General features: G+C 40.9%; 1 protein-coding gene and 2 pseudogenes across 18 annotated transcripts, besides 15 other annotated features; all 3 read left to right on the top strand.

Moving 5' to 3' along the window:
• Nucleotides 113,293-113,848: an enhancer, noted in NCBI's record as "NANOG hESC enhancer chr3:69655392-69655947 (GRCh37/hg19 assembly coordinates)". NCBI's record gives its function as "activates a minimal SCP1, AML or CMV promoter by ChIP-STARR-seq in naive H9 embryonic stem cells {active_cell/tissue: H9 hESC(naive)}" and the evidence as "EXISTENCE:reporter gene assay evidence [ECO:0000049][PMID:30033119]".
• FRMD4B (FERM domain containing 4B) lies at nucleotides 177,503-551,307 on the top strand. Of its 18 annotated transcripts, none has more exons than XM_047447767.1 (25): nucleotides 177,503-177,883; nucleotides 287,328-287,455; nucleotides 406,572-406,637; nucleotides 408,732-408,826; nucleotides 417,654-417,746; nucleotides 432,253-432,337; nucleotides 469,990-470,046; nucleotides 470,841-470,863; nucleotides 495,399-495,482; nucleotides 498,166-498,231; nucleotides 501,710-501,767; nucleotides 503,740-503,826; nucleotides 521,315-521,391; nucleotides 523,051-523,189; nucleotides 523,693-523,834; nucleotides 524,725-524,858; nucleotides 524,948-525,067; nucleotides 526,216-526,441; nucleotides 530,137-530,193; nucleotides 532,172-532,319; nucleotides 537,372-537,491; nucleotides 538,379-539,190; nucleotides 543,433-543,565; nucleotides 546,956-547,047; nucleotides 548,108-551,307. In XM_047447767.1, the coding sequence occupies exons 3-25, from the start codon at nucleotides 406,572-406,574 to the stop codon at nucleotides 548,221-548,223; spliced, it is 3,030 nt and encodes a 1,009-aa protein (XP_047303723.1). In that variant the 5' UTR covers nucleotides 177,503-177,883; nucleotides 287,328-287,455; the 3' UTR covers nucleotides 548,224-551,307. The 18 variants fall into 18 exon arrangements, with proteins under 18 accessions (XP_047303723.1, XP_047303727.1, XP_016861482.1 ...); XM_047447771.1 differs by lacking the exon at nucleotides 546,956-547,047 and adding an exon at nucleotides 284,842-284,884; XM_017005991.2 differs by lacking the exon at nucleotides 177,503-177,883 and adding an exon at nucleotides 178,812-178,934.
• Nucleotides 183,754-184,549, top strand: H1-8P1 (H1-8 pseudogene 1; annotated as a pseudogene).
• Nucleotides 207,721-208,317: an enhancer, noted in NCBI's record as "OCT4-NANOG hESC enhancer chr3:69560923-69561519 (GRCh37/hg19 assembly coordinates)". NCBI's record gives its function as "activates a minimal SCP1, AML or CMV promoter by ChIP-STARR-seq in naive H9 embryonic stem cells {active_cell/tissue: H9 hESC(naive)}" and the evidence as "EXISTENCE:reporter gene assay evidence [ECO:0000049][PMID:30033119]".
• Nucleotides 234,103-234,775: an enhancer, noted in NCBI's record as "H3K27ac-H3K4me1 hESC enhancer chr3:69534465-69535137 (GRCh37/hg19 assembly coordinates)". NCBI's record gives its function as "activates a minimal SCP1, AML or CMV promoter by ChIP-STARR-seq in naive H9 embryonic stem cells {active_cell/tissue: H9 hESC(naive)}" and the evidence as "EXISTENCE:reporter gene assay evidence [ECO:0000049][PMID:30033119]".
• Nucleotides 247,560-249,664, top strand: RBM43P1 (RNA binding motif protein 43 pseudogene 1; annotated as a pseudogene).
• Nucleotides 257,155-257,655: an enhancer, noted in NCBI's record as "H3K27ac hESC enhancer chr3:69511585-69512085 (GRCh37/hg19 assembly coordinates)". NCBI's record gives its function as "activates a minimal SCP1, AML or CMV promoter by ChIP-STARR-seq in primed H9 embryonic stem cells {active_cell/tissue: H9 hESC(primed)}" and the evidence as "EXISTENCE:reporter gene assay evidence [ECO:0000049][PMID:30033119]".
• Nucleotides 298,412-298,911: an enhancer, noted in NCBI's record as "H3K27ac hESC enhancer chr3:69470329-69470828 (GRCh37/hg19 assembly coordinates)". NCBI's record gives its function as "activates a minimal SCP1, AML or CMV promoter by ChIP-STARR-seq in naive H9 embryonic stem cells {active_cell/tissue: H9 hESC(naive)}" and the evidence as "EXISTENCE:reporter gene assay evidence [ECO:0000049][PMID:30033119]".
• Nucleotides 298,912-299,413: an enhancer, noted in NCBI's record as "H3K27ac hESC enhancer chr3:69469827-69470328 (GRCh37/hg19 assembly coordinates)". NCBI's record gives its function as "activates a minimal SCP1, AML or CMV promoter by ChIP-STARR-seq in primed H9 embryonic stem cells {active_cell/tissue: H9 hESC(primed)}" and the evidence as "EXISTENCE:reporter gene assay evidence [ECO:0000049][PMID:30033119]".
• Nucleotides 326,666-327,294: an enhancer, noted in NCBI's record as "OCT4-NANOG-H3K27ac hESC enhancer chr3:69441946-69442574 (GRCh37/hg19 assembly coordinates)". NCBI's record gives its function as "activates a minimal SCP1, AML or CMV promoter by ChIP-STARR-seq in primed H9 embryonic stem cells {active_cell/tissue: H9 hESC(primed)}" and the evidence as "EXISTENCE:reporter gene assay evidence [ECO:0000049][PMID:30033119]".
• Nucleotides 333,924-334,534: an enhancer, noted in NCBI's record as "H3K27ac-H3K4me1 hESC enhancer chr3:69434706-69435316 (GRCh37/hg19 assembly coordinates)". NCBI's record gives its function as "activates a minimal SCP1, AML or CMV promoter by ChIP-STARR-seq in naive H9 embryonic stem cells {active_cell/tissue: H9 hESC(naive)}" and the evidence as "EXISTENCE:reporter gene assay evidence [ECO:0000049][PMID:30033119]".
• Nucleotides 399,132-399,181: an enhancer, noted in NCBI's record as "active region_20054". NCBI's record gives its function as "activates an Ori minimal core promoter by ATAC-STARR-seq in GM12878 lymphoblastoid cells {active_cell/tissue: GM12878}" and the evidence as "EXISTENCE:reporter gene assay evidence [ECO:0000049][PMID:35858748]".
• Nucleotides 430,935-431,925: an enhancer, noted in NCBI's record as "OCT4-NANOG-H3K27ac-H3K4me1 hESC enhancer chr3:69337315-69338305 (GRCh37/hg19 assembly coordinates)". NCBI's record gives its function as "activates a minimal SCP1, AML or CMV promoter by ChIP-STARR-seq in naive H9 embryonic stem cells {active_cell/tissue: H9 hESC(naive)}" and the evidence as "EXISTENCE:reporter gene assay evidence [ECO:0000049][PMID:30033119]".
• Nucleotides 470,610-471,134: an enhancer, noted in NCBI's record as "NANOG hESC enhancer chr3:69298106-69298630 (GRCh37/hg19 assembly coordinates)". NCBI's record gives its function as "activates a minimal SCP1, AML or CMV promoter by ChIP-STARR-seq in naive H9 embryonic stem cells {active_cell/tissue: H9 hESC(naive)}" and the evidence as "EXISTENCE:reporter gene assay evidence [ECO:0000049][PMID:30033119]".
• Nucleotides 484,062-484,561: an enhancer, noted in NCBI's record as "H3K4me1 hESC enhancer chr3:69284679-69285178 (GRCh37/hg19 assembly coordinates)". NCBI's record gives its function as "activates a minimal SCP1, AML or CMV promoter by ChIP-STARR-seq in primed H9 embryonic stem cells {active_cell/tissue: H9 hESC(primed)}" and the evidence as "EXISTENCE:reporter gene assay evidence [ECO:0000049][PMID:30033119]".
• Nucleotides 484,562-485,063: an enhancer, noted in NCBI's record as "H3K4me1 hESC enhancer chr3:69284177-69284678 (GRCh37/hg19 assembly coordinates)". NCBI's record gives its function as "activates a minimal SCP1, AML or CMV promoter by ChIP-STARR-seq in primed H9 embryonic stem cells {active_cell/tissue: H9 hESC(primed)}" and the evidence as "EXISTENCE:reporter gene assay evidence [ECO:0000049][PMID:30033119]".
• Nucleotides 488,382-489,146: an enhancer, noted in NCBI's record as "H3K4me1 hESC enhancer chr3:69280094-69280858 (GRCh37/hg19 assembly coordinates)". NCBI's record gives its function as "activates a minimal SCP1, AML or CMV promoter by ChIP-STARR-seq in naive H9 embryonic stem cells {active_cell/tissue: H9 hESC(naive)}" and the evidence as "EXISTENCE:reporter gene assay evidence [ECO:0000049][PMID:30033119]".
• Nucleotides 574,729-575,386: an enhancer, noted in NCBI's record as "OCT4-NANOG hESC enhancer chr3:69193854-69194511 (GRCh37/hg19 assembly coordinates)". NCBI's record gives its function as "activates a minimal SCP1, AML or CMV promoter by ChIP-STARR-seq in naive H9 embryonic stem cells {active_cell/tissue: H9 hESC(naive)}" and the evidence as "EXISTENCE:reporter gene assay evidence [ECO:0000049][PMID:30033119]".

Raw genomic sequence — 576,716 nt, 5'->3', positions numbered from 1 at the left:
AATAAATACATCGTGGGTGAACTCCTTGAGCAAAGCATGAACAAATGGAGTGTCAGGACGAGTTAAAACCAGGCTTGGAAGGAGTTCCTGTAGAGTTTCCAGTTGGTGAAGAAGTATAGCTCACTTTACTAGTTGGTGTCCAGCTATAGCAGGATGTTAATAGCCAGTCTTACTGAAATCCACCTCTCTGCTATGAAGCAATGGAAATGGCAAGACCTGTGTCACCCAGTGATCCTCTACAAGTAGATAAAATTTCTGACACTGCAAAGATGAGCTAAAATTAGCTTTTACAATGTAAGAGCTGCCTCTGATTTTCAATTGCTTTGATATTTTAATTGAGATGCAGTTACACACATGCACCTCAGAGTGACTGGGAAGGTAGTAAAACAATTACATAAAATATTATCCAAAATTCAGAATCCATCACCACCACGGGTTGTGTGTAAACATTTATTTAAATGCTAACTTAAAATATCCTTGAGATTAAGGATGTAACATGAATCCCTTTCAAGTGCAAAATTATCTACATCAGTTCACAGCTAGCCTCCTGCTAATCATTCCCCGCAGATCCCGGAGAGAAGGCTGATCACATTGATAATCAAGATTTGCTGAAACAAAAGCACACACACACAAAATCTTCTGAGTCATCAGGTTGTAGCTGGAAAACATTAGACACAAGCTACAGAGTTCTATGAGTTTAAAAATACCCTTTATACTTCTAAGTCTGTTCTCTTGAATTTGACTATGGAGTTCCAGTGCTCCTCTTCTCACAGCTCTTCAGAGAGAGAATCATACTCCAGAAGCAATAATACATGTCTATGATGAAAACAACCATCTACAGAAAGGAAACACCCAGTAAATGACATAGTATTTACCCCTGAGCAGTTACATGGGTGGGCCTTGCTAGTCATGTGCCTTTTTGCTCTCTGCCTCAGTCCTTAGGGAACCACATTCCTCAGGCTCTGTTGCCCTCGGGCTTCCAGGTGATTTAACCAATAGGAGGCACTGGTACAAGACTGAAAGAAAAGTGGAGGCCAGAAGCCAGAGGACATCTCCCCCACCCTGCTTCATGCGGTAGAAGCCATTTCTACTCTGTAGCACCATTTCTACAGGACAGCCCCCCTCTTCCTGATCCCAGTTCCTGCCTGACAACCCATTAGGATTCCAGCTTCCAGCAGATGGCCCCAAATCCTGGGCTTTCGTAACTTATACCTCTCTCTCTCTGCAGTACTAGGGTCGGTACTAGGAGTCATGGCAGTTGTCTTATCTGAACCCTAACTAATACAGGGACAAGAAATTAACATGCACACATTCAAAAGTCCACAGTAGCAAATCTATGTAATAAATGAGTAAATTGGATAATCCAATATATGTTCGCAGACAGCAGAGGTCACAGAGACCTAAAAATTGAGCTCACCTGTGATTCATTACAGTTTCCCAGTGTGCCTCTCTTCAATGTCGTGATGTTTCGGCTTCAGCTTCTATAAGTAATAGAAAGTAAATAATAAGTAATAATAAGCCTTTTTCTCTTAGTATTTTCCAGTCAAATTTCTGAAAGAGCTTATTAAGTTATGTCATTCTTGGCATAAAATGCTAGTTAGTCTGTTGATTGGTTTCCCTCTCTCATGGATCCAATCCCTCATGGTCCCTTACTTAAGAAAGGACTGAACACACCAATGGTAGCTGAGATTGAGCATTAACTCTCCTGTGAGGGACCTTTAATCTATTATCTCACTTAATTCACAAAATAACCTGATAAGTGGTGTGTTATTATCATCTCCATTTTAAAGTTGGTGAACTTGAGGCTCAGAAATTAAATATTCTGTCTTTACACAGGGTTGCCTATTGCCTCATCTTCTGTGAGGATTGCACCTTCAGTGGCTCTGTCCCTATTATAAGAGCTGGGGGCAGGCGGCCCAGGGATTGACAGCTCTAGTAGACAATGAGGACAGTGGTGGATAGGCTACGGAAGGAGGGAGTCAGGAAGGTCTTGTGGAAGATAGGCTACGGAAGGAGGGAGTCAGGCTATGGAAGGTCTGTGAATCTCGGCCAGGAGGTATATTTAAACGTTCATGAGATTCTCCATTAAGAGAATAATATTATTACAAAGCATAACCATTTTAGTTCATGGCAGTTGATTCAGTTCGAGTTACTTTTTTAATAGAAAAGGCCTCACCATACTTCTATAAGGATTCAAAGACCTTCTCTTGTTTAAAATAAACACAATATCAATACAGAGTTCCCAGTCTCCACATGAGCACTATTATTTGAGGCTCATGTATAATTCCTATCATTAAAAAAACTGAATAATCACAGCCACCAAAAGTAAACACTATTACCATCTACCTCCACCTCCACATAAAATGTACAGAAAAACAATATTGTTTATTTTTACTGGATGCCCTAACTACAATCCAATGTACTGCTGTGATCTTGCTATTATGTTGAAACAAGTACATATCCAATTCTCACATAGAGTGATGAGTAAGACTGTATTCCTGTACAAATACCTGCTAAGGTATTTTGTTTATGTTTTAATTGCACATGTTCAAAGTGAGGAGTTCTGGGGTTTTGAATAAGTTAGCAAAAAGAAAAGTTGATTCCACAATCCACAGTCCCCCCACCCGACATACAAATCTACCCACCCGCCCCCTCTCCATACACATTTACACAGGTGCATGCCTCAACTTGACACTCTTATTGGAAGGCAGAAAATGCAAACCTGCACCTCTCCCCAGGAATGAGGGTCTGTTCTAGAGAGTGAAGGAAGAAATGAAGGATTTAAAATGTACAATCCAATGAGAATCCATCCAGTAGCGCAGGCCAACAGGAGGCCAAATGAAGCAGATTAAGGAGACGAAAGGCCAAGCGGGATGGCTCATGCCTGTAATTCCAGCACGTTGGGAGGCCAAGGCAGGTGGATTACTTGAGGTCTGGAGTTTAAGACCAGCCTGGCCAACATGGTGAAACCCCATCTCTACTAAATACACAAAAGTTAGCCAGGCATGGTGGCAGGTGCTTGTAATCCCAGCTACTCAGGAGGCTGAGGAAGGAGAGTCACTTGATCCCGGGAGGTGGAGGTTGCAGTGAGCCGAGATCACACCACTCCACTCCAGCTGGGGAAACAGAGTGAGACTCTGTCTCAAAAAAAAAAAAAAAAAAAAAAAAAGAAGGAAGCCACTGGGCCCCCACGGGCATTAACTTGGAGCAGAGCATTGCTGCAAAAGGATGGAGTCTTAGATTGGAAAACAGGAAAATGCACTTTCATACTTGATAAAAAACACAAGGGAAAACAAGTGTCTTTTCTTCCCACTATAAACAGAAAGTCTCGTCAAAGTGTCAGGGGTCAATTTGAGCATTGTTGGTTTAGAATTCAAATGCAATAATGTGTCATGTAATACCATGAGATGGAATTCTGAGAATAAGTAGAAGGTACTTCTAAGTCTGGGGTAATTTCAAAATTCAAATTCATTTCCTTAATTTCCAAAACTCAAGCTGTTGTGAAGAGAACACTGCTAGAAAATCTAGTTTAGCTCCAACTCTGCTCTCTTGGGCACATTGTTTGATCTCAACTTATAAAATGGATACAATAATCCTTGTTTTACAAACAGTGAACATTTCCAGTCCGTATGCACTGCTATGTCCCAGCACGCCCTCTACTAACTTCCCCAGCCACCCTTCCTCACTTCTCAGAAACCCCAGATCTGGTCCTCTCCAGCAGCTAAGTAGAAACCTGGCCCTGCCAGGAGCTGCTAAGATCTTGCTCCACTGCCAAGGCCAACGTAGGTTCTGATTGGTCGTGATGCTCACACTAATACTGGTTGCCAAATATTTTGAACATCACCTGTACAGGGTGGTGGTAGAGATGAAATGGCATCATATAACAGGACATGGTTTAGAACCCATTACACACTCTATATGTGAAACGTACTGTCCTAGAGAGAGGTGCTTGTGGTGCAACCTTACACCCAAGAGTATTTGCTATGTTAGGTCAAGCATGGTGGCTCACACCTATAATCCTAGCACTTTGGGAGGCCAAGGCAGGTGGATCACCTGAGGTGAGGAGTTCGAGACAAGCCTGGCCAACATGCCAAAACCCTGTCTCTACTAAAAATACAAAAATTAGACAGGTGTGGTGGCAGGAGCCTCTAAATCCCAGCTACCCAGGAGGCTAAGGCAGGAGAATTGCTTGAACCCAGGGGGTGGATGTTGCAGTGAGCTGAGATCACACCACTTCACTCAAGCCTGGGAGACAGAGGGAAACTCCGTCCAAAAAAAAAAAAAGAAAGAAAGAAAAAGAAAAAGAAAGAAAAATTTTTAAAAAGAGTATTTGTTATGTTAGAAGAATAATTTGGATTTTTAATTTCTAGCCCACTGACATCTATGAATAAGGCATTTTTTTCCATTCTGCAAAGTCAAATAAGACACTATCCCCGTCCCAAGGAGCTGAATCTAGTCCTCAGGCCAGTTTGCAGAGAGGAGACAGGAGCCAACCTCAAAGAGCTCCCCATGACCAAAGTGGAACAATTTTTAAAGGCTTTTTGAAACAGCCAATTATTTTTTGGACATAATTTAGAGCAAATAAAAAATACACACAAACATCTCTATGGGATCTATATTTGTTCTGCAAGTTGCCTCTTCACAGAACACTGTGTTGAAGATCTGCTCATGTGAACCATAAATGGTTTCACATCACTTTTTTTTGTCTTTCATAATATTTGTTAGTATGGCTGGATCACAGTTTAGTCAGTGCCTTAATTAATGTCACCTAACCTATTCTCAGTTTTTGGCTGCTTTAAGATTTGCTGCGCTGAAGACATTTGCACATTGCCTCCTTAGGTGCTTCCCCCAGGTGAGTCCTGAGCAGTGAAGTTACAGTTCATAGAAATGCCCAATTCGAGTTTTTCAGATGCTGCCAAAATGCCCTGCAGAATAAAATTACAATTCATACTTTTATTGCCCATCTGCCCATATTTTTGCCTACACTTAATATTAACAGATATTTCTTTTTACCAGCCCATTAGGAGAAAAATTATATCTACTTCATTTTGGGGAGGTAATTTTGTTATTGTAAATATATACAAAATAATGACTATGATGTATGCATATACATACAATTTGAATATTAACAATCAAACACCCAAGTACCTACCACTCAGCTGAATATTAATATTAACTTAGGAGCATCTTGTGTGACCCTTCCCTGTTGTGCAGCAATAATTCTTTGTCCTGTATATGAATATAAGTTGGAACAATTTGAGCAACAAAATAAATAACTATAGTATTGGGTTATAACCTGAAGAATAAATGTTTATACACCCATGCTGATGTAAGTAAATGATAGAATAAATAAATAAGTGGGAGAGAAGGGCACATCTTCCCTTTTGAAGAATTTCTAGCAATACGTATAGAAACTCCCCCCTCATAGCTAACACCTCTCTATTGGATTTTCCTCTTTTGAGACCCTTTTATAATAGGATGTGTGGTATTTGAGGGTGTGTGTGGGCACGTATGGGTTTGTGAATGTGTAAGGGTAAATAAGAGTTCTTATGTGTGAGGGAATGTACATGTGAGAGGAGCTGTGGGTACCTGAGAAGGTGTGTTAGGGTGTGTGTGTGTGTGTGTGTGTGTGTGTGTGTGTGTGCGTGCTGGAAATTGTCAACAGAATTTTTTTAAAGCAAAATTGAAGCGTACTGTTTTTCCCCTTATTATAGTCCCTATGGTAAATTGTTATTTGGTTTGTTGATTTCCTTATGAAAATTACACCCTTCAGGTGAATACTTTAAATTTTTAATATATGTTTTCTTAACTCTACATATGAACTGTAGAACAACCACCTGAGTGAAGTAGAAATTGTAGCATGATTTTCTTTCTGCTTTTGTAGCTGTGATAAAATTAATACAGTTAAGGCTAATGAAAGAAATTTCAGGAGTCACATATTTGACAAAAATAATAAGAAGAAACATATATTAGACTTTTTATATTTAATGGTTAGAATGATACAATAACTTCAAGAGCTGGGCCTCTGCCAAATCTTTTTTCTTATTTTCAGTATTTAAACAACAACAACAACAACTACAACAACAACAAAAAAGCACCACCACTTTTCAGACAAATACTGAATCATCCTCCCAAATGCAACACGCTATTAACTCAATTGTTTTTTATTACAATAGAGTTAGGAATATACTCCAAATGAAACTTGATTAAACAACTCCCAAGGGAGGTAAATACTTTGAATTTCCAATGCGGTGTTTGTCTTTAATTTGGTATAGATGATGGGAATGTGGTCAAGCAGGTCCCTGAGAGGTTCATTAGTGATGATGGAAGGGATGCGGCCAAGGCACATAATAAACGTGCAGTCCTTGAAGTGTTAGGTTATTTGGGGAAGCCAGTTAGCATCTCGGTGATCAACGTCTTTAGCATTTGTCATTTGGGGAGCTCTTATTTTTCAGTGTCTTCCCACCATGTTTAGCTGGTCTTGATGCCACCTTTTGAAAGAGAATTTTTCTCTACAAATGAATAAAGTGATAGATTAACTATTTGAATATGATTACCCAGGTGAAAGAAAGAGCTAAAAGATTCCCATTTTGTGTCATTTTTGTTTTCTTCTTTTTAATTTTAAGTTTTAAAAATATAGAGTGCTTCATGGTCCAGTTTTAGTATATGTTCTGCCAAAGTGAGCACTGAAAGATTTCTTAAGTCCTTTCTTTATTTAGCTTGCATTCAAAAGGTAAGTTTGGAAAAAGCATGTGGTGTCATTTAATAACCAATGGCAGAGTCGTTTGGACTTTGCTTTGGAAATTCTATGACAAAGATGACTCTTCTGCCAAGTACTCTGATTGATCACTAGAATGTACTTGCTGAAGACCTCTGCTGGCAATGTGATGTTGAACTAGTTGAAACATATGATCTGACACAAAAGCACAGATTAAGCCAAGTATTCATGTTCTGATATGGCCTCGTGACTCATGATGCGACCTCAAATGACTTATCTAACACAGCTTCTTTATCTGTTCAATGGGTAACAAATTCATACTTCAGGGTGTTGAAGCTTAATTAGTGTACATAAACCAAACTTGGAATCATCCTCGTGCTATTTTTTACTCAGATATGGAAGCAAAGAAAGACACAACTCACCACATATTGAGTTAGAGGACAGAGAATCTTAAGAATATTATAAGTACCTCAAACCAAGTTTACTGTTTACAATCATTCATGTTTTGACAATTGCATCAACGGCACTAGCTTCAATGGGAATCAACGACAAAGATGTATCTAAATGAGCAATGTTTGCCCCGATGGGCACAAATAATGCTTTTCATTAATATAAGTGATTAGGCCTGTGGGGCTCTGTAGAGATGATATCAGGAATGAGTTCAAAATAGGCAGTTCTTTATGTAATGAATCTGGGGAAAATGGGAACTAGAGTCTAAAAATATTTTATCTAGCATTGGAAGAAAATCTCTGTTTCAGGAATACCAGATAAAGTAACTGACTTCTATTGGCCGTTTCCTACAAATGTCTCTCTTTGAAGTGAAAGGGATTGCTCATTTCTTGGGTGTGCGTGCATGTGTGTGTGTGTGTGTGTGTGTTTGCATCATACGCTGTTGAATCTGCTAATGCTACAATTTCACCGTGAGCACCCAGAGGTCAAGAACTCTGTTTTTAATACTCACTGTCTAAGAATAAATACTTAGTCGGTACCTATGAATGGCTTTTGTTGTTAGTGCAGTAACTAATTGTAGCTTCTAATGTAATTACTGATTAAAACAGCTTTGACTGAGCCATTAAAGGGAACAAAAATATATTGGATCAGCGCCTCGGAGTCCTTGACAAATACATAGGAGGACTCCTAAGGGTCTTCCTAGCTCTCGATTCCAATTCCTTCCCTTTATCTCATTGCCCAAATTCAGGCAAATAAAGTTCCTATCTTACTCTTTCTATCTAGATCTGGCCATTCGCCATGATAAATCTGTAGGGAGGCAGATGACCGACAATGCCAGTCTGTCTGCTACCGCCTAAGGTCTGGCCCTGGCCCACTCTCCAATGTCTCAATCTTTCCTTGTGACTCTATGGTCACACCTTTGATTTTGATGCAGGGCAAGTGAGCCCCAAAATTGGGACTTAGCCTGGGAGGGTTCTTGGCTTTGCCCAGGAAAGAATTCAGGTGCAAGCCGGGTGGTGTCAGACAGCAACGTTTATTGAAGCAGCAGGGCACAGCAGCAGCAGAAGTACTGCTTCTTGCAGAGCAGGGCTAGCCCATAGGCAGCGTGCCCACAGTAGCAGCTTAGATGCAGTTCTTCAGTCATATTTACATCCACTTTTAATTATATGCAAATTAAGATATGGATTATACAGAATTTTCTAGAAATAGGGTGGTAACTTCCAAGTCATCAGGCCATTGCCATGGAAAGGGGCACCAACTTCTGGGTGTTGCCATGACAATGGTAAATTGACATGGCACAGTGATGGGTGTGTCTTATGAAAAGCTGCTTTCACCCCATCCATGTTTTAGCTAGTCCTCAGCTTGGTCCAGTGTCCAAGCCCTGCCTTTGGAGTCAAGTCCCACCTCCTACCTCAATTTCAGGTACCTGGCTCCATTGGCCTGCCTGAAGCCTTCTCAACTCTCTTGATTTCCCAAGGTGGGATTCAGCAGCCATGAGAATGTGAGCCACAGACCTCCAACTGCAGGAAGTATAATTGACTAAGACTCCTAGCTTCTATGCTGTGAAGCGCATCACTGTTTTTGGGCCAAGGCCATGTTTCTCATCACCAGTGATTGAACATGGAATACTGAGGCAGGCCCATTCCTTGGGGGGCACAGGACTCCTCTAATGGGTGGCATTGGCTTCAGGACTCCCTGATGGACTTGCTAAACATTCCTGAGAGCTGCACTTAGAACTTCCCTTTCTTCTTCATTAGGGGAATTAGGGGCAGATTTGCAATGAGGTCTGATGGTTTTCCCAACCTCTCCATTTTCTCTCATAGACATTTCCCCTAATCGACGTACACACATTTAATCCTGTCTTTGCATCCAGTTCTTGTTTCTCAAAGGACCCAAACTAACATAAGGAAGGTGGGCTTTCATACTAGGGATGGCAAATTGTATATAGGGATGCTAATCCTATGAGGAGCCCTCCAGAGTTGTCCCACTGTCCCAATGGTATGGCTCTTAGAGCCTTGTGTTGAGAAGGATTCTGAGGCCACAAGCATTTTGGCAAACGTGGTACCATGCCTCTTTTCTATGCCTATGATGGACATTTGTTAATTGATCATATCTGTGTGTGAAACAGAGCCATGCTGAGTTAGCAATATCTGCCATGGGTACAAGGGTTTATGGTAGAACAGATGGCAGGCAGCTGACATTATGGTTCAAACCTGTCAGCAGAACCTAAGTGTGAAAGTGGCATACCATGATGGTTTGAGTCCTTTACCAGGATTCCTTTGTCCAAGTTTCTTTAGCAGTCCCCAGGGAATGCTTGCATGTTCCAGGAATCTGTGTGGTTGATGCATACCGTCTTCATCACTCATCCAGCTCTGAGTCTTATCAATCCCCACTCACCACTACCACTACATAGCAGGCCATTTCCTACCACTTCTAACTTTTTTAAAAAATTAAATAAGCTTTAAAAATGTTATTTTTAAAATGCATACACATGACTTTAAATGTCTAACATACTCAAGTTAGTACTTGATGGTTTACGATGAATGAGTCATTTCTTGAATGGTTTTTCACTTCTACTCCCCAGAAGCAAGCCCCCTTAACTCTCCTATTTACTTCTCCTAATATTGACTTTCATGTTTCTAAAATTGTGCATACACTGTCATTTCCTGGTTCATTGATTTAAGAAGGTATCCCAGACTTCACTACACACTATATAAAGATCTAGCTCACCACCATGTTCCACCATTTCCTTTTTCTTAACGTGCCAGCGTAGCCATTTCTTTTACTAAATCAGTAGTCAACATTTACGTTAGTGAATGATTATGCAAATATTACTCAGCTCACTAGAATTATGCCTCCTTTTGTGTACAAACTTCTGCAGGAGTTAATAGTTATTATAATTAGTTATTTATTATTATTTACTATTATTGTTATTTTTCCTGGTTCCTAGAGCCCTCCTTGCTGGAGCCCTCTGTCCTCCTGATCCTATCTGGGCTGATCTTTCTCTTAGTTTGCTGTATGGCTGCATTCCCGGGGTTGTCTCTTTGCCAGTCTTCAGGAAAACATCTATTTTCCTGCATCTCATGTCTCCCTCTTTCTTGGTTTACCCTTTCATTTTGGTACTTTTCTTATACTCAATTTGCTGTTATTCTTCCTTGTATCACTTTACTCCAGTAGCTTGAGAAAGATAAAGATTTACTGAGTACTTGCCTATATGAATATGTCTTTTTCTTTTCTTTTTTTTGAAACAGAGTCTCGCTCTATTGCTCAGGCTGGAGTGCAGTGGTATGATTTCAGCTCACTGCAACCTCTGCCTCCTGGGTTCAAGTGATTCTCCTGCCTTAGCCTCCCAAGTAGCTGGGATTACAGGGGCCAGCCACCACTCCTGGATAATTTTTGTATTTTTAGTAGAGATAGGATTTCACTATGTTAGCCAGGCTGGTCTCCAACTCCTGACCTCAAGTGATCCATGCATCTCGGCCTCCCAGAGTGCTGGGATTATAGGCATGAGCCACTGCACCCAGCCTGAGTAAGTCTTTATGCCATCCTTCCACTTATTTAGACTGTTATATACTTCTAGAATGAAATCTATAACCTAGGATTAAATATTAACCTAAGATAAAAGTATTTTCCTCCCATTATTTAAAAAAGGCACTTTTCTAGATTCCAGTGTTGCTGAAATATCATTCTGTTTCCAGCTCCTTTGCAGTTGATCTATTGTTTTTCCCCTCTGGTAGCCTTTCGGATCTTCTTTTTAATTTCTTAAATGCTGAAATTTCACCACAATATGCCTTGATATGTTCTTAGTTTGGGTACAGAGACAGAGACTGTTGTGCAGGAAGTTTATGAGGGACTGCTCTTGAGAGCAACATTTGTTAAGGGATAAAGAAAACAGGATTGGGCAGAAGGAGAAGAAGTTAAACTGCAATGCAATTGCAACAAAGACTTTAGCCAATCCCATGGTGAGTTCTGAACTGGAGCAACACTTTGGAATTGTCACACCTTAGGCAGGTGGGCTGGGCCTTTATATTGTCTTCCCCTTTTGACCAGTCATGGATTCAGTCTATCCCCCAAAACAGCATGTCCGTGGGCAAGGCAGCTCCTTTAGGTCAAGGGCAATTGCCCAAGAGAAAATCATTTGAGAAGCCACAGCTACCAATATGCCCCTGATATGAGGGAATCCTTAGTCTTGTAGGGAAATCTGGATGGCATACAAGAGTATCCCCTCTATTATGGGTCTTGTTTTAATCAATGTGCTGAGCTCTTTCTGTACTCTTTCAATCTGAACAGTTATGTCTTTCAATTTTGTTTTTTTTGTGTGTTTATTCTTTAATAATCTCCTTTCTTCTTTTTTTCTATGAGTCATATTTTGTTCTTCCAGGATTGATCTTCTAATCTTTCTTCTTCTATTGGCCATCTCTTGATCACTTTGATTTACATCTTGAGCTGTTTCTTCAACTTTATTTTCCAATGTGCTTGTTGTGGTCATCCAATGACATTGTGAGTCCCAAGATATATTATTGAGGTACCAACTACATCTACTATGAGGATTAATAACTTACTTATTGTTTGTTGTCATTTTGCGGGATTTTGGGAGGAAGAATATATAAACACATGTGGCCTATCTGGCATTTTGAGCCAGGAATCATTAGTTACAGGCTGTCTTTACTTAGTCTTCTGCTGTTCCTTTTTGAATCCCTTCATTCCAAGTATAATCAGAGAGAACCTACTCAAAACACAAAATAAAAGCAGAGATCAGGCAGTAATGTTTAGCAAGACCTTATCAAAGACTTGGGTAATGAAAATGAATTCCGACACAGAGAAATTTAACATGAGATGTTAAATTTGGCTTCTCTCAGAGTTCATAGGTTCAATTCATTTCAACAGGCATCTGTTGGGTGTTTAAGCCTCACTTTGGCTCATGTTTCATGGAATGCTCACATATTCTCATTAGGGAGCCTTTGGGTACATCTCTTTTGCCTGTGTCTGTAAGAAACAAACAGAAGAAAAGATCTCCTTTTACTACTAAAGTCTTAGGCTTTCCAATGAAGTCCTTATTTTTAATCTAGGACGGGCCTCTTTCAAGGTTGATTGGTGGTAGGAATTTCCATTCTCTCCGTAGCTCTAAGGGCTTCAATGGGGCCATGCATTTCTCAAGGCTGATTTCAGGAATTCTTCCATAGAACCACTGTCAGACATTAACAGTTTCACAAGGGAAAGTGCAAACAACTCAAGAGATTCCTCTTCTGGTTCATTTTGACAATTAGGACTCCCCATCCCTCCTGCCATTTTATATTCTTGGTTCTCTTTCTTCAGCATGTAATGGTTTAAATAATAACAACACACACTCACACACAACACACACACCACACACACCTCCAAAACTAAGCAATAACACATAGACATCATAGGAATCAACCTTCAGAGATGAAGGCTGTCACTGAGTGAAATAGTCTATGTTCTCCCGCAGAGCAATTCAACTCTTCAAATCACGGTTCCTCTAGAAAAGGGTTTTCTATCACATTTGTATAACCAACTTTTTTCCCCAAACTAAGAGATACATAGCCCCAAAGTAACACTAAGTATTTATCAATCTTCTTCAAACAGAAAATTGCGCCGTTTGGGAGAATTGTAATTACCAGATTTGTTTTCCTGGGTACTAAAGCTTAATGTTTATAGTCAGTGACTCTGAAGTCAGTCAGTAATGGGTTCAAATCCCAGCCCTGTCTCTTCCTAACAGTATCCTTGAATAGCTACTTAATTTTTTGGTGTTTCAGCCTTCTCATCCATAAAATGGGAATAGTTAAAAGAACACACCTCAGAGAGTTGTTGCTAAAATTACGTAAGGAAATTCATGTAAAAAAACTTCATACATTTTTTGCCTACTGAAAAAATAAATGTCCAGTAAATATTAACTACCATTATTAACTAAAAGTGTGGATGCCTTTTATGTTTCACTGTTATAACTTGTTGAATAATTTATGTATTAAGATGGGACACAAGTGATATAAACTGGGAAGTTCAGGCTGTTATATGGAGACTATCAATTTAAAAACCTCAAAAGTCTTCTTTGTCAAAGTTCTCTGACAAAAATAAATAAAATAAAAATTTAAAATAAGCCTTGGAAGAGTAGGCTTTTAGCTGTAGCTGGTAAGATGGCCCCCTTATTTGGCCTGAGTTCCCTGTTTCAGTGAATTCAAGAGAGGCCCCTCCAATTCTGCAGCTTTGTTCTCTTCTCCTCCTGACAGGAAGGAGAGGCTTCAGGAACCCTTGGCCAATTTAAAGCTTGACCAATTTGAAGTTGACAATTGTCTGCCACTCTGCACTGTTCAAAAGATGAGTGATAATGAGATGCTTCCTAATTACCAGGGTTTCAGCCTTGTCAGATTACAAATCTCTTCATGAGATGTAGCTAATTGGCACTGTCAAGGAGAGAAATTTAGAAAGACCTGGATAATAAGCAGATATTGGATTCAGTTAGGATGACTATTTTCTATTGTTTCTGTTCTTAGCCCTCTTACATAATAAATCTTCCATCTCTTGAAAGGATGGAGATTGTGTCCTTTCTCCTTCAACTTCAATGGTGTGTTGGTAAGAAAAGAACTTAGTGTAATATTATCTTTACTACTCACTGGAGGGTTTCTAGAACCTAAACCTGAAATTACATAGATGACATCTCAGTAGATTTGTTTTTAAGGCTCAATAACATGTCTTGTGAAATGAACTTGGGTTTTTAAAATGAAAGACAAAGTTTCAAATCAGTCCTGCTACTTATCATACATGGGAATGTGAGTAGCTTATGTCACTACTCAGAGACTCCATTTCTTCATTTGTAAAACAAAGAAATGATCAATTACTTCACAGAGACTTAGATAAGGTGAGTTAGACAAAACCATATGCATGATGACCAACCATAATAGGTAGTCAGTAATTTTTTTCCACAAATGAAAAAAGGAAGACTCTTCTTAGATAGATTTATGAAAAATAAAATTTTCAGGCGCTTCTTTTCCTATGCTTTGTTGCCACTACAAAGCCAAACAAGTACATTTGAAGAAAAACAAAATGAAAAAGGTGCTTACTTCATGTTCCTACCACTACCATAAGACATTAATCTAAAGCTCTCTGAAATGTATTGCTCAGATGCATTTGCATATGTGAATAAGCAGGTCCAGGAGTATATGGGACACACACACACGTACATATCACACTCTGGATTAATAATCTAACCGTGCTTCAATAGAAATAACACTATGCAGGAATAATACTGTTCAGACAATAAAAAATAGATAATTCTCTTTATTCAGATATTATATGATATGATATCAAAAACATTATTAAGTGAAAAGCAGCAAGTGCATATGTTTTCCTGGCTTTAGTATAAAAAAGAAAAGAGACACAAATACTTGTATGCACACTATCTCTGGAAGAATAAACTACAAACTGGAAACTCTGAATGCTTCTCGGGGAGCAATGGATAATTTGGGGGTTAGAGGGAAACTTCCTTTTGTAGAGTTTGAGTTTTTATTTTTATGGATGCATGCATATTTTGTTTAAAAGAGAATAAAAGAAAGAAAGAGTGCTGAGATGATTGGTAGAATATCTACATCTTTCTTCAGGAAGCTCTTCTGGAAGTGCTAAAGATCCTAGAGTTGTGGAATTTCAGAGTTGGGAAGAAATTTAAGATTACCTCTAGCAGTAACTTTAATCATAGCCACTTATCAGAATCACCTGGAGAGCTTGTTAAAGGTACAGTTTTGAGAGTCCTAGCCCAGAGCTCCCAAAATAGAATTTGGTTGTGTGTCAGAAGGCGGGCAAATAAGGAATTCACATTTAAAAGTAATATCCTTGCTGTCTGATGTGCAAACAGGTTTGGAAACCACTGGTTTAGAACCAAAATCTCAGTGCTTACCAAATTTTTCTAAATCCTTAAAATATCTTAAGATGTCACACCAGTGCCTGGAGCACATGGTTGGAATTGGTAGGGGCAGAAGTGGCTGGGGGAAATGAAGTTTCAGTTAGTAGGCATGGCTAGAGATACACACATGAAAGGCCTGTTTTCAAATATTATACATTATGGGAGACTCCTAGAAATTTCTTTTCATAAAGGGATTCTGCTGCTGAAAAGATTTTCAAATTATTGCTCCATTTGAAGGAAAATACTTCTATGACATCTCTTGCAAGTGATGGTCCAAACCCAGTGGACAAAAAACAAATTTTTCTTTCTACCTTTATCTTCCTAAATATATGTGTGTATAAAAATATGTATATATAAGGCCACATGATACATATACACAGACATCCTGCTATAGGAAGACAGATTTCTTCATGTATATATCCTCCACCACAAAGGACAGCAAACTTTCTCCATAAAAAGCAAGAGAGTGTTTTAGTTATTTTTTTTTTATTTTTAAATACAGATGAGATCTCCCTATGTTGCCCAGCCTGGCCTCTAACTCCTGGCCTCAAACGATCCTCCTGCTTCTGCCTCTGGAAGTGCTGGGATTACAAGCATGAGCCACTACACCTGTCCTAGAGAGGATTTTGAAGCTTTGCAGACTGTACAGTCCATCTCACCCTCCCAACTCTGACCTTATAGCATAAAAGCAGTCATAGACCATATATAAGTGAATGGACATAGCTGTATTCCAATAGAACTTTATTTATGGATACCAAAATGTGAATTTCATATAATTTGTATGTGTCATGAAAAACTATCTTTTCCATTTCTTTCTTTCTTTTTTGTTTGTTTGTTTGTTTGTTTGTTTTGGGACAGAATCTCACTCTATTGCCCAGGCTAGAGTGCAATGGTGCGGTCTCTGCTCACTGCAACCTCCACCTCCCAGGTTGAAGCGATTATCCTGACTCAGCCTCCTGAGTAGCTGAGATTACAGGTGGGTGCCACCACGCCCGACTAATTTTTGTATTTTTAGTAGAGACGGGGTTTCACCATGTTGGTCAGGTGGTCTCCAACTCCTGACCTCATTATCCACCTGCCTTGGCCCCCCAAAGTGCTGGGATTACAGGCGTGAGCCACTGTGCCTGGCCTTCCATTTCCTTTCTACCATTCTTAACTTGGGCATATAAAAACAAGTGATGGACTAGAATTGGCTGCCTTGCAATAATTTGTTGATTGCTGCTCTACCATCTAGTTTAGATAACATATTTCCCACTTCTTTGACATTCTACAAAGTTATTCCTCTCTCTTAGCTACAGAGTTCTCATCTTTAAAATGAAGTTGTTATTGGGCCCATTATAACAGAAATAATTACATTGAATGATATATGTCTGATACTCTCCCTCTTCATATACTAATATATTTATATTCTGCTGTCATTATTAGTCTGGATCCTAATTGCAAGTAATAGAAAAAAATTCAAACTGGCTTCAACAATAACATATATTTGTTGGTTTATGCAGCTGAAAAGCTCAGATATAACTGCATCCAGAGGCTTAGGCAATGCCATTGTATAGCCTATCTTCTTCTTTTTTTTTTTTTTTAACAGAGTCTCATTCTGTCACACCAGGTTGGAGTGCAATGGGCCAAATGCAGCTCACTGCAGCCTCAACTTCCTGAGTTCAAGTGATCCTCCTGTCTCAGCTTCCAAAATGGCTGGGACCATAGGTGCACACCACCATGGCAAGCTACTTTTTTATTCCTTTTTTTTTTTAAAGACATGGTCTCACTGTGTCACCCAGGCTCCCAGGCTGGAGTGCAGTGGTGCAATCATGGCTCACTGCAACGTCCACCTTCTGGACTCAAGTGATCTTCCCGCCTCAGCCTCCCGAGTAGCTGGGACCACAGTCATGCACTGCTGCACCTGGCTAATTTTTGTATTTTTTGTAGAGGCAGGGTTTCGCCAAGTTACCCATGCTGGTCTTGAATTCCTCTCCTCAAGTGATCCACCCACTTCAGCCTCCCAAGGTGCTGGGATTACAGGCATGAACCACCACACTGGGCCTACTGATTATATCCTTAGACAAGTTGGCATCTGGCAGCTTCAAGATTACCTTATCTTTAATACAAGTTGAAGAAGAAAGGAAGCATATATCTGCCAGATGCCCAAGCTAAGACTCAGAATTATCTTTGATTGAACCTGATTGGCTTCATTCAGGGTACGTATGTATCTCTGAACCAATCATCATTGTCACATGGATGTGATACTCTGTTGACTAGGCCTTAGGCACACATTTACTCCTGGAGCAGAGGGTGGAGGGAAGGTGAAATCAACTCCACTCAAACATATAAATTGAAAAAGTGGGGGGAAAAAATGGTTTCCCAAAGCAAAATCAGGATGCTGTTAACTGATAAAGGAAAGTGAACAGCAAAACTTACAAATGTAAACTTCAAAGTTCTCACCCACAAAATCTGATATCATTAAGAGTCTGGCCTAATTTCTTTCCAACACCAGGACAATGGCATGAGAGATATTTGTATAACTGATGATTCTGTTTTTAGAGCTGATGGTTTTATTGGATGTTTTTGCAATGTTTCAAACAACTGTCTTTTCAGTTGTTTATGTTTATCTCTCCAGAGAGAAATGACTTCAGATAATTAGATCCCTAAGGTTTGATTTCTCCCAGGAGACCTAAGGCAGATAGTGCTCTCCTTTCTCATACCACTTCTTTATTTTACATAAATTCCTTCCTTTCAATGATTCTCCTAGAAGCTGTAGGTCCAACCACAGAAAGTTTAAATTTGCTCTTTCTTATCAACTATCAGGCACCCAGCTGACATTTTATAACGACCTCAAATGCTGCCTTATCCACTGTCCTTAATTAGGATATATTCGATCATCCATGATGGCCTAATCTTTTTCTTCAAAAATTTTCCTGCTGACAGTCCTGGACCAATGGCTGAGATGCCATAAACACACAAAACAATGACCCAAAAACTATAATCTCTAAGCATAGCAATGTTGACTTGGGTCTTTCTTTAAAATTGCTGCCCTTTTTGGTCTAGTAAAATGTACCCTATCTTGGTTCTTTTCCTGTCATTCCATTTGGTCTGGGTCTTCCTCTCTCATGCTTTCTCTCTTCCTTTTTATCTCTCTTGGAATCATTTTCTTTCTTGTATTCCCTATGCATCCTCCCCAGACTCATCACTCTTCTCTTACTATACTTACCTTTTTTTTGATTTCATTCATTCCCACATTTCAATGATCACTTGATTCATCCCCAGTTATGAAAAGCTTTAATTTATTGCGTGTTTTCTGTTTATTGGCTCCTCTCAGTGGCTCTTGAGAGGCTGCTCACATTACTTAAAGTTTACAAGGAGGATTGGTGATTTACTGATGATCATACATTTAGTGATTAAGAGAGCTGAAGTTCAAGCCTAGCCTGTCTGATTTCAAAGTCTATTCCTTTTCCATTATACTTCACTATCTTTATTCATTCACTTGTTCTATTACTCAGCATGGATCTCTTGAGAATCTTCTTTGAACCGAGAATAGTGTATAAGAAATCACCAAAAACCCAGTCCCTGTCATTAAAGAGCTCACAGTCTAGTGAAGGATACATCATCCAATTTCATTACAATGTCATTGCTATGACAGAAGCACACATATCTTATGGAATTACATCTAAGGCCCAGATCTCTTGCCTGGCATCCAGATCCATGTCATCAAGGTCCTATTGAACATTTTTATTTGGATATTGTTTCTATTACCTATTACTGACTAGTGTAACACCTGAAGCTTAGTGGCTTAAAACAACAATGATTTGTTATTTTTCATCAATTTGAGGATTGACTGGGCTCAGCTGAGTGGTTCTTCTGCTGAGGTCACTCCTGTGTCTATCTTCAGATAGGTGTTTGGCTGTGGCTGAAACATGCAAGATGGACTCTCAGAGGCCAGGTGCGGTGGCTCACATCTGTAATCCCAGTGCTTTGAAAAACTGAGATGGAAGGATTGCTTGAGGCCAGGAGTTTGAAACTAGCCTGGGCAACATAGTAAGACCCTGTCTCTACAAAAAAAGACAAAAAACGTAGACTCTCATAGACCTGCTCTCTCTGCCTGTGACCTCTCATCAGTCAGTGATCTATCCTGAGCTTCCTTACAGCATGTTGGCTGGTTCCAAGGGGAAAAGCCTCAATGCACAAATGCTCATCAAGCCTCTGCTTGCACCATGTTGATGTCTCATTGGCCAAATAACTTACATGTCCAAGCCCAGAGTCAATATGGGAGGGGAATATCCCATAGCATGACTACCAGAGCCATGGATCACTGGGTGACACTAATGTAACAGTCCTTCATAGGAGGTCCATTTATCACCTCCATATTTTAGATTGAAATCACCATGTCCTGTCAAAACAATTTCATAATACTATTTTTATTTCTGGTATCACCATTCTTGAAACTTAGGAGTTACTGTCATCTCTGACATCTACCGTAACTACCTCTAATTAGTTCCTGATTTCTTTCAATTCCCTCAATAAAATATTTCACTCTTTTTCCTTCCTTTTTCATATATACCACAACCTATTTTGTTCCAGACAGTCTGCTAAGTTAGAGCATCCCAACTATGTGCTGGTGTTCACTACTGTGCTATAAAAGGGTTATAGGTGTGAGAAGATAGTAATCCTCATTTCAGGATTTTGGGGTGAAAGGTTACAGCAGCTGGAGTCTCTGGGATGGTCACCTTTGGCCAGGAGCTGTCTTGTCCGTTTGACCTAGTGAGCAAAAATATATCGATTTTTGTATGTGCCATAACATGAAAAATTTGGAAAATACTATCATAACTAATTTTCTTGCCTTCTATTCATCTCTTTTACAATCACCAGGTTAATCTTCCCTAAGTATCACTTCGTATCTTACCCTTCTTTCAATAGCATCAGTTGCCTATTGTACATAGTCCAAGCTGGCATTTAAATATTTCTTCCATTTGAATTGAAGTTACTTTTCAGCTTTTTGCCCACTCCTCCACAAAAAACCTACCTCTACCAAACTAATCTGATTAACACCTCCTAAGAATGCCATACTATATTCTGCCTCTCTGCCTTAGAGCAAGCTTACTGTATTGGAAAACTTTCAAACCCCAACCATCCTTCACATCCATCTCCTGTGAAGGCTACCAAATTATTCTGACCCAGGGTGATGCCTCTGATTTTCCTCTGACCTCCAAGAAGTTATTCCCAAGAAGACATTATCTATAGTTTCACACTGACCAATATGGTAGTCACTAGCCTCATATGCTTATTTAAATTTAAATCATTAATTAAATAAAATTTAGTTTCTCAACCACACTAGCCACATTTCTAGTTCCCAGTAGCCACAAGCAGCTAGCAGCTGCCATACTGGATAGCAAAGAGATGGAGCATTCTCCTCATCTCAGAAAATTCTGCTAAACATTTAGATCTATGCCATTTATTTGGCAGTTCATCATTGTTTCTGACTTTGAACTGGCTTTTCAACAACCAATTCTCAATTCCCTTATTTCTTAGTTGCCTCTTATGATAGAGCCTGAAAAACCCAGACTTCTTTTTCTAGACTTCTTTGAAGCTAGTCCTGTTCTTGTGACTCAGCACTGACCAATGCAACCTAAAGGTATGCTTTTTGGGAGGGTTTCTGGACAAAACCTCTTGCATATGATAAAAGAGAGAAGTGTGTGTGCAAGGAGAGCTCTCTCACCAGATATTCCCTAATCTAATGTGAGGATGTCTTGTCTAAATCTACGCAACTGTATTGTGGCCATGAGGGAAATGCCAAGACCTTCTCAGAGACCTACTCAGAGCCCTGAAATCAACCCTAGGACTGCCTACTTCTAAACATCTTAGTATGTGGTTAATTATATTATTTTATTATTTAATCGTCTGTTAGTTAGTTTTTTGCTATTTGCAACCCTTGAACATTCCTGCTAATAAAATCACATTGTTAACACAGGGACCAGGTATTGGACTCACTGCATAGCCCCTTTCTGAGTACAGCCCCATTTCCCTGACCTTTGTGGTTACAGGGACAGGGTTTCTTTAATGATGATTGTATAATTTCACCTTGGCCTCCTGGCCACAGTTGGTTAGATCACGACTGGGCATCTGACTCAAGCTAGACTAATAAGCCCTAAGATTTGGAATTGAGACTCAGAAATCCCAGCACTTATTTGTCTTTTTTTCTGAACTGGGGAAATACAAACTTTGGAGCTGTGGATGGTCTTGTTAGGCCATGTGGACTGGGAAGCAGAGAAAACTGGAATATGAGGAAATAAGAATGAAGAAGAAAAGTGAGTTCAGATGGAGATGAACTCTTGGTTCTAGTTAAGGCCTTGCACCATCGCATTTTTGGGGTTTTGGGATCTACCTCTATAAAAAGATTTATTAAATTTAATATTATATTTTATTACATACTCTTATATAATATTTTATATTTAATTTATAATTATTATAATAAATCCCTTTATTATAGTTCAAGAGGTGTTCCAATACTTTCAGTCCAGAAGAGTACAGTGTCAGTATGATTACCTATATTTATGCCTTACCTCTTTGACAACATTGCAAATACATTAAGCAAGAATATTTTCCATGATGTCCCTTGGACTTACCCTTAGCTCATAGAAGATGCTCAGTAAACTCGAGTGAGCTGATTTTTTTTTCCTCTGGAAAATAGATAATGAGTGGCTCCCAGGCTGGACCACAGGCTTGTGAGAATTTCTCTCCTGAAACTCTCTAATCTTAGCCTATGTGAAAAAGTGTGTCATTTTAACAACAGCAACACTTCATTCTATATTTGTACCTGAAAATTACACTAGAAAGGTGAGAAAGGGAGAAATATAGTTCTTCATTTTTATCTCCAAGATACACCCAAGACAGATCAATTTTTAAAAATTAATCTGGTAGTGTGATGTCAGTGACAATTTAAAAGGAATCTTTTGGGTCTCATTGAAAACTTTGCCTAATCTAGTCACACTTAGACTTGAGAATCATTTGCAGTATATGGTATATGCAGTGTGATGTCTGTGTGTGTGTGCATGCGTGTGTGTGTGTGTTCCCTTTGATGGCTCATAATTAAAGATGTTTGAACTAAAATAGGATATTACTGAGTTTACTTTAGCTGTTTTCATTTGCCTTTTGTTTTCCAAATCATGCCAAAATTCTCGGTCTTGAACCGATAGGAATTCTCATTTCATTCATTTATTTAACATCCATCATTGAGTACCCAGTAGACACCAAAGATCCAAACATAAAGAAGCCATAAACTCTGTTTCATTAACATTTTTATAGTGCTACAATTTAGAAAAGATCTCCTTTAACCCATTGCCCAATCCTAAGCTGTGAGCCTTGTTGACGCCCCCATGTGACAGGGGGTAACTCTAAGGCTGGAAGTGACTTGCCCACAAGTGCACAATGAAGACTGGCAGAGGAAGTCCCAGAACTGAGAACTCAGCTCTCTAAATCTTGGGTTTTTCCTTTTTTGTCTTGCTGGGAGGCATAACGGCATAAATTTACGAAACACTGGCTCTGTCATCAGAGTCAGATTCCCAGGTCCGCAATGTACAAGATGTATGACAAAGGCGAATTTCATGATTTCTCTAAGCCTCTGTCCCTTTAGCTATAAAATGGGGATAAAAACAGTACCTATCACCAGGCATGGTGGCTCATACCTGTAGTCCCAGCACTTTGGGAGGCTGATGCAGTAGGGTTGCTTGAGGCCGGTGTTCAAGACCAAAACTGTTTCTAAATAAGCTACTTATGGCAAATGGGATCAGCTAATCAATAAAGACTCCAGGGCCTGTTATAGTCCCAGTATTAAGCAAAGCCCTCTGGGAGAGGCTAATCAAAGCAACACTGTGCTTAACTTTTAGAGACTTGATTCCTTCTTTGAAAGCTCCTTTTTGCTTTCCATGGGGGTTTGGAAAAATCATAATTTCTCTGCTTGATTTTTAATCTTGAAAAATAGGGAAAATAACATGTTTTTCCCATGTCACAGGTGTTGTAAAAATCAACTAGGATGATGTATTTTAGAGCCATAAGTGGGCTAATGCCAATGTTAGCTATTGAAGGCAAGTAAAGGAGGGCATCTTCACTTTGCACAGAAATGTTTAGCTTCAGTGTATTTATACATATTTAAAATTAGGAAAGGACTAGAGGTCCATGTGGTCTCTACAGTGGGACAGCTCCATGACTGCTCCTGCAGAGCAGGGCTACCCCATAGGCAGAGAGTAGCGGCTCAGGGTAGTTCTGCAGTAGTACTTATACTTACTCTTAATTGTTTGCAGATTAAGGAGCAGTTTATGCAGAAATTTCTAGGGAAAACATAGTAACTTCTGGGTTGTTGGATTATTGCCATGGAAAGGGGTGGGAACTCCCGGGTGTTGCTATGGCAATGATAAACTGACATGGCACCCTAGTGGGTGTGTCTTATAGAAAGCTGCTTCAGCCCCTTCCCTGTTTTAGCTAGTCCTCAATTTGGTCCAGTGTCCAAGCCCTGCCTCCTGAGTCAAGTCTCACCTCCACTTCAAGACCTCTAGTCCTTTCCTAATTTTGAAGACACAGTTCTTTTTCTCTTTCCACTTTCTGGCAACTTTTAGCACCTAGCATAATCAATTAGCCATAACCTAACCATTCTCTCCTGCTCTAGCTACCTGCTTTTGCCTCCCACGGGATTTTATTACACATTATCTGTGCCAATCTGACCGCCTTCTTGTTTCCTAGAGTATGAGCTCTGCAGAAACTCTCAGACAGTCTGGGTTAAAATTCCAAGTCTGTCCTGTAGTGGCTGTGTGACTAAGGCAGGTTACTTAACTCCTCTGTGCTTCAATCTCCCCATGGATGATCACAGTTATCACCTCATACGGTTGTTACAAAGGTAATGAGTTAATATATGTAAAGTGCTTGGAACAGGCTGGTTTGTAGCCAGTGGCTGCTTATCGTGACTCAGCCTTCACCAACCCCAAGAGGTAAGCATTATAAAACTAATTTTATAGACTGGGATAAGGATACACTGCTACTCTGGGGATTGTGAAGACATTGATTTCATTTATATTAGTAACATATTCCCATAGGGGTTTTAAAAAAGATACTACAGCAATATTCAGGTTTATTTATAAAGCTCAAGCAAATTATTCTCTAAGTATAATTAAGCACTTTTGAGAGTCCAATAGGAAACAATTATTCACCACTAAATGGTAATCTTAATAATTCAAGATAATTAAAAAAACCTTCCTCTGACTTATCCTCAGGGAGAGACAGCTTTTTCAAACAGCTGAGAGATGTTCTGTAAATCTCAGGTAATGTGACTCCTGTAATTCATTATTTATTTACACACAGGCAGGCGCTGACTCAACAGGCAGGAGTTAGGCCATTACTTCATTACTGTCTCATTATTAATCTCGTTACATCCAATATCTCTATCTTGGTGACAGGTCTCCAGATTTTGTGGAACAGCTCCAATTTTAAAGATCCTATTATTGTCTCCCTCAAAGTATCAAAATATCTTTTAAGGAAGTGTCAATATGAGAAGCCCAAGTCATCTCCCAGATTGACTGGAAATGGAATTATCTCTATTTTTTAATTATATATGCATGGATTTTTTTCTTGGAAAATATCCCCACCAAGTCCCATAGATAGTAGAGGTGATAAATTTGAGAGCACAGCCATGAAAGATGTCTTGGTGTAGGGAGAAACACCCGGATTCTGGAAACTGAGGATCCTGGGAAAGATCCTCGTCCGGCAGTTTTAGCTGTGGGAATGGAGGCAAGTTGCTAAACTCCCTGGAGGCTCAATTTTCTATCTGGAAAGTGGAAGCCCTTAGGCACCTTCTATTTGCTTTTTTACTTCAAAGCAAAATGTTCAGGTTCATCTACAGTCCAGCAGCAAAAAAACAAAACCAAACAAAAAACCAAAAACTTGTGTTTTCATCTCAGACCAAGTCAGGAGTTCTTAGTTGAGATTGGGCTGATATTTATCTAGCATGCAATAGTTAATAACAGCTGCCTTTCTGATCAGATTAGTCTGAGCTATTCTGTATGCTCATGCTCACACTCTTCCCAATTTTAAATATAGTGACTGTGTCCCTCTCTTCTCCTTCACCCCACGTCCAAGTAAGAGGGTTAAGATGCATGTGAGCTCCAGAGTCAGAGAGACCTGAGTCTGAATCCTGACTCTGTGGCCTTGGGTAAGTCTTGTAAGCTCTACTGCCTTAATTTCCTGCTCTGTAAAGTGGGGACAGTAGTAAGCACGATTGAGCATTCAGTAAGCATCAAACTTGTTGTGGAATGCACATACCCAGTATATGTTCACTACTATCATTAGAGTGGGAACAACAACAAAAAGCTTCAAAGTCTTCACCTATAAAATGGAAATAAAAATACCCATCTAATAGGAGGATTAAAGGAAAATTTCACAATTGCTTAGAAAATTCACACGTCTGAAAAGAAAAATGATAACAAAGAAGAAGAAATGTAAGCAAAATTAACTATTTGTCTCATTAGTGAATAATATTTACTTAATCATATCAATGTAAATAAAGAATATTAATTTAACTAAATAAACTGTGATGGAACTATACTAATTAGGTGGGTGAAGGGGAAGGACAGATTTAAGAGAGTAAAGTCCTCATCAACCATTAAAAAATCAATATTGCCAATCTTAAGAAAGAGCAGCAAAAGCATATCATTTAGAAATGTGAATGCAAATGTGGGAAGAAACAGCAAAATCTGTTGTGTATGGCTGAGGAACAGGATATGGGCCTGACAACTGCTGTTTTTTTTTTTTTTTAACAAGCCTTTTAAAACCACATTAGTTGACATTATATTAGGCTGCAAGTAACAACAATAGTAACAAAGTGTACACAAATAACAAGAGCTTGAACAAGAGAAAGTTTATTCCTTGTTCAAGCAAAAGTCCGTAGGAGTGGTTCAGTTCTGGGAGGGAAGATCCATTCCAGCAGTGCCCAGGGAAATAAGACTCCCCTCAGCTCCCCATTCCACCACCCTTAGGGAGGGGCCCCCATCTTCATAGTCCAAAGCCACCCTCCTCTCAACAAGAGAGGAAAGGGAGAACAAAGAAGGCACGTCAGGTGCAGTTTAGTTATCTCTTAGGGAAGGACCCTTGAAGCAACCATACAACAGTTTACATCCCATTGGTCAGGACTTATCACATGCCCCTATTTATTTGCAAGGGAAGCTTTGATGCAGAATCTTTATTTAGGACAGCCGTATGCCTAGCTAAAAGATATCTTACTGTGGGAGAATAGAAAAATGGATATGGGGGACAGCTAAAACTTATTCCCACAAGCACTACTGACTTTTGCACTACTATTGTAACACTTCAAAGTAAAACCTAAACACAAGTGAGATACAACACCATGTGTTTTGTGGTAGGTAAGGGCTCAGGCTTTACGGTCAGAGGGCTGGGGTATGAATCCTGGATTATACACTTAGCAACTCTATGATAACCTCTGGGCCTCCATTTCCTTCCCTGTAAAATGAAAATAAAAGTATGACCAAGATCCTGGGTTGATGAAAATAGTTGATGTTAAAAATTGCTTATAACGGTTTCTGATATGTGGAAAGCATTCCTAAAGTGTTTGTTGTTGTCATCGTAAATATTCTACAATTATTAAAATAAACCAGTAACATTTCTGAGGAAATCCAATCCGAGAAGGACTAAAATAATAAACAGAAAAATTGAATCTCTAGGAAACATTTAGAGAATCATTCAAGGAATGGAATAGAAGATTAACACATTTTAATAAAGAGCTTGGTAACACCGCATGTATGAAACAAGAAATTAATGCACCAAAAGGACCAACCAGACCGTATTGGATACAACTAACACAACTAACGTATAGCCTCAGATTCTTTGGGCCTCACCAATCTCAGAAACACACAGTAGATGTGTGGCCACAGCCCCCGCCTAACATTGCAGCAACTTCTTATGCTGTAAGACACTTTTACCACCTGAGGCCAACCAGTCACACACCCATTGTTTCTGGCTCCTTCCACTGCTCTGGAAATGGTGTGGGTTCTGGCTTCCTAAGAGGTTGCCAAAGGGATGAGATTATGACATAATTAACATTGGGGATGATTTAACTCCCAGTTGGGGAAACTGACTGGTGAGTGGTCAGGAGAAAGCTGAACAACAGGAGGTGGCATAAATGTAAGTGCATTAATTTCATCTATTTGTTTTTTTAAAAAGCTAACTGGCATGTTCTAAGTTTTATATATCAAAAATAGGGATTTATATAGACTCTTCAATGCCCCAAAATTAATCAGTAGAAAAAACATTAAAAATAGAGTTAACAAAAATCGGAGGTTGTTGGGTAATAACAAGCCAGCAAGGAGTGAGTAGTTGTGTTTCAAAATTGAGAAATCAAGAACAAAAAGCATAAATATATTGTTTAAAGTTATAGTAGCTATTGCCAGAAAAAATATGCTATAAGAAATTATTTCTAGGTAGTGAGATTGAAAGAGATGTAATTTTCATATTATACTACACTATTTTTAAAAAATTCACAATGTTCAACTGTTACATTGATATAGCTTCAGATACAGATAATTACTTTTTTAATTTGGGAAGAATACATATAGACTCTCACGTTGGCGGGGGTTAACATTAGGGAAAGAGATTTTTGACTTTGTTTTATTTCCCTTAACATAATTTTGTATTGTTTGAATATTTATAATGATGACATCTTACATTGACAAATGAAGTGATTTTGGGAGAGACATTGATATAGCAATGTATACAATGCCTGCCATGCAGTGAGCACACAGTCAGTGACTTCTTTTCCTCATCTGAAGCAGTTCAGCACTGTGATTGAGGATTGAATGACATGGCGTATGTGAAGCATTTAGCACAGCACTTGGTATTGCTCAATGAAACTGGTTATTACTATCACCCTGTTGTTGCTGATCTTCAAGCTTCTAGCTTTCAAATTCACTGAACCGAATCCAATCTGAAACAACTAGGTTTCACAAACCCATCTAAAAAGATTCCTTTCTTCTATCAACTTAGCATCCAAAGATTTTCCAAAGACTTTATGGCTAATCCTGGTTCCCACATTCTCTCGCGATGTGCTTCTGAGCCTCTGAATTCTCATCTGAGAAATGGTGACATTATAACAAGATCAAGCCCAGAAATTATAAGAAGTTTACAGAAGGCCGGGCGCGGTGGCTCACGCCTGTAATCCCAGCACTTTGGGAGGCCGAGGCGGGCGGATCACGAGGTCAGGAGATCGAGACCATCCCGGCTAAAACGGTGAAACCCCGTCTCTAATAAAAATACAAAAAAAAAAAAAATTAGCCGGGCGTAGTGGCGGGCGCCTGTAGTCCCAGCTACTTGGGAGGCTGAGGCAGGAGAATGGCGTGAACCCGGGAGGCGGAGCTTGCAGTGAGCCGAGATCCCGCCACTGCACTCCAGCCTGGGCGACAGAGCGAGACTCCGTCTCAAAAAAAAAAAAAAAAAAAAAAGAAGGTTACAGAAGATATTGCGTTTAACATATGGCATATAGTATTAAATCCTCAATATGTGAAAGCAAGTGTTGCTGTCATGGTTACAAAGAGCCATGCAGCCACGTCTAGCTAACATCTTGAAATCAGGAAAGGGAAAGTGCCTTTACAAACAGTCCAAAGACAGATTCCTTAGACCCTCCTCTGTAATTGGAAGCAAAAGCCGTCACCTTGGAAATCCCTCAAGGCTGCAGTCATCACTAGGACATGCTGCCTCCCTGTGGAATTTCACAGACACAGTCATGAGACAGGCAAAGCTTCCAGCTCAGAATGTGGATGCCAAAAGCCAGAATCAGAAACATTCCCCAGGCTTTCTAATTGTTTTGTTCATGTATTATCCATATTCGAGCCACAACTGTCACGTTTTCAATGAGTCGTAGTCAGCCTACCCTATTTATAACAGCAATTCACAACCTACCCATTCCCATTCCCCTTTATGTCACGCTAGTTTTTCCCCTTTTCATTGCATTTATCGCCTTTTAACACACTGTATCACTTATTTATTCTTATTGTTTATTTTCTGTCTTTCTTTGTTACTTCACAGGAGCAGAAATGATTTTTTTAGTCTGCTTTGATCTCAAGTGACTATAACAGTGCCTGACGCATAGAAGGAACTCAGTATTTCTTGAATGAATGAATGAATGCTTTCTCCTATACCATGATATGAAATCGTTGGAAACCTTAAAGAGATTTTTTTATTGTGCTGAATGTATGCATGGAAGACCACAGGCCATGTTGTTCTTTTCTGACACAATTCAAATACTAGAATGGGTATCATTTCAACAACCTGATCCCTGGTTCCTGTACAGAAGTCTCAAGCACCCAACCAAACATTTCCTTCTGTACTTGATCAGCAAAGAAATGCAGTGGCGTATACACAACGTCAGTTTTCACTTTCCCAGGTAGATTCTCTGTGTATGTCTGTGTGTGTGTGTGTGTGTGCATGTATGTGACCCACTCAAGATTTTGAAGATGAATAAAATGTGGAAGGAAGAACTAATTTCTTCTCTGATGATTAGAGGGTAAAAGAGGGAAGAACAAATTTGATGAATCTTCAAGTCCTTTATCTTATATTTTTAGCCCATGTGAAAACCATTTTAAACCAGGGATTTAAAAAGCCTGGTCTGAAATGGAATGGGTATATCTGAGTGAGAACTGAATCATTTTCTGGTCTAACATAGCCAATTGGAGCATGCCTGTAATGTGAGGCTCTGAAGTCAGAGCTGAGTTCAAATTCCACCTTTGAAACCTCAGACCAGTCATTTTAATTCCCCTGAGCCTCTTCATCCTCACTGAGAATTAAATGGGATAACAAATTTGTAATACAATCATTTGGTGTTCCCCAGACCCTAAAATTCAGTTTTTTGAGTCTCTTTACCTTATAGAAAATTCTGGCTCAAGTTCACCCTCCCCTCTATACATGAAACCCAGGGATCCCTCGGTATTTTTAGTGGGGGAGTTGCTTTTCTTCCAGTAGCTTCTCTGATTTCCTGTTTCTTCTGTATCTTTTTCTGCCCCATGTTGAAGGAAATGTGGAGAATTTCATTATCCATCCCTATCAAGAGTTGGTTAACACAAGACAATTGTGTGGCCCATGCCCAAAACTGGTTAGGGGCAGCAGAGGGTAATTATCTCCCAGCACAATACATCAATCAAGCCAACCTCCCTGCTATGGTTTGAACATCTGCCCCTCCAAACCTCATGTGAGAATTTGATCCCCAGTGGTGGAGTTGGAGCCTGGTGGAAGGTGTTTGGGTCATGGGGGCAGATATCTCATGCATAGGCTAATGTCCTCCTTCAGGAGGGGGAAGGTGTGAGTGAGTTCTCACTCTGTTAGTTCCCGTGATTGCTGGTTATTAAAAAGAGCCTGTCACCTTCTCCCATCTCTGCTTTGCTTCCTCTCTGGCCATGTGATGTGATCTCCGCACACCCAGCTCTCCTTTGCCTTCTGCCATAAGTGGAAGCAGACTGAGGTCCTCACCAGATGCAGACACTGGCACCATGCTTCTTGTGCAGCCTGCAGGACTGTGAGCCAAATAAAGTTCTTTTCTTTATAAATTACCCAGTCTCAGGTATTCCTTTATGGCAACACAAAGAGAGTAAGACACTACCTGTACTTAAAGGCTCATTCGGTATTTCCCTGTGGAAATTTGTCACTGGACATGTCACCCCTGGGGTCTTTCCCTTGCTGCATTCCCAGACCTTGCTAACTTTTTCTTTCCTATAGTCACCTATAACCTCTTCCTAAACATTTGTGTTTTTAGCTCTTCAGCTCCCACCTTAACACTGCACCTACCTCTTTATCTCCAAAGGCTCATTAAGGGGCTCTGTTCTAGAAGAAACCATCTAACCCAGGACCTTTGTCCTCTGGCACGGCAAAGCAGCCACAGAGCCTATGACATCCCGTCTGTTATTTAATATGATTAGAATCTCAGACCTGGTTGGCTATTCCCTTTACTCTCTGTATGAAGAAGGAAGAGGTAGATTTATTTGTCCTTCCACAGATATAACTCACACCAGCACGATTAGAAGAAAAGTTGGCTAGGCATGGTGGCTCACACCTGTAATCCCAGCACTTTGGGAGTCTGAGGGTGGTGGATTACTTGAGGCCAGGAGTTCAAGACCAGCCTGGACAACATGGTGAAATCCTGTCTGTATTAAAACGTACAAAAATTAGACAGGTGTGGTGGAGCAGCCTGTAATTTTAGCTACTCAGAGTCTGAGGTACAAGAATCACTTGGACCTGGGAGGCAGAGGTTGCAGTGAGCTGAGATCACACCACTGTTCTGTAGCCTGGGAGACAGAGCAAAGCTCTGTCAAGAAGAAGAAGAAGAGGAAGAAGAAGGATGAGAAGGAGGAGGAGGAAGAGGGGGAGGGGGAGGGGGAGGAGAAGCTTTTTTTGTTACATTAGACTTGTATTAACTTTTTTTCCTTTGCACATTGTCTGGCACATAGTTCCTTCTCAATAAACTTATTACACGTTCTTCTTTGGGTAAGGTATTCACAGTCCTAAGAATAGAGGCAAAAAGCAAAACCATGTAGGGTCCTTACATAAGACAGAGTAAACAAATGGTGTCTTAGTTGGGTTTCCCCAAAGCAGAGCTTAAGATAAGGACTTGGGTGCAGATGGTTTATCTGAGACCCAGGAAGCAGAAGGAGGTAGTGGAGAGGAATAAGACAAGGAAAGGGATAAAAGCCAGTAACACGTATAGAATAAGCCAGTTACTGCTCTAGGCAACTGGGGCTTAATCATATAAGGGAACCTCAGAAGGGCCTTTTGTATTGACTTCTGACTTGCATAGGTTGTGTTTGCCTCTGGAGTATATGAACCCCCTCCCACCCCACACTTCCATGTTTGTCCTGCTGGAAATGGAGTGACTTCTGCAGTTTTAGAGAAAGCCCTAAAACAGAGAGCAGAGCCATTCAGGCACTTGAACATCAGAGACTGTCCACCACAGCTGCCACTGAGCACAGGGTGGGCTGCAGGGAGACAGAATAGCCTAGGTTAGCATCCACACTGAGGGCAAAGGCAAAAGCGTTGAATCTTAGTCGCGACTTGGCTACCAAATATTGTTTGAGTTTGAGTAAGGACTTAAGTCCTCTGTGCCTATAACCGTTTATTCCCTATTCTGGTAATGAGGAACAAGCAACGTTTATTATGAGCACACACTATGTGCTAAACCATCTTCTGGGAATTCCCAGGGGTTATCTCTGTCTTCATGAATACCTAGAGAAATGTTATTTTTCTCCACCTACAGACAGGAAAACTAGGATAAAAAGATATATGCCCAAGGTCATTCAGCCACCAAGGAAAAAAATAAGCCTTGAATCCATGCCTTTAAAACCTTTACTCCTCCATCACACAAGATGGGATGGGGAAAGAAATCATAATCCAATAATAAAGGCCAATACTCCTTGCAGAACACTGCCATGCAGAGAAAGCAAGAGTCCTTTCAAAATGGTTAAAGAGTTTTGCTGTACTCAGTAAAGTCCCTTCCTTCCTTCCTCCCTTCCTCATTAAGATGAACTGCTCAGGGCTGCAGTTCATCTTAGCTACTGCAACACCTGCAGCCAAGGAGCAGGTGGTATTTACTCTAGGCCCACACGGACCGGAAGCCTCTACACTGCAGGACGCCCAGGCAGGGCCTGGCAGGCAGATGGACTGAGAATTGGGAGTCAGGGAGACTGGGAATCAGGTAACTCACTTGCGGCCTGAGGCAGCTCCACATTTATCTTGCTCAGCTACACACACACACACACACACACACACACACACACACACACACACAGCAGCCATCTGCCTAACCTCCCCAACTCAATGGAGGGAGCTATGGCAGAGAGGATCTCAAATCCCCCCGTGTCTGTGACTTGACAGGCCACGAGGAACCTTCTGTTGGACCAGACTCTGAACTAGTAGAATTCATTTCATTTGAATGTTTCTCTGTTTTTCTAACTTTCCTTTTCAAGGGGTATTTTTATGAGTCATGTGCTGGCTTTTCTTCTCCTAAGTCATCTGATTTCCATTTAGATTTTGCTCCAGCTTCAAGATGCATTTTCTTTTACAGCCCTTTGAGTTTGACTTAATTGGTCTGGTACATGCTCTCACTGAAGTTTTATGTTTCTGCTTGTTTTGTAAGTGCCGGGTTTTTGAGATTCATTGAGTTTGGCCAGGTCCATATTTTCTTGCATCCTTTCTTCCTCTTCACTCCTCACTCCCCTACTGAGTTTTGCAATCAAATAACTTTAAATCTTCATAGCTATTTCACTTGGCTTGGGTTTTGCTAGTTGACTTTAATTGTTTAAGTATTTATTTCTCAGTATGCTTTGTTTGTTCCTCTCTTGCTTTTGTATGTTGCTGAGGAGTGATGGCCTTTCAGCCTCCTAGTAAGAGGCTCCAAAAGTAAAGTGACCATATGTCCTCATTTGTCTTGGACAGCCCTAGGTTAGCCTGTGGTTCTGATGGCCAGTCTAAGTATCCTTTCGAGAATGTCCCAGTTGGGTGATACGACATGGCTGCCCTATCTAAAAGTGTGTTTGCTTCACTGTTGTTGGCAGACCAGGATTTAATATACTTGGGTCTTACGGGTCCCAAGACAGAAGACATCCTATCATATGTTGTTCTCTATGGGTTTACCTATAGTCTGGGAAAATTCTTCATGTTCTCTTTACTTTGCTGAGGTTGTACATCAGGGATAAGTTGTTGATTTACCTTGTGGTTAAATTTAAACTTGTGATTGGGCACCCATGTAGAACATGCCTTACGAAAGGGAGGGAATGAGAAAAGGTGGGGAGAGGTACAGCATTAGACCTACTGAATTTATTTAGAGTAACATTATGAAATTAAAGTGACAATGTCCTAGATTGTTTCAATATTTTCATTGAAAATATGGAATCCTGGGGGTTCCTCCTGCCACTCGTGTATTTGAAAGTGTTTTGGATGGTTAGCATGGATTTGAATCCCAACTTCAACCGTTACTAATTGTCCAATCATGGACAAATTGCTAAAGCTCTTCTAGCTTTCCTTTTGTATATTGAAAATGCATTAACAAATATTTAATCTCTCAAAATTTTGTGAGGCTTAAATAAAGGTAACATGTGTGGAACTAGAGAGAGGTGATGGTTGCAGAACATTGTGAGAGCACTAAATGCCACCAAATTGTAGACTTTAAAATGGTTAATTTTATTTTATGTGAATTTTACCACCAAAACATAAATTTGAAAAAGATAATGTGAAATGCTCTAATATACAGCAGGTGGTCAGCAGAAGTTCATGGCCCTATCTCTGTTATTAGCAAAGGGTCAAGGGGTCTTTCTGACAGTTTTCAATGGGGCTTGATGGTCACAGGGCCAGGCTTCCTTTTAGGCTGGGTGCTGCACAACCCTTCTGCTGCTATCTGCATTGCTGAGCAAGTGAATGGTGCCCCCCGTTAGGTGGTGCCCTGACCCTTAGTTCACAAATCTGGATGGTTGCACCAGAATCCCCTGGGTGAACTCATTACAGTGACAAAAGCACAGGTTCCACTCTTGGAGAATCAAATGCAAGAAGTCTGCAGTAGACCTCCAGGTTTTTATTTTTAACAATCTCCCTGGGTATATCTTCCACATGCTCCAGTGTGAGGATCACAAACTTAGACACTTTTATCCCTCTGTGATGTTTTCCTTTGAATCAGACTTCAGTGATCACAATGAAAGCTTCTGGCAAATTCTTTAGGATACTAATAATCATGCCTTATATTTGTACAATGCATCAAAGTGCTTTATACTTGCCAGATCCTCACATGTGTTCTCTCCAGTTTGCTAGGCAGGATTTACCATTCCCATTTTACAGATATGGAAACTGAGGTGCAGCTTTCATCCATGGTTCCATAGCTCACCAAGGGGAAACCAGAACTTGATTCCTCATCCCCTGACTTTCATCCACGGAGACCTTCCTTTCTCTGAAAATAAAATTATGCTCACTATCTGTCTAAAGCACCTTTACTTTTTTGTTACTGCTTCTTGGAGATGTAAAAATTATTATTCCATCTCTCCCTCATTTTATCCTTAAAGTATTATTTTCTTGCTCACATAGCACCATTATTCCTCTTTATTTATAGTACATTTTTTTTCACCCTTACAGAGCAGCCACAGAGGGTGGCTCTATGAGTGAATGTACATCCATAAAATGAAAGCAATATGCAGTTCTTTTTGATTGACACCTTAAAAGAAAGGAAAGGGAAAGTGTTGCCTAATACATTGAGACATGAGAAAAATAGCTCACAGAGGAGCATTTGTGTGTGTATGTGTGTGTGTGTATACGTGTCACAACAAAGTTTTGAAAGTATACTTATATATTCATGGAAGAGATACAAAATAAACTGCTGTCTGTGATGTGCCCTCTGGTAAGTTGAAAAACCATCCTTTTTTGCTCAGGACTGGGGGAGTCCTGAGAAACAAGACTTTCAGTTTTGTTTTATTTATTTATTTATTTATTTATTTATTTATTTATTTATTTTATTTAGAGACGGAGTCTTGCTCTGTTGCCCAGGTTGGAGTGCAGTGGTGCAATCTCAGCTTACTGCAACCTCTGCCTCCTGGGTCCAAGTGACTCTCCTGCCTCAGCCTCCTGAGTAGTTGGCACTACAGGCACCCACCACCACACCCAGCTAATTTTTGTATTTTTAGTGGAGACGGGGTTTCGCCATGTTGACCAGGCTGGTCTTGAACTCCTGACCTCAAGTGATCCACTTGCCTCAGCCTCCCAAAGCATTGGAATTACAGACATGAGCCACCACACCTGGCCCAAGACCTTCAGTTTTAAAATTGGGAAGGTCTTAGGAAAATAGAGACGTGTTGGTCTGCTTACCTCTGTCAGTGATGAGATTGGAGGTGTGGTGGCGGAATGGGGCATGGAGCAGAACTGCAGCCTTCTCCTTTCTTCTTTAAACAACTTCTCTAGACTTCAGGGATTTATAGCAGTTGTTTTGACCATAAGCTTTGGAATCTAACTGCCCAGGTCCAGTTTAGAAGCTGGGTGATCTTTGCAAGATACTTCCCAGCTCTGGGCATCAATTGCCCATCTGCTAAAACAGGCTTGGTCAGAATAACTTCCTCCATAGAATTCAGATAAACTAATCAATTCATATACTGAGAATATTACTTGGCACATAATAGGTACTCAGAAGTGAAAGGTGTTATCTTACCTCTGTGCTATTTGAATCTTTATAAATGGCATTTATAAACTCTATCATTTAAATCACAAAGTTTTTTGTTTTTAATTTCAGGGAAATAAAACTTAAGAAAAACCCTCTGCTACCCTGGCACCATTCTTCGGTCTAGGCTGTAACTATGTCTTGTCTGTGTGTGCGATTCTCTGTGTATCATCTGCTAAATATTTTCCACAGCTGTTCCTTTTTATTCTATTATTAAATAAATATGCTTGACTTCAATCTATCTCAGTGCTCAAAAAATAAAGCAGAGCCTCTCTTTTGTCACATGCAGGGAATAAGTCTAGTCCTCTGCATTCTTCTTATTTGCTTATTTAAACAGTTTTTTGTTTTGTCTCTGTCTTTATTCAATAGGATGGGATGTTTGGCCAAACCCCGCAAATTTCACTTGATTTCACTGCCAGCTGTGGCACTTGCCTTGTCCTGCAACCCAGAGAGGTGCTTTGAGCAAGAATCAGCAATGGAAGACAATTAACTCATTCTTGCCACCGGGTCATGTTTACCCTTCCATTGTCAAGGAAAATGACCTGTTTGCTTAACCTGAGGTCCCTGGGTTAAGCCTGTTAGTAAAAGATGCCTACTTGAAGATCAGAAATATGTGAGAATTGTTAGTCTTGGGTGTCTTAAAAGATTCCTGCCTTCAAGTCTCTATAAGTTTTCAATGGCATTGAGAAATTTAAACTTAGGAAAGTGTAACTATTTATTCAAGCTGACAAACATGTATTCTTTATAATAGGGCTGCAAACAAACCTTTATTTCATGGTTTTATTTCATTGGCTTTAAGACAGAATTGGTTACATACTTGTACTCTTAAAACCACAGTCCTATTGTTGTTTTCAGCCAACACAGATGTCACCTGTGCAAATTGCCCAACTTTTTCCTTACCTTTTCATTAACTTGTTTTTTTACCTGCTATTAAGGAGAAGGCAACAGAGCCGAGTGGTTGAGAATTCAAGTTCTGGAGACAGACTGACTGAAATCACAGCCCGACAGGGCGGTGTTAGGCAAGCTCTTTAATCTCTCTGTACTGCGGTTGCTTCATTTGTAATGATAGTAATATTTTATCTTACAGGGTCTTCAGAAGAACAAATGACATTATAAACATAAATGACTTAAAACAGTGCTTGGGCTGGGCACGGTGGCTCATGCCCATAATCCCAGCATTTTGGGAGGTGGTATTGGGAGGATCATTTGAGGCCTGGAGTTCAAGACCGGCCTGAGCAATAGTGAGATCTCACCTTTACAAAAAATTTTTAAAAATTTTAAAAATTAGGCCAGGTGCAGTGGCTTACACCTGTAACCTTAGCATTTTGGGAGGCTGAGGTGGGAGAATAACTTGAAGCAAGAGTTCCAAACCAGGCTGGGCAACCAAGTGAGAGCCCATCTCTACAGCTTTTTGGTTTTTTTTTTTTGTTTTCTTGAGACAGAGTCTTACTCTGTCACCCAGGCTGTAGTGCAGTGGCACAATCTAGGCTCACTGCAACCTCCACCTCCTGGGTTCAAGCAATTCTTCTGTCTCAGCCTCTCCGGTAGCTGGGACTGCAGGTGCATGCCACCATGCCCAGCCAATTTTTGTATTTTTTTAAAGTAGAGATGGCATTTTACTATATTGGTCAGAGTGGTCTCGAACTCCTGACCTCAGGTGATCCACCTTACTCAGCCTCCCAAAGTGCTGGGATTACAGGCGTAAGCCACCGTGCCCGCCCTACAATTTTTTTTTTTTTAATTAGCTAGACATGTGGTGTGTGGCTGTAATCCCAGCTACTCAGGAGGCTGAGGAGGGAGGATTCCTTGAGTCCAGGAGTTCAAGGCTGCAGTGAGCGATGATCATGCTACTGCACTCTAGCCTGGGAGACAGAGTGAGACCCTGTCTCAAAAACAAACAAACAAACAAACAAACAAACAGCAAACGGTGCTTGGCACATACTGAAGAAACAAGCACTAACTTCAACTATATGTGTATATGTCTTTATACCAGAGAGAGTGGGGATTTTGAAAGTCTCTGTAACAGTGGTAGGCTAATGTGTAGCCATCTCATGTTAATTTCTGCCCTTCTCCCTTACTCTCTTTTTCTGATAACCAACTTCATTTTTTGTAAGAACTGTCTCTGGTAAGCCTGCCAACCCCAGCATCCTGGGAACAGGGGAGTTCACCAGCCAATGAAGTCATTCCCCTGGATTTTACTGACATATGATAATGATAATGACAATGAGGGTAATAACTAAAATAGTAAACCTGGCCCAGTTCTAAGCAGTTTTCATATATTAACTCATTTAACCATCATGACAACACCAGGGGGTAGATGCTATGATTATCTCCATTTTATAGATGAGGTTCAAAGAGATTCAGCAGCTTGCTCAAAATCACGCATCTGGTCAAGTAGAAATGTTAGGAGGTCTTTTTTCTTCCCACTACCCAATACCGCCTTGCCAGTTTTGTACCCCCTTCATCTGGGGTCCCTCAGCTGGTGATGGAAGCCTGGAGCTGTAAGAGGCTGTCTGCTGCCTTCTTCTCCTGCCACACAGTGAAAGGGCACCTATAAGAGGCAAGAATCAGGCCAACATACGGAGGAGAGCAAAGAGAGTGAGGGGGAGAGACGCAAAGAGAGGAGGGAAAGGTGGTGGGGATAGAGAGAGAGAATATCTTGACAACATCGTCTGAGTTCCTGAAATCAATCCCTAAGGTCAACTCTACCCCCGGGCTTCCCAAATTTGTGAGATAATGAATCTTCTCCTCACCCTCCTTTTAAAAACCAAAGTGGTCTGATTCTATCCCTTGCAAACAAAAGAATCCTGATTAAATTAGTTAACGAAACATGGGTTTTATTTGGTTCTGTTTTCTGTTGTGATAAACGCACGTAAAATTTACCATTCAAAATATTGTGCAACCACCACACTACCTAGTTCCAGAATATTTTCGTCATCCCAAAAGGAAACTCTGTACCTATTAAACAATAACTTTCCATACCTACCTGCCCCTCAGCCTCTGGCAAACACTAAGCTCCTCTATTTCTCTATGGATTTGCCTATTTTTGATATTTTATATAAATAGAATCATACAATGTGTGTCCTTTCATGTCTAGCTCCTTTTATTTAGCATAGTGTTTTCAAGGTTCCTCCATGTATCAACACTTCATTCCTTTTTATGTCTGAATAATATTCTTGTATGGATATACCACATTTTGTTTATCCATTCATCACTTGATAGACATTTGGGTTATTTCCACCTGTTGACTATTGTGAATATTGCTGTGAACATTTGGATACAGTATTTGTTTGAACACCTGTTTTTAATTCTTTTGGGCATACATGCAGGAGTGGAATTGTTGGCTCATATGGTAATTCTATGTGTAATTTATTGAAGAACTGCCCAACTGTTTTCCACAATGGCTACATTATTTGACCAGCAATGTAGAAATATAGCTATTTTTAGATGTAAGGAAAGAAAATAAAATTCCACAAAAGATCTTGTGGAAGTATTGGTTTCTTGTAAAGGTTTTGGGGGTGCTTCGCAGCACACACACACATGGATTCATGATGCAATGTTTAAGCATTTCCTTCTACAGAGTTATCACCCAAGCTTTACAGTTGGTATAAAAGAGAAACAAATTCACCTGCAGTGCTCAAAAAGCTTGTGATAGAATAGAGGCTGCAATCAAATTGCCCCCTTGCTAAAAAAAATTGTTATACATAGGCAATTTCATATGATACAACCTAACATATAAGCAGTTATTAAAGGTAACATGATTTTAAGACTGCGATAGTGTGCTATTTTCATTTAATTTTATAGCCTAATATATATATTGAATTAAGGACCCATTTAATCAGCCAACAAATATTTTTGCAGGAAAGGTATTCCCAAACTGTGCTAGATAGGGTGCAAAGCTCTATAATACAGACCTGATGAGTTTACTCAGTCTGATATAAATCTGAAGCAGTAGCCCCAGCCCCCAGGAATATTCATTAGTGACCACAAGAAGAGAAATTTGCTGAAATTTTAAGTGTCTGTCTCTACATTACTGGATCAGAATGTCATTTTTATTATTCTCTTTTTACTCTTTTGTATCTTCCAAGTTTTTCTAGAATGAATTTGCATTACTTTGTTAGAAAAAAAAATCTTTTACAAATATGTTCACTTGGGCAAGCTATAGAAGGAGCAAAAAACCCAATTAATTTGTGGTACACCTAAATGAACATTTTTGTATTGTTAAGATAATCTTTTATAACTAAAGGTGAGTGTTTTGAGCGATTTTTTGTTCAGCCTGAATCTAATTGCTAAGTTATTTCTTAACATTTCTCACTCACGCCTGTAATCCCAGCACTTTGGGAGGCCGAAGCAGGTAGATCACCTGAGGTCGGGAGTCCGAGACCAGCCTGACCAACATGGAGAAACCGCATCTCTACTAAAAATACAAAATTAACTGGGAGTGGTGGCGCATGCCTATAATCCCAGCTATTGGGGACGCTGAGGCAGGAGAATTGCTTAAACCTGGGAGGCAGATGTTGTGGTGAGCTGAGATCACGCCATTGCACTCCAGCCTGGGCAACAAGAGTGAAACTCCATCTCAAAAAAACAAAAACAACAAAAAACAAAAAAAAAGTGTCTCAAAACTATGGCATTGATATATCCCAGTTTCAAACATTTGTTTTTATTATCTCCGTTTTTGTATATTTTAATATCTTCTTACTCTGATGCACATAAAATTATTGCTTTCAAGAACGTCTTGATTCCACTTAAAGTCCTTAAAATAAATCAGACTGTGTAGACTAAGGTCTTGTTAGACACCGTTAATAAAAAGTTTGCTCTTGGAAATGTGCGTTTTATTTGGTTTTCCAGATTCCTATTGTGTCCGGAATTGGTGGGTTCTTGGTCTCACTGACTTCAAGAATGAAGCCGCAGACCCTCGCGGTGAGTGTTACAGCTCTTAAGGTGGCGCGTCTGGGGTTTGTTCCTTCTGATGTTCGGATATGTCCGGAGTTTCTTCCTTCTGGTGGGTTCGTGGTCTCGTTGGCTCAGGAGTGAAGCTGCAGACCTTCGCGGTGAGTGTTACAGCTCTTAAGGTGGCATGTCTGGAGCTGTTCGTTCCTCCCGGTGGGCTCGTGGTCTCGCTGGCTTCAGGAGTGAAGCTGCAGACTTTCGTGGTGAGTGTTACAGCTCATAAAAGCAGTGCGGACCCAAAGAGTGAGTAGCAGCAAGATTTATTGCAAACAGCAAAAGAACAAACCTTCCACAGTGTGGAAGGGGACCCAAGTAGGTTGCCACTGTTGGCTTGGGCAGCCTGCTTTATTCTCTTATCTGGCCCCACCGACATCCTGCTGATTGGTAGAGCCGAGTGGTCTGTTTTGACAGGGTGCTGATTGGTGCGTTTACAATCCCTGAGCTAGATACAAAGGTTCTCCTCCTCCCCATCATATTAGCTAGATACAGAGTATCCACACAAAGGTTCTCCAAGGCCCCACCAGAGCAGCTAGATACAGAGTGTCCATTGGTGCATTCACACACCCTGAGCTAGACACAGGGTGCTGATTGGTGTGTTTACAAACCTTGAGCTAGATACAGAGTGCCAAGTGGTGTATTTACAATCCCTGAGCTAGACATAAAGGTTCTCCAAGGCCCCACCAGAGCAGCTCGATACAGAGTGTCGATTGGTGCACTCACAAACCCTGAGCTAGACACAGGGTGCTGATTGGTGTGTTTACAATCCCTGAGCTAGACATAAAGGTTTTCCAAGGCCCCACCAGAGCAGCTAGATACGGAGTGTCGATTGGTGCACTCACAAACCCTGAGCTAGCCACAGGGTGCTGATTGGTGTATTTACAATCCCTGAGCTAGACATAAAGACTCTCCACGTCCCCACCAGACTCAGGAGCCCAGCTGGCTTCACCTAGTGGATCCCGCACCGGGGCTGCAGGTGGAGCTGCCTGCCAGTCCCACGCGGTACGCTCACACTCCTCAGCCCTCAATGGGACTGGGCGCTGTGGAGCAGGGGGTGGTGCTCGTCGGGGAGGCTCCGACCGCACAGGAGCCCATGGAGTGGGTGGGAGGCTCAGGCATGGCGGGCTGCAGGTCCCGAGCCCTGCCCCAAGGGAAGGCAGCTAAGGCTCTGTGAGAAATCGATTGCAGCGCCGGTGGGCTGGCACTGCTGGGGGACCCAGCACATCCTCCGTAGCCGCTGGCCAGGGTGCTAAGTCCCTCATTGCCCGGGGCCAGCAGGGCTGGCCGGCTGCTCCGAGTGCGGGGCCCGCCAAGCCCACGCCCACCCGGAACTCCAGCTGGCCCGCAAGCGCCGCACGCAGCCCCGGTTCCCGCTCGCGCCTCTCTCTCCACACCTCCCTGCAAGCTGAGGGAGTGGGCTCCGGCCTTGGCCAGCCCAGAAAGGGGCTCCCATAGTGCAGCGGTAGGCTGAAGGGCTTCTCAAGTGCCACCAAAGTGGGAGCCCAGGCAGAGGAGGCACCGAGAGCGAGCTAGGGCTGTGAGGACTGCCAGCACGCTGTCACCTCACTATTCCTTGAGAGTAAAAAGTAATTAAAAAGCTAAAGAAGTGCTTCTGGGGTAGAATCTTGTAGTATAAATACATTTAAACATATATGCTTTCTTTATATATTTATTAAGGGGCAGCCACGTGTCAGGAACCATACACTGGTTAACTCTTGCAATCCTCATAATAATACAGTAAAGCAGGATTTAATTCTCTGTTATACATGAGAAATTGAAGTCTTCAGCAACTTCTAATGCAATTTCTTCCCTAAGATTATACAGCTGGTGCAGGGAAAGAGCAAGATTTAAAGTCAAATTAATCTTGTGTATTCCCAAACTGATGCTTTCTCCACTATATTTCTTTAATAGAAGAATGAATAAAAATATATTTTAAATTATATCGTGATGTTTCAACCTCAGCATAATTGACATTTTGGGCCAGATAGTTTGTTGTTGTGGGGGCTGCCCTGTGCATTGGAGGATGCTCAGCAGCATTTCTGGCCTCCATCTGCTAGATGCCAGCAGTGTCCTCCACTTATAACCACCCAAAATGTCTCCAGATAGCGCCAAAGGCCTGTGGGGAGCAAAATAATCACCGGTTAAGAGCCATATACTAAATCATATTCACATTTTTCAGAAGTAAAAATGATCAGTTTTGAATTTTCATAAATATGATGTAAGGAATTTCCCAAATAAAGCCTGCTGGAAAAAGTCTATGGGTATGTCAACATGAAACAAATAGAACCAGATATTAGAGATTTGACAATAATTGGTCTGCTGCAGACAGAACAATGAGGTAATTTAGACTCCAGAGCGGCCACCTGCCAACTTTCTCCTTCACTCACCACCCTGCCTCTGGAATAATAGCACTAAAAGAGCTATGTCATATTTATACAAGGAAAGAAGACTTTCCTTTATAACATAAAGGATAGCACAGTCCTCCAGAAACATTAAATCAAATGAGACAAAAACCCAGAAAAGCAGCCAGCCAGTGAACAGCTTTTTAGAAGTGCCAGCTCCATGGTGGTCATTGTTCTAGACCCTGGGGATACCTCAAGGAAAAATAAACAATGGACTCCTTTATGAAGTTTGAAGTCTAATGAGGAAGACATTAAGCAAAAAAAATTACAAGCATGTGTAATTAAACAATTACATGTATGCACGGGCCTGCAAAGTATTCATCTTTGTTCTATTTTTTGATGCCAGGCCAAAAAGCACACTTGATCACTGTGCTTATTATTAAGCCATTATCTCTAAGTTCCAAATCCATCTCTCTCTATTCTGTCCTCGGGTTACACACAAACTGCATTTCCCAGGTGCCGTTGTCAGGGGCCTTCCTATTGGATCCAGTTAACAGGAAGCATAGAGGGAGCTTGGAAGTCAAGCAAAAGTGAGAAGGAAGCAGGAGGCCCTCAAGACGGGATTGCCTTCTGCCCGCTTGGTTAAGAATCTGCACCAGCCCAGCAGCAGCATCTGGCTCCAGGCTCCAGCCCCTCCCAGGAGCAGCCTCAGGCCCCCTCAAAGGAGCCCTCACAGAGTTGTTCCCTCATTTCTGAGCTCCTACAACCCTAATAACCTCAAACTTCCCTTTTGTTTCACCAGCTCTAGGGGTGAAAATTGGATCGTCTTAAGTGTCTACACTTTTTGCTTTTTTTTTTTTTTTTCAGACAGAGTCTTGCTCTGTCGCCCAGGCTGGAATGCAGTGGTACAATCCTAGCTCACTGCAAACTCCGCCTCCTGGGTTCAAGAGATTCTCATGCCTCAGCCTCCCGAGTAGCTGGGATTACAGGCGCTTGCCATCATGCCAGGCTAATTTTTGTATTTTTAGTAGAGATGGGGTTTCGCCATGTTAGCCAGATTGGTCTTGAACTCCTGACCTGAGGTGATATGCCTGCCTCGGCCTCCCAAAGTGCTGGGATTACAGGCATGAGCCACCACCCCGGCCCACTTTTTGCCTTTTAAGTTCTGCAGTGTCTGTGTACTAATACCCTATACTAAATCTCCTCTATTAAAATACCTAGTGTGTTTTCTGTTTTCCTTCCTGATATATGATTTCACTCTGAGCCTAGCTCTATCCAAAAAGTAGAAGCACAGCTATTCTTTCTGTTAATGAAGGCAGGAGAAGGTATTGGGTTTGGCTTTGCTATTTAAGAGGGCAACTTCAAAAGACAGAATTGGTAGAAAATGGCAACACTTGTCTGGGGACAAAGCAGCAACCAAGACAAAGTCCCTGCCCCAGTAAAGCTCATTATATAGTGGGAGGACCCAGAAAATAATCAAAGACACAAATACGTCACATGGTTGGGCAGGGCGTATTAGTGTCCTGTGGCTGCTGTAATGAATGACCACAAACTGGGTGGATTACAGCAACAGAAATGTATTCTCTCACAGTTCTGCAGGCAAGAAGTCTGAATTAAGGAGTCATCAGGGCCATGCACCCTCCTTCCTTGCCTTTTCCAGCTTCTGGTGGCTCCAGCTGTTTCTTGGTTTCTGGCCACATAACGCCAATCTCTGCTTCACCTTCACATTGCTTTCTCCTCTTCTCTCTGTGTCTCTGGTAAGGATACTTGTCATGGGACTAAGGGTCCATCTCATTAATCCAAGATGATTTAATTTTGAGATCCTTAGCTTAATCTGCAAAAACTTTTTTTTTCCCAAAAGAAGATTACATCTACAAGTTCCAGGGATTAAGATGCAGACATATCTTTTGGGGGACCACATTCAACCTGCTATCCACAGTAGGGAAGTAGAGTGGTGGGGGCCGGCGTAAGGTGAGCAGTTTTATATAAGGCGGTCAGGTGAAGACTCCGTGAGCACAAGGAACAGCCATGGGGATATGGGAGGAGATTTTCAGACAGAGGGAGGAGCAAGCGCTGAGGGCCTGGTCTTCTTCCACTCTCCTGCTCTCCCACTGCATCTTAAATTCAACATCTGTTTCTGCCTCATGGCTTTTTGCACTTTCCTTTTGCTGTTTCCTCTGCGTGGAACTCTTTTGCATGCGTCTTACAAAAGTGGTCCCTTCTTAGCACCCAGATCACTGTTTAAAGGTGGTGCAGGCCTATAATCCCAGCTCCTTGGGAGGCTAAGGCAGGAGCATCACTTGAGGTCAGGAGTTCAAGGCTAGCCTGAGCAACATAATGAGATCCTGTCTCAAAAAACAAACAAACAAACAAAAAAACAGGAAAAGAAAAGATCTCCTCCTTCAGGAATCCATCTGTGGCCACTCTTTACGAAATATGCCCACCCCAATGTAGCAGAAACCTATCATGCCCTGCTTCCCACCCCCTAAGCCCACGTCTGACTTCAGCCGAAGCTGAAGTGGACCTTTTGTGCCCTCAACCTTGCTTTGTGCTTGCAGCATCCTGCCCCAAGCTTGCACCTCCTCCTCCTTCTTTCTGTGTCAGTGCTGTCTCCCTGACTGTGTGTGGACCTCTCATCCTGCTAGGAGTTAATGGCCCTGGGGTCTGGATGGGTTGATAAATGCCCCATGTTTCTCGAGGGGACAATCTGGCAAGTATTTGACATATTCCTTTCTCCTCTCTCAAGATTGTGAGTGCTGTGAGGGCAGGAACTCTCTTACTTCACATATCTAGTTGCCATCTGTTGAGTATTCCCACGTGCTTGGTTATTTCAGTGACTCTTTTAATAATGTGGAATTTAAAATCCACATTTCATAGATGAAGAATTGGAGTCTTCTCCAAAACCATATCTCAAGATCATCCCTAGTAAATGAAACTTAAAATCAGGTGTTTTGGATTTCCAAGTCAATGCCTTTTTCACTCCTTAATACTTGCTTTCCCTGAGTAATGAAACAGAATTTTCAACATTAGCCATCAAATAAAACTTGATAAATTTAGTAGGGGCTGGATTTCTCTTATGAAACCATTTTTCCTAAATAGAGAATGAGGGCCAGGCATGGTGGCTCATGACTGTAATCCCAGCACTTTGGGAGGCCAAGGCGGGCAGATCGCTTTTGAGCTCATGAGTTCAAGGCTATCCTGGGCAACATGGTGAAACCCTGTCTCTACAAAAAACACAAAAATTAGCTGGGTGTAGTGGTTCACACCTGTAGTCCCAGCTACTTGGGGGGCTGAGGCAGGAGGATTGCTTGAGCCCAGGAGGTGGAGGGTGCAGTGAGCTGAGATTGTGCCACTGCACTCTAGCCCGGGCAACAGAATGAGACCTTGTGTTAAAAAATAAAATAAATAAATAATAAAAAATAAAAAAATAGTGAATGGGAATGAATGTTTATCAAGCATCTACCTTAACATTATCTAATTTCCTCACTAAGTACATAATAGAAGATGTACTCTCTAAACCCTTATATTTACCTGAAAGCCTTTGATTTCACACAGAAGCATTTTCTTCTGCTTTTGATAATCGAAGATTGTTGGTAAAAATCTGAACTCATCGAAGGTCACACAGCTCAGTTCCCTTCAGGAAAATCAGGCCCAGTGAGGATAATACCAATAACATCATCAGACCAATTGAAGGAATTACACTGCAGTGGGTCACAAGGGTGCTGCTAGTCATTAAGTGATTCCCAATAAGTTCATTCACAGCAAGTCCAAATTACACTTACTGTGGCTCTTAAGTTTAGTAATAGTTTTGACCTCTGCTCTGATACCCTCATCTAAACTAATATTTACAGGTATCAGGCACACTGCCTGTGATTTTTTACCCACTTTAAATTATCCTCACAACAACCCCTGTGAATTCTATGCCATTAGTATCATCATTTAATAGCAGAATCACAGAAAGTCTGAACTTTTTGGGAGCATGGAGAGAAGTTATAGGCCACTTTAGAAATCTGATGAAAGCTTAGGGATGCCTTAGGAACAAAAATGTGTATAACCACATGATACAAACTCATACACAACCCATATACTTTCAAGGGGGTGTTCATGAACTTCCTAAGTCCACACATGAGGTTATATATGAACTTGAAGTTAAATCTTGAGTACAAAACTCAGGGTCACCACCATCAGTAGCTTGCATGGGGTCACCTAACTGATAAGGAGCTAGGTATGTTGGAACTCACATCTGTTTAAGTAGACTCCATCGAACACCCTATGGCATCCCAAGCGGTGACAGTCAATTGAAACCCACACACACTTAAATTAAAATAGAAAGCAAGCTCTTGTAAAGACTGCAGGATGCTAACTTTAAGGAAGATCATCACAGCTGTTAGTAAAACCCCATTAACCCTGGGGAAAGTGCATTTGCTTTCCAACTCAGGGAAGATCTGAAATCGGGAAAAGTCCAGTCCAGAATATTCACGCCAACCCGTTTGGCTGGGGCTTATCCCATAGAAGGGCAGCCAGCATGGCCATCAGGTACAATTCCCGGCTTTGCCTCCCCATCTGTGGACCCATCATCACAGGAACAGTCAACTCCCTTTGCTGTTGTGCTGTGACCCATCATCACAGGAACAGTCAGCTCCCTTCACAGTTCTCTGTGGCCTGAACACCAGCCAAGTCCTGTGCTGCTGCCGACCATGTCTGCAGTAGATGCAGACTAGGACACACTAAAGGCTATGGTCAGCATCAGGCTCTGGGTTAGTGCTGAGCAAAGGCAAGTCTCATATTTTAGACTTGTCAGTTCTTATTAGCTCCACATGGAGTGAAGGGAGAGTGCTGTGATGGGCACTTGACCAAGCAAATTAAGCTAATTTAGCCCTAATCTAGTAAACTGCAGAGAGGGTAGAGCTCCAGGCTCTTTAATTTGCTGCTTTATTCCCATGCAGACGATTAAACGATAACGATGATCTTTTTTAATGAGGATTTTTTAAAAATCTGGAATTGGAATTTTTTCAGCACAATAGAGAAACCGTTCATTCAGTTGTTCTAATACCTTGAAATTTTACTTATAATACATTAATTTTCAAACATAATTTGAATCTGAATCCCAGATTTTACATGAATTTGAATAACAGAGGAATTTGGAACACCTAAATTATATTTTTGACAAGAAATGAGTCCAGGGTTGCATTTTGGGAATATACCAGCAGATGGCAATGTCTGACAAAGAGTTTTGCTAGTTTCTACCTTCCTTCCCCTCATCCATCTTCCCAAAAGTTGTTTTCAAAAGCCATAGCAAATATATGCAAAAATATAGGCACTCTTCACTTCTTATAAGTGCACACTGCAGCTGACACTAATTGTTTCAGTCCTTTGGAAAAGCAAAATTAAATGATTATTTTGAATTGCTTTTCTAAAAATCCCAGTGGGTTTATTTCAATAAATCAATCATAATTATAGATTAAGGTAATAGAAATGAATTTGCATCACTAAAAATCATTAAAAAAAATGACCGGGTGTGGTGGCTCACACTTGTAATCTAAGCACTTCGGTAGGCCAAAGCAGGCAGATTGCTTAAGGCCAATAGTTCGAGACCAGTGGGCACCATAGGGAGACCCTATCTCTTAAAAAAAAAAAATTATGGATGGAACGGTGGTGATTCATCACTTCTTTTTGCCTCATGAATTTCCAATATCATTAGATTTTGCTTTTATTCATGTGTGCCAGGCACTAAATTACAATCTATTTGCCTGGTATCTTCCTTTCCTGATAACCGAGTACTGATCAACGAAAAAAATATTCAAGTGGTTAGAAGAAGAAATTTAGAGTTTACCAGTTCTGGCTAGAACCCCAGTTTTACTTATCCTGAATATAAAACTATTCCTACTTATTTTTCATACCACCTTCTGTTTATATGTCTGTCTATTTTAAATTATGTCTCATGAACTGTGCTTTTATACATAATATATACATATATTTACATATATATTACAAAATAACACTATTTTATTTAACAAATATCTCAGGTCCTGTGCTAGGAATTGAGGATCCAGTGGAAAGGAAGCCAAGTCCTTGCCTCTATGAAGCTTGCATTCTGGCAAGGACAGGCACACAAGAAACATATATACAAATAGTACAAGTTTCAGAAGTGATCATTGTTATAAAGAAAATAAAGAAGGGTAATGAATTGCACAGGCAAATGGAGGTGGTCTGGCTGAGCCTTTTAGAGTTGTTGACTTCTGAGGTGAATCCTGAATGATAATGCGAAAGAGAAATGGCCAGATGTGGTGTAATCCCAGCACTTTGGGAGGTGAAGGCAGGCAGATTGCTTGAGCCTAGGAGTTCGAGACCAGCCTGGGCAACAGGGCAAAACCCAGACTCTACCAAAAATTAGCTGGACATGGTGGCGCATGCCTGTGGTCCCAGCTACTTGGGAGGATCACTTGACCCAGGGAGGTCAAGGGTACAGTGAGCCATGATCTAGCAATTGCACTCCAGCCTGGACGACAGAGCAAGAACTTGTTTCAAAAAAAAAAAAAAAGAATGAGAAATTGGTGATATGATCTGGGAGAAGAACATTCTAGGCTGAGGAACAGCAAATGCAAAGGCACCAAGGCAGGAAGGAACTGGGGATAATTAGGCAAGTTAAGGGGTTCTCTGTGGCCCACCCTATTGAGTGGGTGACAGTGACAGGAGATGGGGTTAGAGAGAGGGGCAGAGGCCAGATCATGTAGGGCCTAGAGGCCAAAATTGAGGAATCTGAACCAACTACAAGTGCATGGGGAGACATTGAAGATTTAAAGCAGAGGACAGAGGAGTGACAGTGTTCAAATTACTCTTTTACAAGATTTCTTCATGGAGTATGATTATTCCCATTTTATAGTTAAAGAAACTGAGATTTACAATAATTAAACAATTTGCCAGAGATCACTCAGCTTGGAAGGGGTGAACTAACATAGGCCAAAAGCTTCATTCATGTGTGCAACAACCATTTAGTAAAAGCCTACTTTGAGATCCACACTAGTAGCTATGAAGAATACACAGAGATGTTATCCTTACCTTTTAGTTTTAAAATCTAGTCAAAGAGATACGATAGATTCAGAAAGAGGGCACGTTTAAAAAAAAACAAAACTAGAATGTATCTGTTGATACAAATGACTAAAGAAATAACTGGATTAACTGGAATGCAACCATTAGCTCTGCCAAAGAAAACAATGTCCCATTCAGGATTTTAGAAAATGTACAGTGACAGACACGCCTCACAGTGACTCCCAATGCTCCATACCTTATATAATTTCCTCTCCTTTAGCAAATCCAGGATGTGTGACTTGTTTCTAACCAATAAATATGGCAACAGTAATGAGATGTCAACTTTGTGATAATGTTTTATTACATAAGAATCTGTCCTAGTAAAATGGGGAGAGCTTGTCCTTTGAAGAAGGACACTGCCATAATTTTTACAGCTGAGTAATAATGAGTACTGCCAACAACCTTCACAGCTTGGAAGCCATTTCTTTCCCACTTGAGCCTCTGATGACACCTCAGCCCCAGCCAACCCCTCCATTGCTTAACTCCAAACCAGTTAAGCCATGCTCAGATTATGACACACAGAAACTGAGATAATAAAGCATGGTGGGTTTTTTTGTTTGTGGGCACTGGAGTGCCGTGGTGCAATCTCCACTCACTGCAACCTCCGCCCCCTGGGTTCAAGCAATTCTCCTACCTCAGCCTCCCAGGTAGCTGGGATTACAGGCATCTGCTACCACACCCAGCTAATTTTTGTATTTTTATTAGAGATGGGGGTTTCCATGTTGGCCAGGATGGTCTCAAACTCCTGACCTCATGATCAGCCCATCTCGGCCTCCCAAAGTGCTGGGATTACAGGCATGAACCACTGCCCCCAGACAAAGCATGTTGTTTTAAGTGGCTAAATTGGTAATTTGTTATACAGCATAGAAAACTAACGCATGTAACAATTTTCAGAAAACGCCTTGGGGCTCTTGCAGTTTCACCTCACCCTCATCTGTACCTCTTGCTACTTGACTATGAACCCATGTTGCACAATCCTCAGGTAGGAAGGCCCAGAGGCCACAAGACAAATAGAAAATTCATTATATTCTGAAGAAGAAACCATTGGGAAAGATATTCCAGAAACAATTATAGAAACAAGTGAACCAAAAACTTTTTTGCCTGAGTCTGAGATTACCAGGAATTTGAATAACATGAGCCCTCCATTAACAAAGCATTGTACTACTGAAATTGTTGTTCAAAGTATCAAGTAGTGTTCCCCAAAGTATATTGGGTAGAACACAAGTCCCTAGTGTGCTGAGAAAAGAAAAGATGGGACAACTTCATAATATGCCCTTTGCTGGAAGTTGTCAATGCAGACTTGCATGTTAAAGGCCTGCACAAAATATACCCCATTATAACCCGTTTAATCAAGAATTTCCGAAATGTAACCTGGAAGCCCCTCTTCGTTTTTCAGTTATTGCCTGTATTGACAGGCAGAACCAGTGTTCCTTAGAACATATCTTGGGAAATGCTAGTGAAAGGCACAGATGAGAAGTTAAGGTCACTGGAGTGAGAGGAGTTTCATAATCTTTAGTTAGAAAGTAAACATCTCCATGAACTGGTTAAAATAAATAATTTAAAATGTACTGAAATTATTCTTTATTACTTCATCAAACGGTTAAAGAATTGAACATTAGGTTACTCAGTGTTATGATAATAAGTTGGTTCCAAGTAAGGTAGATTCAACTCTACAGAGAATGACTTCTAGGATTATTTTTGAAACACTTACATAGGATTAACTTTGTGCCAAGCATTATTCTAGGTACTTTACAAACATTAAAACCTCTAAGGTGCATACTATTATTTGCCCCATCTTACAGATTTAAAAAAACAAAATAAAAATACAACAAACAACTGAGGTACATATGTAATTTTTCCATCGTTATGTAGCTGGAAAGTGGCAGAACTAGGATTTAAACCTGTGCAGTGCAGGCATAAAATCCAGTCCTACAACTCCTTTATGAGGCATCCCCTGCTGGGCTGCTGTCTACTACAGAATCATTAAGATGATGCTGTATCAGTAGAAGTGCCAACTTCCAGTAAATGAGAAAAACTAAAGTAAAAAAAAATCAGAATGAAACCTTGTACTATTCTATATTTATTTTAAAAATAAAAATACGGCCTGGGTGTGGTGGCTCACGCCTGTAATCCCAGCACTTTGAGAGGCTGAGACGGATGAATCACTTGAGGTCAGGAGTTGGAGTCCAGCCTGACCAATATGGTGAAACCCCATCTCTACTAAAAATACAAAAATGAACTGGGAGTGGTGTGCCTATAATCCCAGCTACACGGAAGGCTGAGACAGGAGAACTGCTTGGACCCAGGAGGTGGAGGATGCAGTGAGCCAAGATCACACCACTGCACTCCAGCCTGGGCGACAGAGCAAGACTCCGTCTAAAATAAAATAAAATAATAAAATAAAATAAAATAAATAAAATAACAAAAATATACGTACTATATATGCTCTCACAAAATCATGCATTAACTTTTTCTATTTTTATTTGTATTTTCTAAATTTGTCTTCAATGAACATATGCAAATTTTAAAAAGGTTTTAATTTTGTATGAGAGAAAAATTTTAAAATAGTGTATGCATAATGAATACTACACTAAATATCTAATCTAGTCATCATTCAGAACTAACAATGTCAACACTTTGTCATATTTGCTTTGGATTATTTGATGAAAATAAATAATGTATGTATTACTTCTCCATTATTCAAATATTACATGTTCATTGCAGAAAAAATGAATATATAGAAAATTAAGAAAAAAATTAAAAGAAAAAATCTACTTTAACCAAACCTCTCATGGGCAACTACTGTTTTCATCTTGACAAGTAACTCAACTTTTATCTATATATAATCCACATATTAAAAAATAAAAGCAAAAATTTAGTACTGTTTCATAACTTAGTTTTAAATTTTATTTTATTTTGAACATTTTTCTGCTTTGATACTAAGTAAAAAATAAAATCCTTAAAATAAAAAAAATGTGATTTTTAGCATCTAGATCCATACAGTCCAATATGATAGTCACTTGCCACATGTAGCTACTAAGCACTTGAAATGTGGCTTGTCTGAATTGAGATGTGCTGTGTCATATGCTCTGGATTTCAAAGACTTGATACCAAAAAAAATGCACAAATCTCATTAATAATTTTTGTATTGATTACATGATGAAAGATCATTTTAATATATTTTGTATTATAATATATTGGTATTATATTAATGCATATTAATATTATGATACATTAATATATAGTATTATTAAAATTATTGAAATTAATTTCATTCTGTCTGTTTCTCTGTTTCTCGTTACTTTGTTTAATGTAGCTGCTATAACACTGAAAATTATATATGGCCCCCCTTCTATTTCTCTTGGACAGTGTCCCGCTCATATACATTCATGGCACCTTCAGTTCTGCTTCTTCTCTTCAGTTCCTCTTCAGCAGTAAAAAATAATGTGGAAAGAATAACCCCATTTCCTGATTCCAGGTCTGCCTAGGTCACCTCCACCCTGAGGTGCAGTATGTGCATGTGTGGCTGACCTAGAAAACTCTGGGTCTGAAACCTTCCAAAGGGTCTAGCAAACGTACAGAAAGCTTTCCGGTGTCCTGAGCTCCTCACTTGTTTTCTCCTTAGAGGCTTTAAGCTCCCTGAGGATAAGACCTTGTCCAGCTTCCTTCCAGGACCCATAAAAACATGTCATACTTTTAAGGCCCCCAATAGAGATTGGGTCAGTTCATCTTCAGAGTAAGTAAAGAGTTAAAAACACAGACTGAAAACTCCTCAAGGGGTTTTGTTATTTCATTAGGCCTCACTTGAGGCCATAGCACACCAGAATCAATCCTTCCTGCTCCATGTCTCCACCAGGGCAGACAATATTAGTGTGAGACATGGAATATCAGCTTACAATTGTGTAACATATGGGGTCTTACTGCCTATTTCTGGCTACTCCCTCTGCCCAGGAATGAAATTGAAGTGAAGGCTGTGTCAAAACCTGGGGAAGCCCAGAGCTCATGATCCCACCCTAGAGCACTATCGGATTTATGCTTCCTGCAATTCACACTATTTCCTTTCCACACCCAGCAAACTTCCTAGGGTGCCCATGGGCAGGTGACAGCCAGCTAAACCTCCTTCCTGCAATGTGTCCTCGTTTCCCAGGAACCAGAGGCAAATAAATACCCCGATGTTTGCTATGAAACGGGCTCTGGGGAGCAGACAGAAAGCTCCTGAGCCTGCTAGATCTTGATTAACATCCCTGCAGCTGCCAAGCCACTTACTCACTGTCTCCCTTAGACATAATACAAATAAGCACTTCACACTTGGACAGCCCTCACAATTACTGCACAGTGACTCCCAGGGTGAGATTGGTAGCAGAATTTCTGTCACTTCCCAGTGAATTAGGGGGAAAAAACTACATACAGCATGATTTTTTTTATAAATCAGAATTTAATCCATTGAAAGCATTGTACTTTATCTTTTTTCAAAAAATACTAAGATGTCCTTACTTTTATGAAATAATTATCATAATAAGCAGCAGGTATGTGTGTTTCTAGTGTCTTTATTGACAGCCTCATGTCAGACCTCAAATATGGGTAGCATCATAAATTGTCCAAACACACAAATGTCTAGGAATCACTAATCCAAGCTTACCCTCAGGGGCAGCTTCCATAACTTAATGCAAAAAGGTCCTATAGGTTTTCTATGAAAAAGACATGACCTTGGATTTCCTTAACATTCCAAACTCTTGAAAATAGAAATTGCCCTTCCGTCCTCCCATCTTATTCCCACAGGCTGTCCAACAGTGCCAGGGACATGAAGGTTCTCAGCGCATACATGTGGACTTGTATAATGTAGTAACAACAATTGCTCGTGCTTTAGAACCGTATTTGATATATTAATTTGCCTCTAATTCTAATTGAACATTGTGCTACAGATTCCAGAAAAGAGAGATTCAGAGTGCAGAAGGAATAACAATGCCTTTTATGTGTAACTTGTATCATAAGATATTCTGTACTAAAAATCCTGTATGTGTAAATAGCAAAATAAAGATACAAAGTCTAGAAATAACAAAACCCCTTGAGGAGTTTTCAGTCTGTGTTTTTAACTCTTTACTTACTATAAAGAGGAACTGACCCAGTCTTTATTGGGGGCCTTAAAAGTATGACATATTTTTGTGGGTCCTGGAAGGAAGCTGGACAAGGTCTCATCCTCGGGGAGCTTAAAGCCTCTAAGGAGAAAACAAATATGAGCCCGGAAATATCACTCAAATGGGATATGTTTGATGTGGAGAGATGGGCTGGATTTGAATTCAGAAAACTCCCGGACAAAGTTATCTAATTTTTTTTTAAAGGGAGATTTCAAGTGAATATCTAATTAGTTACCAGAAGAAAATAGGAGGGGAAAAAAAGACATTTTGAAGTGGGGTATGGATCTGTAAAAAAGAGGGACTAAGGATTAGCAGAGGTTTCCATTCGTATCTCGCTCTCCTGATCGGGAACTTTCTAAGAGAACCCAGAGTTATATTCAGATTTTAGTTTCAAAATCCTGAGTGAATGAAGAATCCTGCCCAGATGTGGGTGGATACCTTTGTACAAACCTTCAGAACAAAAGGCAACTAGGGCAAGCCAGTTGGAAAGGACTGTCCCTTGTAGTAACCATTATAACCATCACTTCTTTGCACTTGAGGAAAAGAAGCATGTGACCTAAAGCCAGGGAGAGCCACCAGCTTAATTCCCAAAAAAGCAGCATTGAGAAGAATTTCATTAGGCAGGATATGTTAAACGAACAAACAAATAAACATTGCCCATATACTTAGATACATAACAGTTAGGGAGTTTTTGTGGAAGTTAATCCCATTTTCCTGCATTCATGCTCAGTAATGATGATGTTTGGGAAATAATGGAATGATATTGACATAAGGTGACTTCTTAGACCTACCTAGTACCATCCATGAAAGACTTTGATGTCTCCTGGTTTCTATCAGAAAGCTCATGGAGTTTATTTAATTAGTTTGCTTTTTCTTATCAGAGTGATGGGCTAATGAGAAAAGAAGAAAAAATAATGGATTCAGCTCTTTTCATATACGGGTTCCATGAAAGCTCACGTTGTTGGTCTGAACGCTATGGGGGAGAATTTTTTTTCAAACCAGAAGAATTGACACTACATTACAAAACTTCATGTTGTTTTGTTTTCATAGAACAACTGACCTAGTAAATAAACCAGAAACAGTGAAAATGTAAACTGCTGGAGGTCGGGCAGTGGGAGGGAGGGAAGTTTGAAGAGTAGGATTTTTGCCAGCCAGTGTCTGCCAGTAGTACAGTGGTCTGGGTCTGAGTCCATGACTCTCCCACATTCTTGGCTTTGTGATGTTGGGCACAGAATTCTCTGGGCCTAACATGTAAGGGAATGAGCCAGGTGCTCTAATTCTAGAGGCTGTGTTCCTAATACTAAGCCAGACCATCTCTTTTTTCTTTTTTTAGATACAGGGTCTCATTCTGTTGCCCAGGCTGGAGTGCAGTGGTGATCACAGCTCACTGCAGCCTTGAACTCCTGGACTCAAGCCTCCTGAGTAGCTGGGACAACAGGCGTTCACCACCACAACTGGCTAATTATTTTGTTTTATTTTTTGTAGAGGCAGAGTCTTTCTAGGTTGCCGAGGCTAGTCTCAAACTCCTGGTTAAGTAATCCTCCCACCTTGGCCTCCCAGAATGCTGGGATTACAGGGTTGAGCCATCAAGCCCAGCCCAGCCCAGGATACCTCTTTTATGGAGAAGGAGTTTTTCTCTATCATCCAGGCTGGAGTGCAATCTCAGCTCACTACAACCTCCGCATCCCAGGTTCAAGCAATTCTCATGCCTCAGCCTCCCGAGTAGCTGGGATTTCAGGAATGTGCCACCACGCCTGGCTAATTTTTGTATTTTCAGTAGAAAGGGATTTTGCTATGTTGGCCAGCCTAGTCTTGAACTCCTGGCCTCAAGGGATCCGCTAGCCTCAGCCTCCCAAACGCTGGAACTGTAGGCATGACACACTGTGCCCAGCCCAGACCACCTCTTATATATCTCAGGATTTCTCAGTAGAGACTGAAGTCATAGTTCTGGGAGCACATAGAGACTTTGGGGGTTTTTTTGTTTGTTTTCTTGATAGCTTTTACACACCCTTACTTTTCATTGAGGGATTCAACTCTCACTATATCTTAGCCTGGGGCAGAATTTATAGCCCGGGCCTCTGCCAATGAGCACTGGCCACAGTGATTAAGGGTGGGCATGTTTTCCAAGCTGGTTGGTCCAATGAATCCTAAGAGTTTTATGGGAATGTTAGAAAAACATCTTTCTTTTCCTTGAGATTTGAAACTATCGTCACCGTCTTGCCATCACATGTAGGCAGAGAAGGAAAGTGATACACAAAAGACAATGTCACAGTGACATACGGAAAGGAACTAGGTCCTGGTCACTTTGTTTGAACCCTGAATAAGCCTTGCCTAAAGACAGACTGGTCTTGGTCTTTTGAGTTGCATTATTCAATAACTTCCTTTTCGGCTTAAAATAGTTTGAGTTTCCCTTGATTCAAAGTAAAATGTACTCTAGCTGATAGAAAACACCATAGAATTAAAAAGAAAAAAAAAATCCTCATCTTTTTTCATGTGACCAGGTTTTCAATTGCTGACTAGTAGAATCTTATAAAATTGTGACATTAACATGATATTGTGTCTGGAATTGGTGGGTTCTTGATCTCACTGACTTCAAGAGTGAAGCCACGGACCCTCGCGGTGAGTGTTAACAGTTCTCAAAGATGGTGTGTCTGGAATTTGCTCCTTCTGATGTTCAGTCGTGTTCCGAGTTTCTTCCTTCTGGTGGGTTCACGGTCTCGCTGGCTTCAGAAGTGAAGCTGCAGACCTTCGCGGTGAGCATTACAGCTATTAAGGCGGCACGTCTGGAGTTGTTCATTCCTCCTTTCCGGAGTGTGTTCACTCCTGCCGGTGGGTTCGTGGTCTCGCTGACCTCAGGACTGAAACTGCAGACCTTCACAGTGAGTGTTACAGCTCACAAAGGCAGTGCAAACCCGAATAGTAAGCAACAGCAAGGTTTATTGCAAAAAGCAAAAGAACAACGCTTCCACAGTGTGAAAGAGGACCCAAGCAGGTTGCTACTGCTGGCTCGGGGAGCCTGCTTTTATTCCCTTATCGGACCCCACCCACATCCTGATGATTGGCCCATTTTACAGAGAGCTGATTGGTCCATTTTGACAGGGTGCTGATTGGTGCGTTTACAATCCCTGAGCTAGACACAGAGTGCTGGTTAGTGTATTTACAATCTCCCGCTGGACATAAAAGTTCTCCAAGTCCCCACCCTACTCCGGAGCCCAGCTGGCTTCGCCTGGTGGATCGCGTGCCAGAGCCGCGGGCGGAGCTGCCCACCAGTCCCCCCGCGCTGCGCGGCTGCACTCCTCAGCCCTTGGGCGATTCATGGCACTGGGCACAGCGGAGCAGCAGGCGCCGCCTGTCGGGAAGGCTCGCCCCGCGGGGAGGCGGCTGAGGCCCGATGAGAATTCGAGAGCCTCGCGGGCGGGCTGGCAGTGCTGGAGGACCCGGCGCCCCCTCCGCAGCTGCCGGGCCGGGTGCTAAGCCCCTCACTGCTGGGGATTGCAGCGCTGGCCAGCTGCTTCGAGTGCTGGGCCCGCTGAGCCCATGCCCACCCGGAACTTGCGCTGGCCTGCTAGCGCCCTGAGCAGCCCCGGTTCCCGCCTGCGCCTCTGTCTCCACACCTCCCCGTAAGCAGAGTGAGCCAGCTCCAGCCTCAGCCAGCCCAGGGAGGGGCTCCCACAGTGCAGCGGCGGGCTGAAGGGCTCCTCAAGCCTGGCCAGAGTGGACACCGAGGCCTGGGAGGTGCTGAGAGCTAGTGATGGCCGCCAGCACGTTGTCACCTCTCAATATTGTCAAGCGCAAACACAAAAAGATCTCTAGGAGAATAGCTCATGACAGCAAAAACACAATAAAAGGACATCCGCCAAATCACAAGCCCATTACTGCCTTTATCTCGTTGCTGCTTTGAGATATGACTTTAATATTTTCTCTCTGTGGACTGAATATTTTTTTCACCATGGCTAATCCTTGTTAACTTCATGAAGTCAATACAGTTACAATTTCCCCCTTGCAGTAGATCTTAAATAGTGCAATCTGTCCTGAGTGAGGCTATCCGTAATCCGGAGTTGTTCATTTGCTGAGTGTGGCTTGTGAGTATCCTGACCAAGACACATTTTCACAATCTCAGATCTGTATAAAAATACACTTGCAGGGCTACATTGTAACTTTCATCGGCCCTAGACACTTTTGCCTTCATGAGCTCCTTCCTCCATAAAAAAAATTAAAGATTATGTTTCATCACTACTCTGGTGTTAAGACAAATATAATCCAAGCTGGATTATATTGATTTTGTAATCTGATTTTAAAAGGAATTATAACGTTTTCAGGGGCTCCTAAATGTGTCCTGGGTCATAGGCACTGTGTGCACTGTGCATAAGGGCATGTCTGTCGTGTATATTTACCAAGGCAACTTAATCAAGGCAATTTAGATTTAGCAGAGTCCCAAAGCCTGGGGTTTAAAACTTGTAAATGGCCCCTCTGTGCCTTTCGCACTCTCACCGTTCAACAGGAAGTTTCTCTCTTCTTGGTGTAATGACAGAACTGGATTCCACACGCCAGCTCCCACACTTTCCAGCTGTGTGAACCACACTTTTCTTAGCCCCAGTCTCTCAAGTGTAAAATGGAGGTAACACAGCTGCTGTCTTCACAGAGTTGCGAGCTTGGAAGACAGAATGCACCAAAGAGTGAATAACATGGTGTCTGGTCCATAAGAAGTGTTTAATCATAATACTAATAATGCCATGGCCTTTTGGATCATTCCGCACAGAGGCAACATGGCATGGTGGCTGGGAGTGTGGGCTTTGGAATCAGATTGCCCAGGTTTGAATCTGGTCTCTGCCCCTAACGTACAGAGTGACTTTAGGGAAATAACTTCATCGCTATCAGCCTGTTATCTCCTCTTTCAAGAGGGGACAATAATATCTCTCCAGATGGCTCCTCTAAGGGTAAGAGATAAGGTACCTACAGCGCCTGGCACTTAATAAGTGGGAGATAATACTGGTATTTGTTTTATGTTTTTTATATTATGTAAAAACCACTTGCAGTTTCCCCACTTATTTAAGTGTGTTAAAAAAAACCTTTTAAAAACAATAATTGCAAACTTAAGGAAAAGTTGCCAGAACAGTACGAAAATGCCCTGAATCTCTTTCTCTTGGATTCCCTAATTGTTAAGGTGTTGCCTTGACTCCATCTCCCATGCTCTCTATAAGTATTCATTATCATTTTTCTGGATCTTTTTGAGAGCAAGCTAGACGTTATGTTCCATCATTCCTAAGCATTCCAGTGTCTGTTTCCAGGAAACAAGGACGTGGTCTTACAAAACCAGCATCCAATCCTTCCAATTGGCACAACACAGATCCAATGCACAGATCCCTTTCAAATTTTGCCAGCTTTTCCTTTCTTGTCCAGGGATATGTTTTGCATTTAGTAGTTATCATGCCGTTTTGAACTTCTCTAATCTGGAACAGTCCCTCTGTCTTTCCCGTGTGTACTTTACACTTTTAAAGAGGAGAGGCTTTTCATTCTGGAGAGTGACCTTCCCTCTGGGTTCACCAATGTTTCCTCATGATCATATGCTGGTCATATATTCTCAGCAGGAACACCCAGAAATGAAGCTGTGCTCTTCTCTGCACATCACAAAGGGAGGTGTGTGATGTTGCTTTGTCTCCTCACTGATGATGCTAACCTTGAAAGCCTGGTCAAATTACTGTCTACTGTTTTGCCACCTTACCTTCACCAATTTTCCCTTTGTAATTGATTAGTATTTTATAGGGGAGATTTTTGATAATTACACCCAAATTCCATTTCTTATCAGATCTCCACTTACCAGCATGAACATCCATTGATGAATCCCACCTGAACCTACCATCTCTATTTCTCCATTTGTTATTTATCTATATATGTATAAATCATGTTAGTATAGAATCATGAATTCTTATTTTATTTAATGGGTAATACTTTACTATCTTATTTATTTTGATGTTCAAAATCTTCTCTAATTGGCAACTGGGGGCTGCTTCAAGCTAGCTATTACATATTGTAATGCATTATTCATGAGCATTTCCTTACATTCTGACACAAAATGATGTTTCACATTCATATTGCGCTTTGCCTGCCCCAACCCTGGAACTAGCCATTTCTCTGAGAAGTACTTGGTGAATAGACGGTATTTAGAAACCAAGATCTGAGTGTTGAATGTGCTTGTAGCTACTGGGCTGTCATTGTTTCTTGGCTCTCGCAATAGACAGAGTTTGAAAATATTTGTATGTATTGACATACATACATAAACAGATATTTGTAAGTACTGTGTTCCCCTGCATATAGATTTTATAAAACCATGAGTTGATACTGCCATCTACGATTCCAATCCAACACTACTGGGATTTTTCTAGCCTTCTTCTTTCCACATTTGTAATTGTCTTCTCTGGCACTGAGAAACTTGGCTCTCAGTACCCCTAATACAGTACTTATAAAATTGTTCACCTGCCATGCTGAATTTAAACCAGGAAGGAAAAAAAGAAATGGAAAACAAAAAGAAAGAGAAAGAAAAGTGGAAAGGGCAGGGATTTCCATTTTTTTAAAAAATAAATGTTGAGTCAGACTTCTTAATTTAAACTGAATAAATCCTAATGTTCTGTGTGAAACTTGGGGGTAATTCTATCATACCCATTTTGAAGTTCTGCCTTGGAAATGTCTAAGTAAGAGAGGCATTCTTCACAAATACAAGTAATTATCTTAAGCAATGAAGTGAAAGAAAAAGCTGATTCATGTCAGCCAATGTAGGAAAGACATTTTCATCACTGTATATGCAATCAGTTTCATATTATTCAGGAATTACTTTGAGAAAATCTGATTAATTTAAACACAGATAAACCTAATATGCACAAGAGTACACTGAAGGCTCATTGAAGATGTTTTTTCAGTTAAGAGAATTTCTTTGATTTCTGAGAAGAGTCTCAACATCTTTAATTGCTATAGTTTTTGGTCTTACATACATTCACTGTAGGTGTTATAAAAATTTATTGGGGCTGGGCATGGTGACTCATGCCTGTAATCCCAGCACTTTGAGAGGCTGAGGCAGGAAGATAACTTGAGGTCAGGAGCTCAATACCACCTGACCAACATGGTGAAACCCCGTCTCTACTAAAAGTACAAAAATTAGCTGGGTATGGTGGCACGTGCCTGTAGTTCTAGCTACTTGGGAGGCTGAGGCAGGAGAATCAGTTGAACACAGGAGGCTGAGGTCGCAGTGAGCAGAAATCATGCCACTGCACTCCAGCAGGGGCAACAGAGTGAGACTCCATCTCAAACAAACAAACAAAAACCATTAAATATTAGCACAATGATGTAATGTTACTAAATCACTCAGAATTGAGTTGTATTGAAATGTCGACCTCAAGGTGACTTCCTTTCCATGAAGTTTCCTCTTGCCCTAGTGGAATTCAGGACTTGGTGGCACAGTTGTACAGATTGGGCATTATACATTTTCAGGGAAACATTGTGCACAGAAACTTTCATAGTTTCTAATGTAAATGGTCCCCTCAACCTCAGGAGATGTGCAGAGCTCAACCTGTGCAGCTTCACACAATGACCTTGACACTGACCATTATTCTGTCCTCTCAATGCCTTTGATAACTGTTGCACATGTCTTGCCTGTGTGTATGTCTTGCCTGTGGTGGTCCCAGCTTGGGCCAATGCTGTGATTCAGGTGTGTCTGGTCCAAGCTTAGACACTTTGTAGGACAGGCATAACCAAAACCTATTTACACAGCAACTGAGAAACATTTTGCCAGGAAACAGCCTTAAGTGGAGGAGAAACAAATAACATGATTCTCAAGGGAGAGCTTGGGTCTTGCTTTGAAATGAACTATCTGTAACCTTAAGCCAGTAACTTTTTCTAACCTAACATTAAGAACATAAAAGTTTTATGATATAAAATAATATATACTTATTAAAATATTCAGAAAACACAGACATTTTAAGAAATATGTATTCAAGCAAACCTATTACCCAGAAAGAATCACTGCTAACATTTTGGCATGTAGTCATCCGGGCTATTCTATTCATGTATATGTACATTTGAGTGTCAGGGAATACGTGGAGTAATTACAAATGGGATCACTTTATGTCTGTGTGTGTGTATGTGTGTGTGCATATATATATGTGTGTGTATATATATATATAGTTTTTAGGTCTTTTGCACCTTTTAAAATTAATACAACTTGGAGATCTTGCATAACAATGCTACATACTGTTTCATAGCCTAATATTTTCACCTAAAATAGTTTATCTTTCCATATTGATACAAATATTTCCATGATAATTTTTAATCGCTTTGTAGTATTTCATTATGGAGGTTAGCCTTAATTTATTTAACCAATTCCATTCAATGGACTTTAAAAATTTCAATGTTATAAATAAACAATGGTATAGACATCATTCTGCATAAGATATAAATATGTCATTAGATTTAATTTATAAATTATATGTTTAATGTACAATATAGCACGATAATAATATACATATTATATATAATGATGTTTCTCTTACAGTTATCTATAACAGTGAAACTTTTTAAACAACTTATATGATTATATAATATAAAATATAACATTTATTTCTGCTCTCATATTTTCTTCTGTATTCAGTCCTAGAAGTAGGACTGCTGGATCAATAGCCCTACATTCTGTTATTCTAGTGGGCTTTCAGTGAATGTTTTCTGAGGATGTTAGGCCTTCAGAATAATAGGCTTTCCAAGGAGCAGAATTATCACATTGCAAACATGATCTGTGCTTCATTAACAAAGAAAGCCACGTGATAAAAAAGAGGAAAATCATTTTGGAGAAAACAGAAGAGTGATGTCTAATATCAAGCTTATAAAAATATCTAGAAGATGGCCAGGCACAGTGGCTCATGCCTGTAATTCCAACACTTTGGGAGGCCTAGGCAGGCGGATCACGAGGTCAGGAGATAGAGACCATCCAGGCTAATACGGTGAAACCCTGTCTCTACTAAAAATACAAAAATTAGCCGGGCGTGCTGGCAGGTGCCTGTAGTCCCAGCTACTCGGGAGGCTGAGGCAGGAGAATGGCGTGAACCTGGGAGGCGGAGCTTACAGTGAGCCAAGATCAGGCCACTGTACTACAGCCTGGGCAACAGAGCGAGACTCCGCCTCAAAAAATAAATAAATAAATAAAAATAAATAAAAAATAAAAAATCCTCTAGAAGATAAGCTTCTGAAAGTAGAGGAAAAAAAATAGCTACTGGTTTTGTTTAAATCTATACATTTTATAGAATCGGTAGTCTTCCAGGTAGGTTTAACTACATATATGGAATAAAATATCAAGATTTAGCTGTGTTTTTGTTCAAAGAGCATGTTTCATTGTAATGTAAAACTCCAAACAAACCAACTGTAAAAAGATATTTTTAATACAAAAAGAAAAATTTGAAGAAAAAAACTGACTGGAAATTAGATGATATTAAAAAATCACTGTTAAATGTTTTCAAGTGTGAATAACAATATTGTGGTTACATGAAGAAAAAAGAGTCATTATCTGTTAGAAACACATGCCGAAATGATATGACACCTGGGATTTATCTTAAAATAATTCAGCAGGGTGGTAGGGAGACTTAGGGGAAAAGGCATAAAAATGAAACAGAAAGAGCTGTGCATTCTTAATTGTTGAATTGGATAATGGAACATAAGTGTTCATCACACTATTCTCTCTACTATTCTGTATGTTCAAAATTTTTCAAAATAAAAATTTGAAAAGGCTGATGTAAACCCCAGAAAGACAGGATTTCCACCTGTCTTGCTCACTCTCATGCCAAGCACAATAAAGAAATATTTGTCGTTTGGAAGTGTTAGAAATATGTTATTCTGTGTTATGTTGTTTTTATCTTAGTTGCTTGTTAGGCAAAAGTTTTAGGTATTGAAACCTCCTGGCAATTATAGCACAAGAGGGAGATCCTCATTGGTGAAGTATTCAAACACAGACAAGAAGACTTGTTGGGTGTTTATGTGAGATTAATGGATTAGGTAAAGATTTGGAGTAGGTTAATGTTCTCTGTCAACTCCAGGGATCTGTTTAACTTAACGTTAGGAAATGTTTCTCTATCTAGATTTATATTTATGTTTTAGCATTCTGAATAGAGCTGAATGGAAAAAATAAAAATTTTTCTCAAGTTGGGAGTCACCTTCCTTTTGCCCTGGATTTTTTTTTTCTTTAGGTTCCACTGTCTGTTTAGATCTGTGAATGCAATCATGGATAATCCCACAAACTCAACATATTACTCCAAGTAATCAGATTTAAGTGAAAGTAAAGGTAAGCACCAAAAGAGTAGGAATCCCAGTGTTGGGATAGGATTTCTCAGGTGTCATGGACAGCTTATTTAGGATTTAAGGCAGTCAGCTGTACCATCAGCAACGGAAACAGATGGATCTCTTGCTGTTATACTGAACTTCCTTCTATGCCCATCATTCCATAGCCTCTGCTAACTCATACCTTTGCTTTCCTCATGACCCCAAATTCTTTATGGCCTTTCTCTGGACATCTTTGTGTTTCTGTTCCTAAAAGTGACTAGCAACACCATCTCTGTATCTTACTATTTCATATCATTTGAATCCCTAGGGATGGGGTGGGGTAGAAAGTAAAAGAAAGAGAATGAAACTTATTAGTAACCATCATATCTGCCTACATCAAACTTTCTTTTTTTTTTTTTTTTAAGATAGGGTCTCACTCTGTTGCCCAGGCTGGAATGCAGTGGCACAATTTCGGCTCAGTGCAACCTCCACCTCCGGGGTTCAAGCGATTCTCCTGCCTCAGCATCCGGAGAAGCTGGGACTACAGTTGCGTCCCACCATGCCCAGCTAATTTTTGTATTTTTGGTAGAGACAGGGTTTCACCATGTTGGTCAGGCTGGTCTCAAACTCCTGACCTCAGGTGATCCACCTACCTCGGCCTCGCAAAGTGCTGGGATTACAGGCATGAGTCACTGCACCTGGCCTTTTTTTTTTTTTTTAAAGAGTTGGGTCTTGCTCTGTTGCCCAGGCTGGAGAGCAGTGGGATGATCATAGGTCACTGCAGCCTTGAACTCCTGGGCTCAAGCATTTCTACCTCAGCCTCCTGAGTAACTGGAATTATAGGCCTGAGCCACAGCACATGGCAATGCATGAGGCTTCACAGTAGCTCACCCCACAGGTTGCCAGCCTGCTATTGGTTGGCTACTCTTAGATGAACTGTCTATTCCCAATCCATGATTGGGATTATCTGGTCAACATGTAGTTTTGAATTCCTGCATAAAGAATATTTAAGGGTAGGGATTCCCTAGAAGGGACAGGTAGTAGGGGAGGCATTCCATCTTGCAAGCCCATTACATGTTGGCAGTGAGAAAGGGGATAGAGAAGGGAGATGACTCAGGGGTCAGTGGCTGAGATAAGGATGTCAGACAGCAAATTATGTTTAACCAGAAGAAGCAAGTGCAGATATTTGGCCACTGAAGAGACACATAAATTGCACTTAAAATCTAATCTTAGATTTGAATCCCAGGTCTATGTCATACTGGCTGTACAATCTTAGAGAACATTATGTGTCTCTTGGGAAAAGTTTTGTCTCTCTGAACCCACAATTTCCTAGCCTTATCAAAAGGGCATACAACTGCCTCATTTGCAGGGTAGGTGAAAGAGTCATATGAGGTTGTCTTAGTCCATTCGCATTATTATAACAAAATGCCAAGGACTGAGGAATTTATTAAGAATCAAAATTTGTTTCTCACAGTTCTAGAGGATGGAAGTACCAGATTGAGGCACTGGCATTGCTGTCTGGTGAGGGTTGCTCTCTGCTTTCAAGATGGCACCTTGATGCTGTGTCCTCAGTGGCCGAAGGCAGAAGAACAAGAGAGGCAAACTCTCTCTAAAGCTTCTTTTATAAGGGCGTTCATGAGGGCTCCACCCTTATGACTCAATCACCTCCTAAAAGGGTCCAACTCTTAATACCACCACAATGGGGATTAAGTTTCAGCATGAATTTTGAAGGGGACACTACATTCAAACCGTAGCAGATGTAATGAATGCAAAGTCCTCAGCATCACACCAGTATGTAATAGGTGCTTAATAGATGATCTTGTTCTTATCACACCAGTCCTTCTAATGCTCTGTGGGATCCCAGCCTTCTGAAGCTGAATCAGAATCCAAAACCCAGCAACATTCCAGGGAAAATTGTGAGTGGTGGGATTCTTTCCCTTTTACTATATATGTTAAAAGGATTTAACTAATACAGAGGCTCTCCTTCTCCTTAAAAATGACTCCCCACCCCCAACCCCCTGCTGACTTATCCAGAAGTGAGCTGTTATCAACAGGTAAAGAGAGATTGCAAGAAGCCAGACCCCAGGGCCTTTAGATCAACTTGGATCTCCTGAGTTCTCTGCAATCCGTTTATCTCTATGCATGTCTCTCTCCTTTTTATTGTTCCATTCCGCAAATGCACACACACACACACACACACACACCCCGTCCTCCTACCAAGCAAGAAGGGGGAAAAAAGAGTTTTTTTAAAATAGGAGAAAAATAATGTTGCATGGGTCTGGGGAAGGGAAACCCTTGTTAAGATGAAGCCTACCCAGCAGCCTGTATCCTTTAGGCAACTAACTTAGGGGTTGCTATTTGGTAAGCATTTTCTGGATTTTTTTCTGAAAATGAGCATTTTCCCTAGGAACGCTCTGGGTGATGTTGTTAGTAAAATATAGGGCTTTAAAATCAAGCAGATCTGGACTTAAATATTGCCTCCACTGTGTGTGACCTTGGGCAAGTTACTTCCTCTTTCTGAGCCTCAGATTCCTCACCTGCAAAATAGAACTAACAAGATCTATGGAGGCTATGGAGATACTTGAATGAGAGCATACATGGACAGTTTCTAGCACAGTACTGGCAGGGACTGAGAACTCAGTTCATATAGCTTTGGTTCTTCATTAAGCATTTTATTCACATTGCTTTTAAAGTAGTCTCTAAAAAATCCTTAAGTGACATTGGTTTGTTGAGTGGTCTCAGAATCCTCGGGTGATATTGTTATTAAAATATGTGGCTTTAGAATCAGACAGCCCTGGACTTCAATGCTGGCTCTTCCACTTACTAGCTGGGTGGCATGGGCAAAGTCATTTAAGCTCTGTGAGCTGTGGTTTCTTTAGCCATATTGTGGGGATGATCACACTTACCTCAAAAGGTTGTTAGAAGTAAATAGTGCCCAATACAGCACCTGGCAGATGTTAAGGGCTTGTCAACCAACATAAACAGAAAGAGCCTCTCTAAAATAAAAGATATGTATTTAGGAATAGGCATTGCAATGGGAATATGCATGCCATAGTAAATGGTGTGTGTATTCAGGGAGGTAAAGGAAGACAAAGGGTTTTAAAGGAAAAATGAGGAGGATTACATAATTGTTTTCAAATGATTCTTCTTGGCTACGGAGATCAATAACAAGAGTGACATCAGTCTGATGTTGGACAGGCAGTTGCTGGGCAGATGTCTCCACAGAAGTACTTTTTTGTGCAAGGTTGTGATGGCCTTTGGCAAGGTTGCAGTTTTTGCAGAGTCTTTTATGATAGTTTTTCTTATCAGGCACAGAAGTTTGAGGACCCTCTCTTTACAGCCTTCCCTGCCTCTATTTGTCATGGCTTTTTGTTTTTTGTTTTTTTAAACACAAGCGACTCCATTTTGGTTCTGACAACTTTCTCAGGCTCAGTAAAAAGTAATTCTGATGATGATGATGTTGATGAGGAGGAAGGTGGCAAAAATGATGCTCTGTTGATGCTTGTATAAAGAAACAACAGAATTTCATTTTTGGTTATTTCAAGCATGGACTTGAAGGCAGGGGCAATGTTTTGCTTCCATTTTTTTACTGCACATAATAGCTAGCCTATAGTAGTTGCTCAATAAATATCTGATGTATGAATGGATGAAAAAATGGTTGATAAATGAGAGCTTTGATGATAGAAAAAAAGTTATTTCACATACCAACAACTTTGGCTTGGGAATCAGACAAATAAGCATTTATATCTTGACTTAGTCATTTCCTATGTAAACTTGGCTAAGTTACTAGATTTCTCTCTGTGTCGGATTTCCTATTTGTAAAATGAAAATAGTAATAGAATCTACCTCAGATATTGGAGTCAAATGAGAGAAGTGTGTAAAGAGCTTGGTTCTGTACCTGAAATGCAACTTTGTGCTCAGTAAATGTTACTGCCAGGAAAAGGAAGGCACTTTATGGAAAGTTACCATTTAACCAGAACTAACCAGAAAAGACGGGCTAATGTAACTCAGCTCACTTGAATTCATGCCATGTTTTCCTAATGTGCCAAAATATCCTCCCTAGTTGGAAGCGTGCAAGTGTTTAGAAAGCCTAGCCATCTTCTAACACTCATCAAGATGACAAAAATAAGTGTGGAGGACAATTACCGTTTGTGAAGTGCCCATAACCCCCACACAGTAATTCTGTCTCTCAATGCGCCATTGCAATTAAACATGCAAATAGCAGGTCTTTGGATTCTTATCATTTCTGGTAAGGATGAGCATTTTCAATCTGCTGCATTTGCATCCATTTAGATAATGATAATGAAAGCAACAGATCCCTTCCATTCCACTCTGCCTTTCATTCAAAGATTGAGACCCAGAGGTGCTTTTAGAGACCACATTTATAGATTAATTTCATCATTACAGAGCTGCAAGAATCCCTGGGGCAGCAAGAAGCACATATTAACTTTTGCCAGTGATGCTGCACAAACACCAGGTTAGGAAAGCAAATGGCAAATAACTCACCCAGTTGAAAATGTAAGGGAAATTTATGAAACCAGAAAGAAAGGAAAAGCCACAATGAGTAGTGCTGTTATTTAGTTACAGATTTCAAATAACAAAAAATCCTCAAGCTAATGTTACTTCCCCTCATACTCTGAACATTATTTGGAGAATGACTCAACAGGAAGGGAGAAGAAGGCACCTCACTTGTTACCACCCACATCCCTCTTGTCATTAGATAATTCCACAATGGACAAAGGAGTGAATGAACTAAGCTCCGGGCTTGCATTGCATGCCAGTTAGGTCCAAATCTTTCTGAGCACTGATATTTTGGGCTCCGCCGTCCCCTTCAGGACTAAAACAAGACTATCATGCAGACCTCATCTTTCAGGGACATTCCTGCCTACTCATTCCTTTCAAAAGCCCCCATTCCCCTTGGTTTAGTTTGTTTGTTTGTTTGTTTGTTTGGTTGGTTGGTTGGTTGTTTTTGTCATGCAGCGGGAGAAAGGGAGATCTTAATTTTTTGAGGAGATTGAATTATGTCAGTGATTTGTATCCCCTTTAATACATCCTACATTCCTTTGGGAATATGATGAAGGCTATGGATTAGCTTCCCAGATAAATGTATGCACAAGTATACACACAGAGATTCAATCACAATTTAGCATTCATTTTAGAGGAAATTCATTGAACTTCTGCAGTTTATATCTGGATCTGGGGTCAAAAACACCTCAATGAATTAATTTCGAAGATTGTATCTCTGTCTGCCATTCATTTCTTCACTCATTCAGCATATACGGAACCACTGGGTTCCAATCCCCATGCTAGGTACTGGGATTGCAAAGGTAAATAAAGCATTACCTCTGCTTTTGTTGTGTTCACTGCCTAATAGAGGAGATGGACGTTTAAATTTATCATTTCATTAAAGGTTGATAACTGCCTCAATAGAAGCATAAAAATATACCAAATATATATAAGAAAAGGCATGGCCAGGTCTGGCTCAGGAAGTCACAGAAGGCAGTACAAAGGAAGTGATATTTGAGCATGGTGTTCAAGGTGTATAAACCCACTAAGGGAGTGGAGACCATGACAACATTTCTGACAACGGAGACAGCAGGGACAAAAGCTTGGAGTTGTGAAAAACCCTGGTATGAGCAATACAAGGGTTTGTTGTGGTGAACACACTGAGTATATAAGGGAGAGGCATGCTGGGAGAAAAAGCAAAGTTTTGTAAGTCATGTGGACGTGAAGTTTGGACTTTATCATGTGCTTAAGGGGGAGCTGCTGAAGGATTTTAAGCATGGAAGAGAAACAAAGTCAGATGTATGTTTTACAGAGATAATTCTATTCTGTGCAGGAAAAACAAACCCAAGCTTTCTTGATGTCAGTGAAACTATTATCATACCCCATTTTCCATTGCCACCAACACCAAAAATAAAAGCATGCAGTTAAACCAGTTTTCAGACTACTCAAAAAGCCTGGTGGAAAAGGAAGTATATTTTTAGAGTAATGCAGTGTCTGGTACCCAGTGGGGATGGGCATGCAATATTAACAGATGATGACGCAAGCTTCACAAATTTGAACCAAGAAAAAGCAGCAGCTACCTTGAACTCGTCATGAATAATATTTAGAGTTAACCACGAGCTGATAGCACTTTGTGGATCTTACAGCCACTGATGAGAAGTATCAAAAGTAAGATATCATAAACACAATGGAATTTCAATTTGAAGTGGTGGTGGTGACAATGGGAGGGGCAGGAGTGGGGAGAGCAGATGTTGCTTAAAGCAAAAAGTAGTTATAGCCAAAATTACCCTTGGAAATTCCTCAAATTACCCATTAAGTACAGTACACACACAGCATAAATATGCAGTATTATTTATACATGCAATCTGTACACAATTGCAAGTATAAATATATACATATAAATATATAGGTAAATATCTCTAAAAGGATATATATTACCATGAAATTTTTCAGTATTTTCACTATAGCAATGTATTTTGAGTTTGCATAACTTAAACGCACGGATGATAGGGACACCACTGTAACGTTTCCAACAGTAGAACTGGCAAATAAATGTACTTTAAAAATTTAAATTAGAAGGGTTTCAAGGTTGTCCCCACTGTAATATAACTGTGCTGCATCCTGATATTCATCTTGAGTAGCTAGCACAACCAGAATTGGGAAATGCTTTAAAAACTTAAATTACTCATAACCCACCACCTGTCTCTTGTGGCTCAGAATGTACTGAGAACTTGGTACTACTGTATGGTTAATAGTTATTATGGAGATTCACAAATTATTGTAGACCTCTACTTCCCCTCAAAATATTTTGGGTCAAAATTTGGGTAAATCTCTTGGAAAGTGCATTGTATCTGAGCAACATTTGTCACATGTCTTGGAGATAGTAGCTGAAATCCATTGATAACTGCTGTTACAGACTTTCACAGAGGGTGAGACGCTGATACGATGACTGGGAAACTGTGCACAGTTAATACTGGGGTCTCAGATGGCACTAGATCAACATGGACGTTTCCATTTCACCACGCTTGTGTGTCACACAGAGGTCACCTTCAGGAGCCATCGCTTCCGGAGGTCCTCCAGCTGCTGTGGCCGACAGGTGGCTGAGGTTCATCCGCTGCCTGGCGGGGGCTGGCTGACCTCCACTGGTCAGCTGCAGGGGACAACTCTGCTGCCAGGATAGTTCACTGGAGATGTCACTCCAATTTCAGGGAGGAATATCTTTTTCTAAAACTTAAGAGGTTGACTTCAAGGGCCTGTTTTTATGTAAATTTGGGTTCAGCAATGACCAGAAACGGATTTTGAAAGACTGTAATTCCTACCGTTGCAAATGGCAGAGCTGGTCATGACACTAAGAGACCTGTCACCACCAGGAAGACTGATGCACAATTAAAAATACATCAACATCTTCCTCCTCAGCTCTTTCCTCCTCCTTCTTCCTTGAGCAGGCCTTTATCTACACACACACTCTCACACCCCAGGGCGGTTAAAAGTCTGTACCTTGGGTTCAAACACACCTGGATTCCAATCTCAGCTGGATCCTGGACAAGTATTTATGATTCGCTGTAAAATGACATGCTCAGCTATAAAATGGGGATTAAAAAAGTCCCTACGCCCTAAGATTGCTTTGGGGAGTGAATAAGAAAATACATACCCCATGCTCAGCACAGTTCCTGTCATAGGGGATACCTAATAGATACTCTTATGTATCGTTCCTATTATAATTTTTATTATAGTTATACATTGCCTCGTAGCCTGCCAATTTCAATTACAATACATGCTGTGAATATTTTATCATATCAAGAATAGTCTTCTAACTTATGAGATTGGGGCTGGTTGTGATGGCTTGTACCTATAATCCCAAGCCTTCTGGGAGGCTGAGCCAGGAGTTCAAGACCGGCCTGGGCAGCATAGTGAAACCATGCCTCTATAAAAAAAAAAAAAATTTAGCCAAGCATGATGGTAAGCACCTGTAGTCCTAGCTACTTGGGAGGCTGAGGCAGAAGGATTGCTTGAGCTCAGGTATTTGAGGCTGCAGTGAGCTGTGATCATGCCCCAGTACTCCAGCCTGGGTGAAAAAGCAAGACTTGGCTTTAAAAAAATTAAAATAAAATAAATTTAAAAATGGTTTAAAGGAGAGCAGATGCTACTGTCCACCAGTGAGCCTTGTAGGACATAGTGAAAATACAATGCACTGACAATTTAAATGCTATAAAATGCCGAGTATTAGTAACTTCTCAGGGCCTGAGTAAGGTGATGATTATGACTTTCCTTTTGTAGATGCGAAAATGGACATGACTTTGACATGGTAATAATAAAGTTGCAGCTTATGCTTGAGTCTTCACTCCCAAGTCTTGTCATTTTCTTTGAATAATTTTTTTATTTCAGTAGCTTTGGAGGTACAAGTGGTTTTTGGTTACACAGATGAATTGTATAGTGGTGTCATCAGAGATTTAAATGCACCCAACACAGCATTGTACACTGTATCCAACAGCTTTTTATCCCTCACCCCCCTTCCACTCTTCCCCATTCTGAGTCTCCAATGTCCATTATACCCCTCTGTATGCCTTTGCATACCCATAGCATAGCTCCCACTTATAAGTGAGAACATGCGGTATTTGGTTTTCCATTCCTGAGTTACTTCACTTAGGATAATGGCCTCCAGCTCCATCCAAGTTGCTGCAAAAGACATTATTTCGTTGTTTTTGATGGCTGAGTAGTATCCATGGTGCATATACACCACATTTTCTTTATCCACTCATCAGTTCATGGGCACTTAGGTTGGCTCCATATCTTTGCGATTGTGAATTGTGCTGTGATAAACATACGTAAGCAGGTATCTTTTTCATATAATGCCAAATCATGTAATTTCTAATGCCATACACACTGTCGAGTTTCATAGACTCCTCTTCTTCACAAAGCAGTAAATCCTTTACTAAGTGAAAGAATTCTTGCTTCATTTTAGCAAATAATTAAGAGATTAGGTGGGTTTTGAAGAGAGAATCATTTTTTTCTGAATAAAATGAGCTTTTGATTATCAAAATGCCACATGCTCTTTATGGAATGTCTAGTAAAACAGTTACACATAAAGAAGAAAATAAAAATCACATATCTGTAACCCAGAGAGGAACCTTAACAAACATTTTGGTGATTAACCTTTCTGTAGTACAGTTATACACACCCAAGCACACACTTCTCTTGTATGGGATTCCATGGTTCTGTAATGTGTTTTTCAGTCAACAATATGTATTTACTAATATTGATATTAATAAATGATAATGAATTAAAATATAAATTATTCTATGTCATTGCATTTAATCTGTGCATAACCACAATTTATTTAATCAATTCCCTCTTGATGGATATTATGCTCTTTTTCTTTTTTTCTTTAGGATTATACAAAATTTCATCACCCACTTTGACATAATCCTTTGTGTATTCCTGATTTAATCCTTAGGGTAAACTCTTAGAAGTGCAAACAGTAAATCAAAAGATATACACTTTATACTTTATTATTATTTTATTATTATTATTATTATTATTATTATTATTATTTTGAAAGAGGGTCTCATTCTGTCACCCAGGCTGGAGTGCAGTCTTGGCTCACAGCAGCCTCGACCTCCATACTCAGGAGATCCTCCCACCTCAGCCTCCGCAGGTTCACACCACCATGCCCAGCTAACTTTTGCATTCTTTGTAGAGACAGAATTTCATCCTCCCAGGCCTTCCAAAGTACAATGATTAAAGGCATAAGCTACTGTGCCCAAGCCCACTTTTTACATTTTTAATTCATAACTAGTTTCTTAATATCTACATAATTGATTTTGCCAAAGACAATGTAGGGGAGCTTCCCGTTCTTCCTGGTTTGTGGTGAACAGTGGGAGTTAACGAAGTGGTGAGATGGTGAGACGTTTGATACAACTTTCCTAGGTCAACAGGGTCAGAGAGCACAGCTCCCAGAACCTTGAGGATGGGACTCACTCTTTTAGTCCCTTTCTTATCCCAGTTCATATCTCCTCAGGGAATAACAGTTTAAAGTTTGGATTAACTCAGTTGCCTGACTTTGAAATACTGTTTCTAGCACCTTCAGAGACTCAAACTGGGATCCCAGGATAGTAGAGTTCACAGATCCCATTGCAATCTAGAAAGAAACTACCCACTGACCGATGACATTTAAAACTTTAAAAACATCATTCCAGGCTGACACTGTGAGATTACTTATATATTACAACATAATCTTTGTTTCTAGAAAAAAAAATAGATAGTTATGCTATTTCCTATGACATCTGGGAGAGAAAGAAATTTTCCATGGAGCTCCCCCAAAATCCAGGTCTTCCCAGTATACAGACAAGTGTTATTCCCCTATAATAAACAGGGAAGGAGCACCACATCCTATGATCTTTAAATGCCTTAAATTTTAGAGTGAATCCACTATTACTTGAAAGTCTTTCTTGCTTTATTAACTCAGTCTCACTGTATAAAGTGCAATATTTTCAATGATTCCCCTCTCTAGGGTGACACATAGCGCGTAAGTACCAGGGACACATGGGTGAAGAACATTTTTTATTTGACACGCACAATCTCATTGCATTTTAATTACATTCACCCTTTGGTGTCTAGGCATGAGTAGAATATCAATAGTATTTGAAATGATCCAAAAGCTGAAGAGCAGAAAAATTTTTATCTCCCAATTTTGTGTCTTCCTAGGAGCTGCATTCCGTGGTTTGGTATCATATCACAAACCAGTATATTTTAAAGTTGAAAAAAATAAATAATGCTTTATTTGAGATACAAATATAACTTGTTTATTGTTTATACATTTTCACTTCTGGCCCAGCCCCCTGTGGTAGGTATTATTCCTTCCTTATCACTCCCTCAGGATAAGCACAATAGCTTCTATAAAATTACAACTGATGACCACAGAAAGGGAAGAAAATTCAAATTCTGGAAGGGTTGGAAGCAATAAGAAACCTGTCCCTTCCCATTTCACCAGAGAAATGCATTTTGTCTTCCAAATACAGGTTTCCAGCACTTCTGAGATCACAGGGTGCTGCAGTAGGCTTACAGAGAGGAATGAAAACCTCCTCCTTCCCTCGCTTCCTCCCAGGTTGATATTTCAACGGAAAATGATGACACTCTGCATTTGTAGAGCACTTTACAATTTTTAAAGCACGCTCACCTATCTTATCTCATTTGGTCCTTGCCTGGGGAGGAGGCACTTAGGTAGTTATTAATAGCTCGGTTTTATCAGAGAAGAAAAATTAGGCTCAAAAATACTTGCCCAAAGTAACGTAAGAAACATAACTTGGATAATGCCTGGCATAAGCTTCAATCAATGGGAACTGCTAAGATGATGATGATGATTATTATTAATTATTACTGTCACCAATGACCTTAGCAAAACCAAGACTTAACCCTTCACTGCCACATACTCCTAATTCTTTTCTTTAACTTTTATTTTAGATTCAGGAATATATGTGCAGGTTTGTTATATGGGTAGACTTCGTTTCACAGGGGTTTGGTGTACAGATGATTTTGTCACCATCTACTAAGACTGGTACCTGATAGTTATTTTTCCTGATCTGTTCCCTCCTCCCATCCTCCCACCTCAAGTAGGCCCCACTGTCTGTTGTTCCCCTCCCTATGTCCATTGGTTTTCATTATTTAGCTCCCACTTATAAGTGAGAACATGCAATATTTGGTTTTTCTGTTCCTCCGTTAGTTTGCTAAGAATAATGGCCTCTAGTTCCATCCATGTTCCTGCAAAAGAAATGATCTCATTCTTTTTATGGCTGCATAGTATTCCATGGTGTATATGTACTATATTTCTTTATCCAGTCTACTGTTGATGGGCCTTTATGTTGATTCCATGTCTTTGCTATTGTGAATAGTGCTGCAATGAACACATGCGTGCACGTGTCTTTATGGTAAAACGATTTATATTTCTTTGGGTAATGGGATTGCTGGGTCAAACGGTAGTTCTATTTTTAAGTCTTTGAGGAATTGCCACACTGCTTTCCAGCATGGTTGAGCTAGTTTACACTCCCACCAGCAGAGTATAAATGTTCCCTTTTCTCCGCAGCCTTGCAGCATTTGTTATTTTTTGACTTTTTGATAATAGCCATTCTAACTGGTGTGAGATGGTATCTCTGTGTGGTTTTGATTTACACTTCTCTAATGATTAGTGATATTGAGCTTTTTCATATGTTTGTTGGCTGCATGTATGTCTTCTTTTGAAAAGTATTTATTCATGTCCTTTGCCCACTTTTTCATGTGGTTGTTTTCTATTGTAAATTTGTTTAAGTTCCTTATAGATGCTGATAGATCCTGGAATTAAACCTTTGTCAGATGCATAGTTTGGAAATATTTTCTCCTATTCTGTAGGTTGTATGTTTATTTATTCATTTATTTATTTATTTTTTATTTTTTGAGGCAGACTCTCTCTCTGTCACCCAGGCTGGAGTGCAGTGGCGCCATCTTGGCTAATTGCAACCTCTGCCTCCTGGGTTCAAGTGATTCTCGTTCCTCAGCCTCCTGAGTAGCTGAGACCACAGGCGTGTGCCACCATGCCGAGCTAAATTTTTGGTATTTTTAGTAGAGACGGGGTTTTAACATATTAGCCAGGCTGGTCTCAAACTTCTGGCCTCAAGTGATCTGCCTGCCTCAGCCTCCCAAACTGCTGGGATTACAGGCATGAGCCACTGCGCCTGGCTGTTTATCTGTTTATTATGTTGATAGTTTCTTGTGCTGTGTCAAAGTTCTTTAGTTTAATTAGATCCCATTTGTCAATTTTTGCTTTTGTTGCAATTGCTTTTGGTCTCTTTGTCATGAAATCTTTGCCAGTTTCTATGTCCAGAATAGTATTTCCTAGGTTATCTTCCGAGGTTTTTATAGTTTTAGGTTCTCCATTTAATTCTTTAATCCATTTTGAGTTGAGTTTTGTATATAGTATAAGGAAGGGGTCCCGTTTCAATCTTCTGCATATTGCTAGACGTTTATGCCCGCACTATTTATTGAATAGAGAGTCCTTTTCACCCTGGCTTGTTATTGTCAGCTTTGTTGTAGATGTGTGGCATTATTTTGGGGCTCTCTATTCTGCTCCATTGGTCTATGTGTCTGTGTTTGTACCAGTATCATTCTGTTTTGGTTATTGTAGCCCTGTAATATAATTTGAAGTTGGGTAACATGATGCTTCCTGCTTTATTCTTGCTTAGGAATATCTTGACTATTTGGGATCTTTTTTGGTTCTATATGAATTTTTTTTTTTTTTTTAGACGGAGTCTCACTCTGTTGCCAGGCTGGAGTGCAGTGGCACGATGTCGGCTCACTGCAACCTCCACCTCCCCGGTTCAAGCGATTCTCCCACCTCAGCCTCCTGAGTAGCTGGGATAACAGGCACGTGAAACCACACCCAGCTAATTTTTGTATTTTCAGTAGAGATGGGGTTTCACCATGTTGGCCAGGATGGTCTTGATCTCCTGACCTCATGATCCACTCACCTCAGCCTCCCAAAGTGCTGGGATTACAGGCATGAGCCACCGCACCGGGCCAGTTCCATATGAACTTTTTAACAGCTTTTCCTATTTTTTTTGAAAAATGTAATTGGTAGTTTGATAGGAATAGCATTGACTCTATAAATTGCTTTGTGCAGTATGGCCATTTTAACAATATTGATTCTCTTTATCCATGAGCATAGAATGTTTTTCCATTTGCTTCTGTAGTATCTTAATTCTTTCAACAGTGCTCTGTAATTTTCATTGTAGAGATCTCTCACTTTCTGGTTAGCAGTATCCCTAGGTATTTTATTCTTTTTGTGGCAATTGTGACTGGAATCTCATTCCTGATTTGGCTCTTGGCTTGAATGTCATTGGGGGTTAAGAATGCTACTGATTTTTGTCTGTTTATTTTGTATCCTGAAACTTTGCTGACGTTGCTTATTAGTTCAATGAGCTTTTTTGGCAGAGACTATGGGGTTTTCTAGGTATAGAATCATGTCATCTGCAAACAGGGATAGTTTGACTTATTCTTTTCCTATCTGGATGCCTTCTATTTCTTTCTCTTGCCTGATTGTTCTGGCCAGGACTTCCAAAACTGTGTTGAATAGAATACTCTTACTTCTTTCCCCATCCAGGCTTTTAATGCTAGTGATGTTTTGTAACTCCCAGAAAGATGCTAAAAATCAATAAAACTTTCTGTTGTATTAGTTGCCCTGATTTGCAAGTATATACTATGTCTGATGTTCAAGTCTTGTTGTAAACAGGATACAATGGAATTATTTATCCCACGATAAGCGATAGTCACCATGGTGGTTAATTTTATGTGTCAACTTGATTGTGCCATTGGGTGCCCAGATATTTAGTTAAACATTATTCTGTGTGTGTTTATAAAGGTGTTTGTGAATGAGATTAACATTTGACTTGGTGGACGGAGAAAAGTAAATTGCCCAACCCAATGTGGGTGAGCCTCATCCAATCTGTTGAAGGCCTGATTAGAACAAAAGGCAGAGTAGGGAGAATCTCCTCTTTCTGCCTAACTGTCTTCAGGCTGAGACATTGATCTCCTGCCTTCAAACTTGGACTCAGATTGTAATTTACACATTTGGCTCTTCTGCTTCTCAGGCCCTTGGACTTGGACTACAACTATACCATCAGCTCTCTTAGGTCTCCAGATTGCCAACTACAGCATCCATAACTGTGTGAGCCAATTTCTTATAATCTCTTTCTACACACACACACACACACACACACACTCACACACACCACATACACATCCTATTGGTTGTTTTTCTGGAGAACTTTGGCTAATACAGTTACCATCTAACTCATGCTATTTTAAAGAAAAGACAGTGAAATGTTGTTTCTTTCAAATTAAGTAATGGTTGCAAAGATTAACACTAAAATATTTAATTGCTTCAAATGTCTTTGTTTAAAATACATACTAGGAAGCCCTAGCCAAAGTAATTTGTCAAGAGGAAGAAATTAAAGGCATCAAGATAGGAAGAGGGGAAGTCAAACTATCTCTCTTTGCAGATGATGTGATTCTATACCTAGAAAACCCCTTAGTCTCTGTCCCAAAATTTCTAGAACTGATAAACAACTTCAGTAAAGTTTCAGGATGCAAAATCAATATACAAAACTCAGGAACATTTCCATACACCAATAACTCCAAGCTGAGAGCCAAATTCACAATAGCCACAGACACACAAAAATTAGTTAGGAATACAGTTGACCAGGGAGGTGAAAGATCTCTACAATGAAAATTATAAAACACCACTGAAAGAAATCAGAGATGACACAAACAAATGGAAAAACAGTCTATGCTCATGGACAGGAGAAATTAATATTGTTAAAATGGGCATATTGCCCAAAGCAATTTATAGATTCCATACAATTTCCATTAAACTACCAATGTAATTTTCACAGATTTAGAAAAAGCTATTCTAAATTTATATGAAAGAAACAAAGAGAACAAAATAGTCAAGGCAATCCTAAGCAAAAAGAACAAAGCCAGAGGCATCACACTACCTGACTTCAAACTATAGGGTTACAGTAATCAAAACAGCATGTTACTGGTACAGAAACAGACACATAGACCAAGGAAACAGAATAGAGAATGCAGAAATAATGCCACACATCTACAACCATCTGATCTTTGACAAAGCTGACAATAACAAGCAATGGGAAAAGGATTCCCTATTCAATAAATGCTGCTGGCATAACTGTCTAGCCATATGCAGAAGATTGAAACTGTACCCTTCCTTTCACCATATACAAAAATCAACTCAAAATGGATTAAATACTTAAATGTAAGACCTAAAACTATTTAAACCCTAGGAGAAAAACCTAGGAAATACTATTCTGGACATATTAGGCCTTGGCAAAGATTTCATGATGAAGTCTCTAAAAGCAACTGCAAGAAAAACAAAAATAGACAAGTGAGACCTAATTAAATTAAAGAGCTCCTGCACAGCAAAACAAACTATCAATAGAGTAAACAGATAGACTACAGAATGGGAGAAAATACTCAAAAACTATGCATCCAACAAAGGTCTAATATTCAGAATCTATAAGCAACTCAAACAAATCAGCAAGTAAAAGCAAACAGCCTCATTATAAAATCGGCATAGGACATGAACGGACACTTCTCAAAAGAAGACATACACAAAACCAACAAGCATATGGAAAAATGCTCAATATCACTGAACATTAGAGAAAAGCAAATCAAAACCACACAGAGATACCACCTCACACCAGTCAGAATGACTAATCACTAAAAAGTTAAAAAATAACAGGTGTTGGTGAGGTTGAGGATAAAAGGGAATATTTATACACTGCTAGTGTGAATGTAAATCAGTTCAGCCACTGTGGAAAGCAGTTTGGAGATTTGTCAAAAAACTTAGAACTGTTGTTTGACCCAGCAATCTCATTACTGGGTCAAGGATTATAATATAAAGGAATATAAATCATTCTATGAAAAAGGCACATATGCACACTTCCAAGATGGCTGAATAGGAACAGCTCTAGTCTGCAGCTCCCAGCAAGATCTACACAGAAGATGGGTGATTTCCTCATTTCCAACTGAGGTACCTGGTTCATCTCACTGGAACTGGTTGGACACTGGGTGCAGCCAACGGAGGATGAGCCGAAGCAAGGCAGGGTGGGTGTCGCCTCACCTGGGAAGTGCAAGGGGTCGGGGGATTTCCCTTTCCTAGCCAAGGGAAGCCATGACAGACTGTACCAGGAAAAATGGTACACTCCCACCCGAATACTGTGCTTTGCCCACAGTCTTAGCAACTGGCAGACCAGGAGATTCTCTCTTGTGCTTGGCTCAGCAGGTCCCATGCCTACGGAGCCTTGCTCGCTGCTAGCAGAGCAGTTTGAGATTGACCTGTGAGGCTGCAGCCTGGTGGGGGGAGAGGCATCTGCCATTGCTGAGGCTTGAGTAGGTAAAGAAAGTGGCCAAGAAGCTCGAACTGGGTGGAGCCCACTGCAGCTCAGGAAGGCCTACTGCCTCTGTAGACTCCACCTCTGTGGGCAGGGCAGAGCTGAACAAAAGGCAGCAGAAACTTCTGCATACTTAAATATCCCTGTCTGACAGCTCTGAAGAGAGCAGTGGTTCTCCCAGCATCGTGTTCAAGCTCTGAGAATGGACAGACTGACTCCTCAAATGGGTCCCTGACCCCCATATAGCCTGACTGTGAGACACCTCCCAGTAGGGGCCGACAGACACCTCATACAGGTGGGTGTCCCTCTTGGATGAAGCTTCCAGAGGAAGGATCAGGCAGCAATATTTTCTGTTCTGCAGCCTCCGCTGGTGATACCCAGGCAAACAGGGTATGGAGCTGACCCCCAGCAAACTCCAACAGACCTGCAGCTGAGGGTCCTAACTGTTAGAAGGAGAACTAACAAACAGAAAGCAATAGCATCAACATCAACAAAAAGGACATCCACACCAAACCCCATCTGTAGGTCACCAACATCAAAGACCAAAGGTAGATAAAACTACAAAGATGGGGAGAAACCAGAGCAGAAAAGCTGAAAATTCCAAAAACCAGAGTGCCTCTTCTCCTCCAAAGGATTGCAGCTCCTTGACAGGAAGGGAAGAAGACTGGATGGAGAATGAGTTTGACAAGTTGACAGAAGTAGGCTTCAGAAGGTCGGTAATAACAAACTTCTCTGAGCTAAAGAAGCATGTTGTAACCCATCTCAAGGAAGCTAAAAACCTTGAAAAAAGGTTAGACGAATAGCTCACTAGAATAAACAGTGTAGAGAAGAACTTAAATGAGCTGACATAGCTGAAAACCACGGCATGAGAGCTTCGTGACGCATGCACAAGCTTCAATAGCCAATTCAATCAAGTGGAAGAAAAGATATCAGTGACTGAAAATCAAATTCATGAAATAAAGAGAGAAGACAAGATTAGAGAAAAAAGAGTAAAAAGAAACGAACAAAGCCTCCAAGAAATATGGGACTATGTGAAAAGACCAAATCTATGTTTGATTGGTGTACCTGAAAGTGACGGGGAGAATGGAACCTAGTTGGAAAACACTCTTCAGGATATTATCCAGGAGAGCTTCCCCAATCTAGCAAGGCAGGCCAACATCCAATTCAAGAAACACAGAGAACACCACAAAGATACACCTCAAGAAGTGCAACCCCAAGACACACAATTGTCAGATTCACCAAGGTTGAAATGAAGGAAAAAATGTTAAGGGCAGCCAGAGAGAAAGGTCAGGTTATCCACAAAGGGAAGCCCATCAGACTAACAGCGGATCTCTTGGCAGAAACCCTACAAGCCAGAAGAGAGTGGGGGCCTATATTCAACATTCTTAAAGAAGAGAATTTTCAACCCAGAATTTCATATTCAGCCAAACTAAGCTTCATAAGTGAAGGAGAAATAAAATCCTTTATAGACAAGGAAATGCTGAGAGATTTTGTCACTACCAGGCCTGCCTTACAAGAGCTCCTGAAGGAAGCACTAAACATGGAAAGGAACAACCAGTACCAGCCACTACAAAAACACGCCAAATTGTAAAGACCATCGATGCTATGAAGAAACTGCATCAATCAACGGGCAAAATAACCAGCTAACATCATAATGACAGGATCAAATTCACACATAACAATATTAACCTTAAATGTAAATTGGTTAAATGCCCCAGTTAAAAGACAAAGACTGGCAAATTGAATAAACAGTCAAGATCCATCAGTGTGCTGTATTCAGGAGACCCAGCTCATGTGCAGAGACACACACAGGCTCAAAATAAAGGGATGGAGGAAGATCTACCAAGCAAATGGAAAGTAAAAAAAAGCAGGGGTTGCACTCATAGTCTCTGATAAAACAGACTTTAAACCAACAAAGATCTAAAGACACAAAGAAGGCCATTACGTAATGGTAAAGGGACCAATGCAGCAAGAAGAGCTAACGATCCTAAATATATAAGCATCCAATTCATAAAGCAAGTACTCAGAGACCTATAAAGAGACTTAGACTCCCACACAATAATAATGGGAGACTTTAACACCCCACTGTCAATATTAGACAGATCAATGAGACAGAAGGTTAACAAGGATATCCAGGACTTGAACTCAGCTCTGCACCAAGTGGGTCTAATAGACATCTACAGAACTCTCCACCCCAAATCAACAGAATATGCATTCTTCTCAGCAACACATCACACTTATTCTAAAATTGACCACATAATTAGAAGTAAAGCACTCCTCAGCAAATGTAAAAGAACAAAAATCACAACAAACTGTCTCTCAGACCACAGTGCAATCAAATTAGAACTTAGGATTAAGAAACTCATTAAAAACCGCACAACTACACGGAAACTAAACAACCTGCTCCTGAACGACTACTGGGTACAAACGAAATGAAGGCAGAAATAAAGATGTTCTTTGAAACCAATGAGAACAAAGACGCAATGTACCAGAATCACTGGGATACATTTAAAGCAGTGTGTAGAGGGAAATTTATAGCACTAAATGCCCACAAGAGAAAGGAGGAAAGACCTAAAATTGACTCCCTAACACCACAATTAAAAGAACTAGAGAAGCAAGAGCAAACAAATTCAAAACCTAGCAGAAGGCAAGAAATAACTAAGATCAGAGCAGAACTGAAGGAGATAGAGACACAAAAAAACCCTTCAAAAAATCAATGAATCCAGGAGCTGGTTTTTTGAAAAGATCAACAAAATAGATAGATTGCTAGCAAGACTAATAAAGAAAAAAAGATGAATCAAAGAGACACAAAAAAAATGATAAAGGGGATATCACCACTGATCCCACAGAAATACAAACTACCATCAGAGAATACTATAAACACTCCTACACAAATAAACTAGAACATCTAGAAGAAATGGATAAATTCCTGGACATGTACACACTCCCAAAACTAAACCAGGAAGAAGCTGAATCTCTGAATAGACCAATAACAGGTTCTGAAATTGAGGCAGTAATTAATAGCCTGCCAGCCAAAAAAGTCCAGGACCAGACAGATTCACAGCCAAATTCTACCAGAGGTACAAAGAGGAGCTGGTACCATTCCTTCTGAAACTATTCCAGTCAATAGAAAAAGAGGGAATCCTCCTCAACTCATTTTATGAGGCCAGCATTATCCTGATACCAAAGCCTGGCAGAGACACAACAAAAAAAGAGAATTTTAGACTAATATCCCTGATGAACATCGATGCAAAATCCTCAATAAAATACTGGCCAACCGAATCCAGCAGCACATCAAAAAGCTTATCTAACACAATCAAGCCAGCTTCATGCCTGCGATGCAAGGCTGGTTCAACATATGCAAATCAATTATCTATCACATAAACAGAACCAACGACAAAAACTACATGATTATCTCAATAGATGCAGAAAAGGCCTTTGACAAAATTCAACAGCCCTTCGTTCTAAAACTCTCAAGAAACTAGGTATTGATGGACTGTAACTCAAAACAATAAGAGCTATTTATGACAAACCCACAGTCAATATCATACTGAAACGGCAAAAACTGGAAGCATTCCCTTTGAAAACTGGAACAAGACAAGGATGCCCTCTCTCACCACTCCTATTCAACATAGTGTTGGAAGTTCTGGCCAGGGCAGTCAGGCAAGAGAACGAAATAAAGGGTACTCAATTAGGAAAAGAGGAAGTCAAATTGTCCCTGTTTGCAGATGACATGATTGTGTATTTAGAAAGCCCCATTGTCTCAGCCCAAAATCTCCTTAAGCTGATAAGCAACTTCAGCAAAGTCTCAGGATACAAAATCAATGTGCAAAAATCACAAGCATTCCTATACACCAATAAAAGACAAACAGAGAGCCAAATCATGAGTAAACTCCCATTCACAATTGCTACAAAGAGAATAAAATACCTAGGAATCCAACTTACCAGGGATGTGAAGGACCTCTTCAAGGAGAACTACAAACCACTGCAATGAAATAAAAGAGGACACAAACAAATGGAAGAACATTCCATGCTCATGGATAGGAAGAATCAATATCGTGAAAATGGCCATACTGCCCAAGGTAATTTATAGATTCAATGCTATCCCCATCAAGCTACCAATGACTTTCTTCACAGAAGTTGAAAAAACTACTTTAAAGTTCATATGGAACCAAAAAAGAGCCCACATTGTCAAGACAATCCTAAGCAAAAAGAACAAAGCTGGAGGCATCACGCTACCTGACTTCAAACTATACTACAAGGTTACAGTAACCAAAACAGCATGGTACTGGTACCAAAACAGAGATATAGACCAATGGTACAGAACAGAGGCCTCGGAAATAACAGCAGACATCTATAACCATCTGATCTTTGACAAACCTAACAAAAACAAGAAATGGGGAAAGGATTCCCTATTTAATAAATGGTGCTGGGAAAACTGGCTGGCCATCTGTAGAAAGCTGAAATGGGATCCCTTCCTTACACCTTATACAAAAATTAACTCAGGATGGATTAAAGACTTAAATGTAAGACCTAAAACCATAAAAACCCTAGAATAAACCCTAAGCAATACCATTCAGGACATAGGCATGGGCAAAGACTTCATGACTAAAACACCAAAGCAATGGTAACAAAAGCCAAAATAGACAAATGGGATCTAATTAAACTAAAGAGCTTCTGCACAGCAAAAGAAACTACTATGAGAGTGAACAGGCAACCTATAAAATGGGAGAAAATTTTTGCAATCTATCCATCTGACAAGGGCTAATATCCAGAATCTACAAAGAACTTAAACAAATTTACAAGAAAAAAACAAACAACCCCATCAAGAAGTGGACAAAGGATATCAACAGACACTTCTCAAAAGAAGACATTTATACAGCCAACAGACACATGAAAAAGTGCTCATCATCACTGGTCATCACAGAAATGCAAATCCAAACCACAATGAGATACCATCTCACACCAGTTAGAAGGGCAATCATTAAAAAGTCAGGAAACAGCAGATACTGGAGAGGGTGTGGAGAAATAGGAACACTTTTACACTGTTGGTGAGAGTATAAATTAGTTCAACCATTGTGGAAGACAGTGTGGTGATTCCTCAAGGATCTAGAACTAGAAATACCATTTGACCCAGTGATCCCATTACTGGGTATATACCCAAAGGATTATAAGTCATGCTACTATAAAGACACATGCACATGTATGTTTATTGTGGCACTATTCACAATAGCAAAGACTTCGAACCAACCCAAATGTCCATCAGTCATAGGCTGGATTAAGGAAATGTAGCACATATACACCATGGAATACTATGCAGCTATAAAAAAGGATGAGTTCATGTCCTTTGTAGGGACATAGATGAAGCTGGAAACCATCGTTCTCAGCAAACTATCACAAGGAGAGAAAACCAAACACCACATGTTCTCACTCATAGGTGGGAAATGAACAATGAGAACACATGGACACAGGGCAGGGAACGTCACACACTGGGGCCCGTCAGGGGGTAGGGCACTGGGGGAGGGATAGCACTGGGAGAAATACCAAATGTAAATGACGAGTTCATGGGTGCAGCACACCAACGTGGCACATGTATACCTATGTAACAAACCTGCATGTTGTGCACATGAACCCTACAACTTAAAAGTATAATAATAATAATAAAGAGAAAGACACATGCATGTGTATGTTTATTGCAGCACTATTCACAATACTAAAGACATGGAATCAACCTAGCTGCCCATCAGTGCTGGATTGGATAAAGGAAATACGGTACATATACATCATGGAATACTATGCAACCATTCAAAAAAAAAAACAAAATCATGTCGTTTGTAGCAACATGGATAAAGCTGGAGGTCATTATCCTAAGCGAACTAACACAGGAACAGAAAACCAAATACCACATTCTCACTGGTAAGTGGGAACTAAACACTGAGTACACATGAACACAAATTGGGAAACAATAGACACCAGGGCCTACTTAATGGGGGCTGGAGGGTGGGAGGAGAGTGAGGGTCAAAAAACTACCTATTGGGTATTATGCTCATTACTTGGGTGACAAAATCATTTATACATCAAACCCAGGTGACATACAATTTACCCATGTAACAAACCTGTACATGTATTCCCTGAACCTAAAATAAAAGTTGAGACAATTAAAAAAATTTTCAAAAATGAAACCAGGTTCAATGAACAAAAAAAAATAAAATACATACTATATTTTCAAAGCATTTCTCACAGGTATATTTTAAAGAGTAGGTGGTTATTTTTGAAAAGTAATGCTGTAAATAGTTTTTGTTTCATTCTAGTGCACAAATATTCACAATAATTTTAGTATAATAAGTTTAATACATAGAAAGTTTTAGGTAATAGTAAGTAGAAAATATGAACATTTTTCCTCCTAATGCAGGATTGGTGTGAATTTTATTTTATTTCTTCTTATTATTTTTTGACACAGAGTTTCTCTCTTGTCACTCAGGCTGGAATGCAATGACACGATCTCGGCTCACTGCAACCTCTGCCTCCCAAGTTCGAGTCATTCTCCTGCCTCAGCCTCCTGAGTGGCTGGGATTACAGGCACCCGCCACCATGCCCAGCTAATTTAGGGTGAATTTTAAAGAGAATATTTATGAAAGTGCTTTGAAAAACCAAAATTGTACCTTTAAAACAGATGATAGGTAATAATACCTATAATAAAAGGTATTAATTACTTAGTCATAGGTAATGGTAATAATCTTTGTAATTATTACAATGACAATGATAGGTAACAGTGAAGTAGATGTGTAAAACACAGCTATGCTTTACAGTGTCATTTTATATACTTTTTGTAACAATCTTATGGAATATAAATTATTATCCTCTCTTTACAAATGAGAAAACCAAAGTTCAAAGAACTGTAATAACTTAAGCTAGTAAGTGGCAGAGCTAGGAGGCAGACTCAGCTCCAAAGTCTCTGCTCTCTTTTTTTCACAAATTATTATTGATTTTCAAACATTCAGTATCGCTTCTCAGCCTTTTGGCTAAGATCAAGTGATTTCAAACATTCACAAAAGTTGAAAAAAAATAACACAATGAACACCTATTTACTCATCACAGAGATTAACAACTTTTAACATTTTTTTTTTTGTCATTTCCCTTCCTTTCTTCATTGCCCTCTTTTCCTCACTGTTTTCCTCTCCGTAGCTGGATTGTTTCGAAGTAAATTGCAGGCAGCGCATGCTTCACCAAGAAAACCTTCAGCTTGCATCTCCTAAGAATAAGGATATCTTCAATTTCCTTGTGTCATCTAACACCCAGTTTCTATTAAAACTGAATTTCCTGAATTCTTCCCAAAATGCTTTTTATGGCTGTTTTTCAAACACGAATCAAGGTTCATGCTTTGTGTTTGAGTGTTATATCTTCATTCTAGGCCAGTTTCTTCCACCCGTTTTTAAAATGACATTGACCTTCTGAAGAAACCAAATGAGTTGTTTTGTTGAAGGTCTCACATTCTGTATATGAGAGATTATTTCCTTATAGCTTCATTAATCTTTACTTCGATCCCCTAAATTTTCAGTAAAGCAACCTTTGTTGTTAAATGGCAGATTCTTAACTGAAAAGCACAGGTTGTAAATAAATAAATAAATAAATAAATAACAAAGCAATCCTCGTATTAATTTCTACTGCTAAATAACATTATTTGCTCTGCTAGTAGAAAAATTACTAGGGTGTCTGTCTACAGGAAAGATAGAAGGATGAAGACAATTCACACTTGAATCCCTTTGGTGTAAAAAGCTTATGTCTAATGTTTTCAGGTTTGGCTATGATTTTATTCACATGCACGATTTCTGGGAAAGTTTAAGCACTTGCCTTTTTGGGAACTTTGCCAAAGACACTTAAAAATCTTACAGCTTCTGCCAGTTATGGCAAGTCTGTCTAGAAAATAGAGTGTTTTCTCTGCTATTTAAATGAAATTCAGCCAGATCTTGGAGTTCATCCATACTCAAAAGAGTCCCAGAAGCATCTATGAGCAGTTCTTCACTACTACTCTGCTATTTTTTTTTTTTTTTTTACAAAGCTTCTATTCAAACTTTATTCCATAGGCAACATTTAATTAACTTCCATATTCTGGCCACATTATGTCTAGAAATTTCATGAAATAATAAAAAAAAGTTAATACCAACTCACTTTGTAAAATGTTGCAAAGGTAAATAATAACTGTGTATTCTAAATCTGACACTTGGATCGCATTACAAAGTAAGAAAGGAACGCGAAATGATAAGAAAATTAGGAACGCTGAGGTTTTCTAAGATTCAAGCCATTGTCTAGTTGCTGAATATGCTGTTCATAATGCATGTGCACAAAAGAGTAAGATACATATTGATCTGTACCATTTTTTAAGCTACTATTTATTTTAATTTTTGTGGGAACATAGTAGGTGTATATATTTATGGGGTACATTAGATGTTTTGATATAAGCATGCAATGCACAATAATCACATCACGAAAAATGGGGTATCCATTTCCTCAAGTGCACTTATTCTTTTTTTTTTTTTTTTTTTTTTTTTTTTTTTTTTTTTTTGAGACGGAGTCTCGCTCTGTCGCCCAGGCCGGACTGCGGACTGCAGTGGCGCAATCTCGGCTCACTGCAAGCTCCGCTTCCCGGGTTCACGCCATTCTCCTGCCTCAGCCTCCCGAGTAGCTGGGACTACAGGCGCCTGCCACCGCGCCCGGCTAATTTTTTGTATTTTTAGTAGAGACGGGGTTTCACCTTGTTAGCCAGGATGGTCTCGATCTCCTGACCTCATGATCCACCCGCCTCGGCCTCCCAAAGTGCTGGGATTACAGGCGTGAGCCACCGCGCCCGGCCGCACTTATTCTTTTGGTTAAAAACTATCCGATTATACTCTTAGTTATCTAAAAATGTACAATTAATTATTATTGACTGTGATTACCCTGTTGTGCTATCAAATACCATGTATTATTCATTATTTTCTATTTTTTATACCTATTAACGATCCCCACTCCCGCCACTCCGCACTACCCTTCCCAGCTGCTGGGAAAAGCCTCTACTCTCTGTCTCCTTGAGTTCAATTGTTTTGATTTTTAGATTCCACAAATAAGTGAGAGCACGCGATATTTGTCTTTCCGTGCTTGGCTTATTTCAGTTAGCATAATGACCTCCAGTTCCATCCATGCCGTTGCAAATGGCAGGATCTCATTCTTTTTTATGGCTGAATAGCACCATTGTGACAACTACCACATTTTCTTTTTCCATTTATTTGTTGATGACACTTAAGTTACTTCCAAATTTTGGCTACTGTGAAGAGTGCTGCAACAAACATGAGAGTGCAGATATCTCTTTGATCTACTAATTTGTTTTCTTTTGGGTATATACCTAGCAGTAGCATTGCTGAATCATATAGTAGCTCTATTTTACTTCTTTGAGGAACCTCTAAACCATTCTCCATAGTGATTGTACTAATTTATATTCCCACCCAGCGTGTATAAAGGTTTCCTTTTCTGCACATCCTCACCAGTATTTGTTATTGCCTGTCTTTTGGATATAAGCCATTTTAACTGGGGTGAGATGATGTCTCACTGTAGTTTTGATTTGCATTTCTCTGATGATCAGTGATGTTGAGCACCTTTTCATATGCCTGTCTGCCATTTATGTCTTCTTTTGTGAAATGTCTATTCAGATCTTCTGTCCATTTTTAAATTGGATTATTAGATTTTTTTTCCTATAGAGTTGTTTGAGTTCTTTATATATTCTGGTTATTAATTCCTTGCCGAATGGGTAGTTTGCAAGTACTTCCTTTCATTTTGTGGGTTGTCTCTTCACTTTGTTGATTGTATCCTTTGCCATACGAAAGCTTTTTAACTTGATGTCATCCCAATTGTCCATTTTTGCTTTGGTTACCTGTGCTTGTGGACTGTTATTCAAGAAATTTTGAGTAACCAATGTTTTAGAGAGGTTCCTCAATGTTTTCTTTTAGTAGTTTCGTAGTTTGAGGTGTTAGAGTTAAGTCTTTAATTCATTTTGATTTGATTTTTGGATATAGCAAGACATAGGAGTCCAGTTTTATTTTTCTCTGTGTAGATATGCAGTTTTCCCAGGATCATTTATCAAAGAGACTGTCTTTTTCCCAGTGTATGTTCTTGGTACCTTTGTCACAAATGAGTTCACGAGGTGTGTGGATTAGTTTCTGGGTTCTCTATTCTGTTCCATTAGTCAACATGTCTGTTTTTATGCCAGTACCATGCTGTTTTAGTTACTATAGCTCTGTAGTATAATTTGAAGTCAGGTAATGTGATTCCTCTAGTTTTGTTCTTTTTACTTAGAATAGCTTTGGCTATTCTGGGTATTTTGTTCCATTTAAATTTTAGGATATTTTTTTCTATTTCTGTGAAGAATGTCATTGGTATTTTGATAGGGATTGCATTGATTCTGTAGATTGCTTTGGGTAGTATGGACATTTTAACAATTGGATTCATTTAATTCATTGACATGAAATATCCTTCCATTTTTCAGTGTCCTCTTAAATTTCTTTCATCAGTGCTTTATACTTTATATTATAGAGATCTTTCACTTCTTTGCTTAAGTTAATTCCTATGTATTTAATTTTATTTTTGGCTGTTGTGAATGGGATTACTTTTTAAATTTCTTTTTCAGATTGTTCACTGTTGGCATATATAAATGCTGCTGATTTTTGTATGTTGATTTTGTATCCTGCAACTTTACTGAATTTGTTTATCAGGTCTAATATTTTTCTTGTGGAGTCTTTAGGTTTTGTCAAATGATAATATCACCTGCAAACAAGAATAATTTGACTTCTTCCTTTCCAATTTAGATGCCCTTTACATCTTTCTCTTGTCTGATTGCTCTAGCTAGGACTTCCAGTACTATGCTGAGTAATAGTAATGACCATGGACATCCTTGTCACATTCCAGATCTTAGAGCAAAGGGTTTCAGGTTTTTCCCTTTTCAGTATGATACTAGCTATGGGTCTGTCACATATGGCCTTTATTATTTTGAGATATGTTCCTTCTATACCCAGTTTTTTGAGGGTTTTTATCATGAAGTGATGTTGAATTTTATCAAATGCTTTTTCTGCATCAATTGAAATAATCATATAGTTTTTGTTCTTCATTCTGTTGACATGATGTATCACATTGATTGATTTGCATAGGTTGAACCATCCTTGCATCCCAGGGTTAAATCCCACTTGGTCATAATGAATGATCTTTTTAATATTAGGCTTCCTAGAATGAGTTTGGAAGTTTTTCCTTCTTCCCTATTTTTTGGAATAGTTTGAGTAGGATTGGTATTTGTTCCTGTTCAAATGTTTGGTAGAATTCAGCAGTGAAGCCGTTGGCTCTTGGGCTTTTCTTTAGTGGGAAACTTTTGTTACGTCTTAAATCTCATTACTTATTATTGGTCTGTTCAGGTTTTGGATCTCCTCATGATTCAATTTTGGTAGGTTGTATGTGTCTAGAAGTTTATCCATTTCTTCTAGATTTTCCAGCTTATTGGTATATAGTTGTTCATTGTAGCCACTAATGATCCTTGGAAATTCTGTAGTATCACTTGTAATGTCTCCTTTTTCATCTCTGATTTTATTTTCTTGGATCTCCTCTCTTTATTTCTTAGTCTGACTAAAGGTTTGTCAATTTTGTTTAACTTTTTGAAAAACCAACTTTTTGTTTTATTGATTTGATGTATTGTTTTCTTTGTTGCAATTTCATTTATTTCTGCTCTGATTTTTATTATTTTTCTTCTACTAATTTTGGGTTTGGTTTGCTCTTGCTTTTCTAGTTTTTAAGATACATCTTTAGGTTGTTTATTTGAGGTTTTTCTTCTTTTTTGATGTAGGCACTTAATAGCTATAAACTTTCCTCTTAGTACTGCTTTTGCTATATCCCATAGGTTTTGGTATGTTGTATTTCCATTATCAGTTGTTTCCAGAAATTGCACAATTTCCTTCTTAATTTCTTCATTGATGCACTGGTTGTTCAGGAGCGTATTGTTTAATCTTCGTGTATTTGTGTAGTTTCCAAAATTCCTCTTGTTATTGCTTTCTAGTTTTCTTCCATTGTGGTCAGAGAAGATGCTTAATATTATTTCAATTTTTTTGAATGTTTTAAGGCTTATTTTGTAACCTCATATATGTTCTATCCTTGAGAATGATTCATGTGCTGAGGAAAGGAATGTGTATTCTATAGCCATTGAATAAAATGTTCTGCAAATATCTATTAGATGTATTTAATCTATAGTGCAGATTAGGTTCAATTTTTCTTTGTTGATTTTCTGTCTGGGAGATCTGTCCAATGCTGAAAGTGAGATGTTGAAATCTCTACCTATTATTGTTTGGGACGCATCTCTCTCTTTAGCTCTAATCATATTTGCTTTATATAGCTGGGTGCTCCAGTGTTGGGTGCATATATACTTAAAATAGTTATATCGTCTTCCTGAATTGACCCCTTTATTATTATGTAGTGACCTCCTTTGTCTTTTCTTATAGTTTTTGTCTATTTATTTTGCCTGATAAAAGTATAGCTATTCCTGCTCATTTTTTGTTTCAACTGGCATGGAATATCTTTTTTCCTCCCTTTATTTTCAGTCTATCTGTCTTTATGGGTGAAGTATGTTTCTTATGGGCAACAGATCCCTAGGTCTTGATTTTTTTATTTATTCAGCCACTCTCTGTCTTTTGATTGGAGAGTTTAGGCCGTTTGCATTAAATGTTATTATTGATGAGTAAGGACTTACTGCTGCCATTTCATTTGTTTTCTGGTTGTTTTGTGATCTCCTCCTCCTTCTTTCCTTCTTGTCTTCCTTTTAGTAAATATGATTTTCTCTGGTGATATAATTTAGTTTCTTGCTTTCTATTTTTTATGTATCCATTGTATATTTTTTAGTTTGAGGTTACCATGAGGCTTACAAATACTATTTTATAGACCATAATTTTAAGCTTATAACAACTAAATACTGTTTGCATGAACAAACAAACAAGCAAAAAGAAAACTAAAGAAGACTCTACACCTTAACCTTGTTTCTCTGTTTCTAACTTTGTGTTGTTACTATTTATATCTTATTATAGTGTCCATATCTTGAAAAATTGTAATTATTTTTGATTGGTTCATCATTTAGTCTTCATCTTAAGAGTAGTTTACATGTCACAGTTACAGAGTTATAACATTCTGTGTTTGTCTCTGTACTTACTATAACAGAGTTTTGTACCTTCAGCTGATTTATTGCTCATTAAAATACTTTTCTTTCTCATTGAAGTTTTCTTTTTAGTATTTCTTGTAGGACAGGTCTGATATTGATGAAATTCCTCAGTCTTTGTTTGTCTTGGAAAGTCTCTATTTTTCCTTCATGTTTGAAGGATGTTTTTGCCAGATATTCTATTTTAGGGCAAAAGTTTTTTTCCTTCAGTACTTTAAATATATAATGTCACTCTCTCCTGGCCTCTAATGTTTCCACTGAAAAATCTGCCGCCAGACATATTGGAGCTCCATTGTATGTTACTTATTTCTTTTCTCTTGCTGCTTTTTTAAATAACCCTTTCTTTATCTTTGACCTTTGGGAGTTTGATTATTAAATACCTTTAGGTAATCTTCTTTGAGTTTAATCCGCTTGGTGTTCTATAACCTTCTTGTACTTGGATATTTATATCTTTCTCCAGATTTGGGAAGTTCTGTGTTATTAGCCCTTTGAATAAACTTTCTACTCCTATCTCTTTCTCTACCCCTCTTTAAGGCCAATTGTTCTTAGATTTCCCTTTTTGAGGCTATTTTTTAGATCCTGTAGACATGTTCATTGCTTTTTATTCTTTTTTTCCTTTGTACTTCTGACTATGTGTTTTCAAATAGTCTGTCTTAAAGCTCACCTATTTATTCTGCTTGATAAATACTCCTATTAAAATACTCTGATGCATTTCTTCAGTATTCCACTTGCATTTTCAGCTCCAGAATTTCTGCTTGAGTCTCTTTATTATTTCAATTTTCTTGTTAAATTTATCTGATAGAATTCTTAATTATTTCTCTGTGTTTTCTTGAATTTCTTTAAGTGTACTCAACACAGCTATTTTGAATTCTCTGTCTGAAAGATCACATATCTCTGTTTCTCCAGGATTAGTCCCTGGTGCCTTATTTAGTTTATTTGGTGAGGTTATGTTTCTCTGGATGGTGTTGATGCTAGTAGATGTTCTTCGGTGTCTGGGTGTCTGGGCATTGAAGAGTTAGGTATCCATTGCAGTCTTCTCAGTCTGGTCTTTGTACTTGTTCTTCTTGGGAAGACTTCCCAGATATTTGAAAGAACTCGAGTGCTGTGATCTAAGCTGTATCTGCTTTAGGAAGTACCCCAAGCCTAGTAACACTGTGGTTCCTGCAGATTCATAGAAGTGCTGCCTTGATGGTCTTGGACAAGATCTGGAAGAATTCTCTGTATTAACAGGAAAAGACTCTTGTTCTCTTCCCTTAATTTCTCCCAATCCAATGAAGTCTCTGTTCTAAGCCACCTGGAGCTGGGGGATGGAGTGACACAAGCACCCCTGTGGCCACCACGACCACCACTAGGATTGCGTTGGGTCAACCTGAAGCCAACACAACACTGGGTCTTGCCAAAGCCTACTGTAACTACTCCCTGGCTACAGCCTATGTTTGCTGAAAAACCTGGGTCTCTACAATTAGCAGGTAGCAAAGCCAACCAGGCCTTTGTCTTTCCTTTTCCTACCTGAGGTCCCCCAGGCCCTGGGCAGGTCCAGGAGCCAGGGACTAGAGTCAAAAACCTTAGAAGCCTACCTTGTGTTCTATTGTACTGTGGCTGAGCTGGCACACAAATCACAAGACACAGTCCTTTCCACTCTTCTCTCCCCTTTCCAAAGGCAGAGGAGCTTCACTCCATGGCTACCACCATCATAGGCCCATGGGAAATACTGCCAGACTACTGCCAATGTTTCCATAGGGCCCAAGCACTCTTCAGTCAGCTTGTGGTGAACGCTGCCTTCCCTGAGACTCACCCTTCAGGGAAATGGGCTCCCCTCTACCCCAGGGCAGGTCCAGAAATGCCATCCAAGAGCCAAGTCCTGGAATTGGGGACCCAAGAGCCCACTTCATGCTCTCTCCCACTGTGGCTGAGCTGGTACCTAATGTGCACAACAAAGTCCCTTTTACTTTTCCCTCTGCTTTTCTTAAGTGGAAGGAGTCTCACCCCATAGACAGCACAGCTGGGAATGTGCTGAGTCTCATCTGAAGCCAGCAAGTTTCAGAGTCTCATCCAAGGCCCTTGGTGTAGTACCTGGATATCACTGCTGGCTATTCAAGGCCCAAGGGCTCTTAAATTAGCAGGTGATGATACCTGCCAAAATTGGGTTCTTTCCTCCAAAGGAGCAGGTTTCCTTCTGGCCCAGGGTGTGTCCAGAAATGTCATCCAGGAGCTAGGACCTGGAAAGGGGGCCTCACAACTCTGACTGCTGCCCTATCCTGCTGTAGCTGAGCTGGTATCCAAGATGCAAGACAAAGTCCTCTCCATTCTTCCCTCTCCTCTCCTCAAGCAGTGGGAAGAGGTCTCTTTTGGAGCCACAAGCTGTGTAGCCTAGGGTTAGGGGAAAGGAGATGCCAGCATTCCCTTAGCCATCCTGGCCTGTGTCTCAGTAGTTCATCTGTCACCATCCCCTGTCAGTCCACTGTCTCTGGGCTCAGTTCAGCACTAGGACTCACCTAGGAGTTGCAGTCTTTGTGGTTTATATTGTCTTTCAAGTTTATTTAGGGCCCCAGAGCCCTTTACCTTGTAGTGGCAGTTCTCCTGATGAATTCCTGATGAAAATATAGGGAAATCACTAAGGAATTTTAATTAGGGGAGTAAATGGTCATATATGTATTTTATATAGTTTACTCTGAAACTTGCATGGGAAGTCAGTTTGTGGCATTTAAGGCCAGAGCAGACAGACCAATTAGAAATCATCTAGGCAAGAGGTACTAAAGGCTTTTTTGAAACTAGGATAGTAGAAGGAAAACAAAGAGAGGAGGAAAGGTTTATTAAACGTAGTAATTAGATCAAAACAAGCAATCAATGAATCCAATCGATGGTTCTCAAACTTCAACTTACCTCAGAATCACCTGGAGGTGTTTGAAACACCTTGTTGAAACGCAGATTTCTGGACACAACCCTAGACTTCCTGATTCTATAGGTATGAGATGGGGACCAAGAATAGACATTTCTTGCAAGTTCCCAGGTGGTACTGGTGCTGACGGTTGTTGGAACCACACTTAAGAACGAAGTATAGCAGATATCTGCTGGTTTTTTTCCTTGTCTGTTCTTCCAGATACAACATCTGATTCTGGCTCCAGTGAAATCCTTTTCGTCATTGGATACAGTCACACAGGAATTGTGGATCAAGGTGTCTCACCCTCCCTTTATCACAGATAGACCATGCCGATATGCTGTCTTATTTTGGATTTTGATTCCTGAGCAAAATGAACCAGAGACTGAGAGCAGCTGAGTTGATACACTGTGTTGGCCACTTCCCACACAGATTGCCCATTTGTTTCTTCCCTGATTCCTTTTCCAAGACTAAATCTTCAGTATTTCCTTCAAAATCATCCCATATATTTCCATTTTGCTTGTTTGTTTGTTTAACAAGTTGTTTGTTTGCTTAGGTTAGCCAGAGTTTTTCTGTTCCTTGCAACCAAAGTCTCCAACTGAAATCTAGGGAGCAAGGGAAACTTGGTAGGGTAACTGTATTCATTTCCTATGGCTGCTATGAGAAACTAGCAGAAACTTTATGGTTTAAAATGACAGAAGTGTATTCTCTCACAGTTCTGTAGATCACAAATCCAAAATCAATATCACTGGGCTAAAATCAAGTTTTCAGCAGGATCATGCTTCTTTTGGAGACTCTCAGGGAGAATCTTTTCCTTGTCTCTTGCTGCTTTTGGTGGCCACTCACATTCCTTGATTTGTGGACACATAAATCTAATCTTTGCCTTCACAGTAATGTTGTCTCCTCCTCTTTTGTGTGCATAATTTTTTTCTGCCTGCCTCTCTGTTGTAAGGAAATTTTTGAGGGTCTACCTGTATAAACCAGGATAACCTCCTCACTTTTTGACCCTAATTTGGTCACATCTGGGAAGTCCCTTTTTCCAAATAAGGTTAACACAAGTTCCAGGATTAGGGTGTAGATATTTTGGGGACCATTATTTTTCAGCCTAACAGAGTTACCAAGGATTATGCTGGTGAAAGTCACCACGGAAGCAAGCATTAAAAGTCATAAACGCTGAAGAAACACTATTGAAGCAAGCACTGAAAGTCATAAACAAACTCGAGCTTGTTTGCTTTCACCTTAAATTCTTCTTTTTGCTACAAACAACGGAAGTGTGACCCATTGTCTCAGTATACCTGGGCTTTCTGAGTTTTAGCACTAGAAAGTCCTATATCCCTAAGAATCCCTCAGTTCTTGGCAAGGAAGGTTGGTTGGCTACTCTAATTTATCTCTCCATTAGCTTTAGAACACTAGCCTAGAAAGAATTGTCAAATTTAAACATTTTTCCTAGAGCAGAAAATACTAGCAGATATATGGGATGCAGGTCTCAGGCAAAATGAGCCTGGAGAGATATCAACAGAGCAAGTAACTGAGTAGATTGGCATTAATTGCCAACGGTCAAACTTGAAAGCAAGGTTTATTTCCCAAGAAAGACAAAGGCAAAGATTTAGTGGGATGATTTTTAATAAATAGTAATCAGCTTCTTTGAAACTCCCTGCTGTAAGAAGGCAAAATAAATGGGTAAATTGCTTTCGGTGCAATGGGACAAGTTTATGGCCTTGTTTTTCTACATGTGGCTCCTCCTGTCTACTAGGAGCATAATTATCCATGAGTACTTATTAGAAATGCTGGCTCTTGGGCCCACCATACAATTCATGACTCAGAATTTCTGGGATTGAGGGCCAGAAATCTGGATCTTAAACAATTATTATAAGAATGATCTTTTAATGCACATTAGTATGAGTAGGCCCTACAGTAACTCCCAGTAATTTCCTACCTTGTGGTGTCCACTTTTGTGTAATTCCATCCCCTTAGTGTGGGCAGGACCTGTGAGTTGCTTCCAACCAACAGAATAGTACAAAGGGATGGGATAGTACTCTCATGAATACATTACATTATATAGGACTGTTTCAGCAGACTAGAGGAAGAGACTCTCCCTTTTGAGGGGCTTGGAGAAGTCTACAAGGCAAGGAAAGGTGGGCATTCCCTAGACTGATAATCAGCAAGAAAATCAGCATCTCAGACCTACAGGAGATGAATACTGACAACAATGTGAGGGAGGTTGGAAGAGGATCTTTCCCCAGTTGAGCCTCCAGATGAGAACGCTTTCCAAGGTGACACCTGGATTGCAAGCTGCTGAGACCCTAAATCAGAGAGTGCAATGAAACTGCCTGAATTACTGACCTACAGAAACTGTAAAATAATAAATATGTATTGTTTTAATCTGCTAAATGTGTTGTCATTTGTTACTCTGCATTAGATAACTAATACAACACCTAAAACTAGAGAACTATCACACTGTGTTGGAAGGCATGGGCTCAGGAAAACAGACCTGCTTCAACTCCTAGGTCTGCCTTTTTTCAGCTTTGTAACCTTAGAAAATAACAAAATCTCTTTAAGCTTCAGTTTCCTCATGGTCATTGTGAGAGTTGAATGTGATAGCACCTGTCAAACTTGAGCACAGAGCCAGTCACCTAGTAAGAGCTCAACACATTTAATTTCCCACTTGATAAGAAGTAGTTTAAAGTCTAACATAGTCTAACAATGCAGACTATCAAATAATTGTTTATCAAAGTGGTGTTGGGAGCTCCTTCACTGTGTATTTTTTAGGATTAAACAAAGAGACACAGCAGAAAGATCACTGAAGAACCATAATTTTTGATAGATCCAAACAGCTACCATCTGTATACACAAGTGAGTGATTAGTAGTTACCCACCACTATCACTTCTTAGATCAGTCTCTAGGGTAAAAATATGGTGGATGATTCCACTGATTGGAAGCTGGGAAGATTGAAATCAATTCGAAAGGCAAGTTTGTAAGCAGGCTACAAACAAGCAGTTTTGGAATGCTTGGCTGTGGTTCTTCCCAAAGGGAAGAGAACCAACTCCTGAATATTTTCAGAACCCAAAATAACTCATGCATAGGCTATTGGGCACTGCATGGCCTCAAAGAATGCCTCTCAAACATGCTTCTGATGGCTTGCCTAAAAATTACCTGGGGGACTCTTGCAAACACACAGCTCTAGAGCACACTCCCAGATATTCTGCTACAGTAGGTCTTGGGTGGGCCCAAGAATTTGCATTTCTAGCAAGATTGCTGGTGATGCTAATACCACTGGTCCAGGGACCACACTTTGAGTAGCACTGTCCTAGACTGGAGGCAAGCATAAATGAACCATGATTTTCTTGAAATATTTGGGGAATTTTATTGCATCATGCAAAAATGCAGGAGCTACAACAATGGGCAGGAGTTAAAGAAAGACAGAATTTGTCTTATTCTGACAAAAACAAAAATGTCCTAATCGTTAGATCTGACTAACAATGAAATCTACTTTTATTAAATAGTGAGTTTCGGCCGGGCGCGGTGGCTCACGCCTGTAATCCCAGCACTTTGGGAGGCCGAGGCGGGCGGATCACGAGGTCAGGAGATCGAGACCATCCCAGCTAAAATGGTGAAACCCCGTCTCTACTAAAAATACAAAAAACTAGCCGGGCACCTGTAGTCCCAGCTACTTGGGAGGCTGAGGCAGGAGAATGGCGTGAACCCGGGAGGCGGAGCTTGCAGTGAGCCGAGATCCCGCCACTGCACTCCAGCCTGGGCGACAGAGCGAGACTCCGTCTCAAAAAAAAAAAAAAAAAAAAAAAAAAAAAAAAAAAAAAAATAGTGAGTTTCTTGTTCCTAGAAATAGTCAAACAAAAGCAAAAGCATAACATTATTGCCAAAGGCTAAAGATAGTATCAAATCGCAACCGCAGTGGGCATCATTAGATACCCTTCCAGTACAGTAACCATGTTGCCTGTGTGCAATTGAACCCACACCCAGCTCCATAATATCTCAGTTTCTTCATTTGTGAAACAGGGTAATAATTTGAGAGTTACATGAGAATTATCCATCTTAGGTTGTGTTCCTGGAGAGATAGGTTCTGAAAAGGTTAGAGGCAGGAAGTTTATTAGGGTGTGTTCACAGGATCAGCTCTTCTAGGGAGGGAGGGCAGCAAGATTAGGCAAAAAAGAAATGGAGCTGTGATATAATTACAAGAGTACTTCAGTTCTGGAACTCTAATGGCCCTTTCAATTTGTCCCAAGTTATGATGGGTACCACAACGTTATACTGTTTTATGCACCAGTCTTTGGACACAGGCTGTCCCTGTAAGGCACTCAACCTTCAGCAAGGCAGCTTCCTCTCACCAAGGGAAATTCCTGGTGAGAGCTGACCACTAAGAGCTATCAGAATGTACCAATCCTGGAGAGGGAGTCAGAAAATACAGCACACCAACTACTAACACCTGTGACATGTTTAAAACAAGGTCTAGTACGTGGCTCTTGGTAGGAATGTAAATTAGTACAACTACTATGGAAAACAGTATGGAGGTTCTTCAAAAATCTAAAAACAGAACTACCATATGATCCAGCAATTCCACTACTATGTATATATCTAAAGGAAATGAAATAAGTATGTTAAAGAGATAGCTGCAGTCCCATGTTTATTGTAGCACTATTCACAATAGCCAAGATATAGAATTAACTTAAGTTGATTCATTCATTAACAAATGAATGAATAATGAAAATGTGGTATATACACAATTGAATACTATTTAGCCATAAAAATGAATGAAATTCTGTAATTCACAGCAACATGAGCTTGAAAGACATTATGTTAAGTGAAATAAACCAGACACAGAAAGATCAATACTACATGTTTTCATCCATATGTGAAAGCTAAAAAGTTGATCTCAGAAGTAGAGAGTGGACTAGTGATTACTAAAGATGGAAGGGGTAGCCAAATTTTGGTTAACAGATACAAAAATATAGCTAAATAGGAGGAATCAGTTCTAGTGTTTATAGCACTGGAGAATGATAATTATATCATTAACAACAATTTGTTGTATATTTTCAAATATCTAGAAGAGCAGATTTTGAATATTCTCAACATAAAGAAATAATAAAGTTTGAGGTGATGAGTATGCTCATTACCCTATTTTAATCATCACACATTGTATACATGTATCAAAATATCACACTGATGTACCATTAGTATGTGTCGATTAAAAATAACAATAAAATCAAAAAGCAAAAATAAGTACATGGTAAGTGTGGTGACTACTAGTTATTATTACTTATTTTTATTGTAATCTATAATGTATGTCAAATTTCCAAGATACCGTTTTGTCCTTAAATGAAAACTACTGCTATAGCCTTAATGGAAAAACGTATCTTTGGTTATGTGGTCATTAATTCATTTTTTCAGGGAAAAAACCCTTAAAACTATTCATTTACAAGTGTACATAAAACACACATGATGGGACAGTATAAAATGCAGATGAAAGAAGAGAAATAAGGACAGTGGCATAAAGTGACAACCCTATTTAAGTTAACATGCTGAGTTTTTTCTTTAGAGTACTTAGCATCATTCAGAATTATACGTTTATTTGCATGATCACTTATTCAATGCTTCATTTTACTAGTCCAAAATTATCAGGGGATAGGAAGCATTTTATTTTTTTATTTTTTATTTTTTTTCAGCTTCTAACTGATTTCTTTTTTTTTTTATTATACTTTAAGTTTTAGGGTACATGTGCACATTGTGCAGGTTAGTTACTTATGTATACCTGTGCCATGCTGGTGCGCTGCACCCACTAACTCGTCGTCTAGCATTTTAAAGAGCATCTCAAGTCTGTAGGGTGGAATCTGACACATACATACTCAAATCTTTATTGAATGAATGAATGCCTGAAATAAGAAGTAACAGTGAAGTTAAGAAAGGATGCCATAATGACCTGACACATTTATTAAGAGTAGACTAAAAATTTGAGGCCTTATTTCCTGGCTGCCATTGAAAAAAAACAGAACCTGATCAATTAAAAAAATCAGGATTAATAGCATTTAAAAAAGAAATTCTCAGTAGCATAACCATTCCGGATATTGAGAACAGATGAAAATCTCCTTGCCTGATCTTCATGAGGAGAGTAGATACTTCCTCATTCCAGGAACAACCACCTCAACAGCATTCATACAATTCATGCAGTCATGTTTCATCAGACTGTTTTGGAGAGCTTTCCCACCGTATAAACTGTTGGCCTCATGGAGTAAGACTATTAGCAACAGCAGGTAACCTGGTGTCTGCCATTAAGGCTTGATCCAAAGAAGATTTTAGAATATTTGGAAGAGCAATTGGTTATATTCCCTGGCAACTGCCTAGGGCCATGACTCTCAGCCAGTGTATCACACCACACGCATGTGCCGAAAAAAACTTTCATAGATGTGCGGTGAAATTGTCTCCAGTACTAGAACAGGAATGTCCAATCTTTTGGCTTCCCTGGGCCACATTGGAAGGAGCAGAATTGTCTTGGGCCACACATAAAATACACTAACGCTAACAATAGCTGATGAGCTAAAAAAAAAAACGAACCACAAAAAAATCTCATAATGTTTTAAGAAAGTTTACAAATTTGTGTTGGGACACATTCAAAGCTGTCCTGGGCTGCATGTAGCCCATGCGCCGCAGGTTGGACAAGCTTGATCTAGAATGTATATTATATGCAGTTATAGCAATTGAATACTGAGCCTAATGGATCATAGGGCACTCTGTAGAGGCAAGTCCTATCTACTGCAAGACCAGATGAAAGGAGCCAGCTCGAGAGTGGATTCTGCTGTTTCTAAGTTCATGTTCTGTAGCTTCATATTGGCAGCATAAAATCAGCCTTGAAAGAATTTACACTGTGCGAATCAGCAAACTCTACAAATAAGTGTTTTATGTTTTCCTCAAAGGGCCTATTTACCAGTACCACTGGTAAATGAAGGCTGGGCTGGATAAAAACTAAGTGAGAAATTTGTTTCTTGAGCATATAAGAGAGCACGGTTAGGGCTGATGATAGTCCCATCCGAACTGCAATATGACAGAGGGATGATAAAGTAAGAAGGGTGCTAACTGGAGACTTGTTTAGACACTGTAAGATGAGGTTGTGCTGTAGAGGTGACAGTGTTGTAACTGTCTGTGACTTGTTTCGTGCTGTTTTGAGTTTTCTAATTCCCTTTAAGTAGGCTGCCAAAATTTCTATGCCAGTGGAGTCTTGTGGCTCCACTGGACCAGAGAAAGATGAGAAAGTAAACAATGTTAAAGCAGTGAGCAATTCACTAAATGGATATGCAAGTCACAATAATAAGCCTGAGGTAGGTGGACATAAAGCTGTGTCCTTCGGTTGCTTTCATTTCCCTCGTTCCCCTCAGAGAGTGAGAATCTTGTTGTCCCGAGGTGTGATTCGGTTGTATAAAATGATGTATTTCTCAAACAACATGGCCCTTCAATGCAAGCCAACTACTTCATCTGGTGTCAACCACAGAACCAGCCATCTGTTTCAGGGCTGGAAGAAAAACTGTTGGCCTTAATAATGGATATAAAGACAATGTATTTTATGATCAACTTCAGGGATTTTTCAAGGGGATTTTGACTTTACATAACTTTTCTTAACCCCTGCACGAAACACAATTCCACTTTTTAGAAAGCAGAAAGACAATACTAAATGAGATTCTAACTGCTGGATTAGAAAGCAACTGTTCCACTTCTGGGTGGATTCAGAGTCAAAGGACTCAGGGGAAACCCAACTGGGGGTAGAGTCCTTTCAGCATCCTCTTGTGAAAGTTGAGAAACCAATAGAAGATGTGCACTGGAATGGAAGACAATCTCATCACCACACAGAGGAGAGCAGGAGGAATAATCCTCTTAGGTAATCACAACTGAAGTGCCTGCAGAGCTGGGTACCGCCTGGATCATCACCAAAACACCAGGGTTTCATTATGTAACTGTCAGTGTAAATGTCAAAACACTTTCTCATAGGAGGAAGGGCAATTTCCTTTAATTTAGCTTCCTGATTGCTTTCCACATGAAGATGCCATACGCAGACATCATCCTGACAATATTCTACATTTTCTATCATATATGCATTATACTGGTCTAAATGGAACTTAAAAATATAGTTATCAAATAGGCCCAGCTACACAAGAAGATTCAGTATCAACAAAACAAAAAGTGCTGGCTATAGGGTCCAGGGAATAGCAGACACCAAGATTGTAGACAATTATTTATGTTATAATTCTTCTACCTTTCACATCTTTTCCTATCCTTTCTGCTTGGTTGGCACTATTTAACAGAGAGTAAACGGACAAAATCAAGTGCAGAAATGGCTCTTCATTTCTATCAATCACAACACTGATTTTAATGACCCCCTCAGTGTGTGGACAACTTTATATAAATTTTAGTTACAGAGATTCCTGACTGATTATCATGTTTAAGCCACCAGAGTCCTCTCGAGGGTAAATACAACCAAAAAACTTCAATTCAATTTAAAAGTCCAAATCCCCAGCTCATATCTGGTCTTTGTGGGGTGGAGTTACCCTGCCTGGCTTATGTTTGTGGATCTGACTGGGTGTATTGGAGAATATTCATTCAGTGCAAAGGAATCTCCTGGGATCAAAAAAAGACAAGATTTCCTGTCTCTTCAAAGGAGAAAAGGCAGGTTCCATTGACCGTATATATCTGAAATATGATAACTCCAACAAGACAGTGAGAACATCACCATCTCTGTTGTAGTGAGATCAGGAAATCATTCTTTAATTACTGGAGGAAGAACTAGTGGTGAGTAGGTGAGGAATGGGAGAGAAATTAATTTGCCATAGACAAAATTTAGCTAATTAAAAGCATTTAGATATAACAGCAGGAATAGCTAATTTTTTGTAGTGGCTTTACAGCTTGTTCACCATGATTCACAGTGAGGAATACATTTTACGTTGTAACTAAGGAATCCCCCTCTGCTTTAACCCTTAACAAAAAATAACCTCGAGTAACCTGATGTCACTCAATCAGGTTTCTTTCTATTGTTTTGTTTCCTTGTCCCCACCTTACAAAAACCATTGTTCTGCCACAGCCCATTGAGAGCTCTCCTTCTGCCATCTGGATTCATGAATCTCAAATAAAAGCCAACTAGATCTATAACTAAATTTGTTGTCATTTTGTCTTTTGACAGTGGCATTCTGCTTACTGTTGGCTGATCGGCCCTGCTCTGTGGGTTTCAGTAGCCAACAGACTAGCCTAGGCACATCCTTCTCACGGTGATGGAAGATGGAGTGAGTCGGAGCAGGTTCAGTCTCCCAAGCATCATGTTTGCTAATATCCCATTACACAAAAGAAACAAGTCAGAGTAGAAAATCACTACAATGTATCCATGCAGTACAGGGCATGGATACAGGGAGGCATGAGGCATGACAATTTGAGACCACCTTTGCCATTAACCAGAGCTATGATGATGATCTTGGAGCTTCTGCTAGATGCTTTGCATAAAGCAGGTTAAATCTTGACAATAACCCAATACTGTGATAATAAGGATTCTTGACTGCAAGTGACAGAGTGCCCATACAAACAATGTCAAGCAAAAGTCTATTTAACTGGAAAGTAAACCAGTAAAGGTTACTTAACATGTCTGAGCTACAGCATGGCTGGATATACGAACCCAGATGGGATCTTTGATGTTCTATGTCTCTCCATGTCTCAATTTTGCTTCCCCTGTGTGACAGATCCATTCTGGAGACAACATTTTCCACAAAGCCCCTAAAAGCAACTCCAGGTTTAAATTATCCCCACAGCTTGAAATGAAGGTGACTGTATTAGTCTGTTTTCACACTGCTGATAAAGACATACCCAAGACTGGGGAAAAAAAAAAGAGGCTTAATGGATTGTGGGGAGGCCTCACAATCTTGGCAGAAGGCAAGGAGGAGAAAATCATGTCTTACATGGATGGTGGTGGGCAAAGAACTTGTGCAGGGAAACTTCTCTTTTTAGAACCATCAGATCTCATGAGACTTATTCACTATTGCAAGAACAGCGTGAGAAAGACCCGTCCGCATGATTCAATTACCTCCCACTGGTTCCCTCCCAGGACACATAGGAATTGTGGGAGTTACAATTCAAGATGAGATTTGGGTGGGGACACAGCCAAACTGTATCATTCCATTCCTGGCCCCTCCCAAATCTCATGTGCTCACATTTCAAAACCAGTCATGACTGCCCAACAGTTCCCCAAAGTCTTAACTCATTTCAGCATTAACTCAAAAGTCCACAGTCCAAAGTCTCAGCTGAGACAAGGCAAGTCCCTTCCACCTATGAATCTCTAAAATAAAAAACAAGTTAGTTACTTCCTAGATACAATGGGAGTACAGGCATTGGGTAAATACAGCCATTCCAAATGGGAACAATTGGCCAAAACAAAGGGGCTACAGGGCCCATGCAAATCCAAAATCCAGTGGGGCAGTCAAATTTTAAAGCTTCAAAATGATCTACTTTGACTCCATGTCTCAAATCCAGGTCATGCTGATGCAAGAGGTGGCTTCCTATGGTCTTGGGCAACTCCACCCTTGTGGCTTTGCAGGGTACAGCCTCCCTTTCAGCTGCCTTCAAAGGCTGGCATTGAATGTCTGAGGCTTTTCCAAGCACACAGTGCGAGGTGTCAGTGGATCTACCGTTCTGCGGTCTGGAGTACAGTGATCCTCTTCTAACAGCTCCACTAGGCAGTGCCCCAGTGGGGACTCTGTGTGGGGGCTCCAACTCCACATTTCCCTTCCACACTGCCCTAGCAGATATTATCCATGAGGGCCCTGCCCCTGCAGCAAACATCTGCCTGGGCATCCTGGCATTTCCATGCATCTTCTGAAATCTAGGTGGAGGTTCCCAAACCCTAGTTCTTGACTTCTGTGCACTCACATGCTCAATACCATGTGGAAGCTGTCAAAGCTTAGGGCTTCCACCCTCTGAAGCCATGGCCCAAGCTCTACATTGGTCCCTTTCAGCTGGAGTGGCTGGGATGCAGAGCACCAAGTCCCTTGGCTGCACACAGCACAGGGACCAAGTCCCTTGGCTGCACACAGCACAGCCAACACAATAACTTTTTGTTCCTAGACCTCCAGGCCTGTGATGGGAGGGGCTGCTGTGAAGACCTCTGACATGCCCTGGAGACATTTTCCCCATTGTCTTGGGGATTAACATTGGCTCCTTGTTACTTATGCCAATTTCTGCAGACAGCTTGAATTTCTCCTCAGAAAAAGGAATTTTCTTTTCTATCATGTTGTCAGGCTGCAAATATTCTGAACTTTTATCCTCTGTTTCCCTTTTAAAACTGAATGCCTTTAACAGCACCAAAGTCACCTCTTGAATGCTTTGCTGCTTACGAATTTCTTCTGCCAGATACCCTAAATCAACTCTCTCAAGTTCAAATTCCACAACTCTCTAGGGCAGGGGCAAAATGCTGCCAGTCTCTTTGCTAAAACATGAGTCTCCTTTGCTCCAGTTCCCAACAAGTTCCTCGTGTCCATTTGAGACCACCTCAGCCTGGATTTCATTGTCCATATCATTATCAGCATTTTGGTCAAAGTCATTCAACAAGTCTCTAGGGCGTTCCAAACTTTCCCGCATTTTCCTGTCTTTTGAGCTCTCCAAACTGTTCCAACCTCTGCCTGTTACCCATTTCCAAAGTCGCTTCCACATTTTTGGATATCTTTTCAGCAGCGCCCCACTCTACTAGTCCCAATTTACTGTATTAGTCTGTTTTCACACTGCTGATAAAGACATACCCAAGACTGGGAAGAAAAAGAGGTTTAATGGACTTACACTTCCACATGGCTGGGAGCCCCACAATCATGGCAGATGGCAAGGAGGAGCAAGTCATGTTTTACATGGGTGGTGGCAGGAAAAGAGAGAGAGAGCTTGTGCAGGGGAATTCCTCTTTTTAAAACCATCAGATCTTGTGAGACTTACTCATTATTTCAAGAACAGCACAAGAACGATCTGCCCCCATGATTCAATGACCTCTTATTGGATCCCTCCCAGGACACATGGGAATTGTGGGAGTTAAAATTGAAGAGGAGATTTGGGTGGGGACACAGCCAAACCATATCAGTGACCAACCATCCTAAGATTGAGAAGTTTCCTGAGATGGGGGGACAGTCAATGCTAAAACCAAGAAAACCCCAGGCAGATGTGAATGAGTTCATCATCCTACTTGCCATATCAGAACAGCAGGCATTTTACCCATGCATTTTGCAGAAAAGTCACTTGACAGACTCTCATTGGCCTGGCCTAGATCATATGTCTATTCCTGAACTAATGTCCGTGGCCAGGAAGATGAGGACTCTGGTCAAGATCAGGTAATCTTCTGACCAATCATGGGGTTAACTCTTCCCAAGTTTTATGAAAAGTGTGTGGAGTTGATACTCAAAGGAAAGGACCCTGGATAAGATATGCAAATGATGTAAATCACTTGAGTACTGTTGTCCCCATTTTGTAGATGAAGAAATAGAATCTTAAGAAATAGGATCTGAGAGGTGGAAGGATTTGCCAAGGCAACAAGCAACAAAGTAAATGGCCAAGAACCACAATTTGAATCATAATCTTTCTGGCTTTAAAGTCTTCACTCTTTCTACTACACAGGGCTGCTTGCCTATAGCAGTAATAATACACATTTTCTGAAGCCCAATGAGCACTTGAAAAACAAAATTATGCTTATTAAAATGTAAAGAAACTTTAAATACCCTACTTTCCAATTCAGTAAGGGGAGAGAAATAAAATTCCCTGGGAACAGCTTTTTTTCCCATGGATTCCTTTTGCCAAAATATAAACAACTAATTGCACAACTTAAGAATTTTTTTTGCTGAAACATGACCAACTGATTAGACAATTTAAGGAGTTTTAGGTTATGTTCCTATGTGCCAGGAGTACCAGGAAAATCCCCCTCCCCACCTCATACTCACTGAAGGAGACCAAGAAGAATTGCTATTGAATGCATCTGAGCTACCCTCATGTTCCCAATGGCTGCTGAGACATTTTACAAGCCATCCTCTTTCCCCTCCCTCTCCTCCCCAGAGTGGCCATTGGTCACATCCAGCCACAGTAATCTCTCTTGAGTCTGAGATACTTTGGAGCTTAGCTTATTTGGGGAAAACAGAGGACGAAATTTCTGTTGCTTAGGCTAAGGAGAAACTTGGACACGCAATGTCCATGAAGAATAGACATCCCCAGTGCCTTTGCCCGAAATGACTCTTTTGGCCTTTCTGAGAGATGAGCACCAGCCAGAGCTGACAGTTGGTGGACCCCTGTCAGAGAAACACCACATGGCCCATCCCAGCAACACCACGTTCTGCCAGAGTAAAATTGGACATGGCTATGTGAAAGAACTAGAAGAAAAAAATGAATGGTCTTCATGTCCTCTGTGGGTTCTAAAACCTCTGCCACTCTGTCCAGCAATGGCTCATAGCAGCAGCTGGAGTCAATGACCAGAAGACAGATGAGTCTTATAAACTGGGTAGAAGGAAGGAACAAATATTCGTTCTTTTCTGTCTCAATTGAGCACAGAATAAGTCACCCCACTGGCAGAAAAGGTGAGAAATAAATAGCTACTTCTTGAGTGCTTGTCTATTTAAAAGAGCAGAGGGGCAAAAGAGAGGAAAAACAATCATCATGGATATAATGTTAAACATAACAGAGTTAAAAATGATAGCTGGGCGCAGTGGCTCACACCTGTAATCCTAGCACTTTGGGAGGCTGAGGCGGGCAGATCACGAGGTCAGGAGATCGAGACCATCCTGGCTAACAGGGTGAAACCCTGTCTTTACTAAAAATACAAAAAATTAGGTGGGCGTGGTGGCTGGCGCCTGTAGTCCCAGCTACTCGGGAAGCTGAAGCAGGAGAATGGTGTGAAGCCGGGAGGCGGAGCTTGCAGTGAGCCGAGATCGTGCCACTGCACTCCAGCCTGGGTGACAGAGTGAGACTCCGTCTCAAAAAAAAAAAAAAAAGAAAGAAAAGAAATGTTCCGTTTCAGTGTTACATCCTGCACTTGTGTTAATAAAAATAACTAGCCTTTGGTTATTTAAGATATTGAAAGAACAATAAAAGGTTAGTGAACTGATAAAAATGTCCCTTAATATGGAAGTTCTACAAGATGGTTTAGATCCAAGAGGAAGGAAAAAACATCAAATGAGCACCAGCTTGATGCTAAGCACAGAATATTTAGTATTTTATTAAACCTTTATGACTAAGAGGTAAGCATCAGTATCACAATTTTATAGATGAGGGACTAGCCTTATGCAGGTTAATAATCCTGCCTGAGAGCACATAGTAAATGAGGAACCAGGATTTGAATCCACATCTGCTTAATTGCAAAGCCCATGATCTTTCCTCTAAGCACATAGCATCCCAGACACAAAGACCACTGGGGAAGTTTTAGCAGAAAATACAATTCAAGAGTCAAGTTCTTTGTTATTCCAATGGATTGTTATCTTTCCTGCTGCTTACTTATATACCTGTCCCTGTGATAGCTGAGCAGTGCTACAAAGTTAAACACAGCTGGCTCAATGGAGAACATTCTGGAAATCTTTTATTGTGCATTTTTAGGATTTTGCAATGAGGTTCTGCAAGACCACTCCAAGGTGAGATAATGCATGCCATATAACAACCATGACTTGGGAAGTAAAGACTTCATCATGAACAATGTCACCAGTTATTCCCTTCCAGCACAATTAGGTTGGCTAGTCAGATCGCAACTGTCAAATATGGGTTACTATTTTTTCTTTGCCACATTAATGAGTGAGGATCCAACATATTAATTACAGTGTAGAAACCATCCATCACATACTGCATGAGTGGTGTGAAGACTACCACGGGTATTCCTTCTGTTTGTAACGTGCAGGCGTGAGACATGTCAAAACAGAAGAATAAAAGCTGTCAGAGCTTAAGAGCTAATGTTAACCCATCCAGCCACATGTTTACTATAGACTACAATGGGTCTCATTTTAGGCAAGGAAACATAAGTCATATTCTCATTAGAGAAAGCAGCAAATGATAATTTGTACCTATAAAGGTAATTGAAAGTATACACACAATTTCCTTCAGAGCCTATGCCAAAAATATGCACAGAGTCTTGGAACAGAAAGCTACTGTGGGTGTTAAAATGTTGCTTTTGGGTTAGACAATTCTATAATATTGATTCTGTTGGGTCAGGTTCATTGCTTAGTAGCAATAACCTACAACATGCCCTTAAAACCTTACGTAACACCAGGGTTGTCTCTTTTACAAAAAAACAAAAAAACAAAAAAACCCAGAACGTTTTAGGCTGTTTGAGCTTAGGCTGTATGGTGTCAGGGGACAATGGAGCAAATTTTAGAAATCTTGGTTTCCCAAGAACCTGGCTATAGTACCTGACTAAAGGAGGCTTCTAATAAATGTCTATTGAATGGATGAACAAGGTATTTGTGGCTTTTTGGTTTACTTTAAAAAGTTAGTTCAATAAGTGCTGCTTATTTCTGCTTAAACTGTCAAATTATCTTTTGTGTAGTTCCTTCTACGTGACTCATAAAATCCTTAGACCCCCTTCCAATGATGTTTCTTATAGGCATATAAAAGACGTCTGTTTTTTTAGTTAGATCTTGAAGGCGAAGGCAAGCTAAATTAAGCATGGCACACGTCTCTGATCAACACACATTTCTCTCTGTCCTCAAGATCCTTCACAGTCTGGCAATTCTGGCAGCTGCTCCAGTTGGCTGAATTTGGCCCAAAAATTGAACCTGTGTATTTATCCTCCTTAAGCTAGATTTCCTTTTGGGACAGATAAATTAGAGAGATACATAAAAAATCAATTGGCGAATTAAGGATTTCTACGCAAAATGTAATCCTATTGGCAATACAGTTCTATCGGAAGATAAATTTTTTGGTTTTGCTATTTCTTCTTTATGAACATGTTAAGGTTAGAAGAAATCTCTGCTGTGTTATCTCCTCCTGCAGCCTGCTTCCAAGAGTACGTAGCACCTTGTGTGGGAGCATTTTATGCAACATAATAAATAAAATATGCTGTAATGATTCAGATTCTACTATTTCCAAATATAAAATCTACTACAATTCAACCAGGAGATAACAAATGATACTAGAATAATTTTAGAATTTTTAGAACTGGAAGGAATGTTAGTGATGATCTAGTTCTGCAGTTCTCCAACCTCTTGGCTTTAGGACTCCTTTACAAACATCAACTTATAACCATTTCCAGGTCATGGAGAGCCACCAATGGACTTTGTGAACAAATCCATTGGGAAAGATGCCCCATCTTTCTCTGGGATTGCAAACTGAGAGGACTATGTAAACCTTGAATTGCTGAGAGCAACTCTCAGGGCTTCAGAGAACATGTCATCTGCAGAAAAGATCCAACATACAGGCAAAATCAAAGCTGAATGCTATGGAGAGAGAGCATCAAAAACTTCATGTCAGCCCCTAGATTCAGCCATCCCATAACTTAGACATGCTAAGCAACCTTAACTGGTTCACCTCCCAATTAAGTAACCCATAAATTCACTTCTGCTTCAACTAGTTTGTGTGAGGATTCTGGTCACTTGCAATCAAGAACTTTTAGTTACACAAATAACCACATTTTAGGGCTATTTTCAGGATTTGGCCTAATTGATGTAAACCACCTAGCACAGAATGAGAGATTCCATAGTCATCTTTATAGCTCTGGTTGATTGCAAAAATGGCCTAGGTTCATCACCCTACCCTGTTTCTATGCCCTTTGCTGTGTAACTCTGTAGCACTCACTCCCACCCTCTGACTTGAGGCTCTGCTGTGTGATTTATTGTGTCAATAGAGTTTTAGGAGGCATGATGCAAACATGGTGGTTGTGGGCTACTGGGCTTGCTCTCACTCTGCCATCATCATAGGAAGACAAGTGATAGTTTATTAAAGGCTAGGTTCAATGTGGAATCTTATCAATGAACTTTTTGTATTCTGTGTCACTAAAATCCATTGGTCTAACTTTTACTTTAAATGGATCTTTCAGCCACATATGATATTGTAACACCATCTAGCCAATCATTTGGAAAATATTGGTTTATTGAATTGTGCTGATCTCCTAAATACTGCACATTTCATTAAAATACCAAAAACACATATGTTAATATTACCACCAATCTCATTGGAAAAACTCACGGAGTCAAACTCATGGTGTCAAGCTAACAGTAGTACTTATAAAAATTTCCAACATTCACATTTTCACTGGAAAGCTTGATTTTTATCATTGGCAATAAATCCTGTCCGTTGTTTTCTTTGTAGTAACCGTTTCACTTTACTCATTTTCAAGAAAATGGTCCAACAAATGTCCTAGATTGAATAACAATCCCATGAAAAGTAGTTTTATGAAACAGAGATCATGTCCCATGAAAAAAAGCAGTTAGTTTAGCTCACAACTCAAACAATTGCACAAGTGCTTTTCCTCAAGACAACTATAGTACTTCAAAAGTTAGCAAAAACGCTTCGTACGTACTTCTCGTTTTGTCACACAGAAAATTGAGGGTTGGTACTTAATAAGGCTAATAACTTGCTGCATCAAACACACTTCAGTGGAATCATCATTTATTATTTTTATTTTGTATTACTATTATTTGTACCTGTAAATGTGTGGCAGTGAAGAATATCATGGGTACTAGGACAGTTGGGTATCTCTGTCTTGTTTCCCACCAAGACCCAGCAGTTTGGCCCATCGTTGCTTTTGCGCCGGTGTGCAAACATGAAATAATAAGAAATGAAATGATAGGAAATGTTGTAAAAGATGCTACTTTTAAATTTAATATACATTAAACCATTTTTCTTGCATCCTAGTATAGTTTTCTACAACCTAATTGCAATGACTTGTTCAAAGAGCAGTCTTTGTGAGCATCTGCTCACAAACCTCCCTTTCCCATAAAAGTAATATCAATCTTCTAGTAGGTGAAGCTACAATTTTCTATGCAGTATTTGTAGGTGCTTAGTTAAGGCTACAGGGTAGAACCTGGGCATCCCATGAAAAGAGTTTACTTTCCTATGTACAAAATTATGTCCATATTAAAATATTGAATCTGGAGAAAGATTACAGTCACATCCGCAAGCACCTGGGGTGGCAGAGGTTTGAAAGACAGCTTGGTCGGCGGCGTCTCTGCATCTTGCATTTGCTGAACAGGCTGAGGGGTCAGAACTCATGTGTACATGAATGCTGGAAGGGATGAGCATGTTGCCAATCTAACTTGCCCTTTCTGATTCTTCTTTCTTTTTGCTAAACAATGCAATAGAAGAAGTCTATACCAGATGTCCTTGAAGGTACGTGCCTAAGAGAAAAACTCCTTGAAAATTTCTTCCTCTCTTTGCACAAATATAGACAGAGGCTAAGACCTTCCATGAAAGTCATAATCATGGAGCTATGGAAATGGATACATTGTGTTATCTTGCATTGTTAAATAGGATTCACTTAGTGGTATACCGATAAATGTTTCACAACTGAGTTCTTCAAATAGAGAAGCTCCTATTTGTAATGTTCGCTGATTTCTGTGGTATAAATACTCTCATAACGGCTAATTTTAAACTACCAACCTGATATCACTGAACATAGAGTTAGAAAGAGAATTGCATAACTGGCTTTCATGAGCTGGTACAAGCTGGTTCTGGCACACCACTTATTTAGTCATTCCTTCAACCAGATATTTAGTGAGCTTGTACTCTTGGATTTGTAATCTAGTGAGGATGATAGACATTAATCAAATTGTCACAGAAATAAGAGTTAAACTAAAGCAATTGGGTGCTATGAAAGCAGACAGTAGGAGGTTCTCGGGGTTTTTTGTTTTGTTTGTTTTTACCTTGTCTGGGGGTCAGAAAATACTTCCCTGAGTGTTATTTGTCTATTTGTTCTCCAATGTAGGCTACTGGTTTCCAGCCAGAGGGAAAAATAGCTTCTGAAATCTAGGTATCATTCCTTCTCTCTTGGTAACCAGTTCCTTGTATTAAATCTCCTGTATTTGAAATACCTAAGTGGATTCTCTTTTCCTAACTAGGTTCTGACTGATGTACTGAGGAAGTGACTTTGGACTGAAATCTGTGAGTATCTTAATTTGAGTTTCTCCCAGAGCAAACCCTTTGTCTCACAAAGATTTGAAGGCAAGTAGGGGCAGGGAAGTAAGACAATGGAGTAAATGAAGCAAATAAAGGGGAAATTATCGAGCAAGTTACTACTGTAAGCATCTGGAGCTTCATTCTGTCTGGGATTCTGGAAGACTGTGTTGAACATGCACCTCAGAGTTATTCCATCCAGGGAGAGAGGGAGCTGATGTATGTGTCCATCAATTCCTAACCATCATTTGTTGATGGCTACTTCTGAGAGTTATAATTCCCTAGCATTTCTGACCTGCTCTGCACGCGGAAAGTGTGCATTCTTGTGATAAAGGGAAAAAACAGACAAGGAAACTCAGCCATTGGCATTTAGAAGTTGAGGGGCCAACAGGCCCAGAAATGTTCAACACCAAGGGGATATGGTCAATGAGTGCCACAGGTAAGTAAAAATTAAGTTGCTATGTATTTAGCGGCATGAAAAGTAAATGAATACCTGTGTAAAAAATATGTTCAAGGTTATCTAGAGTCGGTTCAAAGACTACAATGAGAGATTCATAAGCAAACATCTTTATATATTGGAGTTCAGCAGTTAAATATATTTGGACACCACTGTAATAATAAGTATCCTAAGCCAACATGAATTTTTGTTGCTATCCAAAAAGAGCTCTAGAAATTTCCAATCTTTGGCCTATGGAAATGTGCAATTGATAAATATGTGTTAAATTAATATCAGTCTTTAACCTCATCCCTAACACTACCCTCTTTTCCACTAAAGCCCTATATTCCATTGTCACCAAACTGCCTTCACTTCCTCTGTTTTGAGCCCATGAATTTTCACAAGCTGTTTTACCTATCTAGAATCCCCACCTCTCTCTCTCTCTCTCTCTCTCACACACACACACACACACACACACACACAAAATCTGTCTGGTCGACCCCTACGCATTCTTCCATACCCAGCTCATGTATCAGCTCCTCTGTAAAGCTATTCCTCACCCTCAGGATTGGATAAGATTTGGTTTACTTCTCTGTATTGTATATAGCAGTACAGTGGGTGGTTAAAAGCAAAAACTCAGTAAGAAAACCAAACCCCCTTTTTTATTGAGGAAAAAAATCATATAACATAAAACTAACTATTTTAAGGTGTACAATTCAGTGACACTTAGCACATTCACAATGTTAGGCAATCATCAGCTCGATCAAGTTCCAAAACATTTTCAATACTCCCAAAGGAAATTCTATACCCATTAACAAGTCAGTTCCCATTCCCTCCTCCCCTTATTCCCTGACAATCATTAAACTGTCTTTTGTTTTCATGAATTTACCTCTTCTAGATATTTGATAGAAATGGAACTATATGTGACTGGTTTTTGTGTCTGGCTCTTCCACTTGGCATGTTTTCAAGTTTCACATATGCTGTAGCATGTATGAGTACTACATTACTTTTGCTGAAGGTTGCTGTAAAACCTTCCATTGTGTGGGTGTTCTATATTATGTTTATGTATTTATCGATCGATGGACATTTGAGTTGTTTCCACCTTTTGACTATTGTGAATAATTCTGCTATGAATATTTGTGTACAAGTATCTGAATGCATATTTTCAGTACTTTTGGGTACATACCTAGGAGTGAAATTTCTGGGTCATATGGTAATTCTATCTTTAACTTTTTGAGGACCTGTCAAAATGTCTCCCATAGCCGTTGCACTATTTTTCATTCCCACTAGCAAAGTAAGAGGGTTTCAATTTTTTAAAATACCCAGTTTCGAATCTGGGCTCTCCTGCTAACTAGCTGTTCAGCCTTGGGCAAGTTACCCTTTGTGTCCAATTTTCGACATAAATAAAGAAGAATAGAATAGAACCTAGCTCAGATAATTTTTTTGAGGATTAAATGTGTTAATATATGTAAAACACTTAAATAGTGCCTGGCCCATGGGAAGCACTAAGTGTTAGCTATTTTAGTTATTTTCTGCTGCTATGGCATTCATACATTTCTAAACAAAACATTAAAGGCTGTCTGCCCTTCCAGATTTTTATCTCCACTTCTTAGCACAGTACCTGGCAAACAGAACAAAGTCAATAAGCGTTTGGAGAATTAAGTGGATGATAAAAGCCAAAAAACTCTCAAAAATAAGTGGATAGAAATAGAAGTCACATTAAATATTAAAATATGACCTGTAATGCCGTGCTTTGGGAGACCAAGGCAAGAACAATGCTTGAGGCCAAGAGTTTGAGACTAGCCTGGCAACATAGCAAGACTTGTCTCCTTTTTTTTTTTTTTTTTTTTTGATACAGAGTCTCACTCTGTCTCCCAGGCTGGAGTGCAATGCCGTAATCTTGGCTCACTGCAACCTCTTCCTACCTGGTTCTAGCAATTCTCCTGCCTCAGCCTCCCAAGTAGCTGGGATTATAGGCACCCACCACCATGCCTGGCTAATTTTTGTGTTTTTAGTAGAGACGGGATTTCACCATGTTGGCCAGGGTGGTCTCAAACTCCTGACCTCAAGTGATCCGCCCACCTCGGCCTCCCCAAGTGCTGGGATTACAGGCATGACCCACTGCGCCCAGCCTACTTTGTCTCTTAAAAAAAAAAAAATTAGCTGGGCATGGTGGTGCACTCCTGTGGTCCCAGTTACTTGAGTGACTGAGGCTGGAGGATCACTTGAGGCCAGCAATTAGAGGCTACAGTGAGTTAGGATTTTGCCACTGCACTCCAGCCTGGGTGACAGAGCAAGATAGTATTAGACAAGAAAAAGAAAAAGAAAAAACAAAGTGTTGTGAAATTGTTGACATACAAAAAAGAATGAGGAAAATTCAGACCTGACACCAAATACCAGAGTAAATCCAGATTAATGTAAACTTTTATATAAAATAAAATTATAAAAAATGGCAAGAAAATTTGAGCAAATATTGTTGTATTTCTGCCTATGGAGATAAAAGCATGAACTAAATGTTGAAGAAAGAGAACAATAAATTTGACCATTATAACAAAACAGAAAAAGACTCTGCTCTTCAAAACGTAAATAAAAAGGCAAACAAACTGAGAAAAAATACCATAAATATGACGAAGTATTTATATACTTAATCTATACAGAACTCTTATAAGTCAATAAGGAAAAAAAATGGCAGCAATAGAAAATTAGAAAAAGGTAGCTGAACAGTAATTTCCAAGAAAAAAGTTAATAAAAAGCAAAAATAAACAAAACTTATGAAAATGAAAAAGACTCAATTTTACTGTGAAACAAAGGCATGCATGTTTTAAAACAAGGAGAAGCCATTTTTACCCTAGAAACTGATAATTCTCAATGATGATGTGGGTACCAAGATGGGGACTTCCAAACATTGCTGATAGCTGTGCAAATTGTTGCATATTTTATATTTTCTGAAAATTCTAGAATTTCTTTCTTTCTTTCTTTTTTTTTTTTTTTTTTTTTTTTTTTTGAGATAGAGTCTCACTTTGTTGCCCAGGCTAGAGTGCAATGCAGCAGTCTCAGCTCACTGCAACCTCCACCTCCTGGGTTCAAGCAATTCCCTTGCCTCATCCTCCCGAGTAGCTGAGACTGCAGATGCGCACCACCATGCCTGGCTAAGTTTCGTATTTTCAGTAGAGACAGGGTTTCACCATTTTGGCCAGGCTGGTCTCAAACTTCTGACCTCAAGTGATCCACCTGCCTTGGCCTCCCAAAGTTCTGGGATTACAGGTGTGAGCCACTGCGCTTGGCCTAGAATTTCTTTTAATGAAACCATATTGTATATTCTCTTCTGTATTTGGCTTCTTTCACTAAGATAATGCCTTTGAGATTCATCTAAGTTACGGTATTTATCAGTAATCTTCTCTTTTAATTGCCAAGTAATGGCAATTGTTGGCATTGTATGAATATGCCACGAATGATTTATTTTGGGCATTTAGTTTGTTTTCAGTTTTGTGCTATTACAGATAAAGCTGTTATGAACATTTGTGAATAGATCTTTGAACATGTTTCTTTTCTTTTCTAATGAAATTACTAGATTGTATGGTAAGTATGCATTACATTTTATAACAAACTGCCAAACTGTTCTCCAACATGTTTGATTCACTTACATTCCCACCAACAAGGTATGAGACTTGTAGTTCCTCCACATCCCCATCCTCACCAACATTTTGTAATGTCAGTCATTTTAATTTTGGCCAGTCTAGTGGTTGTGGATTTCCTTATTTATTTATTTATTTATTTGAGACAGAGTCTCGCTCTGTCGCCCAGGCTGGAGTGCAGTGGTGCGATCCCAGCTCTCTGCAACCTCTGCCTCCTGAGTAGCTGGGATTACAGACATGCATCCCCATGCCCAGCTAATTTTTGTATTTTTAGTAGAGACAGGGTTTTGTCATCTTGCCCAAACTGGTCTTGAACCCCTGGCCTCAAATGATCCACCTGGCTTGGCCTCCCAAAGTGCTGGTATTACAGGTGTGAGCTATCACACCCGGCAAGGATTTCCCTTTGTAAAACAAGAACATTTCAAGGGTGGTGTTGTGTTTTTCATATTGCATCACATCTTGGCACATGTCTGGTTGTTCCATTCTTAGTAGGCTAACAGTGATCAGTAGGTTCAGGTGGGCAAAAGCCTGATCCATCCAAACTTCTATCTAAGTGTTTTATCTCCTGATGGTATTGTTTCATTAGGGAGCACAAAATGGTAATTTAAAAAATCATATTATTCTTTCGACATTTTTGCTAGAATTCTTCTATAAACAATTTTCACAAATTGATCAAGGCTATTTGATTATACTGAAATATAGTTTATACAGGAAACAGGATAAATCCTTTATTCTCTCCCTTATATTGTCAAGTTTTAGTACAAGGACTTGGTGACCTAATTACTTGCATTAATTTTTTAAGTGTTTTCTATTGAATTCATAAAATCTTAACAATATAATGTTACATGAACAAAGCGCACTAAACAATGTCTAGTAAGATCAATGGTCATTTCTACTGTGTAGAATTATGGGTAGGTCTTATTTAAACTGTACAATATTTTCCAAATTTCTATCATGAAAAGAAATACTTATAACATTGGTCCCAAAACAGTTATAGGACAGGCACTGTGGCTCAAGCCTGTGATTCCAGCACTTTGGGAGGCTGAGGTGGGCGGATAACTTGAGGCCAGAAGTTTGAGACCAGCCTGGCCAACATGGTGAAACCCCGTCTCTACTAAAAATACAAAAAAATAAATAAATTAGCCAGGCATGGTGGCACATGCCTGTGATCCCAGCTACTCAGGAGGCTGAGGCAGGAGAATCACCTGAACCTGGGAGACAGAGGTTGCAGTGAGTCAAGATCGCACCACTGCACTCCAGCAGCCTGGGCAACAGAGCAAGCCTCTGTCTCAAAAAAAAAAAAAAGAAAGGAAAACTTGCAATAAGTTAACGCTGACCCAATCAATGGATGGCTGGATTAATTCTTTTTAGATTTTCTAATTTAATAGTTGTGTGCAGCTGTCTATGGAATCGTGTATATTGTAAAGGATAGTGGGAGTGGGAGCCATTAAACAAGAAGGCAGAGTTTTCACCCAGCCAACTTTTGAGTCTCTTGTTAAAGGCATTTTCTTTCTTCTCTTAAAAAGAAGTGAAACAGAATGTGCCAGACTTTGAATAAAACTGCTGGCAAGAAGAAAATGTCAAGGGTTACCAATAAAAATTCCTAAAATAAACTTGAAAAGAGAAACACAGCAGGTAAAAGGCCTCACACTCCTCTTTATGTTTGTGGATAAATAATAATATTTAGAAACATCATATTAACTCTGATATTTCTAATGTTTTGTAATTCATGGTGATATTCATGTGACGTGTCAAAATAATGCCATTTACTAGTGTGCACCTTTTAAGGGTTGAAATCTTCAGACCAAAATGAATGCTGCTTTAAAGAAAAGCAACTCAGTTAGTAATTTTTCTAAAGAGTGATACTGATTGGAAAATATGGCCTCCTTTGACTCAGGAGCCCAGGTCTTCCCTGGAGCCATGGCTTATTTATGGAAGTTGAACTCTAGCATTTTCATCTTCAGCATTTAATTGTCAGAATCTCAGCCTGGCATACAGAAACATCTGAACTCACATTTCCCCCCTCCACCGACAGGCTATTTGTTCTTTAGTGCAGCTTTCATTTCCCTTTAGAGTCATTCTCTTTGGCCGTTTCAGCACTATTAGACTACAAAATGCCTCACAGCATAAAATTATGTTTATTGAGATGGACAGTCTATGCAGCCAGGCTTGATTTGATTGAGTCAAGTATCTCCCCCACGCCAGTCAACCCTCATAATTATATGGTCAGAGAGGTTTCATGCTGTTCACTAGGGAAGTGATCCCAGAAGTGAGGGCCATGAAAGGATTTCTCAGATTGAGGGAGAAAGGTATCTTCATTTCTGCACAGCTATTATATGCTAGATTCTTTACATACTATTGTGGCCGTTTGTCTTCTCCTAGACTCTATCTCTCTTTTCTAGCACCCAATCCATCCAGTTTTCCTTTGGGGGAATCAGCACTCCATATTGGCAGTCACAAGGTTTGGGTAAGATTGACTTCACCCTTAGTTCTGGGGATGAGTTTCAAATGCCCTCAAATAAATGCGTTTCTTCCTCCCTCCTGCCAACACACATGGTGATTGATATGGAAATAAATATGTGAATTAAACATGTTCATTTGGAAATGAGCATGGATCCAGATACTGGGAAAAGAAGCTGCCTCTCTCTTTCATGGAAACCACTAAAAGAGATAAGTTCCTTTCAGCTGGAGGGTGTGGTATGAGGATGGGTGGCCTGGAAATTCTGCAGCCATTGTTGTGTGATGAGGGAAGTCATTGTGGGGACAAAGCCAAGACTCAGAGGAGGACGAGACACAGAGCTAGATCCCTCATGACCCCACAAAGTCTAGATCAAACAGTAGCTCCTCTTGCCTTTTTAAGAAGAGGGAGCCATGAAATGTGCTCCTTTTTATTAAGCTAAGTTTGGTTGGGTTTTCTGTAGTGTGTAATCCAAAGACTCATAGTTGATGTACTGTCCATAATTTACCGTATTTCCCTCATCATAAACAAGTGAGGTAACTATTATTGTGACCATTTAACAGCTAAAGATATCACTTTCAAAGAATTCCAGTAATGATGCAGCTGGGCGATAAACTTCATTTGCTAAAGCTCATATTATCCACCTCTATGTCAGCAATTCTCAGTGTGTGATATGGGAACCCTTCAGGGTCCCCCAAGACTCTTTCTAAGGATTTGAAAAATCAAAGCCCTTTTCATTATTTGCCTCTTCTATTCTCATGCTCTTATGGAGTACAGTGGAGTTTTCCAGAGGCTTCATGAAGCGTGATGATGTCATTTCTCTGATGTCTAATGGACTGTGAGCTTCTGTATGACTAATGGAATATGAGATCGTAATTTCTGAATTTTATTTTATTTTTTTTTGAGAAAGTCTTGCTCTGTCACCCAGGCTGGAGTGCAGTGGTGCAATCTCAACTCACTGCAGCCTCCACCTCCCAGGTTCATGGAATTCTCATGCCTCTCCAGTAGCTGAGACTACAGATGTGTGCCACCATGCCCAGCTAATTTTTTATTTTTAGTAAAGATGGGAGTTGCTATGTTGCTCAGGCTGGTCTTGCACTTCTGGCCTCTAGCGATCCACCCAGCTTGGCCTTCCAAAGTGCTGGGATTACAAGCGTAAGCCACTGCACCTGGCCAATTTCCAGAATTTTCTATGGCAAGCCCTTTGGAGGGGGTTCTCAATATTAGAGTGTAAAGGAGTCCTGAGACCAAAAAGTTTGAGAACCGCTGCTCTAAGCAATACCATATGGTTCAAAACACCATAGTACTAGCAGTGAAACTTTTTATCTAGCACAATTAATTTTTATAAATATTTTACACCAACATTATACCACCTCATTACCATCTCATGAGAAGTGGAATGAGTATTCAATTTGATTTTAGTGAGAATTTATAATTTTCCTTTATATTTAATTATATATTTTACCATGAAATTCCAGAATTTGTGAATTTGGGATAATAAAGCGTTCTTTCTCCTCAGCCTCTAAATTTTAAACTACTTTCATGGCTAAAATAACAATTTCCCAAAATCAATGTTTCAGAAGATAGATGTATCAAAGTAAGTACATGAAGCCTGGATATACGCAATAAAGGGTGCATTTTCTGCAGAGAATTTTGAAACAATAGTAAAATCAACCCAAGTCTTTCTACCTTTTTTTTTTTTTTTTTTTTTTTTTTTAGGACCATGCTCTGACAATTCCAAACAAGGTCAGTAATAAAATACTTGTCTGGCCACTACTTCAAAATAAAAAGTACTTGGACCTAAATTGATATCCTAGAGTTTGAATTGGTATCAGAATTCCTAAATTCCATCCCAGTGTGATGGCCCTGACTTGGGTCTGAAATCATTTTTCTTCAATTCTTCTCTTAGATACCTCAAAATAAGAGTCATAATACTCAATTTTGGAACTAGGCATAGTGGCTCTTGCCTGCAATCTCAACACTTTGGGAGTGGAAGGATCACTTGAACCCAGGAGTTTGAGACCAGCCTGGGCATCATAGTGAGACCCCCATCTCTACAAAAAATAAAAAAAAAAACGAGCCAAGAATGGTGGCACATGCCTGTAGTCCCAGCTACTTGAGAGGTTAAGGCAGGAGAGCTGCATGAGCCCAGGAGATGGAGGCTGCAGTGAGCTATGATTGCACCACTGTACTCAAGCCTGGACAACAGAATGAGATCCCGTCTCTATACATACATACTCACTATGTGTATAGCATCTCTGTGTGCTCATTTAAGGCCCACCCCAGTAACGGCCTCAAGGTACTCTTGATGCACTGACTCATTATAACCAAAAATCCAATGGGAACTCCAGATCACAAGACGTTCAGGATTGAAATCAATGTGAAGTTTTCAAGTACAAACTGTGGGCAGTCCTTTAGGTTACTGCCTTTCCCCATTCTCCAATTTCATCTCACACCTTCTTCTCCCTCCTTCACTATCCAGTGGGCACATCAGCCTTTTGGGTTTCTCCATGCGGGTGCTCTTCAGCCTCAGGCGTGCCCACGCTGTTCCTTTGGCTTTGATTGTTCTTCTCCCAACTCTCCACCTACCCATCATCTTCTCACCCTCCAGGCTTCCACTGAAATATCACTTCCTCAGAGGCCCTCCCTGAACAACCTGTCTGAAATATAACTTCTGTTACTGTCTTTCATCACATCCATCTCCTTTACTTTTACTTGAAGTCACTGACCACCACTTCTACATTTGCTTGGTGTTTTGTCGGTCTCCCTCATTGGACTGTAAACCCCTGGGGTTGGTTACCATGTGCATTTTTTTCTTCATCTTCCTGGTTACACCAGCACTTCCCATGGCACGTGGTAGATGCTTAATACATATTCTGTAAATGAACGAATAAATAAATAAGTGAATGAATGTTCCTTCTCCAAAGAGGACAAAACTCCACCCAAAACCTTATGAGGAAAAGGCAATTGTTATTTCTAAAATGACACTGCTATTGGACCTCTAAAAAACCAGAGAAACTAGCAATTTAGCCTAATCCAAAGAATAATTGAGTGAAATCATTCTTATGACTGGCTTCTATGGGAAGGTAGACATAAGAGTTCATATTGTAAATTCCATTTATAAGTTCAGATATAAGAAAGATGATTATTTAGTGAAAGTAATTAAAGTATTGGTCACATCTTGGGCAGAGGTGTGAAGGAGCCTTCTGAGTGGCTGGAAATGCTTGTATCTTGATCTGGTTAGTTGTTACAATGGCCATAGATATATGTAAACATTCACCAAGCTATCTGCTTAGAATTTGTGCATGTTGCTGTATGCATATTATACCTCAATTTAAAAAACCTTCCTTGGCTTAGTTGACAAAAGATTCAACCAAAAAAGTTAACTAGACAACACTGATGCTGTAGCTTCTAAAAGTACCCAGAAGCAAATTGCTTTATAAAACATTAAATAAAAACCATGTCATCAGTGTCATCAGTTGTGCCACTGGCATCACATAATTTTAGACATATACACTTTGGACAAATGTATATATACCTTTTTAGAAACATTATAAAGCCAAACCAACATACTGTGGCCAAAAACAACTGTGCTTTGCCATAAATAACTTAGTGTTCACTCTTGAAACCATTTGCTCTTTTTTGTCAAAGAGCAGGAGTGGATGTCAACAGTTTGAGCTTGTATTGTTTCCAAAAGAAAGAAACAATGCAATTCACTGGCATACTCATTGCTTCCAAATGATGCTCACCTCTGATAGACAAGTGGCTCATAAATTGATCTTTTTACATGGAAATTATGTGGCACTTAATTTTTCCCAGGACAAGAGCTGTAAATAGAAAACAGATCATTGTATCATGACAATACATCATTATTATTTACGCATATTGAACATGAGATAGTGACTTGCCTTTATAAATTATCTTTTCTTCATGATTCATTGAATTCCTCCCGACCCACGAATAATGTGTCCTCTAATCTCCTACAAAGAATTGGAGAAATAAAGACAAAGCAAGGGTGGGAGGAGCTTGGAGGAAAATTATTGAATTAAGAATTTACATTTTAACATAGCAGGTTTATGAAGAATGTTCGGTGGCAGTCTACACTAAATCAATCCTGCATAATTTGAAAAATAGCAGCCTGATGCCTCTTTATTTCCCTTGACAAGTGTAAAGGCTGTTATTTTCACAATGGTACTGTGTACTTTTTTGAGACTCCTTCTTACATAAAAAAGAGCCTCCTTTAAAAACCTCATATGTTAATAGCATGTGCAACCCAGTCACTTTCACATAATCCCAGAAAAAAAGTGTCTTTTTGCCTGTCACAGGACCTGTTTATGTCTGCTGACTTTAAAATAAGCATTTAAAAATGGTGTTTCTGTTAAAATCATGAAAGGTTCAAAGAAAATTGGACACTAATCTGTGAAATGCAACATTTGACTATAAAAAAGACACTATGTGATTAAGAACAGTTTATGACTTTATTATATGCTTTCATAGGGAAAAGAAAGAAATGTTGACCATCTTAAAAATATATGTACCATAAATTCATTAAAGTGTGAGGTGCTAGAGTCAGGCTTTTTCTCCTCTAGAGAATCAGAATTATTGAAGATAAGCATTTATAGAGGAGAACTGAGTAACACTATTATAAAATAATCTCACCATATTTATGGTGTTAATAAATTCTCACAGTGTCATGATCATTTCTAATTTATAGGAGAGCTGCAGCATAGTAAAATACAAATCAAAAATGAGGTTTCTTTCATTTTAAAAGCACCATCATAGATCGAATTTTAGTTTTTCTCTAACAATAAACACTGTGAAGCTGAGACCCTTGTTTAATTAGAAAAGATCATTTTTCTGCTTTTATACAATAAATAAGATCTCCTGCTTTCAGACTCCACTAACTTGACATTCATCATCATTTGGGTGAGTGCTCATTTACAGTTTTCCCCTGTGGCTTCTGGTTTAGAATAGCATCTGATTAGCAGCTTTTGATGCACACTCTCACACTTTCCATTAGAATACATAGGAAGCCATGATACATGGTGAAACCCCAGAGCTATAAGCCAAACTAGGGCTGATGGTCAACCTAGAGCTAATATGTTGCATACCTTTCTGCTGACTGTAATGCCTAATTAATAGGAAGTGGAAGAGCCTTTATCTGTCAGACCCCTCCAAAATACCAGATTAGACTTACTTGTAAATCACACATATGTCCCCTATACTACAGGTGTTTATTTTTGAAGTCGTCATGGTGCTGTCTTCCTTCCATTCATTTTCACTCCCTCCCACCCCAGGCCGTTCTCTCTTTTGTTACATCTAATAAGAGACCAAAGCTCCCAGAAATCAAATGGACAGGAAGCTGAGAGGAATAACAAGAGAAGACAAAGGACATGCCTCTGGTACTTGCTGGAAATTGTAGATTTTTCATGTATTTCATAAAATACTACCTAGTGGTAATAGAGTAAGATCACAACAGATCAACAGAGCTGCACTCAATGAATTTATGCAAGATCTTGAGAATAAAGATGGGAACTATACACCCGACATTATTTTCCAAGGTTATCTCTTAGGTTAGTTGTTTTTTTTTTTGACTGCTTCACACATAAAAATAGCCTCCTTTAAAACACTCATTAATGAATAGCACATGCAACCAAGAGGACAAAGTATGAATTAATTGTCAATTCTTGCACCATGTTGGTGCAAACATGGTTAACAAACAAGAGATTAGATGGACTCTCATTCTTCTATATGAATGAATGGGGTGGGGGGAATCCAACAGGAATCTGTGAAGAAATATGGCATAAAAAGGAAAAAAAGTATTACCCTAAAGATTCAGAGCTATCTTCCAAAAATGATTATGCACAAAAACAGGGGAAAATCAGAAAAACGCTTGATGTCCATAATTGAATACAAAAAGATATGACCTCTATATGACAAAAAAGGCTGCCATAAGGGAATCAAAGTGAAATGAAAATAAAATGGAATGAAAATGAGATTGATGGGCTAAGGAGTGATAATAGGAAAATCAAAATTGCAATGGCAGGATTAAAATTTTTATATAGGATAAAAAAGAGACAAATAGTCACTATTGAGAATTAAATCACTGATGTAGAAGATGAAGTTGAGATGTTCTTTCAGTCTCAGCAGTAAAGGACAAAGACAATAAGACAATTCAATAGATTTGGAATGGAAATTGTACCTAATCATTAATAGGTACTCCAAAGGAAAGAGCCAGAATATTTTAAATGGAAGTAATCCTGGAAAAGATAATTGAGTAAACTTTCTATAGCTGAAACAAAACAAACTGTACAAAACACTCTGTGTATAGCTGTGAAAGGGGTCACCACCATTCAGGGTTATCAGTGAAAAATTTAATCATCCTAGAAGACTTTCTGTTTCAATAATGTATAAATCCTAAAAGGATCTGGGTGTGGGGAGAGTGGGAAAGTGGAAAAAGACTAAGTATAAAATAGCAAAAATTGAATTCAGCACCATACTTCTCTTCAGCAGTAAAGCAGTAAACATTAATGTCTCAAGAACTTATGTGGTGAGTATTGTCATACAAAACTAGCCCCAAAGGAGTAGAGTACATCTTTGTAAACCATTTTGTTTAAATTGTCTTTGTGACCCTAGAAATATATAGGTGAAATGCTATTTCACAGAATTGCTCAATCTTCCCTGGAAGGAAGAAGGTGAGGGAAGGGCACAGAGTGTAATGCTTTCAACTTTTTAAATAAAATGGCCGTTATTTTCCTAATAATTCCAATAGCCTGTTTGGTGTATAAGTGGGGGAAGATGCTTCTTTCTTTTGCATTTTTCAAACTTGAAAGCATGGCTTCTGTTGCCTCAATGTTTTTAGCTCAAAGTCTTGAGAATTTCTGTCTTCACACTCTTCAATGGCTTCACACTGCTGCAATGGCTGGAGCAAAGTCCATTGACCTAATCGCAACCAGTCAACAGCTCCCTCTCTGGCATTTGACTCAGGAGCCAGTAATGTGACAGTTAATACTGACTCTTACGAAAGCAGCAGCAGAATTTAGGCACTTGGGGATCTAAGTCAGTTTTAACATCAGTAGAGGCACAAGCAGCAGGCTACTCAAATTGATCCTGTAGCCTAATTTTGACTGCAGTTCTGGCCACACATCCCCTTGAGGGTTTTTTTGTTTTTTTTTTTTTTTTTTTTTTTGAGATGGAGTCTTGCTCAGTCACCAGGCTGCAATGCAGTGGTGCGGTCTCAGCTCACTGTAACGTCCATCTCCTGGGTTCAAGCCATTCTCCTACCTCGACCTCCCAAGTAGCTGGGACAACAGATGTGCACCACCATGCCCAGCTAATTTTTGTATTTTTAGTAGAGACAGGGTTTCACCAAGTTGGCCAGGATGGTCTCCATCTCTTGACCTCATGATCCACCTGCCTCAGCCTCCCAAAGTGCTGGGATTTCAGGCATGAGCCACCACGCCTGGCCTCCCTGGGGTTTTGAGCCTGTTTCCTGTATCTGATTCTGCCCTATTAATTCAGTGAGTTACCTATCTCTCCAGTGATTTTCTTCTTTGCCTAAGTACATCAGAACTGGTTACTCTTGCTTGCCATCAAGAACACTGATAGCTAATGTTTTCATCAAGCTGAATCAAGCTGGTGGCAGACCCCATACTGCACTCTAATGTTAAACCAACCTTGCATTCCTATAGTAAATTCCACTTGATCATGGAGTGTAATTATTTTTATTTGTGGCTAGATTCTATTCTCTTATCTACACTCTTGGCAATTTTCAAGTATATGATACATTATTATTAATTATAGTCACCACATTGTACAATAGATCTCCTGAACTTATTGTTTTGTCTAACTGAAACTATGTAACCTTTAATCAACATCTTCAGAATAGCACATCCTCTCACTGCTCCCTGCCTCTGGTAACCACTATTCTACTCTCTGCTTCTAAGAGTTTGACTTTATTTTCCACCTATAAGTGAGATCATACTCATACATATATACATACTTCCAGAATTCCACTGTGTATATATAACACATTTTCTTCATTCATCTGTTGATGGACTCTTAGGTTGATTCTATGTCTTGGCTATTGTGAATAAAGCTATAATGGGCATGGGGGTGCAGATATCTCTTTGACATATTGATTTCATTACCTTTGGACATATACTCAGAAGTGGAATTGCTAGTTCATATGGTAGTACTGTTTTTAATTTTTTCTCTAATGTTTTTTTCTTTGTATCCTTCATATTGAATCAGTTTCATTGATCTATCTTCAAGTTCACTGATTCTTTTGTCATCTCAGTTCTACTAATAACTAGCCCATCTAGTGAAATATTCATTTTGATTCTTGTATTTTTCAACTTTAGTATTTTCATTTGGCTCTTTTTAATAAATTCTATTTCTTTATTAATATTCCCTATTTGTTCAGTCATGGCCATCATGTTTTGTTGTTATTGTTCTTTAAACATGTTTTTTTTCCCAATTACTTGAATATATTTATAATAGCTTCTTTGAAGTCTTTTCTGTTAAATCCAACATGTGGGTCCACACAGAAGCAGTTTCTACTGACTAGTTTTTTTCCTTGAATATAGATCCCACTCTCCTGGTTTTCCAGCTCTTATAATTTTTTATTGAAAACTGGATATTTTAGATAACATTTTATAGCATTTTTTCCTCAAGTGATATTTATTTGTTTTTTTATTTATTGTTGTTTTAAGTAACTTAACTGTACTTAATCTACAGAACCAGACTGTCACCCCAATTTGCAGCCTGTGATGTCTTTTCTCAGTTTTTCTTTAACTTTTATGTTTTAGTGTGTATCTATATAGACTAGTGGTCAACCAATGATTGGTTGGTGCTTGTGCTCAAACACCTTGAGCCCATAAGGCTCCCACTCTCAGCTGGTGGTAATGTGATAGTTTCAGGAAAGCATTCAAAATTTGGGCATTTTTCAAGTCTGCTCAAGTATTTCCTTTCTACTGAGCTCTCTTGGTTATCAATTTTACAAATACATAGGCTACCACAAAATCAGGGACTTGTGGAATGCTTATTAAGCTTTTCAATAGCTAACTCATCTCCCTATAAAGTTCTTATTAATCTTTTGATCTACCACTCATCCCAATCAGGACCACAATCAGCCTCAGAGAGCTGTAAGCTTATCTCCTTTGCCATTGGGAACAGGTTTTCCATTCTCTGTTCTAAATCAAGTTAGCATCCTCCACCAACAAAGCTACTAGTTTTCATGGTTAATTCTGTCTGATAAAACTACTGTACTGAGCAACTTAGGGTGTGGTGTGGGGGTGGCTATAGGCAAGAAAACCATAGACTCCTACAGTTCTTACCTGAAATTGTGCAGTCTTTCACGAATATATGATTCTCCATTTGTTTTTTCTATTTGGTTGATTTCTAGAGCCCCAAAATGATTGTTTTTGACAATTTTGTCCAACTTTATAGTTGTTTTTTGGAAAAAGGATTTAATTGACCTCCTTATTCTTTTATACCATCTCCATTTTTGTATGCATCTTGTCTGTTGATTGCAGGTTCCTCAAAACAGAATTGTCAGAGCAAGTCCTTGGACACTAACAACTTTTTCTATTGCAGATTCTTACTTGAAAACATTTTATTGTCTCTTGTTGGTTCCCAAGAAATTGGTTGCGTAACCCTATGAGAGTTGCATCTTGTCCACCTCTTTTACTCTATCCTTCCTTGCTTTCCCTGCACAAATAAATGGCTACTGACTCCAAGCAGAAAAGCATGGTGGGACACTTATAGAAGCTTTTCTAGGAAAGACTGTGGAGGGAAATTTAATCACATACCACTCAGCAAAAACACAGAATAAATCTCCATTCATTAATTATTCCTTTTCCTCAGTTTTATTAAGGTATATGAAATATAACAATTGTATATGTTTAAGGTGTATGTATGTATGACATGATGCTTTGATATCAGTAAACATTGTGCAGTTATTACCACAATCAAGCCAATTAACACATTCATGACCTCACATAGTTACTTTTTTGTGTGGCAAGAATACTCAAGATCTACCCTTGTAGCAAATTTGAAGTACACAACAAATTATTAACCAGTCACCATGCTGTACATTAGAATCCAGAACCTATTCATCTTTAACTGCATATTTGTACTCTCAGACCAGTATTTCCCCATTTCCCTCACTCCTGCAACACTTGGTATTCCCTAGCTGTTTCAAAACTTATCAAATTCTCTCTTTGGTTGGGCTACTGCAGGGGGGCCTTCTGCCCTCACCTTTTCTCCAGATAATGCTTAGCTCTGTTACCACACTGTTTAAGATTGTCTCTACCCATTCCCTGACACACATAAGATCCAACTTCTTCCTTCTTCTAACCCTAAATTCCAGTGACTAGCAATTAGTTTAGTCAAACACCTTCTTAACAGTGTCAGATCACGCACTACATAGATTCTGTACCATAAGCTAAGAAGATTAAAATGTCTTCAAATGTTAAACACTTTTTATAATCACATTCCACCACCTTATGCTTGGCAGACAATCCAACTTCTTACTTTGTTGAGAAGCTTGAGGTCATTTAATCTGAACCCCTTCATCTGCCTGTCTATCTGTGACTAACACTTATCCTTTATGCTTCCCTTAGTGCCCCCAACCCAAAAAGTGTGGGTCTTTATATCAACATGTACAGCCCCCTTCTTATGTATCAGTTAATGCTCTTTTGGTTGCATTTAATGTGATTCTGGCTAAGCTAGGCAAAGACTGATTTACCCAAAAGAGTTGAAAAATCAAGACCTGGTAAAGACCTTGGCAGTAGAAGCTGTGGTTCTTTCCTCTGGGATGGCACCATAAGATGACAATGTCAGATTCCTTTTAATACTGGTTCACTGCTCCAGTTTCAAAATCTCAGGAGAAACAACCTGATTGGCTAAACTAAGCTCATAGACCCCTCTGTAGACCAATCACAGTGAAGAAGGTGGAGTAGGGTAGAAGGAGTTTGTCAAGGGAGGAAAGAGAAGGAGAAGGGGCAGGATAGATGAGAAGATCAGCACTACAGTGATACTGACACACTCTCCCCTCCTGGCTTTTCCTCAGTTGTTTCCTTCTTTGTATCTTTAAACAAGCACAGATATCCCCTAGTTTGTAAGAAATTTTCTTAACTTTGCAACTTTCACTTATCTTAATTTTTTCCTTCCTTTCATCAAAATTATCTAACAAACCACCTACTCAGGTTGCCAGGCAGCCAACTTACTTCCTAAGGAGAACTTGCACATATTATTCCTCTTCACCTTTGCTATCTTAAATTCCACCTTTACCAGAAAGCCCTGTCTGACACCTGCTACCTCCCCACCTCCCAAACCAAAAATCTCTAAAACACCATTTGGTTTCAGGAAACAACATTATTAAAAATGTTAAATAAATGCTGTATATTTGAATTTTAATGATTTTGTAGCTTGTATTTAATTTCTTTATTTTCTTTTGTTTCATAGGTACCTTAGAGCAAGAAGGAGTTTATAACATGCATTTGTCTTTGTGCATACTATATGTAAATAGCATTACAGTAAAAATAATTTAAGTTAACCCTGAGTGCCTGATATAACACTTTTCTTTAAACAAAGTCTAAAATCAAGAAACACAGGTCTATGACATCAGTTTATCATTAATCCCCTATTTCCTCATAGGGTATTTAACCTCACTTAGTCTTATTCCCTACAAAAGCACTATAAATTTTCAAAGGTAGGGACAATAACATTTGTATTTCTTTGTGTATCTACCTCCAAATATCTAGTGGTATTTCAAAACTATATTTTATTGAGTGAACACTTGGAAGCTGTGTTTCCGAAGGTTTGTAGTAAAATTCTACTATAGATAATAACTACTTTTTATTGAGTACTGACTTATATTAAGTGCTAGGAATTATGCTAAGTGCTTTAGATAAAGTATCTCAATTAATCTTCAAAACAAGTTTATAGAATCTGTCCTAATTAAGATATACACTTTACAGATGACAAAACTGAGGCTCAGAAAGATTAAATAAATTACCTAAGGTCATATACCTAGTAAACACTACAGTTAGGATTTCACATAAAAAATTATTGTCAGAGAGCAAAGAGCAAGACTATTACAACATAATTTTCATGATAATTTAAAGCTCTTTTATTTTGTAAGATATTTATAGTTAATTCAGTTCCCGTCTGTAAAATATTGATAATTATGTCTATTTTTCTTATTGCATACTTGCCCAAATAGTCTAAAAGTTAGTTAGGGTTTATTTAGTCCTGGATAGCATTTCACTTTAGTTTTGTACTAAGTCTGTACTATTTCTATCAGTATGAAGAAATTGACACTCATGTAGTAGAACAATTTTTTTAAATTTAACTTTGCACTTGATAAGAGGATATTTTAATATTTCAGGCTATGTTTCATAATTTCAGAAATGCCATGCCAACGCATCATTAACAACACATTTCTGCCCACTGACTTTCCATCCACAATAAATAAATATGAGTTGTAGTGATTGTTGCACAGAGATTCAATGCCACTAATGTTTCAACCAATGAGGAGCTAGCTATATAAAACACACTATAAACTAAATCTTAGCATCCTTTTAATAGGCATGTTTCAGCTCAATCTTTGCCTGATAATTGCTGCATTTATCAATTTTCCGGCAATTATACATGATAAAAAAATTTCCAGACTTTTAACTCTAAGTGACTTCATTTAACATTCCTGATGGCATGGATAAGCTAATCTGAAGAAGAGGGGGCTATGTGGTTATCATACATTATCACATAGCCTGGTCATGACCAGGTTTTCCAATTCCTATGACTATAGCCAAACAGGTATAGTCCAATCCCTATGACTACAGTAGCCAAAACCACTCTGCCCCATCAATTATGCTACCCTAGCAATTTTTTTAAGAAAAAGCCTAAGAGCTAGAGTGGTCCCTATTCTAAAAAATAAATATTTAAAGAAAAGAGATTAATTTTCCTTGTCATGAGGGAAAGAACAGAAAATTCTCATGATGGTCAACAAGTTTCTGTTTGCCGTAGACCCCATCACATACTGCCTGGGTGACACCATTTACCTCTCCTTGGCAACCAGTGTAAAGAATTCTGTTTCCTCTGCCTGGGGTTCTCCATCATTCGCCTGTCTCGCCCCACCCTGACCCCTCCCCTTTCTCCCACCTCATTCATCAGATTTCAGCTTAAGTGTTACTCCTCAAAGAAGCGTTCCCCCACCAAGTCCAAATCCCTAACAGGCTCTCATTGCAAACTGAACCCTTAGGTGGTGTCAGAAGTACTAAAATTAGATAATTATTTTGAGAGTAGACACTGTCTGGCAGACAAACCGCAGACATTCTCTTAAGTGTACCTGGAGAGGTAGAGGAAGAGAAAGAGGGGAGGGGAGAGAAGAATGATGTATTTAGTTGTTCAGGGAGAAGCAAAGACACATGATGCAGTACCAGAGAGAGAGGATGAGAGAAGGCCCAGTTGCTGGGGTTGTTAAGCATTGGCCGTGTGTTTGTTTAGGCCAGCCCACACTTCCTGCTTATGATGGGCTTCTGGAACTTGCCAGTACCCAAGCTCTCCTCTTCTCCCTGGGCACATTGCTATACCACATTGCCAGCCTCCCCTGCAGTTGAGTAATGCCATGTGACTGAGTCCCAGCTGATGGACTATGGACAGAAGTGATGTGCTGCTTCCAGACGGGGTACCTTAATTCTTCCACAAGCCCTACCCAGCTCATTCTCTCTCTGTGTTCATTGACTGGCCAGGGAACAGGATCCAGCAGAAGATTCAAGGCTCAGTGGAGCCATTAGCTAGAATAAGTCTAAGTTCCTGAATCACTTTGTGGAAGGTCACCTGGCAAAGACTCAACTAACCTGTGAAATGAGTGACAAACAAACATTTCCTTTGTCAGGTCATTGTGAATTTGGTGTTTATTTTAGCAGCTAACTTTAACTTCCATGAGACATCTCAGTATTCTCAAATAAAATACCTTTCTTTGGCTTGTATTAGTTTGAAACAATGTAAACTATTTACTATTTATATATATATATATACACACACACACACACTCACATACATATACATAAACACACATATATATGTAAAGAGAGATAAATATATTATATATATATGAAAATATATTTATCCTGTTATGCATTACTATGGAAAGGGCAAATTTAGAATCAGCGATAAGACTCAGCAAGAATCAAACCTAAAATTGATTACTGTGTAACCAAAAGAAGTAAAAAAAAAAAAAAAGACCAGCAAACAACATACAACTATATATTGATCATACATAATGTATATACTTATACGCAAACACACATTACACATTCTCACACACAAATTTCAGTACACAGCCAGGTTGAGAACCATTGATTTAGAAGGATATACACCAAACTATTGCTAAGGAGGGGGCTGGAAGAGGAGGAATCCTAGATTATTACTGCCAAAAGCATGTTTTTAAAATGAACTTTCTTTTTTGCTTAGGTAATGTATGCATATGATACAAAATTGAACATATACAAAAGAGTTTGTAATACAAAAATGAGCCTCTTTTAAGTTTTATCTGTAGGGGACCCATTTTCTGACTTTGACATCAGAGGAAACCACAGACACCAACTCCTTGTTATCTTTTCACACTTAAGCAGAAATATATATTGTAGCATTATTTTCATATATTATATATATTTTATATTTACATATTTGTTTTATATTTTATGTATGTTTCTGTGTAAGCAAAAAAGTATGGCTAATTTTGAAACAAAGGGGAGATAAAACAGGATGACATAAAAATTAAGTCTGTGTTGAACTGTACATCATTCTAATTAATCTAATCTGATAAGTAGAAGATTTATATTACAGTGGATCTTTAGCCTGAATTCATTCATTCTGTTTTGCTCTATCCCAACTTTAATTTCAACTCTGTTGATATCAATTATGGAGATCTTTTCCCTCCTCTATGCCACCTCCTCTCCCCTACCTCCTTCCAAGCAGAATCTGTCAAGCATCATCTGCTTCCAAACCGTGCCATTCAGTGTGTGTGTGTGTGTGTGTGTGTGTGTGTGTGTGTGTGTGTGTGTAAGTGATTTATGTGGGAAGTGATCCTAGGGAGTGAGAGACGGGAGAGAGACATAGTAGGAGACAGGGACACTGTAAAGCCCAGTGGGGGTCACCTGCTGCTGCTCTGGGTGACCATTGCAGGTCCCCTGGGACCTTTTGAAGAACCTCATGAAATGCTTCTCAGAATTGTGTCTTGAGGTGGGGGGTGCATATCTCCTGCAGAAACCATTGCTGACTGTGTACCATTCACTTTTGGATTTGCTTCTTAATGGTCCCGAGGCAAAGCTGTCTGGTTGCACAGATGTTAATTATTCAAGACTACTCTTAATTAGTTGTGTGCGTTATTCATTCTGGAACCGTGACAGAAAGCCTCAGCCAGTTTGGTCCCTGAAGACAAAACCTGGAGGGCTTTCCAAAAGCTTGGATTCTGATCCCTCCCCATTGTCTCTCTTCCTTGTTGAACCAAAACATTTCAGTTTAGTCAAGCTCACAGAGGCCACCCTCCCATGGGGACCTTTAAAATTAAATGCTTAGGATGTACATGACTTTTTAAAGCCCTTTGCACATACAAGCTAAAAGCTTCAGTGCTGCTGCCTAGTGAAATGATCCAGCTGGAAATCGAGTCTTGTTGTGGAGGACTTGGTCAGCTCTGACTGGGAGCTGACCATTTTCCTCTGACTTGCAATTTCCCTTACTCGGGTGATTTGCACGTTTCCCTGTGCAGTGTATTAAGTACATTGGCTGCCTTCAAGACCTTCTAAATAATTAAAGCTCTATCAAGGAGAGCATTGTACAGATTAGGGCATTAAATACTAATCGGCTTCTTCATTACAGTCTCCTACACACACAAAACTGGAAGGAGGGGAGGTCCCAACGCATATTAAATTCTCCATTCCCCTTATAATTCTCTTATTGACAAATGTGGTTGCAGACAGGATCATTTTGAAGGAGTTTGTTAGAAGACATTGCTGGTCTATCCTTTTGGGAAACCCAATTGTTTTTTTTGTTGTTGTTGTTTGTTTGTTTTTAAATGGAATAATGGGTGGCAAAAAAGCTTCCTTTACACTGAAGATTAGCTCCAGGCAGGAACAAATGAAACACTCCAGAGAATGAAATATAAGCAAGAGAAAAATCACTTTCCAACAGTTATATCAGAAGGGGAAATAGACTAGTGCTCATTTTAAAGAACTTCAGACCCAGCATTCTTTTTATGAGCCTGGTGTGAGTGCTTAGCCAGCAGGGGAAAAGGAGAATATGATATATTATAATGACCATTTAAATTCTGCTTTGCAAAATAACCTGGGTTGTTAAAAAGAATGAGATGGCTGTATATATACCACCGTGGAAAGATATCCATGATGAGATAAAAGAACAAGTGAAGGAACAGAGCAGTAGGCATACTATAATTCCATCTGTATAAATCAAATGATTAAAAACTCTATATAGAATGTACATCTGTTTATAAATGTATCAATGTCTAGAGATAAACATACCTAGCTATTTTGGTGTTTCCTGTGGGAGAAGCAATTGATGTTAGGAGAGGAAATGAAGGCTTTTATTTGTTGTATTACACCAACATTTAAAACATAAATTAAGAAAATTTCATTAAAAACAGCTGGCAGGGTGCGGTGGGTCATGCCTGTAATCCCAACAATTTGGGAGGCCAAGGCTGGTGGATCACCTGAAATCAGGAGTTTGAGACCAGGCTGGTCAACATGATGAAACTCTATCTCTACCGAAAATGCAAAAATAGCCAGCCGTGGTGGCGGGCATCTGTAGTCCCAACTACTCGGGAGGCTGAGTCAGGAGAATCACTTGAACCCAGGAGGTGGAGGCAGCAGTGAGCCGAGATAGTGCCACTGCACTCCAGCCTGGGTGACAGAGCGAGACTCTGTCTCAAAAAATAAAATAAAAAATTAGCTGAAGCAATTTTATTACTACAAAGCTTTGTTGTGACAGTTAAGTGAGAATCCTAAAACAATTTGCAACAAAGGAATTGTAGGGAAAAGTGAGTTGGGTCTCAGAATTTTGAAAAAAAATTCATAGGAAGATGGAACTATTCAATTGTAAGTGTTAAACTACCGACTTGAAGAAAAGTATGTTTGGGGTTTTTTTGTTTGTTTTTTGTCCTTGGGTCTATTTTGGGGCAGAAATCTAGTTTATTTCTCCCACCTCTCTCAGGAAGATTCTGCATATTAAAAGCAGTGAAATAGTTTGAACAGAACCACGCATGGGGTTTGGAGCCAAAGAGAATTACACTCAAATCCTGCCACCACTCTTTATTAACTACGTGACCCAGTGCAACACACTAGATTTTATTAAGCTGCAGTTTTCTTACCTATAAAATAAAGAGAAAAACAAAACTGAATCATTATAAAACTTAATTAAGATAATATACACAGAGGGCTTAGCCTATTGGCTAGTGTAAAATAAGCATACTAGAAATTTTAGCTACTTGTAGCTATTGTAGAACATACTCCTGGGGGCGGTTCCAAGATGGCCAAATAGGAACAGATCCAGTCTACAGCTCCCAGCGTGAGGGACGCAGAAGATGGGTGATTTCTGCATTTCCAACTGGGGTACCGGGTTAATCTCACTGGGGCTTGTTGGACAGTGGGTGCAGTACAGTGGGTGCAGCCCACTGAGCGTGAGCCGAAGCAGGGCGAAATGAAGGCAGAAATAAAGATGTTCTTTGAAACCAACGAGAACAAAGACACAACATACCAGAACCTCTGGGACACATTTAAAGCAGTGGGTAGACGGAAATTTATAGCACTAAATGCCCACAAGAGAAAGCAGGAAAGATCTAAAATTGACACCCTAACATCACAATTAAAAGAACTAGAGAAGCAAGAGCAAACACATTCAAAAGCTAGCAGAAGGCAAGAAATAACTAAGATCAGAGCAGAACTGAAGGAGATAGAGACACAAAAAAACCCTTCAAAAAATCAATGAATCCTGGAGCTGGTTTTTTGAAAAGATCAACAAAATTGATAGACCACTAGCAAGACTAATAAAGAAGAAAAGAGAGAAAATCAAATAGATGCAATAAAAAATGATAAAGGGGATATCACCACCGATCCCTCTGAAATACAAACTACCATCAGAGAATACTATAAACACTACTACACACATAAACTAGAACATCTAGAAGAAATGGATAAATTCCTGGACGCATACACCCTCCCAAGACTAAACCAGGTAGAAGTTGAATCTCTGAATAGACCAATAACAGGCTCTGAAATTGTGGCAATAATCAATAGCTTACTAACCAAAAAGAGTCCAGGACCAGAGGGATTCACAGCCGAATTCTAACAGAGGTACAAGGAGGAACTGGTACCATTCCTTCTGAAACTATTCCAATCAATAGAAAAAGAGGGAATCCTCCCTCACTCATTTTATGAGGCCAGCATCATCCTGATACCAAAGCCGGGCAGAGACACAACCAAAAAAGAGAATTTTAGACCAATATCCTTGATGAACATTGATGCAAAAATCCTCAGTAAAATACTGGCAAACCAAATCCAGCAGAACATCAAGAAGCTTATCCACCGTGATCAAGTGGGCTTCATCCCTGGGATGCAAGGCTGGTTCAATATATGCAAATCAATAAACATAATCCAGCATATAAACAGAACCAAAGACAAAAACCACATGATTATCTCAATAGATGCAGAAAAGGCCTTTGACAAAATTCAACAACCCTTCATGCTAAAAACTCTCTATAAATTAGGTATTGATGGGACATATCTCAAAATAATAAGAGCTATCTATGACAAACCCACAGCCAATATCATACTGAATGGGCAAAAACTGGAAGCATTCCCTTTGACAACTGGCACAAGACAGGGATGCCCTCTCTCACCACTCCTATTCAACATAGTGTTGGAAGTTCTGGCCAGAGAAATCAGGCAGGAGAAGGAAATAAAGGGTATTCAATTAGGAAAAGAGGAAGTCAAATTGTCCCTGTTTGCAGACGACATGATTGTATATCTAGAAAACCCCATCGTCTCAGCCCAAAATCTCCTTAAGCTGATAAGCAACTTCAGCAAAGTCTCAGGATACAAAATCAATGTACAAAAATCACAAGCATTCTTACACAACAATAACAGACAGACAGCCAAATCATGAGTGAACTCCCATTCACAATTGCCTCAAAGAGAATAAAATATCTAGGAATCCAACTTACAAGGGACGTGAAGGACCTCTTCAAGGAGAACTACAAACCACTGCTCAGTGAAATAAAAGAGGATACAAAGAAATGGAAGAACATTCCATGCTCATGGGTAGGAAGAATCAATATCGTGAAAATGGCCATACTGCCCAAGGTAATTTATAGATTCAAAGCCATCCCCATCAAGCTACCAATGACTTTCTTCACAGAATTGGAAAAAACTACTTTAAAGTTCATATGGAACCAAAAAAGATCCCGCATTGCCAAGTCAATCCTAAGCCAAAAGAACACAGCTGGAGGCATCATGCTACCTGACTTCAAACTATACTACAAGGCTACAGTAACCAAAACAGCATGGTACTGGTACCAAAACAGAGATATAGACCAATGGAACAGAACAGAGCCCTCAGAAATAATATCACACATCTAAAACCATCTGATCTTTGACAAACCTGACAAAAACAAGAAATGAGGAAAGGATTCCCTATTTAATAAATGGTGCTGGGAAAACTGGCTAGCCATATGTAGAAAGCTGAAACTGGATCTCTTCCTTACACTTTATACAAAAATTAATTCAAGATGGATTAAAGACTTATATGTTAGACCTAAAACCATAAAAACCCTAGAAGAAAACCTAGGCAATACCATTCAGGACATAGGCATGAGCAAGGACTTCATGTCTAAAACACCAAAAGCAATGGCAACAGAAGCCAAAATTGACAAATGGGATCTAATTAAACTAAAGAGCTTCTGCACAGCAAAAGAAACTACCATCAGAGTGAACAGGCAACCTACAGAATGGGAGAAAATTTTTGCGATCTACTCATCTGACAAAGGGCTAATAACCAGAATCTATAAAGAACTCAAACAAATTTACAAGAAACAAACAAACAACCCCATCAAAAAGTGGGCAAAGGATATGAACAGACACTTCTGAAAAGAGGACATTTATGCAGCCAACAGACACATGAAAAAATGCTCATCATCACTGGCCATCAGAGAAATGCAAATCAAAACCACTATGAGATATCATCTCACACCAGTTAGAATGGCGATCGTTAAAGTCAGGAAACAACAGGTGCTGGAGAGGATGTGGAGAAATAGGAACACTTTTACACTGTTGGTGGGAATGTAAACTAGTTCAACCATTGTGGAAGACAGTGTGGCGATTCCTCAAGGATCTAGAACTAGAAATACCATTTGACCCAGCCATCCTATTATTGGGTATATACCCAAAGGATTATAAATCATGCTCCTATAAAGACACATGCACACGTATGTTTATTGCGGCACTATTCACAATAGCAAAGACTTGGAACCAACTCAAATGTCCATCAATGATAGACTGGATTAAGAAAATGTGGCACATATACACCATGGAATACTATGCAGCCATAAAGAAGGATGGGTTCATGTCCTTTGTAGGGACATGGATGAAGCTGGAAACCATCACTCTCAGCAAACTATCACAAGGACAAAAAACCAAACACCGCATGTTCTCACTCATAGGTGGGAATTGAACAATGAGAACACTTGGACACAGGAAGGGGAACATCACACACTGTGGCCTGTTGTGGGGTGGGGGGAGGGGGGAGGGATAGCATTAGGAGATATACCTAATGTAAATGATGAGTTAATGGGTGCAGCACACCAACATGGCACATGTATACATATGTAACAAACCTGAACGTTGTGCACATGTACCCTAGAACTTAAAGTATAATAATAATAATAATAATAATAATAATAATAAAAGAACATACTCTTGTTGCCAGGTATGGTGGCTCAGGCCTGTAATCCCAGCTACTTGGCAGGCTGAGGTGGGAGGACTGTTCAAGGCCAGGAGCTGAAACCTAGGAAAGGTGTTCAAGCAAAAATGAATTGACAAATGTCCACAATGAAGCCCTATTAAGAAATGTACAGTTTGCTGTGGTAGAAAACTTCATGGTCCTAGAGAGTAGCTATTAGCCAGCCACATGTGTCTATTTACATTTAAATTAAATTAAAAATTCAGTTCCTCAGTCTCAGTAATATATTTCAAGTACTCAATTGCTACATGTGGCTATCAGCTAATGTATCAGACAGCATAATTATACATTTCTATCATTGCAGCAAGTGCTTTTGGATAGTGCTGATACAGAAAGTTGAGTCTGATCTTGTTCTGAACGAATTGGCATGGTAGAACTAGGGCTGTACAGTGCAGTGAGACGAGTACTGTTGAGTGAGACTCTGGTTTCCAGTGACAACGCCACTTCTTTGTGGCATTCGGCAGCTCTTTTAGCCTTTTTAGGACTTGATTTTCACATCTATCAAACAAGGTCACAGTAATCGTAATGGAAGAAGTCCCTTCAGGCAGCCCCCAAACAAGACTCCCATAATTGGCCTTCTCCTGCCACTTATATTGGGTAAATTATTGGATCACGGGGTGATGTAGTGATGAGCAAGGAGTGAGGGGCTGTATTTCCACCTACCGGTGAACCCTTGAGGATTGTAACCTCTGCTATAACCCCTTTCTCTTACAGGCAGGTACCTTCTTGTCCCATTTCCCCTGCAGATCCAAATTCACTATTCACACTAAGTGTGAGGGCATTTCCAGACTAGCAGTTCAGTATAGGCAAGGATTATTACCAGCCACAATGGCACATTGTACAGTTAACTTGGTGCAGATTTCAGGCCTCAGTGTCGTTTGCCTTCTGTTTCACTCCCTTTCTCAAAACTAGGTGCCTGCAGCCTCTAGCTCTGCTTTTTCTTGCTAATTCACCTGACCCTCTTTACAAGGCTAAGGTCTTCTCTTCCTTACCCACTTTTTCCAGTTCTGGAGGTTCAAGGTTTGTTTCTTTCTGCGTATCAGTTAGCAACAAGACTCTAGGTAAAACAAGAACCAGTTCTTTCAGCTCTAACTCTACAAGTGATCCTGAATCCCTCTTCTCTCTATCTTCACTGCTACCTGCAAGCCATCCTTGCCTCTCACTGGGTCAACTGCCAGTTTCCTCAGTGATTAATGAATTCAATAAAATCTTTAACAAGTGCTTTCTTTAAATATTTGTATGAGCATCAGGATTTTACCCTTTTTTGAAAATTATATGTTAATAATACAATTTAGTCATTGATTAAATCCATCCCCCACAGCAGTTTGATCTTCACCCAGCAGCCAAAGTGGACCTTGTCCAATGGGTGAAGAAGAGGGTGCCTCTCTTTGGCTTTAAAGTCCTCCTATGGTTTCCTGGAAACTTCAAACAAAATTGAAAGTTCTTAAGGGGGTCTGGAGCCCATGTAGGATCTGGGCCCTAACTACATCTATCTCATCTCCTATTATTATCCTTCTCAATCAGATTGGAGGGAATAATTTGTGCTTCCATGAGCACTATACAATATCTAGACTCTAGAAGACATTCATAGAATCTGAATCAGGTAGATTCAGATTATATGAAAGCTATTTTACAGCTCTGTAATTTGGCAATGCCAAATAACTCTTGCCTCTAGATATGCAAATGTATACTGTTCTTTAGAAATTCAATGGGCTTTCCACCACACCTGAAGAAACTAGTTTTGTCTCTGTTTACACATTCACTTGAATATTCCTTAACTCCATATAAATTTGTGCTGTTGTGACTTCTCTTTTGAAACATTTATAACATCTGCTATGATCTCTCACTGATGAATAAATTAAATTAAATTAATTCCTTAACAAGTGTTTATGTTAAATCTGCATGAGTCATGATTTTATCCTTTTTTGAAAATTATCATTTAGCACATTTCAGCCACTTGGTTCTTCTTTTTTTCTCAGATATTCTAGCTGATTCCCACCTTGGAATCTCTGCACTTGTTCCCTTTGTCTGAAATTTCCTGCTTTAAAATCTTCTCATGGCTCACTTGTCTTTATTGAGAGCTCAGCTCAAATGCCCCCTCTTCTGAGAGACCTTCCCTTACCACTTGTCTTAGTCCTGTTTGTTCTGCTATAGCAGAGTACCTAAGACTGGGTAATTTATAAAGAAGAGTAATTTATTTGGCTCACATTTGTGGAGGCCGGGAAGTCCAAAATCAAGTGACCACATCCTGTGAGGGTCTTCTTGCTGTGTCATCCCATGGTGAAGGCCAGAGAGAGAGAAAAGAAGATACAACCTCAAGCTCTTTTATAATCCGCATGAATCCATTTATGAGGCTGGAACCCTCACAACCTAAACACTACCCATTAGGCCCCACCTCCCAACACTATTTGCATTGGGCATTAAGTTTCCAAAATATGCTTTTGGAGGGGATACATGCAAGCCATAGCACCACCCAAACCTCAATCTCTATGCATTCTCTCTTTTGTTGTCCTCTCAGCACTTACTCATTATCTAAAATTTTCTCCTTCATTATATTTGTTCAACTATTTCTCATCTGATCCAGTCATCTTTCTACCCCAAGAAGACATGAAAGCAGAGATTCTGTACATCTGGTTCACTACTTTTCACTTGCCAGTGCCTGACACATAGATACACACATGTTTGTTTGAGTGAATGAATCAATGGAAATTACTGAGGACCTTAACTTTTCCAAAATTACTTGACCTTTCCAAACCTCAATGTCATCAATTATAAAGAAATAAATGACACATTAAACATAATTTGCACCAAAATGATAGAAGGGGATAAGTCAATGAAGATATAGATAAAACAAGATTGGCTGAGTTGGTAATTGTTGAAGCTGGGATATTGGTACACAGCAATTCAGGATACTAATCTACTTACTTTGAAATATGTTTGAAATTCCTGTAATAAAGTTTTAAATAAGAACGATGTATATCAGTTTCCTTTGCCTAGTTTTAGGACTCTTCTTCTCCTTCAGGTCATGTAAGCCAAGAACATGAGTGTTTAGGGGGATCTTTGGGTCATAGTGGTCCAAATGGGTTACCTTTGGGTCACAATGGCCCATGATGGGTTACCTAGAAGACACTGCTTGCAAAATTAACACTCAAGAAAAATGATCCCAAAGCAGCATTTCCCAAACAAAAGTGATGAATGGTAGATCTCTTCTTGGGAACTTGATACCTGATGGAGCAAATTGACCCTGCAATTGGCACTGAAGATCAGGAATTAAAAATCAAATGTAAGAACTTGGGGGGCAGGCAAAGCTACAGTTATTTATCGAGAGCAACCAGTGCTAAGTACTTCACTGGAGGTATAATAAAGAGCAGTAGAAAACAGGATCCATGTGGTTCCTGTCCTCAAGGAGCTTAAAGTCCATCAGAAGAGATGGATGAGGATGCAGACCTTTGTAAGGCAGGGATGTAGGTGCCATGTCAGAATGCCCCATAGAGTGCCACGTAGCTTCAGCTCAGCAGGATCAGGAAAGATTCCCAGATGAGGGTCAGCTAAGGTTTGGGGGATGAGGAACAATGATAGCTAATGCCCCATGAGCTCTGAACTCTGCTGGGCACTGTGCTGGGCACTTCACATGTTTGAACTCATTCCTCCTCACGACAGCCTTTTAGTTGAGGAAACAGAGAAGTTAAATCCTTTAGCCAAGGTCACACACACACAGCAAAAGTAGATTCGGAAACTGAATCCAGGCAACCTGGTTCTAGCATCTACACTTGTCCTGAGGATGCAACGTGGCATCCCAGGTGAAGTTAATCAGGCTAAGGGAGGAAGGACAAAGAAGATTCCAGTCAGAGAGAACAGTCCTGGTAAAAAGGGGAGAACACAGAGCATATTCAAGGAACCCAAAGCACAGGATGGTGGGAGTTAGTGTGGGAGAGCGAATGTGACATGAGACTGGAGAGAATCTAGACAGAGACGACAATGGAGGGATCGTTTAAGAATAGCAGGCACTCAGCATGAGTGAAGCCAATGTAAAGCCGGAGGGGCAGGGCCATTTGGAGATTATGTTCCTCAACCCACTCCACCCACACCAGCTCAGGCGACCACTTTCCACTTTCCCAGGTAATCTCTGCAGTTTCCTTTTGTCTCTTATTCCCACAAACTCTACTCTTTGTTTCAAGTTCCCACCTGGTTGCCATTTCTTGCCCCAGCATCATCCATGGACACTTTCCTAGGAAGACAGATTACGTTGTAGCTAAAGGCACAGGCTCTGAGATCCAATGACATCTGGATTTGAATTCTAGGTGTGTCACTTTCTACCTATGTGAATTTGGACAAGTGTTTTAATCACTCTGACCTTCAGTCTTCTAGTGTACAAGAAGACAATACTAATAGCTTTAACTCTAAGATTTTTATGAAGATCCGAGTGAGATAAAGAGTGTGAAAAATTTAGCAGTGAGTGGCATACAGGAAATGCTCAATAAATTAGGACTGCTGGCTTGGCTTTATCATAGCTTGATTCTTGAATGCTTCCTCCTCTCTCTGGCTCCCTTATGGGAAAATTACACAAGAGGTCATGGGAATTAAGGCTTCTGCACTTGCAAAGCTAAAGAATCCCTGTTATTTGGAATGAATAAATCGTGTCCTCCCTTCCTCAAAAGATGCTGATGGAAAGTGAGTGGAACACTTCTCTCTCTCTTTCGATGAAGCCTCCCTAGGACAACAGGACTGATGCTATCTTCCTTGGGAATTCTTCTGAGGCCTTCTGCTTGTAGGTCTAACCTCTGAGTAGACAGGTTTCTAAGAACTAAGAAAGTATTACTGTGGGGAACTCAGCAGGTAAGACAGAAAGAAGTTTATTTTAATCTAATTTGAGTAGAAAATATTTGTGAAGATAAAAGGACATTGACAGATGAGGTAGGAAGAGGTCTGATGAAAGACAGAAGAGTTTAACATTTGGAAAACAGCTTGATGGGGTAGGGGAAACTGACATCCATTTTCATTTCAAAGTCAAGGATAGAATTAAATATGCTGTAAAGCCATCTTTTGCTCCCTAGCTAGTGTATTAAATAGAAATGCTTATGCTCCTAGAAAGCGAAGCATATGGTCATGTTCCCCAGAAAAACCTGATGGCCAAGACAAATAAACATGAGCATTATGTTGGCAAGTAGTATATGGGAGTTGCTATTTTTTATTCTTCCTTCTATGCTTGTGATTCTCAAATAGGACTTGAATGCTACAATCCTGCATTCCGCTCACAAGTGCTCCAGCCTTCTCACTCATGCTATTCTCTGTCTAAAGATTCTTTTCAGAAAAGATCATTTAATGCATTTGTGAGTTTCACTCACTGTTAAAATATGACAAAATCTATGTACTAATGAGCTGGGTTTAATGGGAGTATTTCTGTTCCCATATATAAGTTGAATAAATAAGATATTTGCATACATGTTTATTTTCATCCATTTGTACAAAGAATATAATTTTTTTCCACTTGCTGGTTTGCTTCCAGAAGGGAATACAGGAGATACCATTGAACCCGCAGGGATGACCTTCTGCAATTAGAAATATAAAAAGCACATACTTGTCAGTGATATGCTGAAAAGGAAAGACAGTCACAATCTCCGTTGCTTCATTTCTCTCCCTGAGTCAGCATGGCCCTGAACCACAATTCTTGGAGAGAATTCTGAATTGTTTGTAGTAAAATTCTTGTCCTGGTAGTGGCCTCCAGGATAAGTCATAAATTCTCTGCATCTCAGTTTTCTCATCTACAAAACAAAAGGAGAAATGAAATTATCTCATTTGTTTCAGTCCAAATTCCAATTCTCCATGCTATCTTCCTTCTTTAGGTATGAAAAGAAATAAATTTGACTAACATTTGAACCTGAATTGGAGGGTTAGGACAAAGGGAGACTTTTACATTACGTTATTTTGTTCTAGATGCCACAAATCTTTCCAGCAAATGAGCAATGATGGTGTAAGTCACAGTTTAGCCATCTGATCAGCTATTAATAAGCAATAATTTAAAATAACACAAAGAATGATAGGAGCCTGGAGGAATGCTCTAGATATAATATTGAATAGGGAGAGAAATCTGGAAGCTAAGGTGCATAAATAGAATCATAGCAAGGATGAAAATTATAGAAAAAAGAGTAGTGTTCACATTTTAACAGTGGTTTCCTTCTGTTGGTGAAATGATGGCTGAATTATTTTCTCTACTTCTCTATTTATTGTTTTTTATACTATTCTGTATATTAAACATTCTCTTTATATGCTGTTCATTTTCCACAGGAGTGTGTTCTATTTTCTAATCAAAGGTGTGTGATTTGAACAATTTTTTTCCGGCCATGGGTGATGGATGTCTGTGTCTAGAGTCTACCGCTCTTTGTGACAAATGGCAGGAATCTGAAAAACAGCCAGCTGGGCTGGAGATATAGCCTGTGGTCACTCAGGAGAGCAAAGCACTCTCTACTAAATAGCTATTGAATCTGTGCCCTTGGTATTATTAGAGCCATCCACCACCCAAAGGATCTAGCTATCCACAAATGACTTTCAAACTATTAAAATTGAATAGATCTCCCTGAGTTAGAAATAGGCCATTGACACTGTAGGCGGTTAAGCTGCTGTACAGGTATTTCAAAGAACTTATTTATGACACAATACTCTTCCTCTACTAAAGAATAGATTGAGCCATAATCAAGTGCCAATAGGCATTTACTGGGTGTGTGCTTTGGGCCAATCCCTGTGCTAACCCCTGAGGATATAGGATGACTAAGATCCAGTTCTGCTCATCAAGGAATCACAGTTTGGTACTTGATGCAGACATTGAAACAGGTAGTTGCACTACCATGTGAGGATGATAGGAATAGGTGCAAGGAATTGTGGGAGCTCAGGAGGGAGCCTCCAGGTTACCCAGGAGAGAGTGGGAATTCTTCCAAAAGGAAAAGGTTCCTGAGCTGAGTAACAACAAACGGGTGCGAGTTAGTCTAGCAGGGGAGTTGGGGAAAGAGGAAGCACACCAGGCAGAGGAAGCAGCATAAGGAAGGCTGGGAGGCAGGAAACAGCATGGAGTATGACCCCATAAGCCATGCAGCTTTGCTGCCGTGTAAAGTGAGTGGTGAGAATGAGAATAGAGAAGAACAGAGCCTGGATCATGCAGGACTATATGCATCCTGTGAGGAGATGGCAAATTAGGGCCTACAGACCAAATCTGGCCCACAACTGGTTTCTGTACATGAGTTAAAAATGGCTTTTTCCTTTTTAAGTAGCTACTTTTTTTTTTTTTTTTGAGATGACGTTTTGCTCTTTCTCCCAGGCTGGAGTGCAGTGGCATGATCTCGGCTCACTGCAACCTCCACCTCCCAGGTTCAAGCAATTCTCCTGCCTCAGCTTCCCAAGTAACTGGGATTACAGGTGCATACCAACACGCCCAGCTAATTTTTTGTATTTTTAGTAGAGACACAGTTTTACCATGCTGGCCAGGCTGGTTTTGAGCTCCTGATTTTAAGTGATCCAGCCATCTTGGCCTCCCAAAATGTTGGGATTACAGGCGTGAGCCACCGCGCCCAACCTTAAGTAGCTGTCTTTTACATGTTTGCGTAAGTACCTCCATTATATCCTCTATTTTGCCTCTTGGCCTACAAAACCTGAACTATTTACTATCTGGTCCTTTAAGAAAATGTTTTCCCACCCCTGGACTAGAATATTTCCTGAAGGTGCTAGGGATCCATGGAGGGACATGAGCTTGGGAGTGAGCTTAGGAAATAGGACTGTAGCCAGGGAGACAGCTGGAGGAAGCTGTGGTGAAAGATAAAAAGTATCTGCGTTAAGGCAATGGTAGAGAGAAAGTGGAAGTGGATATCTGGGGAAGATCTCAAGGTCAATTATGGATGTGTTACCTTGGAAATGTGTGGGGACACGTGCATGACGTCTGTCAGCTATTGCGTCTATAAATCTGAAATGCTCTGAAGAAAGGTCAGGCTGAGTTCTAGTCTTAAGAGGCATCAGTAAGCAGATGTGGACTGGAAATATGCAAGTGGATGAGAACATCGGATTGAGTGAGTGTGTGGGCAAGGTGAGGAGGGCAGAAGGCCAAGGGCAGTGTCTGGAGGACCACAGTAATTAAAGTGTAAGAGGGCCAGGCGCGGTGGCTCACAACTGTAACCCCAGCACTTTGGGAGGCTGAGGTGGGTGGATCACCTGAGGTCAGGAGTTCGAGACAGCCTGACCAACGTGGTGAAACCCTGGCTCTACCAAAAATATGAAAATTAGCTGGGTGTGGTGGTGTGCACCTGTAATCTCAGCTACTCGGGAAGCTGAGGCAGGAGAATCACTTGAACCTGCGAGGCGGAGGTTTCAGTGAGCCAAGATCACACCATTGCACTCCAGCTTGGGTGACAAGAGCAAAATTCCATCTCAAAAAAAAAAAATAAATAAATAAAAGAAAGAAAAAGAAAGTGTAAGAGAAGGACAAAGAGATCACAAAAGAGACAGCAAATGAGTGAGCAGAGAGGTAGGAGAACCAGGCATACTTTTTTTAGGGAAGCGAAAGAATTAATGAATTTCTGTTTTTTAACTTTTAAAATTTGTATTATTTTATAGAGACAGGGTCTTGTTGTTGCCTAGGCTGAAGTGCAGTTGTGCAATCATAGCTCACTGCAGCCTCAAACTCCTGGGCGAGCAATCCTGCCACCTCAGCCTTACCTGGAACTACAGGCATGCACCACCAGGCCCAGCTAATTTTTTCTGTTTTTTAGAGACAGAGCCTTACTATGTTGTCCAGACTGGTCTCAAATTCCTGGCCTCAAGCAGTTCTCCTTCCTTGGCCTTCCAAAACGCTGGGATAACAGGTGTGAGCCACGGTGCCCAGCCAAGTGAAGAATTTCAAGAAGGAAAAGTGGATCAACAAATATTTCCAGAGCAGCAAAATCTTCCAAACGTCTTAAGGACTGAAAAAATGTCCTTTGGATTTGACAATTAGGATGATTTTACAAAGTTATAGAGTTTTCCATAGAGTTAAAAGAAAGAATGGATGAAATGTTCTCCCCCCACCCCAAATTTCTCTCTGGGTTCCTGAAATTACTTGTGAATCCGATGTTTATAGACTCATGGGATTCATGCATTGGTATTTGTAAGAAAAGTTTAAAGAGTACCACAAAGGATATTAGAACAATCTGGATTGGTGACTGAGTCAAGGGCTGGAATTATTATATTTGGATTCATGTTAGAATTATTTTCCCAGTGAATGTAATAACTACCTCATACAAAGATAGTATGACTTACTTAAAGCATAATTTTTAAAAAATATACCACTTTAAAATAAATAAGCAGGTGGAATAAACAAGAAGGCTAACAAAGAACCTGTATGATACCATCAGTTAATTCCTTAAGAAGAACAAAAAATAACAACAAAAATTAAGAATGTAGGCCAGTGTGGTGGCATGTGCCCGTCATCCCAGCACTTTGGGGGGCCAAGGCAGGAGAACCACTTGAGCCCAAGAGATCAAGGCTACAGTGAGCTCTGATTGATTGTGCCACTGCATCCTAGCCTGGGAGACAGTGTGAGACCCTCTCTGTCTATCTGTATAATAATAATATAGAATGTAATAATGAATTAGGTTTTAAAAATTATTTAGATAAGAAAGCAAACTGCTGAAAAAGGGAGGAGGTTGGAAAATTAACAAGTTAATGAACAGGCTCTCTTTTGCTTGCCCAGAATCCCCTCCAGGAATAAACCCCAAGCCTTCCTATTGGAAAACCACAATTCGCTCAGTCCTTGCCATTCAGAAGAAAGAGATGCCATTTCTAGCTCTAGGTGGAGACATGCCAAACTCCCAGCCAATGAGGAGCCTCATCTCTTGGACCATAATGATTGGTTCAGTGATGGGCCGAGATCTCAGTGTGAGTCAATGAAAATCATGCTTGGATCTTTCCCTGGCACTAATTGGAAAGAGGCCCCCTCTTTCTACTGGGATTGGTAAATCAATAGGATGCGTACAAGGAAACACTGGTGACCATATTTTCCCCTAGGTGGCTGCCTGCGAATGAAGCTCCCAGAGAGGAAAATGTTCTCGAGAGAGGGAGAGAAGCAGTTTCCTCATTTAGGTCACCAGATCTGGCTGTGCCTAAAGCAAGGCCTGGATATTTCAATTACAACAGCCAAATAAATTTCCCTTTTTCGCTTAAGCTGGTTTGATTTCAGTTTCTGTGACTGGCAGTCTAAATAGTCCAGTTTGATAGAGTAACTAGATTATTTGGGAGTAAAATGTAACTCACTCTAAGGGTGCCCAAAATGATAAACTTTATATGCGTTCTAAAACATGGTCATTAGTTTAGTCAAGGGTTGTTTGTTTTAAAGCATGGGAAACTTACTCAATTTGCTCAAATAAATAGGAGTTTGTTGTATCAAGTCAAAGGTTGCTCACAAAACCCAAGGGCATGAATTAAGATCAGGCATCACAATGAAGAATAAATGGTATGTATAGAGTCAGCAGAAGTCAAAGGAGCTACTCTTTGTGCTTGTCTCTCTTTTGGGGTTCACCAGATATCTCTATTGCTTCATGAACATCAGTTCCATTATCTGTTTTCCTGGCCCCTAAGAAACCATCCTCAGGTGAGTTCATCCGTTGCTGATATACATCGCCATACAGGCTCAACACCTTCAGGTAGAACTGACCAATCTTTTCAAGTGCTGATTCTAAATACCTGGGAGAGAGACCGGTGGGAAGTCAGAAAGAGAGAGAATGAATGTGATTGGGTCAACCTGGGACAGATGTCCATCTTTGAGCCAATCAGCTGTGGCCAAAGCATAGTGTTACCGGCTCTATTGCTCACTGAGAGGGCCAAGGCAGTCATTACCTCCCTAAACTTCTGAATCAGAACATGAAAAAGAAACAAAGAAGCATGGCACAGTAGAAAAAGCCCAGGATTTGTAACTCAAATTCTAGGCAGAACTAGCTGAGTGTTTTTCATTGCTTCACTCTCTTCTGTGGAACCCCAGTGCCTCCACTCTGCCATGATTAACTTCTCTGTGTGAACAGCACTGTGGAATGAGGTCATGTGCCTAAGATGCTCTATGAAAAAAGTATTAGTTACGCTTATGAATATCGGATGTCAAAACCAAAGTTCTGAATGAGTGTGCAGAGTAGAAAGACCATAACTTGGAGTTAGAAATATGGACTTCAAACCCCAATAGTTAAACTACTTCTATCTGTGTCATGTTAAGTACATTTTCTGAATATTTTTTCCTCAACACAAAACAAAGATAAAAATATCTGGTTTACATGGCTGATGTAGAAATTACATAAAGTATTAAGTATGAAGTACCTAGCTCAGTACTTATGGCACTCAGTAAATGTTAATTGTTATCATTATTAGTTATCAAAGCATATTATTATCATTTATGCCAAGGCAGGTCAACTCTTAATACAAAAATCTGCCACTATAATGTTTCAAATAATCACTTCTGTTGGAAAAAATACTCTATGCCATGTTTCTTGTTAAACACTGGTTTATAACAGTAGAAATACCTAGAAATCTTTTTAAAAATACTGATTACTGGCTCCCATTGTAGACCAAACAAATCAGAATGTCTGAGCCTGGGGCCCTAGCATGTATATTTGTAAAAGCTTTACAGTGGAAGATTAAAAAACTCATTAAATGTTTGCAGAATGCATGAATATGTAAATGAATGAACTATGGATCCAATGAATAAGTGAGAGAACACTACAATGAATACATTTATAATAAATTGGGGCAAAAAATGTTAAATTCTATATTCTATGATGTTTTTATTTAAAAGCAGATTTACACACAAATAAAATGTTTAAAGCAATGACACAAAAGAAAGGGTTAGGTTGGATGTATCAAAATACAGCTGTTAGTTTTGTGATAGTGTTTGTGTGTTCTTCAGTGACTTACATCGTTGTTAGAGAGCCAGATGTTGTCGGTGAAAAGTGCATTCCACAGTAACGAATGGAACAATATAAAACCACCATGTGAGGACACAGACATTTGCTTCCAGGATGGAAATGCCTCCTCTTATCTACTGTGGTCTTTGCTTTGTGTTTATTTCTTGGATTCTCATGTCTTCATAGCGATGGAGCTGTTGACAGACTGGAATGCCCCAACAAATTATACTCCTTGAGTGTTTCCTCCTCCTCCCTGATCAAGTTTTTGAATGTTTCCTTCTTCTTCCTGAATTGGCAGGCAGACCACTTCTTTTCCAAGCACTTAATCTACCAAGTACCACAAGTCAAAATAAAGATACTTGCAAGGAAAGAATTCAAGAAGGAAAGAGCTTTATATAGACCCATAGGCTCTGTTTAACCCATAAAAGGTCAAGGGGAAAAAAAAGTCCTTACATAATCACTAATCAAAACTCTGATGTGAAGTAAAATTGATATGCCCTTGCAGTGTAGCTCAAAACTACAGGCTTGGAAAGACTGAATATTTTAAGGCTTAGCAGCATATGAATTTCAGAAATGGAGACCCTAAGGAAATAAGCAATGAATTAGAAGGATTTTCAGGTGAAATATAACATGGCTACTGAAAGAAGAAAAAGAAAATTGGTTTCATTTTATTAAATATCACTGATAAAGTTGCTCTGCTTGAGAGATCTAGAAAATCAGAAAGAATAAAGTAGTAAATTAAAGTGGACTCATAATTCACTTTAAAATTATTGCATGGATGAGTGAGAAGGAAAGATACTGAAGAGACACACAGGATTTAGAAAACATTGGAAGTCGAAGGAAACAGAAACACTACATTCTGGGAGTCATATATATAGGACGTTTGAATGAAGGGGTTTTGGGTGTAAGGCAGTAGGAAGGGGCAGGGACTTAGGCAAATTGGAGTGTGCAAACCCTGTTTTGAAAAGTATCCACTCCTTAGTTTCAGTCAATTGTTCCCATGTAGGATGGAAGCCCACAGCCCCTAAGCTTTCAAAGAAAAGTTGTAAATCTAGACTTGTTCCTGTAAAGATCTCTTAATTTTTAAGTATTGGCAGCAAATTTAAATATTTTAAGTACACTAAGTTAACAAAAACAAAACAACACATACACACACAAAAGTCATGTCTGTGGACTGTATCTGGCCCATGGAGCACCATTTTGAGAACTCTGGAATAGTGGATCAAATATGCATGGACTTTAGGCTGTTCCAGAACTGGATTTTAATCCCAAGTCCACACAAACCAGCTGCAAGATCATGAGGAAATGAATGTCTCAACCTTTCACAATGTTTGTTTCCTTATCTGTAAAAAGGAGAACCATAACATCTTCCTCCCCTAGTGGTTGTAGGAATTATCCATGAGCACAGCATCAGGGAGCATGAATTACATGGTAGGGAAGCAGAACTCCATACATGGTGGAATGTGCCCCAAATCTGTTGAAAATTCCTGTGGACCCAAGGAAGGAAATACTCTTTAAGAATTTCAAAACATGAAAGAACCTACACAAGAGTACATGAAATCAGCTATACAAATTGAAATTTTCGAGTCATGATTTACCTGGTAATCATCAAAATAGCTAAAAAATTTCTCACATTAGAAAGTAAATATTATGGCGGGGCGTGGTGGCTCAAGCGGTGGCAGCACTTTGGGAAGCCGAGGTGGGCGGATCATGAAGTCAGGAGATCGAGACCATTCTGGCTAACACAGTGAAACCCCGTCTCTACTAAAAATACACACACAAAAAAAATTAGCCGGGCGTGGTGGTGGGTGCCTGTAGTCCCAGCTACACGGGAGGCTGAGGCAGGAGAATGGTGTGAGCCCGGGAGGCGGAGTTTGCAGTGAGCCGAGATCACACCACTGCACTCAAGCCTGGGTGACAGAGCGAGACTCCATATCAAAAAAAAAAAAAAAAAAAAAAAAAAAAAGGAAGTAAATATTATAAAATTCAACAAAAAAATTAAGAGTTGACTATCTCTTAAAGCAGTGTTTCTCAACTTTTTTTTCGTTATCACCACACACTGAGCCTTCTTAGGCACTTTTTGCCTAATTACTTCCCCTCACCACATAAAACTTTAATACCACAAATATACCATGTGTCTGTTTGAGTTCTCTATGTATATCTGTGTTTTATACATAAAAAGAGTAAGTCCTCCCCCTCACTATCACCCTACACCAATTTTCACATCTTTGGAGATGATATTCCCATTGAAGATGCATGTCTTAAAGAGACTCACAACATGAATTGAGTTCCGTCAGTTGTGTCTCACCTTTTGATTAGTGATAATGGATATAAATCTCATTGTTCAGTGCCTGGCATAGAGTAGATGCCAATAAATTATAGCTATTATAATAAATGTTAATAAGATACACGGAGATTTAACAGGGTAATTCTATGGAGCACTGAGTGTCATCAGAAGCCCAGAGGCATGCCTACCTTCTATGTTTTACAGTCTTGCTTCCAGGTCTTTATGAAGACTGTTTTACAACAGACCAAAAACTTCAGCAATTCCTCTGGAGATATTACTTACCAGGGAACCATATTCTCCAAGGAATATAGCAGCATTGCTGTTCTTCCTTGCAATACTACCTTGCAAAGTATTTGTAAAAATCAAGAGAAGAAAATATTCTCAGCAAATATGCCAGATAGAAGGATAACTTTTGCTTACATTTATGTTTGGTCAGTGTAAATTTGGGGTACAGTAACAGAATATCATCGACTAGGCAGTTTATAAACAGCAGAAATTTATTTCTTATGGTTCTCAAGGCTGGGAAGTCTAAGATCAAGGTGCTGGCAAATTCAGTGCCTGGTGAGGGCTTGCTTCCTGGTTCATAGATGGTACCTCCTAGTTGTGTCCTCACATGGTGAGAAGGAGTGGCTAGTTCTCTGGGGTCTCTTTTATATGGGCATTAATCCCAATCATAAGGGCTCTACCCTCATGATCTAATTACCTCCCAAAGGCCCTGTCTCCAATACCATCACCTTGGTGGTTAGGATTTTGACATATTTGAGGAGACAAAAACATTCAGACCATAGCAGTTAGTAATAAATTCTTGTTTTGCAGCCAAACATCAATCTTCATCTTCTTAGCCTGGTATAATCTAAGCCTAATGCCCTGAAATGCATGGGAAGATGTCAGTGCTTAGCTTTATGCTTCTGTAGTGGCTTCGATGGTACATTCCTTCCAGGCTTGCTTCATTTTGTTGGGCCATTGGCTGGACTCCAAAGAGAAAGAAGAACCATTGTCCCTACAGCCTGTTGGTGTTTGACAATTGCCTAATGCTTGGCAGCCTTCTCTGTAACAAAAATATAAATCGCACTGTGAGGACATTAGGAAATCCTGCCCCAGGAGGAAATCTCTGTGGATGATGTCAGAACAATTAGATATTAAATGTTGCAGACTTCAAGATTATTAACAAGCTCAGGAAAACTAATTAAGAAGGGTGAGTAGATGCTATCTGACTTGGACAGAGGTATAGCTTGACAATGAAAAAATATATATATATGTGAATATATATATATAAGTGAATATATATATATATATATATATATATATATATATAATTTTTTTGAGACGAAATCGCCCAGGCTGGAGTGCAATGGCGTGATCTCAGCTCACTGCAACCTCTGCCTCCCAGGTTCAAGCAATTTTCCTGCCTCAGCCTCCTGAGTAGCTGGGACCACAGGAGCCTGCCACCACGCCTGGTTAATTTTTGTATTTTTAGTAGAGATGGGATTTCACCATGTTGGCCGCGCTTGTTTTGAACTCCTGACCTCAGGTGGTCCACCTGCCTCGGCCTCCCAAAGTGTTGGGATTATATGCGTGAGCCACTATGTCCAGCCACCAGTGAATGTTCTTTACTCAGAAATTTGCGGAGTTAACTGGGAGATTCCAACTGTTCTAATGGCTGAGGGCTGGAATTGACAACAATACACACAGAAAAGAAACTCAGAGCTCTTCTTCTGGGGATACCTCTATCATAGCTCTCATTTTGTACTTTAATCATTTATTTAGATCTCTGTTTTTTCAATCTGTCTGAAGACTCCGGTAGCAGGACTGTACCTCATCATGTGTTCATTGCCTGGCACACTGTTTTTAGTAAGGACTTCTTATAATTATTAAACTAGTAATGAATCCTCACCACCACTGGTAAGGGGATAAATCTCAATATTCCCACTAAAGAACATAAGCTTTTAAGTCAGATGAATTGAGTTTGAATCTTGACTCTGTCACTTAATAGCCATGGGACCTTAGACTGGTTATTATATGTGGGCCTGTGTCTCCTGATCTGTAAAATGGGAATAATTGTAGTGCCTGGAACTGTAGAATTGCTGGAAAGATTAAAGAAGCTAATATTTATGAGTGTTAAATACTAATCTGTTTAGCTCAGTGCTTGACACATAGAAGGCACTCAATAAATAATAGCTATTATGACTATACTTATTTCAATAATTATCAATAAATTTCATCTTCTAAGAAATCTGCTTTTACAGTCAGAAAAGAGGAAAAAACCCCACATGTATTCAAAATTTCCCTTTAAGATTCATTACCTTCCCTTAAATCAACAGAGCTCAGACTCCTGGAAGACCAAAAACCAAGGATTAATTTCTTTGTTTCTTTTTACAATTTGGCTGTGGGTTTTCTTGTCCTGAAGCAGTGGAGGCCAGAGTCTAGTTTGAAAGGTGGAAAGGAGAAGGAATAAATTAAAGGGTATTTCTCTTTTGGCCAAGGTCACGTAGTTGAGTTTGAGTACATTCAGCACACATGTGATGTGATTCCATTTTATTTCAATTCTTGTTTCTCTGAATGCCAACTTTGAAGCAAGTTGTGGTCCCCATACCTAGAGCAGAGATGACCTATCATTATTTCAGAGAGAAATATCTGATAGAGAAGGTTGATAAACCAAGGTAGGTAGCAAGCTAGATTGCTACTTATCAGTCACTTGGGGGTTTTTGTTTCTTTGTTTTTCTTTACCATTCCTGAGAACTTCAAACGTAAGTTTTCCAGTTTTGTGAAATAAACATGATTGACTGTCCTTGTCTTGAGCTTAGCTGTGAAACCTCCACCAACCTGACCATCCTTCTCAAGAATGTCAACATAAACAGATTTAATCATCTCCACCATTCAAATACACAGCTAAAATGTCTCCTGGCACCTGTGTCAGCTCTAACTATGACTGTAAGAAACAAAGGATGGTCTCAACTACAGGGAACTGGCTACTCCAGTCCACCAGCCCATGGGAATTCTAGGAATTGAAAGAACAGGTGGTGGGAGAGAGGGGGAATAGCAGTAAGACCGACACAAATTTAGCCTTTAGAGACCAAGAGCCTTGCAAACTGGTGGTCCATAAATCAAATCTGGCCCATAGATATATTTTGTTTGGTTCACATAGTGTTAAAAAAATTTTTTTGAATTGGCTGTCAACATTTCAAAATCCAGAGAAATCTTTTAAAAATTGGAGTTTCTGGCTCCCCTGGAAAAATCAGAACTGTTGGCAATAGTGGGCCTGCATTCCCACATGGTTCCCAGCTGGCTTCAGCTGAGTAGCAGTTGCACCCATTAGGTCAGGCACACTTCTCCAGTTTGCCACAGTTCCCACCAGTCCCTATTGTTCCTCTTTGTTACATTTATGTTATGTATGCAACTCTACTGCTACATGTACATGTTGTTGTTATGTATGTAACATGATTGTTACACTTATGACTTTTCTTATAATTCAGATAAAAATAAAATATTCACTGAAACCATGTCTATCCAAAGCAGGGAATGGAAAAGTCATACATAATTGTATGGATTAAATGACTACATAAATTAAAACTTAAAAACATATCCATCTCCCTTCATTCACATAATATTCAGCTGATACATGGAGCCTGCTCATTTTAAATATAGTGAAACACAGTTGGCCCTCCATATCTGTGGGTTCCACATGAACGAATTCAATCAACCAAGGATCAAAAATATTTGGGGAAGAAAATGGATGTTGTGTCCCTAATGAACATGCACAGACTTTTCTCCTTGTTATTATTCTCCCTAAACAACACAGTATTCAACTATTTGCATAGCATTTACATTGTATTAATTATTACAAGTAATCTAAAGATAATTTTAAATACTGTATATGGAAGGATGTGCATACATTATATGCAAATACTATACCATTTTATATCGGAGACTTGAGCATCTGTGGATTTTGGTATCCTCAGGGAGTCATGGAATCCTCCACGGATACTGAAGGATGACTGTACTTCTATACTAGTTGGTAAAAAGCCATTGTTCCTAACTCCTCTGTGTCTCCTGCTGCTCACAGCCACTCCATCCCCTTCCTTGGGACTCAGTGACTGAGAGTTACTGGCCAGCCATAGCAGAGAGTCCTTAGGACCTGGCTCCTGTGCTAGGTGCCCATAAACACCATTCATTTGGTAAGTTGAGAGTGGCAGGTTAGGTGGAATCTATTTGTCTTCTTATTTCTGCCTAAGACCTCTCACCTCTGGCAATATTCCACACTAATAATACTGAAACCCATGGTGCCAGCTAGTCCCAGCCCTTCAAGCTAACAGCTCTCAAAGAGCTTACTGGTCTTCATTGGTACACATGCTGGGACAAGTTCCAAAAAATGGTGCCCCCAGAAAATACTGCAATGATGTCTCTGGCTCCAGAGAGGAAAGAGCCTATGAGCATTTGCTTAAGGGCTCACAATTTGAACAACACTACAATTTTGCTTCTTATTCTTCCACTATCTTTAGTTCCCAAAGTGTCATCCAGGATGTTGTCCACCTTGGTCCATAGGAAGGAGTAGGAGAATCTTCATTGCCCTGCTACCTCTAGATATTTGTACTGGGCTAACTCTGGCTTATCTTTTGATTCTCAAACTTACTGTTGCCTCCTCCAGAATCATATCTCCCAGGCTGAGTAGGTGTCCCTCCTGTAGCAGGCTTCACTCCTGGCTCCAGCACTAGATTGCCATAGCTCGTTTGCTGTTCACACTTTGTGTGCACCATATATCTCCAGCTCATTGCACAGTTCATGGCGCACGGTGGAAATTCAACAAGTATTTGTTGAAGGAATGATCGACTGAATGAATGAATGTTTTACAGTCCACAAACTGCGTGCCCTGCCACATTTCAAGACTATGAAGCAGTAGAAACTGCAGATCCCCCTCAGATCCCTTTGACCACCAGTGTCCCTTGCTCTGCTGCTGATTCCTCCCCTGTGGGACCCTCTTCAGAGGATGGATTGAGCTCCTTCTCTGGATGGAAAGCCAAAAGTGCCTGAGAGTATCCTCCCATCACCCAGGGAAGCCGCTGACAGACTGGTGTGAAAGTATAAAAACCCAGCTCCTTTGCCTCCAGGTGAGTAAACTGAGGTGTAGTCTATGCTCCAGAGCTCCCCTGAAGGTCAGGCTGCTGCTGGGGGTTGACTCGAGGTGACATCCTTGCCTGACCTTGTTCCCCTTCCTGTCCTACTTACCCCATTCCCTCAGCAGTTTTTCATGGGAGAACCCAATTCTCCACTCAGAGTGTGCTTCTGGGAAAATCCAATCTAAAAAAAACTGACCTGTGTGCATTTATTGAACACATCCAGTAGGCAGAACATTATTAGGTAACCCCACAAGGTAGGCGCCTTGGGCTTCCTTCCCTTTGGCCCACACATTTAGGGACAGCACAGCTCTAAGAAGGTTGGGCCCTCAATGATACCTCTGAGACAGCACTTACTTATTTTGGCATTTTTATATAGAATAAAAACTTCCCACACCAATGTGTCACTCTTTTTTAAAAATAAAATGCTACAGAAAATCAATAGCCTTTTCTCTGAAGTCCCACAGAGGGTGCAAGCCCCGGATTTCCTTGGATAACTCTTCCGGTGGAACCTTCGCTAGCTAGAATTATATGGTTTTCCCAGGTCCCAAAATAGAAGAGTTAATTTGAAAGGTCAATAATGGAGTCTTGATGCTGGGAGGCTTAATTGAGGGAATCATTGATTTTCCCATTAATATTTTAACTTGCCTGAAAGATAAGAAAGTAAAGGCTAATTTTGTTCTAAAAATACTCTACTGAAAACTGTCTGTCAAGCACAAACACATCTGATTCCGTTAATGCTAGTGATAAAAATCATAGATCAGGGATTCTCAACCTTGGCATTTTTGAGATATTTGGCCAGATATTTTTTTTGTTTCGGATGTCTGCCCTATGCAGTGTACGATGTTTAGTAGCATCTCTGGCCTCCACTCACTAAATGTCAGTAGCACATGCACCACCCAGTCACTTGTGACAAGAAAAAAATATCTCTAGGCTTTGTCAAATGTCTTGTGGGGACAAACTTGTCCCTGGGTGAGAACCACTGATAAGAAATGGAATATCCCCGGGAAATTACAGCCAGAGGTTTGAGGTCCAGGGGTGGGAGAGTGAGTGTCAAAAGAAAACTCTTATTTCTGTTCCTTTAAGTGTAGTTATAAAGGATAAAAGATGTCATCTGGATTCTAGAGGTTATAAATAGAACCTTCTCTAGCAATTGGCACTAAAGTGAATAGTTGAAATCTACTTCAAGACTAGTACTGTGCATTTTTACAGGATGTCCTTCCTTTCAGAAGAGGGTCACATAGTAAAGATGACTGTTTAAAAGTGTATGTCATGATTTATTCTGAATGATTAAAAAATTATCTGGGAACTCAGTAGATCAAATCTTAACTACTGATTAAACAGATTTCTCCCTAGAATGTTGAGGTCAGCTTTTCTTTACTAGCTTGAAAAAAAATAAAAGCAGGTCACAAACATCTGTTTTAAGTCCTTGGAAACTTGAAAAGATTAAAATCAAAAATAAAAAGAAAATAAACAAAGTTTCTTTTACCATCTGTTTCCTTACGGTCTCTCACTTCACGTTATTGCATTTGTGAAGAAGGACAGAAATTTTAAGCCTTTTGAATCCCTAAAGGAAGCCAGTAAGGAGGTCTTTGTGGATAACTCTAAAGGCAGTGAGAATTCAACTAAATCTTTTTTTTCTTTAAATCCAATTCAAAACATGTATTACAATCTCTTGGTGATGTACATGTTTCAGTGAAGTACAAGAGCTGCCAGTCTATGCTACATCAGGCCTCCAGCAACTTAAGACAGAATCCTTTCATTAAAAGCATAGAATCAAGCAATGAATCCTTGGATATTTTGAATTCATATTGAAAATTTAGGAAGCAATCTTAAGGACACATGAATATTACTTACTTTGTTTTGATCCATTTAGTGGTATAACACATAAACAAGACCATCCTCTTTAGACCCATCAAATATTAGTTTAAGGGGAAGAAGATTTTGCCTCTCATTACCGGTATCAAAGAGCTGCCATTTTCTAATAAAGCTTTCTTATGACCAGTGCACAAATGTTTCTTCATCCTAGGTGGATATGAACATTCGATCTCCTTCCTTATTGAACTTTATTCTTCTCTCAGATGGAGGGGATGCCTCGTTGCTGTTTTTATATATATTTTGTCTCAGGTGTTTATAGAGTCAATTTACTTTCTCCTCCGCCATTACCCAAAGCCATAGGTCCTACTTATAAGGCCACAGCAAAATTCTTTCATGTGTTCCTATGGTTGAGCATTTTGTATATTAATACTTGAATATTCTCCAGTACTTCACTCTTTGCATTTTGGGGTTTGCTTCTTGGATTTCGTTATGCATGGTTAAATTGTTAAATATCCACTGTGCTTTGTTCCTACCAAACAGAACTAATATTTGGACTATTTCTAATGTAAGTCATTATTAACTCCATCTAGAAACTGGCAAAGCCAACAGCTAAGTGAGCTGCCTGGTGGTCCTAATAGTTGAGTGGCTGGATAAAGTTTCATGGATTTTAAATCCCAAGTTCTAGTCATTATTTTATAGTCTAGTAGGGGAGACAGACATTAAGCAAAGAATTACACAAATGAATATAAAATTGCCAATCTGTTTAGGGTAGGGTTTCTCAACTTCAGGAGTACTGACACGTGGGGCTGGATAATTCCTTGTTGTTGAGAGGCCCTTGTGTGCATGATCGTATGTATGACAGTATTTCTGGCCTCTACCCACTGGGTGACAGTAGTAACCACTGCACTCCTCCTCCCCAGTTGTGTCCACCAACATTTCTCCAGATATTGTCAAATGTTCCCTGGGGGACAAAGTCAGCCCTGAATGAGAACCAAGAAAGTGTCAAGAGGAGAAAGAGATTTATGCTATTATCCAGAGTGTATTGGGCGATTTAACAGGCCTTGGATCACCAGGAAAGATTTTCCTGAGGCCATGCTATCTGAACTGAGGTCCCAGTGATTAATAGGAGTTAGCTAAGCAAAGAGGGAAGGGGCAGCATTTAATTCCAAGAAGTACTTAGTGAATCTCTACTGGGTGTCAATTCTGTTCAGGTGCTGATGATACAGCAATGAACGATAGTCAAAAAAGCCCCTGATGTGTATGGAGCTTATTTTATGGTAAGGGAAGGCAGTCAATAAAAACCTAAACAATTAAGGTAGACAATGTGGACGGTTAGTTTCTTCAGGGTGGGCAGGGCAATACTCTCTGAAGAAGTGAACTTTGTGCTGGTCCCTAAATGAAAAGAAAGAGTCAGCCAAGCAAAGACCTGAGGGAAATGGCTTTCAGGCAGGGATAGCATGGCAGCATATACAATAAGTTACCACAGGGGAGAGTTTGAGAATGTTCAGTGCCAAATCTCCTTTCTGTCCGTTTGGAATCCTGATAAGATTAAGAACTAAAAGCCAGAGCTATTAAGCAGTTGCTTTAATGATTCCTGTTTCTGGTATTTATTTAGGCACAAATGAACTTGTGCCCATATCATCACTGACACAGCAGAAATCAAAGATATATTGTTAGTGGAACTGGCATTACTGTATTTTTCAGGACAATTCACCCAAGATCACATTGATTGAGTTGTCTAGAGAAGCTTTCGTTGGCCGTATGTGTTCTGTGGCTAAGAGAAAGAACTCTTAAAAAATGTCATTGATTATAAATCTGGCCCCATTTCTTGAAGACCAACTTTGCAAGAGAGATAAACAGCCAGCAATTCCTGTTAATAGAGTCTACAAGATTGCTTTATAATGAGGAAATCAATTGGCAAGATCATTTAAAAAGAAGCAATGTGGCAAATGTATCCAGAAGCTATGTTTTCTAATAAAAAGGTTGCTTTGGATGACATGGTATACTTAGCAGAGCACTTTTCTGTGTTTATTTTTCCCAAAATAGCAGCAGCTTCCAAATATTAGTCCCTCACACCCTTTCTGATAATTCACCAAGGACTCAGACGTCAAGGATACTGTAGAATTTTAGAGCTAGATGTATCCAACCATCCTGTTGTACAGAGATTGAATAACTTGACCAAGGTCATAAAATAATTTGTGGCATTGCCAAGACAAGAACATCCTTCTGTGAGTACTCCAATCAGTGTTTCCTCCCCTGCATGAACTTATGCCTCTGTTTTGCACAGACTGCTCATTCAAGGAAGCATTTTACAGACTGAAACCCATACTTCTCTTTGGCATTGCTCATCATATTAAGCTAGTGGTTCTGAGCCGGGTAGATTTGCCTCCTGGGAAACATTTGAGAGAGCTTGGAGATATTTTTGGTTGTCACGACTTGTGAGTAGAGGCTACTGCATCTAGTAGGCAGAGGCCAGGGGTGCTGTGAAACATCCCATCATGCATAGGACAGCCCCAACAGCAAAAATCGTTATCCAGGAAAAGTGTCAATAGAGCCACCCTTTTGAGAAACTCTACATTGGCTTTGACATTACCTTTCTCACCAGACTTTTGTGTTAGTGAAACACAGGGCTTTTCTTGACTTGTTCGTGTCCCTGCTACTGGCACTTGTCCCATGTACTGATATTCAGTGCATTTTCATTGCTTAACTGTTGAATTTAATTTAATTGTAAGCCAAAATAAAAGATGGCAATTCATTCAAAAATCGTGGAAAAAAAGCAGAACTGCAGAAGTAATCACTATGATTATTTCCCATGGTGAGTGGAAGACATTTAAAAATAGTTATTCTTTATTTTGGGGGTTGGCACAGATAGATTTTAATCTCATAAGAGCTATCAACCCTCTTTTCAGAAAATTATCATTCATAACAAATTTTCCATACAATGGGGCCAATGAACTGCCTGACATACTAGAGGGCCAGGAGTCCTGGGTCTAGAAGAAAGTATAGAATATCTTTCTCCTTACACTTTGGATAGTGTAATAAACTACTGGCTTAATACTGATTGTCAACCTTTTCTGGAAAATTAGTTCCTACTTTAAATATTTTAAAATCAAATGACTCATATATTGAAAATGGCCTAGCAGCCATCTACTGACATGAACAAATAAAATATAAAATATCATAAAGTGGCTAAAAGGAATGAACTAGGTCCATATTCATCAACTTGGATAGATTTTTAATTTTTATTTATTTATTTACTTATTTTTTTACTTGATCTGATTTAGGTCAGATGGATAGATTTTTGATAGGCTGTTATTAGATGAAACACACAGGCTCTGGTACGTTATATATAGTATGATACCATGTATGTACATTTAAAAATGTAAATAACAAAACTATATCATATTCATGGGTATGTATATCCATGCAAAAATTTGGAAGGATTGATACAAACTTCATGATAATGGTTACTTCTGGGGAGTTGGAAATAAGAATAAAGTTGGTAATAAGGAACAAAGGGAACTTCAGCTTTTCTGTAAAGTTTTTTATTTTGTCCGATGAAAAACAAAGGACAATGGACAATCCTGAATAGTAGCTGTAGGGAAGTTTGTTATCATCTATTCTGAACTATTCTGTTTTTAAATTTTTCTGAAAAAGAAAAAATAAAAACAATCTCAGACATATAATGGAAGTTTTCAGTTACCGAAACTCTTAGAAAAATTATCTCCACTTCTTTGCTGAAGTGTGCTCAGGTTCTTACAAGATTACTGTGTGTATTTTGTTTGCTTTGGCAAAATAAGCAAACTGCCCTGAAACATTTTAAATGCATGGCTTAGTTTTTACAGTCACTGGTTCACAAGTGTATTTTTCTTTTTCTCCCCACTTAGTTCTTATTCATGGTAGAGTAGTCAACCTGGTTCTTCTTAAATATTTTACTTTTTCTCCACATTTGGCCAGATTTAGTAACCAGTTGAAGGGAGAAGAAGTATAGGGAAGTAGAGATGAATAAAGTTTTCTTAGTAGATGAATGGAAGTAGAATTATGTTGGCCTTATAAATGTTAGAAGCAATTTAGACTATGTGATCATGTGGCTGAAAAACCACTTATTGTAAATTGTGTGCTCCAAAGCCAATGAATATTGTTATTTTTTAACAATGTACAATGTTTGAAATCATGTAATTAGGAACATCATTTAAATCTTAGCAAGCAAATAGAAGCAGATGTTTGTATTGGAAAAGCCCTAGGATAGAAGCCAAGTAGACAAGGTTCTACCTCCTGTACTATTACTTTTTACTCTTAGGCAAATCACATTCACTCTCTGGGCCTCAGTTTCCTGATCTGCGCAATGAAGAGGTTGGAATCTATCAGCAGCCACAAACTGGAGGCTCTTAAGTCATATGGGGCCAGTAGATATGGTTTTGCTTGTATTTATTTAAAAATGGCTTGTTCGTATGTATTTAAAAATGGCTTCAAATTAGCCGTCAACATTTTATAATCAAGAGATATTCATAAAAATCCACATTTCTGGCCTCTCTTGAAAAGCAATTCTGGCAACACTGTTGTCTCAACAATAGATTGTTACTGAGTGGGGGTGGGGGCACCTGTAGACAGGGCACGTGCTCTCCAATTGCCGTAGTCGCCACTATTCCCTATTGACATACATCTGACCCTCTGCACATGAGTTGTTGCCTGACCTAAGCATTTGAACTTGTAACCCTCAGACCAAAAGTTTTCTAAATTCCTTCAAGTTGTATAATTTCTTGATACTAAGAGAAAAAGGTGTTAGAGAAAGTCAACAGAATACCTAAACTGAAACAGGCATAAGAAAACTGTGTGAAGGCCACAATCAAACTGGAAGAGCTCTTCTATTCACGTCTGGAGTTGCCAGGAAAACCCTGATGAGTTCATGGGACTTTTGTTTCCCTGTTTTATTCATTTTTAAAGAAAATAATGCATTTTTGATGAAATAATCCTAGAATTATGAAAAGGGGGTCTAATTTTTAAAGGGACTTATGTTTATAGAAAATTGGCACTTTTTCTATAAATTTCTAAAAATTAAAATCTATTTTTAGAAATAATGGAATAACATCAAATGGTGTAGGTTGCATTTGGAATCTTCCCTCTAAATACACTCAGGCACACCCACACACAAATCCAGATGTTTATGTGGAAATCTCCAATTTTTAATCACTAGCAACTTAGAAAACACTATACAAACCAAAACCCATGGCAGTTTGCAACCTCTCCAGTGAAAAGGAGTCTTTCCCAATATAATTACCAAATTATTTACTCTAATCAGTTTGGGATCCTTGTGATTAGGTAACATGGCTACAAAAAAAAAAAAAAGAGCATTTGTTTTAGTTCCTGTGGAGTGTCCTTGCTTTTTGGAAGGAAATTTGATAGTCTCTGAATACTCTGATTTAAGATTCCACTGAACTGCCAGCCCTCAGGCTATCCACGATGGAGCTGGACTGTGGCACCGGCCTCTCGCCAAGGCATTTTAGCTGGCTAAGTGCCAAAAGAACATTATTAAAAAGCATTTTCACATATAAGAAGTGCTTAGTGGTGTGCCCTCGAAAGACAGTTATGTATGCATGATCACAAGGTTCTCATTCAATTATATTACTTCCATAATCGGGAAGCAAGTGCAACCACAGTTAGCCTCATGACACACGTTCATAGTCACAGCTAAATCAGCAACAGCTTCATGTTAGGTTGAACCCCATGAAGTTGCCAATATTTGACCTTTAATCCACAGAAACACAATTTCCTGTGATTTAACCAATGATCTTTCTGTCTATGTTTAAACATAATTATTCAAGTTTTCTTATTTTGTTTTAATTTCAGGGTATCATAATTAGTACACTTTGAAAAAGCCTTATTTTATGTTTATTTACATATTCAAAGATTGGAGATAATGACCTAATAATTTTGTGCTACATTTGAGCATAAAACACATCAGCCTTGGTTAGGTTAGTGAAAAAAAAGCTTTAATTTCATCTCAAGGCCCTGGGCTTAAATAGAAAGATGAGGCATCAGTGATGATGAACATCCCATGGAGGTATGAAATAATGGGCCTCCTTTTTGTTGATTACAGTGTGTTGTGTCGTCAAGGTGCAGAGTATATCTAGGGCTCACACAGAAATATATGCTGCAATGGTACGCTTTAAGAAGTAGCAAAATATCTTGAAGTATATCAATGGATGGCTGTTCTTAGTTATCTAAAGAGTGCTTTAGAAAGAAAACACAACAATTGACCCTGAGTAGCAACAAGTATGGTTTTTTTTACATGTTCAATATTATTGTGATTCAATTTTTTTTAGTCTGTTGAAAATCCAGAAATCACTGAGATCTACCCAAGTCATTATATTCACAACAAAAGTACCATGTGTCTCCTGGCATGGCGGGCTAGACCTTCATTCCCGCTGGGTCAAAGAGACCTGGGATCAAATTGTAGCTACTGACTTGCTAGTTATAGGACCATGAGCAAGTCATTTCACCTGTCTGGGTTAATTTTCTCATGTGTAGAATGGAGTGAAAAAGGGTGATTACTTCACAGGGTCACTAATAAAATGAGACCACATGTGCAAAACACTTAATGAACATGAGCACGGGTTCTTGTTACAAATTAATGAACGTCTGCCCACTCACAAGCCTTTAGCTATAAAATATGCAAGCGGTATATATGCTCTTATCCCATATTTGAATAACCAGCAGGAAATCTTTGAAAGGCAGAAACACTCTGAAGAAAATGATAGTGCTGTAGGAATGATATGACCTCCTTTTAACCTTGGTTTTAAAATTGTACATAAAAGAAAAATAAAAATCAAAGATAACTAATTGGCTTGGGTGAATAAATTATGGCATATCAATATAATAGATGACTTGTATGTTTTGTGTTTGCATGTACATTTTTAAAAGTCTGGACTATGTATGTCAAAGATGCTTATTCAGAGTAGTGAACTTGCAAATAATTTTTCATTTCTACTTTATGTATTTCTTATATTGTCAAAAACTTCTCGGCTGGGTGCAGTGGCTCATGCCTGTAATCCCAGCACTTTAGGAGGACAAGGTGGGAGGATCACCTGAGATCAGGAGTTCGAGACCAGTCTGGCCAACATGGTGAAACCCTGTCTGTACTAAAAATGCAAAAATTAGCTGGGCAAGGTGGCACACCCCTGTAATCCCAGCTGCTGGGGAGGCTGAGGTGAGAGAATTGCTTGAACCTGGAAGGTAGAGGCTGCAGTGAGCTGAGATGGCGCCACTGCACTCCAGCCTGGGTGACAGAGTGAGACCCCATCTTAAAAAACAAAAAAAAAAAAACAACTTCTCCAATAAGCATATATCTATACTTAGTACAGATATATAAATAAATAAATATAAAAATAACTTTAAATTTAGAAAATAAAATATTTATGATACATGTTCTTATTAATTCAATAGCTGAATCTCATGTCACACTCCTTCATACTGTATAAGACTGAGGGCTTGAAATGGGGGTCTGGGGAATTTCTAACACCCTCTTGCATCAAAACTATTTTATTATATATACAGCAGTGTGTGGGCCCTGATTTTTCACCTGGAAATTATATATTTCAAGACAGAATTGTTTCCTCTTCATCCTCCTTGCTGTCACTTTGTCCATGTATATTTGTCTCATCACAACAACTAAATTATGAGCTTCTGAATGACAAACCTCATTTCCTTTATCTTGTTTGTTGCAGTTTTTTGTGTGTTTGTTTGTTTGTTTTGGCATAGTACCTATCCTAGAGTTAGGTATTTACTAGTCACACAAAAAGTAAAGGATGTGTTGTTTTCCCTCTGGATGTGGTTCCTGCAGCCAAGTCTATAATACAGAATCCAAATACGTAGTCCATGAGTAGGTTTCAGGTAGTTCCTACGGACATCCTATGGACATTTCGGTGATTCCAATCCCTACTGTATAATGATTTCACCTACAAAGCTTTAAGAAAATCCTGATGCCCAAACTCCACCCCCAGAGATTCTAATATAATTGTTTCCAGTATTGAAAACAAACAAACAAATAAAGAAAAAACATCCCCAGAACTCTAATATGCAGCCAGGTTGATAATTCTATATTAGGATAAAATAAAGGAAAAAAAGTTTTTGCAGGTTCAATTGTGTTGTGGTTTTAATTTTGCTGTTTTCCATAAATATTCCATAAATATTTATTCTATAAATATTTATTCTATAAATATTTATTCTATAAATATTTATTTTTCAGAAGATGGAATTTGGAAAGAAATCAGCCTCTGTCCTTTAATAATAATAGCTAGTATTTATTAAGCATTTATCATGCATGAGGCACTATTCCAAATGCTTTCCACATATTAACTAATTTAATCCTTACAATACCCCTGTAAGTAATGCATTATTATTAACCCTGTTTAACAGAAAAAGAAAATGAAGCCTAGAAAGGCTGAGTATTTTGAAAAGCTGGGCTTCAAACCCACATAGAACAAACCTGGAGCCCCCATTTTTAAGCCAAAGCCCCTTTGCTCCAAGAAAATCCAGTAAATATCCCACATCTTCAAGGAAATTCTTCTGGACTACTCTCACCAATAAAGATAAACCTTTCTGACATCTCTTACATTGCATTTTCATGTAATAGTCTGTATCCAGTTTTTTCCCCAAACATAATAAATGCCACACACTTCTTAGATGCCCAGCCTTAAGCTGGGCATTTTACCTGCATTGTTCCATTTTGCCCTACACTCTGTAGTGTTTTCTAATGACTATGCTACATGTATTTATTTTCTCTCTGGAGAAATTGTGGCATTTGTGAGCACTGGGCAAACCATTATTCATTGCATCACTCCCCTACCTGGGGTCCTTATGCTCCAATACCTGTTGAATAGATTGTATTGTGCAACGGGTAGCGAGTTACCAGACCTGCATTTATAGATAGGCACTGCCACTTTCTAGTTTCATACTATCAGGCAGGTCAACTAACCTCTCAGAGCCTCAGGTTCCTCCTTAGTAAAACAGGGCTCCCTTAACTCAACTGACACTGAATAGCCATTGCTATGTGCCTGATGCTGAACAAGGCGAACATAGACCCTGGCCACAGGGGGCTTTCAGTCCACTCCCATTCTCCCAGGAGAACGCAATAAGATGATGCCAAGAGAAGTGCTTATTTAGCTCAAGTCTTGGGGACAGGGTGGGGAGGCCGGGCGTGTAATTACCACTCAATAAATGTTAGCTATTCATTCAATATATTCTATTTAATTAAAAGCAAACAATCCATTCAACATCAGAAGCAAATGTAATTAAACCTCATTCTGCACACATACAATATTCCGCAACATGCTATCTTGAACCTTTACTACTTCAGATCTTGCTTGCTACTTGCTCCCTCATGTCAGTAGCAGCTACACCAGGGCCTGTGAAATCAAGATGCCCCGTGCCCCCATTCTTTTTCTAGGCTGGTGACCTGTCAAAAAGGAAGGGAGGAAGGGGGAGAAAGACGGGTAGGGGAAGTTGGAGGAGAAGGAGGAAGAAAGGCCAAAACCACGGTCACAGAAACTGTGGAGTCTTTAAAATATTGATATTGGATAAATCAATTTAATTTTCAACAAAAATCCAAAGCTATGTGATTGTGTAGTTGTGAGACAATTATTTTTAAAAATGGATTTGCTTTTTAAAATAAATTAATTCATAGTGTGTAGAGAAAAATTAATTCACGGTGTATGGAGAAGTGAAGTCTGGTCACGGGACATACATTTAAGGCTGTTTGGGAAATATTTTCTCCCAGCCCTGTCGGATCACCTTTGGTTCTCTCCTTGTCAGCTCATTTGAAGAGAATATAAAAACTCTCAATAGGAAGTCGTTCATGAAGAATCCTCCTTTCCTCTCCTTCCTCTCCCATTTGCTGTGTTACACTCAGCACCAGATCAAGTTGGAATCTCTGCCCTGTCACTCATCAGCTATTTTGAGCTAACCTCTCTGAGCCTCCCGAGTTTCATGTAAAGAACGCATAATAAAACAAAAATTGTTCTTAGGGATAAATGCCTGATATGGGATAGACTCGCCTTTTTTTTTTTTTCTTTCTGTCTTCAAGTGCAATGGTTTCAGATTTGCAGGGATCTCAGGAGTCATTTCGCCAGCCCCTCTTGGGTGGCTGGGTGCATTCTGCGCCTCCCTCTGCCACCGGTGCCTCATACCCTTTATTCTAACAGCACTCAGGTCCTGGGATGCCTGAAGCCGGTGAGGCAGAATCAAGTTCCGCCCAGAGCTTGGAGGAGTCGGAGGGAGCGATGGAGAGGCGCGGGCTGGTGACCCCCTCTTTCCCCTCCTCCTGGCAGGCACCGCTCCGCGCCTCCTGGCACCGGCGCCCTTTCTCTGCCGGGGAAGGCTAGCCCAGCCCGCAGCCCCGTGCGGCGGGGGCCGAGGGCGCCCCCTCCCTTCCTCCCTCTCCCCCTCCCCTTCCTTCCCTCCCGATACAATGACTGGGCCGGAACAGCGCATCAGCCGAGCCTCATTGGCAGCGGCCGCCCCAGCCCCCGGAGAGGCGGCGGGCGGGGGCTGCTGGGGAGAGAGGGAGCCGAAAGCCCCGGCTGACAGCGAGAGGAGGCAGGCAGGACGGAAGGACGCGAGAAAGGCGGCCCGGGGCACAGCTGTAAGTGTGGAGCAAAGCGAGGACGCACGGCGAGCGGCGGTGGCGGGGGCGACCTGCAGACCCGGGCCGGGGGATGCGGCAGGCGCTGGCTGCCCAGAGAGCCCGGGAGTCGGGCTGCGTAGCTCACGTGCTGAGCTGGAGCTTGGACAGAGAGGAAGAGGAAGAAGAGGAAGGCAGCCGCCGCCGGGGAAGGCACAGCGCAGAGTGGACTTGCAGGACTGGCGCAGAGCCGGGTCCCCAGGTCCCGCGCGGTGCGCAGCCGAGACAATAAAGTAGCCGTCTACAGCCCCGGAGCGCCGCAGGGAGGAGGTGGCGGAGCAGGTAGGTGGGCGACCGCCCCGGGCTCCCCAAGCGTGCTGCCAGGGCGAGGCCGCAAGACGCGGCCACGGGCGCGCCCGGTGCGCCCCGGGCGCAGCGCGCACGTTTGGAGACCCCCAGCGGAGGTGCGGGTCCCAGGAGTTTGGGAGAGCGGAAAACCCCGCCCTGGGGCTCGAGGTCTAGTGCAGCCTCCGCTGGAGTCCCTGGGGCACTTGGCACGGCGCTTTGGTCGCTTTGGTGGTATGGAGACAGGAAGTTTGGCGGTTTCGAGGCGTTGGCGTTGGTGGGGTTTGCAAACGCGCCGCCGGGGACCGCGTGCTTCGGTTGCCGCGCGTTCGTGGGAGGTCGGGAGAAAAGCTGATGAAGCCCAGATCTGGCCCCCAGAGATACTTCTAAAAGGCAGCGAAAAGAGGGGGGGGAAATCCCTGGAGTTAGCAGAGGACACTAAGGGTTTCGTTTGGCTGCCCTTTTCAAATAGGTGTTTCAGATCCTAGCCGCTCCTATGTTGGAGAGGCAGTGTGCATGTGAATAGCTTCTTATTTTGTGGAGTATTTCACTTTTCATTTTCATCTGGGGAGGAAAAAATAAATATAATCTTTAGCTCCTACTTTGAGAAATGCCATTTCGTTTGGAATAGAGGACAAACTCTTCCCTTGCATTGGATGTCCTGTGCTTTGAAGGATACTGAACAGTGCCTGCTCTTGTTCACAAAAGGGGTGAGACGTGTATTAAATCTTCTCCCGCCTGAGAAAGCAGCCGCAGGAGGAGGTCTCTCTCTCTCTCTCGCTCTCCTTTGTGTGGCCGCTTCCTTCCAGATGTGAGAGGGTTGGGCTGGGCGCTCCTGGGTGGGGTAATAATTATCCTGAACATTCCTGCGATCTGTTAGGACTTGTAAACATACCAGAGCCAAGTCCTCTGAACTTCGCGAACTGATTTGGTGTGTTTGCTGGTACCCAGACGGCTGCGACTAGAGGCTGGGCCTTTCGGGAAGAAAGACCTTAGGGTGCTGATGGCAGCAGTCTTTCCGGGAAGCTGGTTGATCCTTGAAGATTAGGTAATGTCGCCCCAGAAATTTACTAGCCAACTCGAAAGATGTGTACAAGATTATAGCGCGATCCCCGACGTGCTGTTTCCCGTCCTAAAGGGAATGGATCTGTGGGGTTTCCAAATCAAATGTCTAGAGGGGAAGAAAAGCAGCTTCGCCTTACTTAACCTCATCAAGACGCACTTTCATATGTCATACACATGCTGTGAAGAGTGGTGGTTTAGAGAGCTTACTGTGTGCCAGGCATCCTGGTAGGCACTTTTGGGGCATCATCCATAATCCATGAAGTGGTAAACCTAGCCCTTGAGAGAGGTTAAGTAACTTACCGGAAGTCCCACCAGTAATCTGTGGTTTATGTAAGATCTAATTTCAGATGCCAGGCTCTTAACAAGACAGTGCCTCCGAAAGGGATGTGCTGCAGTGGTGGTGGTAATGAGTATGAAGAAAATAATAACAATAACAATAACTGCCGTGTGTGTGTGTGTGTGTGTGTGTGTGTGTGTATATATATATATATATATATATATTTTTTTTTTTTTTTTTTTTTTTTAGAGACAGAGTCTCACTCTGTCGCCCAGGCTAGAATGCAGTGGCCGATCTCGGCTCACTGCAACCTCTGCCTCCCGAGTTCAAGCGAGTCTCCTGCCTCAGCCTCCCGAGTAGCTGGGATTACAGGCGCATGCCACCACGCCTGGCTAATTTTTTGTATTTTTAATAGAGACGGGGCTTCACAGCGTTAGCCAGGCTGGTCGCCATCTCCTGGCCTTGTGATCCGCCCGCCTCGGCCTCCCAAAGTGCTGGGATTACAGGGGTGAGCCGCGGCACCCGGCCTATATATTTTTAATAAATTTAAAAAGATGATATTTAAGAGAGATTGACACTCAGTAAGCACTCTGTATATATTTTTGTCTCTAAATTAAGTGTCACAAGACAGGTGGTGGATGTATTGGTGTTTCTACAATTCTTCCTTTTTTTTTCCTTCGAACTCTGTCACCCAGAGTGGAGTGCAGTGGCGCGATCGCGGCTCACCGCAACCTCTGCCTCCCAGGCCCATGCGATTCTCTTCCCTCAACCTCCCTTGTAGCTGGGATTACAGGCATGTGCCACCAAGCCCGGCTAATTTTTGTATTTTTAGTAGAGACCGGGTTTCACCATGTTGGTCGGGCTGGTCTTGAATTCCTGACTTCAAACCATCCACCACTCGCCTCAGCCTCCCAAAGTGCTGGGATTACAGGCGTGAGCCACAGGGCCCGGCCAATTCTTCCTTTTTGTAATCTGAAAATGTTGTAATAAAAAGTAACACGCACACACACACACACACACTGTTTGAACACACCTTTTTTGAACAGTGCTTACATTTCCTAAAAGGTTGAGAAAAATTTAGGCAACTCCAAGGACTTACTGAATGGTAGAAGTTTAATCACTTCTTTGTGACATCTGCAAGTAATATTAATCAACCATTTTATTTGCTTAAATTCAGAAATGCAGGTGTAATGCATTTAAACAATATGGTGCTGGAACATGAAAAAATTACCTAAATACCGTATTTTGAGGTTTAGTTTTCATTATCCATGGGAAAGTTCTCAGAAGATTTTTCCCCTGCAAGTGATCATGGTGATCACGATCCTGTTTTCCTGTATTAAACTTCACTTTGTTTTGAAATTAATAAATTTCTATCTTAGTGGCAGAAAAGTGAATGGGCTTTTCAAACAGGCAGATGGTTGCATTTGAGCCTAATCTAGAAAAGTGTGGGAGGAGTTAACTTCACAGCCACTCCCAAGTGTCAAATCAGCTGAAGTTTTCTCAGTAATGTTTATTGTCGCTGGCCTCTAGTTTCAGCAAGCCTGAGAATCCTAGTTCTCCGTTTGATTCCACAGATTTAATCAAGACTCTGCATGCTTTGAGCAGACAAAAAGAAAGTTTTGGCTAACTTACAATACAAATAGGGTACATGGAAAACAGTTAAAAACACCCTGCCTTATCCAGCCTGCAGTAATTTTCTAGCAGGAAATCTTCATAGTTATCTTACACACATAAGTGAAGGTTTGAGGCTTATACTGCAAGTGATCTCTCGCTCTATCTCTCCCTTTAAATCTGCCCCAGAGATCTGATCTTATCATGAATGCACTATTTTTATATGTTCGGGAGTGCTGAGGCTCACTGAAATGACTGTCATCAGCCTATAGATAAGTAATGTACTCAGCTCATCAGCAGGTCTTACATGTATCTTCCTTTACTTACATATCTCTCCCTTTTTCAATGTAGTTGTTATTTGTTTTAGATGGAAGACTTTTGGAGGATAATTCATTTATTTCTAAGTCAGTAAGATTTTTTTTTCTCCTCTTCTGCCAAATATGTGCCGTGGGCAGTCAGAGAGAAGTGGTAAGATAACAATTTTCTGTTGCTAGATGCTTGATAAACCCTCTAGGTAATTTAGGAGCCAAATCTCTTATTCTCCCCAATGACTGGATTTACTGAAATTATCATGTCATTTTTTATCTCATGCTTCCTGGTGAAATCAATTTTTAAACTAATCTCATAAGACAGTGTTTTTTCAATATGAAGGTCATAAAATCCATTTAGTGGGTTACTACCAGTAATTTTTTTTAGGTATAACAAGACAGCAAGTGTCAGCATCATCATATGTTATAAGAGTTCTGTAATTTCATGAGACTTTGAGTCACTCCTATGTGCATTCTGGGTTGCAGTATAAAATGTGATTCTTAGCCATCAAAAAGTTTGAAAAGTACTGCCACAGGATGCATGTGTCTGTTAGTGCTATTTTGCTAATAAGTTACAAACCCGATTTTAAGTGGAATTAGGGTATTATGTATATGCATATATACAATATATATTTTTTTCTTACATATGGGTTCAGGTTACTAAAAGGTACTTCGGTAGGACTGACTTCAAGAGCGTCTTGCTTAGGGCTAAACAGTGACTTCAGGATCTGATTTCTTTTCATTCCTCAGGTCTGCCTTTTTCTTCTTTCCTCTGTGTATTGGGGTCCTTCTTGGGTGACAAGACGACCATATAGCACTTGCTCGTTTACACAGTTTCAAGTTCAAGTCCAGCAACCAAAGAACTCCCCTTCCCCAGTTGTTGAACAAAAAGTTTCAAAATGAGCTATGATTTGCCCAGTTGGCACGGCTGGAGGAAATCTGTGCTAAGTGGCTTCTGCAGAGGTTGAGGGCTTTGCCCCAGCAATGGAGTCCTACCCAGACCATGTAGACAGAGGACATCAAAGGGCTGGACTGCCACATGAATACAGTTGCAGGAAAAGGGGGAAATTAAGGCTAAGAAAGTCTGGAATAAATGTTCACCACAGGGTACAAGTGCCTAATGCACACAGGCTGATTTCTCTTCTTTTTGATGCCCCAAATAATGGAAAATGAGCTGAATTGTATTCAGGCAAATAGATTATCAATATGATTTTTCATGTGTATAAGGAAAACCTTAGCTGTCACTTTTAGCGTGGTCAATATCAGGACTTATGAGATCAAGATGCAGAACAAGTCAAATTGATAGTAGTTACTTTATTTTCCAATGACACTGAGAAGAAAAAGGCAGATATATTGATTAAAAACCCACAACAGTCCCAAAACCTCTTACAAGGGGGTGATCGTGATCCTGTTTTCATTTATGTGCAAATCTTGGAAGACATTTATTTGAATCAATTTGCCATGCTAATCTAGTGAAAACAGTTATTTAAGTAGTGTCTTAGAGCAAAGTATTTGAAGAATACACCTCCTTAAAGCCTAGGGCAAATGAGTGCTCTATTCTGCAGCTCTTCAGCCTTGAGGTCTTTATTTGGGTCTGTGTTATTTTTTCCTTAGAGATGTGCTGCTTTTAATTGTCCTCTGTCACTTTACGTACAGTTTTCCAGTGGGAAAGGGGGCCTAGTGTGTACAGCTGTGAGGACAATGTTCACTCACAGCAGAGGGGCCCTAGAAGCAGGGCGATCGTGCTGGCTTCCCTGGGTCAATCCTGGTTAATGTCTATGCCTTCAGTTTGGACGATAAATTATGTGGCCACCCCATGTGTAAAGGCTACTATTTTAGGGGGCCGTGACTAGGCATCTATTTAATAGATTAAATTATCTGATAAAGAATTCCTGGTGGGGTGCAGTGGCTCATGCCTGTAATCCCAACACTTTGGGAGGCCAGGGCAGGAGGATTCCTTGAGCCCAAGAGTTCAAGACCAGACTAGGCAACCTAGGAAGACCTCATTCCTACTTAAAATTTTTAAAATTACCTGGGTGTGGTGGCACATTCCTGTAATCCCAGGTACTCAGAAGGCTGAGGTGGAAGAATCACTTGAGCCCAGGAGGTTGAGGCTGCAGTGAGCCGTGATAGTGCCATTGCACTCCAGCCTGAGCGACAGAGCAAGACTCTGTCTCAAAAAATAAAAAATTAAAAAAATTAAACTGAGGAAGTCCTTACCATAACTGAAGGATAAAACTACTGATGCCTCCCCTCCTGGGAGTGTCACCAGTGACATCTCACTCTCCTCGACTTCCACAGCAGGATCATCCAGGTCTCCTGAATCTGAAAAGCCAGGCCTGAGCTGCAGCAGCTTCCCGGTGGCATGCCGCCTCCTGCCCTCTCACCATCCCCCCTATTCCCCACCCCCCGCACGGTGGTAGAGGCGCTGCAGGCTGGGGAGTAGCGCTAGGGCACGTTGGCGGTGGCCGTCAAGCTCTACATCCTGCACAAGTACCCAACGGTGGACGTCCTCCGCTTCAGGTATCTGCTGAAGCAGGCGCTGGCCACTGGCATGTGCCGCAGCCTCCTCGCCAGGCCCCTCAACTCCGAAGCAAGGGGGGCCACTGGCAGCTTCAAATTAGATCCCAAGCACAAGAGGAAAATCCAGCCCAGGGAGATGGCCCCCTGATGGTCCCCAGGAGAGCGGAAAAGGCCAAGGGGAAGGACGCCAAGAAACCAAGTGAGGCCAAGGAGGATCCTCCTAACGCGGGCAAGGTGAAGAAGGCAGCGAAGAGGCCAGCAGAGGTGCAGAAGGCTCCTCCCAAGCCAGGTGCAGCCACAGAGAAGGCCGGCAAGCAAGGCAGTGTGGGCAAGGACACCAGGCCACAGCCCGGTGAGGCTAGGAAGGCACCCCTAAGCCAGACAAGGCCACGCAGGTCCCTTCCAGTGCCAGCGGGCTTAGTAGGAAGGCAAAGGCCCGAGGCAGCAGGAGCAGCCAAGGAGATGCTGGGGACCACAGGAAAATGAAAGCTGGGAGTAAGAGTTCAAAACCCACTGTCAGCAAGGTCAAGAATGGCATTGCTTCCTCGACCAGAAGGTGGTAGCCAAGACCAAGGCTCCTAAAGGGGCAGCTGCCCAGGGGCCAAACACCAAGGCTGCTTCTCCTGCTAAGGGCAGTGGGTCCAAGGTGGTGCCTGCACACCTGTCTAGGAAGACAGAGACCCCCAAGTGCCCGTGAAAGGCTGGACTGCCCATTACGGTCTCCTCATCTGACGTATCTAGCCAGAGGGCTGTATCCTAGGGCCGGAGGCAGGGGCGGAGAGACCGAGCCACTGCCCTGATTTTTATTCTTCAGCAAACCACTGCTTTATTTATTTCATTGTAAGCTATTTATCAATAAAGACTTTTGTTTCTTCTGCCCTGGCCCGCCACCCCCACCACACACACAAAATCTTGTGCAGATGTAAAGGCTCAACAAATAATAGTAGAACTAATGGTAACGATAGCAGCACATGGTTACCAATTCACCTGTGCTGGGAATTGCTCTGTGATGTCCATGAGGGTGCCCTCATTCAATGCTCACCGCACCCTATGAGGTGGGGACTCCTAACACCCCTCACTGTACAGCCAAGGAAACTGGTTGTGAGGTTGCCACTTGGCCAAAATCACATAATATTTGTTGAGTTGGCAAAGTCTGCATGTTGACTAGTATTTTATAAGAAGGCAGGACAGGTCATTGTTGTGAATACTGGTTGTAGCTTCAGAGGATCTACACTCAGATCTATCTTTGCTGCTTACTAAATGTGTGCTTTGACCAAGTGACTTAACCTTTTTTTGTGCCTCAGTTTCTTCATCTATAAAGTGGGGATTATAAGAATTCCTACCTCATCAGGTTATTTGGAGGATTAAATGACAAAATATAAAGAAGTGTTTCATGTAGTGACTGCTGTGGAGTAAATACTAAAAAAAATTCTAGCTATTATTATTTGTGCTTTGTGGAGGCTAGGAAAAAATAATAATTCATATTATTTGTTGAACACCAACTATGTGCCACATTTTAAGCTAGGCATTTTTCAGTTGTTTTCTTTCTTCTTACAAATCCTTTCAGATGGATGTTATGTCCACTTATTGTCCATTTGACAGATGAGGAAAACTGAGATTTAATGAAATTAACAAGTAATGGAGCTTTAATTTTAACTTCAGGTCATTCTGACTCCAAAGCCTTTGATCTCATAATTATAATGTCATATTTTTTGACTTGGAAGGGAGCCTTGAGATGAGCTAACCCATAAAAATGAGCCCCAAAGAGAGTCTGTGACATGACAAGTCATTAAGGGATGGTGCAGGGCTAGAACCCAGGTTTTCAGCCTCCCACAACCATCTCTGTCTTGAAGACAAATGCATTCACCCCATAGGGTAACCATGCTGAGTAGGCACAGATACAGTTCAGGAGCACTGGACTTAGATGTCTTCTAATCCAGCTACAAAAAGTCTAGAGCTGTGTTTACTAAAGTGGGTAGGTGTATCCCTGGTGGTACATGAGTTAATTTTAGATGATAGATAGAGAAACATTTTACCTTATTGACTATTTATTTTAATGTGTACCAGAAAAAAAATTCACCTAGACCTTCATGTCTTGTAAAAGATTATATTCCTTTCTCCCTTGCTGATTGAATAGTATTGCTTAGGATGAGGCTGAGAAAGAAATAGTGTCAGTGTAAAAATATGTATTAGGTAAAACATAGTGTAGATTGTACTGGAAAATGGCAAAACCTATGAAGGGAAGATGTGAATGACTGAAGTCTGGGAAATACTGGACTAGAGGGATATTTCCTGAACTTGGTGCACACAAACCACTTGGGGATCAGATTCTGATTCAGTAGATCTGGTACGGGGCCTGAGACTGCATTTCTAACAAGCTCCAGGTGATGCCAACGGTGCTGGTCTGTGGACCTCACTTTGTGTAGCAAGGGATCAGGGAACCTGGAAGATTCTTGGGCATGTATTGAGTGCTGTGGAGGATATGTAAGGCAAATCCCGGTCTCCCAGATGCGTAATCATGTTAGGAAGAGGAGATGTGAATGAACATGGGATGTGAATGAACATGGAAGGTGAACTCTCCTATCCAGACACCAATGAGAGGTATGGTGATCTGTCTGGAGTTGCTGCAGTGGCATGGTAGCAGGGGGTGCATGGGATGGTACTGCGCTTGGGCCTGAAAGATTTGCAGCAGCAGGTGGAGAGTTCCAGAGCATTTGATAAGTAGGAGGAAGGACAGAAGTTGCAGGAAAGACTCAAAAAAGGCCAAAGTGGAGATTTCAGCAACAATCTGATTAACGCAGAGAATCAGCATGGAATGTTGGATCAGAATAAGTTCCCTTTTCAAAGCACAAGCCCCACTAACTGGTGTCTGATGATAATGGCTACCTTTTATTGAGCCCCTATAAGTGCCAGGTGCCAGGCATTTGCCAAGTACTTTCCAAGCAGCATTTCATTCCATCACCACAATGACCCACAATAACCCACATTCTGCAGAAGTGGAAACTGAGGCTTGGAGTGGGCAAGTGACTTGTCCAAAATCACACAGCTAGTAAGTGACACACCTGCAATTCAAACTCAGAATGGAGTTTGTGCTCTTTGCCACCATGTTGCAAGAGTCTCTGCTTTTTGTTGTCCTTGACAGTCACAGCATGAGAGCTTGCCTTTCTCTCCCAAGAGCCTGCCTCACAGAAGATTCTAATGGTTCATCTTGTTCCAAATGAGACTATTGCCCCCTACAACAGATCCTGAACAAGCATCCAAAGTTATCAAATAGGTTGTCCTTAATCATTATTTATAAAAAATGTCATTCCTTTCTGCCTTGCTGACTAAACTATTACCAGAGTGGAATTTTTGGCATTGTAAAACTGCCCCTCAAATAAACACTGAATGTGTTGTCACAGTGAGGAGGAGCTTGGCTTTGGAAATCACTAAGTAGCCTAGACAGACAGTTATTGGAAATAATTATGCTCTTGCCACAGCATGGGGCCCGTCACAGCCCCTCCTGATTCAAAAGGTCTTTCTGGAAATACCAGCATCCATCTTCTAGCTGGTGCTTATAACAGCCGACAGTGTCAGTGGGGGACCCAACAATGGATGTGGCTGAGGATTGTTGTCGGGCTTCCCTTGTTGCACCTGACTGAGCCCATCCCATCAATTCAGTCTTTGCAAAAGAGCAGAAGGCTCATATGTGACCAGAATGCGGGACAGGCACAAAGCTTGCATGGCCAGCTTTGGCCCTGCTTCATCCAAGTGTAATACTCAACCCGAGTTCTGTCAGATAAAGGAGGGGCTGGGGAGAGAGGGGAGCTGAAATTGGCACTGGATCAACAACCAGGAAGGCCAAGTTCTGATCCTACCTTGGCAGCAGACTGACCAGAAACCTGCTTATTAGCTCTCTGGATTTGTCAAATGGGTATTGACACTTGAGATCCTTCCACCTTTAAACATTTATGCTATGAACAACCAGAAGTGTGCACCCTGCACTTTGTCTGTGTCAGCTGCACTAGTCTCACTTTAATTTTTTTTTAAATGTCAGATAGATGCACTTAAAAGGCTTCCTAAGCAGTGTATCAGTGGAAGTGTATCAGTGGAAAGTTTCAGTATAATTATTTGTCATGCAGTAAAAGTGGTATTTGTTGTAACTTGTCATATCAAATAACCTTTTAGTATTTAGACAAATCTCAAAACATTAAGAGAGTGTGGCTTATTCAGTAAATCAGAAAAGATAAGGGTATGTGGGGCCATCACGAATGAACTAACTGCATTTATTTAAATGTGCAAATTGAAATGCAGAATCCTGACAAACTAATGAAAACCATGTGCCCTTAGACTGGGAACACAGAACGCCATCCCAGTTGGGCTGTAAGACTTAAATTGAGGACATATCATGGTCATTTGCTCCAACTATGTTAAAGTAATTCAATTTGTATTTTTAAGAGAAAAAAAGTAGTGTAGTGTTTTATATACCTCCAGGTTCCCAGTCTAGCTGCTCTTTTACTGCCTGAAAGAATGGGGCATCCAGTTTACTAGAGGTCAAAAGTTTGATTCAAACATATTAAGAAGAAGAAATTGTTTTTGCAATGATTCAGCTGCTTTAAACAGTTCAGATAATGAGTGGTTCTCATTGTACTTTCTAGCACTGAGCTTGATTACACTTGGAAAAGCATACTGGAAACTGATCTTTGGTCTTTTTTGGATCTCAGAGAAAAGCTATGAAAATGATGCTGATAAAGGGTATTTAAAAATTGGCAGTTTGTCAGCAAAGGTTCATGCTATTCGATAGATGCTTTCACTAAATGATGAGTGGGAAATGTAACTTTGTCATCTTGCAGAGCCTACAATGCAAACATTTTTTCCGCCCCATGTACAGTTTCATTTACATAGTGTTGTCAAGGAATAAGTGATTTGTTTCACTTAAGTGATTTTTCCAGGTAATTGAAGCTTACCTCTTTGTGCACACATTATTCTTTGCTTAAACTTTCTTTGATGAAAACATGGCACATGGTTCTTTCCTTTTTTTTTGCTTGGTACATATAAATGTGGCTACATCTTTTCTTGACTTGGGGTTATCATGATAAAGATTGCTTTTTGTTCTGTGCCGTAATCCTGTTATTGACAGCTGAATTGTGTGGGATTGAGAGCCTGTATGTGAATAGTCACAGATCCATATTCTTTTAGAGTTACCATTATTACTAATAATATAGCTCCTCTGAGTCATTAGCAAATCCCAGGCAGGATGCTAAGAATTCATATACATTATAATCTTGGCTAAACCATCCACCCCACTCCAAGAAATGATCATTATTATTCCTCCTACTTTACAGGTAAAAATTGAAGTTTAAGGGATAAGTAGTAAGTGGTAGAGTTGAGATTTGCATCCATGTCTCTCTAACTGCAAGATGCCTGTTGCCAGTTATACTTCTTCTATTTCTCCTCTCTGCCCCTCTTTGGGTATTTCTGTCTGTCCGGTTGCTTTAAAAGCCTTTGCCCAGGTAAGGGCCCGAGATTAGGTCTGTGCCTATTTTGTGGAAATTATTGGTATGTTTTTCGTTAAGTGGAGTTCTGAAGGCATTTTTGCTGATTTCTGGGTTCCCAGACATCTGCACGGTTGCCGTTTCTAGAAGTCTAACCTGTGAATTCATCACTGTGTATGCTAAGGCTTTGGGAGGGATTATAGGATTTTCTGCATTATGATTAAGCAGCATAATCAAGAAACTTGCAGTCAGAGGAAAGCGTGGCAATTCTGTAATGCAGAAGTTGGCAGACCTTTTCTGTGGAGGGCCAGATACTAAACGTCTTAGTTCATTTTGTGTTGCTATAAAGGTATACCTGAGGCTGGGTAATTTATTAAAAAAAAAAAAAGAGGTTTTATTTGACTCATGATTCTGATGGCTGGAAAGTCCAAGATTGGGCTGCATCTGGTCAGAGCCACAGGCTGTTTCCACTTATGGTAGAAGGGAATGGGAACTGGTGTGTGCAGAGATTACATGATGAGAGAGGAGGGAAGAGGTGAGGGTTGGGGCATGCCAGACTCTTTTTAACAACTAGCTCTTGTGAAAACCAATAGAGTGAGAACTCATTCACCTTTGAGTGAAGGCCTTAATCTATTCATGAGGGATCCATCCCCATGACACAAACACTATCCATCAGGACCCACCTCCAACATCAGGGATTAAATTTCAATATAAGATTTGGTGGGGACAAACAACCCTTATCAAAGCTACAGCACTCAATAAAATAGGCTTTGTGGGCCCTATGGCCTGTATTGCACCTCCTCAATTCTGTCTTTGTAGGGCAAGAATGGCTGCAGACAATACATAAATTAATGGGTGTGGCTGTATTCCGGTTTACTTTTTATTACAAACCAAGCAGGGTATAGATGTTGGCCCATGAGCCTGTGCTTTGCCAATTCCTGTTATCATGGGAAAAAGGACCAATCAGGGTATTCTAAAAGTCTAAATAGGTAGGTGATTGAGTGTCAGTGTCAAGTAGTGGTTGTCAATCAGTGGCTCTGGAGACAGCTGCCAAAATTTGTCTCCTAATTCCACTACTACTTCAACTCAGGCAAGTATCTTAACCTCTCTGCATTTCAGTTGTCCATCTTTAAGACTGGGAAAATAATAATCCTTAGTTCATAGGGTTGCTTTGAGAATGAAAGTAATTATTTGTAAAGTACTTAGAAGGGTGCCCAGGACACAATAAGCACTATCTAACTTCTGTGAAATTAAGAATAGTAAGGAATCCATTTCTAGTGAGACAAAATATTTAGTGCTTTGATGGAAGGAAGGGAAACTTCCTTTGCTCTGAGTGCAGTGGAGGGCAGGGATAAGGCTCCTGCCCTTTGAGGATGGGTGTGGAGAGGAGAGAGTGGGCAGTGTGGGCAGCACAGTGGGGTTAGGAAGAGCTCTGGCCTGGGAGTTAAGGGAATTGGTTGCAGATCCCAGACAAGTGGTAATTTGCAGCATCCCCTGAGTCAAGTCGCTGTCCTCTAGGGCCTTGGTCTCCTTATCTATAAAATAAGGATGTTAAACTAGAGTAGTGGGTGCAAACTAATGGCCCATAGGCTACATTCTGCCTATAGACATGCTTGGTTATTCCCTAGACTGTTTTTAAAATATTTGAATCAATCAACAGCAATTACGAATCAGGAAATTCCACAAAACAATCTGGATCCTTGGTTTCTTTTAAAAATTCAGAAGCTCTAGCAACACTGGCTGCATTCTCACATGGCAGCAACGGACTAGCACAGAGCTATGGTGGCTCATGGGTTCTGTGTTGATTACTATAGCAGACGCTGCTGGTGTTGCTGGTGGCCAACCCTACATCTTTGCCCTGGCCATGGTCGTGCATACCAGCTTCACTTCCCGCTGCCAGCACCTGCATTGGTTTGTCTGAGGACTTTCTCTGACTGTGGAAGTGGTGGGCTGGAAATGCAGGGGAATTAGCATCCACTCCCTCCAGTGATGAACAGGGTTTGGCCTATGGATACTCCAGCTCCCTTGCTCATCCAGTGAAACTAAGGGGTGTATATTGTACACCTTTTCCCAGAGTTTCCACCATGGTGAGTATCACCATGGTGATAGGTGACTTAATAGGCTAGTACTTTTTTTTTTTTTTGGTGGCCTTATCTTTCTTGTCTCATTTATGCACTGTCCTACTATTGTTTCCTGGGATGACCTCTCAGATAAATACCTTACACTTGAATCCTTGTTTGGGGTTGGCTTCTGGAGGAATCCAGACTAAGAAAACCATAGGCTGGGTGCGGTGGCTCACGCCTGCAGTCCCAGCACTTTGGGAAGCCAAGGCAGGTGGATCTCTTGAACCCAAGGATTTGAGAGCAGCCTGGGCAACATGACAAAACCCCATCTCTACTAAAAATATAAAAAATTAATCCAGCATGGTGGCATGGGCCTGTAGTCGCAGCTACTCAGGAGGCTGAGGTGGGAGGATCACCACAGCCCACAAAGTCAAGGCTGCAGTAAGCCAGGATTGCACCACTGCACTCCAGCCTGGGTAACAGAGTGACACTGTGTCTCAAAAAAAGAAAAAAAAGAGAGAGAGAAAGGAAAAGGAAAGAAAAAGAGAGAGAGCGAGAAAGAAAGAGAGAGAAAGGAAGGAAGGAAGGAAGAAAAGGAAGGAAGGAAGGTAGGAAGGAAGGAAGGGAGGGAGGGAGGCAGGGAGGGAGGGAAGGAAACCCATAGTCGTCATAGTCCTTGCCATTGAGTCCCAATGAGAATTGCCCTTTTTTAAAAATCACACTTGAGCAGTTTTTCTTGGGCAGAGAGATATTTGTCCATCCCATGTCTATCAAAGGAGGGAAGGTAATGGACTAAATGGGCTGTGGGTTTCTGGAAGAATGAGATTCTATCTTCTTGTATAAGTAAAGAGTAGACTGGAAGATTTTATGCAAATTGCTTTCTTCACTTATTGAGATCTTGCCTCTATCAGTGTCTGCATTTGTGATTCCTTTAATAGGAGATCCCCATGGATTCTTAAAGTGAGGACCATTTTGTGGGGCATTTTGTGAGAAGCTATCAGAACCCTAAATTACCACTGGTGAATTGTTTTGACCTGCCTAAGGAGATTTATATTTTAAAAAAGAAGACTTGAGAATCAAATTTGTATTCTAATTGGGTGACCAACCATTTCTGTTTACCCAACACTAAGTAATTTTCTGGGACAAGGGACTTTTAGTACTAAAACCAGGACAGGTTGGTCACTGTACTGTAGGTGAGGTCACACATGGGACCTTTCAAAGTTCAACCTCTGAAAGATTATGCTCCTGCAATATAAACATATTTCAAAATAGCATTGTATTTTAAAAATATCCCAAATATAAAGGTGGAAATAAAAATAGCTTCTTTCTAGATTTCTAACTGCAAAAATCTGAGTAAGTTGAACAGAATGACTTTGGTTTTCCTTTTGGTCTTTGCCTCTGCTTTGCTTTTGGCTGGACTGTTGGGTAACAGCACTATTTGTTGAGGGACTTAATTTGGAAACACTGGGTATTTCCTCCTTTTCGGGACCTCCACTCACTCACCAAGAAGCAGCAGGTGCTTGGCAGGTTTGCGCTCCACCCCGGAAGGGCTCTGGGTGTTCTCTTCAAAGGGGAACCAGGAAAGGACTCCTCACCTTTGTCTAAGAGTAAAACGTTCAAATGTACATTTATTTGTCCCTGAGTTCCCTGTAATCCTTTTTTTCCTGCATTTTCATCTATTTTTAGTGATGTTGTATTTTACCCAGAGATGAACTTGTGAAAATCTTTACCCCCAAATTAAAAGTGTGTGTCACAGCTGAATGGGGGAGAGAGAGAGACCCATGCCCCAGGACGGAGGACACAAATAGCAAAGGGTGTGAATGGCACCAGAATGTGGGAATCTCTGAGGATCAGAAGCCAGATGTGGTATCTGCAGAGCACAGTAGGAAAGAAAGACCTGGGAATTTGAAGTTTAAAATGGTTTCATGTATCAAGTCAGGAAATTTAGGCCCTGAAGTGGATATGGGAGGCGCAGTGGAAAAGTTTTAAGTAGATTTGGAACCAGGAAGATATTTGTGTTTGAATCCAAGATCTGTCACTTAACCACCTTTTTAACCTTGTGCAAGTCAGGAAACCTTCCTGAGTTTCAGTTTCCTTATTTGTAAAATGGAGACAGGAGGGAAGAAAGCTAACTCCTGTTGAGTGCCTGTTATGTTCTCGGGACAGTGTTAGGGAAATCAGAGGAATTGTTTTATTTAAAGCTGTCCAGTCCTGCAAGGTAGGTATAATTGGCCTCATTTAATAGACCAGAAAATGGAGGCACCGGAGCCTAACAATTTTCTCGGCCCCACACAGCTGGTAAGTGATGAAGCCGGAATTCAAATCTGGGTCATTCTGACTGCAGAGCCAATGCGATTTTTATGGTGCCAGCCTGTTGCCTCCGTGTGGGGCTCATAACTTACTCCACAGCGGTGTCTTATTCAAGTTCGTCCAGAAGCAGATCCTGAGATAGACTACAAGTAGTTTATTTAGGAAGCCTGGGAAACATCAGTCAGGCAGTCAGGAAATGAGACAGGGAATGGGAGGCAGCCCCTGAAAAAGTGTGTTATCAATTCAACTACCACTGTAAGCTATTAGAGCTTGTTCACACTGGGGAGGCTCTGGGAACCAGTGGAGTGCATGTACCTCTGAATTTTCCCATCTGAGGAAAAATCCGAGGGAGCCAAGGTATTTATACACCAATTCCTGAGAGTAGTTAACTGAGGGCTACTTCTGGGAGGTGGAGTGTTCTAATAATTTGTAGGTGCATATGTTGTATCCCGTGCTTGGCAAAGTAGGACTCTAGCAGCACAAGAAAGTCCTCAGCAGAGAAATTCAGGTGCTGGCAGTTGGAAGCAAGCCACTGTGCTCTGAAATGGTAAGGACAAAGGAGTGGGAGGGATGCCGAAAGCACCTGCTATGGTGGTTTTAAGAATTAGAAACAGGCCGAGCATGGTGGCTCACACCTGTAATCCTAGCACTTTGAGAGGCCAAGACAGGCAGATTGATTGAGCCCAGAAGTTTGACACTAGCCTGGGCAACATGGCAAAACCCCATCTCTACAAAAAAAAAAAATACAAAACTTAGCCAGGCATGGTGGCACACATCTGTAGTCCCAGCTACTCAGGAGGCTGATGTGGGAGGATCACCAGAGCCCAGGGAGGTTGAGGCTGCAGTGAGCCGTGATTGTGCCACTGCACTCCAGACTGGGTGAAAGAATGAGGCTCGGTCTCAAAAGGAAAAGAAAAAAAAAGATTAGAGACAATATGTACAGTGGCAGGCTTCAGGCTACCATTTATAAAGAATCTACTATAAGTGTGCAAATAACAGCAAGAAGACTTTTGAGGGCTTAGCCTGGGCCTTTGTGAATCCTCAAAGCCTACATACAGTGGATCTGCATGTGTTGATTATGAACTTCTGATAATGCCGGGCCTGCCCAGCCCACCACTTTGGCCTGTTTCCTGCAGTGCTTTTCAACAGTGACTCCATCCCTCTGAGGTACCATCAAAACATCTACCACCTTGGGATCTGGGTCCAGAGGGAGGAGCCAGAGTGGGTATTTTCAGCACAAAGACCCAGCCACCTCCTCCTGCTGTCCAAAAACCCAACATCTACCCATCCTGTGTGCTCTGAGAAAGGGGAGTCTGAAAAAAGACTGTGAGCTCCATCATGGCCAAGAGCCAGGAGGATAAATGTATAACTTGGGTGGCAGGATTAGCAAGAACTTTTGTTTTATTTTTCTTATGACAATAACAGCTTGTTTTCCTTTCAGCTCTCATGGTCACTTTTTCTTCTAGTATATGATTACTGAACACTGCCCCAGTTGCAGTTTTGGGCTGTCCCACTTCCATTCTGCCTGCTCTCCATTAGCAGAGTTCCCCATTTTGTGTGGTCTTGGTTGGGCAGTGCCCAGCTCTTCCTCTGAACCAAAGAGTCCAGTTTCTCTTCCTGTGATGCAATCTGCAAGTGTGGCAGAGACTGCTTTTTGTCCCCCAAATCCATTTCCTCTCCCACTTTTAGGAATAACCCACACCTTTTAGTTTTGTCTGGGCATGTGGCTGTCAAGGTAGGGGCGACATTTCCTAGCCTTCTTTATCACTGGTGTGGCCATGTGACCAAGCTCTGCCTAAAGGACTGTGAGAGGAAGTGTGTGCCACTTCTGAGTTATTCCCATTTAAAGGAAACACCTTCTACTTGTTCTTCCTTCCTTCCCTTGAGCTAGATTAAGGAGGTGTGGAGAGCCATCTTTAACCATAGGATGGCAGAGCATCAATATGGAAGGGATATGGGTTCCCCTACCTTTGTGTGGAGCAGAGCTGTATTACCCAGCCCCCAGCTGCTGCCAGACTGTTTTCTATTTGGACTTGGACTTGAATCAGGACTAATCTAAACCACTCTCCCTTGGTCTTTATTAAAACCAAGCACCTACATTCTAACTGATATAAAGCCTCAACACATGACAGCTTTAGTTAATTTGGAGTTAACTGAAAGATCACTGGAGATTGGAGTCAGGAAGATTTGGATTAAATCCTAACTCTGTGACTTAACAACTGGGTGACATAGAGTAAGAAACAAATCTAAACCTCTTCTGAGACTGATACATTTCCACATTTAATACTCCCAAGTGGGCCTCTAGGATAAGATGCTCAGCACAGTGATTGGCACATGGTCAACAATCAGTGAAAGATGGCTGTTACTGTTATTTGTATCATTATTAATTATTCATAATACTGAGCTGTTGCTGACCAAGTCAGGCAGGATTAGAAACTTTACATTTGTTATCTCTGAGGCCTAGAATTGGTTTTGCTATATTCTGGAAGGGTGGGGGGTCATCTATGGTAAATGAGCATATGTTCCTTCCTATACATACCTACCATGGTGGTGAGCATTTGCTTATTTTAGGTAAAGAATGCAATCCAGTTAGTTGGGGCAAAGGATATGTCTGATGATCAAGTGGACAGTCTCTGCTGGGTGGTGCCTTCTGATCCCTCACAGAGGGATTCCCTGGGTAGGGTGGTAAATGTGGCAAGTGAAGGTAAGGGAACCAACTGCTTAGGGAGGAACTGAATGTCTTCATTGTCAGCATTTTTTCCTGGCTCACCTGGGAAGCCACATCCTTAGTGTTTGTGGCCAACTACTAGTTGCCTGCCTGACATCCATTTCTCCCATTCTTGGTAACAGAACCCCAATCTTAGTTAGGGTGGTAGTGTGCTCTGCTTAAAACCACATTTCCCATCCTCTCACACTGCTAAATATGGCTCTGTGACACTTCTAGGAAGGGCTGTTGTTGGGAGCTGACTCAGGTGGGAGGCATAGTCTTTTGCCTTTCCAATTCCTCTTTCTGCTGTTTAGAACACAGATACCATGACCGGAGCTTCAGCAACCAATTTGCTACTTTGAAACCATACGGCATGGGCTCATGATGTCAGAATAGAAGAGGGAGGGTCTCGCTTCCACTGGAAATGGTACCCCACACCAATACCTGAGTGCTGCCCTAAGCTCCTCCCCTACCACCAGCCTTCCCCACCATTTCAGCTTTATGCGTGTGAATGGGCCTTAACCTTATTTTACATTGAGCTTTCCAATAGCTTTCAAGGCTTAAAGCCCTGTGCTAAAGGACTACTTAACCACTTCTGTCATCCTCTTATGAGGCTGGATTAATTTCTTCATCCTTTTTCAAATGCCTAGAGTCCAGCATCCCAGCAGAATAATCATACGATATGATCATTCTATCCATTGCCATTTTGGTGCTTAATTTTTCTCTAGTTGTTTTTTTTTTTTTCACTTGTTATTATATGGCCTCTCCAGGTGGTCAGAAAATTTTCTTTTAAATGCACTAACACTTCTTGTATTTTGCTTTTCTGAGTATGTGAATGGATTCCTGAAAATTTTTCCCTCAGAGGAGGAATCTTTAGAAAAGGCCTTAGAAAAATAACCTATGGAGTAACCTAGGGTTTGCAACCTCTTGATTATCTCTGTTGAATTAATAAGCTCGACACTCTGCTGGTTATTTAGCTATTGGTTCTCATCTCCAGGCCCACCTTGCTATGTGCTGGACTGTGATCCAGGGTCAAAGTCTGTAAGCAACATTTGCCAGGCTCCCTTATTAGCTGGCTTCTGATTAGGTTCTGTCATGGGAGGTGTTGGCTGGAGATGGGGGTGCAGAAGGTCAGGAGAAGGGATTATTTTTGCATCCGTTGCATGATTACATCCTTCCAACAGCAGAAGTCTCCAGTGGTGCTTTAGCTTGGACATGCATACTTGACTGGCAAGACGGACCCCAGTTTCAGATGACAAATAATGTCATCTGAAGCCTGATGGAATAGGCTATCACATGGCCCAATACTCACCAAACTCCACTTCTTTGCTTCCTGGGTGGCACACAGATTACATTGCTCAGCCTCTCTTGCTGGAGTATGGGGGAGGAGGAGGCTGCGTTCTGACCAATATGATGTGGATAGAAGTGTTAAATGTTTTTTCTATGCCTTGCCCATAGTAACTGCTTGCCCATAATAACTCACTACTTTCCTGACTTTTTGCCCTCATCTGACTTCTGGATAGAGAAGATCTAGGGCCTGATTCTAAGACCCCCAGGCTTGGCTGACTCACTAGAAAAAAAGTTATGAATCAAAATTTCTCTCCTCCCTCAAGCTGACCTGCATCAGATCTGGAAACGATGAGAAAGCAACCTTTGATGTGCTAGCCCACTGAGATATGGGAGGTGGTTTTGTGGACAGTAGCATGACTTACTAGATAGTATATGGGTAGATGTCTAAAATGGCAGTCTTTGACCCTAAGGCCTTACTGTATCCGAAGAATCTGAGTCAGAACATGTCTTAGAATAAAAAGCAAAGTAGTTAAAGCACCCATAAACATGTGTGGCCTTCACAACTTGCTAAAGGGTGCATTCATTGATTTATTCATTCAGGAAACATCGAATGTCTGCTATGTAACATGAATTGTGTGTGACCATGAGGACCATAAAAAACAGGTGATTGAGCAAGAGGGTGCAACGTGGGGAGGTAGTGTTACTTTGGATTAGCTGTTGTGGAAAGTTTGTCTTTGGAGCGACATTTCAGCTGAGACAGAAAGCTGAGAAAGACCCCGCCATGGGAATGTCTGCGGGGTGGGTATTCCTAGGAAGAGGGTATGGTGAGTGCAGAGGCCCAGAGGTAGGAACATGCTTGGTAGATTTTATGAGTAGAGAATGGGCCTGTGTGGCTGGAACATATTGAGTAGGGGAGGGAGTAGTGAGGCAAGATTAAATCAAAGATGGCCTTGTAGGCCATGGTTGAGCATTTGTATTTTGTTCTAAGTACAATGGGAAGTTAATGGAGTTTCTTAAGCAGAGAGGGGACATGATTTGACTCACACTTTAAAATAAAAGTCACATGGGATATTTACTAAGTTAGGAAATGATGAATGCAATTAGTAAGTTAGCTAGAAAGCTGCAACCATGCCTCAGTCAGGTGATGATGGTGGCTTGATCTAGGAAAAACATGCTTGGGGAGAAATCAATTAAGAAAGAGAGATACAGACTGAGGAAAGAGGCCAGGACTTCTGAGGACCAGAGAAACTAACACAAAGACCAATAGAAGAGACTGCCAAGAAGTTAATTTTGTTGTGAGACTCACTGAAGATTTCCTCAGAGGCAGAAGTCAAAGTACCTTCCTCAGTCGTAGGGCCTGGCCAGACCCCCATAGTGGGTGCACATCTGCTGTGTGGGAGGGACAGCAGCCCTGATGCAGGGTGGGGGACCATCTGGGGTCCCTCCTCACTGTCCCTGAGAGGATTAGGTAAGAGGCACAGAAAGCCAGTAGTGACTCCATCAAGCTACATGCAGAGAAACTCCCCATAAGATCCAGATAGGATTGGAAGTGCTAATTCCCAGAATAAAATCCAAACTCACTCCAGACAGAACTGAGGTTATTCTCATGGGAATATCTAGAGCAAAGTGAAAAATTTAGAGTACTAGAGACCTGAACAAGCCCATATGCATTTTCAAGTAGACCAGGGTAGATAAATAAGCCTTTCTAATATTCTGATGACCTTAATCCTTCCCTTTGGTCATTATTGATGTCAGCTTGTCTAAGAGCTTGGGTGCCTGTGGTTTATTCTGGGAAGAGATCTCAAGGAGCAGGAGCAAGGATTGGGAAGTGGCCACCAGACCTCAGTCCCACTGAGGATGCTTTGAGATGCTATGTAAAATGCACCTTAGAATTTTCTACCCACCAGGAAGAAAAAAAGAATATTTTTCCATGGGCTCTTGTCCCCTTTTGGCCAAGGGTTTCTTCTTGGGTGTTAGCTCCCTCACACTGAGTGGCTTCCAGCAGCCATCCCATGCCAAGCCCCAGGATAGAAAGAGAGAGACCTGTGGTATAGCTGAGGCAGGGAGTAGCCCAGAAGAGAGGTTGCAGGGTGCAGCCCAAGAGGTATCTGGTATACACCCCAAATCTCTTTTCTGTGATATATATATATATCACAGAAAAAATATATATATATTCCATCATATATATATATTCCATCATATATATATATTCCATCATATATATATTCCATCATATATATATATTCCATCATATATATATATTCCATCATATATATATATTCCATCATATATATATATTCCATCATATATATATATTCCATCATATATATATATTCCATCATATATATATTCCATCATATATATATATTCCATCATATATATATTCCATCATATATATATTCCATCATATATATATATTCCATCATATATATATTCCATCATATATATATTCCATCATATATATATAGTCCATTTTATATATATATATTCCATCATATATATATATTCCATCATATATATATATGGATGGAATATATATATATGATGGAATATATATATATATATATATATATATATGGAATACTACTCAGCCACAAAAAGGAATGAATTAATGGCATTCTCAGCAACCTGGACAAAATTGGAGACTATTATTCTAAGTGAAGTAACTCAGGAATGGAAAACCAAACATCGTATGTTCTCACTCATAAATGGGAGCTAAGCTATGAGGATGCAAAGGCATAAGAATTATACGGTAGACTTTGGGGACTCGGGAAAAGATGGGAGGGGGTGAGGGATAAAAGACTACAAATTGGTTTCAGTGTACACTGCTCGGGTGATGGGTGCACCAAAATCCCACAAATACCACTAAAGAACTTACTCATGTAACCAACTACCAACTGTTCCTCCCCAAAACCTATGGAAATAAAAACAAATAAAAATTAAAATGTGGGGTTTTGATTCTAGAAACATTAGGGAAGCTAACCAGAGAGGGAAAGGGTCTAGGTAGAGAAAATAGAAGATAGCAGCCAAAAAGCCAGCAGGCTCCCTGAGGCATGAGGAGGAATAGAGTATTGCCCATGGGAAGAAGTAAGAGGATGACTGCTTTCCAACAGGGGGATTCCTGGTTATTGGTCAGTGTTCTCTCTCTACCCACCTACCAGCTCCCGCCACACACACACAGATGCTGCTGCTCTATTCATATTGAATTTTGGATCCTTAGATATACCAGACTCCCTCTTGACAGAGGTCCTTTGCACAACCTAGCTTTCCCCTGCTCTCCCCAGCCATGCACACATTCACACTCCACTTGGCTAATTCCCACTCATCCCTGAGGACCCACATATCACTTTGTCTAATGGCTTGCCTTTACTTCCCAAACCTTGGTAATATGCACTGCCTTGATTAATACTTTTTGATTCTAAGAACCAGACACCCACTCAAAGGGGCTGAAGTTAAAAACAAACAAAGAAATGGAGGATACTGTTTCTCAGAATATAACCCACAGACTTCCATCATGATCACTGGGGTGCCTGTTAAACATCCCCATTCTTGTGCCATGCCCACACCTTCTCAACAGATTCTTCAGAGGGGAATCTGAGGTGTCAACACAGAAACAAGCTGCCTGGATGTTGCTTCTGCACGTTTGTATTTGAGAACCACTGCCCCCAGAAGAATCTCCCAGCACTCTTTGCAAAGAGTCCATCCAGGTCTCAGAGGAACCAGAACCTTATCAGGAATTGCCCTAGATCTGCAGGGGGCTGGTCTTGTTTCCCTGCTAGTCTCTTCAGCCTACCTTCCTTGGCTTGCACAGGGCTCAGTCCTAAACATTATAGCTCCCCACAGCTAACTCTAACTGGCTCACCTTCAAAATCCTTGTTCCAAACATGTTGGGTTGGTCTAGCTTGGTCAGGGGTCAATCTTTGCTCCAGCCAGCTGTGGCCCAGGGGTTGGAAGGGTAGATAACACCAGGTGTTACATTCTCTGCTACAATGTGGACCACAGAGTTCCTTAAGAAAAGGATAGTAGAAATAGAATACTGTCATTTCTAGTGCCAAATTCTATATGGTCTTGCCTTTTCTCTATTCTAACATTTACTATGTAATATTATAATTGGCAGTATACTTCTCAGTATTCACCATCAGAATGGGAGACATTTCCAGACAAGCTTAGCATCTTAGCCACCTTTATATTCCCAGAACTTAGCTTTACATTAAGAAGGGAAGAAGGGACTCGGTAAGTCATCACTGAATGATGATTGATCAGCTATGTCCAATGTATAAGAATACATTGTTTCTTTATTTTAAAAAATTTAAGATCATTTTTATTAAAGCATTATTCATATACAGTAAAGTATACCTACTTTAAGTATATAATTTGATGAAATTGACAAAGGCATACACATTGTAATCTCTGCACCAGTCAAGATAAAGAATATCTTTATCACCCCAAAAGTCTCCTATTTGCTAGGGGTCACTTTTTAATTATTCTAAGTTCGCTTAAAAAAGGAGTAGCCCAGAGCTCAGATTCCTGTGGTTCTCAAAGTATGACGTCTAAACCAGCAGCAGCAGCAGCAGCATCTCTTGGGGACTTGTTAGAAATGCAGATTCTTGAGTTTTACTCTCTACAGAATCAGAAACTCTGTGGTGCAGCCTAGCAAGCTGTTTTTGCAAACACTCCGGGTGATGTTCATGGACACTTAAGTATGAAAACGACTGCACTAGGCCAGCAGGGGTTTCTTATACCATGTGCAGCAGGAATGGAGCCAGATAGGTAACAGAGACATTTGAGGTTCCACACTTGAGCTGAAGGCAGTAAGGAGGCTCAAGGATGTTGTGAGCTGGAAAAGTGTTTTCTGAAGAAGAGGCTGGGTGGGGCATGCAGGGTGGATTTGAAAGCAGAAGATTGGAGTCAGGAAGCCCGGTTCTTTTCACAGCATGTCCCTGGAGGGTAGCATTGTCACTGTGCATTAATCCGTTATTTGGGGGCCTTTGATAGTTTTGGACTGCTTACACATGAAGCCTTTGAAAGGTCAATATCTTAAGGATGAGACTTAATGGTCAGGCAATTTTCCTTCCCTTTGGAAGGATTTGGGTTATATCTCTGATCCTAACACTACTTTCAGTTAAAATTTTTTTTTCTCTGTTCAATTATTTCTTAATCTTTATGATGTCTATTTATGTGACTGGTGCTCTTTTTTTCACAAGGTTGTTGGGCTGAACAAATCAATCTGACATAGGGTGGTATTTGGGCGAGCCATCACAGAGGAAAAAGTGGAATGAAGGGAGTATGTTGTACATATTGCATATTATTGAAAAAACAAGAAATATGCATTTACAGATTCTGGCTTCAGGAACAATGTCAGTTAGTGTATAAACTTTGGTGTCAATGGATTTTTTAAAAATGTTTAACAGAAAGTAGCATTAGTATCAGAGATATGACCTGAATCTTTCCAAAGGCAAGGTAAATTGTCTGACCATTAAATCTCATCCTTAAGATACTGCCCTTTCAAAGGCCTCATGTGTAAAGAGTCCAAAGCTATCAAAGGCCCCCAAATAATGGGTTAATGTGCAGTAACAATGCTACCCTCCAGAGGGAGGAGAGGTATGGAAGTATGTGAATGCTTCTGAGAGAAATATGGGCACAGCAAAGAGATGTTAAGAAAGGTTATCGAAAATTTGGGAATATAGCAAAAAGATGACTGTTCAACACACTGTTAGAGCTCTGTTCCATCAAGCCCACCCAGCAGTTTTCCAGCTCTCTAGGGAATAATAACTTTGTTTCACTGATGATTAATTATTGCTTAGAGACCAGATTCTATAGTGTTAAATGTTAACTCATAGAAAACTGATAAGATCCAATGACTTCTCTCTGGTAGAGATTGTATTAATTTCCTATTGCTACCATGACAAATTACCACAAGTTTAATGGTTTAATACAAGCGCAAATTTATTGCATTATAGCTCTGTAGCTCAGAAGTCCTTGCCAGGTTTCACCGGGCTAAAATCAAGATGTTGGCAGGGTTGCATTCCTTGTGGAAGTTCCAGGGGGAAAACCTGTTCCTTTGTGTTTTCTACTTTCTGGGAGCTGCCTATATTCCTTGGCTTTGGGCTCCTTTCTCCATTTTCAAAGTTGCAGTATAACATCTTCCAATCTCTTTTTGACTTTGACCCTCTTTCCTCCTTTCTCTTATTAGGATTCTTATTATTACATTGGGCTCACCTAAATAACATCCCCGTCTTAAGATCCTTAACTTCATCACATCTGCAACAAAACCTCTTTTGTCATGTAAATGATATATCTGCAGTTTCCAGAATTAAGGCATGGAAATATTTATTATTATTATTATTTTAGAGATAGGGTCTTGCTGTGTTGCCCACAGTAGAGTGCAGTAATGCCATCATTGCTCACCACAGCCTCAAACCCCTGGGTTGAAGCAATCTTCCTGCCTCAGCCTCCTGAGTAGTTGGGACTACAGGCATGCACCACCACACCTGGCTAATTTTTTAATTTTTTGTAGAGATGGAGTCTCTCTTTGTTGCCCAGGCTGGTCTTGAACTCCTAGCCCCAATGTTCCTCCTGCGTCACCCTCACAAAGCACAAGTATGAGCCACTGCAACCGGCCAAGACATGGCTATCTTTTGGGAGCAGTTATTCTGCTTAACCAAAGATGCAAATGATTTTGTTCATGAGAGATGTTAACTCCAAAAGTTATAGGTTTAATGCAGTGTATGACATTAACCAGCATTGCTTCTAATTTAGCAATCTTATTTCGGCGTTATATTTTCCATTTAGAAACTATATATGCGTCAGTTTCTTGTGTCTTCCTTTGAACTCTATCATCCTTCTGGTTTCTTTATTAATTAAATAAATCTTTAGATACATATTCTATATCTATTTCGTCATTATGTTTTTAATATTTTGATAATTATTTTTGGCCACAATGATGGGAATACATCAAAGGAACACAGGAGCCTAATGAAAGAGATCTCAATGGCCAAAGCTGCAACAGTTTGAGCAAGAAAGTAAATAAAATAGTATTGAATTATAACCCAAAGAATAAAATACCCATGAGTCCATACTGATACAAATGAAAGACCAAATACGTAAATAAATTGGGGAGAATAGACAAATTTCCCATGCAAAAGACTTCAAAATAATTGAAGATACTGCAGTCTTAAGAAGGTGGAGCATGACTTCTCATTCCTTTAGTCTGGTGATATGGTTTGAATCTGTGGCCCCACCCAAATCTCATGTGGAATTGTAATCCCCGACGTAGGAGGTGGTACCTGGTGGAAGACGATTGGATCATGGGGGTGGATGTCTCATGAATGGTTAGCACCAGCCCCTTGGTCCTGTTCTCGTGATAGTGAGTTCTTGAGAGATCTATCTCTTTAAAAGTGTGTTGCACCCCCTACCCCACCCAACTCTCTCTTGCTCCTGTTCCTGCCATGTAAGACACCTTTCCCCACTGAGTGATTTAGGCTCCTTGTTGAAGATCATTTGACCATATGTGTGAATGTTTGTTTCTGGGACCTCTACTCTATCCCATTGGTCTATTTGTATGTCTTTATGCCAGTACCACATAGCTTTGATTCTTGCAGTTTTATAATATGTTTTTAAATCAGGAAGTATGAGTCTTCCAACTTTGTTCATTTTTTTCAAAAGTATTTTGGCTATTCAGTGTCCCTTGAGAATCCATAGGAATTTTAGGATGGATTTTTCTATTTCTTCAAAAAATGCCATTGGGATTTTGACAGGGATTGTTTTGAATCTGTAGATCATTTTGGGTAACACGGACATCCTAACAGTATTAAGTTTTTCAATTCGTGAACACAGAATGTCTTTCCATTTATTTATTTATTTATTTATTTATTTATTTATTTATTTAAGATGGAGTCTTGCTCTGTCACCCAAGCTGGAATGCAATGGCATGATCTCAGCTCACTGTAACCTTTGTCTCCCAGGTTTAAGTGATTCTCCTGCCTCAGCCTCCTGAGTAGCTGGGACAACAGGTGCCCACCACCACGTCTGGCTAAGTTTTATATTTTTAGTAGAGAGGCTTTCACCCCATTGGCCAGGCTGGTCTTGAAATCTTGACCTCAAGTGTTCTACCTGCCTTGGCCTCCCAAAGTGTTGGGATTACAGGCATGAGCCACTGAACTTGGCCTATTTCTTTATTTTTTTTTCAGCAATGTTTTGTAGTTCTCAGTGTACAACTCTTTCACCTCCTTGCTTAGCTTATTCTTAAATATTTTATTCTTTTTGATGCCATGGTAAATGAAATTGTTTCCCTAATTTCCTTTTCAAATTGTTCATTGTAAGTGTATAGAAATGCAGCTGATTTCTTATATCGATTTTGTATCCTGCAATCTTGCTGAAGTTGTTCATTAATTCTAACAGATTCTTTGGTGGAATCTTTAGGTTTATCTACATATAAGATTTGTCATCTGTGATCAGAGACCATTTTACTTCCTTCTTTCCAATTTGGATGCCTTTTATTTCTTTTTCTTGCCTAATTGCTCTGGCTTGGACTTTCAATACTATGTTGAAAAGAACTGGCAAAAGCTGGGATCCTTGTTTTGTTCCTGATCTTAGAGGAAATGCTTTGTCTTTCACCATTGAGTATTATGTTAGCTGTGGATTTTTCATATATGGCCTTAATTATGTTGAAGTAGTTTCCTTTTATTTCTAATTTGTTGACTATTTTTATCATAAAAGGGTGTTTAATCTTTTCATGTACTTTTTCTGCATTGATTGAGTTGATTCCATGGTTTTTGTCCTTTATTCTGTTAATGTAATATACAGTAGTAATTTATAAATTGGTTGTTTTTTTCATGTTGAACTATCTTTGTATTCCAGAAATAAATCTCACTTGGTTGCCCTATATAATCCTTTTAGTATGCTGTTGAATTTTGTTTGTTAGGATTTTGTTGAAGTTTTTTCATCATTATTTTTTAGGGATATTGGTCAGTAGTTTTCTTGTAGCATCTTTGGCTTTGGTATTAAGGTAATGCTGGCCTCATAAAATAAGTTTGGATGTGTTTACTGTTCTTCAGTGTTTTTGGAAGAGTTTGGGGAGGATTGGTGTTATTCTTTTTCAAATGTTTGGCAGAATTCTCCAGTGAAGCCATCTGGTCCTGGGCTTTTCTTTGTTGGGAGGTTTTAGATTACTGATTGAATCTGCTTATTAGTTACGGGTCTGTTCAGATTTTGTATTTCTTCATGATTCAGTCTTGATAGGTTGTGTGTTTCTAGGAATTCTTATGTTTCTTCTACATTATCCAATCTGTTGGTATACAATTGTTCATTGTATTCTCTTATAATCCCTTTTATTTCTACAACATTGCTTCTAACATCTCTTTCCTTTCTAATTCTAGTTTTTTGAGTGTTCTCTTTTTTTCTTAGTTCATCTAAGAACTTATCAAATTTGTTGATTTTTTTCAAAATACTCAGTTTCATTGACTCTTTTTCTATAAATTTTCTACTCTCTATTTTGTTTATCTCTGCTCTAATCTTTATTATTTCCTTCCTTTGGTTAGCTTTGCATTTAATTTGTTCTTATTTTCCTAGTTCTTTGAGTTATAAAGTTAGGTTGTTGATATGAGATCAGTCTTCTTTTTTAATATATGCATTTACAGCTACAAACTCTCCTCTTATGACTGCTTTCACTGCATGTCATAAATTTTGGTGTGTAATATTTTGATTTTCACTTATCTCAGTATATTTTTAAATTTCCCTTGTGATGTCTTTTTTGACCCATTGGTTGCTTACCTTTTATCCTTTTAATGATGGAACATTCCTCCAAGTTTTATTTGGGCGGGAAGATGCACAGTTAGAGACTACTTTCCCTAGCTTACTTTGCAATCAGCTGTGTTCATGTGTCTGAGTTTGGGCCAGTAGGATCCTCTTTCTCCCTTCCCCTATTCTCGTTGACTAGGAAATGAGGAAATAATAATATCTGGAGCAACCACGTTGGAAGCCATGTTTGAAAAATGGCAGAGCTCACCCATCATCATGGATCCCTGGGTAACTCTATAGAGCAGAACTATCCACCTGCCCTAGATTCTCTGCTTCTCTTTAGACCATTATGTAAAAAGAAAAAATACAGATTTATTTCAATTAAACCATTGTATTTTCAGGGTCTCTTTGTTATAGTAGCTTAGCCTGTACTATATGAATACTTTAGCTTTACCAAAAGTGCTACATTAACCCAAGAAATTATGCGGTTAACCCAAGAAAGTGTTGGCTTTCTTCTTTGTTTGCCTTCCTTATTAAGATATTAAAACCAAATAAGTAAATAAATTATTATGAAAGCATTAAGTAGGGCCCAAGTCTATGTATGTAGGGTTTTTCCTCTTAACTCCAGCCCCGTGCAGTGCCTCACTATGGTGAGCCAGAGTAGATGCTTTTCTTGTTCCTCTTCTTTTTATCTGGTCCTTGCTTACCTCTGCAGCTTCTTCTCTCTCTTGCTTTGTATTCTAGGCAAAGAACATAAATCTCTCTTCTTTATTCTTTTGTCCTGTGACAGAGGATCTTTGACATGCTAATTTCTGTATGTGGAATGTTCATTGCCTCCTCTTAGCATCATTGCTTTCTACTTGTACTCATCTCATTTATTGCCCCCTCCAGGATGTCTTCGCTGATCCCTCAGACTAGGTTGTACTCCTCTCTTCTAAGTTGTATATAGTCCAGGTCCTCTGAGAAGCATGTCCAAGGGACATACGAGGGAAAACACCTGTGCAGGATACAGTGCAGGGGTAAGTGGGGTAAGAATAGGCAGGGAGAGCCTTCAGACCACAAATGCAGGTCTGATCCTTGAGAAAGGAGAAGGGGAAGGAAGAAGGAATGGATAGGAAGAGTCTCAGACTCTACTCAGCTCTAAGAACACTTCAGTGATGCCAGTGGGGTGTTCTTAGCCCAAGATGCACGTTAGACAAGTTCTGCGTCTGATAGGAATGGGAGCCATTGGCTGGGGGTGGCCTGAAGGATCTAGAGGAGCGACAGCTGGGGCTGTCAGTCAGGTATGCTCCCTGCAGTTGGAGAGTTGTGTTTCCATGGCCACCACATGTGCCCACTGCATCCTGTGTTTTTAATTATACATGCATGTGTGATTATATAGGCATGGTATTCTTCTTGCTGCTTCCCGTCTGTACTCTAAGCTCCATGTAGGCAGGGACTATGTGTGTTTTGCCTAGGTATCCTCAGGGCCTAGCATAGTGGCTGGCACATTTTAAACAAAGGCAACCTGAACATTAAAAAAATTATAAATTCTTTTTCAGTTTAAAAAGATTTTTAAAAAACTTATCCAACATGGTTTTAAAGAGGATTTGCCTTAGGGAAAAAAAATGAAATGCAAAATAAATAGATTCTGCAGTGATGCTTATACAACTACTGGGACCATGAACCTGAAGATCTGTATTTGATAAAATTTAATGCAGTAAATGTCCTTATGGCAGTTGATCAGGGCGACATATCTAATCTCAACAAAATGTTAACCCCAAGAATGCATTAAACATACTTGGAAAAATGGTGTTTGTTCTGAGAAATCTTTATGAGCTTAATAAAGTACTCTATTTATAAATGACCCCACATGTAAATAAAATGCTCTATTGGTCTGCAAGGAAAAAATGGTTAGATTTATTGGTCAACTATAAGAATGTAAATTATTCTCCCATGCTCACTGCTTTGAAGTTAGGCAGAGAGGAAGTGTCAGAATGTTCTGAAGTATGAGAAAAGGTCAGGCATGAAAACTGGGCATGATGACAGAACTGCATGAGAATGCTTGTTGTGCCCTGTATGTGGACTTGTTAGTGTAAATGTGGGTGGTCTGGAAATTATAGAGTAGTGTATGGGAGTTTAGGGCTGCAAGTAGTATTAGTAAGTGTGAGCCTGCCTGCTGTGGTCATCAACACCTTTGGCTTGCTTGTTGCCTGGCCTGTTAGAGCTCTGTAGCCCTAAACGTGTAAATTTTGATCTACAAGTATACTCATGGGCTGAGCTCCTTTCCTTGCAGAGTGCATGAAAACTGAGAATTTGAAAGTTAAATTGCTTTTATCCTTGATTTATAATTTCAGAAACACCCGAACTTCGTCTAAGTTCTTTCTCCCCAAGTGGAAACTGCTTTATTGTTTTGTCTGATAATAAAAGTAATACAAAGGCAATTCATTATCAAGGAGAAGAATAAAACGTCTATGAATCATCACCATAAGATAAATTGCTTAATAGTTTTTATATAGACTTCTGGACTGACTTCATTTCTCATCTTTATTTGGCTACTGCTTCTGACACTATTGTTTTATGTTACAATATTTTCATCTCTCTAATTTTTTGTGGAGTTTGAGCTAATAACAAAAATCGCTATTATTACTATCAGTTTACTATATACTAAGTATTCTATAGGGATTATGTAATTTAATCCCAGAACCCTGTCTTAAAGTAGACAAAATTGTTCTGGACGAATATTCAGGAGGAAACAGAGACCTTGGGAGGCACAAGCATACCTTGTAGATACTGCAGGTTCAGTTCCAGACCACCTCAATAAAGTGAGTGTTAAATATTGCAATCAAGCACGTCACATGATTTTTTGATTTCCCAGTGCATGTAGAAGCTCTGTTTATACTCCATAGTAGAGTGTAAACAGAACTTTTATATGTACTGGGAAATCAAAAAATCATGTGACTTGCTTGATTGCAATATTTGATACTCGCTTTAGTATCAAATTTTACTAAAATTTTAGTAAAATTACTAAAATGTGACCCAGTGACATAAAGTGAGTACATGCTGTTGGAAAAATGGCACCAATAGATTTGCTTGATATAGGGTTGCCATAAACCTTCAGTTTGTAAAAAACACAACAAAACAAAAAATTAATATCTGTGAAGTGCAATAAAATGACATATGACTCTACAAGGTTTCTGAGATTTTCCAGCAGTAGATGAGTTTATACAGCTGCAGAAGGCAAATGCAATTGAACAGATGCCCTCAGGACTAGAATCAAATTTAGACCCACGTTTCTGAGAACTCTTTCATCAAATGCTTCTTTAGAGGTCTGAAGACACCCTGATAGTCAAGATTTACTTAATGACTCACTTCCAGCACCTTGAGAAAGGGGAAATTGATAACTTGTCATACTTGATTCTGTGTGCCCCTAACTAGATGACCATTTCTACATATTACAACATGGCGGGAGGGAACAGCTAGCTTTTGCAAAAATTCCTAAGGGAAAATTCTGATGAATGTTTCTGTTGGAATTTGGCAACAGACTTGCCCGTTCAACTGGCCTCAAGTGAAGACGTAGAGTTAGATGGCACTGCAAGCGATCGCTTCCGTTCCAGGGGAGGTAATAAAATGGTCAGAATCTCTCCTTCCTTGAAACCATCACCTGTGTCATAGAGCTTGCTTCACCGTCTGGCCTGGAGAGATGTCATTCTGGAGCAGGGCTGCTCAAATGTAGAACAAACCCCACTGCTGCAGAAGCCTGTGAACAGTGATCATCCATGTATCACTTGACATAGCTAGATGGGAGCAGAGACAAAACTTCTGGCCTCAACAGGTGATTACATGTATTTGGGTTTAAAAGAATTCAAGACCTAGTCTAGAGAATAAGGTTTTAAAACAATGGGTTCGAATTCTAGCTCTACAACATTCTAGCTGTGTGGTCTTGAGATTGTCCTGTGCTCTAGATTCCTTGTCTATGAAATGGAGACAACAGCAGTACCCACCTTGTAGGTGGTTGTAAGGATCCACCTCATAGGTTGTTGTGCCTGACCCAGAGTGATGGCACTTTATGATGAAAGGTGGCTATAATATGTTGCTCTGTACTGTCCCAAACGAGGACCAGATAATGCAACCTATTCTTAAATCACCTGATATTTTAAAATTTCCCTTGTGATTTCTTCTTTGGCCCATTGGTTGCTTACCTTTTATCCTTTTAATGGTAGAATATTCCTCCAAGCTTTATCTGGGCAGGTGGATGACCAATTAGAGACTACTTTCCCTAGCCTACTTTGTAGTCAGCTGTGTTCATATATCTAAGTTTGGGCTAGGAGGATGCTTTCTTTCTCCCTTCCCCTATTCTCATTGACTAGGAAATAAAGAAATAATAGCTGGAGCAACCACGTTGGAAGCCATGTAATTTGTCCCAACAGTAATTTGTCCTCAAGGAAATTTTCCCAGCCTGTTATGCGATTGAAACCTGTTGATAAAATTGATATTTTTAAAAGTGGAAGACATCATCAGTAAAGCTGTTGAACAAAATATAGGAGCACTTCTTTCTATCAAGTTCTGTTGTTGAATTCCAACTAGATATTAACCTCGTTTAATAAAATAAAAGTTTTTATTTTTTTCTTATGTAAAATGTTACCCTTTATTATGTTATTTTTTGCCATTCAGGAAACAAAAAAGAAGAGGGAGAAATATGTTCAGGAGAAAGAACAACTTTTAATATTTAGAGTCAATGAAATGCTGTTTGGCAGAAACTAAATGCAGTACAAGATAGTGAGGAAGCAAAACTATTGCTTCTGAACCAGGGTGAATAAAGCAGTTACTTTTTCAGTTAAGAATCAAAGGTTATCCATGTGGGAAATCCCTGTTCTTAGAGATTTCATGCCTTAAGTTCCATATGGCCTTGCGTAGGAACATGCATATAACCCGAAACCTCTTTACCTCTAAAAGAAATAGGATTTTTTAAAAACCTTAATTTTTCTTACCTCTGAAAAAAAAACCTATTTTTCCCTCTATTTTAAACAGACTCTGACAATTTTTTTTAGGGCTTAGTTCTGTAAACTCTAAATTCTTCTCTGTCTCTGGATCAAGCCAGACCATCAGAAGGCTGCAAACCTGGGCCATTTTTGACCTCACAGAATCATATTATGTTATGATGCCCCTTTCTAAAAATCAAAATCTGATACAAGAAACACCATGGTGCAAAGAAAAATGTACAAGGGTACCCCCTACAGCACTGTTTGTAGCAGTAAAAGATTAGAAATATTCTAAATATCCATCAATATGGTACTGGTTAAACATATTTAACACATCTATACCGTAAAATACTATGTAGGTATTAAAAAAGTGACACAGCCTTATATATATGGATATGGACTGATTTCTAACATCTATTAAGTAAAAATACAAGGTACAGAACAATATATATACTGTGACTCAAAACTGAAACACACACACACACACAAACTTACACATATACACACATACATACGTGCATGCATGGTTGCATATGCCTAAAATATCTTAGAACTTGAAATCAATAGTTGTTTCTTAAGAGAGAATTTTAGAGGCAAAGGTTGAAGAGAGATGGACCTTTCACTGAATAACTCTGGATACTCAAAATTTACTGTCTGTATATACTGCCTATTTAAAAATCAAACCAAAAATGAATGGCCATTAAGAAGTTCATTCTGCTTGTGTGTGTCACAAAAAACAGCTCCATTAAAGGCTAATTGGTGTTCCACAAAAATAGTATTGATTCTTCGCCCATCTTGGGGCTTCAGAATACACATCCCTATATTAGAATCTCTATGAAGGTCCACACTCAAGAATCCTGTACAATTTAATTTAACAAAATTTATTGATCATATGACCCACCCAATTTTTGGTGGGACATTTTCTCTGAAATTAACACCTTGGAAAGTACAGCACTGCAGCATTTATATTAAAATAAATCGTCACCGCAGTGTGCACTGTCTCCAGCTGAGAGGCAGGAATTTAACAGTAGGATGCCAGGTACTGTAGCTCACCCCGTAATCTCAGCAGATTAGGAGGCCAAGGCAGGAGAATTGTTTGAGTTCAGGAGTTCAGGATCAGCCTGGGCAACATAGTGAGACCCCACCTCTACCCACCCCCCCCAAAAAAATTAGCTGTAGCTGGGTGTGGTGGCCCCCGCCTATAGTCCCAGACTCAGGAGGCTGAGGCAGGAGGATTGCTTGAGCCAGGGAGGTCGAGGCTGCAGTGAGCAATGATGTTGCCAGTGCACTCCAGCCTGGGTGGTAAAACGAGATCCTGTCTCAAAAAGAAAAAAAAAAAGAATTTAGCAGTAGAGTTACCTTTATTTACTCTGAGGAATTAATACACTTCCTAAGTACATTCATAAGAAGTCTGTATTTAATAAGATTTTTTTTTTTTTACACTTGGGTTCCAGGATGCACAGCACAACTATGCCTCCACTTTCTCATCCTTAGAATGGGCATAACAGCACCTACTTTGTGGGTGGTTGTTATGTTGAAATTGGATATCCTGTGTAAAATGCCTCCCCTAATTGACATGTAAGAGAATTCCAACACTTATGAGTCCCCGCCAGTCTTCTCAACATAAATGCGTGTTGTTCTGAAGAGGAAGTGGGGTGAAGATCAGGGCCAATCCATCAGCACCACGGATAATAACATTAAGGGCCTTGGGGTTGCAGTGGATGGTCTTTGTACAAAGAATGGAGTATTTTTAACCACCTTTGTTGCTTGTGACCAGAAAGGTCAGTGGAGGAAGCGTGTCCAGGGGTGAAGGTGAGGGCACCATAAGCCATCCTATTCACCAGCATTCAGCGAATATTTTTCAGGCGTTGGAAAGATTAAACGCAGCTGTAAATGAGGCAGCTCTCTTATCTACTGTTAGTTGGTTGCTGCAGAGACCATTCTATTTGTAAACATTATCCAGGATTCACACTGACTAAGGCTTAAGCCTGGTGTTTACCCACCAGCTGCCTTCCCCACAGGATCCTTTCATATAATAAAGAAAATGTGTGAGTAGATTTCACCCAGGAGGCCACCCCAAGAGTTTAACAGCTATGTTGGATTAAAATCCACAGCATGTAGAAAACAAATTTTCACTTCCTTCAAATTCTTAAGAAGGAGAAAGTCAGTTTATCTGTAACATGTTGTAAATAAATAAGATTATGAGCCTAATGATACTTGGCTTCTTAGGTGCTATGAAACCTTGGGTCAAAATTTTACTGAATAAGAAATTATTTTTCTGGATATTAACCACTTTCAAGAGGTTGATAGTAGAAACACCTACTTACAAGGACAAAGTGAGATGCTTTAAAGAGACTATCTGCCACTTACAAGTCTTACAAGCTGACTTTCATTAATGTCACACTTAAGGGGGCTTCCAGTTGAAAATGGTAAAGAATGATACAAGTAAATACTGTTTATTTCCTTTTGTTTCCTTTTTCTTTTTGTTTTTTGTTTTTGAGATAGGGTCTTGCTCTGTCATCCAGACTGGAGGGCAGTGGTGCGATCATAGCTCACTGTAACCTCGAACTCCTGGGTTCAAGTGATCCTCCTACCTCAACCTCCTGGGTAGTTGGGACTACAGGCATGTGCTACCATGCCCAGCTTATTTTTTTTATTTTTAATTTTTTGTAGAGATGGGGTCTTCCTATCTTGCCCAGGCTGGTCTCTAACTCCAGGCCTCAAGCAATCCTCTGGTCTCAGCCTCCCAAAATGCTGGGATTATAGGCATAAGCCACTTATGCTGGCCACTATTTGTTTCCTTTGGGAGTGTCCTTGTCCATCAGAGTCTCTGATATCCAAAAGAGGATAGAATCCCTGGGGATGTTGCTTTAGAAGATTAAAAATTGCAAATATCTCCAGGCATCACAAGGAAGAGATTAGAAAAGTTTTGTAGTTGATAGGATGAAGAGCAGTGACCCTTCAAATGAGAAAGGAAGCAGTGTGCTCAAGTGAGAAATAAAGCTTTAATTGAAAGTGTCTAATATCCAAAAGTTTAGAAATTATGTGTATCATCTTTCACCTAGCATTTTCATGTCTAGGAATATATTCAAAGGAACCAACTAAGATGTGTGCAAAGATTAACCTATAAGATTATTCATCTTGGAAACAACCCAAATATCCATTACTGATGAATGGATAAATAAAATGTGGTATATCTGTTCCATGGAATATTCAGCAATAAAAAGGAATGAAGTGTTGGTAGATCTATAATGTGGATGAGCCTCACAAACATTAACTGAAAGAGGCCAGACACAAAAGACCACATATTTTGTGATCCCATTTATATGAAATGCCCAGAATAGGCAAATCTACAGAAACATCATGTACATTGGAGGTCGCCTGGGTCTGGGAGGGGTGGTTTGGGGATGACTACACTCGGTGTAGGTTTCTTTTAGGAATGACAAAAATGTTCCAAACTTAGATTGTGGTGATGGTTGCACAACTCTGAATACACTAAAAACCATTGAATTGTACACTTTAAGTGGGTGAATTTTATGAGGTGTAAAGTATATCCCAATGAAGCTGTTAAAAAAAGTATTCATCCCGGGGTTACTTAAAATGAAAAAATATTGGAAAAAATATAAATGACCAACAATAGGGCTGGGTAAATAAATTATTCTGAGCCTATAAGATGTTATACTTTACTGCCATTAAAAAGAGACCCACCACAGAATGTACAGTATGATCCAATTATGCAAAATATGTGTGTGTATAAGCTTTAGAAGAAGGTCTCAAAAAAACATATGCCAATATTATTTTACAGTGATTGTATATGATCCTGTAGGAGTATGGACAATTTTTGTTTTTTTCTCTTTCCTGGTTTTAATACAATGACCATTCCTTTTATGACAATAATCGCATGTAACATTGTATTGAGTACTGATGTGCTGGGCTAAGTGTTTGACTGGATGTAGTGCATTTAGTCCTCCAACAACCAGGATACTAGTAACTGTTATCATTTTACAGATGAGGACAGTGAGGCTGTAATGGGTGAATTTACTCAAGGTAGTGCAGTGGGATGGTCTGCCCGGTAACAAATACTAACTGTTTAGCTGGTGATCTCCAAAGTGGGAAGTATATACCCTGATGGAAGCATGCATGATGGGGCATGGAGAAGCATATTCAAAGTTTATGTCTCTATTTGTTTTTATTATACTTTAAGTTCTAGGGTACATGTGCACAACGTGCAGGATTGTTACATATGAATACATGTGCCATATTAGTGTGCTGCACCCATTAACTCTTCATTTACATTAGGTGTATCTCCTAATGCTATCCCTCCCCCCTCCCCCCACCCCACAACAGGCCACAGTGTGTGATGTTCCCCTTCCTGTGTCCAAGTGTTCTCCTTGTTCAGTTCCCTCCTATCAGTGAGAACATGCAGTGTTTGGTTTTTTGTCCTTGTGATAGTTTGCTGAGAATGATGGTTTCCAGCTTCATCCATGTCCCTACAAAGGACATGAACTCATCCTTCTTTATGGCTGCATAGTATTCCATGGTATATATGTGCCACATTTTCTTAATCCAGTCTATCATTGATGGACATTTGAGTTGGTTCCAAGTCTTTGCTATTGTGAATAGTGCTGCAATAAACATAGGTGTGCATATGTCTTTATAGCAGCATGATTTATAATCCTTTGGGTATATACCCAGTAATGGGATGGCTGGGTCAAATGGTATTTCTAGCTCTAGATCCTTGAGGAATCGCCACACTGACTTCCACAATGGTTGAACTAGTTTACAGTCCCACCAACAGTGTCAAAGTGTTCCTATTTCTCCATATCCTCTCCAGCATCTGTTGTTTCCTGACTTTTTAATGATCGCTATTCTAACTGGTATGAGATGCTGTCTCATTGTGGTTTTGATTTGCATTTTTCTGATGGCCAGTGATGATGAGCATTTTTTCATGTGTCTGTTGGCTGCATAAATGTCTTCTCTTGAGAAGTGTCTGTTCATATCCTTTGCCCACTTTTTGATGGGGTTGTTTGTTTGTTTCTTGTAAATTTGTTTGAGTTCTTTGTAGATTCTGGATATTAGCCCTTTGTCAGATGAGTAGGTTGTGAAAATTTTCTCCCATTCTGTAAGTTGCCTGTTCACTCCGATGGTAGTTTTTTTTTTGCTGTGCAGAAGCTCTTTAGTTTAATTAGACCCCATTTGTCAATTTTGGCTTTTGTTGCCATTGCTTTTGGTGTTTTAGACATGAAGTCCTTGCCGATGCCTATGTCCTGAATGGTATTGCCTAGGTTTTCTTCTAGGGTTTTTATGGTTTTAGTTCTAACATTTAAGTCTTTAATCCATCTTGAATTAATTTTTGTATAAGGTGTAAGAAAGGGATCCAGTTTCAGCTTTCTACATATGGCTAGCCAGTTTTCCCAGCACCATTTATTAAATAGGGAATCCTTTCCCCATTGCTTGTTTTTGTCAGGTTTGTCAAAGATCAGATGGCTGTAGATGTGTGGTATTATTTCTGAGGGCTCTGTTCTGTTCCATTGGTCTATATCTCTGTTTTGGTACCACTATTATGCTGTTTTGGTTACTGTAGCCTTGTAGTATAGTTTGAAGTCAGGTAGTGTGATGCCTCCAGCTTTGTTCTTTTGGGTTAGGATTGACTTGGCAATGCAGGCTCTTTTTTGATTCCATATGAACTTTAAAGTAGCTTTTTCCAATTCTGTGAAGAAAGTCATTGGTAGCTTGATGGGGATGGCATTGAATCTATAAATTACCTTGGGCAGTATGGCCATTTTCACGATATTGATTCTTCCTACCCATGAGCATGAAATGTTCTTCCATTTGTTTGTGTCTTCTTATATTTCATTGAGTGGTGGTTTGTAGTTCTCCCTGAAGAGGTCCTTCATATCCCTTGTAAGTTGGATTCCTAGGTATTTTATTCTCTTTGAAGCAATTGTGAACGGGAATTCACTCATGATTTGGCTCTCTGTTTGTCTGTTTTTGGTGTATAAGAATACTTGTGATTTTTGCACATTGATTTTGTATCCTGAGACTTTGCTGAAGTTGCTTATCAGCTTAAGGCGATTTTGGGCTGAGACAGTGGGGTTTTCTAGATATACAATCATGTCATCTGCAAACAGGGACAATTTGACTTCCTCTTTTCCTAATTGAATACCCTTTATTTCTTTCTCCTGCCTGATTTCCCTGGCCAGGACTTCCAACACTATGTTGAATAGGAGTGGTGAGAGAGGGCATCCCTGTCTTGTGCCAGTTGTCAAAGGGAATGCTTCCAGTTTTTGCCCATTCAGTGTGATATTACCTCAGCCTTATAAAACTTCTGTGTTGAGCTATGTTTTATACTATAATGTACCACATATTCTGCTTGCCTCATGTCAGGCACTGTCCTAAGGCCTCTGCAGATGTTCATTTAATTCTTACAACAATGCTATGAAGAAGCTGAGCTACAGAATCCATGCCCTTACCTAGTGTGTTATACTGTACACTGTATATTAATATGGTAATACATATATGCCATATACCAGGGATGTCTAATCTTTGACTTCCCTGAGCCACACTGGAAGAATTGTCTTGGGCCACACATAAAATATACTAACGCTAAGGATAGCTGATTAGCTAAAAAAAAAAAAAAAAAAAAAGAAGGTCCATGCATAAACCTTATAGTGTTTTAGGAAAGTTTACAAATTTGTGTTGGGCTGTATTCAAAGCCATCCTGGGCCACTGGTTGGACAAGCTTGCCATATACAATTTATACATTAATAAATATGCAAATTTTGGATTGCCTGATTTTTAAATTTTTTTACTGATAGGATATATCACCAAACATATAATTGTGTCTTAAACTACACCACACTGCTTCCAGGATAATATTTTAAAAATACAAAGTTGGCCTTCTTTTTTGGTAGGAGGGGCGTGTGTACATGCGTGTGCCTAGACATGTTTAGAGACAATGCTAATGCTGTCATGTGGAGAGCGTGACTTTCCCACTTGTCCTGGGGATTCTTTATTTGTGCTTCTTGATTCATCCTCTTCCCTTTTCTACTTCCTCCCTCCCCTGTGGGAGATGACAGAAAAGAGAGCGTGGGCGTTCCTTCCTTTCTCTCTCCCACTTCTGGGCAACTTCTGTGGCAGTCACTGCTTCCCTCTGTGTGACTCCAGCCCTGGCTTGGGGGGTGGGGGGGCCTTCTCTGTGGTTCCAGTTCTTACCAGGTTCAGGTAACTATGTGCCCTCACTTTGTGCCCTTGAGGCCCAGGGGTAGTACCTGCTTGCCCTTGTTGCTAGCCTTTTAGGTGGCTCCCATTCCTTGTTAGTTCCCTTGGCCCATCCTACACCTCTGCAAGTAGTTTCTTCATTAATTCTCTTCACTGGAACCATCAGCCAGCATCCTGACTCACTGAAACTCTCCTCTATGCCCAAATAGGACACTTTACCAAGTGTCAAGGAATAAGGATGACCCACTCAATGCAATGAGTTCACATTTCTGTCCTCATTAAGAATATATATCCTAGGGATCCTCCGCGCATCTTCAACCAGGAAATTATCATTGCCAAGTGCAGCTGACGTTATAAAATCTATTTTCATAAGTCCCGATGAGAGTTCTGCCCAGGAATACGTGTGATTTCGACCACATGCCTGACCTTAGTCTCTTGTCTGAAGCCAACTCCAGAGCAGCCCGGGGACAGCTCACCCCACCCTGCTCTCTGTCCAAACCACAGTGGTGACCCAGCTCAGCCACAGCTCTGGGTCCTGGGGCTTGGCCTACTCTGCCTGTAGAAGGCAAGAAGCCAAAGTGGCCAGGCTGTCATCTTCTGGCCTCTGGGGATGTTCAGATGTCCTTGACCACGGTCCAGATCCCCTTCTGGAACCCAGTCTGTCATCACATGTTGTCAGTGCATGTACACAGAGTCTTCTTGACCAAGCCGTGAAGCCAGATCCAGGAAGTGGGCTTCAGACACAGGTCAGCAATGGGCAACAGGAAGGCCGGAGAGGCCAGTATTGTTAGACTCTCTGTCTTCTTTAAATCTAAGGGACTGGACACTAAAACACACTCTATCATTGGCTGAGCCAATGCCTATAATCGGGCCACAGCTATTAACACCAGAAGGCTTGGAGCAGATGAGTCTGAATTCAAATGCAATCTATTAGAATCCATCTCTCTCTCTCTCTCTCTCTCTGTCTTCCTGCTCTCTGCAGATAGAATAATAAGATAGCACTTCAGTAGAGAGAATTCCTCACCAGAACACACAATTAGAGATTACTGGAGAGCTATAGAGATGTGGATTGCATCATCAGTATAAAGCTTCACGATTTAATTACTTCGGTCATAAACCTAGAAGCTGTCCTTGTTTCTGTTTTATCATTCTCCTTCACATCTAGTCCAACAGCAAACTCCTATCAGCTCCCATGCAAAAGTTATCCCAAATTCACCCATTTCTCTGTATCTCTTCTCCTACAGCCATGGTCCAAACCAACAGCCTTTCTCCTCAGCTGTTGTTTTTCATGCACTCTGTGCTTCTACCTAATCCACTGTCCACACAGGACCTAGCAGGAACTTCTTAACTACTGCTTGGATCAATGGCTTCCCACTGCACTTAGAATAAGATTCAGACTCTTTACTGTGGCCCAAAAGAGTCTATAATCTCTTGGACCCCAATTACACCCTTTTCTCCTGGGTTCAGGGCACTCTCACCACACCAGTTTTCTGTCTCCTGTTGTAAAGTCTGCCAAGTTGATTCCTGCCTCAGGACCTTTGCACTCACCGTTCCCCCATCTGGAATGCTTCCTATCAATTCTGTCTCAGCTCAGTGTCTTTGTTTTACAAAGGACTTTTATTAACAAGTATCCTTTCTAATGTGCCACTATCATCTTATATCACACTGTCCTGTTTTATTTTTCATGATATTAAATTATATTGTTTTTTGCTTAGTTATCTTCCCAAATAGAACATAAGCTTCATGACAGTAGGAAATTTATTAGATGATATTATTAAGTTGGAAATATTCCTGGTGTACAGTAGATATTCGATAAATACTCATTGAAGGAATAAGTCCTGGGTATAAATATAAGCTTTGAATAATAATGAGTGCCTGTGAGCCCGTCTGCAAATCAGTGAATACTTGTAAGCCTCAGTTTTCTCCTCTATAAGAGATACTAATAAGTGTCTGCTAAGTGTTTATTTACTCTTATAACTCTTAACAGTTATATGTTGTAGAGTTCTAAGCTATGAAAGTTATATGGGTATATTCATATAGCACAGTACCTGAACAGAGAAAGATGAATCCTTGTTGAAAAGAGGAAGACTGAAACTATCAACAATTCCCAGAAAATACTTCTAAGCTCAATACCTTGAAGAGCATGCTATATTTGCACAACTATTCTCATATTCTTATCCTTTGAGATTTCTCTTTCTGTCTCTCTCTCTCTCTCATGCACACACACGTGCAGGCTTCAATCCATTCAAATCATTCAAAAGGCATACTCTTTGTTATTCAGGAGATAATTGCCCTAACAAATATTCTTGTCATAAAATCCCCTTATTGCCTTTTCCAAAAATATTAAATGATAAGTTCAATCAATGTAAACTTCGCCCATTAGCAAAACAAATTGTCCAAATGCTACTCATAAATGAAGATGAATGTTCAACAGCACCAGCTTGATTCTGGTGTCCTCCTCAGTTCTCACTTGAGGTCCAACTCTGGAGGCATTGTTCTCTTTTCATTGAGCTTTAGAATGCAAAGAAATTCAGAGGAAAAATGGCTATCCCACTTCTCAATATATTCCCTCAGCTCCCATCCAGCTTCCTCGGCAGCATTCTCCCCAGCCACTCTTCCTTGGATGGTATACGTGCAATTTAAAAAGTAATGTCTTAACAGCCTCCCCAGAATGCTATTTCTTAGGGAATGGTGCTTAGTGTTAGCTAGGCTCACCTTGGACTCTACCACCCATTGGGGGATTGTTTCTGGAAACATCAAAAAGAGTTCAGCCAGACATGGTGGCATGTGCCTGTAGTCCCAGATACTCAGGAGGCTGAGGTGGAAGGATCACTTGAGCTCAGGAGTTTGAGACTGCAGTGCACCATGATTGTACCTGTGAAGAACCATTGCACTCCAGCCTGGGCACCATAGCAAGACTCCATGTCTTAAAAAAAGTTCCATGAGGGCACTTTCTTCTGTAATGGTAAAAATTATAGTTGCTGTTTCCTAAGTGTTTTACCATGTCCCCTGCACTGTGTTTCACTCTGTATACACAAAAATCCCATGGGGAAGACATTATTATTATTACTATTATTATTTTTATTATAAGGAGGATATTGAGACTCGTAAGTTCAGGTAACTTACCAGTCATTAAACCACAAAGACAAAGCCCACATTTTTGACCACCACTGCATATAACTGGGCCACGAATACTAAAACAATGAGAAGCAATCAGTCGTCCGAAATTCTTTTGTGGTAACTTTCAGGATATAAATTATAAACACCATGATAGGTGCTCTAGATTTATACTCAGTTATGAACTTTGACAAGCATTACAAAGATAACAAGTATATTAGTCAGCTTTTACTAGGTTATGCTTCAGTAACAACTACCCCCAAATATCAGTAGTTTATAACAAAATAAATTTATATCTTGTTCATGGTACTCATTAGCTGTAGGTCAGCTGAGGCTCTGCTCCAAATATTTTCTCCATTCTGGGATTCATTCTAAGATGGGATAGCTACTTGGCAGAAAACAAAAAAGGAAGTATGACAGGACCTTGTGATAGCCCTTAAAGCTTCTGCTTGGATACAGCATATGTCATTGCTTTCCACAGCCTATTGACCAAAACAAGTCACATGGTCAGAGTTTACATCAGTGGGTTCGAGAGGTATTCTCCTTCCTCGGCGTAGGCAATGCCAGTCACATAGCAATGGATGGGGAAGCAAGCTGTTATTGGGAGAAGAGCAAACAATTGATAATAATAAAAAAAAAACTACCATAGCAAATAGAGATGTAACTCTTGGGGGTCAGATACAATCAACATATCTCACCTATATTAATTGAAAGTATTAATTAATTGAAAGTGACAAATAGCCCATAGCGACTTAAGCAAAAAGGTGGACTTTATTGGCTTGAGTTAATGAAGCTTTAAGTATGACTTGGCCTGGACACTCATGATGTCATCAGGATCTATCAGGACCTAATCTCCCTGTCTCTCTCTCTCTCTCTCTCTCTCTCTCTCTCTCTCTCTCTTTCTCTCTCTCTCTCTCTCTCTCTCACTCTCTCTCTTTCATCTTTCACCTGTACTCTTCTTTATGCTGGCTTCATTCTTAAGAAAGATGATTGTCCACAGCTTATGGCTTATAGTCTTGTACGTCTAAACCAACAAAAAAGAGCATGTGTCTGCTGACAGATTCTGCACAAGTCCCAAGACTGACCCTAATTGGATGAACTTGGGTCACTCGCCCATCTTTAAATCAATCAATATGGCCAGAGGGTTCAGTGTTTTGATTGGCCAGTCCTGGGTCATTCCTGGAGCAGAAAGTGGGTCCTCCTGAACCCAAACACTAAGAGTATTGACTCTTTCTCTAAAATTCCTGAAATAACAAAACCTCTAAAGAGTGCAGTATTAACAAATTTCAAAGCATTCACAATAACTTGCATAAATAGTCAGACAGATTTGAGCGTCTGGCATTTTTACAATACTTACTAAAGCCACCATCTGTAACCATTTTTCTACTCCTATTTTACAAATTTAATTTGTCTTCATTACAAATAATGGTTAATTAGATGATACGGAAGATTAACTTAATGTTTACTGAGTAAAACAGAGGAAATAGTATAAATAAAAATATTTGAAATATAAACTAACCTACTTATTCAGGTCAGACCCAAAAAGGTTTTTGTCCAGGCTGCAAACCATATACTCATAGTCTATTCTTGTGCCATAAAATCACTGCATACTGGTTTGAGTGGTTTTAATTAGGGAAATCTGTTTAGTGAATTACTAGTAAATTTTAGATAAAATGATGGCCCTCAATTTAAATATATATTTCAACGTAGTCAAACAACAATAAAATATATTGTATGTCCATTTCATAGTTGAAATCATCACAGTCCCTTTAGCATCTCTTTCTTCTTGTGTTACTGAAAGTAACACTAGCTGCTGTAATAATATTTACATATATTTACTCACTTAATCCTTACTCACTCAACCTAAGAGTGAGGTGCCATTAATTATGCCCATTTTACAGATGAATAATTCAACTAAGTTCAAGGGGCAGAGGTGGGATTCAAACCCAGCCTGTCGGATGACCCAAATTCGTGCTCTTGTCTACCAAGCTACATTGATTCTGCATAGGAAAAGCCCATCTCTTTCAGAAGAAAGTGAAGCCAACGATAGAGAGTGACACAGCCCAGGGGCAGAGAGAGAGCATAAGCTCCAAGACCAACTCTCCTCCTGCCTTCCCATGGTGTATTTGTGCAGCCAACAGATTGCTCTTTCTTTCTAAAGGGGGTTTGGATTATCTTTCTGTTCTTCATAGAGAAAGTCCTGATTGCTAATGTAAGTAATAGCAGTAACTCACACAGGTTCTTCTGTTCTGGAAATGAAACAGTCTAGTATCACAGTCATTCAAGACAAAAGGCAGGATTGGGAGTTCTTGTCTCTACAGTAAAGAGGAGTGTATTCCCTCAGGAATTGGCATTCAGTGTGTCCTTAGTGGGGTTGTAGTTTATTAGGGAACTTAACACCAACCAACACTATGGGCCTGACTTGAGCTTCATCCTGGATGCTGCGACCAAGTCTATACCTTGCAACCACTTCTGGAATTTTAGAATGCTAAACACATTTTGGGTGCCTAGATTGTTTTCCTTACCTTTCCCTCCCTTTCCCTCCCTTTCCTTCCCCTCTCCTTCCTTTCCTTCCCCTCCACTCCCCTCTCTTCCCCTCCTCTCCCCTCCCTTCCCTTCCTTTCCTTTCCTTTCCTTTCTTTTTTTGGACGGAGTTTCACTCTTGTTGCCCATGCTGGAGTGCAGTGGCGTGATCTTGGATCACTGCAACCTCTGCCTCCCGGGTTCAAGCAATTCTCCTGCCTCAGCCTCCCAAGTAGCTGGGATCACAGGTGCCCGCCACCATGCCCAGCTAACTTTTGTATTTTTAGTAGAGACAGGGTTTCACCATGTTGGTCAGGCTGGTCTCAAACCCCTGACCTCAGGTGATCCACCCACCTTGGCCTCCCAAAGTGCTGGGATTACATGTATGAGCCACCGCACCCAGCTGATTGTTTCTTAGTGCCTATTCTCTGTTGTGACTTTGACTACCACCCCTCTTCCCACATGTGTGAACTCAGCCTTTGGCTTTCATGATTGTAGTTCTATTATCAGTTGCTTACTTGAGGCAGACCACATACGTTTATCTGGGAACACTGACCCTTTCTGGATTCTCTATTTTTAGCCATCAGCAGACATCCCTGATGCCAGCAACTTGCTTAGATTACTAGTCATGCTTTATTAGTATTCATAAAACTTGCTATTTTCTGTCTTACTGAATTTCCTTGCAGAGCTGGATCTCGTGCCCAATCATCTCCTCAGCCTAGTGACCACATCTATTTCTAGACCCTGGACCCACCCAGTATACACCACCTCCCTGTGGTTAACCATTCGTGGTGGAACATGATCACCAATAATTTCATTCAAGAAATACTATCATGGTTGGGTGCTGTGGCTCATGCCTATAATCCCAGTGCTTAGGGAGGCCAAGGTGGGAGAACCACTTGATGCCGAGAGTTCGAGACCAGCCTGGGCAACATATCAAGACCCTGTCTCTACAAATTTCTTTTAAAAAATTAACTGAGTACAGTGGCTTACACCTGTAGTCCCAGGTACTCCAGAGGCTGAGGTGAGAGGATGGCTTGAGGCCAAGAGTTTGAGGCTGTAGCAAGCTATGATTGCACCCCACTACTGCACCCCAGTACTTATCATTACTATTGTACTACTATATGCTTGGGGTCCCAAGATGAACAAGATATGTCATAGGATGACAAAACGTATCATACTCCTTCCTTGATCCATTCAGCAGTTTTTATGAGAACCAATTATGTCCCTCACCCTGGCTAGTGCTGATGATAACCGTAAGCAAGGTAAACACAGCCCCTGCCTTCGTGAAGCTTATAATCGAGAGAGAGATGGAGAGAGAGAGAGAGAATTCTAAAGAAGTAAGCAAATCAAGAGGCCAATTCATTACAGAGGCTGTAAATGCTAGGAGGGCGAATAAATGGAGTGCTGGTGTAGAGAACCAGAGAGATCTACTTGGATACAGTGGTCAAACTTCTGGGACCTTAAAATGTTTCCTTACTTTGTACCTAACCTTCCATTCCAGGAACTAGGAATTTTCAAATAGCAGCCAGACCTGGTCTAAATGCAGCTCACAGTGTGTTTTGTTTGGCTAGCAAAATATATTTTTTTAAATGATTAAGGCAGGAGATGGTTTTCCAGTTTGCCGTAAGCCCCACCACTCCCTATTGCTCCCACGTGGCCTTGATTATACACTTACGTTATCTGCCTTATTGGCTCTTAGCAGCATTTTGAGTTTGTAAGTCTTGACTCAACCTTTCAAATACTTGAGGCAGTAAGATTAGACCTTACACTGTACTCTACTCTCCCCTCTTAATTTGATAAATTGACAAGTTTATTTGGCCAATAGTTCCCTTTTTCTAAATGTTAAACTGGAAATTAAGCTAAAAGTCATGCATGTGAGTGTGAGTTTGTGCTTTTGATTGTGTATAAAGGAATGTGCATTGTTGGCTGCTTGTAAGATAATATTTAAGTTTGCCAGTTCTTCAAGTAACAGCTCTTGCTTTGATAATGACTTCATCCAGTCTCTTAAGAATCCTAATGGAGCACCTGAGACTGAAGATACAGAGATGGTTGCTGAGAATTATCCCTCATCTTTGAAACACTCATACATAAAATATAGAGTATATGTCATGCTTAGAAGACCAACAAGAGGACTAAAATGTAACTGGAAACGTTTACCAGCCATGAAGTGGTAGAGGTCTATTTAGAAAGCTTGCAAATAACTAAGCAGACATACAAGACATTCCAGACATGCTAGAAGGTTAGGTTGCCAAGCATTAGAGTTTGTCAAAAATCATGACCGCCTAAATGGAGCACTAAGGGTAATTATAGTTGTGCCTTCACTTTATGAAACTCTGAAATTACAAATCAGGTAAATTAGGGATAAGTGGTTCCCTGACAAAATGGTTTCTTCCAGGGTCGCAGAAGGGCAGGCTATGAATTTATGCACATAGCAAGGTCCCTCAATTCCTCCAAGAATGTATATTTGTATCAGATATATCTCATGCCTTCTTCCAGAAGGATTTACAAACAGTCTGTAATGATCCACAAAATACAATCAGATGATGTAAACTAAAGCATGTATTTTTTCTCAAATCAAAGAGACCTGCTCAGGTTAGAATGCTGGTTTTCTGTTTAGCTAATAATTTTACTGTGTAAAGGGGACTAACACTTATTGAGCAAGCTACTGGCTGCCAGGAATTATTAGATGTTCATAACCCTTTAAAGAGGGATCGCTGGCCCTTGTTCACCAGTGAGAAACAGGCCCTCAGAGGTGAAGTGAGCTGCCAAGCTCACATGGGAGAAGTGCCAAAATCAGGATTCAAATGCAGGTCTTGCAAACTTTCACTCTGCATGTGGTCATACCACATGCTCTGCCGCCTCCCCAAGCATGCAAGATATAGAAAACAGAGATGAGAGGGAATCTTGATTGCCAGGTTCAGCTTCCTGCCAGGGCAGGATGTAATTGCAAGGCTAAGACTAGAGCCTATGATAAGCTGATACTAAACTTGCTCTTGGCCGACTGTCTTGGTACTTGCGGGGGTACGGCGGAGGAGGGGGAAGAGGAGGCTTAGGTATAATCTCTGATCTCCGGTTGTTTGAGCATGACAACACTTCCTGAATGATGGTCCTAAATAATTTAGTGGTCTTTGAGATATGTTACTACTGGTCTTCAAATGTTCATACCTGGAGACATGGTTGCAGTGGTGTGAGTTGCTTTGCTGTGTCTGAACTTGGTCTTCATTCCTCTTGTGAATCTAGCTGGAGGCTTGCATATCAGCAAGTTATTTGGATGTGATGTCTCTCATGGTGTAACAGGTAAATTGTGAAAGCCTTTTGACATTTTATTGATTGACTGTGTGGTGCTTAGGTTAAAAAGGAAGCCAGCATCATTTGATTGGTTTTGTATTTGTAACTTTAACCCTGTCTCTTTTCTTCTTTTTCTCTCTTTTTGTTCTTTTTGCAGAAGAGAAGTTCAGGAAATAGAATAAAATATGTGCTTTTATGTAAAGTTTTCTTTAATTGCAAATAGGTGTCATTTTCTTTGTGTTGATTCTCTCACTAGCTCTTTTATCCAGAAGAAGATTAGGTGAGGAAATGGTTTTGCTTTTTTATTTTAAAACATTTTCTTCTCATCTTATCTTTTTCTTTCTTTTTTCCTTTCTCTTCCTTCCTTCCGTCTTTCAATGCTGAAGGGCTAGATGCTTTGCAGTTCTTCTCATAGAGTCAGCTATAAATTTCAGGACAAACTCCACAATAAGCTATGCTTCATTCTCTTCTTCATTTTCCTGGAGTGATCTTCATTTTGTCTGAGTAATCGCTGCATGGCTTCTCGACCTATTGTTTCTATTGTTTGAACTCCCCTGGGACAGACTCCGCTTTGATTTTCCTTGCATTGGAAGTGCAAGTTAGTCTTTGTTGCTTTTCTCTCTTTCCTCCTATTGATCTTTCCTGAGACTAGTTTTACTGAAACAATTTTCATTGAGCTGGTGCTGCACCTTTAGGTGAAGAGAAATTTATTTTTCTGGAATCAGTCTCTCGGGGAGAGGTTTTTAGCATCAAAAAATTGTTGTTAAGGAAATTCTGGCTCCTTCTTGGAGGAGGTGGGGATGAATGAGGGTGGGGTTTTGGAGAGGGAAAAGGCTTCATTCTTTTTCATCCTATTACTAGGGCAGAAGCAAGCAACCTTATCGTGTGCTTCATTCACCCTAAAGGCATCGGCCAACGTCTCTTATTATAGGCCTGGTGTGGTGGGGACAGCTGTGACAGAGCTCCCGTCCTCAGGGAACATATGATCTAGTGAGGAAGATACACAGTAAATCCTTTAGCAAGCAAGCAAACAAATACAAATGGGAATATGGAAACCAAGACAGAAGCTACTGTTAGGTACTTGCCATGACACAAATACAGTGAGAGGTAGGTGGTGACTGTGGGCTGCTGAAGCTATGGAAGTCTAAGACCTCTCTTTTGAGTTGAACCTCAGTGGTGAGAAGGAGGCAGTCCTGCAGAGGCAAGGGAGAGAGGTTTCAAGTAGAAGGAAGCACCATTGCAAACGCCTGCAATAGGAACAAGCCTGGCATGTTTGAGAGACAGGAACTTGAAGCTGTTTTGGAAGATAAGAGAAGCAAGTTTGTGGTAGAAAGAATCAAGGCATTCATGACAAAAAGAAGAACTGATGCAAAGATCTTAAAGAAAAGAGACTAACAAGATTAAGAGACCCTTTCTGGCTAGTGCTGAAAACTTCATGTAGCACATGATAGATGAAACTTTTTAAGCTTTCATTGGGATATAATTTATAAACCATCATCTCATTTAAAATGTTTGTTCATGTTTAAAATACACAATTCAGTGGCTTTTAGTGTAATCATATTAGGGCAACCAGCACCATAATCTTACTTTGGAATATTTTCATCATCCCAAAAAGAAACCCCATACCCATTGGCAGTTACTTCCCATCCTCCCAGCTACCCCAGCCCTAGACAGCCATTCGTCCACGTTCTATCTCCCTGGATTGCCTATTCTGGACATTTCATATATGTGGGATCATAAGATTGTGGTTTTTCTGACTGGCTCATAATAATGTGTTTGAGGTTCAACCCTGTTGTAGCTCTATCAGTATTTTATTACTTTTCATTACTGAATAGTATTCTATTGTGTGGATAAATCACATTTTATTTACCCATTCATCAGTTGATGAATATTAGGCTTGTTCTCATTTTTTGGCTCTTGTGAAAAATGCTTCTGTGAACATCTGTGTGCATATCTTGGGATGGACATATTTTTATTTCTCTCCAGTGGATACCTAGGAATAGAATTCTGGGCTATATGGCAACACTATGTTTATTTTTTGAGGAACTGCTAGACTTTTCCAAAGTGGCTGCACCATTTTACATATACACCAGCAGTGTGTGAAGGTTCTTGTTTCTTTCCACCTCTTTGCCAACATTTATTATCTGTCTTTTTTATTATAGCCATTCTAGTGGGTATAAAGTAGCAACTCACTCTGGTTTTGATTTGCATTTCCCTAATGAATAATGAGACTGAGCATCTTTTCATGTACCTACTACTCATTTATATATTTTCTTTGGAGAAATGCCTATTCAAATCCTTTGCCCATTTTTAGATTGGCTCATTTATATATGTATACATTTTATATACATATATCTCATTTATATATGTATACATTTTATATACATATATCTCATTTATATATGTATACATTTTATATACATATATCTCATTTATATATGTATACATTTTATATACATATATCTCATTTATATATTTTCTTTGGAGAAATGTCTATCATATTTTTTACCCATTTTTAGATTGATTTGTCATCGTATTAAGATATAAGAGTTCTTTATATATTCTGGATATAAGTTTCTTTTTAGATATATGATTTGCAAATATTTCTCCCAGACAGTGGATTGTCTTTTCACATTCTTGATAGTGTCCTTGGAAGCACAAAATTTTAAAAAATTTCAATGATGTCCAATGTATCACCCTTCTCTTTTACTGCTTGTGCTGGGTGTCACATCTAAGGAATTGTTGCCTAACCCGAGGTCACAAATATTTACTACTGTCTTTTCTTTGAAGAGTTTTATATCTTAAACTTTTTTTTTTTTTTTTTTTTTTTTTAGATGGAGTCTCGCTCTGTCACCCAGGCTGGAGTGCAGTGGTGTGATCTCGGCTCACTGCAACCTCTGCCTTCTGGGTTCGAGTGATTCTCTTGCCTCAGCCTCCTGAGTAGCTGGGATTACAGGCACCCGCCACCATGCCCAGCTAATTTTTAGTGGAGATGGGGTTTCACTGCTTTGGCCAGGCTGGTCTCGAACTCCTGACCTCATAATCTACCCGCCTTAGCCTCCCAAAGTGCTGGGATTACAAGTGTGAACCACCGTGCCAGGCCTATACCTTAAACTTTTATAGCTAGGTCTATGCCTTTAGTTGTATTTTCTATATGATATGAAGTAGGGGTCCCATTTTATTATTTTTCATGTGGCTATCCAGTTGTCTCAGCATGATTTGTTGAAAAGACTATGCTTTCCCTATTGAATTGACTTGGCACCTTTGAAGAAAATCAGTTGACCATAGAAGTTAGAGTTTATCTCTGGATTCTGAGGTGGGTGCATTTTTAATTGGTGCCATCTTTCTAACATGATGTGAAGCCTTCACAGAGCCAAGCTCTGGTTGCATGGTAAAGCAGCTGATAGCTGTCAGGTGAATTTTGAATTGGAGGGCCTTCAATTTCTCTGGCTATAAAATGAATTTTTGGACAAAAGCTCTAGTGTTGTTTACTTATAGGACTGGAAAGAGCCTTCAGGCAATTCTCAGATCCTTAACAGGGCTCCATTTTAACCACTCTTACAAGGCAATATCTACTCCAAAGCTCCTTTCTCTTTCTTTTTCTCTTTCTCTTTTTTCTTCCTTTTTTCTTTTTTTCTCTTTCTTTCTTTTCTTTCTTTCTTTTGTTCTTTCTTTCTTTCTCTTTCTTTTTCTTTCCCTTTTCCTCTTAAAACGTAATCTGGTTGAAGAGATGAAATTTTACAATGGACACATTTAAATTAGGTGATACATACAATAATACAAATAAAATAGAATGCATTTTTATTTGAGATCAATCACAAATTCAAGGGTAGTGATTTCTCAATTTAGCAAGGTTTTTGAAGTAAGCTGTAAGAAACATAGATACTGGGTATTCATCTTCCCAGGTTCATGCTTCCTCTCTCCGTGAATCCTCTCCCTTGAGCTTTATCTGTGGGCCATCCTCATGTGGCTAGCACTCCAACTGCCTCAGCATCCCTGGACAGCCTCCTAAATTCAGGTTCCAAAAGTCTTCCTGGATATTTGCACTAGGATGCCTGCAAATACCAAAGGCCCCAAACAGAAGAGTGATCTTTGACATCTTCTAAGAGGAAGCAGATTATGAGTCCTGTGGATTTATCCATTGCCATGGATCTGTCTCATTCACTAGCTTTCCATTCCTCCTGCCTCCACCAGTCCTCCTAAGATAGTGGAGTCTCCTGACCAGTCTCTTCTCCTGTAGTCTCTTTCTCTTCCAGATAGGCTGGGTTAGTTTTATTGGAAAACCCAATCTCTAGACCCCCAAATCTTCCTTGCCTATGAAATAAAATTCAAATTTCTTAGCTAATATTTAAGATCCTTATGTATCTGATCCTTCATTTGCTTTACACGCCTTATCTCTAACTTTCTCAGTGTCATCTAAAGGAACAAAGAAAGCTTTTGAAGATTTAAAGTTAGTTTTATTCAGAAGCCTTACTGGGGACTATAGACTCAGGCCTATAGTCTGGGATCAGCCATTTAAAGAGGTTCTATGAGACTGCTCCAGCACAGTATTTCAGCCCAGTGTGCTCAAGTACAGGTGGTGGAGATTCAGTACATGCAAAATCACATCAGATTTGTTCAGAAATCACATCAAGGTTTGGGTGTAAGAGTATATCTGGTTATAGATTACAGAGGCATAATCACTGACCCTGTCAGACGTTATCTTAAGTGTAGAGAAAGGCAAGGTCTAGGGTAATTTATCTTTTAAGGAATATAGTGACTCAAACAAGAGACCTTGGGGGCAGGGGCATGTTTTGTCTTTTATTTATCCTGTTTTGTCTTTTCAAAGCATCTTTCTGGAGAGTTGCATATCTTCACAGAGTCAGAGGCTTTGTGAAATTATTCTGGCAAGCAGAAATGAGCAAACATTGCTTCTTAACATTTGCTACTTTGCCTCACATCAGTGTATGGGTTTTCTCTTCTAACCAAACTAATCTCTTCAGTGTTTGTTCAACATGCCTTGAGCCTTCTTGCTTTGGGGCTTCTTTTATGCTTTCCTCCCCATGTAGTATGTCTGCCACTGTCTCTCCCTTCTCCTTATAAACATTTTCCCCCCTTTTCTTTCCAAGATTCAATGTAAATCCCCTTCTGCTCACTCCAGAGTGAAGTTATAGGTTCAATTCCCAACACTTAATGGCTTAGTTACCTGGCAGAGATTCAAACCAGCAATCCACAGGCCAAATCTAACTTACAAATATGTTTTCTTTTGTCCATATAGTGTTTTATAAAAAATGTCTTTGGGAGCTAAGCTATAAGGACGCAAAGGCATAAGAAAGATACGATGGACTTTGGGGACTTGCAGGGAGGAGTGGGAGAGGGGCGAGGGATAAAAGACCACAAATATGGTGTGGTGTATACTGCTCGGTTGATGCATACACCAAAATCTCACAGATCACTAAAGAACTTACTCATGTAACCAAAAACCACCTTTACCCCAACAACTTACGGAAAATAATAAAAATAAATGTTTTGAATTAGTTGGCAACAGTTAGAAACCTGATGTTTCATATTAAAAACAACAATAACCAGACTTCCAGCCAACTTGGGAAAAATTCAAAGCCAGGCTATTTATGCCCAACATGGCAACTACATGCAATTGCTCTATTGAACTGCCCCATGTAGCCAATATATGTGTATGTGCACCACCACTATGCATTGTATTCTAGAATGCATTGTATCTCAATCTAGAATCATCTGTAATTATAATATTCTAGAATACATATATCTGCATGTATTGGTGTTACAGAGATGCTAAATACATAATAGTGATGGCAGCGATGGGCCTTCTGGTGTGGCTGCTGCCATCACACTGGCCACTGCAGGGAGGGCACAGGGAGGTGGACAGCCCCACACCTGCAGCCCACTGCCTTGGGGGCCACCATGATGGGGCTGGGCTGCGTCGCACCAGGTGAAGGGGAGCTCTGGGTCACCCCAAGCACCAGGGCCAAAGGGGAGCTTGCAGCAACATTGCCCCTGCCCTGGATGCTGGTCCAGGCCCAGCAAGGACCTGGATCCCCAACCCCAGGCTGTGAGGGGGCTGGGCCAGGTGCCATGCTCCATGGAGCCAGCGGGAACCAGGGACAAGCGGGAGCCCTACCCCTTCCAAGTTGGTGGGGTGGGAGCTCCCCAGTTGCATCTGCAGCTGCCCAAGCTGTGGCTGCAACCCAGGCACCCCTTGCTTCTGGGAGCTGAGAGTAGGCAGGAACGCTGTTCTCCTGAGCAGGGCTGCAGCCACCCAAGTCCTGGGTGCGGATCTGGGCCTCCTGCTTCACAAAGTAGGCAGGAGCCCCCCACCCTGGTGCAGCTCCAGCTGTGCAAGCTGGGGCTGTAGATCCAGGCATCCCTGCACTCTTAGGGGGCCTCAAAGGCCCCACTTGCCCTTGCAGGCTCTGCGGTGCCTGTTCCAGCTGCCTGGCCTCCCCCGACTCCTGGCTCCCACTCCAATCTCTGAGTGGAGTTGGGGCCAAGCCCAGCCACTGTCACAGCCCAGCCGGGTGTGTGCACCCACAGAGCAGTGCTGACATGCCAGCCCCCTGCTGCTCTGGCCCCTCAGGACTTTGGTAATAGAGGAGCAGGGGAGGGGAAGTTGAGGGGGGTTGAGGACAGCTGGGAGCTGGCCTGCAGGTGCACCTTGGTGCCAGCAGCCTGGGTGCCATGGATGGTCACGGGAGGCAGAAAGCCTCCTGGGCAGAAGGTGGGGGGGCCCAGAGAAGCCCCACCTTCAGGCTGGGGCAGACCTGAAGCCTGGGAACTGAGCTGTCAGCCCTGCCTACTGGAGGGAGAACTCATGGTGCTTTTTCCTGGGCCTGCCCATGGCTGCCCATGGACGAGTTAGCACATACTTCCCCTCCTCTGAGGCCCATAAAAGCCTCAGGTTCAGCCAGAGCAGGGCAGAGGTCAGAGAGGATGGAGAGATGATGAGAGGACCAGCTGCAGAGAGGAGTTATCCTCTCTGCTGATAACTGGAGATGACTGGACAACCAGCAGCAGAGAGGAGCTATCCTCTCTGCTAAGAGCTTCAGGGACCTGCAGAGAGTCAGGAACACCAGCTGTAGAAAGTAGCAACCCTCTCCAGGGACTCCTCTCTGCTGAGAGCTGAACACTTGATGGGATGACCTGCCTACAGATAGGAGCTAATCACTGCGGGTCTCCTCTGAGCTATTCTAACACTTAATAAATCTCCTCTTCATCTTGTTTACCCTCCTTTTGTCTGTGTACCTCAGTCTTCCTGGACACAGGACAAGAACTCGAGCAAAGGCCACAGAGGTTTCTGGCCAGAAAATCAACACCCCAAAGATCTTGTAACAATAGCACCTGGTACAAATATATAATAGCACCTGGTAGAATTCTAGAATGCATTGTGTCTTGTAACCAGGCCTCCACCTTCCCCATCCAGCCCCTGTGGGAATCTGACCGGGCAGTCAATCTTACAGAGGCTTATGACCACTTCTTTGTCTTGAACTGTTAAATCATTCTTCTGTTGCTCTTCACTCCTTGTATTTGTAATCTACTAAATAAATGCACTAAGATTATTTTAACCTCCCATCCCTTGCTCAAAACATCCTACGCCTTGCTCAAAAAGCTTTGAGGTAATTTTTTAAAGACCTGTTCATAAAAAAGAAGAGAAATTCAAATAAAGAAGCAAGACCAAAGACTCAGGAGAATGTAATAAATGCAGTTGCTGTGATTTTTTGTTTAAAGGGGAAAGCAAGCTAAGATGTATTTTATTTCAGGGAGAACAAAATCGGCAAGCTGAACCGACAAAAACCTCACTGAGCAGGGTTCTGGTTTCATTATTTATTTGTTGAATGTGACTGGTTTTTATTTTTAAGTGACATTTTCTTTCAAATAAAATAATTTGGGGCTTTTGATAAGGTCATCGTAATGGAAATTAAGTCTTCCATTTTATTTCTGTTGATTTTAAAAATAACTATAAGGGTCCACAGTTGGTTAACATTTATTGCCTTTTATTTTTAGAAGTTGGCGAAGAGATCCGTAACAATTTTTCCACCAGCAGTTTCCAGGTTTTCTGTGTCTTCTCCTCATGAAGTTTCCCAGCATGAATTGTAGGGAAATGTCCCTTTGGTGACCATTTCCCAATATGGTCCCATATTTTCCAGTGTTTCATCATTAATATGAGGTGAGGCAGTTCTACAATCCATTTTAAGCTTTTCATTAGTCAAATCCTGAACCTTGGCATACTTTCTATCACAGACTCCAAAATATCTTCTTAAACTAAAGATTTTCAGAGGAAACCTCTATGGGATTCTAAATCATTATAATCTTTATTATCATCAGTGTAAGCACTTCATAAGGGAAAATACAATCTTGGACTGAAGGAAAGAAGCAGCTCTTAAGATTTATTTTAAAATCCAAGAATCTCTGGCAAAGGCCTTAGAAGCCACAGACACTCTTCTCACCTAAAATATTTGACTGTTATTCTCACACTGACATGGGTTGGGAACATGGAGTCTTCCTTTTGACCCATGGACCTAGAAACATACATACTTAGTAACTAAGAGTACTTTTGGAACATCTGGTACCACCACTGTTGATATTTTTCTTTCAATTTACTGCCTTTTTTGAACTACAAAAAAAATTTTAGGAAGCAGCTTTACATGCCTACTCTCAAAGGAAGACCGATATTCCTAGCCTAAAATTGAACATTATTGGGATATTCAATGCAATGAAACACACCAATGTTACTCAGTTCTATCTAGGTCCTCCTGCCTAGCCGAGTGTCTGCTCTTTCTGTACAACAGGGGGTAGAATTGGTGTTAGAGAAGTAATAAATATGTAAAAGTGCAAAACACTGTCACATATTAATTCAAAGTGGTTAAAAGCAAACCAAAAAAGAGTAACAGTTTACCCTGGGATGCGATGTTATTTAGGCACCCCTATGGGGGTCACCCGAGGTCATTTCAGGCAGTGGCACAAGCCCCATACTTTTGACAGTCCCTGGACGAAAGATGTACTTCCTGCCCCCTCTAATATATTTTAGGAACAGTTGGTGAAAGATTTGATTCTTCAGTTAAAAGGAAATTGGCATCAGTAAGCTTCTAGAAAAATCTCCACTGGTTGAAGTGTTCACATGAAACATGCTCTTTTAAGGAAGATGTTAGAGCATTGCGCAGGTCAGACTGCTGTCATTTTCCTGTCTCCTTCATTTTTCTCCCCATTCCCCCTCTCTCTTTTCTTCCTCCTTTCCCTTTTTCTCCTCTTTCTCACTTCTTGTTAGACATCTTCACAAAACAGTCACCTGTGGGAGTGTGGTTTTGATCATTAAGTGTGGGAGCAGACACACTTCAGAGGTCTCCAGGGCATGGCTCGTAATTCCCAACTTAGTTTACTAAGTTCTGTGATATTCTTAGTTAGGGCCACAGAGAAGCTCTCAGCAACAATGCCTGTTTAGGGTTATTTTTTAAATACTCTATTGCACTACAGCTTTTACCCCCACCCTACTCCCTACCCCTTAAAGAAAGCTAGAGTCTAAGGAATTAGATTGGGGCATTGAACTACAGGTCTGCAGGAAAACTTTTGCATGAGCAAAGCTAATGAATGTGTGCTCAGTGATTTCTGAAACCCAGGTGATGATTTTTGTCCCCAAACAGAATTTCAGCTTTTGAAAGAATTTGTGTGCTTTGTTTATTCAATTAGTTGCAGCTTTAGCATCATTTTAAAGAAGGAACTTGCATTAAAAAAGAAAAAAAGGATCTAGTCCACATTTGTGGGATTTTCTGCTTGGCTCTACCTGTGTCTCCTTCTTTTGAGAATGGCTCTGTTAAACCTTATTTCGCTGGTTGCTGTAGGAGCCACTGTTTTATACTCTAGTACCCTCTTTTCTGCTGACTGCTAGTTTATCCAGAGGTGAGTATCTGACTCCAACAAGGTCAACTGAAGCCCTTCTCTGGGATCAGATTCTTGAATGTGGGGCCCTAAAGATTGAGATTTTCATTCTCCAGGGACTGAAGTTGTGAAAGGTGAAGCTTGAGAGTTGCCATGGCCAAGTTTTCCTCCTTATAGGAAAAGTCAGTGAGCCAGAAATTGAAGTTGACAGGCAGAAAGAGTTAAGTGTCTTGGCTGCATTTGAGCCCCTGAGTACCTCCTTTCCAAGACCTGCTTCCTCCCTGCCATTCTTACTGCCTAACTGTTACGTGAAATATCAAAATAGCCTCTCTAAATTTCCCTTTTTTACTGAGGGATTTTCATACTGGGGTTCATTCATCTATAACCAAAAAAGTCCTGATAGGTAACAAATGATCATTATATGATTGAGTCTCATTCAGTAACCAACACTATCATGAGCAAAGAAAAAATATAAGAGGAGTGTGCCAAGATGGCCGAATAGGAACAGCTCCGGTCTACAGCTCCCAGCGTGAGCGACACAGAAGACAGGTGATTTCTGCATTTCCATCTGAGGTACCAGGTTCATCTCACTAGGGAGTGCCAGACAGTGGGCGCAGGACAGTGGGTGCAGCACACCGTGCGCAAGCTGAAGCAGGGCGAGGCATTACCTCACTCGGGAAGTGCAAGGGATCAGGGAGTTCCCTTTCCTAGTCAAAGAAAGGGGTGACAGACAGCACCTGGAAAATCAGGTCACTCCTACCCTAACACTGGGCTTTTCCGACGGGCTTAAAAAACGGCGCACCAGGAGATTATATCCCGCACATGGCTCGGAGGGTCCTAAGCCCACGGAGTCTCGCTGATTGCTAGCACAGCAGTCTGAGATCAAACTGCAAGGCGGCAGAGAGGCTGGGGGAGGGGCGCCCGCCATTGCCCAGGCTTGCTTAGGTAAACAAATAAGCCAGGAAGCTCGAACTGGGTGGAGCCCACCACAGCTCAAGGAGGTCTGCCTGCCTCTGTAGGCTCCACCTCTGGGGGCAGGGCAGAGACAAACAAAAAGACAGCAGTAACCTCTGCAGACTTAAATGTCCCTGTCTGACAGCTTTGAAGAGAGCAGTGGTTCTCCCAGCACGCAGCTGGAGATCTGAGAACGGGCAGACTGCCTCCTCAAGTGGGTCCCTGACCCCTGACCCCTGAGCAGCCTAACTGGGAGGCGCCTCCCAGTAGGGGCAGACTGACACCTCACACGGCCGGGTATTCCTCTGAGACAAAACTTCCAGAGGAACGATCAGACAGCAGCTTTCACGGTTCACGAAAATCCGCTGTTCTGCAGCCACCACTGCGGATACCCAGGCAAACAGCGTCCGGAGTGGACCTCTGGCAAACTCCAACAGACTGGCAGCTGAGGGTCCTGTCTGTTAGAAGGAAAACTAACAAACAGAAAGGACATCCACACCAAAAACCCATCTGAACATCACCATCTTCAAAGACCAAAAGTAGATAAAACCACAAAGATGGGGAAAAAACAGAGCAGAAAAACTGGAAACTCTAAAAAGCAGAGCGCCTCTCCTCCTCCAAAGGAATGCAGTTCCTCACCAGCAATGGAACAAAGCTGGATGGAGAATGACTTTGACAAGTTGAGAGAAGAAGGCTTCAGACGATCAAACTACTCCGAGCTACAGGAGGAAATTCAAACCAAAGGCAAAGAAGTTAAAAACTTTGAAAAAAATTTAGACGAATGTATAACTAGAATAACCAATACAGAGAAGTGCTTAAAGGAGCTGATGGACCTGAAAGCCAAGGCTCGAGAACTACTTGAAGAATGCAGAAGCCTCAGGAGCAGATGCAATCAACTGGAAGAAAGGGTATCAGTGATGGAAGATGAAATGAATGAAATGAAGCGAGAAGGGAAGTTTAGAGAAAAAAGAATAAAAAGAAACGAACAAAGCCTCCAAGAAATATGGGACTATGTGAAAAGACCAAATCTACGTCAGATTGCTGTACCTGAAAGTAACGGGGTGAATGGAACCAAGTTGGAAAACAATCTGCAAGATATTATCCAGGAGAACTTCCCCAATCTAGCAAGGCAGGCCAACATTCAGATTCAGGAAATACAGAGAACACCACAAAAATACTCTTTGAGAAGAGCAACTCCAAGACACATAATTGTCAGAGTCACCAAAGTTGAAATGAAGGAAAAAATGTTAAGGGCAGCCAGAGAGAAAGGTTGGGTTACCCACAAAGGGAAGCCCATCAGACTAATAGGGGATCTCTTGGCAGAAACTCTACAAGCCAGAAGAGAGTGGGGGCCAATATTCAACATTATTAAAGAAAAGAATTTTCAACCCAGAATTTCATATCTAGCCAAACTAAGCTTCATAAGTGAAGGAGAAATAAAATCCTTTACAGACAAGCAAATGCTGAGAGATTTTGTCACCACCAGGCCTGCCCTAAAAGAGCTCCTGAAGGAAACACTAAACATGGAAAGGAACAACCGGTACCAGCCACTGCAAAATCATGCCAAATTGTAAAGACCATCGAGGCTAGGAAGAAACTGCATCAACTAACGAACAAAATAACCAGCTAACATCATAATGACAGGATCAAATTCACACATAACAATATTAACCTTAAATGTAAATGGACTAAATGCTCCAATTAAAAGACCCAGACTGGCAAATTGGATAAAGAGTCAAGACCCATCAGTGTGCTGTATTCAGGAAACCCATCTCATGTGCAGAGACACACATAGGCTCAAAATAAAAGGATGGAGGAAGATCTACCAAGCAAATGGAAAACAAAAAAAAGGCAGGGGTTGCAATCCTAGTCTCTGATAAAACAGACTTTAAACCAACAAAGATCAAAAGAGACAAAGAAGGCCATTACATAATGGTAAAGGGATCAATTCAACAAGAAGAGCTAACTATCCTAAATATATATGCACCCAATACAGGAGCACCCAGATTCATAAAGCAAGTCCTGAGTGACCAACAAAGAGACTTAGACTCCCACACAATAATAATGGGAGACTTTAACACCCCACTGTCAACTTTAGACAGATCAACGAGACAGAAAGTTAACAAGGATACCCAGGAATTGAACTCAGCTCTGCACCAAGCAGACCTAATAGACATCTACCGAACTCTCCACCCCAAATCAACAGAATATACACTTTTTTCAGCACCACACCACACCTATTCCTAAATTGACCACATAGTTGGAAGTAAAGCTCTCCTCAGCAAATGTGAAAGAACAGAAATTATAACAAACTGTCTCTCAGACCACAGTGCAATCAAACTAGAACTCAGGATTAAGAAACTCACTCAAAACCGCTCAACTACATGGAAACTGAACAACCTGCTCCTGAATGACTACTGGGTACCTAACGAAATGAAGGCAGAAATAAAGATGTTATTTGAAACCAATGAGAACAAAGACACAACATACCAGAATCTCTGGGACACATTCAAAGCAGTGTGTAGAGGGAAATTCATAGCACTAAATGCCCACAAGAGAAAGCAGGAAAGATCCAAAATTGACACTCTAACATCACAATTAAAAGAACTAGAAAAGCAAGAGAAAACACATTCAAAAGCTAGCAGAAGGCAAGAAATAACTAAAATCAGAGCAGAACTGAAGGAAATAGAGACACAAAAAACCCTTCAAAAAATCAATAAATCCAGGAGCTGGTTTTTTGAAAGGATCAACAGAATTGATAGACTGCTAGCAAGACTAATAAAGAAGAAAAGAGAGAAGAATCAAATAGATGCAATAAAAAATGATAAAGGGGATATCACCACTGATCCCTCAGAAATACAAACTACCATCAGAGAATACTACAAACACCTCTACGCAAATAAACTAGAAAATCTAGAAGAAATGGATAAATTCCTGGACACATACACCCTCCCAAGACTAAACCAGGAAGAAGTTGAATCTCTGAATAGACCAATAACAGGCTCTGAAATTGTGGCAATAATCAATAGCTTACCAACCAAAAAGAGTCCAGGACCAGAGGGATTCACAGCCGAATTCTAACAGAGGTACAAGGAGGAACTGGTACCATTCCTTCTGAAACTATTCCAATCAACAGAAAAAGAGGGAATCCTCCCTAACTCATTTTATGAGGCCAGCATCATCCTGATACCAAAGCCTGGCAGAGACATAACCAAAAAAGAGAATTTTAGACCAATATCCTTGATGAACATTGATGCAAAAATCCTCAATAAAATACTGGCAAACCAAATCTAGCAGCACATCAAAAAGCTTATCCACCATGATCAAGTGGGCTTCATCCCTGGGATGCAAGGCTGGTTCAATATATGCAAATCAATAAACGTAATCCAGCATATAAACAGAACCAAAGACAAAAACCACATGCTTATCTCAATAGATGCAGAAAAGGCCTTTGACAAAATTCAACAACCCTTCATGCTAAAAACTCTCAGTAAATTAGGTATTGATGGGACGTATCTCAAATTATAAGAGCTATCTATGACAAACCCACAGCCAATATCATACTGAATGGGCAAAAACTGGAAGCATTCCCTTTGAAAACTGGCACAAGACAGGGATGCCCTCTCTCACCACTCCTATTCAACATAGTGTTGGAAGTTCTGGCCAGAGAAATCAGGCAGGAGAAGGAAATAAAGGGTATTCAATTAGGAAAAGAGGAAGTCAAATTGTCCCTGTTTGCAGATGACATGATTGTGTATCTAGAAAACCCCATCGTCTCAGCCCAAAATCTCCTTAAGCTGGTAAGCAACCTCAGCAAAGTCTCAGGATACAAAATCAATGTACAAAAATCACAAGCATTCTTACACACCAAAAACAGACAAACAGAGAGCCAAATCATGAGTGAACTCCCATTCACAATTGCTTCAAAGAGAATAAAATATCTAGGAATCCAACTTACAAGGGATGTGAAGGACCTCTTCAAGGAGAACTACAAACCACTGCTCAGTGAAATAAAAGAGGATACAAAGAAATGGAAGAACATTCCATGCTTATGGGTAGGAAGAATCAATATCGTGAAAATAGCCATACTGCCCAAGGTAATTTATAGATTCAAAGCCATCCCCATCAAGCTACCAATGACTTTCTTCACAGAATTGGAAAAAACTACTTTAAAGTTCATATGGAACCAAAAAAGAGCCCTCATTGCCAAGTCAATCCTAAGCCAAAAGAACACAGCTGGAGGCATCACGCTACCTGACTTCAAACTATACTACAAGGCTAGAGTAACCAAAACAGCAGGGTACTGGTACCAAAACAGAGATATAGATCAATGGAACAGAACAGAGCCCTCAGAAATAATGCCACATATCTACAACTATCTGATCTTTGACAAACCTGACAAAAACAAGCAATGGGGAAAGGATTCCTTATTTAATAAATGGTGCTGGGAAAACTGGCTAGCCATATGTAGAAAGCTGAAACTGGATCCCTTGCTTACACCTTATAAAAAAATTAATTCAAGATGGAATAAAGACTTAAACGTTAGACCTAAAACCATAAAAACCCTAGAAGAAAACCTAGGCATTACCATTAAGGACATAGGCATGGGCAAGGACTTCATGTCTAAAACACCAAAGGCAATGGCAACAAAAGCCAAAATTGACAAATGGGATCTAATTAAACTAAAGAGCTTCTGCACAGCAAAAGAAACTACCATCAGAGTGAACAGGCAACCTACAAAATGGGAGAAAATTTTCACAACCTACTCATCTGACAAAGGGCTAATATCCAGAATCTACAATGAACTCAAACAAATTTACAAGAAAAAAACAACCCCATCAAAAAGTGGGTGAAGGACATGAACAGACAGTTCTCAAAAGAAGACATTTATGCAGCCAAAAAAACATATGAAAAAATGCTCATCATCACTGGCCATCAGAGAAATGCAAATCAAAACCACAATGAAATACCATCTCACACCAGTTAGAATGGCAATCATTAAAAAGTCAGGAAACAACAGGTGCTGGAGAGGATGTGGAGAAATAGGAACAGTTTTACACTGTTGGTGGGAATGTAAACTAGTTCAACCATTGTGGAAGTCGGTGTGGCGATTCCCAGGGATCTAGAACTAGAAATACCATTTGACCCAGCCATCCCATTACTGGGTATATACCCAAAGGATTATAAATCATGCTTCTATAAAGACACATGCACACGTATGTTTATTGCGGCTCTATTCACAATAGCAAAGACTTGGAACCAACCCAAATGTCCAACAATGATAGACTGGATTAAGAAAATATGGCACATATACACCATGGAATACTATGCAGCCATAAAAAATGATGAGTTCATGTCGTTTGTAGGGACATGGATGAAATTGGAAATCATCATTCTCAGTAAACTATCGTAAGAACAAAAAACCAAACACCACATATTCTCACTCATAGGTGGGAATTGAACAGTGAGAACACATGGACACCGGAAGGGGAACGTTACACTCTGGGGACTGTTGTGGGGTGGGGGGAAGGGGGAGGGATAGCATTAGGAGATATACCTAATGCTAAATGACGAGTTAATGGGTGCAGCACAGCAGCATGGCACACGTATACCTATGTAACTAACCTGCACATTTCGCACATGTACCCTAAAACTTAAAGTATAATAATAATAAAAGAAAAAAAAGAAAAAGAAAAAATAGAAACACAGGTCAGGAAATTAGCTTATGACACCTCAGACTGTGATCCTCACAACAGCACTAGTGAGGTAAGTAATAACCTGGCCCTGTTTTGTAGATTAAGAACTGTGGCCCTAAGAGGTAAGGGCACACACCCGAGGTCACGTTGCTATGTATTGTGTAATTTGGGAACCAACAGCAAGACATTTCCTTTTTCCCTCAAACACATTCTTTTGGTCTAAGCTTGAAAGCCGCTTCTTCCCAAAGCCTTTAGAATTCCTGGACCACATGAATTGCTCTGTCTATAGGCTTTCCTAGCATCCTCTCTTTCCCCTTTGATAGCATTTTATCCCTGGTTTAAGGGGTTGTTAAACAGTCCGTCTTCCACATCAGACAGTAGTCTCTATGAAGGCAGGAACCCTGTCTATCTTGTTCACTCTTGCCCCTTGTGTGGCATGTGCTTAGTATACCTAAATGGTGACTGAATGGATGAGTAATAGCACACAAGATCGGCAGCAATGCTCCAGTGTTTAAAGCAATCAAGGTATTGGAACATATCTTCTAATTGTAATTCTTTGGTTTTTGCAGTGTTCAACATTTGCTGTTGTAATAATATATGAAGCATTTAGACTTGTAGCTTTTGGGGCAGAAATGCTCATAGATGAACTACCAGGAACTCCACTGTTTCCCTGGCTTTCCTTCCTTTGGGCTGGGGATTTTAATAAACTGTCAGTCACAGAACCATCCCCAATTCCCCTTGGAACACACACTAGAACAATAATATGAGGAAGTGAGCAGCAATACTCAGGAACTTAACTCAGCGTCATCAGATGGTAGTTTTGGAATGACCATTTGCAACTTCATGCTGCTGAGTTTCCCCAGATATACCCTGGTTCCTACTCTACCAGAATTGTATTGTTCACTCTGCCTTTAATTCTGGGAGCTATCTAAAGCCTTTCAAATACATTTCTTTCTTCCTTTCTTTCTTATTAACTTTGGTTTGCTAAAACAGGTTTCTGTCACATGTATTCAAGATTCTGTAGCAATACATGAGCTAAGACCAGGCTGAAGATGAGAAAATAGAGGAGAGCAAGTAATTCAGACCATTGCATAAATCACTGATGGGCTTTACCATCCCTTGGGCATTTGCAGTTTAGAAGAGAACTTGGATGACGGTAGGGCATCTCTAATTTTTGTATTGTGTAGGGAAGGTTGGAAAAGAGGGAGAAGACAAGTTACATGGCAGGATGGGATACGGCTGGGATGGGAGAAGCCTGGGCAGCCTAAGCGCAAACCCTTGAAAGATCAATAACATTTGTTAGAAGTGGGACTAGTAGAAGCAGCCTTCTCTTGTTGGATTTACTGGGTTTTCTCCTTATTGACTTAACCTTGTGTAGGGTCACTTCTTCAACCCCTTGCCCAAAGCTACTTTGCTTTTCACCTAAATTTTTATGTCATATTCAGCAACGACAGAGTTTCATAAATTATATTAGTTGTATTAAACTCATTATTAAAAATCATTGTGAATGCCCACATGGATGGATTATAAGCCACCAATTAAATCTTCAATGGACACAAAAACCTAAGGATGTTGGGAAAATAAAAGTATATATACTTGGATGATTAAAAGAGAGATTGATATGGCTGGAGAGGTAAATTAGGGTCAAATGCAAGATGGCTATATGAAAACCATATGAGGTCTGGGCTTTGTGGGAGACAATCAAATCTCCAAGTTCAGAATGAGGAGTGAGATGGAGATTCAGATACGTGCTGCATTGCCAATGAAGCCAAATTGTAGAATGCAGTTTAGACTGGAAATCGAATTGGCCTTTATTTATTCTAACCCTGTAACTGGACTTTGGAGCCTAAACTTGGGAAGAGTTGACTTGGTAGAGTGGACAGAGCCATCAGCTGGATAGAAGATTGCACCTGACCTCACCCTTGTCAAGCCCAAGAATACATAAGTGCTTGCTGGAGGTATGGAGTATAGGAAGAGAGAAGGCCAAAGAAAGCAGATGCCAATAATTGGTCTTCTGCCATCCTTGTCAGATAAATTACTTCTGAAAAGAAGGGCTAAAGGTTTTCCTCCAACCTTCATTCCTTTGGGGAACATCCTTTCTCTTCAATTTACAATCATAAGGAGTGGGATTAATGAGCATAACCCCCCTATATGGAAGTTAGATCTTAAATTTCTCTCCTTTAGAAATAATGCCCAGAGGGAATTAGTCAAAAATAAGATTCCACCCCCTAAGCCAAAAAAAAAAAAAAAGAAAAAAAAAAAAGAAAGACTCACTTGAAGCCTTGGATATGCTACTACAGCCATCACTATGGATAAAACTTCTGGTCCTTTGGAGCCCTCTACTCCCAATATGACCAATATGGTAATACTTGAACATTTGACCCATGGCAAGTCCCCATGGGATGTCCTCTTAACACTGGACTGGTGGCAACCCCTCTTCCGGGTCCCCTCTCTGCAGCGGAGAGCTTTCTTCTTTTGCTTATTAAACTTTCGCTCCAACCTCACCCTTGGTGTCCACACTCCTTAACTTTCTTGGTAGTGAAACAGAGAACTTCTGGGTGATATCTCCGGCTATTGGCTATGAGACACTGCTACATTGTGGTGCATTGGCAAAACTGTAACATTTTGGTGCATTGGCCAGAAGTGGAAACATCCAAAGGGCATCAGTTTTGAATGTCAAGGAATCCAAAGCTTTGAAAGAACAGTTGTAACTACAACTGGTTGTACTGGCTGGTCTTCCGTTTGGCCTTTTTAGTGATTAATTATTGGCCATATTAGTGAAGAGGCACTTCCAAGATATTAAGAATGAGGGTGGAGATGTTGAAGATGTGATATATCCAACAAGAATCCCAGGGAGTTGCATCTGTAATATGCAAAGAAAAAAAAAGTTGCAGAGAATGTCATCAGACATAAACAACAGCCAACAAGGAAGGCTGGACATGCTGAACTCACAGTCTCTCATTTTAGTCACAAGATCTTCAGCTCTGTAAATGCTATCCTTGATCTTTCTGTTTTTGGAAGTGAAGTTACTCTAGAAATTCTGGTAATGAACCTGAAAAAGAAATTCCCAACTTTAAGCTTTAGTCCTTTGGAAGCTAGTGGAAGACTTTCCATGGAAGGATCATTTCTAGCTGTCAAAGAGGCTCAAATAATCTTTGCAAGTAAAAGCAAGTTCTCTTTTATAAAAAAAAAAAAAAGACAACTTTCACCAGTGAGGGGAGAAAGTAGAATAAATAGAGCCCCCAAAGGAATCTATAGAGAGGCAATAACTCTTTGGAGTCAGTCGGGACCTTAGTACCTGAGACTACTAGAAGTGGAGAAATACTTCTGCCCAACACAGATGTTTTTCTTTACCTGAAACAGAAATGTGGATTTTTTGAAAACGCACTGAACAAATTCCATATTCTGAGTCAGAAGAGAGTGGATGGTGAAATGACCACAATTTGTCTAAAAAGTACTCAAGCCCGTTCTCAACCAAACAATCCAAAACATGTAACAGAGCTCATTGAGGAATGGTCACATGCTCTTCATTTAGAGCTTAGAAAAGAGACATGTATTTTGGGGGGGAAAAAAGGAAAACAGAGAGAAAATCATTAAATGGGCATATGAACAATTAAGTTTGAGATATCTTGGAGTCCTAATTAACCTTTATAGGACACACATTGACATTATAGGATCTTCTTCTGACGCTTACCTATTTTTAAAAGGGGTCATGAAATTAATAGGGCAAAAGGTTAGTTAATAAAATCTCAGCAATATAGTGATAAGGGCTACATTCTCTTGCTGAGCAGTGACCGTTGCCATGAGTGAGGCTATCTTTACACACCTTATCTCATTAATCCTTATGATCACCCTTCATGATCAGTGTTTACTATCCTCATGTTATAGTGGAAGAAACTAGCATTTGAAGAAGTTAAAACACTTTTCTGAAGTTATCCAGTTGACAAGGAATGAGGCTGGGACTTAGCCCGGTCTATTTGATTACAAAGATATTATCTAAGGAATTAAACTTTGAAAAAAACTCACCAAACCCCTTGAAAGAATCTTACCTTCTCTGTAACTTCAAATGATTAGAAAAAAAGTAGCCTTAACATATGAGAAGTTTGGAAGATAACTCTTATGCCATGGGCAATTTCTTAACATTTACAGTTTGTGTTTACTGCGTGTAGAATTAGAGTGTTGGCAAAAATCACTTAGGAAACTACCTAGGTGGACAGTATTTCTGATGCAGTTAATCATTATTTGACTAAATTCTATTGTTTCAAGCCTGTCGGCCATGTGGGATGGTTTTACTACTACTTATTTAGCCTAAGTGCTTACATAAAATGTTGATTCTCTTATTATAATTGTGCAAATTGATCATATGAATTGGGTAGATCTTGTCATGCCCAAATAAAACAGATTCGAAAAGCTAGGGGGAAAAAGTACTTAGGACACTTAACATTGCCCTAGGAATGTAGTTCTCTTTGAGCCTGGTTACTGAAACTGCTTGCTGTAGCCTGAGACCAGTTTTGTCTACAGCTGCAGAGATAACTTGTTGCAACTCTAGGACTAATTTACCTATGGCCATTGCCCACCAATTGGAGCTTACCAGCTCCCCAGAGCTTTACTAATACCAATGAACTTTCTCTGAAGACCACAAGTAACTTTCTTCTTTCTAAATAAAACCCTCTTTGTTCTTTGGACATACTTCTCTTTGTTCTTTGGACATACCAAAGACCACCTAGAATTGAAATTATTTCTTCTCAAATAAAGCATTAAATTAAAAAAAACTGGACTGGTAATTTGAAGTAGAACTTGCAAAATGGTGTTTTACTATACAAAATGCTTCTCCAAGGAATAGAGTCATTTGGAATGAAAAGACAAACCAAACGTTTTAGTATCCCCTTCCAAACTCATCATGAGTATGCTTTAAAAAGAAATACACATTTTGGCAAAACAAAAGCTTTCTCTATTAATGTAAATATGATTTCCATAATGGACTGCACTGTGGTGCCTTCTCAATGTAATTGCAAGAAACCTCTTTGGCTGCACTGAGAAATCTTATTTACCACCATAAATAATAAACTTGTTTTCTGCAAAAGTAATCTCTTTGGAGAATACCGATCCAAAATATTCCCATCATCTTGGAGTCTCTAATGTGTTTTGCATCTGGGTGTCTTGGGGTGTATTTCAACAAACCTCTGAACTAGATTTTCTGATTCTGTCCCACAGAGAACTGTGCTATACTGCTGTTAATCTGAAACATTCGCTGCAACACAGCAATTTGGTGAAATTATAATTGAAACAAGGTACTTGACCCTGAGGGGACCATAGAGAAAGGGATTTGCTTTGGTGGCTTCTCATGCATCATTTAAAACCTGCTGCCGCTAAATCAAAGTCTCGCTTGTATCTTAACTATATAAAACCTTTATCAACAGCCATTTCAGCTGGGCTGTAGAATACTGTGCTCTTAGCACTATCATTTTTCTCTATTTGTCTGTCTTTAATTTTCCATAAATTGAATTACTGTGATTAATAATAATCTTGTGGAGTAGGGGCTTGCTATGGGATTCTGGTGACCAGTGAGCAAAATATAATTGAACCACTCTCATGCAGTTTAACTGAGGAAAAGAGATTTGAAATCAAGGAAAATCAATGAAGTTCAGTTATTTCACATACACAAGGTAATAAACTGGGCCAACAAAGTATTGCTGATTGCTGAGATCCTTCTGGGATTCACCTAAAAAGAAGAGATGAAAGGGATGTGTAGTTTTACCTATATCTAAGTAAATACGTTCTGCTAAGTCATGTAGGGAGGCACTTAAGAACATTTCTTTTGAATTTTGCTTACATTTCTGAGTTGTTTTAATTAAAGAGTCAGTTGAACCAAATCAAATTAACCCTCTCTGCTTCTTCTCTAGCTGAGACTTCCTATACTGCATTCTGATGACGCCTCATGACCACTGTAGCTATGTTACAATATTTATTTCTACCTTTTCCTTGTAGTAATAGAACCGGCAAATGGCCACCCAGAATAACAACTACATCCCCGAGCCTCCCTTGCAATTGGTTGCAGCCATGTCACTAAGTGAGATGTGTGAGATTAATTTATGGGTTTTATTTTTAAAGGGATTTGGTAGGAACACCTCTGCAAACTCTTAACATGAGAAAGAAATCAATTTATCTCTGGTTGAAGTCACTGTATTTTAGGGTGTCTTTGTTACATCATCCCAGTATGATTCCTTACTCAGCTTTTGAAGCTCGGACTATACAGGCCATAGGTCTGTATTGATGGCAAAGTTGGTTATTTTCAGCAGCAATTAACAGATACCTGGACTCAAACATATTTACACAATGAAGCAGATTTTTAACTCTCAGAACAGCAAGTCCAGAGGTGGAGCAGTCCCTCGACTTGCTTGATTCAGTCGCTCAATAATATTATTAAGGTCTCAGCTTCATTCCCCCTGTCCTCTGTCATCTTTGGTAATAGCTTCATCTTCAGACTAGTAGCAAATATAGCTGCTCCAGTTCTGAGCATCACATCCAGACAGGATAGCAGTCAAAGGAAAAAGAGAGACAATTTTTTGTGGCTGCTCCTTAAGAGCAGAAAATTGTCCATAAGTATCTCCCTTCCCCAGTAGTGTCCCTTTCATGTTTCAACACCCAATATTTATTGCATTTCTGACCCTGTTACTGACCAGGGGAATGAAATTACCCCTAGACCAAACAGGTCCATCTCTGGGATTTAAATACAAACAGGTCCATATCTCTGGCTGCATGAGAGAGCTTAAGAAATAAACATCACTGAGTGGAATATTTGGGAAATGAGTGATGGGTAGGCCACCAACAGTGTCTACTACACAAGAAAACACTATAAAAGGATCTGAAAAATATAAATGAAAAGGGAAAAAGGAAATAAGTAGGAGGGACATAGTCCGAACAAGACTATTCATGAATTGATGATTGTTGGGAGTTCATGAGGATCCGTGATACTTTTTTTCTCTGCTTTTGCATATATCTGAAATGACCTGTAATTTAAAAAAAAACTTTAAATAAAAAGAAATAACCCAAGCAAAGCAACAGAATGTAAGGTAGCAGGAAAAATTTGATCTGTTTTCATGTTTCAAGTGATAGCTAACATTTATTGCACATTTGCTCTTTGTCAAAAACTCTGTTAATCAGTTCAGAATGGCTTACACCAACAGAAGAATTTATTTGCTGGTGTGACTGAAACTTTTCAGGGTAGCTTCAGGCCCAGGTGAGTGTATCCCTTGGCTCTGCGTTTTTCCACATTGGTCAACAGTTCCTGGCTGACTCCTATTTCTTCAGTGTCCAAAAGGAAAGAGCACCCTCCTTTTTAGTATTTGCAGCAGAAGGTCCCCTGCTAGGATCCCATTTACCTAGCATGGATTCTGTACCCGTACCTAAACGAGTCATGATCAGGAGAATGTGGTGCTTGGACAGACTAGTCATATTCTTCTTCTGGAGTTGGGAGGTATATACTAGGATTGAGAAGAGCTGAGACACTATGGTTGTGATTATGTCATTTATTTCTCACAAAAAACCCTAGGCACATTCTTTTATTAACCCATGTTACAGATTTAAAAATGGAGGCTTGACAAGGTCAGGTGACTTGCTCACAGTCATGTAGCTGGTAATGGGAGAGCAGGGATTGAAACAAGGGAAGCTTGATTTGGGGAACCACAGGTTTCACTGCCTACAGTGAGCGAAACAATTTTTTTTGAACCTAGGTCTCTACTGGCTGTGAATCTCCATAGCCAATTCACAAACAGTGAGGTGCCACTCTAGAAGACTGTGTGATGTAGTAGTTGTGAGCATGGATTTTAAGAGGCAGATGGATTTGGGTCCAAATCATGCCAGTTACCGCTCAAATGCTAGCTCTCTTAATAAGTCACAAGTGCTTCTTGGTGAAGTATTTCCTAGCTTTATTAGCTTCCTTCCAGAGATGGAAAAGTTGAGCTTGGAGAACCAAAGTGACATGTCAAATTGCAGACCCAAACAGTACCTCCACTTCTCATTGGCTCCAAAGCCCATTCTTTTTCCATCTTACCAGTGCCTTAGAAAATACAGTGGGACCTCTGGGGGAGAGAGATGGAGACAAATAAGCATGTTCTGGCTTTCTAACTTTTGCTTTGCCTAGAAGGCGGGGATTCTAATTAAGGTTTTATTTTTTAAAAGACTTCTAGCCGGGCACAGTGGCTCAAGCCTGTAATCCCAGCACTTTGGTAAGAGAAGGTGGGCAGATGGCTTGAGCCCAGGAGTTCAAGATCAGCCTGGGCAACATGGTGAGACCCTGACTCTACAAAAAAATAAAAATAAAAAATTAGCTGGGTGTGGTGGTACATGCCTATAGTCCCAGCTACTCAGGATCCTGAGATGGGAGGATCAGTGAACCTAGGAGGTCAAAGCTATAGTGAGCCATGATTGAGCCACTGCACTCCAGCCTGGGTGACAGAGTGATCCTGTCTCAAAAATAAAAGAAAAGAAAAGGTTTTGCTTTTCTGTTTGTTGGTTTTAACTTTGTGTTGTGAGAAAATACAAACATAAACAAAGGCAAAATGTATGATTATCATTCCTGTATCCAGCATGCAGGTTTCAACAATTATCAACTCATGGCCAACTGTGCTATATTAGTACCCTATTTCTCCCCTCCTTATTATTTTGAAGCACATCTCAGATATCACATTATTTTTCTGAAAATATTTCAGTGTGTATCCTCAAAAGATAAGGACTGTTTTTCCACAAAAACAATCTCATACCTTTAACATTTAAGAATAATCCAGTTTCTAATCAAACTAAAGAGCTTCTGCACAGCAAAAGAAACTATCATCAGAGTGAACAGGCAACCTACAGAATGGAAAAAAAAATTTGCAATCTACCCATCTGACAGAGGGCTAATTTCCAGAATCTACAAAGAACTTAAACAAATTTACAAGAAAAAAACAAACAACCCCATCAAAAAGTGGGCAAAGGATATGAACAGACACTTCTCAAAAGAAGACGTTTATGTAGCCAACAGACACATGAAAGAATGCTCATCATCGCTGGTCATTAGAGAAATGCAAATCAAAACCACAGTGAGATACCATCTCATGCCACTTAGAATGAGAAAAAAAAAAGTCAGGAAACAACAGATGCTGGAGAGGATGTGGAGAAATAGGAAGGCTTTTACACTGTTGGTGGGAATGCAAATTAGTTCAACTATTTGTGGAAGACAGTGTGGCAATTCCTTAAGGATCTAGAACTAGAAATACCATTTGACCCAGCAATCCCATTACGGGGTGTATACCCAAAGGATTATAAATCATGCTCCTATAAAGACACATGGACACATATGTTTATTGCGGCACTATTCACAATAGCAAAGACTTGGAACCAACCCAAATGTCCATCAGTCATAGACTGGATAAAGAAAATATGGCACACATACACCATGGAACACTATATAGCCATAAAAAAGGATGAGTTCATGTCCTTTGCAAGGGACATGGATGAAGCTGGAAACCATCATTCTCAGTAAACTATCACAAGAACAGAAAACCAAACACCACATATTCTTACTCATAGGTGGGAATTGAACAATGAGAACACATGGACACAGGGTGGGGAACGTCACACACCGGGGCCTGTCGGGGGCTGGGGGACTGGGGGAGGGATAGCATTAGGAGATATACCTAATGTAAATGATGAGTCGATGGGTTCAGTAAGCAAACATGGCACATGTATACCTGTGTAACAAACCTGCATGTTGTGTACCCTAGAACTTAAAGTATAATAATAATTTTAAAGAAAGAATAATCCAGTCAATGCTAACCTAAATGTCTCATGGAATTCTGTATTTCCTGAAGGTTTTTTTTTTTTTTTTTGAGACGGAGCCTCGCTCTGTTACCCAGGCTGGAGCGCAGTGGTGCAATCTCGGCTCACTGCAACCTGGGCCTCCTGGGTTCATGCCATTCTCCTGCCTCAGCCTCCCAAGTAGCTGGGACTACAGGTGCCTGCCACGGCGCCAGGCTAATTTTTTGCATTTTTAGTAGAGACGGGGTTTCACCATGTTAGCCAGGATGGTCTCAATCTCCTGACCTCATGATCTGCCTGCCTTGGCCTCCCAAAGTGCTGGGATTACAGGTGTGAGCCACCACGCCTGGATGAAGATTGTTTTTGACTTAAGGTCCAAATAACATCAGCTTTTGGGGATTGGTTGATATGTCTGTAAAGCCTCTTTTAATCTGTAAGTTTTCCCTCCATCTCTTTGTTATTTCCCCTTGCAGTTTAGACATTGAAGAAAATTGGTTATTTGACCTGCAGAGTTTCTCACAGTCTGGATTTTGCTAATTTCATTGCCGTGTTGTAATTCAGTGTTCTGTTTGATGCTTGTTGGTAGTTGGATCGAGATAGTTGTTAAGATTCAGGTTCAATTTTGTTTTCTGAAGACTAATTTATTGACGGTGTGTTGTTCCCTTAGGAGCCCCATTGCATCAGGTGATCACTCGGGGATATTGGCAATCAGTGATGGATCCATTAATTCATTAAGGGCTGTGAAATAGTGATATTCTAATTCTGTCAGTTTTTTTCCTCCTGTCCTAGAAGGACCACTTCTATAAGAAAGGGGTCTCCACATTTAAAACATTTGCAAACCATTGCATACTGAGTATCACATGGTCTTTACTTAATCTGTAGTCCTAGTTTCATGTTTTAGAGAAAAGAAGAAAGAAAAACACCATTTCCAGGCCTTATCTGCCTTAGAAATCATATATAGGTGACAGTTTACTTTCTGGCCTGCAGACAGTCTATGGGTAAGGGCGCTGATAATGTTATGTTATCCTACTGCACTCACTTGCCAAGCTAGCATATTTCCAAGGCACTCTAAATGGTCAAAAAATACCTCTGTCCTGTTACCAGAAAACCTCCTGGCCAACATACCCTTCCCATTTCTGACAGGATAGGTATTAATGGGCAAAAAAAGTTACCAGCATGTATTTTAAATTACTATAAGCAAAAGTTTAATACAAATCAGTTGATCATTTATTCAGAAAGTCAGCCTTAGTTGCTGCTATAACCTCAGAATTGAGAGCAGCAGAGTCTGCACGTGGTAGTTGCCCCATAAATATGTTTGAATGGGTACGAGTTAAGTAAAGGGTGTACTGTACTTTTCCAAATGGATCAAGGTGAGGCTTCACTTATTCACAGTTTACTCCCTCTGGCTTCCAGGGTAGTGTTTCAGCAACCTGCCTGCTGTGGGAATAAGTGATCAATCATCTTCTGTGATACCCAGTAATCTTTCTACTGGGTGGATCTCTAATAGCCTTTCAAAGCTGTACTCAGGAGATGAGGCAGTCATTTCTTTGTGCAGAGAGAGCCCTCCTTTTGCAAATTTCCTTGTCCCTTTAGCTTTATGCATCATGAGCCAAAGTTTGCTTATGGATTTCCGTAGAGTCATGGTTACTAATAGGGAGTTTCTCTTCAGATAACTTATATGTAGAGTATTTTATGAAAGAGCATAAGACTTGGAGGCAGATGCAGTCTGGCTCAAATCCCAACCTTGCCTCTATTACATTGTGTCATCTCAAGTCACTACTCAGCCTAACTGGAGACTTAGTTTCCTAATCTATAAGCCAAAGATAATAGCTATCCTAAAGACTTATAATGAAGATAAAAAATTAGGATCTATAATGCACTGAGGTCATTGCTTTGAATATCACTCATTAAATGAAAATGTTTTGATCGTGAACTTTAAATACCAATATTTGTAATTATTTTGGTCTACCCTGGAAGTGGTATATGGTATGTGTACTTCAATGGACCAGAATTATGAGAAAAACTCAAAATATACCAAGTTAGAGGTAAGTCCTCACCCAGGTTCCCTGGAAAACAGATCCCCCAGGCAAAACTGTATGTGTTAGATTCTACGATTGTCATTTATTTGATATTCTAGGACAGGTAAAGCTTGATACTGAAATAAATCAGAACAGTGGTTGCCTAGGAATGTGAGAAGAGTGGATTGACTGGTGAGGGGTCTAAGGAAACTTCCTGGGCTGATGGTTGCTCTAGATCTGGATGCAAGGGTGGGTCACATAGGTGTAGGCATTTGTCAAAACTTACTGCATGCAGATTATGTTCCATTACAAAATGAAAGCTTGGGTACTAGCACTTTATTGGGGAGTGCAATCCCAGGGAAGCAGGTGTGAGTGTGAATAAGAAGGAGTGAGCAGGGAGGGCAAGGAGGTGAATACAAGGAAGTGCATCATAGATGAGAAAGCTGGCTTTGTGACAAGCTGACTACATGGTCTTCCAGGGGTGTCTTGGGAGAAGCCATATGAAATTATTATGCTTCTGAGCAGTGCAGGGGGAGAGAGGAAGAAGAGTTCATTGGTCATTTCCCTGAGAGGCCAGGAGGAATCGCCTGCCACAAGTACCTCAGTTGGTGACTGTGGCAGAGGCCTTGGCTACCTGGCTGTACAGCAAGCCATTGCCAGGGCCTCTCAGGCCAGAAACAAGGCCAGTGCACAGATATTGGGTGATGCACAAGTGACTCAGGTGTAGGCACAGGGAGTTCTATGCATGGTTAAGGGTAAGCTGTGCAGAGCCAGAATGCATGAGTCAAGATCCTGTCTCCACCACTCACCAATTATGTAGCTTTGGGCAAGTGACTTAACCTTACCAAGCTTCAGTCTCCCTGTAGCTGTGCTGTTAGTGGCCCTGGGCCTACCCCAGAAGTTGTCTTCAGACAGTTCTCATGCACCCTGACAAGGCTGTTTGTGTCTTTTACCTGAGGGCTTTCTCTAGCCACAGAAGTGAACTGCTTCTTGCTATGGGACAGGCCAGACATCAGGGAAAGAGAGGGAACATTTCCAGGAGTGACCCTCAACCAATGAGGAGTAAAACTGCAGGATAAAACTGCGGCCTCCTAGCCCCTCCATGGGAACATTCTGAGGCATGCTCACACAGTCTCTCAGACAGTTCCCGGCAAGACTGAGCTCTGGTTACTTGCGGCTCTGGTTACTGTTCACGAAGACACCATGTTTTGGCATCCTTCCCTTCCCTGACTCCATTCCTCACTTCCCTACCTATGCTTCCTGGTAATATTTCCCAGAAAAAATCCTCCTCCCTGACTCCTTGTCTCAGCATCTGCTTTTTGAAAGACCCAACCTCAGGATATCACCCGTAAGCAAAATATTGTGAGGATTCATTGGGATAATATAGAGAAGGCCCCCAGAGCAGGCCTGCCTCTTACTAAGTATAAAATAAATGGAGCAATCATTTTGGCTGTTTCACCTACAGGAAGGATGCCATGTTATTTGTCATCCAAACGGGACACTTTTGAGAGGGAAAGTGGCACTCTGTTAATTACTCAGAGACAACAGGTAAAAACTGGGGCCGTCCTGGAAAAATCCAGGATATATTGTTACCTGACAGTCATGATTTCAGTAGAAAAGAAGTTCTCTATACAAAGGAAATCCTAGCCTGGGCCAAATATTATAAACACCCCTTAACTGTTTCATAATTTCACTTTTTGTTTTAAGAGTCCATGATCTGTTTCTTTTTTTTTTTTTTTTTTTTTTTTTGAGACAGAGTCTCACTTTGTCCTCCAGGGCGGAGTGCAGTGATGCAATCACAGCTCACTATGGCCTCAAACTCCTAGGCTCAAGTGATTCTCCCACCTCAGCTGCTCGAGTGGGTGGGACTATAGGCGTGCGCCACCATGCCTGGATAATTTTTATTTATTTTAGAGATGGGGGTCTCACTATGTTGCCCAGCCTGGTTATTTTTATTTATTGATTTATTTATTTTAGAGATGGGGGGGGTCTCACTATGTTTCCCAGGATGGTCTCGAACTCCCAGCTTCAAGCAATCTCGGCCCACCTTGGCCTTCCAAAGTGCTGGGATTGCAGGCCTGAGCCACCAGGCCTCACCAATTTCACATTTTTATGTGTTATTGTTTCTTAAAGTGGAGGTGTGTACTGTGCTGCTTTATTGCCTAAAAGAGATAATATTAAACCTCAAATTTGCAACTTAACAATGAAAATGTCATTTACAAAGAACTGACAGGGGATATCACACGCAGAGAGAGCTGCTTTAGATCTAAACACAATTGAAAGAACTATTCAAACTTTTCCTGGTAGAGTAGCAAATTGAATTTTGAGAGACCAAAAACTTCAGATGTAGAATGCTAATATCCAAATGTGATGCATTTGAAAGAATATGAGAATTATTGTCTAGATAGTGTTGACCAAGAATAGCCATTTCTCATGGTGAAAATAAGAAATGTAGAATCTCAGCTCCAATTAGAGCTGGAAGGAGTCTTACAGATCACGTAATCTGGTAGTTCACAAACATCTCTGCTGCTGAAGTCACTTAGAGGAGCTTTTGTAAATATGCAGAGAACTGACCCTTATGCTTGGAGGCCACAGATGGCCTAGAGGAGGGCTCAGGAAGCTGTGTGCTGTGGGTAACCTGGTCAAATCCAGACACACCCATTTGTTTCCATATTGTCTATGGTTGCTTTGGTTAAGTAATGGCAGAGTCAAGTCTGAGTAGTTGTGACAGAGATCATACAGCCTGTAAAACCTGGAATATCTGGCACTTTATATTAAAAATTTGCCTCCCGCTAGCCAAAAACAAACTATATTTTAAAACGCTTTCCAGAAGATTCTGGTGTGCAACCAGTTTGGGAATTACTGATGACAATTTGTGTCCTCCATTTACAAATACGGTAATCCAAGAGCCCCAAAGAGTGAAGTGACTTGCCCAGCCTTGCTAAGCCGAGACAAGACTGAGGAACATCTCACTTTTTAAACCTCATCTTCCTACTGCATCACCGTGTCTCTCTAAAGATGCTACTACCTTCTGTTAAAAATCAGCCTCTTCACTTGACCATTGTGGGGCTCAGCAGACAGCAGTCGGTTCTCTGGCCAACAACATGTGATGATGAATAATGCAGTGAATTGGCTTGTCATCTGGCATCGTAACTTTCACGCATGCCAGAACGCCTTCCCTTTATCACGGGCACCATCTGAGTATAAAGCCATGTGGAATTTCCAACAAATGGCATTTGATAGACATGTGTGATGGAAATCTCTGAAGCGAAAGGCTGTGGGGAATGAGAGGGGTCGTGCGTGCTGACAGAGAATCATTTATTCCTTGGTTCATTCATTCAATAAACATTTACTAGTGCCTTACTATAAACCAAGCACAATGCCAGGCACTGGGCATTTAGTCTGTCTTTTCATGTATCCTATAATTTGATGGAGGTAAACAGTAAATAAAAATAAATAATGGATAACTAATTAAATAGATAAGTAGATAGAGACACCTACAGTTGCTGTGAGTTTGTTACAGACAAGCACAATTCAATATGGAACACAAAAGAGGTAACAATTACCAAGTGCCTGTTATGCTCCTGGTAGTCTTTTGACATGTTATGTATGTACTGACTAATTTAATGCCCACAACAGTCCTGTGGAGGTACATGCTATTAATACTTTAACTCTCATTTTACAGATGGGAAAACCGAGGCAGGGATTGGTTCATTGTTTTGCCCAAGGTCACATGGCTAATGGTGAAGCCAAGATTTCAATATATGCAGTCTGGTTCCAGAGTTTTTAATCAGTGTGTTTTATGCCCTCGATAGAAAGGTGCCAATCTAAGAAAGCACCATTAAATCTGTTCTGGTATCTTTCACAAGTGGGTAGCACATACAGGCATTTTAAAAATATGTAATGAATGTATGAGAGGATTAAGGTGTACATATATCTATATATTCTTAAAAATTATATCTAGCATAAAATGAGCTGTAGTGAGTCCTGCATTATCCATCCTCATTTTTTTCCTTTCTGAGTATTTGAGCTATTACCAGCTATTTCAGCCAAAGCACTGCTGCACTTTAATAAGAAAGGTGAAATGCAATAATTAGACAGAGCTCATTAAATCAGTTCAATGATTCTGAAGTAGGAAGCAGAGAACCATAATTTACTGAAATGTTTGAAGTATTAGTATGCAGTGAGAATAATAAAACTATGAAGTTAAATTCTTACAAGATTGCTGCAAGAAAAAAGGCAGTGGATCATAAACATGGAAGTACCAACGGTGTATTTATTGCATTTTGTTAGCACATAAAACACTGTGTGTTTAGGAGGAAGTTAAGCAGACTCAGAGTCTCAGGAAGCATGTGTGCCCTAGAGGTTTGTAAGGATCAGATTCTTCTGAGTTGATTTCCCATTTCAGAGTGAGTCAGCAGGCAGGTGTTCTTCAAACCAATTTTAAGTGACATCTTTGTGAATCCGAAGTGGTGGGTCTTTGGAGCAAATTAGACTCCTTTTTTTTTTTTTTTTTTTTTTTTAAGCAGCCCATCAGCTTCAAGGTTAGACTGTTTTTTTGCCACCTCATGGAAGACCCACATTCTACCCAGGTAATAAGAGTAGAATCTACCAATACACTGGCTCTGATTACAAGCGTGTTTTTCTAAGCCATGTTTGAATCATAATGGCCAACTCTGGTCTTCTCAGTAATTAATACCCTGAAGGTATCCAAACACTTATTCTGCTCATGGGATATTTAACCATGTCAGATGAAAGAGGAGAATTTGGCTGGCTATATTTTTTGAAATCTTCAAATCCTGTAACATGGTTAATTAGCCCATCAAATGTCCACCTTCCATGTTCAGTCTTTGTACGTTGAGGACACATTGTAGCTCTTCCCTACTTTTTGGCTAACCTCTACTTTAAGACCCAGTTTAAATGTTGTCTTCTCAGAAATCCATGCTAAATCTCAGACTAGACTAGTTTTTCCTATATTTTCCCATCTTTCCTGTCCTTTCTGTTAATATGATTTGCATAATCGTTGTTTAATGCCTCATGCTCTGTGAGCATAGACTGTGTCTATCTAGTTCACCATCGTATACCCAGCCCACATGACCCAATGTAAAAATCTAGTCAATAGTCATATAATGAGCACATGTATCCTAGAAGCTAATGAGCTCTATTTGACTCCATCTATGAGCACTTTCTGGGCTCTGTGGTGTAAATTTTGTTATTAATTTGCCATTTGCTTACAAACTCTTTTAGTGTGAGTTCCTCCAAAGCAGAACCTGAAACAGGATCTTGGGTGCAGGAAGCTAGTTTGGGAGAGGAGATTCCCAGGAAGCAAGAGAAAGAAGTGGAGAGAGTGAACAAGAGAGGGAGAAAAGCCAAGAAAGATGGCTTCTATGGGCACCAGGGGCTCCTTTCTGCCAACTCTGCAGCCCAGAGGCTGGGGTATTTATCCATGCTCCCCATTGTTGAGAGCTGCCCCTGGGGGTGTTACCTCCTCCTAAAAGCAGAGAGACAAATGGTGGAAGAATGAGGTGAGAGCTGTCCATATTGCTAGAACCGTCAACCTCAGCTAAGGCTGAAATTAGGGAAATGTGATTGTGGGCGCAAGGGTCGGCTACTAAGCCAGAAAACTTCTTTTCTAAATATATTTTCTAATCTAGATAGAACGGTAAACTGTGCTTCAGAAACAATTCAGTGGACTTTAAAAAATTTTTTAATATAAAGAAAAACATCCATTCTGTTTGGAGGACACCATAAATAATTTAGGGAAAACAAACGTGGCACAAGATTTTAACACTTCGACCTCGGCCATGTTACCATTTTAGTGGAGTGCAGTAATGACAAGCAGTGTGCCCAAAGGGACACACTCCCAGGACCCCAAGTAGATGTTCAAAGACTGGTAGAAACATTGTTGCTTTTTATGTAGACTAATATTTTATTTTCTCTATCTTCAATATCACTTATTTTCTCTCTTTCTTATTACAAAAGTAAAGCATGTTTATTATGGAAAATTGAGAAAATACAACAAAGAACAAAGAAGGAAATAAAAGCCATTTGTAGTTCCCTTACCCAGATACAGCCATGCTAACCTTTTTTTCCTTTCAGTCCTGTATCCAGACATTACAAAAATATAACCATCCTGTTCATACAATACTTAAAATTTTTGCTTGCTGTGGACATTTTTCTGTATTGGTAAACATGAATAAATAATTCCCTCCTTTCTTTTCTTTTTTCTTTGTTCCTTCATTCATGTCTTTCTTTTGCAAAAATAACTTTAACTTTTTCTGGTTATAAAAGTAATACATGTTCATTGTTAAATATACACACACACACACACGTTTGTGTGTGTGTATGTGAATTAGACTGCACAAAACGAACTCCTACCATTTAAAGCAGGAGTCTGCAAACTTTTTCTCTACAGGGCCACATAATGAATATTTTTAGTTTTGTGGGCAACATGGACTGTGTTGCAGCTACTCAGCTGCGCCATTTTAGTATGAAAGCAGCCATAGACAACATGTAAAAGAAAGAGTGTGGCTGTGCTCCAATAAAACTTTATTTAGCCAGTCCAGGAACTAGTTTGCTGACCCCATCTAGAGGAAAGCACTAATAATGTACAGACATATGCTTTTTTTTTTTTTTTTTACAAAAATGGAATCATACTACGTAAACTGTCTTGTATGTATTTAAATATTCATTAGTGTCTGTTGTGTGCCAGCTCATAGACAGTGGTGTATACAATGGCGAACAAGACAGACAAGGACCCTGCTTTCCTGGAGTTTACTGCAGGAGACACGATTAACATAGTAAGTGCTCTGAAAGTAATGAGGGGGCTGTGATGGAGAAAAATCAGCTTTCTAGTGTAGCATAACTTTTGCAACCAATCTCTCCTTTACGGGCATTTAATTTCCTTAATTGCTTCTATTATAGACTGCACTGTCAAACATTTTTGGGACTAAGGCTTTATGAAAAACCATCATTTTTTCCTTAGGGTAAATTCCTTGAAATGGAATAGCTGAGTCAAAAGGCATATGAATTTTTTTAGTCTTTTGCTAAGCATGATCAAACTGCTTTCTCGAAAACTTACATCAACTTACACTTCTACCTCGGTTGGCGTTTTTTTTCTTACTTTGTGCAAACACTTTGAGTTTCATGAATTGACAAAGTGAAATGAAAGTGTCATACACCTTGGCTGTGAAGCAGAAAGGAAGAGGTAGGGAGCCCTGTTTCAGATGTTTTGTCTCTGGGGGCATCCTGTGATTCAATCCCTATATAAGTGATGGAAAGCTCACAAGTTCTTTAGAGATACTCGGCACCAGTTATTAACTGCCTTCACCACGTGCCAGAAACTAAACTAAGTCCTTGATGTGCATAATCTGAATTAAGCCTCAAAGCAAAATGGAACTGATGGCAAGTGGTTCTGATTTAAGCCTCAGAACAAAATGGAACTGAGAAGCTACAAATGGCCAGGTGATGGTGGAACAGGATCCTGAACCTAGAGTAGAAGTCTCAAGCTGCCAGCCCTGTGGTCTGTTTTCTTTGACTCACACAGTGGGAGCCAGCACAATGTTTAAAAATTTATTAACACAGTTAAAGACATTAAAAAATTGGAATTACAAAGTGTTGCATAAAATTCGTAGTTAAAACTTTGGAAAAATTAAAACACCTAGCCACACTTGGGGTCACCTTGTGCCCAAAATTGGTGGGTTTTTGGTCTCACTGACTTCAAGAATGAAGCCACGGACCCTCGCAGTGAGCATTACAGTTCTTAAAGATGGTGCATCCAGGGTTTGTTCCTTCTGATGTTCCGTCGGACGTGTTCGTAGTTTCTTCCTTCTTACCGGTTAATGGTCTCGCTGGCTTCAGAAGGGAAGCTGCAGACCTTCACGGTGAGCCTTACAGCTCTCAAGGTGGCATGTCTGGAGTTGTTCATTCCTCCTGGTGCATTCGTGGTCTCACTGTTCTCAGATGAGAAGCTGCAGACCTTTGCCGTGAGTGTTACAGCTCATAAAGGCAGTGCAGACCCAAATAACAAGCAACTGCAAAAATTTATTGCAAAGAGTGAAAGAACAAACCTCCCACATTATGTAAACAGACCTGAACCTATCACTGCTGTGGCCTCTGGCAGCCTGCTTTTATTCCCTTAGCTGACCCCACCCACATCCTGCTGATTGGCCCATTTTACAGGGAGCTGATTGGTCCATTTTACAGAGAGCTGATTGGTCTGTTTTACAGAGAGCTGATTGGTCCATTTTGATAGGGTGCTGATTGGTGCATTTACAATCCCTGAGCTAGACACAGAGTGCTGATTGGTGTATTTACAATCCTTTAGCTAGACATAAAGGTTCTCCAAGTCCCCACCAGATTAGCTAGATTTAGAGTGCTGAGTGTTGTACCCACGAACTCCAAGCTAGACACAGAATGCTGATGGGCGCATACACAATCCTCCGGCTAGACATGAAAGTTCTCCAAGTCCCCACCCGATTTAGGAGTCCAGCTGACTTCCCTAGTGGATCCCACGCAGGGGCCACGGGCGGAGGTGCCCGCCAGTCCTGCATGGTGCGCCTGCCCTCCTCAGCCCTTTAGCAGTTGATGGGACCTGGTGCCACGGAGCAGGGGGTGGTGCCCTTTGGGGAGGCTCTGGCTGCACCAGAGCCCACTGCGGGGCTCAGGCATGGTGGGCTGCAGTCCCAAGCCCTGCCCCTCGGGGAGGTGGCTGAGGCCTGGCCAGAATTAGAGTGTGGCGTGGGCGGGCCGGCAGTGCTGGGGGACCCGGCACACCCTCCGCAGCTGCTGGCCTGGGTGCTAAGCCCCTCACTGCCCGGGGCCGGTGGCGCCGGCCAGCTGCTGGGAGTGCAGGGCCTGCCGAGCCCACCCCACCTGGAACTGGCGCTGGCCCGTGAGTGTGGCGCACAGCCCTGGTTCCCACTTGCACCTCTTCCTCCACACCTCCCAGCAAGCAGAGGGAGTGGCTCTGGCCTCAACCAGCCCAGAGAGAGGGGCTCCCACGGTGCAGCAGCTGGCTGAAGTGCTCCTCAAGTGCGGCCAGAGTGGGCACTGAGGCCGAGGAGGGGCAGAGAGCAAGCGAGGGCTGCCAGCACGCTGTCACCTCCCAACGTTCCTACTTGCTGTTAGTTGGGTAAAGTCAGGGAGTGAGTATCTCCTTCTACACATGGGACAGGAGTTCCTTTGATGATACTATTGAACAGAAATTACAGCCCACTCAGAAATTCCTCCTTCTTCATTGTTACTGTTATCGCTGGGGATACAGCAGGAGAATGTGTTCTGCCTCCTCATCCAATCTACTTCTCTTATTTATTTGATTGTCCTGGGCTGTGGGATGGTATAGGCCTGAGGAGGAGGCAAACATGGGTGCAGCCCACCACTGTGATCCAGCTTGGGTCCCAGTGCGGGGGACACATCAATGCTTGCTTAAGTGAGGAGATACCAAGTTCTTATGGGGACTCTTGTTTTCTAGGCTTCTGCCTCCCTCCTTTCACATCCATTTTTCTCACTCATCCTTTATCCATCATCTGAATTTCTTTCTGGTACACATCACTGCACTTTTCTTGGCTACATGGATTTCCTTACTCCATTTCACCTTAGAGAATGCACTTGGCCAGGACCTGCTCTCAAAGCGTCAGATAATCATCTCCTCCTTTTTCCAATTCCTCTCTGCCAAATGCCATGCACCCCAGCCAGGCCATGTGCCCATCTCTCCCCCACTGGGAAGCCATGCTGAGATTGGTTTTCTACTGGGAATATTCCTGGGATTTTTTAAACTTGTAACTCTGTGTGTCTCCCTAGGCTAGAGGACAACTCTGATAGCCCTAGCAGCTTTGAGAGCCAGAGTTTGGCTAGCTCCAGGCATCACTTTGTATTTTATTTATTTAGAGCTGCATTATGCAGCCAAGAAATCTGCTTTTACATACATGTGCTTTCCAGGTGCCCGGCGCTATGCACGGTGCCAAGTCAGAGGGTACCAGGAAGCAAAGTACAGTCTGAGAGTCTGAAGGTGCCATCAGAGAGTAAGGACCAAATGCAAGAATATGACCCCTGCACCAGAAGTAGATTCAGAAGGTCCCTGACACAGAGCCAGCCAGATGCAAGAGGCTTCTATAAGGTGCTGCAACACAAGGCACTGTACATAGATACAGCTTTTAAAAACACCAAATCAGGTCTTTTAATGGCCATCTACTCAAGCCCATCTCTTCATCTCTTCCCTAAGCCCACCTGACTGCCTGTGTCTTCAATAAACTCTCCCATCCCCACACTTCTGGAATTGTGTTGTCCAGTATGGAAGCCATTAGCCACACATGGCAACTGAGCATCTGAAACATGGCAAGGCCAAATTGAGATGTAGTGTAAATATAAAGCACACACTGGATTTTGAAGGCTTAGTACGAAAAATAGAATGCAAAATATTGTATCAATAAACTTACGTCAGCTATATGTAAAATAATAATGTTTTGGCTATGTTGGGTTAAATATATTGCTAAACTTATTCTATTTTTCTTTCTTACTTTTATTAATGTGGCTGCAGAAATCTGAAAATTATACATGTGCCTGTCATTTGTGACCCACGTTATGTTTCTGCTAGACAGTTCTGTTGTAGAGTACTTCCTGACCTAGCCACATGAAATGTGCTTCTTTATGAATTTGCTATTTGCTATATAGTCTCAGTCTCTAAATAGGTATAAGACAAGACTAATGTCTAGTTTCTCTCTGTTTCATCAGTCTCTGCCCAAGTGTCACTTTTTCTATTAGAGATCCAATGTGTATTTGATAATGATTCTTTCATTCACTTGACAAATATGTGTTGAACTCATACTCTGTGCCAGGCTTCCCTGGGAACTTAATAAACTTTAACTCAATACCTAGCATAATCCTGACAGGGTAGAAATTATTAGCTTTGTTTCACAGATAAGGAAATTGGGGTAGAAAGTCTAAATGACTTGCTCAAGGTCACCCACTCGGTAAGTGGCAAGAAAAGATTTCGCTTTTGACCAGCTCCAAATCACATGCCCTTTCTACTTAAGCATGCCAATCCTGTTGATCCTTCACCTCTGCCCAGTTGCTTCCTCAATACTGTCTTCTTCTTTGTATATACACACTTATTACAATGCTTGTTAATAGTCCAGCTTTCCCAGTAGACTTCATGTGAGGACATAAACTATTTCTCTTCCGATCACTGTTGCATCCCTAGTGCTTTGCACATGGCTGGCACTTAGTAAATAATCTGGTGAACATATGAAGGAATAAATGATGATGCTTCTTCCTCCTACCATTATAAAGTTCGTGTTGAATTCCATTTTCCTGGAGAGGAACAACTCAGTGTCTCAACAATATTGTAAACATTTGTTTTGTATTTTATTTATTTAGAGCTCCATTATGCAAAGAAGAAATCCATTTATGTGAGAGTCTGGGAAAGAAATCTCTCCTTCCCTGCTTGTCTCTCTTTCTGCACAGTATGTTATCTCAGACCAACATGACACCACCAGCCACCTGTCTTTTGTCAAAAGAGAATATGCATCCTCATAACAGCTGTGTGCTGGCTGTTGCCAGGGCCTTAGTACAGAGCTGGGACTGGTGTTTTTTTAAATTATCTTGGCATAATTTTTTCATTATGGAAGTGATCTGAATAGGTTGTAACATGCCAGGACCACCTAGTGGTTATAAGAAGTAAACCATCTTACCCACCAGAGAAGAAAGGCATCTTGGCATGAGAGGATTGCTGAGCTACAAACCATAAGGAATGGTTGCTAGTCTCAGCTTTGCCATGTTCTGTCTCTGCACTTGTGGGTGGATAAGCCATGATACCTCATTGCTGTAAACCTTATTTTTCATACCTATAAAGAGAAGACATTAAAATAGACCAGGGAGGACAGCACCATGGCCTGTGTACCACCGTGCTGTTTCCACCTTCCACTGCAGACATTGCTGATCAATCACAATATATTCTTCCACTGATCCAGGCTACAGCTTCATAAACCTTATCACAGCACTTCCTACAGCTATCATCCATCAGTCACTGATCATTGCCAGGCCAACAGTTCTTTCTGGAGTCTCACAAATGTAGGTAGTGGTTTATTGTTTGTTTGTTTGTTTTGGTGCAGGATAGGAAGAAAAGAGATCGCAGCAGGACAGTTTTTATTCTCAAAAACCATCCCTACTTTACTTGGAAATCACCACCCTGGCTATGATAAAATCACACATCATCCTCTGATATTACCCTGATGTGGAAAGGTCCCTGGGGCCCTGCTGGTTCCTGGAAGCACTGAGAAGCAGAGGCTCGGAGTGGAAGGAGGGAGCCACATTCTTTCTGAAGCTCTGCTAGAAGTCATCATTAGGATATGGCCGCAGCCTTGTACATAATCTAAAACTCGAGATATTAGCTGGGTTGTGGGAATTTCTTCTTATTAGTCAGAGCCCCAGTGTGTGGCTCTTCAGATAACTGTTTAAATTTGGACTTTTCTGGGAAAGTTTAGTTTAGTGGGAAGGCCATCAGAAAATGACTTTTCATGGCAAATGTACCATCAGATGGAAAAAGGCCACAGAACTGGCTTACATTTTTTGTTGTTGTTGTTTTGTTGTTGGGGTTTTGTTGTTGTTGTTGTTGTTTTGGAGGTGGAGTTTCACTCTTGTCGCCCAAGCTGGAGTGCAATGGCACAATCTTGGCTCACTGCAACTTCCGCCTCCTGGGTTCAAGCGATTCTCCTGCCTCAGCCTCCCGAGTAACTGGGATTATAGGCACGTACAACCATGCCCAGCTAATTTTTTGTATTTTCAGTAGAGACGGGGTTTCCCCATGTTGGACAGGCTCGTCTTGAACTCCTGACCTCAGGTGATCTGCCTGCCTTGGCCGCCCAAAGTGCTGGGATTAGTGGTGTGAGCCACCACCCCCAGCCTATTTTGTTTTTTTTTGAGACAGCGTCTCACTCTGTCACCCAGGCTGGAATGAACCTGAGCTCAAGCGATCCTCCCACCTCAGTCTCCCAAGTAGCTGAAACTACAGGCCCATGCCATGATGCCTGGCTAATTCTTTTCAGGCTGATCTATAATTCCTGGGTTCAAGTGATCCTCCTGCCTGGGCCTCCCAAAGTGCTGGGATTACAGGCAAGAGCCACGACATTTGGCCTGAAGTGGTTTACTTTTTTAAAGCATAAAAACGTGAACATAAATAAATGTCTGAAAGTATATAATCATGATGGCTAATGATTATTGTCTGCAGGCATTGTATGAGATGCTTTACAAATTTCATCTCACCTCATTCTCACAACCTTGAGAAATCAGTGACCTCGTTCTCCCCATTTTACTGGCAGGGAAACTGACGCTGAGGAACCTTGTTCTCCCCATTTTACTGGCAGGGAAACTGAGGCTGAGGAAGGTAAAGTAACTTCCATGCCCACAAGCTTGTCAAGCATAGGAGTCAGGATAAGAAGCCAAATATATGACTCCAGAAGCAGCCCTCTTAGTTTCTGTATCATAGTGCCCTACTAAAAGTTTGAGTGATTGTCTTAAAGTATGGAGATTAACAATTTTAAATTGTTAAAAATTGGTCTAACAGTTTTTCTTTGTGCTTTTCTGGGTTTTCCAAAATTTCTGCATTGAACCTGTATAACCATTGAAAACAAAACAAAACAAAAGCCTTAGGGGAAAAAAAAAATCACAAGACTAAGAATTTAGAATCTGATTCAGAAGACCTGGATTTCACACTCAGTCTTTTTAGCTGGTTGTCTGACCTCAGGCTGATAATTTCACTTGTCTGGGCCTTGGTTCCTTGTCCAGAAAATGTGATCATAGGACTGGATGATCTGTAAGAGTCCTTTTAGGATGGAAGTTATACACATTTATTTGAATGGGGGCTAGGAGATAATATCTAGATGCATTCATCCGCTTTTTCACCTCCTGGCAAATGATGATTATTTAAGAGTCAACTCTTTTGGGTTATGTGGCACAAAATACTTGTAGCTTAGTGCTCTGGAAGCAAAATAAGCTCCTTTTTAAAGTCAAAACTGTAAGGTTCTCAAAACAAATGTGTTAGAACACAATCTTCGTTGTCATCATGCACGTCTTCATGCAGGACTTGACATTTTAAATACAGTTCATTTCTGTCATAGATGTCTATTTGGTTATCTAGTCTAAACTTAGTGGTTGTGCAGTATGGAGGTCGCTGAGGTAATGTTAGAGTTAAAATACATGGTATCTTATTAAGTTGGTTGCATTTATAGATCTTGAGAGGCCTTGGGGTGATAAAAATCTGAGTTATGCATTGAATTAAGCAGAGTTATATAAAGCCTGTTGAATATTAATTTTGTAATGATTCACCTTACAGTTTTACGAGGCTACATATAAAAAGATGCTGTGAATAATTGAGCCCATCGTCTACAAAATGAAGTCTAGGGAATGGAAATAAAGAGAGCAAAGCCTTTTCCTTCTTTGCTAGCTTCTACCTGAAAACTCAGCCTCCCCAGTTTGTTAGAGCATTACATGAATGTATACTAAAAAAATTCAAGGAATATACACTAAAGAAAAAATAAAAATGTGGACATTCTAACCATATTATAGTTTTCTTTATTCTTTATAGTCTGAATATTTTATAATTTTTTTCCAGGTTGCATTTTTTCAAAATTGTTTCTACAATAAAGTAAACGCTTGCACGAGACACAAAATTATTTGTATCTCTTGTATCTCAAATTGCCCTTTGCAGAAGTTATACAAATGAGCAATAAGCCCCCGAAAATGATGCTCAACATTATTAGTCATCTAGGAAGTGCAAACTCAAATCACAGTGAGATGCCAACTGCTTCATAGCTATTAAAATGGCTAAAATTTAAAGACTAACAATGGCAAGTATCAGTGAGGATATGGAGCAACTGGAATTCCCATACACTGCTGGTGTAAATATAAAATGGTAAAACCACTTTAGACCATAGATCTCAGTTTTTTATAAAATTAAAAATTCCCTGATCATAGAATCTCACAATTCCACTCCAGAGTATTTACTGAAAAGCAATGAAAATATATGCCCATAAAAGATTTGTACTGGGGCCAGGCGTGGTGTCTCACGCCTGTAATCCCAGCACTTTGGGAGGCCGAGGCAGGTGGATCACCTGAGGTCAGGCGTTCGAGACCAGCCTGGCTAACATGGTGAAACATCGTCTCTACTAAAAATACAAAAATTAGCCAGGTGTGGTGGCACACGCCTGTAATCCCAGCTACTTGGGAGGCTGAGCCACGAGAATCCCTTGAACCCAGGAAACAGAGGTTGCAGTGATCCGAGATCGCAACACTGCACTCCAGCCTGGCCAGTAGAGTGAGACTCTGTCTGAAAAAACGAAAAAAAAAAAAAAGATTTGTATTGGAATGTCCATGAGAGTGGCATTTATGATAATCCAAACAGGAAAGAATCCAAATGTCCATCAGAAGGTGAATGGATAAATAAATTGTGATATAGCCATACAATAGAATACTATAAAATGAAACCATACAAAATAACAAACTACTAATATGTGCTATAACATGGATGAATCTCAAAAACATCATGCAAACCAAAAGGAGCCAGAGACACAAAAAAATTCAGACTATGTGATTCTATTCATGTGAAATTCTAGAAAAAGTAATACGTAATGTCAGAGAGCAGATCAGTGGTTTCCTAAGGGAAGGGCAGGAAGTAAGAGAGAGAAATGAGCACAAAGGGATATAAAGGAACTTCTTCGGAGAGAAAAATGTTTTGTTATCTTCTAAATACCCTGACTTGATCACTACACATTATATACTTGTAACAAAATTTCCCATGTATCTCCTGAATTTATTCAAAAAAAGAGAAATATTCCATATCTTGATTGTGGTGGTGGGTAAAGAGTGTATATATTTGTCAAAATCTGTTTAACTCCACACTTAAAATGGGAATATTTTATTGTGTATATATGTTATACCTCAAAAAAGTTGATTTTTTAAATGCCTTCTTCAATATCTCTGTTATTGGTACATTAGTATGTCTAGAAGATGATCTTATAAGATCTTGATTCCAAATCAAGGTTCTGGTTATTTACTCATTATGGGATCTTGAGTCTCATCTTCACATATATGAAATAGGTACAATAACTACATTTGGCCAACCTCACAGATTTTCCCTAAGAAACAAAAGAGATGATGAGTATGTAAAAGAGACTTATAAATTATGATACTGTTTAGAAAATTTGCTGTCACTACCACTCTGTAGCTCACTGTGCAAGTCAGAGTGGAATTACCTTCATTTGATACCCATTTAAAGCTTCAGTTAGTTGATCCTCTTATTTGAGCCCCAAATGAACCACCCCTATACTGAATGCCTGGCTAGAACACAGAGTATCTCAGCAAAATTTCCCTAGCATTAAAAAAAACTCTACCTGCTTCAATCTGTGTGACATGTGGATCAACCCACTCAGACTCTGAGCCCTTCACTTCCAGCAGTCACTACCTACACAATCATTCCCTCAAGAAGCACTGTAAGAGTCATCTTAGCTTGTCAATGAGGCTTAAATTTCATTTGACTGATGTCTCCAAAGGGTCTTGTGTTTTCAGAGGAATGCGCTCCATGTCAGAGATTCTAAACTAGTTGTGGGGTGACAATGAGGATATTCACAGAGAGTGAGATATGTGTCTTCTGCAAATTAACTTGTCTTCCAAGCAACAAATTGAGTTTTAACTCTGAGTAGAGGGAGAACATTGAAAATTGGGTTCTAACTTAATCTAAAATAACACATGGCCTGGCGCGGGTGACTCACGCCTGTAATCTCAGCATTTTGAGAGGCCAAGGTGGGCTGATCACCTGAGGTGAGTTCGAGACTGGCCTGGCCAACATAACGGAACCTCATCTTTACTAAAAATGTGAAAATTAGCCAGGTGTGGTGGTGTGTGCCTTTATTCTCAGCTACTAGGGAGGCTGAGGCAGGAGAATCAGTTGAACCAGGGAGGCAGAGGTTGCAGTGAGCTGAGATCGCACCACTGCACTCCAGCCAGGATGACAGATTGAGACTCCATCTCAAGAAAAAAAATAAAAAAATTTGTAGGCTAGTCACGGTGGCTCACGCCTGCAAACCCAGCACTTTATGAGGCTAAAGTGGGCAGATCATTAAGTCAGGAGTTCGAGACCAGCTTAACCAACATGAGGAAACCTCGTCTCTACGAAAAATACAAAAATTAGCCAGGCATGGTGGTACATGCCTGTAATCCCAGCTACTCAGGAGGCTGAGGCAGGAGAATCACTTGATCCTGGGAGGCGGAGGTTATAGTGAGTTAAGATCACGCCACTGCACTCCAGCCTGGGTGACAAAGTCAGACTCCATCTCAGAAAATAAATAAATAAATAAATCAACACATACATTCATTTGACAAATAGTCACTGAGTATCTACTATGTGCATTGTCCCAGGCTACGAGGATGTAGCAGTGAACAGGACAAAGCAATATCTCCCTCCTCTTGGAGGTGAAATTCTAGTGGGACAAGAAAGCCAGCAAGCAAATAAACAGTGTAATTTCAGGACCAGACAGAAAATAAACAGGAGTAGAGAATAACACAAACGTAGCTTAATACTATTTAGGATATAGTGATCTGGGAAGGTCATGCGAGTTGAATTCGAATTATGAGATGGAGCCAGCTATGTGAAGATCCAGAGAAATAACAATCCAAGCAGTGACTCAGCAAGTGCCAAGTCCCTGCAGTGAGAATGGACTTGACCCAGTAAGGTGGGAAAAGGAGGCCAATGTGGGGTGTATTGAGAGTGAAGGGAAGACTGGCATGAAATGAGATTTCAGAGGTAGATAGGAATCCACATAGGAGCTGGAGTTTAAGTGTTAGTCTATGTAAAATCAGAAGTCACTGAGGAGTTTTAAGCAGGGGGTTTAATGAATGAGAAGTGGGATGATGCGGAGGAAGAATATACAGGTTTATGGCCTGAGCAGCCAAGGTTTGGCAGGAATCTTTCTTAGGAGGCCACCTGGAGTGATTGGCTAGGGTGTCTGCACTCTTTGTCTGCTGTTAGAGCAGAGACCGAATTGCTCCGAAGACTGGAATAGCAGTATTTGTAAATATCCTGTGACGTGAACTCTGGTTATAAAGACTGCATCGTCCCCCTTCTGTGATTCTCCAGACATGCTAATAAGTGGGTGCTGGAAATGTCATGATCTTCTAATCACAACCTTCTTTTTATGAGCCTTTTCAGCAGACACCCGTTCAGGGCAAGCTCCAAACCCTTTCTGGCTGCTGTCGTTTCTGGCGGGTATGTCACTTGTATGCATCACTCTGACCGCAGCGGGAGTGCTCGGAGGAGTTTACTTTTGCTTTGCGAGACTTTTTGGAAGGTTGTCTATTTTTATTAATTGTGGCATAGGAATTACTTTGTCAGAAATTTTGGAGCCCAGGAGTCTAAAAAATTACAGGGTATTATTAAATATTTAAGAATTGCTTAATTTCTCCACGTGGTATGAGATTTTGGCTGAAATTGGATCCTTGGGCTATTTACATCTAGTTTAGCATTACAGAGCCAGTTTTGCCTATTAAAACAAGTTTGAAAATTGTTTAAAACAATCTGGTGGATAAGTGTGTGTAGAGATTTTGTTGTTTCTTTATGTTCGTGGAGATGAGTAGTGAACATAGCACTGAAACAGAAGCAATCATCTTAGCTTGTGAAAATCCTGTTTGAGTAATAATGGGAAATGTTATCTTTTAAAATGTTTTGGTTATTTTCTTTTCCATTACAAACATGATATAAGTTCCTCCTAGAAAATTTGGAAGGTATGGGGTGAGAGTCAGGCGTAACCTAATCACACAGAAATCCATGAGATGTTGAAGTCTCATAAAATGATAGAGCTGGAATGCACTTTTATAACTATGTGGTTGAAAGAAAAAAACAACTTTATGTCAATAATCACAACACTTCTGATACCAAATGTGTGGATTTTCCACACTAAGCAGTCAGTTCTCCAACTCCTCATACACCAACTGGATGTCCTCAATTCAATTCAGTTCAATTTTGATTTCACAAAATCTACCTGAAATTAGCATCAGATACTGTAATCACCCAAATGTGTTCTTCTTGCCCGCTGCACAGATAAACCCAATTCACTGAGACAGCATTATTGCAGTAAACAAAGAGTTTAATTAATGCAAGGCTGGCCAAGCAGAAGGATTGGGGCTGTTACTCAAATCAGTCTCCCCAAAGACGCTAGGGTTTTTCAAGGATAGTTTGGTGGGCAGGGGGCTAGGGAATGGGGAATGCTGATTGGATGGGAGATGAAATCAGAGGGGTGTGGAAAATGGTCCTCGTGTGCTGTCAGCCTCTGGGTGGGGGCCACAGGTCCAGCTGAGTCCCTGGTATGGGTGAAGTTAGTCATCAAAATGCAAAAGTCTGAAAAACATCTCAAAAGACCAATCTTGGGTTCTACAATAGTGATGTATCTACAGGAGTAATTGGGGAAGTTACAGATCTTGTGAGCTCCAGAACAATGGCTGGTTATTGTTTTAACTGTGCCTACATCTTAGCAGAATTCAGGCCCTCTTGTAATCCTAACCTTGTGGCTTTTCATTAGTTTTACAAAGGCAGTTTAGTTTGCAGAAGGGCTATTATCATTCTTGCTTTAAGCTTAAACTATAAACCAAATTCCTTTGAAAGTTAGCTTGGCCTACACCCAGGAATGAGTGAGGACAGCAAGTGTGTGTTGCTGGAAGCAAGATGGAGTTGGCTGTGTCAGATTTCTCTTACTGTCATAATTTTGCAAAGGTGGTTTTGGCCTCACAGGTTAAGGGCTCAGTCCCATAAGACTACCCCATTTCAGATGCCAATTGCAAGTCCTGGGCCCTCTGCACTTTTGACCAACTTAACTACAAATTAGGGGTTCCTATGACCTCCTGCTCAGGTTTGACAATTAGCTATAATAGCTCATAGAACTCAGAGAAACACTTCACTTACCAGTTCATTAGAAAAGATATTATAAAGGATACAGACAAACAGCCAGATGGAGATGTATATATAAAGTCCAGAGGGGTCCAAAAAGCAGGAGTTTCTGTGCCAGTGGAGTTTGGGATGTGCCGCTCTCCCAAAAAGTGAATGCATTCACCAGGAGGCTCTCCAAACCCCATTGTTCAGGGTTTTTATGGAGGTTCCATTAGTTAGGCATGATTGAGTAAATTGTGGCCACTGGTGACTGAACTCAACCTCCAGCCCCTCTCCCCTCCCTGGGGGTCAGGGGGTGGGACTGAAATTTCCAACCCTGTAATCACATGGTTGGTTCCTCTGGCAACCAGCCCCCACCCTGAAGCTGTGTGGGGCTGGAATCCCCCAGCCATCTCATTAACATAAACTCAGATGTGGTTGAAAGGGGCTTATTATGAGTAACAAAAGATGCTTCTCTCACCCCAATCACTCCGAAGTTACAAGAATTTCAGAAGCTCTTTGCCAGGAACTGGGGAAGAACAAACAGATTTCTTATTCTATCATAACATCACACTGGCCCACCTTCTCATTGTGCATATGAAGAAACTGGCCCAAAGCCACTCAGAGTCTAGAACCCATTTCCTCACTGCCTGTTTGAGCTGTTGCCCTGATAATGTTTATGTGGCTTCATAAGCAGGTCTGGTTGTCAGGGCTTCAGTGGAGGCACATGGATCCGCAATGCCCTCTTCTTGGGCAAAGAGGACATGACATAGGACGTCAGTGGGTGCACGTATGGCTCCATCTGCCCCCTAGTATTTGGGAGGCTGCATCATCTTAAATAAGGATGGCATTAAATTGCCTTAACCTAGTATTTAATACTCATAAATACTCACTTATGAGTATTTCTCATAAGTGGTTTTTGGACTACCTATGTTAGAATGATCTAGAGTGCTTGTTGAAAATGAAGGCCCCACCCCTGGTTTGTGGAATCAGAACCTCTAGAAGTGGGATTGACAATCTGCCTTCTTAACAAACTCAGATTCACTTAAAAATAACAATTTTTCAATAGAATAAAACTTATTGGCAGGGCATAGTGGCTCATGCCTGTAATCCCAGCACTTTGGGAGGCTGAAGCAGGAGGTTCACTTGAGGCCAGGAGTTTGAGACCAGCCTGGACAATATAGTGAGATCCCATCTCTAAAAAAAATTTAAAAATTAACTGAGCATGATGGTGTGCACTTGTAATTCCAGCTACTCAGGGGGCTGAGTTAGGAGGACTGCTTGAGTACAGGAGTTCAAGGCTGCAAGCTATGATTGCATCACAGCCTGAGTGACAGAGTGAGACCCCATCTCAAAAAAAAAAAAAAGAAACTTCTTTGGTGAATCATTCAGATTGTGTAATCTGAGATAGATTAGATAGCTGGAGATTTGTAAATGGATAAATGGTTTCTGGATTTATGCAAATAAACTTAATAGCTATCTCTTAGGAGTAGAAATGGGCCGAATAGACAGTGGCACTTTCACTGTTCTAAGCCACTTGGAAACCTGGAATGCAGAACATAAATGTGTTTGGAATCCGTTTTGTAAGTATTTCTGCAGTTAAACTATTTGTTCAAGAGACTAGAAATGTCTTACATCATTATTTACTGCTAATATATGGGAGAAAGGAAATACCCCTTTGTTGATATAAGAGGACACAGGAGGAGCAACCAGGGGCATTAGGGGAGATCCACGTGAGTTCATTTTTCCACTCAGTTATCCATTCAGCTCATATTCACTGAACAGCTGCCATGTGCCAGGAATTGCTGTAGGTTCTGGGGACACAGAAAAGAACAAGGCAGCAAGGTCCTCAATCATGTGGAGCTTATAGTATATCGTGGGGAATAATACACCAATAAAGAGTTCAAAGAAGATAAATTCAAATTGTGGCAAGTGCTGTGAAGAAATAAAGAAGCTATGTCATTACGGATGGTTGGAGGGCTACTCTCTGGTGGGCAGGGATAGTTTCTCTGAGAGAAGACATCTGAACCGAGGCCCAAACAGCAGGAAGAAACTAGCCATATGCATATCTGGGGAACAAGATTCCAGAAAAAACACAGCCTCAAGGACAAGGGTCCCAAAATAAAATTAGCTTGGTATGTTTGAGTACATAAAGAAAACCACTCCACTCTCACTGCCTCACTTGACTAACCTTAGAAAAAAAAGTAAAGAAAACCACTGTGGCTAAAGCTTAATGACTAACAGAACATACAATAAAAGTCCAGGAGGAAGATAGGAAACCATGTCCTATAATCATGCTCCAGTATGGAGTTCAAATTTCATTCTTAGTGTAACAGAAAGCCTCAGGGGAGCTACATTCAGGGAGGGATGATTTGCTATCTTCAGATTTGGGTTTCAAAAAAATCACTCCAGAGCTCAAAACCACTCAGAAACTCAGAGTACGTTTTAAGAAAATATACATCTGCTTCAGGAAAAAAAGGTTATTGTAAATTATTTTTAAAAGAGCTAAAGAAATGACAAGATATACCATATACGTGGAAAGGAAGATCAATATCATGAAATGTTGAGTATTTACAAATTCATTGTAGTTCTAAGCAAAATCCCCAGCATTCTGAAATATGAATGCAAATGTAAGTATTCAAGAATTTTTTTTTTTGACAGAGTCTCTTGCTCTGTTGCCAAGGCTGGAGTGCAATGGCATGATCTTGCCTCAGTGCAACCTCTGCCTCCCAGGTTCAAGCGATTCTTGTGCCTTAGCCCCTCAAGTAGCTGGGATTACAGGGGTGCATCACCACACCTGGCTAATTTTTGTATTTTTTTTAGTAGAGATGGGTTTTCCCCACGTTGGCCAGGCTGATCTCAAGCTCCTGGCCTCAAGTGATCCACCTGCCTTGGCTTCCCAAAGTGCTGGGATTACAGGCATGAGCCACCATGCCCAGCCACATTCAAGAATTTAATAAGGGAGTTTTGTGAAAGAATAAAAGATTAGGAGTTCCTCTATCAAAATTTATTATAAAGCCATAGACAGTATTACTGGTGAAGGGTAATTGAAAAATAGATCAATAGGACAGAAAAGAGAGCCCAATGATGAACTAAACAAATATGGTTCTTTCTATATGATATAGGATGCTTTAGAAGTTACAGAGGAAAACACAGTATCAAAAGTAAATGGTATTGTTACAACTGATAGCCTGTAAGAAGAAAAAATCAGATTCTTACATAACAGTTTGTACAAGAATAAATTGTGAGATGGATTAAAAACTTAAATATAAGAAATAAAAATGTAAAACCTTTAGATGGGGAGAAAGGAATCTTAGAATAAAGTAGATTTTATAAACTAGAGTCTCAAAAGTCACACTCAAGTTTGGATGAATTTCACTATATCAAAATGTATAACTTCTGCATAACATGGCACCATAAAATAAAAAGACAAACAACAAACTGGTAGAAGGCATTTGCAACCCCAAATAACTACCAAAAGCAAGTTTCCAGAATCTCTAATGAACTCCTACAAATCAAAAAGGGAAATTTAAACTACCCAATAGAAAAATAGACAGCTTATTAACAGGCACTTCCACAAGGGGGAGACATGAATGAGCAGTAAAAATTGAAAAGGTTTTCCACAGTGCTAATAAAAGCAGGAAATGCAAGTTTAAAAATCATAATGAAACTGCATTTTATGCCCGTCACAATAGCAGAAATTCAAAAGGCTGACAATGAGACTTGGCAAAGAATTGAGGTAAACAGGCACTCTGAGCTGTGGCAGGTGGCACTTTGGAGAGCAAGTTGTCATTCCCTAGTTAGACTTCTAAACACACAGATTCTACCACACAAAGATTCTACTTCGGGACAGAAATCAGCAGCATTTCTCAAAGGAGGGACTCTTGGTATTTTGTGGGGGACAAAATATTTAGGACTCTCATGCACTGTACAAAATTTAGCATCCCCTGCCCCATTCCATCCCCATCTCACGAAAGATTCTCCCACATTTCCAAATAATACCTTGGAGGATTGGACCACCCCAGGTGAGATTTACCAGGAGAAATTCCTGCATATACCCACACAGTACTGCCATGTACTCTCATGTAGGTTGTGCCCCAAACACCTCTCACAACTAAACAGGGAGGCCTCTGTACAGAAGGAGAATCATGAGGATGTGTGCTGTCGCATCCTTTGTTATAACAAAAATCGGACACTACCCAAATAGCCATCAGTCCACAAATGGAGAATTAAACTGTAATTCAGTCATACGACAGAGCACTATGCAACAGTTAATAATCTAGATCGCAAAAAACCATGTTGAGCAAAATATAATAGGCAGCATAATACTCTTTATAAAAAGTTTTAAAATTACAAAATCATAGAATATGTTTGGACACATGCACACACACACACACACACATACACACACACGCACACGAACTAAATATCTACCAAATTCAGAATAATGGTTGCTTCTGAAGATGAAGAAAGAATTGGACTGGAGAAATTAACATAGAAGATAAATTCTGTGTGGTTCTATCACTTAAAAGAGTAAAGACAGGATGTGAAAAAATATGAAAAACAACGTTTGTTAGTTTTGACTGATGGGCGCATGGATAGGAGTTTGTTGCATTTTCTTCTGTATATTTCCATATTTTACCCCCACTTTGGCTGCTGAATATACAGTGAATGGGGATGAGTGGAAGGGTGAGGATGGAGATTGGGTGGTGGGAGGCAGTACTGGAACCAGAGAGGAGCCAGGCAAGGACCCCAGCATCCCTCCCTCAACTGCTTTGAACTCCAAGAGTGTGTGACCACTTTTTTGCTTCATTTATCTATTGCCCAAAAGGTTTTCCTGGATGAACACTTCCCCTTGTAGCATCCTCTGCCTTCCAAGTATTGAAATTGTCACCTAAGCAAGCCAGGAATTTGTCAACAGCTAGATTTTTAGCAGAATGACACATTCAAGTGATGTCTAAATAATTTAAGTCTGCCCCATCCCCATTCCTACAATTTTGCTTCTATATCCTTTTTTGTCTTGAACATATTTTTATTGTGGTAAAATATTCATAACAAGGCTGGACGCAGTGGCTCATGCCTGTAATCCCAGCACTTTAGGATGCCAAGGCCCAAGGATCATTTGAAACCGAGAGTTCAGGAACAACCTGAGCAACAAAGCGAGAACCTGTCTCTACAAAAAAAATTAAAAGTTACCCAGGTGTGGTAATGCCGCCTGTGTAGTCCCAGCTGCTCAGGAGGCTGAGGTGGGAGGATCACATGAGCCAAGAGGTTCGAGGCTGCAGTGAGCCACAATCGCACCACTACACTCCAGCCTGGGTGACAGGGCGAGACCCTATCTTGACAGTATATATGTATATACTATTATATTATATATAATAGATAATAATATATTATGTAATTATATATCATATAGTAGTATATATAGTTACATATAATATAGTAGTATATATAACAGTATTATATATACTTTTATTTACAATAATAGTATATATTTATGTAGTATTATATTAGTATATGTTATATAGTATATATAATATATAATATATATTATACAATAATAGTATATATTATATAGTATATATACTACATATATACTACATATATACTATAGTATATATACTATATATGAATATAAATATATATAGTATATATAAAAATATAAATATATATAAATATAGTATATATAGTATATATAGTATTTATACATACTTTATATAGTATTGTATATAATATGTATTTATATATATTATATTTATATAGTATATATACTACATATATACTATAGTATATATAGTATGTATACAAACTTTCTCTGTATATATATAGTATATATATTTATATAGTATATATAATATACTATTAAATATTGTAAATAATATACTGATATATAATAGTACATATTATATATTTTAATTAATATTTATTATATTATATAATACATACTACATATAACAGTGTATGTTATGTATAATACTATGAATAGTATACTAGTATATACACTAGTGTATATATTTTATATTATATATATGTATATATACACACATACATAACATAAGAGTTACCATTTTATCAATTTAAAAATTACAATTGGCCAGGCACAGTGGCTCATGCCTGTGAACCCAGCACTTTGGAAGGCAGATGCAGGAGGATTGCTTGAGCCTAGGAGTTCCAGACCAGCCTGAGCAACATAGTGAGACCTCATCTCTATAAATTTTTTTTAAAAAGCTGGGCATGGTGGCGCGTGCCTGTGGTCCCAGCTACTCAGGAGGCTGAGGTGGGTGGGTCGCTTGAGCCTGGGGGTTTGAGACTGCAGTGAGCCATGATTGTGCCACTGCACTCCAGCCTGGGCGACAGAGTAAGACTCTGTCTAAGTGCATTCACAATGTTGAACAACCACTACCACGATTCATCTCCAGAACATTTTTCATCATCCTGAACTGAAACTCTATGCCCATTAAACAATAACTTCCCATTCCCCAGTACCCCCAGCCTCTTGTAAACTCTGCTCTACTTTCTGTCTCTGTGTATTCAACTGTTCTAGATAATAATTACTATTCAACTATTCTAGATACTAATCACTCCATGTAAGTGGAATCATACAATATTTGTCCTTTCATGTCTGGCCTATTTCATTTAGTATAATGTTTTCAGGACTCATTTATGTTGTAACATATATCAGAATCTCGTTCCATTTTAAGGTGAAAAGAATTATAATCCATGTTATGTATATGCCATATTTTGTTTATCCATTAATCTGCTGATGGACATTTGGATTGTTTCCACCTTTGGTAATTGTGGATAATGTTTCTATGAACACTGGTGTACAAATATCTGTTCAAGGCCCTCCTTTCAATTCTTTTGGGTATCTGCCCAGAGATGGAATTGCTGGATCATATGGTAATTCTATATTTAACCTTTTGAGAGACTACTAAACAGCTTTTCATAGTGGCTGCACCATTTTACAATCCCATCATCAATGCACTAGAGTTCCAGTTTTTCCACATTCTCACCAACACTTCTTATTTTCCTTTCATTCCCCAAATATCCGTCCTAGTAGGTGTGAAATGGTATCTCATTGTGGTTTATCCTACAGTTTTTTTATTATCAGTGTTAAGAAAGCATTGTATATATTTCCGTCTGATTGATTGATCCGTAACACCTACGTTTTTTAGTATTTCAGCATTTCCCAAAGTGTGCTCCACAGAATATTGATTGCATTATTAGAGGTTTTATTATTAGATATTTATCATTAGAGATTGCATATATTAGAGGTTTCTATGGGATAAGAATAGTGAGGGAGGGGAACTCTCTGGTGAAGTAAGCTGAGAAAGGAAGCAAACTCCAGTAGAGTCATTTCCAGTGCATACATAACTTCTGCAAATTCAACAAGTGAGTAGGAGGTGGTAACTGAATCTCCTGTCCTTTGATTGGTCTCAGTTTTCTCAAGTCTCTTATGCTGAGAGTGATTCTGTTATCTAAAGATATGCACCTTTTTATACAAATGGCCCATAAATAGAGCCTTTTATGTAGTGCTTGAAGAAAATTTTATCTGTTGCAACTTTGAAGGAAAAACTGGCTATATTCATGATGATGTAGTTGCTGGGCTCTATGTTGGCACTTTCCCTAAGGGATTTTCCAGTGTTCATTTTGACTATACACAGTTTTCACTTTGAACTGACTTTAGAAACTACCTCCCACGTAAGATGCAATTTTACTATATATCTTCCCCTTGAAGATTGGAAAGACCTTGAAAAGCCCTACTGTAAAGAAACCTGATTAACACAGTTTAAACCAGGAGTTGGCAAACTTTCTCTGTAAAGGGCCAGCAAACTTTCTCTGTAAAGGGCCAGATAGAGTATATTTTCAGCCCTGTGGACCAGAGAGTTTCTGTTACAACTATTCAACTCTGCAGTTGTAGCTCGCTAACAGCCATAGACAATCAATACATAAATGAATAGACATGGCTGTGTGCCAATAAAACTTTATTTAGAAAAATATGCAGCATGCTATATTTAACTGGCAAGCATAGTCTTGTGATGCTTGGTTTACACCATAATGACCAAGGTTTATTAAATGGCCTTCCTCTCCTTTTTTTTTTTTTAACCTAAAACCTATAGTAAACCCTTAGATTCCTGAACTTGAATTCAAATATTAGAGGGCTTCAGCTCTTCATGAATGACACTGAAGGTTGATGATAGGTTGTTACTTTTCAGGTGTCTGGATTTTCATCTCTGCGGTACCAGAACTAGTCACTTGGTGAGTGTTATGGGCTGAATTATGGCCAGCCCTTAGATTGATATAGTGAAGTCCTAATTCATAGTACCTCAGAATGTGACTGTGCATGTGGATAGGGTCTCTAAAGAGGTGATTAAGTTAAAATTAGGCCTTGAGGATGGGCCCTAATACAATGTGACTGGTGTCTTTATAAGAAGAAATATGGGCACAAAAAGTGGTACCAGGGGTGTTTGGGTACAGAGGAAAGACCATGTAAAGAGGTGGCCATCTGCAAGCCAAGGAGAGAGGCCCCAGAGGATACCAGCTCTGTTGACACCTTGATCTTGGACTTTAAGCCTTCAGAAATGTGAGAACATACATTTTGTTCTGTAAGCCATGCAGTCTTTGGTATTTTGTTACGGCAGCCCTAGCAAACTAATATAGTGCGTGATTGTAACTCATCTACCCCAACTCATTGAGATCTTAACATTTCTTTGCTCATTCCCAGATACCCAATATCACAAGTATCTTGTACCAAATTTTATAGGTGGAGTCAAGTGCTTTAATTATATTTGCATATTTGGTGTGTTCGTAGATCTTAAAACATATCCCTCCTGCATGTTAATAGTTGTAGAATAGATTCCCATGATGCTCTAATCTCAGTTTTCCTTTGTTTCTCTCTTTAGTTTCCTTCCAAATACTGTCCACTTTGTTTCTATTCCTGGGTTCTGGGGTTTTCAAGTAGATGCATATTTCTTTGGTTTATAGTGCTGCTTGTTGCCGGCAGGAATGGAATCTGAGAACTAACCAGTTGTGTGTAACCTCAGACAAGGTATCTATTTCCCTGACTTGGTTTCCTTGTATTCCTAGTATAATAGCATCCATATTATCTTTGGAGTTTCTAGAAGCATTAGCAGAATACAAGTGATGTGCCTGGCATAGCATATGGCTTATGTTGGACACTTAACAAATAGTAGCTATTGAAGGCAACCAGAAGATATCTGTTTATTTCTCTTTTTTCTGCCTTTGTGATCCAAGTTGACAGCAGCTGTGTAGTCTTTGTTAACACCCACTAAAGAAGCAAGGGATTTAACTAGTTCTTTGCACGTGACATTAGACACTGCTTGGTATATCATTGTTTACAGGGCTTAATCCCTCAAGGAGCTTTTGTCGCCGGGCAGACACAAGAAAGATGTGGAGAGATGACGTGATAAGGCAGAAAATGTACTGAGTCATTCCAGTGCCAGCTCTGCCCTGTGTAACATTTTACAAGTTGCTTTCTCTCTCTCTTTCTGTACCTCATTTATCTTATTTGTAAAGTGGGGGCTTAGACTAAAACACATCTCTAGTGTATCCTCTTTTTGCCTAATGTTTCACTGAGAGATCATGAGGACCAAGAGGATAACTGGGTGTGAGAATCCTTCATACTGATCTTAGTACTACCCAAACCATAACTATCCATGCCCAACATGTTTTCCTCCTAAAGGGGTACTAAAAATTATTGCCTGTAGGAAACTCTCAACCTTTTCTCCTTTCTGTGCTCTCATTTGAGTTAAGCTCCTTGAATATGGAGTTCCTGCTAGAAAAATGACTTTGTTCCATGGCATCAGGAAGGAGAGAGAGGGCAAAGGTGTTTGTGAGGAAATCCCCTTGACTTCCTGCTTCTTGTGCCATCTTGCACCTAGATGCCTTGCACATCCAGGGGGAGTGGAGGGGCAGGTGGTGTGGGGAGGTGCCAAGCGGATGGTGCCACAGAGAGTTTCACTTACCACATGGCAGAACAAGGGATACCACATCTGCCACTTCTGCCTCCCTCCTTGTCCTGTTTTTACACTTGGGTGTGTGTGAAACAGTGTGACCTCACAAGTGACAAAGGAGAAGCATGCTTATTGACTGAAGTGGAGCTTCTGGGGGAAAAGCTGTTTTCTTTTCTGTAGTAGGGAGAATGAGAAATACATATAAATGAGGATATCTTATGGCGTGATATGCACGCTAGATTTCATCAGTATTCATGACGTGTTTCATTCTCGCCACACTGACATCTGTTAAAAAAAGATTCAGGAATGCCATTCTGGTTTCAGTAACTCTGAAACATGGCTTCGGAGGGGATGTATTACTGAGTTCTCTCTCCCACTTTGACAGCCCTGATTTTGCAACTGAGTGTAGATAACTTTGAGCACTTCAGAATCTCCTCCTACAGAGACAGTAGAAGTCTAAAACGGTGTATTCAGTGACATGCATCCTGTAAGAAGCCAAATTGGTATGAACTCTTTAGTTGTTAAGGAGACTAGCCTCAATTTCATCTGTATTTCGAGAGAACTCTATTCTAAATCTCATGGAATTAGGTGAATTTCTAAAACTGTGATTAAACTGTAGTCAGCCAGGGGAAAATTAGAAATAAATTAGAAGTGTCACTGACTTGAGATTTATAGTTTCTCCTCCTGTGCCTACAGAAATTAAGGAGCTTCTCTCTTCTGTATTACAGGCTTTGATGAGAAATCCAGAAGAAAGAGTGTATGAAAGAAAAAGATGACATCTATGCATAGCAAACAAAATCTGAAGATTATTACAGTAAAAACAAAAGAAAGGCAAGAGAATACTTACTAGTTAAAGGTAAGTTGACGTTTCTGTAAATGCTGAACTCTTTGATATGTTAGATAGAATAGAAAAGTGAGTTTATGTGTGTTTGCATGTGAGTACACATTGACTTGTCAAGCGGGGCTTGGACAGGATGTTATATGATATATGATATGGCATATTAACAAAATATTTACATTACTAGCAAATGATGAAGAAAATTAATAAATTAAGTTACTCCCCTACTTTCAAATGAAAGTCAAACACCCCAAAGTTGAATGATATGCTTACATTTTATAGGTCTTTTCCCACAGAGCAAAATAAACAAAAAAAAGTACTAATTGTGCTGTGCCTTAGACATATTTCCTATATTTCCAATATTTATACACGCATTTATAAAAGTATTTTCTTTTTATTTGCAGTTGAACAGCTTCACCAGCTTAAGTCCAGGGGACAACTGAGCAAAGCAAACAATTGATTCTTTTTATAAGTGCAATGATTTTCATCTTTAGCTTAATTGGAGTAAGGGAGAGCTTTGTATCCTTAGTATCAGTACTGGCGTTTTATTTTCCATTTTCCACTGCTTTTTTATAATATAATAAGAGGGGGATGGAATATTTGAACAGTTGCATAAGCATTGTCATAATGATAGCAATGCTATAGAAACCAAACTGCCAGGCATGTAGGCAACACAACCAGATGAGATCTCAAAATGTTTCTTCATGAGATGCTCTCAGAAGTTCATATCTGACAGGCAAAAACGGTTTGAAGGACATTGATGTAAAATATGCACAACTATGAACTGCACGTGAGTAAAATGTGCAACAGTTAGGAACAGCATTTTATGTCTCAAAATGCTTCCTTTGATGAAATCAATGGTAAGATTGCAAATCCACATGCTGGCGCCTGCTGGAGAGATGTAGCAGTCAAGGACGTCGACTCTGGAGATCTTGCCCTACCACCTACCACTTGCATAATTGTGGTCAAAATGATTAATCTCCCTTTGCCTCAGTTTCCTCATCTGTAAAATGCGGGTGATATTAAAACCTACCTTATAGAGTTGCTCAGTAGATGAAATGAGTCAATATAGGCAAAGCACTTGAAAGAATGCTGAGCCCATAAAAAGTGCTCAGTAATTATTGGTTGATTTTATCATTGAGTAAAGTGTACTTCAGGGATGGAAATTTCAGTTGTTTGTTTTAAAGGGGCAAAGATGTGGAAGAGCATAACAGATGTTGGGCAAGTGGAAGATATCAGTTCTTTAACTCTGGGCATATTTGTACTGTTCAAGCAGCTGTCACAGGACTGATGGGTGCCAGGCACAGATAGAAAAAAGCTACAGGGGCTCAGTGTACTTCTCAAACAAACTCTTATTGATTGTCTCCTTGATTCAAGCACCTTAAGAAGCATTGGAGAATACAGACTTAAATGATGCAGTACTTTTCTTAAGTTACAAATAAGACCATCTTAAACTCTTTGCTGTAATCTGTAAGGCTAGACTTGACCTGGTCCCAGACATTGTCTCTAGCCTCACCTCCTTAGCTCCCTGTCCTCATTCTTGCCTTCTTTGATTCCCTCTAAAACACAAGCAGCGATTTTCCACTTGGATTTTTTGCACCCACTGCACAATGCAGCCTGGCTCTTTCCCTCCCTTGTTCCTGTATCTTTTTCCTTTAAGTCTTAGACCGGGGCTTCTCTGGCTTCTCTACTAAAGGAGCCCCCTCTGAGAAGTGAGCTTCCAAAAATATTGTCCCTACTGTCATTCTCATCAACAATGGATATGAGAGCCTATTTTTCCATATCCCTGCAACAAGGAGTATTCCAAAGTTGTTTCATCCTTGCCAGTCTGATAGGTGCTGAACTTGATTATTTGAAGTAGGTTTAAGAGAGGATGCACAGATACGCAATGAGGGCAGAAGTCAGTCATTCATTAACTCACCTTTAGAGCCTTCCCTGTTTTCTTTATAGCACTCGTTACTACCATGAATTAATTTGTCTCTTCAGTTACTTTTCACCTGCCTTCTCTCCTGGTGTATAAGTTCCCTGAGGCCTGGGACAGCATTTGCCCTCTTCACAGTAATATTCTGGGATCCTGGTCCAGCAATTGCCATATACGAGGTACTCAGTAAACATTTTGAGAGTGAAAGAATGAATGAGAAAGACAGGATCTTGTAACTGAAATAGACAGACAACATCTTTACAACAGTGCTAGAGGCTCAGAAATAGAAGGGAGTCTTACAAAAAGTTAGACCCAGGTAGGCAGGAGCAATATTGAAACTATTAACAGCCTCTCAGCACAAATAAGGATCAGCCTAAATAGGCCTTGCCCATAGTGCTGGGCAGGGTCTGAAAGGGCCTCTTGTGGCAGTACGTTTTACCCTTGAGGTGCTGGATTGTGGGGAGGTGGCTGGGATTCAAGAATGGGGCTCAGGGACTGGTCAGTTGCCAACCACTATGGTGGAATTGTCAATATCTTAACTAAGCATAGCTGTATGTGTGCATTCCTACTCAATATCAGTCCTGATTATAGTACCAAGCAGAACTCTTTCTAGTCCCGTTTGTACTAGAATACCATTCTCTGCCTTGGATCAATAAGAAGAGTCATCCAGGCCCGGGCATGGTGGCTCATGCCTGTAATCCCAGCACTTTGGGAGGCTGAGGTGGGTGGATCACTTGAGGTCAGGAGTTTGAGACCAGCATGGTCAACATGATGAAACCCTGTCTCCACAAAAAAATACAAAAATTAGCCAGACGTGGTGGTGCATGCCTATAATCCCAGCTACTTGGGAGGCTGAGGCAGGAGAATCACTTCAATTCAGGAGGCAGAAGTTGCAGTGAGCAGAGATCATGCCACTGCACACCAGTCTGGGCAGCAGAGTAAGTGAGACTCCGCCTCAAAAAAAAAAAAAAAAAAAAAAAGAAGAGGTCTCCAAATAGAGACCAGAGGAGGATTCTGATGCCCTCAAATTTCACCCAAGCACCCTTCTGCCCGCGTTGCATACCAGCAAGTCCTCCCTTATACCTGTTTTATTTCATGTGTGTGGATTTTGTACTGATATGTCATAGTTGTGCACGTTTTAGGGATACATATGTTATTTTGATACATGTATACAATGAGTAATGATCAAATCAGGGTAATTGGGATGTCTATCACCTTGAATATTTATCTTTTCTTTGTGTCGGGATATCTATTTTAAATAACCATGCTCGTCACCTATGAGACTGGCAAGGACAAAAAAATATTTTAAATACTCGTCATTGGAAGGATATGGACAAAAAGGCTCTCATATACTGTTGATGAGAATGCCAGTAGGGGCAATATTTTTAGAAGTTAACTTGGCAATACTTATCAAAATTCTAAATGCACATTCTTATTGACCAGGTAACATAACTTTTAGGGATTTATCTTCCAGATAAACTGGCACAAATACAAAATGATATATGCACAAGTGTGTTCACTTTAGCATTGTTATAATAGCAAAATTATGGGTGCAATTTGTATGGTTGTTGATAGGAGAGAAGTGGATAAATGATGGTACTTCCATCTAATAGAACACTCTGACCTTTAAAAAGTGTCAGGGTAGATCTCTCAAAGGTATTAAGTAACAGAGGGAAAAAAGCTGCCAAAATGGTGTGTATTATGAAATCCTGACACATGCTACAACATGGATGACCTTTGAGGGCATTATGCTATATGAAATAAGCCAGTCGCAAAAGGATGAATACAGTGTGATCTTACTTGTATGAGCTACCTAGTGTAGTCACATTCATAGAGATGGAAAGCAGAGTGGTGGTTGCCAAGAGCTGTAGGGAAGAGGGAATGGGGAGTTACATTTTAGTGGGCACAGAGTTTCAGTTTGAGATAATGAAAATGTTCTAGAGAAGGATGAGAGTGATGGTTGCACAACAATGTGAATGTACTTAATACCACTGAACTGTACACTTAAAAATGGTTTAAATGATGAATTTTTGTTTTATCTACTTTACCACAGTGTTTTTTAATGTTAAGAAGAGGAAAACTTTCCTGGTTTTTCCAAAGAAAAAGTGTTAATAGTTTAAAATACCACCATAATACATTTTAGTGACAATCAGTTAAAATTTCTTAGTAGTCTCAGGATCTAAAACAAAAGTACAATATTTTTAAAAGAAAAAAAATCTATTTTCCTTTTAAATGATGCCTCATGCACCTAACTTTAGTGGTGCAAATTAAGAAGCAACAAATTACCAGCCAACTGCCAAATCATAGTACCTCCTAGTTCTGCTGGGGATTAAAAGAGTTAACACTTGTTGTTTTAGGAACTTTACAAGTGTTAACTCATTTAATCCCCAGCAGAACTAGGAGATATTGTGATTTCCATTTCACAGATGAGATCACTGAGAACAGAGAGGTTATGTAACATGCCCCAGGTCACACAGCTAGTGAGATGCAGAACTGGTTGTCATCAAACCCCAAAATTATATAGCTCCAGAGCACAAAATAGTCTGAGCCACTGTTTTACCAACTCCCAGCTCTGAAGAGCTTCTGTATTAGAAGAGTCATCTATAAACTATGTTGGCCTTTTTAAGATTTCTACTGCATAGTTACAACTGAAAAGCTTGAGTGCACTGATACAGCTACTAGCTTTTCTTCAGTAGATGCTTGTTAACTTGAAATATGTAAATGATTTGTCTCTAACTGGGAAATTATTCTTTAACATTTACCTAGCTTCTTGGCTGGGCGTGGTGGCTCACGCCGCCTGTAATCCCAGCATTTTGGGAGGCCGAGGTGGGCAGATCACTCGAGGTCAGGAGTTCGAGACCAGCCTGGCCAACATGGTGAAACCCAGTCTCTACTAAAAATACAAAAATTAGCTGGGCGTGGTGGCACATGCCTGTAATCCCAGCTACTTGGGAGGCTGAGGCAGGAGAATTGCTTGAGCCTGGGAGTTGGATTTTGCAGTGAGCCGAGATGGAGCCACTGCACTCCAACCTGGGTGACAGAGTAAGAATCTGTCTCAAAAAAAAAAAAAAAAAAAAAAAAAAAAAACATTTACCTAGCTTCTTACTAAACACAGTCATGGAGGAGAACAAGGAAGGGAAGGCTACGTGTAAAAACACAAGTGTTCTAAGGTTTTATCAGAGAAGAGCTCTGAAAGGAATTCTCCATATTGGACGGGGAAAACGTGATCTTATATTCTTCTCCCTAAGGTTCATGTCTCCCAAAATGTTAGGTTAATTTTAAAAATATATTTCATGTTTATATTCAAACAGATTTAGAAAATGCTGAATTAAAAGGCATTAAATAGTTTCTCTTCTGCAGGAATTCTTAAGGGCTTAAACACAATGAGTTGCCAAAAAAACAGGTATATTAAGTAATATATAACAATATATTATAAATATATTATATAACATATAAATATATATTATATTTATATAGTATGTAATTGTTTCCCAGAGTTATTTTTACCACAGAGCCCTTCTCCCACAGAAAATATTGAGGGGTTAATGCTTCCTGGATCACTTTTTGGAAATCTTTGTATTAGGGATTTTCCAAATTTACCACCAGAGGTCAGTTTTCCCCTCCTTTTATATTCTGACTAAACACTGACAAAACTTAATTTTCTCTCAGCACACCTGAGACAGGCTGACATTTTTCAAGTAGACTTTGCTTAAAACTTTTAAGGGATGAGTGAAAGAAATAAAAAAATAAGAATCCCTATAAATAGTCACATTTCCAAAATCTATGAGGCTGAGCCAAAGAAATAGCAAATCTACCAAGCTCTGTTGTACCAGTATGGAGAACAAATTCTCAGCCATATTGCTTGGCTCTTTTTCCCTCCTGTTTCTCAGCCAAGTGGCCTTTCTGTCATCTCAGCCCCTAAGCGCATCTGTGGGCTTATCTTATTACATCTGAGGATAAATCCCATAGACCCTGTGTTTTCACGGTTAAAATTATTTTCTGATTTAAATATCCTGGGTCTGCAGTGTGATCTTTCCTCTCAGTCCTAGCTGGCAGCTCTGAGATAGCTCTGTGGTAATGAACAAATATGGCACTCCTGTGAATCTTCTAGTCCTAAGAAAAGCAACTATGCAGTTAATATGCTCCCCTCCTTTCCTCTGCCAGGACAGACATTATTAATCAACACAGCACCCTTTCTTTGTAGAACTCAGAACGGGTCTCACAATACTTCCTGAAACAGGGCTCCAGGCAGGCATTACCAATAGGTTGGTATTAACGTGAGAAAACTCTAAGGCTAAGTCGTAAATTCCTTCCACTTCTGGACTATTCTCTGTTGACTGTCTTTTGAATGTTAATCTCCGTAATCCTTTACCCAACACACACACATGCACACACACACACACACACACGCTTTTAAAAGTTTGTTTCAAATCCACAATAATGAAAACCTATTCATTACAGCCCCAGCATTTCCTTATTCATACCTTATCCTTAGCAAACTATATGGGTGCAACACCTGATTTAAAGAGAAGGGCTGTTACATCCCAGCATATGCCAGAAGCTCCACACTTAGCCCATTCTGTTGTTTAACTTTGGATTCCTATTGATAACATGGCATATGCCCTGTTTTAAAATTAGCACTTGCTTAGAGTTGCCTTTGTGTGAGGTATTTAGGAAATGGCCTGTGTTCTTGATCAATCTTTAGCAAAAGCTGTGGTATTAAAGCTATTAAAAGGCCTAACCTGTTATGGTAGACTTTGAAACTAATTATCACCTGACGGTTCATTTCTTTTTAATGCTGAAAGCTTATTTTAGCATTAAAGAATAAGAGGGTAATATAGTGTAGTCATTAAGCATACGCTCTGGAGTTAGATGAGGTTCAACTCTTGGCTCCCCCACTTACTTGGGCTTTGGGATCTTTGGAGAGTTACTAATTAATCCTTTTAAGTCTTCTGAAAAAAAAGATAAAAATAATACCTATCTTATTGTGGTGCTTTTATAAAACATTATTGTGCATCTACTTTGTACCAAGTGCAAAACATCACAGTGAGGATTGAATGAATTGGGAATTTACTTCACCTGGCATCAAGATGGAACTATTAATCTTTTAAAGCCCTTTTATGTTTCAGCTGAAGCCATCACGAAAGGTAGGGGCAAAAGAAGACATGCATGTTATTGAATTGCAGATCGATTAGAGATGAGATTTAGGTGGAGGCTGGCCAGCAGGGTCCATATTTAATTTCTCAGTTGTGCATTGGAAGTGAACTTTCCCCCATGGGCAGTAGGGTGTGCTGTGTGAACAGGATAACTACTTCTAGCACTAGTTTCAGGTGAGAGTGTCTCTCTTCACTTTTGGGGAGTGTGTTCGTGAACTAATGAGCAGCAAGTTCCACTTTGCTGTTAGTTCTCTAGCTTCTGTTTCTTGTGAACTTTAACTCCATGCACGTTTCTTATGGCAATAGAATTGATTAACATTTACTGCATGTCCTTTCTGGCCAATGCAGTGTTGAAATGAATTTACTGTGTAAGAAGGAGGTGACGCTAATACACTGGATATTGTTAAGAAGGCATCATGGAAATACTATATAAATTAACTACTGATAAGAGATAATAACACCATGAAAAACCATGGAAGAGATGAAAGCCTTTTAAAACACTAATAGCACATCACCTACCTTCCTATTTGCCTAAGTCACTGTCTGGCTGCAGAGAAGTAAGCAGAGGTAAAGTACATAAAAGCAGAGGGTTGCGGGTAGGTAGAAATAAAAGGCTGTTATAGTTCAAGTCCTAATTACCAAAGGCTAAAGATAAGGTCAACAGCACCTGTGATTTTTCTATATTACATCTATATAACTTGTTATTTAGAATCTTACATTCATTATTTTAGCTTTGCCTCTTGAAATCAGCTTCAGAATTACCTTCCTAAGCAAATTTTAAATTCATCTTTGAATTTTTAAAGAAGTTGCTTTTTTATTTAAATCCCATATTGGGATTTAAGGTAGTCAACATATATCTTACCTCAATTCTTTTGTCTTATAAAAGTAATTCTGTTTCTGCCAATCTAATAGGAGAAAAAATATCTCATTTGTTTAATATTTATTTCCGACTATCAGTGAAGGATTTTTGTATATTTATTGGCTGTTTGTGTTTCTTATGAAAATTGCTTATTCCCATCCCTCTTTGTCTGTGGATTTGCTTCTTATATTAGTAAGCTAAGAGAGAAACCACTCAGAAGTGACAGACTAAGGCACATGTGCCTTAATAATACAATCCTGGCTGTGCTGTGGCTTTCACCTGTAATCCTATCTCTTTGGGAGGCCAAAGCGGGAAGATCGCTTGAGTCCAGGAGTTCGATGCTGCAGTGAGCCATGATCACACCACTGCACTCCAGCCTGGGTGACAGAGTGAGACCTTGTCCTTTTAGTGTCAGTATACAGTCAGTTCTCATTATTTGAGGTAGTTATATTCAGTAAAGGCATCATGAACACCAAATTAGCAAATACTGAAACATCACACCTAGGGGGAAATAAGTTATGCTGCTATAAACCTCGTCACAACATTCTCATCAGCCAGTCAGTACATAACCTTGTTTTAAGTGTGTTTCTGTTTAAAGACACATTATTTAATATATGTAGTTGATTCATTAACATTGAACTCATATCAAAAGTACTATAATTCATGTTTGAATGAAGCTTATCTAAGACATTATTTTTTTTTAACAAGGACATTGCAGCTGCCTTCCACTTAGGAACTTTGTCCATTTGGGCTGCTGTTACGAAATACCATAAGCTGGGTAGCTTATAAACAACAGAAATGTATTTCTCACAGTTCTGGAGCCTGGGAAATTCACCATGAAGACACCAGGCCATTCAGTGTCAATGGATGAGGGTCCTGCTAATACCACTTGACAGTCCACTTGATTTGGTAGACCCTGATAAGGGTCCACTTTCTGGTTCATAAATGGCACCTTCTCATTGTGTCTTCACTTGGTAGAAGGGGTAAGGCAGCTCTCTGGGGCCTCTTTCATGAGGGCACTAATCCCGTTCATGAGGACTGTGTTCTCATGACCTAATCATGTCCCAGAGGCCCTATCTCCTATCATTCTGACACGGGTGATTAAGCTTCAAACTATTAATTTTGGAAATACACAAACATTCATACCACAGCTAATTTAGCAGTTCAGCACTATGCTTAGGGGGCATTTTAAACAGCAAAATCACCAACCAAAAGCACCAACATGTGTAAAACAGGTTGCTACATAGACTCTGAAAGGGACGTGTGTACCTAACATGAACTGAAACAAGAGGGCAGCGCTTTATTTTGTTATATCTCAGCTGAGAACAGGAGCATTGGGTGACTCAAATTTTTTGCTGTTCCCCACAAGTCAGAGAATGATTGCAAAAATACCTCGAGCAAAGGCTAAGTGTGGTGGCTCATGCCTGTAATTGCAGCGCTTTGGGAGGCCAAGGCGGGAGGATCACTTGAGCCCAGGAGTTTGAGGCTGCAGTGGGCTATGATTGTGCCACTGCACTACAGCCTGGGCAACAGAGCGAGATCCTGTCTCTATTTTTCAAAAAAGTACCTTGAGTATTGATTTTGGAGTTATGAATGAATTCTAACCAGTAGGCAAGTTTGAATTTTGTAAATAATGAGGACTGACTATATCAATAAATTTGTCTCACAAAAAAGGGCCCTTATGGTCCTTCCCTTCATTCCTGAACAACATTGGCTAACTATACAACTTACATGGGACTCATGCCCAGTGAGTCATATATATAAGTCAGAGCTCAGCAATCCCTGCCCTACAGTTCAGCAGTCTCTCCATCAGAGAACTTTCAGGACATAGGGGTCTGCAAGCTACTGCCTGTGGGCCAAATTCAGCACACTGCCTGTTTTGCTACCGTCCTGAGCTAAGAATGTTTTTTTTTTCCTTTTTCATTTTTAAATGGTTGTATGGGAAATCAAGTAACTATTTGACACATGAAACTTATACAAAATTCAAATTTTGGCGTCCACAGATAAAGTTTTATTGGAACAAAGCCATGCGCATTTGCTTACATATTGTTGATAGCTGCTTTCATGTAATAAGGCAGAAATGAATAATTGCCATAGTGATCATATAGCCCACAGAGCTGAAAATATTTACTGTCTGGTCCTTTATAGAAAAGTTTGGTGACTACTGACCTAAAACATTGCAGCTTGTCACAATGGAGGCTCTTGCACAGGCAGTTAAAAGCTCTGTATGGAAGTGATATCTCACCTAGCAGGGGAGGGGTAAGTACTAGAAGTAAAATAGGGTTTCTCTCTTCCCTGCCCCCTCTCCTTTTCTCTTCTTTTTTTTTTTTTTTCAGAGTCTCGCTCTGTTGCTCAGGCTGGAGTGCAGTGGCATGATCTCAACGCACTACAACCTCCCGGGTTCAAGCAATTTTCCTGCCTCAGCCTCCCGAGTAGCTGGGACTACAGGCACATGCCACCACGCCCAGCTAATTTTTTGTATTTTTAGTGGAGACGGGGTTTCACCATGTGTTAGCCAGAATGGCCTCGATCTTCTGACCTCAAGTGGTCTGCCCTCCTCAGCCTCCCAAAGTGCTGGGATTACAGGCATGGGCCACCACGCCCGGCCCCTCTCCTTTTAATATAAGTTTAGATTTCAAATCCCTATGAATGTACTTTGTGTGTTGAAGCAGATTAGAAAGTATCAGGCTGCTTCTATTAACAGATCTGCAGAAACCAATTTAAATGCAACTGAAGGGAACTCATCAGAGTGAAAATAAAATAATGACACCAATATTTTTGTGTTATGGTTATGCCACGAAATTCCAGTAGCGTTGTTTCCTATCAATTAAGAAAGTAACCTTTGTTTCATTTTGTCTTTATTTTTTGTTTTACTAGCTGAAAGTTATCTTAGACATCACTTAGGCCAGGGCTATCCAAGAGAATTTTCTACAAAGCTGGACATGTTTCAGATCTGTGTTATCCAATATGGTAGCCACTAATACCTGTGGCTATTGAGCAGTTGAAAGGTGGCTGTTGTGACTGAGGAAGTGAATTTTTAATTTTTGTTTAATTTTAATTAATTTAAGATGAAATAGTCACATGTGGCTAGTGACTAGCTTATGGGACAAGGCACATCTAGACTCAAGATTGCCAACTGCTCTGCAGGCTTGATTTGTTGCCAACACTTAAAGATTGGGAGACTTTATGTAAAAGTCTGAATTGTGGCTTCCCAGGAAAAATTGGAGCATCTGGAGACACTGGGAATGCCCTCACTGGACAAAACATGTGCTCTCCAGTCCCCACTGTTCCCTGTCATCCTGTACCCAGCCTGCTACATTTTCATTGCCTGCCTGGCCTCTGTTGGCACTTGCATGTACAATCCCTAATCTAATTCAACCTCAGATGACTCTTCATACGGGAAATAAAAGCCCAGAGACACAAAGTGCCTTATGCAAAGTCATCCGGTAATTAATACTAGAGCTGGCACCAGAATTCAAGGGCCTGGCTGGTATACTGTCTCCCAGAGATCTGACTACTGGCACCTCTGGGGCTGTGTGAGGGTGGAGGAAAAGGGGGACCAAGTAGCACCTGGGTGTATCTAAGCTGCCCTCACAAATCTCATCCTCACTTATTTCCAGGCCATGGGTAGGGTGGACACTGGGTGGGTGAGGTCTCTGCCTTCTTCCCATCTGGGCTGACTCAGTGTGAGCCACAATGGGGAGTGAGGGCGTGGGAGGGAGGGAGGCCTGAACTTTCCCTGGCCCTCTCCGTCCCTGACTTCCTCTCTTATTGTTTACCCTTGCCAAGTCCAGTGTTCTCAGGGAGGGCGCATCTGGTAACATATTGTTGGTCATTTATCCTCCCTGGCATCTTTGCTTCATACAGTTCCTCTGCTCTTTTGGATCCACCTTTCTTTTTCCAAAGGGCTTTTGGCTTCTTCTGATATCCTAGCCAATTAAATCTTAGGCCAGAGTAAAAGTAGACTACCCACTTAAATCCACACAGGAGGCTTTGAAATAGTGTTTCACAGTATGAATGTTACATATTATTGTGCATTTCTCCATTCTCATGTCCCGTTCAGGTGCCTAAAGTCCTTACAGGGATAATCTTGTTTACCAACCCCAGCAGATCAAACATCTTGACCCATTTGAAACCCGAACATCTCTAATTCAGAAATAGGGGGTTTAGCATAGTGACTCCGGAGACACATTCACCTGAATTTGAGTCCTTGTTCTGCCAGTTGCTAGGTCAGTGACCTGGGGAAAATCACTTAACCTCCTGAGCCTGAATTTTTTCAAGTGTTAAAACGCTTACTTTGTAGGGCTATTGGTGAGAAATAAATCTGATCATGAAGGTAAGGTAGAAACCATGGCACCTGAGACATATGATTGTTCCATAGGTGAAAAGAATGTAGGGTTGTTTTGGTTGTTTTTTTTTTTTTTTGATATCCCTTTTCATACAAGTTACACCTGTTGCTAGAAAGCGATTCTGCCAGTTTAATCAAGCCACGCCCCTTCTGAGATTTTTCCCAGGGATTATTTTGCTTATCAACCCCAGCAGATCAAACACCTTGACCTGGCCAGGCACAGTGGCTCATGCCTGTAATCCCAGCACTTTGGGAGGCCAAGGCAGATGGATCACCTGAGGTCAGGATTTCAAGAGCAGCCTGGCCAACATGGTGAAACCCTGTCTCCACTGAAAGTACAAAAATTAGCTGGGCGTGGTGGTGGGTGCCTGTAATCCCAGCTACTCCGGAGGCTGAGGCAGGAGAATCACTTGAACCTGGGAGACAGAGGTTGCAGTGAGCCAAGATTGTGCCATTGCACTCCAGCCTGGGCGACAGGGCAAAACTCCATCTCAAACAAAGAAACAAACACCTTGACCCATTTTAAACCCAAACATCTCTTCCTGTATCTCAGTCTGCAAGTTCTTCTCTGTGTATGCTGCATAGGAACTTCCATTTACTGCTTGGTTATTTGGTTCTTGACTTTACAAGGCCTCTTCCATCCTTTTCCCAAATGTGGAGTTGCCATCCATGCACTTCTACCATACTGCATCCTATGTCATGGGCACCTGTGATTTTTGCCTGCACAGTATCCAATCCCCATTCTGGTAAGAGAGTCCCAGTTTTCCTTTGGGCTTGGGTAGCTTTGCTCTCCTGCCCCTTTTTGGTATCAAGTTTAGACAGATGACTCAGGTCTAGCCAGTGAGCCAGTGAAGGATAACTGAGGGAGTCTTGCTGGAATTATTGGGAAAGAGAATCTCACTTTCCACAACGGGTTGCTCAATGAGCCGAATATAAGCCTGGACCTATGAGTGGCCACCTCTGGCTCCACTGGAAGAGGCTGCCTGAGCATGAGATCAATACTGAGGAAAGGGAGCTGAGAGCTAGAGAGAGACAGATTTCAGGGCATTGGTGCCTGAAGCCAGATACGTCTGGGCTGATCAGGTATGTGAGCCAATAAACTCTCCATATTCATCTTCATTGAATTTATTCATTCATACTTGCTTTGGTCAGTTTCAGTTGGATTTCTACTCCTGTAACTGAAATAGTTAGGTGAAAACTCACCCCTTTTCACTTCTAAGTTTCCCCCAAACCTATTTCCCATATATTTCCTAGTTAATGTAAATCCATTTGCTGGCTGTCAACCATTTCACATATGCAACCTACATTTTCTTCCCAGTGCACTTTGCTATCTGGCCATTTGGTGCAGTTGATTCTCTTCATTTTGGTTATCTGTGCTTATTCATTCTCTACCTTATATCTTGATAATAAACACTTTGCAAACCAAGAGTATTAGTTTTTTATTGCTGCATAACAAATTACCACAAATTTAGCAGCTTAAACAACATATATGTATATATGTAATTATATATGTGTGTGTGTTATACACACACACACACACACACATAGTTGCTATGGGCCAGGAGTCTGGGCACAACTTAACTGGGTCCTCTGCTCAGTTTCTTACCAGGCTGAAATTAAGATGTTGGCCAGAGCTAGGATCTTGTCTGAGGCTCTACGTTCCCTTCCAGGCTCACTGGCTTTTGGCAGGATTCAGTTCTTTACAGTTGTAGGACTGAGGTCCCCAGCTTCTGGAAGCCACCTGCAGTTCCCTGACATGTGGCCCCCTCCACAACATGCCAACAACATGGAATTTTGCTCTTCAAAGACAGCAAGAGAACGTCTTTCGCTCTAATCTGCTAAGATGGAGTCATTGTGGGTTGATAACCCATCACCTTGGGCATATAATGTGAGTTAATCAGAGGAGTGACACCCCATCATCTTTGCCATCTTCTCTTGGCTAGAAGCAGATACAAGCCCTGGCTACACTCAAGGGAAGGGGATTACACAGGGTGTGGAGGTCATAGGGCCCATGTTAGATTTCTGCCTACTATACCACATCGACCCTCCTACCAAATGCTCTAAGCCCAATTCAGAGTAGTAATGTTTAAGGATTAATAAAATTGTTCTATGTACACCGTGTATATTTTTGGTAAACATGTGTTATTAGTTATAATGTATGAGCATATGCCTGTGTGTATACATTTTAGAGATGAAAAAGATGGCCTCAGTAGGTTAAATAATTGCCCCAAAGATATTAGATTGTAATCCCTGGAACCTGTAAATGTTACCATATATATACATCAAAGACTTTGCAGATGTGGTTAAGTTTCTTGAGATGAAAAAATTATTCTAGATTATCTGTATGGGCCCTTCATACCATCACAAGACCCCTGTGAAAGAAAGGCAAAGGGAGGCTAGAGAGACACACAGAGGAGAAAGAGATGTAAAGAGAGAGAGCAGAGATTAGAGTGATGTGGCCACAAGTCAAGCAATACTGGCAGCCACTAAGAGCTGGAAGATGAAAGGAATGATTCACCCCTACAACCTCTGGAGGAAGTATGGCTCTGCTGAAACCTTGATTTCAGCCCAGTGAAACTGATTTTGGATTTCTGACCTCCAGAACTGTGAGATAAATTTCGGCCATTTTAAGCCATCAGCTATGGTAATTTGTCACGGTAGCCAGATGAAATTAATATAATGGCGATAGTGTCTGCTTTATAATAGAATCAGGTTTGCCCTAGGCAATACATTCAGGACACAATCATGGGCAAAGACTTCGTGACTAAAACACCAAAAGCAATGGCAACAAAAGCCAAAATTGACAAACGGGATCTAATTAAACTAAAGAGCTTCTGCACAGCAAAAGAAACTATCATCAGAGTAAACAGGCAACCTACAGAATGGGAGAAAAATTTTGCAATCTATCTATCTGACAAAGGCCTAATATCCAGAATCTACAAAGAACTTAAATTTACAAGATAAAAACAACCCCATCAAAAAGTGGGTGAAGGATATGAACAGACACTTCTCAAAAGAAGACATTTATGCAGCCAACAAACATATGAAAAAAAAGCTCATCGTCACTGGTCATTAGAGAAATGCAAATCAAAACCACAATGAGATACCATCTCACACCAGTTAGAATGGTGATCGTTAAAAAGTCAGGAAACAACAGATGCTGGAGAGGATGTGGAGAAATAGGAGCCCTTTTACACTGTTGGTGGGAATGCAAATTAGTTCGACCATTGTGGAAGACAGTGTGGCAATTCCTCAAGGATCTAGAACTAGAAACACCATTTGGTCCAGCAATCCCATTACCAGGTATATACCCATAGGATTATAAATCATTCTACTATAAAGACACATGCACACATATGTTTGTTGCAGCACCATTTACAATAGCAAAGACTCGGAACCAACCCAAATGCCCATCACTGATAGACTGGATAAAGAAAATGTGGCATATATACATGATGGAATACTATGCAGCCATAAAAAAGAATGAGTTCATGTCCTTTGCAGGGACATGGATGAAGCTGGAAAACATCATTCTCAGCAAACTAACACAGGAACAGAAAACCAAACACCACATGTTCTCACTCATAAGTAGGAGCTGAACAATGAGAACACCTGGACACAGGGAAGGGAACATCACACACCTGGGCCTATCGGGAGGTTGGGGGCAAGGGGATGGATAGCATTAGGAGAAACACCTAATACATGCAGGGCTTAAAACCTAGATGATGGGTTGATGGGTGCAGCAAACCACCATGGCACATATATACCTATGTAACAAACCTGCACATTCTGCACGTGTATCCCAGAACTTAAAGTATAATAATTTAAAAAAAAAGAACAGGTTTGCATTTGAGGTTTTTGAGCCTGAAGACAATTTGGCCAGATTCAGTGGGTTGCAATCTAACTTATAATTTATATTCTCAGCTGGGTGCAGTGGCACACACCTGTAGCCCCAGCTACTTTGGAGGCCAAAGTGAGAGGATCACTTGAGTCCAGAAATTCAAGGATGCAGTTTATTGTGGGTGCCTGTGAATAGCCATTGCATTCTAGCCTGGGCAACAGAGTGAGACCCTGTCTCTACAAAAAAATTTTTAATAAAGCAATTTCTCCCAGAAAGATCCTTGGAACACCTGCTTTTTCTTTCTGTATGTCAGCTTTCAGCAGCTGAGAATACCTGCTTTGCATCTTTGGGGATGCTTATTTAGAAATGCATTACTCAGAACCACGTGCAAAACAGTACCTGTTATTAAGGGCAGGCCCAAAATTTAGCTTTGAGCTACTTGGTATGCCCTGGCAGTCAAAGCAAAAAGTGGTTCCCCTATATAAAACTTTTAATATTTAATCTTTCTAACTCAGAGGACAGGGCACTTTATTCAGCAGGGGAGTCTAGTTTTCATCTTGAATAAATGATTAATTTCATAGAGAATAAAAGATGAATAATAGCCAGTACTACTGTCTTTTATCTGGTCCTTAATGTGTTAACCGAATACACTGAGTATTTCTTTATTCAACAAACATTCCTTGAGCCCTACAATGTGCCATGAAGGATGGAGAAACAATAGAGACCAAAAGCAGACAAAGTAGTTTCCAGCTCTCAAAACCCCACAGCCCCATGGAAAAGATCAAAATTAAATAGTCCCATTAATAAATGCATAATTGCAGACTAAAGTAAGTCAAAGAAAATAATTGCTGTTCTAAGAAGTTACTTATCAGAAGAACCTGGCCTAGGCTGAGGGAATCAGGGACAGCTTCCTCCTGGACATGACTCTTTAGCTGAGAGTTGAAGACTGAGTAGCACCTAACCAGGAAAAGGGAGAAGAGGCTGAGGGTTCCATATGGAGGCAACAGGGTGTGCAGTGGCCATGCAGCCAGATATTGTAGTGTGTTAGAGGGCAGAGGGGGAAGAGGGGGCGTAGGACAAGGGGCAAGGGAGAGGTAGATGGGGCTTGACCACAGACATAGAAGACTCTTGGGGCATATGGTTGAAATGAAAGAACTGGGGGCATGGATCTGCTCCCCAATCCATAGTATCTTGTGACTCTGCATCCTTTTAGAGGTGGGTGCCCAGCCTTGAGAAGTCAGTATGGGGCTTTATCTCCATTTGATGGATTCACTCATATTGTTGCCTGTTCACAAAATATAGATGTTGACTATTTCTTTCTTTTCACTGGGCAGTGGTCAATGCCTTAAAAAGTTTGTAAGCTGGCCGGGCACAGTCGCTCATGCCTGTAATCCCAGCACTTTGGGAGGCCAAGGCGGGTAGATCACGAGGTCAGGAGTTAGACACCAGCCTGACCAACATAGTGAAACCCCATCTCCACTAAAAATACAAACATTAGCCAGGTGTGGCGGTGCACACCTGTAATCCCAGCTACTCAGGAGGCTGAGGCAGGAGAATCGTTTGAACCCGGGAGGCGGAGGTTGCAGTGAGCCGAGATCTCGCTACTGCACTCCAGCCTAGGTGACAGAGCGAGACTCCATCTCAAAAAAAAAAAAAAAAAAAAAACAGCTTGTTCGCTGTGAGTCTCAACATAAGTACAATAGAAGCCAAGGTTAGAGAGTTCCTCATGGGAGTCCCTGGAGGACAACACAGCTACCTGCACTTCTGGGTACGCCCTACGCAGTTACCTGCACAGGCTGGGCCTGCTTTCTGGGCACACCCTTGACCTCATGCAGCTCTCATGATAGTGTTGAAATGCAGCCCCTCGAAATGTGCTTTACGTCAACCTGATGGCACTGCTCACCTGGAGCAATAAACAGCATCTATTGATTCAACCCTAATCCCAGCACTTTGGGAGGCCAAGGCAGGCGGATCACGCCCTAAGATTACCATTGACTTTTTCTGCCCCTGGACCACAACATGTTCATCGAAGGAACACCTTCTAATTAAAAAGAAGCATTATTTTCCTTCGCTGAAAAGAAGAACCATCTCTTACATGATGCATGGTTTCTAGCCACATAGTATAGATTTGTAAAAAGCGAGGGGAAGCATACTTTTAGTGCAGAACTGTTTTTGTGGTTTTTTTCCTTCCCCATGTCTGATCTGTGCTACTCATCTGCTTGACGGACAGTCTTGTCCTAGTGTGTATCTCTCCACTGTTAAAGCAGCACCTTGATTATTTCCTGTTTGAGGTCTTTTGAAGTAGGTATTGTGTGTTTTGTGCAAGCTCTTATGATTTTATTCAGGCAGGCATCTGTTACCTGCAACCACTTTTCTCCTCTAGAAGCACTCTCTCCCTATAGATGAAATGCAGCTGTATGATATTTTCTAGTTTCCTTCTGGAGATGGGAACATATGTGTTTTGAGGAACATGCCATATGCACGTCTTTTCTCCAAGCCAGCATCATCCTTAGTAAGAATAAATGAAATTCAACAAAACATCCCAGAATCGAGAAATTCCAGAAGGTTCCAAATCCCCAAAGGCATGGAATGACATTAATGTAAACAAAAGAAAATAAGCAAATAGAAATTTCTCTCCACTTTTTTCTTACATCTCTGAGAAACACGTAGGAGCCGTTTACACCATTTTCTTCTTGCCCGCACTTCTCTGCAGCTCCCGGCATAGGAGATGCAGGGTTGTATTGTCTTCATTCTGCTGCTTTGTGAAACGCTGCACATCTTTTGGACGTGTGGTGAATGCGTCACATTCCCTTGAGATTAATGAGGCAATCAAGTCAAACTCTAAAGCTAGGGAAAGAGGAAAATGGGAAACCTTGCTAATTCAAGCATCTTGCATATTTATTTCTATCTTAAAGCCACTGCTAGGATTTAATGACATTTGAGGGAGCCTGGTTATGAAATGGGGTTACTGTGATTTGTGACTATGGGCAGGTACCGTTCTGAGAGAGGCACTATAGTGGGAAAGTATTTGAGAAGAATTAGTAAGAACATTTAGTGTGCCTAATTGCATTCAGTCAGGACAGTAAAATAAAGGGAGAGATACAGTTCAAGGTTTATAGATCTGGCTCTAACATCAAGACGGCCTGGGGTCAAGTCCAGGCTAAGTGACCTTGAGGAAATCACTACTCTGTGCCTCGTTTCTTTAACTGTAAAATGGAGATAATCAGGATAATGCCTACATTATAGAGTCATTGAGAGATTAAATGAAGTTATAATACATGTAAGCACTTGGCTCATTCATGCTCAATAAATACTAATGATTACTTTCATCCATATTAATGACTAGTTTTATGTGTTAGTCTAGTTGAGCATCTTTAATCCCGTCGTTCAACAAACCTGACTCTTATGCCTACTATACATTAGGCACTGTGCTGCGTATCAAGAGTATAGCAATGAACCATTATCATAGACAATGGAATTACTGCAATAGAGGTATGAATAGACTACAGCAGTGGGACAAAAGAGGAAACCATGATAACTCAGAGACCCATCGGTGATAATAGGTAACCACAGAGAAGGTTTGATTTCATGCCTGGTGCGTGTGAAGCTTCCCACCCAACTTCAAGGAACTGGGAACAAAGTGGAGCTTCTCGTCTCAAAAAAAAAAAAAAAAAAAAAAAAAAAAAGTGGAGCTTCTCATTGGAATTCTCTTAGGTCTCCTCTGACTGCCCATTCATCCACTCAGAGGCCCCAGCTTTAGCACTCAACATGACGAATTAACCCTTTCCAATGGTAAAACTTGAAATTAGTCTTTTCGCTCATTCAAGTTCTGCATCTCTTAGATAACCTAAGTAAATTAATGGGTAGGAAAGAATGAATGCTTTGTAAATGTGCATTATGTTACAATACAGCCATTTGTGTTTTAAACAGAAACTCAGCCAAATGAAATTCTCTTTGGCCTCTACAGGGAAGAACTTTGAGCAAGTGACTGTCTTACTTCCCTTGGATACTTGAAGCAGCCCATATTCCACCTTTATCTCTTCTTCCTCCTGCTTCTACCTACTTTCGGTCCCCTCTGCTCTCACTAACTTTAGGGTTATCAAAAGAATAGCAATCAGTAAAATAAAATCAGACTTCTGAAAGTTGACCAGTCCACCACATAGTCTGACTCCAGTAACAACTGTTGATTTCCAGGCACCCTTTTCCTGTGACATCAAGTGTCCTCAGTTTATCTTTCTTCTATTCTAATTCAAAAGGTCTATTGAATCTGCATCTCAGTCTTGTAAAGCAGTTAGCTTGGGTTGTGGGGCCAGAATTCCTGGGTTCAAACCTGGCTCTACCAGCTACCAACTGGAAGACCTTGTATAATTTTCTTAATCCCTCTCTGCCTTATTTGATAAATGGGCATAATAAATGGACCCACCTCCTAGGGTTTTTGAGCACATTAATAAATTTATAGATGAAAAGTGCTGAAAGTAGTGCTTGGCACATAGTGAGCACTCAATAAATGTTACCTGTTTTTACTGTCATCTAGAAAGAAATGCAATTTCTAGCTAGATTAGCAAGTGGGTAATATTCCTGCTGTATTTCTGAACACTCAGCCACTTATTTTTGCAATTGGGCTTCAGAACAATAAAACTTAAAAATCACTCAGTCAGGAGTTTGTTCTGATTTGATATAGATAATTGTTCAAAAGCAAGGACCTCGGAAATCTTCCACTTTAAGAAGTGCGTGGTGAAACTAGATTGGAGGCTATATCATTAACTGGAATCCCAATGTGAATTATATTATAACCACGTCCCTAGGCAGTTATCCAGGATATTGTAAATTACTCACTACTTTATTCGATGAACTTCTTAAAAGTTTCCCTAGACAGGAGATCAGGGTCAGCTTTGGAACTGGAGACTTTGTTCATTAGTGAAATATTTTTATGAAGTCGGGAGACAGAACATTTCTGATTCCTCATGCTTCTGACAAAGAGATTTACCCTGCTGAAGGATGGAGCCTGGGGTGATTCATATCCTGTAGGATGAAAAACATAACTCAGAAACTCAATGCTGTCAGCTTCTCCCTCTCTATCCCAGGTTTAAATTGTATTGCCTAGATACATTTATAATCATCCAGGTGTACCTTGCTTCAGACTGAAGTGTGGGTGGTTAATTGTATTTTTGTGAGTTGAGTCATATTTGTAAATACTCTCAGGACAATGAAAATTTAAAAGAGTCCTAACTTAAACCTTCTTCAATTTTGAGAAACAACAGAGAATGGACAGCATTAGTTGCAAATTGGTGACTTACAGTTAGAATACCATATGAATTAGTAGCCACCATGTAGAAAATTAGGATAGTTCAGGTACAAATCTGGATAAATTGTTCTGATGTGTTTTGTTTTTAAATCAGAGTTTTGGCACCACTGGGCCATCATTATCACTTGGCACCATTCAGGGCTGAATGGCGGTGTCCCCACTTCAATCAGGGATGCCATCTCTAGTTTGCCACAGGAGAATACGGCCCATGGGACTCATGGATTTCACTTGGCTGACCCCTTATGGCTTACAGCCCCTCTTCTATAGGCCAGGTACAAATTTTCAAACTTCAATTTGTTTAAAGTAGTGTTTTCCATTGTAATTAAAAATATTGTTCTTGAGACCTGAGATGGGAGGATTCCTTGAGCCCAGGAGTCAGAGGCTGCAATGAGCTGTCATCATACCTCCAGATTCCAGCCTGGGCAACAGAGCAAGACCCTGTCTCAAATATATATATATATATATATATATATATATATATATATATATATATATTTATTTATTTATTTATTTATATATTTCTTTTTTTCCCTTGTTCCATAACCTTTCAGGCATTACTTTTATTAAGAGAAGATGCTGAACCCGTAGGTAAAATATTCTATTTTCCTTCCTTCCTCTCAATGGCCGTTTCTGGGCCATGCCTGTGCCATCAGAGGGCATCAGTTTGACAGTCTGCCCCTAGGTGGAGCACTTTTCCAGAAACAGCTTGTACAGGTCTTGCAAACTACATACACGTTCATACACTCACATACACTCACGTACTCACACACATATTCACACTCGCTCATGCACAGACATGCTCACCCTCATACTCATACTCACACACGCATTCCTACATTTACACTTATCCATTACACTCACGCAGATATTCACACGCTTACCCCTGCATTCACACACTCACTCTTAGGCACAGGAGTGCCAGTAGTATCTGGAGACTTAGTGGAATTTCAGAGCTGATATCGGACCTGCTTTTGGAACTTGAAATTGGCCCGAGTGTCCTGAAGGAGAGGAATAGTCAGGAGCAAGAGATGGGCTCAGAGAGGAAGGTACCAACGAAAGTTAACCTTTGTTACTTTGTCCTTTTGCTTCACAGTCTGAGGGAAGCAAGCCAGGGGTCTGTTCTGTGCACTAGGAAATTGTGTTTGTTGTCAGGAAATCTGAGCCATTTGAGGAAAGGGTGGAGTTCTTGTTGGCATTGCTGGGGGTTCTGAGGATCCTGAAAGTGGAAGAACCCATATGACCAGGAGAAACCCCATTTCAGACCAGCTTAAACCATAAGAGCTGCTTATTGGCTCATGTAACTGAGAACCTGAAGGGTTCTAACTTCAAGTGCAGTTGAAGAGGCTGCCAGTGTTCTCTGAATTCTCTCTACTCTGCTTTCCCCACATGTGGGCTTTGTTGTCAGATTTTCTTCCTTTTTAGTACCAAGAATGGCTGTGGCAGTTTAGTCCTCACATCTGAGCTTTCTATATGCAGAGAAGAGAGGGTACCTTTATCCTAGATTTCCAAGCAATAGCCCTGAGATTCCCTCTGTTGGACTGGCTTCTGTCCCAGGTCCCCTCACATGCCAATTGGTTTATGCCAATTAGGTTTTCCCCTGAAGTGGAGGTTAGCACCTGGGTTGTGTGAGGGAGGGGTGGATAATGTATAAAAATCGAGATTTTTCTCAGCTAGAAGAATGAGGGTGAATGCTGGTGGCCACTATGCCATCTGGCCAACCCCTTGGCAGTCCAGAGGTGACTGGGAAGTAGCTCATTGTGTTCCTGATGCCTTATGAGGACAGATGATGCACTAATACTCCTTCTACTGGGTCATTGTAAGCTTTCTGTGGTGCACACAGAGAAATGGGACCATGCCTAGGAATCTCCTGGTTGTATGAGTTTCCAATTGAAATGAATTCTTGTTGGAAATGTCTCAACAGCCGAGTGGATTTGCTTCTCCAACTCAAAGAGAGAAGTTCAGGCATCTAGCTCTAGGGTAAAGACTGAGCCGGAATCCGCTAGTAACCTCTGCCTTCTTCCCTTTTGCATTCACACATTCAGCACAAAGAAGTGCTGAACCAAGCAATGCCAGTTTTCTGCTGAGACTGAGTAGTGGAATGACTACAGGCTCCCTTTCCTGAAAACTCACTGTGAGCCAAGAACTGGCCTTTTAGACACTCTGCATATATTCCTCACGAACAACCTCAGGATGGAAGTGTTTTTCTCTCTATTTTACAGATGCCAAGCCAAGCCTTAAGGTGGTTAAATAATTCCTCCAAGATTATAAGGTGGGTAAGTGCAGAGCTGGGATTTTACCCCAGGTTGATAGAATCTGACTTCAAACCTGAGTTTCTCACTGGCCTCTCTAAAAAACACACTCTAAGCAGTGGTCCCCAGGTGCAACTTGGGAGTGAGCCCTCCAGTCGTCGACTCTTCCCTGCTTGAAATTCCTCCCACTGGCGCCATCCCTGCTCTAAGGTGGCTCTGGTCCCCTGCCAGGACTCCACGCAACTATCTCCAAATGCTGCTGGCTCCAGCTCAGCAGAGCTGCCCTTGTTTATTGTCCACCCCCCACTCCCCCTACCAAGCCCTGCCTGCCCAGGCAGTGCAACAAGCCCTGAGTCCTTTTTATGATATCATTTTCCTGTTTTACAGCATTTTCCACTCAAAACTTACAGGTCCCACGTTCTGCTCCATCACAGTCCTGCTCTCTCTTAACTAATATGTTCTCCAAGTGCTGGTGGGTTATTGGATTAAGTGTTCTGTGGAGACGGCTTTACTTTTCAACAAGGGCTTTCTGGAGAAAGCGTCAATTGGCGGAACTTTCAGACTAGCAAGATGATGCCTTTGGGGGCACTTGGCTCTTGAACCACACTTGATAGGCAGCAGCCTCTTGGTTGCATGTGGAGGAGCTTATGATTGCATTACAGACTATTAATTGAAAAGAACCTTTCAGGCCTCATGACTTCAGGATTCTTCATCACTTCAGAAGGGAGTTTTCAGGTTTGCTCCTAAATTCCTTTCTAGAAACAAATTTTCCCCTGATTTCACCTTCCCATTTCATCTATGCATTAATTCCTACCCATCTCTCTCACGATCTAGATTGGGGTTGGCCATGGCCTGTTTTGTAAATAAAGTTTTATTGGCACGCAGCTGTGCCATTTGAGTATGCATTGTCTCGGCTGCTTTCCCACTGCAACAGCAGAGTTAAGTAGCTACAATTGAGACTGTATTTTTAAAAAGTGTGCTGAGCCGGATGACCTAGGTCAGTAAACGCCACAGACGCTTTTCCGTGACCCCCTAACTCCTTTTTCCCCCACATGGCCAGGAATAAAAACCTCAGCTAGCCCTGGCTCCACGAGGAAAAAAAATCAAATGCCTAATATTTGGAAAGGAAAAACACAATACAACCCTCATTTCCCTCTCAATGAAAGAAATGGGTGACACTTCTGCAGCCGCGTCTGGGCCTATGGCAGATATTGCTGATCAATCATAGCACTCTTTCCCACTGGGCCTTAGAATCCTTCTCGAAGCAATGCCCAGGCAGCCACTACCAATCAACTGGACTTGGCATTCAAGTGGAAAACTACTTTCCATCCCTGGCCCAGTGGACACCATCAGATCAGAAAATCACAAAGACAAAAATCCTGTGTAATAAGTAACCCCTGAACATCGTTTGGGTTGCCATGTCAGACATTGCACCTCTTGTTAAGTCCGGAGTTGAAACTTAATTCACTGTTTCTGTTTCTTAGATTAAGCACCAGATAAAGTAGTTGTCTTGAGGTTAGGGACCGTGTTGTATGAAAAATGCCTCCCTTTAAATAGTAGAGTGATTACACTGTGCAATGCTGACACCGTGAGAGATATCCAGGAACTAAGCCCCATTGAGAATATTCCTAAGTCCCATCTAACGCTCGCCTTTACTAAGTGGCTTCATAGGTGGAATCACTTACATTACATTATTTCTTTCTCATGCTAATCCTTACTGTCTTTTATACCCAAGCACCTGTTGAATTTACATTCAGTAAAAGATGTATATAGTATTGCCAGGGGCTGGAGTGGGAACATCTATATTACCACTTTCTTCCTTAAACCACGCCACCCTCACCCCATGTTCTAGTTTATGCAAATTTCAGGAAGATTCCAAAAGACACTCTTCAAACACTGGTGCAAATACTTGCTTAAAAACCTGACATTAGGCTGGGTGTGGTGGCTCACATCTGTAATCTCAGCACTTCAGAGGCCAAGGCAGATCCCTTGAAGTCAGGAGTTTGAGACCAACCTGGGCAACACAACAAGACCCCTGTCTCTACAAAAAAAAAAAAAAAATTAAAATTAAAAATTAACTGGGTGTGGTGGTACACACCTGTAGTCCCAGCTACTTAGGAGGCTGAGGCAGGAGGAGTGCTTAAGCCAGAAGTTCAAGGTTATGGTGAGCTGTGTTTGAGCCACTGCACTCCAGCCTGAGACACAGAGAGAGACATTGTCTCTAAAAAAAAAACAAAAACAAAACCTAACATTAATGACATTTGGTAAGACTTGGCTAAACATAGTCATTATTGACAGCTATAGAGACCTGCCCCTAAGGACATGTTTGCTGCCACAAGACTGACTGAACCGGCTTCCTTTGAGGAGGAGATGATAGCAAAGTTGCAAACGAGGAGGCAGCATCACTTAGCAGTTTCTCACTTGTTTCCCCAGAAGTTGGAGAGGAGAACAGAAAGGAAAGTGAATATTTTACAATGGAAATGTGGCAAGGCTATTTAAAGGATCAGTTGGTGGGGAGGATGCTCCTTCTTACTTGCTGAGGACCAGCTGAGCCTGTGGGAATGACAGCTATTAACTGGGAGGAGCCAGATGCACTGGGAAAGTCTCGTTAGAGCCTTGCACAGTTGGCATCTTGACAGCAAAGTTGTGAGCTGTGAGTATCGGCTGGGATCCAGCATGAGGTTTTCCAAGAGCCATTGTTCATTAAATGTGGTGCTCTAGAAGTTGGACCCTGAGAGTGTGAGTGTGCCTCTGGCCATTTAAAAGCATTAAGCCAATCTTGGCAAAAGGTTTTAGCTGTTGGCACCTCATGTGTTTTTGTGTTCGATTTGTGGAAAAGGGAATAAGAAGTGCAAGGGTGAGTGCCTTTTTAATAAAGTTTTAAGCTTTGAGATTCATGGGACCCCAGTAAAATTAATAATGTGGTGTTATTGATATTCTTTGGGTGAAAAACAAAGCAATGCATCCCTTTGCTTTGGAACAGATGAAAGAATTTAATAATTATTATACCCAAGGTGCCACATAACCAAGTCATTGAAAATGCAAAATATTATTTGAAATGACATTAATAAAAAGTTTGATACTATTAATATGGTGCCTATCCTGCAGTACTGTTTCACTACAAGGGACCAAGTTAAATTTAAATTTCAGTTGGAACTAGGAGGCTTTTTCTGCAGACCAGAAAGCAGGTCATCATGGCTCATTTAATTTCTGACACCAAAGAGGGTAGGACTGGGAAACATGGTATCGGAGTGAGCCAGATGTTGTGGCGTATCGCAGAACTAGAACGTCACGGCTTAGCAATGGTTCCTCCCTTTGCTTGGATATGTTTGCCTCAAAGGTAAGAGCCCTTGTAGAGAACATCGGCTGCTTCTGCTGCCCAACATCCTTCTACCTTCTTCTTCTGGTAACAGGAACTCCCTTTTATTGGGGAAAATGTTCTTTTCACACATCTGACCAAGTTGCCCTGCACAGGGCTGCCAGTCATGGTACCCACCCTCCCAGACCACAGGATGGCTCCTGCTTCTGGCTAAGCCAGTCACTACACAAACCGCTATGTCCTCCACCCTGGCCACAGTGGTTATGATAGTCAATCAGCATCCTTGCCCATGATTTAACCTACAGGAGCTAGCAGCGAAGAGCTCTCTTTCCTCTCTGATGGTGAGTCTGTAAGGACATACACTTGGAGGTGCCTTTGGTTGTGGTTTTATACCCTTTTGTGATAGCACACTCAACAGAATGAATGACACGTGTAAAGGAACACACCAGAGAAAATGAATGAACTGTGTAAAAGAAGCAATGGCAAGAGCAAGGAGAAAGAAAACATTCTTGGCATCTACAAGGTCTGTTTGACCCTGCCTATTCCCTAGTTTGTCATATGAGCCAATAAATTCCAGGTTGCTTAAATTAGTTATAATTATGTTTCCATCATTCGCGAGCAAAGAGCTCTGATGAAGACTTTATAGCCCCTGTATAGTTGGCACCTCACATTTCTCTTCTAGGCTATTGGACCAAGTTTTTAATCTCTTTCATTCCTGCCTGTTATTTGCAAGCACTGTGATAAGCCCTGAGGACACAGTTGTGAGGAAGACAATCAGGATCCCTGCCCTCCTGGTAACCATACCTGAGTATAACAAGATCTCTTGCATCCTCTTTCCATTCCTGTGGAGTCTGGGGTTCTGAACCATCTGACTGTCACCCTTCTCAGTGTCTTCTTGATTGGTGTCCTCATTCCAAGCTGCTCACATGAACTTGCTTTCTGTTTGTCTTGACCTACTTCATTTATGCCCAACTCCACCCAGTACCAAGCACGAAACTCACAGTTCTGCCTGGATTATTGACCTCTGGATACTTCAGAGTCTGAACCTAACCCATCAACTCCCTTAACCTAAGTTTCAGCTTTACCATAATAGAAGTAATAATAATAAAGTAAAATAGAGGCCATAATAATACTTTATTTCATAGGTCATTGTGAAAATTAAATGATTAATGGCTGTTTCATGAAAACAAATCAACAAAAAGTAGCTGAAGTTATTATTTGATGCTTCTAACTCTAATAATCACATCTCAAAGCCAGAGTTACATTTTCTATCCTTAATATTCAAGAAAGTAATACTATGAAAGAATCCTCTGGATCAGAAAGCCTGTGCATTTATTTAATTTTATTTTTTCTGAATTCTGTTATTGGAGAGAAATCTTATGGGCAAAAATACACTCACACTGTATTTTCTATTTGCGATTTTCTTCAAGAAAATCCAAAAGAAAACATTCTTAGGAGACCAGGCACATTGGTTCAGGCCTGTAATCTCAGTGCTTTGGGAGGCTGAGACAAGAGGATCACTTGAAGCCAAGAGCTCAAGGCCAACCTGGGCAATATAGTGAGACCTGTTTCTACAAAAACATTTTTTTAAACAGCCAGGTGTGGTGTTGGATGCCTATAGTCCTAGCTACTTGAGAGGCTGAGGCAGGAAGATTGCTTGAGCCCAGGAATTCAAGGCTGTGAGCATAATTGTGCCACTGCACTCCAGAGCCCGGGTGACAAGAGAGACCCTGTCTCTAAAATTAACAAAATAATATTTTAGGGATAGACATGTCTCTGATTCTGGTTAGAATAAAATGTGCAAAGAGAGACCTGTGTGTGTGTGTGTTGAGGTGGGGGGAGTGGGGTACGCATGCGTGCTTATGCACACTTTTGGAATAGAGATAGAGAATGCTGTACTATACTTCATAAGTGGAGTATACTTGAACTTGTAAGGTTCAAATGTCCATATGCCTCTTTTATTTTCAAGCTGATTGCGTTAGGTGTATATTTAAGCTTTCTATACTTCCAAAACCTGTCTTGCCTGTTTCTCCTCTCTGTGAAGTTTTCTATGACTGTTTGAATAGTGCTGACATTTCATAGTCTCAGGGTTTAGTAGCAACGGCAGGAATGGGGTTAGCTTCCCCACTCATTTCAGGGGGAAGGGTTCCTTTCTTCCTTACTGAGATTTCCCTGTCACTGAGCCCTGTTGTTTTGCTAGCAGAAGGCCTCTGTTACAATGCTATGTTACATGGCATTCCTTGTATCTAGCATTAATTGAATCCTTTGGTTAATGAAAATAACTGCCCAGTTGAGCCAGTTTTAAAATGGGGACAGTGAGAATACTTCTGAGTTGTTGAGAACATTAACATGGCTTGGTGGGTGTGAAACCCCATAAGTCAATGCCTGCACATAGCTTCTTTTCTAAGGAATATCAGGAAGGAATGATTTTTTTTCTTTTCTGAGGAATATTTGGGTGTTCATTAGAGGCCCCTGAACCCTTGCTAAGTTTCAAAGCACCTCTGTGATCCAGGCAGTTCTTACAAATGAAGTAGAGGGGATCTGATTTAGCCTTTCTGTTTTATTAGTGTGGACACAGACCCAGTATCTTCAGGGTCCTCCAAACATCTAGCTACTGCTGGCATATCCTCCTGGATGTTCCAGATATAAAATGTTGTTTCTCTTCTCTGCCGTATTCTGTGTTTGAATGATTAATACCATAATACAGAAATTCCAGGGCTATGCTTCCTTTAAACAAAATAATCTTCTGGAGTCTTTTTCAATCACTCTCCATCCAGTGATTTTCATATGTATATCTCATTGATTCCTGATTCTTTTTGATTTACTGTCTGTCATGTGCAATCTGACTAATGTATTGAGGTCAATTATTGCACTGTCTCCTGATGCCAATAATTCTCACCTACCCTCATGTCATACTGTCTATAATCTGGGTTGCTTATTTAGCTATTTGGTATCCACGAGATCTAGAGGCAATGGGAAATTCATTTTGTACATCTTATGTTTGATATTTGGTTCAATTCAGCCCTACATATATGAATTACGCACCTCCTATATCTGAGATACTGTGTTAGGTTTTGGGATACAAAGATAAACAAAACATCCTCCCCTTCTCAAAGCTTTCAGTCCAGTGTAAAGTATATCATTAAAGATCTCCTAAAGTAAGAGAGAACCCACACATTAATTGGGTTAATAAGGTAATAAGGAAAGATATTATTTCATATGTCATAAGGAAATCTATTATGTTAAGATATCCTGAGGTAGGGCAGCTCACACACAATACTTGAAGGCTCCAGTTTCTCATCTTGGTAATTGCCTTGTTTAAAAATCAGCTCTCTGTATTGGCTTCATCCTCATTGTGGCAACAAGATGGCTCAACCAGAGTTAAGCTAGGTTTCCCAGAAGCCCCCTCAGTAGATATCCCCTTTGGTCTTAATGGGCAAAGCTGATCACATGCCCTTTCCTAAACCAATCACTTGACAGGGAGGATGGGATTACCATACCTGCCCTAGGCCTGTCCTTTTGGGTAGAACGGATATTGGATAATCACCCATGACTGCAATAGTTGGGCAGACATGAGAAATAGGAAATTCACTGCAGTTGTGTTATTAACATATGCTGAGACAGGAGGCTGTATAAGATCCCACAAGAATTGCCTACGCACAGGCTACTGCATTTAATCATTTATTATGAAAAACATTTTATTTTTACTAAACTAAAAGTTTTTCTGAAGTCTGTATAGATTACAGTGGTTGTATCTCCTCTTGTTGACCCCTGTGCTTCTTACACTGAGATGTTTGTGCTCTCGGCCAGGCACGGTGGCTAATGCTTTGTAGTCTCAGCACTTTGGGAGGCCGAGGCAGGCAGATCGCTTGAGTCCAGGAGTTTGAGACCAGCTTGGGCAACAAGGCAAAACCCCATCTCTACAAAAAATATAAAAATTTTGGGGTGTGGTGGTGCACACGTGTGGTCCCAGCTAATCAGGAGGCTGAGGTTGGAGAATCACTTGAGCCCAGGACGTCAAAGCTGTAGTGAACAGTGGTGGCACCACTGCACTTCAGCCCGGGTGGCAGAGTGAGACCCTGACTCAGAAAAGAAAGAGAGGAAGAAAGATACACTCTTCTCCTGAGAGATGTCCTGAGAGATTATAGGAAACCCAAAATAAACATTGCACATCTTCCTGGAACAACAGTTTTACTTATTGAATTTTTAGAAAGAAAACCAAAGATATATTATGAAGAAGAATAAAAAAACTTCAGGAATCTTTAAGATAAAATAGGTAAATTCAATTTCTGATTGCTAAAATTGCTTTGGGACAACCCCCAAGCCCCTGATATCCCTCCTCTGTCCCGTGTAGTTTACTTGGATGGAATAGTTGAAGAGGGTCTTCCTCCATATATTTCCATTGCTATGGAAGGAAATTAATTTGGATGTTCTACTTTCATCACAACCATATTTCAGTGATTGTGCATTTTAAAAATTCTTCTTCAGCCTGAACATAATCTATTGTTTATGTAACTGTGCTTTATGATGTAAACATAATGTTTGCATTTTATATATTTCTATGCTGTGTATCTTAAATTATTTATTTTAATTATTTATCTTCTCTAAAACCATATAGTAGTGTGTATGGAAAAGGGCATTCAAAATGGAAGTAAAGAATGCCGGTAACCATTGACATTCTCTGTACTCCTGTAGTTAATCAGTTAACAGACTTAAGTATTCTATTTTAGAAATACGAACAGGGAACAAATCCACAAGGCAAATAAGTTCACATCATCTTATCCTGCTCTTAGCATAACTCAGTGTAATAGAAGCAGAGCTAGTTTCTGAATGCCCCAAAGCACTCTTGAAAGGGGCTTTAGAGAACTAAGCCACTTAGGAGGACCAAATATGTCTCAGATAATCCTTGATCCTACTGTCAAGATTTATTTGAATCAGGGCAAATTAAGAGTAAGGTAAGTCATTAAGAGTAAGGTAGGTCACATCCAGAGACCTTGCCCACCACCTTCTTTCTCAGCATACAGAAATATCTCACACCAAAGCCTTCTTGGATTGCCTTCCTGGGTCTCAACCATTGCACCCCAGTGGTGTTTGTCTTGTTTGTTTTTTCATCCAGTAGTTAGTTTTAACCCAGTACCAGCCTCAGTTTCCTCCAGGCTTCTTCCTTGGAAAATGCTTCCAGACCTAAGGAGTAGTTTCTAAGCCTTATTATTCTTGGCTCTCAATCAATTCTAAATTTTCTTCTAAATGGTACACTTTTTTTTTTTCTTGAGAGACAGGGTCTCACTCTGTTGCCCAGGCTAGAGTGCAGTGGAGTGATCATAGCTCATAGCTCACCGCATCTTCAAACCCGTGGATTCAAACCCAGCTTCTCAAGTAGCTAGGACTATAGTCATGAGCCACCATGCCCAACTAATTTTTTTTTTTTGGGGTGAAGACAGAATCTCAGTATGTTGCCCATGCTGGTCTCAAACTCCTGGCCTCAAGTGATCCTCCTGTGTCAGACTCCCAATGTGCTGGGATTACAGGCATGAGCCACCATGCCCAGCCTCAATTTTTTTTAAACAAGGAAAGACTTTCCTTTTGTAGGGTCACTCATAGCTTTTACATTTCCATCTGCTCAATTAACAGGTTTATTGAGTACCTAATATGAGCCAGGTATCGTATTGGGTTGGGGCAAAAGTAACTAACAACTGAGCTCATTACTTTCAGTGGCAAAATCTGCAATTACTTTTGTACCAACCTAATACTAAGCAATGACAATATAAGGGTCACAAGACAGGCATGGTCCCTGCACCCATGGAGCTTATGGTCTGGTGTCAAAATCAAGCCTTAGCAGGTAATTTTAAATATGGTGGATGTAATGAGAAGGGAAGTTTAAGCGGCAGTGATGGGGCACTCACCTGCTTTGAGGGATCAACATTAAAGCTAAGGCTTGAAAGATAAATGGGAGTTCACTGGATTCAATCTCAGGATGGAGAAGAGTGTTGAGGACTTAAAGAGCCACAAATATAAAGAGCCTGAGGGAAAAGCATTAGAACCCAAAAGAAGACCAGTATGGCTCTCTGTAATGAGGCAAAACATAAAACAGGAACACAGACAAAAGTTATGCAGAGTGACAGAGCAATCCTTACAGTCAGATCTCATAATGTGACTTGTTTACTAATTTAACCATCATTTTCTCTGAACAAGTTGAGACTTCACCGCAGATAGAATGAATATAGAGATGTTGGGATACAAATTGAGACAGTGGCCTAGGATTGCCTGTCGAAGCAGTTCTTGTTCGGAAGGACATAAGAGTGAATGAAATGGAAGGGCTGGGTTTCACCTGGGGACACCCATTCTCAGATTTCTCAGCGGATTAAAACCCTAAAGCTTTCTGCAGTAGAAACTGGACCACAAACAAGCTTCCACACTCTTCTAAGCTGTGGGGAGGGCCATGAACGAAGTACCAAATAGGAATCCCCTTGGCAATGGATACAACCAATTTCATTTGCTGTATAAACAATTCATGTGGATTGAGGACAGCTCGGGTGGAAAAAATTCAACAATTATTGCATTTGGGCTTCTTCCCTTAAGATTTATTTGTTCCAAGTAATTTTTTTTCTTTCTTTAAATCCAATTTTACCATGGTGCCTTGAATGACTTCTGTAGAAATACTAGAATTCTGATTATACTGCATTGCCTTTTGCTGTCATTGTATTGCCATTTCTTTACTCTTTTAAAATAGCTTATATATATATATGTTACAGTATGCAGTATATGTTTGGATATCATAGACTATGTCAGGATGGATACACAAGAAACTAGGAAGTTTGTATCTTTGGGCAGGGGAAAAGGGCAGAATGGCTACTTGGTTGCATAACGCTTTCCTGTGGGGTTAAGATGAAAAGGACTCTTTTTCTCAAAGCCATGAGTTATGGCTTATCCAGCAGAGCCCTGGCTAGATTACAGCCCCCACTCACTGCCTTAGCCAGGTGCCTTGTGCAACTGGCATCTTGAACAATCTTACATGGCAGCCCTGGAAATAAGGAGCTGGGGAACAAGGATGTGAGGGAGGCTTACATTTCATTGCTGAATAAGCTTTTGTATGATTGCATGTGCATTTCCAATTAGAAATCAAAAAGTAGTATGTGCAAAATTATAGCTAGATAAGAGCAATGCATTCTGGTGTTCTATAGCACTGTAGGATGACTGTAATTAACAATAATATATAGTTTCAATCATCTAAAAGGAGGATATTGAATATTCCCAGCACAAAGAAACGATAAATGTTTTACATGATGGATATGCTAATCACCCTCATCTGATCACTACACATTGTAAGTATTGAAACATCACTATGTATCCCATAAATATGTAATTATTATGTGTCAATTAAAAAATAAAACAAAAGAATAAAGAAGTAGTATGTGCTAATACAGAAAAACAGAAAGAAAAACCTCCTCCACCACAATAAATTAAAATCATCCAATGATCAGAACTCAGAAATCAGTACTGTCAATAATTTAGTATATTTTCCTCTAGGTTTTTTCCCTTACATGCATGCACTCAGTTTTATAACTGAGCTCATGTACAGTATTTTTTTCTGCTCTGATTTTTACCTTGTTTTATAAAATAGGATTTTTTTCCAAATCAAGAGAAATTTGAACACCTTCTTTCTGAAGATATAAGTATTACACACTCATTGTGGAATATTCAGCAAATACAGGTACAAGTTAAGATGTTTTCTGTGGTTTTACCTCTCTTTTTTTGGTAACAGCTTTATTGGGATATAATTCACATGCCATATAGTTCACCTATGTAAAATGTACAACTCAATGGATTTCTGTGTATTTACAGAGTGGTGCAACCGTTACTATAATCTAATTTTAGAACATTTTCATTGTCCCAAAAAAAACCCTGTACTAATTAGCAGTCATTCCCCATTTCTCCCTAATTCCCTCAGCCCTAGGCAACTACTAATCTAATTTCTATCTATATAGATTTGCCTAATCTAGACATTTCATATAAATGGGATCAATATTATATGTGGTCCTTTATGATTGGCTTCTTTCACTTAACAGTGTTTTTGAGATTCATCCATGTCTTGGCATAGATTTCATTTCTTTTTTTAAAGTTATCTATTTTTTGTCAATTGCTTATTTCATTATTAATCGATTGATTTTTATTCACATACCATAAAATTCACTCTTTTAAAGTGTACAATTCATTGGTTTTTAGTATAATCACAAAGTTGCACAACTATCCCCATTATCTAATTTCAGATCATTTCATCACCTCAAAAAGAAATTTCATACCCATTAATAGTCATACCCTATTCACGACACCTCACGCCCCAACTCCCTGGCAACCACCAACTTATTTTCTGTCTCTGTGGATATGTGGCCTTTTTGTTTGGCTTCTTTTACTTGACATTATGTTTTCAGTATTCATCCATGTTGTAGTACGTACCAGTATTTCATTCCTTTTTATGGCTGAGTAGTATTCCGTCATATACGTATACTACATTTTGTATATCCACTCATCAAGTGATGGACACTTGAGTTGTTTCTACTTTTTAGCTATTATGAAGAATGCTTCTGTGAACATTCATGTCCAAATTTGTGTGTGTGAACATACGTTTTCAATTCCCTTGAGTATATACCTCACTCCTTTTTATTGCTAACATTCCATTATATGGATATATCACATTTTAAAAATCTGTTTATCAGCTGATAAACGTATGGGTAATTCCCACCATTTGGCTATTATGAATAATGCTACCGTGAACATTTGTGTACAGGTTTTTTAAAATGCCTGTTTTCACTTTTGTGGGGCACATACTTAGGAATGGAATTGCTGGATCACGTGGTAATTCTATTTTTAACTTTTTGAGGAACTCCAGTCTTTTCCACATTTTACATTCCCACTAGTAATGTATGAAGATGGCAATTCTTCCACATTTTTGCCAACATTTGTTATTATTCATCTTTCTAATTATAGCCATTCTAATGGATGTGAAGTAGTATATCATTGTGGTTTTGATTTGCATTTCTTCAATGACTAATTAATAATGTTCAGCATCTTTTCATGTGCTGACAAAATTCTTGTGATGTTTCTTCTCTTCAAAGAGGGATATGTTTTCTATAATTCTTTTTTTTTTTTATGAGACAGAGTCTCACTCTGTCACCCAGGCTAAAGTGCAGTGATGCCATCACAGCTCACTGCAGCCTCCTGCTCTTGGGTTCAAACGATTCTCCTGCCTCACCCTGCCAAGTAATTGGGATTACAGGTGTGTGCCACTATGCCTGGCTAAATTTTGGATTTTTAGTGGAGAAGGGGTTTCACCATATTGGCCAGGCTGGTCTAGAACTCGACCTCAAGCAATCCACCCACCTCGGCCTCCCAGAGTGCTGGGATTACAGGCATGAGCCACCACACCCAGCCCCTGTTTTCTGTAACTCTTTGGAAAGCTTCACTTTATATCTTGCTGCCAGAGTTGGGTGTTGTGCCTTCCCTTAGATCAATAGTTCATATCAGCAACATAGAAAAAGGACACTGGCAAAATAAGATTATTTGAAAAAGAGGGGAATAGGTGGTGGACAGACAACCAACATTTTCTGCCAAAATATATAAACATACAAAGAATAAACCAAAATTATCTATAAACCCACCAGACTGAGATAATGGAACTGTTTTAGGGTGAGGAAGTCTACCTTAAATTTCTCTGATGCTAGTCCCTTCAGAAGTAAAACCCCTCTTTTCTTTCTCTGTTATTGACTCAAGACCAAAGCATGCAGTTCTTCTCTTCTTTCCTATCAAATACTGCTTAAAGCTCCCTGAACTCTTAGTCTGAGGAATACATAACTATTTTCTCCACTGTGTAACATAGCCATAGGTTTCAAGGCTTGTAGCATGCTGCTTCCTGCTGCTTGCTCTTCTTGTATACAATTCATTTTGTAGTTGAGAACAGTATGTTCCTATCCTAAAAAGTTAATTTTAGGATAGCAAGATACAAGATATACTTTCATGTCCCTTTTTTGGGATGCTAGACTTTTCCTTTCTTTTCTTTTGCTCTTACTGCTAAGGGCCAAATAGTTGAAATTCCTAGCAACAATACTACCAAATTATTCTGTATTTTTAGCAATAATGGGAAAATAGTTTATTTTTATAACCTGTTGCTCATATTTGTTTGATGGTCAGAGTATACCCGGCCTTGAGATATTTTAATACTTTGCAAGCCACTGATATTGGTAATTTCTGTTTCTCAGTGTACTGCAGTTCAGTACTATGTACACCTAGGTAGTATGGTTGATCTTTGGAGAGTAAAGATTTTGCATATATCTTTTTGTTTTTCTTCTACCATTTATTGTATAGGAGGGAAGAGCCATTGGATTTCAAGTAACCGCTCTTTTATCTACCATAAAAAAAATAACTGTTCATTATAGATTTTCTTTTTTTCTCATCTTTTTATTCTTTTTTTAAAAAATTTTACTTTAAGTTCTGGGATACATGTGCAGAACGTGCAGGTTTGTTAACATAGGTATACATGTGCCATGGCGGTTTGCTGCACCTATCAACCCGTCATCTAGGTTTTAAGCCCTGCTTACATTAGGTATTTGTCCTAATGTTCTCCCTCCCCTTGCCCTCCACCCCCGACAAGCCCCGGTGTGTGATGTTCTCCTCCCCGTGTCCAGGTGTTCTCATTGTTCAACTACCACTTATGAGTGAGAACAGGCGGGTGTTTGGTTTTCTGTTTCTGTGTTAGTTTGCTGAGAATGATGGCTTCCAGCTTCATCCATGTCCTGTGAAGGACATGGACTCACTCTTTTTTATGACTGCATAGTATTCCATGGTGTTTATCTGCCACAATTTCTTTATCCAGTCTATCACTGATGGGCATTTGGGTTGATCCCAAATCTTTGCTATGTAAATCATACTGCAATAAACATATGTGTGCATGTGTCTTTATAGTAGAATGATTTATAATCCTTTGGGTATATACCCAGTAATGGGATTGCTGGGTCAAATGGTATTTCTGGTTCTAGATCCTTGAGGAATTGCCACGCGGTCTTCCACAATAGTTGAACTAATTTACACTCCCACCAACAGTATAAAAGTGTTCCTATTCCTCCACAGCATCACCAGCATCTGTTATTTCCTGACATTTTAGATCATTGTTTTATTCTTAATTAAATTGGGTAAACCCAAAGGGTGGACTTTTTGTCATGTTAAGTTCCTAGAGTAATAAAACACATCCTAGAACCATCCATGCCCGCTATGGACTGAAAGTTTTGTCTTCCCAAGATCCGTATTTGAAACTATACACCAATGTGATGGTATTTGGTGGAGCTTTGGGGAGGTAATTGGGCTTGGATAAGGCCGTGGGCCTGGGGGTCCCCATGGTAGGATCAGTGCCTTTATAAGGGGCTGAAAAGACCAGAACTCTCTCTGTCTTGGGAGAAAACAGCCACCTCCAAACCAGGAAGAGGGCTGTTACCAGAAAACAAATTGACCAGCACCTTGATCTTGTACTTCCCAGCCTCTAGAGCTGTGAGAAATAAATTTCTGTTGTTTAGGCCACTCAGTCCTGTGGGACTTTTGTTATAGCATCCTGAACTGTCTAAGACAATACCTTATAAATTTTAGTCTGAGGCCCAAACCAAATTATAAAAACAAAAGAAATTCATTCTTTTGTCTCTTAATTAAAGGACTGAAAAATTAGCAACTCCACCATTTTAAAAATGCTGCCATAAATGCTTTTCTTTAGCAAATCATCCTGCTTCTCTGTGCCTCAGTTTCTTTATCCATGAAATGGGGCCAAAATAACTTTCTCCTACTTGTTCTTGGGAAAATATATATTGTGAGAATCAACTGATGATATAAGCAAAGCTGCCTTTATTTATTTAGAAAAAATAATGGTGCTATATAGACCAATTTATGACTTTTTTTGTTGTCATTGTTGAAGTACATGTAGGTTAAGTAGACTTAATAAGTATAGAAAAAAAATGGTGCTATATAGACCAATTTTTAACTATTTTATTTTTGTCATTGTTGAAGTACATGTAGGTTAAGTATAAATAAAAGGTGACAAATTCTGGAGGTGGGAGGTCAGTCACAAGATTGATACCATTTCTCCCTTAAAGAAGGTGGCAAGCCCTTTCCCCCTGATCCACTGGACTTCCCTGGAACCATCCTCCCATTTGGATGCTTTTACATCTAGACAGATAACTTCTAAAATTTGATCTGGCAGGAATTTCCAATGTCTGCTCAGTTGATTAACTAGTAAAAATGGGTACAAGACAAAGTCTCACACCATGACGCTCTTTTTTTTTTTTTTTTGTACTTCTTCAGACAATATAGATAGCATCCCTCCTCTTTTCTTTGAGCAAGGAGACTTTAATTTGATAAAATAACAGATGAGGGAAATGAGAAAGTTTTGCTTTGTTTACTTCCCCCTCCTACACCCCCAGGAGTGAAATGAGTTTGCTGAAGCCAAAGAATAGACGCTGAATAGGTGCCTTAGTGGTGGATATATTTAGCTACTACGATTTTTAGCCCTTTGTGATGCCAAAAAGCCATTCATAGTCATGAAGGCAGCTGCAGAGAGTTAAGCAGCCTGCTGGTCAGCCTTGGACTATGAGGGGGACAATGGCTACTTCCTCCAATTCATGCTTCCACCACCTCTATGTGTTTCCTGCCATCTCCTCCTGCTTGAGGCCAACACTGAAGGATGCCCCTTAATCTCTCAGTCAAAGGGAAAGATGAAAGAAAGCAGGAGACCAGTCACCTAGCCTCTGGCTCGAGTGGCATTGAAACAGAACTTGTGTCGCTCGGGCCTCCTGCCTCCTTTTTGGAATGGGATGTAGAGGGACATGAGGCATTCAGACCCCCACCCCCTGAGTGAGGAGCCTGCCACTGCATAGTTGGGGAGCCCTCCCAGAGGCCACAAGAGAAGCTTGCTTTGAGGGTGGCACTTTTGCCCACCAACCTCTTACCCCATTCTGTGTGTGAAGGCCCCATGGTTCCCGAGGACTGAGGAACAGGAACACTCCTTCAGCTTAGTTATGTAGATATTCCCACAGCCCTGCCTCAAGCTCTTTCTTTGTACCCTAGAACTCTACAGCAGCCTCGCTGCTGGGCTTTTCTGGTCCCCCAACCATCAAGCATCCCCCTTGCCCTTTTCCCTTATGTTCTACAAATATGGGATCCTTCTTGCCACAAGCATTGTCCTCAAGGCTCCCTGTGCCTTGGATTGCTATCATGTACCCCCATCATCACCTGATTCTCCCGTACTCAGCCTTCAGGTCTCTGCTGAAAGTCATGTGCTCAGGGAGGCATCCCTTAATCCCCCCATCCTCACTCACCTGTCTCTATTGGAACCCCTGTGGCAGTGCCTGCTCCTTTACATTTCTTGTTCAGATTCCTCTTCTGACTTCCCCACTGTCCTCTAGGACTCGCTTAGACAGAGATCGTCTCAGTCTTGTCAGTGTTCTGAGTGCTTAGTTCCCTGCCTGATGCATAGTGCGAACTCAATACGTAATTTTCTAATGAACAAGACTGTGTTTTGGGAATGGATGAACCACTTTCTGTATTCACCGTTAAGACAAATAGTCATTTATTGGTCAGTTCAATAAACATTTATTGATTGCCTGCTATGTGCCAGCCACTGGGGAAACAAATATGAATAAGACCCTTTCCCAGCTTGCACCAGTGGTTTCTGAATGAGGGCAGCTACTACCCCACCTAGCAGCATTTAGAAATGTATGGAGGTGCTTTCTGTTGTGGTTGTCCTAATGACTGGGGCACTACTGCATTTATCAGGCAGAGCCCAAGGTCACTAAATGCCTTCCAGTGCATGGGATACTCCTGCACAAGGAGGAGCCATCCCAGCCAGCCTTGCTTCCACGTCACATCACAGTGGTTCCTCACATAGCTGACAGTCTAATAGAGAAAAGTGAGCTGAGAGGAGCAATATCCCATTGTGTGTACAGTCAGAGACTTTCATAACAGTGCATGGCCCAAAGGAGGCATCAGCATTCCACCTGGGTTTAGTGTGGGGGGAATTTTTTCTATAAACATGCCAAAGAAAGACTTCTTCTAGTACTATGGAGCCTCTGATTTAAATGAAATGATAATTCTGAGCAAACTATCGCAAGGACAGAAAACCAAACAGCGCAGGTTCTCACTCATAGGTGGGAATTGAACAGTGGGAACACTTGGACACAGGGTGGGGAACATCACACTCCGGGGCCTGTCGTGGGGTGGGGGGAGGGGAGAGGGATAGCATTAGGAGATATACCTAATGTAAAGGACAAGTTAATGGGTGCAACATACCAACATGGCACATGTATACATATGTAACAAACCTGCACATTGTGCACGTGTACCCTAGAACTTAAAAGTATAATAATAAAAAAAAATAAAAATAAATAAATAATAAATAAATGAAATGAAACAAAAACTGAAGTACAAAAATATTAATAGTTGTTATGATAGTTATTCTCCCTTTGGATGATAAGTATCCAAAAATTGTAAGTGAAAATCATAGGAAACGGCATTCCGGTTATTTCTCAAAAGACTTTGAGTTCATTATATTCGAAATTGTGGCTGTGTAAAAAAAAACTAACAAACAAAAAACCATTATACAGTGATTGCTTCATTTCTTTTGCCTTTTGGAAAGAAAATAACAAGAGGGAAGACTGTTTCTCCACAACTAGCCATGTGAGAGGAAGAACAGGGTGTAGCATTTATTTTATTTTATTTTTTATTTATTTTTGAGACAGAATCTCGCTCTGTTGCCCAGGCTGGAGTGCAGTGATGTGATCTCAGCTCATTGCAACCTCCACCTTCCAGGTTCAAGCAGTCCTTCCGCCTCAGCCTCCTAAGCAGCTGAGACTACAGGTACACACCACTACTCCCGGCTAATTTTTGTTACTTTTAGTAGAGATTGGTTTTGTCATGTTGGCCAGGTTGTTCTCAAACTCCTGACCTCAAGTAATCTGCCAGCCTTGGCCTCCCAAAGTGCTGGGATTACAGGCATGAGCCACCGTGCCTGGCCAGGGTGTAGCATTTAATTAGACCAGGGTTCTCTGACCTCTGCACCAGGGACATTTTGGGCAGGAGAGTCCTTTGCTCTGGGGGCTCTCCAGTGCATTATATAATGTTTAGCGGCATCCCTGGCCTCTACCTGCTAGACGCCAGTAGCATCTCCCAGTTGCGACAACCAAAAACGTCTTCTGACATTGCCACATGTCTCAGCATGGGAGGGAGGTATAAAATTGCCCCCGGTTGAGAACCATTGAACTAGACCTTGTTTTCATTCACCTCAAGCCCTATGTTGGACGTCCATGATCTGTCAGTTTACCCACACTAGTTTTTCAGGTGTCTAGAGAGTACAGCTGAAAAATGACCACAGACATTAGGTGGACTCTGTGTTTTTGCCAGGCAGAGGGGACCACTGGAAGCTGCCATTTCACTAACTTGCTCTTTCTTCCTAGAGACAGGGGTTGGAATTTGTCCTATCTTCTTGGCATTCATGCTCTTCTTCCTGCCAGTTCCTCAAAGGAGAACCTACAGGAGCCTCAGGCATAATGACAATTTCTCTTTTACGACAGCACAACTCCCAGGTGTATGAGTAATGCTGCCACCCGAAGCATCTTCTTAAGCCTCCAGAGAGAGCTGCAGGAAATTACAGTGTATTGCAGGGAACTCTGTGCTGAGGAGGAAAGAAAATCCTCTTCTTAAATTAAAAAAAAAAAGAAAGAAAGAAAAAGCAAGACAATGTTGAAGCTAGCTTGATTTAGCTCCTTTTCCACAGAAAATTTTAGACTAGCTTCAAGGGTGTGTGTCTGGGATCTGGTTAGTCCCATGTGGCTAGTCCATTTTAAGGATGATGCCATACTTGGGTAGCACTTTTCTCCACTTCTGCACATCTGGGTTCAGTTGCCACCCACTGCAGTCCCTGGAGTGGAGGAAGTTGTATTTCCTTCCCTCTAAAATCACTCAGTCTTGACCTTCGAACTTCTTCTACAAAAGAGGAAAGCCATTTGGATAAGAAAAAAAGCATCAGTGTTTATGTCAGTAGAAATAAGATGTCTTCTGTCTTGCACCCAGCTTCTCTGAGTCCACGGGACAAGTTGCCTCTAGTGGGGAAGATCAAGCTCAAAAAGCTTTTTGGGAACTTGAAAGAGCAACAGAACTGCTCCCTGAAAACAAGTTGCCACAAACTTTCACCTTCAGCAAACAGAAAGTCATAGGAAAGCACATGTAGGTAACTAGTTGAAATTTAAAAACACATTTTATAATATGTACACAGGGACATAGAGAGTGGACTAAGAAGGCTTGGCACAGTGGCTCACGCCTGTAATCCCAGCACCTTGGGAGGCCGAGGGGGGAGGATCACGAGTTCAGGAGTTCGAGACCAGCTGGCCAACATGCTGAAACCCCATCTCTAGTAAAAATACAAAAATTAGCCTGGCGTGGTGTTGTGCACTTGTAATTCCAGCTACTCGGGAGGCTGAAGCAGGAGAATCACTTGAACCCGGGAGGCGGAGGTTGCAGTGAACTGAGATGGTGCCACTGCACTCCAGCCTGGGCGACAGAGGGAGACTACGTTTCAAAAAAAAAAAAAAAAAAAGTAGACTAAGAGACAATGGAGACTGGGGAGGGTCAGAGGGTGGGAGGGGATGAAGGATGAGAAATAACTTAATAGGTACAATGTACACTATTCTTGTGATGGCTACACTCAAAGCCCAGACTTCGCCACAATGCAATATATCCATATAACAACACTGCACTTATACTCACTAAATCTATCATTTTAAAAACCCACATTTTACTTATACTGTTTTATCTGACTACAAAAAACTGAAGCAATTCTTGATTCGGGGGGTTATGGTGATTAGTTTTCTTTGGATGCTTACCCTTCACCAGACACCGTGCTAAAGACCTTATACAGAATATTTTACTTAATTTTCCCCAAACTTTTTGTAGTGAATACTGATAATACATTGTACACATGAGGACATTGAGACTTTGTTGACTTAAGGAGCTTATATGGGGTCTCACGGGTCCTGAGGAGAGGAGATCTGAAGTTGGGTGGGTCTCTTTTAGAAGATTTAGCTCCTAATCACCATACTATCACTATTGTAGTTCTCTAATTTTAGCATGAGTCGGAATCCTCCAGAGGCCAACTGAAAGCTCTGATCGCTGATCTCACCCCCCAACAATTTCTGATTCCAGGGCTGCCTGAGAGCTTGCATCTCTAGCAAATTCCCAGGTGATGCTAAAGCTGCTGGCCCAGTGACCACACTTTGAGAGCCCCTATTATACTACATCCTATCTTCTAAAAAATTGCCCTGACTTTGGAAACCTTGAATGAAAATGATGGAATTTGAAAGTGACTGCTGACATTAGACCTACGCACAGATAGCTAACAGCCAGAGTGTTTCTAGAGCCTCTCTTCTGAGAGGATGGTGTCATGAGACAGAGGTAATTGACCTGTTGTAGGTTTTATTCTGGTATTCCCTTGGCTGCCTGACATTTCCGAGAACACAGTCGAACTGCATCGTTTAAAAAAAAAAAGTACCACCACCATTTGCTCGTACTAATAGGGCATTTTTGAAGTTCAGTAGTTTTCCATTCAGCATGATGACAGTTCTTTTTCAAGCTAAGTTCATTTTCTTTTGATTCAGTAAAATCTATTATATTCAGATTCATCGTTACCATCATCTTGAAAAAAAAACCATCAATACTAATACTGATGGCACATAGAGAAGACTTATTGTGAAGAAAGGTTTGCAAATCTTGGACCAAGTCTTGTGTCCTATTAACTAATTCAACAAAAACTCTTGGGCAATTTTATTAACGAAAGAAATCTCATTTAAAAGTTTTCTGATTACAGTCACTGAAAACAACAGGCACTTTGAGGACAGATTTTGTGTTCTTCGTCTTTTGACTGATTGAGTTTCACCTGAATTAAGATTATAAAAGCACATTTGATACCTGAAATCAAGCTGATTTACTTGTCGATAATCTGTTCTGGAGTCTTCTGGGCTAGTTCAGGAGAAAAGCTTTGGTGCCTTACCTTTCCTTTTGGTGCCACTTAATAGCATAGATAACAACCCAGATGTGAAACAGCCAAGAAAATACAGACAATTGACTTACAGATGGATTCAGGAAAAAACTCCATCCTGAAATTTGCTACAGCACTTTTGCTATGAGAAATCTTCATACATTCTAAGGGAAAATGGAGGCTGGGCACAATGGGTCATGTCTGTAACGCTAGCACTTTGGGAGGCTGAGGCTGGAAGATTGCTTGAGCCCAGGCATTTGAAACCAGCCTGGGCGACATAGTGAGACCCCATCTCTACAAAAAAAATAATGATAATAAACTTAGCACCTGTAGTCCCCGTGGCTGAGGTGGGAAGATGGATCACTTCATCCCAGGAGTTCAAGGCAGCTGTGAGCTATGATTGAGTCACTGCTCTCCAGCCTGGGCAACAGACCTTGTCTCAAAAATAAATAAAGGAAGACAGAGACTGGTGGTAGGCGAGACTCCTTGAGCTCCCTTTTCCAAATGTTTCCAACAATCAGCATCAATTCCCGAGGGAAAACTTTAATAAATAAATAAATAAGATTAATTATCTAGTGACTTCATGAGTGGTGGAACAGTTTCCTTTGGTTTTGAGGGGAGAATAAACTACCCATGCAGGTTGGTGCTTGCAGGTGAGGTTAGACATGTCCAGAGGCTGAATTTTCCAGAACTAAACCACCGATTCTCTTATGGGCTTCTGTTTCCCAGCACTAGTAACGGCAAGCTATTTACAAGGGACCAAGAACTCTGTTTTTCTCCCTGACTGCTGCATTGGTATTAGCAGCATCTTGGTGTGAGGAAACCTGCCTTCCTGCTGGCAACCACAGGAGGCTGTCATTTTCTCTGAGACCCTCAAGTTAGGAGCAAAGGCAGGTTCTAGGGCCGCCTGTTGCTTTGAGACTGTTGCCTTCATCTCCTGCTTCCAGCAGAACCAAGGAAACATTCGTGGCTATTCCCCCAGGAGTAGGGTCCAAAGGGATGCCTTGGAGATTTTTTTTTTTCTCTCTCTCTCTTCTGCATCTGTGGCTGCCCAGAGGTGTTTTATCAGTGTGAACAGAGCAAGATGAGTAAGGTGTTCCCCGAGGCAGATTAGGAGACCACTCGTCCGGTGTGGGGGGTGTGTGTCTGTGTGTGTGTGTGTTCGCGCGCGCGCAAGACGTGGAAGCCAAGTGTGCTGAAATGCAGCTCCCCTCTCTGCCTGCAAAGAGTTGCTCCGCTTCCGTCCCTGCCCCGCGCCCTGGGGAAGCGCCAGGGGGAGTCCTCGCCGGCCAGGGCTTCCCGTGCCCCGGGAGCATCGAGGGCCAGCTTGGTGGAGCTTAGCACAGCTTGCTCGGCGCTGCGAGCGGGCGGGGGTGGACACTGGGCTTCTGTGTGCCAGTCGCAGCCGTTGGCTGGCGGGCACCCAATCCCAGGGCATGCCGCCGGAGCCTGGCCAGGACGCACGGTGAAAGACGAGTTTGGTGGCAGGCTTGACCCCCCGGCTGCCAGCAGAAGCCGGCGTCGGGAGCCCAGGCGGGCAGGCCGCTGGGGTCGGGGCTGCACGTACGAGAGCCGGGACGCCCGGGTTCAGAGCGAAGGAGGAGGCATGGCTTCGGTGTTCATGTGTGGCGTGGAGGACCTGCTGTTCAGCGGCAGCCGCTTCGTATGGAACTTGACCGTGTCCACGCTGCGGAGATGGTACACGGAGAGGCTGCGGGCTTGCCACCAGGTGCTGCGGACGTGGTGCGGGCTGCAGGACGTGTACCAGGTGAGCTGGAGCGCGCGGCACCCGAGGGCCCCAGCAGGATGCCGGGCACTCGTGGGAAGCAGGCTCCACCTGTATGATTTTATTCCCCCCAGCTCTTCTTAAACTCCTAGCAGACTGCTTGGCCCTTGGGTCAAACGCTCAGCAGCTCTAGGTAATTATTGCTTGACAGAGCTTGTGAATTTTTCAAATCGGGCATGGGGGGCACTTGCGAGATAGTCCCAGCGTTTGCAGACATCTGTTACAGAGCAATGGTGTACTGGCGGGCGCTTGACTAGGGAGGCTGTTGCTTTGCAACAGAGGGTCTTCAGAAAGCCACTTAGACATTCAAATGAGTCCTTCTTTTTAATTTCATTGGGGGTGGGAGTGGCTGCTTCTGAAGCAACGGTTTCACACCAATTTGCTGGCAGAGGGGGCCTTGGTGGATTTTTATCCTTCCGTTGGATTTTCAGTTTTCCATCAGGCAGCCCCAACTTGTAAGGCAGAGCCAGGAAAAGCTGATTCTGTGTCTACTGGCTTTTGGAAGGAAGGACAGCAAATTGTGAACACTTTGCAGGAGGATGACAGGCTGGGGAAGGGAGGGGTGGCCCGGCTACACGTTGGAATGCTCATGTTAGGATTTACTCCCTGTCACACAACACAGCCCCTTTATTTCTCTGCTCGGTCCCATCCTGCAGGCAAAAAATGCAGCAACTTTGCTCAACTAGGAGACCATTCATCCTCTCTGGTACTGCAGTTTGCCTGGATTTCTTTTTTTTTTTTTAGACAGTAATTTATGAATTTAAAAGTTCTGTGCTTTGGTTGTTAATATATTTGAGATTTTTAAAAATCTGCATTGTTTAGAAATATACTTGGTGTCTACTGTGGAAAGATAATATCATATTTTCTTTCCTGTGATGTGGAATAGCTTTGTTGCAGTTCCTGGATTTCCCCCCATTTGACCCTGTTCCTAATATGTCTAGAATTTATGTCTTATTATATTGTGTCTCATACATGATCAAGCACTTGATTTTGACAAACCATAATCTTCCATCAATCAGGCAAAATGAAAAGGCCAGCACCTAAGGTTAGCCTGTGGAAGTCTAAAGAGTCAGCGTCCCCTTGTCACCCTTGTTAAAATATGAGGAACATTTGAACTTGTGCTTTCACTGCTTCTGCTTTGTATAACATATCTGTGATATCTTGCATTTTGAAATGGAATCTGAAAGGCAGGTTGGGAACCAGGGCAGCATGTGGGAGTTTGAGAGTATTAGGGAATTGTGGATATATCCCATCTGGCCACATTACATAGCTCTCTGGCTTTTTGGAGCCAGAAGTGTGTCTGTCTTTCAAGCCTTTTTTTTCCTCTCTTGGGAAATCCCTGTTCAGTTTGGTCTGTAGAATAAGTGCCCCTTATGTAATTTTGTTTTTCCTTTTTAGTGTTTGAGAAACTTTCAAAAAGGGAACGCAAATATTGTAGCCAACCAGAGTGACTCTGTGCCTCACTCCCCAAGGATTCAGAGGATTTATGGCTTATCTGTAATACTGTTACTGACCAATTCAAAAATAAAGATTCCAGAAACCTGAGACCTTATGGATTCTTTATAAGGTTGACTGATAATTTTTATGCAGAATAGCAATTTGAGACACTGAGCTACTAAAATATATGTATTTTTTTCTTTTCTCTAAAATGGATGGTGACTGAGCCAATACCATATCATAATTGATAAGAACATCTAAAATAATGGTGGTAGTCAGGCAGTGTGCTGTGTGTCTATAATCCCAGCTACTCAGAAGGCTGAGGCAGGAAGATCCCTTGAGCCCAGGAGTTTGAGGCCAGCCCGGGCAACATAGTGAGACCCATCTCTTAAAAAAATAAAAAATAAAAAAAAAATAAGTCCCCACTCCTTATTTTTAACTTTAATCAATTGTACATTTCAAAATAACTAGAAGAGAATAATTTGAATGTTTCTAGCACGAAGAAAAGATAACGGTTGGGCACCATGGCTCATGCCTGTAATCCCAACATTTTGGGAGGCTGAAGTGAGAGGATCACTTGAGCCCAGGAGTTCAAGACCAGTCTGAGCAACATAGTGAGACCCCATCTCTACAAAAAATTTAAAAATCAGCCAGGTATAGCGTCATGAACCTGTGGTTCTCTCTGCTCAAGACGTTGAGGCAGGAGGATCACTTGAGCCCAGGAGTTCAATGCTGCAGTGAGCCATAATTGTCCCACTGCACTTCAGCCTAAGTGACAGAGGGAGACCTCCTCTAAAAAATTAATTAATTAAAATATTTAAAGCATTGGCTATCCCAATAACCCTGCTTTGATTATATGAATGTGTCACATTATCACATGTACCCCCGAACTATGTACATCTAATATGTATCAATGAAAATAAATAACAAAGGCTTTTATGAATACAGAATCAGAAGAAAATGATCTCTAAGTTTAATATTTCCTGTGCTTTTGCAAAAATAAGATTTTCAAAAATATTTTCAGCCTTTGAATATTCTTAATTGTGCAACATAATCCTTTGCAAAGGAAGATCATTTTTTAATGCTTTTCAAATATTAAGTGAAAAAGTAGTGACTTAATTGTGTAGAACTAAAAGACAGTAACTGCAAGTTAAATAGACAAGGGAGTTAATCCAGTCTTTGCCTATGTATGACCGTGGGTAAGTTAATCTTACTATACTTCAGCTTCATCATTTATAAAATGAGAAATTAATAGTACTAATCACAGAGATTGATAAAAGAATTAATTGACGTGAGATATTTAGCACGCTGCCTGGAGTTTAGAAAGCATCCAATAAATGTTATCTTTTCCATGAGTTAGGATTTTTTTTATTATAATAGAAAACCCAATTCAAACTTGCCTACAGAGTAAAAAGAAATGACTTTTGTCACAGCTGAAAAGTCTAGCAGTAGAATGAACTTTAGGTATTGTTTGATCAGGGTACCATGCTTTCAGACCTGGTCTTGCTGATGTGTTGGCTTTATCTTCAGCTGGTTTCTTCCCTCACAATAGCAGATAATCACAGCAGTTTCAGGCCTTATATCCACACATCCAGAAAGAAAGAATTTCTCATATCCTCCAACTATCAAAAAAAAAAAAAAAAAAGTCCCAGTTTACATGCTGGAACTCCAATTTAGGGTCTGTACCCACTCCTGATGCCATGCACTGATTGGCACAGAGTATGGGATGACAATTTATGCATTCTCAATGAGAGTGAAATGGCCCAAAGGAGGCAAAAATTGTTTTGGAGGAGGGGGGTGGGAAAAAAATTCACTACTTTTATTTATAAAGCACGAATATACATGCAATATATAAACAGAAATACAGCATATCTGTGACATTAAAATGGGAGGGATTGGGCTGGGTGCAGTGGCTCACACCTCTAATCCCAGCACTTTGGGAGGCCAAGGTGAGCAGATCACTTGAGGTCAGGAGTTCAAGACCAGCGTGGCCAACATGGCAAGACCCCGTCTCTACTAAAAATACAAAAAGTAGCTGAGTGTGGTGATTCATGCCTGTAATCCCAGCACTTTGGGAGGCTGAGGCGAGTGGATCACTTGAGCTTACGAGTTCGAGACCAGCCTGGCCAACATGGCAAAACGCCATCTCTACTAAAAATACAAAAATTAGCCAGGCATGGTGGCACATGCCTGTAATCCTAGCTACTCGGGAGGCTGAGGCATGAGAATCACTTAAACCTGGGAGATGGAGTTTGCAGTAAGCCATGATCACACCACTGCACTCCAACCTGGGCAACAGAGTGAGACTCTGTCTCAAAATAAATAAATAAAATGAAATAAAATAGGAGGGGTGACAAACAAACAAAAATCTAAAAAGGCTCCTTAAGCAGATAACAATGAATTAAAAGGTTAAGAAACACTGGATTGCATTGATTTGCTGAGGCTAGAGGGGAAGGGACCCATTTCTGAACCTAGGATTGAGGTTGGCCCTACTCAGACCACAGAGCTGCCAGGGAGGAAAGGCAAAATGTTTGGCTGAAATGCAACCAACAATGTTCACTGCATCATTAGAATATCAAATCTAGTGCTCTTTACATAAAAATATTAGCTATTTTTCAAGATAAGTACAAAGATTAATGCTCAAATACCTTTGTATGTATTTTGCCACAGGAATTTGAGTTAAGGGGCTTATCATAAGATTACCCCTTTGCTATCCCATAATTGTGAATTCTAAATCAGAGAGGGGATTGTTCCACTGCACTGCTCAGCTTTCAGGCATATGGACTAGAAACACACACACCAGGGAGTTACATATTTTACTGAACCAAATTTTAGATGATCTTGTTGATAAAAAGGTGTCATTTTTCTTGCTTCTAGTCTGAATAGTCTTGTTTGTAAGGAAAGCCAAAGCTTCATCACTCTAGAGAGAAATAGGGTGGGAAGGGAGGTATCCATTACATGAAATACCTGTCAGTCTCCTGGGGGTGTTCTTTTTATTCATATACTATAAGTGAAACAAGATCTCCCACCTATTCATAAGGTATTTGCCAACAACATTATTGTCAGGCTAGCAAAGCTAGGAAGGCATAATTTCTTTGGAATTGAACACTTCTTCCATTTCTAGATATTGGAGAAGCAAGTGACTTAATTTGCCAACAAACCATGAATAATTAAGATACTAGCTATAAGGTATTTCTGTAGTAATGAGACTAAATAAAAAGCAGGCTCAGGCTGCATTGAGGCTGCCTTGAACAAAGACTTACTTTATGAGTGAAGCCTTGAATTTGGCTAAAGTAGCAGACATGAGCATTCACCTTCACTTTAAGCTAAATGCTAAAAGCTGATTCATCAGCCATATCCCTGTCCTCCTTATATCTTGCCTGGATGGGTTTTGTTATAGCAATTAATTAGGTTTCACAAACAACTTAGGTGGAAAATGATGACAGAATATTACAGAAAAAAATAATCAACACCCTTTGCTTTTTATTAAGTGTGACATGTTCTAACAAAACCCTCAGTTTATTCCTTGGGATTAGGTTTTCCCTTCCTCTCCAGTGTCCCAAAGATAGAATTTCTTGCAAACCCTGAAGGGAGTCATTGCCTCCAACAGGAGGCAACTTGCACAGACTCCGGGATATTTAAGTGACCAATAAGAGGCTGGGTCAGCTCCCCTGAGGCAGGTAGCTGTCCCTGAGGGGGTAGCATAGAGCACAGAACACGGCAGAGTCTGTAGGCTCAACTTGAGCAAATTTGACCTCGGACAAATTGCTTTCCCTCTCTGAACTTCATTTCCTCCTGGGTAAGAGTGGGGGAACAGAAGCAGCCGCATTATGAAATAGGGTGAGAAATTCATGACGGAACATATATATCACTTAGCACTGTTCCTGGCACAAGCAAATGCTCAATAAATGTTAGCTCTGGTTTATGTAAAGGATTTAATACTGAACTCAGAGAAGGTACTTGATAGAGGGTAGCTAGGGGCATTACTATTGCTTTTATAGGTGAGACTAGTTCCTCTAGTCTCACCTGGACTTGGTGAGACTACATTCCCATTTTTACATGTTTCCTGAGGATGCTCAGTAAGAGAGACTGTGAAATTTCCCACAGCAGCGTGTGTGGGGTGGACCTTGGGTATTTGGACTGTGTTCCACACGGTAGAGCACATGCTCTTTTAGCTAAGCCCACAGTTAAAATCTAGAAGGTCACAGCCATCTCCCACTAGGGTCTCTGAAGAGACAATCTTGCTATATCCAAGACTCCAATGATCCACAAACTGGTAATGCCTGAACTCTGGATCTCACCACATTGGTGGGCAAAGGCCAAGTCCTCCAAAGGACAATTCCCTATTGAGCCCTTGTACATTTCATACTGTATACAGTTTGCTTGCTCTCACCCTTCGCTCTCCACAGTCTTCTAAATTAGTTGGACTAGAAAGGGAGTCAGCAAACTATGGCTTGCGGGCAAAGTCGGGCTTGCCTCTTGTTTTTGTAAATAAAGTTTTGTTGGCTCACAGCCAGGCTCATCCATTACATGTTGTCTACAGCTGCTTTCACACTGTAATGGCAAGATTGAGCAGTTGTGTCTGAACTACTTAAAGTTCAGTAGCTGATGCAAGAACTATTGCCCACAAAGCTGAAAATATTTACTATCCAGCCCTTTACAGAAAAAGTTTGCCAATCCCCAGACAAGAAAAAAAAGGTGGAGAATACTAGAGGAAGAAAAGTCCATAATTCTATCACAGAAAAACAGAACTTAAAGGAATATGGAAAAATTTTCTCATCAAAAACCTAGGCGTGGCTGGGTGTGGCACCTCGTGCCTATAATCCCAGCATTTGGGAGGCCAAGGCGGGCAGGTCACTTGAGCCCAGGAGTTTGAGACCAGCCTGGGCAACATGGCGAAACCCCACCTGTACAAAAAATACAAAAGTTAGCTGGGTGTGGTGGTGTGTGCCTGTAGCCCCAGCTACTTAGGTGGTTGAGGCAGGAGGAACGCTTGAACCTGGGAGGCTAAAGCTGCAGTGAGCTGAGATTGTGCCACCGCATTTCAGCCTGGGCAATAGAGTGAGACCCTGTCTCAAAAAATATATATATATAATTACTTAGAAATTAAAAAACAAATGTTCAAGATGAGTGCTCAATTTACCTTTACTAGGTCCTTCTCTGTAAAATATAATGATTGGAGTCATAGATTGATTTATTCATTTGTTCATTCATACCTGAAATAATTGTCAATGGCTCACCAAGTCTCAGTTCTGATGCCAAGGTGTTAGAAACACAAAATCAAAATAGACTTTTGTCTTGCCTTCAGAAAATGTATTTTCATGTAAGGGAGACAGTTAAGGAAACCAAGGTCTATGAAAGGGCTTTGCCTTTTTAGATGATCAGTGGAGGGAGTCTAAACCAGACAGGAATAATGCAAAAGGGAAGGACCAAGGAAGCTTCCTGGAGGGAGTGACTCTTATGCCTTTCTTTGAAGGACAAGTAGGAGGAAGGTAGAAGGGTATTTCAGGCATGGAACATGACTTTTGTTGGGGATTATAAGAGGGTTTTTTGGTTTTTTTTTTTTAACCTTGATGAGTAGAGAGACAAAGACAGAGAGATTTTGATTGAGAATAATGCCTGAACTTGAATGACCCTGTACTTTAGAATTTTGATGTTTATGGGGAGATCTTTGTGGGGAAGGAAGGAGTTGATTTAGAAATACCACTGGCAGCCGTGAGGCGGATAGACTTGGGAAGTATTGCATAGGGAAGCAGTAAGGCAAGGGAAGCTCAGAGGCTGTTGTAGTGATGTCAGTGTATCAGTCAGCATAAATGGGGTTAGCCATGGCAACAAACAGCCCCAGGATCCTGGTGGCTTAAAGCAATAATTTTCTCTACTTTTGCTCATACTATCTATTCAATCACTGGTTGGCTGGAAGCTTGGTTGATTACTGTCATTCAGGCCCACAGAATGTTCCTAAACATTGCCAGGTGCCCTGATAGAAGGTGAAGAGCTCTTCAGAGTCTGGTCCTAGCAGTTAAATGCTTGGCCTCTAAGTGGCTCATGTCACTTCTCAGTCATTGGCAGAACTGGTCACATACCCACCCAACCAAAGGGGCCAGGCAAACCAATTCTGCCTTGCCACAGAACAGCGTGAATGCTGACACAGATTTGGTTCCTTAGGTAGCAGACTCTGAAATGGAGATTAACAAGCAGGAAGTTTATTAGAGAGCCCTCTGAGGACCTACACCTGGAGAAGGGAATAAAAAAGAAGTAGGATTGGTGACTGAAGCCTGTAATCCCAGCTCTTTGGGAGGCCAAGGTGGGCAGATCACTTGAGGCCAGGAGTTCGAGACCAGCTGGCCAATATGGCAAAACCCCATCTCTACTAAAAATACAAAAAAAAAAAAAAATTAGCCAAGTGTGGTGGCACACACCTGTAGTCCCAGCTACTCGGGAGGCTGAGGCAGGAGAATGGCTTAAACCCGGGAGGCAGAGGTTGCGGTGAGCAGAGATCACGTCATTGCACTCCAGCCTGGGCAACAGAGTGAGACTCTGTTTCAAAAAAAAAAAAGAAGAAGAAGAAGTAGGATTAAGCAGAGGGAAAAGTTGAACTAGAATTCAGGCTCAACAAAAACTGCAGCTGACCTCCCAGGTAGCTCTGAAGCTGAGAGTTGTCCCAGGTTGTTACGAGAGGGGTAGGTCTTCTCCCCACCTTCATTAACCCATTATTGGAGATGGGCTACCCTTGAAAAGGGGGATGGGATGACCTTGGAGGAGGCAGCTCTCTTTAAGGGACTGCGATTTCCAGACGGGTTTGAGATCTGTCTGCTCACAACACTCCCAACAGCTGGGGAAATAAGTTTGGGCAACACATCAAGCACCTTCTACGGGTGCCTCCCCAACAGGTGCTAGGACCAAAGCCTGCACTGAAGCAAGGGCAGCAGGAAGAAAGTGAAGAGTGAGATTGCCTTGATGTGAGGATGTAGAATCTAGCTTTAAAACACAGCCAGCCTTCAGAGAGGTCTCCTGACTGCTTGCTACACTTTTTTCAAGGGATTGGACCACAACAGACTCAGCTACTTACCATTATAGTAGTGATTAACACATACAGAAAGGAGAGAAAATTTGGGTGATAAATGAAATGAGTCCATTTATCACTGAGAAAATTAATCTTCTACTTTTTCTGGTAACCAAAGATTTTATGGCAGGGAACTAAGATGCTAAGGTACCCAAAAACTAATTTTTAATTTTTTATCTTAATTTTTTAGCTCATCACCTGACAGAAATTTCTAAAAGAAACATGTCACCTAAACTCAACAAAATTAGTCCCAGGTTCTTTGAAAAGCATTTTTGAACCTTTGTTGCACAGCTTGAAAAGCATCAAGAACGGACTCTCCGGACTCTTCAAATGAGTGTTTGTTTTTCACATTCCATCTTTTCTTGGTGGAGCTTGTAGCATAAAATAACTTTCTCATTCATCCCCTACTTATGTTTATTCTGAACATTATATTTTTGTTGTCCCAGTTGGTTGTTGTGGAAAAGTCTGAATGACTCAAATGAGGAATCAGATCTGCAGTTCTAAATTTTATAAACAAGACCATATGACTTACAACATGGAAAGCAGACAGAAATTAAGCTCTCATGAAAAAAATTAAAATTAACACCCATATGTAATAGATATATTGTGTATATATGTACATACATAACAGATATACATCCTGGCATCCTTGAAATAAACTTTTGCTATAAAAAATGCTAGCAAATATGGTAAATTAAATAGTCCCATTTTCCCCTAATGTCCTTTTTAGTCATTTTTTTGTCTCTTAAATTTTGTGTGTGTGTTTAGGTAAAGCTTTTTGCTTAAATAGCTGTTTTTCCTTTAACTGGTACTTTTATGTAACCTTGCTGTCTTGACTTGAGTAACAGCTACTAGATATTAAGCAGCTGCTATATGCTAGGCCTTTCTATATGCTAGGCCTTATGCTTGGCACTTTGCATGTGCTACCTTTAAGAATAAAAAACTTTAGGACTTATTTCAATATACAGAAATATAAAAGGTAATATAGGGAAAAATCTATGCTCCCAGCACTGTTTAAGGCATCTTACAAATAATCTGCCATGTTTGTTTTGGTTACTTTTTTGTAATATAATAAAATTATATTGAATCAGTTGAAACCTCCTTTGTACCTCTTCCCACTCCCTAGAAAATCCTGCCCTGAAGTTTTTTATTCCCAGGCATGTTTTTATAATTATGTCACATCTGTTTGTATCTATAAACAATATATATAATTCTTTGTGTGTCTGTAAAATTTATATATGTATGCATCATTCTGCTGCTTTTATTTTTCTTTCAGTAAGTTTTTGGGATTTATCTCTAAATTCATTTTCAATCCCTATATCCCATTGCATGAATATATCAATCTCTTGTTGATAGACATAAGTTATTTCCAAATAACAGTACAGTGAAAATTTTTGTACTTGTCTCTTTGTGCATATGAGCAAGACTTTCTGTATGGTGTATACTGAAAAGGAGAGTTCCTAGATTTTACACACTTTATTAGATGTTGTGCCTTTATCCTCTTCAGTATGATATTATGAACCCCATTTTATTGATTTTATGTACTTATTATAATAGGTAATAAGTCACAGTGTTGGAATTTGAATAGCATGCTAGCTGACTCTAACACTCAGCCTCTGGCCACAAATTTGCTGCTTTATTTTAAGAGAAATGACACATAAAGATACAATTTTTTCATTTGTTCATTTGTTCATTCACTCAAAAAATATTGGATGGAAACATAGTCTACTGCTTAAAGATGAAGTCTATGAACTCAAACCGCCTGAATTCAAATCGTAACTCACCTTTTACTGGTTATGTGAGTTCTCTAAAGCTCTATTTTTTTCTGCTGTAAAATGTGGACAATTATAGTGCCTACATCAAAGAGTTATTTTCTTGGGATGGTTATAAAAGTTAAATGTATTAATATTTAAAAGCACTAAAAACACTGTTAGATGTTATATGGATGGACCAATAGATGGGTGCTTGGTTAAATAGATGATTGGATGGATGGAAGGAAGGATGGATGGATGGATGGATGGATGGATGGATGGATGGATGGATGGGATGGGGTGGATGGATGGATGGGATGGGGTGGATGGATGGATGGGATGGGGTGGATGGATGAATGGATGGATGGGTGGACAGGTAAGTGGGTGGGTGGGTGGATGAATGGATAGATGGGTGGATTGTTAGATGGATGGATGTTGGATGGATGAATGGTAGGTAGGATAGATAGGTAGGTGTTTGGTTGGATGGATGCTTGGATGGGTGGATGGGTAAGTGGGTGGGTGGGTGGATGGATGATTGGATGGGTGGGTGGGTTGGTGGGTAGGCAATTGGATGAATAGATGAATGGTTGGATGGATGTCTGGCAAATTATCTTCACGTATGCATTGTTCATAATTTCTTATGCACGTAATTTCTTAACCTTTGAAGCTTCTAAAGTTTGCAGAAGCCTTGACTCATTCCTCTCACCACCCAGATGAAGAATTGTAGACTGGATGGCCACCAGGAAAGGGGCCCACTGACCACTGTGTAGACACACTGTGGGCACATGGTTTTATGGCACAGGATTTTATGAGGCAGCACTAGCCTCTTAATGCTACTGTCTGGTTTATACTAGAAAAGCAAACATGCTTACAACTTTTAGTTGCTTTATTTCTGTCTCTCTGACAGGAAATTGTTAAATTTTCTTCCTCCTAACTCTGACCCTTACTCCATAGTACTAAGAACTCGATATCCTCATGCACAAAAGCTCTAGGACCCCATGTCTGCTATCTTTCCCATCTGTATAAGCTGTCCTCTGATCTGACCCTGAGATTTGCAACTGCTAAGAAGACCTGGTTATTATAAGCATCATGCTACCCTTGGGTAGTGTAGCCAGCAAATATTTTTACAGGAATTAGTTTGTCTCATTAAAATTCGATTAGATGCTTATTACCTAAGAGAGAAAAGGTCCTTGATAAAATAGGGAAATAGAATGGGCTAGAGCCAGCTGAACCTGGGATAAAAATAAAATCTCCATCACTTATCGGCTATACGACCTTGAGCCAAGCTGCTTACCCTTTCTAAGCCTGTTTATTTACCTATAAAAAGATAAAATAAGATCTTTTAAGTTTGGTATAAAGGTTAAAGATAACATTGATGGAGAAATAGTAGCTCTTCAAATGTAAAAATTTGGACCCCTTGCAAAGACTTGATCCTAAGCCAAAAGTTATCATGCTAGAGTGCAAACTCTGACCAGGATTTAAGCCCAAACACCCTACTTAATAGGTGTGTGACATGGACAAGTTACTTGACTTCTTGGTGCCTCATTTTATCTTCTGTAAGATGAGGAAATAATAGTGCCTACCTACCAGGGTTGGTGAGGGGACAAAACAAGATTATCTAAATGAAGATTTCACTAGGCTGCCTGGCTCATCTTAAGCATTTATTAATCGATTGATTGATTGATTGAGACAGGGTCTTATTTTGTGTCTCAGGCTAGAGTGCATTGGTGCAATCATAGCTCACTGCAGTGTTAAGCTTCTGGGTTCAAGTGATCCTCTCGCCTTAGCCTCTCAAGTAGCTAAGACTCCAGGCGCGCCACCACACCCAGCAATTTTTTGTATTTTTTTATTTTTTAGATGGGATCTTGTTGTTGCCCAGGCTGGTCTTGAAATCCTGCCCTCAAGCAATCCTCCCACCTCAGCCTCTCAAAGTGCTGGGATTACAGGCATGAGCCACCATGCCTGGCCAGTTATATTTATTTAATAAACATTTCTCTATATGTCAGACACAGTGCTGAGCATTTTGTATTCACCATTTTATTTAATTCTTCTAATGATGTTAAATAGGTATAATTAAACTCATTTGGCAAATATAGAAATTGTTCACAGTTGTTAATTAATTTGTTCATGAGCAAAGATTGGAGCTTAGATGTGTCTAAATCCTAATCTCATCCACTTGAGTCATTGAATGAGATGAACTTAGTTTGCCACTTACCTAAAGTCAGCCTCTTCCTTTTCTACATTTACCTACATTTCTTTCTAGCACTCTCCTAGTCTCTAATCTCTCCCTCTACCAAACTCTGTAAACATAGCTGGATTTGATAAACTCATTTAAACTAAAGTAAAAAGGGTCGGTAAAACTGCCACATCTATTCTTTAAGTAGCCTTTCCACTTCAAAAGAAGAAAAAGTCTTTGGTGAAGTTGTTAATTTCTAATTGCAAACATGCAAGCATCTACAAACACCTGGCTGAGAGTTCTCTCTCCTCCTCTCACCCCAGTTATCCCTAAAGTCAAATCATGGAGGTGTTTGCATCAGCACAAGGGAATCCTTGTAAATCTTAGGGGTTTAAGTGCACAGACACTAGAACCACACTGCCTGAGTTCAAATCCCAGCTTTGCTACCCATTACGTGTATAACCCTGGGCAAGTTACTCCATGTCTGTGCCTCATTTTTAAATTGGAGATATTAATATTATACCTGCCTTCTAAGGTAATGGTGAAAAATAAATGAATATTTATGTATGTATACATGTAGGTATGTACACACATATACACACATATATAATGCTTAAAAAGAGTGGACCATAATACACACTGGATATCATCATTTAAACTACCATTCTATCAGATATCATCATTTATTGTTTGTTTGTTTATTTATTTATTTGTTTTTGAGACGGAGTCCTGCTCTGTTACCCAGGCTGGAGAGCAGTGGCATGATCTCAGCTCACTGCAACCTCCACCTCCCAGGTTCCGGTGATTCTCCTGCCTCAGCCTCCCAAGTAGCTGGGATTACAGGTGCGTGCCACCACGCCCAGCTAATTTTTGTATTTTTAGCAGAGACGGGCTTTCTCCATGTTGGCCAGGCTGGTCTCGATCTCCTAACCTCGGGTGATCCGCCCACTTCAGCCTCCCAAAGTGTTGGGATTACAGGCATGAGCCATCACACCCAGCCTCATTGTTTATTAAAGCACTTTTTATTGAGCAATATTTATTACCTTCCAGGCACTTTTCTGGGCACTTGGGATACAACAGCATAACAGACAGAGGTAGGCCCTGCCCTTGTGGAGCTCAGAGTCCACTGGGGATGAAGCTGGCAAGGGAGAAATGTGACAAAAGGCTTCTTTCCGAGGTTTTATTAATGTCAAGACTCAAAGGATGAGAAGGAGCTTGGCACGTGCAGACCAAGGAGAACAGCATTCCAAGTGGAGTTAATGGCAGACGCAAAGACACTGAGGCAGGAAAGACCTTAGGATGTTGTAGGAATGGAGAGCACAGTGGAGTGGCCAAAGTGTTGCAAGAAATGTTAAGGTCATGAGAGGTGGGTTTGGCAAGGCAGCAGAGATTAGATCACACGGTGCCCTGGTGTTCTAGAGTTTGCAGTAAGTGTGGTGGGAAGCCATTGAAGATGTTTCAAATGTGGAAATAACTTGTGCATTCATTTCAACAAATATATACTGAGGGCCTATTACATTCTAGGCCTGGTCGAGGCAGTGGAGATACAGCAAGAAACCAACAAGAAGCTCTGCCCTCTCAGAGCGTACTTTGTAGTCAGCTATTTGTCAGTAAATGGCAACTCCATTCTTCCGGGTGCTGAAGTGAAAACCTTGGCTAGTTTTCAACACTTACATTCTACTTCTAACCCATCAGCAAATCCCTTTGGCTCTACCTTCAAACTATATATCCACTTATCATCTTCATCACCATGATCCTGGGGCCAAGCCACCCTCATTTCTTAGCTGGTTTGTTGCAATAGCTTCCTAACTGGTCTCTCTGCAAATGCCAACCGCCCCTGCAGTGTTTTCTCAACCCCACCTCCAGTGCGATTTTGTTCAAAGTAAGTCAGATCGTGTCATTTTTCTGTTCAGATCCCTTCAATGACTTCCCAACTCTGAGAAACAACCTGGCCTTACTATCTCTACAAGGCCCCTGTGTGTCTGTGTGATCAGTATTCCTTCTACCTAGGCTCCTCCCAACTCCTGCCTCAGTTCCAGCAAACACACCCAAACTCTGGTCTTAACTCCCAGCACCCTTCCCCTCTTTAACGCTTCTCCAGCAACCCTGGCCTCCTTGCTGTCCCTCAAACCTGCCAAGCACATTCCAGCCTCAGAGTTGTAGCCCACAGAATGTTGTCTGCCTGGAATCTCATTCCTGAGAAGTCTACATGATGCTTACCCCATCACTTCCTGTAGGTCTCTTCAAATGTCACCCCAACCAGGGAGGTGACTCCCAACCATGTCTTAGCCTGCTTTATTTTTCACTGTAATCCTTTTCACCACACCACCTGACTCTATGAATATATTTGTTCATATGCTCATTTCCCCTGCCAGAACGTTATTCATAGCTGAAGGCATGCAGGGGACTTCACTGTTAGAATCCTCAGTGCCTGGAACAGCACCTGGAACCAAAAATGTGCTTCAGAAATACTTGTTGATTAAATGAACAAATGAATCTACTTTACACTTTAAGAAGCCTGCTCCAGCCACTCTAGGGAGAATGACTTAAAAGGCATAAGAGCGGTCAGGAGGCCATTTCAGATCTCCAGCTGAGAGACGATGGGGACCCGGGCAAGGGTAGAGGCAGCACATGATATGAGAAGACACCAAGCATTTGGAGGAGGAGAAAGCAGCATTAGCAGAACTCTGCCCGAAGGCAACGTTTGCATTCCGTGAAGCTTTAGAAACCTCATGTGGGGAAAAAGCCATGTATGTTGAAATACATTTGTATGTGTGGGTTTATTCTTTTTCATTATTGAAAATAGCCCACGCCAGTGTAAGCTGATTGAGAATACATTCGTTTGGCTTCTCTAACGACCATTTCATCAGAAAAGCATTGCTTTAGATAGCAGAGTAGCTTATTTCCTCTAACCCTGGTGCCAGTGGGCTCCCTCAAGGACACCAGCTTGTGTGTACTGCCAGCTGCAAGTACCCACCCGTGCCCAGCCCAGGGCGGGGACCTTGGCAGCTTCTGCAGTTCTTGTCAGCCCTGAGTGTCAAGCGATCGCTATTTCCTGCACCCGGCCCTGTGGTTGGGCTCTGGAAGGTGCCCTGTTTTTCCTGACAGACATTTCAGACCGTTTGCTCTCTTTTTTTTGGCATTTCTATGTACGTTTTTTAATCATTCTGACCCTGTCTCAGGTCTTTCCCATCCACTGGAGTTAAAGGATGAACGGCCCTTCTGATTGGATTTTCCTGGATTCTTAGGAGCAAAAGAAAAAAAAAAAAACAGGAACAAAAGCAAAAGCAAAATTTATTTCTGGCCTTTATTAGTGTTTAATTAAAAGCTTGCTTTCCCCAACTCTTTGGCTGTGTTCAAGCTTTTCAAAATTCTGCAAGCACAGACAATATAGAGAGAATTTGACTCTTTAAGTTACAAGAGCTGCTTATTATGTCTAATTAGCACCATCAAATAATGACGGAATCTGCCATCATCATTGCTAAAGAAAAAAGTCATACCAGGTATTTCCCAAATGTTTCTCAGGAGAAAGTACCTTTTCTTTTAATAAATAGGCTACTACCAATTTTTAAATGAATTCAGTGTTTAAGTTAGAAACAATTTTGGTCAGGATACAAAGAATCTTAACTGTCAAATCATACTTAAATTTATGAAGCTATTTCTTCCTTAGGATTTTTATATTTTGAACTTTCTAGGTATTGATGCCAGATATAGTTCCAGCCGAGCTCATAAGATTTTGCTCTCAAATTCTTTTTGGGAATGAGATTTTTTTATTTTTTAGTGAATGTGTTTTTCCTTCAATAAACTTCAGAAACCAACTCTGAGTTTCAAAAATCTTTTTTTTCTTGAGATGTTAGTGCCAGAATCTGAACAGTCTCCTTTATTCAGCACACAGTTGCATCAGTTTAATTTTTTCAGGCTTATATACTAAATTAGGTTACAAAAATTCACCACACTTTTATCTGTGCATTGTGTTTTAAGTAAATCAAATTTAATTATGTTCTTTCTACCCTTTTTTCTTTTCTCCTGGCCTTTTCTTTGTTTTTTCTCTGAGCTAAATAGGTCATGCTTAAATCTATGAAGAAATAAATATGTGTGCATACTTAATGTATGACATATGAAAAATGTACAAATACATGTATGTATTTATGTATAGATAGGACTGTGTATCTGAAGTTTTTCCAGAAAGTAAAACCATGAGCCAACATATTCACTAAAGATAGCTTTCGCTTTTTTTCCACCAACCTTCAGCATTACTTTTAAACTTATAGTATGACTCTGAAATCATCAGTGCAAATAATATGGTTAGACTCCATAATAGGTGTATTCTTTAGAAAATTACTATTAATTTTGATGAAGTTTAGCAAATGAAAATTTGATAAACAACTTCATCTGTTTCCTTTGATTAAAAAGAAGAAAACAAGCTGGGCCCTGTGGCTCATGCCTTTAATCCCGGCACTTTGGGAGGCCGAGGTGAGAGAATTGCTTGAGCCCAAGAGTTCAAGACCAGCCTGGGCAACATGGTCAAACCTCATCTCTACAAAAAATACCCAAAAAATTAGCCAGATATGGTGGTGTGTACCTGTAGTCCCAGCTACTCAAGAGGCTGAGGCAGGAGGATTGCTTGAGCCCAGGAGGTTGAGGTTGCAGTGAGCCGTGATTGCACCACTGCACTCCAGAGAGTTATGTGCTGAAGCTCCCACATTATTGGCTTGCCTGGCTTGTCTGTGAAGTGGGAGTATGCCATGGGCTACTTCACTGGGGAGGACTGAGTATCAAGTGTAAGGCAGAAGAGTGAGACATACTCAAAATGTGGCAATTGCATTTGTTCAAGAAGTATGCAAAGCACCTGTCCAAGAACGACAAGGGGGGTAGGCACAGGCTTGAGGGATCTGTGAGAAAAAAGACAGAGGATGTGGCCTGGGAAACCACAGTGCCTTCCTCAGCCACAGCAGCTGCATTCATTATTTACTGCTGTCTAATGTCATCAGTCTGTTCTAATAGATGTTGTAATGGGATGAACAGCTTTATCTGTTTCCTTTGTGTGATTTGCACATATCCTGTGGGAGCTAAGGATATTGGAGTCAGGTGGTATGAGTTCCAATGCTGGCCCACGTCCTTTACTGGCTGGGTAACTCAGAGCATGTTTCTCAACCCATTTGAGCCTCAGTTTCCTCATCTGTAAAATGGGAACATGATATCTCGTGATGTTGTCGGGTTTAAATGGGAGAGTGCCATGTGACTGCTTAAACAGATGCCTAGAACATGAAAAGAACTCAATAAATTATAGTTTAGAAAAAGGCCTTGGCCACGAAAAGAGGTAAAATAAAAAAAGAGAGAAGGAAAAGCATCCCAGAAATGGGACTATAACATGTTTTACATACTGATATATGTCATATAGGTGAAATTACCTAAAATAAGAATGAGAGGAAATGGATATTTTAAAGCAGAAGCATTAAATTATGATTGATCTGATAAATTGTTGCAACCTTTTTATAGCACAGTCTAGTTGTTTCCAGTCAAAATGTAAGATATTTGTTCTCTATGACCAAGCATTTCCATTTCAGGAAATCCTCCTAAGGACATTCTCATGTAATGGCGCACGTGCAAGGATTTTCATATTTTCATATTTCAAATAGCAAAGCAGTGAGAATAAACAGAATAGTTCATTAAATGACAGTACCTCGGTACTATGGGATTCTATGAGATCAGGAGAGAGAATGGAGTTGAAAATTGGCTCAGATAATTGTCAATGATATATTTTTTGGGTAAAAACAAAAATATTGGCCCAGATAATTGTCAATGATATATTTTTTGGGTAAAAACAAAAATATTGGCCCAGATAATTGTCAATGATATATTTTTTGGGTAAAAACAAAAACAAAGTACAAGACAATATATGGGATGTGTACATGTGTATGTATATATGTATGTATGTGTATTGTTATGGATATATGCAAGCAATGTGTGTATGTATGTGTTCATGTATGTGTGGAGGGATGGGGCTGGACATGTATAGCCCAAATTATTAATAAATAATTTTTACCTCTGGGAAGTGTAAGTGGATGAAGGAGAAGTTTCTGCTTCTCTTACTTTCATATTATTCTGAAATCAAATATTTTATAGCAAGAATATCTATAATATTTTTACAATTTTGTAAAATGTCCTATTCAAAACATTTGATCCAGGCTCTTGTGTAGACCATTTCTGGAGAATAAAGATCTGTTTAATTTAACTTTGTGTCCATTCACACAGTGCCAGAAGGTAGTAGTGTCTCCAAGTGTTTGTCTAGTATGTCCATTTAAAAATGATTGTTCACTTGGCACGGTGGCTCATACCTGTAAACCCAACACTTTGGGAGGTTGAGATGGGTGGATCACTTGAGTCCAGGAGTTCACGACCAGCCTGGGCAACATGGCAAAATTTCATCTCTACAAAAAATACAAATTAGTCGGGCATAGTGGCAACACCTGTAGTTCTAGCTACTCAGGAGGCTGAGGTGGGAGGATCACTTGAGCCCAGGAGGTTGAGGCTGCAGTGTGCTGTGATCATCCCACTGCACTCCAGCCTGGGCAACAGAGTGAGACCCTGTCTAAAAACAAAACAAAACAACAAGAAAAATACAAAGACTATTAATTATTATTGATATGAATACTATTGAAAAAAAAGGTCGTGTTTGTGCTCTTTTAAGAACTATAGAGTTTTTATCATTAAAGCAACATATGTTAATAAATTTAATTGTTAGAGATATGCATGGCTTAGAACATGAAGGTTCTTTAATGGTTATTAACAGGGCATATATTTGCCAGATATTTTCTAAACCTATAGTGACATACATATCATATCATTATAATATAAATTTTTACAGAGGTGAGATCACCCTATACTTACCTGGCAGGGGAGATACCATGATCACGAGGTGAGATCACCCCACATAATTTATTCTAAAATGTATTTACTTACATGTCTTACATACTGATATATGTCATTATTTTTAATAAGTGTTGTATATTCAATGGTATGAATGAACCATAATTAATTTTTAATAATTACATCAGTCTCCTATTGATGGACATTAAGTTGTTGTCAATTTTTTTTGTTTTTGTTTTTGTTTTTGTTTTTTGAGACAGAGCCTTGCTCTGTTGCCTAGGTTGGAGTGCAGTGATGCAATCTCGGCCCACTGCAACCTCCGCCTCCTGGGTTCAAACAATTCTCCTGCCTTAGCCTCCCAAGTAGCCGGGATTACAAGCCTGTGCCACCATGACCAGCTAATTTTGTGTGTGTGTGTGTGTGTGTGTGTGTGTGTGTGTGTGTGTGTGTGTTTTGTAGAGGTGGGGTTTTTCCATGTTGGCCAGATTGATCTCAAACTCCTGGCCTCAAATGATCTGCCCCCTCCTCAGCCTCTCAAAGTGCTGGGATTACGGGCATAAGCCACCATGCTTGACCTGTTTCTAATTTTTACTAAGACAATGCTACAGTAACCATTCTTATACATAAAACATTTGTGGGAGCATTTCTGTGAAGTGAATACTTTGAAATGATATTGCTGGAATTTGGAAGGAATTTGGTTTTCCGAAAATTCCACAGCTGAGTGCGGTGGCTCACACCTGTAATCCCAGCACTTTGGGAGGCCGAGGCGGGTGTATCACTTGAAGTCAAGAGTTCAAGATGAGCCTGGCCAACATGGTGAAGCCCCGTCTGTAATAATACTAAAATTAGCCAGGCGTGGTGAAGTGCGCATGTAATCCCAGCTATTCAGAGGCTAAGGCAGGAGAATTGCTTGATTCGGGAGGCAGTTTGTGGTGAGTCGAGATTGCTTCACTGCACCCCAGCCTGGGCAACAGAGCAAGACTCCATCTCAAAAAAAAGAAAAAAAACAAAGGTTGTATCTATTTATGCTACTACCAAGTGAATAAGAATCATTCTTGTCCACATTCTAGCTAGCAACTTTGATTTATACCAGTCTGCTGGCCAAAAATGTACATTTTATTTGTTTTTATTTTACTTCATTTATTAGTAGAGATGTCCAATTTCCATAACTTTCTTAAGGACCATGATACTTGGAATACTGGAGTTGTTCTTGCCCGATAACATTGGGGGAAACACATACTGTGTTTTGTCACAGTATAAATTGGTTTGAGAACAATTTTAGAGCCAGACTTGAGAGCAGGTTTTAGTCTCCTAGAGAATATTTGTCATCTCAGAGTGATATGGAATTTCCTTGTATAGTTAAAATAGGTTTATATAGAGCATTGCTGGTTAAAACCCAAGTGCCATAAAGATAGATGTTCACACAGCCTCTCTGTTATGCACTAAAATCTTAAGCTTTAGAAATGGCTGAGAATAGTTATTGCTTTTTATAATCACTATACTATTCGGTTTCATATTGTGGTTTCCTCCTTTACTGTTTAGTGAATTTCAGCAATTTTGTTTTATCTCTTCTGTAAATGGCCTAAACTTCATTTAGATGAACTGAGAAGGAATCACCAAGGCCTTTATTTATTTTTTTAAAAAAACAAGTGAGAAAGCTTGGGGTAGGAGAACAGAATGCTGCACCATTTATTTTTTCTTTTTTGTCTTAGATGCCCAGGGGTTTTTGAGCTTCTTTGGCCATCTAAATTCATATTTATTAACTTAAATATAATTTAACCAGAGTCGAATTGTCTCGATGAGATTTCATAGCCACGAGCGACCATGAAACTGTCATTTGTCTCATTTGGGGAGGCACCAGAACTGATTACTCAGGAGATGATTGAAACTGCTGATCCCATTAATGCCATGGTTATTCTGGAGATAGTGCCCTGAGGGTGAAGATGGGTTGACCCACAGATTTGTTTGTATATAGACTTTAACCAGAGCCAGGCTGACTCAGAGGCAAACTGGAATTGCTGCAGGAAGTTTCCCAATGAATGTTTTTGTCATATTTTTTAGCTGCTCACTCACCACTGGCATACCATTAGCACCCAGTCTCCCTTCTGGAGGTGCCCACCAGGCAGATGGCAAAATGGCAGGTCCCAGCGCATGCTTCCTGCCGTGGCCACCAAGGGGCCAGCTTGTCCTCTGTCTGTCCCCTGGTTCAGCTTGGCTAAACTTGCATGTTCCTGTCTTCTGAGTTTGAGCTAAAAGGACAGGATGTTTGGAAGTCAGAATCATCAAGGCAGTAACTGAGGTGAGTGGGACAGGCAAGATAGTCGCGTGACATAACTTGTTACTTTGCTCCCTGTGGGTTCTCTTGTTTTGTGTTCATTTTCTAAGCCTGATTTAAACATCCATTCTTTGCTTCTTTCATCCTGAGAGGCCTGATTTGGTTCAGGGATCAATATCACCCCCTTGCCCATATAACTTGGGTAAATACTGATTGATTGGTCTCTAACCCAGTGCTTCCCTACTTTCTCTGATGTCATAGAATACACAGAAAATGATAGTGTTTGTGTGGCACCTGGAGTAAATGGAAGAAGCTGCTCAGGCTGGAGGTGATCACCAAATTGTCTCTGGCTGCCTCCAGTCCTGAAAAGACCAATAGCTCAGTACACCTGTTGCCTCAGTACACTGGTTTTGAAGCTGTGGTTGAAGCTAGTCATGATGACCTTATTCCTCTGCCAGGGATTGGTTAAGGGTAAACATAGGACCCAGCTCTGGTCAATGGGGAGCCATTTCTTAAAAAGCTGTCTGTTCTTGAAAATAGGCATGGCTGGGCCAGGTGCAGTGGCTCACGCCTGTAATCCTAGCACTTTGGGAGGCCAAGGCAGGCGGATCACGAGGTCAGGAGATTGAGACCATCCTGGCTAACATGGTGAAATTCCGTCTCTACTAAAAATACAAAAAATTAGCCAGGCGTGGTGGCAGGCGCCTGTAGTCCCAGCTACTCGGGAGGCTGAGGCAGGAGAATGGCGTGAACCCAGGAGGCGGAGCTTGCAGTGAGCTGAGATTGTGCCACTGCACCCCAGCCTGGGCAACAGAGCAAGACTCCGTCTCAAAAAAAAAAAAAAAGGCATGGAGGCCAGGTGCAGAGGCTCATACCTATGATCCCAACACTTTGGGAGGTCAAGATGGGAGGATCACTTGAGCTCAGGAGTTCAAGACCAGCCCGGGCAACATGGCAAGACCCATCTCTATTTAAAAAAAAAAAAAAAACATGGTAAAAAGAAGTGATCCTTTTTTTTGGAGTGGAGATGTGAGAGCTTCAAGGATGGCAGCTATATTGCAACCATGAGGGAATGTTACGTAAGAAGAATGGGCCGGGTGGAAAAATAGAAGAAGCCTGGGACTTTTACGATATTGCTAATCTGTTGACCTCACCAACCTTGGCACTGCCCTACCTGGAGATACTGAGAATATAGATCCATATTATTAAAGTTATTTTCACTTTTTGTTTGTTTTTTTTTTTTTTACTGTAAAAAGCATTCTGATACAATATAAGCTCAGGACTTGAAGGTCAGGACTTATAGAAGAATTGTCCAACAACAACAACAAAAGTATTCAAAATGAAAAACTTTTTAGGAAACATATAATAAAAATTGGAGATGTGCTGATATAAGGAAAATGTTTAAGTTCAGAATAAGATGGGCAGGAATAGAAAGAAATTGTTTAAAATTCACAGTTCTTTATTTTAAAAAGTATGGGATTTTTAAATTAACATGATAGTTTGTTTTTGTTTTTTGTTTGTTTTTTTGGGGGGGGGGTTGGCTTTTTGTTGTTGTTGTTTTGAGATGGAGTCTCACTCTGTCACCCAGGCTGGAGTGCAGTGGCACGATCCCGGCTCACTGCAACCTCCGCCTTCCAGTTTCAAGCGATTCTCCTGCCTCAGCTTCCTGAGTAGCTGGAATTACAGGCATGCGCCACCGTGCCCAGCTAATTTTGTACTTTTAGTAGAGATGGGGTGTTACCATGTTGGTCAGGCTGGTCTCGAGCTCCTGACTTCGTGATAGTTGTCTTAACCAGAAATATTTACCAGTGTCTCAGTGAAATGCTAGAGAACTGGAAAGGATTCCAATTAACAATTGTGAGAGGCAGAAGAGCACACAAGTCAAGAGCCTGAAATTTGGAGCCAAACTGTGTAGGTTCAAAGCCTTCATCTGCTACTTCCTGGCTGTGATTTCATGTAAGTTATTTAACCTCTCTATGCCTCAGTGTTCTCATCTGTAAAATGGAGATAATAATAATAGTCCCGACCTCAAAGTTATTGTGGAGTTTATATTTATAATAAACAGGAACAGAGTATGGCACATATGAAGTACTATATAAGTGCTTGTTATTATTAATCTACAATTATCACCTAAACCTATACCTGTGCAAACAAAAAGTCACTTAAACACAAATGCTTCTACTACTTCACAGTCACTAAAATAACTAAAATTAAGAAGACCTATAATACCACATTTTGGCAAAGATGTGGGATAACCAGATCTCTCATATATTGGCAGTGTAAAATGGTATGACCTTTTAGGAAATTATTTGGCAGTTAAACGTACATTCATCCTATGATCTGTTAGCTCTATTCATGCACATTTATTCAAGAGAAATGAAAACATATGCATGTGCACACACATGCATACACACACAGCTTGTAAAAGAATATTCATAGCTTATAACTTCTAATACCCCCAAACTGAGAACAACTGATTTCCATTAACAAGAGAGGAGATAAATAAACTATACTATATTCATGCAATGGATACTACTCAGCGATCAGAAAATGAATGAATTGCTAATACATGCAACACCATGAATGAATATCAAAAACATTTTGCTCAGTAAAAGAAGCCAGGTATTAAAAAATACATACTCCATAATTCAATTTGTATGAAGTTCTACAACAGGAAAAACTAATCTATTGTGATAGAAATCTGAATAGTGGTTGTTATGGGAGGTAGGGAAAGATTGGCAGAGGTAGCTTTCTGGAAAAGTTTTATATCTTGGGGGGGATGTGGATAACATGGCTGTAATACCTAAAATATGTATTTTTATTATGCATCATTTATAGTGTAATTTTCTAAATGAAACAAAAAGCAGTAACAGACACTGCCCAGGTTTTGAGTAGTAAATGCACAAGATGAGCATCTTTTTATCCCAGGTAGCAAGGAAGCTGACAAATACTACTGGTAGCAAGGAAGCTGACAAATACTACTAAAACCATGTCACAAGGACTTGGAAACTGGCTTGAAGAGGCTCTCACTCACCAAAATGGCCCAATCTGAATATCAGTAAAGAAAATTTTAAAAAAAGAAAATAACTTTAATGGATTGAAACACATAAATTATATTTAAATGCATATGTTCATAATGACAAAATGCACTTTGACCACCCTTGAAAGTACCCAACTCGTTATTTTGGAAACTGGCAAATAAAGATAAAGAGTCAAACATTTTCTCTGCCTTTCTTGTATGAATTATACTACTGGGTAACCAATTAATAGATAAGGAAAAAAATCTCTCATTATAGAAATATTCTCACTAGTAAGTAAGGGATAATAGAATTAGAATGCCATCATACTGCCACTTCTAATTAATTAAATGATATAGCTGTTGAGCATTAGCAGCTGCTAATGTCACAAAAAGAAATGGCTCTTCTAATGAAAAAACACAAGTGGCGACCTATGAGATAGTATTGCCAAAAAAGATCTAACTGAAATCTGATAAAGCCTTGGGACTCAACCAACCTACAGGAACCATGGTAAACAGAGGAACATTTAAGTGACACCAAGGGAATGCAATCAGCAAAACTTAGGTGCTAGGAGAATTTACAGGATAAACAGCCTAGTTTCTTCAACAAATGAATTGCAATGAGAGAGAGAGGAGAGAAAAAGAGAGAGATGGATGGAACAGGAACCTGTAGGTTAACAGAGACCTAAGGAAAATATCAACCAGTTGCAAAATGTGGAGCTTTTTTTTATTTTGATTCAAACAAACTTGGGGAAAAAAGACATTAATCAGATAATTGGATATTTGAAGACTAGAGATCTGATGATATTAAGGAATTACTGTTAACTTTTTTAAGTATTTAGGGTTATGTTTAAAAAAGAGTCCTTATCTTTTATATTGAATTATTTACAGATGAAATTACTTAAGTCTTGGTTTTGCTTCAAAATAATACATATAGGAGGACAGAAAGTAGGCAAGAATATAAATGAAACAATATTAGCCAGGTGTTGATAACTTGAAACTAGGTGGAAAAATGGGAGGTGGTTATGACACTGGTCTTTGACTTTTTGTGTGTACTTGAAATTTTCCACTACAAAAACTTTTTTGTTTTGGTTTTAAAGGAATACAAAGGGAGAGAGAAAGGGGAAAACAAAACTCCAGGTTCTGCAGAAAGACAGGAAGGAAATCTAACAGAATGCCTGAGTGTTAACCCCTGGATGCATTCCACCTTGTCTACAATGGCCAAATGGAAAGGCCATTTGTAAGAGCATGGGCCCTGGGTTCAAATCCTGTTCTTCTACCCCCAACTGGGGAGACTTATGCTACCAGACATCTCCGTGCTTCAGTTTCCCATTTGTAAAATGGATTTCAAGAATGAACTTTGAATACCCTTTTCTCTTCATTTTTCCAAACACAGAGATGAGACTCAATTTTACAAAGTTTATGTGCGTCACCTAAAAAACTGCACGTGCCTTATGGTAAAACCAAGTCAAAAGTCATGGCCTTCAACCTGTGAAACAGACAGAAAGGAAACCCCTATCATGCCTGCTTCTCTCCCTACCTCTTTTCATCTCTGTTTTTCCATTTATGGTTAAGAAAACAAGAAAATTCGCCGAGCACAAAAGTTTTCCCTCTTTTTCTGTCTAGAGGGGAATATGAGTAATGAACTTTTCCATCAGGGTTGTTTTTCCTGGACATAGTGCACCCCCTCCAGCTGCTAAAACATGTGATCCTGAAGGAGACCTTAAATAAACTTAAATGTTCCTTATCGGTCAGTCCCAGTTTGTACTAAATTATGAATTAATTTTCTGTATTTGGTACTTTTCCTTTTTAAACAGAAGTTCTATTCATTCAAAATATTAGTTGAGAACTTTCCAGGTTCCACGTGTTATAGCCCTGAACAAGGCAGAAATGGTCCTGAAACCAACTAACCTGTGGCTGGCTCTTTCCTGACCTCCAGTCTTAATCCAGGAGCTCACTCTCCCCATACAGCGTTCTCCACCCCTCTTTATCATGTCCTCCTGCTTTATTTTCCTCCTAAGTCTTACTCTTGTCTGAAATTACCTCATTTATGAATTAAATTATTTTTTGTTTCATGCCACCCTCTGGATACCTCTCCTGCTCACTGCTGTTCCCCCACCACTTAGCACCATGCCCAGCAGAGCTAGCTACATAATTTACCAGACTCTACATATCTTTTCTGTGTCTATAGCCAAATACCACAGACTGGGTAATTTATAAAGAAAACAGATTTATTTGGCTCATGGTTCTGGAGGCTGGGAAGTCCAACAACATGGCACTGGCATCTGGCAGGGTCATCCCATGGCTGAAGGCAGAAGGGTGCACAGGTTCACAGGAAGAAACAGGAAAAATGTGGGCTGAACTTATCTTTTATTAGAAGCCCACCTCCATGATAACTCATCTACTTCTGTGACAATGAATTAATAATCCATTATCATGTCTTGAAGGTCCCACTTCTTTTTTTGTTTGTTTATTTGTTTGTTTTTGAGGCAGGGTCTCACTGTGTCACCCAGGCTGAAGTGTAGTGGCAGAGTCTTGGCTCACTGCAGCCTCAACCTCCCAGGCTCAAGTGATTCTCCTACCTCAGCCTCCTGAGTATCTGGGACTATAGGCGCATGCCACCACACTTGGCTAATTTTTGTGTATTTTGTAGAGATGGAGTTTCACTATATTGCCCAGGCTGGTCTCAAACTCCTGAACTCAAGCAATCTGTTTTTTTTGGCTTCCCAAACTGCTGGGATTACAGGCATGTGCCCCCCGGATCTGGCCAGTCCCACCTCTTAATACTGTGAAAATGGCAATCAAATTTTAACATGAGTTTTAGTGGGGACATTCAAACCATAGCACAATGCAAAATGAAAATGTGGGATTCCTTGTTCAAAAATGATTAAGAATTGTGAGACAGCAGAACACTAAACCAAGCATGAGGCCCTTCTGAGCACTGAATCCTGTGGGCCTACATAGGCCACACACCCAGCTCTGACATCCAATACCTGATAGACATTCAAAAAATAATTACTGCAGTGAATGCAAATTTAAGAAAAATCATCAGGTATCCAAGGAGCTCTGACATACAGATTGATAAAAGATTAAAAACAGAAACCAGCATGTGTGTGAAAGAAATGTGTAATTCCTCAATTGCAGAGTTGACTATGAGGTGACAAATAAAGTGATTACTCTTCTCTTTTTGAGAGATGCCAGGTCCAGGCTGCAAATTTTTCGAAGGTCAGAACCATGGTGTTTTCATATTTGACTTCCTTGTAAGGCCTCTGCATGTATTTGATGCTCAAGAAATATTTGAACTGAAACTGAATTGTTTCTAGAGGCTGAATTAGAGAAGGATGAGAAGTTATGAGGAAATATTTTTTCTTTAGTGCAAACCTCACTAAATTTAGGAGGAGATGAGCTGGTCTTCAAGTTTGTCCTCTTACTTTATGACAAATGGTTTAGTGCTATGCCCAGCTGTCAGAATTTTGGAAAACTGCAATACATTGCCTCTGTTGTGATTTTATGGTGCGTCTGGCATTCATTCAGTATGTGAAATGTTCTGTGATGAAAGTGATAGTTTTGAGATAAAACGCAAAGCTTCTCCTAAAGACAAAAATTGGGATCCTGCTTCCACAAATTTTTCCTTAAATTGGTGGACATATTTCCTTTATTCCACCCTCACAGTCAATAAAACCCTCCACAAAGTCACCAATACATATGTACAAGCTCACCAGTTAGGTGATCATCCAACTGTGTCACAATTTGTATTTTATAGGCACAGTTTCACATATAAGCTCATATTTCATTTGGACCTATTCCAGGATATAGTTTCATTTTCAACGGGACTCCTAAACAGGGCTCCCCAAGTCTACATTCCTGAATCCCAGGTTAAGCCCTGCCTTGTATCTGGCTGCACGGCAGAAGGCATTTGGAAGAACATTTGTTTCAAGTTGGATATAGCATCAGCTTTGCCACTGTCCCATTCTGGCCTTTGAATGCCAGTTATCTGGGACCCCTTCTGATTTACTGATTACAAAACTCCTATCTGATACCCTACTACTGCAGGAATTATCCATTTCCTCACGACTGAATCCCTGGCACCTATGCCCTTGTCCCGTCTTTGCACCTAGAGCCCCACCAAACTCTCCAATCCTGTGTTTATAAGCACCCACATTCTTGAACAGTGTTGGTCAGTGGACTAATGGTGTCAGATTCCAATTATCCTTTCTCACACAAACTGACATATTAGATAGGATATTTTTGTTTGCAAATAAAGTTTTGTTTAAAAATCAGAACCAGCTTGAGCAGAAACGGAAATTATAGACTCAGTAACTGAAAAGGCCAGGGAATGACTTCAGGTTCAATGGCATTTCATAATTCAGACAGTGACATTGGAGTATGTCTCTCTCCAACTCTTCTGTCTGGCATGAGGTTTCCTGGTAGCCCCAGATTTTCATCCAAGCAACTTTGTAACTCCAGAACAAACAAAAACAAAGATACTTCTTCTCTGATCCCTATGACTAATGGGTATGGGGTGTATTAGTAAGGGTTCTCTAAAGGGACAGAGTTAATAGGATATTATATATATATGTATATATATTATATATATGTATATATACGTGTGTGTATATATGTATGTGTGTGTGTATATATATATCTATATATAAAGGGGAGTTTATTAAGTATTAACTCACATGATAACAAGGTCCCACAATAGGCCGTCTGCAGGCTGAGGAGCAAGGAGAGCCAGTCCGAGTCCCCAAACTGAAGAACTTGGAGTCTGATATTCCAGGTCAGGAAGCATCCAGCACGAGAGAAAGATGTAGGCTGGGAGGCTAGGCCAGTCTTGTCTTTTCACATTTTTCTGCCTGCTTTATATTCTGGCCACAGCGGCAGCTGATCAGATGGTGCCCACCCACATCACGGGTGGGTCTGCCTTTCCCAGCCCACTGACTTAAATGTTAATCTCCTTTGGCAATACCCTCAGAGGCACACCCAGGATCAATACTTGGCATCCTTCAATCCAATCAAGTTGACACTAAGTATTAACCATCACATGGGGGTAGAGTGATTTTATTGGTCAGTCTTGAATCACATATTCATCTTCTTTATATGGGGATATGGGGTTCCCCCCTACCCCCAGTTATTTGGATGGTGTCCCCAAAGAAAAGCGGGGATCCTGTTTCCTAATTTTTTTTCTTTTTTGAGATGGAATCTTGCTTGCTCTGTCACCCAGGCTGGAGTGCAGTGGTGTGATCTCAGCTCACTGCAACCTCCGGCTCCCAGGTTGAAGCAATTCTCCTGCTTCAGCCTCCCGAGTAGCTGGGAATACAGGTGCCGGCCACCACACCTGGCTAATTTTTGTATTTGTAGTAGAGATGGGGTTACGCCATGTTGGCCAGGCTGGTCTCAAACCCCTTACCTCAGGTGATCTGCCAACCTCAGCCTCCCAAAGTGCTGAGATTACAGGTGTGAGACACTGTGCCCGGCCTCCTAATTTTAATACTCCTGGTAGACTCCATCTCTATGTGTTCTCACACCATAACCTGAGCTTACCCAGCCTCCCCCCTAATTTGGTCTGTCAACCTTCATCTGGCCCTCAAGCTGCCCTGGCCTCCTGGTTTTAGCCTTGCCTAATCTAGCCCAACTTGCTGCTGAAACTGGCTATCAACATTCCGATTGTCCTTCAACAGTGAAAACATTTTTACCATACAATCAGAAATGTCCCACTAGTTCTCTCAGTCGACTCTCCAACCCAGTAAGAAAAGGTACCATGTATTGAGTTTTTACTGTTATATATTAACAAATAGAAGGTTCTGTCAAATAAAGTAATACAATAATTCCCCACCTTCCAAACAAGAAGACTCAGGCAAATGTTTTGGGTCAACCTATATAAAATTTTAGAAATGTATATGAAATATTAGAAAATTTACTCCTAATATTAGGAGTGCTCATAACACTTGTTATGCAGATTAATAACTGGAGTGATTTCTGCCTTGTGCTCTCCCTCTTGATAGGATAATTTTATTCAGCTTCTTCATGTGCATGTGTGTGCTGGCACTGGAACAAAAGTCCTCTTTGAGTCATCCTTTTATCACAGCGCAGCATCTCCACTTCTGCCCAAGTTGTTTGAGCTATATAGCACTTTTTCAATCTCCATATATGATGCTTTTCTGGGAATATCATTGCCCAGCTTTTTTTTTTTTCCTTTTTCCATTTATCCTACAAGTATATGTGCATGAAATAATGTTTAAGTAACTTGTTTCTTCTAACATCCAACCCGTCCAATTGGGAGGTCACGTGCTCACAAATAATTACTAAATATGTATTAAACTTTTTGCCACCTTTTCTACTGATATCATCAAGTGACTTCTATTTGCATCCAAACTTAGCATTGACTGAAGTTGTTACAGGCTGCCATGTCTTCCCCAGACAGTATATTGTGGTCATAGTAATTAGAGTCTTTAGAAGGATCTGAAGATAAAGCCACTCCCCGGTTTCTGAGGGATTAACATTTTGTGGGGGTAAAGGGAGGTACCCCACCCTATATTTAGATACCTGTGGTATCTCCCAGGCAAATTCTTTGAGCTTTGCATGAACTATCTCTTTTAATTTCCCCAGCACTCCTGAAGGAGATCAGGATTTTTATCTCCATTTTACAAAGGAGGGAACCAATTCTCAGAAAGATCAAGTAACTTTCCCAAGGATATATACAACTGTAAAACACGAGGTTTCTCTGACTCTAGAGAGTCTTAGAGATTTAATCTTATGGTTATATTCTTAACCATACCATACTCCTGAGCAAAATTCCAGACTGTTCTTTTTTTCAGGAGGGAGAAGCATGATACCCTGTCACAAACTTTTACTTAGTCATTCTCTTTTTTTAAAAAAAGTAAATTTATTATTTTTCCAGTATTCTATATGTTTTTCTCTCTGCCTTCAAGCATAATGTATTTTGATTATTTCCTATTCACTGAATGACTTCAATAGTAATGATTTCATTAAATGCAAATAGTGAAATGAATCTTTTCTGAGACCACGTCATTCTGCCAAGATTTTCTGTTGTGGCTGGCATCTCTGATTGATTTTACTAAGGTTGTTCCATGGAATTCTAAGTTTCTTTCTGAGTGGAAAAGCTGTTAACATCAACTGGCTGTGAGTAGCAAAGTTGAGTTAAATATTGTTTTTATTTATATTCATTAAATTCCCAGCCTCATCCAGAACATGCATAGAAGTTTAGATTCATACATGGCATCGCCTATCTCTGAATAATTACCCAACCTAAAGCTTGCATTATCAAGGAAGTTTAGAAAACAGTAGATGACATTTCATCATATGTTTTAAATGTGTTGTAAAGAAAGCGTTTGAGTGGCCAAAAGAAATAGCAGAAGTTTTTTAGTTGTTTTTATTTTCCCATTTCTCCCGTGACTCATATTGAAAGGCTTTTGTTTCTAATCAAAGAAACAAACAGTATGGTCATTTCCTTGAGATTATATGGCAGCGGAAGGCGTCGGGAGTTTTTAAGTTCCTACTTCCACTGGCTTGTAGTTGGAGAAAATGCAAGCACATGCGCGCACACACACGCGCGCGCACACACACACACACCGCACAAGTGCTTAATACGTGTGTCTTTTGTCTTAAGCACTCTCTTCAGTTCCTTTAAATGAGCCGAGGTCATGGTGGTTCGGAGGTAAGAATGATTTTTTTTTATGATCTTCCAGTTGCAGACTGTGTAACGGTGCTTCTTCAGCTTTGACTGGCATTTCATAGCAAAATCTTGGGCAGATTTTAATATTGTACTGGGGGTGGACTAATCTAAGAACTAATATTGCAGAACCCAACTTGCAGAAAAGGAAATTACAAGAAATGTTTATCTTCACTCTTGTGAAGGAATTACTTTTTCCAAAACGGAGTTGGATGTGCTCTGTTTGATACCAAGTGAAGATGGTCCTTAAAGACGCCCATCGTCTGGAGGGTTTTCCTGTCATTGTTTTAATGCTATCTTTGCTCCTTTAAAGGTCGTGAAAGGCTGATTTCTTATTTTGCTTTAGAACTTTGGCAAATATGAAGTATGTAATTCCACTTCATCACCCTTTCCCCTGCTCCCACCACTCTCCTTTTTTCTTCTTCTTTTTTTTTTTAAATTTTAAATACTGGAGTTTCTTTATGGATGTAGAAAAGACAGAGAGAGGGCAGGAACTGTGTCAGTAAGCAACACAGAAATGCTTTTTGATTTATAATTGTTCATCGTTTCATCAGCAAGATGTGTTTGGGGCCTTCCCTGTTTTTGTGAACACTTGGCAACAAAAATTCCGTGGTGTCCTAGAGCTCATTAGCAGCCCATCTGAAAGGATCCTTTGATGTGGGTCCCTGCTTTGCCTCCAGAAAGAAGAAGGAAAATTGAATTTTGTCCTCCAGTCTAGTTTGTGGTGAGGATTCTATGTGATCAGAATTCAGCAGTTCAAGATAGAAACCTCGGAAATGCCATTTTTGGGGACGGCTTCCAATTAATTAATAAAACTTTTATGATTTGTCAGAGGAAGTCCTACATCCTTATTAAAGGGAAGGTTTTTTTTCTTTGCTGCCTTGTAATGTGGTTATGGCAAACTCATTAAGTCCAACTCCATGTGGCCATTTTTCTTCCTTGATGGGTAGATGTTGATGGTGGAGGGGAGGAATATCTGGGTAAAAAACAAAGGAAATTATCTCATCCAGTAGACTGCAAAACTCCTGGGGATAGAAGGAAGTCTGTAGAGGAAGTGGGCAGGATTGGGTAGAGAAGAGAAACATCAAAGAAATTAAATATATCACAATAGGAACTGGAATAGTACCCTTTTGCTATAATGTAACAACATAATAGTGTAGCCTTAGAAATGAGTCCATTGTCTCTAAATCGGTCCTATCTAAAGGTATCTAATGTCCGAAGGAGTGAAAAGGAATATAATCTTATCCAAATGCAGTCCTGTGACCTGGATTCTCAGAGTGACATTATGGTGACCTAAGGCCTCATTATAAATGATCCTGTTCTGAAGATTCAGGCCATAGAACATCCTGAGAAGTAAGACTATCTTGTTATGCAGCTCTTTCAGGGGTCAGAAACTACAGCTCTTAGCAGAGGGCCTAATATATTCCCAGATATACCAAGTCCCACTCCAGAGCATACTCTGTGTGTTCCACTGTGTTTGATCCTACATTTGAAGTATGCAGGGAAGTTGTTACTACTAGAATGGAGGTTGCTGCAGACAGGTACTATGTCTCACCCATGGAGAGAATTCCCAGTAACTATCAGGAGGCAGGGTGATGGGTGGTGGACAAATATTATTGGCTGAGCAGAATTGTTAGATATATTTATGCCATGGAACATTTAAACCAGAAGAAACCTTGTAAGTCACTTTGTCCAATCTCCTCATTCTGTTACTGAAGAGATTAAAATCCAGAGAAGAGGAGGAATTTTTCTAAGACTTCCTATCCCGTTAGGGGCAGGGCACAGCCTGGATTCTGGATCTCCTGAGTTCCGAATCTATGCTCTGTCCACCCTTTGCCTTTTCTGGGCCAGAGGATGATTTTGCCTAATTTCCAGCATCTCTGAATTTCATGAAGCAAGAGTTTCTTTACATGGGTGCGTGCATCTTGGAATAGAAAAGTGGGAGCTGCATCCAAATGAGATTCTGCTTTCTGTTCTGCATGGTTTCCAATTGCTAGCAGAAGCCTGTGCACAGGTGTGCAAAAGACCCCAGGAAAAGAACTACATGTCTTGTCTCTTATCACAAAAAGCTATAGTGCTAGGTAAAACCATACTAAAACACTTTCTCTTTGTTTCAAAAATATTTTGGCAACCTGAAAATACTAGTGAGCTCTCAGCAGAGGCCTGTCTCGGGATCATAATTCAAGTATGAGACTTACGTTTGTCCCTGAGGTAGATTCTGTGAAGCTCCAATTAAGACTTTTTTCTTGCTTAATGTTGGAAAACTAGAAAAAATTTTAAATGCAATATTTTCCTAAACTGGAAAAGTAAGCCTGAGTACAGGTAAACTATACATTAATATATGTTTATGTGATTTGGCAAGGTTAAACAATCAATTTATTATTCCAATAACAGCAATCTAAGAAAGGAAGGTATTGGGCTTGCTGTATACTTCAGTTGCTTTTTTTTTCCTTAAAGGAAGCTTTTGTAGATCAGGCTGTAAAGGTATGCACACTTCTGTTGTCTTGTATTGGTTTATTTTCTCATTTGGTTTTCTTTTTTTATTATTATTATACTTTAAGTTCTAGAGTACATGTGCACAATGTGCAGGTTTGTTACATATGTATACATGTGCCATGTTGCTGTGCTGCACCCATTAACTCATCATTTACATTAGGTATATCTCCTAATGCTATCCCTCCCCCCTCCCCCCTCCCCACACCCCAAGGCAGGCCCCAGCGTGTGCTGTTCCCCTTCCTGTGTCCAAGTGTTCTCATTGTTCAATTCCCACCTGTGAGTGAGAACATGCAGTGTTTGGTTATTTGTCCTTGCGATAGTTTGCTGAGAATGATAGTTTCCAGCACCATCCATGTCCCTACAAAGGACATGAACTCATTCTTCTTTATGGCTGCACAGTATTCCATGGTGTATATGTGCCACATTTTCTTAATCCAGTCTATCACTGTTGGACATTTGGATTGGTTCCAAGTCTTTGCTATTGTGAATAGTGTCACAGTAAACATACATGTTCATGTGTCTTTAAAGCAGCATGATTTATAATCCTTTGGGTATATACGCAGTAATGGGATGGCTGGGTCAAATGGTATTTCTACTGCTAGATCCCTGAGGAATCGCCACACTGTCTTCCACAATGGTTGAACTAGTTTACAGTCCCACCAACAGTGTCAAAGTGTTCCTATTTCTCCACATCCTCTCCAGCACCTGTTGTTTCCTGACTTTTTAATGATCGCCATTCTAACTGGTGTGAGATGGTATCTCATTGTGATTTTGATTTGCATTTCTCTGATGGCCAGTGATGATGAGCATTTTTTCATGTGTCTATTGGTTGCATAAATGTCTTCTTTTGAGAAGCGTCTGTTCATATCCTTTGCCCACTTTTTCATGGGGTTGTTTGTTTTTTTCTTGTAAATTTGTTGGAGTTCATTGTAGATTCTGGATATTAGCCCTTTGTCAGATGAGTAGGTTGTGAAAATTTTCTCCCATTCTATAGGTTGCCTGTTCACTCTGATGATAGTTTTTTTGCTGTGCAGAAGCTCTTTAGTTTAATTAGACCCCATTTGTCAATTTTGGCTTTTGTTGCCATTGCTTTTGGTGTTTTAGACATGAAGTCCTTGCCCATGCCTATGTCCTGAATGGTATTGCCTAGGTTTTCTTCTAGGGTTTTTATGGTTTTAGGTCTAACATTTAGGTCTTTAATCCACCTTGAATTAATTTTTGTGTAAGGTGTAAGGAAGGGATCCAATTTCAGCTTTCTACATATGGTTAGCCAGTTTTCCCAGCACCATTTATTAAATAGGGAATCCTTTCCCCATTGCTTGTTTTTCTCAGGTTTGTCAAAGATCAGATGGTTGTAGATGTGTGATATTATTTCTGAGGGCTCTGTTCTGTTCCATTGGTCTATATCTCTGTTTTGGTACCAGTACCATGCTTTTTTGGTTACTGTAGCCTTGTAGTATAGTTTGAAGTCAGGTAGCTTGATGCCTCCAGTTTCGTTCTTTTGGCTTAGGATTGACTTGGCAATGCGGGCTCTTTTTTGGTTCTATATGAACTTTAAAGTATTTTTTTCCAATTCTGTGAAGAAAGTCATTGGTAGCTTGATGGGAATGGCTTTGAATCTATAAATTACCTTGGGCAGTATGGCCATTTTCACGATATTGATTCTTCCTATCCATGAGCATGGAATGTTCTTCCATTTGTTTGTGTCCTCTTTTATTTCATTGAGCAGTGGTTTGTAGTTCTCCTTGAAGAGGTCTTTCACATCCCTTGTAAGTTGGATTCCTAGGTATTTTATTCCCTTTGAAGCAATTGTGAATGGGAGTTCACTCATGATTTGGCTCTCTGTTTGTCTGTTATTGGTGTATAAAAATGCTTGTGATTTTAGCACATTGATTTTGTATCCTGAGACTTTGCTGAAGTTGCTTATCAGCTTAAGGAGATTTTAGGCTGAGACAATGAGGTTTTCTAAATATACAATCATGTCATATGCAAACAGGGACAATTTGACTTCCTCTTTTCCTAAATGAATACCTTTATTTCTTTCTCCTGCCTGATTGCCCTGGCCAGAACTTCCAACACTATGTTGAATAGGAGTGGTGAGAGAGGGCATCCCAGTTGTCAAGGGGAATGCTTCCAGTTTTTGCCCATTCAGTATGATATTGACTGTGGGTTTGTCCTAAATAGCTCTTATTATTTTGAGATACATCCCATCAATACCTAATTTATTGAGAGTTTTTAGCATAAAGGGCTGTTGAATTTTGTCAAAGGCGTTTTCTGCATCTATTGAGATAAGCATGTGGTTTTTGTCTTTGGTTCTGTTTATATGCTGGATTACATTTATTGATTTGCATATGTTGTACCAGCCTTGCATCCCGGGGATGAAGCCCACTTGATCATGGTGGATAAGATCTTTGATGTGCTGCTGGATTCAGTTTGCCAGTGTTTTACTGAGGATCTTTGCATCGATGTTCATCAGGGATATTGGTCTAAAATTCTCTTTTTTTGTTGTGTCTCTGCCAGCCTTTGGTATCAGGATGTTGCTGGCCTCATAAAATGAGTTAGGGAGGATTCCCTCTTTTTCTATTGATTGGAATAGTTTCAGAAGGAATGGTACCAGTTCCTCCTTGTACCTCTGGTAGAATTTGGCTGTGAATCCATCTGGTCCTGGACTTTTTTTGGTTGGTAGGCTATTAATTATTGCCTCAATTTCAGAGCCTCTTATTGGTCTTTTTCAGGGATTCAACTTCTTCCAGGTTTATTCTTGGGAGGGTGTATGTGTCGAGGAACTTATCCATTTCTTCTAGATTTTCTAGTTTATTTGCGTAGAAGTGTTTATAGTATTCTCTGATGGTAGTTTGTATTTCTGTGGGATCGATGGTGATATCCCCTTTATCATTTTTTATTGCATCTATTTGATTCTTCTCTCTTTTCTTCTTTATTAGTCTTGCTAGCAGTCTATCAATTTTGTTGATCTTTTCAAAAAACCAGCTCCTGGATTCATTGATTTTTTGAAGGGTTTTTAGTGTCTCTATCTCCTTCAGTTCTGCTCTGATCTTAGTTATTTCTTGCCTTCTGCTAGCTTTTGAATGTGTTTGCTCTTGCTTCTCTAGTTCTTTTAATTGTGATGTTAGGGTGTCAAATTTAGATCTCTCCTGCTTTCTTTTGTGGGCATTTAGTGCTATAAATTTCCCTCTACACACTGCTTTAAATGTGTCCCAGAGATTCTGGTATGTTGTGTCTTTGTTCTCATTGGTTTCAGAGAACATCTTTATTTCTGCCTTCATTTCATTATGTACCCAGTAGTCTTTCAGGAGCAGGTTGTTCAGTTTCCATATAGTTGAGCGGTTTTGAGTGAGTTTCTTAATCCTGAGTTCTAGTTTGATTGCATTGTGGTCTGAGAGACCGTTTGTTATAATTTCTGTTCTTTTACATTTGCTGAGGAATGCTTTACTTCCAACTATGTGGTCAATTTTGGAATAAGTGCAATGTGGTGCTGAGAAGAATGTATATTCTGTTGATTTGTGCTGGGGAGTTCTGTAGATGTCTATTAGGTCCACTTGGTGCAGAGCTGAATTCAATTCCTGGATATCCTTTTTAACTTTCTGTCTCATTGATCTGTCTGATGTTGACAGTGGAGTGTTAAAATCTCCCATTATTATTGTGTGGGAGTCTAAGTCTCTTTCTAGGTCTCTAAGGACTTGCTTCATGAATCTGGGTGCTCCTGTATTGGGTGCATATATATTTAGGATAGTTAGCTCTTCTGGTTGAATTGATCCCTTTACCATTATGTAATGGCCTTCTTTGTCTCTTTTGATCTTTGTTGGTTTAAAGTCTGTTTTATCAGAGACTAGGATTGCAACCCTTGCCTTTTTTTGTTTTCCATTTGCTTCGTAGACCTTCATTCATCTCTTTATTTTGAGCCTATGTGTGTCTCTGCATGTGAGATGGGTCTCCTGAATACAGCACACTGATGGGTCTTGACTCTTTATCCAATTTGCCAGTCTACATCTTTTAATTGGAGCAATTAGCCCATTTACATTTAAGGTTAATATTGTTATGAGTGAATTTGATCCTGTCATTATGATGTTAGCTGGTTATTTTGCTCGTTAGTTGATGCAGTTTCTTCCTAGCCTCGATGGTCTTTACAATTTGGCTTGATTTTGCAGTGGCTGGTATGGGTTTTTCCTTTCCATGTTTAGTGCTTCCTTCAGGAGCTCTTTTAGGGCAGGCCTGGTGGTGACAAAACCTCTCAGCATTTGCTTGTCTGTAAAGGATTTTATTTCTCCTTCACTTATGAAGCTTAGTTTGGCTGGATATGAAATTCTGGGTTGGAAATTCTTTTCTTTAAGAATGTTGAATATTGGCCCCCACTCTCTTCTGGCTTGTAGAGTTTCTGCCGAGAGATCCCCTATTAGTCTGATGGGCTTCCCTTTGTGGGTAACCCAACCTTTCTCTCTGGCTGCCCTTAACATTTTTTCCTTCATTTCAACTTTGGTGAATCTGACAATTATGTGTCTTGGAGTTGCTCTTCTCGAGGAGTATCTTTGTGGCATTCTCTGTATTTCCTGAATTTGAAGGTTGGCCTGCCCTGCTAGGTTGGGGAAGTTCTCCTGGATAATATCTTGCAGAGTGTTTTCCAACTTGGTTCCATTCTCCCCGTCACTTTCAGGTATACCAATCAGACCTAGATTTGGTCTTTTCACATAGTCCCATATTTCTTGGAGGCTTTGTTCATTTCTTTTTACTCTTTTTTCTCTAAACTTCTCTTCTCGCTTCATTTCATTCATTTAATCTTCAATCACTCATACCCTTTCTTCCGCTTGATCGAATCGCTACTGGAGCTTGTGCATTCATCATGTATTTCTTGTGCCATGGTTTTCAGCTCCATCAGGTCATTTAAGGACATCTCTACACTGGTTATTCTAGTTAGCCATTTGTCTAATCTTTTTTCAGGGATTTTAGCTTCTTTGCGATGGGTTCAAACTTCCTCCTTTAGCTTGGAGAAGTTTGGTCATCTGAAGCCTTCTTCTCTCAACTCATCAAAGTCATTCTCTGTCCAGCTTTGTTGCATTGCTGGCAAGTAGCTGCGTTCCTTTGGAGGTGGGGAGGCGCTCTGCTTTTTAGAATTTTCAGCTTTTCTGCTCTGTTTTTTCCCCATCTTTGTGGTTTTGTCTACCTTTGGTCTTTGATGATGGTGACGTACAGATGGGGTTTTGGTGTGGATGTCCTTTCTGTTTGTTAGTTTTCCTTCTAACAGTCAGGACCCTCAGCTGCAGGTCTGTTGGAGTGTGCCAGAGGTCCACTCCAGATGCTGTTTGCCTGAGTATCAGCAGCAGAGGCTGCAGAACAGCGAATATTGCTCAACAGCAAATGTTGCTGCCTGATCGTTTCTTTGGCTTTGTCTCAGAGGACTACCCGGCTGTGTGAGGTGTCAGTCTGATCCTACTGAGGGGTGCCACCCTGTTAGGCTATTCGGGGGTCAGGGACCCACTTGAGGAGGCAGTCTGTCCGTTCTCAGATCTCAAACTCCTGCTGGGAGAACAACTACTCTCTTCAAAGCTGTCAGACAGGGACATTTAAGTCTGTAGAGGTTTCTGCTGCCTTTTGTTTGGCTATGCCCTGCCCCCAGAGATGGAGTCTACAGAGGCAGGCAGGCCTCCTTGAGCTGCAGTGGGCTCCACCCAGTTCGAGCTTCCAGGCTGCTTTGCTTACCTACTCAAGCCTCAGCAATGGCGGGTACCCCTACCCCAGCCTCACTGCCTCCTTGCAGTTCGATCTCAGACTGCTGTGCTAGCCATGAGCGAGGCTCCGTGGGCATGGGACCCTCCGAGTCAGGTGCAGGATATAATCTCCTGGTGTGCCATTTGCTAAGACCATTGGAAAAGTGCAGTATTAGGGTGGGAGTGACCTGATTTTCCAGGTGCCATCTGTCACAGCTTCACTTTGCTAGGAAAGGGAATTCCCTGACCCCTTGTGCTTCCCAGGTGAGGCGATGCCTCACCCTGCTTCAGCTCACTCTCGGTGGGCTGCACCCACTGTCCTGCACCCACTGTCCTACAAGCCCCAGTGAGATGAACCCAGTATCTCAGTTGGAAATGCAGAAATCACCCATCTTCTGCATCGCTCAAGCTGGGAGCTATAGACTGGAGCTGTTCTTGTTCAGCCATCTTGGAACTGCCCCTGTGGTTGTTTTTTCTTTTTTTCTTGTAAGTTCAGTTGAACAATTCTGCAGACGTTGTACTTATTCTTTCAGGAACATGCTTTTATACTATCATTTCTATTAGATGTTTCTAGATTCAGGTTTTCCAGTCAGGAGGGACAGTAGTCCAGAAACTGGTCGTCTATAAAGGAGAAACTTTATCCTATACAACAGTATGGTGTGGCTGAAAAGCCCAGTAGACAAGAGAGAGAGAGAGCTGGACTCCAGGTCTAACTCTGCCACTTACTGACAAGCTATGTGGTCTTGGAAGCTAATTTTTCATATTCAGTCTTCAGAATCCACATTGATGAGTGAAGGGATTAGACTAATGCTGAGGCTATTTTTCAGCTTAGAAATGCTCTGTAACTCTTAATTATTTGTAGTTACTTCCCTATTACCCAAATATATTACAGCTCTATCTGTCACTGTGTTTAACCTCCATCTCTCTCCCTCTTTCCCTTCCTTTCCTCCCTCCTTCTGTCCTTTTTCTCCCCCTTCTTTCTTCCTTTCCACTGATATTCTCCTTTTCACAAAGAAAGAAATTTGGGGCACAGATTAAAATGGCCCAGATGCCTGTAGAGCCACTGGCAGTATATGGATAGGGACAAACTAAGTACGGCAAGGTTGGAAATGGAGAAATTACTGATGCCACTAATTGGAGTCAGACATTGAGATGCTGTCCATGAAGAAATCAGGATCTTTGGCAATGGATGCAGCTCTTAGATTGAAATTTGACACTGGCCCTTGGATTCCAAATTCTTTAAAAGTCAGCACATATTCCCTGGGTATGTACTGCACCAGCAATGTGTCAGGCTTCGGCTTACAGAGGTGAATAAGATGCAGCCACTATACTTATGGGTCCATTACCAGTTGGGGAATATAAATAGCTCTTACAAGCTTGACTTTTAGTTCATTTGCAACTCACTCTTGGGGAGTATAGAAACTGTTAAGACGGGCCGGGTGTGGTGGTTCACGCCTGTAATCCCAGCACTTTGGGAGGCTGAGGTGGGCAGATCACTTGAGGCCAGGAGTTCGATACCAGCCTGGCTAATGTGGTGAGACCCCATCTCTACTAAAACTACAAAAATTAGCCAGGTATGGTGGCACACACCTGTAATCCCAGCTACTTGGGAGGCTGAGGCAGGGGAATCACTTGAACCCGGGAGGTGGAGGTTGCAGTGAGCCGGGATCACACCACTGCACTTCAGCCTGGGTGACAGAGCGAGACCCCGTCTAAAAAAAAAAAAAAAAAAAAACAAAAAACTGTTAAGACAAAATGGCTGTAAGTAGTGGAGTTTAATTAATATGATTTTTAGGTCAAGAGATTAAATTGACAGGGGTATATCCAGGTAGGAATTGAATAATGTCAACTAAGACAAACAGTGACCCTAAAGCATTCAGGAGTCCGTGGTTAAAGGTTCTGTTTTTGATAGGCTTTATCCACACCTAACGGACAAAGAGAGGAAGTGTCGAGAGTGGAGTGTTAGCATGAGGCTTTGCATGTAAATCCTACTTTGTCATTGACAAACTGAGTGACCTCCCCTCTGGGCTTCTGATGGGGGTAATTAAAACTACCTTTTCAGCCTAATGCAGTGGCTCGTGCCTTCAATTCCAGCACTTTGGAGGTTGGGACAGGAAGATCACTTGAGGCCAGGAGGTCAAGACCAGCCTGGACAACATAGCAAGACCCTACCTCTACAAAAATTTTAAAAATTAGGCAGATGTGGTGGTGTGCCTCTGCAGTCCCAGCCACTTGGGAGGTTGAAGCAGGAAGATTGCTTGAGCCCAGGAGTCCGAGGCTGCAGCGAGCTATGGATTGTGCTACTACTGCATTCCAGCCTGGGTGACAGAGCGAGACCCTGTCTCTAAAAATAAAATATTTTAAAACTACCTTTTAACAAATTTCTCCCTATCCCTCCTTCCCCCACCCTTCCTAGCCTCTAGTGTTTGTTAAAGGATGCAAAATTACAGCTAGACAGGAGGAATAAGTTCTAGTGTTGTATAGCACTATAGGGTGACTGTAGTTAGCAGTAATATATAGTTTCAAATAGGAGGATATTGAATGTTCCCAACATAAAGAAATGATAAATGTTTGAAATGATGGATATACTAATTACTCTGATCTAATCACTGTAGATGATATGTATTGAAACATCACTATTATCAATTTAGAAATAAAACTACATTTTAATGTTATTGAGGGGGTTAGAGCTAGCATCTGGCACTGAAGTACCTAATAAGTGGCAGTTACTTTTGTTTAATAATATTATTATACAACTATCCCAAATATGGCAAATGATGGCAGTAGTCTCATAAAAATATTTAGACACCATCAGAAGATTGAGTGTACAAAGTAATGAATGGGTAATCTTTTTTCAGGGCCTGTAATGTTCATAATGATATAAATAGAAACCAGTTATTCATTAGCCCACATTTGAATCTCTCTGCATCTTGATAGTGTCTGGATATCCCATCAGCATTCTGTCATTTGGACACATGAGATCACTTGACTCTGCACTTTGTCTGGATTTCACTTGGCAAAAGTTCACAAATAAGTAATCACAGTATGTCCATTGCAGACTCTGGTCTTGCCTTCAGGTCAAGTGTTCATCTTTTTAAGGACCTGTTTCTCAACCACTTTAAGGACATGGACCCAATACAAATCTAGATCCAGGAAGTTATAAAAAGCCTTCCTGGAAAGATTCTCATTAACACATTTTGCCTATATTTGTGGGGGGAAGTGTTTGCAAGCTTCTCTAATGTCATTAGTAGACCTGTGAGAGGTCACAGCTTAAGAACTACAGCCCTAAGTGAGCTGTGTGTTTCTTTCAGAGAAATGGTGAGAAACTATTAGGCCTTTGTGTGTGTTGCCTGTCTTAGTCCATTTTGTGCTGCTACAACAGAGTAACTGCAACTCAGTAATTTATAAAGAGCAGAAATTTATTTTTCACAGTGTGAGGCTGGGACATCTAAGATCAAGGGGCTGGCACTCAATTTGGTAAGGGCCATCTTGCTATATCCTCTCATGGCAAAAGGCAAAAAGGCAAGCTTGCCAAATGCTGCATGAAGCCTATTTTATAAGGGCTTTAATCCGTTAAAGAGACAGAGCAGGCTTCAAGGTTTAACCACCTCCTAAAGGCCTTGCCTCTTAATACTACAGACATTGGCAACACCTGAATTTTGGAGGGACCACAAACCATAGCAATGCCCAAGAAACAAGGTTTTCTGGAACTCTTTAGCACCTAACTGTATTTGAGCCTGCCAGAAGTGTGGTGTCCCATAATTAACATGGGCTCTGTGGAAGGTATTTAGAATGTAAGAGCAAGCCTTGCCACCTCCACTCCTGCAGCCATTTATACTGTTTCTCTGGGAGCAGGAATCATACCTTTAGCAACAACCAGGTGCAGAGGAGGCAGGTTCCCTCTTGGTATTTGGCCTTGTGTTGAGTTGAGAGTAAGGTCACTCTAGTGGGACCTGAAAGTAATTGTTCTGTTCACCAGTAGAACAGTCATCTGGCTTTAGGGGATTCATCTGTAAATCTGCAGAGATTTTTTTCAGTAACCACTGCATTTGAGTTGAAAGAATAGGAGGTTGTTCGTGGTAACTGTACATCTCCAAGTGCCCACCTTGAGATGCAAACAGCCCTCTTCATTAGAACAAGCACTGAGGTCCAAGGAGCCTCACTCATCTTGCTTTACAGTATTCTTTTTTCCTTCTTTTTAAAAGAAACCATTGATCAATCAGTGACACTTTTAACTATTATATATGAAAAAGAGTGCTATGGTGTCTTCCCAATTTTTATAAAATGAATATGCAACTCCTTTTTTGTATTTTTATATTTTATATGCAACTCCTTTTTTTATTATTTTTTGCAACTCCTTTTTTTATTACACAACTCCATTTTAATTATTTTTTTATTGCGTAGCCTCTTTTGCAAAGTGCATGCTATAAGCTGAGCATAGAGTGGTTAGCAAGACAAAGTACCTAGAGGCAGACATTAAATAACAAAGTACATCAGTATTTAATCACAATAGTGAAAAGTGATGCAACAAAGAAGTATAGAGAACTAAAAGACGATAACACTCATAATAAGAGCTATGGAACCCAAAGCTATTCGAAACACTCTATGTACATCAGCTCATCTAAACCTCATAGTGTAGCACCAGTATTACCTCCATGATGCAGATCAGGAAACCAGGTATCAAGGAGCTGAAGTCGTCTGCCCATGGTGGTGACACTAGCAAAGCATCTAAGCCATGATTTGAACCCTGGGTGTTCTGACTGCAGGATCTTCACCCATAACCACTGCACGATGTCTCCTATGAAAACATGACTTTTAGAACAAGATCACATCCTTCGCAAAAACATCAATGGAGCTGGTGGCCATTATCCTTAGCAAATTAACGCAGAAAACCAAATATCATATGTTCTCACTTGTAAGTGGGAGCTAAATAATGAGAACACATGGACACAAAGAGAGGAACAACAGACACCAAGGCAAGGATAGAGGGTGGGAGGAGGGAGAGTATCAGAAAAAATAACCATCAGGTACTGTACTATGCTTAGCACCTGTGTGACAAAATCATCTGTACACCAAACCCCCATGACATGAGTTTACCTTTACAACAAACCTGTACATGTACCCCTGAGCCTAAAAGTTTAAAAAAAAAGAAAAGAAAAGAAATAATGGCTTTTAATCTATGTTTTTAGAGATGAGTTGGGTTAGTCAGGCACTTTCCCCAACCCCTCATGCCTTGAGCTGGAAAGGAGATCTTACAGAGGAAGGCAATGTGGCTGGGGCCCAGGGAGTAAGAGGAAGTTAACACAAGACCAGGGGAAGAGTGGGCAGGAATGAGGCAGTGCAGGGCTTGGTAGGCCGCCTCAGGGATGGGAGTTTTTTTCTGATTGAATTAGGTTCAATCAGAACCTAATTGGTTGGCTCTGAAGCTAAACTGCCCTGTCAAGAATCCCCTCTCAGGGGACTTTGCATGCCTGTGAGATGAAGACACTGAGGGGTGTTCTCCTGAGCTGGCTGGATTATTTCACATCAATTTAATATTGTGGATATGGAGAGCAGCCTGCCTGGGGATGTTTCATCTGTTTTGCTGAATTGTCCCATGGATGTCTCTCCCAAGTCGAAATGTTTTCTGCCTTTTTTTCGAGGCCTGCAGAACTATATTTGCCTTTTTTGTTTTCATTTTTTTTATTGTACTTTAAGTTCTGGGATACATTTATTTTTCTTAATGGTTCATGTAGCTGCATCATTCCTGTGACAGGTTTGGTAATTAATAGTCATCATGGCTAACGCTGAGTGCCACGCACTGTGCTGGGTGCTTTCCACGAATTCTCCTGTTGCCTTCTCAGTTCTGTGGGGCAGATACTGTCATTATCCATATTTTTCAGATAAAGAAACAGACTAAAAGGGATTAAATGACTTGCCCAAAGTCCCACCGGCTAGTGTCAGAGTTAGGTCTCGCACACAGGTTTGCCTGATTCCAAAGTCCATGCTTGACTCTCCACTGTGTCGCCTCCCCACATGTGGAACTTCTTATTTTATGGATGCAAAAATGTCCAAAGTTAATGATAGAACTGATTATAAAACTCGGGTTTAACATTAAGTTTCATTTTCTAGGCCAATAGTTAAATCTCATAGGAAAAAAAAATAAAGGAAATGAAAGGAAACTGAGTAGAACACCATGGACCTTCACCATGACCTGAAGCAGGCTTGCAAACATGTTACAGTTTTACCAGCCCACAGACCAGCTGAGTCAGTCACATTGGCATAAATAGAGGAATATAAAGCAAATGGCGGGGGATGCGTAAAGATCTGTGCTTGGATATTAACCCATGAGGATTCTGGGAGAACTAAGGGGCAGAGAAGAATAGTTTTAATAGGTATTGGGTGCTTACTATGTGCCAAGCACTATACTAAGTTATTTATAGCTATTCACTAATTTGATTTTATTGGGGTTTTTTTGTTTGTTTTTTAACTTTTATTTCAGTTTCAGGGGTATGTGTGCAGGTTGGTTCTGTAGATAAATTTGGTGTCATAGGTGTTTGGTGTACATATTATTTTGTTACTCAGGTAATAAGCATAGTAGTACTCAACAGGTAGATTTTTGATCCTCACCCTCCTCCTACCCTCTACCCTCAAGTAGGCCTCGGTGTCTGTTGTTCCCTTCTTTGTGTCCATGTGTACTCAATGTTTAGCTCCCACTTACAGGTGAAAACATGCAGTGTTTGGGTTTCTGTGCCTTTATTAGTTTGCTTATGATAATGACCTCCAGCTCCATTCATGTTGTTGCAAAGGACATTTTCTCACTTTTTTATGGCTGCATAATATTCCATGGTGTATATGTGACACATTTTCTTTTTTTATTATACTTTAAGTTTTAGGGTACATGTGCACAACGTGCAGGTTTGTTACATATATATACATGTGCCATGTTGGTGTGCTGCACCCATTAACTCGTCATTTAACATTAGGTATATCTCCTAATGCTATCCCTCCCCCCTCTCCCCACTCACAACAGTCCCCAGAGTGTGATGTTCCCCGTTCTGCATCCATGAGTTGTCATTGTTCAATTCCCACCTATGAATGAGAACACGTGGAGTTTGGTTTTTTGTCCTTGCGATAGTTTGCTCAGAATGATGGTTTCCAGCTTTATCCCTGTCCCTACAAAGGACCTGAACTCATCCTTTTGTATGGCTGCAGAGTATTCCATGGTGTATATGTGCCACATTTTCTTAATCCAGTCTATCATTGTTGGACATTTGGGTTGGTTCCAAGTCTTTGCTATAGTGAATAGTGCTGCAATAAACATACGTGTGCATGTGTCTTTAAAGCAGCATGTTTTATAATCCTTTGGGTATATACCCAGTAATGGGATGGCTGGGTCAAATGGTATTTCTACTGCTAGATCCCTGAGGAATCGCCACACTGTCTTCCACAATGGTTGAACTAGTTTACGGTCCCACCAACAGTGTCAAAGTGTTCCTATTTCTCCACATCCTCTCCAGCACCTGTTGTTTCCTGACTTTTTAATGATTGCCATTTTAACTGGTGTGAGATGGTATCTCACTGTGGTTTTGATTTGCATTTCTCTGATGTCCAGTGATGATGAGCATTCTTTCATGGGTCTTTTGGCTGCATAAGTGACTTCTTTTGAGAAGTGTCTGTTCATATCCTTTGCCCACTTTTTGATGGGGTTGTTTGTTTTTTTCTTGTAAATTTGTTGGAGTTCATTGTAGACTCTGGATATTAGCCCTTTGTCAGATGAGTAGGATGCAAAAATTTTCTCCCATTCTGTAGGTTGCCTGTTCACTCTGATGGTAGTTTCTTTTGCTGTGAAGAAGGTCTTTAGTTTAATTAGACCCCATTTGTCAATTTTGGCTTTTGTTGCCATTGCTTTTGGTGTTTTAGACATGAAGTCCTTGCCCATGCCTATGTCCTGAATGGTATTGTCTAGGTTTTCTTCTAGAGTTTTTATGGTTTTAGGTCTAACATTTAAGTCTTTAATCCATCTTGAATTAATTTTTGTATAAGTTGTAAGGAAGGGATCCAGTTTCAGCTTTCTACATATGGCTAGCCAGTTTTCCCAGCACCATTTATTAAATAGGGAATCCTTTCCCCATTGCTTGTTTTTGTCAGGTTTGTCAAAGATCAGATAGTTGTAGATATGTGGCATTATTTCTGAGAGCTCTGTTCTGTTCCATTTGTCTATATCTCTGTTTTGATACCAGTACCATGCTGTTTTGGTTACTGTAGCCTTGTAGTATAGTTTGAAGTCAGGTAGCGTGGTGCCACATTTTCTTTATCTGTTCTACCATTAATGGACATTTAGGTTGATTTCATGTCTTTGCCACTGTGTTTGTTTGTTTTTGTTTTTTGAGACAGAGTCTCACTCTGATGCCCAGGCTGGAGTGTAGTGGCATGATCTTGGCTCACTGCAACCTCTGCCTCCCAGGTTCAAGCAATTCTCCTGCCTCAGCCTCCAAAGTAGCTGGGATTACAGGCATGCGCCACCATGCCCAGCTAATTTTTTATATTTTTAGTAGAGATAGGGTTTCTCTCCCCAGGCTGGTCTCGAACTCCTGACCTCATGTGATCCACCCGCTTCAGCCTCCCAAAGTGCTGGGATTACAGGCGTGAGCCACCACACCCAGCCAAGCCATTGTGGGTATTCACTCATTTGATCCTCACAACAACCTTATGAATTTGGTCATCTTTGCATGCCCATTTTACAGATAAGTACCAGTGCAAAAGCCTTTTGGATTATTTCTCATTCTTCCACTTTTGCCTCACCCACTCCAGTTTGGTCTCCTCACAGTAAGCAGACTTATCCTTTATATATAGCCCCAGATTATCTTCTCCATGCCTAAAAGCCTCCATTGGCTTTTTGCTGCATCTGAAACAAACTCCATACTTCTTACTATGGCCTACAATGCAGTGAATGATTCTAGCCCAGTAGTTTCAGACTTTAGCAGGCATGAGAGTGACCTGGAAGGTTGTGAACACACAGATTGCCGGGTGCCACTCTCTATTCCTAACAGGCTCCAGTTGATGCTGCTGTGAGTCCTAAGACCACACTTCAAGAACCACTGATGAGCCCCTCATTAACTCTAAGCTTGTCTCTTGTTCTCTCCCTCTTGGTGACCAACCTCCAACCACATTTGTTGCCTTTTTTTTCTTAAACTGTGCATTCTCCATAGGGTGACTTCACCCCCCAAGGGAAGTTATAATTGGTTCTTGAGGGGTAAAGAAAATCTTAGGTATTACAATAGTTTTCAGCCCTTCAAAACTCAGTTCTTAGCCAGGTGTGGTGGTTCACACCTGTAATCCTAGCACTTTGGGATGCTGAGGTGGGCAGATCACTTGAGGTCAGGAGTTCAAAACCAGCCTGGCCAACATGGTGAAAGCGTGTCTCTACTAAAAATACAAAAATTAGCCGAACATGGTGGCACGCACCTGTAATCCCAGCTACTCAGGAGGCTGAGGCAGGAGAATCACCTGAACTTAGGAGGTAGAGACTGAAGTGAGCTGAGATCGCAGTGTGGGTGACAGAGTGAGACTCTGTCTCAAAAGAAAAAAAAAAAAAAAACTCAGTCCTGCCCAGCAGATAAGATATAAAGTATATCTGTGTTATTAACATTTCATGGGGGAGGAGGGTATTGGGGGAAAAATTGTCTAGAGAGGCTCCTTAAGAGTGCAATTATGGGGCCGGCTGCAGCGGCTCATGCCCATAATCCCAACACTTTGGGAAGCCGAGGTGGGCAGATCACAAGGATGCAAAAATTAGCCAGGCATGGTGGTGCGTGCCTGTAATCCCAGCTACTCGGGAGGCTGAAGCAGGAGAATTGCTTGAACCGGGAGGTGGAGGTTGCAGTGAGCCAAGATCGTGCCACTGCACTCCAGCCTGGGCAACAGATCAAGACTCTGTCTCGGAAAAAAAAAAAAAAAATGCAATAATGAAAAAAAAAAGTTATGCAACAATGTCTTAACCCAAGCATGTTCTGCCTCAGGGCCTTTGCACTTGTTGGCCTCTGTCTGGAATATGCTTTTCTCAGATCTGCCAAGGCTGAATCCTCATCATTGCTATTTCTGGCTAAATGTTGCCTCCTCAAATAGCCGTTTCCTAGCTGCTTTATTTATAGCATTTTAGAGAGTGTCTCACTCTGTCACCCAAGCTGAAGTGCAGTGGCGTGACCATAGCTCATAGCTCAGGGCATAACTCATAGCTCACTGCAGCCTCAAACTCCTGGGCTCAAGCGATCCTTCTGCATCAGCCTCCCAAAGTGCTGGGATTACAGGTATGAACCACTGGCCCAGCCTGCTCTGTCTAAAGTAACAACTCTCCCCATCACATTAGTCTGTATTCTCATTTTCATGGTACTTAACACGACCTGAAATCACCCTGTGTGTTGCTTGATTTGCTTGTTTTCTGGCTTTCTTCTTCGCTGGCAAGTCTTTGAGAGAGGAGCACTTGACTCTCTGGCTTGTGTCACTGTTGAGTCCCCAGAGCCTATTATAAAGTCTGGAACACAATAAGAGCTTGATGAATATTTGTGAATATGTGAATGGATGCTAGTCACACAGTGGATAAAGCAGTGGAGCTAAGATTTGGATTCAGGTGCTCAGACTTCAAATCACCTATTTAGCAACTACTGAAACCCAGGGGTCATTGAGTGGAAGGTACCCAGTAGGAAGAATGCTGTCACAGTTAACTGGGTCTATAGATGACAGTGCTCAACCTCTGAGTTATCCAAAAGGCACAGCAAAGAAGCAAAATGTTTCCCCTAAATTCCCCAGATCATTTAATCCCAGTCCCACTATTGTATTTTTTTAATTTTTTTTTTTTTTTTTGTAGAGATAAGGTCTCACCATGTTGTCCAGACTGGACTTGAACTCCTGGCTTCAAGCAATCTGCCCACCTCCGCCTCCCAAAGTCCTGGGATTTATAGGCATGAACCACCGCACCTGGCCTCCCCACCATTTTATTTTCTCCCGTGGCTATCACAACCAGGAATAAGAGAGGGAGGGGGACCTCAGTGGTGATTTTATGCTAAGGATTATGGATAACACCATCCCCCCATTTTACAAATGAAGAAACTGGGGCTCAAAAAGCTTAATTAAATGTCTAAGGCCACTGAGGCAGCAATTAAAGAGGATGTGAAGCCAGTCTGCTTTGTCTTCTTCTGGAGCCTCTCCTTGAGGCTGACACACCTGATCATAGCCCCATTATCTTAAGAGTGTTAGCCATATCCAGTGGCCAGCACACTCTAGACACTTCTGTTATTGTAGAGAGACCTGTTAGAGATGGATGCAAGAGATTTACCCTTTTTCAGCCTTGCCTCTGCTGTCTTGGGGAAGTGGGAAGGTTGCTTTAAATGACGTGTCTCGTGATCTGTAAATAAAAGAAAAATAATTTCTGGCCACTTCAATTATGGCATAAGTTTTGGTTATCTGACACCTACCCTCACCCTCTCCCCAACAAAAATGTGTAGTCACTACTTTATCCTCAAGAGCCTGGCACAGAGTAGGTGCTCAAAAAATAGTCATTCACTGGAAAGCAAACAAGACAATGGATGAAGCCAGCAAAATGGACCACGTTCACAATTTGATGGAAATTGGGTATTTTATTATGTAATCAGAAGAAAGAAATGATAAAATAGACTAATTGCCAATTATAGGGAAAAAACAGTCCCAATTGTCCCCTGTTATTAAAGTTTAATTAATAACTTACTCCTGTGTTGCAGAAGAAGAGGTACCTATGAATTTCTGTAGCAACTAAGGCAGAATTCAAATTGGCTGTCACACAGAGACATTGTAATGGAACAAAACTGAAAGTTCTACAAGGATTTCTAATTCTCAACCAAAATATTCATGGAAATCTGGGGGTGATCTGGCTCATTTGACTTTTCCAGGTTCATATCTTTTTTCTCCACGTTTCATCCCCGTCTGCACCACGGGATTCCCTTTTCTTGTTTAAGCAAATCATTTCTCTTTGATGAAACTCTTCCTTGCTCCAGTGCACTAAAGCCTTCAGGACTCTGACAGTAGTTGGAATAGTTCACAAGCCAAAAAAACCAGAGATTTTTATCTCCAGGACAGTTGCAGAATTCTCCAATTTTTTTTAAAATGTGTATTTTTTTCATTGACTGCAGTCTAATAAAAGGCTTCAGGGACTGGCAGGCTGAGCCATCGAGGCAGCCAAGACCATAACGATGGAGCACTGCAGATTCCCAAAAGCATCCCTGAGTTGAGAGAGCTGCATTCAGCTTACAATTCTAGTTTAATGTGATGGAAAGGCTTCCCACTGTAAAAGGCACAAGATGAAGCATTGCATACAGGAACTGGCTTATATTTTAGCTTGATATTTTTTAACTCTGCTTTTTGGTGAATGCTCTTGTTAAGGACGAGGAGATGGTTTGAAGCGATAGAAAAAAGGAGCTCCTGGCTGGGCACAGTGGATAATGCCTGTAATCCCAGCGCTTAAGGCGGGAGGATTGTTGGAGCCCAGGAGTTTGAGAACAGCCTGGGCAAAATTGCAAGACCCCATCTCTACAAAAAAAAAAAAAAAAAAAAAAAAAATAGCCAGGTGTGGTGGTGCACACCTGTAGTCCTAGCTACTCGGGAAGCTGAAGTAGGAAGATCATTTGAGCTCAGGCGTTCAAGGCTGCAGTGAGTCATGATCACGCCACTGCACTCCAGCCTGGGCAATGGAGTGAGACCCTGTCTCAAAATAAATAAAGAAAAAGAAAAGAAAGGAACTCCCATCAGGAGTCTTGTCTCATTTACCTTTGTGACCACAAGGGAGGAAGAAGTCCCTGGGGAGTCAGACAGGTATGATACCTGATCTTGGCCATCCTCACCTGAGGCCGGTGACTTCAGGCAAGGCATGTGCCCTCTCTGAGTAGCTGCTTCTTTGGGCCTCAGTGACCTCATCTGTAAAATGAGGGTATGACATTTCTGGCACATTGAGACTCCTTGTAAAGTTCAAAAGAGGAAATAGAGGTGAAAGCACTTCAAAAATTTGAGGCACTCCAGACAGGTGAGGTGATGATGGAACATTCAGACTAGGTTTTATGTGGCCAGACCTGCCTGCTCCCTTCTCTTCTGCAAGGTCCAGGGACAGAGTGGAACCTGCTCACCACCTGCCCGGCACCTGAACATGGCCTGTGGGAGCTTTCATCCTGAAGGAGTCTGTATCAATTGCTTGGTGTTTTTTTGTTTGTTTGTTTTTTTCTGAGATGGAGTCTTGCTGTGTCGCCCAGGCTGGAATGCAGTGGCGTGATCTCAGCTGACTTTAACCTCCCTCTCCTGGGTTCAAGCAATTATCTGCCTCAGCATCCCGAGTGGCTGGGATTACAGGCACCAGCCACTGCGCTAGGCTAATTTTTGTATTTTTAGTAGAGACAGGGTTTCACCATCTTGGCCAGGCTGGTCTTGAACTCCTGACCTCTTGATCCACCCACCTCGGCCTCCCAAAGTGCTGGGATTATAGGCGTGAGCCACCATGCCCAGCCAATTACTTGTTGTTTGTTAGTGAAAAGTATAATATTATTAATAATTATTAATATTACCATTTATAGAGTGTGTCCTCTGCCAAGCATTTTATACATCTTATCTCATGTGAGCCACCCAGCCCTGGGAAGTGAGTGTGCTTTTAGTATCTCCATTTTCAGACAAGAAAACCAAGGGTCAAGAGAAGTGAGGTAACCTATACAAGGTCACACAGTAGTATAGAGCAGAGCTGGGATTTAAGTCCAAGTCTGTGCTCTTGACCCTGACACTTCTTAAATAATACACTGTACTTTAAAAAGTAATAATATGGAATGCTAACAGTGCACTAGGCAAAATTATCTCCATTTTACAGCAGCTACTCAGAGAGGATACATGACTTGCCTAAAGTCACCAGCTAGTTAGAGGGCAGGCCAGCATCAGATATCATACCTGTCTGACTCCCCAGGGGCTGCTCCCAACCACCGCCCTACGCCGAGGGGCTGAGTGGCCAGCTGCACCCAGTATTATCCCTCTGCCTAAAGCAAGAGTGACCAAAATTTCAAATTCTGGAATTTAAGGACTCCTCAATGAGTTTGCATAATCCCCTGTCCAGGCCACTCTTACCAGAAGCACCAACGCTTTTTTGAGTGATCCTACTCTACCCTCCCCACCCTTCAGAAATACTGTTTAAGAGGAAGTCTAAGAAACAGCTTTGAGATAGGGACACGGGGGAAAATATTTGGTTCCCTGGATACAGCCTCAAGTGTTGGTTGAGATTTCCTCTCACAAGACACGTTCGTTCCTTCTGATGGAGGCAGAACGGAACTGAGATTAGAATAGAGCAGGAACAGAAGTGGGAGAAACTTGCCGACAGAGCATAATGACATGTGCTCAAATCTGCTTGTGAATGAAAAAGTTGGAAACATCTTCCACCGGTGCTTTAAGGTCATGGCAGCCTCCTTCAGCAGGGAAAAGATTCCAGAAAGATAGCAGCAACACAACTGGGAGGCATCTAGCAATTCAGCGGCAAAAGAGGCCGGGCGTGGTGGCACACGCCTGTAATCCCAGCACTTTGGGAGGCTGAGACAGGAGGATCACTTAAGCCCAGGAGTTCAAAACCAGCCTGGGCAACATAGTGAGACCCTGTCTCTATTATAAAATACATAGATAAGGAAAAAAAAAAGGCGGCCAGGCACAGTGGCTCACGTCTGTAATCCCAGAACTTTGGGAGGCTGAGGCGGGCAGATCACGAGGTCAGGAGTTCGAGACCAGCCTGACCAACATGATGAAACCCTGTCTCTACTAAAAATACAAAAATTAGCCAGGTATATTTCCGCACACCTGTAATCCCAGCTACTCAGGAGGCTAAGGCAGGAGAATCACTTGAACCCAGGAGGCAGAGGTTGCAGTAAGCCGAGATCACCCCATTGCACTCCCGCCTGGGTGACAGAGTAAGACTCCGTCTCAAAAAAAAAAAAAAAAAAAAAAAAGGCAAAAGAATCAAAATATAATGTTGTATACCTTGAATATATATAATATTAAAAAAAAAAAAAGACAAAGGAGTCACTCAGCTGCCAATGGGACCTTCAAAGTAGAAATGGGTAGAAAATTCAGAAGGAGAGCAGGAGATGGAAATGAAGGAAAATCAACTCATTTGTTCATTCCACAAATATTTGTCGAGCCCCAGGATGAGCTAAGCACTGTCTTAGGGGCTAGGAAAACACCAGGAAATGAAACAAATCTCTGCATTTGTGGAACTTACATTCCAGTGGCAAAAGAGCTGGAAAGGCAAATGACACAGAGGATCTGATATGAGAGTTGCCATCCAAGGTCAGGAGACCTTCATCAGTGAGCTATGCACTGTGGATTTCTTGAAGTATAATAATAAATTTATTTTTAACTTTTAGGTTTGGGAGGTTCATGTGAAGGTTTGTTACACAGGTAAACTCGTGTCATAGGGGTTTATTGTACAGATTATTTCATCACCCAGGTATAAAGCCCAGTACCCAATAATAAATTATAACAAATCCCGGCACTTTGGGAGGCTGAGGCAGGCAGATCACCTGAGGTCAGGAGTTTGAGACCAGCCTGGTCAACATAGTGAAACCCCGTCTCTACTAAAAATACAAAAAAAAATTAGCCAGGCCTGGTGGCGGGCGCCTGTAATCCCAGCTACTCGGGAGGCTGAGGCAGGAGAATTGCTTGAACCCAGGAGGCAGAGGCTGCAGTGAGCCAAGATCACACCATTGCACTCCAGCCCAGGTAACAGTGTGAGACTCCATCTCAAAAAAAAAAAAAAAAAAAAAAAAAAAAATTAGCTGGGCATGGTGGTGCATGCCTGTAGTCCCAGCTACTTGGGAGGCTGAGGTAGGAGAATTGCTTGAACCCGGGAGGGAGAAGTTGCAGTGAGCAGAGATTGCGCTACTGCACTCCAGCCTGGGTGACGGAATGAGACTCTGTCTCAAAACATAAAAATAAAAATAAAGAAATAAATTATAATAGTCACCTTTATGTTGGCCTCTGTTCGCCAAGTTCTATGCACAACAACCCTGGAAGGTATTAGTAAATCTATTTTAGAGATTTAAAATAGTAAGTCCTACTAAAGTTAAGTAAGCTGGGCTTCAAACAGAATTCTCTGTAAACCTGAAGCCTCTGTTTGTTCATCTTTATCACGTGGTCTCTCAACGGCCTCCACATCCTGAGTGTTCTGACCATCACTTTCTCCACTGGTATGCTGGTAAATGTTTCTCAGCTGTTACTGGAAAGTGGTCCTGATCCAGAGCCCAAGAGTTCTTAGATCTCGAGCAGGAAAGAATTTAGGATGAGTCCATAGAGTAAAGTGAAAGCAAGTTTATTAGAGAAGTAAAGAAACAAAAGAATGGCCACTCCATAGGCAGAGCAGCACCGAGAGCTGCTAGATGGCTATTTTTATGATTATTTCTTGATCATATGCTAAACAAGGGGTGGGTTATTCATGAATTTTCCAGGAAACAGGCAGGCAGTTCCCAGAAGTGAGGGTTCCTTCCCTTTTTAGACAATATAGGGTAACTTCTGGATGTTGCCATGGCATTTGTAAACTGTCATGGTGCTGGTGAGAGTGTCTTAAAGCATGCAATTGCATTATAATTAGTGTATAATGAGCAGTGAGGACTACCAGAGGTCTTTTTTCATCACCATCTTGGTTTTGGTGGGTTTTGGCTGGCTTCTTTGCTGTGTCCTGTTTTATCAGCTGAGTCTTTATGACCTGTATCTTGTGATACCAGCCCTGCTGACCTCCTATCTCATCCTGTGACTAAGAATGCCTGACCTCCTGTGAATGCAGCCCAGTAGGTCTCAGCCTTATTTTACCCAGGTCCTATTCAAGATGGAGTCACTCCAGTGCAAACACCTCTGACACAACCAGCTCTGGGGAAAAAGGGACACTGATTTGCAACACTTGCCATTTTCTGTGGTGTAAATACTCTCACCTTGACTGACTTACTGATCTGGGAAGAGACGAGCAGTAGCATATCATTAAATGGTGTTACTTCCATGCAGATTCAATAACCACAAGAGCAAAGGTCATAGTAAATGTAGTAAAACAATTGGAAAGTGAAGAGTTTTATTACCTTTGCTTTTAATGCGATTTATTTCATTGTAAGTTCATATTAGTTGTACCTAACAACCAGCTTGAAAATGGGACAGTGGGCTTTCGTGAGTGGCCAAGAGCCAGCTCTCCACCACCATTCTGTCTCTCAAAAGATCTTTCCTCCCAGTTATGTTCCCTGGTGCTTGCCAATAAATCTTTTTTTTCTTAACTCCTTTTTCATATTTCTATGTTCTCCTGACCTGTGGCTTCCAGTTTTGTTGTTTTGTTTTAATCGTTGAATCCCACATTGGCTTCAAAAAGAGTCTGAATCCCATTTAAAAACACAGCCTGCATTAGGTGACAAGGAAGCTTCATGACTAAATAATATAAGCCTGTAAGTTGAGAGGAAATATTTCTTCTGTGACAGTGAAACAAGTCCTGGATGTTAAGATTAAGAATTTTTCTATATGTCCCAAATGAGTTTGACTTTTCTGTTTTTACAATTTGGTGATGCTTTTCTAAAACCCTTACCCAAATATGATGTTTCTACCAACAAATCAGAGATAGGCTAGGACTCTGGACCTAATACAATCCGTTTGTTTTAATTATAAACTCCCTAAGGAGGACTTATTTCAGCCTCTACCTATACATGAGTCACAAAAAATAAAGAGACTTGGAAAAGCATAAATCAGAGACATTCTAACAGGGTTGACGAAAAATTGAAACATGAAAACCCTGAGAGTAAGCATGTACTCCATAATTAATGTAAAGTTGATTCTGATTTTCTAATTAATTTTTGCTAATTCTTAGGTTCTCAGGACGATGTATGTGATTTGTTTGCTTTGTGAGTGGCTTCCATTGAGCCCAGGATTTCCAAATGTATTATACCGTGAATAGGCAATACCTAGAATATCTTTAAATTACAAGTACTGCAGTTTATTTTCAATATCTCTTCACACAAGTTACACTTGAGACTTTTAAGTCTTTGAAAGACGCAGTACTTTTTTACTCCTTCCTACAGGTTGTTTTTCACGGGAAAAGAGAAAACTGACAGTTGGCAAAGCAAAAAGTTTCCAAACCACAGGGTGTCTGCTGCTTGCATACTCACTGAAGCCAAAATTTCCATTTTCTACAAGGCAACTGGAGAACTTTCATTTCTGGTTAACCTGAACTGCAGATGAAAATGAAAATCCCCCCACCCCCAACCCACAGGCTGTGCTCTCAGCTTTTCTTAGTTCCATTTTTGTGACTTTTCCTGTTTACAGTATCTGTGCCCTCCCATTTTTTTGTTTTTTTATTTTTGACTCATTGATACTGTACCATGACGTCTAAAAATACAGCCTAACAACTGGTTTTAAGCAACGAGGCTGTTTCTTTCTGGAGAGGAACAGCAGAAATATCCTGCATGTTTTTCTGAAAATAAACATTTGACAGTCTCTTCTTGGTGCCTAACATGAGTTTCTAATTGGAAAAGCACAGTCAGAATATAAAGAGAATCTTGCTTTTCACTGAAGTTTCTTCCATGTAGATATATACCCTGATTTTTCCCTCTCATGTTGTTTGTTGAGCACCTTTTTGAGCTTGGCCTAGCCCCTTATAAACTGTGGGACCTCAGACAAGTCATTCTCAACTTCGTGGAATCTCAGATTATGGAAACTATCTGCTTCACAGGTAGGTTTGAGAGCTCAATGGGGAAAATGTATGTAAAAGCAGATGGCATAGGCAAAGCCATGAACACATATTAACTTGCATTTTATGGAGATGAGAACAAAGGAATGATCTGGTCACAATCAGATAAGGTGTTAGAGTTTACCACCTTCCTTCCCCAGATTTGGACATATGGACAGCTAAAAATGGTGGTTGTAAGTTAGTCTGTTGATTATCACTAGAAAAAATCAGATTGAATGAATCCCCAGCTATTAGGTTTTTGGGTCTCTCCAGGGTTTAACTGGCGGGTTGATTGTCAACTTAAACATGACAGCTTAGTGTCTTAATAATGTAGAAGAGGCTGGGCATGGTGGCTTATGCCTATAATCCCAGCACTATGGGAGGCCGAGGCGGGAGGATCACTTGAGCCCAGGAGTTCAAGACTAGCCTAGGCAACATAGTGAGACCTTATCTCTACAAAAAAAAAAAAAAAAAATTGATTAGCCAGGCATGATGGTGTGCACCTGTAGTTCCATTTACTTGGGAGGCTGTGGTGGGAGGATTGCGTGAGCCCAGGAGGCTGAAGCTACAGTGAGCTATGGTCCACTCCAGCCTGGGTGATAGAGAGAGAGACCTTGTCTCAAATAATAATAATCTAGGAAAACTTTTTTCTTGAGAGAAGTACGCACTTAAGCAAATTAAAATAACCATTTCTGGAGAACAGGATAGTACTCAATAGCTTAGACATTATTTCCACTAATAATAGTACTCACGGCACTAGGGTAAGGATAAACTGGTAATACATGTCAAGCACTTAGCACAGACTCTAACACCTAACCTATACTCAATAAATGGTGTATTACTGATGATACAATTATCATCTGTGCTTTAAGGTAGAGTTTATAATCAGTTCAACCTGCCTTAATACAAGAGGCAAACCCAAATGAGACTGATTTTTTATCCTTTCCATTTCATAGGGGCAGAAACTGAGATTTAGAGAGATACCATGATATTCTCTTAGGTAAATAGCAGGGCTGGGACACAAACTCAAACCTCGTGACTCTAAATCCTGTGTGCTTCTCATTGACACTAGGCTGGTGTCTCCTGATGGCCTTCAGCTCCAGGCTTAATAAGTTGCTTTGCTTCTTTATTTTTCTTTCTTCCTTTAAAACCTGGCTTTTCTTTTCACCAGACTTATCAGATCAGGCTAGAATCTGATAAGGGATTGTCATTTATGAGAATGCCCTCCCCAGGGAATGTCTGCCCGAAGCTGGCTGGAATTGCCTGCCAGGTTGGCATTAGAGCTGCAGCAATGGCCGTCCATTGACTGGCCAGCCTTTCTTGTTTACTTTCTCCCAACCTCTGTAAGGCAGAAAGGAGCATGCAGTTAAATGTTTAGAAAACACCATCAGCCCTCCAGTCTCTACTGGGAGCCACTTGACCAAGAGCAGTGGTCCAATATAAGTTCTCTCCATCAATTAATTTCTTTTCTTTCTTTCTTTCTTTCTTTCTTTCTTTCTTTCTTTCTTTTTTTTTTTTTAGACAGTATCTCACTGTTGCCCAGGCTGGAGTACAGTGGCACAGTTATGGCTCACTGCAACTCGAAACACCTGGGCTCAAGTGATCTTCCTGCCTCAGCCTCTCAAGTACATAGGACTACAGGTACACGCCTGGCTAATTTTTTGTAGAGACAGGGTCTTACCCTGTTGCTCAGGCTGATCTCAGACTCCTGGGCTCAAGCAATCCCCCCCCGCCTCAGCCTTCCAAAACATTAGGGTTACAGGAGGGAACCACCACATCCGGCCTTCTCCATCAATTTCCTCATTTCTCGTGCTTCCTGGGTAAAGAGAAGTGAGTTTTGCACATGCTTAGAACTCAATTCCATTGCCAGTTTATCTACTTCAGAGCCCTTATTATCTGAAAATATCATATTTGTTTAATTGTTACTAGTTTCTTTTTTTCTCCTCACCTCTAAAGCAGTTGTTCTCAAAAGAGGTGATTTTGCGTCCCAGGGGACATTTGGCAAGGTCTGGAGACATATGGGGGAGGATCTACTGACATCTAGTGGGTAGAGGTCAGGGATGCTGTTTAGCACCCTATAGTGCCCAGGACTATGCTCCGCAATAATGAGTTATCTGGCTGCAAATACCAATGAAGTTGAGAACTGTAGGACAAGCTCCAGAGATAATGCCCTTTCAGTCTTATTGGCTGGTATATAATAGTGCCAAGAACAGTGCTTGCACTTAGAGAGTGCTCAGCACATATTGGTTAAGTGAATGAATGAACACATAATCCAGAGCTTTTCCACACTGAATTAATTACATGTGTGCTAGGCTACATCTTAAGCCCAGAGTAATATGGAGTCAGGTCCAGGAGGCCACATAACTGACAAATATCATCCTGTACCCTGAGTGTTCACATATGCATGACACAGCCATGGAAGCATCCCAACAGGTGGAGATTAATTCCATCCTGACTGCCCAAGGAAGATCAATAGCAAACATAGACACCATTTTTAGCAGCTGCCCATATTTCATCAGTGTGGGGCCAGGAAGTAGCCAAGGGATGGTGATTGTAAAACCTTTCTCTTCTTCTGGCCTTGCTTCGAGACAGTGGCCTGAACCAGCCAACTCTGGTTTGGTGAGTCTGGATCAAGCTTTTCAGAGCAGTGTTAGGCTTCGCAATCAAGGTGATACATTAAGTGCCTAAACTACATGTGATTTAATATATAGGATGTATGAGATAGGAAATACTTTGTACTGAAGTAATATAGCCCTTAAGAGCATGGATTCTGGAGTCAGAACACCTAGGTTTACATCCTACTCTGCCTCTTCCTGGCCCTATGACCTTGTAAGGTGGGTCAGCCATGTACCTTTTCTGAGCCTCAATTTTCTCATCCATAAAATGAAGCTAGTAATGGAATCCACCTTACAGAGTTCTTATGAAAATTCATTTAAAACGCATATATATATATATATATATATATATATATATATATATATATATACACAGAGAGAGAGAGAGAGAGTTGGGTTTTTGTTTTGTTTTTTTGAGACAGAGTCTCGCTGTGTCGCCCAGGCTGGAGTGCAGTGGTGCGACCTCAGCTCACTGCAACCTCCACCCACTGGGTTCAAGCAATTCTGCCTCAGCCTCCCAAGTAGCTGGGATTACAGCATGCGCTACCATGCCGAGCTAATTTTTTTGTATTTTTAGTAGAGAGGGGGTTTCACCATATTGGCCAGGCTGGTCTCAAATTCCTGACCTCAGGTGATCTGCCCACCTCAGCCTCCCAAAGTGCTGGGATTACAGGCATGAGCCACCACGCCCGGCCATAAAAGGCCCTTTGTATATAAATGAAAGGATTTGGGATAGTTATCAGGCACACAGTCAGCAGCTGTTATCTTTGTTAGCATTTCTCTTAAGGCATGTTACTCAATTACTCAATTTCAGCTTTGGCAAACTGAATTCTCCTCTTCTTTGTCATTCCTCCCCTCTTCCCTCATTTCATTTTCCTTTCCTCCTTTGCTTCTTTTACACTGCCTGCTTTTCTCCCTCCCTCATTGTCTTTTTCCTTCTCCACTTCCAGTGAACCTGCAAGAGATGTACAGGAGTCCTACTTTGGTACGACTGATGGAACCTGAGATTCTACCCAACTTTATCACTGTATGACCAGGCACCACTTAACCTCTGTGCACTTCAGTTTGGTCATCTATGAAATCTAAACAGAAATCTCATGCCCATAACCCCATCACTTCAAGAGGCCAACGTGGGAAAAAATTGCTTGAGTCCAGGAGTTCGAGACCAGCCTGGGCGATACAGCAAGACCCCATCTCTACAAAAAAATAGAAAAAGTTAGCCAGGTGTGGTGGCACATGCCTGTGGTCCCAGCTATTCAGGAGGCTGAGGTGGGAGGACTGCTTGAGCCCAGCAGGTCGAGGCTGCAGTGAGTCATGTTCATGCCACTGTACTCCAGCCTGGGCAACAGAGCAAGACCCTGTCTCAAAAAAAAAAAAAAAAAAAAGAGAGAGAGAAAAATCTAAACAATGACTCTCCCTGGTAGGGTTGTTAGCAACATGAAAGAAGTCACTACACATGTGAAGCACTCCATACTCGTGTGACATGTAGTAAGTGTTTGCTAGAAGCTAGGAGAATCATTTATTGACACTTAAAAAAGAAGTCTCCAGTGATTGCACATTGGGAGGGTAGGCACTGTCTTGAAAGAACTTGAGGGAAAATCACAGCTGACTCCATTTGGAGACATCTGTGTCAGTCTAGGCCATTCTCTGAACGGGAGTGTCAATAGCTCATATTCAGTCAACACCCAGAGATGATATAAAGGGGCCCTGTTCAGCTAGGGTTGACATCATTAGGGTGAAATATAAAACTCCATCCACTCAATAGATCCCAAAGTAAGAACGTCCTAGATACATCCTTCTCCCGCTCTCCAGTTCCTCCAGAATATCTCATCTGATGAGGAGTTTAATAACACACCTTGTTCTCTGGGTGGAAAGAGTGTTTTTTATGTGTGAGTTTTTCTGGGCCAGGGCTTGGGAGTTGCCTGGAAAATCCTCGCTTTGGATTGTGCTCTGTCTGTTTAAATCATTTGTGAGCCAGACGCAATGGCTCACAGCTGTAATCCCAGCACTTTGGGAAGCCAAGGCAGGAGGACTACTTGAGCCTGGGGGTTGAAGACAAGCCTGGGCAACATAGTGAGATCTCCATCTGTACAAAAAATTAGCCAGGTGTGGTGGCACTTGCCTATAGTCCCAGCTATTCGGGAGGCTGACGTGGAAGAATCACTCAAGTTGGGGAAGTCAAGACTGCAGTGAGTCATGGTTGTGCCACTGTACTCCAGCCTGGGTGACAGAGTGAGACCCTGTGTAGAAAAAAAAAAAATCATTTGTGAATGTATTTCAGTGTTAGCTGTGTCTGGGTTCTGAACAGTTAAGACATTTCTTAACTCAGCAGATATTTATATACCACGGTCTCACCGTGTGCCAGGCACTGTTCTAGGCCCTGCGGAGACAGTGGTGAACAAAGCAATAAAGCTCTTAGACAGTTTTGGACCACTGTAGGGCTCAATTGGAATTATGGAACCTGCCTAGATAGCTGGGTTTTCACCCTTCCAGATGGCAGATTTCACTCTAGAAGGTGACCGCACAGAAAATCCTGAGGAGGCATTTTTATGAAGCAGGCCCTTTCTCACTAGGCTTTCGAAAAGGTCAAAAGGAATAAGGGAGAGAGAGAGAAGAAAAATTTTTAAAAAGGCTTGCTGCTTCCTTACCAATTTCATATGTTTCTGTTCCAAAGAACAACTAAAGCAAAGCCGAAGTAGGCTACGATTTTGGTCTTTTTTTGTAGCTATTTCCTGTTGCCTTGTAAGACGACCCCGTTGTTATGAGTGGTTCCATACTGCCCTGTCTTGAATTGCCTTTTGGTTTCTTACCAACCCACTCTCCTCTCTCATCTCCTAAACCAGGCAGTGGGATTGGGGGCCAGGGTGGGGGAGTGTGTTCTCATAAAGACTTGAACCCCACTATGGGCTGCCGCATCAGGGCCCTCTTTGAAACCAGAGGTCTGGCTTATAGCCAATTCTTACTTCCCTTCTGATCTTCCTCATTTAACCACTGACCAGATGGACAAAGTCTTTCCACCAGTAATCAGCACTTGCACTCTGAGGACTGACTCTTACCAGCTGGGGAGCAAACAGGCCAGCTGGAGACCGAGGTGGGAGTTTTAATCCAACACATGTAATTTTTGCCTTCGAATTCCTGGGGTTCCATGAGGGGAGAAGGTAGCGGGAAGGGGATCAAGTCAGAGTAGATGTGAAGAGAAGCTTTCCAAAGAGATCGTTTTTTAAATATGTTTTTTATTTCATCTGAAGCATTGCTGCTATTAGCTGCCACTAGGTAGGGGTCAATTCTGAAACTATTCTGATGGTCTCTGGGGGTTCAGAAATGATCCTATATTTGTAAATATAATCATTGTGCTCCACATACAGCTCTTTTCAAATATAACTCCTGTTTTTTTGTTTTTTGGTTTTTGCTTTTAGAGACAGGGTCTTGCTGTATTGCCCAGGCTGGTCTTGAACTGCTGCTGGGCTCCAGCGATCCTCCTGCCTCAGCTTCCCGAGTAGCTGGGACTACAGGCACACACCACAATGCCCGGCTAATTTCTTAATTTTTTGTAGAGATGGTTTCTCACTATGTCGCCCAGGTGGGTCTCAAACTCCTGGGCTCAAACAATGCTCCTGCCTCAGCCTCCCAAGGTGTTGAGATTACAAGAGTGAGCCAACACACCTGGCCCAGGTCAGGTTTTAAGGTAAATTTAAAATTCCCAGTTGGGGTTTTATTTTTTTCTGTTTGTTGTTATAATTTTTAAAAAAAATTTTTTAATTGACACGTTGGGGAAAAAGTTCATTTGAATAATATGGTATTTATTACATGAGTAACCTTGTTCAGGTCACTTACGCTGTAGCCTGGGAGTCAGAGTCCTGACTTTTAAGCCCAGGTCTGGCATTAACTAGCTGTGTGGCTTTGGGCACATCCATTCCTTAGTTTCCCCATGTTTCAAATAAGCAGTGGTTAATAGATACCGTCTAAGATGCTTTCTATTTATAAATTCCGCAGTTCTAACTACTTCTATTCAAATTATGTTTTTCTGGAAGTGAAATGAGTTTTCATGCCTGCTTCATGATTCTTTGTTTTTGTTTTTCTACCCACTCATCTGATCCATCGAAAATGGGCTGCGTGGGAAGTTTTCTCACCATTTGTCACTTTACAGTGTGTGTAGTACCATCTGTATTGCTAAGTGGTTAAGTGCTTTGGGCTTTGAATTTGGATCTGGTTCTGCCACTTATGAATTTTGTTATTTATCATCTCTCTAACATCAGTTGGAGTGCTAAGAGTACCCACCTCATGTAAGCATCATGAGAATTGATTATGTAAAGTGCTTAGTGCAATACCTGGAATATAGAAAGTGCCTAGGAGTGATATTATTGATATAATTAAAGTGCCTCGCTGGGTGCCAGGCACACAGAAGACACTCAGAAACCAGTGGTTCCTTCTCTTTCTTTATTTCCCCTACAGCAGCTCTGGAGAATTTTTCTGCCATATGCTTGTTAAGTGACTTGTTAACTTTACCTGTTATTTATCTTCTTTAAAATGGGTCAGTAATATTCCTCCCATTAAAAATGTGTTTTTTTAAATAGGAAAATATATAGATTACAGAAAAGCGTAGCTGTCAGTTTTCAAACAAATGGGGACTACAATAATTGTGGGCCTCAGAAGTGGCTGATTTTATTCTGAGTTTCAGATTAAATGCTGTCAGGACATTTCTTATAAGGCTCAGAAAGGTCAAGTAATTTCTCTAAGGTAGCACAGCTAGTAAGAGATAAACTATGCTTTCGATCCAGAGTATAACTGCATTAGAACTCCTGTGCAAGTTACATCACTTGTCAGGCCTTAATTTCCTGGTGGTTAAAATGAGGATGCCCCCTTGATAGGTTTGTGTAGAGGTTGAAATTCTATACATTAATGAGTGTTAAATGTCAAGCACTTTGCCCGGTCCACAGCAGGGTTTGTGTTTGTTTTGGTTGTGTCTCTTCGCTGGCACCACTTCAATCAGGGTTTGCTCACTCAGATGACAGAACTCATCACACCTCCCAGGAGCCTGGCAGGTCATACATACATTTGGGTGAACCAGAGACCACAAAGCTCATCGGAATAGAGAACTACTCTGCCCTGCCCTTGCCAAATATTGCCATGGAAGAAATCAAGCCCAGAATTTCCAGGTCTTACCATTTGTCAAAAGAAGCTGTCAATCTGGATTTTTTAATTATGTGGCATTACCTGATTTCTAATATTATCAACTAATATTTATTCATAAGCACTGTTGTGGTGAACAAAATACATCCATCACTTTTCCACCTCCAATTTAAATAAGTGACAAGGGCAGGCCTTTCTGTTGCTAGCGAGCATCAAATCAGCCCCCTGACCTATCAGCAGAGCCATCTTTCCACATGCTGAACACCATGTGTGCTGCGCGGACATGTAACCCTGGTGTTTTTCTCTCTAGTTCATCTGTGCTACCCTCTCCAGCCTGCCCTGTGTGGTGTTCCACCAAACCCTCAGGTGTTTGTTCATGCCCCCTCCCCAGATGTCAGCCTCTCTTGGTTGTTGTATTGTCATCGATGGGCGCCTCAGTGATTATGAGTAGATGACTTTCTCGTATTAATGACATCATTTGGAGAGTCTATGCTTTGGAACTCTTTTGCTTTGGTTTTGGCATGGAAATTTGTGGAGTCTTATAAAGATGCTTTTAGTTGCAAGAAGCAGAATCCGGCTGGGTACTATCGCTCACATCTATAATCCCAATACTTTGGAAGTCCAAGGCGGGCAGGTTGCTTGAGCCCAGGAGATCCGTACCAGCATACGCAAGATAGTAAGATCCTGTCTCTGCAAAAAAATATATAAAAATTAGCCAGGCATGATGGCATGTACCCATAGTCCCAGCTACTCAGGAGGTGGAGGCAGGAGGATCACTTGAGCCCAGGAGGTCGAAGCTACAGTGAGCCACCTTTGTGCCTCTGCATTCCAGCCTGGGTGACAGAGTGAGACTATCTCAAAAATAAATAAATAAAGCAGAATCCTCCCTCTTAGCTTAAGAGAGGGAAAAAAATGGATTTGTTAAAGGAATACAGGGTGTTTCATGAAACTCAAGGACAAAAATTCACCCGGATCAGTGAAAAGGACTATAAGTGACTGGAAAACATTAGGAACCCTGACAACAAATCTGTTAAGCTTGTCTTCTTAGGCCGCATGATTTCTCTTGCCTCCTTTTTTTTTTTTTTTTTTTTTTTTGAGTTGGTGTCTTGCTCTGTCACCTAGGCTGGAGTGCAGTGGCACGATCTTGGCTCACTGCAATCTCCGCCTCCTGGGTTCAAGCAATTCTCCTGCCTCAGCCTCCCAAGTAGCTGGGATTACAGATGCACACCACCACACCCAGCTAATTTTTGTATTTTTTTAGTAGAGACAAGCTTTTACCATTACCATGTTGGCCAGGCTGGTTTAGAACTTCTGACCTCAAGTGATCCTCCTGCCTCGGCCTCCCAAAGTGCTGGGATTACAGGCGCTAGCCACTGCACCCAGGTCTTTTGCCTCCTTCTAGCTACTTGTCTCCCTCATTCTTTCTGCAGGTGGCTTTCCTTTTCTCCACACACACAAAATGGCTGCCCATAAACAACCAAGTTTTTATCCTCTCAGACCCAATTCCAGATTCCCTGGACTGAGGTTCTGATTGGCCCAGCTTGAGTCAAGTATCTATCCCTTGCCCAATCAACTGAGGACAAAGGGGCAGGACCAAGTAAAACCTAGCCACCAATGCCTAAGTTTGTCATGAAATGGTTAGGCACATCAAAAAGATATCTACAGTTGAATAGTCTAGAATAAAATTATCTGTTGCTAAAAGGAATATTGACTAATATGAGGGAGTTCCAAAGCAAAATGGAAAGGCAAAAAAAGATGATTTTTTTTTTGAGGCGGAGTTTCGCTCTTGTTGCCCAGGCTGGAGTGCAGTTATGCAATCTCACCTCAGCCTCCCAAGTAGCTGGGATTACAGGCAACTGCCACCACGCCTGGCTAATTTTTTGTACTTTTAGTAGAGACAGCGTTTCACCATGTTGGCCAGGCTGGCCTTGAACTCCTGACCTCAGGTCATCCACCAGCCTTGGCCTCTCAAAGTGCTGAGATTACAGGTGTGAGCCAACACACCCAGCCTGATTTTTTAAAGTCAGGAAATAAACTTATTTGGATTATGGGACAACAGAGTAGCTTTAAATATTTTCTCAATTATGACATATTCCTTAATGGATTAATACTGTGTGATCTTTTGAGCATTATTTTTTTATATCTTTCTGTAGGGCCTACACCTAGGATTAGCTTTTGAAGGTTGTTTTACAAAAGAAGTAAAGTGATTTAAACTGACACATTTATTTATTTCTCTCTTAATTATATCCTCCTCTGGTATAGAAATACTGACACATTTTATTTCTCTCTTAATTATTTCCTCCTCTGGTATAGAAAAGCAGAAAAAAAAGATGACTTTTTTTTTTTTTTAGTTAGACATTAATTCAAATCTTGACTTGGCTGTTTTCTTGCCTATGTAACTTTGAGTAAATTACCATAAACTCTGTACCTCAATTTCCTGTCTGTAAAATGGGGATGTTGCCATGTTGTAAACTTTTGCAGAGCTTTACTGAGATAATACATGTAAAAAGCCCAGCTCAGTGCCTAGAGCTAATAAAGACTTGCTCTGTTTCCCCTTGCCACCCAAGGTGTATATTTGACCTTGGCTTTGCCGAATTAAGGACATAGGCTTAGGCCATGAGACAAAGTAAAGCTTACTCACTTACCTCTTAGCACTACCTCAGTGGTTCCTGTGGGCCACATCTTCATAATACCATGATCTAACCAGCTGAGCTAGTTTTCAGACTCTTAAAGCAGAGTTCGATCAAAACTATAAATTCAATAATTAGTATTTTTCACATTGAAAACAGGTTACTTATCCCAGTCTGAGCCTCAATTTAGCTGTTAAATGGGGATAGTAATACTAATCCCAGAAGGTAACTGTGCCGCTCAGAAATAATGTATATAAAACACTTCATGCAATGCTGAATAGGTTGTTGGTACTCAGTAATGGAGGCTATTTTCTTTTTCAATTAGGTTTATATGTATCTGAGTTCCTAAAACTTATAGTTTTGTACAACGGCTTAGAGCCAAAATGTTGCCCCTGCTTTTCAAAAGTGACCTAGCAATTCCACATCCATGGACAAAGCTAGATGTGCAAAGTTCATGGTGACATTGCTTGTGATAGCAAAAGATTGGAAACAACCTGTTTCTCTTATTCAATTATCGTGTATCCACACAATAATTGATACTATAGAGTCTTTAAAAAGAATGAGGTCCATCTATATGTGCTGACATTGGAAAGATCAACAAGAATCATTGAATTTAAAAAGCAAAAGGCAAAACAGCAAGTGAAGCATAGTCCTACTGAAATTGAAAAAGAAAGAAACAACAACAAAAAATATGTATACACACACATACACGGATAAACACATATACACACATATATATCAAATTTCTGGATGGTTACACTCACACAGAAATATTAAGAGTACTTCATTTGCAAAACAATACATTCAATATAATATGTACTAAAGTAAAATAATATGAAATATTTTAATATGTAAATATATATCTGAAAATACATATAAAAGTGGTCTATGAGGATTCTTAAACTAATAGGATGGTGATTTCTGCAGATAAAATGGTTTGGAACATGAGTTAATCAAGGAGTATCTTGGCATTCTATGCATTGTTTAAGTATTTTACAAAGTTTTTTTAGTATTGCAATTCTGAATAATAAAAAACTAAATATAATTGAAAATGTATGTATCAAACTGTTCTTAACTATATATCTTAACTGTTCTTAACTATGGTGGTGATAGTAAACTATGTTGGTGGACTAAAAGTAGGGGGAGAGTTTCCAAAATGAAGACTTTTCATTTTTATTTTAAGAGATGAGGTCTATGTTGCCCACAGGCTTGGGTGCAGTGGCTATTCACAGGCATGATCCTGGCTCACTACCGTCTTGAACTCCTGGCCTCAACTGATCCTCCCACCTCAGCCTCTTGAGTAGCTGGGACTATAGGTGCATGCCACCATGCCCAGAGAGACGTTAAACACACCAATGAATAAATACTTTTTTTTTCTTTTTTTTGGAAAAGTGTCTCTCTGTGTCACCCAGGCTGGAGTGCAGTGGTACAATCTCAGCTTACTGCAACCTCAACCTCCCAGGCCAAAGGGTTTCTCCCAACTCAGCCTCCAGAGTAGCTGGAACTACAGGCACATACCACCATGCCAGGCTAATTTTTGTATTTTTTGTAGAAAGGGGGTTTCACCATGTTGACCAGGCTGGTCTCAAACTCCTGGCCTCAAGTGATCTACCCTGATTGGCCCCCCCAAAGTGTTGGGATTACAGGCGTGAGCCACTGTACCCAGCTGAATAAAGGCTTTTTTTTTTTTTTGAGACAGAGTCTCGCTGTGTCACTCAAACTGTAGTGTAGTGGTGTGATCTCAACTCACTGCAAACACCACTGCCCAGGTTCAAGCAAATTCTCATGCCTTAGCCTCCTGAATAGCTGGGATTACAAGTGTGCACCACATGCCTGGCTATTTTTTGTAGTTTTAGTAGAGACGGGGTTTCACTATGTTGTCCAGGCTGGTCTCAAACTCCTGGCCTCAAGTGATCTGCCTGCCTCTGCCTCCCAAAGTGCTAGGATTACAGGAGTGAGCCACTGTGCCTGGCTGGCTTTTTTTTTTTTTTTAATAAAACATTAATTCCAGGAAAAATATAGTAGTTTCCTCTGGGATGGAGAGGCTTTTTTTTTTTTTTTTTTTTTTTTTTTTTTTTTTTGAGACGGAGTCTCGCTCTGTCGCCCAGGCTGGAGTGCAGTGGCGCGATCTCGGCTCACTGCAAGCTCCGCCTCCCGGGTTCACGCCATTCTCCTGCCTCAGCCTCCCGAGTAGCTGGGACTACAGGCGCCCGCTACCACGCCCGGCTAATTTTTTGTATTTTTAGTAGAGACGGGGTTTCACCGTGTTAGCCAGGATGGTCTCGATCTCCTGACCTCGTGATCCGCCCGCCTCGGCCTCCCAAAGTGCTGGGATTACAGGCGTGAGCCACCGCGCCCGGCCTTTTTTTTTAAATAAAACATTAATTCCAGGAAAAATATAGTAGTTTCCTTTGGGATGGAGACCTACTTTTCATAGAATAATTTTGTGTGCATTGTTTGAAATTGGTGGACTGTATGGACATTATTTTTGCAATATATTGACTAGCCTGTGCTCTTTGTTCTTCTTTTAAATCCAGTTACTCCCATATAATAAATCTGTTTTTGGCCAAGCCTGTTTATTAACTCAACTAAAGCCATTTTTAGGCTGAGCCCATCTCATATAAAATAAATGATACAACGAGTCCAAAGGTTTGCTTGCCAGCCGTGGCCCTGACACCACTCTTGCTGTCTTGTTCCTGCAGATGACAGAAGGCAGGCACTGCCAGGTGCACCTCCTGGATGATAGGAGACTGGAGCTGCTGGTTCAGGTAGGTGTGGCCCACATGTGTGTTGCCCAGATAAGTCTTGCCCAGGTAGGTTTTACCCTCACGGGGACAGCTCATCCTGGTTCCCTCTCTGAGCCTCATAGTCTGTATTCAGGCTTCTCTGTTATCTTTGCCTCAAAGCCAATGACTCAGAATTGATCAAGGGGAAAAAAACATCTTCGAAGTCAGAAAACTTGGTCCATATGTTAGAGTAATTATAGCCTGGTGACATGGATTCAGAGACACTTGAGTTCCAGTCTCAGCTTGACACTTAATAGCTCTGTGACCCTGGGAAATTGACTTTACTTCTCTGAGTCTCTTGCCGGTAAATTGGGAACCGTAGTACTTCCTGAAAGGATTACTGTGAGGTGAGAATCTGTCTGCCACTGTCCAGCTACATGGCATTGTGCAAGTGAAATACCCAGTTTCATTAGCTGTGAACTGCCTAGGCTTCTCAGAAGAATTATGGTTAAAAATCAAGCTAGATTATATATGTGAGTGAAATCTCTTTGTAAAATATATGGCACTATATAAGTGATGATATAGATAGATATATTTTTTTTTTTCAGACGGAGTCTTGCTCTGTTGCCCAGGCTGGAATGCAGTAGCATAATCTCAGCTCACTGCAACCTCTGCCTCCCGGGTTCAAGTGATTCTCCTGACTCAACCTCTTGAGTACAGGCCACCACCACCTTGCCGGGGTAATTTTTGTATTTTTAGTAGAGACAGGGTTTCACCATGTTGGCCAGGCTGGCCTCGAACTCCTGACCTCAAGTGATCCACCCTCCTCAGCCTCCCAAAATGCTGGGATTACAGGCGTGAGCCTCTGCGCCCAGCCAAGCGATGATATTTTTATTGTTGATGCTTCTCTTTCTATTCACCCAACACTCTGGACCAAGAATCTTTAAAAATTGTGAAAGTCCCTGCGGACGGGCCACACCTACAGCTAGCCTAGAATTTTCTCCTCTAACCAAACCTAAATTCTTTTCTCTTCTGAGGCCTGTCCCTAGCCCACTATGCTTAGGCTTCAATTAGAGTGAAATAGTACAGTCAACAGTAGCTTTGCCCAAGTAGACCTTTAGTCTAGATGTCTGCCTGTTTCTTTTCTTTTTTTCTTTAAATCATGTCCATTTTTATCCCCAACAGCCATCGTAATATACCCTAAGCTGTTTTGCTCAAAGTTCAGAAAGAATCCATCCAGAGTGCCCTCCTGCAAGGATTCCCCTTTTCTTCCCCAGTCCCTCCAAATCCAGCATCAATTATCACTCCAGGCATTCTGGCTGGTTCCAAGCCCATGCTTCTTCTCAGCAGATCCAGAGCTTCCCAAAAGCTTATAGATTACATCCTTCTTCTAACTAGGTGCTCATTACTGTTGATGATGATGTGTGGAATGGGTACAATTTCTCTATCTCAGGAAGGAAAAGCTTAGGCTTTAGAAGGAGACAGACTAGGTTCAAATCCCTGCCCTTACTAACAATGTAACATCAAGCAAGGTGCTTAACTACTCTGGGCCTTGGTTGACTCATTTATAAAATGGAAATAAAAAGCCCTGCCTCATAGCTCATTATAAGGATTAAATGACAATGGGATATAAGTTCAGCATAATAAATAGTAACTATTATTATTATTATTATTAATATTTTCATCAGTAGCCCCACAGCTTTGAGTCTTGGGTTTCTTCAACTGGCCACCAACAAGCAAAATGTTTCCTGCAATCTTTTATATATCACAGATAACCAAGCAGCAAGGTGTTTAATATTCCTTGTCTTGGGCATTAGCACCACGTTACATATAAAAGAGTATTTTTTCCAAAACATCTTAGTAAGTGCACCTTAGAGGGAAAATGTAAGGTACTTGAGTGAATTGCAAATACATGAAAATGATAGTCTCATTGATATTCCTATTCCCATCTCTTCTCCTTCCCACAATTCTTAAAGAATTGTCTATAGTACATCAACCTAATCCACAAACAAGGGCAAGTAATAAAGAAACAAACAAATAAACAAAAGCTACTTTAAATTATTTAGGGCAGAGGAAGGTGGTAGCAGTAAGAGAGAGGCAACCAAATTGCTTCTAACCAGATTTTTATTTTGACAGCCCAAACTTCTAGCAAGAGAGTTGCTGGACCTAGTGGCTTCACATTTCAACCTGAAAGAAAAGGAGTATTTTGGAATAACATTCATAGATGACACGTAAGTCCTTTAATAGTTTTAGTTTCTTTACCTTTTGCCTGGGCTACCTACTTGCTGTCTTCCATAATTAACAAAAAAGGAAATAAGTCCTCCAGCATTCAGAACATGTCCTGCTTAGCTAAAGGTTTTTTAATATGCGATTTTTCTCCTAGGATTATGGCAAAGGGAGAAGAAAAGGGATACTGACCATTTTAGGAACTCAAAATATTGTTCTAAATGTTTTAGAAATGTGTAGTAATGAGTTTGTTATTCCCGATTACAGTGTATCTTCTCATGTCTTTGAATGTGATTGTGCTTGCTAATTTAGCTTATATGGTAGAAATATTAGATATTTACTCACATCTTGAAACTGAGTGGATGTGTTGGTGTTGGTGGCAAGAGAGCTTAAAGGCAAATTTGTGGCCCACTAAAAAACATGTATATAGTTTAATATGGAATGAACTTTTAAACTACCACTTAGGTCCATTTTATGTTGCCTTCTCAACTATCTTTTTCTTTTTTTTTTCACTTTTGCCTTTTATGCTAAGTTGTTGAATGTTGTATATATTTGTCAACAATATATATGCTCCCCAAAACAAGGCAGGTAAATAAAAATAAATTCATGAGAATTTAACACTCTAAGCAAATGTGTTTGGATTTACTAGCTCTTTTCTCTCTCTCTCTCTCTCTCTCTCTCTCTCTGTGTGTGTGTGTGTGTGTGTGTGTGTGTTTGTCTGTGTGTATCTGTCTGTCTTTTTTATGGCAGCCCAATTTGCCTACATTTTATGCAGCCCGATACATTATCAGAGGAATCCTTCCACTTTCTGCAGATAATTTCCAAAGAGCTCCTTAAATGTTAAAATGCAAGAAGATGTGTTCCAGACATAAAATATGTTGGCCAACCATCCAGCATTCTTTTCATAATGCTGCCAATTTAAATATTTTTCAGTTCTTTAGTTTAATCAGGTGGAAAATCATCTCAAGAAGGAGTTAATTTGCTTTTAACACCTTGTGGCTTCTGATTATTCCCAGCCTGGGTGGGCTGTGAGCCTAGGACCTCCAGAATATGCCAGCAGGCTCAGGACTTGCACTGGGCAAAAACCAAGCAGCTGAATTATCAGGAGGAATAGAAAAACCTGAAAACTTGATTCTGGACTGAGGATGTTTCCCAAAGAGGGCTCAACAAGGCAGAAGAAAGTACACTAGACATCTCTCACCTCACTCTGAATCACTCAACAGCTACCATTTGAGAGGCTCTGTATGACCTGTCCTCTACTGGATGAAATGGGAAATGCCGACATGCATAGCCAGCACCAGCTCCTGCGAATCAGTGATTGAACACGCACACACATAGGCTGAATCCAAATGTGGATGAAATCATAGCAAACAGTATAAGACATAAAGCCATAAATATACAATGGCTAGGTTATATGGTATAAACTGTAACTGCTATAAGCACTATAATTTAGGCAGAGGTCACATAGAATAGGGGTTAACAACATGAATATTGGAGTAATTTATTCATTGAAAAAATATTGGCCGGGTGTGATAGTTCACACTTGTAATCCCCGCACTTTGGAGGGCCGAGATGGGCAGATCCCTTGAGTACAGGAGTTTCAGAGCCACCTAGGTAACATAGGGAGACCCCATATCTACAAAAAAAAAAAAAAAAAAAATCAGCCAGGTATGGTGACACATCTGTAGTCCCAGCTACTCGGGAGGCTGAGGTGGGAGGACAACTTGAGCCCAGGAGGTTGAGGCTGCCGTGAGCTATGATGATGGCACTACTGCCATCCAGCCTGGGCGACAGAGTGAGACCTTGTCTCAAGTATATATATATATTTACATTAAGAGTGGCTCACACCTGTGATCCTAACACTTTTGGAGACCAAGGGAGGGAGTATTGCATGAGGCCAGGAGTTCAAGACCAGCCTAGGCAACATAGTGAGACCCCATCTCTACGAAAAAAAAAAAAAAAATTAAAAATCAGCCAGGTGTGGTGATGTGCAACTCCAGTCCTAGCCACTCAGGAGGCTGAGGCTGAGGTGGGAGGATTGCATGAGCCTAGGAGTTCAAGGCTACAGTGAGTTTATGATCATGCCACTGCACACCAGCCTAGGCAATAGAGCAAGAACCCATCTCTAAAAATAGAAAATAAAATATTTTTTGAATGCCCACTCAATGCCAGGTGTTGTTCTATATCACGAGGATTCAGCTAGGAGTAACACAGACAAGGCCCCTGCTTTTATGGAGCTCATATTGCAATGCTATAGTCTAGCATAACAAGTAAACAAACAGATAAATCAAAGGAATATCAGCAATTATAAGTGCATTGAAGAACATAAAAGGCCATGACCAAGAAAACTTGGGTTCAGTTTTAGACAGGGTGGGCTAGGACAGGATCTAGGAGGTGACATGTAATGAAAAGCAAGAGCCAGTTCTGCAAAAATTTGGGGAGACATTACAAACAAAAACCAGTGCAAAAGTCCTGAGGTGGGGCTAAGCATGACTTTTGTGATTTGTTTTTTGCGAGAAAAAAAACAAGGCCGGGCACAGTGGCTCACACCTCTAATCCCAGCACTTTGGGAGGCTGAGGCAGTCAGATCACTTGAGCCTAGGAATTCCAGACCAGCCTGGGCAACATGGTGAAACCCCATCTCTACTAAAAATGCAAAAACATTAAGGGGGCATGATGGTGCACACCTGTAGTCCCAGCTCCTCGGGAGGCTTAGGTGGGAGGATTGCATGAGCCCAGAAAGTGGAGGTTGCAGTGAGCCATGATCTCACCACTGCACTCCAGCCCAAGTGACAGAGTGAGATCCTGTCCCAAACAAAAAAAAAAAAAGCCAGTGTGATGAGAGTACAGAGATTAAGAGGGAAAGTGGTACAGGAGGAGGGTTGAGAGGGAGGTAGGAGCAGGTATCAGAGAATCTTGATAGCTAGCTGTGTGACCTTAGAACAGTTACTTAACATCTCTGACACTCAAGTTTTCTCATCTGTACGCTGGACATAATAACAGTGCCTTATATAGTATGTACTACATAAGGCACCTGTAATAGGGTACTAGTATTCAATACTATTAAATCAGGTAAGGTAGGCAGAGCATATAGCACCGGCCCACAATAAAAGGGAGCTGTCATCCCAATGTACTGCAGTAAGGGAGTGTTAAGAAGGAAACTGAAGGAGGACTGGAGCAGGCGTCACACAGACGAGTAACTAAAATTGGATCTTGCAGGTAAGGTAGACTTTAAATAGATGGGAGGGGAGATGAGAGGTGACATCCTAGGCAAGAGTTATTTTGTGGGCAAATGCATGAACATGGCAACGAACAAGGTACATTTGCCCAAGGGTGAAGACGTTGGCCTGATCGTGGGGACAAGATCATAGGTGAGCCTTGTTAGTCACACAGATGGAGGAGGCACACCCAGTCCATGGAAGGATGTTATAGGGAGGAGGAATGCGGCTTTGACTTGCAGTGTCAGAGGTCCCTCAGACTGCAAGGTTTGTGGCAGACTGGAAAAGAGGGTCCTGGCCACATGGGAGGCTTCAGGAAAAGCTCCAAGCTCAGTTGAATATAAACCAGACAGTGCGTAAGTAAGGGGTTCAGACTGTAAGACCTTCTCTTCGGAAAGAAAAGAAATAGTAGGCCGGGTGTGGTGGCTCACGCCTGTAATCTCAACACTTTGGAGGCTGAGGAGGGTGGATCACCTGAGGTCAGGAGTTTGTGACCAGCCTGGGCAACACGGCAAAACCCCGTCTTACTAAAAATACAAAAATTAGCTGGGCGTGGTGGTGGGCGCCTGTAATCCCAGCTACTCAGGCACCTGAGGCATGAGGATCACTTAAACCCAGGAGGTGGAGGTTGCAGTGAACCGAGATTGTGCCACTCCAGCCTGGGTGACAAAGCGAGACACTGTCCAAAAAGGAAAAGAAAAGGAATAATGGGAATGACTTCCTTCAGTTATTTGGGCCACCCTTCTTGTTGTCTGCCCTGAGATTTCTTTCTCAAAACTACGCTGGGAGAAGAATGGTTCACACAGCCTTTTTCCCAGTTACCTCCTTTGGTTCAACCAAAGGAGGTAACTATAGTCATGGTCTTTCCAAGAACCCCGGCTCCACAATGTCCTCTGTGCACTCCCCGGCAAGTGACGGCAGAGTCTCTTTTTGAATTATGACCAGTTTGGGGAGGTGTCTCCTGGCTCTAGTCGTGTTTATTTTCAGAAGAAGTATGAGCGGGGCTGTTGAGGGGGTGGAAATTGGCCATTTCTACCTTTCTGGGGAGCGGGCCTGGAATATTGCTTATGTCTAAGGGTGTCTCCTTGGAATGTCTTGGTCACAAGCCTAGTTCTTTTTCTTTGGTAAATATTTTTGGAAAGTATTTTCTTTCAGCACTTTCCTCCTGCCTCCCTTCGCCCCCGTAAAACCACTGAGTGAGGGCCCTCCCAGGATGCCGTCTGAGTTTATTTTCCAGCCTAGATGCCACATGCGTCTTTTGTCTTTGGTAAAGCTGAAAGGAACATTTTGTCAATGAAAGTAGCTACTGTCTACAACTCATCCACAGGCCAAGAGGAGAAACGGAAAAATAGATGGCAATTACGCAATAAAAGCAGTGATGATGACCAACAACCACAGATTCAAGGTCACGTTACTGGGAGAGGGATAGCATTTCTGAGATTACGCTTGTTAGGGCCTTGCGCAGCTCTGTGTGCAAAGTTAGTCTTTCACCCCTAGAGGGCAGTCACGGCCCTCCTGAGGCACCAGTCCTTCAGGTCACCGTAGTGGTTCCATCTCTTCACCCATTTCACTTTTTGTTTTGCCTTCTCATGTTTTGAAAGGCTTTGCTAAATAAGCTTTGTTTACCAAGAAATAACAGATAGACTTTACAACACAACTGTGACTTTTGATCACTGTCCCTTCCAATGGGACTGTGACAATGGGCCTTCTGTTGATGCAATTCTAGCCAAAAATAAAACTTGCTTTGTGGTTGGTCTGCACTCCTGAGAGGGGTAGATATGATTGTCTTTTTAAGATATTGGTTAGATCTATTATATTTGCTGATGGGAAAATTTGACAAAAGCAAGTTATAAGCAATAAGTAACCTTTATATTTCAGTGGTAGAATTATGGGCATTTTTTAAAAAATTCTTCTAGACTTTTTCCTATTGATGAGATTGTGGGTGGATTTTTTAAAATCTAATTTGTAATTTATCCTTTTAAAAAACTATTTCTTATAATATATGCATGAATATCTTCTTTAATGTCATGGTTGAGTCCAGTCCCTTTTGATTACTTTCCCACTGCAACTGTAGTTTCTTCCACAGAGGTAACCAGTACTAGCAAGCTGCTGTGTGACTCTCCAGAAATATATCTAAAAATGTTCATCAATATTTAATAGTGTTTTGAATGTGCATCTGTGGTTAACATAATTGGTTTATGCTGTATATGCTATTGTACAACTTGCTTCATTCATTCATAGACACCATTCCATGCAAGTTCATACAAATATACATTATGCTTTCAATTTATTTTCAGAGACAGGGTCTCTCTCTGTTTCCCAGGCTGGAGTGCAGTGGCATGATCATAGCTCACTGTAGCCTTGAACTCCTGGGCTCCAGTGATCCTCCTGCCTCAACCTCCTGAAATGCTGAGATTACAGGTGTGAGCCACCATGTCTAGCCTATTTTGCTTTTAAAATGATGCATCTTTCCTAAGAAAACTTTTGAGATCTGATACTATCAAATATGTTATGTATTTTAAGACACACATTTAAACGTCTGTGAAATTGGGATGTGTCTTTATATCAGTGGCATCCTAAACTTGATGAAATAGAGTGTAAGACTCTCTTAACGTCAGTCTCCTATCTTATTTTGTTTTACACACAAAAGCAGTAGTTCTAAGGACCTTCCCTTGTGTTACTTAATCAGCTTATTTATCTTTATAATATTCTTGCAAGGAAAGCTGGAAACAGGTATCAGAAGCCTTGTCTTGTAACTATGGAAACAAAGACACACTCTTTCCGGCATTTAACCTGCTGAGTATCAGAGACTGAGTCAGAAGTCATTATAAAAGCTGATTCAACCCTCTAGTCTCATTTTCTCCAGTACTGAAAGTCCCGGGTACTTTTATATACAAGTCCACTGGGTAGGGTGGTGGGTGGAGGGAAGAAGAAAGGAAGCCCTGGATTCAAATCCCAGCTCTAGCACTTTCCTCACTGGCTTATTGTAAAATATAGCTTTAATGTATAAAGAGTTCCAGCTTGGTTGGCACAGAGTCATTACTCGATAGAGACTAGCTATTGTTATTATTACTACTACTCATATTATTATTTATGCTCATTTTTCCTGTCTACTTATAATGAATACAGCTTTGAATTTTCTGATTTTGTTTTTTAATTTTTTACTCAAGGACCAAAATAGGTTTGAAAATGTCTTCTGGCCCATTATATATTTTATTACATTTTGACACGCTATCCCACCACCATCAGCATGTTCTTAGATTGAATTTTATGTAAGCAAGTAAAAGAGGGTCTATGCCCTCTGGGAATTTACAGCCTAAAATGGATGGACTAGTTGGACAAGCTCGGAAAAGGCACGTAAACAGTTCTGAGCCCCAGTGTCATCAATCCTTTTGATCCCTCAGTGGTCAAAATCTAGAGAGAACTGTTTATGAACTTGGTGAGGCTCTTGAGTAAATAAAATAAACAAGTACGTGCTTAAATCTCAGTAAGCCCATAATATATATACAGAAGTGGCACTCAGAGAGTATTCAGCCCTGTACTGTTTTTTTTTTTTTTTTTTTTTTGAGATAGAATCTTGCTCTGTCGTGCAAGCTGGAGTGTAGTGGCATGACCTCGGCTCACTGCAACCTCCGCCTTCTGGCTTCAAGTGATTCTCCTGCCTCAGCCTCCCAAGTAGCTGGGATTAGAGGCACCCGCCACCATGCCCAGTGAATTTTTGTATGTTTAGTAGAGACAGGGTTTCACCATGTTGGCCAGGCTGATCTTAAACTCCTGACCTCAAGGGATCTGCCCACCTCGGCCTCCCAAAGTGCCAAAGTGCTGGGATTACAGGCATGAGCCACTGTGCCCGGCCTTTTTTTTTTTTTTTTTTGAGACAAGTTATCCCTCTGTTGTCCAGACTAGGGTGCAGTAGCACAATCATAGCTCACTGCAGCCTCAAACTCCTGGGCTCAAGCAATCCTCCCACTTTAGCCAATCCTCCCAACTCAGCCTCCTAAAGTGCTGGGATTAGAGGCATGAGCCACTGTGCCTAGCACCGACCCTGTACTTTTTTTAAAAGCTGTGGTATTGTTATGTGTCTGGTTTTTTGTTTTTGTTTTTGCTTTTGTTTTGAGACAGGGTCTCATTCTGTTGCCTAGGCTGGAATGCAGTGGCATGATCACGGCTCACTGCAGCCTTGACTTCCCTGGGCCCAAGTGATCCTCCCACTTCAGCCTCCATAGTAGCTGGGACAACAGGCATGCACCACCACACTAGGCTAATTTTTTTCTGTATTCTTTGTAGAAATCGGGTTTCACCATGTTGCCCAGGCTAGTCTCAAATTCCTGGGCTCAAGCAATCTGCCTGCCTTGGCCTCCCAAGTGCTAGGATTACAAGTGCTAGATGTGAGCCACCACACCCAGCCTGTGTGTTTTATTTCATTGAACCAGAAGTTTTCTCCTTCTTGATTATCTAAAATATTTCATATTTCATAAAAATTTAATATTAACATATGGCCTAGTTTTTTACCTCAAAAGTCAACTAGTGTTATCAGTTTTTTGTTTTTTCTCTCAGATATTTGTAATATATACATGCACATATGTATGTTTGTTCTTTGTTTAATTTTTAAAATCGCCATATACTTGCTGTTATGCATCTTGCTTTTTCATTTAATATCGTCTCTTGGAAATTGTTCAAAATAAGTTTATAAAGAGGCTCCCTGGCTTTTTTTTTTTTTTAAGATGGGGTCTGGTTATGTTGCCCAGGCTGGAGTACAGTGGCTGTTCACAGCCGTGATCATAGCACACTGCAGCCTCAAACACCTGGGCTCGAGCGATCATCCTGCGTCAGTTTCCCGAATAACTGGGACTACATGTGTCTGCCGCCACACCCGTGTTCTTCAGCCTATTTTATGGCTGCATTGTATTTCACTCTATAGTTTTTTTTGTTTGTTTGTTTTGGGGGGTTTTGTTTGTTTATTTTTTAGACAGAGTTTCACTCTAACAGGGGATGTTGCCCAGGCTGGAGTGCAATGGTGCAATCTCGGCTCACTGCAACCTCCGCCTCCCGGGTTCAAGCGATTCTCCTGCCTCAGCCTCCCAGGTAGCTGGGATTACAGGCACGTGCCACCATGCCTGGCTAATTTTTTTTTATTTTAGTAGAGACAGGGTTTTACCATGTTAGCCAGGCTGGTCTCAAACTCCTGACCTCAGGTGATCTGCCCGCCTCGGCCTCCCAAAGTGCTGGGATTACAGGCATGAGCCACTGTGCCTGCCCACTCTATAGTTTTAAATAATTTTTTTAAACAATATCCTCTTGGACATCGAAGTTATTTCCACCCCTTTTGCTATTTCAAATGTTGCTACAGTGAGTGATTTCATATACAAATTATTTCTCACATGTGCAAGTTTACCTTGATGTACTCCTGGAAATGGAAATGCTGGTTCAGAAGCAAGTGCTTTCATAGTTTTGAAAGAAATTGCTGAGTTGGTCTCATTACCAGTTGTAACAGGTTGTGCTCCTACCATCGGTGTATGAGAGCAACTATTTCGCCACAGCTTTGCCAACACTGTACGTTGTTGAACTTTTCTGACTTTCTGTTGAATCCTTTTTCTTTGCTTTGCTCTCACAGAGGTCAGCAGAACTGGCTGCAGTTAGATCACCGAGTTCTTGACCACGATTTGCCCAAGAAACCAGGCCCAACCATTTTGCACTTTGCTGTGAGGTATGTATCCACAGACCCAGTTAGCATCCCTCTTTTTTTGCTGTTATTTTTGGGTTTTTGTGTGTTTTCTTTGCTATTTTTTACATTTCTGGTGATTAGAGATAGCAAATAAAAAGAGAAGAGACCTATCAAAACATTATCATGTGAAGGAGATTCTCTACTGTCTTGGTCTGAGGACCAAGTTACCATAGATACCGTAGAGCTGTTTTCTTTGAAGATGAAGGATAGAGTTGCCTTCCTTTATTCCTCAAAGCCTCTTAGAAATCAATTTAAAGCTGAAAAACATGGGTAATATATTTTAATACATAAGACTGTTTCTCACTCATCAGATTCTTAAGATTCTCATTCTTTGAAATGTGACAAACATTTGCTATTACATTTTACGTGGCAATAATGTTTTCTACAGACTTAAAAATAATTGAATTCTGTACAATTTGATGCCTTAATTTGAATAGAGGATAAAATGCAAACAAATGCTCATGGAAAGAATTAACAGTACAGGGATCTGAGTTGCATTCACATGCAGACAGACTGCTGAAAATAATGCAGAGTCCTTGACTTGTTCTCTGAGGTTTGCTTGGGCAAGTCACTTAACTGTATCCTGAAATGGATGCATTCAGCTAAATCAGTAATTTCTCAAATCCATCTCATGATAGAACTATTTTTTTTAGTTCACATTCTAAGATAAATAAAATGTTATAAGATGTAATACCGGCCAGGCACAGTGGCTCATGACTGTAATTCCAGCACCTTGGGAGGCTGAGGCAGGTGGATCACTTGAGGTTAGGAGTTTGAGAACAGCCTGGCCAACATGGCAAAACCTCATCTCTACTAAAAATACACAAAAAAAATTAGCTGAACTTGGTGGTGTGTGCCTGTAATGCCAGCTACTCATGAGGCTGAGGCATAAGGATCGCTTGAACCCAGAGGCAGAGGTTGCAGTGAGCCAAGATCGTACCACTGCACTCCAGCCTGGACAATAGTGAGACTCCATCTCATAAACAAAACAAAACAAAAAAAACAAGAAGTAATACCTATATTTCTCTACCTAGCTTGAGGTGAAATCATTACTGATTGAGCTGAAAGCCCTCCTTATGTACTGACCCCCTCTCCCCACTTTCCTAAGTTTGATGAAAAATTTTATGATAAACTTTGCTCCCCTTCTTAGAAAAATAGGGTAAGTTGTTTGATGAATTAAATTTTTTTTCTTTGCAACCTGGGTGGAGATCTTTCCTTGGGTGTGTAAAAATCTATTTATTTAAGCATTTAGGCTATTTCTAGTTGTTATTAAAATTTGGGTTGCAGCTAGCCAGGCGCGGTGGCTCACGCCTGTAATCCCAGCACTTTGGGAGGCCGAGGTAGGCAGATCACTTGAGGTCAGGAGTATGAGACCAGCCTGGCCAACATGGGGAAACCCCATCTCTACTAAAAATACAAAAATTAGCCAGGCTTGGTGGTGGGCATCTGTAATCCCAGCTACTCCAGAGGCTGAGGCAGAATAGCTTGAACCCTGGAGGCGGAGGCTGCAGTGAGCCAAGATCACACTATTGCACTCCAGCATGGAGAACAGAGTGAGACTCCATCGCCAAAAAACAAAAACAAAAACAAAAAAAACCAATAGGTTGCACCTAACATCCTTGCACTTTCATCTTTTGTGCATGTGGTGTAGTGTTTATGTAGTGTTCCCTACTCAATGAAAGCGTTATGTCTTCAGAACATCTAACAAGTACCATCTAGGTAGTAACCAGATTTGTGCAGATTATTTGACAGCTAATATCTGGTCTGTTTTGGGTCACAGAATACCAAAGGAGTAAACCCTATCTCCCTTTCTGTACAGTCATTCATAAGGCACTCTATCTTCTCCAAGCAGGTTCCTGAAATTCCAGAGTGGCCTGCTGCTTGTTCATGAGTTTCAGCACTTACTTGGAGTGTTATCTCAAGAGTGTCCCCTAATCACTTCGCATTACTTTCCCCTAACTACTTGCATGTTTAAACCCTTATCAAGTTTTTAATTATTCACTTAGTTCTTCCTCCCAACAGTATAGTGAGAATCATAATAGTCTTTGTTATTATTCCAATTAAGTAGTTGTTTTTACTCCAATTTAATTAAGGAAATGATAAAGGAAAAGCACACGCCAAAGAATTTTGTGAACTGACCGAGGTCACTGTGGAATGTAGCTGGTTCTATGGAGGTCTTGCAAATGGGGTTGTCTTGTGCTCCAGTGAAGTGAGTTGCTCCTCAGAGGGTCTCTAGCCTCCTATTTGGAGAAAACAGAACTATTGGTAAGATTTCTATCCCAGTAGACACCATCAACAAATCTCCAGGTTGCCTGTTTGACTGAAGAATAGAGAGCCAAAGATAGCATTTGGTTCTGTCTTGATGTTCGCTCATTTTAGGAGCCTCTGGAAGTGCAGGGGACCTCTTTTGAGATTGGGTACCTCACCTCTTGTGTCAGCACAGTACTGCTGCATGCACTGGAACATGGAGCACAGAAGCCCCTCATTCATGGACACCGAGATGTGTAGTCACCAAATAGTTAATGCACAATGAAAAAGAATTCCCTTCAGTGATAGCACATTAAAGCATGTGTACCGCTGTTATTTTCGGTGCAAACAATTAGAAATATCCTAATGCCAACAATGAAGATAGGTTCAGTAGGTTATGGTGGCACTTTTATAGTAAACAATGAATCACTTTAACAAAAGAGATTAGATGAAAAAGTACATTGCAATTCAGAGCTTCTCCAGAAGGAGAGGCAGGGCATATCTGAATCATCTTGGGACATTTTTCAAACTACACAATTATTCCCCTCCAACTCCACGTTCCTGGCCCAGATTCTGATATAATGCCATGGAGGGAGGGGTGCATTGTTGAGCCCTCTCTCCACCCCTCCTCTCATAAATCATTACTTTAATAAGTCACTGTTACCAGGGATGTTGTCATGTATCTCATCGCTCATGCATCTTAGGAGATAAGATACATTATATCTGAAAAAGATAGGGAATGAGTGTCCTTCTGTAAAACAGAGATTACTGTTTATGCCATGGAAAGTTCAGGTGATCACATTGAGGTTTTTTGAAGTTGGTATGTTTTATAAACCTATATAGATCTGTAAATGCTGAGAAAATTCCTGGAAGGAGCTACACCAAGCTATGAAGAAACATTTCTTCCTTCCTTCATTCATTATGTATTGGAGTTTTGCTACGTTGTGTTCTGCCCCATTCTAGGTCTGAGGACCCGATAGTGAAGAAGGCAAAAATCTCTACCATCATAGTCAGCATACACATAAACAAATGCATTCATTATATAATAACAGTTTGTCCATTCATCTGATAAATAGTTGCTGATTTCCTGCTATGTGTCTGGCCCTATACTAGATGCTGGGAATATAGCAGTGGTAGAAGAAAATGACAAAATCCTGCAGCCATAAAGCACACAGCCTAATGGAAAGAGACTGACACTAAGTAAAGTAAACCTGCAAAGTATCTTATGTGAGGGGTTATGGAGAAAACTCCATTAGGGAGGAGGAAAAGGGAATATTAGCAAAGCCGGGGCTGCATTTCTAAAAACAGTGGTCAGGGAAGGCCTCTCAAAGAAGGTGGCATTGAGCAAAGGCATGCAGGAGATGAGACAAGGACCCAGGACCCAGGCCCATTTCTGAGGAAGTTTCTTCCAGGCCAGGGGAACAGCAGGTGCACAGAAAGGTTGGCAAGAGCATGCCTGGTGTGTACCAGCCCCTGGAAGGAAGTCATGTATCTGGAGAGAACCTATAAAAGGGAGGTGAGTAGGAGTTGGCATGGGGTTGGCCTGTAGAGCATTGGGGCCTGTGGGTTTTGAGCTTGAGAGCATAACCAATTTCCATTTTAAACAGACTCACTCTGGCTGCTGGGTTGAGGACAGATCGGAACAGGGCAGGAGGGCACAGCAAGACCAGTTAGTAAGCTGTTGCAATGGCCCAGGCCAGAGATGAGTGGGGTGAACCAGACTGAGTCTCACTCACTACACATTCACTGGAGATGGTGCAAGTTGGTTATGAGAATTGAGGAGAGAGCAGGGGATACAAAATGATTTTGCAAAACATTATGCAAATGTAAGAAAATATTTTATTTATTGTAGCATTTATGAAAAAGAAAAATTCCACGAGAACTTGCTCTCAAGAAGTTTTCTCTCTACTGAAATGTAGCATAAACTCTGCAGCAGGCCCTAGGCTATTTGAAAAGTATTGTCTCATTTACTCCTGAGCTAAACCCTGAGGTCCTACAGATTTGAAGGGTTAATAAATATCTGGTTTATATCCCCCAGGATAGAGGGAGCAGCTCAGAAACATATGCTGCTTCTGCACAGAGAAAAGAAAATATTTAAAGCAAAGGCATGTAGTGTTCCCTTTATGACTTCAAGATTAAACCTTTGTCTTCTTTTTTCCAGTTATAAAATCTCAAAGAGGTGTGCTAAATATGTGTGTGACCTCTGTGTGTATAGACGCACCATAATTTATTTAGGTACCATAATTTATTTAACCAGTTCTCTATTTCCATGGGAGTCCAAACTCCCCCAGGTTTCTGGGGGACTTCCCCAGGCTGGGGGTTGTTATCTGGCTGCCATAAATTATATTCCACAAACATATGAGCCTCTTGGTAATGCAGCCCAGATGTGAACATTTGAAAGGCTTGACAGTGAGGAGCAAGCAAGCATTTAAATAGGAGTGCAGGGCCTTGGCGTGACCTCACTGGAAATGCTCATATTCCCTCAGAGGAGGGCAACCTGAGGTGCCTCAGGCTGGTACCACCCTGTTCCAGTCAAAGCCAGAATCTTGGCATCTTTCATCCCCTTTATTATTTTTTGTTGTTGTTGTTTTTCATTTCATTTGGTCTTCCCTCTTCTCCCTTCTTTTCCTCCTCCTCTTTCCAAGTCACTTTTGCTGGGTCCTAGGACTGCATGTGTCCACTCAGTGGTACCCTAAAGCATTGTCTGCCACACTCAGGGCTGAGAAGAACTCACTTTCCTACTGTAGTAGGAAACCCGGAGGCAGACTGCTACCTCTGGGTGAAAATTGCTGCAAACATGGAGCCCTTGAAGTCAAGACTGCTGACTGCCTTCTCATCGCTCCTGGCCTGGTCTTTGGAACATTAGATCTTTAGAAAGAGCTTAACTCGAGGAAGCATCATGACTACAACCCGTGAGTCCTCGTCATTCCACCAGAATTTTTTTAAAGAGAGCCAAATACACGTGACACATAAAGACAGACTGTAGTAAAGGGTGAGACTTATTGATATAGAAAGATGCTCCCAATATATTCTAGGTGAAAGAAGTAGACCACAAAAAGTCCATGCAATATGATAACACTCTTTGTAAAATATTTTACAAAAACGTCTGTACAGATGGAAACTAAGTTTAAAATGTTAACAACAGTTAATCTCTAGGTAGAATGATTGTAGGGATGATTTTCATTTTCTTCTTTTTTGGTCATCTGTATTTTTTCTTACAATGAACATATTACTTGAGCAAATTTTTTTAATGCAGTTGTGAAAAGCGATAAGAGGAAGAAAGGATAAAATGTTTGTGACCAGATAACCATGCATTTGTTTAAAGCCATCAGATGGTAGGTGATTTACAATAATGAGAGGACTGGAAATTCATCTTTTCATGGAGGAATGTGATTTAAAGGCCCTGAGAAACAACTGATTCTCCTACTTAGGCTGAGCTGAGGTTACTTGAGGGAGGTGTGCAAGTTAGCCAGAGGTCTTTGCCCATCTGTCACACTCGCATCTGAATGCACAATACCCCAGACCATGGGTAATACAAAGGCCAGTTGCCTCAGTATCACCCATGACCCCTAACTGGCCCAGCCTATTCTGAACTTCCAGGCAGGCGTTTAATGGCCTTCCTCTTTGAGGATCCAACATCCTAATTCACACAAGAGCTCAAGAAAGACACGGAATCCTCAGAAGCACATGCTCGATCATGATATTAGTTTCTTACAGGATTCTATTTCTCGGTGTATTCCCTGGGCAAGTATCAGAAATTATTTTTAGAAATCTGCTCACTCCCCTTGCAAACCTTTCAGTCCTGTCTTTTGGTGGGTGTGCCTGTGTTTCCACAGTTTTAAAAAACAGATGGGCCATGAATGCTTAAAGGATGTGTGCGTTTGTCTGTCTGTGTGTGTGTGTCTCAGGACAATGAAGAGGCAACATCAAAAGTAAAGAAATCGTATTGTGGGGCTGGGTGCCACTCACGAGCAGTGACTCATGCTTGTAATCTCAGCACTTTGGGAGGCCAAGATGGGTGGATCACAAGGTCAGGAGTTCGAGAACAGCCTGGCCAACATGACAAAACCCCATCTCTACTAAAAGTACAAAAATTAGCCAGGTGTGGTGGTGCACACCTGTAGTCCCAGCTACGCGGGAGGCTGAGGCAGGAGAATCACTTGAATCTGGGAGGCAGAGGTTGTAGTGAGCCAAGATCACGCCATTGCACTGCAGCCTGGGCAACAGAGCAAGACCCTGTCTCCAAAAGAAAAAAAGAAAGAAAGAAACCATATTGTGAAGGGGGAAAGAAGCTAGAGAACACGGAAATTAGAAGCTCAGTTTTCAGTGCAAGGTTTCACTGCAGCAGCACTATTGACACTGAGGACCAGGCCATTCTTTGTAGTAGGGAGCTAAGCTGTGCTGTAGGATCTTTAGCAGCATCCCTGGTCTCCACTTACTGACGTCAATGATGCTCCCAGGCCAGCCACCGTGGCTCACACCTGTAATCCCAGCACTTGGGGAGGCCAAGGCAGGTGGAGCACTTGAGTCCAGTTCAAGTCCAGCCTGGGCATCATGGCGAAACTCTGTCTCTACAAAAAATACAATAATTAGCCTTGCATGGTAGTGCGTGCCTGCAGTCACAGCTACTCAGGAGGCTGAGGCAGGAGGATTGCTTCAGCCCAGGACATTGAGGCTGCAGTGAGCGGTGATCAGGCCACTGCACTCTAGCCCGGGCAGCAGAGCAAGACCCTGTCTCAAAATAAACAATAACACTCCCCAAGTGCTGACAGTCAAATAATGTCTTCAGCATTGGTAAACACCCCCACCCAAACATTGAGAACAGAGCTTTAGCATCATTCTTAGGTTCATATTCCAGCTCTTCCACTTACTCACTATGTAGCTTCTGGCACCCTCTTGGGCCTGTTTCATCACCTATGAAATGAAGCTGGTGGTAGCCCCCACCTACTTTGGGGGTTGTTGGAGGATTACAAGTGCTAACAGCTAATGTAGACCCTATATAAATGTTAACTATTTTGTATGTCCTAAATAACAGGCTGCCTCAACCACATGTTCAGTGGGCGAAACATTCTATCAAGTTTCTGTCACAGCCTTTGAATATGAAAGATTTGGGATTGTCTGGCTTGGGTCTGACCCATTCCCCTTTGCACTGGGTGAAAGATCTTATCATTTATCTTCATTATTCACCGTGCCCAGATGTTACTTCCCCACTTTTCTCCGCTGCCTCCCCTCCCCACTCCCTCTCAAAGCATCTGTCCCTGCTTTCCTGTGGAGGACTAGAGCAGGCTGTTTTAAAGCAGAGGAGAGGCAAGCACTTGGAATTCACATGCCCCTGACACTTCAGGTTGCCTAGGGGAGAAGACTCTCTCCCCTTCCTGGCAGGTCACAGCAAGGCCCTGACTCTTTTGGGCCTCCAGCTCTTCTAGATAACTCAGAAAGAGTCATGCTGTGGGAAAGGAGCAAGAGGGCAGGTTTCTACAGGCTTACCAGGAGGCCCTCTCTGGTTCTAGCCATGTCTGGAAATTCAGAAATGAGGAAGAGCATTCCTGGCAGAGAAGCACATTGTAGAAGCAAACAGTGCTTCCCCTGGGAATTCTCCAAGACTGTTCCCCTCCCACAGATGAAAGGGAACATATTGGACTCCCATAAGCACTGCATAATATCTTGCAGAAAGTGATGTGTTTGGAGAAAGTGAAATACACTTAAATTACACTTCAGCCTTCAGCATTATAAAGTGAGATATGACTACCTTGCAGGGTCATTACAAGCAATAAACAGAGATCTCCCCGCTCAGAATGTGGATGAGGATCTGATAGAAATCTACCTAGGCGTGTGGCTGCAGTTAAATGCCTAAAATTACTCATGGTGACTAAAAGAAACCCAGAATGAGGTGTTTTGATTTAGCCCTCACTGGACGCCAGTCACAAACTCAGCATTGTTCAGAATGCAAAATAATTGAGCAGTTCTTGCCCAATTCACCTTCTTTGAAGATACCACTGGGACCTCGCAAAGGCCCTGGGAAACAAAGAAACCATGCTCAGTTGAGGGAGAAAAGTTGAAACTGATTAGAAAAGCATTGGTTTCACACTATTTTCTCATTTTATGTTAAAACAGACATTTTTGTAGCATTTGTTTCTTTGAGAGAAAGAACTTAGGAAAGATACTTGGATTTTTTTTTTTTTTTTTTTTTTTTTTTTGAGGCAGAATCTAGCTCTGTCACCCAGGCTAGAGTGCAGTGGCAGGATCTCAACTCACTGCAACCTCCTCCTCCCAGGTTCAAGCGATTCTCCTGCCTCAGCCTCCTGAGTAGCTAGGACTAAAGGCATGTGCCACCAAACCCAGCTAATTTTTGTATTTTTAGTAGAAATGAGTTTTTACCATGATGGCCAGGCTGGTCTCGAACTCCTGGCCTCAAGTGATCTGCCTGCCTTGGCCTCCCAAAATGTTGGGATTACTGGCATGAGCCGCGCCTGGCCAGATACTTGGAATTTTTATTCTGGTTGTTACAGTTAAAGCTTTAAAGATGTTCCCAACTAAGTCAGTGCCTTTTATTACAGTCACATCGGTAGAGAGATAATAATATTCTAATAGTCACCGCCACTCATTGGCTGCTAAACTACATGCCACCTGCTATGTTAAGCACATTTCAAACCCTCTCATTTCTCCAGTGTGTGAGGCAAGAGAGGTAAGAGGCACTGAGAGCGGAGCAGCTACCCCAAGACCTCAAGACTGATCAGCACTGGAGCTAGGATTCAAACTAATGTCTCTCCCACTCCCTAGTGTTGACTTGTGACCACTAGAAATAAATACCACAAGACGAAAATATTGGCCACATAAATTTAAGCGACTCTTCAAAGGACAGCCACTTCCAAACAACTGGGTGTTGTGCTCTTTGACATCCATGTGTTGCCATCTGGCTGGCAGGGCTGTGTCCCTTCCAGCCGTCTTTGTCATGTCACAGTGGTGTAATGTTCTGTCATCACTAATGAGTGGTTAAGCCAACCAAGAAAGGAAAAAGAAATGCTAATGGGAGGAGCCCAAATAACAGTGACAAAACCTTCCTGAGCAAATTCTCTTCTCAAGAAATTACACTTGTGAAGCCGAGGTTTGTCTCCAAAATGTGTGCCTATTCAAAAAGCCTGGGTTCTTTCCGAAGCTGAAAAATTAACCATGGGCTTCAACTTAAGAAAACCTTAGTGAAATCGCTCACAGTAAGCATGCAAAAAGGAAACAGTATCCTTTTGCAAAAAAAAAAAAAAAAAGGCTGAAAAAAAGGTCTTTATGAATCTGGGATAGTCCATTTCATGTCATTAAGAAGCCCTAGATTTTGTTTTCAGTTCATGGTTTGTGTTGATAGGTGTGCCTGAAGAGCCATTTTCCCCAAAGCCCATATGTATTTTTCATACACTCCATAAATATGAAGCCATTACAATGGCCCCCTTGAGGGAGAGATGGAATTGTGGATTCAGAAAGCTGGTAATCTGATGCCTAGGCAGGAGGCACCAGGGCTGGTCGCCAGAAAGTAGTGGGAAATAAGATAGGGACCTGTTTACTGGGACTAGGATGTAGTCAGGGGCCTGGACTCCAAAAACAAGGTGAACCCAGTTTCTAATACAAAGGTATCTGTTCAAAGTTGGATGCGCTACAAATTGATTTGGTGCCAAGCTACCCAGCAACCTGTATGCGGTTTCTTCAGGGCTCAAAGACTAGCAGGAGGATTAGTTTGGCTAATATGCTATCCGCCTGAGTGCCCTTCCTACCTTTGTTACCTGGTGAACTCATGCATTCTTTAAGACTCAGCTCAACTGTCCCCTCTCCTGTGGTGCTTAGTTCTATGGATTTCAGTTTGGCAGCATTCTCCCCTTAATTCATAAGCTGAGTTAATTGCCTCAGGCTGGTGGGCCCCCACAGCATTCTGTACATGTTATATTTCATTTTGATTGTTATTGTAGGAAAGCATTATATCATATTGACTTGGAATATGAACTTAGAAGTCTAACAGACCTCAGTTTGAGTCATGGCTCCACTACTTGCTAGCTGTATGGCCTAAAGAAGAAGACTTGACATCTCTGTATCTAAGCTTTCTCATCTGTAAAATGGGCTCATAATTTGTTGCCTACTGCATCTGGTGGTACCAAAGATGGAAAAAAAAAAAAAAAAAAAAAAAGAGATTCCTGTAGAGCACTTTGTATTATCCCTAGCATGGAAGAAGCCCTCTATTAACTTGGGTTCTTTAGTTGCCAGCAACAGAACTACCTGTGGCTAACAAACAAAACGGAAGGAAAACTGAATTGACAAAGACTCAGAAAACACAGGGATGAGGGCTTCTGCAGGGATCTAGGGAGCAGAAACCAAGGGACAATTTCATCAGAGTGCTGTTAGCAGAATAAATAGGCTCCAACCATCTTTGATCTTTAGGTCATTCTAATCAAGTTTATTCTCCAGGGTGAGAAGCTGACTGGCCTAGCTTGGGTCACCTACCCACACCATGATGAAGGAGTTTTAGTAGAGCAGAAAAAATGTGTCCCAGTGTCCCCCAAGCAGGTCTCACCCATCTGGTCAGCATCACTCATTTATATCCAGCCAGTGATCCTTACGACTTTTGCATATGTGACTGTTGCCATAGGCCAGTGCAGCTTTACTTATTAAATGTCACAATCACAGAACTCTTTTTTTTATAAGTTTTGGAGGCAATGGGAAAATACAAGTGAAGACTAAATTTTAAATAATATTAAGAAATTCTTATGAGCTTTGTTGTGTGTGAAAATTCATTGACCCCGTGTTTTTAATACAGTCCCTGTTAGAGAAGTCTATTGAAGTAATTAAAAGTGAAGGAAAAAAATAATCTTAGAAATTTCAAGTAGAAGGCAGATGTTGAGTTCTACTAATCTGACCTAGGATTTTTTTAGGGCAGGGAGATCTCTTCCTCTGGAAAGGGCTTCCCCTTCTGAGACTACTCTAACTTTTAAAAAGGTGTTTCATAGGTTAATCAAAATCCTTCAACGTAAGTCTTTTGCCATGGTTTTGCTTATTGAAGCAATAGAGAACACACGTACTTCTATATATGTTAACATTTTGGTGAAAACGTCACACTTGTCTTATTTTTCTGCTATTTTTTACATGGTTGAGACGCCCACAATTACTAAGGGTTCAGCTTCCTGCTGAGTGCTAGTTGAGTGAACTGGGAGCGGCAGCCCAGGAGGAGATGTTGGTTAAGAGCACTGTCCACAGAGTCAAAGTCATTGTCCCAGACCAAGACCTAGCCCCACCAGGTAGGCAGATCTCTAAAACTCAGAGTCTGCGTCTGTGAAATCAGGGTCATCATAGGTCCCTCCCCAAGGCAGTTGTGATAATTAAATGAGAGAACAATCGGGAAGCACTTAGCACATTGCAGGCACCTCAGTAAGAGCTCAGGGAAATGTTAGCTGGGATCCTGCTGCCGCCCTTAATTAGGCTGCCCACTGGAAGCCTGCTCATATTATCTTCATTGATAGGGATACAAATGCATGGGAAAGCCAAGAAAGCAGGAAACAGCCACCACCAAGTAGCTGAACTGGAAGGTTCTTGGAAATGCACAGAAACTTGTATAACATGGGTCATCTCAGCCCTGTAGCAGCAGCCAACCTCTGGTCTGCCTCACTTTGGTGTCTGCCATCACAAGTGACTCGGCTACCCTGCTTCAGTCCATCAACTCCTGCTGTGGACTCTTGTCCCTCTCTACTTCATGGCTTCTGCTGCCTCGTAATTTCTGCTTAGTGCCTTTCTCTGCCTCCACTGAATCCCTCCTCACCCGCCCCTCAAGTCTCTAAGAGACCATGTGCAATTGGTTGACTCATTCATCATGCAGTATAAAAAGCATCTGTTGAGTGGCACTTGCTCCTTTCCAGGCCACCTCACCGCCTGACATCTTGGCTGCCTTTGAGTCAGGTGACTCGCCTAGTCCACGCAGCAGGGCTCAGGGTAGAAGACACTAGACTGATGGGAGAGGAGAATACTGTCTACCCAAAAGGAAAAGCTGAGACAAAATTAATATAAAAAGCTTATTTGGGACAAGGTTGAGGACTGCAGCCTAGGACACACTTCCAAGTTGCCTTAGGAAGTGCTCTGGAGAAGTAAGGAGAGGTCCAAGTGTTTAAAGAAAAAAAGGACAAATCAAGAAAGGGGACAGTTACAAAAGTTGTTCGTCAGGAATTAATTCTCCTTGGTTTACAGAAATAACATTGATCAGTGATTGGCTATACGTTGTTTTTTGGGTTTTTTTTGTTTTGTTTTATTTTTGAGACAGAGTCTCCCTCTGTTGCCCAGGCTGCAGTTGTAGTGGCATAATCTTGGCTCACTGCAGCCTCCACCTTCCAGGCTCAAGTGATTCTCCTCCCCCAGCCTCCGGAGTAGCTGAGATTACAGGTGCCCGCCCGCCACCACGCCCAGCTAATTTTTGTATTTTTAGTAAGAGACAGTTTCACCATGGTGGCCAGGATGGTCTGGAACTCCTGACTTCAAGTGATCTGCCCGCCTCGGCCTCCCAAAGTGCTGGGATTACAGGCGTGAGCCACTGCGTCTGGCCTGGCTATCCATTGTTGAGCTACAGGTTGTGGGTTACAGTGTCCGGGGCAGTGGACACTAATGTGCCCAGTGCAGCTAGTTTTGGCAGTAGCAAGCAGTTTCCGGAGAAAAATACATAGCTCAAGGAGGGAAGTAAGACTTGATTGTTGTCTATTTTAATGCCTCTCTAGACCTGATAAATTGAAAGAACTGGAATTCCTCAGATAAAAGTTCTGTTCTTTCCTCAGAGATAAGTACAGTCACGACATTCAATTTAAAAAAGACACAAAGAAACTAAATAATTTGCCCAAGGCCATACAGCGAATAAATGGTGGACATGAAACACTACATCTTGATCTTTTGGATTCCAAAACCTATTTTTCCCCCAACTCCTCATTTCCTTCACCACCTTTGTACTTAACTTTCTCTTCTCATAAATCTGACACTCCTCCATCTTCATTAACCTCACTTACAAGTGAGATAAAAGCTTGTAAGTAAAAATACAAAGGATTTGTTCTCTTTCTGGAACTTCCGTTGATGACTCAACATTAAAGGGTGGAATGTTTCGAATGATTTTACCATCTCAGTGATAAAATCTTTCACAGCCCTTTCAGCTGCATTTATTTATCAAAGGTATCATCACTGTGGAAAGGGAGAAAAAGAGAAGCAAAGGCTCAAGCACTCAGGATTCCGCAGAGCTAAGGATAGGTTCACCTGGCCACTTCCTAGCCCTGGTTTACCTTCACTCTCACTGATCTGAGAGTAAATTCCCTTTCGGACTCAAAGCAGTGAGCTGTCTTGGGGCTTGATGGCTCTTCATGATTATTAATCAAGCAATGCTCCAGAACTTGAGGAAAACTTCGGGGCCCCAGCTTGCCCACTCGCACACCACAGAGTGCCAGCCTTTGCAAGCCGGCCTCATCAGTACAGGATTATGAAAACAGAGTTGTTAAAGACTCAGCCTCCTCCCCACCCGGGAGCTGTCAGAGCGCTCCTGAGAGGGGCCTGCCTGCAACCTGTGGTTTCACAGATTGAACAAGCAAAATCCTAGAAAGGGAGTGGGGCAGTGAGGCCCAGAATACCCTGATTTGCATGAGAAAAGACCAAGATTGATGGCTGCTGAGAGCCTGGCTTTGAGCCAAAGGAAAACCCAGGGCCTGGAAGGATGGGAAGGAAGAAAGGAGTGATTGAAAAGTGTGATGGAAACTCACCCAGTGAATGGGGGTCAGGTAGGCATGGGGCCCTCAGGCCCCTCCGTCTAAAAACCCCCGAGCCTCAAGCAGGCTTTGGGGTTCGGTTAGGTAGTGCTTGCTCAGCCGACTTCAGCTTTCAACTCCTAGTTCATCTGCGCTTTGTTTTGAAGCTGTCTGAGGTATTATGAACTCCCAGAACATGTTTCAAAGAATAAGCAACACAGATAAACGTTTGTTTTTGTTTGTTTTTGGTTGAATACCATTTGGGGTTTCTCTTTAACTCACCTTCCAAGACACAAAAACATCCTGAAAGAGATTTTAGGTATACATACACATACATCCATCACATAAATACGTGCGGTGCATATTTCTTTTAAAACGGAAAAGAAAGCACAACCTTCCTCAGGTTTCTCAAAATTCTTGCCCTGCTTTTGGGGAACACTGAATGAGGAATGCTGAGAGGTGAAAATAAATCTGAAGGAACAAACTCCTCTGCTGTTTTTCAGGTTTTACATTGAGAGCATATCGTTTTTAAAGGATAAAACCACCGTGGAGCTGTTTTTCCTGAATGCAAAGGCCTGTGTGCACAAGGTAGGTGCCCCGTTTGTCATGTTCACTGGATGCCTCCAGAGCGACTGGGATGACAGGAAGAAATGGTTTTGCCTCTCTTCTTGCATTCAAACTAAGAAAAAAAAAAAGGCCACAATCTTTTCCATGAATATGTCCTACCCCCCAACTACACACATACACAAATGGTATCTTTTCTCAAATTCTGAGTGGGAAAGACAACCATCTGCACGGGAATCCTGCATATGCACAATCACTACTACTTTAAATCCAGCAAATAATCGACACAGAGTGACCCAGAAAGACAGAAAGATGGATCAATCAGATCATAATCAAAACGTCTAGGCCAGAAATCTTTTTAAATAAGGTATGCCCTACACTTACAGTAATTCAAAACCAGCCTTATTATTTCGGTTCAATTTCTGCCTTCTGATCCCTGCACACATGTGCCACCTTAAATCTAGGCAAGGAAAGCTGCTCACAGCCACATATTTTCAAGCAGTATCTCAGTTATCTGTGGTAAGGGACAGGGTTTTTCTTTTATTGTTTTTTATTTCTATCTAATGAATCAAGGACAGATCACTTTTATAAAATTCAATAAACATGCATTGCTAGAAAAATAATCCCATGCTGGGATGTTACAGCCATGTCAAATTGCTATAAACGTTTTTACGGCCGAGCATGGCAGCTCATGCTTGTAATCCCAGCACTTTTGGAGGCCAAGACAGGTGGATCACGAGGTCAGTAGTTCGAGACCAGCCTGGCCAACACAGTGAAACCCCATCTCTACTAAAAATACAAAAATTAGCTAGGCGTGGTGGTGTGCCCCTGTAATCCCAGCTACTCGGGAGGCTGAGGCAGGAGAATCACTTGGACCCTGGAGGCAGAGGTTGCAGTGAGCCTAGATTGTGCCACTGCACTCCAGCCTGGGCGACAGAGTTAGACTTTGTCTCAAAAACAAGAATAAAACAAAAAAAGTTTTTAAACACTCTCAGTTTTTTGTTTTTTCTCTTTGCAGACTAGCATAGCTTTAAAAGCCTTCACTGTGGTCTTCTCAAGCAACTTCCTGAGGAAGGGAAGGGAAGCCATGGGCCAAGAGATGCCCAGTGGAGCCTGGCTCCTCCCTTGTACGTTCTGATCTCAATGCCTGGGAATCTCAGAATTCCCTATCCAGACTGTATACCTGTTTCCAGGCCTTCTTTTAGGGTTATTGAGCATGTTATGTGTTCATTTTACCTCTTTTGTTGGATTATTAGCTATAACTCTTTGTTGTTTCCATGGTTACTTTAGGGTTTATAGTATACACATTTTTAACTTATCAAGTCTACCTTCAAGATGATATTATACCACTTCACATGTAGCATAAGAATCTTACAGTAGTATACTTCCATTTCTCTCCTCTCAGCCTTTATGCGATTGATGTCATACAATTTACTTTTAGATAAGTTACAGATGCACATGACATTATTATTTTTGTGTAAATATTCAATTAACTTTAAAGAGATTTAAACAGTACCAAAAGTCTTACATATTTACCCATGGAGTTAGCATTTCTGTTGCTCTTCATTCACTTGTGTAGGTTAATATTTCTGTCTGTTATGATTCTTTCTGCCTGGAGGACTTCCTTTAGCATTTCTTATAGTGTGGGCATACTAGTGGTGAATTCCTTCAGCTTGTACCTGAAGACATCTTTATTTGCCTTTGGTTTTAGAAGATAATTCACATGATATAGGATTCTTGTTGGCAGTTTTTCTCTCTCCGTACTTTAGAAATACTGATTCACTATCTTCTTGCTTGCATTGTTTCTGATGAGAAGTCTGCTGTCATCTTTATCTTTGTGTTTCTGTATGGAATATCTTTTTCTTTAGCTGCTTTTAAATTTTTCTCTTTTTTCTTTTTTCTGCTTTGAGCAATTATTTTTTTTTTCTTTTTGAGATGGAGTCTCGCTTTGTTGCCCAGGGTGAAGTGCAGTGGTGCCATCTCAGATCACCGCAACTTCTGCCTGCCAGGTTCAAGCAATTCGCCTGCCTCAGCCTCCCGAGTAGCTGGGACTATAGGTGTGCACCACCGCACCCGGCTAATTTTTGTATTTTTTGTAGCAATGGGGTTTCGCCATATTGGCCAGGCTGGTCTCAAACTCCTGACCTCAGGTGATCCACCTGCCTCGAGCCTCCCAAAGTGCTGGGATTATAGGCATGAGCCACTGTGCCTGGCCTGCTTTGAGGATTTTTATTATGAGGTGCCTTGGTATAGCTTTCTTCATGTGTTTGTGTATGTGTGTGTGTCATTGGCATTTATTGAGCATCTTGGCTTATAGTTGTCATCAAATTCGGAAACATTTTAGCCGTTATTTCTTCAGGTTTTTTTTTTTTTTTTTTGGCCTCATGTATGCCTCATTTGCAAAGCCCAATTACACATACGCTTGGCCACTTGAACTTGTCACATAGTAATGCTTTGCATTTGTGGGGATTTGGGGGAATATGATATCTTGTATAGTTTCTCTTGCTTTGTCTTCAGTTTCCCTCATCTGTTTTTTGCAATCTAATCTGCCATTAATCCCATTTTGTATATTAGAGTTTTTGTTTTTGTTTTTTTGTTTTGTTTTATTTTTTGAGACAGAGTCTCACTCTTGTTGCCCAGGCTGGAGTGCGGTGGCACAGTCTTGGCTCACCACAACCTCCACCTCCTGGATTGAAGTGATTCTCCTGCCTCAGCCTCCCGAGTAGCTGGGATTACAGGCATGTGCCAACACACCTGGCTAATTTTTTGTATTTTTAGTAGAGATGGTGTTTCACCATGTTGGCCAGACTGGTCTCAACCTCCTGACCTCAGGTGATCCTCCCACCTCAGCCTCCCAAAGTGCTGGGATTTACAGGCATGAGCCACCATGCTCGGCCTTAGAGTTTCTATCTTTAGAGGTTTGATTTGGATCCTTTTTACATCTTGCATGTGACTATTTAACTTTTTAAGCATATTAAATATAGTTATAATAATTGTTTTAATGCCTTTGTCTGTTTATCCTAATGTCTGTGTCAGTTCCGGGTATTTTTGATTGATTTTTGTCTTTGTTATGGGTCATGTTTCTCTGCCTATTTGCATGCCTGGCAATATTTGGTAGGATGGTAGGCATTATTAATTGTATCTTTTTGAATGCTATATATTTTTTGTGTTCCTATAAATATTCTTGATGTTTGGTTTTGGGATGCAGTTTAGTTGATTGAATATGGTTTGGTTTTTTTCAGGTCTTGCTTTTATGATTTGTTAGTCTAGCCCAGAGCAGTGCACATTCTATAGCTAATTGTTCTGCATACTGATCTTCCTGAGTACTCTATTCAATGCCCCATGAATTATGAGTTTTTTATTCTGGCTGGTGGGAATAGGCACCACCTCCAGCCCTGTAAGGATGAGGCACTCTTCCCTCTTATCCTTTCAGATGGTCTCCAACTTTGGGTAGTTTCTTTTCATGCATGGAATGATGAGTGCTCTACCGAATCCTCAGAGGAGACCCTCTATAGATTTTCAGGGGTTCTCTCTCTTCGCAGCTCTCTTTTCTCTGGCAGACTGTTCTGCAAATTCTATTCATTTTGATCTCCCAGACTAAGGAGTTGCTGCATCTCCTTAGCTCAGGGAGTTCACTGTGTTCTGCTGTGTTTCTCCCTCCACAGCCTGGAGCCCTCTCTTGACAGTACTGGGGGCAGTCATAGGGCTCGCCTTGTTCAAGGTTCACTATCTTCGTTGCTGGATATTCAGTGTTATGAAAACTGTTGTTTTATATATTTTGTCTGTTTTTTGTTTTTTTTGTTTTGTTTTGTTTTGTTTTTTCAGTTAAGAGGATAAATTCAGTCCCTGTTACTCCATCTTGGCTGGAAGTGTAAATATTCGAAGCAGAGTTTTTGGCTGAGTCTATCGGGAAAGTAAAATGTTCCCAGCATCAAAGGCTTTACTACAGCCCTCTTTTCTGAGATTCAGGTTTTCCTAAGAACTCTAAGGGTTGACTGATGAGTAGACACCTATATAACAAACACAGCTTTTCAAACACAGCATTTACTGAGTCAGGAACACGTTTCATAAACCACAGTTGGCTATCCTCTCCTATGTGGAGACATACAATCGCTCCTTGTAATATTTTTCACTGCCTAGTTGGCATTGATCAAGTGTTTTCTCTGTTGCTAATGCAAAGGTGGTTAGAATGAAGATTTTCAACTCATGACGTTTCTCTTGTACCTCTGCATGCTAAATTCTGTTTGTCTTGAGAAAGCAAGGAAAAGCAGAATTCCTTTAAATGCTACTGCATTTCATGAATGTCAGTTGCTAGGAGCACCTTTCTTTCTTTTTTTTTTTTTTTTGTTGTTGTTGCTTTTTTGTTTTTTGTTTGTTGTTGTTGTTGTTTTGAGATGGAGTTTCACTCTTGTTGCCCAGGCTGGAGTGCAATGGTGCAATCTCAGCTCACTGCAACCCCTGCCTCCTGGGCTCAAGCGATTCTCTGCCTCAGCTTCCCGAGTAGCTGAGATTACAGGCGCCTGACACCACGTCCAGCTAATGTTTTGTATTTTTAGTAGAGATGGGGTTTCACCATGTTGGCCAGACTGTTCTCAAACTCCTGACCTCAAGTGATTCACCCACCTCGGCCTCCCAAAGTGCTGGGATTACAGGTGTGAGCCACAGCGCCTGGCCTGGGAGCTCCTTTCTAAATGGGAGTGTTTCATGACTTGTCAAATAATTTAGAACTTTTACAGAACATAATATTGTAAGGCACTATGACTGTTATTGAGATAATTTTTTAAATTTTATTTGTAGGAATTTAGAGTGGGATATTTTCTATCTAATTATTATGCAGATGGCTGGGTGTGGTAGCTCACACCTGTAATCCCAACACTTTGGGAAGCCAAGGCGGGTGGATCACTTGAGGTCAGGAGTTCGTGACCAGCCTGGCCAACATGGTGAAACCCTGTTTCTACAAAAATACAACAATTAGCTGGGTGTGGTGGTGGGCGCCTGTAATTCCACCTACTCCGGAGGCTGAGGCAGGAGAATCGCTTGAACCTGGAAGGCAGAGGTTGCAGTGAGCCAAGATCACACTACTGCACTCCAACCTGGCAACAGAATGAGACTCCATCTCCAAATATACGTATATAAAATGTAGATGGCTGGTAACAAATTCTAAGAGATGTTCCAGGATCAGGTAGCTGTTTGGATAAAGCAGCTTTCAAGCAATTTCTTAAGATGTATGATTGTTTGAGAACATTCCACATAAGGAATATCAGCTGAACCATGGCCACAGAGACAAATAAGTTTTATGAGAACATAGTTTCAGCTGTAGAACACTCGTAGGTGGATTTATTGATTGGCAAAAGTGAGTCACTGATGGTTGGTAGCTGCTGTTAACTCAGGACTCACAGCTAGATCTGAAAGTGAACGGGCCCCCCCTCCACACTGCACAGAGGGCATTCTTCTCTCCAGTGAGATGTTTGACACCTCTGATCACACCCTACACACATTTCTTCTCTGCCAGACAGCTTTCGCCTACAGCTACTTCCTTCCTTCCACTGAGAACAGAAATACACAGGCAAGAAAAGAGAGCTCTTATTTGCAAATACTGATAAAACCACAATGTCTTCTTACATACTTGTTTAGTAAGAAATATGACTTATGATAAGATTTGATACAGTTGCTGAAGCTCTGCACAGCTACATAAATACGGATTTATAAAATTCAGCCTCATGAGTATGTCATTTGAAAAACTGGGTGGCTCTCAATGGGTTCTGTAAATATCATTGCCCATACGGCATAGAGAATAAGCCATTGGTGACACTTCAATGTGTTGAAAGAAACAATTGTGCCTCGTTTCTGAGTTTGGGTATCCAGCATGGTCTGAAAAAGGAATAAAGATTTTTCACTTTTGTGAAAAATACTGTAAGCAAAAATATATATATATATTTTTTTTTTTTTTTTGAGACGGAGTCTTACTCTGTCACCCAGGCTGGAGTGCAGTGGTGCGATCTCAGCTCACTACAACCTCCGCCTTCTGGGTTCAAGCGATTCTCCTGCTTTAGCCTCCTGAGTAGCTGGGATTACAGGCACGCATCACCACACCCAGTTAATTTTTGTATTTTTAGTAGAGACGGGATTTCACCATGTTGGTCAGGCTGGTCTCGAACTCCTGACCTGGTGATCCACCCGCCTCAGCCTCCCAAAGTGCTGGGATTACAGGCGTGAGCTGCCGCACCCAACAAGCAAAATTTTATGTATGAAATGTGGCACACATTGGGCATTCAGTAAATTGTGGTTGACTAACACAACAAATGAATGAGTATTGCTGATAACACTTGTTTCCCAAGAAGTCAAGCAAGAAGCAAAAATGTATAATTTGACTAGGGGGAAACACATGAAAACACCTACATTTACTAAGAAATTAAACATCTACAAAGTTAATTTCATTTTCCAGGTATTACTGAATAACACTTAACAATACTATAGTCAACACTAATTACAACCTTCATCAAAAAATGAGTGAGAATTATATGTTAAGAGGAAAATTTCAGGCCGGGCACAGTGGCTCACACCTGTAATCCCGGCACTTTTGGGAGGCTGAGGTGGGCGGGTCCCCTGAGGTCAGAAGTTCGAGACCAGCCTGACCAACATGGAGAAACCCCGTCTCTACTAAAAATACAAAAAACATTAGCCGGGCATAGTGGTGCATGGCTGTAATCCCAGCTACTTGGGAGGCTGAGGCAGGAGAATCGCTTGAACTCAGGAGGCAGAGGTTGTGGTGAGCTGAGATCGCACCATCGCACTCCAGCATGGGCAACAAGAGTGAAACTCTGTCTCACAAAAAAAAAGAAGAAGAAGAAAATTTCAGCCAGGTGTGATGTCTCATGCCTGTAATCCCAGCACTTCGGGAGGCCAGGGTGGGCAGATTGCTTGAACTCAGGAGTTCAAAACCAGTCTGGGCAACATAGTGAACTCCATCTCTACAAAAAATACAAAAATTAGCCAGGCTTGGTGACATGTACCTATGGTCCAGCTACTTGGGAGGCTGAGGTGGGAGGATCGCTTGAGCCCAGGAGGCAGAGGTTGCAGTGGTTAATGTCATGGACATGCTCAATGACAGGCAGCAAGTGTGGTGGTTAACGTCATGGACTCTGGCATCACGTGTCTATTCATGGGGGAGGCATATCCATGACATCCTGAGTTTAAACTCCCTCTTTCCTTTAATTCTGAACGTTGTTGTACATGGTGATGCTCTTAGCCCATGGTAGTTAATAAGGTGCTTCTGTACATTAGGGGCCAGATGACTTTTATGGGCTGGACTCGGGACAAAGCAACACTTCTAGAGGGATATTTCAGGAGTGCACTAGCACTCATGCTGGAAGAGAACCTGTAAGAAAACTAGGTAGGAACTGCCCCTAGGTAGGAACTGTGGGTCAAGCATTTCAGAGGAGAGTGCATGCTGCTGTCTGGATTGTTGTTCAAGCGAGGGCCCCTGAACCTGTTTGGCTTCCTCAGTGAGAATGCAGAGGGGCCCACCTTGCCTTCACAAAACAACCACCTGTGCCAGGTGTGGTGATGTGGAAATGCCGAAACTGATACTGGGGAACCCGGGAAGCATTCAACATGGCTGTGGTCTACCTTGGGCAACCTGCTCCTGCTAGAAAAAGCCTAAATGCATGAAGCAGGACTGTAGGCTTGCCCCAGGTTATTATTCTTGGAGGTGCCCTTGACCATATCTGTGATTTTAGTAATCAGCCAACATGGACCACCACACCCCCTTTTTTTTAAATCAGCAATCTGAAGACAGGCTTGGCAAATTAAAATAGTATTGGCCATCTTTTCTCTTTTGATGTGTATATAAATATGGTAATAATGAAAAGACAGAAAATGTGGAAAAGCAAGTAGGGCTTATGAGGTGCTCTGTGGTAGAGACCACAGACAGCCTCAGCTCCCTTTTCTGCAGAAGTGGGAAGGAAGAGGAGGAGGAGGAGGAGGAGGAGGAGAGGAGGAGGGGAGGAGGAGAAGGAGGAGGGGAGGAGGAGGGGAAGAGGAGAAGGAGGAGGGGAGGAGGAGGGGAAGAGGAGAAGGAGGAGGGGAGGAGGAGGAGGAGGAGGAGAAGGAGGAGGAGGATAGCAACTCAACTCTTAAGAGCTCACCCTTAGCTGGGCATGGTGGCATGTGCCTGTGGTTCTAGCTACTCAGGAGGCTGGGGCAAGAAGATCACTTGAGCACAGGAGTTTGAGGTTACAGTAAGCCATGATCATGTCACTGCACCCCAGCCTGGACAACAGAGCAAGACCCTGTCTCTAAAAGAAACAATAAAGAACTCAACACATAGAAAGCACTGATTTTTGTGTGTGTTATTAGCTCATTTAACACCCACAGCAACTTACACAGTTATTTATTACTACTTCAACAAATAAGGAACTGGCGGCATAAATAGGTTAAACAATTTGGCCAAGCTTGAATAGTTTATTAGTACTGGAGTGATCAGATCTATGTAGTCTGGCCCCAGAAACCGTATTTGTCTGTCTTCATTCATTCAATTAAAACATCATTGCATTCCTATTAAGGGTCAGGGTCTGTGATGAGTGCTGCATTATCGTAAAATACTTAGCAAATATACCTTCCTGTGGCCTAAAAGTCCTAAGTCTTAAGGATTTTTTCATTTGTATGTGTGTAGTATGTGTTGTGTTTATTTATTTGTTTATTTATTACCCTTATCCTTTATGTGATGGTATGTGTTGTGTTTAATTTAAAGGTAATGTGTCTGATGATACTTTGTAAGACATAATATTTCTAAAAGATGTCAGGGACCTTGGAGAGACTGAGCATGCCTTAAATCCCTTGATGTTACTTATTACTGTTTCCTAAAGTACTATAAAAAGCAATTTGGAGCAGGGCATGGTGGCTCATGCTTCTAATCCCAGCACTTTGGGAGGCTGAGATGCGCAGATCGCTTGATCCCAGGAGTTCCAGACCAGCCTGGACAACGTGGTGAAACCCCGTCTCTACAAAAAATAAAAAAAAATTAGCCAGGTGCAGTGGCGCATGCCTGTAGTCCCAGCTACTTCAGAGGCTGAGGTGGGAGGATCGCTTGAACCCAGGAGGTGGAGGTTGCAGTAAGCCGAGATTGCGCTGCTGCACTCCTGCCTGAGCGGCAGGGCAAAAAAAAAAAAAGCAATTTGGGGCCACTGGGGTGACTCACACCTGTAATCGCAACACTTTGGGAGGCCCAGTAAGAGGATCACTTGAGGGCAGGTGTTCAAGATCAGCATGGGCAACATAGCAAGACCCTGTGCCTACAGAAAATTTTTAAAATAGCCAATAAGTTAGTGTGTGCCTGTAGTCCTAGCTGCTCAGGAGGCAGAGGTGGGAGGATCACTTGAGCCCAGGAGTTTGAGGCTGCAGTGAGCAATCATCATGCCACCGCACTCCCACCTGGATGACAGAGCGAGACCTGCCTCTAAAAAGAAAAACAAATAATAAAGGCTTCAAGAAGTCCTGCAATAAATTAACTTATTTGATTTGGTTTAACCTAATACTTTCCAAACTTATCTGTATGTGAAATTCTTTTTTAAAGCAATACTTATTAATGGACTGCCTACCACACTTTTGAAAATGCTGTTCAGGCCAGGCACAGTGGCTCAAGCCTGTAATCCCAGCACTTTGGGAGGCCAAGGCAGGCGGATCACAAGGACAGGAGTTCGAGACCAGCCTGGCCAATATGGTGAAACTCCATCTCTACTAAAAATACAAAAATTAGCCAGGCAAGGTGGCAGACACCTGTAGTCCCAGCTACTTGGGAGGCTGAGGCAGGAGAATCTCTTGAACCCGGGAGGCAGAGGTTGTAGTGAGCCGAGATCGGGCCACTGTACTCCAGCCTGGGAGACAGAGCGAGACTCTGTCTCAAGAAAAAAAAAAAGAAAGAAAGAAAAAGAAAATGCTGTTCAATGGACGGGCGCTGTGGCTCACGCCTGTAATCCCATCACTTTGGGAGGCCAAGGCAGGTGGATCACAAGGTTAGGAGATTGATACCATCCTGGCCAATATGGTGAAACCCGGTCTCTACTAAAAATACAAAAATTAGCTGGGCGTGGTGGTGCGTGCCTGTAGTCCCAGCTACTCGGGACGGGGAGGCTGAGGCAGGAGAATTGCCTTGGGAACTTGGGAGGCGGAGGTTGCAGTGAGCTGAGATTGCGCAACTGCACTCCAGCCTGGCGACAACAACACTCCATCTCAAAAAAAAAAAAAAAAAAAAAAAAAAAGCAGAAAGAAAGCAAGAAAATGCTGTTCAAGACATATACCATATCATTAAATAATAAAGCCAAAAAAGATGACCATAAGCCTCCTGGGTGTTGCTCTATATTAGATCTGGCCCCACGATAAAACCTAGGTTTATTTTGATTCTTTAAATAAAACATCTTTGGAATTAGTCAAGAGATACTGACCTGAGTACCAAATCAGTTAGGACCTCCCCTGCTCCAGCTTATCAGGAGTAGATAACATAACAAACATAACAAAATGGAGAAGAAAATGGCTCTGTAAGGCTTTAGTAGGCTTCATGGGGCTCCCTTTTCTGTTCTAGTAAGTACTCATGTCTTTGTACTTTAAATAAATGTGGAAAGACAAGTGAGCCAAACATTAGTAATCCTATTAAAAAATAGGGTTATTGCAAGACTATGCAATCATGTTTATTTTTATCTTCCCTCTTACCCCATTTCTTAACCAAGACCTTATTAGGTGTGCCCTTTCATTAGCCAACTTCGTGACAGTCTCAGCCTATCATCTGAAAACATGCTCTTAACGTATCAATACCCTTGGAATCTTTTTGTTCTGTCGCCCAGGCTGGAGTGCAGTGGCACAATCTCGGCTCACTGCAACCTCTGCCTCTCAGGTTCATGCGATTCTCCTGCCTCAGCCTCCCAGGTAGCTGGGACTACAGGCACGTGCCGCCATGCCCGGCTAATTTTTGTATTTTTAGTAGAGATGGGGTTTCACCATATTGGCCAGGCTGGTCTAGAACTCCTGACCTCAGGTGATCTGCCCACCTCAGCCCCCCAAATTGTTGGAATTACAGGCATGAGCCACTGTGTCCAGCCCGATCCCTGGAATCTTAATGCCATTTACATTTCTGAGCGTGAACCTGGAGGTATCAAAGTTCTCTTGAAAGCCAATGCAGTTTAGGAAGGCAATTTGGCCATTTCCATTAAAATGAAGGGTACACCTAAAGGTCGGGCATGGTACTTTGGGAGGCTGAGGACAGGTGGATTGCTTGAGCCCAGGAGATTGAGACCAGCCTGGGCAACATGGTGAAACCCTGTTCCTACAAACCATAAAAAAAATTAGCCAGGCATGATGGTGCACGCCTGTAGTCCCAGCTACTCAGGAGGCTGAGGTGGGCGGATCACTTGAGCCCAGGAATTTCAGGCTGCAGCGAACCATGACTGTGCCACTGCACTCCAGCCTGGGCGACAGAGTAAGACCCTGTCTGTCTCAAAAAAAGAGAGTACATCTTGTCATCCAGGACTCTACCAACTGTAGGGATCTATTCTTTGGAAGATTTTATTGAAATAGGAAAAGATATCTATAAAAACATATTTTACATCATTATTTCCAATAGTAGGAAACTGGAAACTGCCCAAATATACTTGAATAGGAATTCATTATATAAATTACAAATCATTCATATGATAGGATATTGTACAGCCATTGACAAGAATAGGCTAGCCTTCCTTAGCTAACATGAAAACAGTCTAATGTTGTTAAATGTTAAAAGAAGGCACAGAACAGTCAATATAGTATTATTGTTTCTAACTTTATTATGTGCTTATGTATATGAAATGTACTCATAGGAAGAAATATAAAAATATAGCATAGTATAAATATTTATTATTTCTGAGAGTGAGATTGGAAAAGCTTTTGCTTTCTAAGTTATACTTTTCCAATTTTTTAACAGGAAGCTTGAATTAGTTTTAAATCAGAAAAATAAAGAAAAAATCAGTATATTCATTAAAATTTACCTCTTCAAAACTGCATCAAGATAATAAAAATGGCTGGGCATGGTAGATGACACCTGTAATCCTGGCATTTGGGGAGGCTGAGACAGGTGGATCACTTGAGCCTAGGAGTTCGAGACCACCCCGGGCAATGTAGAGACCCTATCTCTACAAAAAATTAAAAAAACTAGCTGGGTACATGCCTGTGGTCCTAGCTACTTGGAATGGCAAGGCAGGAGGATCACTGGAACCCATGAGGTCAAGGCTGCAGTGAGCCATGATTGTGCCACTGTATTCCAGCCTGGATAACAGAGTGAGAACTTGTCTCAAAAAAAAAAAAAAAGAGAGAGAGAGAGAGAATAAAAACATTTTGCTGATCACTTTTCATCCATTACAAAAACACTTGGGCATTTTTCCCACTGGATAAAGCTCAGTGAATGTTGAAAATTTCTAATTGCCTTATCTAGAACAGCAAAGGCTTGCTACTAAAGACAACGACGTTTTTTTTCCTGTTGTTAAAGGTAATGCTTATTAATTGTAGAAAATTTAGAAAATGCATACAAGTACAACAAATCAAAAAGATCCATAATCTCAATATTAGAGCATAAATTGTATTATTTTGACATATTTCTTTTGTGCATACATTTTTGTTTGGTTGAGATCAAGTGCTTGGTTGAAATCAGTTTTGTTACACTTTTAGCATTTTATATATTTCAGCTACTTTGACCTCTTGTCCACTCTTCATCCTCATGCCATATGTTCTTCTGTTTTAAGAATCAGTATGCAGCCTGGGGAAAGAGCATAGGAAGGCCTTGAAAATTCACATTTTAATTTCATTAAATATAAACTAGCACAGTGAGGCTAGGACCAGGTTTCCTTTATGTGGGAATCCCTAGGACCTAGATGTTAGATAAAACGTTATTGAATGGGTAAATGAAGGAGTGAATGATTAAAGAATCAACAAATAGGCTGGGTGCAGTGGCTCATGCCTGTAATCCAAGAACTTTGGAAGGCTAAAGCAAGTGGATCACTTGAGGCCAGGAGTACGAGACCAGCCTGGCCAACATGGTAAAACCCCGTCTCTACTAAAAATACAAAAATTAGCCAGGCCTGGTGGCATGCACCTGTAGTCCCAGCTACTTGGGAGATTGAGGCACGAGAATTGCTTGAACTGGGGAAGCAGAGGTTGCAGTGAGCTGAGATGGTGCCACTGCACTCCAGCCTGGGTGACAGAGTGAGACTCCATCTCAAAAAAATAAAAATAAAAATAAAAAAATAAAGAATCAACAAATAGATGGCAAAATGGAAACATTTTAGAATGTGAAATCAACAAGACTTAGCCATCTCCCCTGCTTAACATCTTAGCCAGCCCCCTGCCAGCTACGGAGGAGGTGCATAATGGGGTGGTGGGGAGTCTGGCCTTAGCTCTATACTGGGCATCGTACTTACATTTTTAAGCCTTTGTTTCATCAACTTTAAAGTGGAAATAAGAAGTTTCTACCTCAATGGATGAGTTAATATATATGCAAACTATATAAAAGAGTGTCTGACAGACTCCATTTTGCTATTTATATTTTTGCTATTGTTACCACTGCTATTGTATAGTAAGCCCCTTGACAGGACATGCAAGCCCTGGCTTATCACTCTAGGCTCTTTGCACACTCACCCTGCGGTCATACTGAAATAACTCCTCCTTCCCTGATGATGCATCCTAGTCTTTCTCAAGCCTCCATGCCTTTTTGATATACTTGTCTTTCTGCTGAATGCCTTCCTATCTCCCTTTACTTTCCTTTGGCAAATTTCCACTCATCCTTTTGAATTCAGCTCTAGTCTCTGCCCCTTAAGAAATTCTTTTTTTTTTTTTTCCTTGTCTACCACCACCATTTCCTACAGGGAGTTAAATTCTTTCAACCTCCAAAACACCCTTTAAATACTTCTTCTAATTCTTCCTATTATGTTGAATTCTTCCTTTATGCATCAGTCACTCCTCGCAACTGCACTACCTCTTAAGACCCAGGTTCATCTTTATCTCCCCAAACACTGGCACAGAACCTGGCATGCACTATAGGCCCTTAGTAAATACTTGTCAAGTGAGCAAAATAAATGTAGTTTACACTGGTAACTAAATTGATCAAATTTTGCAAAATAGACTTGTGAAAAGATCAAGCCAAATTAAAAATCAATTCTGAGTAACAATCATAAAATTAGACATTTTCAGCTTTCAGTCTTACTCTGTTTTCTCTCCCTAAGGTGGAGCTACTGTTTCTAAATTCAATTTTCCAGAGTTGATACTTTACTTATAACCTTGAAATTTAATATGCTTAACCTATCAGAATACAATTTCAGCATTGCATGATCAGATTTTAAAGCACAGGAGTCTCAGCATATCTGTTATAACCTCTGCTGCCATCCTTGCTCTAAGTGTCTTTTGGAGACATAGGAGAATCACTGTAAAGTCAGCTGCAATGATAGGTTGACATACTTCTCTGCTCTTAGATTCAAACACTTTTTCTTAGAGCTCCAAAGAAATAAGTCATCAAATTTTGATTGCCTCCAGGAGAGAGGGACACTGAGCATATACTACATTGAGGGAATTCAGTTAATCCTGAAACCTCATTCTAGCCAAGTCTGCCAGTATAGGCTCCCATCCCAACCATTCAACCAAAGTGCCCTGAATGTAATTGACTTTCCTTCTTTCTTTTTCCTAGAGCTAAAATTACCATGTAGGCAGCACCAAAGAAAGAATGGAAGAAAAATTGGAAAAATGAATCCCCAAAAGTCAATAATGAGCTTCTGAATAATCAAAATGTGACTGTTTCTGAGAAGGGTTCTCCTAAAACTTAGAAAGATATTTTCATACTTTTGTAGAGTTCTAGCTGCCTGTTTATGGCAAAGAGACTTTTTTAAAGTACACATTCATGGAAAGACCCATTACTATCCATATTTATAATGCCTTGAGATAAGAGGATTAGTCTCAGTGCAATTTAACTGAACAGAACATGAAGCATATCTTTCTGTAACTGGTCCATTACTGTTAGCATCACATTTATGGTTCTTGTCCTGGAATTATTCCATGTAGTTCAGCAACCAACAATTTTAGTCGTACCAAGAACTAAAATACATTCAGAATATCTGCTAACCTGGCTGAGTTTTAGCATTTGGGATTTCAGAGTGTTTGCATATGTGAATGTGTGTGTGTGTGTACACACATACGAGTGTATGTGTTTTAATCCTCAACTCATTTCAAGATTTAGAAATAATTTAAAGGATTAGTAACAGAAATCGAATGTTGTAAGCTGTAAATTCTGTATTAAGACTTGTGAATGGGCTGGGCGCAGTGGCTTATGCCTGTAATCCCAGCACTTTGGGAGGCCGAGGCAGGCGGATCACCTGAGGCCAGGAGTTCAAGACCAGCCTGGCCAACATGCTAAAACCTAGAAATACAAAATTTAACCATCTCTACTAAAAACAATAAATTAACTGAGCATGGTGGTGCACACCTGTAGTTCCAATACTCAGGAGGCTGAGAGACAGGAGAATCACTTGAACCCAGGTGGTAGAGGTTGCAGTTAGCCAAGATCATACCACTGCACTCCAGCCTGGGCAACAGAGCGAAATTCTGTCTCAAAATAAATAAATAAATAAAAGACTTGTGAATGTACCTTCTTGTGATAACTAATCATCAGAAGACTGATATTGATCAAGTAGTCACTAAACTAAACATCAGAGCTGGTTTGAAGACTAGCCAGTCCACAAAGAAGAAGAAATCATTACTATATTTTATTTATTTTATTTTATTTTTTATTTTTTTGAGACAGAGTCTCACTCTGTCACCCAGGCTGGAGTGCAGTGGCACAATCTCGGCTCACTGCAACCTCCGCCTCCCAGATTCAAGCAATTCTCCTGCCTCAGCCTCCCGAGCAGCTGGGATTATAGGCGTCCGCCACCATGCCCAGCTAATTTTTTTGTACTTTTGGTAGAGATGGGGTTTCACCATGTTGGCCAGGCTAGTGTTGAACTCCTGACCTCTGGTGATCCACCTGCCTTGGCCTCTCAAAGTGCTGGGATTACAGGCATGAGCCACTGTGCCTGGCCTATTATTATATTTTAAAGGACTATTGAAAGTTTTATAATGAATATTTCACCTATCTCTATTTCACTGGTTTTCCACATGTTTTTCTGACATTCAAATTATGTTTGTCTTTAATATGAGCATTAAGATATATACTGCCTTGTGCATTTGTGAAAATCAAAGTTTTCCTAATAATAGCTCGTTATACCTGTCATCTTTAACCCCATGTCCTCAGGACCTTTTCATCGTGCTGTGATCTTTGGCTGTCACCTCCCTAAGAGGGTAAAGGAGAAGATCATTGTTCCTCCTTTTCATAGATAAAAAACTGAGGCCCAAAGATGTACAAGGACATAGTCATAAAGCAGAGGACAAGGAAAATGCCCTCCAGTTGGCACTAGCCAGGGTAAATTTACAAAGGCTGAATTATTTGTTCACTGGTATATCGCCAGCCCAAGTAGACACTCAAATATTTGTGGAATACGTCAAGACAAGCTACTAAAAATCCAGTTGGAAGACTTGTATTTCATAATGGTGTGATTTAATATGAATTATCCTAAAACATTTAAGCCTACTACTGATATTTTTGGTACACCATGGTCTCAGAAATGGGCTACAAGAATTGCATTACAGCTAAATTGTGACTCAAAAAAAGTCATATAAAAATACTACGATAAATGCTTGAAAGGAAAGTGGAGGAGGCAGATGGTCCATTCAGCTGAAAATACAACATTTTATAAACTAGGAATTTGAGCACCAGTGAATGAAAATGTTTCATAATATATATTTTTCAGTTTTTTAAAATAAATCAAATTTATTTGTATGTTTCCTGCTTTTGAAAATGCTTGGTTGGGGCTGGGCACGGTGGCTCACACCTGTAATCCCAGCACTTTGAGAGGCCGAGGCGGGCGGATCACGAGGTCAAGAGATCGAGACCATCCTGGCCAACATGGTGAAAGCCTGTCTCTACTAAAAATACAAAAATTAGCCGGGCATGATGGCGGGCGCCTGTAGTCCCAGCTACTCGGGAGGCTGAGGCAGGAGAATCACCTGAACCTGGGAGATGGAGGTTGCAGTGAGCCGAGATTCTGCCACTGCACTATAGCCTGGAGAGAGAGCGAGACTCCGTCTCAAAAAAAAAAAAAAAGAAAAAAAGAAAAAAAGAAAATGCTTGGTTGATCTCCTTAAAGACACAAATCTTGTATTTCAAAAGAAATATGGCAAAGAAACTTACAAAACCAAACTTATCCATACCAACTATTTCTGTCCATCTTTCTACCTATTTACCTGTACATCTGTCATCTATCTGTCATCTATTTTTCTCACACACAGTAGAAGCAGATGTCATTTTCCTTCCTGCAGTGCTTCACATGCCTAAGAGCCCTAAGGAGGAGGTTTGAAGGGCTATCTTTATATTTTTCAGAAAGAAGAAATTGAATGAATAGAAGACTTCCATTTCATGATTAAGTCAGCCTAAGATGAATGCTATTTTGGGGAACCTTTGCAAGGTCAATTTGTTGAGAAATAGACTGAGAGAGCTGGGTTTGGTGACATGCACCTGTAGTCCTGGCTACGCCGTAGGCCAAGGCAGGAGGATTGCTTGAGCCTGCAGGTTGAGGCTGCAGTGAGCTATGATCATGCCACTGCACTCCAGCCTGGGTGACAGAGCAAGAACCCGTCTCTAAAAAAAAAAGAAAGAAAGAAGAGAAAAAGAAATAGATAAAGATATCCATTTCAGGGAAACTTGTTAAATGAGCCACAAATGGTTACAACTTTAAATTTATAAAGAAGACATGAGGCCGGGCACAGTGGTTCACGCCTGTAATCCCAGCACTTTGGGAGGCTGAGGCGGGCAGATCGCTTTAGGTCAGGAGTTCAAGACCAGGCTGGCCAACATGGCGAAACCCTGTCTCTACTAAAAATACAAAAATTAGCCAGGTGTGATGGTGCATGCCTGTAGTCCCAGCTACTTGGGAGGCTGAGGCACGAGAATCGCTTGAGCCGAGATCGTGCCACTGCACTCCAGCCTAAGCGACAGAGCAAGACCCTGTCTCAAAACAAACAAACAAAAAAGAATACAGTTTACTCTTGGTTGAAGTGAAGTCAGTAATTCAGGGGTGTTGGACACCAGCCAAGATTGTTTATACACCCCTTGGAGAGACCGTCCATAGTTTGGCTTGATGCATGACATGGGGGAAGCGGGTATCAGAGGTAGGGGATTCCTAACTGTCCAGCTTTAAATCTCAGCTCCATCACCTACAGGCTGGGTGGCTTTAAGCAACAGCCTATTCTATCTTCCTAAGCTTCAGTCTCCCCACCTATGAAGGGGGAGGGTGATAACATTACCTCCTCACAGGACCCATGGATTAATATATATCCAAAGCTCTTGGAACAGATAATAAGCACTTAATAAATGTTTCTTGTTTTTGTAGTTATTGATGATATTATTCCAAAATTCCCAGGAGGACGGTTATAAAATGTTCTCATCTGCCAGGCACAGTGGCTAACGCCTGTAATCCCAACACTCTGAGAGGCCGAGGCAGGTGGGTCACCTGAGGTTAGGAGTTCAAGACCAGCCTGACCAACATGGAGAAAGCTCATCTCTACTAAAAATACAAAAATTAGCCGGGTGTGGTGGTGCATGTCTGTAATCCCAGCTACTCGTGAGGCTAAGGCAGGAGAATTGCTTGAACCTGGGAGGCAGAGATTGCAGTGAGCCAAGATCGCCCCATTGCACTCCATCCTGGGCAACAAGAGCGAAATTTCATCTCAAAAAAAAAAAAAAAAATTCTCATCTATAAGAAGTACTTGATCATATATAACCACAATTATACAAGAAGAATGTTGGTGAAAATATTTTAAACATGGTATTCCCTATAGCAAAAATAGTAATAAATGAGCAGTTCAATTAGATGGAAGATGTTATCCTGAAAATGAAAGTATCTCTGCATATTTATTCATGCAAAACAGCCAGATAGGATACCTACTTTACCAGGGCTTCTTTAGTCAAAGGCTTACTTTTAACATCATGACTGTAATTTTCTTCCTCCTGATTCATCCTTTCTTCCTCTAAAATCCTTGATTATCTTTTAAGCACCTTGCATTTTTTCTTTTTTCTAAATAGAGAAAAAATAGTTTTGCATCAGAACGCCCTGCTGCTACTAATTCAAATTGTCATTGTACATTGGTGCCAGGGTGCGTTTAAGCAATTAGAATGCTGTAATTAAAATCTGTTGTGTATGTAATCTTATAATGTGGAAGGGTAAGTACAGAAGTTGAGAGCTTGGTTCTAAGTGTTTGTTTAATACTGGTTATTCATCTGTTCTCCAATTGTCTCCCTGTATATGTATCAGATGTGGGTGCCCTGGAACCTCCATGCCTATTGGCAGAGCCTGACCTATTTAGGCTGCCTGCCTGTCTTGCATCGCCTAACAATTTAGCCATAGATCGCCACACCTCTCATTTCCAGGGCAGTCTCATAAACACTCACTCCCTTACTTTGAAAATATGTTGGCACAAAAGTTTATAAGGAGGATTCAGATATTGGCAGAATGGTGGAGCCAGTCTCTGATATTTGACCTTGTGACAGCCTCATTCTTCCTGGGCTTAGAGGGAATGAAGTAGAGACTCAAGACTTCAGAATAGGAGAGAAGTAAAAATAAGAATTGGGAGGAAAGTTCATAGTCCTGATGATATGTTTTGCAGCATCTTCTGGTAGAACATTGTCATCAAAAGGTTTAGTTTTTTAAAAGGTATAGATTAATTCACTTAAAAATATGTATTAGGCCAGGCACAGTGGCCCACACCTGTAATCCCAGCACTTTGGGAGGCCAAGGCAGGAGGATCACTTGAGGCCACGAGTGTGAGACCAGCCTGGCCAACATGATGAAATCTCATCTCTACTAAAAGTACAAAAATTAGCCAGGCATGGTGGTGCATGCCTGTAATTCAAGCTACCTGGGAGGCTAAGGCACAAGAATCACTTGAACCCGGGAGGCAGAGATAGACTGGGGGGACAGACAGACACTCTCTCTCTCTCTCTCTCTCTCTCTCTCTCTCTCTCTCTCTCTCTCTCTCTCTATATATATATATATATATATATATATATATATATATATATACACACACACACACACACATATATATATATGTACTAAATATTTTCTATGTGCTAGGCCTATATAGGTGCTGGGTGTGCAGTAGTGAGTTAAAGATATCTCTGCCCATGTGGAGGTTACAGTTTTATGAAATTAATAACCATAGTTCACAAATTGTGTTTAATATACAGTCTTTATTCAAATTGCTCTGATAGCTAATGTTGTTTCTAGTCTTTCCCACCCTTTTCTGGTCCTAGAGCCAATTCAGGGTCACACATTGCATTTAGTGGGTATAACTCTAAAGTCTCCTTTATAATCAAGAGCAGGCCAGTCTTCCTTTGGCTTGTATTACACTGGTATTTCTGAAGAGTATAGGGCAGCTGCCTTAGAAGATCTCTCAATTTGTGAAATATGGATTTCTCTAACTCACTGGTTCCAAACACATGTCATGTTGGACATGAATCAGAAACATCTGGGAACATGGTGAAAACACAGAAACCTACACCCTGTCCTATCTCTTTCTATCCTATTAATACTTTGATGAGCCTGGGGCTCTGTATTCTTTATTAGTTCTCCAGGTATCTGCAATACACCAAAGTTTTAGAATCACTAGTCTAATAATTTTCTCATGGCACGAACACTCTATAGATGATGAAATGGCCTCAGTTGCATCTCACAAGGAGGTATGCAATGTTAGTCTGTCTTGTTTGAGTTGAGGTGGTATCTGCCAGATTATTCTGAAGTCACCTTTTCCTTTGTAATTAAGTTTTCTGGAATTGACACTTTGAGGCTACTTGACTATCCTGTTTCTTAACAGTCTTTGACCCAATGATCTTGGCCTCCAGTGGTGATCTTACCTAAGTCAGTTAGTACTATGGTCATTGCAAAATCTAAGTTTCTAATTGAATCACCTTCAACATTTCTTAGTTAGCATTCATACGTAAAGAATAATTTTTCCTTCTTCTCCATCTTCATTTTTAAAAACTATTTTTCAGGCCAGTCACGGTGGCTCATGCCTGTAATCCCAGCACTTTGGGAGGCCGAGGTGGGTGGGTCACCTGAGGTCAGGAGTTCGAGACCAGCCTGGCCAAAGTGGCAAAACCCCATCTCTACTAAAAATACAAAAATTAGCCAGGCGTGGTGGCAGGTGCCTGTAATCCCAGCTGCTTAGGAGGCTGAGGCAGGAGAATCACATGAACCTGGGAGGCAGAGGTTGCAGTGAGCCAAGATTGTGCCACCACACTCCAGCCTGGGCGGCAGGCTGCTCCATCTCACACGCACACACAAAAAATCCTTTCTGTCATTCATTTTGATGCTCTTTAATGGTTCTCACTTTGCCCAACAGAATCCTCTTTAAGTCACATCCTGTGTTCTTATGGCTTGTCCTCACCACTTTTGAGCTTTTTTTTTTCTTTTTTGAGACAAGGTCTCACTCTGTCACCCAGGCTGGAGTGCAGTGATGGAATCACAGCTCACTGTAGCCTCAACTTCCCAGGCTCAAATGATTCTCCCTCATCAGCCTCCCAAGTAGCTGGGACTACAGGTGCATGCCATCACATCTGGATAATTTAAAGTTTTTTTTTTTTGTAGCAAGAGGGTCTCACTATGTTGCCCAGACTGGTCTAGAACTACTGTGCTCAAGCAATCCTCCTGCCTAGGCCTCCCAAAGTGCTAGGATTACAGGCGTGAACCACAATGCCTGGCCTCACTTCTTTATTTTATGACATGATAAGACAGTCCAGGCTTTCTCTAAACTTTTGCTGCCATAGCCTTGGAATCAACCATTTTTCCTTTTAGTGGAGAATGGTATCTAGAAACAAAGATCTGGTTTCTATTTAAACTACTTGGAACTTCATCTCAAGAACAAATATGTGGCCAGGCGCTGTGGCTCACGCCTGTAATCACAGCACTCTAGGAGGCCAAGGTGGGTGGATCACGATGTCAGGAGATCGAGACCATCCTGGCTAACACAGTGAAACCCCGTCACTACTAAAAATACAAAAAATTAGCCGGGCTTGGTGGTGGGCGCCTATAGTCCCAGCTACTCGGGAGGCTGAGGCAGGAGAATGGCGTGAACCGGGCGGCGGAGCTTGCAGTGAGCCGAGATCGCGCCACTGCACTCCAGCCTGGGTGACAGAGCGAGACTTCATCTCAAAAAAAAAAAAAAAAAAGGACAAATAAATGTGCCACCTAGCCATCTAGCCATCTAAAAATAAAAGTGCATTGCACAAACCATACCTGGGCTGCTACCTGGGGAAAGTATGGTCTGGCTAGTTTTCTCTCCTTTCTCATTTTCATATCTGCATATATATATATATATATATATATATATATATATATATATATATATTTTTTTTTTTTTTTTGAGATGGAGTCTCGCTGTGTTGCCCAGGCTGGAGTGCAGTGGCGCAATCTCGGCTCACTGCAAGCTCCACCTCCTGGGTTCAAGCAATTCTCCTGCCTCAGCCTCCCGAGTAGCTGGGACTACAGGCGCCCACCACTGCCCCCGGCTAATTTTTTTGTATTTTTAGTAGAGAGGGGTTTCACCGTGTTAGCCAGGATGGTCTCGATCTCCTGACCTCATGATCCGCCTGCCTCTGCCTCCCAAAGTGTTGGGATTACAGGCGTGAGCCACCGCGCCCGACCTCATATCTGTATATTTGTATTATCCTCCCACGGCTGAGCATTAATTCACATATGACAAACTTTCTCTGTCTCCGTTTATTCCTATCTTCATCGTGATCAAGTTTCTGAGAAGCGGTCTGCCCAGATACTTTGGTCATAATGCTCATGTCTTTGAAACTGTGATACACACCCACAAAAATACCTGTATTTGTTTGTTTTTTTGTAATGTCTTTTACTTTTTCAAAGCATCTTTATGTCTCATCTTTGTTTGTCCTCAAAACTCCATGAAGTATTACATAGATATTATTTATTTTCCTGCTACTTTTGTAGAAAGTAAAGCCAGAAGAGTAAATGATATTTTGACATCTAACACCTCTTTGTGTGTAGTGTAAATTTGCTTATCTAGAATTGCTGTCTAGGTATGCTTACAGTTCTTATAGATGGTGAAGCCTGGGCTATGTCCTCACAGTTCAAAAACCTGGGATCCCTTACTCTGAGCTGAAAATCAGGGCAAATCAAATCTATAGTGAATCACGAAACACAAGAAGCATTCCCTTTTTAAAAAGAAAGATATAAATACCCCCACCAACTTTTTACTTCATTACTCTTTCAGTTGCTATTCTACAAATACTGAACACCTGCTGTGTGCCAGGGAGTGTTCTAGCTTCTGGAGCTACAACTGTGGCAAAAACAGATAACAATTCCTGCCCTTAAGAATTATACCTACTAGGCAGGGGTGACAGCAGGTAGGGCATCAGACAATAAAGAAAATAAATAATGTGTATAGTGTATTAGGAGATGTAAACAGAGTCATCAAATACAGTTGTGCAGATTGCTCACTGCCCAACTCTGTGTCCAGTAATGCCAATGGAGGTCTTGGATCTAAGCAATTAAGAATGGGGTTGACACTTTGAGAGGCCAAGGTGGGCGGATCACTTGAGGCCAGGAGTTTGAGACCAGCCTGGCCAACATGGCAAAACCCAGTCTCTAAAAATACAAAAATTAGCAGGGCTTGGGGGTGTGTGCCTGTAATCCCAGCTACTCAGGAGGCTGAGACATGAGAATTGCTTGAACCTAGGAGGCAGAGGTTGCAGCGAGCCAAGATCACACCACTGCACCTCCAGCCTGGGCAACAGAGCGAGACTCTGTCTCAAAAAAAAAAAAAAAAAAAAAAAAAGGAATGGGGTTGCCATTCAGTCAGATGGAAAAGGATACAAGTAAGATCAGGAGTTGTTTCTTAACTTTGTATTGAAGAATAATATACATATTAAAAAGTGCATATAGGCTGGGTACTATGGCTCATGTCTGTAATCCTAGCACTTTGGGAGGCCAAGGTGGGTGGATTGCTTAAGCCCAAGAGTTCAAGACCAGCCTGGGCAACATAGCAAGATCCTGTCTCTACAAAATATAAAAATGGAAAATTAGCCAGGCATGGTGGCACACACCTTTAGTCCCAGCTATTTGGAAGACTGAGGTGGGAAGATCACTTGAGCCCAGGAGTTCGAGGCTGCAGTAAGCCATGATAGTACCACTGCACTCCTGGGTGACAGAGCAAGAGAGCAAGACCCTGTCTCAAAAAAAAAAAAAAAAAAAAAAAAGTGCATGTAACTAGCAAACTAGCATCAACGTCAAGGAAACAGAAGATTACTGGCACCCAAGAAGCCCCTCACATTTTCTCTTACAGTCCTTATTCTGTCTGCTACCATTTGCTTTTTTATTTATTTATTTATTTATTTTTGAGACGGAGTCTTGCTCTGTCACCCAGGTTGGAGTGCAGTGGCACAAACTCGGCTCACTGCAACCTCCACCTCCCGGGTTCAAGCAGTTCTCCTGTCTCAGCCTCCTGAGTAGCTGGGACTACAGCTGCCTGCCACCATGCCTGGCTAATTTGTATTTTTAGTAGAGACGGGGTTTCACCATATTGGTCAGGCCGGTCTCGAACTCCCGACCTCAGGTGATCTGCCCACCTTGGCCTCCCAAAGTGCTGGGATGACAGGCGTGAGCCACCGTGCCCAGCCTACAATTGCTTTTAACAGCATTTCTTAGTTTGGGCTGACTTTGAACTTTGTATGACAGGAGTCATACAGTATGTATTCTTTTATTGTCTGGCTGTTTTTACTCAAATTATGTTTTTGAGATTCATCCATATTCTTGTATGTAGCTATGCCCAGCTTGTTCATTTTCACTGCTGAATAGTAGTATATAGTATGAATATACTTCATTTACTTATTTGTGGACCGGGCGCGGTGGCTCACGCCTGTAATCCCAGCACTTTGGGAGGCCAAGGCGGGCGGATCACCTGAGGTCTGGGAGTTCAAGAACAGCCTGACCAACATGGAGACACCCCAGCTCTACTAAAAATACAAAATTAGCCAGGCGCGGTGGCACATGCCTGTAATCCCAGCTACTAGGGAGGCTGAGGCAGGAGAATCACTTGAACCTGGGAGGCGATGATGAGTGGAGATCGAGCCATTGCACTCCAGCCTGGACAAAAGCGAAACTCCATCTCAAAAAAAAAAAAAAAAAAAAAAAAAAGTCATTTGTGTACCTTGCAGTATTTGATTATTACAAATAGCACTGCTTTGAAGATCCTAGTGCCTGTCTTTGAGTGGACATATGCAAACATGTCTGCTAGGTGTATACTTAGGAGAAAATTGCTGAGCCATAGTGTATATGTATGTTATGCTTTAGTAGACTCTGCCAAAACATTGATCCAAACCAACTTATAAGCCTGGCATGGTGGTTCGTGCCTGTAATCCTAGCATTTCGGGAGGCTGAGGTGGGTGGATCACTTGAAGCCAGGAGTTCAAGACTAGCCTGGCCAACATGGTGAAACCCCATCTCTACTAAAAATACAAAAATTAGCTGGGCATGGTGGCGGGAGCCTGAAATTCCAGCTACTCAAGAGGCTGAGGCATGAGAATCGCTTGCACCTGGGAGGCAGTGGTTGCAGTGAGCCAGTATTGCACCACTGCACTCCAGCCTGGGTGACAGAGTGAGACTCTGTCTTAAAAAAATAAAAATAGGGCAGGCACGGTGGCTCAGCCTGTAATCCCAGCACTTTGGGAGGCCAAGGAGGGCTGATCACAAGGTCAAGAGTTTGAGACCAGCCTGGCCAACATAGTGAAACCCCATCTCTACTAAAAATACAAAAATTAGCCAGGCATGGTGGCACACGCCTGTATTCCAAGCTATTCAGGAGGCTGAGGCAGGAGAATTGCTTGATCCCGGGAGGTGGAGGTTGTGGTGAGCTGAGATCGTGCCACTGCACTCCAGCCTGGGCAACAGAGGGAGACTCCATCTCAAATAAATAAATAAAATGAAAATTTAAAAATGTCTGCTTTCAAAGAAAACAAAAACAATACCAACTTAGAGTCCACCAGCCACGTATGAAGTGTGCAGTAAGATATAAAGTCTGTTTCATGTAATGCAACCAGATATACCACGGACATTGCAAAGAACTACACAAAAATATTACTTGGAGACAATTTTACTATAAGCCTAGAAAATGGAAATAAATTAGCTAAAAGTTAACATTATTAGCTTTGGTGAGACATTGGTTATAAGTTAAATACACTAAAAGCAGTCATAATCCTGCATGTTAATAATCAGATAATAGTGTGTCCAGAATTGGTGAGTTCTTGGTCTCACTGACTTAAAGAATGAAGCCGTGGACCCTCGTGATAAGTGTTACAGTTCTTAAAGATGGTGTGTCCAAAGTCCATTCCTTCTGATGTTCGGAGTTTCTTTCTTCTGGTGGATTCATGATCTCACTGGCTTCATAAATGAAAATGCAGACCTTCGCCAGCAGTGTTACAGCTCTTAAAGGTGGTGTGGACCCAAAGAGTGAGCAGCAGCAAGATTTATTGCAAAGACCAAAAAGAACAACCCTTCCACAGTGTGAAAAGTGACCCAAGCAGGTTGCGAAATCTGGCTCTGGCAACCTGCTTTTATTCCCTTATCTGACCCCACCCACATCCTGCTGATTGGCCCATTTTACAGAGAGCTAATTGGTCCATTTTACAGAGAGCTGATTGGTCCGTTTTGACAGGGTACTGATTAGTGCGATTACAGTCCCTGAGCTAGACACAGAGTGCTGATTGGTGTATTTACAATCCTCTAGCTAGATATAAAAGTTCTCCAAGTGCCTACTAGGTTAGCTAGACACAGAGCACTGACTGGTGCATTTACAAACCTTTACCTAGACACAGAGTGCTGATTGTTGCTTTTACAATCCTCCAGCTAGACATAAAAGTTCTCCAAGTTCCTACTTAACTCAGGGGCCCATCTGGCTTCGCCTAGTGGATCCCGTGCTGGGGCTGCGGGCAGAGTTTCCCGCCAGTCCCGCACCACGCGCCTGCACTCCTCAGCCCTTAGGCGGTCGATGGGACCAGGCGGCGCCCATTGGGGAGGTTCGGGCCATGTGGAAGCCCACCAAGGGGGGGCTCAGGCATGGCGGGCTGCAGGTCCCAAGCCCTGCCCCATGGGGAGGTGGCTGAGGCTGGGCTAGAATTCGAGCGCGACGCAGGTGGGCCAGCAGTGCTGGGGGACCCGGTGCACCCTCCGCAGCTGCTGGCTGGGTGCTAAGCCCCTCACTGCCCAGGGCTGGCGGCGACGACCAGCCGCTCCGGGTGCAGAGGCTGCCGAGCCCACGCCCACCCGGAACTCGTGCTGACTCGCCAACTCGCGAACACGGTGCACAGCCCTGGTTCCCGCTGGCGCCTCTCCCTCCACACCTCCCCGCAAGCAGAGGGAGCCAGCTCTGGCCTCAGCCAACCCAGAGAGGGGCTCCTACAGTGCAGCGGTGGGCTTAAGGGCTCCTCAAGCGAGACCAGAGTGGACACCGAGGCCAAGGAGGCACCGAGAGCGAGCGAGGGCTGCTAGCACGTTGTCACCTCTCAATAGGATGAAAAAAAAGCGTTTGCTATACATTTGTGTAGCAAAATGTAAAATACTGAATATTAATCTTCACATAGGACGAGTGTGATATTTGTAGGTATATCACAAAACTTTATGATCACTATAAAGCGATTTCATTAGCCAGGCATGGTGGCCAGTGCCTGTAGTCCCACCTACTCAGGAGGCTGTGGCCAAAGGATCTCTTGAGCACATGAATTTGATGTTACAGTAAGTAGTGATTGCACCACTCCACATTAGCCTGGGTGACCCCATTTCTAAAACAAATTTTAAAAAGTGATTTCAATAGAAATGTGCTATGGTTGCAAAGAGGAAGACAAATTATTATTTCTTTTTTAAACCTGACAAGATCAATTTAAAATTTCTTTGAAAATAAGAGGATGTCAAAGATTCATATGGAAAATTAAAGCACTTATCCTATCAGATATTGACACATATTGTAATGAACAGTGATTAAATGTTATGGAACTATATAAAACTTGAACAGTGACCCAGAGCAAAGGAGAGAATCTAAAAACAGACATATGAATTTAAGAAGCAACATGGCGAACATTAGTGTGGAGAATAACATTAAGAGAGTCTTTGGATGCTAGGCTTTGTGACAAATGCTTTACATTCATCCTTTATTGAATGCTTTTATACCAGGGGTCCCCAACCCCCAGGCCACAGGCTGCTACCAGTCCATGGCCTGTTAGGAACCGGGCCACACAGCAGGAGATGAGCAGCGGGTGGGTGAACGAGAGAAGCTTCATCTGTATTTACAGCCGCTCCCAATCACTCGCATCAATGCCTGAGCTCTGCCTCCTGTCAGATCAGCAGCAGCATTAGATTCTCGTAGGGGCATAAACCCTATTGTGAACTGCACATGCACGGAATCTAGGTTGCCTACTCCTTTTGAGAATCTAGTGCCAGATGATCCGTCGCTGTCTCCCATCACCCCCAGGTGGGATGGTCTAGTTACGGGAAAACAAGCTCAGGGCTCCCACTGATTCTACATTATGGTGAATTGTATGATTATTTCATTAATGTAAAAATAATAGAAATAAGGTGTACAATAAATGTAATGTACTTGAATTATCCCGAAACCATCCCCCAACCCTGGTCCGTGGGAAAATTGTCTTCTACAAAACTGGTCCCTGGTGCCAAAAAGGCTGAGGACTGCTGCTCCAAACAACTTGGTAAAGTTAACATTATCTTCTATTTTGCAGATGAGGAGCTGAGTTTCAGAAAAAATAACTTTCTCATGGCCCCACAGGTTCTTCCAGTGGGGAGATAGGTCCCAGTCCAATCAGACTTCACAGACTAGGAGAAGGGCATGTCAAAGGAGAACAGATTGAAGGACATAATTTGTACCTAGTAGATAAGACAGAGAGTTAATAATATTAGTAATGTATACGCAACTCAGATCAAACAGAGGTTCTCAAATAGGCAAGTAAACAAAGGCTCATTTCACATATGGGTAATAGTAAATAATATGCATTTGCAAGGGAAATATTCAAATTGGTTAGTAATTTTTAAATTGCTCAAACCAGTAAAGGTGATATTGAAAAAAAAACTGCAAATTGAAATTGTTTTTCAGGATTTATACTTTTTTAACTAGCAAAATAATTGTATTGATTTGATATAGTTTATAGAAATATATATGTTTCCCTAAGATGAAAACATTAGTGAAAATGTTTGATTTTGCTATCTTGTTCTGGGTGATGATTACATGAGTAACAAACACATGTCAAAATGTATTGAGCTGTACACTGAGACTTGTGCATTTTATTGTATGTACCTCAATAAAAAAAATTAAATACTGAATATACTGGCTGGGCGCAGTGGCTCACGCCTGTAACCCCAGCACTTTGGGAAGCTGAGGGAGGAGGATTGCTTGAGCCCAGGAGTTCAAGACCAACCTGGGCAACATGGCAAAACCCTGTCTCTATAAAAAATACAATAATTATGGCCAGGCACGGTGGCTCACACCTGTAATCCCAGCACTTTGGGAGGCTGAGGCAAGCAGATCACTTGAGGTCAGGAGTTTGAGACCAGCCTGGCCACATGGCAAAACTCTGTCTCTACTAAAAATACAAAAAAAAATAGCCTGGTGTGGTGGCACGCACCTGTAGTCCCAGTTATTAGGGAGGCTGAGGCAGGATAATTGCTTGAACCCAGGAGGCAGAGGCTGCAGTGAGCTGAGATCGCACCATTGCACTCCAGCCTGGGTGACAGAGTGAGACTCCATCTCAAAAACAAAACAAAAATTAGCCAGGCATGGTGATACACACCTGTAGTCCCGGCTACTCAGGAGGCTGAGGTGGGAGAATTGCTTGAGCCTGGGAAGTCGAGACTGCAGTGAGCCAGGACAGCACCACTGCATTCCAGCCTGGGTGACAGAGAGAGACTCTGTCTCAAGAAAAAAAAAAGCCAATCCTGAACATATTAAAATATAGTAAGTGATGAAATTAGTGTTATTTATAAATAAGAAAATAAAGGTAGAAATAACTAGATGCTGCCAAGATTAAGGTTAGTATAAAATATTTAGCATGGTTAGTATAAAGCATTTAGCCCACAAATTTATAATTCAACTTCTCTTAAGAGCCACAGTAAAGAGGGAGTTACAATCACTTACATAACTCAGAGTGGTCATTAAGGTAAAAAGAAAGGAGCTGCTCAGAAGGGGCACAGTCAATATCGATATGAAAAATCAGAAACTTCTTCCATGGGTCCTCCCAATGGGATATCATATTGTGTAATAAACAGTGTTCTCAACAACACACTGGAAGTATTAAAATAATGAGTTCTGAGGGTTGTTACTTATATTGTTTTTCAACATAAGCCAGTGGAGTAATGCCAGAATACAGTTCCAAAAAGGCAATTTTACCTGGATGAGCCCTTATGCTTTATATAGGTTTCTGATTATTCTAGCCTAACCCAAGAATAAAACTTAGAGAACCTAGAGAAGTGGTTCTCAAGTAGGGGCCATTCTGAGGACATCTGGTGGTGTCTACAGATGTTTTTAGTTGTCACAGCCAGGGGTAGGCTGCTATTGGCACCTAGTGAGTAGAGGCCAGGGATGCTGCCTACCACCTTATAATGCCCAGGGCAGCCTCACAATAAAGAATTCTCTCACTCAAAATATCAGTTGTGCTGAGGTTATAAAACCCTGATCTAGAAGAATGAATGGGCATTATATCACTGAGACCATCCCCCATAAAGATTACCTCTAACAACTAGCTTGGACAAAAAGGGAGAAAATGATGTACCCAAAGGATGTGAGTAGGAGTGGGGTGCAAATGTAGTAGCTATGGCCTGGCTTTCTAGGGGGCAGAGTAACTCCTGGAAAATAGGCATCAGCACAGAGGAATATGTTTCTATGGCTTAGGAATAATTGCCTTGTAGGGTAGTAGAGGTCTTCAGTGTTGGCATGGCTCCTCCACCACCAGCCTAATTGCATAAAAACCAGTGCGGGTGGCCAGGGGCCATGGCTCACACCTGTAATCCCAGCACTTTGGGAGGCCAAGGCAGGCGAATCACTTGAAGTCAGGAGTTCGAGACCAGCCTGGCCAACATGGTGAAACCCCATCTCTACTAAAAATACGAAAATCAACTGGGTGTGGTAGCGTGTGCTTGTAATCCCAGTTGATCAGGAGGCTGAGGTGAGAGGATCACTTGAACCCGGGCAGCAGAGGTTGCAGTGAGCTGAAATTATGCCACTGCACTCCAGCCTGTGAGGCAGAGTGAGACTCCATCTCAAAAACAAACAAACAAAAACAGTGTGGATTTGTCTGACCCAGCATATTCCTACCTCCATGTAGATCTATCCTCAGGAGAAATGAGATGTGAGTTAAACTCCAGGCAGCTGCATGCACTCACTCATTTCTGTCCTTATCACATCTGCTCTTTGCACTGTTTGTTGGCTTGGCAGTAAACCAAAGTGAGAGCATCCTAGACAGCATCCAAATAGTCCCTCCCCCCCAACCTTTTATTTTTTTTAAGGACAGGTCTCACCGTGTCACCCAGGCTGGAGTCCAGTGGCGCAATCACAGCTCACAGCAGCCTCGGACTCCTTGGCTCAAGCAATCCTCCCACCTCAGTCTTCTGAGTAGCTGGGACTACAGGTGCAAGCCAGAGCACCCTGCTTGAGTATCATTCTTGTCAATTTTTGAACTGTAAAAGCTTTGAAGTCTGACTCTGCTCAGCAGTGGATACAGTTGACTACCAACATCAAGTAGCTCCTTTCCATCTGTGGTCATCGATTTCCTCTAGATCACATCTTCCCAACTTTGCCCCCAGAGAAAGAGAGAGAGAACTTTCTTCCCTTTGGTCTAATTCAGAAAATCCTGGAGTGGGTCCTTGGAGCAGTTTCCATCCTCCCCCAAAAAATTGATGATGTGTTTCTACTAGAGCCATAGGGAAAGAAGTAATTATCCAAGATAATGGAATTGTCTGCTCAAAAAAAGAGAAGGGTACTTGCCAGTCAAAACAGATATCCACCACTCCAGGAATATATGTCTATATTTTTCTTTTTGCAAACTTTTTTTTTAAGAGATGGGGTCTTGCTTTGTCACCCAAGCTGGAGTGCAGTGGCACAATCACAGCTCACTGCAGCCTTGAATTCCTGGGCTCAAGCGATCCTCCCCACTCCACCTCCTGAGTAGCTAGGACTACAGGCATATACCACTCACTGGACCCGGCTTCAAACTTTTATTATGAGACAATTTCAAACTTACAGAAGAGTTGAAAGAATAGTACCAAAAGCTGTTAGTATGTCTGCCAAGCCAAATTTACCAGTTTTTAACATTTGGCTCCATTTGCACTTTCTCCTTTCATATGTAAATTTTTTGACCCACTTGAGAGTAAGTTACAGACATCATACCTGTTTATCCCTAAATATTTTCATTGTATATTTCCTAAAATCAAGGACATCCCATATATGACCTAATTATAATGATCACATTCAGAAAATTTAACATTGAACCTCTACTATTTATTTAATATACAGTCCAGTTGTCCCAGTAACGTCCTTGTAATATTTCCTCCTGATCTGGGATAGCATGCTGCACTTAGTTGTTACGATTCTTCAGTCTCCTGTACGTTGGAACCTCTTTTTTCATATTCATCATATTGGCATTTTGGAAGAGCATGAGCCAGATGTTTTACAGAATATCCCTCAGATTGGATCTGTCTCATGGTTCCTCATGACTGGATCTAGTAATGCATTTTTGACAGGAATGCCACACCATGGTGTGCTGGAGCTAGCTTGTACCATCTCTTGAGAGCTAATTCTCACATCTCTTTCCACCTCTGTGTTCTGTGATGTTATATTGGTAACCTGAAATCAGCCATGGTGGGAGTATTTACACTGCCGACATCAACTAATGCTACAAATCAGACCTTTCCCAGCCCCCAGTTTCCAGTTGTGAAACATTTTCATTTCTTGGATAGGTGGGGTTGTGTAATCCTCCATGCATACCTTATGATCAGGAGGCTCATGAAGCTGATCTATCCCATTATTGGCAATATCTCATCACAGGGTTAAGATGGTATGTGTCAGCTTCCCCTTGGAAGAGTTACTGTTTTCCCTTTTGTGATTAATAAGTAATCTATGGAGAGGTATTTGTGATTACATTAATATCCTGTCCTGTTTCTCATCAAACTTTCACTCAAAAGTTGTGGGTTTTGGCTGGGTACGGTGGCTCACGCCTGTAATCTAAGCACTTCGGGAGGCTGAGGTAGATGGATCACCTGAGGTCAGGAGTTTGAGACCAGCCTGGCCAACATGGTGAAACCTCATCTCTACTAAAAAAAAATACAAAAATTAGCCGGGCATGGTAGTGGGCCCCTGTAATCCCAGCTACTTGGGAGGCTGAGGCAGGAGAATCGCTTGAACTCGGGAGGCGGAGGTTGTGGTGAGCCAAGATCATACCACTGCACTCCAGCCTGGGCAACAGTATGAGACTCCGTCTAAAAAAGAAAAAAAAAAGGTGTGAGTTTTTTACTTTTTGTTTTTGAGACAGGGTCTTGCTCTGTTGCCCAGGTTGAAGTGCAGTGGCATGATCATGGCACACTGCAGCTTCGACATCCCAGGCTCAAGCCATCCTCCCACCTCAGCCTCCCTAGTAGTGGGAATATAGACATGAGCCACCACACCTGGCTAATTTTTGATATTTTGTAGAGCAGGGTTTCGCTATGGTGCGTGATCTCAAACTCCTGAGCTCAAGCAGTGCCCCCACCTCAGCCTCCCAAAGTGCTGGGATTATGGGTGTGAGCCCCTGAGCCAGACTTCAATAAACTGTTTTTATTTATTGAAGATTATTGCCTGAATCAATTAGTACTAGAGAGGTGCAAGGGTAATTTTCTTTCTTTTTCATTTCTTCTACATTTATTTGTTGGTGTTCTACAAGTTAATTTTAAAGACTTCTACTTAAAATAGATAATTAGCAGTAGGCTTGGAAACAAACTGAGGTGTCCCAGTAGTTTCTCAAGTATGTCTAAATCCTAAGTATTTATGACCACAGTATTAATATTCATTGCTGTAGCACAGATAAGTTTCCATGAAGTACTGATCCATATGGGAAGAGCAGAATCAGTCTTAAGAAATATTTTCCCACTCTACTTTGAGAGTGTATGTTGATAACATACAGTCCCAGCAACAGTGGAGATAGCCTTTGGATTCATTTTTCCACAGCCTCACCTGTTTCCAGTTTTTACCAAAAACATACCTTTGGAGGATTCCTGATAAGAATTTGCACTGCAGTCATAAAAAGTTAACTAGTGCATGGTAGAGTGGAAAGAGCACTGGACAGGGAGTCCAGAGTTGCCATGTTCAAGGGGATTGGACATTACACTTCATCTTCCTGATCCTCATTGCCTCCCATCATCTGCAAAAAAAAAAAAAAAAAAAAATAGGAATCATATTTTCACTAATTTCCCTTGCGAGCCCCAAAACTATCTTTGATTCTGTTCTCCTACTTGGTAATCAAAACCTAGAATTCACCTCATTAGCCTGGTGTCTTGGTCAACTGAGCCAAGAAGCCAAAGACAAAAATGAGATGTCCTGTGTGGCACCTGAACCCGGTGACCTATTGATTGAATTTATAACCCAGTTAAATTAGCCATGAGGGTGTGGCACCAGGACTTGATACTGTTCATATTACCTTTGTGCATTCAGCCACATCATCTGACTCACTTCTCTGGTTCTCTTTTTTTATCCATGACAGTCATGGAAACTCACTGAAGTGTCCCGTTACCTCTCTCTTTGAGGAGATCCTTCTCTCAAGTGTTGGCTTGCCCGGTACCTATAATGTTACCTCTGTTGCCATGGTTGAGAGTAAAAGCAATGTTCTGTCCTGGGCAGACGGCACTTCCAAAACAGCTTTTACACTTCAGGCTTGAAATCCTGGAGTTCTTTTTAAGTCTTAATTAAATTTCATCAAATGAAATTGCAGAGAACTGGGCAAATAGTGTTACACCTGAATAATGTATTGTTTAGTAAACTCCGTGAATGAGTCAAAGAACTTTGGCAGTCAGTATTAGGACTCAAAATTTGTTGCCCGGGATTTCTAGAACAGTGATTGTTCAATGGAAGGTGAGGTAGGGGCTGAGGGTTTTAAAAGAATATGGGCCTTTGCCAAAGCATGCGTTCTCTTCTCTTCCTGGAACAAGATTTTGCTAGAGCCCACTCCTTCACCGCACCGTCACCCTCCTCCACCAGAACTGTATTGGGGCCACTTGTGTAGGTGGAAAAGTCCACAGGTGAGTTGGATATTTGCTCCCCACTCTTCTGGAGCTGTCTGAGCCTGGTACTTGTCTTGCTCAGTTCCTCATTTCAGCATTTTTAATACTTAATAACCCTTCTAAAGTAGAAAGTTATTTAGCTGCTTCCCTAAGAATATCTGCTGTAGGTTTTTCTGTCTGCTGAACTTCCATTTAATAAATTGAAAAGTTGGTGTCTGAAATATTTTTCAGGTGACTTGTCTGAGGTTCTGATGATGCAAAGGTGGGTCGTGGGATGTCAGAGGAGTTGGCAGTAATTTTCAATTTACTTTATTCATCTTTAGCGTTTTTAACATCTTAAGTAATTTTTTCTTCTCTAAGATTTTAAGACACATTTGACTTTAACTTTGAGTTCCTGCCTAATTTCAAACCCAGTGATGTTTTTGAGTTCTCCTGTTAGCCCTCCTCCCTTGCCGTGAGTTTCTTTTTCTTTGAACTAAGGAATGTAGCCTTTCTAAAATTTAATCTTTATCAACACCCACCTCACCTGTTGGATGAACCGCCTCATCATCTTTCACCAGATTGGAAAACCATCGTCTCCTGCCTGAAAGGCAGAGGGCAGTTGATTTCTGCAATCAACCTGGCTTCCCTTTGATTTTGTAATCTGTTTCTAGAGATTATGGGCGAGCTTTGAATTCCAAGGCTCTGGGCCTGTCAGCTTTTGAGGCAATAAACTTTGAAGCAGATCCTCTCCTCAGGTTTCAGAAGGGCGGCCTGTGTGTTAGAGGATGAAATTAACTTGTTTTCATCTTGTAATATAAGGGAAACATGAATAATTATCACTGCTGGCATTGTAACACCCTGGGGTTTTTATTTGTTCATTTTATTTTATGGGTTTTAAAATAATTATTGTTTGTTTTTTGAGAACCCTCTTCAAATCACGTGGAAACCTGAAAGAAAAGCACAATCCTTTCAGAAATCCTCACTGAGCCTAACTACCTCTGTGAACCTGTCTATTGTATATTTACTTTAAAAAGACTTAATCTCCCCATTGATGCACTTGGTATAACTAGGAAACACTCCAGCTCAGATTCAAGAGGTGGAAGGGAGGAAGAAAGAATGCAGGGCAATTTCCAGGAATTCCATGTTCTTAAATACTGTGCCCTTTCAAGTACTAATTATACAGGACTTAGGCAATAATGGAGTTACGTGGAATTTTTTTGCATTTGTTAAAACTTACAAGCTAACGTTACCACTAAAACCTTTTTTTAAAATAAAGATACCTCTATACCATTCATTGTTATAATATGGTTTAGTAATAATATTTCATGTATCATCGCAATTTAAAAAATATAAAGGTGCATATGAATATTATTGATAGAGCTATACCCTTTCTGCACATATCTATGCATCCCTACTGGTCTACTGAAAAAGCTTTTTTCTTTTTTGGTAGAGATGAGGTCTCTCTATGTTGCCCAAGCTGGTCTCAAACTCCTGGCCTCAAGTGATCCTTCTCCCTCAGCCTCCCAGAGTACTGGGATTATGGGCATGAGCCACTGTGCCAGGCCCTGAAAAAGCATTCTTTACCAAGGCCCAGAGCTCCAATTTTTCTTTGGGGTTTTGAATGATAAAAAAAAAAAAAAAAAAGGAAAACTGATAAATTAGAGTTCCTCGAACTTCAATATAAATCAACAGAATTTTAGTCTTCAAAGCATTTGCTGTAACTGATTTTTAAGGCCTCACATTTTATCTGTAATAGTACAAATATGAACTCAACAATGTGTCATTGACACAGAAGTGAATTTATATTTTTAATAATATTTACATTGTGTGTATACTGAAATAACCATGCTGTAACACAGGGGAAAAAAATTATCCCAGGAAAACACTCAACAAATGAATCTAGGAAATTCTGCAGAGTGCTTAAAAATGAACTTGCAGAGATAAAAATTTTTCATTTAGAAGTTTTCTGAATGTTTAGCCTCAAAGTCATTCCCGTTTCTTCCTGAATACTGCTCTCTACACATAATCCGTCACCACAGCTATTTAAAATAGACACACACACACACACACACACACACACGCACACACAGTGGTTTCGCCTTAACCCTCAATGAGTCTCTCCACACCCCCCACTTTCCCCTGCAATGGTATGATCTGCATTTGATCGTAAACTGGAGGTGCCAAGCTGTGACAGCTTCCTCAACTTCAGAGCCATTTGCTACAATCTAGGACAGCCCCATGTTCAATGATGCTTTCCTTTTCCATCAACAGGGGCAAATCGAAGTAGAGAGCGAAACCATCTTCAAGTTAGCAGCGTTTATTTTACAGGTAAGATTGGACAAACTGCCTCTTAGCAGCTCCCTTGTGTTTGTTCGTTTTTGTTAACTGCCTGCAACTCTGAAACTTTTGCATGGGCCAGTGTTTGTTGGATTTTTAAGCCAGTTAGTTGTTTGCCGATGAAAAATGTGCGCCACCGTCTTCTGCTTTAGAATAGTTTGCATGAGCTACAATGTGATATTGTGAGTCTCAAAGAAAAATGAAATTTAGACTGCTCTGAAGGAGAAGAATTAAACCCATATTCCTGGAAGAGAGCTCTGGGATACTTGAATTTGGGAGGCAGCAGTTGTTACAACAGCTGTAATTTTCATTTAAATTTAGTAACTTTTGTATACATTTTCTTGTGGTCCAGTAAAAGAGCCCTTTAGTTCTTAAAGGCATTAGTCTGTTTCCATGCTGGTTTAAAAAGTAAAGGGAAAACAAATAGTATGTGTTGGTTTACCTGTATTGTGGTTTAAAAGGTCTTCCTCCAGTCTAAAAAGTGTGCCACTTGAATGAAAAGCATTTATCATGTGATCTTAAAAACGTACAGTGAGAAATAATTATCTGTGCTTTTTCACATACATATGTTTCTTTTGTTAAGAATAAGGAATATTCCTAACAGGACAGTCAGGGTTTTCTTATCAATGCCTAATTCTTCTTATGCCTATAGGGAGAGCATTCCTGAGAAACACTCTTCAAAACAAAACTCAGGAACTTTAAGAGGGGAAAGTAATCAAGATAAAACTCATTTAGCTTAACAAAGATACATATTGATCAACTCTGTTTTTGTTTGTTGTTTTTAGGAAGCCAAGGGAGATTATACCAGGTAATGCTTTTCTTTTCTGATATTACTATGCAAAATAACCCTAAAGAATCATTTTATGTGGTTATTTTAAATAACAATGGATACAAAATCAAAGGAAAGTAGATCTGTAAGGCAGGAGACTGAGATCTCTTCGCTCTTCAAATAGAGACCTATTCTTTTTGTGAATGAATCAGGGAATGATGCTTTCTTACAGTTTTTGAAGCCAGAATGACAGCGATGGAACCAGAAGCTCTCCAAAGTTCTGTTTTCTGTCATCTGTTAATTAGTGAGATGAAGAAATCTATAAAAAGCTTTGATAGCTTATGCTGATAAAAAAAAACCTTACAATAATCTTGTGTTCGAAGAGTTATAATGTATGCACAAAAAGATTAAATCCATCAGCTGCTTAGTTAAGGGATTAATAGGGGCTTTCTTTCACAGCTGCCCCGAAGGGGCCTCACCCTTCATACACTTGACCTAACAGTTGTATTGTTGCTGCGGAGACACTTAATGGTTCTAACTGCCTCACTGGCCACATCCACAGAGGGTGTTTATATTTGAATTCACCCTCTACCTGCTCCATTCTGTCCTTTTAATGCAATCGTTGGAGTTGTAGAGAAACAGTTAAAGGGTGGAGGCAATGCTTCCCTTTGTAGGCCAATGACCCCTTTGAAAGCCTGGCCTCTACGATGTTAATGTTCGACTCCTGGTAGACGTTACTCGTAGATTATTTACAGATCACCTAGCACTCATTCCCAGCCAAGTCTTTGAATAATGTGCCCCTTAACGGACTAACAAAATAATGCCTTCCAACCTTGAAAACTTCCAGTTACGGAGTTGTACTTCAGTTCGGAAACTCCCAACACTCTCCTCATCTTCCCATTCGGCTTTGGTAGAATGTTCAAGGATGCCACTTAAAACACCATGATTCCTCACCACAATCTCCCACCAGTTCTGTTTTGTGCTCTCTCTATATATATATATTTGTGTGTGTGTGTGTGTATTTACATTTTTCTAGGTTAAGAAATTTGAAGAAATCATGAAAATCAAACACCAGTTGTTTTTAATGGAAAGAAAGGGGCAGGAGTTTAAAAAAAAAAACAAGAGTATAAGGTAGTTTACAGACCATTAGTATCATTAAAGGCTCACGCCTGAGGCCGGGCATGGTGGCTCACGCCTGTAATCCCAGCACTTTGGGAGGCCGAGGAGGGAGGATCACTTGAGGCCAGGAGTTCCAGACCAGCGTGGCCAACATGGTGAAACCCTGTCTCTACTACAAATATAAAAATTAGCTGGGTGGCCGGGCACGGTGGCTCACGCCTGTAATCCCAGCACTTTGAGAGGCTGAGGCGGGCAGATCACAAGGTCAGGAGATCGAGACCATCTTGACTAACACGGTGAAACCCTGTCTCTATTAAAAATACAAAAAAATTAGCTGGGTGCGGTGGCGGGTGCCTGTAGTCCCAGCTACTTGGGAAGCTGTGGCAGGAGAATGGCGTGAACCCGGGAGGTGGAGCTTGCAGTGAGCCGAGATAGTGCCACTGCAGTCCGGCCTGGGCAAAAGAGCGAGACTCCGTCTCAAAAAAAAGAAAATTAGCTGGGCATGGTGGCAGGCACCTGTAATCCCAGCTACTCAGGAGGCTAAGGCAGGAGAATTGCTTGAACCTGGGAGGCGAAGGTTGCAGTGAGCCAAGATCGCGCCACTGCACTCCAGCCTGGGTGACGGAGTGAGACTCAGAAAAAAGCTGCTGTGTCTCTACTGTTGTCTTCTCCAGAAAAGCCACGTTTCCTGGGAATATCAGATATGCAAGGAACACAGTCATTTATGGGGGTGATTTTTAAAAAACAACCCTGGATAAGAAATCATACGGGAGGTGATTCTAAAGTCAATTTGTAAATGAGGGTTTCAGGGCCCAAAAGCTCACACTCAATGGATTGCTAACCCACCTTCCCCACTTAGCCCCAGTCAAGGCTGTGACTGACACCCTCTGAGCCTCAGTTTCCTCATCGGTAAAATGGTACCTTTCCCATAAAACTGTCATGAGAATCAAATGTATGTAAACGTTGCCCAGGGCAACATCTGGCTTATAGCAAGTAATCTACACCCTTGGGCTATTATTATTAATTTAGTTATTATTATCCTCATTATTACTATCATCCTATCTGGTCTCTTATCTACCTCTGATGAGACTTTTGAGACTAAGGTTGGTCTGAAGAAGCTGTAATAACCTATAGTTATGGGGGAGGTGGAGAATAGAAAAAGAAAGGGTAATTTCACAAACCTTCCTTAGGGAAGATCCCTTGCCTGAGGCAAAGGAAGGCCTAAAAGGGACAGTCCTTCAGTTGTTCAAACATTTGAGCCCTAGGACATCAAGGTTGGCGAGTTAATTCTGGGCAAGCCCAGTCCAGACCTTTGCCTTCACTCGAGCTTGTTCCTGGTGGTTTTCCTGAGTGATCACGAGGTTGAAGTGGCGCACACTGTTTTGAAATTGTCCAAACTACACTAAGTAGTGGAGAGAGCGTGGGACTGGAAATCACGCAGACTGGCAACATCCCTCTGAGTGGCCACTTATCCTGTCTGAGCCTCGGTTCCCTCATCTGTAAATTGGGGTTAATCAAAACAATGGCTTTGCAGGTTGGTTTTCAGGACATGTGGGAGCATTTTGCAAATTACCATGCTCTCCCTATCTGATCTTCTCCCCTGAATAGAGAGGATATGTTTTTCCTCCAAAGTTTTGTTCTAAAACTCCTCTTTGTTTTTCTTTTGTTTTATTTTGTTTTTGTTTATTTTTGAGATAGAGCATTGTTCTCTCACCCAGGCTGGTGTGCAGTGGCATGATCTTAGTTCACTATAACCTCCACCTCCTGGCTCAATCAGTTCTTTCATCTCAGCCTCCTGAGTGGCTGGGACTACAGGTACACACCATCACACCTGGCTAATTTTTGTATTTTTTGTAGAAACAGGGATTCACCATGTTACCCAGGCTGGTCTCAAATTCCTGGGCCCAGCTGATCTGCCTATGTTGGCCTCCCAAAGCGCCGAGATTACAGGTGCAAGCCATCGCACCCTGCCTTGTTACAAAACTCTTCTGAGAAAATCAGGCGCCGGGTGCCGAGCACAGTGGCTCACGCCTATAATCCCAGCACTTTGGGAGGCCGAGGCAGGTGGATCACCTGAGGTCGGGAATTCGAGACCAGCCTGGCCAACATGGAGAAACCCTGTTTCTACTAAAAATACAAAATTAGCTGGGCATGGTGGCACATGCCTGTAATCCCAGCTACTTGGGAGGCTGAGGAAGGAGAATCTCTTGAACCCAGGAGGCAGAGGTTGTGGTGAGCCGAGATCACACCATTGCACTCCAGCCTGGGCAACAAGAGTGAAACTGTCTCAAAAAAAAAAAAAAAAAAAAAACAAATTAGCCTGGCACGTTCGCAGACGCCTGTAGTCCCAGCTACTTGGAAGGCTGAAGCGAGATAATTGCTTGAACCCAGGAGGTGGAGGTTGCAGTGAGCCAAGGTGGTGCCACTGCACTCCATCCTGGATGACAGAGTGGGACTCTGTCACAAAAAAAAAAAAAAAAAGAAAAGAAAATCAGCCAAGGCCAGGTGCAATGGCTCACTTCTGTAATCCCAGCATTTTAGGAGGCCGAGATAGGCGGATCACTCGAGGCCAGGAGTTTGAGACTAGCCTGGCCAACATGGCAAAACCTTGTCTCTACTAAAAATACAAAAGTTATCTGTGCATGGCAGCACACATCTGTAATAACAGCTCCTGAGGAGGCTGAGACACAAGAATCGCTTGAACCTGGAGGTGGAGGTGGAGGTTTGCACTGAGCTAGAGATCGTTCCACTGCACTCCAGCCTGGGCAACAGAGCAAGACTCTGTCTAAAAACACACACACACACACACACACACACACACACACACAAAGAAAGTCAGGCAAAATAAAATACCATGAGGCAATGTTGTAGTGGTTAGAGCAAAGACTGTGGAACCAGACAGCCTGATTCAAATGCCAGCTTGGCTACTTATTACCTGTGTAATCTTGAACAAATTACTTAAAATCTCCAAGCCTCAGTTTCCTCATCTGTAAAATGGGACTTACAATTATAATACACACTCCATAGGATTGCTGTGAGGATTAAATGAATTAATATTGCATTTGTAAAGTATTTAAAACAGTTCCTGTAATCCATCTTATTTTACCAAATTGATGGACATGATGGACTCCCCTATTGTTACAAATATTACTTGTTTCCCATATAAATAATGGGAAAAAAGATGTTCATCATGGCCTTATTTATATTAGCTTTTTTTCCCCATAAAGCTAATATAAATAATGCTGTGATGAACATCTGTGTGTATTTATTTTTAGTCTTGCTCTGTTATCCAGACTGGAGTGCAGCTCATTGCAACCTCCACCTCCTGGGTTCAAGCAGTTCTCCTGCCTCAGCCTCCCAAGTAACTGGGATTACAGGCACATACAACCATGCCCGGCTAATTTTTGTATTTTTAGTAGAGACAAGTTTTCACCATGTTGTCCAGGCTGGTCTCAGACTCTTGACCTCAGTGATCCGCCCACGTCAGCCTCCCAAAATGCTGGGATTTTTGTTTAAACAGAGTCTCGCTCTGTCGCCCAGGCTGAAGTGCAATGGTGCCATCTTGGCTCACTGCAACCTCCACCTCCTGGGTTCAAGAGATTCTCCTGCTTCAACCTCCCAAGCAGCTGGGACTACAGGCATTGAGACTGTGTCTCAAAAAACATGATAAACAAACAAACATTGACCAAAATATGTCCCCAAATACCTTCCTAGGCAAAGTGGCTTTTTCAGTAAAAACAATGACTGACCACCTAATTCTTAAGGCTGCTCTGGTCCACTCCTTGTGAATATCCACCTCTTTCTTGAATTCAGCATTTCCGAAGCTGACCTCACCAACAGCCCAGCCTCCAAACCAGCTCCTCTTCCATTGTCTCCCTTTGAATTACAGCTCCATTCTCTCTTGCATGCTGTCTGAGGATTTCCCCTTTCCTTTCCCATCTTTTTCCCACCTGTCAGACAGATTTCCTTCTGCTGATCAGCACCGCAACTTTCTCAGCCCTCATTCCTTCCCACTCAGCCTGACTGTAAAAGTGTGTGTGTGTGAATTATGTGTTGAGCTAATAATTGGGTATTACAGTGTTATTTTATATATTATTTTTTGAGATGGAATCTCACTCTGTCGCCCAGGCTAGAGTGCAGTGGTGTGAGGTTGCTCACAGCAACCTCCGCCTCCCGGGTTCAAGCAATTCTCCTACCTCAGCCTCCCAAGTAGCTGGAATTACAGATGAGCACCACCATGCCCAGCTATTGTTTGTGTTTTTAGTAGAGACGGGGTTTCACCACGTTGGCCAGGCTGGTCTCGAACTCCTGGCCTCAGGTGATCTGCCCGTCTAGGCCTCCCAAAGTGCTGGGATTACAAGCGTGAGCCACCGTACCTGGCCTACAGCATTATTTTAAATGTACATGTCTGATTTCATTCAGTCTTACCACATTAGCTATTATCTCCATTGAACAAAGTAATAAATGTAAAATTTAAGCCCAAAGAGATTGTTACATTGCTGGTGAGTTCTCAGATCTGTTCTGATTCCACCACACACTACTGCCTGTGCGTAACTTCCAGCTACCTTCCTACGACATAGATTTGATCATTGTTTATTTCTAAAAATCTCTTAATTTCTCATTGCACACAGACACCTGCCCACCAACACCAGCACAACCTGGCATTCAAGGCCATATTTGGTTGGCATTACACATTTAGTCTCCCATTCTCTGCTGTGCATACTCCTTAGTATCTGCTCATGCCTCTCTTCATTTTTTCTCCGCATGGCCCATGCTATCTGCCTTCATGGCTTTGTTCAAACTCTTCTTCCTAGAATACCTTTAAAAACAGCAATCCTCCCTTTTTATTTTGTTTCCTGCCGTGTTCCCTTCAGAGTATTTTAAGTTAACATTATCATAACCAGTAGGAAACCCTGCTCTCTGAAAGTTAATTAAAATAGTGGAGTGGGGACTTCCATTTTCTTTAAATAGATGACAGTCTGAATTTCCAAGTCAGCCCTTAAACCGCAAAGATAACAGGCTACTTGGGTAACACAACACAGACAAACAGAGAATTCCTGAAAGCTGACACGGCAAGGAGGCAAGGCTTTATCACCCAGCTGCCAGCCACAAATGAGTTTGTAAAAGCAAAGCTTTTTTTTTTTTTTTTTTGAGACAGAGTTTCACTCTCGTTGCCCAGGCTGGAGTGCAGTAGTGCGATCTCGGCTCACTGCACCCTCTGCTATCCGGGTTCAAGCGATTCTCCTGCCTCAGCCTCCCGAGTAACTGGGATTACATGTGCCCACCACCACGCCCGGCTAATTTTTGTATTTTTTAGTAGAGACGGGGTTTCACCATGTTGGCCAGGCTGGTGTTGAACTCCTGACCTCATGATCCACCATCCTCGGCCTCCCAAAGTGCTGGGATTACAGATTACAGGTGAGCAACGAGCCCGGCCTTTTTTTTTTTTTCCTAAGATTTTGAGAGGTGAAAATTACCAAGTAACTATGTGATTAGGGTGCTTCTACTTGTAAGAAAAAGTGAGTGACTACATTTTGCAATTCAGTGCTGGGTCAGAATGAGAGTATATTAACACCCAGCTTCAAGTGGGAAGGGAATATTCACAAGTTACAGCTGTGCTACAAAAAAAAAAAAAAAAAAAAAAAAAAAAAAAAAAAAAAAAAAAAATGCAGCTATTTCCCATGGGAAAGGAATTTCTTTGGATGCCCTGGAGAGTAGTTAAGGAAGGGAGGATAAAAACACTTTCAAGAAATTTGCCCCTTAGTTATTACACCTCTGGAGCACTTAAAGCTCTAAAATCTAATTTCATTTCCAGAGTCTTTACCGTCAATGATAATAATAAAAATATCATCTCCCATGGGCAAGGCGCTATGCTGAGTACCCACTGGAATCAATGGGAAGGCTGTAGTGAAGAGAGGAGTTTTGGAATTTAACTGCCTGGGTTCAAATCCAGGCCCAGCCACTTGTTATGTACCTGTGGGTAGTTTGCCTAGCCTCTCTGGAACCATTTCTTTGTCTCAATAAACAATATTTGCCATCGTTACTATTATTAATATGTTTAATCCTCACAGCAACCCTTTGATGGCACTGTCATTGTCCCCATGTTATAGATAGGAAAACTGAGATTTGTAGCTGTTAAGTAGCTTACTATTTAGGTCACATAGCTAGAGAGTGGCAAATTAGGGCTCCAAACCACATGCATTTTACCACTGTTAGAGGTTTCCTTTTTTGTTTTTTGGGGGTTTTTTTGTTTTGTTTTGTTTTGTTTTGTTTTTTTGAGATGGATCCTCGCTGTGTTGCCCAGGCTGGAGTGCAGTGGTGCAATCGCAGCTCACTGCAAACTCCGCCTCCTGGGTTCAAGCAATTCTTCTTGAAATTAGCCACCATGCCTGGCTAATTTTTTAATTTTTAGTAGAGACGGGGTTTTACCTTGTTGGCCAGACTGGTCTCAAGCGCCTGAATCTCAGAAAATCTGTCAGCCTCGGCTTCCCAAGAGTGCTGGGATTACAGGTGTGAGCGACTGCACCCAACCAGTTTCTTTTTTTGTATCCCAACACAAATTTGTTAGAATCATTACCTTCCTGGCCAGCAGAATAAAGAAGGCTTACTTGACAGAAATGAAACGTTTTTGTCTTATTTCAGGTCGGGCCTTTGATGAATCAACAAAACACTTTTGTGAAAACTCTTGAGAAGTGATTTTCCTCTCTACAATACTTGGTTAAAAGTTAAACAAAGTTTCCCAAGTTCTCTTGGCTAAGTTTTCAATCTGCTCATGAGCGCTATGAATCTCCCAGAAGGGGACACATAAGCAGCATTTTCCACTCTTATTTCAGCCTCTTGCTGGACCACACACTCTACTCTATGAACCATAGAATCAGAGTAGGAGTCAGGCTTCTGCATTTCACAGCTTAAGTATTTTGCATTTCAAAACCCCTTGCATTTCACAGCTTAAAAAAACCTGATGCAACTAAATGAACACAAAAACCCTAAGTCCCACCTTAATACATCTTTAGACAGTTACTAACACCACATAGGATCAGTCCTATACAGGAAGTAACTCTCTTGACCCATTTGAGTTCTCAGTTTCTTTCTCCACTGGAGTGGACCAGGCCGTTACACCCATCATAGCTACTTGGTCCTGAAATGAAACTCAGCATACTTGGCCTCTTCAGGTAGCGGCTGGCTGAGACACAGGCATGCGTGGCATTCGGTAGGAATAGAAAGTAGCATGACATGAACTACTTCCACTTCTCAAAGTGCAAACCATCCAGAGTCTACAGGAGCTGTGAGACGACATTGTTGAGGGAGAATTCTACATTCCCCCGCTGATAAGCATTTCCAGGCCTTTTGGTTTGTTTCTGGAAACACACTAAGTGATAACATAACACATAACAATACAGTCTTCTTATCTGTGTTCAGATGGCTAATGCGGTTAATCCATTTTTTTGTGTGATCAGGAAAGACACATTGAATCACACATACAGGAAGAAGGATTAAAGAGTTGGGGCTTCAAGTTGACCATAAATAATTTTTCACTTGTCTAGTAGGAAGTTTCCCAGAAGAGAAACACATTTCTTTGACTTTCCATTCTTTTGTAGGAAAACATTATCTGCATTGATTGTTTTTCTTTTACGTGTTCTTTTTTTTTTTTTTTTTTTTTTTTGAGACAGAGTCTTGCTCTGTCGTCCAGGCTGGAGTGTGCAGTGGCGCTATCTTGGCTCACTGCAACCTCCGCCTCCCGGGTTCAAGCAATTCTCCTGCCTCAGCCTCCCAAGTAGCTGGGACTACAGGCACATGCCACCACGCCCGACTAATTTTTTGTATTTTTAGTAGAGATGGGTTTTCACCATGTTAGCCAGAATGGTCTCGATCTTCTGACCTTGGGTTCCACCCTCCTCGGCCTCCCAAAATTACAGGCATGAGCCATCATGCCTGGCCTATGTATCCTTTTTCTAACTCTAGATTTAAGAATAAATTTTTTTAAATTGTAGTAAAATATACATAAAATTTATCATCTCAACCATTTTTAAGAATAGAGTTTGGTAGTGTTAAGTAATGTTTATGTTGGGTGTGTGTGTGTGTGTGTGTGTTTGAGACAGAGTCTTGCTCTGTCGCCCAGGCTGGAGTGCAAGTGGCATGATTTCGGCTCACTGCAACCTCCGCCTCTTGGGTTCAAGCGATTCTCCTGCCTCAGCCTCCTGAATAGCTGGGATTACAGGCACGCACCACCACACCTGGCTAATTTTTTGTATTTTTAGTAGAGACAAGGTTTCACCATGTTGGCCAGGCTGGTCTCGAACTCTTGAGGCAATCCACCCGCCTCAGCTTCCCAAAGTACTGGGATTACAGGCGTGAGCCACCACGCCTGGACGTGTTTATGTTGTACGGCCAATCTCCAGAACTTTTTCATCTTGGAAAAACAGAAACTCTGCACCCATTAAACAGCTCCCTATTCACTCCTCCCGCAGTCCATGGCCACCACCATTCTACTTTCTGTCTCTATGAATTTAACAGGAGAGAAATAAAATATTTTTATTTTAAATATTTGTAGATTTTCATGTTAACCTGCTTCCCAACCTAAGTCATTCTTATGGATGATATTTCTTCTACCCATTATTAAGAGAGTTAAAGGTTCAAAGTAGACATGATCGGAGTCCTCAGGGAGCTGGCTGACGTTTAGAAAAATCTTTCATCACATTTTCATTCTCATTAGAAATTCCTTAGACCTAAAAACAAATAGCTTGACAGTTGATCCCCATCAAGCATGCAGATGGGCAGAGTAATTGTCCCCTGTTACAAGTTAGGCCACAGACAAAAATGTAATGACAAAGGAATTCTAGCTGAGAGGACACTGCACTTCCCAGAACACAAGCAGGTTTCCTGCTACAGGATGCATCTTTGGTAGAATGCTGAGAAAATAAAAGGCTGACACCAATCCTGTGGATCAGTCATGATGTTGGAAAAGTGAGTTTCTAGGCTGAGCTTCCACTGGTTGCCAATAGACTCTGTCAAACCAAGCCCCAAACTGCTCACAACTCGGAACTTGGCAAGTTACTTTCAAAGTTCTTTTCCCAGGCAGTTTATTATAAGCCCTTAGAGTTGCCAGATTTAGCAAATAAAAATATAGGACGCCCAGTTAAATTGGAATTTCAGATGAACAACGAGCAATTTTTTAGTATAAGTATGTCCAATATATTAAATCTGCCAACTCTAACCCAGATCACCCCTTTAGGATTCTTCTCAATAGTAATAATCGACCACCAGCCTGGGCAGAGAGTGGTAGGAATAAAGTGTTTGGTAAAATCTTTGGTTTATTATGCTACCTTCAGAAAGGAAGGAACATTTTTGTTGTTGTTGTTTTGAGGCAGGATTTTTCTCTGTTATCCTGGCTGGAGTGCAGTGGCATGATCATGGATCACTGCAGATCACGTGCCCCCTGGGCATAAGTGACCTTCCCATCTCAGCCTCCCGAGTAGCTGGGACTACAGGTGTGTACCCCACGTCTGATTAATTTTTGTATTTTCCATAGAGATGAGATTTCACTGTGTTGCCTAGGCTGATCTCAAACTCCTGGGCTCAAGCAGTTTGCCCACCTCAGTCTCCCAAAGTGCCTGGATTACAGGCGTGAGCTACCACACCTGGCCAGGAAGGAACACATTTATTGAACATAGGCAAGTGCCTTCATTGCATTCTATTGTAATATACCCAAGAATCCTATGCAACAGGTCACTATTTGTATTTTTATAATATGGAAATGCAGGCTCACAAAGGTTAGTTTATCTAAGACCACAAAACTCCTAGGAACAGAGAGACCTGGGACTGAATGCAGTTCTAAAGGCCAAACCGTATTACTGCAAATCATAGGCCTAGAGCTGATTGGTTGGTTGGTATTTTTGATTTTTTCCTAGGTATGTACTGGCTGCCTGTGTACTAGCTCTAGTAAAATGATGGGCAGCTAGGTGATCTTTCTAAATCTCAGTTTCCTTATCTGTAAATTAGAGCACCAACATCTTGGGTGCCATGAAGACTAAATGAGTTTGTGTAAGTAAAATGCATCCTAGGCACTTGTCACACATAGCAAGTGCCTAGGATGGCCACCTTAAGAGCCCAAAGTGGATGGGCGCTGTGGCTCACGCCTGTAATCCTGGCACTTTAGGAGGCCAACGCCGGCCGATTGCCTGAGCTCAGGAGTTTGAGGCCAACCTGGGCAACATGGTGAAACCCTGTCTCTAGTAAAAATACAAAAAATGAGCCGAGCATGGTGGTGCGTGCCTGTAATCCCAGCTACTTAGGAGGCTGAGGCAGGAGAATCACTTGAACCCAGGAGGCAGAGGTTGCAGTCAGCCGAGATCGCGCCACTGCACTCTAGCCTGGATGACAGAGCGAGACTCTGTCTCAGTAAATGAGTACATAAATAAAAGCCCAAAGAATATCTTTTATCATCCTATGAAAGAGAAGCTGAGAGGTCTGAGGAAGCTGGGGACCAGAGATGGTGTAGAAATGCATGCTCGCACCTGAACCCCCATGAAGGCGCTAGAAATGCATGAAGCCTAGAAATGCATGCTCACACCTAAACCCCCATGAAGGCCTTCTTTGCATGCTCACACCTGTAGCCCTGTGAAGGAGCTTCTTAGGATGAAGGATGGGCCAACAACTTCCCACCTCTCACAGAAACAGTGGGAGGCATCCCTAGATTTGGCCAGAGGCCAGGAGAAAGGCTTATATAATTCTTTCAGTTCTCACTTTTCACTCTGTAAATAGCTGCAACCTGACTTGGTTTAAGGTCTGATCAAGAAAGGTTTAAATCAAGAAAGGTTTAAAGGTAGGGAGGAAATTCCAAAAATGAAAGACCCTGTGGCTTAGGAGGGGAGGAGAGCAAGGGCTGGCACAGCCAGCTGGGTGTTTCCTTTCCCGGCCCCTCCCTCCTCTTCCGTTCCTCCCTAGCTTTCCAATTCTCTCCTCTTCCTCCTCTTGTGCTCCGGCCTGCAGTTGTCCAGAGAACAAACCTCTGGTCCTTTAGATCTGTTGCCACCTACTGTGGGAACTTTGGTAAGTTTTCAAACTTCAGTGGGTCTTGTTTCTCTCATCTGTGCATTTAGGGGTTGGACCAAATGAATTCACCTCGCTTACCCGGCTAGGTGGAGCTGCTCTCTTTTAAGTTTAGTCTGGGTGGGTAGAAAGTGAAGAGGGCTCTTTCTTTTAGCTGTTATGCAGTTAGCTCAGTCTGTAATCAGTTTTTCGGAACTAACTTGCAATAATCAGGAGTGGCATTAGGCATTGAGTGAACTTGAGCTCTAGCTTTCTGCTTTTGCATATGATTGACTGTGAATGAAAGTGTCAGCTTGTTTCTTCTTTTCTTCATCCCATCCCAGGCCTTAGTATACCCTAACAGTAACAGAGATAACTCATCCAGGGTAGAGATCTTACTCTGAGCTTTTTGAATCAGTATAAAAAGTGGGGCTTCAGGAATACCTTGTGTGGTTTAAGGAGCTTTAATTGATATATTGGACTTCTCACCTGTAGCAGTTTGCAACTCCCTGTTTTAAGGTTCTGCCGAAAATGACTGGAGTCTGGTTTTGCAGCTCATGTAAAAGTGTTTTTCAAAAACCAAATTTGGGGCCGGGCACGGTGGCTCATGCATGTAATCCCAGCACTTTGGGAGGCCAAGGCGGGCGGATCATTTGAGGTCAGGAGTTCCAGACCAGCCTGGCCAACATGGTGAAACTCCATCTCTACTAAACATATAAAAATTACCCGGGCATCGTGGCAGGTGCCTATAGTCCCAGCTACTCAGGAGGCTGAGGCAGGAGGATCTGTTGAACCCAGGAGGCGGAGCTTGCAGTGAGCTGAGATTGTGCCACTGCACTCCAGCCTGGGCAACAGAGCGAGACTCCATCTCGGAAAAAAAAAAAAAAAACCAAAACAATAACAACAACAATAAAACCCTAAATTTGGTGTCCTCACTACTAAGGGACAACTAGGCTATGGTTTTTGTTTGGTTTGTTCTGGTTTGGTGTGGTTCAAGAAACACTGCTAACACATTAAGTCTTGTTATCTATGTTCAGATCCTTGATGTGGTTAATCCAGTTTGATCTAGTTTAAAAACGCAGACTGTCATCACCTAAGCAATACATATTTTGGTGGAATTAATCAGTGGCTACCATAATGATAAATGCTGAAGCCTCAAAGTTAAAATCTTTCCTCTGCTCCTTCCCTATTTCCTGTCCCCTCTTCCTAGAATCCTGGAGGAGTAAGGCAAAGTTGTTAAAGCACAGGTTTGGAGTCGTATTTGCTTTGTGAGTTTAAATTGCTTAATCTCCCTTAACTCTGTTTTCATATCCATGAAATAGGGACACTGATGTTAATAGCATAATATGCCTGTAGAGAAAGGGGTTAGCCCACTCTCTGCCACCTGGTAATACCCAGTGAAAGAGCTGTTGTCCCTTAGAAGTATTTCTTTTTTTTTTTCCTTTCTTTTTTTTAATTTGATATGGAGTCTCACTCTGTTGTCCAGGCTGGAGTACAGTGGCATGGTCTGGGCTCACTGCAACCTCCGCCTCCCAGGCTCAAGCGATTCTTCTGCGTCAGCCTCCTGAGTAGCTAGGATTACAGGCACCCACCACCACACCCAGCTGATTTTTGTATTTTTAGTAGAGACAGGGTTTCACCTCAAAGCCAGGCTGGTCTTGAACTCTTGACCTCAGGTGATCCACCCACCTCTGCCTCCCAAAGTGCTGGGATTACAGGCATGAGTCACTGCGCCTGGCCCTTTAGAAGTATTTCTTTTGGGGGATTAGATGACAGCACTCATGTTTTGTCACTGCTAGGTCAGGTCACTTGCTAGAGTCTCCTAAAACAAACCTGAGCTGTCCACCCAAAAGCTTTGCTCAGGCTCCCTGACCATCTCTACAATTTAAGGAGTTGATTACAGTTTCTTTCTTGAAAATATTATTATTATTATTATTATTATTATTATTATTATTATTATTATTATTTGAGACAGGGTCTCGCTCTGTCACCCAGGCTGGAGTGCAGTGGCATGAGATTGGCTCACTGTAAACTCCGCCTCCTGGGTTCAAGCAATTCTCCTGCCTCAGCCTCCTGAGTAGCTGGGACTACAGGCACACACCACCACACCCGGCTAATTTTTTGTATTTTTAGTAGAGGTGGGGTTCCACCATGTTGGCCAGGCTGGTCTGGAACTCTTGATCTCAAGTGATCCGCCCGCCTCAGCCTCCCAAAGTGCTGGGATTACAGGCATGAGCCACCACACCTAGCCAAAATCTCTGTTTTATGTTGTGTTTATCCTATTGCAGTGGTTCTTAAGCCCTTAGTTAAAAGCAGATTGCTGAGCCCCACCCTCAGCCTTTCTGATCCAGTAGGTCTGGGGTGGAGCCTGAGATTTGCCTTTCCAGAAAGTCATCCGATAATGTTGATGCTGCTGGCCAGGGTACGAGGGTACAATGATAATCACTGTTTTCTTTTGTTTGTCACCTTTAATATTGCTTTACCTAGGAATCAGTAGAGAGAAACTTACTATTAGAAATTTCTAGTTGTTAAGTCCAGCAGATAATACACTGAATTCATCATTGAAGGCCAGGTTCTACAAATAACTGAAAGAAACATGATATTCTTTTTCAATAAAGGGCAATTTGAAGGCAAGCTAGCCAGTGAAAAGCTCTTAAACTGCTAATCACCCAGGTCTTGGTCAGTGCCAGTAGATTAGTTGAGGAAATTGGTGTTTGTTAATAGTAACCAAGATCCTTTTTAATAATTACTTGTTTATGCAATCTGTCATCCTTCAATAGAAGATCCAGCTCAAATGGTTTGATTGATAGTTAAGTTGGCACCTGTTACACCTATGTAACAGACATTTAATACACTTTTTTTTTTTTTTTTTTGAGACAGGGTCTCACTCTGTCACCCAGGCTGGAGGGCAGTGGCATGATCTCAGCTCACTGCAGCCTCCACCTCCCAGTGCAAGCAATTCTCCTGCCTCAGCCTCCTGAGTAACTGGGACTACACGCACGCGCCACCAGGCCCAGCTAATTTTTGTATTTTAAGTAGAGACGGAGTTTCACCATTTGGCCAGGCTGGTCTGGAACTCCTGACCTCAAGTGATCTGCTAGCCCCAGCCTCCCTAAATGTTGGGATTACAGACATGAGCTACTACGCCTGGCCTAAATAAACTTTTGTAGCTGCTATGATCACTAATCCTGTCCCATTTCTTCAGTGTAGTTCAGAACCTTGATGGGTCATCACAGGTTTCTAGTAAGCACAGACAAAGAAATGACTTCTCATCAAGGCCTATACAAGGCAACACTAGAAGACTGGCAAATGTTTCCAATTAGCTCCATTCCTAATAACAGTAAATCTTTGGTTTGCCTGGGACACAGTACTAAATAGAGTTCTTGGCTGTGATGACTTGCCCAAATCCTGGGAGGCCCCTGTCATGATCTTTTAATTTCTCATGTTATGTAAGCTGTATGGTACATATACACTTAATAACAGGCTTTAGACTTTACTGAGTGTTCAAATAGGCACTTAACTATGGCATTTTTACATCCACATACACATTTTCTGAAATAAGGATTTTGAGTTACAATTATGTGTAGGTGAAAAAAGAACTCCAGACCCAAGTTAATCTTTTTTTTTTTTTTTTTGAGACAGGGTCTCACTCTGTCACCCAGGCTGGAGTGCAGTAGGCGATCGTGGCTCATTGCAGCCTCGAACTCCCGGCCTCAGGTGATTCTCCCAACTCATCCTTCCAAGTACCTGGGACTACAGGCGTGTGCCACCCCACCCAACTAATTTTTCTGTATTGTTCATAGAGACAAGGTTTCACCATGTTGGCCAGGCTGGTCTCGAACTCCTGGGCTCAAGTGATCCATCTCGCCTCCCAAAGTGCTGGGATTACAGGTGTAAGCCACTGCAACCAGCCCCAAGTTAACTTTCTAAACAGCTTAGGTTTAGAAAGTGAAGCTTCTGTAGCTGTTTCCATTTGGATATTATATTTAATATACATTTTTTATGCACCTTTGGTTTGGGTTTCAGGTAAGGAAGCGCTTTGCTTGGAGAAGAAAAGTGAAATGCGGAGCTGGTGTGGTGGTTCATGCCTGTAATCCCAGTACTTTGAGAAGCCAAGATGGGAGGATCACTTGAGCCCAAGGGTTTGAAACCTGCCTGGGCAACAAAGGGAGACCTCATCCCTACCAAAAAAAAAAAAAAAAACAAACAACAAAAGTGAAATTTGCAACTTTGGGGCTTGGGCATTTTTTTTTTTTAAGCTGTTCTACAAATGGAGGATGCCCCCACACCAAGCATAGACAGCAAGGGTCTTAGTTTTCTCTAGGAAGTACTAGCATGCCCAGTGTGCTAACTGCCTGCACTCCCTTCTACGCCAGTCTCTGATAGCAGGTGGCTGATTGTTGCTGTGTACAAGCCCACAATTAGCCACAAGCAGGTGCACCCATTTGCTGGGGGTGGCTTTTTCCACACAAGTACTCCAGCACACACAAAGAGTAGCCTCAGTTTTGCCAGCCATGTGGCTTTCTCAAAAATGAGTGGGGTTGGCACATTCCGTCAGGGTACTTGGGGTCAGTAAAGAAAAACAGCCTGTGAAAGGGGGGCTTCAGAATGACCAAAGGAATTGTTGCCTGAGAAATAGTTGTAGTAGCTAAATAGTGGGTCATGGGCAGCTTCCTTCTGGAAAGTTATCGAAATAGGAATCTGGAATGCCTAAGGGAGGAGTTCAGCCTAGATAATCAGATAAAATGCAAGCATGTTCTTCATTGTGACATCTGAATTCCTGCTGAAATTATGGAGAGAAGCAATTTCTGGTTTGGTCACTGAGAAGTAGCAAGTGATGTAGATTTATGGGCATTCTCTCTGGCTAGGACCCGGAGAAACCAGTCCCTCATGGCAATTCTGGTCAAGTGCATCTTTAAAATAACATATCCGTTGCCATTAGGGTCAGTAATGTCCAGTCAGTTTGAGTGTATTTATTGCTGGTGAAAGGCAGAGACATCCCGATTGAGGCTTGTTCACCTCCCCTACTACTTTTGGGCCCTCCCTCTGAACTCTGAGGTTGATCCTGACTCATAAATCATGCCTCCTGCCCAGCCGGCCAGGGAGGGGCCTTCTGTGCAGAAGCCAGACCTGGCTGCTCCTACAAGCTCCGTAGATCCCTTGCAGCCTCAGGCTCCCAGACAGATTCCCCGGGAGGGTGAACAAATGAGCACTCAGCTACTGCCAGTCCACTCAAACGTGAAATCCCGTTTGATCCTAAACTATGGAAACGATCGAGCTTAACCTTCTATAATAATATGCCAGTGTTTCTAACATCCCAGTGGATTCATTTTTGGTTTAGTAGGTTCTAACCTCTTACGTTACCGTTGCAGCACCTCCCCATAACAGGGCAGTGATCTTGAACTTCGGCTTTCCCCACATCCACTCAACTGGCCATACTTGATTCCATTTTTGTTGTGAATTATATCACATAGAATAATGTGTAAAACATGTATATTGGTATAAAGAACAAATTAGAAGGATGCAGCTGGGCCGGGCACAGTGGCTTACGCCTGTAATCCCAGCACTTTGGGAGGTGGAGGCGGGCAGATCACCTGAGGTCACGAGTTCGAGAACAGCCTGGCCAACATGGCGAAACCCCGTCTCTACTAAAAATACAAAAATTAGCTGGGCGTGGTAGCACATACCTGTAGTCCCACCTACTGGGAGGGCTGAGGAAGGAGAATCGTTTAAACCCAGGAGGCGGAGGTTGCAGTTAGCCAAGATGGTGCCACTGCACTCCAGCCTGGGTGACAGAGTCTCGGAGAAAAAAATAAGGAGAAAAAAAGGATGCAGCAATACAACCACAGCCAGTGAGGAATGTTGCCAGGACCCCAGAAGCCTCCTGCCCCCCACTGTATATTGTACTTTCCTACCTCCAATAAAATTCCCTCTTTCCTCATGGGCATTCTGACTCTATGGTAAATGTTTTCTTGTCTTTGTTTTGTTAAGCCTATAGCACCCAGTATTTCCGGGCTGTCTCCCATCCAAGAAGTAACCAGCCCCAACCTTACTTAGCTTCCCAGATGAGATGAGATCGAGTGCTTGTCTTTCCTCATAGTTTTATCACCTATGTGTGATTGTTTCTAGTTTCATTTTGTTTGTTTTGGACCTTTATGTACATGAAGTAGTGATTGTGTTTCTTATTTGGGGACTTGTATCTTTGCTCAATATGTGTGACATTCATGATGTGTGTAGCTATTGTCTGTTGTCTTTGCTGCGTGGTATTCTATTACATGAATACATTACAGTTTAAGCATTTATACTGTTATGGGATATTTGAGTTGTTCTTTTGTGTGAACAATGTTAGTGTAAATTTTTTTTTTTTTTCGAGGCAGAGTCTTGCTCTGTTGTCCAGGCTGGGGTGCGATGATGCGATCTCAACTCACTGCAGCCTCTGCCTGCCAGGTTCAAGCGATTCTTCTGCCTCAGCCTCCCAAGTAGCTGGGATTACAGGTGCCCACCACTATGCCTGGCTAATTTTTATATTTTTTTAATAGAGGTGGGGTTTCACCATGTTGGTCAGACTGGTCTCAAACTCCTGACCTCAGGTGATCCACCCACCTGAGCCTCCCAAAATGCTGGAATTACAGGTGTGAGCCACCACGCCTGGTCCTAAATCTTACTCTTGTATATAAGTTTCTCTAGGGAATATACCTAGCAGAGGATTACTGGGTTATAGGGTATGCAAATTTCCAAAATGATTGTACCGATTGACACTCTTACTAGTAATGGATGAGAGTTCCTATTGCACTTCATCTCCATATAAACTAGACCTTGTTGGAGTTTTAAAGTTTGATAGTCGCCGGACGAGGTGGCTCATGCCTGTAATCCCAGCACTTTGGGAGGCCAAGGCAGGTGGATCACGAGGTCAGGAGTTCAAGATCAGCCTGGCCAACTTGGTGAAACCCCATCTCTACTAAAAATACAAAAAAATTAGCCAGGCGTGGCGGAGGGCGCCTGTAATCCCAGCTACTCGGGAAGCTGAGGCAGAGAATTGCTTGAACCTGGGAGGCAGAGGTTGCAGTGAGCCAACATTGCGCCACTGCACTCCAGCCTGGGTGACAGAGCGAGACTCCATATCAAAAAAAAAAAAAAAGTTTGATAGTCTGGCCGGGTGCGGTCTATCTCTTGATCATGAGGTCAAGAGATAGAGACCTTCCTGGCCAACATGGTGAAACCCTGTCTCTACTGAAAATACAAAAAGTAGCTGGGCATGGTGGCGTACACCTGTAGTCCCAGCTACTCCGGAGGCTGAGGCAGGAGAATCATTTGAACCCGGGTCCTTGTTTAGGACCAAACAAGATCGCACGACTGCACTGCAGCCTGGCGACAGAGTGAGACTCCATTGTGTATTGGTAATTAATTGAGGATTTAATTTGCATTTCCTTGATAACTTATGAAGATGAACACTTTTTTCTGTTGGCCATTTGGAATTCTACTTCTATACACTGCTTGTTGAAGAGTTTAACTCATTTTTCTGCCAAGCTATCTGTGTCAGTCGTCTTTCGATTATTCTGCTGGCTTTCTCTTTTAGTGTTATAGTCACGTCCACAGCTCAACCACTTCAAATATCGGTGATGGCTTGCTGGAAAATTCCTATATTAAACAGGTTCTTATAGGAAAGTGATGTTATATATTCACAAGGGATATTTTGCAATAGTACAAACGACCAGATTTGGATGATTAACAGGAGCCTTTTCTAACGTGAAGAAATAAGGCCATGTTCTTCCCTGAGAATGTAATTTTGGGGGGCTGGCCATGGTGGCTCATGTCTGTAATCCTAGCACTTTGGGAAGCTAAGGCAGGAAGGTTGCTGGAGGCCAGGAGTTTGAGATCAGCCAGGTCAACATAGTGAGACCCCATATCTATGAAAAATTAAAAATTTAGCCAGACATGGTGGCACGCAGCTGTGATTCTAGCTACTTTGGAGGCTGAGCGGGGAGGATCACTTGAGCCCTGGAGGTTGAGGCTGCAGTGAGCCATGATTGAGCCACTGCACTCCAGCCTGGGCAACAGAACAAGACCCAGCCTCAAAAACAAAACAAAAAAAAAAAAAAAAACATGATTTTGAGGGATAGTCAAGATTCCACAAGTAGCGAGACAAGTAATTTGCCTAAATTACTTGTCGCCTTTAATCAATCACTATTGACAATTTGCAGTTAGCAAATTATCTGATTATCTGAAACTAGAAACCAAGAAACTGAGAAGGCATCTTCTCTCCATTCTTTTTTTTTTTTTTTAAATAAGAGAATCTCACTCTGTTGCCCAGGCTGTAATATATTGGTGCAATCATAACTCACTAGAGCCTTGAACTCCTGGACTCCAGTGGTCCACTTCAGCCTCCCAAGTAGCTGAAACCACAGGCACATGCCATGACACCTGGCTAATTTTTTAAAAATTTCTTGTAGAAACAAGGTCTCACTGTGTTGCCCAGGTCGGTCTCCAACTCCTGGGCTCAAGAGATCCTCCCAGCTCAGTCTCCCAAAGTGTTGGGATTATAGGCATGAGCCACCATGCCCAGCGAGCTCTGACTTATGTGAAGATAAATTAAAGTTTTGATCTCTATCACACAGAGTCAAATCTGTATCTTATATGAAACATGGGCAATGTTCTCCTCTCTTCAGAGTTCACACCATATCTCAGTGTCCCCAGGTCTGATGGTGAGTTTGACTTACATTTCTCAGCTCGCTTACCCAGTTGATTTTCTAATGCCTGTCTCACTTGGCCCCAAGATATTTGCATCTGAGATGTCTAATATTCAGAGTGACATAAGAGAAAAATTCTGTAAGTCTAAAAGATATGCTTTGTAGAGTATTAGTGTAGAATTTTCAGGATTCTTATCATTGAAGGCAGGGTTTCTCAATCTCAGCACTATTGACATTTTGGGCAGGATCATCCTTTGTTGTTGAGGGCTGTTCTGTGCATTATAGGAACTACCCAGTAGAAGCCAGTAACACCTCCTTCCTCAGTTGTGACTATCAAAAATGCTTTCAAACATTGCTAAACGTCCCCTGAGGGGCAAAATTGCCCACGTTGAGAACCACTAATCTAAAGTATATTTCTTTCTTCGTTTTTCTTAATAAACATTTTTTGGAGCAGTTTTAGATTTACAGAAGAACTGAATGAAAAGTACAGAGAGTTCCTTTATACCCCCTTTCCCCACCCCCACTGTTTCCCCTATTATTAACATCTTGCATTAGTGTGGTACATTTGTTGCAAAAGTCTATAGTCAAATTAGGGTTCACTCTTTGTGTTGTACAGTTCTACAGGTTTTGTCAAATGCATAATGTCATATATCCACCATTACAGTATCATACAGAATAGTTTCAGTGCCCTAAAAATCTTCTGTGCTCCATCTTTTTAAGAATACTTTTTTCTTTCTTTCTTTCTTTTTCTTTTCTTTTTTTTTTTTTGAGACAAAGTCTCACTCTTGTCCCCCAGGCTGGAGTGCAATGGCGCGATCTCGGCTCACTGCAACTTCCGCCTCCTGGGTTCAAGTGATTCTCCTGCCTCAGCCTCCTGAGTAGCTGGGATTACAGGTGTCTGCCACCACAGCAGGCTAATTTTTGTATTTTTAGTAGAGACGGGGTTTCACATGTTGGTCAGGCTGGTCTTGAACTCCTGACCTCAGGTGATCCCCCTGCCTTGGCCTCCCAAAGCGCTGGGATTATAGGCTAAGCCACTGCACCCGGTTAAGAATACTTTTTTTCAAGGTATTCTAAACTCTCCTTAAAATGATCCTAATCCACTTCCCTATTAACGCACATTTTAGTTGCTTCTCAGTGATTGATCAGTACTCAAAAAAAGGTCTTAATGAATGAATATTCATCATTATCTCAGATACTGGCTCATGATTAACCTGTAGTAATTTATTGATTTATTCAGCCAGAATTTCTAAACAAATAACATCTTATAACTGGAGTAGATTCTGATTGTGTATAGTTCAAATTACTCTTGAAAATCGCTGGGAAAATGATATGCTGAAGACTAAACTTCATCTTTCAATAAATCCAACACAGGTGGTATTTTTCTCCAGTTGAAACACACAGCTATTTCTTTAGGCACTAGATATAAAGATTGCTTGAGTTTAGCAGACATGTATTAAATGCCTGAATGCTGGAAAAATCTCAGTGTCGTGAGATACTTGTGCTTTGAGGGACATAGGACTAAGGACAACAGCTTCAAGTCACCCGTTTTGTACTTACTCTCAACCATGAGCTTATTGAATGGAATGACAGATAAAATTTCTCCCTCACTTCTTTCCCTATTCTCCTTTCCCTTTTGGCTGACTGCATTTGTATGAGTTAAAAACAGTTCCATCATATGACACTCGTTCTACATATTTTTGTTAACTGAATAAATAAATTTATGATAAATAGCAACTTCTGATCTAGTGAGGTCTCCATTGCCACAGAATTAACTGTAATCCAAGTAAGTGAATGCTAGGCTGGGTTCTTGAAACATAGCCTATGGTTCACCTGGATCCAGAAATAACAACATGCATGTGGTCGATGGGGATGATTTCATAACACGATGTTGTCCTGAATTTATCATTTTTGAATACATGCATGCATTTGCCCTTCATTAAAAAAACTCACAATTTAGAAGTAAAGGTATCTGACAGTTTTAGGTTTGGAAAAAAAAAAAAAAGTAAATGTGGTATGCCAGACAGAACATAAGAGAGATTATTAAGAAAAATAAATATACTGGGAGTTGACAGTTGACCTTTAATATGAATGAATTGGATTGTGGTATATTTTGATTTTCAGGAAGCACAAACCAGTTTCCCAAGATTGTCAGTGTGGTTAAGCCATAACTCTCAGATTTCAAATGAATAGAGAGATTTATTCTTATGTAAGAACAGGAGCCAAGTGACTTTTTATTTCCTGTAGTAATTTGGAAAGCTAGATCTTTCACCTGTAGGAAAGGCCACAACCCTGGCTTTGAAATGTAATAGCAACAAGGAATGGTTCAGTGTTTGGCCCTCCAGCTGGGGGGCTCGTCTACTTAAATAGATAATAATAGTATCTACTGCATGGGAATGCTTGTGGTGAACCTTACATGAGGTAAATAATGCCCAAGAAGTGTGTTGCATGGTATCTGGCACTTGGGAGCCTTTCATCGAAGGGTAGCTAGTGGTAAAGATAGGAAGAAGTGGAAGGTAGGAAGAGTTAGCATTATGCTGTTTGATGAACACCAGTTTCATCAGAATTTTGAGTAGCTACCCTCTAATAGGCTTTAGATAATCATGTTCATTTCCTCATAGATTATGTCCTTAAATACTCAGTAGTTAGAGTATTTTCTCTCATAACCAACTATGACTGGGTAGTATTACGTGTTCTCCCTCTTTTTTTTTTTTTTTTTTTTTTTTTTTTTTTTTTGAGACGGAGTCTTGCTCTGTCGCCAAGGCTGGAGTGCAGTGGCGTGATCTCGGCTCACTGCAAGCTGCGCTTCCCAGGTTCATGCCATTCTCCAGCCTCAGCCTCCCAAGTAGCTGGGACTATAGGCACCCACCACCAAACCTGGCTAATTTTTTTTTTTTTTTTTTTTTTTTTTGTATTTTTAGTAGATACAGGGTTTCACCGTGTTAGCCAGGATGGTCTCAATCTCCTGACCTTGTGATCTGCCCGCCTTGGCCTCCCAAAGTGCTGGGATTACAGGCGTAAGCCACTGTGTCCGGCCTGTTCTCCCTTTTTTAAAGTTCTGTAAAGACCACAACTTTCTCTTGACAACTAGAATTTTGCCATTTTATAATTAGATAATAGCTAACCTTACATGAGGTACATTTTAGTTCACTTAATGTGACTTAAGAGATACCTTGGGTTTCATTAGAAACACGTTTTCCAGTCATCTTCTATTCAAGAGATTTCTACAGGTGGTTGAGTTGGTCTGCTATATTTCAGAGGGTTGTAAGGAAGTAACAGAAGAGTAATATAAAAGACTACATAAACCTTTTCATTGCAATGATATCTATTACGAAAAATTGTTGATGTTATGTGAATGGTTTCATGATAACCAGTATTCCACCATGATGAATATTATGTAGCCACTAAAGATGATTAGTAAGATACTGTAGGAACATAGAGAAAGTGGATAATGAAATGTGAAGAATATTCTGTAAAAATACAATGTGAAAAATGTACAATTATAATCATAGTTACGTGTAAAATAGACATGTGCAGAAAATATTATAAACTTCAACATCTCATCATATAACTCAGTTGTTAAATTTGGGGGCTGCTTCTAGTTAGAGTCCATAACCATGTGTATGTTGGCTCCAACATGCTGTAAATAGTTATTTTTTTAATCTAATTCATTTGGTGACCGGCTTGCATAATTTTTTGGATAACAGTACCTGACATTACCATATTCCATTTCTTTTTAGTGATGAAAATGCCAGGAAAGATTTAAAGACATTACCAGCCTTTCCAACCAAAACTCTTCAGGAGCATCCATCCCTTGCCTACTGGTAAGCCAAATCCACATAACAGGTGTCTCATTTTCATAGCCTCCATTCAGAACTACATGCTTTTCAGGGCATTAAAAGAAATATAAGTGGGAAAAATATCACATTGCCAATCAATTGTATAAAGTAACCATAGGTAGACCTTGATCCTTTCAGTGAAAGGATCTACTCAAAGCTTACTGGAGATCATTGTACCAAGATGTGTCTTGCAGTCATTTGCAAAGAGCAGCTGGCTGATGTTTCTTTCAAGTGTGTAAAATGTCTGTAGAGTATGCTCCTAGGTGAATATATAATATTCAATATATGTGCAGTCACTGTGTAATGCAGCTTTAATCTAGCAGAATGCAATATAAGTGTTATAAAATACAGATTTCCTTGGATCAGAGATTTTCATAATGACCAGAGGTTTCTACTACAGCTAGATATTGTATATATTGAGTTGGTTTAGTTGTTTGTACATTAGTGAATCCATAGTATCCATTTTCATCCCATATTTTTTTTCTAAATTACGTTTTCCCTTAAAATACTTACATTCTTGTTAAATATATTCTCCTTGGTTTCAGTCTGAATCCTCAAGATGGTTTTTCTTTCCACTAAAATGTTACAAAATAAAGATTACAAAATAGATATTCAATATTGAGACATTTAGTATGAAGTTGGAAGTATATTCCCAAATATATAGTGAAAGTAAGTACTGAGGCTACATAGCATCTTGACTCTGGAAACTTCTAGCCATGTCATTTTCAAGTGATAGTTTTTTGTTTGTTTGTTTTGTTTTTTTGAGACAGAGTCTTGCTCTGTCGCCTAGGCTGGAGTGCAGTAGCATGAACTCAGCTCACTGCAACCTGGTTCAAGTGATTCTTGTGCCTCAGCTTCCCGAGTAGCAAGGATTACAGGCACCCTCCACTAGGCTCGGCTAATTTTTGTATTTTTAGTAGAGTCGGGGTTTCACCATGTTGATCAGGCTGGTCTCAAACTCCTGCCCTCAGGCAATCTACCCGCCTTGACCTCCCAAAATGCTGGGATTACAGGTGTGAGCCACCGGGCCCGACCAAGCGCGATAGTTTTATCTATTTTTATTTTATTTTATTTTTTGAGACGGAGTCTCCCCCTGTCACCCAGGCTGGAATATAATGGCACAATCTCCGCTCACTGCAACCTCTGCTTCCTAGGTTCAAGCAATTCTCCTGCTTCAGTATCCCAAATAGCTGGGATTACAGGCACACGGTACGATGCCCAGCTAATGTTTTGTATCTTCAGTAGAGAAGGTGTTTCACCATGTTGGCCAGGCTGGTCTCGAACTCCTGACCTCGTGATCCGCCTGCCTCGGCCTCCCAAAGTGCTGAGATTACAGACGTGAGCCACTGCACCCAGCCTTGATAGTTTTTTAATTAAAAAAAAAGACATTACTAATGAGAACTAGTCATATGGAGATAGAAATACTTCATCTTCTAGGTTATACTTGAGATTTCCTTTCCAGTCAACAAGTTTTACTCTAGGGCAATAAAAGGGTTTTCTCCTAAAGCAACATGTCTGTAAATGGTGATAGTAGAGTATTTTAGATTGCACACAGACTCAGAAGCAGTTTAAATTCTTGTAAAATCTTTCTGAATCATTCAATGAGAAAGTCTTTAATGCCTAACACTTGCTGATCTCCCTGTTTTAACCAAAGAGAGGATAGGCCTTAGGCTCAAAATTTCTTCAATAATGTTCTACAGCTAACATTTGATATCATTATTTTATGTGTATTATATTCCATCCAATTATGGCAAAAGATCATTTCCCATTGGAGAAATTGATATTGTTTCCTTTTCTAGTAAATTAAGTTTTTTGTTTTTGTGATGGAGTTTTGCTCTTGTTGCCCAGGCTGGAGTGCAATGGCGCAAGCTCGGCTCACTGCAGCCTCCACCTCCTGGGTTCAAGTGATACTCGTGCCTCAGCCTCCTAAGTAGCTGGGATTACAGGCATGCGCCACCACAACCAGCTAATTTTGTATTTTTAGTAGAGACGACATTTCACCATGTTGGCCAGGCTGGCCTCAAACTCCTGACCTCAGGTGATCTGCCTGCCTCAACTTCCCAAAGTGCTGGGAATACAGGTATGAGCCACTGCGCTTTAAGTCTTTTTTTTTTTTTTTTTTTTGAGATGGATTTTCACTCTTGTCACCTAGAATGGAGTGCAATGGCTCAATCTCGGCTCACTGCTATCTCCACCTCCCAGGTTCAAGCAGTTCTCCTGCCTCAGCCTCCCGAGGAGCTGGGACTACAGGCACATGCCACAACACTCAGCTAATTTTTTGTATTTTTAGTAGAGATGGGGTTTCACTGTGTTAGCCAGAATGGTCTCAATCTCCTGACCTCATGATCCCCTCAGCCTCCTAAAGTGCTGGGATTACAGGCGTGAGCCACCACGCCTGGCTGTGCACTTTAAGTTTTAAAGGTAGTAATATATATATTATATAAATATGCTACATAAAACATAAGTTAAAGATGATAATGGAGGCAGTCAAATGTCTGAAGTTCAGGAATCCATCTCCTACAGAAACAAAAGCCAAACTCTATCTACCAAACAAGTTGGTGAAGGCTTTCTCTCTCAAGTTTCCTGACAGCCACCTGATAATGTGGAAACTGTGCCTGTACCTCAGATAATCATGCATTGCAATCCTTCTCATTTCTTTGTTTTACAGTGAGGACAGGGTAATTGAGCATTATTTGAAAATCAAAGGTCTCACTCGAGGTCAAGCTGTGGTTCAGTAAGTATCTTTCCTTTTGCTTAGATATAATTTTAATATCTCTCATCTGAAGGTATCACTTGAAATGATTTCTGTTGTGTAGTTTTTGTGAACATAGTCCTTATCTGGTTAGAAATATCTTACTGTGAATTAGAAAATGTCTTCGGTCATTCTATACATTGGTGTCACCAACTCAGATACCTACCAGTGTCAGGCAAGTAAAAAAATGAGAAATGTAGACCAGATGTAGGGCAATAGAGAATGGTGGGGACTGTGGTAAACAGGTGAGCTTTCATCCTGAGTAGAGGCAAGGTTACTCAGCTTTAGAATTCAGGCATAATGTTGCCAGATCCTTTGTTTTCCAGGAGAAGCTGGAAATTCAGATTTTTAAATCTTATCTCATTGGGAAGTAATTTAAAGAAAATTTAATGCAATGTTAGCCAAATAAAACCTATCTAGAAGCCATGTTTTGTCCCCCAGTTTGTGATTCGAATTTGAGTCGAGTGTATAGTATATTGGTGTTAGATAGTCTGTTTCTTCATGCTACTAACAACAAGCCATTGTAATGTATTTCTACATTTTGTGACTTATAGAGTTACCACCCATTATTAAGAACAGGCCAGCACAGTGGCTCATGCCTGTAATCCCAGCATTTTGGTAGGCTGAGGAGGGCGGATCATTTGAGATCAGAGGTTCGATGCCAGCCTGGCCAACATGGTGAAACCCCATCTCCACTAAAAATACAAAAATTAGCCAGGCATGTTGGCAACCACCTGTAATCCCAGCTACTCGAGAAGCTGAGGCAGGAAAATTGCTTAAACCAGGGAGGCGGATGTTGCAGTGAGCCGTGATTGCACCATTGCACTCCAGCCAGGTGACAATAAAGAAACTCTGTCTCAAAAAAAAAAAAAAGTTGCTACACTAAACTTTTAAAATTATTTCTATGCCCGTGAAAACTGAAATAAGGGCTTGGAGATTGTAGATTTTCCTCACACTCCTACTTCTTTGCTCTAATCTCTCTTTTTGAGACAGAGTCTTGCTCTGTCACCCAGGCTGGAGTGCCGTGATGCAATCTCATCTCACTGCAATTGCCACCTCCTGGGTTCAAGCGATTTTCGTGCCTCAGGCTCCTGAGTAGCTGGGATGATACAGGCGCATGCCACCATGCCCAGCTAATTTATGTAGTTTTAGTAGAGACAGGGTTTCCCCATGTTGGCCTGGCTGATCTCAAACTCTTGACCTCAAATGATCTGCCCAACTCGGCCTCCCAAAATGCTGGGATTATAGACATGGGCCACTGTGCCTAGCCTCTAATCTTGTTTTTATCAAAACACACCTTCTGTTATCTTTGCAGCAGAAATCAGAAGTTAGCATCTTGAAATTGGATCCTTGACATTTTAATTCATTGTGCCTGTTTTCTGAACTGAAAAGTAAAAAGAAGTAGTGACAATTTCCATTAAGGGTATTAAGGTAAACTAGTGAGTACAGTCATGTACCATTTCTGTACACATATACAATGGTGGGCCCATAGGATTATAATGCCATATTGTTACTGTATCTTTTCTATGCTTAGATACTCAAATACTTACCATTGTATTATAATTGCCTACAGTATTTCAGCCCAGTAACATGCTGTACAGGTTGGTAGCCTAGGAGCAATAGGCCATACCATACAGCCTAACTGTGTAGTAGGCTCTACCATCCAGGTTCGTGTAAGTGCACTCTATGATGTGTGCACAAGGACAGAATCACCTAACAACACAATTCTCAGAATGTATCTTCATTGTTAAGCAATGTGTGACTGTATATTACAAAGTTCCCATGCTTAAGACATGGAATCAACCCAAATGCCCATCAATGATAGACTGGATAAGAAAATATGGTATATACACACCATGGAATACTATGTAGCCATACAAAGGAATGAGATCATGTCCTTTGCAGGGACATGTATGAAGCTGGAAGCCATTATCCTCAGCAAACTAATGCAGGAACAGAAAACCAAATACCACTTGTTCTCACTTATCAGTAGGAGCTGAACAATGAGAACACATGGAGACAGGGAGGAGAACAACACTTACTGGCCTGTCAGGAGAGGGCTGGGGTGGGAGAGAGCATTAGGGAAAAGTGCTAATGGATGCTGGCCCTAATCTCTAGGTGATGGTTTGTTAGGTACAGCAAATCACTATGGCATACATTTAGCTATGTAACAAACCTGCACATCCTGCACATGTGCCCTGGAAACTAAAAAACAATTAAAAAAAAAAAAGTACCCATGCTTAAATGCAGAGTCTTATTCTTTCTCCTGATCATTATTGTGTGGCTTCATCTAAGAGACGGTTTCATTTGGTAGTTAAGGCTCTAGGATGTGGAGTCTGACTCATTTTGTTAGAATTCTGGCTGTGCAGTTTAGTTGCTGCATGACCTTGACACATTTAACCTCTTATATTCATTTGCATGCGGGCCATTTACTTTTAAAAAATATGTCAAATTATTCATTACACTTCCTGGAGAAATTGATCATCAAAATGTCATTAAAAAGTCTACTTGCGTTAAAACAGGAGCCTCAGTTCCTTGCGGGCAGAGAGGAAGCGTTACAAAATTTAGTCCACCCCAAAGCCTTAAAGGTGTACAATAAACACTACTGAATTAAAAATAGCAAGTAGTGGCATCGTTGCTTTAATTTTTATTTTGGGGGGACTTTTTTTTTTTTTTTGACAGATTCTCACTCTGTCACCCAGGCTGGAGTGCAATAGTGCAATCTCGGCTCACTGCAACCTCCACCTCCCGAATTCAAGCAATTCTCCTGCCTCAGCCTCCCATATAGCTGGGATTACAGGTGTCCGCCACCACACCCAGCTAATTTTTTTGTATTTTTAGTAGAGATGGGGTTTCAGCATGTTGGCCAGGCTGGTCTTGAACTCCTGACCTCAGGTGATTCACCCGCCTCGGCCTCCCAAAGTGCTGGGATTACAGGCGTGAGCCACCGCGCCCAGCCTGGGGGGACATATTTTTTAAGTCAGGTTTACATACCATAATTCATAGTTTTAAAGTATATATTTCTAGGAGTTTTGACAGATGTTTCTAGTTATTTAACCTCTACCACAAGCAATATATGGCATAGCTTTATTGTTTAACTTATGAGTATGACCCAAAAGTTGGTGCCCATAGCTTGCATCATTAGGGGCTTACTTTAAAAAATACTTGCAAATGGAGTTTATAATATGGTACATTCCTAATCCATAAACATTTGAATGTGTGGAAAGTAACATTTTCTATAGCTTTATGAAATTGAGGTTCTATTAGCATTTTCCTGACATTTGGATAAGCTAAAATATATTACTCCCCAAAATGGTTTATTCTGTTTCTACTTGAGTGAAACATATTAATTATTCTTATAATAAGGAAAGTAGAAACGTGGTGTTTCTTTAAATCACTTTTCCCAAAAGGGTCCTCTAACTATTTTAATAAGATTGTGATACATATTTATTTTCCATAGGTATATGAAAATAGTAGAAGCTCTACCGACTTACGGTGTCCATTATTATGCAGTAAAGGTAAGTAATTTTACATGACAAAGCTTTCGTGATGATTGAGAGTTATTGCACAATACCAGCTTTTTTCATACTATATAAAAGGCTGATTATATCTTGCCTTTTGTAGCAAATTATAAAGTACATTATTTTTGCAAAATACTTGCTACGTTAAAATGTTTTTCCAAGACCTCTCTTCATCCTAAAATGTTCAGATCATTCTCTTTCGAAACACCTCTGCTTGCTGATTGGTCTTTTTTCCAGTTGGTCACCTTTCTAGCACTACCAGATCTTCATTTGAGAGTGCTTTTGTTTGAAAATTATGCAGTCTCCAGCGTTATTTCAACAGCTTCATAAAATTCTGAAATTTTTACAGGATTTGCAATACCATGTTTTAATCAGTGTATTACATACACTGTATTTTCAGATGTTTTATAAGCAGGGAGAGATTGACAAATATTTTGAGATGATGAAAAGTATTTTCAGATGTTTATAAGCAGGGAGAGATTGACATATTTTGAGATGATGAGATGAAAGTGTTAAGGATATCTTGTTTGGAAGAGAAATAATTTTATAATTGATCAGTTCTTGATTGACTTTTCATGTTATGATAATGTTCATATCTCTATACAATTCAAAATGATGGGGAATTAGAAAATTTACATAATGAGAATACCTGTGCTAAAAATCGGTACCAATTTAACTTTTTTTGTTGTTTGTTTTTGAGATGGAGTCTAGCTCTATTGCCCAGTCTGGAGTGCAGTGGCGTGATCTCAGCTCACTGCAACCTCTGCCTCCCGGGTTTGATCAATTCTCCTGCCTCAGCCCACAGAGTAGCTGGGATTACAGGCATGCACCACCACAGCTGGCTCATTTTTTGTATTTTTAGTGGAGATGGGGTTTCACCATGTTGGCCAGGCTGGTCTTGAACTCCTGACCTCAGGTGATCCACCTGCCTCAGGCTCCCAAAGTGCTGGGATTACAGGCATGAACCACCACGCCTGGCCTCCAATTTAACTTTAATTTCTACTGACTCTGGTGTGCATATAGGTATCTGTCTAAGCCTAAATTTTCCTTTTCCTGTGTCAGTATATTCTTTGCTTTGGCAAAACATAAAAGATAAATTTATGAAAACAATATTACTCACCTCCCCGTATGTACCTCAAACCAATTATTCAAACATCCTGTCATTGAATTGTACAGTTCTCCAAAAGGGTTTTCGATATTCCCGTGTTCATTGTTAATTGTTTTATAAACATCAGGAATTGGAACCACTTTTCTCATCTTTGTAATTCTTTGGAAACGTCCCCAACCTTTTATAACTGGTTACTAATTAAGAGGCAAAGAGCTTTTTTTTTTTTAATGGATAACTGGCTTTTTACTGGATTAATTCTTAGTTGAATTACTTACATTTTATTTATTTTCTCCAACTGTTTAATCAAAACAGTAATGCTTTACTCTTTTTGATGGTATTAACAGTCCTGGACTATTTCAACTTAAAGATTTTATTTGAAGAAACTCCAAGTAGGTGTTTTAATAACAAGTTAGGTTTTTAAATGTTTTGTTTATCAAGACAGCTTTATTTTGACTTGCTGATACTTGTTAAGAGGTGAAATTGCCAGGTGTGGTGGCTCACACCTATAATCCCAGCACTTTGGGAGGCTGAGGTGGGTGGATCATGAGGTCAGGAGATCAAGACCATCCTAGCCAACATAGTGAAACCCCGTCTCTACTAAAATACAAAAAAATTAGCCAGGCATGGTGGTGCACACCTGTAATCCCAGCTGCTAGGGAGGCTGAGGCAGGGGAATTGCTCAAACCCAGAGGCAGAGATTGCAGTGAGCCGAGATCATGCCACTGCACTCCAGCCTGGTGACAGAATGAGACTCCGTCTCAAAAAAAAAAAAAAAAAAAAAGAGGTGAAATTGGTAAATTTTATTCACTTCTAGAAGAGTTAACAGCTAGGTCTTGGTTCTCATGCTTTTTCATCTTCTAGGATAAGCAAGGACTTCCTTGGTGGCTTGGAATAAGCTATAAGGGAATTGGCCAATATGATATACAAGACAAGGTGAAGCCTCGGAAGGTAAGTGTGGATCACTTTAGGAGAACTTTGAACTGTTCAAAACATGTTAATCACAACATAGTTGAAAAGCACACACCATTAGGTTGTTGGGGTTTTTTTGGTTTTTTTTGAGATGGAGTCTCACTTTGTCGCCCAAGCTGGAGTGCAGTGGGCTGATAGTGGCTCACTGCAACCTCCACCTCCTGGGTTCAAGCGAGTCTCCTGCCTCAGCCTCCCAAGTAGCTGGGATTACAGGCACACGCCACCACACCCGGCTAATTTTTGTACTTTTAGTAGAGACGGGGTTTTGCCATGTTGGCCAGGCTGGTCTCAAACTTCTGACCTCAAGTGATCTGCCCACCTTGGCCTCCCGAAATGCTGGGATTATAGGCGTGAGCCACAAGCACACACCATTAGGTTTCTATTTTATGTTAGTATGAACAGGATGATGCCATTTATTTTATAAATTTTATATGTACATTTATGCATATACATATTTGAATTGGATGGTAGACATATAAATGAATAATAAAGACATGACCCAAAAGTTTTGGTGCTAGTGATCTCTCAATGATGCAGGTATAAGTCTTCTTTCTTCTGCTGCTATTATCTCTGTTTCACCATTTTCTGCAGTGAACATGTCTGCTTTTTGTAGAGAAAAATCAGTTGTGTGCTATTTATGAAAGGGTCACAGGCCAGGCATGGTGACTCCTGTCTGTAATCCCAGCACTTTGGGAGGCCAAGGTGGGTGGATCAGAAGGTCAGGAATTTGAGACCAGCCTGGCCAACAAGGTGTAACCCCGTCTCTACTAAAAATACAAAAATTAGCCACGTGTAGTGGCAGGCATCTGTAATCCTAGCTACTCGGGAGGCTGAGGCACGAGCATTGCTTGAATCTGGGAGGCAGAGGTTGCAGTGAGACAAGATTGTGCCACCGCACTCCAGCCTGGGCAACAGAGAGAGACTCCATCTCAAAAAAAAAAAAAAAAAAAAAAAAAAGAGGGTCACAATCTATCAGATTTGGATTTCCAGGGTTAAATAACTAACATTAATGTCCATTTAAAATTTTACTATGAAGCTGTTTTTTTAAAAAAATTCATTATTAGCTGGGTGCGGTAGCTCACACCTGTAATCCCAGCACTTTGGGAGGCTGAGTCGGGTGGGTTGCCTGAGCTCAGGAGTTTGAGATCAGCCAAGGCAACAAGGTGAAACCCCGTCTCTACTAAAATACAAAAAATGAGCTGGGCATAGCGGCATGCGCGTATAGTCCCAGCTCCTCGGGAGGCTGAGGCAGGAAAATTGCTTGAACCTGGGAGGCAGAGGTTGCAGTGAGCCGAGATCACGCCACTGCACTTCAGCCTGGGCGACAGGGTGAGACTTCATCTCAAAAAAAAAAAAAATTCATTATTATTATTATTTTTTGAGATGGAGTCTCGCTGTGTTCCCTTGGCTGGAGTGCAGTGGCCTGATCACAGGTCACTGCAGCCTCGATTTCCCTGGCTCAAGCAATCCTTCCACCTCAGCCTCCCAAGTAGCTTGGACTACAGACACATGCTACCATGCCCAGATCATTTTTAGAAAGTTTTTTGCAGAGACAAAGTCTGACTATTTTTCCCAGACTGGTCTTGAACTCCTGGGCTCAAGCGATCTTCCCACCTTAGCCTCCCAAAGTGCTGGGATTACAGGCACGAGCCACTGTGCTCAGCTGAATCTGCTTCTCTTGATCCAAGCTCAAGTGTACAACACGTTTTTGCCCATATTAGAGTTGAAGAATCCATATAGATCACCATGCAGCTGCTCTTGGCTTCCTTTGGTATGACAGTGACATCAAGACTGACTCATGCTGCCCTGGTTGGTTTTGCCACTCTCCCTGTGCCATCCTGCCATCACTGAAAGCACAGGAGTAAAACAATGGCCTCTAATAACAGACCATGGTCAGCTACCTGCATTATCACAACCTGACATCACAGCCTTAAATAACTCCTGTAATTTCCATCTGTCTCTTGCTTTCATGTGTGTTAGAAAAACAGCCAATCTCTTTATAAAACAGCCCTATAATCATACGTACTCTTCATCTTCTAAGTGTCCATGCAGCTTGAATCATTGCACACAGTCTTCTATGAGTTATGAAAATAAATAAAACCCCCTCTTTTCCCCATTTTATGGTTGTGAAACTGACACAGATAACACAAAAGGGTAGATTAGGGAAAGCCATATCCCCTCTGCCACCCACCTCCAATACTGATCCAGCTTTCCTGGATCAGGCTAGTAGGGCGTTGAGGCTTCTTACTAGAAATTATTGATAAGGCCGAGGGTGGTGGCTCATGCCTGTAATCCCAGTGCTTTTGGAGGTCAAGATGGGAGGACTACTTAAGGCCAGGAGTTCAAGACCAGCCTGAGCAATGTGACAAGACCCCATCTCTACAAAAAAAAAGAAAAAGAAAACTTAACAAATTAGCCAGGCATGGTGGCAAATGCCTGTAGTCCCAGTTATACAGGAGGCTGAGGTAGAAGGATCACTTGAGCCTGGGAGGTTGAGGCTGCAATGAACTATGATCATGCCACTGCACTCCGGCCTGGGTGACAGAGCAAAACCTTGTGTCAGAAAAAAAAAAAAAAAAATCAATGAAAACAACAGCGCATCATTCAACAAGCAGTAGAGGACAATGAGAGAGCATGTTTGTAATCATACTGTTAACATTTTTATTCTATAAGCTCTGTGACCAAGATCAATTTAAGGAATACTTAATTAATTTCCAGGAGGAGTATAAGTACTATTGTTCCTGCTTATATTTCAAAATTGACTTCTAAAACCTAATTTCTAATCAATAATATTAGAAATGAAGGATACCCAATTTTTTCAAATATTTTTTAAAATCAATTTTATTTATTGTTAGCTTTTTTTTTTTTTTTTACCCAGAGTAAGAAATACTCATGAGGGCAAGGAAGAAAAAATGGCAGCAAACACTACAAAAAAATGCTTTAGGGGAAGAAGTCTTCTGCAATCCCCATTTTTCCTCCATGACAACCAGCAACTGTTAAAAAAATGGTACCAGTTCATTTAGATTTTGTCAGTGTATATTCTAAGCATTTACAAAGACAGAGAAATCTAATATATACAGTGTTTCATACCTTGCCATATTTCTCTAGCTCACTTATAAACCGATTTCTTTTCACTTTTTTAAAGCTGCCTAGTGCTTCATGATGTGGAAATACATAATTTATTTAACCACTTCACTTTTGATGGACATCATACTTGTTTCCATTTGTAGGAGTGGAGAGAGTTTGCAGAGCATAATAAAAAAACCCAGTCAAACAAATACCTTACCCTAGTTTATCTATTTTGCAAGACCAAAATGCTGTCTATCATGTTTTCTTAAGGTAGACCTCACTTGTATTGAGATTTTTTTGCTAACTTATTTCTCTTCTGAATTTTACTTAAGAAATAACACTCAGGAGTCTTACTGGTTTTTCTGAATCTTCCATGTAAAATATTAGGACAACTCACAAGTAATTTATTAGCTAATGTGGCTTGATAAGATTGAGCTTCCAGCAGAATGTAAATGCATCTGCTAACAGCAACCAGGCTTTGTCCCAAAACAGTAGTGAATCAGAATCTGCACAGTAAATATTGCAGTTAATTTCCTCTCCTGTACTTATGACTCACAGGCCTTTCTTTACGTTCACAGTTTCATAGAAATTGGCAAATACTTCTTGACACTGATCATAATCAGTTTTGCTTGTTCATTCCAGAGTCTAGAAAAGGGTCAGAAGCTACTTCCTTTTTTGGATTTGCAGGGTTTTTTTATTTCAGTTCCAAAACATGCCACTCCATTTTTAAAAAGACCCTACACAGTCCATCTTTTGTTATCGCTTTTTTTCTTTTTTTTCTTTTTTTTTTTCTTTTTTTTTTTTTTTTTTTTTGAGACGGGGTTTCGCTCTGTTGCCCAGGCTGGAGTGCAATGGCACGATCTTGGCTCACTGCAACCTCCACCTCCTGGGTTCAAGTGATTCTCCTACCTCAGCCTCCCGAGAAGCTGGGATTACAGGTGCCTGCCACCATGCCTGGCTAATTTTTGTATTTTTAGTAGAGACAGGTTTTCACCATGCTGGCCAAGCTGGTCTCGAACTCCTGACCTCAGGCAATCCACCTGCCTCGGGCCTCCCAAAGTGCTGGGAATACAGGCGTGAGCCACCATGCCCGGCCCATGTTATCACTTTCTTGCCTTCTCTTTCTCCGTTTTTTTTTTTGGGGGGTGTCTACTCTGTGCCATTGTTTATTTCTTCCTTTCTTCTTTTGTTAAAATCTGACAATGGATTTTGCTTCCATATATTTATTTTTTATGTCCAGACAATGTAAGGATTGAGGCTGTTTTACAAGTCCCTCTCCTGGCCTAGTTTGCACAAATGAAAGAATGCATAATTTAAAGGACCATGAGCACAGCCTTCTATTAAAGGAGGATCATGCTTCAGCTGTTTGTGTGGACCTGTGCAGGCTGCAAGTTTACCAATGGACCAGCAGGAATGAAGGTCAAATTGGCAAACTGTAATGAAACAAAGGCTATAATGAGAGGCCTTAAGGTGCTCAGCCTCTTGAGCCACATCCCGTCTTGTTACAATTATGTGGCTTAAAAGCAGGCCAGAAGAAGGGAAATTTACTGAGAATAAGTACTAAGAATAAGAAAACTGATGCCGAAAGGCTGTTTTGAAAAGGAGTTGTTCCAAGATCTCCCAGCAGTGACCTTCAGACCTTTCTGTATCAGTTATCACCTGTGAATGTTAAGGGCAGGGAGGTATTTGTTTGACCTCCCAGGGCATCCAGCAGATGCTCTTCAAGTCTTTTATTTATATGGCTTTTTTTTGCCAGTCTGGGGTGCCAACAAGTTGTTTTCAACCAGTGTGTAGTGTAGTACAGTGATGCAGGGAAAGAGTTTGGGAGACATCCCAACCTCTGCCCCTGGTGTCTATTTACTGTGCCACCTTGAGCATGTTGTTTAATCTCTCTTTAAAAGTGGTTTTCTCATCTGCACAAGGGTATTGCCACCAACTGTGTAGGGTGGTTGTAAGACCTAGAGGACAAATTTAGCACCATAGCTGATACGCCATCATCATTAGTAGTAGTGAGAAGACAGACAATAAAAGAGTATGGGAAATATTCTTGGATCACTGGTTAGAGAGGGACACAACATTGCTACAAGCCCACAGCTTTAGTGTACTAAGAATCCACTCTCAAATTTTCTTTCTTTTTTTTTTTTTTTTTCGAGATGGCATTTCACTCACTCTTGTTGCCCCGGGTGGAGTGCAATGGCACGAGCTCAGCTCAGCTCACTGCAACCCCTGCTTCCCGGGTTCAAGGAATTCTCCTGCCTCAGCCTCCCAAGTAGCTGGGATTACAGGCATGCGCCACCATGCCTGGCTAATTTTGTATTTTTAGCAGAGATGGAGTTTCACCATGTTGGTCAGGCTGGTCTCGAACTCCTGACCTCAGGTGATCCACCTGCCTGAGCCTCCCAAAGTTCTGGGAATAGAGATGTGTGCCACTACACCCGGCCTCCACCCTCAAATTTTCTGTTTTCGGAGATGTGTGAGCACTTCTTTCACCTCCTAATTCATTAAGCATCATGCCTGAAGGTGTGACGCAAATTAAAGGAAAAATTTTTAATCCAAAATTACAAACCACAAACATTCAGGGTATTAAAAATTAAGACAATAAGCAGCTTTACTTTTTAATCCTCCCTTTGTGTATGAATATGTCATTGCAAACTCTTAGAGAATGTGAAAACGTACCAGAACTCAACTGAATTCCAAATGGTAAGACATTTGGACTTAGAGACTGATGAAGTTTCACTTAAAGAAAAAAAAAAAAGCAGCCTTGTGTTCCTTCTAAGTATTTATTGTTCAGTATTTCAAGGAAAAATGTCTGTTCTTCATAAAGAAGCAGACAGTGGGTCAGAGACTGAGCCAAGTATTAGTCTATGTCATGACAGATTTGTATCCCTTCGGCAAATACTTCCCCTGGAAAACCAGAGCCTGTCAGATGGCAGAGATAAAATGACATACTGTCGAGGTGTCCATAGTGGGACAAAATGCTTCTCAAGATAAGTATCTTTTTGCCTTATATCATGCCAAGAAAGACTTGAGGTGAACTTCATCACCACAGGGCATGTGAAGGTGGGAAAAGTCTCTTAGCTTTCTGTTTCTGTCTCTATATATATTGGAATTCCCAAATCCCTAAAGCCAAATGAATTAAGTAACAAGCACAAAAGTCTTCCTGTTTTCTTCTCATACAACTACAAGGTTATTTTATTTAAAGACAGTGACTTGGTTATTTCTTTAAGCACAGCTATCTTGAGCATTTCTAAGCTCTTCTTTCCACCATGACCATACCACCTTGGACCTAGATTAGAAGCTACTTCTGACACTGCTGAAATTCTAGATGAGATTAACTGTAGGAGAAGAGAACATGGGTTGTTCTCTTTCTACATTAATGCCAAATAAAGCATGGTATGGAAGAAAATAATTGGATTTTAGAATGTCAACCAGAGACTGGTCCATCCTGTTTATAAAGTGTGTATCTAAGCTTTAACCACACCAGTAATCAATCTGATTGTTAAAACCTTCTGCAGAGTCAGTGGGAGGAGAACTCCCATCCTACAGCATGGATTTGAAATAAGAACCAGTTCTGCATTTCCACTTACCAGCTGGCTGACTCAGAGCTGTCACTCAACTTTCTGGGCCTTCATTTTTTTCAGCTATCAAATTGAGATAACTCTTGTCTGCTGTCCACCTCACAGATCATTGTGAGGACCCAATGAGTTAGTGAGTTATTTCACTGAGTGGGTTATTTTCCCCTCCACACCATACTTTAATTTATAGAAAGTGTATTGTACAGCATGGTCTTTCTCTTCCCCTCCCATAGTTGATCGCAATTAGAATTTTAAGCAGTTCTCGTAAAACATGGAACTTTTAGAAAATTGGTTAGGTATTGGTGAAGAAGATGGAAAGAGGGAGGCCTAGGCAGGCTCCTCTGTCATTTGGAAAGTACCAACTCTGAGTGCAAGGGCAGCTGGGTGGTATTGTCTCTAGGTGGGTGGCCCTGGGCAAAGCTTTAACTCAAGATGTTCTTTTTTTTTTTTTTTTGAGATGGATTCTCGCTCTGTTGCCCAGGCTGGAGTGCAGTGGCGTGATCTTGGCTCACTGCAACCTCCACCTCCCAGGTTCGAGCCATTCTTCTGCCTCACCCTCCTGAGTAGCTGGGACTACAGGCGCACGCCACCACGCCCAGCTAATTTTTGTATTTGTAGTAGAGATGGGGTTTCACCACGTTGGCCAGGCTGGCCTCGAACCCCTGACCTCCTGATCCGCCTGCCTCAGCCTCCCAAAGTGCTGGGATTACAGGTGTGAGCCACCGCGCCTGGCATAACTCAAGATGTTCTATTACTAAAAATAAGGAAAAATAGATCCTAGGGGAGATCAGTAGTTTCTGTCACACTGTATTTGTTTCCTTTGAAGTCTTTGGAGGGATGGTTGGTGAGAAACAAGTAAGCAAAGAAATAAAGACATAAATTTGTAATTATCTTTGATGGAAACAAATGAGATGGGGGACAGTAATGGGATGCAGGGAGGGGACATTTGGTGTGTTCAGGGAAAGCCTCTCTGAGGAAGGTGATGTTTAACCTGAGACCCGAAGGGCAGAAAGCTCATAAAGAACAGTATGGCTTGTTCTCATCAAAGAACAGGGTATGCCGATGGGAAGGAGATAGGCATGTTAGAAACCCAGGAGAAGGCTGGTTGCAGTGGCTCAGCCTATAATCCCAGCACTTTGGGAAGCCGACGTAGGCGGATCACTTGAGGTCTGGAGTACCAGACCAGCCTGGCCAACATGGTGAAACCCTATCTCTACTAAAAATACAAAAATTAGGCCAGGCGTGGTGGCTCATGCCTATAATCCCAGCACTTTGGGAGGCCGAGGTGGGTAGATCACCTGAGGTGAGGAGTTGGAAACCAGCCTGGCCAACATGGTGAAACCCCGTCTCTACTAAAATACAAAAAATTAGCCGGGTGTGGTGGTGGGTGCCTGTAATCTCAGCTACTCAGGAGGCTGAGGCAGGAGAATTGCTTGAACCCGGGAGGTGGAGGTTGCAGTGAGCCAGGATCACACCATTGCACTCTAGCCTGGGTGACAGAGTGAGACTCTGTCTAAAAAAATAAATAAAATAAAAATAAAAATACAAAAATTAGCCAGACATGGTGGCGGGTGCCCATAATCCCAGCTACTTGGGAGGCTGAGGCAAGAGAATTGCTTGAACCCAGGAAGCGGAAGTTACAGTGAGCCAAGATGGCGCCACTGCACACCACTGTAGCTGGAGCTTACGGAGTTCCGTGTAGAAATGGAAGATGCTGCTAGAAGAAAAGGAAGTGGCTGCCAGACAGGCAGAACCATCAGATGTCCATTGTTTTTTCTTTTTTTTTTTTTTGAGACGGAGTCTCACTCTGTCACCAGGCTGGAGTGCATTGGCCCGATCTTGGCTCACAGCAACCTCTGCTTCCCAAGTTCAAGTGATTCTCCTGCCTCAGCCTCCCGAGTAGCTGGGAGTATAGGCATGTCCCACCACGCCCAGCTAATTTTTGTATTTTTAGTAGAGACGGGGTTTCACCATGTTGGCCAAGATGGTTTCGATCTCTTGACCTCGTGATCCACCCGCCTCGGCCTCCCAAAGTGCTGGGATTACAGGCATGAGCCACGGTGCCTGACTGTCCATTGTTTTTTCTATTCCTTTACATGTCTAAGCATTTACCACATGGTTGAACTGTTGGCACATGAAGAAAAATGAAAGATAGCTCATAAATAGGATTGACTAGTCTGAATGCAGAGAAAAGCAATTAGTACATAAAGCACTGTAAAAAATAGTTCTATGAAGAGGCATAAACAGTAAAGATTTATTTTCTTTCTTTCTTTCTTTTTTTTTTTTTTTTAAAGACATAGGTTCTAACTCTGTTGCCCAGGCTGGAGTGCAGAGTCATAATGATAGTTCACTGCAGCCTCAAACTCCTCAGTTCAAGCAATCCTCCCACCTTAGCCTCTCAAGTAGCTAGGACTATAGGCATGTGCCATTGTGTCCCACTAATTTTTTAAATTCTGTTATGGAGACAGGGTCTCACTATGTTGCCCAAGCTGGTCTTGAACTCATGGCCTCAAGTGATCCTCCCACCTCAGCCTCCCAAAGTGCTGGGATTATAAGCGTGAGCCATTGTGCTTGTCCAAAGTTTCTTTATTATATACTTGTGACCAATGATTGGCTGGTTTGGGACTTTTTTTTGGTAGCAAGGCTTCACTGATAAGCTAAAGTTGTTAAATTCATCTATCTTTACATTTCTAACCATAGAGTGCCATGTACCTGATTTTATGCTCCCCTCCACCAAAAAAAAATGTATTAAGCCCAATGCATTTACAGGGGCCCTAAATGAGTGCTTTATATTCTTTGTCTCATTTAAGGAAAAAGCCACAATCCCTGCCATCAAGTACCTGCCAATATATCTGGAAAGAAAGAATGTATTCAAAATTAGGTATTTTATTGGAAATATTTAAAAACCAGACTAGGTACAAAACCACAAGAAGGGATACCAGTTGTAAATATCCATAATAGTTATACAGGTGCCCAGAGCAGTAGCTCAGCCCTGGTGGCATCAAATACATCAGTGAGCACGCTAACGAGAGTCTTAACAGGATGTCATTACATCAGCTCTGGAAGGTTAGAGATTCGGCCACAGAGGAAACTTGGGTGTGATGACATCCTTTTAGGTGTTCTCGTTTTTACGTTATACATTTCCCAATACCCAGAACTTCTTTGTCTAAACTTTTCTGAAAATACTCAAGAGTTTTACTCCTTGCATTTAAGATATGGGTTTTTGTTTTGTTTTGTTTTGTTTTTTTGAGATGGAGTGTCACTCTGTCGCCCAGGCTGGAGTGCAGTGGCACGATCTCAGCTCACTGCAACATCTGCCTCCTGTGTTCAAGCAATTTTCCTGCCTCAGCCTCCCGAGTAGCTGGGACTACAGGTGCATGTCACCACGCCTGGCTAATTTTTGTATTTTTAGCAGAGATGGGGTTTTACCATTGGTCAGGCTGGTCTCGAACTCCTGACTTTAGACAATCCACCCACCCCGGCCTCCCAAAGTACTGGAATTACAGGAGTGAGCCACCACACCTGGCCAAGATATGGTGTTTTATTTGTAAGGTTGAGATCATATTTGAAACATTCACTACCACAGCGTATACCATTTGGGTACTTTTATGAGATTTTAGTTCAGCACAGCTGACTCTTCTAGTCTGGTCAATTGTAAGCCCCTCTAGTGGGTAGCATTTGCATATGTAAAGCAATGTGAACAGGCATAGTTGAAAGAAATAGAACTCCAGAATTAATTGTTTCAGAGTAAAAATTGTTAAATCCTTCATCAGCACATTTCACCTACCAAAGCCTAGTTATATCACCAAATATTATCCTGTAAGTCAGGGTTTCCCAATCTCAGCACCATAGACATTTAGGGCCATATAGTTCTCTGTTGTGGGGGCATCATATTCTGTGCACTGTAAGATGTTGGCAGCATCCCTGGTCTCTACTCTCTAGATGCTAGTAGCATCCTCCCCTCCAGTGTGTTAACCAAAAATGTCTCCAAGCATCACCACATGTCCTGAGGTTGATGGTTGGGAGGAGTGGGAGGGGTGCAAAAATCACCACAGGTTGAGAATCACTAAGAAAAATTAAAGGGACTCAGGCTGGGCATGGTGGCTCATGCCTATAATCCCAGCACTTTAGGAAGCCAAGGCGGAAGGATTCCTTGAGCCCAGGAGTTCAAGACCAGCCTGGGCAACACAGGAAGACCCCATCTCTACAAGAAATTAAAAAATTAGCCTCCAGTGAAATACCCCCAATGAAATAAACAGAAATATAGTCAGGTGTGGTAGCATGTACCTGTTGTCCCAGCTACTCAGAAGGTCGAGATCAGAGGATCGCGAGCCCGAGAAGTCGAGGCTGCTGCAGTGAGCCGTGATCATGCCACTGTACTCCAGCTTAGGTGACAGACCAAGACCCTATCTCATACAAAAAAAAAAGGGGGGGGACTCAGTCCTATCCCGCAAATGGCTGCTGTAATTGCTTTCTTTTTTATTTGAGGAAGAAATAAGAATTACTCTTTTTTTCTCTTTTTCTTTTTTTTTTTTTTTGTTAAAAACATAACAGATACCCATACAGCACTCTTCCCAGATAAGAAAGGCAGGATGACATGCTGTGGTTATACATTGAGGATCTTGGAGCCTGGCAGTATTTAAGTATCAATATCTGCCCCTATTTCGCTGTGTGACCTTGGTCAATTTACTTTAACCTCTCTGAGCCTCAGTTTTCTCTTCTGCATAGTGAGACTAAAATAGTACTGCCCCATGTGGTTGTTGGGAAGACGCCATAAGATAATAGATGCAACATCTTAGTGCTCCAGCTGAGCGCTTAGTTTATGCCAGCTGGCACTGTTGGTGTTAACTGCGTATTTGTTGTATGACTGTCACTTCGACAGCCTGTACCCTCCTTGAGGGCAGAGACTTTGTCTCAGTCACATAAACATTTGATGGAAAGAAGGTAGATCAATTGGGCTTTATAGAAGCCTATAATTCTGTGAAATTCCAGAAGGTACTAACAGTATATGTATCATGTGTAATCTTTCAAAATGAAAAAAGAATAAATCAATAATATAGTGATTTTGTTTGGCTTCACGTAATAATAGCAGAGGGATCCCCCACCGTGTGAGTCACTGATGTATAGTCATACACTGCAGCTGTGACTGTCTCAAATTTAGTCATTTCCAGGCGAATTTGCAGTTAAATGATTAACCTATAGGTACTATGAGTTGCCATTAAAAAGCCAAGCCTCTCCTGATGTCTTTCCTGTCCTGGCCTATTGTGAAGCCTTTAGGTGGCATCTACCTTCAATTCATCAAGATTTAAAAAGACAGTTTGACCCTTTTTGTCCAAGGCTTTCCCTGGGTCTTTCATGCCCCTGGGAAGGTCCTCCTAGCACGTGGCAGGTGCATACTTCTCAGCATTTTTGTACATGCTGGGACACATTCCTCCTTTCCTGGGTACCTGGGGCAGGAGGGAGTTTGCTTTGTCTACCTGTGGGGCATGCCGTGACCAGCCCCTCCCTCCCCATTTATGTCCTCCATGATACAGAAACGGTGAGCAAATTTCCTACCTAGAGGGTGTATCAGGAAACCCCCAATGAAATAAACAGAAATAGAGCAGCCAGTTTTTATAAAGCCTGAAACTCACAGAATTGGAAGTCTGAGTGACACAGATATGTTAACAGAATAACCCAATTGTTTCTCAACAATGGAAAGATGTGGGATCCAGAGAGCAGTTTTTGCTTTTGTTTCTGCTATTAAGTGACTGCCCTCCATGTGATAAAATTGGAGAGGTGAACTGAGAGTTCTTCATTACAAATACAGCTGACTTTATTGCTTACTGAATTTTGATACTGAGCCAGGCGTTGGGCTGAGTGCTTCACAAACATAGTTTCCCTGATCCCTTCCGACAACTCTCTGAGGTGGGTGTTGGTGGTCCCATTTTACAGATGCAGACACTGAGATTCAGGAAAGTTAAGCAGCTTGCCAAATACAACACAGCTAGAAGTGGCAGTACCAGAATGCTAACCAAGGCAATCTGACTTGGTTCACTTGGCTCTTGTGAGCCCCACAATGGAAGGGCTCTGTCCATTACTTGCTGACAAGAACAAGACCTCAAACATACACGGCACTCAAGAAATATCTGTTGATGGAAAAGAAATGGATAAATGACTCTCAAAGCTACTGAAATACATATCTGAAATATAAGGACCATGTCTCCTAAAGGTTCCTCTGCTTTTCCTTATAGTATTTTTCTTTCTTTCTTTCTTTTTTTTTTTTTTTTTTTTTTTTGCTGAAGTTTGACAGTACCCTCAGATATTTAGGAACCATTATAATAGTGGGGTGGGACAGGGAACAGGTGATTTCTTGTAGTTCTTTAAGTCTATAAAAGTGAGTGGAATCTAACTAAATATTGATTATAGATTTCAATAAAGTGGCTTAAATATTCAACACATTCATTTCATTAAATAAACTGTAATCGTCTACAGCAAATTATTCTAAAACCATCAACACTTTTTTTTTTTTTTACTTCATCTTAGGGTTAAGGGAATTTCTTGTGATGACAATATTTTATACAGTTCACTTTCAAAATACAGCTTGATTCCACCATGATTTTCTGTGTCAGTTTTAAATTTTTGTCACTTTGTTTTTTTAAGATAAGGTTTGTAACCTTAAGATATTCTCCTCCTGTTGTAATTTCTTGATTATCTCTTTGTTAATGTTATTTATGCTGCTCCTCTTTTAATATTTTATCTTTCTATTTACTTTTGCAATTGCAAAGTAGTCCCAGATATTATTCTTCAGTCACTCTCTACATCCTTCTTTTGATATCAAAAGGCACAACTAGTGATTCAAGATGAGTGTAGAGCAGAAAGAAATCTGGAAGACCTAATTTACAGTTTTATTTTCACCTTACAACTATTTCCCTTTCATCACTAGCAGCATAGATTTTGTCTAAAAACAACATAGTGTTCAAACTCGTAGCTTCTAGTAGGTGCCACATAGACAATTATAAATACTCATTAATGATTATTATTATGCTTATATAATGATCACTTTAGAACACATTCTAGTTCCATACTCTTAATTGTATTGCAAGACAAATAAAGCTCCTCTTTTTTTTTTTTTTTTTAAGTCTCTAATAGTGAAAATTTTGGCTTGGGCAAAATACATTTTTCTGTTTTAATATGAAAATTACAAGTGTATGTGTACATACACATGCATATATTTTATATATACACACACACACATATATGTCATAGTCCTACCCTATGTGGACACCAATATTGTCCAAATAATAGAAAATGGGAAGCATACTTAGCTTTCTTGTATCTTCCTTTAAACTTTGATTTCTTTCCTCAAATACAGACCATTGGTCTGAAATCCCTTCATGACTTTTCTTTTTTTTGAGACGGATTTTCGCTCTTGTCGCCAAGGTTGGAGTGCAGTGGTGCGATCTCGGCTCACTGCAACCTCCGCCTACCTGGTTCAAGTGATGCTCCTGCCTCAGTCTCCCAAATAGCTGGGAGCATAGACTCTCGCACCATACCCGGCTAAGTTTTGTATTTTTAGTAGACACGGGGTTTCACCATGTTGTTCAGGCTGGTCCCGAACTCCTGACCTCAGGTGATCCACCCGCCTCGGCCTCTCAAAGTGCTGGGATTGCAGGCATGAGCCACTGCGCCCGGCCAACCCACCACGCCCAGCCCCTCTCTTGATTTTGACCAGAGGGTGCCTTTTATTTATCTTCTAAGATAAACACTGGAGAAAGGGAGGAGAATGAACACCGTTCAACTGCCTGCCCTGTGCCAGGTGCTGTCTGAGGCAAGGTGCATGAGCTATCTTTCAGCAAATGAATTCACCTCAGCTCCATTGCCGTTTGTAGAGCTGCATCCTGGCCCTCGGATATGAAGAGTCCAGAAATAAAAAACACAGTAGGAGAATGATTTCAGCAATTTCAAAAGAAAAACCAGCTTATATCCAGCTGCCAGCTAGATAAAGTACCACTACAATTAGAAATATTTTCCTAGCAACTTCAAACATTGAAAATAATTAAAATGTAATAATACTTAATGTTTAAAACAGGGAACTCCCAACTGATTAGATGGTGAAAATCTCACTCTTGTACAAAACAGACCAACCTATATTCATTTTATATATATAAACTTTTATTACTTTAATTTTGAGAAATTCCAAGAGTCCTAAAGATATGACAATACCTGTAAAACCACTTAAATAGCTGTTACTAATATTTTGTCATTTTTCATCCTATTTTTATTAATAAAAGAAAACATTACTAATGATATTCAAGTTTCTATACAACGTACCCCCCATACCATCTGCCCCCAGAAGTAATCACTGAATTTTGTATCATTCCAATCCACATTTATATTATTATATGCACATATATGAAATCATACTTTGCACAAACTTTTAAGATTTCAGGCAGGGGAATGAACTGCTCTCTGCCTTTCATGCTTTAAACCCAGTCTTGTTCCCATAACCTTGTGCAAACCCAGTTACAATCCAGTTATTTCAAATTCTCTAAGCTGAAGTCCTTCGCCTTTTAAGTAGAGTTTTTGCTTGCAGGGAGCGTATTTGCTCTCAATGCAGGGACAGGCTGAATGGAGTCCAAAGCGCTAGGGTTTCACATTTGTAAGTGATAAGAGGGGGAGGTGGTGACTTTCAGAGATCATGTTTCAAGTCCAGCCCTGGTTTTTATGTGTGTGGGAATGGACGCAAAGGAAAACACAGCTGAGCTGCATTGTAACTCTTCCTGTAGAACCTGTTCATGTCCAGGGTGAGTAAACTAGGGTAGAAATGTCTTCCTAAAACAGCCTCCGGTGAAATTCGTCCTTGGATTCAAAGCAACTTACTTCCTAGGAAGTATCAGGCAAATCCCAACTGCCCTCCATTTTAGAAAGGTCTCTTTTCTGGGAAAATCTGCCACTGAGAACTTTGCCCTCCTCTCCCTGATGGGAGGAAGGAGTAGAATTAGGGAGGTGTCACTCAGGAGAGTTGCTGATGTCAGTAGTGTGTCAGCCGTGGGAGGCTCAGTTTGTGAAATTGAGTTACACCTAAGTGTCTTATGAAACTCAGTTCAGAACTCACCGGAGCTGCCGTCTGGGAGGGGGGAGGGCGGAAGAACCCTGAGGTTTTTCCTCACATTTCTGTCCCATTTTTGGAACCTCTGGATTTAAAGAAATGAAAACCTCAAGTTTGTGGAGATTTTAAGAAATGGGTATGTAACTTTATACTTTTATTAATTCTTCTGTGAACCTGAGTGAGTGTTATAGTTACAGACAGCTATGTGTGCGGACCCCGGAGGGCTGTGTTTTTAGGGTGTGCTGGTTTATTTCACTGTTCGGAATTGGGGGGTCCAGTCTGAACCCTTTTTTCCCATGCCTGCATACGTATAGAAACCTTCAGCTCATTTTGTTCCTTTACATGATGAGGTTTACATGTCTGTGAAAAGCCTGGGTTCCCGTATGTCAGGAAATGGTTTTGCTGATAGTGCATTGCAGAGAAGTGCTTATTGTATAGACTATTAAAAATAATCTTTTAAGATTCTTTGAACATAATTTTAAAATCCAGCCGAAGTCTAATAATATAATGAAACTCTCTGCTGTTATTTCCCTAATCAAGTCTGGGGGCAGAGAAGAGGAATTTGACCATGAAGTCCAAGTTGACAGGACAAACCAAGGCTCAGGATAGTACAATGTCTTATAAAGAGCTTAGGAAGCAGCCCAGAAAACATAGCAAGGCATCCTCAATTCTGTGAATGAGCTGCTTTCTATCAAATTATTTGGTTTTCAAATGCACATTGCTAGTAAAGTTTGTTCCTCCCAATCAAACTGACGGCACTGAGTGCCGCAATAGAGTATCAGTAGTGTGTATATCAGAGTGTACAGACACTGGGAGCTAGCTATGTTCAAAAACTGGAGGTTCTAGCTCAGAAACCAAGAAGAGGCTCTGGTGTTCCCTCCTACCCCTTCTCTGCCCCCAATTACTGGTGCTAGGTTTCTGTGGCATTTAGGGGAACTCTTCATAGGTAGGAAAGTGGTATCTCAGAGAATCACCCCTGCATGGGGGTTCCGTTTTACTTTCACTTTGTATTCTTTTGAAATTCAATCTCTGATGTTATTGAAATATCCCTTTGAATATCTTTCCATTTAACTATGAAATCAACATCTTTGAGAAGGCTGGTGCTTACTGGAATCTGTGCAGATTTCCTTATTATATAGTTGAGTCAGAGGAAAAATAGTGTACATGTTCTTCCACAGATGGTTGGTTTTATTGTTCAAGGAAGATTTATTGGTGATGTGAATCTTGTTTTTTTTGAGACGGAGTCTCGCTCTGTCGCCCAGGCTGGAGTGCAGTGGCGCGATCTGGGCTCACTGCAACCTCCGCCTCCCGGGTGCACGCCATTCTCCTGCCTCAGCCTCCCGAGTAGCTGGGACTACAGGCACCCACCAGCACGCCCGGCTAATTTTTTTTGTATTTTTAGTAGAGACAAGGTTTCACCGTGTTAGCGAGGATGGTCTCGATCTCCTGACCTCGTGATCCACCTGCCTCGGCCTCCCAAAGTGCTGTGATTACAGGCGTGAGCCACCGCGCCCGGCCGAGGTGAATCTTAATAGTTAAAGATTGCTGCCAGAAGAAGGAATAAAATGGTTTCAGGTCATAGTTGATTTGTAAAAAGGCTGAATCACATATTCATGTTTCATCGTATCAGTGTACCTTCTTGGAGCTTATAATTGTTTGATTATTAAGCTGATTTATAGAATTAGTAAAAATAAGCATAAATAATACTTCCTGGCTTTTCTGTTTTCTTTAGTTATTCCAATGGAAACAGCTGGAGAACTTATATTTCCGTGAGAAAAAATTTGCTGTTGAAGTTCATGATCCACGAAGGTGAGGATCAAAGACGTTTCTCTGTATGACACAGTTACTATACAAATAACGCTGCTATCAACATTTGTGTACAAGTTTTTATATGAACATATGTTTTCATTTCTCTTGGGTGTATACCTAGGAATGGAATTGCTGGGTCAAATGGTAACTATCTTTAACCCTCTGAGGAATGGCAAGGCTGCTTTTCAAAGTGCTGCACCATTTTACATCCCAAGCAGCAGTATATGTGGTTCCAATGCCGACACATCCTCACCGACACTTGTTATTTTTAGTTTTGTGTGCATGTATAGTTTATGCCATCCTAGTGGGTTGAAGTGGTACCTTCTTGTGGTTTTGATTTGCACTTCCCTCATGACTAATGATGGCTGAGCATCTTTTCATGTGCTGCTTAGCTATTCCTATATCTTTAGTAGAGAAATGTCTATTCAGATCTTTTGCTCATTTAAAATGTTGGTGTTCTTGGTCATTTAAAAAAAAAAAAAAAAGCCAAATTACCAACATGAACTGAAGTCAGGATGTGGGTTCTCAAATATCTTAGGAGAAATCCCGCCCCCCTCCGCCCGCCCCCAACTGCCAGACAGAGTCTTACTCTGTCACCCAGACTGCAGTGCAGTGGCGCAATCTTTGCTCACTGCAACCTACACCTCCCAGGTTCAGGTGATGCTCATGCCTCAACCTCCCAAGTAGCTGGGAGTACAGGCATGCACCACCACGCCAAGCTAATTTTGTATTTTTAGTAGAGACGGGCTTTCACCATGTTGGCCAGGCTGGTCTCAAACTCCTGACCTCAGGTGATCCGCCCGTCTCCGCCTCCCAAAGTGCTGAGCCATGGCACCCGGCCTTAAGAGAAATTCTTAATCAGTCCTTAGTGGGTACTTTTCAGTCCCGAGATGGTTATGGATGTTTAGAGGCCAGAGGGATGGGAGGAAATACCTGTGATAAAAAGGTGACCTGAAGAGATAAGCCAAATTCCTACAAAGAACATTAGTACCACGTCACACACACACAGTCTGTCTGCCTCTTGCCTGTTCTCTCTTTCTTTCTCTCTGTCTCTCTCTCTTTCACTTCCCCTCCCTCCCTTCTCCCCGCTCCCCCTCTCCCCTCTCCCTCCTCCTCTCTCCTCCCCCGTCCCCTTTCCTCTTTCCATCTGGTGTACAAGCAGCACTCTGGACAGTTTTGGACTTGCATATTTTCAGCCATTATCGTTAAGTGCATTCTCTGATAATGTCAGAGCCGGCCAAATCTACCTAGATCTGAAATGCTCTTTTACCTTGAATTAGGTGCTCACCCCACACTTGGTTGCTGTTTCTTTAAAATCTTATCCCATTTATTCCTTACCACTTGTGATGGCTACACATCCTTAGAGTTTCTAACTAAATGTTTTTGTATAATCTCTAATTTGACTGATTCTTTATCAGCTTTTGAGTTCATGTGTATGTGTTTTTAAACATGCTGTTTATCCAGAAAGAGATTACTTAGGTCTGAATTGTTTTGTTGTAAAAGGAGAAAATCAGAAACTTGGTCCCCATTTGCGTAAGAGTTTTTGCAACAGAAGACAGGTAAGAGGAACATGCTTTGTTACAATGCTGCTCGCAGGGTACATTTTGCATCATGCTGGGCCAGAGGGGAATTATTTGAGTGCTTTCTTTAATCTTTCAGGATTTCAGTTTCAAGAAGAACCTTTGGGCAAAGTGGCTTGTTTGTGCAAACATGGTATGCTAACTCTTCTCTCATCAAGTCCATTTGGGTAATGGCAATTAGTCAGCATCAGTTTTACTTGGACCGGAAGCAAAGCAAAGTAAGTAACTGGCATCATTTCTATAGGGACAGATTCCCCTTTTGCATTCTGTTCAGAAGATAAGCCTTCTCACAAAAGATGCAAGCACATATATTTTTGCTCTCTGAGATTTTTTTGCGTTTAACTTCCAACTATTTCAGGTTTTTTATATGTTTACATGATGGGCAATATATAAGCTGCTTTAAAAGTTGTAAGACTGGCCAACTTTTTGGCATGCACGTTTGTATATACTGGTGACACTGCTGGCGGTGATGTTGCCGGTGACACTTCAAAGTTAGTAACTGAACCACACCATGAGAAAATCACGTATAGTTATTAAAACATTTTAACTACTTGTGGGGTTTTTGTTTTGTTTTGTTTTTTGGTCTGAAGAATGCCACTTGAATATGTGAAAATTCTAAATTATCCTCTGTGTTGCTATTTTTATTGTATGTTAACTTAATTGTTTCATTAATTTGAAGTATGTTTGAGTTAATTCTGTTTCATTGTTGTATGCCTCTTAGGCAAAAATTCCTTCAGCCAGGAGTTTAGATGAGATTGCAATGGATTTGACAGAGACAGGAACACAAAGGGCCTCCAAGCTGGTGACACTGGAGACGAAAAGTCAGTTCATCATGGCAAGTAATGGCAGTTTAATCTCCTCAGGTAACATCTTGGGATTAGAGAACGTGCAAGCCATCTTTATTTCGTTTGTTTTTTCGGTCATAAACCACTTCGAAATTCATCTTTTAATCCATTATTTTGGGAATAAATAAGTATGTCAATAAGTATGTATGCGACAGCTTTGAATAAAATTTTAAGGCTAATTTTTTAAAGAATATGTAGAAAGTCAAATTATAAATAGGTTGTGCATGTCATATGAGATGCAAGGATGGTGAGTACCAAGGTGTGGCTTGAAAGAACATTTTCCACAGCAGCTGCTTTTTCCAGCATTCAGTTTTTGATACAGATAATTGTCTAATTCTCCATGCAATATAAAATGCTATACAAACATGATTACAAGCATACCCCTCAAATGTGGTAGCTTCCCCTAAGCCCTTCCTCTGTAAAAATTCTGGAATCCCTTATCATTAAGTATATGTAACTTTACTAAAATGATTCGTCCCATCTAAATCTCACTGTCAACTTGTGACTCTGAAGCATGACCTTCCTTCACACTGATTTTTCTTTTCCTTGCTTGCTTGCTTACTTTTTAAAAGAACACTTGAAACAACTCTTCAAGGACCATCTTACCTTCTCTTCTGCTCAGAAAAATGAAATTTTTCTTTGGGTGTGTCTGGGACGTTAAGCATTTTATCATTACCCCCAAAATGACTGAGCCAGGATGCAAAAAGGCACATTTTATTACCAGGTTCTGTTTGATGCCCAGAAGAATGAGAAAATGTTTTCCAGTTTCCTTTTATTATGTTGAGAAACAAGGAGAAAAGAAATAAACTACCATTTAATAGCAGCTTTAGCTTAAAAATCCTTTGTCCCTTAGAAAGGAAGGAAACATCCCTTGTATAAACCTTCCCTGCCCTTCCCTCATCCCCTAGGTTCTCAAGACTCAGAAGTTAGTGAAGAGCAAAAGAGAGAAAAAATCCTTGAACTAAAGAAGAAGGAGAAACTATTACAAGAAAAACTTCTGAAAAAAGTTGAGGAGCTTAAGAAGATCTGTCTGCGGGAGGCTGTGAGTCTGCTTTTTGGGGCTCATCAAGTTGTGTTTGACAACTTTGGCCAGTGTCAATTATCTGCTCTTGATTCTGTCCTGTTTTACAGGAGCTCACAGGCAAAATGCCAAAGGAGTATCCCCTGAACATAGGCGAGAAGCCTCCTCAGGTCAGAAGACGTGTGGGTACTGCGTTCAAATTAGATGACAACTTGCTGCCGAGTGAAGAAGTATGAACAACGCCTCTGAGCCTTTCAATTAATCATAAGACAGGAAAGCTGTCTGAGTGTAGTGGACATTTTCCTTTGGTTTTTGAGTCTCTGCTGTATGTTATCTCACCAGTACAGATGGATCGTGTAGACCAAATTGAACTCTTTCTTTCATGCCCACTCCAGTCAAAATTGAGTTACTTCTCACTAATTTACTCCCCAAATCATAGGCATTCAGTGAACTCCAAATGTTTCTCATTTGAGAGTCAGCATTATAAGAATTAAGAACTCCAGCATTAGGTTTGTTTACTTAAAACTAAATAATAGCCTTTGTCAAATAGTTTAGCCTCTCTAAAGTCTCATTTCTCAGGCCTCAGTTTTCCTCATCTGTAAAATGGGGGTAATGATTGGACTTCCCTCCACGGGATCCAATGAGTATTAAATGAGATAATACATGCACAGCACTGAGCTACAATCAAGTTAAAATATTTGTTAGCCAATATAGAATGTATAATACTTTCTCATTTGCATGTCATCAGCCAATATAACCATATCTATGTTTCTTGTAGAAATTTGACCATCTTAGCTTTAGAAAATTGTATCTGTTTTCATCTTTGGAAATCTTTACTATTTACTGAGTGCTCACTGTGTACCCATCTCTGAGCTAAGCAATGCACATATACTATCTCATTTAATCCTCATCCTACTTCATAAGGTAGGTGTTATCTTCATTTTACAAATGAAAAAAACTGAAGCATTGAAAGATGAAGCTGTGTATCCAGGGTCATGCAACCAGGAATTACCAGGAAGAAGATCAAACCCAAATTTATCTGTCTCTAAAGCTATGCATATAAATATAATCTTCTGCATCCATGAGCTTTGAGTTGAGAATATATCTGTGAAAACTGTGATCTTCTCCCAACCAACTGAATGAATGAAAGGCCATTCCCTTCCTTGAAAAGGGAAGAGGTTTGGACTAATGAGAAGTTGAAGTTAAGACGAGTAAAGGAAAGTGTTTGACAAGGATGTCTATGCAGTAAAAGTTGGGAAGATAGTGTTCTCAAAGAACGTCTGATTCAAGAAAGTGCACAGGAAGTTTTATTACACAATGCATGTAAGAGTTGATTGTATGTGTCCATAAAAATAAAACTATCATTGTATAAATGCAGGATCCTGCTTTGCAAGAACTGGAGAGTAATTTTCTAATACAACAAAAGCTGGTGGAAGCTGCAAAGAAACTTGCCAATGAGCCAGACCTTTGTAAAACTGTGAAGAAAAAGCGAAAGCAAGATTACACAGATGCGATGAAAAAGCTTCAGGAGATTGAAAATGCAATAAACGAATACCGAATTAGGTGTGGAAAGAAACCCAGCCAGAAAGCAACAGTGTTACCAGGTTAGTAATAAGTAAGGTTTTTTTTTTTGAGTCCCCTACTCAGTACTTCATGGTATATAGCATTTCCAAACCAGTTACCAGTTGATGAGAGATCAAAGGAAGAACCAGGTGATCAAAACTAAGTTTTCTTTTTTATTTGGAGACAGAGTTTCACTCTTGTTGCCCAGGCTGGAGTGCAATGGGGCAATCTCGGCTCACTGCAAACTCCACCTCATGGGTTCAAGTGATTGTCCTGCCTCAGCCTCCCAAGTAGCTGGGGTTACAGGCATGCGCCACCACACCTAGCTAATTTTGTATTTTTGGTAGAGATAGGGTTTCACCATCTCGGTCAGGCTGGTCTCAAACTCCTGATCTCAGGTGATCCACCCTCCTCAGCCTTGCAAAGTGCTGGCATTACAGGCATGAGCCACTGCGCCTGACAAACTAAGTTTCTTAGGATAAAAATTGTTTGGAATTTCAGTTTTATAAGTATGTACACTTGATTTAAAATTTCTGTGATTTGTGAAGGCTATTTAAAGATATGGGCAGCACGAGCATGGCGCCCCACACCTATAATCCCAGCACTTTGGGAGGCTGAGGTGAGCGGATCACTTGAGCTAAGGAGTTTGAGACCACCCTGGGAAGCGTGGTGAAACCCCGTCTCTTCAAAAAATATTTTAAAAATTAGCCAGGCATGGTGGTACATACCTGTAGTCCCAGCCACAGGGGAGGCTGAAATGGGAGGATCATTTGAGCCCAGGTAATCGAGGCTGCAGTGAACTATGATTGCACCACTGCACTCCAGCGTGGGTGACAGGGCAAGACCCTGCCTCAAAAAAAAAAAAGTGAACAAAATTAAAAAATAAAGATATGGGCAAATGGTCATGATATAACATGAAATGCAGAAAAGCCAGATATAAAATTGTTACCACAACATGATCCCAATTTTATAGAAATATGCACACACAAAGACTGGCTGAGAAATATTTCAAAATACTAACAGTTGTGAAATTTCAAGTAACTTAATTTTCTTCTTAATATTCTGTAGTTTCCAAGTTCTCAACATTATGTATTTATGACTTTCATTTTCAGAAAAAACATAAACTTAGAAATCCCAGGTGGATTTAAAGTCCAATTGACCTTACATGTTTATTGGTATGGTTTTCAGCCTGGTGACTGAAATATGATTGTATTTCTTTGATTCTAAGACATTTTTTCCTTTACATTTTAACATCTATGAAATTGGGATAGTTTTGGGTTTTTTTGTTTGTCTTTTTTTGTTTTTGTCTTTTTGAGACAGGATCTCTTTCTGTGGCCCAAGCTGGAGTGCAGTGGTACCATCAAAGCTCACTGCAGCCTCGACTTCCTGGGCTCAGGTGATCCTCCTACCTCAGCCTCCCTAGCAGCTGGGACTATAGGCACGCACCACCATGCCTGGCTAATGTTTTGTAGACATGGGGTTTCACCATGTTGCCCAGGCTGGTCTCAAACTCCTGAGCTCAAGCAATCCTCCCACCTCAGCCTCCCAAACTGCCAGGATTGAGGTGTGAGCCACCACGCCCAGCCTTGGGTTAGTTCTTAACACACTAGATGGTGCTTTACAGTCATACTTGGCAGTACTTTTTTTATTATTTTTTGCTGGTACTTAAAATATATATCTTAGATTTGATGAAATAAGGTAAGTGAGTTTAGAATATAATTGGGTGTAGAGCATATGATTTACAAAGCAGACATGGCTTTTGGAAAGGGAATGTACAGCATCAACACACAAGTGTTAGTCCACTACAGCTGGAGAATGTAGAGTAGCTTTGGTTGAATGTGAAATCCAGGCAGTCTTGGGGGTGGTTAATTTCTGGACCTACAGATATGGGTGATTAGTGTTGTGCTTAACTTCATGGCCATTTGTTATGGCCCATCCATCCTCAAACTGTGCAAAATTCAAATGTTCTCCTTTACAGTGAAAGTATGCCTAACAGCTGACTATACTGGCACCTTGCCTTCAAGCTCCACTGTGTGTCTGATAGAGATAGTTCACTTGTTTCTGATACAGATTAACATTAGAGATTGGTTGGAGAGCTTCCCTTCATAATGGTCTTGAAGTTTACATTGAGGATTATATTTGCCTAGAACCTCATGCCAAAACACTCAGGTGAATATGGAATGATTTGCAAATGCAGATCAACACATCTGAGATACTTTTCTTTACTGAATACGTTTGTTTTTTTGTTTGTTTTTTGTTTTTTTTCTTTTGAGACAGAGCTGTCTCTGCCACCCAGCCTGGAGTGCAGTGGCATGATCTCGGCTCACTGCAACCTCCGCCTCCCAGGTTCAAGCAATTCTCCTGCCTCAGCCTCCCAAATAGCTGGGATTACAGGCATACACCACCATGCTTGGCTAATTTTTGTATTTTTCATAGAGACAGGATTTCACTGTGTTGGCCAGGCTGGTCTTAAACTCCTGACCCTCAAGTGATACACCAACCTCGGCCTCTCGAAGTGCTGAGATTACAGGGGTGAGGCAGTGTGCCTGGCCACATTATTTAACATTTGATGGATACCAGCAATAGAGTGTTATGGCCATTGCCAACCAGAACACAGTGTCTAGTTAACTAAAGATTTAAGTCTAGCTAACATTTACTGAGCATTTGTCATGTAATGCTGGGAGCTGGGCTAGGGGCTTTACATCCGTTATTCTAACGCCTCACCCCAGCACTACGTGATAGGTACTGTTGTTATCCCCATTGTGGGATTGAGCCAGGTGATACTTAGAGATTAAGTAATTTGCCCAAGGTCTCATAGTCGATAAATGGCAAAACCAAGACTTAAACCTAATTCAGTGGTTCTCAACCAGGGAGGCTGGAAATCCTATAATGCACAGGACATCTCCCCAGGACAAAGGATTATCCAGTTCAAAATGTCAGTAGTGCCACTGTTGAGAAACCTGTTGAAAAGCTTGGCCAGTCATAGTGATTCACACCTTTAATCCCAGTACTTTGGGAGGCCTAGGTAGGCAGGTCACTTGAGCCCAGGAGTTCAAGACCAGCCTGGCCAAATGGTGATACCTGATCTTTACTAAAAATCCAAAAAGTTAGCCAGGCGTGGTGCTGCATACCTGTAATCTCAGCTACTCAGGAGGCTGAGGCGGGAGGATTGCTTAAGCCCAGGAGGTTGAGGCTGCAGTGAGCCACGATCACACCATTGCACTCCAGCCTGGGCAACAGAATGAGACTCTGTCCCATAAACAAACAAGAAAAAAAAAAAAAGGCCTTTTCTTTCAGGGAGGGGTCAAAAGCCAAGTTATATTAAGAGTAGATTTTCAAATGAGGATTCAAATGTGTTTTATTTAACATTTAGCATTTATGATAAGAATGGCATGATTTTTTCTTTCCAGTTTGTTGATCATAAGCACTAAATATATAGGTAAAGTTTTATTCCAGTGTAGAAGAAACACCGAAAACTAGTTTAAAACCAGCACTCCCTTGAAGTCTGTTCCATTTTAAGAAATAATCTAATGTGATATTCGTACAATATGTAAAATGTTTTGATTTTTGTTAGTATATGAGTCCATTCTTACTATGGTAGTTAATTATTCTTAATGCACTGTAATTAATTACATTTATTTAAATGAAAATGCATTCCATTGAAAATTGTTTATCTAAGACCCCTCTAATTGTATAAATGCACAATTGTACTAAAGGCAGTTATTTTTATTCACAGAAGACATAATCCCCTCAGAGAGTAGCTCTTTGTCTGACACCACCACCTATGATGATCGTAAGTGGCTCTTCCTTTTTTGGTTTAAAAATGTTAGATATTCTGAAATAATTAAGATAATTTTCTTAGTTAAGTAAGGCCTATTTGTTTTTCTTTTGAGAAAAAGTAGAATAAACTAACTTACATTTATGCAAAATGGTTGGGAAAGGAAGTGTATGATTAACACCTACTCAGGTTAACTCAGCGTTAATAACAGGACCACAAAAATCACATGACCTCAGCGAATCAGAATGCCCTCACGGGAGTATCTAAGTCTCTCAGTAAGGACTTTAAGGCTCTCTAAAGTGTTTCTTAACTTTTTATTTTGAAGTAATCATAGATTTACGGAGAGTTGTATAATTAATACAAAGATTCCTTCACCCAGCTTTTCCCAATGGTGACATCTTATATATCTGGAGTCCAATATCAAAACCAGGATATTAGATTGTACACGTTATCACTGTATTCATCACAATATGAAATAAAATCATTGTATGTTTTACAATGTGAAATAAACTTTCATATTCTAGATAAAGGAAAGTTTATTTTATTTAGGAAGAAAGGCACAGTTAGACATTGGGCTACCTGTCATTTTGTTGTTTCATAGAGGCAGGCTGTATCGATTGTAATGGCCTGTATTTGTTCAATACATTTCTTGTCTCTCTCTCTCTTTTTTTTTTTTTTTTTTTTTTTTGAGATGGAGTTTCGCTCTTGTTGCCCAGGCTAGAGTGCACTGGTGCGATCTCAGCTCACTGCAACCTCTGCCTCCCAGGTTCAAGCAATTCTCCTGCCTCAGCCTCCCGAGTAGCTGGGATTACAGGCATTGGGCACCACTCCTGGCTAATTTTTGTATTTTTAGTAGAGACAGGGTTTCACCATGTTGGTCAGGCTAGTCTCGAACTCCTGACCTAAGGTGATCTGCCTGCCTCGGCCTCCCAAAGTGCCAGGATTACAGGCGTGAGCCACCGAGCCCAGCCGTTCAATACATTCCATTATAGAATGGGTTTACTATCAACTAATAGAGTGTTTCTTTGTCATCTCTTGTACTTAATCATGATTGAGTTGGCGATCTCTGTGGTATGACTTGAAGAATTCCAGGAAACCACACCCCCACTGCTTTATCTTCCCCAAGTTTTTTTTTTTTTTTTTTTTTGAGACGGAGTCTCGCTCTGTCGCCCAGGTCGGACTGCGGACTGCAGTGGCGCAATCTCGGCTCACTGCAAGCTCCGCTTCCCGGGTTCACGCCATTCTCCTGCCTCAGCCTCCCGAGTAGCTGGGACTACAGGCGCCCGCCACCGCGCCCGGCTAATTTTTTGTATTTTTAGTAGAGACGGGGTTTCACCTTGTTAGCCAGGATGGTCTCGATCTCCTGACCTCATGATCCACCCGCCTCGGCCTCCCAAAGTGCTGGGATTACAGGCTCTTCCCCAAGTTTTATGGTGCATAAAATTTCACCACTGCAGAATTCTTCATGTGAGGTGATGTTTGGTCATGCTTGCCATCCCTCTTTGAAAATGTAAATATCAGTGGAAAACATAACAAGCCTCTAAAGATGCAGCATAAGTCAGTTTCCTTACTTTCAATGACAGGATAAGCCTTTGGCCAAAGAGGCCTAAAAACTTTAAAAGTAAAGGTGAACAAAAATGATCCAGGCCAACTTCCCCTTGGTTCACACTGGGGGTTTTCTTTAATATAGCTTTTTAAAAGCTGCAGTATTACCCATTCCCCTTGAGTGATTTACTCACTCTAAGTGACACCTGTTGAATTTGGCAAAAGATGGTTCAGGTCCCAGAAGAGTGTTCAGTATTTTCGTTTTTTCTGGTGTATAAAATATAAAAATTAACTTCTTGAAAGAGTTATGTTCTTCTAAAAATATCATCTTTGGAAGAACACTTTGTTCACTAAACCTTCTAATTTCTTTTTTGAGGTATTGGCAAGATATTTATTTACCTATTAATTTGCCTACTTATTTTTTCATTCACCCATTTACTTATTATAGCCAGTGATGCCTTCACTTTTCCTGGGCAGCGATCAAGTTCAGTACCTCATTCTCCAAGAATTCTTCCCCCCAAGTCTCTTGGTATTGAGCGAATCCATTTCAGAAAGTCGTCCATCAATGAACAGTTTGTGGATACCAGGCAGTCCAGGTGAGAGGTCATATCATCAGTAAGGTTAATGCCCCACAGCTAGGAAATTTTTCCTCCAAAATGCAATGTATGGTTGATACATTTTCACATGTTTTTATTTATCCTTCCAAAAGATGTTATCTTGTAAAACTGGGGCATAGAAACTAACCCAGTTTGTTGTTCACAGCAAATGAATATACATATATATACATATATATATATGTATATATATATATATTTTTTTTTTTTTGAGGTGGAGTTTCACTCTTGTTGCCCAGGCTGGAGTGCAACGGCGTGAACTCCAGCTCACCGCAACGTCCGCCTCCTGGGTTCAAGCAATTCTCCTGCCTCAGCCTCCCGAGCAGCTGGGATTACAAGCCACCACACCCAGCTAATTTTGTATTTTTAGGAGAGACGGGGTTTCTCCATGTTGGTCCGGGTGGTCTCGAACTCCCAACCTCAGGTGATCTGCCTGCCTCGGCCTCCCAAAGTGCTGGGATTACAAGTTTGAGCCACCGTGCCTGGCTGAAAATGTTTTTAAGAAGTCTTTTAAAATGCATTTGACCATTTCCTTGACTTTAAAGTCTATTTGATCTATATTAACTTATAGGGACATTAATTATCATCTGGATTTAGACATAGTGTCCACAGTTCAGTTTTATAGTCACTGGTCTAAGGAAATTGTCGTTAAAGTCCACTCTGCAAAACCAAGTAGCAGGACTGATTTCCAGTCCTGCAAATAAACATGGGACTTAAACTCATAATCTGTAAAATAGATAATCCAAGCATTTTCTCAAATATCTCAGGTAAATATTATCAGGGCAATGAGACCAGGTTTTAGAAACATGACAGGCCAGTGGTTCCCAGAACTTGGCTGTATGGATCAATCTTTAAAAAGCAAACAAACAGTTACCAGCTGTTTGCTTTGCCTAAAAAGAAATTTTCAAACACAGGCTGAGTGCGGCAGCTCACACCTATAATCCCAGCACTTTGGGAGGCCAAGGTGGGAGGATCACTTGAGCTCAAGAGTTGGAGACCAGTCTGGGCAACCTAATGAAGCCCCATCTCTACAAATTTTATAGACAGAGTCTCTTTCTGTCGCTCAGGCTGGAGTGCAGTGGTGCAATCTCAGCTCACTGCAACCCCTGCCTCTTGGCTTCAGGCAATTCTCCCACCTCAGCCTCCTGAGTAGCTGGAATTACAGGCACGCGCCATCATGCCTGGCTAATTTTTGTATTTTTAATAGAGACAGGGTCTCACCATGTTGGCCAGGCTGGTCTTGAACTCCTGACCTCAGGTGATCCACCCGCCTCAGTCTCCCAAAGTGCTGGGATTACAGGCATGAGCCAGTGTGCCCGGCCCAAAATTTCTTTTTTAATTAGCCAGACATGGTGTTGCCTACCTGTAGTCCTAGCTACTTGGGAGACTGAGGCAGGAGGATTGCTTGAGCCCAGGATTTCACAATTGAAGTGAACTATGATCATGTCACTCCACCCCAGCCTGGGCAACAGAGCAAGATGCTGTCTCAAAAAAAAAAAAAAAAAGGAAAAAGAAAAAAAAAAGAAATGTTCAAAAAAATAGCACCATGAATCCATGAAAGAAATGACATTTTGATATAAAAAATATATTCACTATCGTTGTGGCAATATTAATCGAATGAAGTTAACATTTCACTTAATGTAATGTTAATTTCATTTTATATTAATTTCATATAACATTTCTATTGAGCACTTACTTTTTTTTTTTTTTGAGACAGAGTCTTGCTCTGTCACCCAGGCTGGAGTGCAGCAGCACCATCTTGGCTCACTGCAACCTTCACCTTTCAGGTTCAAGCAATTCTCCCCCCTCAGCCTTCCAAGTAGCTGGGACTACAGATGCCCGCCACCACACCCGGCAAGTTTTTGTATCTTTAGTAGAGATAGAGTTTCACCATGTTGGTCAGGCTGGTCTTGAACTCCTGACCTCAGGTGATCCGCCCACTTCGGCCTCCCAAAGTGCTAGGATTACAGGCATGAGTCACTACAACTGGCCGCTATTGAGTACTTACTGTGTCCCAGATACTGTTTATGTTTTTTCTATGTAATTTATTAATGAACTTAATCTTCACGACAACCCTGATAGTGTTACTACTGTCATTACCCTTTACAGATAAGCACACTGAGGGCCAGGGACCATGAATAACTTCTTTGGGTTCATCAACTAGTAAACATGGGAATCAAGGTTTGAACCTAGGTAGCCTAGAACTTGGCAGGATCCAAAGCTTGTGATCTGATTTCAGTGAACATGTTATACCACATCTCAGCAAAGATGGGAAGTATTTGCTCTACAAGGGCCAAAAATATAAATTAAAAAAATTTAAATAAAGGAAATTATTCTCAAAATCAAGGTAGATTATTAGATTATTCAAGGTGGATAAATTGTGACTTATGAAAATATAACCTCCACATTGCTATGTTTCTTCTTTTTTTCTTTTCTTTTTTTTTTTTTTTTGAGACGGAGTCTCACTCTGCCACCCAGGCTGGAGTGCAGTGGTGCCATCTCAGCTTACTGCAAGCTCCGCCTCCCAGGTTCACGCCATTCTCCTGCCTCAACCTCCTGAGTAGCTGGGACTACAGGTGCCTGCCACCACACCTGGCTAATTTTTTTGTGTTTTTAGTAGAGACGGTGTTTCATATTAGCCAGGATGGTCTTGATCTCCTGACCTCGTGATCCACCCACCTCGGCCTCCCAAAGTGCTGTGATTACAGGCATGAGCCACCGCGCCAGGTCACATTGTTATATTTCTAATTTGTTAAAGAGCAGTGAAATCTTTATCACATATCGGCCCCAGTTTGTGGATTAGCATTTAGGAACTTTTGCCTGAAATGGTAAGAGATCCAAGGAGCTACAGCCATGCTAGCCAATTTAATTAAAAGTAAATAAAATTTAAAATTTGGTTCCTCAGTCATGCTAGCCACAATTCAAATGCTCAGCAGCCACATGTGGCTAGTGGCTATCATATTGGTCAGAACAGACCCGGAACATTTTTGTCATTGCAGAAAGTCCTATTGGATAACATGAGACAAGTGTGCTTCTTATGTTAGGGAAAACAAAGCTATTTCAGCAAAAGGAAGAATTATAGCTGGGAATCATTGTCTTAAAAATTATTATACCCACATCTCCAATCACTTAAGATGGATTTGCTTTTTTATCCAGCAATTTCACTTAGGAATTTTACTACTGAATTAACTAACTACATGTAGGATGCTCATTACAGCATTGCTTACACTACTGGCAAATTGAAAACAAACCACATGTTCAACTAGCTGATTATTTAAATAAATTATGGTAAATCCATACAATAAAATGCTATGCAGTCATTAAAATAACACTGTAGGCAAATAGTAAGCAACATAAAATGTTAGGTACAACTTAACTTTTTAAAAAGTGAGCGTTGAAAAAGAATATATAGTAAATCTCATGTTTTGTTAAAAAATAAATATGTATGTTTATGTATAAATACATGCTAATAAGTTTATGTGCTTAGGAAAAATAATCTGAAAACATTTAATGTTGCCTGACTATGTAAAAGGTATCAGATTATACAGGCAGCGGCTCACGCCTGTAATCCCAGCACTTTGGGAGGCTGAGGCAGGCAGATTACTTGACGTCAGGAGTTCGAAAACAGCCTGGCCAACATGGTGAAACCCCATCTCTACTAAAAATAAAAAAAATAAAAAAAATAAACATTAGCCAGGCATGGTGGTGTACACCTGTAATTCCAGCTACTTGGGAGGCTGAGGTGGGAGGATCACTCGAACCCAGGAGCTGGAGGTTGCAGTGAGCTGAGATTGTGCCACTCTCCTCAAGCCTGGATGACAGAGCGAGACTCCATCTAAAAAAAAGATTATAGACATTTAAATTTTTCTTTTTATCTGTATTTTTAAAGTTTTCCTAATGAACTTAGACTTGCTTTTGTAGTAAGTAAAATTTGATCAAAATTATTTTTAGTTAAAAAAAATTAACTTCAGGCTGGGCGCGGTGGCTCACGCCTGTAATCCCAGCACTTTGGGAGGCCGAGGTGGGCGGATCACAAGGTCAGGAGATCGAGACCATCCTGGCTAACAAGGTGAAACCCTGTCTTTACTAAAACTACAAAAAATTAGCCAGGCGTGGTGGTGGGCGCCTGTGGTCCCAGCTACTCCGGAGGCTGAGGCAGGAGAATGGCGTGAACCCAGGAGGCGGGGCTTGCAGTGAGCCAAAATCACACCACTGCACTCCAGCCTGGGCGACAGAGCAAGACTCAGTCTCAAAAAAAAAAAAAAAAAAAAAAAAAATTAACTTCTAATTGTGTTGTCACCATGCTGGGAAGTAGACATAGTGACTTAAAGCTGTTGTTCTTAGTCCAGGGACCAGCAAACAACAGTCCAGTGGCCAAATCCATCCTGCTGCCTGTTTTTGCGCAGACCGTGAGCTAAGAATGGTTTTTATATTTTTAGGTAGCTGGTGGTGGGGGGATCAAAAGCAATAATATTTTACAACCTGTAAAAATGATATGAAATTTAGCATCCATAGGTCATTTTCTTGGAACACAGCCACACCCATTCTCTTACATATTATCCATGGCTGCTTTTGCACTGAAAGGGCAGAGCTGAGTAGTCGCTCTAGAGACCATCTGGCCCACAAAGCCAAAAGCTATTTAGTATTCTAGACTGTTTACAAAAAAGGAGTTTGCTGAATTATACATCCATCCCTGTTCACCACAAAGATTTGATCATCTAAGGACTGTTTTGAATGTTCAGGTGCCTACATAAACAGCTCTAGTTGCTTTGAGTCTTTTTATTCAGTGTACTCTTTATTAAAAGTCCTTTTTTTCCCTACATATTTGTGACTCAGAAAGTCAGACCATATGTGCTCCCGCTGTTTTAGCGGGTTTTCTTTGTGGTTTAGTGAACCACAAAGACACTCTTCCTATCTTTCTCCCTATTTTCCCTTTCCTTGGGCTTCTAGTAAGTTTTGTATCTGCTTATGACAAGTTTGCCAGAGATGTTGAGAGACTCATCATTTCCTGAATTCTTCTTTTTATCATCACAGAGAAATGCTGTCCACACACAGCAGCCCTTACAAAACTCTGGAGAGGCGGCCCCAGGGAGGACGAAGCATGCCCACCACGCCAGTTCTTACCCGAAACGCCTACAGCAGCAGCCACTTGGAGTAAGAGAGCTTCTTTCTCATTGCTTTAGCTGTCTTGATTTTTGCTTTGAGGTTCTGTCTTGCTTTATTGTGTTTTTTAATCATTTCAAGTGACTTTCTGTAGCAGGACCTTGTTTTATGGTTTTACATTTTCTGCTAACTTATGGTTTCAAATATGTTGGCAAAGAAAATGTATTTGATTTGTTCAAATATACATTAGATTTTTAGTACCTTAATTTCCCCAGTCACATATTACCATTCATTATTCAATGGTGAGGATGAAGTTAGTAACAATAGCAACATTTTGAAATGTTTGTGAGTGCTGTGCTAAATGTTTTATATTCACTGGATTATTTAGTCCCTACAGCAAGCCTTTTGTGAGGTAGATATTATATATTGTTTTCATCCTCATCTTACAAAGGAGGAAGCAAGATTCAGAGAGGTTAAATATCTGGCCTGAGCTCATACAGCTGGGAAATAGCAGTGCCATGACTCAGCCCAGCCACCTCTGACCTCCACTCGAATGTACCATATCTTCATATCCTCTAGGAAGACAGGACCCTCCAAAGACACGTTGGGTTTTTTGTTTTTGTTTTTGTTTTTTTTTCCAGGCTGTGATGCAAACTGTGCATCCTCAGTCTGTGTCTTTCCCTACCCTCAAGGAAGGATTTGGCTTGCGCAACTAACAGAAGCCAGCTCTTTTCTCATTTTGACCATGGTCAAAATGAACCTACATGTGAGCCAACAGATTTGGAGAACAATGGATTCTATTGTGCAGTCAGCTTTGGCAACTCAAAGTCCTATTGTAATTCACGAGCTATTCAGTCATTCAGCATGCTATTCTTTTTTCTTATTTGGGTCCTCCTTTTCTTCTTGGTGTTGAGAAGTTTGCCTTTCTCCTCTTTCAGACCCGAATCTTCATCTCAGCACTGCCGCCAGCGGAGTGGAAGCCTGGAGTCCCAGTCCCACCTGCTCTCCGAGATGGACAGCGATAAGCCATTTTTCTCCCTCTCCAAATCCCAAAGAAGCAGCAGCACAGAAATCCTCGATGACGGGTCTTCTTATACAAGCCAATCAAGCACAGAGTATTACTGTGTGACACCAGTTACCGGCCCCTATTACACCACCCAGACCCTGGACACTCGCACCAGGGGTCGGAGGAGGTCAAAGAAACAGAATGTTTCTACTTCAAATTCAGGAAGCATGCCCAACCTAGCACAAAAGGATAGTTTGAGGAATGGTGTTTACTCAAAGAGTCAGGAGCCACCGTCTTCCAGTTACTACATTGCCGGGTACACACCCTATGCAGAGTGTGACTTTTATTACAGTGGTGGTTATGTCTATGAGAATGACACCGAGGGACAGTATAGTGTCAACCCTTCCTACCGGTCCTCAGCCCACTATGGATATGAGCGCCAGAGGGACTACAGCAGATCCTTTCACGAAGATGAGGTCGACCGGGTACCCCATAACCCATATGCAACTCTCCGGCTGCCAAGGAAGGCTGCTGCAAAATCGGAGCACATCACCAAAAACATCCACAAGGCCTTAGTTGCCGAGCACTTGCGTGGCTGGTACCAGCGGGCCTCTGGGCAGAAGGATCAGGGACACAGCCCGCAGACCAGCTTTGACTCAGACAGGGGATCACAGAGATGCCTGGGGTTTGCGGGGCTGCAAGTACCTTGTTCTCCAAGCAGTCGTGCATCCTCGTACTCTTCAGGTGAGAATACTGTAAAAACACGCAACACCTGGATTTTATTTACATCGTGTTTCCTGCCCACCTAAAACCGCCTCACGGATCATGAGACCAGTACTCAGGGTCAAAAGTGGGGCAACCATTCGGTGGAACCCCACAATAAGAATTTCCAACTTAAAAACAGTTCTTTCCAGCTCTCCAAAGAACTCAGTACACATGAGTCTAATGAAGCAAATTGTAGATTCAAATCCAGCAAACATTGATTGAGCATTTACTCTCTGTGCTGCCCTGTTTTAGGGTTTTTTTTTGTTTTTTGTTTTTTGTTTTTGAGAAGGAGTCTCACTCTGTCGCCTAGGCTGGGATGTGTTAGGGGTTTCACTTGCTTTGTCTTTTTAGGATTTACGTTGACAGGCACATCTCTTAAATGTGTTCACGTCATTGAGGCTTGATATTTTAAAAGAATAAACCCTCAGGTAAGCAGAAAACATTAGAATTATACATCCCTCCTGGTTCACCACCAAGATTGATCATCTAAGGACTGCTTTGAATGCAAGCCTGGGATTATGCAGGTACTTAGGCAAGTGCCTGCATAAGGCTCGTAAGAATCCTTATAGGAGCTGGCATTGATTAAGCACTGTTCTAAGTAATTTGCTTTTTTTTTTTTTTTTTTTTTTTTGTAGAAACAAGGAGGCTTAGGTTGGGTCTTGCTATGTTGCCCAGGCTGGTCTCAAACTCCTGGCCTCAAGCAACCCTCCTGCCTTGGCCTCCCAAAGTGTTGGGATTACATGTGAGAGCCGCAGTGCCTGGCCATGCATATTGTAATTCAGTATTCATATATACCTATGTTGTGGTTGACTTAAGGGATTTTCAAAGATAATTTTGATTAGAGATGTTTCCTTTATACTCTTGATGTTGACTTTGGCCCCTAACTCTGCTAACATTTGTGGAGGACTTCCTGCCTACTCCCAGTTGTACTAGGTACTTTAAGTAGAGAAATAGAAGATAGGGGAGGCTCTGTGTATGGTTTTATTTATTCAGCAAATGAGCAGCCACATTCAAGATGTGGAGGACCCATTGTTGAACTAGTTCCTGGCCACGATGAGCTCAGAGTCAGCAGCCAGAGGAATGTTTAAAAATTAAGCAATTTTAAAACGCTAAGAAATGAATGAATTCTCAAACTGCCAGAAAACCTGTAGGTCATGAGTCTCACCTTCTCCCTTATTAACATGACACCTTAGTGAGACATAGTATAAGGATTCCTGAGTCATTGTATAATAGTCAAGTGAAAACTACACCTTTAAAAGTTTCATGTACTTGTTGATGAGGCGTTTCCATGGAGATTTCTATTTGGGTTCAAGTTCTCTCCTATTTGTGCAGGACTTTGGACTTCCACTAGGGCTGTCCCATCTATTACCACATCTAACATATGAAAGGGCTTCGGTAATTATTTCTTATTTATGGCTCTGACCTAGAAAACACCTTTCTTCCTCTTAAAGTTCAAGATGTGAGAAACTTTCACAGGTCAAACCTGGGCAGAACAGACAGAGTACTACAAGGGAAAGACCAAACAAGGAGGGCTGAGATGCATGTGGATGGTCACTACGGCACAGGGCTGGGGTGGTGCCTGGGGGAAGCAGGTGTTAACTGAGGAAACTCAACATTCCTGGCTGCTAGCTTAGTAAAGGTGAAATGGAGGTAAAGCTTCCTGTTTCAGACCTGGTGTGAGCCTTGCTGACACCAGCAAGATGTGGCCCCACAGACCAAAAGGCATCACTCTTTAAAGAACTACAGGGGTGGAATCAGTACTCCCAGAATTCCCTGCTGGAATTCCCCTCATTTCTGTCTCCACTTTAAAACTGCAGAAATGTATTACAACAGGCAGGCGTCATTCTCATGGAGTGATAAATTTCCAGTTATTTGCCAGATTAGTCCTGGCATTGTAGTCCCTTCCAGCCACCTGAAGGATCTCTCGGTGACTCAGTTTTAGTAATGACAACTACCATTTGTTGGCAGCTTACTAGATGCCATGCACATTCAGAACATTACATGCACTCTCCTATTTAATGTATGCAACAGTTCTATATAGTGATTGCTATTGTTATGCTTATTGTTATCATCCTAATTTTGCAGCTTAGGCAACTCTGGCTACAGAGTTTAAATAACCCAAGTTCCAAAGCTACTAAGTGGTGGGATGGGGATTCTGGGGATTCTGTCCTAGCTCAGCTCCTTTTTTTTTTTTTTTTCTTTTTTAAAGAGACAGTCTCAGTCTGTCACCCACATTGGAGTGCAGTGATACTATTATACCTCACTCAGTCTCAAACTCCTTGGCTCAACGCGATCCTCCCTCCTCAGCCTCCCAAGTAGCTAGGACTACAAGTACACACCACCATGCCTGGCTAATTTTATTTTTTTGTAGAGACTGGGCTCTGTTTCCCAGGCTGGCCTCTAAGCCCTAGCTGCAAGTGATCTTCCCACCTCAGCCTCCCAAAGTGCTGGGATTACAACCATGAGCCATCACACCCAGCCCCACAGCTCTAACATCTTAACCACCAAGGCTTAGAGCCTCTGATTTCAGTTTGGAAATGGCTTGGAAGCTCAAACTCAGAGTGTTACATCTGTTAGTCAACACCTCATGACATCCAGGGCCACAGATGAGTTTTGAAATGCGTTTGTCCCATAGTGATCACAGGCACTTTGTGTGTATGAGAGAGAAGAGGAGTAGGTCTGAAGCCAGAAACAGGAAATGGAAAAAGGGCAGTGCTGGTTTTTGAGTCTTGAACGAGTATCATGGCGTGTGGTTATCTTGTCCATCCTAGGCGTGGAGCAGAACTGGTTTTATAGAGAGGACAACAAACGCCCAGTGATGAGGCATTTGTTGGGCTTCGCTCCCAAATTATGTCCTTGTCTTGTTCCAGTTCAGTTCCTCTGTAGAACTAAATCCCTTCTTCCTGAATTCCTTCCTGTGCTACTTACCACCTCGCCTCTTCCCCCAATCCACACCCCAACACATACACACTTTTTTTTAAGACAAAAAATAGCCTTGATCTTGCTAGCGGCCAGTGTTGTCTTTGGCTGAGGAATAGTCAAGTCTCAATAAGTCAACTTATGGAACACATTTCCTCCAAGGCCTCTGACAAACCCAGACTCATCACCTTACCTTTATAACACCATAGCGTGAATGGGAAGATTCTCGCAATATATGAGAATTGTTTTCTTGCTTGTCTTTTCAGTTATTTTAAAAATTATTTATGTGTTATTATTATTTTCTTTCTTGGGATAGGATCTCACTTGGTGGCCCAGGCTGTAGTGCAGTGGTGCAAACATGGCTCACTGTAGCCTTGACTTCCAAGGCTTGAGTGATCCTCCCACCTCAGCTTCCCAAGTTGCTGGGACTACAGGTGTGCACCACCATGCCAGGCTAATTTTTGTATTTTTTGCAGAGATGGGGTTTTGCCATGTTGCTGAGGCTAGCCTTGAACTCCTGGGCTCAAGCGTTACTCCCACCTTGACTTCCCAAAGTGTTGGGATTACAGGCTTGTGCCACTGAGCTGACCTGAAATTATTTTTATTTATTTATTTATTTTGAGACAGAGCCTCACTCTGTCACCAAGGCTGGAGTGCAGTGGTGTGATGTTGGTTCACTGCAACTTAAACTTCATGGGCTCAAGTATTTCTCCTGTCTCAGCCTCCTGAGTGGCTGGGATTATAGGCATGCGCCACCATGCCCAGCTAATTTTTGTATTTTTTGGTAGAGACAGGGTTTCACCATGTTGGCCAGGCTGGTCTTGAACTCTTAGCTTCAAGTGGTCCTCCCGCCTCGGCTTCCCAAAGTGCTTGGATTACAGGCATGAGCCACCACACCTGGCCCCAACCTAGATTATTTTTTGAATTGACAAATTTATCTTTCAATTAATCTTATTCTCAATAATAATATTAATAGTTATTTACTGAGTACTTTGTATCAAGTACAGTGCTAAAGATTTTCATAATTACCTTATTTAATCCTGGCATCATACCTATACAGAATATATTAATATTATTATCCCTACTCTATAGATGAGGAAACTGAGGCTTAAAGAGGATAAACTACTTGCCTAAGGTCACATAGCCAGGAAGTCACTAAATTGGAATAGGAACTCTGTTATTTCAAACCCTCTTAAATTTCTCCTCTGACAAAGCTGATTGCAATGTACCTCTGAATGACCTTAACAATTTTTCACTTTTAATATTTCCATTAATTTTATCTTTTTCCATTTTTATTTCCAGTGTCTTCTACAAATGCTTCTGGGAACTGGAGGACCCAGTTAACCATAGGGCTGTCGGATTACGAGACTCCAGCACATTCTTCTTACACCAGCTGCTATGGCAATGTCTATAATCCTTTACCCTCTCCAAGCAGGTGAGGAAGCAATGCTCGAAAATCCTAGGAGCCTGTTCCAGTTCAAAAGAATTCAGGGATCCTAATTTACAAACGTCAGATAATCTAGTTCAGGGGTTGGCAAACTCTAGCCTGTGGGCCAACTCCAGCTGCCATCTGTTTTGGTAAATAAAGTTTCATTGGAGAATAGCCACCCTCATTCACTTACATGTTCTCTATGGCTGTTTTTGCACTATGAGGGCAGAGCTGAGTAGTTGCACCAAAGCCAAAAATATCTGGCCACCATCAGCCAAAAAGTATCTGGCCTTTAAGAAAAAGTTTGCTAACCCCTAATCTAACTCATTCAGATTTGACCCTGGTCTTCAGTATTACATTGAATTCTTGTATATTTCCTCTAATGTTTACAAAGAACTACTTGCACAGACACCAAAGCCAAAAATATCTGGCCTTTAAGAAAAAGTTTGCTGCCGGGCACGGTGGCTCATGCCTATAATGCCAGCACTTTGGGAGGCCGAGGCGGGCGGATCATGAGGTCAGGAGATCGAGACCATCCTGGCTAACACGGTGAAACCCCATCTCTACTAAAAATACAAAAAATTAGTTGGGCATGGTGGCGGGCGCTTGTAGTCCCAGCTACTCGGGAGGCTGAAGCAGGAGAATGGCGTGAACCCCAGAGGCAGAGCTTGCAGTGAGCCCAGATCGCGCCACTGCACTCCAGCCTGGGCGACAGAGCGAGACTCCATCTCCGTCTCAAAAAAAAAAAAAAAAAAAAAAAGAGAAGAAAAGAAAAAGTTTGCTAACCCCTCATCTAACGCATTCTGTTCTTTAGTCTGTACATTGAATTCTGAGTCTGAAGCTTTTATTTTTTAAATTATGGTACTTGAAATCCTATTAGTGATATGTCCATTTAAGTCTCTTTTGAAACCTTGCAGGAAAAATCTCTCTACTCCAGGAAAGGCTGTTCATACCAAGGTTCCTTAGACAGTTGGTAGGCTGGATTTCAAACATTTGCTGCGTTTTTTATCTGATCCTATGTTTGTTATGAAGCAACAGACACAGCCAGCTGTCCTGTTTGTCTGTAAAAGTAGTTCTTTGTAAACATTAGAGGAAATGTACAAGAGCAATTTGTTAAAACTGATTTTTTAAAAAATTGCAAACTCTGAATTAGTTTTTAAAAAAATTCTTGTTATGCACAGGAATTAAGTTTGAAGAGGTCGTGTCTCCCTTTTACTTTCCCACAAAAGATAATCCACACCCATGGTACCAAGAAGTAGGGCATTTTCTCCTGTTTTTAGAATGTGTAGTTTTGATTTAAGTCATAGTGCTTCAGACACAGACTACATACTAAGTTATACAGACTACAACTTATAAAGGTTTCTATGCTGGTAAATTTGAGAATTTAGCAGTTTCTTATTAAGACACTCACTGTTACAATCAAATTGGAAATATTCAGCCCCAAATGCCTTTTTTTTTCCTCCGCATTCAGTGGGAGTTTTTCTTGGCTTCAAATATTAAGCCAATTGTCTCAGCTAAACAAAGGCTATACTCAAAATAGAATTTTAATGAAAATATACTTCAGAGGATGTCAAATAGCTTGGACTTCTGTAAATAATGTTTGAAAATGAGTTAGGAGCAAGAACCAAAATGACTGGCCTAAAATTTGAGCCTAGCCTTTTCAGTTTACTTCTAACCATTTTTTAATAATATATTTGCAAATTATTTTCGTGTTTGTGTAATTTTACTTGCCTTTTTGTTGACTCAGAAATGATTATACAGTTTTTGGTGCATTACTCAGTTCTCATATCCTTAACACTACTGTAATTGGACTCAGGAAGTGTTAAGCATTTTTAGAGAAAATCTGTTTTTACCAAGTCTGCTCATATATATCAGACAGCCCAAGATGGCTTGATAGGGGATCAGAGGGGTCATAACATACAGGAAATTAGAAGCTATTTAAAGATCCCTATTGTGTGTTTGTGTATGCGTGTGCATATATGAGCTCATGGTAGAAAATTTATAATAAAGAGATAAATAAGTAGGAAATAAATTAGCCATAATTCCACCATCCAGAGAAAGCAGCTGTTAACATTTTGGCATATTTTCCCCATTTTTCTCTGTCCACTTAACATGGTTATAATGATATTGTACATACAGTTTTACATCTTATGTTGTACATGAAATTCTACATCTCCATTTTTTTAAAAACTTAACATCATAACATAACCATGTTCCCATGTGTTTTAAAACTCTTTAAACCTTATTTTATATGACCAATATGATATTCCACTCAAATATACCCTACTTTACGTAGCAGCTCCTCATTTTTTGAAGTTTTTTTTGAGAGGCTTTTAGATTTTTCCTTCTTTTTTTTATAAAAGTACTGCAGCTATTTTTTTTTTTTTCTTCCCAAGACGGAGCCTTGTTCTGTTGCCCAAGTTGGAGTGCAGTGACACGATCTCGGCTCACTGCAACCTCTGCCACCCAGGGTCAAGTGATTCTCCTGCCTCAGCCTCCCAAGTAGCTGAGATTACAGGTGCATACCACCGCATCTGGCTAATTTTTGTATTTTTAATAGAGACAGGGTTTTGCCATGTTGGCCAGGCTGGTCTTGAACTCCTGACCTCATGATCCACCCGCCTCAGCCTCCCAAAGTGCTGGGATTACAGGTGTAACCCACGGCGCCCAGCCCAGTATTGCAGCTGTTAACATCTTTGTCCAAAATATTTGTCTGAATCCCAGATTATTTTCCTAGGATATATTCCAATAAGTAGAGTTAATGGATTAAATTGAAAAGTGTATTTTTTTAAGCTCTTGCCTTCCAGAAAGATTTGCAACTTTGCCTTTCCAGCCACGGAGATACAGAAGTACTTATTTCCATCCATTTGTTTATTTAGGATTCTTTTTAGGATACAGTCTGATCAATTTAACCTATTAACAGGGCAAGGATAATAACAATCATTCATAAAGCTTTATAAATTTGCTCTAAAATTCTGTAAATTGTTTTTATGAAATCATGATTTTTAAAATAAGAGAGAAATTAGGTGTTAACGATAAAAATGAAAAACTAGATTTTCCCGTTAAGCCAAAGATTTGAAATGCATAGCAATATATTAGTGTTTTGTTGTTTTTTTAAATAAAGTGTATATTATTTAAAGATCCTTTGCCCTAGAGTATCCGGGTCTTAAAATTATAGAAAGGTACTAATTTTTACCAATAAAATTTTTTTTCTAGTACAATTGGCATAATTGTCATTAGCATAAACTTTCCGAAGTAGAAATGTTGAAGCTACCTAGTATATAATACAGTCAAATTCTTGGCTCTACTGCTGCCAACTGTATTTTCAAATAACTTTTTTCTTTCACCTCCTATTTTCCATTCCCTTTCTCCTTTCCTATCTAACTCTATTACTAGGCAAAACCAAGGGCTTCTATCCCCAAGAATGGTTGTGTCTCCAGAAGTGAGATCAGTTGTAAATTCTCTTTTGCTAAGTGTAGCCAGCTGTAGTAAGTACAGTACCTCCAATCTGTGTGTTGCTTCTTGCATAGCAGGAGTTTTGCTTGCACTGACTGATGTGTGAAATTATGAAATCTGGCTTTGTTTTTTATGTTACATGAAAACACTAAAAACCTTTATTTCCAAAGCTCTTCTTCCAAAGACTTTAAAAAAAAAATCACCTTTACTAAAATACTTTGGAATGTAAAATAAAAAAGAAATCAACTAACTGTCTAATCTCTCTTAACCTACCGTTACAATAATGGGGTTTTGCTTATCGGAATGGTTTGTATGATAGGATGCTCTCATTTGGAATTGCCATCTAAATATGCGTATGATTTTTAAATGTGATGCTGTGTCCTGGGTCACTTCCAATTTATGCCTGACCCATAAACCCCAGGGATATCATATATGTCCCTATGTGCCCCTGCCACCTTCTAAATATATTATTTTGTCCCTGAGGAAAGCATCTAGCATATTCCCTCAATTCGAAGAGTACTTAAAATGTGATTGTCACAATATACTTTTTAAAAAGTTAAAAATATAGCTGTCACACAAGTAAAAATGGACATGGGCCGAAGATTTGTTTAACTCATTAATAAGTGAACTAGCAGGATGGTAAAGCTGGTTCAAAGAGACTCCGAGACACTGAAAGAGAGAATGTTGGAAAAGACTACTAAATTAGATACAAAACCAGTTAATGTCCTATAGTTCAATAAAACTGTAACCATAATCTTTTTTACTAGACAAGTTATTTGTATTTCTTTGAGACAAAAATCTACAAGTTAACATGTAACTTAATACAGTCTGGGTCCTGATCAATGAAACACAAGTTAAACAAAGGCATATCTTTCCAGAGAATTAAATAATCCTTTTTATGGGCCTGTTAAACAATGCTCCAGTATGACATTGAAAGAACATGCAGTCACCCTTCTCCTTTCCCTTATCTCTACATTTTGGGAAATTTTTCTTAACAGTGCTTCCTACTAACTTCTTTAAATGTAGTAGTCTTTGTGCTGTGGGGACAAAAATATGGCCACAAGTAGTAACTTTTCTGGTTTTCTTTAATAGACAATACACAGAAATCAGTCAACTGGATGGTACAGATGGAAACCAGCTGGAAGACAACCTGGAGAGTAGTGAGCAGAGACTCTTTTGGCATGAAGATTCAAAGCCTGGAACATTAGTCTGAACTGCAGTTGGACCTCCTGACCAAGCACTGCGTTCTCACACTAGTGTGCCTTGCAAATTGTATTTGTCTTCCGAGAGGATGTTCGTTTTAGAAACCTAAAGACATCAAAGGTTGAAGAGAAGACTTAGTTGCCCTGGAAGTGAATCAGTGAATCACACACCAAGCCCCACAAAGCCCCTAAAGGAGGATTTGGCCTTTCAAACTCTAGGCACTAACGTAACTGTAGGGTCTGCCCACATGTTGAAGTATTGCCAAGAGAGGACTCAGTGTGAAGCCTTCATCAATAGCAAGCACTTTTTAAGGGAGTAAAAGTTGTTAAAGGCAAACCTCAAAAACATGAAAGGGCATTCAGGATGTCCCATGGCAATAAGAACAGGGGAAATCTCAGAGCACAATTCAGCAGGATGAGAGAAGGGGAACCAGAAGCTCCGGAGTCATTGCTCACTTCAGAGTTTGAATTCGTGAGCTGACAAAGAGTAACATGCTCTTTCTACACAGACATGGACAATTTAGACAGTATTGGAAAATTACTTGAAGCTGGATTTTCATGAAGTTCTGAATGAGTGTAAATGTTTTTTAGGATACTATAAAGAGTGATGTTTTTCATAAGCACCATAAAATGGGTTCTGGAAAAACTGATTACCTTAGCATCCTGTAATATAACTTATGGTAGCAGATTGGGGAAAATGAAGCAGCCCACTGAATAATTGACAAAGTCTGCTTGGAGAACATTCTAAGGTACAATATCATGGAGCTCCTTTTTCCTTTCTCCACTAATTGCGTGATGAGCTATTGTTCTGGCTGTTAATTCTCCAACTCGGCTGTCATTTGAAGTGGCAGACTTAATATGGAAAGTTTTTATAATTATGAGTTTGAAAAAGCATTTTAAGATGATACAGAAAGTATCCAAAACAACAGAAAAAAAAAGCCACGTCATTTTAGATGAATTGCGTGCCTTAAAATGGTGAACGTTAGAAAATTAAACAAGTCTGGATTCCACAAGTAGTTCCAAGTCACCAAGTGACAAAAACAAGGTTAACATTAAAAAAGAAAAACAACAACAACGACAAAAAGCTCCAAGCTGCAGTGGATTTAATTATGAGGCTAAAACTACCTCATACTTTCCTTGGAAGAACTAATTAGCTATGGTTTATTGTAGGGTTTTGTTTGTTTGTTTTTTAAAGCAAATGATTTCCATATTCCAGATTGATCTTTTTTGTCATCTTTGCTTCAAAATTACATAAAAGGTGCTCCTTTCCCCCTTCTTTTATACAAGTTTCTTGTTCATATTGTGAATAGAAAAGTTTCTGAACAACTTTTTTGGAACATTTTCTATCTATATTCCAAAGCATGTAATATATACATAAAAACGATTTGTTAAACTGGTCCTTAGTCATTTGTATAATTAGAAATGAAGTTTGGGAAAAAATTTTGGAAAAAAGACAAGCAAAAAAAAATAACTTATTCCTTTTTTGCATATTTGTATAGCCTTCTAGAATCAGAAATAACCTTTTTGCATATTCTTTTATTGTTCTGACTTTTCAAGACCTATTATTTTTTTACATAGGTCAATAAACAAAAGGTGTGCTACTGAAAATGTTTACGTTTTCTTCCATTTATGTCAGGGGTTCATGTGAAGCAGGTCGCAGTGCTCTACTTCAAGTAATCATATTGGGCAAGGCTTCGGATTTTTATTTATAGTATTACCGTATTTTATTAATTCCGGGATGTACATTTTTAAATATTTACATTAAAAACATGGTTCATCTTTTTATTGATGGCATATTCTACTTGAATTGGCAGTTTTTTCTTAATAGTACATTAAAAATAATGCTGTGTCTTACAATAAAGTTGCCTTAGAATTGATGAAATGCGGTAGTTTGTCTCACTGAGGATGACTGGTGAGAACTTTTAGGTTTTTTAATCTTGGGAATGTTGTTTATTTGTAGCAAGTAATTTATACTAATTTCACAGACTGGCAAACAGGTCTTCTAAATTCAAGAAATTAGTTCTCTGACATCCTTTAATCCTACATAATGTGGAGAAGGGAGTGGAAATGAAATATATTTCCATACATGTATCTTGCATAAAATAACATTTTTCTGTTCCTGAAATAGTATGGTTACACTTGCAAGCATGCCTTGAAAGGGCAAATATAACTTGGCTCCCACAGAGGAAAAGAAGGTATAGAAATGGAAGCTCAGGGCCAGGCATAGCGGCTCACACCTGTAATCCCAGCACTTTGGGAGGCCGAAGTGGGAGGATTGCTTGAGCTCAGGAGTTCAAGACCAGCCTGGACAACATGGTGAAACCCCATCTCTATGAAAATACAAAAATTAGCCAGTCATGGTGATGTGTGCCTGTAATCTCAGCTACTTGGGAGGCTGAGTTGGGAGGATATCTTGAGCCCAGGAGGCGGAGGTTGCAGTGAGCCAGGATCGTGCCACTGCATTCCAGCCTAGGCAATAACAGACCTTGTCTCAAGAAAAAAAAAAAAAAAAAAAAAAGAAAGAAATGGAAGTTCAGCAATCCTACTGCACGGTTTTCTTCGTCTCTTTTGAAAAACATTTCTCAACCGCATTGGTATTAAACCAATTAAACTACGTTATTTATTAAAAGCCAAAAGTGACAAAAGTACATTATTCAACATGTACGTTTCCTCTTTTTTATTACAAAATACCATGGTTAAATGCAAAACCAAAATAGTACATAACAAAAACATAATCGTGCCCATTAGCCGAACACTCTCAGATATAATAGTTAATTTATTGTATATTTGTTTGGATTTTTTTCTATGCATATAGTAATTTTTTTAAAGTCCAGCATATTACAAGTACAGTTTTACAACATTTTTTTTTGTTTGTTTTGTTTTCTGCCTAATATATCTTGGGCCTCTGTATCAAGACATACTGATCTACCTCATAAAGATATATGTTTAACAAGGTGGATTTTTAAAATTGCCTCACCCTACTAGATGTTTATCTATTTTTCTATATTTGACAAAAATTTTCAAAATTCTTCCTTGTACTCACAAAAGCTTAAATATTACAAGAAATAAAGATTCCGGAATTGTTTTAAACTATTAGTTTGGTCTGTTCTTAGGAACAAAGGCTCAGACTAAAGAGTTACTACAAAGGTGAGTCCTTAAAGAGCTTCCAGAACTGGAAGAATGACTTTCTTCGGTACAATAGGCAAGTTTAGATTATTTTCTAGAGTAGTGCTTTTCAAAGTAGTGAAAGACCAATTTTTAAAGATTCCAATCCATTGTGTACCTATAGTTTTATAAAGTAAAATAAAAGCAAATTACTAGAGGAGAAAAGCTAATTCAGAAAAAAATTGCTAGATTATTGAAAAAACGTAAGAAAATACACATCCCTATGTATTATTAGATTCAGCAGACATAAAACTACTCTGTCAAGTTGGAATCAAAGTTTCTAAACACCAACTCTCAATTTCTGTACTTACCTTGCACCACGTTACAGACCACCCTTTAATAAGTGCTGACTTGGAGTTATGTCAAGGGAGGTACTTCATCCATGCTTATCAAGACAAGACAAACAGTAGTTGTCTCCTGTTATGTCACAGGGCATGGAGATGCAGTCCATTTCCAAAGACAAAATCTTTTGACATGTACACAAAGCCCAGAAGGTAATGAAAAGCTTCACTCCTTTTTCAGCTCAAAAGTTTAGCGAGCCTCTTACGTCCTGTTTCTCTCTTTTCTTCTGTTTTTTTTTTTTTTTTTTTTTTTTTTTTTTTTTTTTTAAGATGGAGTCTCGCTCTGTGGCCCAGGCTGGAGTGCAGTGGCACGATGTCAGCTCACTACAACCTCTGCCTCCCAGGTTCAAGCAATTCTCCTGCCTCAGACTCCCTAGTAGCTGAGATTACAGGTGTGCACCACCATACACGGCTAATTTTTGTATTTTTAGTAGAGATGGGTTTCACCATGTTGGCCATGCTGGTGTCGAACTCCTGACCTCAAGTGATCTGCCCTCCTTAGCCTCCCAGAGTGCTGGGATTACATGTGTGAGCCACCAGGCCCGGCCTGTTTCTCTGTTTTCATATGCCCCTCCTCTGGACTTCCCTGGGTCTTTTCTACTACTCTGTATCCCTTCCACCCCCATCCTTGTGCCACTTTGGAGTAGAAAAAAGAAAGTATGTCCTGCTGCAAAAACGAGTTGGCTTTTGTTGAATTCTAGTTCAATGTGCTCCAGGCTGGTGTGCAAAAGTGCTTTATATGTATTTTCTCATTTAATCCCCACAACAGCCTAATGGGGTGTATAGTGCTAGATAATCTCCATTTTACAGAGAAAGAATCTGAGAATTAGAAAGGTCATGTAATTTACCACTAGTAGGAGAAAAGCAGGAAGTAAATCCTGAGTTGGCATACTCCAAATACTAAACTATGAATTCCTCATTCCGTGAATGCTATCCAGGAACAACTTCTCCATAGGAAGAGTGAAAGTAGCAAACATAACTTTTTAAACGGATTAATGAAAATTGAATGTATACATGCTAAGCCCAGTTCTCCTTGCTCATTGTTACTTCTTAAAGGTAACAGTCCTAATTTTCTTTCATTTACTAGTGGCAGAAGGGCTGAGTTAGGTCTAAATCCAAGCACAGGTCAAAATAACCCTTACCTAGGAAACTACCCAGTTTCAGGTGGTGCCCACTGGGCTGAATTATTGATTGCTAGTGGATCAAGTACATTATTTATTTCTAGTGGATCAAGTACATTTCTTAAATTGTTTTCTAGTCAATAAAATGTCTTACCCTACTGAATATACTTGTTAAAATCACAGATAACGATAATGAACTAAATATTGATCAGTGACACTGTAAGTATCTATTGATCCTTCCCCATTTTGAATTGTTTAGGGGCAGTGTGATAATGTGAATTGTGAAATGCTCTTCTACAATGCCCTTGAGAAACCCTCTCAAAATTCAGCCCTATCAGATGTATGGACCTGTGGGCTTCACCTTGATTCTCTTTGGAAAGAGTGCATCTGAGATTAATCTCAGATTGGAATCTGAGCCCACCATCAGAGTGTCCTGATACCACTGTCATCCTTTTCTGCCTTTGATGATTCAGGGAGAATCTGTCACCTCTGCAAAAGAAAATAGGAAGTGTGCGAAAGATCCATTTTGGCAATACTTACCTGATTGCTCTTCTTAACACTAAACACACACACAAACACATTCTATTTCCTTTTGCTTTTGAATATCAGATGCCTTGGCAAGAATGGTGTACTGGGACTAGGAGGGGGATGGGAGTTCACCTAACTTCTGAGTTTCATATAATTTTCTCTTCTTGAATGGTTATAACATTCATGTGAAGTACCCAAGGTTTAAAAGATCTGTGATTTTTCAACTGGGACTGTACCACACCCTGTGGGGCATCTGGAGACATGTTCTGGCTTCTCCTAATGATTTGAAGGGAACGAGGATCATTAAATATACTGCACCTAGGTGTGGTGGCTCATGCCTGTAATCCCAGCACTTTGGGAGGCCAAGGCAGGTGGATCACTTGAGGTCGGGAGTTCAAGACCAGCTTGGCCAACATGGTGAAACCCCATTTCTACTAAAAATACAAAAATTAGCAAGGCGCGGTGGCATGCGCCTATAATCCCAGCTACTTGGGAGGCTGAGGCAGGAGAATCACTTGAACCCAGGAGGCAGAGGTTGTGGTGAGCCGAGATTATACCACTGCACTCCAGCCTGGGCAACAGAGCGAGACTCTGTCTCGAAAGAAAAAAACCATGTGTCCAACAAACATTAGGATACCAACTATGTGGCAGTCAGTCACTGTCCTAGTCACTGGGGATACGATGGTCCCTGCTTTCCTGAAGCTTACAGGCCAATAGGGGAGAAAAAGAAGTAACCTCTCTCAGTAAGTTAACATGACAATCCTATGAGAGCCAAGGGTGGTGAGAGGGGTGGGGAGCTATAGCTGAGATTGTAGGGACACAATGGGCCCCTTTGGAAAGGTGATGCTTAAGCTTAGACTTGAGGATTGGTAAGAGAAGATACAATTAAGCAAAAAGAATAGAAGCTCTCTAGGGTTTAAGAGAATGACATATAACATTCGCCAAGGCTGTAAAGCCAGGAGAAGCTTGGCCAGTTTTAGAAACTAAAAGAATGTGAAGACAGATTATTATGCCAGGATTAAAGAAATCTATCAAGGTAAGAAGACAGAAAGCTGCCATTTTTTACTTCTCACCATAAACAGTGGGTTACAGGCATACATTACCCATCTAATTCTCCCTACAACTGTGCAAGAAAAATGGTCTTATCCCCAGATGAGGATATAAAAAGGGAGGTTCAGAAAGTTTAATATTCCTTTGGTTACATGGCCAAACAGTAAGTAAGTGGTAAAGCTAAAATTCAAACCTACGTCTGTTTGGCTCCACATCTCATGTTATTTGATTTGATTTGATTTGATTTGATTTGATTTGATTTGATTTGATTTGATTGAGACAGAGTCTTGCTCTGTTGCCCAGGCTGGAGTACAATGGCATGATCTCCGCTCAATGCAACCTCTGCCTCCTGGGTTCAAGCAATTCTCCTGCCTCAGCCTCCCTAGTAGCTGGGATTACAGGCACCCGCCACCACGCCCAGCTAATTTTTGTATTTTTAGTAGAGACGGGGTTTCACCATGTTGGCCAGGCTGGTCTCAAACTCCTGAGCTCGTGACCTGCCTACCTCAGCCTCCCAAAGTGCTGGGATTACAGGCATGAGCCACCACACCTGGCCATCATGTTCTTTATTAACCATGACATTATAAAAATGCAATTGCTCACCAGGTGCAGTGGCTCATGCCTGTAATTCCAGCACTTGGGGAGGCCAACATAGGAAAACTGCTTGAGCCCAGAAGTTTGAGCCCAGCCTGGGCAACATAGTGAGACCCCGTCTATACAAAAAAATAAAAAATGAGCCAGGTATGGTGGTGCACACCTGTAGTTTCAGCTATTTGGGAGGCTGAAGTGGGAGATCATTTGAGCCTAAGAGGTCAGGGATGCAGTAAGCCATGATCATGCCTCTGCACTCCAGCCTGAGTGACAGAGCAAATCCCCATCTCAAAAACAAAATAAAACCAAAAAAAGAAAACAGCAATTGCTCAACAACCACCTCTCTTAAATGGAAATCAATGAAAATGAAAAGGGAAGGGAAGAAGCAACTAAAGTAGGCCTGTGGAGGAAGAAAGAGGGAAGGTCAAAGGGAAGGTTGGAAATCAGACTAGCAGGGTGAAAATAACCAGGGGAAGAAAAGACAGCCTAGGGCAGCCTGCAGCTGGTGGATTTTCAAGCTGTGCAATTGCAACACTCCTGATCAGGGCATGGCTTGAAGATATTCCTGATGCAGGGCCCATTAACACTGACTGGGCTGGAATTACCTGTGCAGACAGGCTGGAGGAAAGGAGCAGTGGTGTTTGTTTAAGGAATGTACTTGGAAGACAGGAGATGTAGTTAACTAGATGAGCATCACAGCACCTGGCCTCTTCTTCCCAACACACACATAACTTCACCAGAGAAACCATTCTCTATGTGACCCTCCTCATTTTCAGAAGAAAATGGCTTCATAAGAAGATCAGGGCTGGGTACAGTGGCCCAAGCCTGTAATTCCAACACTCTGGGAGGCCAAGGCAGGAAGATCGCTTTAGGCCAGGAGTTTGAGACCAGCCTGGGCACTATAGCAAGATCCTGTCTCTACAAAACAATAAAAAGGAGTTGGGAGTGGTGGCATGCCCCTGTAGTCCAAAATACTCTGGAGGCTGAAATGGGAAGATCACCGGAGCCCAGGGATTCAAGGTTACAGTGAGCTATGATCACACCACTGCACGTCAGCCTCGGTGACAAAGTAAAACCCTGTCTCTAAAAAGAAAAAAGGAAAGATTAAGGATTGGAAAGCAATGATGAGAAATATATCATCAAGAATACTGACAGTCCAAGACTGGGAAGGGCATTTCCAGTAGCCCTTCAATTATGATGGAAGAAGCCTTTCAGGGATCTGATAGTGGGTGTCTAAGCAGACATCCCCATCTTTATAAAATAGTGGTTAAATGTGTAGGCTTTGAAGTCATGCAGACCTGGAGACAGACTGCTGTGCTTGGAATATTTCCTGGCCTTTCTACTGGCTGCTTATATGAACTATGGGAAGTTTCCTGACCTCCCTGGGCCTCAGTTTCCTCTCTAGTACATATCTCACAAGGATATTGTGTGGGCTGAACAAGATAATGCACCTAACCAGCTCAGCATAACATCAAGTCTCTAGAAGGTATTTCATGATATAAACTATTTCCTGAGGGAGAAAAGTCAGAAGATGTTGTTGAATATTAAGATGATGTTTGGAGGATTTGCACTGCCTTAGTTTAGCCACTGAAATGACAATACTAAACTAACTCATCATTGTTGAGGGCTGATTCACGTCTCAGGCACTGCTGTAGGTACTGGGAACACTTTTTTCTTATTTATTTATTTAGTTTTATTTTATTTTTATTTATTTATTTTTTGAGACAGAGGCTTGCTCTGTTGCCCAGGCTGGAGTGCAGTGGCACAATCTTGGCTCACTGCAACCTCTGCCTCCTGGGTTCAAGTGATACTTCCACTTCAGCTTCCCGAGTAGCTGGAATTACATACATGCACCACCATACCTGGCTAATTTTTGTATTTTTAGTAGTGACGGGGTCTCATCATGTTGGCCAGGCTTGTCTCGAACTCCTGACCTCAAGTGATCCTCCCACCTTGACCTCCCAAAGTGCTGTGATTACAGGTGTGAGCCACCATGCCCGGCCACTTTTTTCTTGTTTAATCCTCACAGCAAGTTTGCAATTATTAATTCCAAACAGAAGCTCAAGAAGGTTAAGTAGTTTGCCCAAGTTACATAGCTAGAAGGTACACAGGCCTGGATTCCAATTCACAAATGTATAAGACAGAAACTTTGTAAAGCATGAATTTGTTCCACTCTGGAGTCCACTGTGCAGGGAGGTTTCACACAGGTCTAACCTGAGGAATCAAACTGATTAAGGCATTTTCCTAACAGTTCAGCTACAGCTCTTCTGCTTAGTCAGGACTAGGACAAGCACTTGAGGCTTGTCCTAGGACAGCCCTGCTGCTGGCTCAAAGACAGGTCCCTACCTTTTCTATGTTCATATGAATGCAAACAAGCCAGCCAGTAGGACGGTCAGATTTAACAAATGCAAATACCGGAGGCCAATTAAATTTGAAAAATAGCTCTAACCACCAAATTTTTGTAACTTAATTTTTTAAAAAGCTGAATATAGGACATTTAAGGCATCCTGGAAAAAAAATCCATACAGGACACCAAGCAAAATCATTAAAACAGGACATGTCCTGTAGATTCAAGACACCCAGGAAACCTAGTTGCCAGGCCCCTGCTCAGGAGTAAGTAGCACAATAATAGATGTTTGAGAAACCCCACACCCTTGGAGATTGTAGGCTGAGCAAATGGGTGTCATATCCTTCCCATCCACAGAGAAGTTGGCCCTGCTTGATCCCAGAGCTTTCTTCAGACTGAAAACCTTCTAGGACAGGCCCAGTTTGGTCTGTAATCATGCACAGAATATATAGAAACTCCCCTGAAAGAGTTTAAGAAAACTCAAACTCTTGAGAAAACCTGAGAAACCTGAAAAACGCCTGAGAAAACCTTTTCTTTCTTCTTTTTATTTATTTAGAAATCTGTTACAATTTGGACTAAGTGGGCACAGTTTTAAAGGTTCTTAAAACAAACATTTGGGTTCCATCACATCTACATAACATTGGTCAAGAATCCATCCATCCATCAAATCTATTTGCAGCCAATCAAAATCTCAGTCCTTTAGGACTGTATTAAAATCCAGCGATCAACCTGTAGCCAAGGAGCTGAATATTCATAGAGAAAATCACATAAGCAAGCAGATTTATTTTATTTTAGAGTCATGATCACCATCTCACACGGACACTCAACGCTGCTATATTTCTCATAAATGTGCACTTCCATGTCACACAACTATTTGAGAAACCCTTTTCTAAAAGTAGTTTTTCTCTGGCCTAGAATTCTGGAGCTTGGTCAATGAGGACACCTAGAGGCCTATCTGGGTTAATGCAGGCAGGAGTTGCTGAGTCTGAATTCATACTTTAATTCAACACGAGGTGTACAAACAAGTTTCAGCAGCCCTGCAGAAAAAAGCAAACAAAACTTAATTTCTAATGCCCATCAACTCCATTTACTAGCTATGTCTTCTAGGGGAAGTAGCTTAAATTTTTAAAAATGTCACTTTTTATAAAGTGGAAATAATCGTAACAATCTCCTAAAATTTTAAGGATTCAACAAAATGATGTACTTCAGGAGCTTAGCACAGTGCCTGGGACAAAGTGAGCCCTTATAAATGTTTGTTGTCCTTATTGTTTCTAATGGGATACTACAAGGAAATGGAATATAAGAGGGTTAATAACATTTAACATTGTTTCATTTAAATATTAATTAAATTAAATACAAACATTAAATATTAATATTTAACAGTCATTGAGTGCCAAGGCCAGGCTTAGGGTTAAATGAGTGAGGTACCTGCCGAAGTGCAAATTTTAAGAGCGCACCCGAAAACGTGGTTGACAAGATAAATAATATTTCAATGCAGTCTTTTGAAAAAATCCAACTTCACGCAATTTTTTCCCATGATTAAAAAAATGTCACCCCAGCACAGTAGCTCACACCTGTAATCCCAGCACTATGGGAGGCTGAGGTGAGTGAATTGCTTGAGTGTAGGAGTTTGAGATCGGCCTGGGCAACATGGTGAAACCCCGTCTCTACAAAAAAAAACACAAAATTTAGCTGGGTGTGGTGATGTGCGCGTATGATCCCAGCTACTCAGGATGCTGGGGGAGGATCACTTGAGCCTGGGAGGTTGAGGCTGTAGTCAGCCGAAATCGTGCCACTGCACCCCAGCCTGGGTGATAGAGCCAGATCTTGTCTCAAAAATAAATAAAATTGAAAAAAGTCAAAATTTTATATAAATACGAGTTCAGTATTACCGATTTTTCCTTTTGCGTCAGACTCCAATATGACTCAGAACTGCACTGCACTGAGTTAACACTTCATCTTAAATAACCAGAGGAGATATCTTTCTCCCATCTGTAAAATAGACGCCCATTTTACAGATGGGAGGGGGAAAGCAAGCCTGGAGGAACTGCTCAGACACACTGCCCAAGGTCACATGATCAAGTAGAGGGTCAGAAATCAAGCCCAAATCAGAATAATTCTAAAGCTCATTCTTTCCCCTTTCTCTCTCACACATACCTGTCCTTCACCATGTGACTTAGGCTACAGTTTTTCTATTCCAGGGTGTAATTTTACCAGTGCTGTAATTAGATTTGCCAGGTGAGCAGATAAAAATTTAAAATGCCCAGTTAATGTTAAGCTGTGCTGGCGATGACATTTTCCCTGAATTAAATGTTAGAAAGATATCGTCACACTGCATTCTCAATTCCTTTGTTGTAGAGCATTCTCTGAACTATCAACCACAAAATCATAGTTGGATCTGATTTTTGACCTGACATCAAATGCTGCCTTTGTGGTTAACAGACTATCTAAAGCTTAACTAAATTACTGAGGTGGGGCTATCAACAAGCCATATGTAACAGTGTTTTTCACCATGTTATATATAATAACACAGTGGTCAGTCTGCATAATGCAGAGATCTAACTGATGAAGATCAGCTTTCCTTCTGTAGTTTAAAAAGTTTAGGCATGGGCTGGGTGTGATGGCTCACACCTGTAATCCCAGCACTATGGGAGGCCGAGGTGGGCGGATCACCTGAGGTCAGGAGTTCGAGACCAGCCTGACCAACATGGGGAAACCCCATCTCTACTAAAAATACAAAATTAGCAGGACATGGTGGTACATGCGTGTAATCCCAGCTACTCGGGAGGCTGAGGCAGGAGAATTGCTTAAACCCAGGAGACGGAGTTTGCAGTGAGCGGGGATCGCACCATTGCACTCCAGCCTGGGCAACAAGAGTGAAACTCCATCTCAAAAAGACTAACGAACAAAAAAATTAGGCATGCTTTCCATGGTGCATCCTACCCTTGTAATAAGATCCAGCTTCGATATCAGGAAGCAGAAGATAGAATGAAGGTTTTCCTTGGAAAAAAGCATGGATTCAAATGCATCGCATTCTAGTAATGTTTATTGATAAAAGAGTAAAATGTTCAGGCATTTATGCTTACATTGCTTCTCCTTTTTCTTCAACCATTATACCAAAGTTACTTTTTTTTTTTTTTTTTTTTTTTCTGAGACAAAGTCTGGCTCTGTCACCCAGGCTGGAGTGGTGCAATGGCACGATCTCGGCTCACTGCAACCTCCACCTCCCGGGTTCAAGCAATTCTCCTGCCTCAGCCTCCGGAGTAGCTGGGATTACAGGCATCCGCCACCATGGCCGGCTAATTTTTGTATTTTTAGTAGAGACAGCGTTTCACCATTTTGGCCAGGCTGGGCTCAAACTGCTGACCTCAGGTGATCCACCCACCTCGGCCTCCCAAAGTGCTGGGATTACAGGCCTGAGCCACCCCACCCAGCCAAGGTTACTGTGTTTCAAGATAACTAGATGTAACAAATGAAACATATCTGAGTTACTTCAAAATAGATTGTTTGCTTTAATTCTTAGAAAAATAAAAAATAAAATTCCCAGTTAAATTTGACTTTGGGATGGTAGCTGGGACCACAGGCGCACATCACCAAATCATTGTTAGGATTCGTAATGTCCCATGCATGTCTTTATTTTATCTGACAGTCTATCCTCCCCTGCCTCATCACCCAGGTGACCAGACATTTTAATAAACAGAGCTCACGATTTCAAAATGTTATGGATCTGCTGGATCAGGCCTGCCATTTCTGTGCTGAGCACAGATCAGAAATAGTAAATGGCTCTAACAGAGTAACAAGGGCCAAAGAAATATTGAAAACTGGCTTGGTATCTATGTAGGCTTAAAAGCAAAGGGACGGTGTGAGCTTCATTTGGCTTTCCCAAATCCCCTTTCTGGCCTTTGCTGAGATGCTTTGGTATGAGAAATTACAAGCCTGACTTAGAATAAAATACAGAAAATTCTTTAGGTGCACTGTGTTGTTTGGCCTGCAAATGTTATTTGTTATTTTTTAGGATCTCCAGCTCCTGGCAACGTAAATTATTTTGTTGGCAGAACAATATTCTGAACCCCAATGATTTGCTTCCATTCACAGAGCAATGAAAATGATTGAGAATGTGTGAAATTCATTCTTTAAAAATACTAGTGATCATGCTGCCTAACTGAAGCTGAAACATTAGCAAGGTTCAACTCCTTGGAGTTCAGTGAATGGAATATATTGTCAACAATTGTTTCTTCTAATAATGTTGCTCCATGCAGATTAAGAGAGGGAAACATTTCAAGGCTAGCCTGAACTTTAGCTATTATTTAAGAAAAAAATTGAGAAATTAGTTCTTTTCGGGGGGGGACGAGGGGGTTGTTTGTTTTTTTGAGACAGAGTCTCACTCCGTTGCCCAAGCTGAGGTGCAGAGGTGTGATCTCGGCTCACTGCAACATCCGCTTCCCAGCTTCGAGCAATTCTCCGCCTCAGCCTCCTGAGTAGCTGGGATTACAGGCGTGCAACACCACGCCTGGCTAATTTTTGTATTTTTAGTAGAGATGGGGGTCTCACCATGTTGGTCAGCTGGTCTCAAACTCCCAGCCTCAAGTGATCCACACGTCTCAGCCTCCCAAAGTGCTGGGATTACAGGTGTGAGCCACCACATCTGGCCTCAACTTTTATTTTAGATGCAGGGAGTACATGTGCAAGCTTGTTACATGGGTATATTGTGTGATGCTGAGTTTTGGGGAAAAATTGATCCTGCCACCCAGGTAGTGAGCATAGTATCCAACAGTTATTCAACAGTTGCCCCCCCTTTCTCCCTCCCTCCTTCCATCCTCTAATAGTCCCCAATATCTATTGTTGCCATCTTGATGTCCATGTGTATCCAATGTTTAGCTCCCCTTTCTAGGTAACAACATGCAGTATTTGGTTTTCCATTCCTGCATTAATTTGCTTAGGATAATGACCTCCAGCTGCATCCATGTTGCTGCAAAGGACTTGATTTTGATCTTTTTTATATTGGCATAGTATTCCATGGTGTATATGTACCACATTTTCTTTTTCCAATCCACTGTTGAAGGGCACCTAGGCTGATTCCGTGTCTTTGTTATTGTGAATAGTGCTGCGATGAACAGACAAGTGCATGTGTCTTTTCTGTAGAGCAATATATTTTCTTTTGGGTATATAGCCAGTAACAGGACTGCTGGATTGAATGGTAAGTCTGCTTTAAGTTTTTTGAGAATCAATTTCTGATTCACACTCTGCCTATCCATCTAGTGAAACTTTCCTAGCTCCCTCTCAAATAAATACATTCTCCCCAGAGCACAGCCTACCACTTTACATGGTCTACCAATTTCAGGATTTCTGGGATCTGTGTGTGAGTTCCTTTCCTAGTAGACTTCTCTCCTACGCTGCAAGCTCTTAGAAGTCAGGGCCCATGTGTTATCTATACATGTGTTCCACACAGAATTTAAAACCTACTTCCCTTTCCAGCAAGTGCTTATGGAATTGTGTAGTATATACATACTGCATTAGTTTGCTAGGGCTGTAAACAAAGAACCATAAACTGGGTGACTTAAACAACAGAAATGTATTATCTCACAGTTCTAGGGTCTGAGATCAAAGTATTGGCAGGGTCGGTTCTTCCGAAAACGTGAGGGAGAATCTGCTCCGTGCTTCTCTGTGCCAGCTCCTGGTGTTTTGCTGGCAATCTTTGGTGTTCTTTGGCTTTTGTAGAAGCGTCACCCGATCTTTATCATCATCTTCACATGGTGGTCTCCCTGTGTGGGTCTCAGTGTTCTTTTTTTTTTTTTTTTTTTTTTTGTAAAGACACAGCCATATAAAGATACAACCTGGCTCATGCCTGTAATCCCAACACTTTGGGAGGCCAAGGCGGGTGGATCACCTGAGGTCAGGAGATCGAGACAAGCCTGGCCAACATGGAGAAACCTTGTCTCTACTAAAATTACAAAAAATTAGCCAGGAGTGGTGGCATGCATTTGTAGTCCCAGCTACTCAGGAGGCTGAGGCAGGAGAATCGCTTGAACCCAGGAGGCTGAGGTTGCAGTGAGCCAAGATGGTGCCACTGTACTCCAGCCTGGGTGACAGAGCAAGACTCAGTCTCAAAAAAAAAAAAAAAAAAAAAAACCTAATTGGTTTAGGGCTCATCCTAATGACTTCATTTTAATGTGATTATATCTATAAAAACCTAATTTCCAAATAAGGTCACATTCTGAGATACCGGGGTTAGGAATCCAACAGATCTTTTGTGGGGACACAAATCAACTATAATACACACCAAATGAAGAGGAAAATTTGTCCAAATCTGAAGGCAATTTAGAATTCTGAAATAAAATTATGCACTAACAGACACAGACACAGAGAGAAAATGAGTCATTTGACTATGGATGCAGCTATTGGAGTAACACATCCACAAGCCAAGGATGCAAGGATTGTCAGAAGCCACCGAAAACTAGGAAAGAGAGGCGTGGAGCATGTTTTTCTTTTTAGCTTCTAGAAGGGATCAACCCTGCCCACATCTTGATTTTGAACTTCTGGCCCCAAAATGCTGAGAGAATAAATTTCTCTTTCATCTCTCTCTCTCTCTCTATCGAGAGAGACTAACATGTTCTGGTTGTTTTAAAAATCTCTACTCAGCAGAGATTCTTGAGGGGAAGGACTCGGGGAGGTAAAGTCTTATTCAAAATTACCCTGAATAATGACATTGAAGTAATGATAGCTCTACTAGATCAGGATATTGACTGTTGAGAACAGAGTATTAATCAGATGTTCTCTCTTTTCCTGTTTTCGTAATAGCATTTCTCAGGTTTTATTATACTTCTGTAGCCCAGTGTTTGTCAACATGGAGCTCTCCAGTCACTCAATCACCTGCCCCAGAAATGGCTGTTAAAAATGAAGATTCCTGACCCCTTCCCCACACCCACAGGATCAGAATTTCTGAGCTAGGAATGCTGGGGCCCTGCACATGAGCAGGTGTCTCTGGTGACTCTACTGCATGCCGAGAACCCCTGATGTAGCTCCTTGCTGCTCAGAGTGTGGTACAAGGACCAGCTGCAAGCACCCCCGGGAGCTGCTTAGAAAGGCAGTGTTCCAGGTCCCAGCCAGGACTACCAAATCACAATCTTCACCTGCACAGGATCCTCAGCTGATGCTTAGGCACATTAAAGTCTGAGAAGCCCTGCTCTAATACCTTTCCCTCACGCCACAGTAAAGTAGGAGAGTAATTGTTAAGAAGGCACGCTGACTCCCCACTCCTGTCTCCACAGAGGGACTGAAGCTAGACCAGTGTATGTTATATCCATCTAAGAAGACTTTTTAAAAACATATTGTAATTGGCCCACCCTACGATGTGCCAACTAAATAAGAATATTCATGCCAGGTGTGGTAGCTCACACCTGGAATCCCAGAACTCTGGGAGGCTGAGGAGGGAGGATTGCTTGAGGCCAGAACTTTGAGACCAGCCTGGACAACATGGAAAAACCCCATCTCTGAAAAAAAAAAAAAATTAGCCTGGCATGGTGGTGCATGCCTGTAGTCCCAGCTACTCCAGAGGCCGAGGTGGGAGGATAGCTTGAGACCAGGAGGTTGAGGCTGTAGTGAGCCATGATTGTGCCACTGCACTCCAGCCTGGGTGACAGAGTGAGACCTTGTCTCAAAATAAATAATAATAATAATAATACTATATGAGGGTGAACCCAATTATTGATTTTTTTTCGTTCCCAGGTGATACTTTAATAATATGCAGCGTGAGGCAGGAGAACCGCAGAGCTCTCTCTGGCCCCTCCCCGCCTCTTCCCCTTGTCAGAGAATCCTCTTCTGCCTCTTTCAATCAGCCTGGCTGCAGAGAGGACGCATTTTCGTGAGCTCCCCAGCCCCGGGGTTAACTGAGCTTGGTGGTTCCTACCAACAAGAATGCTGAGAGAGCCCTGCCATTGTCTGGAGCTGCTTGTGAAATTCCAGGTAGTGTCGGTGAACCCCAACCCTTCACCTGGGGACCCTGGGAACATGGAGATCCTGACGTACCAGGTCTGGAATACAGACAAGGCCCAGGGCATGCTGGCGAGGAGTGGGCTTCTAAACTGTCCCACAGACCTTGCTTTTAGCTGCTCTTCATGCTATATATACTTTGGACTCCCATGTGACATCTCTGTCCTTTTTCTGAAGTTGGGTGGAAAGAGGGGTATTATTTATTGGGGAAATCATAAAATTTTAGTAACCTAACTTGTTCCCACCTTTGTTCACAAATACTAATAAAGTGGCTATATAGTCAATCTAGGGGCCAACTCCAGGTGACAGTGATTCCTCTTCCTCTTAGAACTGGCTTCCCACAAACCCAAGGGATCCCACTCTCCTGGCCAAATCTTGAAGTTGGTAGAACACAGGAGCTCTAGAGTCAGGCCGTGTGGCCAAAGACCAGCTTTTACACTCATTAACAACTGGGCTTCTCTAAACCTCAGTTTTCTCCCCTCACTTCAAAGCGTTAACTTGCAGATTAAAGGAGATAATGTGTATGAGATGCATAGCCCAGGGAAAGGCCAGTTGTTAACATTCATTACGTGCTAGTGGTGGTGATAGTGATTTTGCTCTTTCTTGACCTGATACCGCTGGATGTCGTGGATGGATCCAGGAGTGGTAGATGCCTGACCCAAACTGGGGCAATCATGTCCCCTCTTGGAAATCTGAAATTGGGAAGTGAAAGTTTCAGAGACTGGGTTATCAAAATAGCTGCATTTGAATCTTGCTACTCAAATTGCTGTCAGGGTCAGTGGCATCAACTCACCTGGGGGCTTGTTACATGATCTATAATCCCAGACCTATTGAATGATGATGTGCCTGTTTAACAAGGTCTCCAGGTGATTCGTATGCAGTTACAGCTCGAGACTCACTTAGAGGAAAGTCTGTGATCTTCTTGGAAGGCAGTCATTGCTTCCTTTGCATCCTCACACCTGCATGTACAGATACAGTTTTTTATAAAATACCCCCAACCAGTATCTTCTTTTCTTTATGCTTCAGCTAGCTCTAGTTGGTTTCTGCTATTTTCCAGTCCTAAATCTCAATAGCACTGCAGGTTATATCCAAGAAAACTTGAAGGATGCTGTTGCTTTTCCATTGTCTTCTACAATGAAGATGAATCTAGAATCAGAGGAGAAGTTAGGTTCTAAAGTCAGCCCATAAGATGAAAATTGTGTCTTGTCAAAATTGTGCCAGAAAATCTATTAGATATGTGCTACATTAAAGAGCGATATGCCCTCTTTCATTAAGTCCAGCACAACTGACTTTGGAATACGTTGATTCTTCATTTGAGTCCCAGATGAAGTAGACTTTCTTTCATGACCATGTTGTATGAAAAGTACATATTTTTAAACCCTGGACTCATGCTCTTCTGCAACATCACACAATGGAAACTATGAAAATCCATGTGTATTTCCCAGATCACATCAACTCTGGGACATAAACTCACTGAGTGAAATGGCAACCAGGATCACTTGTACAGTTTAGTTATTTTTCTTTCTCTCTGTCTTTCTCTGTTTCTCTCTCTCTGTCTCTAGCATGTAGAGTTGACTTTTTACAAATGAAATATGAGCATGTTATGACTCTAGGTATATTTGTTCTTAAACTTTTTGTATATGTAGCATGCTCTCCAATTCTAGCATTTTTGGCAACCACTAAAATGTATCAAAAGCTCTATGCATTGTGACAAACCAGAAATGATTACCACGTGGCCACTGCTGCAGCACAATGATGCTCACCTCTAAAAGCAGCCACAGTTATCCCTCTCTTGGCTTGTTTTCTGATTTGATGTTTATGACTCCTCTCCATTCTCCCAGCAATTGTATCCCATGTTTTGCCATGTCATTATAACAGATATCAACATCGAACAGGTTTCACTATAAACCATGCATGCCCTCAGTCATAGCAAATGTAAGCTGTAGATACTGATCAAAATTTGGTGACACACTTGTAATATGTTTAGGTTTCCAGCCCCTAGAAATTAATAAAGGCTCTCTACAATAGTAAACAAGCCAGCAAGGTGCTGAAGCAACTGGAATGAGGTGCTCAACACCTCACCCGTATGCATCTTCCAACACTGTCTTTCCAAGATGTCGGTGGCTCTAAATCACTTTTCTACTTAAAAATGCCACAGCATAGATGAACCTTGACAATGTTTTGCAAAATGAAATAAAACAAATACAGAAGAACAAATGCTGTAGGATTCACTTACATGAAACATCTAAAATAGGCAAATTCAGCCAGGCATGGTGGCAAACACCTTTAATCCTAGCACTTTGGGAGGCTGAGGAGGAAGGATCGCTTTAGTGCAAGAGTTCAAGACAAGTCTGGGCAACAAGGGGAGATCTCATCTCTGCAAAAAATTTTAAAAATTAGCCAGGCATGATGGCACATTCCTGTAGCCCCAGATACTTGAGAGGTTAAGGTGGGAGGATCACTTGAGTCCAGGAGGTCAAGGCTGCAGTGAGCTGTGATTGTGCCACTGCAGTACAGGCTGGGAGACAGCGCAAAACCCTGTCTCCAAAGGAAAAAAAAACAAAAAGCAAATTAATGGAGACAAAAAGTGGGTTAGAGGTTACTAGGGACTCAGGGAAGAGAGAGAATAGGGAGTTACTGCTCTGGGGTGATGAAAAGGTTTTGGAAAAAGATTGTGGTGATGGTTGGATTACATTGTGAGTGTAATTAGTGTACAGAATTGTATATTTAAAAATGGTTAAAATGGCAAATTTTATGTAACACATATTTTACTGCAATTTTTAAATTGGAAAAAAAATGGTTCTTTACTCTCTAGATCACCAGGCCTGAATACTTAAAGTCTCCATATTCTAGCCCACCTTACTGCTTAATGTCCAAGGACCACAGTCCACCCCATCAAAAACTCTCCTCTTGTCTCCAACACAGCCATGCCCATGTAAGTGTGTTCAAACGCATCACGTATTCATTCTTATTTCCTTGGTTTGTCACATGTTGTTTGTGTGCTTATTAAATGTCTATTGATTACCTATAATGTGCTAAGCAGTGGCAATACCACAGTCTCAGACACAGGCTCCATCTCCTCGGAGTTTACAGCTTAGTCAGGGACTACGTCACACAGATAGGTAATTGTAACATAGCACAAAGTGATATGATTAGGGACACAATAGACATCTGGGCATGGGAAACCAATAGGTGAAGTCAAGGAAGGGAACTCTGACTCTGTGCGTGTGTATGCACATGCTCAAGGTTGCTGTTATCTTGTTAAATATGATAAAAAGGAGATGTACAATCATGAGTGGTTTAACGGTAGGAATACAATCTGAGAAATTAGGTGATTTTGAGCATCATAGAGTGTACTGGGAGGTTAAGGCTACAGTGAGCCATGATATTGCCCCTGCACTCCAGCATGGGCAACAGAGCAAGATCCCATCTTAAAAAAAAAAGAGTGTACTTATACAAACCTAAGTAGGATAGCCTATTACACAACAAGGCTATGTGGTATAGCCTGTTGCTTCTAGGCTACCAACCTGTACCGCATGTTACTGTCCTGAATACTACAGGTAAAAGTAACACAATGATAAGTAGTTGTGTATCTAAACATATCTAAACATAAAAGGTACAGTAAAAATATACAAACAATGAAAAAAGTAAAATATAGGAACTGAACACCTGTATAGTGAATTTATCATAAATGGAACTTACAGGACTAGAAGTTGCTCTAGGTAAGTCTGTGAGTCATGAAAGAATGTGAAGACCTAGAACATTATTGAACATTGCTGTAGACTTTATAAATACTGTACACTTAAACTGTACAAAATTTATTTTAAAAATTTTTCTTCAATAATAAATCTTAGCTTATTGTAACTTATTTCAAAACATTTTTAACTTTTTAACTCTTATAATAACATTTAGCTTAAAACACCTTATAGATAGAGTTTTGCTCTTGTCGCCGAGGCTGGAGTGCAATGGCACGATCTTTTCTTACTGCAACCTGCACCTCCCAGGTTCAAGCGATTCTCTTGCCTCAGCCTCCTGAGTAGCTGGGATTACAGGTGCCCACGACCACGCCTGGATAATTTTTTTGTATTTTTAGTAAAGACGGGGTTTCACCATGTTGGCCGGGCTGGTCTCGAACTCCTGACCCTCCAGTGATCCACCTGCCTCGGCCTCCCAAAGTGCTGGGATTACAGGTGTGAGCCACCGCACTTGGCCAATTTTTTTTAAATTTTATATCTTTGTATTTAAAGGTTTTTATTTTTCTATTACTCTTTAAACTTTCCTTTTTAAAACAAAGACATGGACACAAACAAAGACACAACACACGTATTAGCCTAGGACTGAACAAGGTCAGGATCATCAATATCACTGTCTTCCACCTCCACATCTTGTCCCACTGGAAGGTCTTCAAGGGCAGTAACACACATGGAGCTGTCATCTCCCATGACAAAAATGCCTTCTGGAACACCTCTTGAAGGACCTGCCTCAGGCTGTTTTACAGTTAACTTTTTAAAAAATAAGTAGAAGGCATGTACCCTAAAATAATGATAAAAAGAATAATAATTTACTATTACTATGTAATTATTATACTATTACTATAGTAATTACTATGCTTACATAAACCAGTAACATACTCATTTATTATCATTATCCAGTATTATGTACTGTACAAAATTGTGTATGCTATACTTTTATATGATTAGCAGCACAATAGATTTGTTTAAACCAGCATCACCACAAACAAGGATAATGCGTTGCATTGTGATATGACAGTTATGATGTCACTAGGTGTTAGGAATATTTCAGCTCCATTATAATGTTACAGGACTACTGTGGTACATGTTTTATACTGAAACAGTTTTAGGCCATGCATGATTGTTTTCCTTTTGTAATCACCACCAAGTGTCAGGCAATAGCGGGCAGTAGCTTTCCAAGAGCAAAGTCAGCAGGGAGCAGTTGGTGGTGGTCACATTACAGGTCACCAGCCAAATATAGGTTTCCTGTCTGGGAACCCTAAGGATCATCCTTCCTCTAATAGAGTTCTATGCTGCTGTAATCCAAGCACATCACACTAAAATGATCGTGATTTTCTTAAAATCTGAAGGAAAGGATGATTTAAGATTAGGGAACAGCGTGTACATGTTGCTTGGTGTGCAGGGTTTTTTTTTTTCCTTCTGTTTTGGGGGCTGGAGGTGAGTTCTGGAAATTAAATAGTTCAAATTGGGAGACTAAAAAAAGCCAGTGTGTATGGTCCATCTGAGGCAGGCCTAAGATTGCATGAAAACATTGTTACTGTAGTTTATTGCTACTGTATGTTACTGTAGTTAAAAGGTTGTACTGAAAAAATTGTTACTGTAGTTAATTGAAGGTTATGTGGAATTGTGAAAAGAAGAAAGGCTCTGGAGTCACATTCTCACACTGTAGCCTTATTAGTAGAAATTAATAACAAGACCTACCGGGCTCGGCGGTGGCTCACGCCTGTAGTCCCAGCACTCTGGGAGGCCAAGGCAGGTAGATCACTTGAGGTCAGGAGTTCAAGACCAGCCTGGCCAACACGGTGAAACCCCAGCTCTACTAAAAATACAAAAATTAGCCGGGTGTGGTTGCTCATGCCTGTAGTCCCAGCTACTCAGGAGGCTGAGGCAGGAGAATCGCTTGAACCCAGGAGGCAGAGGTTGCAGTGATCTGAGATCACAGCACTGTACCCCAACAGAGCAAAACTCTGTCTCAAAAACAAAACAAAACAAAAAACAATCAAGACCTAACAGTATTTACATTGCCATCATGTACTTTAGTTCTGCATGTGTTATCTCATTTAATCCTCACAACATGCTCATGAGGTAGGTACTATTATTACTCCCATTTTGTAGATAAATAAACGGATGCTTTATTAGGTTGCATGTTCAAGGGCATTTTCTGCATCCTTAAAATGGTAATGAGGAGTTGATTTTTTGTCATGAGAAGTAGACAGGGAAAACATACACGGTACCTAACAGAGCAGATGATTTACACTTGCTGGTTCCTCTCCCTGGGATTATGCCATCGGGCCACTTTGGAAATGAACCCAGTTTCTTAATGGTCCCCTTTGGTTACTTAAGTAAGCTTTTAGCCAAATTATCCTTTGGCTAAAGTGCCATTTGGAAAAGCCTCATGGAACTCGTTTCGTTAATAAACTTAAAATTCTCGTTCCAGCTAACACAAGCACCTTGATCATCAAATGATAATTTATAGATTTGATATATAAATAATGCTAGACTAGCAATGATGGTGCAATCGACTCTTCACAAACTGGTGGCTTGACATCCAGTGTAGATCTGGCACAGTTTCAACAGGGTAAGGTTTGGGCTAGAGATCTGGCAAGAATCTCAAGGGATATCAACATCTTTAGCCTAGCGTCTGTGTTGGGGAGTATCAAAAGATACCATGCATAGACTAGCAAGATAATCAGATAAACATTGGAAAAGAAAGAAAATAGTTCCAAACTAGATTCTGATCAACAATATATTTGTAACAGGTAGAACTATGGCTCAATTCTAGCTCTCTGCTCTCATGCATTCATTAGTGATATCAGTAAAGCAACTACTATCCCTTTAAAGATAATCTGTGAAAAGGAGCCTACATGCAAATTTAAATCAATGAACATTTATGAATAGTCATTCTCTGACACAGGCTATTCTTGAATCAAAAATGAAGCCAATCTGGGAAGATTAAATGTGTGTGCATGCTGGCCTTCTACATTTGTATCCAATATAGTGAGAAGACAATAGTAGTGCAGTTCATCCAAAAGAATCTAAATAGGCCAAGTGCGGTGGCTCATGCCTGTAATCCCTGCACTTTGGGAGGTTGAGGCAGGAGGATGGCATGAGCCCAGTAGTTTGAGACCAGTCTGGGCAACATGGTGAAATCCCATCTCTACAAAAAAATGTAAAAAATATCTGGGCATAGTGGTGTGCACCTGTAGTCTAAGCTACTTGGAAGGTTGAGGTAGGAGGATGTGGACGATGTGGATGAGGCTGCAGTGAGACATGATCACACCACTGCACTCCAGACTGGGTGACAAAGTGATATCCTGTCTAAAACACACACACACACACACACACACAAAATAATCTATACAGAATCTCTGTTTGGCTTTACAAATATGATTTTAAGCATCATATTCTACTTTTTAATTTATTTTTCTTTTTTTCATATCCCCAGAGATGGTCAGGAATACCTCTACTTTTAAAAATTTATTTTTACTTTTTTAGAGACAGGGTCTTGCTCTGTCACCCAGGCTAGAGTGCAGCAGCATGATTATAGCTCACTGTAGCCTTGCACTCCTGGACTCAAGCAATCCTCCTGTGTTGGTCTCCTGATGTGCTTGGATGACAGGTGCAAGCCACCATGCCCAGCCTTTACTTTTACTTATGATTGGCTTTAGTAAAGAAGTATAGTCATGGGCTGCATAATAATGTTTCAGTCAATGATGGACCATATATGGATGGTGGTTCTCATAAGATTATAATACTGCATTTTTACTGTGCAAGTTCTATGTTTAGATACACAAATGCTTACCATTGTGTTGCAGTTGCCTACAGTGTTTAAGACAGACAGATGCTATGCAGGTTTGCAGCCTAGGAGCAATAGGCTCTACCTTATAGCCTAAGTATACACCATCTAAAAACATCATAGAGCGCATAAGGGCACTCTATGATGTTCACACAATGAAATCTCTTAAGGACATATTTCTCAGAATATATCCCTGTCGTTAATAATAGCATGACTGTAAATGATGTTAAATTCCTTGGGCACATACCGCTATTTGTTTTAAACAAATAGTTCTATAATGGCAGTCATAACTGTTCTCATAATTTTGAACTCTAAAGTCCCTTGCAAGGGCCCTGGTCTCTCTGGCTGTAGGATATTTTTTCCTGACATATTTATTTTTGTTCCTATGCTGTAGGAAAATTTAAATTTCCAAATCTAAGCAAGAAAATAGCATGTGATCAGTTGTACTCTCAGATACAGATGTTAGGGAAATAAGCAACTAGGCCTGTCTGCAAACAGGTATTATGCAAACTGCTTACTGTTTCAATAAACAGCCAAATTGATCTCAGGATTACATCCAAGAAAAAGAGAATTTTTGGTTTTTAATATTATTTTTAAAAGATTAAGAACTAATTTCACTAATTTCAGGTTTATAGTACAGGTACCAAATTAATTTTTTCTTAAAAATATATGTGCATACCATATACTAGGCATTGTACCAGTGAAACAAATTGAGGACATTGTTCCTCGCCTCTGAGAAGCTTACAAACAAGTGGGAACTATAGGAATAAATACATTACAGTAAGATGTGCAATAATAAAGAAGATGTTAAAGTAATGTGGGCAACTTGGTAAACTTGTTTGTTCCCTCATATTGCAAAAATGAGAAGAATGCATCACCTGCATTTTTATTGGCACAGTTTTAAATAAAATGATTGTAATTTTTTTCAAAAAGATATAGATGTTAGGGGAAATCTTCTCACGTATGAGTCTTTGCCCAAGGCTGCTTTGTATTTGGGGGATATGTACTAGGGATTCTCTTCTACACTTTCTACTCATTATTTCCTTTAGAATCTCGGCATTTTGGATCAGATGCTTCTTTGCTGTGAGGGAGTGTCTTGTGCATTATAGAATATTTAGCACCATCCATGGCCTCAACTTTTAGATGCCAATAGCACTCCCCCAAGTTGTGACAACTGAAAATGTCCCTAGCAATTGCCAAGTGCCCCTCTGTGGGGTGAGGGTGGGGGGCAAACTTTCCTCTCCTCAATGGAGAGCCACTGCTCTAAGAGCTGTAGTTGCTAATCTGATTGTCAACAATCTGACTTCCATGGTGACAATCTGGCCTCTATTAGGCCATATTTCACTGGTGGGGCAGTTACTGTGTTAGAGAGCTCTTGACCTCTCTTTTGCTTTTCTGAAGCCTCTTAAGTCACAGAGGCTGATAATATAAATGCTAAAAAGCACTAGGTTTAACCTAATTCCAGCTTCAGCACTTATTAGCTATATAACCTGGTTAAATTCCTCCCTTTCTCTAAGCCTTTGCTTCTGAAACTGTAAAATGGGAATAATAGTACTCATCTGTGGCAGCTGCAGCTCATTCCATACTCAATATTTGTACCATCCTTCTTCCATAGTAAAACCCTCAATTTTGTTTGGGTGGCAATGTGCCCAGGTTAGGGTTGCCAGATTTAGAAATAAAAATATAGGCTTTCCAGTTAAATGTTATTTTAAATAAACTATGAATAATTTTTCAGTAAAAGTGTGTCCCATTTACTAAAGAGTCATTATTTATTTGAAATTCAAATTTAACTGGGTATTATGTATTTTATCTGGTGACCCTAGCTCAGTTAAAAATACTTCCCTCCCCAGGCTCCCTTTGCAGCCAGAAAAGAACCCATGACCTGGGTCTGGCCGATGAGATATAAGTAAAAATGTCCTGGGGACACTAATTGTTTTCCTGATAGACTCAGTTAGAATGTGGCTTTTGCTCTTTGCCCCTCCTCCTTTTTTCTGCCTGGAGTGTGAGTGTGGTACCCACAGCTGCAGGAGGTCTTTCCAGCATGAGCGGAGAGCTTGCAGGAGGCTGGGTTGCTAACGACTTCCCTGCTGAGCAGCTGTAACTTCTCTTTTCAATAGAAACCTGTATGGTTAAGTCACTGATGTTTGGGTTTTCTGCCACCTGCCTGTGCTGGATATTCTGCTTGCCCCTCCAGATCCAGTTCTGCCTGTGCCCTTGTGCTACATTGCAAGGGGAAGCTGCCTTGAACCACATCAAAGGGCCATTGCCCTCTGATTTCCAAAGGGATTTGGTCAATGGGAGGAACTAGCCAGAAACAGGAGAGAGAGAGAGAGAGGTTGGAGAATAGATCCCTCTAGCTCCCGCCTTCTCAGCTATGGGGCAGTAGCTGTATTCCTCTACCCAAAGCCACACCTCTGGCCAGATGGCCCTCTGCTATAGCTGCATCTCTTTCCCTGGGTTCCACAGACCTCCTGCCTCCTGCCCTAAGGTCTAGAGGGATAAGAACCTCTCCATGCCCCAACCCCTATGTCATCTAGACAGTTACCCTTATCCCTGCTCCCACCTCTGCCTTGAAGGTAACACCGATTTCCCAGGGGGATTCTGATTCTTATGCCACCCATACAATTTTTAACTGATAAACTTCCTCAGAGGGGTTTTGGAATTACCATGTAAGATGATGACATCGAGCCTAGCATTGTGCCTTGTGCCTGCTGCATAGTAAACTCTCAAGAAGTGTACTATTATTTGTAAGGAGATGTGGTAAAATCAGTAAGCTAATTCAAGGGCTCTTTTAGGGCCTGCCCTGCCTGCTCATTCTTTCCCTCTCCTTTGACTGTTCTCTTCCCTTGCCCATCTCTCCTTCCCCACTTCTCTTTCCTCCACCCCTAGCCAACAGACAGATCCCAGATGCTCATGTTCCATGATGTAGATTCTATGAGAGAAAGAAGAAGGACTCACTTTGTCCTTGAGCCTGAGCCAGGTCTGAGGATTTGCCATAGGGTGCAGTGGTCTCACCTAACAGTGAATAAACTTGCACTTTGCCTTTGGCTTTTGCTATTGATCTCTGTATATATACTCTATGGATCAGAACTTTAAAAGGGAAAAGGAGTGAATAGTATCCCAAAGCCCTAATAATAGTTGCAAAGAACAAAACCTAGTATGTTAATAAACGGTTTTAATTGCATTTGAATATAGGTTTCATCTCAGACACTGACTCGATTGATAGTGGCTGCCTACTGTGAGGCTCTGTGAAGGATTCTAAGGTTGCTCCTGGGCATAGAGAGAGTATTATGATTGATTAGTAATGTCTGCCATGAGCATGATGTAAGAGAGTGGTAATAGAAGTGCCAGGTATTTATCATTCCCGATCTGTAACATGAGCCTCAGCCAGTGGTAGTAGTTGTAATTTTCTGCTGGGTCATGCTCTAACATGGCCTTGGCAGGGTATTCAGATGGCTTGGTATAAATTGGGTAGTTCCACTGTTTATTTATCTTACCTAATGCAAGAACAAATTTTGCGCTAATTAAAATTGTATTTTAATTTAAATAACTGACTAATAAACAAATTATATACATGTATTTGGCCTCTCAAGAGAAGTGTGACTTTTTTACATACGATCTAATGCCAAGAAAGATGGAAAATCTATTAGAATAAATGCAAGAGATAGATTTACTTTAAATTAAATATTTGAGTAATTTTTTTTTCATGAAACTTTGGAATGCTATATTCATTTTTGAAACATACATTTTGGAAAAAAGAAAGATCACAATCATAGAAATCATACATGCTGTTACAAATAAATAGCCTCAAAAATTATT

This window comes from Homo sapiens, chromosome 3 (genome assembly GCF_000001405.40).
Source record: "Homo sapiens chromosome 3, GRCh38.p14 Primary Assembly".
Taxonomy (NCBI): Eukaryota; Metazoa; Chordata; class Mammalia; order Primates; family Hominidae; genus Homo; species Homo sapiens.
The sequence above is the reverse complement of the archived record's forward strand: the minus strand, read 5'-3'. Positions and strand labels throughout refer to the sequence as shown.

Bases quoted from the DNA above. Each gene is read 5' to 3' on its own strand.
- FRMD4B (XM_017005989.2), top strand. From the start codon at position 334,100: ATGGCTTCGGTGTTCATGTGTGGCGTGGAGGACCTGCTGTTCAGCGGC. The intron at 498,232-501,709 runs GTAAGTATCTTT...TATTTTCCATAG, and splicing joins CGAGGTCAAGCTGTGGTTCA to GTATATGAAAATAGTAGAAG. The intron at 530,194-532,171 runs GTAAGTGGCTCT...TACTTATTATAG, and splicing joins CACCACCACCTATGATGATC to CCAGTGATGCCTTCACTTTT.